The following is a 576716-nucleotide window of genomic DNA, read 5'->3' on the forward strand; positions in this document are numbered from 1 at the left end:
ATATGTCTCCATTGCCAAAATCTATGATTGGAGGGAAGACAGCAATTCGAGTTGAATCAATCAGATTTTTCTTTTTGAGTAATCTGCATTTGGGACAGAGGGATTTCATTTTCAAGTTGGATTTCTTGAATGGAGGGGATGAAAAACTTGGGTGTTAAAGTTATACTGTCTTAGTTATCTAGTGCTGCTGTAACAGAAATACCACAAGTGGATGGCTTTAACAAACAAATTTATTCTCTCACAGTCTAGTAGGCTAGACGTCCAAATTCAGGGTGTCGGCTTCAGAGGAAGGCTTTCTCTTTTCGTTGGCTCTGGGGGAAGGTCCTTGTCATCAAGCTTTCCTTGGTCTGGGAGCTCTTCTGTGCAGGAACACCAGGTCCAAAGGACACACTCTGCTCCCGGCACTGCTTTCTTAGTGGTATGAGGTCCTCCTGCCTCTCTGCTCACTTCTCTCTTTTATATCTCAAAAAAGATTGGCTCATCAACATAACTGGTACTAATCCCATCTCATCAACATCAGAGAGATAGAATTTACAGCATGTTGAAAAATCACATCAGGTGACAAAAATGGTAGACAATCACACAATACTGGGAATCATGGCCTAGCCAAGTTGATACATGTATTTTGGGGGGACACAGTTCAATCCATGACAATCCATCCTTTGCCTCCAAAAATTCATGTCCTGCCACATGTAAAACACATTCACCCCATCATATCATAGCAAAAGTCTTCAATCAACCCCAAGTCCAAAATCCAAAAATTCTTCCTCACCTGTGAAACCTAGAATACTAATTATCTGCTTCCAAAGTACAATGGCATAACAGGCACAAGCTGGACATTTCAGTTACAAATGGAAGAAATTGGAGGAAAAGAATGGATAACAGGCACCAAGCAAGTCTGCAGAACACATTACATTAGCCCTCAAGGCTTGAAAATAATCTTCTGTTCTCTGAGACCACTTAGGCAAAGGCCCTGCCCTCCAGAGTCTGGGTGTTGGCTACACTCTCAGCCTTAGGCACACCATTCTTTTAGTCCATCTGAGTGGCCACCCCACCCTTAGATACCCCAGAGGCCATGCCCTTACACTTTGAGACTGAGGCAACTTTGCCTCCTTTGTTCCTTGTCTCTTCAATTTCTGCTTCCTGGTTTCTTGGTCTCTCGGCCCCTCACTGCTCATGTCTGCCTTGCTGGGGTAAGTTTCCAAAGCTCCATAGCTCCACTGATAAATTCCTGGAGGCACCCCATCCCATCAGTAAACTTCACCTGGAAGACACTCAGCTCTCTTGTTCCATGGGTCGGCTAGCCTAGCTCCACCAATAAGTACTCAGAGGTACCTCACCGTACCAGGAAGTGTCCTGTGCAAAGGCATTCAGCTCTCTCACTCCATGGGTTAGTTCCAATGCTGTCTTGGTTCTGCTGCTGGTGGTCCTCTGCTGCTGCCGTTTTTCTGCTGCTGCTTCTCGCTATCTGTGCAGCCTCCAGTGTAACAGCTCTCTTCACTTCTTTCTGAGTCCTCTGTCCAGTCACAATTTCAAAACCACTTCCACATTTTAGGTATCTGTTAGAGCAGTACCCCAGTCCTGGTACCAGATGACAAAATGGTGGACAATCACATAATACTGGGAATCATGGCCTAGCCAAGTTGATAGACATATTTGGGGGGACACAATTCAGTCTATGACACATGCTTTCTACCATTTGGACTGGGTAAAAAAAAAAAAACTGTTGCCATTGAGCCAATTCCAACTGATAGCAACCCTATAGGACAGAGTAGAACTGCCCCACAGGGTTTCCAAGGATCACCTGGTGGATTTGAACTGCTGACCTTTTGGTTAGCAGCTGTAGCTCCTAACTGCTACGCTACCAGGGTTTCCTTTGGACTGAGTAGGAAAGAAAACCTTTTGACAAAGAAACAAGAAGCTAAATGAGAATACTGCCTGGGTTTCTGCTGGCCTTCCAAGTAATTTGTTCAAATACTTTCTAAGGACTGATTATATTTCTATTTTCAGGTTCTGTGAGCTTTGAATTTTCATAATAAATTTTTTTTTTCCTTAGGCTAGATTGAATTGCTTTCTATAACTTGCAACTAAAGAAAAAGTAACTTTATATGGGTTATTATTTATCCTTAGTGTTTTAAAATGTTGTTTCGTTCAATTGTGTTAGAGTTCAGTGAGGAAAAGAGAAATTACTCAAGGTGTAAGGGATTTATAAAACTGTTGGACTGGTTTGAGGAACAAAGTTCAGGGGAGGCCATCACTAGCTCCCAGTGCAGACTGTGCTTCTTACTGCTAGCCAGGTCAGTTGCTCCAGATACTGCTCTGATTGTGATAGATGCCTGCAGCATCTTCCTGAAGTTGAGAAAGGGAGGTGGAGGAGGATGTGTGGATTCAGCAGCTTCCAAAATTAACAAGAGATTAATTTTTCCAAACTATGCCACAAACGTTGCAGCTTCTGGAAAAGAAGAAGAGAGGAAAAAAAGAGAGAGAGAGAAAGATTTCACTTGAAAGCTACATTTTTAGCCCTTTGCAAATTTTTAATAATTTCACGATAATGGCTCGTTCTGCATTAAAATAACAGTTCGAATCCACCCAGAGGCACCTTGGAAGAAAGACCTAAAGATCTACTTCCAAAAGATCATAGCCATTGAAAACCCTGTGGAGCACAATTTTACTCCTGCAACACATGGGGGTTGACCATGAGCCTGAGTAGACTCATGGCAACTGCATTTCTTTCTTTCTTTCTTTTTTTTTTTGTAGAACCCTAGAAGGTTAGTTAATCCCTTTCCAGCTCCTTTTTTTGTAGAAGTGAACTCGATTAGGTCACATGGTGGCAGGGGAGGGCAAGAACCCTGGTTACCTGACCCCTTGGTCTTTTCCACCGTATCATGCTGCTACTCCACATTCTGGTCTGTTGACCATCCAACTCCAATTCAGTGTCCTGGGATGCTATATTTGAACTAATTTTGCAGAGGTTCTGAGGTTCTCTGAGAATGCACTCTGACTCTTTGTGTGCCAGATAACAAGATCAGCAATTATGTGCTAAAATAGTCCAAATTATGATTTTGCCTGGCATATCTCTTAGTCCTTCTGAAAAAAGGACTTTTTTATAATTGTCAACAATCTGTCATTTCCAAGTAGAGTATATAGGATGTCAATTTTTCATCATGCACGTGGACAGAATTTGCAAAGCTACAAACTTTTTTTCATGACAAAATTGATTAGCCTGACTATATATTCATGGTATGAAATGTAAAAGCTCTAATTTTCAGTTTGAGCCCAAGAAATACATCATTAAGTCAAATACATACACTGGTATTCTATGTTCTGTTGGGATTCTCATTATAACATGATTCTAACAAAATCCAAGAAAAATACTGAATTAATAAATAGTATAAAAGTGCAAATAATGGAAGACAGTTGGACTCTGAAAATTTCAGTTAGCATAATGTTCCAAACTTAAGACTTGTCACAATGTCTAACTGCAACTCTTAATGCTAACTCTTTGATCATTTAGTCACCTTTCTTTTATATTTTGGTAACTTATTTGCTTGCATCTTAATCTCTGAAAAACCCATTGCCGTTGAGTCAATTCCGACTCATAGTGACCGTATAGGACAGAGTAGAACTGCCCCATAGGGTTTCCAAGAAGTGGCTGGTGGATTCGAACTGCAGACCTTTTGGTTAGCAGCCAAACACTTAACCATCAGGGCTCCAATGTTGTTGTTATTTGCTGTCAAGTAGCTTCTGACTCCTGGCAACCCCGTGTGTGCAGAGTAGAACTGCTCCATAGGGTTTTCAAGACTGACCTTTTCGAAGCAGATCACCAGGCCTGTCTTCCAGGGCGCCTGTGGGTAGATTCAAGCTGCCAAGTTTTCAGCTGTTAGTTCAGCGCTTAACTTTTCGTTCCACCCGGGTTACCCTTTTAGTTTCTGATAGGGATGTGTTAAAATCTCCCATTTATGATTATTGATCTCCATTTCTTTTGAAAAGATTTTGCTTTATGTATTAACAGGCTGTTATGTTGGCAAGCAGCCTGGGTAGTGCAAAATTTTTGCAACTGGCTGCTAACATTCTATAAAGATTATAGCCAAGAAAGCCCTATGGAACAGTTCTCTCTGTAAAACATGGGGTCACCATGAGTCAAAGCCACCTTGATGGCACAGGGTTTGTTTTGTTTTGTTTGTGATGTTGGGTGCTAAGAAGTTATCATTACTGTATAGTCTTCATGAATTTTTTCTGTTATTGTGTAATAGCCTTCTTTATCCTTTGCGGTATTTTTCTTTTTTCCTTGATTCTATTTAGTCTCATACTATTATTGCTATATCAGTTTTCATTTAATTAATATTTGCCTGGCAAGTATTTTTCCATCCTTTTATTTTGGTCTGGTTTTGTATTATAAGCAGCTCTTAAAAACAATATATGGTTGGGTTTTTCTCTTAAAACACCATCTGAAAAAATCTCAGATTTTTTTCTTAACAAGAAATATATTGTTTTCTTAGTCTGTAGGTAATTTAAATCACCAGTGTATATCATTTTCATTGTTTTGTATATTTCACACCCCGCTCTACTTTTTCTTTTTAACCGAAGATTTGTGGATGTTAAACTTTCCTGTACGTCTGAACCGTCATCACTCTTAGAATGACATTCAGGGAGGTTAAAATTCTAGGTTCAGAGTTATTTTTCTTCAGGATTCTCAGGATATAACTCCCTGATCTTTTGCATCTATTAATGTTCATAAAAGTTCTACAAATTATTCCTTTGTAGAAATCTACAAAAATCTACTCTGAGCTGCCTCCTCAAAGTACAGTCAAACTTAATGATGTGGATGGAGTTAAGCTTTCAGAATCTTCATTTGTGGATGTGGCACAACTCAAAAATAAGAAGGAAAAGCTGAAAATATCCATTAATAATCAGAACCTGGAATGTATGAAGTATGAATCTAGGAAATTGGAAATCATCAAAAACGAAAAGGGATGCATAAAGGTCAATATCCTAGGTATTAGTAAGCTGAAATTAACTGGTATTGGCCATTTTGAATTGAACAATCATATGGCTTACTATGCTGGGAATGACAAATTGAAGAGAAATGGCTTTGCATTCACTGTCAAAAAGAACATTTCAAGATCTATCCTGAAGTACAACGCTGTCAGTGATAGGATAATATCTATACGCCTACAAGGAAGACCAGTTAATACAGCTATTATTCAAATTTAGCCACCCACCACTAAAGCCAAAGATGGAGAAATTGAAAATTTTTACCAACTTCTGCAGTCTGAAATTGATCAAACATACAATCAGGATGCAGTGCTAATTACTGTTGATTGGAATGAGAAAGCTGGAAAAACAGAAGAATGATCAATAGTTGGAAAATATGGCCTTGGTGATAGAAATGATGCCGGAAATCGCATGATTGAATTTTGCAAGACAACAACTTCTTCACTGCAAATATGTTTTTTCACCAACATAAATGGCAACTATACACATGGACCTCACCACATGGAATACACAGGCAACAAATTGACTACATCTGTAGAAAGAGATGGTGAAAAATCTCAATATCATCAGTCAGAACAAGGCCAGGGGCCAACTGTGGAACAGACCATCAATTGCTCCTATGCCAGTTCAAGTTGAAACTGAAGAAAATTAGAACAAACCTGTGAGAGCCAAAGTATGACCTTCAGTATGTCCCACCAGAATTGAGAGACCATCTCAAGAATAGATTTGACACACTTAACACTAATGACCGAAGACCAGATGAGTTGTGGAATGACATCAAGGGCATCATCCATGAAGAAAGCAAGAGGTCACTGAGAATACAGGAAAGAAAGAAAAGACCAAGGTGGATGTCAGAGGAGACTCTGAAACTTGCTCTTGAACGTCGACCAGCTAAAGCAAAAAGAAGAAATGATGAAGTAAAAGAACTACATAGAGGATTTCAAGGGGCTGATCGAGAAGACAAAGTAAAATATTATAATGACATGTGCAAAAAGCTAGAGATAGAAAACCAAAAGGGAAGAACACGCTTAGCATTTCTCAAGCTGAAAGAACTGAAGAAAAAATTCAAGCCTCAAGTTGAAATAGTGAAGGATTCTATGGGGAGAATATTAAAGAACGCAGGAAGCATCAACAGAAGATGGAAGGAATACACAGAGTCATTATACCAAAAAGAATTGGTCAATGTTCAACCATTTCAAGAGGTAGCATATGATCAGGAACCAATGGTACTAAAGGAAGAAGTTCAAGCTGCGCTAGAGGCATTGGTGAAAAACAAGGCTTCAAGAATCGACAGAGTATCAGTTGAGATGTTTCAACAGATGGATGCAGCACTGGAAGTGCTCACTCGTCTATGCCAAGAAATTTGGAAGACAGCTACCTGGCCAACTGACTGGAAGAGACCCATATTTATGCCTATTCCCAAGAAAGGTGATCAAACCAAATGTGGAAATTATTGAACAATATCATTAACATCACACGCAAGCAAAATTTTGCTGAAGGTCATTCAAAACTGGCTGCAGCAGTACATCAACAAGAAACTGTCAGAAATTCAAGTTGGATTCAGAAGAGGAGGGAACCAGGGATATCACTGCTGGCATCAGATGGATCCTGGCTGAAAGCAGAGAATACCAGAAGGATGTTTACCTGTGTATTATTGACTATGTGACTGTGTGGATCATAACATATTATGGATAACGTTATGAAGAACGGGAATTCCAGAACACTTAATTGTGCTCATAAGGAATCTGTACGTAGATCAAGAGACAGTTGTTCAGACAGACCAAGGGGATACTGCATGGTTTAAAGTCAGGAAACGTGTGTTTCAGAGTTGTATCCTTTCACCATACCTATTCTATCTGTATGGTGAGCAAATAATCCAAGAAGCTGGACTATATGAAGGAGAAAGGGGAATCGGGATTGGTGGAAGACTCATTAACAACATGCATTATGTAGATGACACAACCTTGCCTGCTGAAAGTGAAGAGGACTTGACGCACTTACTGATGAAGATCAAAGACCACAGTCTTCACTATGGATTACACCTCAACATAAAGAAAACAAAAATCCTCACAACTGGACCAATAAGCAACATCATGATAAATGGAGAAACAAGGATTGAGGTTGTGAAGGATTTCATTTTACTTGGATTCACAATCAGCACCCATGGAAGCAGCAATCAAGAAATCAAAAGATGCACTTCATTGGGCAAATCTTTAAAGTGTTGAAAAGCAAAGATGTTATGTTGAAGACTAAGGTGCACCTGGCTGAAGCCATGGTATTTTCAACCGCAGCACAGGCATGCAAAAGCTGATCAATGAATAAGGAAGATCGAAGAAGAATTGACACCTTAGAATTGTGGTGTTGGTGAAGAATATCAAATATATCATGGGCTGGCAGAAGAACGAGCAAATCTGTCTTGGAAGAAATACAGCCAGAATGTTCCTCAGAAGCAAGGATGGGAAGACTATGTCTCATATACTTTGGACATGTTGTCAGGAGGGATCAATCCCTGGAAGAGGACATCATGCTTGGTAAAGTCAGGGTCAGCAAAAAAGAAGAAGACCCTCAATGAGATGGAATGACACAGTGGCTGCAACAATGGGCTCAAGCATTACGACAATTGTGAGCATGGCGCAGGACTGGGCAGTGTTTTGTTCTGTGGTACATGGTATCTCTATGAGTTGGAATGGACTCGACAGCACCTAAAAACAACAACAACAACATCTATTCTCTCTTTCAGGTAGTTTTCAAGCTTTTCCACTCTATCCTTGATAGTCTGGAGCAAGTTATCTATACTTAACTCATTTTAGGTCACTTCTAAATTTGACTTATTTGACGGTATTTTTAAGATATGGAAGGATTCAATATATAGTAGTACTGAAGATATGGAAGATTTCAAGAAATACACAGAAATAAAGATTCAGGAATTTGCAGGTCACCCTTATCTTCATGAGCAATTTTGGCACATGTATTTGCTTATGCAACAAACTACCAGTCATTTTACCATGTAGACTGCATTTCTATGCACTCAGCTTTAATTCCTCTTTGGAGTGCTTGGAGTACACCTTTGATTAGATTTTTTTCTTCCCCCAGGAAGGTTTTGTGAATGCCCTAATTTATAAGTTCTTATGTTTTTTAGAAAGTTTTTTTTTTTTTTTAACATTTAATACATCCCCATCCTCCATACTTGGTAAAGAATTGTTGAATCACATTCTTTACCCTTTAGTATTCTATAGACTTCATTTCCAGAGGAAAAGATAAGCATGATATTTTTCCCACTGAAGTTAACCTGCTTTTTCTATAGAAGATTCCTTCATTCTTTTTCTTTAAAGTTCAATAAATTTGCTAAGATGTATAATTTTGTCCTTAATATTGGCTAACTGTTTTTCCTTTTTACAGTGAGAGCTAAGAAAATATTTGTCTTTATTTTAAATTGAGGCATAACTTAAATATAATATAAATGTAGCATTGTCTTAGTCATCTAGTACTGCTACAACAGAAAAATTGCAAGTGTATGGCTTTAGCCCAGAGAAGTTTATTGTCTTCAGTAGGTTAGAAGTCCAAATTCAGGCTGTCATCTCCGGAGGAAGGTCCGTGTCACCAATCTTCCCTTGGCCTAGGAGCATCTCAGCACAGGAACCTCAGGTCCAAAGGACATGCTCTGCTCCTGGCACTGCTTTCTTGGTGGTATGAGTCCCCCATGTCTTTCTGCTCACTCCTCTCTTTTATACCTCAAAAGAGATTGGCTTAACACACTATCTAATCTTGTAGATCTCATCAATATAACTGCCACTAACCCACTGCATTACATCGAAGGTATAGGATTTACAACGCATAGGAAATCTCATCAGATGATGAAATTGTAGACAATCATACAATACTGGGAATCATGATCTAGTCTAGTTGACAGATATTTTGGTGGGACACAATTCAATCCATGATGAGCATAAATGTAGTAAATTGCATAAAGCCACATCACATTTTGATTATTTGTCATTTATGTATATACCATGTCATCACCACCCACCCAGGCAAAGCTGCAGAATATTCCTCCTGCCGCAGAAGATTCTGTCATGTCCCTTCCCAATTTATTCCCTACATGAGGTAACCATTATTCTGAATTTTGTCATCATTGATTACTTTAGCCAATTTTTGAATGTCATAGAAATGGAATTATACAGTATATGCTTTTTTCATGTTTGACTAATTTCACTCAATAATACATCTTTGAAAGTCATCATTATCATTTCATTTATCAGTAGTTTGTGTTCTTTATTTTTATTGCTATGTAGTATTCTATTTTATGAATATACTGCAATTTATTTGTCTTCTCTTTTGCTGATAAACTTTTGCAAATTCACATTGGCTAGAGTATGGCACTGACAGACTTTTGGGTTGTTTCCATTGTCTGGCTGTTATGAATAAAGATGCTATTAACATTCTTATACGTATCCTTATGTGGATATATATACTTACCTCTCTTGGATAAATACCTAGGGGTGAATTGTTGGGCCTTAGTCTGTTAAAACTCATTGCCGCCAAGTTGATTCTTACTCATAGTGACCCTATAAGACAGAGTAGGGCTGCCTTGTAGGGTTTCCAAAGAGTGGCTGATGGATTCACACTGCCGACCTTTCTGGTTAGCAGCCTATCTCTTAGCTACTGTGCCACCAAGATAGGTCCTGCCAAACATTTTTCCAAAGTGATTGTGTCCTTTTATATTCATATAGATACCGTTGTATATATGTGTGTGTGTGTGTCACTACATTCTTGCCAACTTTTTAAATTAATATTATTTATCCTGGGAGATGGGAAGTGTTCGTCCATTATGGTTTTAATTTACATTTCCTTGATAAGTAATGATGTTGAGTGACTTGTCATATGATTATTGGCCATTTGGATATTTTTGTGACTTCTTTTGTCTTTTTTTTTTTTTCTTATTAACCTGGAGGAGTTTTTATATATTCTGAATATGAGTTCTCCGTCAAAAAGATGTGTTGTGGCTTTTCACTTTCTTAATAGTGTCTTTTGATGAACAGAGTATTTTAATTTTGATTATGGCTGTGGTGGTCTGAATAATGCCCTTCCCTCTCCCTGCCTCATCCCTGGGAACTGTGAATATTTAACCTTGCATGGTAAAAGGGGCTTTGAAGATGTCATTAAGTATCTTGAGATGGGGGAATTAGCCTGCATTATCCAGGTGAGCCCAGTGTAATCACAAGGGTTCTGACAAGAAGGAGTCAGGAGAGAGAGACTCAGAGTCACAGAGAAGGAGATGTGACAAAGAAGCAGAGTCAGAGAGGAGATTTGAAGATGCCCTGCTGTTGGCTTGAAGATGAAGAAAAGAACATGAACCAAGGAATGCAGGTGGCTTCTAAATCTGGAAAAGACAGGGAAAGGAATTCTCCTCTAGAGTCTCCAGAAGGAACAAAGCCCTGCCAAAAATCTTGATTTTAGCCTAGTGAGACTTCTGACCTCCAAAACTCTTAAGACAATAATAAATTACGTTTTAAGCCACTAAGTATGTGATAATTTGTTACAACATCGATACCCAAACCAAATTCATTGCTGTTAAGTCGATTCCAATTCATAGCAATCCTGTGAAACACAGTAGAACTGCCCCATAGGGTTTCCAAGAAGCAGCTGGTGGATTCAAACTGCTGACCTTCTGGTTAGCAGCCACGCTTTCATTGACTGTCCCACCAGGGCTCCACCACAATAGCAACAGTAAACTAATATGATGGCTTATCTTTTCTTTTTTTAAAAAGACAATTTATCAATTTTTTTCCTTTATCGTTAGAGTTCATTGTATCCTGTGTAAGAAATCTTTGCCTACCTCAAGCTTGTGAAGCTATTCTCCTATGTTTCCTTTTAGAGGCTTTATTGTTTTACCATAAATATTTATTGGGGAAAAAATCGTTCCCCATTGAATTGTGTTGGCACGTTCATCACTTTGTCTTAATACTATAGCTTTATATTAAGTCTTGAAATTTGGTAGCATATGTCCTCCAACTTTGTTCTTCTACTTCTAGGTTGTCTTGGCTATATTAGGACCTTTTTATTTTCGAACAAATTTTAGAATCAGCTTGTCAATTTATACAAAAAACCTGTTAGGATTTTGATTGGAATTGTGTTGGGAGCCAACCAGTTGGTTCCAACTCATAGAAACCCTATGCACAGTAGAACGAAACACTGCCTGGTCTTGTGCAATCCTCACAATTGTTGCTGTGCTTAAGCCCATTGTTGCAGCCACTGTGTCAATCCATCTCATTGAGGGTCTTCTTCTTTTTCAATGACCCTTTACCAAGCATGATGTCCTTCTCCAGGGACTGATTCTTCCTGACATGTCCAAAGTATATGATTCTCACCATCCTTGCTTCCAAGGAGCATCCTGGTTATGCTTCTTCCAAGACAGAGTTGTTTGTTTTTTGGCAGTCCGTGGTACGTTCAGTATTCTTCAGCAACGCCACAATTCAAAGGTGTCAGTTCTTCTTCGGTCTCCCTTATTCATTATCCAGCTTTCACATGCATATGATGCAATTGAAAATACCATGGTTTGGGTCAGGCGCACCTTAGTCTTCAAGGTGACATCTTTGTGTTTCAACACTTTAAAGAGGTCCTTTGCAGCAGCATTGCCCAATGCAATGCATCTTTTGATTTCTTGACTGATGCTTCCATGGGTGTTGATTGTGGATCCAAGTAAAATGAAATCCTTCACAACTTCAGTCTTTTCTCCGTTTATCATGATGTGGCTTATTGGTCTAGTAGTGAGAATTTTTTATCTCTTTATGTTGAGGTATAATCCATGTCGAAGGCTGTGGTCTTTGATCTTCATCAGTAAGTGCTTCAAGTTCTCTTCACTTTCAGCAGGCAAGGTTGTGTCATCTGCATAACGCAGGTTGTTAATGAATCTCCCTCCAATCCTGATGCCCTGTTCTTCTTCATGTAGTCCAGCTACTCGGATTATTTGCTCAGCATACAGATTGAATAGGTATGGTGAAAGGATACAACCCTGACACAAACCCTTCCTGACTTTAAATCATGTAGCATCCCCTTGTTCTGTTCGAATGACTTCCTGTTGATTCATGTACAGATTCCTCATGAGCACAATTAAATGTTCCAGAATTCTCATTCTCTACAATGTTATCCATTATTTGTTATGATTCACACAATCAAATGCCTTAGCATAGTCAATAAAACACAGGTAAACATCCTTCTGGTATTTTTTGCTTTCAGCCAGGATTCATCTGATATCAGCAATGATATCCCTGGTTCCATGTCTGCTTCTAAATCCAGCTTGAATTTCTGGCAGTTCCCTACTGATATACTGCTACAGCCACTTTTGAATGATTTCAGCAAAATCTTGCTTGTGTGTGATATTAATGATATTGGTCAACAATTTTTGCATTCAGTTGGATCACCTTTCTTGGGAAAAGGCATAAATATACAAGTGAGCATTTCCAGCATTGCATCTGTTTGTTGAAACATCTCAATTGGTGTTCCATCCATTCCTGGAGCCTTGTTTTTTGCCAATGCCTTCAGTGCTGCTTGGACTTCTTCCTTCAGTACTATCAGTTCCTGATCAATGTCACCTCCCGAAATGGTTGAACATTGACCAATTCTTTTTGGTATAGTGACTCTGTGTATTCCTTCCATCTTCTTTTGATGCTTCTTGCGTCGTTTAATATTTTCCCTATAGAATCCTTCAGTATTGCAACTCTTGACTTGAATTTTTTCTTCATTTCTTTCAGCTTGAGAAATGCTGAGCATGCTTTTCCCTTTTGGTTTTCTATCTCCAAGTCTTTGCACATGTCATCATAATACTTTGTCTTCTAGAGCCACCCTTTGAAATTTCTGTCTGGCTCTTTTACTTCATTTTTTCATTTTGCTTTAGCACTAGACATTGAAGAGCAAGTTTCAGAGTCTCTTCTGACATCCATTTTGGTCTTTTCTTTCTTTCCTGTCTTTTTAATGACCTCTTGCTTTCTTTGTGTATGATGTCCTTCGATAACTCATCTGGTCTTTGGTCACTACTGTTCAATGGGTCAAACCTATTCTTCAAGTGGTCTCTAAATTCAGGGGGGATACACTTAAGGTTGTGCTTTGGCTCTTGTGAACTTGTTCTAATTTTCTTCAGTTTCAGCTTGAACTTGCATATGAGCAATTGATGGTCTGTTCCACAGTCGGCCCCTGGCCTTATTCTGACTGATGATATTGAGCTTTCCCATCATCTCTTTCCACAGATGTAGCCAGTTTGATCCCTGTGTACTCCACCTGGCAAGGTCCATGTGCATAGTTGCTGTTTATGTTGGTGAAAGAAGGTATTTGCAATGAAGAAGTCGTTGGTCTTGCAAAATTCAACCATGCGATCTCCGGCATCGTTTCTAACACTGAGGCCATGTTTTCCAACTACCAATCCTTTTTTTCCAACTTTCACATTCCAATCACTGGTAATTATGACTGCACCCTGATTGCATTTTTGATCAATTTCAGACTGCATAAATTGGTAAAAATATTCCATTTCTTCATCTTTGACCTTAATGGTTCATGCATAAATCTGAATAATAGTCGTATTAAATTGTTTTCCTTGTAGGCACATGGATATTATCCTATCACTGACATCGTTGTCTTGGCTATACTAGGACATTTGTATTTTCAAACAAATTTTAGGATCAGCTCAACAATTTCTGCAAGAAATCTGTTAGAATTCTGATGGAAATAGTACAGGTGAACTATTTCGATATACAAATTCAGGTCCTTTACTTTAGCTATTTTTTTCCTATTAAGTGTTTGAATACATTTTTCTGGTCTATTAATAACTGGTTTTTTGAGTTTATGGCTAATATAAATTTATGACTGTTACATACATTTATGGTTTGAAGTCATATTTGCATAATTAGTGAAAGAGAAAAATGGTTTTCAAACTGTAGGTTTAACCCATTATTAGGTCATTAAGCACCTTGAAATTAGCTTTAATGGGCCCTTATCCAATGTTATTGCAAACCCTGGTGGCATAGTGCTTAAAAGCTATGGCTACTAACCAAAAGGTTGGTGGTTCGAGTCCACCAGGCACTTCTTGGGAACCTTGTGGGGCAGTTCTACTCTGTCCTATACATTTGCTGTGAGTTGGAATCGATTGGATGGCAGTGGGTTTGATTTTGGTTTTTCTTGGCTATCCAATGTTATGGATTGAATTGTGTCCCCTCCAAAATGTATATCAACTTGACTCCCAGTACTGTGTGGCTGTCTACTACTTTGTGATCTGATGTCATTATCCTATGTGTTTGTAAATCCTAACCTCTGTGATGTTAATGAGGCAGGACTGGATCTACAGGGTTAAATTTTATCTTGAGTCAATCTCTTTTGAGACATAAAAGAGAGAATCAAGCAGAGAGGAGAGGGACCTCATGCCACCAAGAAAGAAAAGCTGAGAGTAGAGCTCGTCCTTTGGAGTTGGGCTCCCTGCACTGAGAAGCTTCTAGACCAGGGCAGGATTGATGACTAGCACCTTTTCCCAGAGCTGACAGAGATGAAAGCTGCAGCGTGAGAAAGAGATTGTAGGGGCCTAGCATCCTAGGTATTGTAGCATTGTTTCTGCATGGTTTGCATAGTTAGCTTTTATATGCCCTGGTGATTTTGTGATTTGCAGTTTGTTTCCTCCCTTCCTTCTTCCTTTCTCCATGAGTCTATGAAGTTTAAAACTAACCTATGTTCCTCTTGGAGAAGCAGAACAGCAATCAATAAGATCTGGGACGAGACAACTAGACAATGTGGGCCCATCTTGTGACTGAAACCAGGATGGCATTAGAGGACTTCTAAGAATACACACAGAAGGTCAACATGCCCTCTCAAAGAAGAACTGCCAATCTCCAGATTCTTCAAGCCTAAGCCCTAACCCTATAAAACCCTCCAGCTGGTCTCTGAGAGACAGACAGATTTTGAAGGAGCCCATTCCCCTCTGTCTCTCGTATACTGATATACAATAAAGGCTTCTTGCTGCTTACCTCACCCCTGTCTCCGTATTGGCTTTGTGGTAGGCAGCTCAAATCCGTCTTTTGTGGTAACAGAGAGAGTAACCACTCCCCTGGAGCTGCTGCCCTGAATTTGGACTTCTAGCCATCCAGATTGTGAGGGAATAAATTTCTATTTGTTAAAGGCACCCACTTGTGATATTTCTATCATAGCAGCACTAGATATGTAAGACACCCACATTACAAAAGTGAAATACGATAGAACAGGAAATGTTAGACAGCATCATATTTAGAAAGGGTAAGTATTGTTTTGTGAAACTTTTATATAAGTTATATATATGTAAGTGTGTCCAGTATCATGCCGTATACTGATATTTCTTGTGAACTGTGTCAAAAAAAGCTGAAAGCCTTGATCAAAAGAGTCTATAGAAGAATCCTGATTGAAATGGGGAAAATGTGGAGGCGAATTTGAATTCTTATGGAATCCAGATTTCTGGAGCCATTGAGGCTAGATGAACCCTTGAAACTATCGTCCTGAGATGTTCTTTAAACCTTATATCAAAAATATCCCCTGAAATCTTCTTTAAATCAAACAATAGTTCAGGTTAATAAGTAAAGAATGCCTGTCCGTCTTGAGCATTGTGGTCTCTTAAGGAACTGTATATGGGATCAAACTGACAACAGCAACTCAAAAGGTTAGAGAAGAGTCTTAGGGGGTAGTGAGTTCATGTTAATTGAGGAGGAACCATTTGGAAAGGGAAGGTGAGAATGGTTGCACAACTTGAAGAATGTAATCAATGTCACTGAGCTGTACATGTATAAATTGTTGAATTGGTGTATATTCTGCTGGTATATGTATTCTCAACAACAAAATTATTTTTAAAAAATGTGAAAGCTGTTGGCTAGAGTATGGTGCTGTGTTTCCATGAAGCCCATTTGGTTTTAAAGATGTCATCCTAATTACAGACCCTAATTATCAGAGATACAAGTCTTTTTTTTTTTTAAATAAAATAAAATGCAAAGGGTAGTCCACGCGCTCATCCTAAAAGTTTGAGGGATAACTTCTTTGGTTGGACCTTCTGAGTCACAAATATTTTTACAGAGAGTTGCACTGTCCGCTGGATAGCAGAAAGACCATTTATCTAGAAGTCAGAGAATTTGAGTTCTATTTTCAGTGTTGTTGTTGTCGTTAGGTGTGATCCAGCCGGTTCTGACTCATAGCGACCCTATGTGCAGCAGAAGGAAACACTGCTATCCTCACAGTTGTTGCTATGTTTGAGCCCATTGTTGTAGCTGCTGTGTCAATCCATGTCATTAAGGGTCTCTCTCTTTTTTGCTGACCTTCTACTAGCTCTGTTAGCGGTGGGCTGCTAACCCAAAGGTGAGCAGTTTGAACCCACCCCTCGCTCTGTGGGACAAAGACGTGGCAGCCTACTTCTGCAAAGATTTACAGGCTTGGAAGCCTTATGAGGCGGTTCTATTCTGTCCTGTAGGGTGGCTATGAGTCGGAATTGGCTCCACGGCAGTGAGTTTTCTACTAAGCATGAAGTCCTTCTCCAGGGAGTGGTCCCTCCTGATAACATGTCCGAAGTACGTGAGACAAAGTCTTGGCATCCTCACTTCCGAGGAGCATTCTCGCTGTACTTCCAAGACTGATTTGTTTGTTATTCTGGCAGTCCATAGTATATTCAATATTCTTTGCCAACATTATAATTCAAAGGCATCAGTTCATCTTCCGTCTTCCTTATTCATTGTCCAGTTTTTGCATGCATATAAGGTCATTGAAAATACTATGGCTAGGCTTAGTTACACCTTAGTTGTCTTAGTTATCTAGTGTTGGTATAACTGAAATACCACAAGTGGATGGCTTTAGCAAAGAGTAATTTATTCTCTCACAGTCTAGTAGGTTACAAGTCCAAATTCAGGGTGTCAGCTCCAGGGGAAGGTTTGTCTCTTTTTTGGCTCTGGAGGAAGGTCCTTGTCCTCAATCATCCCATGGTTGAGGAGCTTCTCAGGCACAGGGATCCCGGGTCCAAAGGACATGATCTGCTCCTGGTGCTGCTTTCTTGGTAGTATAAAGTCCCCAGCTCTCTGATGCTTCCCTTTCCTTTTATCTCTTGAGAGATAAAAGGTGGTGCAGGCCACACCCCAGGGGAACTCTCTTTACCTTGGATCAGGGAGGTGACTGAGTAAAGGTGGTGTTACAATCCCACCCTAATCCTCTCAACCTAAGGTTATAATCACAAACCGGAGGACAACCACACAATACTGGGAATCATGGCCTAACCAAGTTGATACACACATTTTTTGGGGGACATAATTCAATCCATGACATTCGTTCTCGAAGTGACATTTTTGCTTTTTAACACTTTAAAGAAGTCTTTTGCAGCAGATTTGCCCAATGCAATACATCATTTGATTTCTTGACTGCTGCTTACTATTTCTATTTTCAGTGCCCTTAGCTAAATCTCTAAGCTTAAGTTTCCTTACCTGGTAAAGAAATAAAATAATATTTACCTTGTTTATCTCTCAGAGTTGTTGTGAGCATTAAACAAGTCTGATAGTACTTTGAGTAATAGTAATTCAGTATCATCTCCTTAATCATTCCCCCAATGTTGTTGAAATGTATAAATATATGGATATATGCAGGCTCACGTAGAGACCAAGATCAAGAATATAACACATTTCCACTACTTGAATTAAATCCTGTTGAATGTAATTGGATTAATGATAAAACTTGAAGCAAGACCGTTGTGCCTATTCCAGACAATTAGTAAAAGTAACCCATTCATTGATTGATGGACCTTAGAATCCTTGACAGGGACTATGGTGTTTTTCTCAGTTTAATATAATGGTAGTGGCTAGGGGCAGTTATTTCTTTTATGTAGCAGACTTAAGTTCCTCCTTGGGAAGGTTGAATATGTTATGGCCCCTAGTATAAGTAATAAGGAGCCCTGGCTGTGCAATGGTTAAGCACTCAGCAGCTAACTGAAAGGTTCATGATTTGAACCTGCCCAACGTCTCCGTGGGAGAAAGACCTGGCGATTTGCACCCCTAAAGATTACAGCCAAGAAAACTCTGTGGGGCAGTTCTCTGTCACACAGGGTCACCATGAGTTGGAATCGATTCAATGGCACCCAACATCAACAAGTAGAGGTAATATTCAATAAATACTTTTGACGGATTGATCTTTTTATTTGATTGTGTGGTGTTACCATTTCTATCCTTGTGATTCTAAATGGCTACGTGGAGAGCTATGAAAATGGATTTTCAAACAATCTTTAAGTTAACTTCCTTTTTGGCCTTTGGACAACACTTTTCATAACCCATTATACCAGAAGCATTTCATATTTTCAGTGAAACTAAAAGGTTAAAATATAGGGCTTTTTGAAACTCTTCCAAAGCAGCTGATAATCAGGAAAAAAAAAAAATGATTTTACACAACCTACAGAAACAAAAACAGTAGGGTGAGACATGCAAAGGAGTCAGAGAAAAGAAATTAGGACGGGACAGCATTAAAAACCATGCATGTTTTGTTTTTGAGGTTCTATAATTTTGACATTCGGTTGGATCACCTTTCTTGGGAATAGGCATAAATATGGATCTCTTCCAGTCAGTTGGCCAGGAAGCTGCCTTCCATATTTCTTGGCACAGATGAGTGAGCACCTCCAGAGCTAGAACCGTTTGTTGAAACATCTCAGTTGATATTCCCTCAATTCCTGGAGCCTTGTTTTTCGCCGATGCCTTCAGAGCAGCTTGGACTTCTTCCTTCAGTATCATTGGTTCCTGATCATATGCCACCTCTTGAAGTAGTTGAACATCAACTAATTCTTTTTGGTATAATGACTCTGTGTATTCCTTCCATCTTCTTTTGATCCTTCCTGCATTGTTTAATATTTTCCCCATAGAATCCTTCAGTATTGCAACTCGAGGCTTGAATTTTTCCTTCAGTTCTTTCAGCTTGAGAAACGCCGAGTGTGTTCTCTCCTTTTGGTTTTCCATCTCCAGCTCTTTGCACATGTCATCATAATACTTTACTTTGTCTTCTCAAGACTTGCTTTGAAATCTTCTGTTCAGTTCTTTTACTTCATCGATTCTTCCTTTTGCTTTAGCTGGTCGACGTTCGAGAGCAAGTTTCAGAATCTCCTCTGACATCCATCTTGGTCTTTTCTTTCTTTCCTGTCTTTTCAGTGACCTCTTGCTTTCTTCATGTATGTCCTTGATGTCATTCCACAACTTGTCTGGTCTTCAGTCACTAGTGTTCAGTTCATCAAATCTATTCTTGAGATGGTCTCTAAATTCAGGTGGGATGTACATAATGTCATATTTTGGCTCTCGTGGACTTGCTCTGATTTTCTTCAGTTTCAGCTTGAACTTGCATATGAGCAGTTGATAATCTGTTCCACAGTTGGCCCCTGGCCTTGTTCTGACTGATGATATTGAGCTTTTCCATCATCTCTTTCCACAGATGTAGTCAATTTGATTCCTGTGTACTCCATCTGGTGAGGTCCATGTGTATAGTCGCTGTTTATGTTGGTGAAAGAAGGTATATGCAATGAAGAATTTGTTGGTCTTGCAAAATTCTATTATTCAATCTCCGGCATTGTTTCTGTCACTAAGGCCATATTTTCCAACTACTGATCCTTCTTCTTTGTTTCCAACTTTCGTATTCCAATCGCCAGTAATAATCAATGCATCTTGATTGCATGTTCAATCAATTTCAGACTGTAGCAGCTGATAAAAATCTTTTGTTTCTTCATCTTTGACCCTAGTGGTTGGTGCGTAAATTTGAATAATAGTCGCATTAACTGGTCTTCCTTGTAGGCGTATGGATATTATCCTATCACTGACAGCGCTGTGCTTCAGGATCTTGAAACGTTTCTTTTGACAATGAATGCAACACCATTCCTCGTCAAGCTGTCATTCCCAGCATAGTAGAGTATATGATTGTCCGATTCAAAATGGCCAATACCAGTCCATTTCAACTCACTAATGCCTAGGATATTGATGTTTAGCCATTCCATTTCTGTTTTAAAGATTTCCAATTTTCCACGTCTGTCCGCTTGTCCTACTGTGGGGACTTGAGTGTTCCTGTGATGCTGGAAGCTATGCCACCGGTATTCAGGTACCAGCAGGGTCACCCATGGAGGACAGGTTTCAGCTGAGCTTCCACACTAAGACTAGGAAGAAAGACCCGGCAGTCTACTTCTGAAAAGCATTAGCCAGTGAAAACCTTAGGAATAGCAGCTTTTTACTAATGATAAGACGTACAAAAAAAAAAAAAGGTGGTGATAAGTGCTGTTCATTGTAACTCAAATACATCTTAAGTCGAGGATTACCTATAAATATTTGGAGTTTTCCATATTCTATCCATTTTTAAGGAGCCCTGGTGGTGCAGTATCTAAGCGTTAAGGCTGCAGGCGAAAAGATCATAGTGTGAATCCACCAACAGCTCCTTGGAAACCCTATAGGGCAGTTCTACTCTGTCCTATAGGGTCGCTATGAGATGGAATCTACTTGATGGTAACGGGTTAGGTTTTGGTTTTATCCCTTTTTAATACTAACCGGAATCCATGGCTCTTATTTATCCACATTCGGTTGCTAAAGCTCTGTAGCTCCACAGCCTTGGGGGAGGTGGGACGGTTTTCTTCTCCAGCATCACCCTATTGCGCCATCTACCGGAGCTGTCAGGAAATTCCAGACCTAAAATCACCGCCTCTGGTCAAGATTCCCTAGTTACACTCCTCCCCGACGCCTGCGCTTCAGATGAGAAGTCTAGCCTATCAGAGACTACAATTCCCAGAAGACCGTGCAAAAAAAAAAAAAAATCCCTCTCTCTAGGAGTTAGGAACGATCGCGAGAGAACGAGGTTAAGGCGGCTGCGCGAAGTGGGTAGAAGGGGGTGGAGAGAGCGAGGAGGAAGAGGAGGAGGTACCGTCCCACAATACCAGGCGGGAGGGCGGTAGGCGGTTTGTATCCGGGCTGTGAGGTGCTCGGAGCCTCCGCGGACCTCGCTGCCGCTGTCTCTTTAACGCGAGAGGAAGCGATGCGGAGGGGTGGAAAATGGCAGAGCTGCAGATGTTACTAGAGGAGGAGATCCCGTCTGGCAAGAGGGCGCTGATAGAGAGTTACCAGAACCTGACCCGGGTGGCGGACTACTGTGAGAACAACTACATACAGGTGAGGAGCGCGGGCGGGCGGGCAGACGCTGCCCGGGCCGAGGACGCGCCGCCGGCCGCCGGAGTGACCAGCCCCCTGGGCGGGGTGGGGAACTGCCTAACCTCAGCCTCTGCCTCAGCTCCAACCCCAACCCCAAGCCCAGCCGCCAGAGAGCAAGTGGCAGGGTTGAGTGAGTCGGGCTGTGATACAGGAAGTGGCTCTGGTGGTTGAAACCGATAGAAGGGGAGAGAGAAAATGGGCGAGGGACCCGGGAGCCCGCCGCCACCGCAGCCGGGCGGCCCCCTGACGCCCGCCTCCCCGCAGGCTCGACCCCACGAGTCTCGCTGCCCTTCGGCAGCCCTCCCTTCTCCGTGCTTCTGTCCCGGGGACCCAGCTGCTGCCCCGCTGCCTCTCCGCCGGGGAGGGGGGGTCTGGAACCGGGAGAAGGGAGAGGAAAGGGCAGGGAAGAGGCTAAGGGAGAAGCAGCAGAAGGGACAGGAAAAGCGGGGTGTGCTTCGGGGAGGGTGGGGTGGGGGCAGTTATGTCAGTTCAACCCAGAGGGTGTGTCGTTTACTTATTTATTTTTTAAAAAAATTTGTCATGAGTCACATTACACAGACCTCCCTAAGGAGAGGAGAAGCGGGTGTGGAGTAAGGGAGGGCCTTTGAGAGAACTTAATCTTAAAATTCCTTTAATTGACGGTTTGTAAATCTGCCTGCCTGTCCGTTTTCAAGTCGGGTTTTTCGGTCTCATCATTTTCACTTCCGCTCCACTGCAATGTAGTCTAGAGGTTGTTAAGGAGTATCGTTATTATAAAACGTAAATTATTCTTAACTACTTGGAAAAATATCTTACTCTCTCTTCCGCCTAAAGTTCTTGAACCCTTGGCTTCACAAGTAACTTAGAATGGTGTAACCGCCGTTTTCTGAAGTTTCCCTGTTTCCAACCTATGTGCACGTGTAGAATATGAATCCAAATAGATTACCGAACCTTTGAACCAGAACGTAAAATAGCTGTTATTGCAAATTTATTGGAAAATTCTTGGGCCCTTATCTGTGATATAAGCTTGTTTTTATTTTAATGCTTGAAAGTGAATTATATGTGTAGTAGTTTGCTTTGCGGTTCATTAACTGTGTAAACCAACAGTTTGCTGTAGAAGCAAATGAAGTAGCAGACTTTTGTATCAGTATAATGACACCCAAAAATTGCTTGTTATTGGTAAGGCATGACAGAACGTGCTTTGAAAGGTTAGAGGTATTGCAATTCAGAACTGAAGTATTTTTAGAAATGCCTTCGATGTGATTATCATTTTTAAGAACCAATGACTTCTGTATTGGCAAATGCATTTCCTCTTACTTTATAGGCAGAGGTGCTGTTTTCAAAATATTTTAATTATTTCTAAGTTTTTTTATTAGTAACATTGTCTCTTCAGTAGCATTACTAGGACTTTATCTTCACAAATTTTTTCAAGCATTTACTTAGGAATTTTACTGATAAGTAAAGTTGTTGAATGCCTGCCACATCTACTGTATTACTACTTGTTTTTTCAAACTGTATTTAGCGTTTAAAAAAATCACTTTAAACTCTAGTAGAAATGTGGATATAGTTTACAAATAGAAAAGTGGTTTTGTAGTTAGTCAGTATTAAAAATATGCAATTTTTATTCAACCCAGCATGAAAAGCTTTAAAATTGAGGCGAACCTTATTTGCTGAAGATCTTGAAGATTTTGAAACTCAGACAGCTTAGAAAGTTAAATTGCCCCCATCCCAGAAAAGCCATTTCTTAACAGAAGTCAGTAGATAAGTACTTCATAAAGGGGAGATTCCTTTTTGTTTTGCATGTTGGGAAATCTGACAAGTATATGGTGTGGTAACTGCTACACGTTGGCAACAGTTGGTAACTGCAAACATGTTTTAACCTGTCTGTTGGCTATTTCTTTTTCAGATGGTTGTATGCTGTAAAGGTGTTTCTTAATTTTCTTTTTTCTCTCTGACCCCTTTTCCTTCTCCCTCATACCACCGTCGTGTAATTTTGAAGTACTTTTAAACTTCATTGGTAATTTCCCTAATTAAGATGTCATGTTATTTCTCATAGTCTTTCACTTTCTAAAATATTAGTACCATGGTATCGAGTCATCGCCAGTGGCCTCAAGGTTTTTTTTTTTTGGTGGTCCTAAACTTGACTTCAGGTCCCTGGGGGGTGCATACAGATTGCATTTGACCACTAACCAAAAGGTTGGCAGTTCAAACCCATCCAGTAGTGCTGTGGAAGAAAGGCCTGGTGACCTTGCATTTACACTCAAGAAAACCCTGTGAAACTCAGTTGTAACATATGGGGGTTGCCATGAGTCGGAATCAACTAGATGAGAGTGGGTTTGTTTTTTAAACTTGCCTCCAGTGAGGTATTCTGATCTCGTCCTTACCTGCTGTTGACTCAGCCTCCCACTCATGGTGACCCCACGCACAACAGAATGAATGCGGTTCAGGCCTGTGTCATCCCCATGATTGGTTATGGGTGGGACCGTTGCGATTCATAGGGTTTCCATTGACTGATTTTTAGAAGTATGTCACCTGACCTTTCTTCTTGGTGGTCCCTGTCGGTCTGGAGGCTCTGATGAAACCTGTCCAGCATCATACCAGCGTGCAGTCCACCACTGACAGATGGATGATAGCTGGGCATGAGGTGCTGTGGCCAGAATCAGACCCAGGTCTCGCTCATGGAATGGGGGAATTCTACCACTGAACTGGGGGTGACGGGTGGGGGAGATGAAATTCTCACACAGCAGTGATTATCTTAATACCTCAGTAGCCCTTTAAGCTTTAGGCTGCATGATTCAGGTCACTAGCTGCCATCCTTAGGGGCACAGACAGGCTGAAGATGATGAAGACTGATTACCTTTGCAGAACTTGATGTATCTTTAGGGTGGCAGGTGATGCTGCTGACTTTGGTGCCCATGCATAGGGAACAGATAATACCAGAAATACCTATTTGGTTATCTGTTGAGATCATTCTGTATCCTTTCTGTGACCCTGATTTGGGTTATAAACAACACACTGGATAAACATTCCTTCTGTCAGGGAAAGTATACAACCCGAACCCAGTGCCGTTGAGTTGATTCCGACCATAGCAACCCTATGGGACAGAGTAGAACTGCCCCATTAAAGTTTCCAAGGAACGCCTGGCAGATTCGAACTGCCCACCCTTTGGTTAGAAGCTGTAGAACTTAACCACTACACCACCAGGGTTTCCAGGGAAAGTATAATCAAAAACAAAAAAACAAAACCTGTTGTATTCGAGTAGATTCCAACTCATAGAGACCCTATAGGACGGAGTAGAACTGCTCCATAGAATTTCTAAGGAGTGCCTGGTGGACTCGAACTGCTGACCTTTTGGTTAGCAGCTGTAGCACTTAACTGCTATGCCACCAGGGAAAGTATGCAGCTACTTATATTCTGAGAATTTCTTATGCCCAAGGGGAGTTAAGTTATTGCCTGGGTGATTTTTATCCTGAGAATTAAAATTTTATTTTGGTGTTTTCTCAGTGTTGAAGTATAGTCTAGTTTAGCTAAGTTCTTTGGGTTGTAGTGCAATTGAGTCCTTGAAGCAGTTTATTAGCTCTTTGGGTTCTGTTGACTTTAACTATTAAATTGTATTTTTAATAGCAAAACTTCTCAAAGGATTGCATTATCTTAAAAAGGACAGGATTTTTGAAGTTGATATGGAGGAATGATATTCAAAATAGAAAGTGCTTTTCATACAAACCAAAACCAAACCCGTTGCCGTCGAGTGGAGTGGATTCCGACTCATAGGGACCGTATCGTTCAGGGTAGAACTGCCCCATAGAGTTTCCATGGAGCGCCTGGTGGACTTGAATTGCCGACCTTTTGGTTAGCAGCCGCAGCACTTGACCACTACGCCACCAGAGTTTCTGTTTTGAAAAACTCTTTGCCTTTTCTACCTTATGTTTAATGTGACCAGTTTGAGTTTTTCTGACAGTCACTGTATAACTTGAACACACTTATTCATGTGACCAGTTTCCTTTGCTTTACCTCAGGGTTCATACTGCCTTTGTTGTGTTGCTATTTTGGGGAATAGGAAGGGAAGCTAAGTGAAAAAGAGTAGAAACTGCTTAAACAAGGTTTCTCAGGATGCATATTGCTAGCTTGGGCAAGGGCAGCAAGTCTTTCCATACAGCTTAACTTTTCAACTTAATTTATTTTTTCTTATTCTATTGCCTGAAGTTCCACCAACCAGAGTTTCATATGAGTTAACAAGTATGTTCAAAGGCCTGGGAGTATAAAGGGGATGTCATCAGTAGTATCTCACTGTGAGTTACTTAGTTTAGCTCACTTTTCTCATTTGCTCACTAAGCACATTTGATCTTAGAAGACAGGTGATTTTTGAACAGGAGGACTTGGAGTAGGTAAAAAGCTAACATTTCTTGTACTGCACAGTTTATGCCAGCTCGTAAATTGTCACTTAATTATTACAGTAGTCCTATAATTTTTTTTGAAGCAGATGAACAACAGCTCAAGATTCAGAGAAGTTTACATGGCCTTAAGTTCCAAAGCTTGTGTGGGATAATGACCAGAGTGAAACCCAGATCTTTGATTCCACATCCTAAATTCTTGTCAAGAAGGCCTGAATGGGGTGCATAGCGCAATGTAAGGGATACAAAGAACATGCAAACAGGGTAGTAAAGAATAGAGTTGATATAATTTCTTCTTTTTGTTGAGTGTCTACTTTGTTACAACCTCTACTGGTTGTTTTGTGTTATCTTTAATCTTTACAAAACGTCTCCATGATAGGCAGTACCCTCTTACAGATAAGGAAATTAGGACTCAGAAAAGTTAAAGAAATTTTCTTAGTTCGTGCAGTTACTAATTTCTGCCTAATTCTGACAAGCTGCACAGACTATGCTGTTTTCATATCCTCCTAGTCTTTGGACACAAACGTATGTGTACAGCCTAGAACTCAGACTCAGTTCAGGAATGTCATAGAATAAGTTGACTCTTTTTGGGCAAGTGTGGGAGCCTAACAAACTATTCTATCATTGTTTTTTTGAAAATGGGCTCTGAGTTCCAAGTTGCAAATACAAGAAGAGGTATGTTTGTAATTTGGGGACTGCTTTATTTCCTTTTTTTAAATTGTGCTTTAGGTGAAAGTTTAGAGCTCAAGTTAACTTCTCATACAAAAATTTGTATACATATTGTTATGTGACCCTAGTTGCAATCCCTATCACGTGACAGCACACTCCCCCTTTCTACCCTGCATTTCCCGTATCCATTCAACCAGCTCCTATCCCTTTCTGCCTTCTCATCCTGCCTCCGGACAGAAGCTGCCCTTTACTCTTGTGTATCTACTTGAACTATGAAGCACATGCTTCTCAAGTATTATTTTATGTTTTATAGTTCAGTCTAATCTTTGTCTGAAGAGTTGGCTTCGGGAGTGGTTTTAGTTCTGGGTTAACAGAGTCCAGAGGCCATGTCGTCTGGGGTTCCTCTAGTCTCAGACCCTTAAGTCTGGTCTTTTTACATGAATTTGACTTCCTGCTCCGTCAGGAACTCTCTGTTGTGTTCCCTGTCAGGGCGGTCATTGGTGGTAGCTTGGTGCCATCTCGTTCTTAAGGTCTCAGGCTGATGGAGTCTGTGGTTTATGTGGCCCTTTTGTCTCTTGGGCTAATATTTTCCTTCTGTTTTTGGTGTTCTTCATTATCCTTTGCTCCAGTAAGTTGGGACCAATTGATGCATCTTAGATGGCCACTTGCTTTATTTTTTGAAGTGTTGAACTATAGGAAGTATAGGCTAGTTTTTCACTGAGCTCCATGGGTCCATTCTATGCATCCTTGCCTGCTTTTTCTACTATGATTCAGCTTTGCAATTGTGGTAAGAAAATTTGTATAAGAATTAGCAGAATTTGACAAAAAATGTCTTGTAACATTTCAGGTAGTTCTGATAATACAAAGTAGGCTCAACTAAGACAATCAAAATGATTGAGGAGATAAGGGTACCACTATATAAGAATACCAAAAGCAAAACAAAAAACCCAAACCCATTACCATCAAGTTGATTCCGATACGTGGCGACCCTGATAGGACAGAGTAGAACTGCCCCATAGGAATTCCAAGGAGTGTGTGGTGGATTTGAACTGCTGACCTTTTATTTAGCAGCCAAATGCTTAACCACTGCACCGCCTGGGCAGGGTGGTGCAAATGGTTAAGTGTGCTGAACTACTACTAGCTGAAAGGTTGGCAGTTCACACCTACCCAGAGGTACCTTGGAAGACGGGCCTGGCCATCTCCTTCTGAAGGTTACACAGCCTTGAAAACCCTTTGGAGCAGTTTTACACTCTACACGTGGGGTTGCTGTGAGTTGGAGTGACTCGAAGGCAACCAACAACAACACATTAAGAACATACTAGAAAGACTAGAATTCTTAGAATTGCTCTTTGAATTTTTTAGTAAAACTGGTTAAAGTTAGAGATATAGGGTAGAAATGTAAGTAAGTCAAACAAGACTTGAGATAATTTTACAGATGAAGTTAATTGATAAGTTGATGTATACCATGTTACAACTTTATTAATACTGCTGTCACGTGTGATACTGGGGTGGGTAGATCAGGATCTGACAGTGTATCAATTCTTAGGAATAAGAATGGAATATTGTATCAGTTCTTACTAATATACTGTCAAGGAGAAAACTGAATTTTTTTAGGGACATATACTATTTGAAAATTTGTATTAAAACTAATGTCCTCTGTCTCTTTTTCTTTTGAAACTTTAATATTCAGAAGAGCTTTATGTGTGATAATTCAGTCTAGTCCTAGCCTACATAGATCCTTAGTTTTAGTATGTTTCTTTAGAGAGAGTTTTAAGAACATTTTTGAATTAATCCCTTAGGATGAAGAGATTTTTCTGCTTCCTCCTGTGTGCTTCTGTTTTCTCCAGTTGATTTTGATAGTTGAGGCTCGCTCATGTGCCTTTTAGTGGAAGAGAAGTACTTGGGCAATTGGGGGTCTGATCTATGACCATTTACAGTAACCCTATTGTCAGTGAAATTATGTCCTAAGAACCAGACATGGGTAAGTTAACAGACAATATATTAGCCAGAAAGGAACAGTGCTAGTACTGGGACAAGAGGTTGAAGCAAACCTTGGGAGAGGATGCAGATGTAATTTGATAAAATCCATTAACAAGTGGTATTATGAAAGTAAGGTATAAATAATAGTTAAATGTGAATTTTAGCGGGACTGTGTATTTTCTAAGGAGCCCTAGTGGTGCAGTGGTTAAGTGCTCGGCTGCTAACTGAAAGGTCAGCGGTTCAAACCCACCAGCTGCTCCATGGGAGAAAGATTTGGCAGTATGCTTCCGTAAAGATTTACAGCCTTGGAAACCCTAAGGGCCAGTTTTACTCTGTCCTGTAAGGTCGTTATGAGTTGGAATCAACTCCATGGCAACTGGTGTGTATTTTTCTAACATCTTTTTGTGTTGATTATAATTTTTATTGAAGATATGATTTGTGTTTAGAAGAAATAATAGCCAAACTCCAGAACTACAAACTGTTTAATGACCTTAATATTTAAGACAGTGTTCCAAAAAGTAAGGGATTTTTTTTTTTTTAAGTACAGTATTGAGAAGGAAAGATACTAGGGAAAAGGGCAATTAGCTGACCTAGTCATTTTAGCAGTGAACATCCTTTCCTTAGAAAGGAGACAAGGCTTGTATTTTAGTTCTACCACTCTGCGTCAACCCAAAGAAGTGTGCTTAATCATGTATTTACTAACTTTCTCCATTGACAAAATGAAACTTTCTTAAATAGTTGGTAGTTAGTGAACCAGGGTTTGCAAAGAAAATCCCAAAGCAGAACAAACAAAAAGCCCAATTTTAGTTAATTTATTGGAGGAAGATAATATGTGTATTTTCTACCAAGAGGGTTCCAGTTTTGATATGCTTTTCCACCTAACCATTTCCTTACACACAACACATAGATGTTCAGCAGATGTTTGTAGCATTGAGTTTTATGTTGATTAAAGCATATTTGTGGGACCATCTTAAGAGCCCTGATGGTGCAGTGGTTGAGTGCTTGGCTGCTAACTGAATGGTAGGGAGTTCAAACCCACCTAGCACTTGAGAAAGACCTGATGATGATCTGCTCCTGTAAAGATTACAGCCTACAAAACCTTATTGGACAGTTCTACTCTGTCACATGGGGTTGCTATGAGTTAAAAATCCACTCGACAGTACCTACCAACAACAGGACCATCTCAAGTATAGTTTAAAGTACAAAGAAACTAATTTTAAATCTTATTTTACTAATTATTAGCATGATAATTAAAAACTCATTGTAGTATACCAGTGTTCATTGTAGCATAGCGCTTTTCACAATAGCCAAAATATGGTAACAACAGAAATGTCCATCAACAGATGAATGGATAAACAAAATGGTATTTACATACAGTGGGAATATTACTCAGCCATAAAGAGAAATGAAGTCCTGATGCATGCTACAACATGGATGAACCTTGGAAACATCACACTGAGTAAGATAAGTCAGTCACAACAGTACGAAAACTGTATGATCTCACTTATATGAAATAAGCAAGTACATAGAAACCAAAGATGATTAATGGTTACTGGGTGGGAGGAGGGGAGAAAGGGGGAGTTTTTGCTGGGGCGGGGGGCGTTCTGTTTATGTTAATGGTGGTAGAATAACTTGGAAAAGGATAGCAATAGCGGTGGTATAACATGAAGAATGTATCCATGTATGTATGTGCCACATTTTGTTTGGGCTTTTGTGAATGGTGATGCCATGAAAATTTCTGTAGACGTATTTGAGTGCCTGTTTTCAATTCTTTTAAGTATATACCTTAGAGAGGCTCATAAAGAAATATTGTCATGAAATACATAAAAAGGAACATTATTGAATTTGCACTTAGATAATTCTGAATTTCTACTTCAAACTGTTAAGTGCTTGTTTACCAAGCCAAAGGCTGGAGGTTTAAATCCACCCAGAAACACTTTGGAAGAATGTTCTGGCAATCTACTTTCCAAAAATCAGCCATTGAAAGCACTTTGGAGCATGGTTCTATTCTAACACAAATGGGATCGCCAGAAGTCTGAATCGACTACATGGCAACTGGTTTTTACACTTTTTATATCTTTTCAAAAAATAATAGTGTGTTTTCAGTAAAAGTTTACATAGCAAATTAGGTTCCCATTTAACGGTTTCTACACAAATTGTTCATTGATATTGGTTGTATTCTTCACAATGTGTCAGCTTTCTTGTTATTTCTGTTCTGGTTGTTCTGTTTCCAGTAATCTAGTTTCCCTGTCCCCTTGACCTTCACATCTTTGTTTTAAAGTAATTGCTGACAATTTGGTCTCATAAAAATATGAAATGCTTCACAAATTTGCATGTTATCTTTATGCAGGGGCCATGCTAATCATCTCTGTCTCATTCCAATTTTAGTATATGTGCTGCCAAAGCGAGCACCAGTTTTTTTTTATCTTTATCCCTTATCTCCTTACTGAATTTGTCTACCCAGAATTTATACATCTAGTCTTCTGTATTAGAAAATGGCCCTCTGACTTTATATCCTACCCTAGTAACTGACCTATCTCTCCTTTATTACTTAGCTTGTTTTCTTAAAACTATTGTCTGCGTCTTCCTCCGTCCCTCATCTTGCATTCACTCTTGAACCTGTTCTGTCTATACATGTGGATACACATGGAGGTGGTTGGATGATTTGGTGATGTGGGGACCACGTAGTGCTTGTCTGCACCTATTTTTTCTCACTGAAGTATAATATGGGATCATCCCAGGAGGATGAGGGAGAGGTAGATGTTTTGAAGTTTGAGCATAAAGTGTGAAATAGACCTTTCAGAGATAATTTATTAGAAAGGGTAGTGGGAACAGTGAGCAGTTTTGTATGTCCATTTGAGGTTTTTTCCCCCAACACCTGCCATCCATTTATTTAATTATTCAGTTCAAATATGTACGCACAGTGGTTTCGAAGTTTTTAACCTGTGCCCCTATGGGAACAACTTCATCAACTGGAGTACAGTTTTTATGCACAGTTTCTTTGGCTGTTAGCCATTCAGATACCATTCATTTCCAAAGTTATTTAAGTGAGGTTGTTTGGTATGTTTGTAATACAGTTAGATTATTTTGTCAAATTATGCATTCCACCCTGAAATCCCCTGACCTCCTAAATTATTTTTTAATTTGCGTACATTAAAGTTCACTCTTTGTACTGCAAAATTCTATGTATGGATTTTGCCCAATGGGCATCATGTATCCAGCATCACAGACCCAGGGGAATAGTTTCACCTCGCTAAAGAATTTCCTGTGCTTTAACTATTCAGCCCTCCACCCCTTCCCCCAAACCCCGGGCTTTACTGATTTTTTACTGCTCTTTATTTTTGCCTTTTCTAAAATGTCATATAAGTGAAATTATACCGTATGTAGCCGTTTCAAACTGGGTTCTTAGAAATATTCATTTAAGATTCATCCATGTGTTTTTGTGGTTTGTTAGCTTATTTTTATAGCTGAATAACATACATGTATGTGTGTGAATTAACAGACTGTGGTATGTATGTATAATACCTATTGAAAGACATCTTGGTTGCTCCCATTTTAAGATTATGAATAAAACTGTTATAAACATCCACACGCAGGTGGTTTTTTCCAGGTAACTTTTCACCTCAGTTGAGTAAATACCTAGGCACGAAATACCTGCGTCATTCTGTTATACATAAGGTCACTGTGAGTGAGATCGGACTTGTTGGCAACTAAAAACAACAAATAGTGGGTTTAGTTTTGTAAGAAAATGACAAATTGTCTCCCAAAGTGACTGTAACATTTTGCATTACCATCACTGATGAATGAGACTTCCTGTTGCTCCACACTCTCATCAGCATGTGGTATTATCCGTTTTTTTTTGGTTTAGGGCCATTCTTTTTTATTGTACTTTAGATGAAGGTTTACAGAACAGACTAGCTTCTCATTAAACAATTAGTACACGCATTGTTTTGTGACATTGGTTGCCAACCCCACAACATGTCAACATTCTCCCCTTCTTGACCTTGGGTCCCCTGTTACCAGGTTTCCTGTCCCCTCCTGCCTCCTCATCGTTGTCCCTGGGCTGATGTGTCCCTTTATTCTCGTTTTGTATTATGGGCCTGTCTAATCTTTGGCTGAAGTGACTTCATTACTGAGCTGAAGGGGTGTCTGGGGCTATACTCTCAGAGTTTCTCCAGTCTCTGTCAGACCAGTAAGTCTGGTATTTTTTTATGAGTTAGAATTTTGTTCTACATTTTTCTCCAGGTCTGTCCAGGATCCTCAATTGTGATCCCTGTCAGAGCAGTCGGTGGTGGTAGCTGGGTACCATCTGATTGTGCTGGACTCAGTCTGGTGGAGGCTGTAGTACTTGTGTCCGTTTGAGTTTTGTGGTTATAAACTTAAAGTGACTAGTTAGCATTGAAGGGGCCCTGGTGACGCACTTGGTTAAAGCATTTGGCTGCTAACCAGAAGGTCAGCAGTTTTCAACCTACCAGCTGCTGCACGAGAGAAAAGACCTGGTGATCTGCTGCCATAAAGATTAACCAAACCAAAACCAAACCTAGTGCCGTCGAGTCGATTCCGACTCATAGCGACCCTATGGGACAGAGGAGAACTGCATAGAGTTTCCAAGGAGCGCCTGGCAGATTAACCACTATGCTACCAGGGTTTCCCCGTAAAGATTACAACCTAGGAAATCATGCCTGGCAGTTTTACTGTGAGTCGGAATTGACTTGATGGCACACAGCAACAACAGTCAGCATTGTGTTTCTCCAGCAGATTTGATGCCGAAGCGTGAGCTCATAGTAGGAAGTTAAATAGGTTTAAAGTGGGTTGGGGTTTTGTTAGACTAGAACAATGGAAGGAGAGAGAAGCAAAGGAATTAACAGTGGTAGTGTAGTAGTTAAGCATTTGGCTGCTAACCAAAAGGTTGCCAGTTCATATCCACCAGCCACCCCTCGGAAACCCTTTGGAGCAGTTTTACTCTGTCCTGTAGGGTTGCTAGAGTTGGAATCAACTTGATGGCAATGGGTTTGGCTTTTTTTTTTTTTCCAGTTAGGGACTGGTTACGTACTGAACTATAAAATCTAACTCTGGTCAAAAGGGAAGACATGACTAGTGAACAACTGTTAGTATTACTAGGTGGGAAGTTCTGTGGTATCAAAGGATAGTTGGACTAAGTAAACTATAAAGATAGAATTTGGGTGTTCAGAATGTGGGATTTTTGGAAATGATGTAAATCATAGGTAATGTCCATAGGAGTTTTGAGTGTGGTAAAGAAAAAAATTATTGGCGTTAAGGAGGTTAAGCAACAAGGGTTTTGGATGGAGTAATGACAGGAAGAGTGGTGGATCAGTAGCTAGATGCTAAAATCCTTAGAGAAGGAGGAGTGTGATGAGAATGTTGGTAGATGACAGTAATAAGGAGGTTACTTCCTTTGCCATTCCTTCCCTGTCCCACAGGTCAGTTTATACCCTATCAGATGCTCCCGCTGAATCCTATATAATTCCTCTGTAGCCCTCATTACACTTATTTGGTGTAGGTTACCAAGAAGGCAGGGCCAGGTTTGTCTTGTTGATTACCCTATCTCCAGTGCCTGTTGAAAGCCTCACATATAAGCTTTTAGAAGTTCACATGAGTAAATGGCCATCTAAGATACTCCAATGGTCCCACACCATCTGGAGCAAGGGAGAATGAAGAAAACCGAAGGTAGAAGAGAAAGATTAGCCCAAAGGCCCAATGGGCCGTAACTACCATAGCTTCCACCAGACTGAGTCCAGCACAGCTAGATGGTGCCTGGCTACCACGACCAAATGCTGTGATAGGGATCACAATAAAGGCTCCTGGACAGAGCTGGAGAAAAATGTGGAACAAAATTCTAAATGACATAAAAAGACCAGACTTACTGGTCTGACAGAGACTAGAAAAACACTGAGAATATGGCCCCTGGCTCCCTTTATTCTCAGTACTGAAGTCACTTCTTAGGTTCACCCTTCATCCAAAGATTAGGCAGGCCCACAAAACAGACAATAATACACATAGCTCAACCATGTATACTAGACTAAATGGGCACAGCAGCCCAGGGGCAAGGATGAGAAGGCAGGAGGAGAATGAAAGCTGGACAAATGGAAATGGGTGACCCAAGGTCAGGAAGGGGAGAGTGTTGACTTGTCAGGTTTGGTAACCAGTGTCACAATACAATATGTATGTTAATTGCTTAATGAGAAACTAATTTGCCATGTAAACCTTCATCTAAACCACACACACATATACACACACTCTCACACACACACAGAGTTTATGTGAACCGTAGAGGAGTCTAGAAGCTTGGTTCTAGCCTCATTCTGTCACTAGCCTTTAACTCTCTTTTTTCTTCTATGAAAGGACAAATTTGAACTACATTGCGTCCAAGGTGACTTCTAACTGTATAATTCTGGTGTTTTTCAGTAGTGTTTGTTTCTGACTTAGTTCTTTAGTTTCCTCCAAAAAATAGCTCTGATTTACTTATACTCATTTCTTCTATTTTGTCGTTAGCACAATGTTCCCAGACCCACTGCCATTGAGTTGATTCCAACTCACAGTGACCCTATAAAACAGTAAAACTGCGCCATAGGGTTTCCAAGGCTGTAATCTTTATGGAAGCAGACTGCCGTGGCTTTCTCCTGAGGATTGGTTAGTGGGTTTGAATTGCCGACCTTTCGGTTAGCAGCTGAGCGCTTAACTGCTTTGCCTCCAGGGCTGCTTTGTAATTAAGATATCAAGACACTGAATAAACAGGTTTTTCAGGAAATGATTGAATTAAAAATTGTTCATGAACTGATTCCTTCTAAACATTTATAAAATATTTTTATTAAGATCAATTTTAGTAAGTCTTACTGAAGAGGGAAGACACAGGTGAGGATAAGTTAAATTAAAATATCTTTGTCCTTATATTTTGAGTATGTATCTACAGTATAGATCAGCAGTACTCAAACTTATGATCTCACTCTTGAAAATTGAGGACCCAGAGAATTTTTTTTTTTAGGTGGGTTATAGCTGTTGATATTCACTGTATTAGAAACTAAAACTGAGAAGCTTAAAACATTTATTAATTCATTTAAAAATAAGATGTAAGGGGTTTATTATTGTTAATGTAACATATTTTATGAAAAAAATTAGTTTTCCAAAACAAAGTTTTATGAGAAGAGTGACATTGCTTTATGTTACTGTTCGGTGATGGCTAATAGAAGGCAGCTAAATTCTCATATGAGCTTCTGCATTCAGCCTGTTGCAAAATTTTATTTTGGTTGAAGTGTCTGAAGAAAATCTGACCTCACACAGATATGTACATAGTTGGAAAAGGGAAGAACATAAAAAGAATTTAATAGCCTGTACACATAATTATGGATAATTCTCTTAGATACTACATCAAAACTGGGCAAGTGGTTGTTTCTCTTGTCTTTTTTTTTAATACTGAGTTTTAGGTGAAAGTTTACACAGCAAACTAGGTTCCCATTTAACAATTTTTGTATAAATGTTTCCTGATGTTAGTTACATTTTTCTCAATGTGTCAACAGTCTCATTACTTCCAGGGTGGTAGTTTCTTTTCTTTTTTAAAATTTTAATGTACTTTAAGTGAACATTTACATCTCAAGTTAGTTTCTCATTCAAAAATTTATACACATATCGTTTTGTGACATTGGTTACAATCCCCGCAATGTGACAGCATTCTCTGCCTTTCCATCCCAGGTTCCCAGTCAGGGTTGTAGTTTCTTTCTTTTTTTTTTTTTAAGTTGTGCTTTAGGTGAAAGTTCACAGCTCAAGTTTACTTCTCATTCAGAAATTTGTACACATATTGTTTTGTGCCATTGGTTGCACTCCCCGCAGTGTGACAGCACACTAGCCCTTTCCACTTCGGGCTCCCAGTGTCCATTCAAGGAGGAGTTCCTGTCCCTTTCTGCCTTCTCACCCTGCTTTTGGACAGGAGCTCTGCCCTGTTGAACTAAGAAGCACAATCCTCACATATACTATTTTTTGTTTTATAGTCCTGTCTAATGTTTGTCTGAAGAGTGGACTTCAGGAATGGTTTCATTTCTGGGTTAACAGTATGCCTGGGGGCCATAGTTTTTGGGGCTTCCTCCAGTCTCTGTCAGACCATTAAGCCTGGTCTTTTTATGTGAATTTGAGTTCTGTTCTGCATTTTTCTCCTGCTCTGCCTGGGACTCTCTGTTGTGCTCCCTGTCAAGGAGGTCATTGGTGGTAGCCAAGCACCATCTAGTTCTGGTCCGGTTAGTGGGGTCTCTGGTTCATTTGGTCCTTTAGTCCTTTGGGCTAGTGTTTTCCTTGTGTCTTCATTCTTCTTTTCTCTGAATGGGATGGACCAATTGATGTATCTTAAATGGCTGCTTGTGAGCTTTTAAGACCCCAGATGCCACTCCCCAAAGTGGGCTGTAGAACATTTTCATAATACACTATGTTAGTTGACCTAGATGTCCCCAGAAACTATGGCTCCCAGGTCCTAGCCCCAGCTACTCTGTCCTTCAAAGTGTTTGGATGTGTCTGGGAAACGTCTTTGCTTTTGCTTTGGTCTCCTTGTGCTGACCTCCCTCGTATTGTATACTGTCCTTCCCTTCATCAAAGTTGATCTCTGTCTACTATCTAGTTAGCGATTCCCCTCCCATTCCCTCCCCACTCAGGGTGGTAGTTTCTTAAGGGTTAGTTACAGTGTGGACTCTGAAGTCGGTAAAAATAGTGAACATTTTATACTTCATTACATTAAAATTCATTGCATGGGTCATTTGGAAAATATTTACTGAGATATGAATTTTCTGAATGTTGACATAATTATACAGTATTAAAAAACATTAATATCACAGAACTCATCAGAAGTCAAGTACTGAAAAGCTTCTAAACTCATGTTGATGCATGCAAGTTTTTCAAAATTCTAATTTTTGCTTGAAAGCTCAAATTTTATTATTGGCAACAAATACCGTCATTTGTTTTCTTTGAAGTGACAGGCTCACTTTGTTTATTTTCAGGAAAGTATCTGCCACGCACCCAGCTTTGAATAACCATAGTTTGCTCAGCAGTCGGTTTTGGAAGTACAAATGATGTTGCATGAAAAAAGTGGCCTAGTTAGCTTGCAAATCAGTGGCACAAGTGCTTTTTTGCTAAAGACAACTGTATTACTTAACTCTGCAGCATAAGTGCTTTATGTATACTTCCCATTTTGTTCCACAGAATATTAAAAGACATCTTCTCAAGGGTCAAGACAATAAAATTAATGATTTTCCCTGTTTTATCAAGAACATTTTAAAGTGAAGCTGGCCCTTTTGTTTTCTGTGAGTGCTTGACAGTGAGGAATAAAATAATTACTAGGTGACACTGCTTGATTTTTATTCACCTTTTGAGTTTTACTCTTCTTTGCTTTTGTACTGTTAATGCAAATGTCGACACGGAGAGGAAGACAGTAGCATCTTAGCATTATTATGCATGTAGTTTTGACTGTGTAAATCCCTTGGTAGGGCATTAGGGATCCCCAGGGGTCCACAGACGACACTTTGAAAACCTCTGGTATAGATGATTGGTCCAGTAGACTTAATGTCTTCCTTTTATGGTAATGAGTGTCTGAATTTTTAATATCATTGTTTATTCCTTAGTGTATATTCAGCGTTTCTGATTAAAGTAGCTTGAATGAATACCTCATAAAAACATAAATTTCCTTTGTTAGGAATCCTCTTGGCATTGTATATACTCTGCTAATTATTTTGAATAGTTTTTACTATTGGGGCCATATTAATACTCTGTATATTTCATATATCAGTAGCACTAATTTTGAAATTAATGTGTTTTTAAAATTTCATATATTTGTTTCCTCTGAATTTCATTCACACCACAAATTTAATAGTTTGAATAAATTTATTTGAGTCATAGACTGTCATTAAAATCCTACGGTTTTTAGGAAGCAGTAAGAAGTACTAATTTTAATTTTAAAATGACATTGTAATCATTCATGTCTGATTTAAGTTTGAAATTAGGTTTGAAGAAATCTATTATTGCTATTTTATCCATGGACATGTCTTCCTTTTTTGTACTAATGTGTTTATATCTTAAAAAATAAAAGCCCAGCTAGAGTGGGAAGAAAACACCCTTTTGTCTTAACGGTTCTCTGGCATTTTTCCTTCCATTATATTATTTTTATGTTTTTCATGAAAAAAGGCTTCAAATTAATTCATTTCCCTTTCAAACTATTTCTCTTTCAAAAGATTGAGAAACCTTTTATTTTTCAGCTCCATGTTCCATTAGGATTAATAATATTCAGATTTTGCTTTGAATAGTGGGAAGACAAACTGGTGAAGCTCTCATTCTTTCTGAACAATCAGAGAATGCCTTAGAGATCCCAAAGATTACTGGCAAAATTTTACAGGATCCCAAGTTGGAACAGTAGTAGTCGTAAGAAATGCTCAGTAAAATATGTGTAAACTGTGTATAGCACACTTCACAGTATGACAGAATATATTATTTAGTCTGTCACCTATTCAGTTATTCAACAACTTATTACCTATTATGTGCCAGGCTGTTTTGTCAGTCAGATATAATGGCTGCTCTCAAGGGACTTATAGTCAATCTCCCCCACTAATCAAATAAATCAGAAATTATGATAAATTTTATCTAAGGAAGATACATATTGACATGAGAGTATATATCAGGGGCCTCAGCCTAGCTTGGCATGTCAAAGAAGTAAGGCTGGAGTTGAGATCTGCATGGTGAATATATGTTAATCCAGAAACTGGGGGGGGGCGGTTGAGGGGTGGGTAGGGAGAAAGAAAAGCATCCCTCCTACCAGGGAGCAAAACTTGGTGGCACAGTGGTTAATAGCTATGGCTGCTAACCAAAAGATCAGCAGCTGGACTCCTTGGAATCCCTATGGTGGGGCAGTTCTCCTCCGCCCTACAGGGTCGCTTTGAGTCAGAATTGCCTCGATGGCAGTGGATTTTCTTTTTTTTTTTTGGTACCAGGGAACATCATTTGCACAGGTCCAAAGTGGTTTTGAACAAGTTATAGACCAGAGTACTTTAGGGCATAGAGAGCAAAAGAAGGGAGAGTGATCAGAGAAGGAGAAGGGTAGGAATCAGATCATAGCCAGGCTTTATAGGTTTTGTTAGGAATTACTGTTGTTTTCCTGAGGCTGATGAGAAGACATTGAAAGTTTAAAGCAATCGGATGACATTTTTACTTGTTAAAAAGATGTCTTTTGTTATAGAGTGGAGAGCAGATTGGAAGGAGCTCGAGAAAAGACTGGGGGGAGTCCAGGGGAATGGCGTGGTCTAGAGGTGATGATAGCTTAGACTACAGTGGTAGTGGGTTGCCTGAAATCTCTGCCTTGAGTCTTGGTGGTTAGGCTGTGACTCTCCCTATTTTTGGTCTAGAAAGAGCAGTATTTGAGGCTATAGCGATATGTTAAAATGAAGTAGTGAGAGAGTGATTCATTCAACAAATAGTTATTAGTTGCCTACTCTATGGAGGGGAGTCTATGCTAGGTACTGTGATGTGGTGGTGTAACGTCTATGTATTACACATAAAGTAGTTATGTAGGGATTAATGAATGATACGTTATAAAGCATTAAATCTAGAGCAAATTGGCCTATGTTATTTATATTTAAATGAGGAAACGTTCTGTTGTAGAAGAAAAATAATTGTTATTTTTGAAGGGTTTTTAATTTTGGTTTGGGCAGAATTTGTTTATGGAAAGAGAAAATGTCAAGTGGTATTTTTTTTTAAGAGCATCAAAGTAATTAATAAATGAAGACATTCTTGTAAAAGACTCAGGTAAGTGTATTTAAAGTAAAATCTAAACCACCTCTTTCCTCTCTACATATTCTTTTTCATTCCCCTCCCCTCTAACTGTTAAGTTTGCTTTGTATTCTTCCAGTTTTTGTACAAAGGATGTGAGGTGGTTTAGGAAGATTCGCCTGGCAGTGGTGCAGGATGGGCTGGAGAAGGCAGAGACTAGCAGCAGAGTGACCAGTTAGAGGGCTGTTAGGCTTGTCCAGATGTGAAGAGTATTTCTTCAATTAGGCTAGCTACAGTAAGATTGAAAAGGAAGGAATAGATGCAAAGAAAGAACCAGGAAGCCTTGCTGAAGGAAATATGGGTGGTGAGGGAAAGGGCCAAGTCAAAGATGGCTAATACGCCTACAGAAGTTACTTTGCAGTTGCAGAAGTCAATCTGTAGACCTTCTCTTTTTCAGCGATTAGTACACCGTTGCTTCCTGACACTTTCCAGCTTTTACTCCTCCACAATTGAACTGATTGGCAGAGGAGTGGGTTGGAGACTAGGAATAATGTTTGATTGTTAGCTGGCTGTGTGAGCAGAAGGGGAGAGAGGGAGGAGGGAGCAAAGGGACTCCGAGGTCTCAGGCTGTACTATTGTAGCAGGAGGTTGAAGTGCAAGTATCTCTTTCTAATGTTAATTTTGTTAGTCTGTTACAATTGTTTGCATTATAGGTTGTTGGCATTTTTATATATTTAGAGTCATTTTTATAACTAATCTCAGAATATATATTACTTATATTTGGATCAAAAACTTTGTCCCTCTTTGGAAGGAACTTTTAGAGAGAATTTTAAGAAACAGTGCAGTTGCAGTATTTGGGAACTCAGGGAAGGTGTCCCCTAAAGAGTGAGTTTAGCTGAACCATGAGTTCAGGGTTGAGGGGAAGGGAAGTTTGGGAGGCCAGGGATACAGGTAGTAGGAATGGCATCTACAGCCAGGCATATTTGGGAGAGCTACAGGTAGTTTTTTTGGGGGGGGCTTTTTCTGGATACAGGTAGTTTGCTGTTGATAGTGTCAGATATGCTATCTGCATCTCAGGATATAAGGAGACGTTGTCCCAGTCAAAAACATACCTGAACTGCTGTCACTAAAATGTTCAGCGTTTGCCACGTTTTAATACACAGAGAAGCCATGTTTTAACACTGGTAAGATGTAATTGTGCTTTTGCTGTGTCCTCATGTATATCCTGTTCCTTTGTCTGGACACATTTAGCTGCATAAATGCAGGAAAAAAGAGTTACAGGCCTGAACGAATCACTTTTATATGAACCAAGTGTTATAACTTGGGGCCTGCTTGCATTAATGGATTTATTATTAGCGTTTATTAATATCTCATGGCCTATAGGGCAACTTATCTCCAATTCAGTTGTGCATTTCTTCTGCCCCCCCCCCCAAAAAAAAAAGGCAGCATGGTACTGTATATAGGCAAACTCTGCCACTTTGGATTTTTTGTGGGGGGGGGGGGAGGTGGAGGAGGTGTAGTGTTGTACGAAGGGAAAGGTGGGAGGAGCAAGTATATCATGTATTTATGTCACTGGGAAGAAGCAATAAAACATTCCTTTACAGTCATACAGAAGTCTTAGGGAGCAGTTTGCTTCCACCAAGATGTTTTGACCTGATGGACACTATAAATCGTATAACGATCTTGTTTCCCTTTATCTTTCTGACTTCATGGAGATCAGAGCCCAACTTATGGCTCCAATTTATTATGCAGTACTCTGTGGGCTGCGTATTAACCTCCCACCTTTGTCTTTTATGTTATTGGATATCCTGATTTTTGTCTTGTGTATTTTTGTGTTTTGTTGTACACATTTTTGTACTGTTATAATAATAACCCTGCTCTAGACCAAAGCAGTGAGGACCTTTTTGGGGGAAGGGACAGTTGGGTCTGGCTGGGGCTTTGGAATTGTTTTTTAAAAGTGCACCAGGTGGTGCTGATGCTCACCTAGGGTTGGGAATCACTGTGCTAGAGCAGTAGTGGCCAAACATTTTACGTAAAGAGCCAGGTGGCACATAGTTTAGGCTTTGGAAGCCCTGGTGGCGTAGTGGTTAAGTGCTACGGCTGGTAACCAAAAAAGGTCAGCAGTTCGAATCCACCAGGCACTCCTTGGAAACTCTGTGGGGCAGTTCTACTCTGTCCTGCAGGTTGCTGTGAGTTGGAATCAACTTGATGGCAGTGAGTTTGGTTTTTTTTGTTTGCAGGCCATATATGGTCTCTGTCACAAATACTCAAATCTGCCATTGTAGCAAAAAAGCCATAGACAGTATGTAAATGAATGAGTGTGGTTATGTTCCAATAAAACCTTATATACAAAAACAGAGGGGGGCAGTATTTGGCCCAAGGGTCATAGTTTGTTGACCAACCCCTGTTCTAGAGTCTGAACTTTTAATTACTATGCTGTAGTACCTCTCATGGTAGTAGCTGCTGGTGGACCAAAACTGTACTTGAGGTAACACACTGAAATGAATGATTTTCTTTTTAATGCTGTTGTACCCCTCTAACTGATATTTAGATTTCTAGGTGGTTAAATTATTTATTTACCTTGGATTTAGTGTGATAATTTTTTTTTTTTTTGGCTTTAACAGAGAAACTTACTTTCTCATAGTTTAGGAGGTTAGAAGTCCGAATTCAGGGTGCCAGCTTCAAGGGAAGGCTTTCTCTCTCTGTCGACTCTGCGGAAGGTCCTTGTCATTCATCTTCCCCTGACCTAGGAGCTTCTCAGTATAGGGACCCTGGGTCCAGAGCATTCACATGCTTCTGGCTCTTCGTGATTGGTGGTAATGAGGTCTCCTTCCTTTCTGCTTGAATCTTTCTTTTTTTTTTTGCTTGTACTTTAGATGAAGGTTTACAGAGCAAACTAGCTTCTCATTAAATAATTAATGTATGTATTGTTTTGTGACATTGGTTGCTGACCCCACGACATGTCAACACTCTACCCTTCTCAACCTTAGATTCCCCATTACCAACTTTCCTGTCCTCTGCTGCCTTCTCATCCTTGACCTTGAGCTGGTGTGTCTATTTAGTCTTGCTTTGTTCTATGGTCCTGTCTAATCTTTGGCTGAAGGGTGAACCTCAGGAGTGGCTTCATTACTGAGCTAAAAGGGGGCCATACTCTCAGGGTTTATCCAGTCTCTGTCGGCCTAGTAAGTCTGTTTTTTTTTTTTTTTCGTGTGTGTGTGAGTTAGAATTTTGTTCCTACGTTTTTCTCCAGCCCTGTCCAAGACCCTCTATTGTGAAATCTGTCAGAGCAGTCGGTGGTGGTAGCCTGTGCTGGACTTAGTCTAGTGGAGGCTGTGGTAGCTGTGATCCACTAGTCCTTTGGACTAATCTCTCCCTGTGTCTTTGGTTTTCTTCATTCTCCCTTGCTCCAGATGGTGTGAGACCAGTGGAGTATGTGATAATTTATTAATAAAATATTTTTCCCTCTTTGGTGTCTTTCTTTTTTCAATTTTATAACCTACTTGTGTGAACAGAATGTCCCTCTGTTCACATTCCAGATTTTTGGAATAGCTAAAGAATGACTGCATCCCAAATTTTTTAGAATTGCTGTAATTTAGAAAATTCAGTTGATTTCAATAGATTTGTTAATTGATTCTTAAACTTTTATAATTCCTATACTTAGTACATAACAGTCTAAGAAATTAGGAAAAAAGTAATTCATCAGGTAGTCTCAGACTGGTCCTGATTTTTGGTTTGGAAAATGTGATTATTGAATCACTGGGCTGGGATAGCCAAGACTGATTCTGTGAGGCTGTATTGTGAGCTGATATAATCGAGGAAATAGGCAGAATCAGTGGTAGGACAAGGTACTTTTGCTGGTATTTATAGAAAGTTTTTTTTTTTTTTTAAAGTGGAAGTATTTTGTTTTCCCCACGTCAACTAATTAAGGATGGTACTGAATGTGAGAGTATTAACTATCACTCTATCTAGTGGTTTTAAAAAGAAGCTTTATATTGCTTAAGTAATATTCTAACAAAGTCACATTTATTTGGGTCTGAATTAAAGGTGTGAATTTGTTACTTTAATGAGTAATAACTGTGAAAAGTGTTAAAGTGTTTAATTTTTGTTTCTTTCATTCGTAGAACCCCTATATGGAAAATAAATTGTTTCATAGATCAAAAAGATTCTTAACTGTCTTGAAAAAGTCACCTTCCTCACTCTCCTCTCTCTTCCCTTCCAGTAAATTAAAATTCATGTGGTACATAAATTAGTTATTAAGGACTTGGAGTAGTTCATGATAGAGGGAATTACATACTTTAGTAATTCCAGTCGCCCACATTAGAACTATAGTGTACCTTGTTCACTCTTAGAATTATAAACTGGGAGCCAATGTGCCATAGTGGAAAGACCGTGGCCTTTGGAGATACAATGGCTCTATTCCTCCCTAACAGTGTCTAAAGATTTCTTGCTTGTATATGGTACAGAGTACCTATTGCAGCAGAATCCTTGTCTTTATTCTTGTGTCCTCTCCCCATTTCCTCAGTCCAGTTTACAACTGCAGCTGATGTGATATTTCTAAAACCAGCCATGCCTCTTTCTTCCTGAAAACCCTTCAGGGGCTCCCCATTAACCTCAGGATGAAATCCAAATTCTTTAATATGGCTCTGGAAAGGCTGGGAGTTCTCCAGCCTTTGTTGTATATTCTCCCATTGGGCCTGCTGGACTAATTAGGCTCACTTACTCAAAGCTAACGTTCTTGTTGTTCATTTCATTCTGCTTGGAACCCTATCTTCTGCTCCTTGCCCTTTACCTTCCCACCTCCTCCCATACCCCAAGCAGTTTCTGTTGTTCAGAACATTAGGTAAAATGAAGTCTCCATAACTCAAGTTAACATTACAAGGTGAAGAGCTGTTTAAAGACCACTGGACTAGGATTCAGACCTGGGTTCTAGTCCTAGCTCTTACGTTTACCAGCTAGTGGTATCTTTGGTCATATTAGTATCTCTGAATTTTATTTTGTGCCTTCATCTGTGAAACCAGGATATCCGCTTAGTTAATGGTATGAAAGTGCTTTGAAAACGAAATTATTATGCATAATTGTAGGGTCGCTATGAGTTAGAATCAATTCGGTGACAATGGGTATGGTACTCTTAGAAGTGTTACTATCAAGTGTATATTTGGAATATTTGTAAGAAGGCAGTATTTCCTGACTGTTTGAGGAGAAAGGTTAAAATATAATTGTCTTTCGGAAAGGACAAACTAGACTGATTACTTAGGTAGCATTTTAATGAATAATACAATCAGCTGTAAATTAGTGGACTAGTTCAGAAAAGTGGATCAGTAATTTGGAAGTTGTCTCAATAGATTTTTGGTTTTTATGTCTAGGGATATTATTATAAATTATTACTTTCAAATACAGCGAAGATATGTTTTGAGCCACTCACCCCCTCATGTGAAAGTTCAATCATTTAGGGTGCATTTGGCTATAAGTAACAAAACCCAACTCAGTTAGGCTTAAACGATAAGGCACATTTATTAGTATTCCACATGATGAGAAATTCCAAGGTAGAGTTGCCCGAGGGTTGGCTAATTCTTCAGTTTCATCAGAGATTCAAGTTCTTTCCCTTTTCCCCTAACTTCACCCTCGTTGAAAGCCCTGGTGGTGCAGTAGTTAAAATGCTTGCCTGCTAACCAAAAGGTTAGTGATTTGAACCCACCAGTAGTAGCTCTATGGGAGAAAGATATGGCAGTTTGCTTCTGTAAAGACTGTTGTTGTTGTTAGGTGCCATCGAGTTGGTTCTGACTCATAGCAACAACAGAACGAAACACTGCCCTGTCCTGCGCCATCCTTAAAATCGTTATGCTGGAGCTCATTGTTGCAGCTACTGTGTCAGTCCACCTTGTTGAGGGTCTTCCTCTTTTCCGCTGACCCTATAGTTTGCCAAGCATGATGCGCTTTTCCAGGGACTGAACCCTCCTGACAACATTTCCAAAGTATGTAAGATGCAGTCTTGCCATCCTTGCTTCTAAAGAGCATTCTGGTTGTACTTCTTCTAAGACAGATTTGTTTGTTCTTTTGGCAGTCCATGGTATATTCAGTGGAAACGCTGGTGGTGTAGTGGTTAAGTGCTATGGCTGCTAACCAAAGGGTTGGCAGTTCGAATCTGCCAGGCGCTCCTTGGAAACTCTATGGGGCAGTTCTACTCTGTCGTATAGGGTCGCTATGAGTCGGAATGGACTCGACGGCACTGGGTTTGGTTTTTTTGGTAACACCACAATTCAAAGGCGTCAGTTCTTTGGTCTTCCTTATTCATTGTCCAGCTTTCACGTGCATATGATGGGATTGAAAATACCATGGCTTGGGTCAGGCGCACCTTAGTATTCAAGGTGACATCTTTGCTTTTAAACACTTTAAAGAGGTCCTTTGCAGCAGATTTACCCAGTGCAATGCGTCCTTTGATTTCTTGACTGCTGCTTCCATAGGTGTTGATTGTGGATCCAAGTAAAATGAAATCCTTGACAACTTCAATCTTTTCTCTGTTTATCATGATGTTGCTCATTGGTCCAGGTGTGAGGATTTTTGTTTTCTTTATGTTGAGGTGCAATCCACACTGAAGGCTGTGCTGTATGATCTTCATTAGTGAGTGCTTCAAGCCCTCTTCACTTTCAGCAAGCACAGTTGTGTCATTTGCACAATGCAGGTTGTTAATGAGTCTTCCTCCAATCCTGATGTCCCGTTCTTCTTAATGTAGTCCAGCTTCTTCATCATTTGCTCTGCATACAGATTGATTAGGTATGGTGAAAGGATACAATCCTGGTGCACACCTTTCCTGATTTTAAATCACTCAGTATCGCCTTGTTCTATCCGAACAACTGCCTCTTGATCTCTGTAGAGGTTCCTCATAAGCACAGTTAAGTGTTCTGGAATTCCCATTCTTCGCAATGTTATCCATAATTTGTTATGATCCACAATGTTGAATGCTTTTGTGTGGTCAGTAAAACACAGGTAAACGTCCTTCTGGTATTCTCTGCTTTCAGCCAAGATCCATCTGACATCAGCAATGATATCCCTGGTTCCACATCCTCTTCTAAGACAGGCCTGAATTTCTGGCAGTTCCTTGTCGATATACTGCTGCAGCTGTTTTTGAATGATCTTCAGCAAAATTTTGCTTGCATGTGATGTTAATGATATTGCTCTATAATTTCTGCATTCAGTTGGATCACCTTTCTTGGGAATAGGTATAAATATGGATCGCTTCAAGTCAGTTGGCCAGGAAGCTGTCTTCCATATTTCTTGGCATAGGTGAGTAAGTACCTCCAGTGCTGCATCTGTTTGTTGAAACATCTCAGTGTATATTCCGTCAGTTCCTGGAGCCTTGTTTTTTGCCAGTGCCTTCAGAGCAGCTTGGACTTCTTCCTTCACTACCATCGGTTCCTGATTGTATGCTACCTTTTGAAATGGTTGAACATCGACTAATTCTTTTTGGTATAATGACTCTGTGTATTCCTTCCATCTTCTTTTGATGCTTCCTGCATTGTTTAATGTTTTCCCTGTAGAATACTTCACTATTGCAACTTGAGGCTTGTAGAGATTACAGCCTTGGAAACCTTATGGGGCAGCTCTGCTCTGTCCTACAGGGTTGCTATGAGTCGGAATTGACTCCATGGCAACGGGTTTGGTTTTTTTTTTCCCACCTTATTGGGGTGATAGTGAAGTAGTATTAGCCTTATCTTTAGTCCATTGATATCTGCAAGATTGTTGCAATAAAAATGTTACGTGATCATTGTAGAACATTTGGAAATGTCACGAAAGGATAAGGATGAAAACACAAATTAGCCATAATCCAACTGTTAGCATGCTATTGTATGTCACTGAATTATTTATCTGGTGCATTGATTTGTACAGGTATTAATTATACCAAACAAAAGTAGGTTGTGCTATAAATGCAGTTGGAAACCCTGGTGGCATAGTGGTTAAGAGCTACAGCTACTAACCAAAAGGTTGGCAGTTCGAATTCATCAGGTACTCCTTGGAAACTCTATGGGGCAGTTCTGCTCTGTCCTGGAGGGTTGCCATGAGTCAGAATCAACTCAACGGCAGTGGGTTTTTTTTTTTTTTTTTTGCATATGCAGTTACATATTCTGTTTTTTCCTCTGTTAAGATTATAGCAAGAGAATCCCCAATATCATTAAAAATTCTTAGTAAAAATAGTCATGATTATTGAAGTAATAGTCACTGAAAATACTGGATACATAAAAATGTAATGATATATTTCCTTTTACATTTTTTCTGTTTGTGTGTATGTATACATATTTCTTTTTACAAAACCAGATACATAGTATAATAATTTTAACTTGTTTTTGTCACCAAATGTTTTATACAGCTTTTATCACTCATACTCCTTCTACTTTGCTTCTTTACTTTCAGCCCACATCTATGACCTCATGAAGAGTTCTGCTTCACTGAAGAAGAAAAAACTTAGGTCTAGTCTAGAGGTAGTTCTACATGATATGGTGATAACCACCTGAAAATGGGCGTTTATAGCACTATAGCCACACTCATGGTGACCCTGAAGGGTAGTGGTGAAGGGAAATTCCCCCAGTGAGCAGAACTTTGAGCAGTGCATGTAGTTATTCATTTTGCCTGGAAGGAGAGAGGCTAGAGATGTGTATCTTCTCTGATTCATAGCAATGGCTAATGGTTGGGCTGAATCATTATGGACTTGGAAGCAACATGATGGAAAGTGGGGGAATAGGTATGTGGATATACTTCTGAATGGTCACAGAGTGATATTTGTATCCCTTGTGAATACCCATCAAAGAGCAACCTCAGCAGAGGAGGATCTTAATAATCAGGTGGACAAGATATCATCTCTCTAGATTTCACTCCCTTTCCCCAGCCACTCCTATCTTTGTGCAGTGGGCTTATTAAAAACAGGCCATGGTGGCAGGCATGGGAGTTACACATGTTCTCAGCAGTATGTACTTCCACTCACCAAGACTGACCTGGCCACTGCTACCGCAGATTGAACAGCTTGCCCATAGCAGAGAGCCAACATTGAGCCCCTAATATAGCACCATTCCTCTGGAGGGACCAGCCAAACATCTAGTGGCAGATTACTTACACTGGACCATTCCATCATGGAAATGGAAAGGACAGCGCTTTGTTCTCACTGGAATAGTTACTTACTGTGGATATGGATTTACCTTTTCTGCCTGCATTGATTCAGCCAAAACTATTATTCGTGACTTTCAGAATGCCTTGTTTATGTCGTGGTATTCCATACCTTACTGCTTTTGACCAGGGAAATCATTTTACAGCAAGGGAAATTTGGCAGTGGGCTCATACTTGTGGAATTCCTGGTCCTATCATGTTCCCTATCACCCTTAAGTAGCTGAACTTATAAAACAGTGGAATGGCCTTTTGAAGACTCAGTTATTGTACCAGCTGGGTGATAACTCTGCAGTGCTGGAATGGTGTCCTCTGAGATGTGGTTTATACTGTTCTGAATCAGCAACCAGTGTGTGGTGGTGTTCCTCTTGTAGCCAGGACTCACAGGTTAGGGAATCAAGGGGTGGAAATGGAGTGACTCCTCTCACTATTACCCCTAATGATCCACTATAAAGATTATTGTTCCCTTCTTCCACAACTCTGAGCTATGCTAGTTTAGACTTCACAACTCCAAAGAGAGGAATCTTTTATTGGGGAACCCAGCATTGGTTCTGGTAAACTGGAAGTTGAGCACCTGGCTACTTTAGCCTCCTCATGCCAGTGAAGTAACAGGTAAAGAAGGCGATTATTATATTAGGGTGATTGGTCTTGACTCTCAAATAAAAATTGGGTTGATACTACACAGTGGGAGTAAAAAGGAATATGTGTAGAATACAAAAGATCCTCCAGAGTATCTCTTAGCACTCTTAAGTGCTATGATAAAAATTAATGGAAAACTACAATTATGCAGTATAGGCAGGGCTGCTTACGGCAGAGGAGGTTTGGGTCACCCTATGAGGCAAGGAACATGAACCAGCTGAGGTACTTGCTGAGTACAAAGGGAATAAGTAATGAATAGTGTTTTTGTTAGGTGCTGATGAGTTGATTCTGACTCATAGCAACCCTGTGTACAACAGAACGAAACTGGATTCTGCACCATTCTCATTATCATTGCTATGCTTGAGCCTATCATTGCAGCCACTGTGTCAGTATATCTTATTGAGGGTCTCCCTCTCTTTCGCTTACCCTCTCCTTTACCAAGCATGATGTCCTTCTCCAGGGACTGGCTCCTCTTGATAATATGTCCAAAGTATGTGTGATGAAGTCTCGCCATCTTTACCTCCACGGACATTTTAGCTGTACTTCCTCCAAGACAGATTTGTTCATTCTTTTGGCAGTCCATGGTATAGTCAATACTCTTCGCCAGCACCATAATTCAAAGGCATCATTCTTTGATCTTCCTTATTCCTTGACCAGCTTTCACATGCATATGAGGCAATTGAAAATACCATGGCTTGGGTCAGGTGCACCTTAGTCCTCAAAGTGACATCTTTGCTTTTTAACACTTTAAAGAGGTCTTTTGCAGCAGGTTTGCCCAATGCAAATACATCATTTGATTTCTCGACTGCTGCTTCCATAGGTGTTGATTGTAGATGCAAATAAAGTGAAATCTTGACAACTTCAATCTTTTCTCTGTTTATCATGATATTACTATTGGTCCGGTTGTCAGAATTTTTGTTTGCTTCATTTTCTTTTTTTCTTCAGTAACCCATACTGAAGGCTGCAGTCTTTGGTCTTTGTCAGTAAGTACTTCAAGTCCACTTTGCTTTCAGCAAGCATGGTTGTGTTATCTGCATATTGCAGGTTGTTAATGAGTCTTCCTCCAATCCTGATGCTATGTTCTTCTTCGTATTACCCAGCTCCTCGGATTATTTGCTTGGTGTACAGATTGAATAAGTATGGTGAAAGGATTCAACCCTTATACATACCTTTCCTGACTTTTAACCATGTAGTATCTGCTTGTTCTATTCAAACGACTGCTTCTTGGTCTATGTACAGGTTTCTCATGAGCACAAGTAAGTGTTCTGGAATTCCCGTTCTTTACAATGTTATCCATAATTTATTATCATCCACACAGTTGAATGCCTCTGCATAGTCAATAAAACACAGGTAAACATCCTTCTGGTATTCTCTGCTTTCAGCCAAGATCCGTCTGATATCAGCAGTGATATCCATCACCCTCTTCTGAATCCAGCTTGAATTTCTGGCTGTTCCCTTTCAGTGTACTGCTGCAACCACTTTTGAATTATCTTCAGCAAAATTTTACTTGCCTATGATTTAAAAAAAAAAAATTAATGATATTGATGATAAATGTCCGATAATTTCCGCATTCTGTTGGATCACCTTTCCTTGGAATGGGTACAAATATGGATCTTTTCCAGTCAGTTGGCAAGGTAGCTGTCTTCCAAATTTCTTGGCATAGATGAGTGAACAAACACTTCAGTGCTAGATAGTAGGAGAAAAAAAATTTTTAAATACCGGCTTTGACCTCATGACCGTTTACAGAATGAAGCCTCTAGTAGTTATTTCTTCCATACTTTATTTTTTGTATATGTATTAATCAATTTTTCTCCCTCCCACCCCTGCTCAGTTCTCCTATATCTAACATAGAGATGTGTTAATAGTGGTTAACCTTATATTTAACCTTACGTGGTTAACCTTAAGTTACCGGATATCAAAGGGGAAGTATGATTCAGCTAGAAAAGGAATGAACATTACGCAAAGAGAGAAAGTAAACTTTGTACCTTATTTTGGGGAGTTAGCATGTTTTTGGAACCCTAGAAGCATAGTGGTTAAGAGCTATGGCTGCTAACCGAAAGGTCGGCAGTTTGAATGCACCAGGTGCTTCTTGGGAACTCTATGGGGTAGTTCTACTCTGTCCTATAGGGTCGCTATGAGTTGTAATATACTCGATGGCAATGGGTATAGCATGTTTTTGTTCCTATCAAGGATAGTTGTATCATGTTAAACTGAAGCATGATTTTGCTGTTGTCCTTATTCAGGAGTTATTATGGTTGTAAAGTTAAATCTGATATGTGTATATATACCATATTATCAGAGTGTACTGTGGTGGTTTGTACTATGTCAGTTTACATAAGCTGGAGTTATGTGTCCCAGAATCCTCTTTCCTTTATGGTCGCAGGTTAGAATTAGCCAAAACAGAAATTTATGTAAACAAATACTCGTTATCCTCTGAAGGTTTTTATGGTTAGATGCAGTGAGAGATGAAAAGATGCTGGTGAGTTCCAGCTTGACCTTGCTTTCTTGTGCTCTGTGTTTTAGTTATCTAGTGCTGCAATAACAGAAATACCACAAGTGGATGGCTTTAACAAAGAGAAATTTATTTCTTAACAGTAAAGTAGGCTAAAAGTCCAAATTCAGGGTGTCAGCTCCAGGGAAAGGCCTTCTCTCTGTGTTGGTCTTCTCACCAGTCTTCCCCTGGACTAGCAGGGACCCTGGGTCCAAAGGACTCGCTCTGCTCCTGGCACTGCTTTCTTGGTCGTATGAGGTACCCCCTCTCTGCTTGCTTCCCTTTCCTTATATCTTCAGAGATAAAAAAGTGGTTCAGGCTATACCCCAGGGAAACGCCGTTTACATTGGATCAGGGATGTGACCTTAGTAAGGGTGTTACAGCCCCACCCTAATCCTCTTTAACATAAAATTATAATCATAAAATGGAGGACAACCATACAATATTGGGAATCATGGCCTAAGCAAGTTGACACACATTTTTGGGGGACACAATTCAATCCATGACATTCCATCCATTGGTCCCCCAAAAATCACATCCTTGCAACATGCAAAACATACTCAGCCCATCATATCATGGCAAAAGTCTTAACTTCAAGTCCAAAATCCAAAAATTCCACTTCATCTGTGAAATCTAGAGTACAAACATACAGTGACAGAATAGGCACAAACTAGACATTTACATTACAAATGGGAGAAACTGGAGGAAAAGAAGGGATAACAGGCACCAAGCAAGTCAGCAGAACACAATACATTAGCTCTCAAGGCTTTGAAAATAATCCTCTGTTCTCTGGGACAATTTACGCAATGGCCCTGCCTTCCAGACTGTAGGTATTGGCCACACTCTCCTGATTCTGAGTGGAGGCCCTTGGCCCTGGGCTTCACCTCCGCCATCCAAGCTCACCGGGACAGCAACTCTGCTCCCTCGGCTTTAGACACACCATTCTGCTAGTCCCTCTGAGTGGTGACTCCATCCCTAGAAACATGAGAAGCCAAGGCTCTACCCTTTGAAACCCCTGAGGTCATGGCCGTACCTTCTGAGACTGAGGCAACTCGGCATCTTGTGTTCCTTGTCTCTTCAGCTTCTGCTTCCTGGTTTCTTGGCCTCTTGGCTCTTTGGGCCTCATATCTGCATCTGCCCTGCTGGGGCAAATGTTCCAAAGCTCTGTAGCTCCACCAATAAGTGCCTGGAGGCACCCCACTCTGCCAGGAAGCCTCTTGCGCACAGGCACTCAGCTCTCTTGCTCCGTGGGTTGGCAAGCCTAGCTCTACTGATAAGTGCCCAGAGGCACCCCACTCCACCCTGAAGCCTCTTGTGCACAGGCACTCAGCTCTCTTGCTCTGTGGGTCGGCTCCAGCACCATGTTGCCCTGGTCTCCTGGTTCTGCTGCTGGTCCTCTGCCACTGCCGCTCCTCTATCCATTCACAGTTTCAAAACTGCCTCCACATTTTAGGTATCTATTAGAGCAGCACCCCACTCTCGGTACCAAATCTTGTCTTAATTATCTGTGTTCCTGTCTTTTTCATGATTACAGACATTTTAATTAACAGCGGCTTTAGAAAAAAAAAAAAATTTTTTTTTTTTTTTTTTAGGCTACCCATCATGGTGGCAGACCTACAGAGGCACAGCTTACCAGATCTCTCCAGGAGGCTTTCTTTTGCAGTCCCATTTCTGCTGATAGACATGATTGGCTTCTCAGTTTGACTAGTGGATGACTCTTGGATCCTCTGACTTCCCTTTTGGACTCTACTACTTCCCCTGCTATTCCCCTAATTGTGTAGGGTAAAATTCTATAATAAATTCCTTATTCTGTAACTTACAGTAATTCTTCCCTATTTGAATTTTGACTTGATTTTTATTGGCTACATGGTATTCTGATATATGAATATTTTTTTATCCTCTGTCACTGGCCATTTAGATTTAGATTATATTCTGTTTTCTTTTGCTGTTATAAACAAACGTGGCATGGATACCCTGGAACATACAGTTTTTTTGCACTTGAGCATTTATTTCTTTAGGGTAGATTCCTAGAAGTGAAGAGTATCTACTTTTTTAAAGAACTGTGATGCATATTATCTAATTGCCCTCTCCAGCAGTATGTGAGAATGGAATGCTTGCCTAGCTACACTCTTGATCATCATGACTCTTCCAGCTTAATTTCCTTTAAGAAGAAATAAAATTACATGAGAAGATAGTTAACATGGAGGGAGTAGTAGAAGGAAGTTAAGTGCCTTGGACTAAAAATATATTCTGTCAGTAATATTTAAATATGTAACTAATTTTATGTTTAAATGTGGTTCCCCCTTTTGGAACTAGGTTTTTCCAGGTTTTGCATTATGCCTGTTTTTTAAATATGTCTTCTGATGTAGTAGAGTTGATGATAAAGGAGCTAGCCTGAGGAAAGTGTCATTGACTTAGGCTACAATTATGATAAAACTTAAAATTGTAGTGGCTAATTATCTAGTTGTTGGAAATGCCCTGGGGTTGTAAATTGACTTGTGACGGTTTAAACACCTATTCTACGTTGGTGTTGAATTTGGAATTTTGTGTGCTAACTATAATAGCAGTTGACTGTTTTGTGTTAAAGAAGAGGGTGTGCCACGAGTCCCATTCCTGCCCACCAAAGCTGTGTGTCATACCAGGAAGCACAGGCTTCCCTTAGATTTTGCTGGGAATGAAAGGGAACTCGGAGGGCTCATAGGCCTGTTAGCAGTTGTTTAAGCTGGAGGAGGTAGGGAGGAGCTGTGCTAAAGTTTACAGAGACCAGGTCTCAATCTGAATTGTTATGTAAAAAATTATTCTTTTTGCTGGATACTTGCCATAACCTGGTAGGGTTTCTTTTTATTTAGTTTTCACTTTTATTGCAATGGAAATTCTGTTGGAGAAAATTGGATCCTTTCGGTGTTAGCTAGGTATTGAGAATACATGCATACCCTAATCCCCATGACTCCCTGCTTATTAATAAGTTTATTTGTCAGTAGTAAACTAGCATTTGGCCTGTGTGCTATTTTTTTCTTTAATACTCTTACCCCTCTCCACAAAGTGATTGTGGTTTCTTCTGGAAAGTTTCTCAGGTATCAAGCCCTTAGATTCACTTCCAGCAAAGTAGATGTTTTATCTTGTGTATTTTATGATGTATAAAATTCTTTTCCAGTTACAGGTATTAAAAATTGAAATTTGAATCCTTCCTATTAGTATTAACATGCTTCCTTTTTAAAAAGGCCTTTAAACTAAGAAATGTTCCTTATATATTGTATTTCATCACCTCTAAGAGCCCTGCCATCCCCCACCCTCCCATTTTAACATCTCTGAAGTTGGGATGGATTTTACAGTTGATGATGTTTTTGAAAATCTGTCAGGCAGGAAGCAGTCATAGCATAGTTATTGTCTGCACATATTGAACTTGGATGTTTTTCCTGGTTGCTTAACCGAATAACTGCAACCTTGAACTTTTGGTTAACAAATCATTTAAGGATGACTTGAGGAAGGAATAGAGTACTGGTTTTTGTCTTAAAGTCTTTTTTGACACTTTCTGGTAAGATAAAGAAAGTGTCAGCATCAAAACTTGCAAAATTATTGTTGGCAGCCTGGAAAAAAGTCCTGGGAATAAGGGTGGAGTGTTCTTTGGAAAGATGTGGTATCACTTGCAGTGGGACGTTCCCGGCATCACCAACATAGTTTTCTTGCCACTGTGTTTAATCTGAATCTAACCATGTGGAGACAGTTAGACAAATCTAGGTTGTAGGACTTCCTACAAGAAAACTGGCCTGAACAAACAAACAAAACAAAAAAAACTATGTCGTGAAAGACAAAAAAATGGTCAGGATTGAGGGATGGTGTTCTAGATTTAGGAAGACTAAATAGGCGTGTTACCAGCTACAGTGAACAACCTTTGATTGGATGCTGGATTATACAAATAAAATAATACAGATCTAAAGATTTTTTTTTTGAAAGTTGGATGTATTTGGATATAAACTCTGTTGTTGTTAATTGCCACTGAGTCCAATTCATGATGACCTGATGTATATAACAAACTCTATTTTGTTGTTTTTGTGTGCCGCTCAGTTGATCCCAATTCTTAGTGACCCTGTGTTACAGAGTAGAACTGCCCCATAGGGTTTTCTTGGCTGTAATCTTTATGGAAGCAGATCGCCAGGTCTTTCTTCCATAGAGCCCCTGGTAGGTTCAAACCGCCAACCTTTTGGTTAGCAGCCAAGCACTTAACCATTGGGCTACCAGGGCTCCTTAACAAACTCTATAAACCAAATCAGACCCTCTACTGTCGAGTTGATTCCGACTCGTAGTGACCCTATAGGACAGGATAGAACTGCCCCATAGAGTTTCAAGACTATAAATCTTTACGGAAGCAGATTGCCACACGTTTCTCTTGTGGAGCCACTGGTGGTTTCAAACTACAGACCGTTAGGTTAGCAGCCAAGTGCTTTAATCACTGCACCACCAGGCTCCACAAACTATACTAGGTAATTATGAAATGGTCTTAAGTTTTTAGCTGTGTAATATTGTGGCATTGTAGGGGAGAATGTCTTTGTTCTCAGGAATTACATGCTAAAGTATTTAGGAGTGAAGTTTCATGATACCCACAACTTTGCAATAATTGAAGAAAAAGAGTGCGCATATATCTGAACAGAAGTAAAATATTTAGTGTCTTAAAAAAAAAAGGCAAAAGAGCTGCTGTATTTCCAACTCTTGATGCTAAAGGGGTTTAACATGGGTTTGACAAAGAACTTTAACTACTTTGAGTTGAAAAGAGGTTCAGGAAATTTAAACTCAGTGATAAAGTTTTAGGTTTACCATAACCAATTTATTTCACTACTATCTTATATATGCACGAGTGACCTGTAAAGTTAAACATCTGATTAAATCTAAAAGAACTTTTTCTGTAAGTATAAAATAAATTTTCCTGATAAAAAAGGATTCTGACATAGTCGAAATGACAGGGTTTTTTTCTTTCTAAGTGAGACATAAAAACGGTGCATCTAGCAGTAGTTTGCATGCTGGAGTCATTGAAATTTAGTATATTCTTTGGACTACATTATTATTTAATTTTTATTGTGCTTTAAGTGAGAGTTTACAAACCAAGTCAGTCTCTCATACAAAAACTTACATACACCTGCTATATGCTCCTAGTTAATCTCCCTCTAACTGAGACAGCAAACTCCTTTCCTCGACTCTTTATTTTTGTGTCCATTCGGCAAGCTTCTGCCCCCCTCTGCCCTCTTATCTCTTCTCCAGACAGGAGATGCCAACATAGTCATGCGTCTACTCGATCCAAGGTGCTTACTCATTTTCTGTCCCATAGTCCAGTCCAATCCCTGTCTGAAGAGTTGGCTTTGGGAATGGTTCCTGTCTTGGGCTAACAGAAGATCTGGGGACCACGACCTCTGGGGTCCTTCTGGTCTCAGTCGGACTGGACTACATTATTTCTTAATGGGCTATGAAATTGCTTGTATTATGTAATTGGGAAATCTTCTTTAAACATTTGAAGTGTTCTGTGGGAAAAATAAGGACTTCGAAAAAGTTTCTGGGAGATTTGGATTAGAGATAAAAGTTATAAAAGGCAGATATGATGTGGTGAGATTTCTAGAAAGAGTGGGAGGAAAGGTGGACACTTGGAAGCAAGATGGCAGAAAACTTTTTTTTTTTTTCCTTTTTAATGCACATGGGACTCTATTTTACCTAAGCAAGTCTTTAGACCAGTTGTGGTTGGGACAGAGTGATATTACCATTTCCCAAAGACCCCAAATTATTTTCAAGCCCCTAGGTAGACTTTAAGGAAGGGTTCAAGTGAGTAAGAAGAGGAGAACATTTTAATTTGTCATAGTTTACACTATGAGTCTGAAATGTTATTACACAAGCCAATGATATGTGCTAGATACTGGCTTTGTTTTCTGTGTAGGACATCTTTCAATATAGTAGCATCCTAATTTAGAAACGGTACCCTAAAAGCTACAGTACCGTTTGGTGTTGGTGTGTGGAACCTAATTATGCAGCTAAAGTACTGCAGTGAAGAGTTTGAAGAAAATAGTTAGGCTTATTAAATATAAACATGTAAAACGAATAAATAAGTAGTTTCAATAGATCAGCAGTACAAGGTATTTGGGAAAAACAAATATAAGGTGGAGCTGGTGTTTTGGTATTTATTTCATATGATATCAAAGTATCTGTTAAGATACGTATTTTATCTTTAACATGTTTTTTAAGAAAAGAGTTTTGAGTTCATTAAAAATCAGTGAAACTAAATTTTTAATATATTTAAAATATAAAGCTTTACATGCAATATGAAACCAAGTAAAACGTGCATTTATAAAACTAAATATAATTATTGAAGCAGAATGACAAGTACATGGCAGTTATTATATTATTCTTTCTACTTTTATGTGTATTTGATTGTATACTAATCGGAGGAACAATAGAAGATGCTTGTAATTAAATCTTCATGTTTTCCTCTGAACTCCTACAACTTGAAATAATGCCATCTTCTGTTTGATAATTTAGAGGAGATTGGATATGAATTTATTTTTTAACAGGGCCCAATACATTGATGTCCTGATTAAAATCAGGGTCTTGATGTTAAGGAGGCATTAAAATGAGGAGAATAGGCAACTAACAGTCACTGCCATAATCTACTTAAATATAATTAAGGAGAGAGAGAAAGATTTTTTCCCCCGTGGTAATAGGTGAAGGTTGAGTGGGTGAGGGAGAGGAAAGGTGGTTAAAAGTAAATGTATTGGTTGAGAGAGAGATTGTTAATAGCTAGTAATTTTCACTCTAACCCACCCACTGCCATTGAGTTCCAACTCATAGCCACCCTAGATGACAAGGTAGAACTGCCCCATGGGGTTTCCAAGGCTGTAAATCTTTACGCAACCAGACTGCCACATCTTTCTCCCACGGAGTGGACTTTCGGTTAGCAACTGAGCACTTAACCACCGCACCGCCAGGGCTTCCAATTTTCAATTTAGGCAGTGAAAAAGAAGTCAGGTTGAGGGGCAAGAAAAAGACTCATTGAAGTAGATATTACATAAATAGGCTCTTTACTCCAGCTAGCAGATCCTGACTCCCTAAAGCTTGGTTTCTGCAGGTAGATAAGGGAGGAAGAAGAGAACTAGTTTTATGTATGGGATGTTTATGAGGTTCAGTTATCTGAGGAATTTCCTGTTTAATTCTTGGCAACATTGTTTGCTTTGAGTTTACTCTTTTAAATAATTAACTTTTTCTCTTAAAGCTGAATTTATTGCCATTTTAAGCAAACTATGAATTGCATGGGGCAGGGATGGCAAATGGGTTTCATATCATGTCTCAACTTCTAGAGACATCATTGAAGAATATTTAGACTTTGCAGGGAAGACTGCTGTGATTATGTCTGTTTTAGCTCCTTGGAAAAATGCGGGGAATTTGTCTTCTAGTTTCTCCATTTTGTGTGACCCTTGGAACATACTAAGGCTGCTTGCTGGTAATACAGTAAAAGCATCTAAGGATGAAGGGGACCAATTCTTGGACATTACACTTAAAAGCTAAAAATAAGTGACAATAGCAATTATTGTGAAGATTTAACTTTTAAATTCAGTGTCTGGAGGAAATTAGCTATGACTATATCTGTGCTCTTTGATCAGGTAGCCACAAGCCACATGTGGTTACTAAGCACTTGAAATGTGACTAGTATGACTGAGAAAATGAATTTTAAAATTTTAATTATTTTAAATTTAAATTAAAAAATGGAGGCAATGTAAAAAAAAGAAAATTGTTATTTTCCTGTTAACTTTATTGTTATGATAGAATTGCATTTCACTCCAAGGAGTCCCTGGGTGGCGCAAACGGTTTAATGCATTTGACTATTAGTTGAAAGGTTGGCAGTTTGAACCCACCTAGAGGCGCCTTGGAGGACAGTCCTGGTCATCTCATCCAAAATGGTCACGGCCTTGGAAACTCTGAAGCAATTCTACTTTCCACACATGGGGTCACTGTGAGTTGAAATCAACTCCATGGCAGCTAACAATAACATATTTGACTCTATGCTTGTATAGGAGGAAAAACCCTGGTGGTGTAGTGGTTAAGAGTTCGGCTGCTAACCAAAAGATCGGCATTTTGAATCCACCAGTCACTCCTTGGGAAACCTATGGGGCAGTTCTACTCTGCCCTGTAGGGTTGCTGTGAGTCAGAATCAACTCGACAGCAGTGGGTTTGGTTTTGGTTTTGGTCACATGGGAAATTTTAGTGTCTAGACTTACAACCAGCTATTTTTCTAAAGAGTTCTAGTTCCTGTTCATGGAGAGTGATATTAAAGACTATATTCTGGGTGATAGGGGCTGCTTCATGGCTTCCAGTTATTATTTTTCGGCCTTTTCAGTATGACAGAGCTACGATATGATAAAATACAACTTGAGTTAAAACTGATGCTTTCAGTTTAAATTCACAACAGGGGTTTTTTTAACCTCGTTTATCTTATTACTGTATTTCTCTTTTTAAATAATATTTTATTGTGTTTTTGATAAAGGTTTACACAGCAGTTTGGTTCCCATTCAACAATTTCTACACAAATCGTTAAGAAACATTGGTTACATTTTTTACAGAATGTGAGCATTCTCATTATTTCTGTTATAGTTATCCCATTTCCATTAATCTAGTTTCCCTATCCCCTTACATTTTTATCTTTATTTTAAAGTAATTGTTGACTGTTTGGTCTTGTATACATGACTTTTTGAAAGGAGCACAGTACTCACTGGTAATATTCTTTATTTTGTGAACCGGTCTTATTTATCTAAAAGGTGACCTCAGGGACTAGTTTCAGTTTAAGGTTTAAAGGCTATCTCAGGGTGATAGTCTTGGAGAATCCTCCAGTCTCAACCAGTCCAGTAAGTCTGTTTTTTTTTTTATAGAATTTGAGACTCTGTTCCGTATTTGTCTCTCATTATATCAGGATCCATCTATTGTGGCTCTGATTAGATTGGTTAGTAGTGGTAGTTGGCACCATCTAGTTCTTCTGGTATCAGGGTAGATAGGCCATTTGTAGACTATTATTCCTGTAGATTAGTTTTTTCTTTGACTTTTTGGTTTCCTTCTTTCTCTTTTGCTCCAGGCGAGTGGAGACCAACAGTTGTATCTTAGAGGGCCGTTCGCAAGTTTTTAAGACCCCAGACACTACTCACCAAACTAGTATATAGAACATAAACCTATAAACATGAACTATATTATGCTGATTGACTGAAATGTCCCACGAGACTATGGTCCTAATCCTTCAAACCCAGAAAACCAATCCCATGAGGTGTTTGGTACCAATCTAAGAAGTATCCATAACTGTGCCCTCTGTGCACTTTATTATGTATGTGAGTATTTGTGTATACAGTCACATACGTACACATACTTGTGGTTTAAAATCAAGAAAGATGTGCGTCAGGGTTGTATCCTTTCAGCATACTTATTCAATCTGTATGCTGAGCAAATAATCTGAAAAGCTGGACTATATGAAGAAGAACGTGACATCAGGATTGGAGGAAGACTCATTAACAACCTGTGTTATACAGATGACACAACCTTGCTTGCTGTCTTAAGCTGAGTTCTCTAGAGAAGCAAAACTGAGAATATATATATATATATATATATATATATATTTACACATACACACACATTCATACACATATACACAGGGGCTGGCGAACCCAAGATTGGCAGGTCAGAGAGCAGGGCTTGGCGAGCCCAAGATTGGCAGGTCAGAGAACAAGGCTCTTGCAAACAGGCTGTGAAGGTTGACAAATCCCAAGATCGGTAGGCAAGACTGCAAGGCTTCTCCTCATTCATGTAGCTGCAGGGGGTGGCAAACCCAAGATCGGCAGGTCGGAGAGCAGGACTCTTGCTCACAGGCTGTGAAGATCTACAGATCCCAAGATCGGCAGGTAAGCTGCTGGCTCAAGTCCCAAGGACCAGAGGTCAGATGAACAAGAGGCAGCTGCAGGATCCAGAACAAGCCAAAAACCTTGGCAAGGCGAGCAGGAAGGAAGTAGGTGGCAGAGGGCAGAGAGATGAAGGCTGAGGGGGCGGTGGGCTGCCATAGGCCCCGCCCCTGCTGGTACCACTCAGCAGATTCCATTTGGGGTTGATCACATACCAGATTTCAGCGGGGAACTGATCACAACGTAATACAACTGCTAAACCACTGAGTGTCATGGCCCAGCCAAGTTGACACACAGTCTTAACCATCCCACTTGCTGAAAGTGAAGAGGACTTGAAGCACTTACTAATGAAGATCAAAGACCAGAACCTTCAGTGTGGATTACACCTCAGCTAAAGAAAACAAAAATCGTCAGAACTGGACCAGTAAGTAATAACATGATAAATGGAAAAGATTGAAATTGTCAAAGATTTCATTATACTTGCATCCACAATCAACACCCACGGGAGCAGGAGTCAAGAATCAAAAGACGCATTGCACTGGGCAACTCTGCTGTAAAAGACCTTTTTAAAGTTTTTTTTTTTTTTTTTTTTTTTTTTTTTTTTTGGCTTTAACAAAGAGAAATTTATTCTTTTACAGTCTAGTAGGTTACAAGTCCAAGTTCAGGGCATTGGCTCCAGGGGAAGGCTTTTTCTCTTTGTCAGCTCTGGAGGAAGGTTCTTGTCCTCAATCTTCCTCTGGTGGAGGAGCTTCTCAGGTGCAGGGACCCCAGGTACAAAGGACGTGCTCTGTTCCTGGTGCTGTTTTCTTGGTGGTATGAGGTCCCTAACTCTCTGCTTGCTTCCCTTTACTTTTTTTTTTTTTTTTTTTTTTTTATAATAACTTTTATTAAGCTTCAAGTGAACGTTTACAAATCCAATCAGTCTGTCACATATAAGTTTACATACATCTCACTCCCTACTCCCACTTACTCTCCCCGTCTTGAGTCAGCCCTTTCAGTCTCTCCTTTCTTGACAATTTTGCCGGCTTCCCTCTCTCTCTATCCTCCCATCCCCCCTCCAGACAAGAGTTGCCAACACAATCTCAAGTGTACACCTGATATAATTAGCTCACTCTTCATCAGCGTCTCTCTCCCACCCGCTGACCAGTCCCTTTCATGTCTGATGAGTTGTCTTCAGGGATGGTTCCTGTCCTGTGTCAACAGAAGGTCTGGAGAGCATGACCGCCGGGATTCCTCCAGTCTCAGTCAGACCATTAAGTTTGGTCTTCTTATGAGAATTTGGGGTCTGCATCCCACTGCTCTCCTGCTCCCTCAGGGGTCCTCTGCTGAGCTCCCTGTCAGGGCAGTCATCGATTGTGGCCGGGCACCAACTAGTTCTTCTGGTCTCAGGATGATGTAGGTCTCTGGTTCATGTGGCCCTTTCTGTCTCTTGGGCTCTTAGTTGTCATGTGGGCTTGGTGTTCTTCATTTTCCTTTGCTCCAGGTGGGTTGAGACCAATTGCTGCATCTTAGATGGCTGCTTGTTAGCATTTAAGACCCCAGACGCCACATTTCAAAGTGGGATGCAGAATGATTTCATAATAGAATTATTTTGCCAATTGACTTAGAAGTCCCCGCAAACCATGTTCCCCAGACCCCCGCGCTTGCTCCGCTGAGCTTTGAAGCATTCATTTTATCCCGGAAACTTCTTTGCTTTTGGTCCAGTCCAATTGAGCTGACCTTCCATGTATTGAGTGTTGTCTTTCCCTTCACCTAAAGCAGTTCTTATCTACTGATTAATCAATAAAAAAACCCTCTCCCACCCTCCCTCCCTCCCCCCCTCGTAACCACAAAAGTATGTGTTCTTCTCAGGTTTACTATTTCTCAAGATCTTATAATAGTGGTCTTATACAATATTTGTCCTTTTGCCTCTGACTCATTTCGCTCAGCATAATGCCTTCCAGGTTCCTCCATGTTATGAAATGTTTCACAGATTCGTCACTGTTCTTTATCGATGCGTAGTATTCCATTGTGTGAATATACCACAATTTATTTACCCATTCATCCGTTGATGGACACCTTGGTTGCTTCCAGCTTTTTGCTATTGTAAACAGAGCTGCAATAAACATGGGTGTGCATATATCTGTTTGTATGAAGGCTCTTGTATCTCTAGGGTATATTCCGAGGAGTGGGATTTCTGGGTTGTATGGTAGTTCTATTTCTAACTGTTTAAGATAACGCCAGATAGATTTCCAAAGTGGTTGTACCATTTTACATTCCCACCAGCAGTGTATGAGAGTTCCAATCTCTCTGCAGCCTCTCCAACATTTATTATTTTGTGTTTTTTGGATTAATGCCAGCCTTGCTGGTGTGAGATGGAATCTCATCGTAGTTTTAATTTGCATTTCTCTAATGGCTAATGATCGAGAGCATTTTCTCATGTATCTGTTGGCTGCCTGAATATCTTCTTTAGAGAACTGTGTGTTCATATCCTTTGCCCACTTCTTGATTGGGTTGTTTGTCTTTTTGTGGTTGAGTTTTGACAGAATCATGTAGATTTTAGAGATCAGGCGCTGGTCGGAGATGTCATAGCTGAAAATTCTTTCCCAATCTGTAGGTGGTCTTTTTACTCTTTTGGTGAAGTCTTTAGATGAGCATAGGTGTTTGATTTTTAGGAGCTCCCAGTTATCGGGTTTCTCTTCATCATTTTTGGTAATGTTTTGTATTCTGTTTATACCTTGTATTAGGGCTCCTAGGGTTGTCCCAATTTTTTCTTCCATGATCTTTATCGTTTTAGTCTTTATGTTTAGGTCTTTGATCCACTTGGAGTTAGTTTTTGTGCATGGTGTGAGGTATGGGTCCTGTTTCATTTTTTTGCAAATGGATATCCAGTTATGCCAGCACCATTTGTTAAAAAGGCTGTCTTTTCCCCAGTTAATTGACACTGGTCCTTTGTCAAATATCAGCTGCTCATACGTGGATGGATCTATGTCTGGGTTCTCAATTCTGTTCCATTGGTCTATGTGTCTGTTGTTGTACCAATACCAGGCTGTTTTGACTACTGTGGCTGTATAATAGGTTCTGAAGTCAGGTAAGGTGAGGCCTCCCACTTTCTTCTTCTTTTTCAGTAGTGCTTTGCTTATCCGGGGCTTCTTTCCCTTCCATATGAAATTGGTGATTTGTTTCTCTATCCCCTTAAAATATGACATTGGAATTTGGATCGGAAGTGCGTTAAATGTATAGATGGCTTTTGGTAGAATAGACATTTTTACTATGTTAAGTCTTCCTATCCATGAGCAAGGTATGTTTTTCCACTTAAGTATGTCCTTTTGAATTTCTTGTAGTAGAGCTTTGTAGTTTTCTTTGTATAGGTCTTTTACATCCTTGGTAAGATTTATTCCTAAGTATCTTATCTTCTTGGGGGCTACCGTGAATGGTATTGATTTGGTTATTTCCTCTTCGGTGTTCTTTTTGTTGATGTAGAGGAATCCAAGTGATTTTTGTATGTTTATTTTATAACCTGAGACTCTGCCAAACTCTTCGATTAGTTTCAGTAGTTTTCTGGAGGATTCCTTAGGGTTTTCTGTGTATATAATCATGTCATCTGCAAATAGTGATAACTTTACTTCTTCCTTGCCAATCCGGATACCTTTTATTTCTTTGTCTAGCCTGATTGCCCTGGCTAAGACTTCCAACACGATGTTGAATAAGAGCGGTGATAAAGGGCATCCTTGTCTGGTTCCCGTTCTCAAGGGAAATGCTTTCAGGTTCTCTCCATTTAGAGTGATATTGGCTGTTGGCTTTGCATAGATGCCCTTTATTATGTTGAGGAATTTTCCTTCAATTCCTATTTTGGTAAGAGTTTTTATCATAAATGGGTGTTGGACTTTGTCAAATGCCTTTTCTGCATCAATTGATAAGATCATGTGGTTTTTGTCTTTTGTTTTATTTATGTGATGGATTACATTAATGGTTTTTCTGATATTAAACCAGCCTTGCATACCTGGTATAAATCCCACTTGATCAGGGTGAATTATTTTTTTGATGTGTTGTTGGATTCTATTGGCTAGAATTTTGTTGAGGATTTTTGCATCAATGTTCATGAGGGATATAGGTCTATAATTTTCTTTTTTTGTAATGTCTTTACCTGGTTTTGGTATCAGGGAGATGGTGGCTTCATAGAATGAGTTGGGTAGTATTCCGTCATTTTCTATGCTTTGGAATACCTTTAGTAGTAGTGGTGTTAACTCTTCTCTGAAAATTTGGTAGAACTCTGCAGTGAAGCCGTCCGGGCCAGGACTTTTTTTTGTTGGGAGTTTTTTGATTACCGTTTCAATCTCTTTTTTTGTTATGGGTCTATTTAGTTGTTCTGCTTCTGAATGTGTTAGTTTAGGTAGGTAGTGTTTTTCAAGGAATTCATCCATTTCTTCTAGGTTTTCAAATTTGTTAGAGTACAATTTTTCATAATAATCTGAAATGATTCTTTTAATTTCATTTGGTTCTGTTGTGATGTGGTCCTTCTCATTTCTTATTCGGGTTATTTGTTTCCTTTCCTGTATTTCTTTAGTCAGTCTAGCCAATGGTTTATCAATTTTGTTAATTTTTTCAAAGAACCAGCTTTTGGCTTTGTTAATTCTTTCAATTGTTTTTCTGTTCTCTAATTCATTTAGTTCAGCTCTAATTTTTATTATTTGTTTTCTTCTGGTGCCTGATGGATTCTTTTGTTGCTCACTTTCTATTTGTTCAAGTTGTAGGGACAGTTCTCTGATTTTGGCTCTTTCTTCTTTTTGTATGTGTGCATTTATTGATATAAATTGACCTCTGAGCACTGCTTTTGCTGTGTCCCAGAGGTTTTGATAGGAAGTATTTTCATTCTCGTTGCTTTCTATGAATTTCCTTATTCCCTCCTTGATGTCTTCTATAACCCAGTCTTTTTTCAGGAGGGTATTGTTCATTTTCCAAGTATTTGATTTCTTTTCCCTCGTTCTTCTGTTATTGATCTCTAGTTTTATTGCCTTGTGGTCTGAGAAGATGCTTTGTAATATTTCGATGCTTTGGACTCTGCAAAGGTTTGTTTTATGACCTAATATGTGGTCTATTCTAGAGAATGTTCCATGTGCGCTAGAAAAAAAAGTATACTTTGCAGCAGTTGGGTGGAGAGTTCTGTATAAGTCAATGAGGTCAAGTTGGTTGATTGTTGTAATTAGATCTTCCGTGTCTCTGTTGAGCTTCTTACTGGATGTCCTGTCCTTCTCCGAAAGGGGTGTGTTGAAGTCTCCTACTATAATTGTGGAGGTATCTATCTCGCTTTTCAGTTCTGTTAAAATTTGATTTATATATCTTGCAGCCCTGTCATTGGGTGCGTAAATATTTAATATGGTTATGTCTTCCTGATCAATTGTCCCTTTTATCATTATATAGTGTCCTTCTTTATCCTTTGTGGTGGATTTAAGTCTAAAGTCTATTTTGTCAGAAATTAATATTGCTACTCCTCTTCTTTTTTGCTTATTGTTTGCTTGATATACTTTTTTCCATCCTTTGAGTTTTAGTTTGTTTGTGTCTCTAAGTCTAAGGTGTGTCTCTTGTAGGCAGCATATAGATGGATCGTGTTTCTTTATCCAGTCTGTGACTCTCTGTCTCTTTATTGGTGCATTTAGTCCATTTACATTCAGGGTAATTATAGATAAATAAGTTTTTAGTGCTGTCATTTTGATGCCTTTTTATGTGTGTTGTTGACAATTTCATTTTTCCACATACTTTTTTGTGCTGAGGCGTTTTTCTTAGTAAATTGTGAGATCCTCACTTTCATAGTGTTTGACTTTATGTTAGTTGAGTCGTTACGTTTTTCTTGGTTTTTGTCTTGAGTTATAGAGTTGTTATACCTTTTTGTGGTTACCTCATTATATACCCCTATTTTTCTAAGTAAAAACCTAACTTGTATTGTTCTATATCGCCTTGTATCACTCTCCATATGGCAGTTCAATGCCTCCTGTATTTAGTCCCTCTTTTTGATTATTGTGATCTTTTACCTATTGACTTCCATGATTCCCTATTATGTGTATTTTTTTTTTAATTAATCTTAATTTGTTTGTTTTTGTGATTTCCCTATTTGAGTTGATATCAGGACGTTCTGTTTTGTGACCTTGTGTTGTGCTGATATCTGATATTATTGGTTCTCTGACCAAACAATATCCTTTAGTATTTCTTGTAGCTTTGGTTTGGTTTTTGCAAATTCTCTAAACTTGTGTTTGTCTGTAAATATCTTAATTTCGCCTTCATATTTCAGAGAGAGTTTTGCTGGATATATGATCCTTGGTTGGCAGTTTTTCTCCTTCAGTGTTCTGTATATGTCGTCCCATTCCCTTCTTGCCTGCATGGTTTCTGCTGAGTAGTCAGAACATATTCTTATTGATTCTCCCTTGAAGGAAACCTTTCTTTTCTCCCTGGCTGCTTTTAAAATTTTCTGTTTATCTTTGGTTTTGGTGAGTTTGATGATAATATGTCTTGGTGTTTTTCTTTTTGGATCAATCTTAAATGGGGTTCGATGAGCATCTTGGATAGATATCCTTTCGTCTTTCATGATGTCAGGGAAGTTTTCTGTCAGAAGTTCTTCAACTATTTTCTCTGTGTTTTCTGTCCCCCCTCCCTGTTCTGGGACTCCAATCACCCGCAGGTTATCCTTCTTGATAGAGTCCCACATAATTCTTAGGGTTTCTTCATTTTTTTTAATTCTTTTATCTGATTTTTTTTCAGCTATGTTGGTGTTGATTCCCTGGTCCTCCAGATGTCCCAGTCTGCATTCTAATTGCTCGAGTCTGCTCCTCTGACTTCCTAGTGTGTTGTCTAATTCTGTTATTTTATTGTTAATCTTTTGGATTTCTACATGTTGTCTCTCTATGGATTCTTGCAACTTATTAATTTTTCCAGTATGTTCTTGAATAATCTTTTTGAGTTCTTCAACAGTTTTATCAGTGTGTTCCTTGGCTTTTTCTGCAGATATCCTAATTTCATTTGTGATATCATTAAGCATTCTGTAAATTAGTTTTTTATATTCTGTATCTGATAGTTCCAAAATTGTATCTTCATTTGGGAAAGATTTTGATTCTTTTGTTTGGGGAGTTGGAGAAGCTGTCACGGTCTGCTTCTTTAAGTGGTTTGATATGGATTGTTGTCTCCGAGCCATCACTGGGAAACTAGTTTTTCCAGAAAATCCGCTAAAAAAAAACTGCAGTCAGATCCCTATCAGAGTTCTCCCTCTGGCTCAGGCTATTCAGATGTTAATGAAGCCGCCTGGGGAGGGTGGGGGAGGGAACAGAGAGATAGGAGAGTAGCACCTCAGAATATAGCCAGAGTTGCTTGTCTTGCTTGGAATGACTATTATATCTGAGATTCCCGCGGGCGCGTCGCCTATGTGTGCTGTCTGTGTGGAGATTGCCCCCGGGGGGTCTGGCCCGCTGGAGTCACGGTCAGATCCTCCGCTTCCAGCCCCACGCCCAGCGTCAAGGCTCCCCTACTGGGACGGTGCACTCTCGACTCCAAAATCAGTCGCTGCCTCCCGGGGACTTCTCGTCCCTCCAGCCGCGTGGCCGTGCCGCCCCCGTGAACCAGGTGGGCCCCCTCCCGGGGTTAGTTCAGATGGGTGGAGTAGCTCCCCGTGCTTGGGCCGCGACCGAGTGTCCCGGCTGGAACGCTGTTCTCCCCGCTCCAATACCAGTCGCTGCCTCCCGGGGACTTCTCCTACCGGCTGCGTCCCACGCCGCCCGCGCGACCCGGATGGTCACCTTCCCGGGGTTAGTTCAGGGGGTGGAGCAACTCTCCGTGTTTATGGCGTACCTGCGTGCAGTCCAAATCCCTGTGGGACGGTTCCCCGGCTCGGATGCTGCTCTTTCTGCTCCAAGATCAGTCACTGCCTCCCGGGGACTTCTCCTAACGGCTGCGTCCCACGCCGCCCGTGGAACCGGCTAGTCCCCCTCCCGGGGTTAGTTCAGGGGGGTGGAGCAGGTCTCTGTGCTTGTGCCGTACCTGACTGGTATGCTGGCTCCAGGCTCTGGAAACAATCGCTGCTTCCCCGTATTAGTTCGTTCTCCGTCTCTAAATCTGTGTTTGTTGTTCAGGGTTCGTAGATTGTTATGTATGTGATCGATTCACTTGTTTTTCCGTGTCTTTGTTGTAAGAGGGATCCGAGGTAGCGTCTGCCTAGTCCGCCATCTTGGCTCCGCCTCTCCTTTTTAAAGTTTTGAAAAGCAAAGGTGTCAATTTGAGGACTAAGGAGTGCCTGACCCAAGCCATGGTATTTTCAGTTACCTCGTATGCGTGCAAAAGCTGGACAGTGAATAAGGAAGACTGAAAAAGAATTGACGCCTTTGAATTGTGGTGTTGGTGAAGAATATTGAGTATACCATGGACTGCCAAAAGAACCAACAAATTCGTCTTGGAAGAAGTACAACCAGAGTGCTCCTTGGAAGCAAGTATTGCGAGACTGTGTTTCACATACTTTGGACATGTTATCAGGAGGGATCAGTTGCTGGAGAAGGACATCATGCTTGGTAGAGTAGAGGGTCAGTGAAAATGAGGAAAACCCTTGGCGAGGTGAATTGATATAATGGCTGCAACAATGGGCTCAAGCATAACAATGATTGTGAGGATGGTTCAGGACTGGGCAGTGTTTTGTTCTGTTGTACATTGGGTCGCTATGAGTCCAAACGGACTTGATGGCATTGAATAACAACATGTATACACACATATTTTTTTTTATACACATACATGCCTACATACATGCAGACATATATGCCACCTATGTATTTTTGGGTCGTTGTTTCTAAATCTATGCATGCAAAGCAATTACCAGAAGGTCTTTTTCTCTTGTGTAAGTCTTAGTGACACCTACCTTCATCAAGCTGTGGACACTTCACCCTCATTTGGTGTTACCTTTCCCACCACCAAAAATAACAAGTGTTTACTATCCAGAGAGTGAACTCCCTCCTCCTACCCCGTAACCACTGATGAGTGTTCGTTTCTGTATATTTATCTGTTCATGTCATTTCATAAAAGTGAGAACATACAATATTTGTTTTTTTTGTGATTGGCTTATTTTGCTCAACTTAATGTCCTCCAGGTTCATTCATGTTCGAAGATGTTTTGGGAACTCATTTTTCTTTATCGCTGAGTAGTAGTCCATTGTATATATGTACCACATTTTACTTATCCCATCATCCTTTGTTGGGCATTTAGGTTGTTTCTGTCTTTTTTGCTGTTGTGAATAGTGCTGCAGTAAACATAGGTGTGCATATCTCTGTGTCACTTCTATTAGATCCTTAGGGTATGGAACTAGGCGTGGAATTGCTGGGAGACATGGCAGCCCTACCTCTGTTTTTTTGAGGACCCACCACGGTGTTTTCCACAGTGGCTGTACCGTTTTGCATTCCCACCAGCAATGGGAGAGGGTTCCAATTTCTCCATATCCCCTCCAACACTTGTTATTTTCCGTTTTATTTTTTAATCTTAGCCATCCTAGTGGGGGTGAAATGTATCTCTTTCAAACCATGTCAGAAATCTCAGTTTTTAGTGATATAAACAAGTTGATGATTTGCTTTATCTCACAGTATTACACACAACAATCTCAAGATAAAAATAATTCCAGTACTACCACCAGCAATAAAGAGACAAAACAGTTTGTTTCTTTTCCTTTCAATTATTACTGTCCTAAGGATAAATCCCAATAAGAATGTACAATCAAGTCACTAATTTATGCATTTATTGAATGCACATTAGGCTCGTTTGATTAAGTTTACATTTAATTTTGGGAAATTCGTTTTTAAATTTAATTTTGTTTCCTAATTGTATGTATTGTTTATATAGTTACAAAAACAAATCTATAAAACAAGTTATATTTAAAGAAGTCTAGCTTTTATCCATGTTCCTCTCTTCCCTGTAGGTGATTATTATTAATTATTATTTTTTAATGTTACAGTTTATCCCTCGTTTTAAAATATTATATGCATGTATTTTCATATCTCCTCCTTTCTTAGTTAAATAGCATATGATACACATTATTTTCCATCTTAGCAGTGTTCTATAATCTTTGCAGAAGCCGATCGCCAGGTTTTTCTCCCATGGAACCTCTGGGTAGGGGTTCGAACCACCTGTGTTTCAGTTAGCAGCTGAATGCTTAACTTTTGTGCCACCAGGGCTCTGTGGTACAGTTTTACTCTGTCACATGGGGTTGCTGTGAGTCGGAATTGACTTGACAGCATCCAACAGCAACTGCAGCAGAAGTGTTCTGGAAATAATGGAATAGTGATAATAAAGATATTCATCAAATATTCCTTATCACAACAGTGTAATACTCCATAATTTATTCACCTAGTCACCTACTGATAGTTGTATTGGTGTTTTACTCTCCTGCTATTAAAAACAGTGCAACAGTGAATAACTTTGTGTCTATATCATTTTGTATTTTTGGTAGTGATTCTTTGAGATGAATTTCTGAAAGTGAGATTGCTGGGTCAGAAGATAAACCCATATGTAATTTTGCTGCATGTCACTAACAATGTAACAGAGCATCTTTCCCATTAACTTTGATGAGTACCTTGTCAGACTTTTGGACAGTTGCCAGTTGGATAGGTGAGAAATGATATCTCATATTAGTTTGCATTTGCATTTCTTCGATGAGCCAAGTTGAACATCTTTCCAAGTGGTTAAGAGTGGCTGTTGCTTTTTCTGTGAACCGCCTGTTAGATCTCTTATCTCATTTTTTCCTATGGATTCTTGGCCGTTTTCTTCATTTTTTAAATTATATATTAGTGATTTTACCCTTTTGTGGTATAAGTTGTGGTGTTCCCTCCTCCCCCAATTTATTACTTGTCTTTTAACTTTGCTTCTCTTCTAGGAGTTCTCACCACCTGACTCTGAGGCATGTACAGAAGTTTGGGAAAAAGGGGTGGGCAAGGGATTGAGTTATAATATTGACAGTAGTTTTTGTGGAGATGAGAGGCTTGGTTGTAATGGATAACAAGAAGGTTGGCTTTCTAATGGATATTAAGGTAAACAGGAATATATAAAGTGGAATGAGCTTAGTCCATATCATCATTAGTAGATTAGGAGCTTGGGGCTGACAATACAGTCCTAAAGGTATAATACAATGAGTTGTTGGTTGAGCGGGGTCAGTGAAAAAGAGGAAGACCCTCTGTGAGATGGGTTGACACAGTGGCTACAACAGTGGGCTCAAGCATAACAACTATTATGAGAATGGCTCAGGACTGGGCAGTGTTTTGTTCTGTTGTACGTAGGGTTGCTGTAAGTCGGAATGGACTCAATGGCTCCTAACGACAACAGGCAACTAAAACAAGCTGTTACAGTGTGCCTCTGATACTGTGATGACAGTCACCTGGTAACCCTTTTAGTGGTCCTCACTGGATGGGCTGTTCGGGAGGAAGTAGTTCCGTTGAGCAGATTAGGAATTTCTGTCATGGCTTATTCCAGTGTCTCGAGACTGTTTTCATCTACTATTGTCAGATAAATCCAGTAAATTTTTTGATTGAATTGAGTTTTTGTGTTAAAACATTGTGATAACTGCCTTTCTATAGAATATGTGCTTAATGAATGTTAACCTAAATGACTATAAATTGTTTTGTTCTTATTTCAGGCAACAGACAAGAGAAAAGCTTTAGAAGAGACCAAAGCCTATACAACCCAGTCCCTAGCTAGTGTTGCTTATCAAATAAATGCATTGGCTAACAATGTACTCCAATTGCTGGACATCCAAGCCTCTCAGCTTCGGAGAATGGAGTCTTCCATCAATCATATCTCACAGGTAACAGCTTGTTAAAAACTTTAAATTCACATTTAATCAACTGACAGCATATGTCAAAGAAGTAGATAACCTGAAAAGATAGATTCCTTACTTATCTTCCTACTGACTGGCTGACTTTAGTCATTATCACTTTCAGCTTCAGTTTTGAGTTCAGTAAATCTACTCTCTTTTTAAAAGGTATTGAGGTAACAAAAATTGCACATAAATGAAGTATATAATTTTATAAGTTTTGAGATGTATATGTCCATTTTCCTTGTGATTAATGATACTGAGCATCTTTTCTGTGGTTTTCAGTGTTTTAAATCTTGTACTTCTTTTGTCAGGCTTCTTTTAAAGTATATAATGTTTTTGATGCTATTGTAAATGTTATTTTTATAATTTCAATTTTCATTATTGGTGCTTGCATATATAGAAATACAATTGATTTTTATGTACTCACTTTGTTTCCTTGTTAAAGTCACTTACTAGTTGTAGAGCTATTTTGTAGATTCTTTTGGATTTTCTCCATAGAGGATCATGTCATCTGTGAATGTAGACAGTTTTACTTCTGCTCTTTTCTATCTCCTCTCCTCTTCTTTTTGTTTTTTCTTGCGTTATTGCACTGGTTAGAAGATGCAGGTCAATGCTAAATAGGAGTGGTGTGATTGGACATTGTTGCCTTGTTCCTATCTTAACAAAAGCATTTAGTCTTTCACTTTTAGGTATGATGTAGTCTGTAGATTTTTCATAAATGTACTTCGTGAGGTTTAGGAAATTACCTTCTAGTCCTAGCTTACTGAGAGTTCTCATTAGGATAGTTGTTGGATTTTGTCAGATGCTTTCTATGCGTCTATTGAAATTACCATGCCTTTGTTTTTTTAGTTTACTGATATGGTAAATTATATCAGTGTTTGTGGAATGTTCAATCAACCCTACTTTCTTGAGATAAACCCCACTTGACCATGAGGTATTATCCCTTGCTAAAATTTTCTTAATTTTTGCATCTATTTTTATGCGGGCTATTGGCCTTTAGCTTTCTTCTCTTGTAATGCATTTTTCTGCTTTTGGTGTCACAGGAATGCTTGCTTCATAGAATGAATTGGGCAGTATTCATTCCTCTTCAATTTTTTGGAAGAGTTTGTGTAGACTTGATATTAGTTCTTTTTTAATGTTTGGTAGAATTCACCAGTGAAGCCATCTGGTACTGGGCTTTTCTCTGTGGGAAGTTTTTGATCACTAATTCAATCTCTTGTTATTGGTGTACCCTATGGCTTAATGAGTTTTTGCCCCTTACCCTGAATGTGGGGAACAGAGACTGTTCCCGGTGCTATGTGAGTTCTGAGGATTGTTCCCTCCTTTTCTTTTGGGAGGTTTTTCTCTAGCTTCAGGTACTTTCATAGCTCCCTCTTTGGTCAGCTTTCTCTTCTCTGGTACTCTTCCCTGTAACTCTTGCCCCTTGGTGTCTCTGAACTCTCAGCTTCATCTTCTGAATACAGTCAGCTAGGCTACACCTGGGCAATCACGATGCTCATCTCATTTGTTTCCCTTCTCTCAGGAATCACTTTCCTTCATTGGATGGTACCCATGTCTTGAAAAGCTATATCTTTGTGTATTTTATCTAGCTCTTTACTTGTTTTAGGCAGGAGGTTAAATGTGGTCCCTGTTAATACACCTCGGTTTGAACAGAAGTCAGTAAACCTACGGTTTTTTAAAAATAACTTTATTGAGATACAATTCACATAATACATACTTCATCATTTAAAATGTACAATTCAGTAGTTTATAATATATTCACAGAGTCGTGTAATCAGCACTAGATTTTTTTTTTTTTTTTAATTGTGCTTTAAGTGAAAGTTTACAAATCAAGTCAGTCTCTTACACAAAAACCCATATACACCTTGGTACACACCCCCAATTACTCTCTCCCTAATAAGACAGTCTGCTCTCTCCCTCCACTCTCTCTTTTCGTGTCCATTTCTCCAGCTTCTAACCCCCTCTGCCCTCTCATCTCCCCTCCAGGCAGGAGATGCCAACATAGTCTCAAGTGTCCACCTGATCCAAGAAGCTCACTCCTCACCAACATCCCTCTCCAACCCATTGTCCAGTCCAATCCCTGTCTGAAGAGTTGGCTTTGCGAATGGTTCCTGTCCTGGGGCAACAGAAGGTCTGGGGGCCATGACCACCGGGGTCCTTCCAGTCTCAGTCAGACCATTAAGTCTGGTCTTATGAGAATTTGGGGTCTACATCCCACTGCTCTCCTGCTCCCTCAGGGGTTCTCTGTTGTGTTCCCTGTCAGGGCAGTCATCACTTGTAGCCGGGCACCATCTAGTTCTTCTGGTCTCAGGATGAAGTAGTCTTTGGTTCACGTGGCCCTTTCTGTCTCTTGGGCTCGTAATCGCCTTGTGTCCTTGGTGTTCTTCATTCTCCTTTGATCCAGATGGGTTGAGACCAATTGATGCATCTTAGATGGCTGCTTGCTAGCGTTTAAGACCCCAGACACCACTCTTCAAAGTGGGATGCAGAATGTTTTCTTAATAGATTTTATTATCAGCACCAGAATTTTTTAGAACATTTCATCACCCTAAAAGGAAACCCTGTAATGATTAGCAGTAAGTCTCCATTTCCCGCAAATTCCCATCCCTAGGTGACCACAACCTACTTTCCGTCTCTGTGGATTCATCTCTTGTGGACCTTGTGTATATATGGGATCATACTGTATGTGGTTCTTTGTGACTGGTTTCTATACTTAGCATGAAGTTTTTAAGGTTCATCCATGTTGTGGCATGTATCAGTACTTCATTCCTTATTATGACTGAATAATATTCCATTGTATGGGTATACTGCATTTATCTTTTCATCATTTGGTGGCATTTGTGTTGGTTTCACTTTTTGACTGTTATGAATAATGCTGCTTTGAACATTTGTGTACAGGTTTTTGTGTTGCTGTTGTTACGTGCCGTTGAGTTAATTCTGACTGAAAGCGACCCCACGTGACAGAAGTAGAACTGCCCCATAGGGTTTCCTAGGCTGTAGTCTTTATAGGAGCAGATGGCCAGGTCTTTTCTGGGTCATATGGTAACACTGTGTTTAACCATTTCAGGAACTGCCGGACTGTTTTCCAAAGCACCTGCACCATTTTACATTTCTACCAGCAGTGTATGAGGGTTCCAATTTCTCTACATTCTTGCCAACACTTACTATTATCCGTCTTTTTGATTATAGCCATCCTACTGGGTGTGAAGTGATAACCTAACTGGGATTTTGATTTTCATTACCCTGGTGTCTAATGATGTTGATCATCTTTTTATGTGCTTATTGCACGTAAAATTGTATATTTAGATTCTTTGCCCATTTTAAAACTGTACTGTTTTTCTTTTTATTATTGAGTTGTAATAGTTCTTTATGTATTCTAGACACAGATTCCTTCTCAAATATGTCATTTACCCAACTTTTTCCTGTTCTTTGAGTTGTCTTTCACTTTCTTGATGGTGTCCTTTGAAGCACAGAAATTTTTAATTTCGATGATAATGTCTAATTTATCTGTTGTTTCTTTTGTTGCTTGTGCTTTTGGTGTCACAGCTAAGAAACTTTTGCCTAATCCAAGGTAGTAAACCAACTTTTAAAGGTTACTGTGAGGGTAAAATATTGATGACTACAAGATAGTTGGTGCCATTATAACTCTTAGCATTTTATGTTTTATCAGTATAGTATATGATTTCTGCTTATTCTTGCCTTTTGATACAAAGCTCAGAATTTCCAGTTTAGTGGTATTCTTTTGCTATTTTGGATTTTAGACAAAATCTGTACAGATTGGAACTTTGTTAAAGTAATTTTCCATGTTGAACAGAATCTAGTATAAAATGATTGATTCTGGACTTGGGGCCATGCACATGCCTGATGCCTGGCAAATGATTGGTTTGCAATAAGTATTCGCTGAATCCAAAGATATCTCTTCTGCAAGAGATACTTAGGAAGTGTATAAAAAAGTATCTAGTTTTTAGTTGTTCCTGTACATAGATGATAACCAAAGTATTATTGTATAAAACCCGTTGCTGTCAAGCTGATCTGACGCGTGGAGACCCCATGTGTTACAGAATAGAATGGCTCCTTAGGGTTTTCTTGGCTGTAATCTTTATGGAAACAGATCTCCATGCCCTTCTTCCGTGGCACCTCTGGGTGAGTTCGAACCGCCAATCTTTAGGTTAGTCAAGCACAAGCTGTTTGAGCCACCCAGGGACCTTGAAAAACAAATATATGGTGACCAGTCACCAATGGACTTTGAAGCAGTGTAATTCATCACCAGTCATGATGCCCATCCGTTATTTATGTAGTAATTTGTGGACCAAAGAGCTAGCAGTGAAGTTTGTACTTCATGTGATTACTCAAAGTTCTTATGGTAACTGAAATTTGAATCATGTTGTTGGGGAACTAGTGTTATTTAACTGAACTATGGTAACTGAAATTCATGCAGATCAGTACTGGGCAAAGTAAGAACTGCCTGTATTTTTAGTCTCTCCAATAACAAAACCCTTTTGGATTATTTTCCCCCTTAATTTAAATATGAGTGTTCCCAATGTTCTAAGCCTATTAAAGTTTATAAGATTCACCTCCCATTTTATGGAAGATATTTTAAGTCGTATGGACGTAGAATTATTTCAGTAGATTTTAATAGTGACTTACTGAGAATCATGAAATCATTAAAAAAAATTTAAAATGACTAAATAAAATGATCTGAAATGTAGCTTTTAAACACAGGTTAAACAAGTATAAGTGGCAAAATTCACTGGATACAGGCCTTTTTTTTTTTTTAATTTTTATTGTGCTTTAAGTGAAAGTTTACAAATCAAGTCAGCCTCTCACACAAAAACTTACATACCTTGCTACATACTCCCAATTGCTCTCCCCCTCGCTGCCTTTCTCCACTCTATCTTTCCGTGTCCATTTCGCCAGCTTCTAACCACCTCTGCCCTCTCATCTCCCTTCCGGGGCGGAGTTGCCTACATAGTCTCAAGTGTCCACCTGATCCAAGAAGCTCACTCCTCACCAGCATCCCTTTCCATCCCATTGTCCAGCCTAGTCCCTGTCTGAAGAGTTGGCTTTGCGAATGGTTCCTGTCCTGGGGCAACAGAAGGTCTGGGGGCCATGACCACCGGGGTCCTTCTATTCTCAGTCAGACTATTAAGTCTGGTCTTTTTACGAGAATTTGGGGTCTGCACCCCACTGCTCTCCTGCTCCCTCAGGGGTTCTCTGTTGTGTTCCCTGTCAGAGCAGTCATTGGTTGTGGGCGGGCACCATCTACTTCTTCTGGTCTCAGGCTGATGTAGTCTCTGGTTTATGTGGCCCCTTTTGTCTCTTGGGCTCGTAATCGCCTTGTGTCCTTGGTGCTCTTCATTCTCCTTTGATCCAGGTGGGTTGAGACCAATTGATGCATCTTAGATGGCTACTTGCTAGTGTTTAAGACCCCAGGCGCCTCTCTCCAAGGTGGGATGCAGAATGTCTTCTTAATAGATTTGATTATGCCAATTGACTTAGATGTCCCCTGAAACCATGGTCCCCAAACCCTTGTCCCTGCTACGCTGGCCTTCGAAGCATTCAGTTTATTCTAGAAACTTCTTTGCTTTTGGTTTAGTCCAGTTGTGCTGACCTCGCCTGTATTGTGTGTTATCTTTCCCATCACCTAAAGTAGTTCTTATCTACTATCTAATTAGTGAAAACCAGTCTCCCCCGCTCCCTCCCCGTCTCGTAACCATCAAAGAATATTTGCTTCTCGATACAGGCTTTTTTTGGATGTGTATTCTTAATTGGGGACGTAAACGTATTTCCCTACTACTTGAAATTGTTGTTCTTCAGCCATTACTTGAGTAAATTCAGTGTAGTGAAAGAAATTTCTTCTGAATTTATCAGAGCTTTCTAGGGAACTCACTTCTATTTTACCTTGCTTGCCGAATAGTCTGATTTCAGTTAAAATTCTGCCTTATAACCTCTTAATATAGTATAAACCCAGTGCCGTCGATAGGTCATATGCCAATAAAGGCATAATCTCATAATTTAAAATTCAGAACTTCTGAGTTTTAAGTTTCCAAAATATTTAGACTTAATAAATTATCTCCAATTCTGTCACAACTTGTGTGGAAGAGCCCTTTTCCTTTCAGTGTTGAGCTATTTTGTGTGTGTGTGTTTGGCATATTTTATATTTATGAAGTTTTCTACTTTAACACTTTTAGCTTTTCTTTTATTGTTACAAATTAATAGTTATAGAATTGTAATAGCCTTCTTTGATATAGCATTTACTGGCAAGTCATTGTGTAACTGATATTTATTATGTCAGGGTTGTTTTTTCCTCTTTTATGGTTTCTTATAGTGATGTGTCTTGTGACTTGTTAATTTGTTAAAGGTGCTGATTACATTTCCTGAAAATGTAGATAGTAGCATTAGGAGAAAGCCTGCAACTGTTAAAACCTTCCAGATCACCCACTTCATGCACATTTTCTTGAGATTATCAATTTTCATTATGATTTCCTTTTCCTTTGGCAGTTTTAGACTTTCCTCAAGTCATAGAATTTAGAACTAGAAGGGACATTAGGTTATTTTAGATATAAACTGTTCAGCAGAACCTGAAATAATGACAGGATGATATAACACAGATTGATTAGTGTCACTCAAAAATGAGAAAAGCATGGTATAGGGTTTTAGTGTCCAGAGGCTAGGAGTATTCGGCAACACTCACTTGATTGGCTGACCTGCTGTGAGAAAAATATATTAACAGCACTCTTCTGTATTCTGATTTTATATATATATCTAATATTTCTAAGATGAACCACTCAGTGGTAGCCTGAATAATGTCCCCCAAACATATCCAGGTTTTAATTCCTGGAACCTTGAATGTTTACTTATATGGCACGGGGCTTTGTGGATGTGATTAAGTTAAAGGTTTTGAGATGGAGAGATTACCCTGCATTATCCAAATGGGCCCTAAATGTAACCACAAGTGTCCATATAAAGGAGGCAGAAGGAGATTTGACATAGAACAGGAAAAAATGATGTGACAACAGGAGCAGAGAATGGAATGACATGGTGAAAAGCTAAGGAATGCTGCAAGAGCCAAAGAAACGGATTCTCCCCTGGAGTTACCCAAGGGAGTGTAGCCCTGCCAAAACCTTCATTTAGCTCCATATGATTCAGTTTGGATTTTTGGCCTCCATAACTATAAGAGAATGAATTTCTGTTGTGTTAGGCTACTAAGCTTGTGGTAGTTTTTATAGCAGTAGTAGAAACTAATACACATACTATAACAAATTAGTTGTAATGAGATATGCCTTTATATTTGTTTAAACCTCTGATAGTGTTGGTTTTTGTCATCTTCATGATATGAATTAAAACAGTATTTTTTTTTAAAGAGTATAGTATAATACCCTTATGATCGTGAGGAAAACATGAAAAATTCCTCAAGCTTCCCAACAAGGTCCTATTATAAAGTAGTAATTTTTTGTCTTTAACTTTACTATTTTAAGTCTGATATCTGAGCTCTAAACAGTTGCTAACTTTCCTCTCTTTTTCTTGGAAATATTAAGGACTAGCAATCAAATGATTTAAAGCAAATTCCCTTACCCATTTTTTGGAGTGAGTGGACACTTTTTATTCAGATTAATGAAATATTCTTGCTTTAACTATAGTTGTTGACAAGGTAGTTTTTTAAATTGTTATGAAAATATAGCTAACACGGCATTTGCCAGTTCAACATTTTTTCAATGTACAGTTCAGTGAGACCAATTACATTTATTATGTTGTGCAACCTTCACATTGACAAGGTAAATTTATAGAGGAGCAAGTTATAGTAGAGGTATATCAATGTAGAATATACATTCTGTGTTGGAGGGCGTGGAGGGACCAAACCTTGTTAGGCACTAAACTTTCGCTCAGTACTATCTAAAATAAAATTCTCTTAGTGTGTGGATAAATGTTTGTTTCAAAATTAGTTATTCTTCCAGGGACTCGTATAGCACCTAGCACAGTGCCTGGTACATAGTATATGCTTTCATGTTAGTTGAGGAAAATTATGAATTTTAAGATATTTTAGATATTATCTGCAATTTTTGAAGTTAAATAAAAATGCTGTAATACGTAACAGGTTTTTGTTACAGCTTTGATTTTTTTTTTTCTCTCTTAACATTTCCTGCCAAGGAAGCATATTTTTTGGTGAACATAAAATTTGTACCATTAAAAAATACCCTTTTAAAAAAACTTTAAGTTCAGTTTTTTTTACTTTTTACGAGGAAAGGTATATTGATCTTGTCTGTTAGGCTATTAGTTATTTAGTATGATATTAGAGCTTCATATTTACATACTTTACGTTTATCTGAATAAATAATTTAGTGTAGGGGTCAGTAAACTCTGACCCATGGGCTAAATCCATTCCCATGCACCCCTTGTTTTTTTTTAAATGAAGTTTTATTGGAACACAGCAGCTTTCTTTTGTTCACGTATTGCCTATGGCTACATTCCCTGCTACAGTGGCAAAGTTGCATAGCTATGACAGAGATCATATGGCCTGCAAAGCCTAATATGTTTACTCTCTGGCTCTTCTTAGAAAAAATTTGCTAACCCCTGTTGTAGTGTTACACAAACATTTATTTCAAAAATTAAAAAATGATCTTGGGGTTTTACACCAATTTCTTCAACTACTTTATATGTAATTTTTTAAACATTATGTTTCTGGAAGTTCATTTGCTAAAATTTCTGAAGGAGCCACAAATTGTGAGGAATAGGGCTTGTGCAGATTGCATGATAATACAGATTTTATGTTTATGGCTTCATTCCTACTTTTTCCTCAGCTTATAGGGGTTAGCATGTGTAAGAAATTGTGGAAGAAGTTTCTTTAGAAGTTTGGTATCTAATTCAAGGTTTTATGGTCTGAAATAAATAAGAAGAAAGGTATATAGTAGTAATACATTTGTTTTGTGGTTGAGTATGTGATTGGATTTGGTCCTCACTGAAGTTTGTATAAAAGTCATGTTGGAGAGCTGCCTTGTTAGTTTGTTTTATAAGCAGTTTTTGCTGCCATAGAACAGACGATCAAGGGATAATAGTTCATTTGCAGGAAGCGTCTCAAAACTATTGCCCATATACTGATACTCGAAGTCTAGTGTATTTATGTAAGTAGATTGCTCACATTTATAATTCTGTAAAAGAATGGTTATTCAGCATTTTAAGTAACTGAAATTTCCTACTTTAATCATGTTAATGCAAGTCTTTTTAATATATATGCCTTGTTTTTGTATTTACAAGTAGACTGTCTCTGACAGAATTTGCATGTTTTCTATGCATAAAAGAGCCCCTGGTAACTGCATATCTGGATGAATAACCCGAAAGCACTTTCTCTTTTCCTGGCTGTATTATTTTTTCCTCTGGGGCAGATGAGATTAGGGTCTACAATAACAAAATTGATTTGGGAAACAGTGTAAAATTTTTGAGGTTTGTACATTCCCTTTTCCTTCTTTGTACATTCCCTTTTCCTTCTTTCTGCATCTGTATTCAGCACTGCAGCTACTTGTAGATTATTTGTGCCTAGGCATAGTTCAAGGATTAGTGCTATTTTCTCAGTTTTTTTTTGATTTGTGAAGAAAAAGAGATAAAGCTAGTGTTCATATATATTATAAGTTAGTGAAATGCGAAATGTTGTCAAGGCTTCTATGTATTCTAAGATTGTCATTTCAATTATTTTTTTTGGTGTTAAAATGATAATTCATTGTAGTTTTTTTTTCTAATGTCCTTATTGGCCAATAAATTGGCAGAAATACTTTTGACTTCTTTCTTTACCTGTTTTTTTAAAACAATTTACTGATTTGTGAAATCCAAACTTACTGTAACCCAAGCTGTTTCATCTCCCAGTTCCTTCTTCTGACACGTGAATGTACACCAACCCACCAGCCTACCTCTGAATGAACAAAGAGTGAAAGAGACTTGGACCAGCAACCTTAGAGGATGAGAAGACTATTTTATTTTAGGATAAATAAGGGCAAAGCCATGAGTTTACTTTGTATTCCAGAATAAACTATCTGAGGACTGTGCCTCTGGTAATGATGGAGTTGTCCCTACCAAACCAGCCTTCCCACAGGTAACTTAAACTCTGATCAAAATATTAAAAAAAAACTATCTAAAAAGCAACTAACAGCAGGCAGAGGGCATTAGTCTACACTTAGAAGAAGGAAATAGCCTTGGTGAATTTGCGCTTTTACAGCCAGTTGGCATCATGCTAGGCAGCTAAAACATAGGTAGAAAATTGCATCTTGCTTGATGAACCAGAGGGCAGAGTTAAAGTGACCACAACAGCTGGAAAATGTGGGGAAAAAGAGACCTGGAGAGAGGGAGCGCCAAATTTTGCATTATGATTTCCCATATCACTGGCTGACCCCTCAACTATGCATGTGTGGAGCTAACTCTAGCAGCCCAGCTAAGGCTAAAAGAACTGAGCAAAGATTTGAGCTGCTACCCATCTTAGAGGAGACAGTTTGGAGTTTAAGTCCAGCCAACTCTACTATAAACATTTTTCAGAGGAATATAACAGGATTTAGAGTTTCTACATGGTATCACTTACCATAATAAGATATGATCCAAAATTACTAGACCTGTGAAGAAAACACGGGAAAACATGACCCATACTCCAGAGAAATGGCAGTCAACAGAGATCAGCCTTGGGGTGATATATACATGTTGAACAAATAGCTATCTCTTTGTTTGACCAATCCTGCACTTGGGTTGGGGCCTTGAAACTTTTTATAGTCAAAGAGAATTTCAAGATACTGATTCTAGTCTCATTCCTCAGTATTTTTTCCTCACGCATCCCAAGCTTTCACTAGCATTTAACAGTTTGCTAGTCTCTTCCGTTAGTACTGCTCACTTTCCCTCCTTCTTTGTGTGCTGCTTCTCCTGTAAAGCATTACTTGTTTAGTCAGTGTATGAGTCAAGGTCCAGGAAACAGAAACCACTGTAGGCATTTCAAGCAAAAATTAGGTCTCCCCATGTAACTCCCAGAACACAAAGAACTGACCCCCCTAGGGAGGCTATAACATATAACTTCTGAGGATGACACTGGAATTACTGAGTTTAAGAACTTGGTTCAGGGATTTCAGACCAAGGATGAAAAGCTTCTGTCACTGTTGCTACCTCATCTTCCTCTTGACACCCACAAAACTGGTAACTGGGCAGTGGGGCTTGGAGTCTAGCCATCGCATCCACTGCAAGTGCCGAGTGGACACCGGGGTACCACTTTGAAGAAAATCTCTTATGTCAACTTGTTTGCCAGTAGAAAGTAACGTAAAGCGGTAGTAAGAGGTCTCCCCCTAACTTTCGGTTTCTGTGTCCATGAAAGTGTATTTCGTTGTATTCCAGAAGCCTAGCTATGAAAATGACTGTAGAGTGTTGTTCTTAGCTTTTTAGTTTCTGCAGGGCAAGTAGGTCCTCTTGGGAGGCTGGGTTGGGGAAGGTAGACTGAAGATTGGGTGGGCTAGTGTTACAGCCTACATTGAAGTTGTCTGTGCTCCCTTGGCACTTTAAGCACATACCAAATGTTACTTTTACTATGTGGTGTCGTGTTTTTTTCTTGTAGTTGGGGAACAGGTTGTCTTACTACTCAGTTTTTAAAATCTTTAGACTCTAGCTCTATACTAGGCATAGACTTAAGCATTCAATAAATATTAAAATTTCTTCGGGAGAGGCTGGTATGTATAGTGTTAAATACAGTAGAGGAAAGTATATAATAAACACTGTAATAGAAGAAAAAGTCCCATGGGCATACAATTTGGATGGCATTAAAAGAGTGACATTTGAGTTGGGCCTTGACATGGAGTACAAATGCTTTTCAGTCTTAGGTAATATCAGACAAAGACATGGATGGCTTCCTTGTTCAGGGTGACTGGGATGTAGAGTGTAATGTTTGGAATGAGGAATATAGCTGGAGGTTAGTTTGGAAAAATACATCCAAAGTTCTAAATTACAATTTATTTCCCTTGGGTTGGATTTCGTTGATGAGGCTGAATGATGATGGCTTGTGCTGTGTTAGGGGAGTAGGCGGTATCCTTTTGCTTCTTCTGTGCCTCCAGCTTGGTCCTGGAACTGTACAGCTGCTGAATCAGAGCAGCGGGCTTAGCAGAAATAAAGAGAAGAGTATTAGTCCTTCTGAGCCATCACATGGCAGGCTGACATGATTAAGCCCTGAATCAAAGGAAAGACAGTATCTTTTGGAAATTGGGAGACTTCGTTCTTTGTGTTCGAAGTAAATAGCAGGCTATCCTGCTTCTGTTCAGTATGCTTTTTGGAGAAATCAATCACCCATGCCCACATTCTGCTTCAAATAGTCCATTTGTAAGGTTGAAGAAGCAAGCCTCCAATCCCCTCCCTCTTGATCACAAAGTTTGGACCAATCCATTTCTTAGTTCAGCCCTAATAATAGTGTAACAATGGACTGTTTTCGTCTCACTTAGAACGAGGACTGTCTTTTTCAGAAAGGGATTTTAGAACCAGCCTTCTTACAGTCTGATTATAACAGCTGGTTTGGGAGTCACCGTTCTAGATCTCATATTCTTTTTGTCTGTAAACCTTTCACCAGGCTACAGCTTGAACCTTCTAATTATTTTCTGAGGCTTTATAATAGCCTGATCTTATTTCAAAGCCTGGAAATGGTTTTTCATTTTTTAAAGTTTGAAGTTCAGATTCCTTAGCATGGCATAGAAGGCTCATTGTGATCTGGTCTCTGCCAGCTCTTGTACTCCTGCCATGCTGAACTTGTTGAAGTGTTTCAAACAGAGGATGTAAATTTGTTCTACCTGGAATTCACTTTGTCCAGTCTGTTCTACTTAACACAAGCACCACCTCTTCTATGAAGTCTTTGCTGATTAGCTCATGGTAGAGTTAGTACTGGCTTTCTCTTTGTCCTGTGCCATCTGATTTGTTCCTACTTTCATCACTGACTTTGGGTATATGTCTTTTTCTCCTACCTCACTCCTTAAAGGTAAAGACTGTGTTTTATTTCTCTCTGTACCCTCAGTACGTAGTAACTGGCACTTAATAAGCATCTGGATAAATAGAAGTTAAATGAGTAAGTCAGTGTGGTATGGTGTGCTTTGGAGTTGTACAGACCTGGCTTTGAATCTTAGTTTTGTCACTGTGATTTGTTCAAATTAACTAACGTCTTTTAGTTTTCTCATACCCCAAATTGGGACAATAGTACTGACCTTAGAGATTGTTAAGTTTAAATGAGGAATTGCACATAGAGCATTTAGCCTAGCACCTGGGTATAAAATGTTGGCATTATTAATCATATTTTTCATCGCTTCTTTCTTCTACAGTCAACCCCCCTCATCCTCCCCCCTCCAATTAATATTTAAGCATGTTCATATTTTCCCATCTTAAAAAACGCTTTCCGTACCAAACTCTGAGGTACTGCCTTTCTCCCCTGACAGTTCATAATCCAAGTTCTTGAATTCACTGTCTCATGGCATCTGCCTCCTCCAAACAGTATATGCCTCAGTGCATTGTCATCTGTCTTTGTCTCCCACTACTCCATGGAAGGTGTTTTTGCACAAGATCAACAATGGTATCTTTGTTCTAAATCTAATAAGTTTTTTTTTTTTTTTTAGTTTTATTGAACCCGTCAGCCGATCCTTGGGAGAAAGTCATGGCAGAGTCCATGTAAAGATTATAGCCTTGGAAACCTTGTAGGGCAGCTCTACTCTGTCCAATAGGGTCACTATGAGTTGAAATTGATGACAACAGATACCTCCCATGGGGCCTGGCTTGGAGTAGATCCTTGAGCCTTTGAATTATCAGTGTAGCACTTCAGAAAATCTGTAGACCTTTGCAAATAGGGCAGAGGTGTCAATTTTGTTTGAATGGAGAAGGTTCTCTGTTCCAAAGCAAAACGAATGTACTCTAGTATAATCCTGAATTGCCACTGATTTGGTTCAGAATCTTCAATAGATCACTTCCTATGGCCACTAAAGGTATTTTTGCTTGCCTGTTCCCTGAAGTTGAAGCGTGAGGAATCAAAAACAACAAAAATATTGAAGTGGATTAGAACCTGTGGTTAGATATTGTCCATGTTTGGATTCCTCTCTGTACTACCACTCTGCTTGGCAATTCTTGTGAAATGACCATGCAGAATCTATTCAGCCAGGACATAGGAGAGAGGATTGATTTTGGCTATATATTTTTCACCTTTGTACTCATTACTTTTCTTTAAAACCCACACCTATCTCTATCAGATGATGTCATGTCTATCTTTAAATTTTGCCTTCAGGATAAAGGCTAGGTTGTTGGCATAGTATTGATGCAAGCATGATCTTGTCTCCTCTTGCCTCACTAGCTTCATTCCTTTCCCTTTCTTGCCTCATACTCTGTGCTTCAAATATCCTAATTCATTTACTGTTCCAGCAGTGTGCCTTTGTAATAGCTACTCCCCTTTGTTTGGAACATCTGTCTATTCTATTTCCTTTGCCTGGCTAATACCTGCTCATTCTTGAGGCTTCAGCTTAATTATCTCTGGCTCATGGAAACCTTTTTCTTGGTTCCAAAAGTCTAGGCTTGCTCTTTGCTAGTACTTCTGTGCATATCCCTGTGTGACAGATAACTTCTAATTGATCTTCCTGATCCATTCTTCATCCTTCTCCCCACTGCAGCTTTGCCCTGAGAGGCTTCCCTGTATGGTTTATGTCAGCGGGTGTATGTGACTTTTGGCTTCAGGCTGAGTTCTGCCAATGTAGAACACAGGCTGGTTTCTTCCCTGTGAGTTCAGTCTGGGCTCGCTGTAGTTAGATATTGCCTGTGTTTGCGTTCCTCTCTGGTGACCTTCTCTGTGGGACTGTCTTTTCCAATTTCCATTAGTCTTTCCTACCCCTGATCCCTGTGGATTTAGGGGTTCTACTCCTGCTACTAGAGCTCCAGTTTCTGTATCTTCCCTTGTTCTACTCCTTGCCCCTGCTTCGTGTTTAGTTCCTTTTAAATAAATGCTCCTTGATTATCCTAATTGGAAGATCTTGTCAGTTGCCGATTGGGTGTCTGGCTAGCATATGTTACCATGCATTATTTGAAGTATTTCTTTCTCTTCAACAATTGCCTGTTTTTGCCTTTGCCTCTACTTAGGTAAATAGGAGGCTCAGCTGGTGAGGTTCTAAGGCTCCCTCTTCCCGCAGTATGAGTTGCCATGGAGTCGATTCTGACTCATAGCAAGCCCATATGTGATCTTTTGGAAGTAGATCACCAGGCATTTCAGGTGCCTCTGAGTGGACTCAGTCTTCAACTTCTCAGTTACCAGCTGAGCATGTTAACTGTTTGCACTAACCAGGGCTGTTGCTTTTGTTTGTATTATAAAAAAAGCCTTTCCAATCAGTGACTACAAGGAAGAAAATCTTAAACTTTTTTTCATGGCATTTAAAGCTCTTTAATGGTCTGGTACCTGCCTATGCTGACAGTATGCGCATATGCAGACATATTATTGGGGTTCTGTGTTAACTGTTTCCATAGCATCTGTCTTCAGCTTAGTTCTCTAGAGGAGCTGAACCAGTGAAATATGTATATATATATATATATATATATGTAACAAAATCCAGAAACCAACCAGTTGCCGTTCAGTCAATTCTGACTCCTAGCGACCTTATAGGACAGAGTAGAACTGCCCCATAGGGTTTCCAGGGAGTGGTTAGTGGATTCGAACTGCTGTCCTTTTGGTTAACAGCCGTAGTTTGTAACCCCTGTGCTACCAGGGCTCCATAAATATATGTATATATAAAAAAAATAGAGAGATTTAATTCAAGGAAATGGCTTACATAGTTGTGGAGGCTGGTAATTCCCAAAATCTGTTGGTCAGGCATCAGGCTGGAGGCATCTCTTGACTCACGTGGTTGCAGAGGCTGACAAACCCAAAGTCAGTAGGTTAGGTAGCAGCCTGCTGGCTCATATCTCAAGAGCTGGAGGTCAGATGATGACGAGTTGGGTGCAGGATTCAGAGTGTGGGCTTTGCTGGAACATCTATTTTACACACTGGAGGCAGGCCACACCCCTGAGGAAACTCCCTTTTCAACTGATTGGCCGCTCATAGCAGATCTCATCACAGAGGTGACTACATTACATTACACTGTAGAAGACCAATCAGCCCAATGTCTGCCAAAGCACTGAGAATCATAGCCTAGCCAACTTGACACATAACGTTAACCATCACAGCCCATACGTTGTTAACTTGGCACCTGTACACATCTCCTTAAACCATACATAATCTCTGAATAAAGATAATTATAAAGTCATACTCGTGCCTAACATGATACAACTAATATGTTTACAACCAAAATGCACTGGCCCCGTTTACATCTTATATTTTATAAGTAATGAGATAAGGGAGGGAAGAAAACAAAAATATTTTATTTATAATGTAATGTCTATTTGGCCAGTGTCTGATCACATACATGTCCATGGTCTGGCGCGTGCCCTCTGGGGGATGCCCACCTGCCCTTCATGGTGCTTAGCAGCTTTGTCCCCCATGGCATACATGTGGTGAAGCTCATGGCCACCGTGTTCCAGAATCTGTTCCCCTCCATCAGTGCGCACAAGGTAAACCTGAACAATGTCAAGTGCTGCCTCCTCCTCATCCAACTCTCACGAGCTGAATTTCTGCCATTATAGCATCAAAGTTGTTCCTGTGGGTGCAAGTTGCAGGGTGAAGAAGCTTCTCCAGGAGAAGTTCCCCAACATGAGCTGTCTGCAGGACATCAGCGAGCTTCTGGCCATGGGTGCAGAGCTGTCACAGAGCAAGGGGGAGCCGGAATTGAGCACAACATTACAGAGCTGCCCTAGGCCACTGTTGGGTGCGGCAACATGCAGACCCAGTAGAGTGCTGTGCAGGTCACAGGGTCAGTCCTGGCATGATGTTGCAGCTCATCAAGATCCAGGAGGGTGTTGGGGAGGGGAACGTCCTGTTCCACAGTTTTGTGCAAAAGATGAAGGAGCTACAGGCCATCCTGGTGGCCAAGGGGGAGAGGCTGCGGCTGAAGGCCCAGAGGCAGCATCAGCAGGCCCACAATGCACAGCGCAAGTGGGAGTAGGGAGGACCCACAGAAGAGGAGCCTAGTGGGCATGAAGAGAGCACAGGCAGAGGCCAATGGGGACAGTGGTGCCGCGGACCCAGGGGCCCCACTGGAGGCTGAGGGGGCTGGCTGACCTGAGGAGGAGGGTGAAGCTGAGTGTTTCTGCCAGGGGGTGGGTGAGGAGCCTGATGAGGACATGTTCCCTGGGCTGATTAAACGGAGGAATCTGGCTGGGCCTCCATGCAACAAGCAGTGGGGTAAAGGATCGGAGGCCAGACTGAGTCGGTTACTGGAAGCCTCCGAAGCCTGAGGGCAGGTCCCTTGCAGCCCAGGCCACGCTGGAGCCTAAAGGGGCTGCCCAGCACTGTGTGCAGGGCCAGGTATGGCCGTCTAAGAGAGGGGCCTGAGCCTCACAGCAAGGCCGATAGAATGCCCCAAAATGGGGCTGAGAGACACTGCCCTGGGGCTCCGGCCAGGCTCCAGGTGCAGCCTTCGGTTTCCTTTATTATAAAGGAGCTGTTTCCCTAACTCCACCTTCGCCCCCACAACATATGACTGACATTCCCAAAAAGAGATAACAAAATCAAACAAACCTTTCCCTTCCTTTCTCTGGGGAGTGCCCACAGCCCTACTCAGCAGTGAGCTGGTCCTGCAGCCCCCCACCCTTGGGAACAGGTGCTTCTGCTGCTGGGAGGAGTAGGCACCTTATCTTGTTCCTGAGTGCCCAAGGTTGGCAGACACTGCGGGGCTTGGCCTAGGTGGGGGTACTAGGTCACTGAGACCACTCCTCTGCTGCCTGGGCCTGCGCCTGGAGCCTCTTTGCAGTCCCCTCTATGGGGCTGCAAGTTGCAGGCTAGGCCAACCTGCCAAGCGCTCACCTGAGGGCTCTGCAGAGGGAGGTGCCCTGCCGCATACCACAATAGCAGACCCTGGGCCTGTGGACTCAGGTGTTCATACAACGTCCAAATCGCATAATGCCCTCTTTCACAGAATGTATCATGGACGTTAAGCCACACATACCTGTATATATATGGTCAACACACGTATAATAGAACAAGGAAGAAATATAACAATCACACTCTTTGTTTCTACAACTAGTCATGTGGTTGTAACTGGTGTTTAGAGCTACCTTCTTCCACCACTCATTCCATATTCCCTTTGGCCTCAGCAAACACCTCAGCAGGTTGTGATTCTTTGCCCAGTGGGGTGACCCAAACCTTCATTCCTGAAGGGTCTCAGCCATTAGTAGTCATGTTGAAATTGGGTTGCTGTAGTTTTCCATTGACTTTAATCACAGGACATGGTAGTACTAAAACACACCCTAACGGATCCCCTGTATTCCAGACATACTCTTCTTTACCTCCATTATGAAATATCAATCCAATTTCCTTTCGGTAATCAGGATCAATCACACCATCCAGTATGGTAACTCCCTTCTGTGCCTGTTGATCCAGAGCCATAAAGAGCCCAAAGTGGCCAGAAGGCATTCTTACATTCCAGATCAATGGAATCAGTGATGTGTCTCCAGGTGGGAGCATTCTTCCCTTTGAAACTAAGACTTCTAGACCTGCAGAGCATAAGATTACTGGGACAGGAAGCAAAAATCTTGCAAGTGGGTCACTAGTGGTAATAGTGAGTGATGCCACTCCCATTTCCACTCCTTGATTATTGGACCTGTGAATCCTGGCTATGGGAGAAACAGCACCATATATTAGGTGCTGGTTTAGAGCATATACGGCCTCCTGGAGAACATTGCCCCAACCCTGCAAAGTGTTGCCACCTACCTGCCACTGTAATTGTGCCTTTAGAAGGCCATTCTGTTCTTCTTTCAAGCCAGTTACTTTGGGATGATGGGGAACATGGTAAGACCAGTGAATTCCATGAGCACGGGCCCATTGCTGCAGTTTAGTTGCTATGACGTGAGCAAATAAAGGCAATGCTATGTGGAATACCGTGACGGTGGATGAGGCATTCTCTTAGTCCATGGATGATAGTTTTGGCAGAAACATTGCATGCAGGAAAAGCAAATCTGTATCCAGAACAAGTATCTATCCCAGTAAGAACAAAATACTGCTCTTTCCATGATGGAAGCAGTCCAGTGTTTGCGAAAGCACTGAGAATCATAGCCTAGCCAAGGTGCCACATAACATTAACCATCACAGCATCTTATGCTTTCCCTTCATAAATTTATTGTTTGAATTACGTAGCTATTTGTCCAATTATTCGGTAACTGTCTTCCATGGGTATCTGTCACGGTCATTGCCATATTCCCAGTGCCTGGCATGCATGCATCCATCCATTTATTCAACCAGTAAAAGGGAAAAAAGTTAGAGTGGTAGGTAACAGAATCTTCTTTGGAGGAGCATGATACAGAAGTTAAGGCCATTAGAATTCGTTATGGATTGAATTGTGTCCCCCCAAAATGTAGGTCAACTTGGCTAGGCTGTGATTCCCAGTTTTGTGTGGTTACCCTCCATTTTGTGATACGATGCTATTATACTATGTGTTGTAAATCCTACCATCCATGATGTTAATGAGGCAGGATTAGAGGCAGTTATGTTAATGAGACAGGGTACAATCTTACAGGATTAGGTTGTATTTTGAGTGAATCTCTTTTGAAATATAGAAGACAGAAGTGAACATAGAGGAGAGAGAACTCAGTACCACCACCAAGCAAGAGGAGCCAGGAGTGGAGTGCGTCCTTTGGACCCAAGGTGCCTGCACTGAGAAGCTCCTAGACCAGGGGAATATTGATGACAAGAACCTTCCCCCACAGCCAAAAGAGAGAGAAAGCCGTCCCGTGGCGTTGGCACCCTGAATTTGGACTCTTAGCCACCTAAATTTTGAGAGAATAAATTTCTCTTAAAGCCATCCTCTTGTGGTATTTCTGTCATAGCAGCGTTAGATAACTAAGACAAAATTCTTCCTGGTTTTGTGTGGGCTATCCCTTTTAATAGCAATTGGTGGAAAATCAGCATATCTCCCTTTATAGAGAAGTCTTACTTGGTTGTGTTCCTCTGCACGTTATATGGAATATTGATCACTAAATGTCTCTGAATCAGTGTACTCAAAAAAATGTCATATACTCACTTTTATGACTAAATAATAAAGATGACTTTAAACAGTTTTTTTAGGAACAATTTTAAACTTACAGAAAAGTTGTAAGTACAGAACAGAGAACTTTTTGTTGTGAGCCGTGTGAGAATAACTTGCTGTTGAGAGCCCATCACCCCTGAATACTTTAGTATACATTTTCCAGAAACGAGTACATTCTGTTGCATAACCACAACACAGTCATCAAAATCAGGTAATTAACACTGATACATTGCTGCCATCTAATCCTCAATTCTATTCAGGTTTACCAATTGTTTCAATACCTTTCAATAGGAAAAGGATCCGGTTCAGAAACATGCATTACACTTAGTTATCAGGTCTCCTTTCTTTTCTTCAATCTGGAACAATTCCTCAGTCTCCCCTTGATTCATCTGACCGTGACACTATTGAAAATTACAGGATAGTTATTTTGTAGAATGTCTCTCGATGTGGGAATGTTTGATGTTTCCTCATGATTAGATTCAGATGATAACATTAAAGGTGACTTTTTGAAAGCAGGCAGCTTTCTATTTAAAAACAACTCCCATTATCTTAATTAAAAATGAAAGCAGAACCTTGTTTTTTGGTTTAAATTTTAATTCTTTATGTATGTGTTTGTAGTTTTGGGGCTTGTGAACCAACCCCATGATAATCTTGAAAGAGAGAGGAAACCTTTAAAGAACCTGGTGTACAAATTGAGGCATAACATCCCTGGAGATATTTTGTAAAAGACCCAGTAAATTTGCCATTATAGGTATTTTTATTTAACTAATCAGGAATAATTTATTTTGTTATATTTTGTCTTTAAGATTGTTCCAATTTAAAATTTCTTTAGCTTCTGAATTGGAGGTGGTACTTGAGAACTTCTAAGGTGTAAATAAATATATTTAATTATGGCAGAACTTCTAAAACAATCCTGCTGTGATAAAAAAACATTGTGCACATTTCAGCTCTGAAATAATTGGAAAATTCAGACGAAAGCAGTCAGAATCACTGTTCTCAGCTTATTCTTAGGTTTTTGGTTTCCTTTCTAGCCACCTGCAGTTTTATGTGTAATTGCAAGTGTTTGTTTTTTCCAAAACGTTTTCCCCCGATTCTTGGCATGTGAGTAGCTTCTCTAACGCTTTTTTTTGATTTGTTCCTCTTGAAGAGCATTGTGCTAGTTAGCCCAAATTTATAATCAGTACACGTTACAAAGCCTTCATCAAGTATTTAATTTTATTTTAAAATATTTATAAAAATACAGTGTTATGACAGAATAAAGCACTCTCTTCTGCTAGTAATTCTTTTTGTTATGGCTTATTTTGTCTACATTGTTATATTAACATGTTGCAAGTTAATACATAGAATGTGTCTTTTCCATTTTCTTATTTTCAGCCATTTCTGGTCCTTTTAGATTTGTCTCTTATAAGCATACAACTGGATTTAAAAAAAAACAAAACAAAAACACACAGTGTGTGTTTTCTTTTAACTTGGAGTATTTATTGCATTTAATTTGATACAGTTATTAATATATTTGGGCTTAAATTAACTATCATTATGTTGTGCTTTCTATTCATGTCTTCTGTTTCTTTTCTCTCATTTCTTACCTTCTGTCATGGGTTGAATTGTGTCCCCCCACAAATATGTGTCAACTTGGCTAGGCCATGATTCCCAGTAGTGTGTGGTTGTCCTCCATTTTGTGATCTGATGTAATTCTCCTCCATTTTTAATGTGTTGTAAATCCTGACCTTTATATGTTAGTGAGGCAGGATCAGTGTGTGGTGTATCTTGAATCATAGCCTTATAAGATGGTATGACTTCACACCCTTAAGTCATACCCTTGCTTGAGTCACACCTTTTTTTTAAATTGTGCTTTAAGTGAAAGTTTACAGCTCAAGCTAGTTTCTCATACAAAAGTTTATACACACATTGTTATGTGACCCTAGTTATTCTCTCCATAACGTGACAGCACACTTCTCCTTTCCACTCTGGATTTCCCCGTGTCGATTCAGCCAGCTCCTATCCTTTTCTGCCTTCTTATCTCACCTCTGGACAGGAGCTGCCCATTTAGTCTCATGTATCTACTTGAACTAAGAAGTACACTCTTCACGAGTATCATTTTATGACTTATCCTCCAGTCTAATCTTTGAAGAGTTGGATTTGGGAACGGTTTTAGTTCTGGGCCGTGTCTTCTGGGGTTCCTTCAGCCTCAGTCAGACCATTAAGTCTGGTCTTTTTACTAGAATTTGAGTTCTGCAGCCCACTTTTCTCCTGCTCTGTCAGGGGCTCTGTGTTGTGTTCCCTGTCAGGGTGGTCATTGGTGGTAGCTGGGCACCATCTAGTTCTTCTGGTCTCAGGCTGATGGATTCTCTGGTTTATGTGGCCCTTTCTCTTTGAGTCACACCTTTTATCTTATATGAGATAAAAGGGGAGAGAAGTGAGTAAAGGTGGGAGGGACTTCACTCCACCAAGAAACAGGTAGTGGGAGTGGAGTGCGTCCTTTGGACCCGGAGTCCCTGTGTTGAGAACCTCCTAGACCCAGGGGAAGATTGATGCCCAGATGCATGGGATCGCCAAGGAATGTTGGGCCTACAGATGTTGAAAGGAGATAAGTACTTTCCCCCAGAGCCAACAGAGAAAGCCTTGCCCAAGAGCTGGTGCTCTGAATTTGGACTTCTAGCCTCCTAACGATGAGAGAAGAAATTTCTGTTTGTTAAAGCCGTTCACTTGTATTTCTGTTACAGCAGCCGAAGGTAACTAAGGCATCTTCTTTGGAATTAACATTCTTTGGAGACCTTATTATGTGTATGTGTGCATGCATATGTATGCACATGTGTATGTATGTTGACTCTGGCTTATTGTGAATTATTTCCTTACGTTTTATAAATTTTGGTTGGGAACTCATCTCAAGATTTTAAGAGCTCATATTTGAGATCTCTGTGTAGCCTAAGAGATACACATTGCAAAACTAAACTGAAGGTATAGTCCCAGTTTTATTCTCTAAGGTATTTAGGAACACACTCAGTCCAAGATTATAGTTTTTGAACCTGAAAACTTAATGGGAGCATGTTATACTTTCTAGGACAACACCCCGCCCCCCATGTGTTTGTTTCCAGTTGCTGCTGTAACAAGTTAATACGAATTTAATGGATTAAAATGTTTTTAATTGGAACTGATCCAAATTTACAGTCTTACAGTTCCAGAGGTCAAAAATCTCAAATGCATTTCATGTTGCGAAAATTAAGGTATCAGCAGGACTGCATTCCTTCTGGAAGTTCTAAGGGAAAATTTATTTTCTTGCCCTTTTTTCAGTTTCTAGAGGATGCCTGCATTCCTTGGCTCACGGCCCCCTTTCTCCACCTTCAAGCCAGCAATAGCCAGCTGAGACTTTCTCACATCGCATCACTCTAACTCTGACTCTCCTGCCTCCAACTTTCAGTTATAAAAGACACTTGTGATTACATTGGGCCTACCTCGATAAATTAGGGTAATTTTCCCACCTTAAGATCCTTAACTTAGTCACATCTGCAGAATTCTTTTTGCCATGTAAGGTGACATATTCACAGGTGGAACATAGTGTCAGGAGTTATCTAAATGCATGAGGGATGAGAATGAGGATCAGCACAAAGCTGGTTCCTATGAGGCAGAGATCAGGTACATGTCCACTTTCCCATTGCTTCATTGTTTCTGACTCCAGTCATTCCCCCATGGCACTCTCTCCTTTTCTGCAGAAGTTCAATAGTTTGTTGCAGTGGGCACAGAGAACTCACAGACCATACTCAACAGATACATGGCTTATTAGGGAAGTAACAGGCTACAACTTGGACTCAGGATCAACTTGGAAATAATAGGAACAATTTGGGATAGTGCCAGGAAGCACAGAGGCAAGGTCTGGAAGGGTCCCCAAAGTGGAGAGCACATCTCTCCCTTCATCAGTGCAGGACAGCTTCTGACCAGGACAGCTCTCTCAGCTGCTGTCTGCTGTCAGGCCTCTCCACCGCTAAATGACCCTACTAATAGTGTAGCAGCTTGCTCAGCTCTGTCAGCTGGCACGTTCAGCTCATAGCCAGTTAGCAGCTTCAGGACCGCTTGGCTCCCTCATGGCTTCTTTGCCAGCTGAGCTTTTAGCCAGCATCTGTCTTTCAACCAGGAGGCCTTGAGAACCTCTGCGTTTCAGCCCTTTATATATCCCAATTCTATTGGAAATCCTGGTGGTGTAGTCGTTAAGTGCTATAGCTGCTAACCAAAAGGTTGGCAGTTCACATCCACCAGGTGCTCCTTGGAAACTATGTGGCAGTTCTGCTCTGTCCCATAGGGTTGCTATGAGTCGGAATCTACTTGATGGCAGTGGGTTTTATTAGTTATAAAGTGGGGCCTCCCTCACCAGACCAGAGTTCAACCAATCCTCAATTACCCATGAGCCTTCAGTCAACTCCGTTACTGTTAATTACCAGGCCCGACCAAAGTATCAAACCATCAAGTTGTTTACAGTTTACCCAGGAAATCTCAGTCAACTCAGGGAATCCCCTGAGCAAAAAGTGACAAACCCTCTGGGGTAGAAAACAATGTGGGAGCCTCCACCCCTCACCCCCAAGTTGCTTCTCCAAAGAACTAGGGCAAAGTTAAAAGTCCTCAAGGTTTAGGGGGGAAAAAATCTCCCAAGCTGATTTTCCGAAGTACCCAGGCAAAAGGCTATGTAAAGAACTCATTGCACTACAGAAGGTTTTGGGGATTGGGATTGGGAGGGGCATTATCCTGTCCAGTATTGTGTGTGTGTGTGTGTGTGTGTGTGTGTTTGACACAGACTTAACTTTTGTCATCTCCCAGTGCTTGTGAGTGCATTTTTTTTTCCTAGCCCGATATTTTACCTGGGATGCAGCTTTTCTTGACTCCCAGCTTTTTATGGTGTTTTCAGTGCCATCTTCCCACCTTTAGCAAGCCTGAGGCCTTATATTTTGTCCCCATATGGACTAAAAGTCCAAGCGCCTTTTTTAGTGGCTGATAAACTGCTACAGAGTAGCTGCAGCCTCTTTCATCTTTTCTGCTCTAGGTTTTAACCCTCCCTTCTTCCTAACCTCCCTGGATTTTCTTTACGCTCTTCAGCATTGGACTACTCATTTAAAAAAGATGTTGTCACAGTCCGCCAAGCGTTTTTAGGTAGTTCATAGTGGGAGAGTTTTCAGGTTACCTAATCTGCCGTATTGCCCTAGTTGTCATTCCTTATATTAGCAAAGTGTTAAGGAGTTTAATAAGACATAAAGTTTATCTTTGCTTTCTTATTATCTTTCAATTTAAAATGCTTTTAATTTAACCTCAATCAAAAAGTCTCAATGAATCTCATCTATAAAAGACCAACATTGCTTAAAACTCAGTGTCTCTGGTCGAACACCCTCTTTTACTTTTATCAACAAAGTGTACCTGTTTTCTTTAATCTGACCCAGCCTGTCCTGGTTTACTCTGACCCTGCTACTCAGCTAGACCAAGAATATCTCTTACCACACCATTTCTCCCTTACTGACTGTCTCCCGAGGTTCCCTCTTGGTTTTTCTGTTTTCTATTTTTCTGTCTCAACTGAGCCAAAGGCATACTACTTTGCACCCAGCTTCAATCACTGGCCGTCATCCCCCCTCCTTTCTTTTTTCTGATCGAGATGATATATCAATGCATTTAAAAGCCAGTCAAATACTACTTAAGGACTTATAATGAAAAACCAGGTTTCTGCCCCACCTCTTTCTATCCCCAGCCTCATATAGTACCAAGGTGTAAAAGGGCATGGCGGTGGCAGAGTCTGACCTACTCTAATTTCACAAGGGGGAAGGAGAATCAAGATCAGCAGCCCAAGGCTGATGATTCCTGTGAGGCAGAGGTCAGACATGCGTCCGCCCTCTAGCCCTTTTTACTGATTATGACACCGTCTCTCCCATAAAAAAAAAAAATCTCCCATAGTGCGGTCTATTTCTCTGCCGAGTTCTCTGCCGAGTTCGATAATTTATTGTAGTGGCCACACAGAACTCACAGACAATATAATTGTGGAGTTGATTAGGGAAGTAACAGATTACAGTTAAGTTTCAGGAACACTCAGGATACAGTTCTTCCATTAGGACAGTCTCTTCTCAGCCATGCCTGCAGGCACACTCCTCTCTGGCCCTGGGCCTCTACCCAGCTGGCAAGTGTTACAAAGCACTTTTAGCCCTGCAGATAAGTGCCCAGAGGCACCCCATTCTGCAAGGAGGCCTCCACCCGAAGGCACTCAGCTCTAGCTCTAGCTCCATGAGTCAGCAAACCTAACTCCACCAAGTATCCAGAGGCACCCGACTCCACCAGTAAGCCTCGGCCTGACGATGCTCAGCTCTAGCTCCATGGGTCAGCAAACCCAGCTCCACCAAGTACCCAGAGGCACCCTACTTTGCCAGCAAGCCTCCTGCCCAAAGGCACTCAGCTTTCTTGCTCTGTGGGCCCGAGAAGCCCACTGCATTGTCCCCTGCTGGTCTCTTTTGCCGCCTTTTTTCTGCCACCTTCTCACCATCTTTGGTGTTAACAGCTCTCTCTCACTCTCCTGGTTCCAGGAGCTTCACAGCACAGAGCTTTTTACGCATAGGAACATATATGAATTCATTCATCCTCACAAATACCCTGTTTTACAGATGAAGAAACTGATACACAGAGAGGGCCATGTGACTGCTTGAGATCATACAGCTATTAAATAGCATGATTTGAGCCGTGCAGTCTGACTCTAGAAGCTGTTTCTTGTTACTCTTCTGTACTTAGCTTTAGATTGCTTTTCTGAAGGGGTGCTGGCATTCTGTTCTATATGTGGGCACTCACTTCATCCTTTTTGTTTTGTTTTTTAAGCTATTTTCTTCACTTAAAAAAATAGTTTTAATAGAAGAGTTTGGCAGAGTCTCAGGTTATAAGATAAACATACAAAAATCACTTGGATTCCTCTACATCAACAAAAAGAACATCGAAGAGGAAATAACCAAATCAATACCATTCACAGTAGCCCCCAAGAAGATAAAACACTTAGGAATAAATCTTACCAAAGATGTAAAAGACCTATACAAAGAAAACTGCAGAGTACTACTACAAGAAACTAAAAAGGACCTACTAAAGTGGAAAAACATACCTTGCTCATGGATAGGAAGACTTAACATAGTAAAAATGTCTATTCTACCAAAAGCCATCTATACATACAATGCACTTCCGATCCAAATTCCAATGTCATTTTTTAAAGTGATGGAGAAACAAATCACCAACTTCATATGGAAGGGAAAGAAGCCTCGGATAAGCAAAGCATTACTGAAAAAGAAGAAGAAAGTGGGAGGCCTCACTCTACCTGATTTCAGAAGCTATTATACAGCCACAATAGTCAAAACAGCCTGGTACTGGTACAACAACAGACACATAGACCAGTGGAAGAGAATTGAGAACCCAGATATAAATCCATCCACATATGAGTAGCTGATATTTGACAAAGGCCCAGTGTCAGTTAATTGGGGAAAACACAGTCTTTTTAACAAATGGTGCTGGCATAACTGGATATCCATTTGCAAAAAACTGAAACAGGACCCATACCTCACACCATGCACAAAAACTAACTCCAAGTAGATCAAAGACCTAAACATAAAGACTAAAACGATAAAGATCATGGAAGAAAAAATAGGGACAACGTTAGGAGCCCTAATACAAGGCATAAACAGAATAAAAAACATTACCAAAAATGATGAAGAGAAACCAGACAACTGGGAGCTCCTAAAAATCAAACACCTATGCTCATCTAAAGACTTCACTAAAAGAGTGAAAAGACCACCTACAGACTGGGAAAGAATTTTCAGCTGTGACATCTCTGACCAGCACCTGATCTCTGAAATCTATACGATTGTGTCAAAACTCAACCACAAAAAGACAAACAACCCAATCAAGAAGTGGGCAAAGGATATGAACACACACTTCACTAAAGAAGATATTCAGGCAGCTAACAGATACATGAGAAAATGCTCTCGATCATTAGCCATTAGAGAAATGCAAATTAAAACTACGATGAGATTCCATCTCACTCCAACAAGGCTGGCATTAATCCAAAAAACACAAAATAATAAATGTTGGAGAGGCTGCGGAGAGATTGGAACTCTTATACACTGCTGGTGGGAATGTAAAATGGCACAACCACTTTGGAAATCTATCTGGCGTTATCTTAAACAGTTAGAAATAGAACTGCCATACAACCCAGAAATCCCACTCCTCGGAGTATACCCTAGAGAAATAAGAGCCTTCACAGAAACAGATATATGCACACCCATGTTTATTGCAGCTCTGTTTACAAGAGCAAAAAGCTGGAAGCAACCAAGGTGTCCATTAACGGATGAATGGGTAAATAAATTGTGGTATATTCACACAATGGAATACTATGCATCGATAAAGAACAGTGACGAATCTCTGAAACATTTCATAACATGGAGGAACCTGGAAGGCATTATGCTGAGCGAAATGAGTCAGAGGCAAAAGGACAAATATTGTATAAGACCACTATTATAAGATTTTGAGAAATAGTATAAACTGAGAAGAACACATACTTTTGTGGTTACGAGGTGGGGAGGGTGGGAGAGGGTTTTTCGCTGATTAGTTAGTAGATAAGAATTTCTTTAGGTGAAGGGAAGGACAATACTCAGTACACGGAAGGTCAGCTCAACTGGACTGGACCAAAAGCAAAGGAAGGTTCCGGGATAAACTGAATGCTTCGACGGTCAGCGGAGCAAGGGCGGGGGTTTGGGGACCATGGTTTAAGGGGACTTCTAAGTCAATTGGCAAAATAATTCTATTATGAAAACATTCTGCATCCCACTTTGAAATGTGGCGTCTGGGGTCTTAAATGCTAACAAGCGGCCATCTAAGATGCATCAATTCGTCTCAACCCACCTGGATCAAAGGAGAATGAGGAACACCAAGGTCACAGGATAACTAAGAGCCCAAGAGACAGAAAGGGCCACATGAACCAGAGACCTACATCATCCTGAGACCAGAAGAACTAGTTGGTGCCCGGCCACAACCGATGACTGCCCTGACAGGGAGCAGAACAGAGAACCCCTGAAGGAGCAGGAGATCAGTGGGATGCAGACCCCAAATTCTCACAAAAAGACCATACTTAATGGTCTGACTGAGACTAGAGAAATCCCGGCGGTCATGGTCCCCAAACCTTCTGTTGGCCCAGGACAGGAACCATTCCTGAAGACAACTCATCAGACATGAAAGTGACTGGACAGTGGGTGGGAGAGAGATGCTGATGAAGAGTGAGCTATTTGTATCAGGTGGACACTTGAGACTGTGTTGGCATCTCCTGTCTGGAGGGGGGATGGGAGAATAGAGAGAGTTGGAAGCTGGCAAAATTGTCACGAGAGACTGGAAGGGCTGACTCATTAGGGGGAGAGCAAGTGGGAGTAAGGTGTATATAAACTTATATGTGACAGTTTGACTTGATTTGTAAACGTTCACTTGAAGCTCAATAAAAGTTAATTAAAAAAATAGTTTTATTGAGATATAATTTGCATACCATAAGGTTCACTCATTTAAAGTATACAGTTCAGTGACTTTTACTATATTCACAGACTTGTATATTAGAACCTTTTCATTAGTTCAGAAAGAAACTCTGCACTCCTATGCAATCACCAACCAACCCCCAACCCTTACCTCCACTGTAGGCAACCACTGATCTGCTTTTGTCTCTGTAGGTTAACTGATTCTGAACATTTCATATAAATGGAACCATACAATATATGGTCCTTTGTGACTAGCTTCTTTCAGTTAGCATGATTTCAAGTTTCATCCATGTTGCAGCATCTATCAATACTTGATTCCTTTTTATTGCCAAATAATATTCTGTTATACAGATAAGCCGATTGCTGTCGAGTTGATTCCGACTCATAGCGACCCTATAGGACAGAGTAGAACTGCCTGATAGAGTTTCCAAGGAGCACCTGGTGGATACAAACTGCCGACCTTTTGGTTAGCAAGCATAGTTCTTACCCACTACACCACAAGGGTTTCCGTTGTATAGATACACGACATTTTATTTATCCATTTTCAGTTGATAGACATTTGGGTTGTTCCCACTTTTTTGGCTGTTATTAATATGCTGCCATGAATGTGTTCGTGTGGACATGTGTTTTCATTTCTTTTGGATATATACCGGGAAGTTGAATTGTTGGATCATATGATAATTCCATGTTTCACCTTTTGAGGAACTGCTAGACTGTTTTCCAAAGTGGCTGTACCATTTTACATTCCCACCAACAGTGTATGAGGGTTCCAATTCTCCACATCCTGGAAACACTTATTTTTTATTTTTAACCAACAACAAACATTTTATTTATTGGGAAAGACGGCCTTATCTCCCAACTTAGGGAAACTTAAGGGTGTTCATTTTTACCATAGTCAGTACTTTATTGATGGTCTTAAACATTGTTTTAAGGGAAGAAAGAGAAATAAAAGTCGTAATATTTGGAAAGACATAGTAATTCTGTTTTTATTTGGAGATGATGTGATGTATGCTTGGAAAGTCAATTTAGAAGACATAGAAATCCTAAATGTGTGCATACCAAACAACCCACGTACAAAATATCTGATGCAAAAACTTATAGAACTGGAAGGAGAAAAAAACAAACTCACAATTATAGTTGGACATATCAACACCCATCTCTTAGCAATTGTGGACAGAATATTAGCAAGCAGTCACAAATGTGGTCAGAATATTAGCAAGGACATAGATGAGCTCAAAAACAGTATGATAAACAAAATTGATTCAACATTATATACTACTTAACCAAACAACAAAGAAAATACATTCTTTTCGTGTTTCCACAGAACATATACCAAGAAAGATCATATTGTGTGCCATAAAACTAACCTCAACAAAGTTAAAAGAATCAAAATCATATACTGCGTATTTTCCACAATGATAGGATAAAAGTAATTGAAAGGTGACAGGAAAATTCCCAAACACTTGGATTAAATAAACTATACACTTCTAAATAACCCATGTGTCAAAGAGGGAAATTGAGACAAGGGGGGAAAAAAAAAAACATTGAACTGAATGAAAATGAAAAATAAAACCAAACCCAAACCCACTGCCGTCAAGTCAATTCCAAGTAATAAAGACCGTATAAGGACAAAGTAGAACTGCCCCGTAAGGTTGAAAACATTTATTTCCTGTGTTTTTTATTACAGCCATCCCAGTAGGTATGAAGTGGTATCTCACTGTGGTTTTGATCCTGTTCCTCACTTTTGCAGCCTTTGGTGGTACCTGGTACTTCTATACGCTAAGCCTCTCAGAGGTTATTTTTTTCTTTTAGGACAAATTGCCTTACTGTCTGCAGGCATTTTAGGTTCTGGTTTCTTCTGATCAGTACTTGCCTCCGTTTGCTTTCTGGTATCCAAAGGTTTTTTGGAAGTTCTTGTCCACTCGTTTTTCTCCTTCTGTTCCCATTATCCTTTTGAATGAGTGTGTGGTTGGTTTGTGTGTGTGTGTGTGTGTGTGCAAGTTCTGTGGCAGTCATTTTGGTGAAATCTAAGAAATAAGAGAACGTAAGTATGTAATCAGTCCTCTAAAATTAATCTGACTTCCCAAATTGTACTTTTGAATACCCTATCTGTGTAAATAGTCCAGAATGTGGCTATTGCTTGTAGGAAGAATTATAAGGACCAGAAATACTCCTACAATGAATAGAAAAAGAAAAAAAGTAGGCTTGGAAAGGACTACTATTAGTTTAATCCAAATCCTTTCAAAGTGTTGAATTTGAATCTTTTTTGGTAAAACTGATTTGCACAGCTTGGTATGTGTGTAATCTAGCTAGAATATCTTAAATGAGCTAACAACTTTTAGTTTCCAAGTTTGCTAATAGCAGTTGTATTTACTATTGGCTATAAATTTTTTTTTTTTAAGTAAACTTTTATTGTTTAATGTCCAGTAAACTCAAGAGTTAAGTCATGCGAGTACATTGGGGAATAGAGTAGTAATAATAAAAGGTACCATTTATTGAGCTCTGTCTACATGTCAAAGATTGTTGAAAGCCCTTTGTATATATTATCTCATTTAGTCCTCACAATAACTGTGTGAGGTTGATATGGCTTTTTGTTTGTTTGCTTTTTAATCTCACCTGTAAGTTAAGGAAACTGAGGCATAGAGTGGTGAAGTAACTTGCGCAAGGACACACAATTAGTAAATGGTAGAGCCTCCTTTTAAGTTCACAGTCTGGTCCCTGAGCGTGTAGTCATTACTCTACTGCCTGACATTGTTACGGGAACTTAAATATATTATCTTACATGTTAAGAAGGGAAGTACTCATGAAATAGCAAAGCAAATGTTAACTTAATTCTTAGGTAAGGAGTAGTAGTAGGTCGAAGAATAAGTACAAATTCGTGATCTGATGTTTAGAAGATAAACTATTACCTAATGTTCTCTTCAACGTTCATATTTAGCTTACATTGTAGTTTGGATCAAAAATGGTTATCACTTGATTTAGTGATGAAATTTACTTTTAGAGGTGGGAGTATAATTACCATGTGGAGTGTTCTGTATTGCACCTTATATTCTTAAGGAGGGAGGAGACATAAAAATGTCATTGGGTGGTACTGAAAAATTGGGCATTGGCAAAAGGATTAGTGACAGATCCGTTTTCTACCAATATTTCAGAATAATTTTGGTCCAATGTTTTATATTGTGCGTTTCCACCAGAGTCTGATTTTGTGGCTCATCTTTTCTAAATAGTTCTGTTTTATAGTGTGTATATATAGGTCATTCTGAATCAAGTTAACTTCACAGTTGATTGGGACCTTGTTCCAAGCTTATTGAACAAAGCTCTGTAACACAGAATTTTGGGCATAGGGCCATTTCCAGAGTCTGGTCCAAATAAGCAGTAACAAAGATTGCCTCTTTTCTTGGCTGAAGGCTTTCTCTGTGTAGCTTGACTCAGAACTCTTATTCTTTTCTACCCTTTTCATACCCCTCTCCTTTTTCTATTTAGGGCAGAAGTGTTTGGATTTTCATTCTGTAGTTACTCTTTCAGCAAACATTTATTGTGCATTTACTTAAATATAAGATTCTTTGCATGAAACCCATAGTGCCCTCACTATATTGGAAATGGCAGCTCTGAGGCTAGTGGGCCTTCTAATATAATATTGTACAAAATATATGCAATATTAAGTAGTGTTACTATGTCATGTCTGCCATTCTATCTTTTGCTAATTGGAAAGGATTTTTCTGGTGTATCTCTAAAAAAATCATATGTATTTTTTTTTTCCCCAAAGTGGAAAGGGAAAGGAGGAACACAATTAAACCAATAAATTCCTGTACAATAGTTTTAAATCATTGTATCTTAAAAGGTAATTAAAAAAATCTCTTTCTACTTAAAAATTTCTCATTTCTGTATCCCTTTTAGAAAATAATGTTTTCCTCTCTACATAGGTTTGCTTTTGGAATATTTAAAAAAAAATTTTTTTTTAAAAATTGCGTTTAGGTGAAAATTTAGAGTAGATTAGTTTCCAGTTTGATAGTTTGTATGTAACGTGTTCCCTGACGTTGGCTGCATTCTCCACAGTGTGTCAGCACACTCCCCATTTCTGTCCTGGCTTCCCCGTTTCCTTTCGTCAGGTTGCCTTCTTGTCTTTGCTTTTGGGCAAATGTCTTTTTGATCTCGTATAATTGACTGTTCTATGTTTATTTTATGGGCCTATCTATTGCTTGGCTGAAAGGTGGCCTCGGGGAATGGCTTAAATTCCAGTTCAGAAGGGTATCTTCGGGCCGTAGTCTCAGAGGTTCCTTTAGTCTGTGTCAGACCACTAAATCTGGTCTTTTTTCTGAACTTGGTTTTTTTGTTTTACATTTTTCTCCCACCCTGTCTGGGACCCTCTCTTGTGATCCCAGTCAGAGTGGTCAGTAGTGGTAGCCGGGCGCCATCTAATTCTTCTGCTCTTGGGGTTGTGTAGGCTGCGGTTCACGTGGTCCATTAGTCCTTTGGACTAATTGCTTCTTTGAATCTTTGGTTTTCTTCACTGTCCATTACTCCAGATGGTAAGAGACCAATAGTTGTATTTTAGATGGCTGCTCGCAAATTTTAAGACCCTAGATGTTACTCATCAAAGTATGGTGTAGAACATTGTCCTTATGAACTGTGTTGTGCCAGTTGACACGGATGTCCCCCGAGTCTATGTTTCTTTGCCTTTAAGCCTAGGAACTTTGTTCCACGAGGTGTTGTTTACGTCTAAGAAGTTTCCGTGACTGTGCCCCTTGTGCTGTTGTCTATATTAATATTCGTATAGCACCTACAATTATGTATGTGTATATCCACAACCAAATCTGTATCTGCAGGTGAGTGTGCTCCCTTACACCCTTCCATACCTCTTTAGCATACCTGTCTTATCTGTGTATCCATTGATAAATTATTATTTATTAATACATTGTGGCAGGATTGTCTATATTATAGTAATTACCATAGTTGCTATTGCCTTTTATTCTTGAGTTCTCTCAGTGTCTGAAGTGTTTCTCTTGTAGACAGCATATTAATGGGTTATGGTTTTTTAATCCATGCTGACACTTTTCGTCTCTTTACTGGTGCATTTAAGCCATTACTTTCAGTGTGATTATCAATAGGTATGAGTTTACTGTTCTCATTTTGTTGTGCTTATTTTTGTGGTGTTGATGGTTTCTTTGTTCTGCTTAATTTTTTGTGCTGAGTTCTTTTTGTTTGGATTTTCTTTTCATTTTTATCGTTGTTGATTTTGTGTTTATTGAGTTTTTATGTTTTTTTCTTTTGATAAGTAGGTTTGTGAACTTTATCTGTGGTTACCTTGAAATTTACCTTTATCTTCCTAAGTTTAAAGCAGTCTTTTATTTCTTGGTATTGCCTTGACTTTCCATTTGGAAGTTCTATAACTATACCACTTATTCCCCCTTTTTGTTTTGATGTTGTCATCGTTTACAGATGGACATTTCTAGTTCCCTGTTTTCAGTCTTTTAAGTTTGTTTTATCTTTTAGAATTCTTTATTGGGGATAGTATCTGGGTGATGTTGTCCTGTGTCGTCATTTTAGGTTGTTGTCCCATGTTGTTGGTTTTCTGTCCGAAGGACTCCCTTTAATATTTCTGGTAAGATTGGTCTGGTTTTTACCAATTCCCTTAATGTCTGTTTATCTGGAAATGTTCTACTTTCATGATTCTATTTGAGAGACAGTTTTGCTGGGTATGTAATTCTTGGTTGGCAGTTTTTTTCTTTTACGTATCTCTTCCCATTGCCTTCTTGTCTGTGTGGTTTCTGGCAAGTAATCAGAGCTTAGCCTTACTGATTCCCCTTTGTAGGTGACTTTTCGTTTTTCCTGAGCTGCTCTCAGGATTCTTTTTGGGTCTTTGGTTTTGGCAAGTTTGATTGTGATATGTCTTGGTGACTTTCTTTTCGGGCCTGTTCAGTATGGGGTCGATTGAGGTTCTTGGATAGATATCGTCTTGTCTTTCTTGATATTAGGGAAGTTTTCTGCCAGCAAACTTTGACAGTTCTCTGTGTGTGTGTGTTTTGCGTCCTCCCATTCTGGAATTTTGGTCACGTGTAAATTTTTCCTCTTGAGTGTGTCCCACACAATTCTTTGGCTTTCTTCATTTTCCTTCATTCTTTTTTTCTGATTTTTCCTCAAACAAACTGGCATCAAGGGATTTGGCCTCTGTTTCACTGGGTCTGTCTTCCACTGATTCATCTCTGCTGCTATGTCCTCTTCAGTTTTCTGTTTCTGAAATTTTATTGTTAATATCTTGGGTATGTGGTTGCTGTTTTTGTGTGGTTTCTAATTGTCTATTTTTTCATTTTGTTCTTGTGTTGTTTTCATGAATTATTCTATTGCTTTGTGTTTTCCTTGATTTTTGTTTCTGTTTTTCTTGGTTTTTGTGTGTTTTCTTTGATCTCTTGGCGAATCCTATATATTAGTCTTTTGAATTCCTTATCAGGTAGTTGCATAGCTTTCTCTGGAAGGTTTTTTGATTCTTTATTTTGGTCACTTGCTGGAGCCATCTTGTCCCACTTCATTATGTGATTTGATATTGTCTGTTGTCTTTGAGGCATTAAGGTGTTATATTTATTTATTTGCTACATCTTGATTTTTTGTTTTTGTTTTATTTTGATTTATTCAGGTAGGCACGGCGTGTATGTTACTTTGGTCACTAGTTTGGCTACACTGGAGCTCTCCCCACCTGTCTCTAGGCGGGAGGAGGAGCAGCTGGGTTTGTGAACGCAGGTCTGTGTTTGCTGGTCTTGCCAGGGCAGCTGAGGATGTAGCTGGTGTTGCTGGTAAGGTGATAATATCTGTTTGGCCAGTCACCTGGGCGTGGCTGCAGGAAACGTTCTCACTGGTCACTGGGGTATGTGTTGTGTTTGTGCACTGCTGGTTGGTGGGTGGCCAGGGCTAGGGTGCCTGGGTTATTGGTCACTAGGTGGGTGGTATGGAAACTCTCACCGATGGTCCTGGGCAGGCAGTGCCATGCAGGGGTGGTCGGAGCGGGCACAACCCTCCAATTGTAGGTGGTGGTAGGTGGTGCAGGGGAGAGGCAGGGGGGAATGTCACCAGTCCATGGGTGCCCCCTAAGAGATTGTGCCCCTGTCCACGAGAGCGTGACACAGGGGAGGATGCGCCACCAGTCCTTGGGCCCCCGGCTCAGGTGGCTGGAGAGAGTAGGAGGTGCTGCTGGTCTGTGGGCCCCCAGCGTGGGTTGCTAGGTGTAGGAGAAGGTGCCTCTGGTTCACAGGCTCCTGGTACCAGTGGCTGGGGGCAGCTGTGGGCGTTGTCAGTCATGGTCCTCTGGCTCAGGTGGCTAGGCTTAGGAGCGGACACCGCTGGTCTGCAGGTCCTTGACATGGGTAGGTGGGCACAAGAGGGGGTGCCTCTGGACCATAGGGTCCCAGTTTGGGTGGCTGGGTGGAGAAGCAGGTGCTGCTGGTCCGTGGGCCCCCAGTGTGGGCGGCTGGATGTAGGAGTAGTTGCCGTTGTGGTCCCAGTGCCGGTGGCCAAGCAGAAAAGTGGACACCACTCATCTGTGGGCCCCAGCTTGGTTAGATGGGCTTAGGAGCTGGCGCTGCTGGTTCACAGGCGTGGGTGGCTGGACAGAAGAGGGGGCGCTGTTTCACCATGGGCTCCTAGCACAGGTGGCTGTTCAGAGAAGTGGGTACTGCTTTTCTACAACTCCCAGCTCTGGTAATTGGAAAGAGAGGTAGGTGCTGCCAGTCTGTGGATCCCTGGTGCGAGTGGCTAAACGAAGGGGCAGGTGTTGCCAGTCCATGGGCCTCTGGCTCAGGGGACAGGGCAGTGGTGGATGCCACCAGACTGTGATTGTGTACAGGGTAGATATATGAGGGGACTGGAGGGGGGCCCCGCAGGTGTGTGGGACTCTGGCATGGGTGAATGGGGAGGTGCAGTGGGTGAGGTGAGTGCAGTTAACTTTTCAGGGCTGGAGCACTCCTGCCTGGTTCTGGATATGGGTGCAGAATCCCTCTTGCTTGGCTGTACCAGAAGATGGGGGCTTTGATGGAGAATGCTACTTGGTTTGTCTCAACATGGCTGCGCTGTGCAGGTTCAGCTGGCAGGGCACTGGCAATCCGTAATCCTTTGTGCCTGCTGTTTTTGTAGAGTCTCTCCTTCCACTTGGCACTCGGTCTGATTCTTCAGCCTTGCATTTTATGCTCAGGGTTCCAAGTTGTCTTCTATATCTGTTTCACTTACTTTCTCAGGTCTTTGTTGTAAGAGGAATGTTATGAGGCGTCTGACTACACTGCCATCTTGAACCGCCCCTTTTTGAAATATTGTAATTATTCCTTTACAGCTTTTCCTTTGCACAGAATTTATTTTAGTTATTCAGTTCCCAATCTGCTCATGTTTGGGGCCTGCTTTGCTCTTTAATAAGAAATTGTTAAGTTTGATTTCCTAATTTCCTTAGTCTTTCTTTAACTCTTAATAAGAGTAGAGTTCAACTTTTTATTGTTTTTATTTTTAGTTCAACTTATTTTTGTCCACGGTGTTTTAAAATTTCTCATCTCTGAGCAGGTGTTTTATTTTCATGTCTCTTTGCCTGTCAGATATGGCTGACTAAAATGAGGCTGCTTCTCTGGGGTCATTTGATGCTGCTCCAGGAATACTTAGTCATTCTTCTCTGCGCTGTATTTGAAATTTGTGTATAATCGAAGACTTTCAAAAATTAGCTTATACTTAATACTCTCAAAGGAATACGTGTAATATATATTATAACCAACCAAACAAACAAACAAACAAAAAAACCCCTCAAACCCATTGCTGTAGAGTTGGTCCCAACTCATAGCGACCCTATAGGACAGAGTAGAACTGCTCCACAGGGTTTCTAAGGAGTACCCGGTGGATTCGAATTGCCGACCTTTTGGTAGGCAGTGGTAGCTCTTAACCACTGCTGCACCAGGTTTTCCATATGTTATATGTTATTAAAACAAACATCTGTGCATCCATCACCTAAGTTAAGAACTAGACAGTGATCAATTCTGTTGCATCTACCTGTGTACTTCTCTCCATATTCTCAAGGGAATGTGTATCATTTAAAGTTTTTATCAATGTAAATATATATACCTAGACAATTTTGGGTGGGTTAGCCAATTATTGTTTAATTTTGCTTGTGTTTGAGTTTTATAAAAATTAATTCATGCTGTATGTCGTCTATAGTGTGATGTGCTTTTTTTTTTTTTAATCCAGCATTATGTTTCTGAGATTTATTTATATAGTAAAACCTGTGAAAGTCAGAACCTCTTTAAGGCAGAAACCTATCAGAGAGGAAAACTCAAATATTTTCCACTAAAATGAATGATAAAAAAGTCAGATTGCGCCCTGTCAAAGGTAGAAAACGTGCAAGACCTGGAAAAACAATGCAGTCCATCAAGTTCCGGCTCTCACTGGTTTCACTGTATTTCATGTAGCTGTAGTTCATTCATTCTCATTAATATATAATATTTCAAGTATAAAAATGGCACATTTTTGCATTTACATTTAATGGGCTTTTTTCCTATGGTGTGAGGTGGGGATCCAGTTTCGGGTGTTTTTCCCTATATGACAAACTGGTGCATTATTTGATTAATGCACCCTTCCCACTGTGCCATCACCATATGATAACAAGTTTCCCTTTAAGCATGGATTTGTTTCTGAGTTCTCTCTTCTGTTGAATTGGTCCATATATTTAACTGTATAAGAACCCTACTGAGCCTGGTGGCACAGTGGTTAAATTGCCTGGCTGCTAACTGAGAGACTGGTGGTTCGAACCCACCAGCCTCTGTACAGGAGAAAGATGCAGCAGTCTGCTTGTGTAAAGATTTACAGCTGTGGAAACTCTATGGGACCATTCTGCTCTGTCCTGTAGGGTTGCTACGAGTCAGAATTGACTCAATGGCAGTGGGGTAGGTCTTATTTACTATGGCTTTAATAATAAATCTATAGGCAAGTCCTTCCTACTTCTAAATTTTTTTTTTTTCACCATATCTTGGCGATTCTTTCCACCTTCCCCTTACATACCCATTTTGAAACTACGAAAAATCCTGTTGAGAGATTTTTATTGGGATGTGTCGATGCTGTAGGTCAATTTGGAAAGACTTGGCATCATTCCTTCACTTGGTGGAGCTGGGGGATGGAGGTGTATGCTAGGTTTGAGTAGGTGGAGGTGTGCTGTTCCAGCTTTGAAGGCAATAATTTTTGCATTTTCAGGTTAATCTGCTGAATTCCTATTTCACTGTTATCTTCTTTCATTATTTGTGACTGGAAGTAATACATAGAATTGGGTGGGGAGATTTTATTCAGGTGTTCTGATAATTTTTTTCTATCGATTATGTTATGTTTTCCATTGCTTTTATTCTCTCTCACAACTCCTAATTATTTTTAATTATCATTTGAAACTGTCAAAAGAGGTTTTCTTAATTATATTAGCTCTAGATTATGCCTCTGAAAACCAATAAGGCAGTTGCTATCCAGTCAATTTTGACTCATGGCAGCCCCATGTCTGTCAAAGTAGAACTGTGCTTCATAGAGTTTTTTTTCTTGAACATTTTATTGTGTTTTAGGTGAAAGTTTACACAGCAAGTTAGTTTCCGATTCAACAATTTATATACAGTTGCTATTCCTGCAATGTGTTAGCTCTCTTCCCATTTTCACCCTGCCTTCCCCGTTTCCATCCCTCCCATTTCTGTGCCCCTCCTTGCCTTTTCATTTTTACTTTTGAGCAAATGTTGCCTGTTTGGTCTTGTATAGGTGATTGTTCTAAGGAGCATATTTCTCATGGGTGTTGTTGTTTATTTTATACGCCAGTCTGTTATTTGGCTGAAAGGTGACCACCGGGATTGACTTCAGTCCTAGGTTAAAAAGGTGTCTTAGGGTAATCTTGGGGGTTCCTACATTTTCTATTAGTCTAGTAAGTCTGGTCTTCTTTATGAATTTGTGTTTTGTTCTACCTTTTTCTCCCATTCTAACAGGAACCTTCTATAGTATCCCTGGTCAGAGTGGTCAGTAGTGGTATGGTAGCTGGACACCGTCTAGTTCTTCTGGTCTCAGGCTAGAGGAGGCGCTGGTTTGTGTGGGCCATTAGTTGTGTAGACTAATTATTTCCTTGAGTCTTTGGTTTACTTCACTCTCCTTTGCTCCAGACAGGAAGAGACCTGTTGTTGTGTCTTAGATGGTCACTCACAAGCTCTTAAGACCCCAGATGCTACTCACCAAAGCAGGATGTAGAACATTTTCTTTATGAACTATTTTATGCTAATTGGCCTAGATATTCCCCGAGACTGTGGTCCTTAGTAACTCAGTAACTCAGTGCCTCAGGGTGTTTGGATATGTCTAAGAAGTTTCCATCAGTGTGCCCCCTATCTGTAGGATTTTCAGTGGCTGGTTTTTTGAAAGTAGATTGCCAGGGCTTTCTTCCTAGGATCCTCTGGGTGAACTTGAACCTCCAGCCTTTTGTTCAGCAGCCAAGCTTGTTAACTGCACCTTACATTACCCAAATTCAAAGGGCTTTGTGTTAGACTGTATTAAGACTGATGCTGCTCTGTCTTTGTTACTAGCCCGTTGCAGAGCAGCTTTTTTTAATGTGCTGAAGGTACATTCAGAAAATTATTTTTAAATTGCGAAGATTCCCTCCACATTAAAAACTTTTGTGAGCCATTGCATAATTTCAAAACTGAACAAGGGAGTTGTTAAACTGCTCATTTTATTGTCATTTGATGTTTCACCAGTAAATGGAAACACCATTCTTTGTTACATTTAGTTCTTGAATTTTGTGAGCTTTGAATTATAAAAGGTCTTTAGGAATATATTCATGACTTAAAAGATGATTCCCTCCCCATTTGGTCTATCTGTTACTTCCAAATTTATCTCATAATGCATTCTATCTTGACTTCATCACTTCTCCTTCAGTAGCCAGATCATCAGGCGTGGTCTTCATTTATTAGAACTTGTCTTTGGATTTCTATCTTTTCTCCAGTCTGTCCTACTGATATCCACACCTGTAAGACCCTGCCTTTTTTCTTTCAAATGAATTTTAGTCTTTAGGACTTGTTTATCTTGTAATCATAGAATTTTCAAGCTAGGACCTTAATACTTAACTACCCTCATTCTGAAATTCTTTTACTAGTAGGAGAACTGGAGATTTGAACTATAATTCACATTCATTATCTTTCTAATACGGAACACAGTATGTCCATGTTTTATATTGATATTTTAGAAATACTTTACCTTGATTGCAGGTTGTAGACTGGATAGTTTGGTAAATAAGATTCAGTTTTGGCTAATATCTTTTGGTACTTTCTTGTGTCAAGCAATGTTTTGAGTTTTAAAATATATAAGCAAAATGCAGTTTTAGTTAATTAAGCTTATGTAATATTTTACAACCAGTAAGTGAAAAAGCCAGTATTCACACCTAGGTTTTCTGGTTTCAAGTTTGTGTGCTTTTTTTAAACCGGTGATTTTTCGTTGTGCTGTATGGGTGTAGGCATTGCTGCTGAGTGGTTACCTGAACTTTCTAATCTCTCTCAACTAGAGTAACTCTTAATTTTATCTGCAGTATGTTATGTTAAAAACTAGATTTCTTTATGCCAAACTGCTTCTTTGGTATTAAAAATGAAGAAAACTATGTGAATATAAGGAAATTCAAGTATGAAAAAGGAGTAGTCTCACTAAAAAAGCTAACTTTGGCTTGGTGAGCATATGCATGCTGTTGTTATACAAATGTTCCAAGTCAGTTCCCCTCCTCCTGCTTACTTTACTTGCTCATCCTGCCACATGCAAGATTGTGCATTGCTGGACCGATTGTGATTTGGACTTCGTGATTCAGAATTGGGAGAATGAGGAAGGCTACACCTGGAGAAGAGTTTTTCAAGGAATTTGAAATAGTGTCCTATGTCAGTTCTGCAATGTGTAAGGGAAGTAGGAAGGATGAGAAAAGACGACATTAAGAAAAAGAATTGTGGACTCCATGATGTTTGATAAAAATAGGAAAAGAACTTGAGACATTTTGAATTTATTTTTCCCTTGAAGACTGTTTTACTAGTTTACTGTTTACTGATTGTCTTAGTCATCTACCTAACCCAACCCACTGCCATCGAGTCGATTCCGACTCATAGCGACCCTGTAAGACAGAGTAGTCATCTAGGACTGCTATAACAGAAATACCACAAGTAGATGACTTTAACAAAGAGAAATTTATTTTCTCACAATCTAGTAGGCTTGAAGTCCAAATTCAGGGCATCAGCTCCAAGGGAAGGCTTTCTCTCTCTGTTGGCTCTGGAGGAAGCTCCTTCTTGTCAGTCTTCCCCTGGACTAGGAGCTTCTCCATGCAGAACTCCAGGTCCAGAGGACACACTCTGCTCCTGGTGCTTCTTTCTTGGTGGTATGAGGTTCCTCCCTTTCTGCTTGCTTCCCTTTCTTTTTATCTCTCGCAAGATAAAAGGTGGTGCAGGACGACACCCCAGGGAAACTCTCTTTACATTGGATCAGGGATGTGACCTAGGTAAGGGTGTTACAATCCCACCCTAATCTTCTTTAATGTAAAATTACAATCACAAAATGGAGGGCCACCACACAATACTGGGAATAATGGCCTAGCCAAGTTGACATATATTTTTTGGGGACAATGTTCAATCCATGACTAGTGTTTAAACGGGTGAGATAGCCTTAATTTTTTTATTTTGTTTTCTCAGATCTACTTTTCTGGTAAAGATTGCCATGGTTGCTCCATAGAGAACAGAGTGGGAGGAGGCCAGGTTAGATATAAGCGGACTAGCTAGAAAGCTATTACAATAGCCAAGGTGAGAGATGATAGTAGATTGACTAGGATTAAAGTAGTGAGAACAGAACGAAACATATTTCTGGTAAATGTGACAAGATTTTGTGATACTGGGTTTGAAGCTAACGCTAGATATCTGACTTACACAGCTTGATAAATAATTGAAGTAGAAACATTGAAATAGGGTCAAGTAGACTATGTGTTTGATTTGGGGCACATTCATTTTGAGGTACCCTTGAAATATCTGACTGGAATGTTAAACAGTTTTGTATATGAGTCTACAGCTCAGAGAAGAGGTTTAGAATAGATATAGAAAAGCTTATCTGTGTGAATGATAATTTAAGCCTGAGTGTGGATGAGCTTGCTAAAGAGAACGTATGAAGAGGAAAGATCCTAGGAGTAAACCGGGAGAGTCTGCATCTGTGGAGGAAGATGACCCAGTTCAGAGAGGTAGGAACAAAAACTCAGCTGTGTTTCGGTCCATAGTTTCTGCCTTCCAGTGAAATCTCAGTATTTTCCATCCTCTGGAGTTATGAATTCTCAAACTTAATTCCATGTCATGCAGAGTTTACCTAAGATCTATACTAGTTAAACTTGTGCTAGACCTGTTAGAAAAGAAAGTCATTTAGACATATGTAGAGGCATTCCAAAACAAAATGTAGCTCTTAACTACAATGTATAACATCAGTGACCTTGTATCAGATAATACTTAAAATTATTGAGAGAGCAGGGTGGTCAGAGATGTCAATTGTTTTGTTATAAAAACAGATCTGCTTTGTTACAAGAGCTGTAAAGGGCTTGAGATTTTGCCCTACATGCACACTAACAGGTTAGCCTGCCAAAGTTTTATCCATACTGGTGGCACAGAGGCAAAAAGCTTAGCTGCTAACCAAGAGGTCTGCAGTTCGAATCCACTAGCTGCTCCTTGGAAACCCTGAGGGTCAATTCTGCTGTGTCCTGTGTCACTAGGAGTTGTAATTGACTCAGTGGCAATGGGTTTTTTTGGGTAGAAGACATAAGACTCTGGGTCAGAGACATAGGACGTTATGACTCATGGCAGTAGCAGGAGCCGGAGTGTTAACATTTGTGCCAGTTTTCCAAGCCTCAGGGTCCGTAGAACAATGTGAAGAAGGACAAGTAATGACTGTGGCGATGCCTCTCCTGTAATGCTGTATAGTGCTTTACAGGAGGTTACAGAACCCAAGCTTTTATAATGGGCAAGTAAGCCTATCTGGCCTTGCCCTGGAGGGAGGTGGCATCTTTATTATACTGGACAGAACACAAACCTGCCCTTTCTTCTGAGGGAGATACTATTTTTATCTTCTGTGGCTGTTCATTATATAAACATACTTGAAAAGATAGTCTGGATCAAAGGTAGTCAATGCCTCTACTCACAAAATGTATAGAAATGTGAGGGGTCCAAAGATAATTCTTTTCCAACAGCATTCACCTCTTGTTTCTATTCCTGCTTGGCTTCTGGTAAGTTTTTCCTGTGATTATGCCACTTCATTGGTCACTCTGGTTATCTGTGGGTAGAGACTGGGACCAGATCCATTCAGTTTGTTTAAAAAAACATTTAATTAAGGTTACTGTCAACTGTAAGGAAACCCTGGTGGCATAGTGGTTAAGTGCTATGGCTGCTAACCAAAAGGCCTTCAGTTTGAATCCATCAGGCACTCCTTGAAAACTCTGTGGGGCAGTTCTGCTCTGTCCTATAGAGTCACTATGAGTCAGAATTGAAACAATGGGTTTTAATCAACTGTAAAGGAGCCCTGGTAGTGCAGTGGTTAAATGCTTAACTGTTAACCAGAAGTTGGCAGTTTGAACCAACCTATTGGGTCTGCGAGAGAAAGACCTAATGATCTGCCCACATAATGATCACAGCCTAGAAAATCCTGTGGGGCAGTATTTTCTGTCACATGGGCTCTCTGTAAGTCAAAATTGACTTGATGGCACCAAACAGCAACAATAACATCAACAGGATAACAGGATGAGGCCAATTGCTATATTGACCTCAATCAAGTGTGCTCCCTGGGGTCTTGGACATAGTCAGCTAAACAGCTACTGTAAACCATCAGGATCTACCTTAGAAAGCCAGGTGACTTTCTCCTTAAGTTTCTGTATTGACTTTCTGCTTGATTTGAGGCATTAATCCAGCTACTGCAGGATGTATTAGCAGTTGCACAGACTCGTCCTTGGCCTGCAAGCAGGAAGTCTAGGACAATTCTGTCATCTATAACAGTCTTGACCAATGAGTTGAGATTAACTTGAATGCCTCCAGGGGCAAGGTGATGTCATTGATCTTCTTAGCCAACCTCAGTGACAATTTTCAACCACTTTTTCTTTTTGGATTACTCCCATTGTGGGGATGACTACCTCAGAGTATGCATAATCAGTAAGTCAGTTATCCTTCTGGGAGCCCTCCACCCCAAAATAATCAAGAGTAGCCTCCTTTGGGGGAGATTGTGGTTGTCTGTGTACTACTATATGATCTACTGATGGTGATTCTTTAAACACTTAAAGGTCTCTTAGGACTACCCCTAAGGTGCAAGTTTCCACATTTTTAGGAGGGGGGCAAGTTAATGCTGGCTTAGACACAAGAAGTACTCCCAAGGGTTCATATGGTGGTCTGGAAAGACTGTATCATTTACAGTTGTTGTTATCCCTTCTTGTCCCCTAGGTGGGACCTGCATCAGTTAGGGAGCACAGGTTGGTAATTTTCTCCAGTGGGGCCTCCCCGATGTCAGGTAAGCCTTAGAGTTTCAGTTCACTATGAATAATTGTGTCTGACACTTACTTTTGGAGAGACTGCCTGAAGGCAATCAGTCCAGTCTGTCTTGTTTGTCTATGACACTGGCCAAGAGGTACTCATCTGCTCCCTTGGAATGAATGAATGATGGCTACAGGAATGGGGATAGGAAAGACCTTTGAAAGTACTGACAGGTGTTTTGGCTGGAAGGTATAGGAGCTGGTGCCATCTTCTGTTTCAGAAGACTTCTCTGTGAGGTTAAGGTGAGTAAGGAATAAGGAATGGTAACTAAGTTGTGATCAGAGGTATCTGGCAGGATATGGCCGACCCAGCAACCAGTTAAATTGAAGGTGCTTTCAGCAGTTTGGGATAGTTGCACCAGGGCATTTTCCTTTGTGAGGAAGCCTTCAGGGATAATTCTGGAAAACAGAGATCATTAATGTTTCTCTTTCTTCCTTATCTCCTAAGTTCTAAGGTGTTTCTTTCATGGATACCAAGGTTGTTGTTCTCCTTCCACTGCCACAAAATCAGTGTGTCCTGTGCCAGTAGCTAACTTTGCCTTTTTTCCCAGTCCATGACTTGCACCAGAGCTTTTGTCTGGAAAGGTCACGTGCAAGAGGGACAAGGGCGTTTTTACCAAACTTACAGAAACCTATTATGTCTTCAACTTTGGTCCACATGGGCCAAAAACCCCTTACATATCACAAAGACTTGTACTCACAGAGACTTGTACTTAAAGAGGGACTTGGTGAGCAATATATTTAACCAAGTGATCGTTATCCTTATTATCTAAGACCATGGAAATTCAACAGGGGAATCTGTGTGGCTGGACCAGAATTAAGTTATAGTTCTGAAGGCCCCCTTTTGGCTGAGCTGCCACCCAGAGGGCGTACCAACTAGACCAGCCTGGGGTTTCCATTAGGGGAAAGAAAGAAGCATCATGCTCAGTAATGGTCAGAGTAGAATCTCAAGGTTTAAAAATAGGTTTATATAACTCTACCCACCCATTTCATCCTGATTATTACCCAAGAAGTGGCCAAAAAGTGATAATCCCTCCCTAGGTCCAGCCACATTCAGTGACCAAACTGCTTTACTAATAATGTGTGACCTGGGAGATGGTGATTTTTTCAGTTCCGTGTAGCTGGCACTGAGCTTGAGTAGCTACAGCAACCCACTGGGCACGACAGGGTTTCAACTTAGTTGAACCATCAGCAAATCAGGCCCAGGCATTTAGAGGAACCTCTGTGAATCAAGAGCCCAGTTGAGCTAATGGCTTTGCTTCAGGTGCAGAATGGGAGATACAGTTTCCCGAAATGCATAGATCCTGCTTTTTCTGAGATACTGTAGTCATTAAGGCTGGCTACATTCTTGAATACATCATTTCTATATGACAAGGGAGGCTTGTTGGGCCTTGTCTGACCTTGCTAACTATTGAGCTCGAGTTGACCTATTCCAAAACGGGAATTTTCAGGAGGGGTATACCTGCTACATGGTACACCTGTCAGAGAGGCGTTGAGTCCAAAGAGGGTACCTCCAGTGGAGATTTTCTCCCCTTGCTAGAGGCTCTAGTCAATAAAATTATTCATTTATTGTAAGAGACTTGTACTTAAAGGAGTCATAAGAATTGTGGGGCCTAAAGTATTAGTGCTTTTTACATTTCCCAATTATGATAATCCCCTCTGGCACTTATGAGGAGTCACAGTAGATGCATGTAAAATATCAAAACCAATTACACATTGACCAGTTGAAGCCTCAGCAGTAGTATATTGAATCAGTCCAAAGAGCCCCACCCAAAAGGTCACATTAGCTTCCCTTCCCCGCTGTGAATCTTTCCCAACCCTTAGTACCAAAACCAAAACCAAACCAAACCCATTGTTGTCAAGTTGATTTCGACTCATAGTGAACCTGAAGGACAGAGTAGAACTGCTGCATAGGGTTTCCAAGGAGCGCCTGGTGGATTTGAACTGTTGACTTTTCGGTTAGCAGCAGTAGCTCTTAACCACTACGCCACCAGAGTTTCCTTAATCCTCAGTAGCTGAATCTAAGTACCCTTTTCTTCCATATGAGGGTATGAAGTGACTTGGGTTCCTGTATCCAACAGAGCCTTGAAAGTTCGAATCCCTCCTCTCCCCAAAGTTACCTCCTCAGACGTACCCAAGTATCTGTGGTCTTCAGTCTCCCTTGGAAACCTGGGGACGTCTAAAGCAGCTGAAGTTGGGACGTCGGGGGAGGTTGAGGGAAGAGAGCAGCTCTGCACCAGTAGGCAAGGTGCATTCACTTTCAGTTTTGAGAGTGCTGTAGCTGTACAATTATCAACAGATGTTTTTGATCTGCTCAAAACCCTATATTTTGTGGCAGGATCATCATTAGTGACATCGTCCATTTCTGTATGGGGCTGTCTTGATTCAACAGCTATAGCCGCGTTGTTTTCTGGTTGGGGCCGTGGGTTTGCACTCTTTGGCTGACTTGTGCTTGGACAACACAGTGACAACTTGTTTTAGTAAGTCCGATCTTAATGTGGTGACTTGTTTTAGGAGACCACCTTAATACAGAACACATCCTGCTCCATTGTCAAATTAATACCTTGAATTCTTGCTTGATTTCAAAGTAAGGGCTAAGGGAGTTTTTAAGGCCTTGGTGCTGACAGAAGGAATTTCTGTAGATTTCTTTGAATCAGTTTCACGTTCTTTGATGAATCACCTTCCTGAATGTTTTAAACCCAATTCAGTACAGTCAGAGTAGGGAGGTAAGTCAGTGCCCGCAGGAGTTTGTCTCAGGGAAATTTCCCCGAGAGGGCCAAAGTTCCCTTATATCAGATAGGGCCCACTGCAAAAAACACTGAGGCTTTTACTGTCAGTTGTGAGTTGGATTTGACTCGATGACAATGGGTTTGGCTTTTGGTTTTTGTTTAGAATGAATTTAATGTTGACATGATAGACTACAACAGGGAAGTGCCCTAAGATGGCCAGCTGTTGCCATTCTTCTTTAACAAGCATTATGTACTCTGCCCTCTGATGTCCTAAGCAAACTAGCCAAAATTCTAAAGATTCACCTGGTTCTGCCCATGGCGATTGTGAATTTCCCTTGTTTCATGCTCAGTGTAGGAGTTATGTGTCTCTCTGTTGTCCGAACTGTTGTCTGAAAGTCCTAACTGTTGTCTGAAAGGAGACAGACTTTTCTGCCACCTCCCTTCCCTCCCCTCCCCGCCCCCAGGCAAATCCTAGTACTAATTGTTCACTGAGGTTGACTATCAGCTCCATGAGGAAGTCTTCTGCTCTGAAGGAGGTGTGGCAATAACCAGGACATCATTTAGGCAGTTGTCTTTGAGCCTGTTTTCTGGTACTTAGCCTGAAACTACTGCCTTAATCCAACCTTATTAACGGGCAGTAAAGAGAAAGGTTATTTGTTGACTGTACAATTTGGTCAGCATATTTACTGATGATTCCCATGGACTTCTCTCAAACCCTGTTAACCAGCCTTTCTTGCTTTTCCAGAAAGTCTTGTTACTGTCAGCATTCCATCCTCATTGCCAAAACTGTCAAAAATTGTAAATGGCCTAAGATTTTACCCTTCTTTTCAGCTAACAGGTTAGCCTGCCACAATATCACAGATGCTGTCAGAAGACATGAGACTCCTTGGTCAGAGGGCAAAGGACTTTATTACTCGTGGCAACAGCATTAACCAGAGTGTCAGCATTTGTGGCAATTAACCAAGCCCCAATTTCTACAGGGTGCTGTACAGAGAGCCAGGTGATACCTGCACACACAGTGAGGTGCCTTACAGGAGAGAGACTCTGAGCTTAGGGTGCCAAAACATTTTATAACCGGCAGCAAGCATCCCTGACCTTCGCCCTGCAGAAAGACTTTATTATTCTGAACAGTAAACAAACCTGTCTTTTGCTCTCCAGGGAGACTCTCTCTCTCTTCTTAGGCTGTTTACTATACTAACATCTAGAACAAAGAGGGTCAGTGTCTCTTTTTGCAAGAAGTGCAGAAATTCTAGACACCCAAAGAGGGCTATCTCCCTATACCTCATTTTGGAGCTGGGAGAACATTTGTGATTCCAGGTTCTCTTCCAATCAGTTGTTAAAATTCTGATGAAATAAGGCAGAATCTTAACAGATCTGTTTCATACATAACAGTAAGCTCGATTTTGTTCTGATGCTGTCTTCTTATTTTTCCTGCTTCAGTTCAGATCCTGGGTTTCTCTCACCTAGGCTACCACTGTTGCCTCCTGATTGGTCTCATTGCATGTAATCTTGTTCCTTGTCTTCTCAACATTTGTTCACTCTGTTCTCAACATGTCACTCACTCAATTTAAATTTGTTATTGGTTACCCATTAATATTAGGATAGAGTTTAAATTGTAAAACAATTGATGTATAATTCTCTTGTGCTATTGTTGTTGGGTGCCACTGTGTCAATTTTGACTCATAGCGATGCATGTGACAGAGTAGAACTGCCCTATAGGGTTTTCTTGATTGTAATCTTTATGGAAGTAAATCACCAGGTCTTTATCCTGCGGAGGCAGTGGGTGGGTTTGAACTGCCAGTCTTTCTAGGGGTAACCAAGTGCTTAGCTGTTGCGCCATATCCAATTTGTAAATGTTGACCTCCAAACAAGACATACATATGCACACAGAAAACACTGCATAGGCCAGTACTAAGTAGGCTGTGCAAAACAGGTTTGTAGGCTGCATGTTGACAGTTAGTAGCCTCTGCTCATACTTACCATTTTCTCTCTTATTCCTTTGTCTGCCAGTGCGGTTTTTTCTGCCTTGAATAACCACGATATTTGCCTCTTACACTACTACTTACACTTTTAAACCTATCTACTCTGTAAAGCTTTTAAGTGAACCCTCCTCAACCAAGTTAGGTATTTTGCTCTGAACATGTTTATGTTGTGGTTGTTAGGTGTCGTCCAGTCAGTTCCGACTCATAGCGACCCTGTGTACCACAGAATGAAATACTGCCTGGTCCTGTGCCATCCTCTCAGTTGTTGCTATGTTTGAGCCCATTGTTGCAGCCGCTGTGTCAGTCCATCTCATTGAGGGTCTTCCTCTTTTTCACTGACCCTCTACTTTACCAAGCATGTTGTTCTTCACCAGGGACTGGTCCCTCCTGATGACGTGTCCAAAGCACATGAGAAGAAATCTGTCCACCCTCGCTTCTCAGGAACACTCTGGCTGTACTTCTTCTAAGACAGATTTGTTTATTCTTCTGGCAGTCTATGGTATATTCAATATTCTTCACCAACACCATAATTCAAAGACATCAATTCTTCTTTGCTCGTCCTTATTAGTTGTCCAGCTTTTGTACACACGTAAGGTGATTGAAAAACCATGGCTTCGGTCAGTCACACTTTATTCCTCAAGGTGACATTTTTGCTTTTTAACACTTTTGAAGAGGTCTTTTGCAGTACGTATGCCCAATGCATTATGTTTTTTGACTTCTTGACTGCTACTTCCATGGGCGTTGGTTGTGGATCCAAGTAGGATGAAATCCTTGACAGCTTCAGTCTTTTCTCTGTTTATCATGATATTGCTTATTGGTTCAGTTGTGAGGATTTTTATTTTCTTTATGTTGAGGTGCAATCCATTTTGAAGGCCACAGTCTTTAATCTTCATCAGTAAGTGCTTCAAGTCCTCTTCACTTTCAGCAAGCAAGGTTGTATCATCTGCATAATGCAGGTTGTTGATTAGTCTCCCTCCAATCCTGATGCCATGTTCTTCTTTGTATAGTCCAGCTTCTCAGATTACTTGCTCAGCATACAGTTTGAATAAGTAGTGGTGAGATACACACCTGATACATACCTTTGCTGATTTTAAACCACACAGTATCTCCTTGTTCTGTTTGAACAACTGTACAGGTTCCTCATGAGCAGAATTGTGTGTTCTGGAATTCTTATTCTTCAGAATGTTAGCCATAATTTGTTATGATCCACACAGTTTTACAGTACTTTCAAATAAGCTGTGCATGGTGTGACTATAGCACTTAACTCATTGTGTTGCAATTACTGATTTTTTTCTGATCTGCATCCCCACTAAATAAAATGTAAGCTCCTCAGTAGGGTAGGACTGTCTTACTTAAGCTGCATCCCTCCCAAAGTCTTTAGGAAAGAAAATTGCTTTCCTGAGAATTGTTTTAGAATCACATTCATTAAATTAGTTGGTGCTTTTAATCACCTTTAGATATTCTCTGATTTGAGCCTCCAGGATAATTTGCTTAATTTTGAAGGGAAGGACGAAGTATTCACTGGAAAATAGACGTGTGGTATAGCCCCATAGTCCAGCCTAACTGTGACATCATATATATTATATACTATGCCAAATAATATTTTCTTACATTGTTCAAATTTAAAATACAGACTGTGGACATTCATAAAGAGAAAGTGGCTCGAAGAGAGATTGGTATTTTGACAACAAATAAGAATACATCAAGAACTCACAAAATAATAGCACCTGCAAATATGGAACGCCCCGTAAGGTATATTCGGAAACCTATTGACTACACAGTTCTGGATGATGTGGGCCATGGTGTCAAGGTAAGCATTTCTATATCACATTAACTTGAATTAATTTGCATCTCAAATAATAATTTTGCATAGGAGATATGGCAATAATTTTCTTGAATTAATAGAGTCTCATTAGCAAGCAACTAGCATTATAATTTTCATAGAACATTTTTTTATTAGTTATGTTTTATACTGAGCTTGGGGCAGAACTTTACCTGTGAAATGGGCTATATTCAAGAACATACTAAAACTTGAAATGGATATTCATTAAATAAGCTATTTGAATCCTAAACAAGCCTTATAAATTTGTGTCCTGATGCCATCTCTTACTTTCACTGTTGAATAATATTTAAAGTAAAAGAATGTAGGTGCATTTCAGAATTGGTTTAGAAAATGGTTTATAGATATTTTTATACTTTTTTTCTGAAATATGTATGTATGCGTACCTCTCTGTGTGTGTGGATGTAATTCTAGTTATTTACGAGAAATGAAAATTGGATGTAGCTTTGTTTTGTGCGCGCCCCACCTCAACAGACTTTTAGGAAGAAAGAGTATTTGTTCCCCATTCCTTAGAATGGTACAACTAGGTGATGTTGAAGGATGCCTGCAGTCTTTCAACTTTTAGGTATTAATGGGTCATTTTGCAAGCACGTGGAATGACCTGAATTCTTCAGCTATCTCTGCTCAGGAAAAAGTAGTTCACTGAAATTTGGCACTTTCTTTTCTACAGGACTGCTACTTGATTTTATTTTTGGTCTGCAGAATATTTTTTAATAATTTTTAAGGGATCGGCTAGAATCTTGAAGTATTTCCAAGCTGGCTGATCTAACTGGCACAATTGCTAGATCTGTTGCATTCTGAGTTTTCTGGGGTTCCTGATTGAGAGGGGAGGTTAGCTGATAGCATTGACCTTTATTCTACTTTTCTCTGAAACGATTGGTTTCTCCCCTTCACCTTCATGCTGGGAAGTTATATGTGACGTTTTTCATAGTCCAAGGTTAATATTCCATCATATTTTCTTCCTTTGTGATGTAATTTTTATTATATTTGTATCTGATATATCTGAATTTCATTTAAATAGTATTTTCTGTGCTAATATATTTCATGCTACAAAATAGATGATATGCATAAGTCTAATAGGAATTGAGAATATGGAAAAAACATCCTAAGGAAATTTGGTTTGATTTTTGGAAATAATGTAAGATAGGGACAAGAGAATTTCAGGATAAAGTAATTATCAGAACGTAGGCATAAGGGAGAATGGAAAGATGAATCTTATAAGAGATTTTACACAAGATTTCAGAATAAGCTAGAGTAGAAAAGACTCAAATACGTACCAGGGAAGTTTAAATTTAATTTTGATAATTAGTAATGATAATTAACAACTTTATGGCCTGGTTCATAATTTACAGAGAACTTTCCGTTATATGTTCGTGTTTGTTTTTAATCCTCAATAAGACCATGAGATCTAGGAGTTGTTACATTTTATTAGTGGAGACAGTAAAGCTTTATAATACGTACATAGGAAAAGAAATGATGTTTTTAAAAAACTTTCCATTTTATTCATCAGAGGAGTGAGTTAATATTTCAAAGAATTGGCCTTGAATAATGCAACAAACATTCAGTACTTATGGTGTGCAAAGCTTATGGTCTACTTGAGGATAGAAAATAGGGAGGAATTAAAGAGAATTCTATTGTTTTCAATCTAAGATTGCAGGGGAATGGTAAAATTACTCATCCATAAACATAAATGTTAAGGAAATAAAGTGAGACCTTAGGGAAATAAAAACATCTAATTTTGGATATGTTTTGGGGACATGTAAATGAAAAACCTTGTAAATTGCTAAAAATTGTAATAATTTGTTCTTTCCTACCAATATACCCCCACCTGAGCACATATCCACACATGAACACACACTTAATAAAGAGGAAGAAACTGAGCTCCGTAAGAGGTTAAAGGCTACACCACTGCATAGTGGCAGAGTTGAGTTAGAATTTTCATTCCTAATTTGGTTCTCCTTTCATATGGGACCAGTTCATACTTGAATGCTAGTTTTTTTTGTTTGTTTCTTGTTCATGTTAAACAACAAATGAGGGAAGATGTTTGGTAGTATTTAGAATATTTTCTATTTTGTAAGTTATTGTGAAATAGTATTTAAAGTATTATAATGCTTTTTTTTTTTTTTTTAATGCTTATCACATTAGTATATTCTGTCTTCAAGATTCCTAATAATTGTTATTCAAATTTAGTTTTCTAAATTCAGCTGTGAAGTGTAGAGGCTAGGCAGGGCCTCATACATTGTTTTCAGACAAAAATGGGCAATATTGTTCTAAACGAAAATTAAAGAATGTAAAATTCTGGTACAGTTTCCATAAATGAAAATATGGCTAAGACAAAATAAATTCCTCCTTTGGATCATTTACTTAATGTTGCTTTTATGGTCACCCAAAACGTGATAGATACATATTTAGAATGGCAGATGTTGTGTGTAAAGAATCTGAAATTTAAAAAAATCTGTAAAAAGATGTGACGGTCATTTTTCTTGAGTGGTATAGTACAAGCCCTTGAGTGATACAAACAGTTAAGCATTTGACTACTAAATGAAAGGTTGGCAGCTCAAATCCACCCAGAGGTGCCTTGGAAGAAAGGCCTGGCGATCAGCTTCGGAAAGATCACAGCCTTGCAAGTTCTTTGGAGGGCAGCTCTAGTCTACACTTAAAGGACCACCATGAGTTGAAATCAAGTTGACGGCAGTGGGATAGCACAAGAGATGCTCTAGGATTATATGCATCGTTTCATGTGTGTAAAACCAAAAAAACCCCAAACCTGTTGCCGTTGAGTCAATTCTGACTCATAACAACCCTATACGACAGAGTAGAACTGCACCATAGGGTTTCCAAGGAGCAGCTGGTGGATTTGAACTGCTGACCTTTTGGTTAGCAGCCGAGCTCTTAACCACTGTGACACCAGGGCTCCTTCATATATCATAGACGTAACACCTTTCCAGTCGAAGCAGCTTTTCTTCAGTTTTGAATCTTGACTAAACTGGTTCAGGACAGAACTGAAAACTAAAGCAACCTATAACCTTGAGTTGGCCTGCTCAGGATTTGGGTTTGGGTTTATAAGCTAGAAGTTAGTTTTCAAGATCCTGCTTATTTATTCCTTAGTTAAATCTGGCTAAGCTAACACTGTGCACGATGATTTTGTTTTTAAACACTGAGGTGCTAGATCTCTTTCTGAATTTGGAAGCATATGGTTTTGAATTTTAACATTTACAATTTATCACTTTAGAAAAATAACTTCCTACCATTCAAGTTATGAATACTCATGCTTAGGCATTTATTATCCAGTAAAGCCCTGGGTCTTGTATACTGATGTGTTGAAATAACCTTACATCTAAAGTGTTATGATGGTGTTTCTGTGTAAATCAAAGCATGTATGTATTTTTAATCATCCATGATTCAGTGGAATTAGTTCCATAGAATAAATTATTGGGCCTGCATTCAGTTAGCATAGTTAACTGGTAGGTTCCTTATGAATGTATTCTTTTGAAAAATATGTGAAACACATGAATACTTTTTCACTGCTTATGAATATCTTTTTCCTTATATTTGAAATATGGCTAGGTAAAAACTTATTAACATGAATTGAATAATTATAAATGTAAACCTGTCCTACCAGATATAATTTATTTAGAATTAATTTCTACTTTTTCCCCCCTTTTGTTGCCAACGTAAAGTGGCTAAAAGCCAAGGTAAGAACCATCATTTATCCTTTGATCCACGGTGTTTCCTCTATATTGATAGAGGCTGCAGAGCCACTAAAATTGAAAACTCTTCGTATGTCTGTCTGCTTTTTCCCCATAGGATTTACGTAGATTAAATAAACTTAGTTCAAATCACAAACATTCAGCCTTGGATGTGTTAATATATCAAAGATATATTGACATCTGCATTTATATAGGAATATTAATTTTGCTAACATTTATTGCTTCACTTATTTTTTGATAGTTGCCTCGCTTCTGTTGACTTACAACTAGGAGGTTTCCCAGACATAATATGTGACTTTGTTACTCACTTGTTAGAATAAGGAGCCCTGGTGGCGCAGAGGTTAAGACCAGTAGCTCCTAAGCACAAGGCTGGCAGTTGGAATCCACCAGGCTCTCCTTGGAAACCCTATAGAGCAGTTCTGCTCTGTCCTATACGGTTGCTGAGTCGGAATCGACTTGAGGGCAACGGGTTTTTGGTTTGTTAGAGTAAAGGTAGATATTTAAACGCATCATCAATAAGATCTGGTTTACATTTGTGCACATCTTTCAAAAATTTTTTTAGGCCCCTGGGTAGCATAAACGGTTTGTGCTCAGCTACTAACCTTAAGGTTGGCGGTTCAAACCCACCAGTGGCACTGCAGAAGAAAGGCCTGGTGATCTGCTTCCATAAAAATTCCAGCCAAGAAAACCCTGTGGGGCAGTTCTGCACTCTAACACATGGAGTCACCTTAGGTCAGAATCAACTCAATGGCAGAGTCTCCCCCGCCGCCGCCCCGCCAACGTTTGAGGAGTCTCCGCATTTGAGTGCAGATAATTTTGATCTCATTGAACATGCTTAACAATAAAATAATATATGAAACCCAAGCGTCTCACCTGTGTTTTGCCATAAATTGGTATGAACAGCACAAAACAATGGGAAAGGTGAAATGCAGACGGTTTCTTGACTTTTTAAAATGTAATAAAGTCTGCATGAAAACTGTCTGGGAATCCTCACTTCACATTCTGATATTAAAAAAATAATACATGGTGTCAAAACACCAGGAGAACAATTTGATATAAAAATAAAAGCTTTTCTTTCCTCATTTTAGCATGGAAATAACCAGCCTGCAAGAGCTGGCACGTTGTCGAGAACAAATCCTCCTACTCAGAAACCACCAAGTCCTCCCATGTCAGGCCGGGGAACGTTGGGGTAAGAATTCAGTGACATTTTTACACCACAGTTCGTATGTTAAAGGTATATTTGCAGCTTCAGTAAAGTGTGAATCCTTGCCTTGGGGCCCTCTCCGTGTGATACTACCTTTTATAGATTCATTTTGCTTTCTATTTCCTGAACAGAATCCATAATGAGTCTGCCTGTTTTTTAGTGTTCTCTATAGAAGTCTGTGCCAGAAAAGCCCTTTTGTTAATTTATAAATAAACATTCTTTATTTTTTGTCTTCTAATTCGTCTTTTAAAGTATATTGACTGAAGCTTATTTCAGGTGGTATGACCATAGAATTCATGTGTGCCTTCATATGTGTTTACAGTATTTTATGCTATAGAGCTTTGAATAAGTGGTCTACTTTATGTAGTTTGGCTTGGTAGCCTGCAGCTCTTCTGTCTTCGCTATTACTTGGCACCTGAGATCTCAGGACCCTTAGTTACCTGGAGTGCTTCTCACCGTGCTTCTGCTGGTAGGCTTAGGCCCTTTCGTGCTAGAGTTCCTTTGTGGGAAGGCTTATTGGAGAAGTAGTAAAGGTCACAGTTGATGGCTTCTGCCTTCGCAGTTCCTAAGATAATAAAAGTACTGAGTACTTGGCCAGACATTTCTGAAAGCTTGTTCACTTTATCACAGAAAGTATTAGGTTTCTTGTTTTTGGCGGAGGGGCCCACCAAAAAACCCACTGCCGTTGAGTCGATTACGACTCATAGCGACCCTGTGGAGGGGCACGGGGTCATTATTCTGTAGTAACAAGGATCGACAATAAGTTTTTATTGGAGAATCTTAGTTGTAATTTTCACTCTGTAAATTCCCCCACCCCTAAAAAGCATGTGAAGTTATTAAATAGAAAAGTAAAAATCATTTGTTGAGAATTTAATGGTATCACACCTACGATCTGAACATACTTCTCCACATATTTTCATACTGAGGTAGGACTAAATTGCAGAGGAGGCACTTTGCTTCCATAATGTAAAGGATAGTATTTTATGAGTGACTGAGCTGGGAATAATGTGCATCTCAAAAGTTTTATATTTTCAAGCATTTTAAAATTATAACCATTATTTTTGGAAATAAGGTTGGAACTTTAAATTACCCTAAGGCAACAAGTTTTAGCTTTTGTCTTTAAGTAACAAAATTCATATATCCCAATTAAAACTGCATTTTAACTTTTATTATTATTTTAATTCATTATTGTTATTATTTTACTGTATTGTATTGGTCACAAAGAAAAAATTACAGATTTGGCAAACAATACCATTTTATCTCTCTTACCCATTATTCCTTTCTCTGTTACGTTCCTTTAGACGGAATACTCCTTACAAAACCTTGGAGCCTGTTAAACCCCCAACAGTTCCTAATGACTACATGACGAGTCCTGCTAGGCTTGGAAGTCAGCATAGTCCAGGCAGGACAGCGTCTTTAAATCAGAGACCGAGGACACACAGGTAAACCTTGGGGGTGAGCATTTGAACATCTGAGGGGAGAGGTTATTTGCTCTCACAAACTGGTGCTGAGTAAAGGTTAAGTACTACTCTATTGTTGATATAGAATGTAAAAGGGAGGGAAGGAATATACATGTTCCTGTAAATTTCTGTCATAACTTCTGTGTTTTAGATTTTTTACATCTGTGTATGCTATTAGCAGATCGTTAGTATTTCTCCTTTTGATAGAGGTATGGGTATATATTTGGATGAAGGCTAATAAATTTTTAACTGTCTTTTTAAAAAAGAGCAAGGCAACCGTTCTCAAGTATTTTTAGATAAAGGTTAAATGTCACAGAAATTATGCAGTGTGAGAGATTAGAGGAAAGAACACTTAGATGAGTTCTGGGGAAGAATTAAGAGAGTTGTTAGAATATATTATTTTATAAATTGTTAAAAAAAATTCTAGAACTCAACTACCTACTAGATAATTTTTAAAAGTTGGTTATGGAGCATAACATACATTTAGAAGGGTATGTACTTTATTAAGTGTATAGCTTTATGGAATAATACAAATCGAACATACCCATGTAACCATCACCCAGATCAGAAAATGGAATGTTACCAGTAACCCTGGAGTCTTTCTCCATGCCCTTTCCCAGTTATTGCCTCTGTCTTCCCTCAAAAAGTAACCATTTCAATTTTTGAGTACTTTTATAAACCAGACAAATTTTATAAAACCAGACAGACTTAATTTGTTTTACTATTCAGTTTTATTCTTCACTTAATATCTTGACGAAATTGCCTTTCTTAGCCTTGATTTTTAGGTTAGTAAATTGGAGATAGTAACTTACCAGAATTATTTTTGGGGGTTCAATTAAATAAGGTACAATCAAGCTCTTAGCGGTATTTGTTGCTCGTGTTACTGTTAGTAAATAAATTGTTATATTGATATCTTCAGGTACTATATTGGGGCAAGTTCAGTGAGGATCAAAATTGTTCTCTAACTTTGCTACTATTGAGTTATTGGATCAAAAGGGTGATTTTTCTCTACAGTGGAAATAGTAGTTTCATCATATTAAATAACCAGTTACTAAGAGCTAATTCATTAAATACTAGGCATATGCTAATAAGTAAGATATAGTTCATTTTTTAAGGAGCGCAATCTGTTATAATAGGGATCAACAAACTCTTCCTATAAAGGGCCAGATTGTAAATAATTTAGGATTTGTAGGCCATATGGCCTCTTTTATAATTTCTCAATTCTGTCATAGCACAAAAGGAGTCATAGGCAATATGTAAGTGGATAAGCACAGCTATGTTCCAATAAAATTTTATTTATGGATAATGGAGTTTGAATTTCATATAATTTTAATATGTCACAAAATTGGTTTTTTTCCCCCAAACATTTAAAAATGTAAACAATCAAAAAAAAAAAAAAAACCCCGAAACAAAATAAAAACATTCTTAATTCACAGGCTGTACAAATCAGGCAGTGGACCAGATTTGGCCCATGGGCTGTAGTTTGCCACCTCCTGTGCTAGAAAAAAATCATGTAAGCCAATTTGCCATAGAGCATAGTAAATGCAAAAAATATTCATATCTCTGTGATGCCATAGTGGCACAGAACAGAGTATTGAAAAATCTTTGCCCTGTTGAATTTCTGGACTTACTGAACAAACGATGTTGATTTTAAAACATAGTATGGAGCATATATACATGGATACACACATTACTTAAGACAGCTGGATAGTGAGAAGTCTCATAGCTAAAGGGGGAGAAGAAGAGTAGGGAGTTGGTTAGAGTTTAACAGTAGTGACTCTTCCAGAATGCCCTATCGTGAAAGTGTACTTCTATCTTTTATGTTACATTCATTTCCCAAAAATTTACCCTCTTTTTCCTTTCTTAGTCGTGAGTTGAAGTTTTCATGTTAATTCCAGACTAGCATTGTTTCCCCTTTTTATTTACTTCTGTAGCATCTTGTACGTTTTCTTTTGTATCGTCTATCACACTTTTAGTATCTGTTTTCCCACGTTCATGTCAATGTGGATCATGTCTGCTTTGTACACTGTTGTTCATAGTAGGTTCTAAGTAAACGTTTGTTGACGCGCTATACTATAAAGTTTTATTGTTAATACATTTCTCAGTAATATTTTAGTGGTAATACTTTTTAAATACATTTCTCAAGGATGATCTCTTCTGACAGTTCTGAGTATTATGTTATGATTACATCGGTTTCATATAGGCTGAGAAGTAGAGTGAAACACAAAAACTACTTCAGATATATTAGGGTTAAGATTTGTAATGAACACTTTATAAATTTCTTATTTTGTTCATGTACACACATCGTAAAAGGAGCTTTTATTGGCCTTCACCCACCCACTGTTGTTGAGTTGATTCTGACTCATAGCGACCTCATAGGATAGAGTAGAACTGCCCCATAGAGCTTCCAAGGATTCGAACTGCCAACCTCTTGGTTAGCAGTTGTAGCACTTAACCACTATGCCACCAGGGTTTCTTTTATTGACCTTAGGTTGATTGTTCTGAATTTTTTTATATAACTCTTGAAAATTGCTTTTATCCGTGTTTTCTTTTCTTTGCAGTGGCAGTAGTGGGGGAAGTGGAAGCCGAGAGAACAGTGGAAGCAGCAGTATTGGCATTCCCATTGCCGTGCCTACACCTTCACCACCCACTATTGGACCAGGTACATTATTTAGTAATCCATTTTTAATATGTAGTAATATTTATGAGCTTTATGATGAACTAGTTTAAAGTTGTGTTGGATAAAATTATTAAATTTATGTGATTGTTGCTAGAATAAAGGCTAATAACAAATTTCAAGCTCTTTTTAGATTAATTTTCACAAAGGCTTTTACCAGTCGTTTCTCCATACGTATAAAGCATATTAAATAATTTTAGTAAATAACTTTTTGGCTATTTCACTTTAGAAATACTTGCCTTGGGCACTGGTTAGGAATGATTTTTATTATTTCCAGAGCAAACCAATATTCTGTGATGCGTCAGCGAAAGGGTCAGTGTCTGTAAATGTGAATTATGTTTCAGAGAGTTTTAATGTTGCCTTTTAGGCTAGTATATCACTTCTGCTGTTACCTTGTTGTGACTTTACTACTTTTATATATGATATTCAATGTATATATTAGTGAAATGTCACGAGTATAAAATGAGATTAAAGTGGGAAAAGTTTTTTACTCTTTAGAAAGTACAAAAATTGAAGAAATCATCACAGAACATTAAATTAGCCCCTTGATTTTCAGTAAATGAAATGGAGACTTCTGGCAGTATTAAAAAATAGCAATTTTAAAAGTAAGTATGATAATCAGAACTGTTAGGGAAAAAATCCTTGGCTTCTGCAGGATATTGAAAAAGGAGAAAAAGCTACTCATAAAGAGAAGGCATATTTTCTATGCAGCTGTATGCTTGCTCAATAGCCTTTTTACCTAGTAAAATTCTTACTCATCTGAACATGCTTTACATATGTGTCTCTTTTTCCTTTTTCTTTTCTTTTGCATACATTGTTCTTTCGTACTGTTTCAGAACGTTCAGTTCTCTTTCTTACACTCTGACCTGAATTATAAACTATTTTATTAGAAAACATTTCTGTCCCTCCTCCTTCTGGAGCTCCACCAGCACCACCGCTTCCACCACCTCTCCCAGTGAGCACTGTGATAGGTGAGATTGCATAACCACCGGAGTGATTGAGCTTCCTTTTGCGTAATTCATAATTAACTCCTCTGTGTGTAATAGACTGTTAGCTTTTATAGTTAGTAAGTTGTAGGTGGTAATACAAAGGTTAACGTATTTATACTAATTGGTTCTGGTGAAAAAGGCCTCTGAAGTTACACAGCAAACAAATACAAAATAACTTTCTTTATAACGTGCACTGTTTCCAGGCTTGGTTTATTACCAACTTAATGCATTTTTTTGATTTGTTTAGATTTTCCTAGGAAAATTATAGCAGTGATTGTTCAAAAAATTTTTAAAAATTAGCAGTGTAATCTTATTTTTTGTTGTTTTCAAGTGCAACTTGATTTGGAACTCCCTGGTGTATACTACAGTCAAGGAATTGGGGTAAAAATGGGGACAGGAGGACAGGAAAGGAAAATAATATGTGGTATTCTGTCCTCTGAGGCTTTTCCATGGATCACAGTGTGCAAAGCTCTGATACAGCTCAATTTTTATGACACCTGAGGATGCCATGAAACAGTTTTCTGAATAAAGTGCATTTAAATTACAGGCATTCCCCGGGTTATGGACGTCCACTTACTTACAGCCAATAGTTATGAGTCAACCCCCGAAAAACCTGTTATATTAAAAATTCAAGGTACATGCAGTGGTTTTTAATAACAAACAGGCATTACTTTGTGACATGCATCAAAACATTATTATTATTATGTTAGGAGCCCTGCTGGCACAGTGGTTAAAGCGCTCAGCTGCCAACCAGAAGGTCAGTGGTTTGAACGCATACACCAGAGGCTCTGTGGGGGAAAGGTGTGACAGTCTGCTTCGGTGAAGATTTACAGCCTTGGAAACCCTCTGGGGCAGTTCTGACACATCCTGTAGGGTCAATATGAGTTGGAATCAACTCGAGGGCAGTGGGTTTGGGTTGGGTATTATTATGTTAAAGATACTTTAGTGTTTCTGGAAGTGTTTCTTTAATGTTTTTTATGCATAGAAAGGTACACTATGTACTAAGACAAACATTTGACTAACATTAGATACTAACCGTACCTAACTGTTCCTATATATGTGCAAATTCAACTTAAAGACATTTAGGAACAGAACTTGTTTGTAGTCTGGGGACTGCCTGTATTCTCATATTGGGAGTGACTGGATTGAATGAATAAGGAATTCCAAATACAGACTCAGTATAAAAACTCTTCAGCCTAGAAATTTACAGTAATAGTAATCTGGGTAAAGACGAATAATGAGGTGTTTCAAATAATGAGAGCTGAGTTTCAAGCTTAGGTGAAATCAAGCTGTACGGCAACATCTTTTCAAAACAGCACATGCCTATATACAAAAAGGAAAAGGAGGAAAATATATTTTAAAAAAGACCCTAATAATAGAAATTGTTGGTAGAAAGTCCATGTGAAAAAAAAAGTCTTCAGCCTAACTAATAATCAGGAAAATGAGCATTAATTCCACCATGAGATACTATTTCATACCCACCAGGTAGGTAAAAATATAAAAATCCACTAGTATTAAATGTTGGTGAGGATATGCAGTAATAGAGAAGTACACTGCTGGTGGGAGTTTAGTAGTTGATACGCTCACTTTGGAAAGTAATTTTTCATTATTTAGTCAGTTTGAACATGTACCTATTGTAGGTTTATCAGTTTAATTTCTGGTTATTTATCTTAGAGCACTGGTTCTCAGAATATGGCCAGTGGACCCCTGGGGTCGCCAAGATTCTTTCACGGAGTCTGTGAGTTCAGACTATATTCATAATAATACTAAGACATGAAATGCCTTTTTCATTCTCATTCTGTCACCAGTATACAGTGGAATTTTCCGGAGGATACATGGTGTGTGATAGATAATCGCTGCTGTGATGGCTGATGAAATGTGTGCTTGTGTATTCATATGTTTTAAAGATTTATCAGTTTTAATTTCTAATGTGGTAATTATTGATCAGTATAATTCACATCAACAAAAGCTTTTTGGGGTTCTCTAATTTTTAAGAGTGTGTCCTAAGACTAAAAAGTTTCAAAGCCATTGCTCTAGAACAGTGGCTTTCAGAGTGCAATCCCTAGACTGACAGCATCACCATCATCTGGGAACTAGTTAGAAATGTCAATTCTCAGGTCCCAGTCCAGACCTACTAAATCAGAAACTCTGGAAATGGGGCCCAACTTATTTATTACTATGAGCCCTTGAGGTGAAATTCTGATCAACACTGAACCATTGTCCTAGAGAAATTCAGGAACCATGTTTAAGAATGTTCATAATAGTAGTAGTAATAATAATAAAAATATGGGTATAACTCAGGTGTCTCATAACAGTAGATGGATAAATAAATTGTAGTATATTCATATACAAATAAAGCAATAAAAATGAATGATCTTTTGATCTATTAATCAACATGGATGAATCTTAATACTAAGGGAAAAGAGCAAGTCACCAGAATACATACAAAATCTTTCCATTTTAAAGTTCATAAATTTGAAAACTCTGTGAATTGTCTGGGGCTATGTATATCTGTGGTAAAGCTATATAGAAAAGAAAATTTTAAGACATAACTTTGCAGGGTTTGAGATGGAGGAGGGCACATAGGAAGCTTCAGTGACATTGATGATACTCTATTTCTTGAGCTGGTATTTTCCTTTAAATTATTTACATATATATTTCACACACCCTTTGGTATTATGGTTTATTCCCTAATAAAACATTAAAATAAAATTTAAAATAGACATTGTTTAAAACTGGTAAGCAATTGATTTTCGACTTGGAATCACTAAGAAAAATAACTTACATTTTATGTATTTTATACAAGTCCAAGAAATAGAAAAAGCATTTTACAGAGATTTCTATTCAGTATGGTTAAAGGCTAGCTTATCTCTCTGGAAAACATAGTTGTCCAAAATTACTCATTCATGAAGGGCTTTGTTTAAAAAAAAAAAACAAAAAAACTTGGCTTTGTTTAGACTATTAAAAATCTGTTTCTATTTAGGAAGTGAGCACGCGGATGATTCGAATAATTAGTGACTGGCTATGGCTTGGGAGCTCCAGAATGTTAAATATTACCAGTGCTTATTAATGAACAACCTCTGCTGTACACTTTTATCTAATAATTTGTGTGACCTCTAGGAGAGGTTAGACAACTAATTGAAGGATAAACTAGGATACTGTCATTTTACTTTGTCATGGTTTGATATCTTCGGGCGGGCAGAGAAGATAATAATTGAGAAGTGAACTTTGATAAATATAGCTAACTTTAGAGGCTTTACTCTATTACCCTTTTAAACATTAAATTCTGAAATGTTGATAAAGATGACACTGAGTAAAATTTAAAGCACTGTTGGTACTTTGGTTAGTTTTGATGTTGTTAGATGCATGAAGATGATAATTTAAAAGAAAAAACAAAACAAACAGATGGCATTGTGTGTACTATGGAAGAGAAGCCCTGTAAGTATGGAGAAAGATAATGGGTTTTCTAAAACAAGTTGCCTTAAAATGTCCATATTTGACACAGTCTAAAAATTTCCCCGGTTCTGTCAGTTACCAAAAAAAGAAAAAAAAAAAAGTAATAGGAAAAATATATTCATTAAAAAAAATTTGTAGATACACAACAAATATGACAACATTACATCTAAGTGCTTTGAAACTAGAAATTGTTTCCAGATGATTCTGCTTAGTACGTATTGGTAATAATAACTGATATTAACATTAAAAATTCAAATAAGAATAGTAATAGATGTGGGAAATATACTTACTAACAGCTTAAATTTTATAACTTAACCTAGATTTGGCTAGATAGATTCTTCTACTTCTGAAGATTTTTACAGTGTAAAGGAAGAAGTATGTAAACCAGAGATCATTAATACTTTCACATCTAAAAGCTGATGCTTTCCCCCGTAGACTCTCTTTTGGTACTTATTTTGTTGGCAAGACATAGTTTTACATATATAGGTAGTCCCCAACTTACGACTTGGAGTTGTGATGCATTTAGGACCGTCTTTTTTTTTGTTGTTGTATATCTTATTGTTAGTAATATGTACTACATACAAAGTTAAAATAATCTGTAAGTTTATATGTAATGTTTCCCCAAAGACAAATAAAGATAGGAATTATAAAGATTTACTGATAATAAAAGGCAGTAATATTGGAAAAAAAAAAAAAAAAAAGAGGCATTCCACTTACCTCAGAACTGAGTCGCTGGAACAGAACCCCCATCTTAAGTCAGGGACTACCTGTAAAAGCTTATATATTTTCAAATGACACAGAAAAAAATTTCATATGTAATATTAGCAGAATAACATTTGAGATTATGTGTATTTAAAAGGTTTAAGAATGTTACTTTTGTAGCTTTCCATACGGTATCTGTTTTTCCTTCTGTTTTAACTTCAGTGGTAGAGCTATTTGATTTTTTTTCTTTACTTTTCTCTGTATTGTGTGCTGTGGGCTTTAAAAAATAATAAATATGTTTTACTGAGAGTCTCCTTTCTTGTTCTGCTGTCTGAGGTGATCTGTGATGCTGAAGTCACTTTGTTGGTTGCCTTTGGCTAATGCTTTTCAGTAGCCCCGGGCTCAGCTCCTGGCTCGCAGTATGGCACAATGACCAGGCAGATTTCTCGGCACAACTCTACCACTTCTTCGACATCTTCTGGTGGATACAGACGAGCTCCCTCTGTGACTGCTCAGTTCTCTGCTCAGCCTCATGTTAATGGAGGTCCACTTTATTCTCAAAATTCAAGTAAGCTTGTGCTTTGCAGGCGTACAGCAACAGTAGAGCTCCTTTTGAAGGAAATTATTCGAAACTGTTAATCTTGCCTGTGATAGACAACAATTGAAACCAGACTGTTTCATGATTTTGCTTCAGAAAGTTAGTCCTTGAATTATATACCATTTTAAGAATAATTGCTTATTAATTTCTCCTCCAAAATTCAGATTTATCAAGTATATTTAATCTAATAAAATTTTAAGTGATGCTTTACTTGGTATTTTTATTACTATTAATAGAACTAGAGAACAAAAAAATCACTGAAATAAATCAGTTTTTATTGGCATGTTTCAGATAGTTCAATAATGGTAAAATTAAAGACACAAAGATTGTGAAAATGTTTCTTGAAAATAATATAACAGAATTGCTGGCTATCACTTATAAGGTTGATGACCTATAGTTAAAGGAGTTCAAAACCATTAAAGTACATTCTTGATGCCTGCTTACTCTATCGGAATAATTTTAACAGTGGGGTTTTCTTTTGATTTCTCTTCTATTCACTTAAACTGCACATCTCAGCACTAACTGCAATCAGTGTTTAAAAGCTGGTAAGATTAAAAAATTAGTTTCAGCATATAACGTCAGGACGTTTGAATTGCTTAGGGAGTCATTAATTTCAGTTTCCATACTAAAACGCTTAATCCAGAAAAAGAAAAAATAAAAAAAAAAGAAATGAAACCTGAAGCGAGCCTGTTGTCTGGTATTTGTTCTTGGCTTACAGCAGTGATCACTGGGCATAGCCTGAAACACACTTTGCGTGTAGCTTTTGTAGCAGCTTTCTAGAGCTGCACTTAATATTCATATTAGCTCACTTAAAAACACTGAGTAGTCCTAGAATTACGCACGTTGACACATGAAGTTGTTTTTCTTTTTATTTATAAACGCATGTTCTGAACATGTATCATATTTTAAAGCAAAAGTACTGTGAAGCTATTTTTCATTTAAACTTTAGAATTAAAGATCAGTTGTGTTATAGATTTTTTTTTAGGAATTGAAAACAACTTTAGCAGAAATGTCAAAATTCACAGATAATCCCAAAAGTTAAAAGACCCTTTTCTAGACTGTAGTTTTCATCCAAGCTACTATGAAGTATCAGACTTTACCAATTAGAATTTTATTTGACATTTTTCCCGATCTCCTTTTGGTGAGGAAGGGTGGACAGCATCTGAGTATTCCAGTGATTATCTGATTATTAGCCTCACTGGTTTTATGAAGTTAATTTTTTTTAATAATCTGATGCATTTTTAGATCCTTTATCTTTTCATTGCTTTTCTTTTCCCCACTTAGACATTTAATTTATTTTGTAAACAGGATTTTTAGTGACTCTTAACCTAACACGTTTGTTTATTTTAGTAATTTTGGTGGTTTGTTTATTCTCAAACAAGACAATTTCATTACTGAATGTCTAAATTCTTTGGATGTTGTAAAAAGCAAATTTGGCCTCAAATTTTACATCTCATTATGCTTTGTCAAATTAATTTTCCTTCAATCTGAGTTACTGTTGGTGTTGTAGTATTAGTGGTAAAATGTTGTTAGTGTTTTGATGTGCATATTTTCCCTCTGTCTAAATGTGGTGGTAATGATTAGTATCTGCACAGCGTAGCTTTTCTTTTTCTTTGTGTACTAACCAGCATGGCTAGTTACTGAGGCTGTTTCCAAAGAATCCTGTTAGGTTGGTGGGAATTAGAAAAAAAAATCTAAACCTCTAATCTTTTATTTATCTAAAAGCCTTCTATATACAGAGTGTCAGAATGAATGAGGACCAGTTTCATAGTGAATTGAATGTCATTTTTAGCCATAATATGAATATTAATGCACATTTTTTTGTTACTAAGTTATTGCTTCTTTGCACATTGAACCTCTTTCAGATTTTTGTGATTACCAAATCTTTAATTGAAATATTCTTTTGATTAAATGTTCCTTAGGAACCAATAAACTTTTTCTCTGTCAATTTAATGTCACTGCTTGGTGTCACTACCAATAACTAGCTAGCCAGTCTCACTGACTTTTTCTGAGCAGTCTTTAACAATTACTGTCTTGTTAATGAGACAGAATGGTGAAGGTATGCGTATGCCCTCTAATTTGTTCCAGTTGTTAATGATTTGCTGCCCACAATGAGTATGTGGTGTCACTTTCCTCCAAATTATATCTTCTCCAGAAAGAAGTTGGAATATGTTTCCAGCTACCCAGTGACTCTCTAGAAATAACTACAAGTGCAAATACTTGCATATTTTAACTTATTGGCGACCAGGTCTCCTTTTTCTAAACAGTGATAAAAGTCCACTTTTGAGATATGCTAACCCATAAAACTCAGTGAATAATTAATGTGGTATATGGAGCACTCTTATTCCCTAGTAAATTCAGAAGTGATGTCTTTAAAATAGTCAATTTAAAATATAATAATAACCTTGTTTTACAAACAAGGGCTGCTTACCAGAAGCTGTATGTAAATCTAGATATATAATAAGAACTGTTTTTAAAGGAAACCTATGACTAATACATTTATTTATAGAAACAGCTATTTCATAATGTATTTATTTTGGTTTATTCACAACATTACCTTAAAGCTGGACAAACCTGTTAGGATATAGAGATATGGTAAAGATACAATATCACTGAAACCTGTATAGGTATTGTTATCTAATTTTTAGAAGTCTTCCCTTAGAATTTGAAAATTACACTTTTTTGCTTGAAAGTAAATGTGATGGTAAAATTAAAACTTCCCCAAACAATATAACATTAGGATTAAACTGTATTCATTCTTTTATGGACTTAACCAATTGGCTGAGCACAATTCAGCCTTAGGTTTGCTCTTGGGAAATGAAGAAAGTTCTGCAGGTTTTTGTTTTGTTTTTTGTTTTGTTTTGTTTCATTTGCAAACTGTTCTTTGCATACTTATGTTTGTGGTCCTTGTAACTGACTTCTGCTTTTTGTTTGTCTCCTTTCCTTCCTTTATCTGTTGTACTCCCCCATACCATGTTGTTGCTACCAGTTTCTATTGCTCCACCCCCTCCCCCTGTGCCTCAGTTGACTCCACAGATACCTCTCACAGGCTTCGTGGCCAGGGTGCAGGAAAACAGTAAGTTTGGAAAAACTGAGCTGTCAAAGAGTAGAGGCTGTCTCCTTATAGCATGCATGGCTGATGAGTCATCATTTTCCTTACCTTTATTGAGAAGCTAATCTTACCTTGAAAATAGGTACAGATATGTTATTGAAACTGAAGAGCACGGCCTTCAGTTTTTTCTCTTGTGTGCATGATTACTGACCTATATAAATTTCAAACTGCAACTTTCTTATGTATTTAAATGACCTAGAACATGAAATCTGTTCTTTGCAGATTCTTTAGGAAAACTTAATCAAACACAAAAATTCAAGTTATATAAAAACTACTAGTTTCTTATAGTTGTTAGGGCAATTAGAAAACATTTTGTAGTTTGTTTCCAACAAATTTATTAAGATAGATTAGTTATACTGTGAGATTAAATTTATTATGCAGTTGGGACAGATTTTTTTTTCCCTTTAATTACAAAAAATTTTAGGAAAAGCCACAGGTTTTTTTACATAAATGATTTTGGAACTAAATAAAGGTTTCTTACTAGGATAAGAATGAATCTGCAAGAATGAGTAAATTATATCCATGTAATCTGTTTAATGGTGAATGATCATCATTTAGAGCCCTATTGATGTTTTGCCTATATGCAGGCTCATGAAGATTATTTCTGAATAAGCAAATCTGTAGACTTTGCTAGGTTTTCTCTAAATGAAGGTCAGGGTTAAAGATTTTTGGAAAGGATTTTGAGTATATGGGTTTAATCAGGATAAATTAGCTTATCTTACTGTTTGATTACTTTGAGGTGCCAGAAACTACATGATTGTAGTGGATGTTGTAAGGCAAAATGAAAAATACCACCAGGACTGAGTTATATTATGCCAAATAGTTGAGATTAAGATGGTAAGATAGTCTCATTTACTTCATTTGAGACCATGACTATGAAAATAAATCACAGAATGATTTGACCAAGTGTTTAATTCGCTTGACCAGCCCAACTTTGAGGAGACTGTATTGTGGGAAATTCTTTTCCTCAGCTTTGCTGACCCTGTTGTGTTATTCTCCCCATTCCCTCCCTTCCCTGAGTCAAATATTTGTTTATTGGTGTTATGTGCAAGGCTCTGGAAAGAACAAAAATAATGTAAGACAAAGTCCCTATCTTTAAGAAATGTATGACCTAACGGACTTTTTATTAATACTGTAGTTTCAAAATGTTGAATTTACTGAGTGTAAACTAATCTTATTGTTAAAATCTGCTAGAAGACTTTACTGATTATGAATGCATGTAGCAGTTAACCTATTTTAAGCATTTAAAAATAAGAGTCTTTTCCTAAAATAAGTGAATAAGGATAAATTGCCAATCCTTAATGCTATAAGAGTTTAAAAGCTAAGCCTGTGAATTTTTTGGTAAATATTTTAAAATAACTAGAATGAAACTCAATTTTTTGGGTCCAAAGCTCGTTGACTAGCTTTTTGGCAACTCTTTTAATAGAAATCTAGTATTAATGTACATTATTCTAGGTATATATGGTTTTTGCTAAAGAGGCCCTCACTGCTTTAGTTGATTTACCAACCACATGAACTTGAGTTGGTCAGTTATTCTTGTGCTGCAGATTTCTTATCACTATTTGGTATCTGGTTTTTTTAAAGACATATTAGAAGGGTTGATGATAAACTATATATCACTACTTTAAAAGTATAAAGTGTACATTTTATATGTTCTTTCATTTCTTAAATATCTGGTTTCTTATGGCACTCAGAGTTGGTGATTATGAATGCATGTAGCAGTTAACCTATTAATAAATGTGTTTCAGTTTGAAGGAATGAGCCACTAAAAAAGTCAGCAGTGTGCTTACATCTGTATATGATTAACATCAGAAAGCACTGTTAAACTATCTAATTACACTGCTAGACAGAGTATTACATACAGAGAATGAGATTGACCAGACTCCTGCCACTGTGTACATAATTTGAAGATAAACCAGTGTAGAGTCACAACAGCTAGACATACAGACAGTTGGAACAAATTCATAAGTTATGCATAAATCAAGAGTAAGTGCAGTTTAAGGATTCAGACAAGCATATATAATGTACACATTAAGCCATATTAAGGATATGACCTGTGGCTAGTTGTTGTCAAAATAGGGTCATACCTATTTCCTTTCCTCTTACTAGAAAGCTTTGTGGAGGAGGTATGGGCAAGAATAAAACGGATACAGGCATTTGGTGGAAAAATAAATTTTAGACCTGTTTGATAGCTATTGGAGTGAGCATCACCACACAGAGTTTGTCTTTGAATAGCCTTTTTCATACCCCCCAAGAGAATAAAATAGAAATCACAGAGCTGAAGGGCACGCATCCCCAAATGTTTTAAATCTGGTTCCCTTGCTTATATTTTCAGCACATTAGTCCAGGTAGAGTAGAGTAAAGTTGAAAAACCTGTATTACAAATAGATCATGTTTGCTCTTTTTGGGCTCACATAAATAGGCCTTGAAATTGGCATGGAATTAGTATGTTTGTAGTCTGAACGTCTCCCCTGCATCTATTACAGAATTGCTGTTACCAATTTGTATCAAATCATTTTCATATGTCTTCTGCACTTGTAAAGATATTTGTGGATCAGAAATTTAAATTAAGCACTTGCTGTGTTCCAGCTTTAAATTTCTTAAAGTTGGGTTCATTTGTTACTTGGTAATACTTCCGAAAAACCAGCCACTGAAAACCCTATGGAGATCAGTTCTACTGTGAAACATATGGGTTGCGTGAGTTGGAATCGACTCAAAGGCAGGTTTGGTTTCTGATAATAATTCAGTGAAAATAGTTCTAGATTTACATTTTCCCCTTTACTGTTTACTCCATTGATTATTTGAAGCATACACATACACATACTGCAACCATCTAAAATTTGAGGTATGAATCATTTATTGTTTTGCATGATATGTTTTTATTTTATTTTATTTTAGATTAAATCTTCCCTCAACACTATCATTTTAATCTTAATTGTGGGCATATTCTTACAAAACTTGGACCCTTATGATCTAGTCTTCCCCTCATCCATGCCTGTTTTCCTAGCAATAATGTAAAGTCTTAGCTTGATTTCTACATTAAAAAATTCATTATAAATATAAACATTTTAGAAGATATTTAACGAGATTATCTACTAGCTGGAGATTATTTAATTTTTAAATTTAGTTTTATCTTGTTAAATTTAAATTAAAAGAATAGAAAAGGTACACACAGGAGCAGATCTAATACCGTTGACTTCTTTTCACTCTATTAAAGCTAACAATAATAAATAAGCAAAAATCCACCCACTAAGACTTATTTCTGGTTTTCCTAACTAACACAAAAATCAGGGACATGAATGAGCACAATGAAAGGTTATCAAACCATCAATGTTATGTTATATGTGACACTACTGCAGTGCGATGACAAATGTGACATGAGGCTTATTTTAGACAGCTAATCTAAATGAGCCAAATAATCTCAGTGTCATCAAAGAGTCCTGACATGAGCCTTGGAATAGGAAAATGACTCCTATAAAAAATATGAAAAGAGACATTGTCTCCTAACCTTCTGCATTGATTAATATGTAGTACTTCCTGATACTTTTATTTTTAGCTCATTTTATTGCACAGTTGTTCTTAAATGCTACTAGGAATAAGCTTTAACAGACCAAGCTTTTATTTCTAATCATTGCATGTTTTTATTATAGTGCATGCTATATATGAGTTAGAGCTTTCTTAAATTCTATTAACTGATGAATTTCCATTTAGTCTAATTTCTGATTCACATTAATTATCTGAATCCTTTTAGTTGCCGATAGTCCAACCCCACCACCGCCACCCCCACCAGATGACATTCCCATGTTTGATGATTCTCCACCTCCGCCACCACCTCCTCCAGTGGATTATGAAGACGAGGAGGCTGCAGTCGTTCAGTATAATGATCCATACGCAGATGGGGATCCTGCCTGGGCCCCCAAGAATTATATTGAGAAAGGTAAGTTACAGTCTTTGGTTGATAGGGAGGAAAGTAACCTAGTGATAGAATTTTAGAAGTATAGAGACCATCTAGTCCAATGTTTCTCAACCTCTGGAACTGCCCTAACAGTTAAGATAATTTATTTGAGCCTTATTTCCTTTTTGTTGTTTTAGATACCTCGGAGTCACTTCTGACTCGTAGGAACCCTGTGTACAACAGAGCTAACGCTGCCTGGCCCTGTGCCGCCCTCACAGTTGTTATGCCTGAGCCCATTGTTGCACCCACTGCAATACTATCACACACAGATAATATACTGTATTTTGTATTATTCTCCAATGAAAAGGGTCAGGAGTCTTTCCTCACTTTTTAAATTAAAGTTACAAAGTTGGATATGCTTTTTCAAATTACATATGCCCCCAGCTGGAGATTAACTTGCCTGTTTTGTCTATTTCATTGTATGAGTGAAACAGCTAAGGTACTCTCTCCAAAAAAAGGGAGCTAAGTGACTTACTGAAGTCATATAATTAGTAAAAATTTAAAAATCTTTTTCAGGCTCTTATGATAAAAACAGAAACCTCCTGTATCTAAATATTTTAAAATACATTGACGAATATCATGGAAAAAGAGCCTCAATTAGGTTTTCGGTTAGGTGATTTTGTATATGAGAAGATAAAACTAGGATTTTACTTCACAAAACAAATTCTAAAGTCCAAAGGGTTATAATTACCTGACATTCAATTATTAATTATGTATTAAGAAGTGGTAGGTGGGGAAGAAACAATCCTTGTTTCTAGAGAGTTTATTTGCTTTTTTAAGCCAATTCTGTGCTATTTTTAAATCTGTATCTGTATAGAGTTCTGAAAAAATGCTTGTAATTTAGTTGATCCCATTTGATTGCCTTTGAAACATACCGCCTTGGATTGACTTTATTGGGTTAACGAACTTTAAGCAAGTAGCTGTAGCTGTTGCCACCTGAGGCATTGTCTCCTGCCTGTTTTGAATATGTAGCTAGAGTAGATATGCTGCTTGCTTTCTTTATATTTAAAACAGTAAGTATTTTATACATTGTTCAGGAAGCCTTAAATTTTCTGCTTTACATTTAGATTCCCATATGCCTTTGTATCTATAAATCAGCACTATGACATGGCTGTTCCAAAATCAGATTCTTAGGATACTTTAACTTAACTTTAGCCTAATATGAACCAATCTGATCACACTTATGATGGAATAATTTTATGTCTAATTCTGAGTACCACATTTCAGAATCTTGCAAACAGGAATGCCTTCAGAGGAGAGCAGTTGCGAGGCTGAAGTATCTAGAAAGTGCATCTATAATGAGGATCAGTTGAAAGCATTGTTGGGGAAAAGATTTCAGAGGGACTAGGTAGTTATCTAGGTCCCTGAGGGGTGCACATGGTGTGTGCTCAATTACTGATCTAAAGGCTGCTAGTTTGAACCTACCCAGCAACACTGTGGAACAAAGCCCTGGTGATTTGCTTCTGTAAAGATCACAGCCAAAAAGTCCCTGTGCAGCTTAGCTCTACTCTGTAACGCCTGGGTCACCAGAATTCAGAGCTGATGCAACAGCGGCAGGTTTGCTTTTTAGTTTGGTAGGTACTGATCTACAAATGTTTATCACGTGCAAGTAGGATTAGAGTATTAGACTTCTAGAGTCCAAGAGCCCTACAGTACATGCATGAAGGGAGACTTTGGGTCCTTATCCTGGATTAGGATCCTCACAAGTACAGAGAACATTGAATTGTTAATGGTTATCAAGGTTTAATAATAATAATAAATTAATAATTGATAGATAATTTATTACACTTTTAAAAAATTTTTTTACTAAATAGCTTATCTCTAGCAATTACTTGATCCTCTTGGATGACTATTTAGCCAAAAACAATACCAGGATAATTATTTATTCTGTATGTTTTTGGGCTTTTTTGAAAACTTAATATGCCAGTGAGCTCACAATCACAATACTGTGATTCTGTTGCAGGATTAAAGTAGAGAGGAATGAATTTGTCTATTTAATATGGTATTTTGTAAAGGAAAAGTGATTGTCTGCCTTAACCTAGCAAATGACGCCGTGGATCAGTATTGCAGGTATCTCCCTCGTTTTAAATCACCGATGCGGAATAATTATGGGCAGAGAGGCCATCTTAATGGAAAGTAAATTCCAGAATATGTTAAATATCTTTAAAACTCAGTTTTAAGGAAAAAAAAAAAAAAAGGCTACCAAGAATACCTGGTAAATCAATGAAAAAACATGTCATGTACCATTTCACATATACTAGAAAGTTATTTATTAATTTCAGAATTATTATGCTATAAAAAAAGCCCACTGCTGTCGAGTCTATTCTGATTCATAGTGACCCTATAGCCACAGAGTAGAACCGCCCCATAGGGTTTCCAAGGAGCCGCTGGTAGATTTGAACCACCAGCCTTTTGGTTAGCAGCCGAGTTCTTTTTTTTTTTTGCTTCACATGATTTATCTACTTTTATTGCACGTTAAGTGAAGTTTATGGTTCAAGTTAGTTTTTCATACAAAACTTTATACACATGAGTTGATCTCTCTCTAATGTGACAGCACACTCCTCCATTTCACTCTGGATATTCCATGTTCATTCAACCAGCTTCTGTCTCTTTTTGCCTTCTCATCCTGCTTATGGACAGGAGCTGCCAATTTAGTCTCTTGTATCTACTTGAGCTAAGAAGCACTCTCTTCATGAATATTATCTTCTGTCTTATAATCCAGCCTAATCTTTGTCTGAAGAGTTGGCTTCAGGAATGGTTTCAGTGCTGGGCTAACAGAGAGTCTGGGGGCTATGTCTTCTGGGGTTCTTCCAGTCTCGGTCAAACCATTAAGTGTGGTCTTTTTACGTGAATTTGAGTTCTGCACCCCTTTCTCCTCCTCTGTGAGGGACTCTCTGTTGTGTTCCCTGTCAGGGCGGGCATTGATGGTAGCTGGGCACCGTCTAGTTCTTCTGGTCTCAGGCTGATGGATTCTCTGGTTTATGTGGCCCTTTTTGTCTCTTGGGCTAATACTATTGTTGTGTCTTTGATGTTCTTCATTCTCCTTTGCTCCAGGTGGGTTGGGACTGATTGATGCTTCTTAGATTGCTGCTTGTTAGCTTTTAGGACCCTAGACGCCACTCACCAAAGTGGGATACAGAATATTAATAAACTTTGTTATGCCGGTTGACCTAGATGTCCCCTGAAACCATGGTCCCCCGACCCCTGCCCCTGCTACTCTGTCCCTGGAAGTGTTTGGTTATATTCAGGAAACTTCTTAGCTTTTAGTTTAGTCCAGTTGTAGCAGCGGAGTTCATAACCACTGCGCCACCAGGGCTCCTTTATGCTATAAGGGCAGAGTAAAATAATTGCTTTTTTTTTTTTTTTTTTTTAAACACAACACAGTTTTATTTTCTTACAGTTCTGGACATCATGAATCCAAAATTAAGGTGTCAACAAGGCTGCATTCTTTCTTGAGACACTAAGGGCTAATCTGTTTTCTTCCCATCTTCAGCTTCTAGAGGCCATCTGTATTCTTGGCTCATGGCCCCTTCCTCGAATCACTCCAACATCTGCCTCTGTTCTAACATCTCCACTCTTTCTCTTTCTTCTCTTATAAGGACCCTCATGGTCACATTGCGCCCACACAGATAATCCAGGATAATCATCCACCTCAACTTCTGTAACTTAATCAAAATGTCCCTTTTGCCATGTAAGGTAACATTCACAAATTCCAGGGATTGGGACATAGATATCCCTGGGAGGGGACACTATTTCATCCACCAGAGAGGCCCAGGCTACCTGGACATTATTTTCTCAGGAATAATCACCCAAGGGCAAGAAGTAAACCAAGTAAGATGAGTTGACGCCCCTGTCCATATCTCAAAGGAAGCCATGTGGCCAAGCATGACACCAGTGGGGTGGGTGTCATTGGTCCAGAGTGTGAAGTCACCATGTAAAGAGTTGCACACATTGTGCAGTTTGAGTATAATTTTAGCACGGGACATAAGCTCCTCGTTGTATAAATATAAGAAAACTAGCACTATGCCACAAAGCATTTAAATTATGTTCAAGTTTCTGCTTTAAGTACATATTCATTTCTATGTCTGTAATCTTTGTGAGTAAACGAAATTCTCTTTTCTGGCTTTCTTTTAAACTAGGATGTGTCTTTGTTTCAGAGCACGAAGGCTAAAATAATTCCTAAATTCATAAACCAGTGGTTTGGAAAATTATTAGGTTATCTTCCCTTTCTACAATACTGTTTGCAAAGAATCACAGATACCAGAGACTTGAAAACTATTTTGTAAATCTTAATTAATAGGACTTTACTCACCTATTTCCCCCTTTAAACGGACAAACTGGGTATATCCTCATAAATTACATGAATATTTTACTTGAATTTGAGTAGGATGATAGTTATTTCCCAATATATGTGTCTTTTCAGATCAGAGCTTCGGTTGTCTGGTTTATTGGTTATGCAGCTTTGCCCAGTAGTTATTTTGAAAAATGGTGCTTTGCTTATGGTAGGCACTTAGTAGATACTTGAATGAATTGAAACAGCTAATAAATCCCAAAATTCAGAGATCTTTTCTAAAGAGGTTTGTAGAAGCTGTTAAATTTAATCTTACTGAATTGCTAATTTGGCCCTAAGATCAAGCCAGTGACAGGCACGTGGTTGGCCACTGACCCACCTACATTTACAGATACAGGAATGAAGAATCTTCATAAAAATGGTTTTACTGTACTTATGGGTTTAATTGCCATTAAATCATAAAATTCAGGTAAATTTTGGATATCATGCACTGATGTATTTCAACTCTTTTCTCCATAGTTGTTGCAATATATGATTATACAAAAGACAAGGATGACGAGTTATCGTTTATGGAGGGTGCAATCATTTATGTCATAAAGAAGAATGATGATGGCTGGTATGAAGGAGTCTGCAATCGAGTGACTGGTCTGTTCCCTGGGAACTATGTTGAATCAATCATGCACTATACTGATTAAAGTTTTTGCTTTTAAAGTAGATTCTCATTATTACTCAGTCATACTGTGGGACTATTGCGGTTAACAGAATTGTCTTAATTATGTTTTAAAATGTGCCCCTGTTTTCAGGTCATGCTGTTTTATCGGTATAATTGAATGTCTACCTGTAAGCATAAATCTTTGCGACAGTTTGTGTATTGCTGAACAGCAGTTTATATACAGGAAGCTGTCCGTAACTGGTTATGCCTACGTATTTACTCAGACATTGTTAACTTTATGACCAGCCTAATAGTCTGGGGAAGTGGGGTATAATATTTAAATCATGATTCAGATTGTACCGTTATATCTTTCAGTGCAGCATGGTTACTAACACTGTCAGACTAATATTAAAAATCAGAAAATTTAAATGCTGGTGCTGGTCATATTTTTTGTTTAAATTCTCTCATTCTTGAGCTATACTGTTTGTTTAAAGCATGCATACAAATTTATGTACTGAAATATACTTTTAAAAAATCTAAGATGCTTCCAATTTGTGTACTGTTTACCTGGAGCATTCATACTTTAAGGCTCTTGAAACGAATTGAGTCTCTAAGGTCTCCATGTGAAACAAAACAGACAAAAAGGGTGATCTGTAATGGTGTAATTTGTACCTAAGTTTTTTAATGAGTGAATTTGCATTATCAATTTTTTTCATTCATAAATACATAAGTGAACCAAAGGTCTTTGTCCTTTCCTTCATTGGTTTGCTTTAAAAAAAAAAAAAAAAAAGATGCTGATTTATTGGAGAATTACGGTTATATTTTCTCAATATATTGACTTAAGAAAAAATTTAGCCTTATCTCAATCTGTCCCGACAGCAATGTGACTGATCATTGCAGATTTGAAATCAGAGATGGTTATTTACAAGTCAGTTTACTGAATTCCTTTTCTAAAGTAACTTTTTCAAAGCTAAGAAAATGTGTCATAATGTGCACATTTATTCTTTAGGTAAAATTCTTAAGGATTGTTAAGATCAATCCTTTAGTTTTACAGCAGACTCTTGTATATTGGTTCAATGAAAGGAAATTATAAGTATCTTTTACATATTACTTTTGTAAAAGTGGATGCAATTAATTTTTGAATAGGCACTATCGAACCCTTTATCTGGCAGTAGCAATATAAAGATTTTAAAATAAAATAGTTGGCAAAGAAGGTGAGTCATTAATCAGTGAACAGGAATATACTTAACCAACAGATTAGTATTGTCTCTTGACATAATTGAAATGCAACACATGCACTTTGTGTGTCTCCTCTTAATTTACGGGAGGGTTAGAGGGTATTTTCTCTTACCTTGTGTATGATTCTATATTGCTTTAGGGCATTAGAGCACTCAAGTCTGGGTTTCTGTGTATTGACGGTTTGTTTGGATTTCAAACTACGGTTATGTACTGGGCAATACAGACTTCTAACAGCACAGTGAATGGTTAAGAATAGTGGAAAACATTTATTTCTGAAAATTAAAGACCATGATTGCTACCAAACCAATGTGACTGTTTCATATGCATTGTACTTTTGTTAATTTTAAACACGATTTCAGTATCTTTAGCTATCAGCTAGTTACCTTCTGCTTTTCATTTTTCAAGTGGAATGTTTTCTTAATTTGTATATAACTGTTGTCTAAATTTTATACACAGTCTTTTGTAATAAACCATTCTCCTATATAAATTTTGGATACTGTTAAAAATCTAACTAATGTGGACTTAACTGTAGACTTCACAATTCCCTGACCTTCACTCCTGGGCTCCCTTTACCTTATCAGTAAAGGTGAAACAAGACAAACCATCCGAATTTCAACATTGATTGTTTATTTGTGTAATGGCTTGACATGTGGATATCAACACTGTAAACAATACCACATATAACCACCATGATACCTCGATTAGAATTTACGGGATGAGAATGACAGATTCAGACAGTTTAATTACATAGTTATGGCTTTCTTCAATATAATTTAGTTTAAAAAGTTTTCTGAAAAACTTTGCCAATTTAAAAAAAAAAAAACAAAACTGCCAACCAGTACGGTTGAAATGATTTTTTAAAATGATTTTTGGTTATCTGCACGTGAAGCAAACAAAGTGTATTTGACAAAATTCTTTAGGCACAGTCTGGTAAAATAGCTGCCAGAAAGAACAGAAAGAGTTGTCATTTATCTCTTGTGAGTACAATTTCTGAAAGTTGAATGAGGGCATCTCTTTCTGGGGATGGTCGAAGTTTACTGATCTCTCTTACTGCTTCATGGCAGTAGCGCTGGGCGAGGTAGGTTGTCTGTTGCACACCATCACTCTGCGGGTAAGAACGAAACAGACGCATGTCATTGACTGGAGCAGCTTTTACGTTCCGCTATAATAAATTACAACGTACTTGTGAGATCAGATGAGATGAGTGGGAAACAGAAAGGGAAGAGCCCAACTATGTTTCTAATGTTCGCTCTCTAATTCATGATTCCAGCCTCCTCTGCTTATTTCTTTTAGGCCCTTTTCTCAGATAGAAGCAAATTTTGTTCTATTAGCATGCAAAACAACTAATTTGTTAATTTTGAGTAGCCATCTATTTTCTCTTAGTTTTTACTGAAGTATTAGTTTTTAAAAAGTTCCACATACATAAAATAGCTGTACACAATTTTTAAATGAAAATATCTAAAGCGAAAATTTCACTTAAAAAAAATAAAGAGTATACACAATAAAATGAAAATAAGCGTTGATGACAGAAATCAACAGTTCATCCCTCTTCCAAAGCTTTACCCGTAGGTTTTGGTTCTTCACCTAGCTTATATAATATACTATTTCTTTTTTATTTATTGTACTTTGGATGAAGGCTTACAGAGTAAACTAGCTTCTCATGAAACAATTAATATACATATTATAACATTGGTTGCCAAACCCATGACGTCAACACTCTGCCCTTCTCGATCTTAGGTTCCCCATTACCAGTTCTCCTGTCCTCTCCTGCCTTCTAGTCTTTGCCCCTGGGCTGGCATGCCCATTTAGTCTCGTTTTATGGGGCTGTCTAATCTTTGGCTGAAGGGTGAACCTCAGGAGTGATTTCATTACTGAGCTAAAAGGGTGTCCGGGGACCATAGTCGCAGGGTTTCTCCAGTCTCTCTCAAGCCAGTATGTCTGGTCTTTTTTTGTAAGTTATAATTTTATTCTACATTCTTCTCTAGTTCTGTCCAGGACCCTCTATTGTGATCCCTGTCAGAGCAGTCAGTGGTGGTAGCCGGGTACCAACTAGTTGTGCTGGACTCGGTCTGGTGGAGACTGTGGTAGTTGTGGTCCATTAGTCCTTTGGACTCATCTTTCCCTTGTGCCCTTGGGTTTCTTCATTCTCCCTTGCTCTAGACAGGGTGAGACCAATGGAGTATCTCAGTTGGCAGCTCACAGGCTTTTAAGACCCCAGATGCTGCTCGCCAAAGTAGATTGTAGAACATTTTCTTTACAAACTATGTTGTACCAGTTGAGTTCCCTGCCCTACCCCCTTCCCTCCCTCGTAACCATCAAAGATTGTTTCTTTTTGTATGTAAATGTTTTCATGGATTTTTTATAGTAGTGGTCTCATACAGTATTCTTCATTTTGTGATTGACTTATTTGCAGATTCATCATTGTTGTTTACTCTTGCATAGTGTTCCACTGTATGTATATATCAGTTTATCATTCATCTGTTGATAGGCATCTAGGTTGTTTCCATCTTTTTGCTACTGTGAACAGTGCTGCAGTGAACCTAAGTGCGCACATGTCTATTCATGTGACGGCTTTTATTTCTGTAGGATATAGTCCTAGGAGTGGGATTGCTGGATCATATGGTTATTTCTATTTCTAGCTTTTCAAGGAAGTGCCATATTTTCCAAAATGGTTGTATCGTTTTGCTTTCCCACCATCAGTGCATAAGAGTTCCAGTCTCCCTGCAAGCCTCTCCAGCATTTGTTAGTTTCTGTTTTTTTGATTCTGCCAGTCATGTTGGGGCGAGATGGTATCTCATTGTGGTTTTGATTTTCATTGCTCTAATGGTTAGTGATAGTGAGCATTTCCTCATGTGTCTGTTAGCCGCTCGAATGTCATCTTTGGTCAAGTGTCTGTTCATATCCTTTGCTCGTTTTTTAAATTGAATTGTCTTTTTGTTGTTCATATACTATTTCTTGATTATCAGTTTTAGTTATTATCTATTGCCTTTCTGCTAAGATGAGGATTTAGTCCACTCATACTGTGCCTGCTAATTTGATCATTACATCACTGTCTTTAGTTCCTTTCTTGATTACCTTTGTCATCTTGTAGCATCAGTTTTATGAGGGGACCAGTGCTCATGTCTCCTTCCTCTTTCTACATATACTTTTACGCTATACATAGGGATTGGTAATATTTGCATTCTATTCTGTAATTATGTTTTTATGTTGGTTGTTTCTAAAAGCTGAATACTAATAAGGTATTTATTATTTCCATGATGTAAAAAATTTCTATTGCAGAAACAAATCAAGTCTATGATTTTATTTCCTTTATTTCCATGGTTACAACGTGGCCGCTCTGCCATTTAGAGTCGAATATTCCTAACATCATGCTCCAAAGGCTCGGATGGTCTACAATCTACCGGTCACTCAAGCTGGGACACACTTTAGCTTGCTCTGCCTCACTGTACAGATCCACCTCTGTAACTGCCTCTTCTTTTTCCTTTTTTGGAAAGGTGCTCCACATTTTTATTACTTCCTGTGTCTTAATCATTCTATCTGTTACGTGGACTGACTACTTTCTAGGTCTGTTGTACAACTGCCACCCTAGGATGTTTTTTCATTGGACTCTGGCTCATTCCACTGGTTTTGGTTCCCTATGTTTTTGTCTTTCTTGGTGTTTGGGGTTTGGGAAGTCAACTTTTTAGCTCTTATGTGTGACAACAGGAGACCTGGTGGTGCAGTGGTTTTAAAAGCTATGGCCGCTAACCAAAAGGTCGGCAGTTCAAATCCACTGAGCTGCTCCTTGGAAACCCCATGGGGCAGTTTTACTCTGCCCTGTAAGGTCACTACATGCGTCAGAATTGACATGATGGCAGCAGGTTTGGGTATTTTTTTTTTGGTGTGAGTTATCTTCTTTTGCCTTCAGACTTAATGGATGGTTTGACTAAGTATAGAATTCTAGCTTTAAAGTGTTCCTTCATCATTTGGAAGGCCTTACTCCACTGCCTTCTAACATTTAGTGTGCTTGCTATACACTGAACCACTTCGATTTTTTTCCTTTTATAGATCACCACTTTTTTCTTTGACTTAGGTTTTCTCTCATTTTTCATCTTCTTGCTTGTCTGTTTACATTTTGGAATCTTTCTATGGAGTCAGTTGTTCATAGTCACTTAAAATTTCCTGGTCATTGTTTTTCATATTATTATCTGTATTTCATATTATTCTTGTTTTATACAGTATCTTTCTGAATCCACCTATTTATATTTGATTATTTCAGTTTATCTTGTCTTTCTTACTCTTTTATGCAGCAAGCTTTCATCAACTGTGTAGTAACTGAGGTTGTCCACTCACATTTAATGAGGGTCTAGGTTTTTTTTTTAGGGGAGATGTGTGGGAACAGGGTGCTAGATTTTAGAGGCCTTCGTAGCATGTTTAGAGAACATCCCTGTGGATTTTTTTCTAAGTATATTTCTGCCTAAGCTTGGTGAAACTTCACTATTTTATCTGAGAGCTACAGTTAATTCCTCTCTTTTCAGTCCCATTTCTCACTGCAGCATTCAGTAATACTGTTATTTCCTAAGCCAAAACCTCTCTGTGACCTCCCAGCCATATGGATTTCTTTATCAGCTGCAGCCCCCTCTCCTGCTGAGTTTTTATATTACTGCCAAACCACCCTCCAAAGAGGTGGTAGCCTGTAGCAAATTATGATGCTCAACAGTACAGTCAAACAGAAATACATACTTTTGAGGGGTTTTGCTTTTAGAAATACTAAAAATCTGAGGTAATTATTTAGAATTCTTTCAAGTAGACTAATTATATATTCAAACCATACTTGATGACTAGAAAACTTTTATTCATTCCATTTCATTCATTAAATCTGTTGGCTCCAGCTCACTGTGGATTTGAATTGTGGAAAGAGCTCATTCTCAAAAGATGAAAAAAAAAAAAAAAAAAACCTGTTGCAGTCGAGTTGAATCCGACTCATAGCCAGGCAGAGAACTGCCCCATAGGGTTTCAGAGGAGCGCCTGATGGATTTGAACTGCCAACGTTTTGGTTAGTGCCATAGCTCTCAACCACTACACCACCAGGGTTTCCTTTCCAAAGATAAAGACTCACCAAAACTGTAAATATGCAAAAAAGTATCTGGCTTCTACAGAAAAGTTGAGGATGTTTTAAACACTGACGTTGTATCTGAAGCAAGTTTACATCCCCTGAAGGTTAAACAGTTCTCCCTGTAAAGAAAAACTTTAATGTGAATGTACGCTTTGGTTTGCCTGTGTTGGTTTAAAAAAAAAAATTACCATTTGTTTAGTCATACCTTGACAGCAGTTAGGTGTCCTGGGTGGTGCAGACGGTTAAGCGTTTGACTAGTAACCAAATAAAAGGTTGGCAGTTTGAATCTACCCAGAGGTGCCTCTGGTGGCGCAGTAGTTAAGAGTTTGAGTGCTAACCAAAAGGTCGGCAGTTCGAATACACCAGGCGACTTCTTGGAAACCCTATGGGGCAGTTCTACTCTGTCCTGTAGGGTCGCTGTGAGTTGGAATTGACTCGACGGCAGTGGGTTTTAGAGGTGTCTCAGAATTAAAGGCCTGGGGATCTGCTTCTGAAAGGTCACAGCTTTGACAACCCTATGGAATGCAGTCTATCAGACATGTATTGGATGCCGTACGTGGTTTTGTTGTTGTTGTTGTTACAGCAGTTATATAGGATGAACTAAGAAAGACCAGTAGTCCAGCCGTGGCAAGGATGAGCGCGTGGATTAGGTTGGAGGCACGTCTGGGAGACTGGGGGAATAGGAGCGCCAAAGCAGCAGGTCTCAACCCTGGCTGCACAGCAGAATCACTTAGTGTCTTTTAAAATCTAAATTAAAAAAATTAATTTTTAAAACTATTAATCCCTGAGCTGTACACAAGACCCGTTAAATTAGAATCTTCCGGATATATTCTAGAAGAAAAATGAGGTTATATGAATTTTTCCTTCTCAGTTTTTGTCAAATCAAGAGTTGACCAAATTTGGTTCCTTCTTGGTTTATCATTTAATTTTCAGTTAACGTTACCTTATTTGTTTGGTTAAAGGACTTTGCCATCTTGTCCTTGCTGCCTTTTTTCCCTTGTTTTTAATAATCTTACCTGTAATACATATTGTCGAGCTCTGTCCACATCTCCTGGCAAACTGAACCGTCTCATTATCATAGCATTCATTTCTGGGAACTAACCATAGAGAAAGAAAATTTACTAACTATTGGCATGATCAAATGTTCTCAAGCTACTTTGTAGTTTACCATAACACTTGGGGGTAAAAACCAAAAAGTGGCTTAAATGTCTAGATGATTTGGGGAGCAGTAAATTGTGGCAGTTAAGGAAGCTGAACTTAGACATCCATTTTCTCCGCCTTGGGATTGGGATGGTTCACAGAGAGGGCACAGGCAGCTGTTGCCGCTTGGGCTGATGTTCTCTTCTATCCTAGTCAACTACAGGGTAAGAATGGAAGGGAGCAAAGAGTATCGCTAGCATGAGCTTTCAGAGCAAGGGTTTGGTATATCAAGTAACTCCATTTTTAGGTAACGTGTAGCATTTCTGAAGTGCCAGGTACTGTTCAAAACACTTTTTTAATCTCACAACAGTGTCCATTTTACAGATGTGGAAACATGCATAGAAAAGTTAAATAATTTGCCCAAAGTCTTAAGCTAGAAAGCGGTAAGGCTAGGGATTTAAACACAGGCAATTTTGCTTCAGAGTTGTTCTCTTAACCTATATTCATGTGTTTTGACCCCCAAATAACCTGTTTCACTCTGAGGAAGAACCTGAGGGTGGCCCTAAATCTTGCTCAGTATGTTTTTTACTGCAGTTAGTAATTATTACTGATTTCCACCTAGTCACAAAGCTATTACAAGTTCTATAATCAGCAAATGCATTGGCATATTTTTCCCTTATGTGAAAATATTTACCTTTCAAAATCAGAAACAGACTTTAGACAGTTTAAAGAAAGCATAACAGAGTTTAGGTCTTAATCGAACCTTAAAAGTAGTTAACTGTTTTCACACAGGTAATGAAGAAAATCAAATTGGATTTTCCTATCAGTATCCCTAAGAAAGGAAGGTTGTTTTATTCAAAGCTAAAAAAGCAGTTTGCATGGCCAATACTGAGGAAGCTATCAGGAGTAAAAACTGAATGTAGGCCGAATGTTAAATTAGGACTAAATGATGGAAGAATTATGGTTTCTTAAACTGGCTGTGCCATAAAGTAGCTAACGACCTTGGCCAAGATTCTCTAAACTTTTTGACTTCAGTTTCTACTTTAAAAAAAGGAAACTGACAGGACCGTGCTCTTTAAGCTACTGTAATGTCTCAGCATTCTATTAATATATGATCTAGCAGTGCTACTGAATATTATAAATGCTGTGATAGTGGCTTGTCTGAAACCAGTCTGTCATGGTAACTTCCCAGCTGTTTAGGTAATAAACTTGGAATCTGATGTCCTGACTGTATAAATTTAATTAAAATATTTGAGTCCTTGCTAACTTTAAGGCCCAGCTTTGGCAGTGGCTCACAGAACCAAGGTGTTCTTTCATGTGTCACTGCCTTAAAGCAGTGTGCACTTCTAACAAGTTCCCAGGTGATGCTGATACTATGGGTTTCTGAGGACATTTTGAGAACCACTGGCCTAGGATGAAGGAGCCCTGGTGGTGCAATGGCTAAGAGCTTGGCTGCTAACCAAAAGATCGCGGTTCGAACCCACCAGCTGCTCCACGGAAGAAAGATGTGGCAGTCTGTCTCTGTGAAGATTTACAGCCTTGAAAACCCTGTGGGGCAGTTCTACTCTGTCGTATAGGGTCGCTAGGAGTCAGAGTCAACTCGATGGCAATGAGTTGGCCTAGGGATAAAGGTAGAAATGAGGCACTGAGTGGCATTTGAAAACTATTGAACTCTCTTAGCAGAGGGTAAACACATAGTAAGGATTAGGGCAGTAGCTCTCAACACTGGCTGCAAACTGGAATCACCTAGGGAGGTTTAAAAAATGACAGTCTGGGTCCTGCTCCCAAAGATTCTGATTGGCTTAGTGTCTGGCCAGGACATCAGGATTTTAAAAGCTCCCAGGTGTTTCTAGGAGACCCTGGTGGTATAGTGGTTAAGTGCTACAGCTGCTAACACCAAGAGGTTGGCAGTTTGAATCCACCAGGTGCTCCCTGGAAACTCTGTGGGGCAGTTCTACCCTGTCCCATAGGGTCGCGTGAGTCAAAATCGACTCGACGGCAGTGGGGTTGGTTTTTAGGTGCTTCTAATGTGGTTTTTTTTTTTTTTTTTTTTTCAATGTGTAGTCGGGGAAACCCTGGTGGTGTAGTGGTTAAGTGCTGGCTGCTAACCAAAGGGTCGGCAGTTCGAATCCGCCAGGTGCTCCTTAGAAACTATGGGGCAGTTCTACTCTGTCCTATAGGGTCGCTACGAGTCGGAATCGACTCGATGGCACTGGGTTTGGTTTGGTTTTTGTTAACGTCTAGTCAGAGTTGAGAACCATCGAATTAGAGGAGCTAGAGGTAGAGATACCAGTTAGGTTACTGTAGTTAAGTTACAAAGAAGACCAGAATTAAGCTGAAGTCAATAATAGAAAAAAGAAAACAGGTACAAAGGCATTAGGAAGATAAAACGCATATTCTGCAATACTTCGCAACCATTAAGGAGAACTGTCACCATGAACGGAAATAAGGAAGCCAGGATACCAAATGAGTTACTTTCCTAGATCTGAGTTCTAGTGTTGGTTTTGTTACCAGCTGCCAGAGCTGAGTGAGTGCCTTTACTGCTCGAGTCCTAGCTGCCTCATCCGTATGAGGGAGTGAACTACATGATCTGGAATCCTTTAGATGGAACAGTCTATGGTTCTGTGGAATAAGAGAGGTAAGATGATGTGTTTGGTTTTGGATACGTCAGAGCTTCCGAGAGTTGCCAGTTTTTCCCTGGCAGTGAGCCTGAAGGCTGAAATCAGTTGTTGTCCGGTAACCATCTCCACTATATTAGTAATCCTGGCAGAAAAAAGAGGGCACACACAGACAAACCTCACCGAATGATGGTAGGTGAGGAATCAAGAATGTTCCTTTCAGAGCAAAATGATGTGTCAGAACAAAGTTTTAAACATGTAGAGGCTGCTAATAACATGCTTACAGAATTTGAAGAGCCAGCAGCTGGTTAGTTCTCAAATGAAAACCAATAATTTGCTTTAGTTACTGATCTTTTAAGAATAAGCTTTATAGGAAATACAACAGGAAAGCCCCAATCAATCAATTTTAGTGGTAAAAAGTCAAATCAATTAGGCATTTGTTTTAGTTTCTTAAGGCCACATTCTAAAATTGGATTTCCAGAAGGCTGTATCCTCAAAGTTAATACAATACTATGCTGCTGGGTGGCTGGTAAAATTACCTTGTTTATAGTGTATGAGCCTTTTCTGCAGTACCACCAAGTGTGGTAAATGCTGACTGTGTGGTTTCTCTGATGCTTTTTACTATAAAAAGTACTGAGAAACCAGTTTGAAAAAAAAATATTTGCATTGAGTATAACTATCTCCTCGTCTGAAACATGTAATGCATGCGATTTTCACATGCAAACATCCAGCGCTTCCCCTAGGCACTCCCCCAGCCCGTGTGCATATGTGGCAGAAGAAAGGGGAGACATAACAGGATGAACAGATGATGCCTGCCTGCACATTTAGTGAGAAATGGTCAGAAAAGTTGTGTTTGTCTGGACTCTGGTTTTAAGAGCATGAAAACCACCTGTGATGCAATCAGGTTCTAACTCTTTGAAACCTGTCCATAAGCAAAACGAAAAAGGTAGCCAGGAAATTGGAGTTGGCTTACCCAGCAAAAACTTGGTAACTGTAAGGCACCAATTAGTCACAAGGCACAGCTTGTGCAGCTGGTGCAGGGGCTGGTGATGGCAGTTGGAAACACAGCTACAGGATGATATTTAGGTCTCTTGACTTATCAATTAAGAGAAGCAGAAGATGAAAGGAAAAGAATTTTTAAGGAATATTTGAACACTAATATAGTGTCATCAAAGAGGAAAACACTTCCATTTTGTTTCTGAAGGTTTCAAAATCCAAACAATTTACTCTTTAAAGATTTAACACAAGGTTTTTGGTCTTAAAGAAAATAGGTATATTGTCATCACCAGAACCTCTCCAGAAATTCTGAAGCTTTTCTTAAGTTCCCCATACCAATTGTCATCAAGGAAACCCCTTCAAACTATTTCAAAACAGTGAGATTCCAAAGTGAGCTACACAGTGAAGGACTAGCTAGAAGGCACAGGGAGCTGTTGTCAAGTGCTGATCCAACAAATTCCAATTTCAAGACAACCAACTATGCCAAGATGAAAAGAAAAGTGGTTTCCCAAGGTTGCTTGTCCTGGTCCAGTGAGGCTCATCATCAGTGCTTATAAATGGGGAAGTTCAAAGACTGTTCACCTAATCTGCAAACCAAACTCACCTACCTATGGAAAAGGATTATCAGTATCTTACAACTACTCCACTGCTCCACTAAATGGGTTATTCACAGTACTGAAGGGGTGACACACAGACTTTCCTTTGAGTGTCACCAATGTAATTTCAGTGCCAGGGCATACTGGTTATCTGTTCTGTGAGAAGACCTAGTGAGTAATCATAAAAGCTCAACAGGTACTCCCTTTCACTAACATCAGGGGCAAGAGCATTACATGGGGAAGTAAAAGGAATATCGGTCTTAGAAGACTTGAGGTGTTCAGTTGCCTGCATGCCATTTACCGATGTTTAATTTTGGTTGGGTTTGACCATCAGTTCTTTACTTGTGAAATGGATGTGACATAATGATAAGCACCACAAAGAGTGGTCGTGAGATCAGAAATAATGTATAAAAGAATCCTCTGTAAATCATAAAGGTAATGCATTTTCATTAAATATTATTTTTGGAACTTGTTTTACCCCCTTAAATCTTTTGACAAATTTCTTGCTAAGAATCCCTTTCTTGACAGTATAATGCATAACTGAGCTTAAACTTGCTGTTTTATTTGAAAAAGAAAAAACAAAAACAAAAACCCGAAAACTAATAAATACATATTTGACTGACTTCTGGCTCAAGCACCACAAGACAGAAAAACCAGTCTGCTTATGAAGCAAGTCATGTCCAGTGTCAAGTGTCACTTCCTGCTCAGTCTCATTCTGTGTTCCCTTTTCTGAGGCTGCAGTGTGCCTTTTTAACTCCTTTTCCCACTGTCTCATGGGCAGATGAGAAAAGTGCTGTCTGGTAGAAGTGAGTATGGTGCCTCGTGACTCTGGGATTTCCCGGTAAGACATACAACAGTGGTTTGGGGCTCTGTAGCCTTTGACTTCCTTTTCCTTGTTTTTTTTTTCCTCCCCTTTACCAGCATTTTCGAGTCTCCTGTAGATTACTGACAAATCAATACATTTCGGCATGCTCAGTCCATCACTCTGATTTGTTACTTTCATGTATTAATCAGGGTCTGAGTAGGAGATTAATGTTTGTAGTTGCAGAGATGGTAGCAGTGACTAATTTCTCTAATCTCAAACATGCCTTTACCTTTACGTGGCTCATGAATACTTTGCATTTTTGTGGGTAATGATAAAATAGGCAAAGGTTTCTCACTTGTGTCTTAATGTATGAAAGGGGATTTTATTAGTTTTTGTCAGCACGGGCACACTTACTAATATGAGTTTTGGGTTGGTGAGCCAGCCCTACAAGACCAGTTTCCCAGTCAGTCTCAGTGCGAGAAAGGACCCACCTATAGCATACATTTCACCTCTCACCTCTGCCTCAAAATTTTGAGAGGTTGGAGCCCAGTAATATTGAAGACTGATGTTTCCACGGTGTTCCAGAATCCTCACCCACAGCCTTTATTCCGCACCTGACTGCTGTGCCCTAGTCTGTTGCCTAAGGTAACCCCTCCCCCCCCAACAATCAGCCTCACCGAGGAAGAATCATCCTGGCTCTGGGTCTCCTAGAAAACAAAGGATGATCTCTCCTCTCTGGAATCAGAAACTATACTGCTTTCTATAATGTCAAAATGGAATCACTGATTATAAAAGTTCTATGGAAGACAAGACTTAATGTCTGTAAATTCTGAGAAAGAACAGAGGCGGCATCTCTGAAAGAGTAAAAGTAAAATTTTCGAACAAACAGCTTGTTTTTAATTTCATGGCGTGGTGATGAACATCTTCTATAGCTCTGCTAAATAACAAATTAAATACCATTAAGATGAAAATCTACTAAAAAGGTGTCCCAGGTGCCAGCCGATGTCCGTGTATTTCACCTAACATTTGGCACAGCCAAGAACAGTGCGGCCGTGGTCCAGGGCAGGCTGTGAAAATGTCTGCTCTGTAAGTCACTGCGGTCTATAAAGCTTCCCAGGCCTTCCATCCGTACTAGGGAGAATATAAAGCTGGAGACAGAAGGAACTATGTGATTGTAGCAGTGCATTCCACTGACTTTTTGCCATTTTGAGGAGATGGGGCTCTCTGAGCCCTCTCTCAGAGCAGCAGATAGTCTAGAACAGAGAATTGCTGAGAATCTCTTATGCTCAAATGCCCCTGATGCTTCCCGTGCCTTTCTAAGGGGCTCTGAGGCATACCCAAAAGCCTCTGCCTACACTCAAAATGTAGAAACCACTCACCTTGCCAGTGTCAAAAGTATATGGAAATAATCACAGGACTTCAAATGCATACAATTTACAAAGTATTTCTTGCATATTATCTCAGTATATCCTCACAATAGTCCTGGGAGGAAGGTTCTTATTTTACAGATAAGGAAACAGGCTTAGAAAGGTGAAATGACTTCCCCTAACATCTTGGTCACAGAGCCAGGATCAAACCCAGGTCTGCAGTCTCTTCTTTGACTGCTTTTACCTTCCCATCATGCTGTGCCTTGGAGACTTAGGTTCTGTAGGGCTACATGACAGTGTATCAGGTGAGTTTGTAAAACCTACCTGCTGACAAGCAAATAAGACAGGGCCAGTGGCTAACCCGAGCTTCAGGTCAGTTGATGTTGGTTTGCCCATCTGGTGAGAACACGAGGTGAAGTCTAATACGTCATCTATTAGCTAGCAAAAGGTAAAAAAGGAATGTAAAAAGCAGCACCATCCCAGCATCACTGCCACCCTTCCCCCGCCCTGAGGATTTCAGTCTAGGGGACAATGCTGGCTGTGCTGACAACGTTCTTATAAATAAGCATACCAACCTGAAAAGCTATTCCTACATTCTTTCCGTATTGATAGGCAATCTCATGCACCACTGGGTCAGGGCATCCTAAAACAGAGACCTGAAACAGAGAATTCTGATATAAACTGCTGGAAGGCAGAAACAAGGTCATAAGCCCCAGGATGGAAGGATTCACACAGCAGGAATCCCTTAAGTAAGAGGTAGGGAAGCTAGATGGTGTATAATCAGATATTACTATCAGAAGATCAAACATGAATGAAACAAATCATTCTTAGATGGTTTTCTTAAATTCTAAGAACACCCCCTCAAGATAGTAAGCAGTCTTTCCCACTGCTTAGGAAAAACTAAACTACAGCTAGACTAGTTCTACAGGTAATATGCTAAGCAAATCTCTTTGAGGTGCAAAAGATTCGGACCCTGATATGTAAAATACTGGCTTCTGGCACTCAGCAGACCAGCCCAATTGTTGACTTCAATAACTTCTATTGATTTATCCTCATTTTAGGGATGGATATGTAATCTACTCTAACCGTACACATGTTGCCGTATCTACATTTCCCCCATTGTAGTCCTCTCTCAATAATTTTTGGTGATTTCATGTGTTTCTAAAATGCAGTTATTTCTTGGTATGACTGTAATAGCCTCAAACCTCATGCTTCAGACATAGTTATTATTCTTTCATTATCAGAAGGATCTTCACTGGCTCTACTGTTTCCATATTTTTTCTCACAAGAAATAATTGTATAAAAACTTCCGTGGGGGAGAAACAGTACTTCTAAAAGACTCTTTTTAAAACTCCAAAAAACCAGCTGGCACTGGCCACTTGATTGCATTTCCCACTGCTCTGGTAGGCATGCTAAGCAGGCCCACCCAGCACATTTACAGAAAACAAAGACTATTAAACCACAGGGGGAGGGCAGATAGACACACTGTTCTACTGAAGAGGAAATGTTTATATTGACTCTCAATGAGAAAGCCAGATGGAGCTCTTCACTGTCTCCTTTTAGTAATGGATCATCGATGATAAAGAACCCTGTTCCCTGACCCTGGATCCTACCTCACTAGTTCTCTGGTCAGCGGCCATACTTTACTCAGGCAGTATGGTAAAGTGGTTAGCCCCTAGTGTTGGACTTTGTCCCTTATAAATACCATTTGACCTTGGCTTGTTATTTAATCTTTCTATGCTTCAGTTTCCTCATCTGTAAAAGAAGTAATCAATAGTTTGTAGCTCATGGGGTTGTGGGGAATAAGCGTGATGATGCCTTTAAGCCCTCAGCAGAGCGCCTGGCATCTGGTTAGAACTCAATGTCTGTTTGCTATTATTCTTAGTAATCCTCCTCCTCAGCCCCTGGGGCCCAGGGCAGCGTCCCTCCGCCTCTGAAAGCCAGATCACAGAATTTCTTCAGCCAGGAGAAACCCTTTGACGACTTAATGAAGTCTGTGACTGTGAAATGCTTGGCCTTAAAGTCCAGGATAAAAAGGTCAAGTGACCCCTTTCTTAACTGAAAAATAACTCATAACTGCTTTGAACAGCAAAGACCTTAGCACCAGCAGCACTCACCCATGGGGCTGTAACAAGGTAGTCCTCTTCTCCTACACTAAAGACGCTGTGGGACCACATGGGAGACAATTTAGAAACTCTGAAAGAAGCTATCAACTTGGCTAAAAAAAAAAAAAGTGAGTATGGCAAGATTTGGGCAGTCTGGAATGAACTGAGTTCGGAAGAGAAGGATATTCCTTTCATAGGCAACATAATTGATAATTGAAGCAATTCTCTGAAGCCAGATGAATGCTGTTTCCTCAACGCAAGGCCACAAAAATAGAAACTTTCTTCCTGAGAAGTAGAAAATTAAAAAAAAAAAAAAAAAAAAAACTAAGCTAAATGAATAGGAATTAAAATTTACAGAGCACGTGATTGGCACTTTACATTAGCTAAACATTGAAACATCCTATAAATATTTATTTTGTGGATGATGATGATAATAACTAACAATAATTTAATACTTAGTATGTGCCAGGCACAATTCTGAGGATTGTCACATATTAACTCATGAAATAGGAACTGAGGCATAGAGGGTACCAACTGTTGTTACACAGCCAGGAAATGTTGCAATCAGAATTTTGACCCTAACATCTTGGCTCCAGAGACTGCTCTCTCAATCACTTTGCTATCCTGCTCCTAACAGCAACAAAATGGAAGCGGAGAGAGGTCAGGTAACATGGCCATGTAACTATAAAGCTGGTCTGTTCACAATGTCCACTTCTTGCTCACATATGTTTCACAGACTTCTACTGCAGTATAAAGACCAGCCCAGAGGATCCTGCTCCCCCAGCCGAGGTAAGGAATGTTTGGATCTCTGGCAAGGAAACATAAAACAACTATCGAAACCAGAAAAATCAGATGCAACACAACATTAAAAAATGGAAAGGAGGTGTACTGACAGCAGACGAGCCCAGCCTGTTCTCAGCTTCAGAGAAGGGCTGGCTTACATACATCCTTTCTGGAAGGGCATGGAGTACAAAGTGATTTGTAAAAGAAAGTGGAGATTGTCTAGCTGCTTTGTTTGAATAGATGCCGCCGCCAGGCCATGTTGTGCGTCTGTGCCGCCTTCTGGGGAATGTCTCTATCTTTAATCAGATTCTCAAGAGTCATGTCTCAAAAAGCTTAGGGACTACTGCCAGGGGCAAAGCACTTGATATTTTTCAAATATTTCTGGCCTCAAAGTGTGTGCTTGTGCCACTATAAGAGATATATTCTGATGTGTGTGCGTATATGTATGGCAGTCTCATTTATGAAGAGAGATTATTGGAGTATCAACATTATGTAAAATAATACAAAAGAAGTTGTTGTCAAAAACCAGCTGAAAATGTTGGGATAGTATATGCAACATAATATTACAGATAAAGAGCTAATGTTCTTACTATATAAGAAACTCTTAAAAACTGAAGGAGAAAAGACCAAACATCCAATAGAAAAATGGGCAAAGACATGAACAGAAAATTCACAAAAAATATATAAAAATGGCCGTAAACGTATGAAAAGATGTTCATCTTCATGAAAAGAGATGCAAAGTAAAAGTTCCTTGCAATACCATTCTCAACTATCAAACTGACAGAAAAGGAAGTCTGTGGGGAAACCTCATCAACTGCTGGTGGAAAAGCATGTTGACACAATCCTCATGGAAGGAAAATCGGTAATGTCTAAGAAAACCACCTTTCACGTTTACCCTGAGGGTATACCCCGACAAATATAAAAATACATTTGCACAAGGTTAGTCACTGTAGCACTGTTTGTAATTGTAAAATATCGGAAACCTAAATGTCCATGCCTAAATGCTGAATAAACTCATGGCCTGTTCACATAGTGGAATATAATGCAACTGTTTAAAAAGTAAGGAAGAGTCTATAAGCCAAAATGGAGTGATTTCTGTAACATATTGTTAAGAAAACAAGGTACAAAGGAAAAAAAAAAAGTAGTATGGTATACTACTTTTTGTTTTAAGAAAGAAGGTGGGGGGAAAATTCCTCACAAAACTCTGAGACCAAGTAAAAAAAATCAGTTAAGAATGCAAGGGAACCCCTGAGAGAGAATAAAAATGAACCTCGTATTTCATCATAAATCAAATTTTAACAACTGAAAAGTGAGATAGACACCTCCACAATTATAATAGGAGACTTCAACACACCACTTTCGGAGAAGGACAGGACATCCAGTAAGAAGCTCAATAGAGACACGGAAGACCTAATTACAACAATCAACCAACTTGACCTCACTGACTTATACAGAACTCTCCACCCAACTGCTGCAAAGTATACTTTTTTTTCTAGCGCACATGGAACATTCTCTAGAATAGACCACATACTAGGTCATAAAACAAACCTTTGCAGAATCCAAAACATCGAAATGTTACAAAGCATCTTCTCAGACCACAAGGCAATAAAACTAGAAATCAATAACAGAAAAACTAGGGAAAAGAAATCAAATACTTGGAAACTGAACAATACCCTCCTGAAAAAAGACTGGGTGATAGAAAACATCAAAGAGGGAATAAGGAAATTCATAGAATGCAACAAGAATGAAAATACTTCCTATCAAAACCTCTGGGACACAGCAAAAGCAGTGCTCAGAGGCCAATTTATATCGATAAATGCACACATACAAAAAGAAGAAAGAGCCAAAATCGGAGAACTGTCCTTACAACTTGAACAAATAGAAAGTGAGCAACAAAAGAATCCATCAGGCACCAGAAGAAAACAAATAATAAAAATTAGAACTGAACTAAATGAATTAGAGAACAGAAAAACAATTGAAAGAATTAACAAAGCCAAAAGCTGGTTCTTTGAAAAAATTAACAAAATTGATAAACCATTGGCTAGACTGACTAAAGAAATACAGGAAAGGAAACAAATAACCCGAATAAGAAACGAGAAGGACCACATCACAACAGAACCAACTGAAATGAAAAGAATCATATCAGATTATTACGAAAAATTGTACTCTAACAAATTTGAAAACCTAGAAGAAATGGATGAATTCCTGGAAAAACACTACCTACCTAAACTAACACATTCAGAAGTAGAACAACTAAATAGACCCATAACAAAAAAAGAGATTGAAACGGTAATCAAAAAACTCCCAACAAAAAAAAGCCCTGGCCCGGATGGCTTCACTGCAGAGTTCTACCAAACTTTCAGAAAAGAGTTAACCCCACTACTACTAAAGGTATTTCAAAGCATAGAAAAGGACGGAATACTACCCAACTCATTCTATGAAGCCACCATCTCCCTGATACCAAAACCAAGTAAAAAAAAAAAGACATCACAAAAAAAGAAAATTACAGACCTATATCCCTCATGGACATAGATGCAAAAATCCTCAACAAAATTCTAGCCAATAGAATTCAACAACATATCAAAAAAATAATTCACCACGATCAAGTGGGATTTATATCAGGTATGCAAGGCTGGTTTAATATCAGAAAAACCATTAATGTAATCCACCACATAAATAAAACAAAAGACAAAAACCACATGACCTTATCAATTGATGCAGAAAAGGCATTTGACAAAGTCCAACACCCATTTATGATAAAAACTCTCACCAAAATAGGAATTGAAGGAAAATTCCTCAACATAATAAAGGGCATCTATGCAAAGCCAACAGCCAACATTATTCTAAATGGAGAGAACCTGAAAGCATTTCCTTTGAGAACGGGAACCAGACAAGGATGCCCTTTATCACCGCTCTTATTCAACATCGTGCTAGAAGTCCTAGCCAGGGCAATTAGGCTAGACAAAGAAATAAAAGGCATCCGGATTGGCAAGGAGGAAGTAAAATTATCTCTATTTGCAGATGACATGATCTTATACACAGAAAACCCTAAGGAATCCTCCAGAAAACTACTGAAACTAATAGAAGAGTTTGGCAGAGTCTCAGGTTATAAAATAAACGTACAAAAATCACTTGGATTCCTCTACGTCAACAAAAAGAACATCGAAGAGGAAATAACCAAATCAATACCATTCACAGTAGCCCCCAAGAAGATAAAATACTTAGGAATAAATCTTACCAAGGATGTAAAAGACCTGTACAAAGAAAACTACAAAGCTCTACTACAAGAAATTAACGAGGACATAGTAAGTGGAAAAACATACCTTGCTCATGGATAGGAAGACTTAACATAGTAAAAATGTCTTTTCTACCAAAAGCCATCTATACATACAATGCACTTCCGATCCAAATTCCAATGTCATTTTTTAAGGTGATAGAGAAACAAATCACCAATTTCATATGGAAGGGAAAGAAGCCTCGGATAAGCAAAGCATTACTGAAAAAGAAGAAGAAAGTGGGAGGCCTCACTCTACCTGATTTCAGAAGCTATTATACAGCCACAGTAGTCAAAACAGCCTGGTACTGGTACAACAACAGGGACATAGACGAATGGAACAGAATTGAGAACCCAGATATAAATCCATCCACATATGAGCAGCTGATATTTGACAAAGGCCCAGCGTCAATAATTGGGGAAAAGATAGTCTTTTTAACAAATGGTGCTGGCATAACTGGATATCCATTTGCAAAAAAATGAAGCAGGACCCATACCTCACACCATGCACAAAAACTAACTCCAAGTGGATCAAAGACCTAAACATAAAGACTAAAACGATAAAGATCATGGAAGAAAAAATTGGGACAACCTTAGGAGCCCTAATACAAGGCATAAACAGAATACAAAACATTACCAAAAATGACGAAGAGAAACCAGATAACTGGGAGCTCCTAAAAATCAAATACCTATGCTCATCTAAAGACTTCACCAAAAGAGTAAAAAGACCACCTACAGACTGGGAAAGAATTTTCAGCTATGACATCTCCGACCAGCGCCTGATCTCTAAAATCTATATGATTCTGTCAAAAGTCAACCACAAAAAGACAAACAACCCAATCAAGAAGTGGGCAAAGGATATGAACACGCACTTCACTAAAGAAGATATTCAGGCAGCTAACAGATACATGAGAAAATCCTCTCGATCATTAGCCATTAGAGAAATGCAGATTAAAACTACGATGAGATTCCATCTCACTCCAACAAGGCTGGCATTAATCCAAAAAATACAAAATAATAAATGTTGGAGAGGCTGCGGAGAGATTGGAACTCTTATACACTGCTGGTGGGAATGTAAAATGGTACAACCACTTTGGAAATCTATCTGGCGTTACCTTAAACAGTTAGAACTAGAACTACCATACAACCCAGAAATCCCACTCCTCAGAATATACCCTAGAGACACAAGAGCCTTCACAGAAACAGATATATGCACACCCATGTTTATTGCAGCTCTGTTTACAATAGCAAAAAGCTGGAAGCAACCAAGGTGTCCATCTATGGATGAATGGGTAAATAAATTGTGGTATATTCACACAATGGAATACTACGCATCGATAAAGAACAGTGACGAATCTGTGAAACATTTCATAACATGGAGGAACCTGGAAGGCATTATGCTGAGTGAAATTAGTCAGAGGCAAAAGGACAAATATTGTATAAGACCACTATTATAAGATCTTGAGAAATAGTATAAACTGAGAAGAACACATACTTTTGTGGTTACGAGGGGGGGGGGAGGGAGGGAGGGAGAGAGAGGGTTTTTTACTGATTAATTAGCTGAAAAGAACTGCTTTAGGTGAAGGGAAGGACAACACTCAATACATGGAAGGTCAGCTCAACTGGACTGGACCAAAAGCAAAGAAGTTTCCGGGATAAACTGAATACTTCAAAGGTCAGCGGAGCAAGGGCGGGGGTTTGGGAACCATGGTTTAAGGGGACTTCTAAGTCAATTGGCAAAATAATTCTATTATGAAAACATTCTGCATCCCACTTTGAAATGTGGCATCTGGGGTCTTAAAAGCTAACAAGCAGCCATCTAAGATGCATCAATTGGTCTCAGCCCACCGGGAGCAAAGGAGAATGAAGAACACCAAGGTCACACGACAACTAAGAGCTCAAGAGACAGAGAGGGCCACATGAACCAGAGACCTACATTATCCTGAGAGCGGAAGAACTAGTTGGTGCCCGGCCACAATCGATGACTGCCCTGACAGGGAGCACAACAGAGAACCCCTGAGGGAGCAGGAGATCAGTGGGATGCAGACCCCAAACTCTCATAAAAAGACCATACTTAATGGTCTGGATGTGACTAGAGGAATCCCGGCGGTCATGGTCCCCAAACCTTCTGTTGGCACAGGACGGGAACCATCCCCGAAGACAATTCATCAGACATGAAAGGGACTGGACAGTGGGTAGGAGAGAGATGCTGATGAAGAGAGGGCTAATTATATCAGGTGGACACTTGAGACTGTGTTGGCATCTCCTGTCTGGAGTGGGGATGGGAGGATAGAGAGAGTTGGAGGCTGCCAAAGTTTTCATGAAAGGAGAGACTGGAAGGGCTGACTCATTAGGGGGAGAGCAAGTGGGAGTAAGGAGTAAGATGTATGTTAATTTATATGTGACAAACTGACTTGATTTGTAAACGTTCACTTGAAGCTCAATAAAAGTTAATAAAAAAAAAAATGAACCTCCTATTTCAAATAATAACATAACCACACTAAAAGAGGTAGAAAGGTAACTTTTGAACACAGTATCTTGACTATATTCAGGCTAAAGACAAAAGCAACTCTAAACAAGTATTTATAAATATAAAAGTTTGTTTTTCACAGAAATGAGTTTGCAATGTTGAATACTCCTATGTGTATTCTAAAAGTTCTGGTGGTGCGGTGTTTAAGCGCTTGGCTGCTAATCAAAAGGTTAGTGGTTCGAACCCACCAGCAGCTCCACAGGAAAAAGATGTGGCAGTCTGCTTCTGTAAAGATTACAGCCTTGGAAACCTGATGGGGCAGTTCTGTCGTCCTATAGGCTTGCTATAAGTTAGAACTGACTCGATGGCAATGGGGCTTTTTTTAAAATGTGTATTCTGGATTTGAGCAAATAAATATATTGTGAAGAATGGGAGTCAGGTTTCTCACTGTTGGGGAAGGGAGTTACAAATACAGAAAGACAGAATGCTAGAATAAAACATGAATCCTACGGGATTAGATTGGATTTGGAGCTATCAGATGATACCTCATGGTTTTTAATAAAGATGTATACAGAAAGAAATACATACATGTAGAGAAATTATAAACATATAGCTCTGTCCTTTAAGGAGGTCTAGAAGTGATGACAAGCAGTGTGCAGATCTTGGTTTTTAAATACCACTCTCCACTAAAAGGAACCAGGGCTCATTGGAGAAATAGTGGATTCTAGGACTGGGAAGGACAAAAGGAGCCTGGAACATCTCACGCTAGAAATTAAGGAAGTACTGATGGAATGACAGGGATATGTCAAAAGGATGCAGAGGCCAGGTTAAAGGGCCCACTCGAACGGCCAAATGTAGGACAGCCAAACATTAAAATAAATGGTAACAAAGGATTATAACTCACTGAATGAGAATCCAAAAGTCTGTACAGATGAGAACGTTTTTACAATAGTGTACCAACTCTGTTGTAGAAGAAGACGCAGAAGGAATGAGAGAATTAGAAAACACTGTCATTTTGCTACCACCATAGTAATAACTGGCTGAGGAAAGAACAAATGATAAATGATGAGAATTTAATGAGACACCGGATATTTACATAATCTCAAAATACCTCACCCCCAAATACTTATTTCAAAAGGAAAAACAGTAAACTTTAAAGTGGAGAAACCTGGCAGACACCACCGTCAGGTGCTCAAAGTGAACGTTACCGGTAGCGGGATCAACAGACATCATGCGTCCTAATGTGCTGCACTAAGAAGACAGCATCACTTCTGTTCTGGCCAAAAATTCACAACCCGAATCTAATCTTGAGAAACATCACACAAACCCAGCTCGAGAGACTCAACAGCAGAACTGGCCTGTACTCTTCAAAATATCAAGGTAATATAAGACAGACTGAGAAACTATTGCAGATTAAAGGAGACTTAACAATTCATGACAACTAAATGCAACATGAGATCCTGGATTGGATCCTGGACCAGAAAAATTTTTTTCTTTTGTTCTAACAGACCAAAATATGATTAAGGTCTGCAGATTAAACTATTGTAACAACAACAAATAAGAATGCTCTGCTAATATTTACCCACAAAACAAAATTCTGTGCTATTGTTGTGGTAAGAAAAGTTGTGGGACTATGTAGCTTTGAGAATAATGTAACAGGAAGACAACGCAGACCACATTCAGCCCTCGAGAGACCAGAAATACAGAAAAAAAATCAAGGGAAAAGCAACTGACCGCTGGATGACCATACCCAGTTTTGGGTTCAAGTCCTAGTTCAGCCACTGTCTGGAGGAATAACATTGGACAGGCTACTTGACCACTTGGGCCCTATTCCCATCACATTTTCTGGGGATCGAGTCACAGCTTTCATTGGTAAGCTACAGCATGAATTTTGCATGACTATTATTTTTTTATTATGTGTATAAGTAGTCAATCTTTTGATAAAATTAATTATATTTTAATATCAACCACAGTCACAAAATAATCCCCCTAGGCAATACTTTAGATTTTAACGTTATCTCTACTGAAAACACAACGTGTACTACGCTTAGTGGACACTGAGCTTCTATTAAGCGTGATGGAAAAATTCAGGAATGGTGATTGCTGAACATGAGGCACACATTTAATGTCACTGAACTGCAATGTGAAGATGGCTGAAATGGCAAATGTTTTGTCCCCTATATATTTACTACGATAAAAGAAAAAATAAAATGGGTGGTTAAAAAAAGGGGGGAGGCTTTAGAAATGGCATCTTTTAATAAGAACTAAGATTAACAATTTATGCTGTCACCAGAAACAACAGTAGAATGAAAAACAGGCTACTAAATTTCCTTCAAATTCCTGTAACATCTTAGAATCCCATTAGTTCTTCTATAATAATTCTGATGTTTAAATTAAATTTTATCACTCCCCTTTTTGGTGTCTCTAATTTGCTTTGTGATGTGTTCTTCTGCAGCCCACATGTCTTTGCATTTTAAATACCAAGAGTACATAAAAATAGCAAATTTGAAAATATAACATCTCTGGAATATTTCCACCCATAGGGACTTATAAATATAGAAACTTATTCTGAGAGCTCATGCTATAACTTTATTATTCTAACCGCTCTGGAGTTTAGGAATAAATCACCCACATGAAAGCACGTAGCTCTGAGACAATGCCAGCATGCCTCCTAGTGGATGGCATAAAACACTTCATTTTTAATAAGGGCAGAGCCATGTTAATATACGTGCCTGTCATGGATTGAATCATGTCCCCTAAAAATATGTGTATCAATTTGGCTAGTTGTCTTCCCTTTTGTGATTGTAATTTTATGTTAAAGAGGATTAGGGTGGGATTGTAACACCCTTTACTAGAGTCACATGTAAATGGAGTTTCCCTGGGGTGTGGCCTGCACCACCTTTTACCTCACAAGAGATAAAAGGAAAGGGAAGCAAGCAGAGAGTTGAGGACCTCATACCACCAAGAAAGCAGTGCCAGGTGCAGAGCGTGTCCTTTGGACCTGAGGTCCCTGTGCACAGAAGCTCCTAGTCTAGGGGAAGGCTGACAGAGAGAGAAAGCCTTCCCCTGGAGCTGACGCCCTGAATTTGGACTTTTAGCCTACTTTACTATGAGAAAGTAAATTTCTCTTTGTTAAAGCCATCTGCTTGTCGTATTTCTGTTATAGCAGCACTAGGTGACTAAGACAGTGCCCTTTGTTTACTTGCTCTTCTTGGAAGAATGAAGTGCTCTTCACAAAAGAATATTTCTCTGGCTTCTCAAGGATTCTGACCACAATTAAGCCTTTCCTTGATGACTTCGGTCTACTACAGACCCTTCCAGGGGAACAGTATACTTCTAACACTGAGTGCATCAGTCCCTCCTGTGTTCCAGTATGGTGCTGCTCTCCTGTACCCGTGGCCCTGTGCGATGTCCACCCCGTGTGGACAGCAACTCTTGGCGTTTCCAATTCCAACAACTCCACTACTCGTTAGTGCTTCTGAACTGCAGTCTGAAGTTAGTAAGCTTCACTTAACACACTAGTCTGCCTTGTGAGGGTAGGTATCTTGATTTTTGTGGAGTTTCTGACAATGGTATGATTATCAGCGTGTAATTAATGTAACAGGCTTTATGGTACCCATTTTAAATAGGTCATTATTTTATTTAGCATTCCAGTGTCTATCATATTTTTATTTGTCTCTTTTAAGAAAATCCCACTTGTAACTTCTTGGAAATAAAAAATTAGTCCTTTCAATAAGACGATAAAATTGACCTCAACTGTGGCCAGCATGTTCTACATAATTCACATTCCTTAGGGTTTCAACTGAGTCTTTCTGGCCCCCAATTATATATTTTTTGATACTTTTCAAAACAGACACACTACAGGGAAGGGGCTATTTCATCTGAGAGGTGTGAGAAAAGGCTCTGTTTAACTGTAATTCTCTAAAGACTGTGTCATGACAACAATTTACCTTATAGGTCTTCCTTTTTTGTTGCATTACAAGGAACTGAAAAGCAAACCTAAGTTTTGCCTCTGTTATGTTTGTTACCGAGAGACAGTCAGATGAACAATTCTACAGACAGAATTGTCTCTCATCCAAGGGCTAACACTGAATACCACACATTTAACCTACAGATTAAAGATAATAGTACAGATTTTTTAAAAGACAAGTATGTGGAGAGTAAAGGAGGGGCCAGGGAGAGAGCAAGGGAAAACAAAATCATGGTTTGCACGCGGTTTAAACCCTGAAGAAAAATGGCTTGTTTATATTTCATATAAAAGTCTTGGGAGAATCTACCACTCAGAGTATATACAACTGAAGTACAATCTAATAGATATTTTCTCCTGGATAATTTAAACCAAAAAAAAAAAAACTAACCCGTTGCCATTGAGTCAATTCTGACTCATAGCGACCCTACAGGACAGAGTAGAACTGTCCCATAGAGGTTCCAAGGCTGTAATCTTTACGGAAGCAGACTGCCACATCTTTCTTCCATGGAGCAGCTGGTGGATTTGAACTGTCGATCTTTTGGTTAGCAGCTGAGTGCTTTAACCACTGCACCAGCAGGGCTCCTTCCTGGGTAAATTAGAAACACAAAAAGATTTTATTTACTGTGAAACAAAAACAACTTATTTATGGTGTTCTGTTTCAACTAAGGACTTCCTCATTTCCTAGTATGGCAATGACTGTCACTTCTCCTTTATAACTGCTGAAATTCCCTTGATGTCATTCCAATTTTTTAAAAAGTTTTCCTACCTTTTTTAAATTTGTACATAAAACGGTATATCTTGCAAATGATGGTTTCTTACATTGCATGAAATAAGATCTTTTTAACTCTGTTTCTCAGCCTGTGTTTTACTAGGAAGAAAGCAGAATCAATTCAGATGAGGCACTGGGTTTTGGTATTAAGAATCCTCTCAATTCCTAGAACACACTATGCAGTAACCTACAGCCCCGGCCTCTGCCACACTCTTTTCTTTGGACCCTTGTGTGTCTCTCTTCAGTCCAGTTTCCCCAGCCTACTACACGTGCTTGATGACTGATTCCTGCCCAGCCGACACGCCAAGGATTTGCCAGAGATTACTCCTTCACTCTGTTCTCGTTTGGGGCCACGATTTTAGGTGTGTGGAGGTGCGCAGGTCTCACTCCAGATTTTGACTGAGAAACCTGTCATACTAAGGGCACAAAACGTAATCACGTTTTAAAAGATAAAAACTCAGAAAATAGCGTGTATTTGACAGCATTCAAGTTACTTATAATGAATTGTTCAAAATGTTACACAGTTTAGAAGTTAGATTGGGGAATATATTATCAAGCTTATTTTGATTCAATTCTTAGAGGAAAAGTTTAAAAGTTAATGTCTGCGTACCAAAAGAAGATAGGAAAAAAGGAAAATCATAGCAGAAGTTGTCTGTTGTTTGGGGATGTTAATTGTTTCCTCACTGACCTCTTGGGATTTTGGATACTATTCTAAGGTTCTCCAGTGAAATTTTTTTCCTAGGAAAATTAGCTCCCAAGAAAGAGCTATGAGGCATTTGTTAACTTGAAAAGACAGAACGTACATACTGCTTTACAACTGTTGGCTATCAGACTTGCAGTCTTCTTGAAGGTCTTTTCAAGGTAGTGGGCAAATCTTTCATTCTCATTTTCTTTTGACCCTAGCTGAAGAAATTCACCTATAAATAAAGAAGGGGTCATAAAAAAGGTTTTATTGCCTTGACTAAACACCAAGCCAAACCAAACCAAACCAAACCCAGTGCTGTCGAGTCAGTTCCGACTCATACCAACCCTGTAGGACAGAGTAGAACTGCCCCAAGGAGCGCCTGGCGGACTCAAACTGCTGACCCTTTGGTTAGGAGCTGTAGCACTTAACCATTATGCCACCAGGGTTTCTGACTAAACACCAAGATGAAATATAAAAGAAAAGTCAGAATCAACTTACCACGCACCAAATCTTCAATAACTTGGGTTAAAATAGATATAACTGTTGTATTTCCAATTCGTGCCAAAGCTATAGATGCTGCAGAAAGAATTAAATCTCCAGCAAGAACAGCCTAGAAAAGAAAAAAAAAAAAAAAAAAAGAAGGGGGGAAAAAAAGTTCACAAAGTATCAGAGTAATGGAGCCAACAATGAAGTTGGCTTATCAGAAGATAAATAAAGAATGGGAAAGAGAGGCCATTTCAGATTTAAGTTTTTCTTCCTCTCCCTCTTCCTCAGCAGGATTATGTAATAATCAGTTACAAATTAGGGACATCTTCGGAGCTGGATGGGATCTCAGAGATTAGTCTGTCTCCCCAGTTCGAAGGTGAAGAAACAAATGCCCAGAGGGGCAAAAAAGCTTATCATCTACCTCCAACCCCCAGCCTCTATCAAAATGCAGGCAGCTGCCTTCATTTTAGTAATGCTGAACAATTCCCTCTTCCCCCAAACCCTGTTGCTGGGCTGTTGCTGGGTCTCTTCTGCCCAGAAAGTCCTTCCCCTTCTTCATTTAGCAGAGTCATTTGCATAATTAGCTCAGATGGTGTCTCTAGGAATCCTCATCTCATCCCCCAGTCCGACCAGGTGCCTCTGTTCTGTGCAGCACAACACCCTGCACACTGCTGTGTGTACTGCACTTTCTGTCCCAGTCAGTGATTTCCTTGTTTGTTTCCCTGTTTACTCGACACCTGAGTGCACAGGCTGGGAGTGATTTCAGGTAGCACTTGGCACGCCCTAGCACATGGCATGTTTTTTTCAATGAAAACTAAACCAAGCAATCTTGGCTCCAAGTTCAGTGTTCTTTGTACTATATTACACTGTCCCTCACTCCTAGACAAAATCCTTTTTGTCAACTTCGCTGAGCAGTAGATATTTTTCTAATCTACTCCGGATTGTGAACAGATGTCTACAACATATTAGCAACTAATTATAAATTACAGATAATAGAATTACATGCTGTATTCAAACACACTATATATATATTAATTTGCATAAAAATAGGCATAAGTGTCATACTATAATAATTAGTCATGAATGCTAGAGTTCATAGAACTTTTAATTCATAAACTTTTCAACATAATCACATTTTAAGTTTTTATTGTGACAGTTCTCTAGTACCTAAAATTAGTGTTCATTCAGTATAAAAAAATTTTTTTTTATGTTTACCATTAAATCTTCATTTTATAATCTCATTATATATCCCTATGTATATCTCCATATAAGCATGCATTTGTAAAATCATTTCACACCTATGTGTATAAACACATATATCCATCCATCCACTCCTTACATCATTACCAGTTCAGGGCTTGGGATCATTAGGCTTTTGCCACTTTGCTCTCCTGGCCCTGGATATCCTAAAGGCCAAAAGCTACCAGGAGTATGACACTGAGCCACAAGACTGTGGATGGTTAGGGATGAAGCATTAAAAAAAAGGAAGGGCTGGGAAACTCAGGCCAGTGGTAACAAAGGATGTGAGAAGGGATTTTGTGAATAGATTTTATGTAACAGTAGATACAGTGGTTAAGCACTCAGCTGCTAACCAAAAGGCTGGCGATTGGAAACCACCAGCCGCTCCATGGGAGAAAGATGTGGTAGTCTGCTTCCGAAAAGACTTAAAAAAAAAAAAAGGCCAAACCCATTGCCGTCGAGTCGATTCTGACTCATAGCGACCCTACAGGACAGAGTAGAGCTGCCCCATAGAGTTTCCAAGAAGTGCCTGGTGGATTTGAACTGCCAACCCTTTGGTTAGCAGCCATAGCACTTAACCACTAGCATACAGGGTTACAGCCTTGGAAACTCTATGGGGCAGTTCTACTCTGTCCTATAGGGTTGCTATGAGTCGGAATCGACTACAATGGATTTTTTTTTTTAAACAGTTAATTTTGGCAGGCATGGGGAGGAGACTGGCAGGCAGTCTGACAGCAGAAAGAAGCAGGTGATATGCTAAGACATAAAGGCTTTTCATCTAAATTTTGAAATAAAAGGCTTACAAATGAAATTGTAGGACCCAATTACACAACAAAGTCATTTGCATTAAAGCAAAATCAGCAAGTGAAGATAACATACACTGAGAGATTGGTGGGGGGAATTAAAAACCAGAAGTGAGTCAGGTACTCTATGTGAGGAAGGGGAAGGCGGGCAGAGGGCCACCTTGTTCACTGAGTCCTTCAACGGGGCAGGACCGCTAACGGAGGGCGTGTGGAGTGGGAGGCCAGCTCCAAAACAGCCTCACACCTTCAACTCTATTTCTTCAACTTGACTCCCATTCTGGAAACCATGATTTAAACATCCTCAAACGAAAGTCTTGATTTCAAATACCCCTCTTCAAGAAATACTAATAAAATAATGTGAAAAGATGCTTAAAAATATATACATATGCATCAAAACCAACTATAGGACCACTACTTAAAAAGGAAAAATTTTCATGATAGAGCTGTATCTCTTTCGGATTTAAAATTTTTTTTAAATTTATTTCCTTGCCTTGACACTCTTGCAAATAGTAGTCAGTCAATGAATATTTAAAGAATTAACCTGAATCTGGGTTAATGTGAGCCCAGAAGTAAAATGTATGATTCCCCATGAAATATGCTTTTTGGATACCTATGAAAAATCCTCTTCCTTATAACCAAAAGGAATCCTCTGAAACCGTGAATAACCAGAAATACTAAGTTTATTTTTCTGTAGTACTTTCTGTGACCTATCAAATATCTATATATACTGAAAAGTATACTTTTTTGAAAATTGGAAGACCACATTTGAGCAAGCATATTTTACTTTAAATGAGACAAATTCGAAAAATAAATGCAATCCAAAGAACACATGCTTTTGTAAGAAAGATTAGAAAATAAAACAAAGCCATACCTTCTTCTCCCCCCAGATCTTATTAACTGTGTGCTTTCCTCTTCGAGAGCTTGCATCATCAATAACATCATCATGAACCAGACTAGCAGTGTGGATCATTTCTGCAATTAAGGCTACGGAGCGCTGGCTTGCTCGCACATCTCTAATTAACAGAAAGCAAGGCTTTTTAACAGAGACGCCGCCTATAACCTCCTCAGCAATCATCTTGTGAACACTGGACATCGGATCTAGGACAAAGAATTTTATTTCTCTAAGAGAAACTGCACACAAATGTTGGCTTCCCTATACAGCCACTTCTTTCATTTGGACAACATCTTAAAAATGTATGAGTTACCCTGCCAAGATTATGTTTTATGGATACCATAGTAGGAAGCAGAATTTGCATAACTGACAATAAAAAAGGTAAAAATAGCTTACAAGTCTGACCACTGAGTTCCCTGAATATTCATCTTTATATCCTATTGTGGTCCTCTTGGTTGGCTGATTAAGTTCACAGTTACGTTACCATGAAATTTCAGAGGCGAAGGGGAGGATAGCGTAAGGAACATTATTTTAAGAACCAAGTGTGGACAAATATCGAATGATTTCACTTATATGAAATATTTAAACAAACATACAAAAAAAAAAAAAGCCCGTTGCCACTGAGTCGATTCCAACTCCTAGTGACCCTACAGGACGGAGCAGAACTCCCCTATAGGGCTTCCAAGGCTGTAATCTTTATGGAAACAGAATGCCACATCTTTCTCCTGTGAAATGGCTGGTGTGTTTGAACCTCCGACCTTTGGGTTAGCAGCTGAGCACTTAACCAATGTGCCACCAGCGCCTCTCTGAAATATTTAGAATATGCACATTCACAGAGATAGAAAATAGATTAGAGATTATGAGAGGTTCGCAGGAGGGAGAATGTGACATTATTACTAGACGGGTACAGAGTTTCTGTCTGGGGTAATGAAAAGGTTTTGGAAATAGTGGTGAAGGCCGCCCAACATTATGAATGTAACTAATGCCACTGAATCACACATTTAAAAATGGTCAAAATGTCAAATTTTGTTTTTACCACAATAAAAAAAGACTAAAAAATATTAATATGCTACAGCTACTTAACACAAATGCGCATGCACGGGCAAATCTAAGCATCACTATGTTCAAAGCATTTAATACAGCCTTCGATTAAATGTTTAGTATGAAGACCTCAATAACCAAGACAGAATTTTATAAATAATTTTCCCAAATTCACACTTAACCTTTGCATTAGAAATTTTAAGCTTTTATTTCCCAGGTTTAATACAAACTATAAGACAAACACTCTCAAGAACATAATGCATGTGAATTTTATCATTAAAAGGACCGTCTCCTATATGACATTTTAAAAAATTATCGGCAGTACTGTCACCATTAGCATCTAAGGGGAGTTTAAAAACTAAATTTCAGGGAAGTCAAATTTGAGCAGTAACGAACTATTCTGGACCCAAAACAGATGCCTGACTTAAACACACATTAACCAAATGCTTCACTTATTCTGTATCTTACTTTTAAAATACCATCAAATTATATCTTAGAGGGAAGATATATGACTTCCCTGAAAATCTAATCTAAACATCTGCAAAAGACAGTGCTCATTCTGGTTCTTCAGGCACAGCAGAATATGGTGAAAGATGAAGTATAACTACATAAAAGTTGCTGAAATTTTACAAATACAAAATCAGCTTGAGAGTATCTTCTGATCTTGCTTTAAATATAATTTTAAAACATGATGCCTTGCTGGCTCATTTCATCTAAACCTCAGAATCTTCCAACGGCTTTCCGCCAGGAAATCAATTGTAAAGTGCTGCTCATTATTTATTAATATTTCAAAATTATACCCATTCTTAATACTTCCAGATATCAATACGTTCATCCAAAGGGGAAGAAGTAAGATCCTGTAAGGCTACTTTAATAATTGAGAAAATGGAGGTTCAGATGGCTTTCTCTGAATCCCTCACAGACCCTATATTAGGAAGCTGGGATCTTAGGCATTTTTCAGATAAATTTAGGGGACCTACTTCGATACTTGTCTGTTAGTTTGTCATACTGTGGTGGCTTGCATATGGCTGCGATGCTGGAAGCTATGCCACTGGTATTCCATGGTCATCCATGGTGGACAGGTTTCAGTGGAGCCTCTACACTAAACCAGACTAAGAAGAAGGATCTGGAGATCTACTTCTGAAACCAAAAAAAAAAAAAAAAAAGGCCAGTGAAAACCTTATGAACAGCAGTGGAACACTGTCTGATACAGTGCTGGAAGATGAGCCCCTCAGGTTGGAAGGCACTCAAAGTACGACTGGGGAAGAGCTGCCTATTCAAAGTAGAGTCATCCTCAATGAAGTGGATGGAGTAAGGCTTTCAGGACCTTCATTTGCTGATATGGCATGATTCAAAATGAGAAAAAACAGCTGCAAACGTCCATTAATAACTGGAATGTGGAACAAACGAAGTATGAATCTAGGAAAATCCAAAGTTGTCACAATGAAAGGGAACATGTAAAGATCTATATCCTAGGCATTAGTGAGCTGAAATGGACTGGTATTGGCCATTCTGAATTGGATAATCATATGGCCTACTATTCCAGGAATGACAAATTGAAGAGAAATGGCATTGCATTCATTGTCAAAAAGTACAAGATCTATCCTGAAGTACAACACTGTTAGTAATAGGATAATATCCACACACTTATAAGGAAGACCAGTTAATACAACTATTATTCAAATTTACGCACAAACCACTAATGCCAAAGTGAAGTGGAAGAAATGAAGTAAAAAAGCTGAACAGAAGATTTCAAAGGGTGGCTGGAGAAGACACAGCAAAGTATTATAATGAAATGTGCAAAGACCTGGAGTAAAAAAACCAAAAGGAAGGAACACGCTGGGCATTTCTCAAACGGAAAGAAGTGAAGGAAAAATTCAAGCCTCTACAATATCGAAGTATTCTATAGGCAAAATATTGAATGATGCATTAAGCATCAAAAGAAGATGGAAGGAATACACAGAGTCACTGTGCTAAAATGATTTGGTCGATGATTAACTATTTCAGAAGGAAGTCTGATCAGGAACTGATGGCACTGAAGGTAGAATTTCAAGCTGCACTGGAGGCACTGGCAAAAAACAAAGCTCCAGGAATTGACAGAATACCAACTGACATGTTTCAACAAATGGATGCAGCACTGGAGGTGCTCATTTGTCTATTCCAAGAAATCTGGAAGACAGCTACCTAGCCAACTGACTGGAACAGATCCATATTTGTGCCCATTCCAAAGAAAAGGTGATCCAAAAGAATTAGAAAATTATTGAACAGTATCACTAATACCACATGCAAGTAAAATTTTGCTGAAGATAACTGAAAAATGGCTGTAGCAGTATATTGACAGGGAACTGCTAGAGATTCAAACTGGATTTAGAAGAGGAAAGGAACAAGGGATATCACTGCTGATGTCAGATGGATCCTGGCCGAAAGCAGAGAATACCAGAAGGATGTTTACCTGTGTTTTACTGACTATGCAAAGGTATTTGAGTGTGTGGATCATAGCAAATTATGGGTAACATTGCGACGAATGGGAATTCCAGACACTGGGATTTGTGCTCATGAGGAACCTGTACATAGACCATAAGGCAGTCATTCAAACAGAGCAAGGGGATACTCCGTGGTTTAAAATTAGGAAAAGATGTGCATCAGGGTTGTATCCTTTCACCATGCTTATTCAATCTGTATGCTGAGCAAATAATCCAAGAAGCTGAACTATATGAAGAGTGCAGCATCAGGACTGGAGGAAGACTCATTAACAACCTAGGATATGCACGTAACACAACTCTGCTTGTTGAAAGTGAAGATGACTTGAAGCACTTCAACAGATGAAGATCAAAGACTACAGCCTTCAGTTTGGATTATACCTCAACATAAAGAAAGCAAAAATCATCACAACTGGACCAATAAGCACCATCCTGATAAAGAGAGAAAATACTGTAATTGTCAAGGATTTCATTTTACTTGGATTCATAATCAATGGCCCACAGGAGCAGCAGTCAGGAAATCAAACAACGTGTTGCAGGGGCCAAATCTGCTGCAAAAGACCTTCAAGTGTTAAAAAGCAAAGATGTCACTTTGAGGGTTAAAGGGCACCTGACCCAAGCCATGGTATTTTTAACTGCCTCGTATGCATGCAAAAACTGGACAATGAATTAGGAAGAACAAAGATGAATTGACACCTTTGAATTATGGTGCTGGCAAACAACATGGCCAGCAATACTGACTATACCATGGACTGCCAGAAGAACAAACAAAACTGTCTTCGAAGATGTACAGCCAGAATGCTCTTTAGAAGCGAGGATGGCGACACCTTGTCTCCTGTACTGTGGACAAGTTATCAGGAGGGCTAAGTCCCTGGAGAAGGACAACATATTTGGTAGAGGGTCAGTGAAAAAGAGGAAGACGCTGGATGAGACAGACTGACACAGTGGCTACAACAATGCACTCAGACACAACAACGATTGTGAGGATGGCACAGGACTGGGCAGTGTTTCATTCTGTTGTATGCTGAGATGCTATGAGTTGGAACCAACTTGATGGTACTAACAACATCTTCTCTGAGATGAATGCACAGGAAAAGATGGGGACTTGTACAGTTTTTTTTGTTTGTTTGTTTTCTTTAAATATAAACAGTATTTTTAAGAATACTTTGTCAACTGAATTTCAGTCTAATAAAATATACACTTCCTACTAGTTAGTAGCAGAGCTTACCTTAAAACAACTGTTAAGGCCGCTAGCCTTTTTCATGCTTTCGCTAGGTGGGCACCACTTCCGTTATCACAAACTATGTCAGCAGACACGGTTTCCTGCTGGGAAGTTACAGTAAAATGGCAGCACTCACTGAGACACTAGAGTGTTTTTAACTTGAAGATATTAAAACAAAGACAAAGACTTCTTCAAATGTTTTGAAATTTCATATGTAAGTATACAGTGATGCTATTTTGCATGGCTACGTTATCGACTGATGAAATCATGACTCTTGTTTAGAATGTCATTTGGCGCTGTGACATAGCCCCAATGAGAAAACAAATTGTATTTTAGATGCCTTATAATTTTTTCTGACGCCCCTTTCCTACACAATTAGGCTTTAATGTGTATCAGTTATATCTGAAAAATACTCCCACTGCTAGGTATTCACAACACAGCATAGTGGTGGGCCAAATAACCAACATTTAGAGGTGGCAGAAAAGTCTCACTATCTTTAAGATGAAATCTCCAAAGTGCCAAACTGAGTCATACTTTCAAAACGCTGGGCACCATTTCTACTTCATACTATGAAATAGCTGCTACAGTTTCCCAACTTCTGGGAGAGGTGTTAAGAAAAGCCAGACAGGCAGGACACCAGGAGAGAAGAAGCTCTTACTCTTGAAAGCAGGCTGTGTTGCCAATACTTCACACCCAGAGAAGTTTGCTACCGTTCAGCTAGCCCTCACTACACCTGTTTGCTTAGCTCTTTCCTCTCATTAGATTTTTAAAAACGTTTTTACAATGAAGAATTCCAAACATACACAAGTAAATGGAATAATATAATGAACACCCACATACCCTTCACTCGGCTTACACTCAGTTACATACTAACACGTAAGGTGAAGTCTTAATCAAGTTACAAGTAAGCTCCCTGTGTGGGAAAGTAGTCTCTAAAAAGAAATTCAAACTGTGTCCTTGGATTGCCTTGGTTTGGGCCAAATGAGGGAAGCAAATAAATGAAAATAGTAAATGTGGTCTTACTTCAACAACAGAGACAAAGAGAAACTTCTATTCCCAAATCTATACTGAAAAGGTTGTAGAGAGTTGTTCTCAAGTGGGACATAGAAGGCCCTATTTCTATTTTAAAACATGCTTCTGTTTGTCTCTTCTGACAATTTTGAAAATAAGTAATTCACTTTGCTTGTTAGAACTCTGACAAGCGCTATCAGTGTTTCTGAAAATACATCCCTTGTCCACCATTTCAGAATCAACTAGGGTACTCTTTAAACTACACACTGAAACACAGTCTTTAATGGTGGGTTCTAGCATCTGCACTGCCTATAAGCCATGGCCAAGTGGAACAAGAGTCCAGTGTCCTATGACAAAGGTGAGCTGAAAGGTGGGGGGTAGTTAGCAGAAGACCCTTGAACTGCGTCTCTTCACAGCTGAAGGACTAACCTGCTCTCAGCAGCACAATCAAGAGCAACCCTTTTTTCTTTATCTCTGCATCATTATGAGTTTCAAAGGATATGAACAGATACTTTATCAGAGCTCTACACTGAAGAAATTCACTGTTAAAAATGCAGATGAAGTCTCTCTCTATATACACACACACACTTTACTTTTCAGCATGTGAACTACATTTCCAGCTGTTACCTGTACTGATAAAAGTACACACAACCGAGTTGTCGGTATCCCTGTCAATATATCCATATAGAATCTCAAGATTTTTTTTTAAAACTGCCATTGAATCGACATGCCACAAATCTGGGTCCTTCAACTAGTGAGACTGTACAATGTGCCCTGCTTTCCACTCTGGTCTGCTCTGTCAGCCTCTTCATTGGTGGATCCAGAAGAAGCACCTCCAGAGGGAGGGAGAAGTCCCCAGGAGCATATTCCTGGCATTCTGATGTAATACGATGTAATGATGGGCTCTACATTAGTCTCCTGTGGCCGCTGTAACAAATCTCCACAAACTTCGTGGCTAAAAACAACAAAAATTTCTTCTCTCACAGTACTGGAGGCCAGAAGTCTGGAATCAGTATTACTAAGATGAAATCAAGGAGTAGTTAGGGCCATGCTCCCTCTGGAGGCTCAAATGGAGAATCTGTTCCTTGTCTCGTCTAGTTTTTGGTGGCTGCTGGCATTCCTTGGCTTGTGGCTGCGTCACTCCAATCCCCAAGGCCAATGTTTTCAAATCTCTCTGCTCTGTCTTCACATTGCTTCTCGTCTGTGTGTGTCAAGTCTCCCTCTGCCTCTCTCTTATAAGAATACATGTAATTGCACTCAGATAATCCAGGACAATATCCCCATCTCAAGATTCTTAATTTTAATCATACCTGCAAAGACCTTTTTTTGCCAGATATGGTGACATTCACCGGTTCCAGGGATTAGGAGGCCTGGTGGTACAGTGGTTAAGTGCTATGGCTGCTAACGAAAAGGTTGGCAGTTCAAATCCACCAGCAGTTCTTTGGAAACCCTATGAGGCAGTCCTACTCTGTCCTATAGGGTCACTATGAGTCAGAGTCAACTCAGTGGCAATGGGTTGGGTTGGGTAAGGATTAGGACATGGATTTTTTGGGGGGCCATTTTTTAGCCTACCACAGGGTTTCTAATCTTTGTCAGCCTCCTCTGTTGATGCTCAAATGTTTCTTTTCAATAAAATTAGCTGATTTGCCTAAAATTTTCTGTGTGTTCTCATTATTGATGCTACCTTGAGAAGTGTCTTGCCTTCCACAGTGGCATTCAGGTTTAATGGGTGGGATCTGAAGGAGTTCCTGAACATCTCTTGCTGTCAGATCCTCATCTTCGACCTCCTACTTTTGCTTCCTGGCTTTTGTTTCTGGTCACTGCCATCTTATTCCCTTTGCCTGTTTTGTTTACAGACACTTGGGGATGCCGCTGGCATCAATATCAAGGTGCCTTCAATCTAAGGAATGCCATGGAATGCAGGAGGGATGCCTGGGAGCTCAAACTTGCTTAGCAGGTCATTATCCTTGGTCATTGTTTGTTCACCTTGGTGTGCTCAGAATGAAGTCTATTTGGTGGGAAAGGCAATTCTAAACTTGATAACAACAGTCGTGAATTCATCTGCAGATTCAATAACAACAGGAAAGGACTGACACCCAAGAGCAGCAACTTCTAAATATTTTCAAATTTATCTCCAGATAAAATAGATGCCTGCAAACCTCCATCATAAATGATGCAGGTTTCATGCTATTGTTTACCTTCTTGCCATTAAACAAGTAGAACAGAACTTTCTAAATCTTGGGATATGTGGGAAGCAACCCACCATGACAATATCTTGGATCTGCAACTTATCTAGGTTAGCATTATGCAGGGCTTCCTGCACAGGATACAGGGTGCGACAGAATAATTCAGCAGTTTTTCGAATTGGGCACAGCTAATGGAAGTGTACAAGTTGGCTTATCCATAGATGGAATCAACCTCACACTGGCATGGGTGCTGGAAGAGAATGCACATTGCACATTCACAAACGTTACAGAGGTAGTGGACAACCCTCTTTCTCTCACCGTGTTCTCCTTATACTTGAGCTTGAACTGACCAATGAAATGAATGACCATGTGCTCATCAAAATCTTTTTTTTCTTAGTGGGTATGTCTTATTACAGACTGTTCTTGAAAAAAAAAAAAAAGATCCATTTTAATAGCGAGTATGGACACACTGAAAGTGCCATCTCGTAGGTTAAACAAGAACATTCCTTTTGGCACCAGCCTTCTTGCCTGTTCCATAAGCAACAGCAGCAATAGTTGGCTCAGTGATTTGGAACATATATAGCTTGACGCTGGGAGACATTCAAGTAAGGTGGTGTTGTAGTGACAGTGAATAGCCTTCCTAAGGGTATACTTTGACAATTCCGTTTTTCTTTATGAGAACCATAAAAAACACCTCCTTTGAATATAAGGTTTTATCACATTATATTTGATGGGACAACTGAGACAATTTACATTACCTAATCAAACATGTCAAGATCTACCCTGAAGTACAAAGCTCTCAGTGATAATATCTACACACTTACAAGGAAGACAGGTTAATACGACTATTATTCAAATTTACGTACAAACACTAAGGCCAAAGATGAAGAAATTGAAGATTTAAACCAGCTTCTGTAGTCTGAAATTGATCAAACATGCAGTCAGGAAGCAGTGATAATTACTGGTGATGGGAATGTGAAAGTTGGAAACAAAGAAGGATCAGTAGTTGGAAAATATGGCCTTGGTGATAGAAATAATGTCGGACAGTGCATAATAGAATTTTGCAAGATCAACGATTTCCTCATTGCAAATACCTTTTTCCACCAACATAAATGGCAACTATACACGTGGACCCAGCCAGATGGAATACACAGGAATCAGATTGACTACATCTGTGGAAAGAAATGATGGAAAAGCTCAACATCATCAGTTAAAACAAGGCTAGGGACTGACTGTTGAACAGACCATCAACTGCTCATATGCAAGTTCAAGCTGAAGCTGAACGAAACTAGAGCTAGACCATGAGAGCCAAAGTACGACCTTGTATATATCCCACCTGAATTTAGAAACCATATCAAGAATAGACTGGATGCACTGAACACTAATGACCGAAGACCAGAAAAGCTGTGGAATGACATCAAGGACATCATACATGAAGAAAACAAGAGGTCATTAAAAAAGAAAGAAAGAGAAAACCAAAATGGATGTCAGAAAAGACTCTGAAACTTGCTCTTGAACTCTGACCACCTAAAGCAAAGGGAAGAAACGATGAAGTTAAAGAACTGAACAGAAGATCTCAAAGGGCGGATGGAGAAGACAGTATTATAATGATATGTGTAAAGAGCTGGAGATAGAAAACCAAAAGGGAAGAAGGTGCTCAGCATTTCTCAAGCTGAAAGAACTGAAGAAAAAATTTAAGCCTTGAGTTGCAATAGTGAAGAATTCTATGGGGAAAATACTAAACGATGATGAGGAAGCACCAAAAGAAGACTGAAGGAATACACAGTCCTTATACCAAAAAGAACTGCTTAACGTTCAACCATTTCAAGAGGTAGCATATGATCAGGAACCGTTCATACTTAAGGAAGAGGTCCAAGCTGCAATGAAGGCACTGTGGAGAAAAAAGGCCCCAGGAATTGACAGAATATCATTTGAGATGTTTCAACAAAAGGATGCAGCACTGGAAGTACTCACTCACCTATGCCTAGAAATTTGGAAGACAGCTACCTGGCCAGCTGACTGGAAAAAAAAAAAAAAAAGTACTCACTCACCTATGCCTCGAAATTTGGAAGACAGCTACCTGGCCAGCTGACTGGAAGGGATCCATAATTGCCTATTTCCAAGAAAAGTGATCCAACAGAATGCAAAAATTATCAAAGAACATGAATATCACATGCAACCAAAATTTTGCTGAAGATGATCCAAAAGTGGCTGCAAAAGTATATTGAGGGGGCGGAGCCAAGATGGCGGACTAGGCAGACGCTACCTCGGATCCCTCTTACAACAAAGACACGGAAAAACAAGTGAATCGATCACATACATAACAATCTACGAACCCTGAACAACAAACACAGATTTAGAGATGGAGAACGAACTAATACGGGGAAGCAGCGATTGTTTCCAGAGCCTGGTGCCAGCGTACCAGTCAGGTACGGCACAAGCACAGAGAGCGGCTCCACCCCCCTGAACTAACCCCGGGAGGGGGACCAGCCGGTTCCACGGGCAGCGTGGGACGCAGCCGGTAGGAGAAGTCCCTGGGAGGCAGTGACTGGTCTTGGAGCAGAAAGAGCAGCGTCCGAGCCGGGGAACCGTCCCGCAGGGATTTGGACTGGACGCAGGTACGCCATAAACACGGAGAGTTGCTCCACCTCCCTGAACTAACCCCGGGAAGGGGACCAGCCGGGTTGCGCGGGCGGCGTGGGACGCAGCCGGTAGGAGAAGTCCCTGGGAGGCAGCGGCTGGTATTGGAGCGGGGAGAACAGCGTCCCAGCCGGGACACTCGGTCACGGCACAAGCACGGGGACCTGCTCCACCCATCTGAACTAAGCCCGGGAGGAGGCCCAACTGGTTCTCGGGGGCGGCAGGGCCACGTGGCTGGAGGGACGAGAAGTCCCCGGGAGGCAGCGACTGATTTTGGAGTCAAGAGTGCACCGTCCCAGTAGGGGAGCCTCGACGCTGGGCGTGGGGCTGGAAGCAGAGGATCTGACCGTGACTCCAGCGGGCCAGACCCCCCGGGGGCAATCTCCACACAGCCAGCACACATAGGCGACGCGCCCGCGGGAATCTCAGATATAATAGTCATTCCAAGCAAGACAAGCAACTCTGGCTATATTCTGAGGTGCTACTCTCCTATCTCTCTGTTCCCTCCCCCACCCTCCCCAGGCGGCTTCATTAACATCTGAATAGCCTGAGCCAGAGGGAGAACTCTGATAGGGATCTGACTGCATTTTTTTTTAGCTGATTTTCTGGAAAAACTAGTTTCCCAGTGATGGCTCGGAGACAACAATCCATATCAAACCACTTAAAGAAGCAGACCATGACAGCTTCTCCAACCCCCCAAACAAAAGAATCAAAATCTTTCCCAAATGAAGATACAATCTTGGAATTATCAGATACAGAATATAAAAAACTAATCTACAGAATGCTTAATGATATCACAAATGAAATTAGGATAACTGCAGAAAAAGCCAAGGAACACACTGATAAAACTGTTGAAGAACTCAAAAAGATTATTCAAGAACATACTGGAAAAATTATTAAGTTGCAAGAATCCATAGAGAGACAACATGTAGAAATCCAAAAGATTAACAATAAAATAACAGAATTAGACAACGCACTAGGAAGTCAGAGGAGCAGACTCGAGCAATTAGAATGCAGACTGGGACATCTGGAGGACCAGGGAATCAACACCAACATAGCTGAAAAAAAATCAGGTAAAAGAATTTAAAAAAATGAAGAAACCCTAAGAATCATGTGGGACTCTATCAAGAAGGATAACCTGCGGGTGATTGGAGTCCCAGAACAGGGAGGGGGGACAGAAAACACAGAGAAAATAGTTGAAGAACTCCTGACAGAAAACTTCCCTGACATCATGAAAGACGAAAGGATATATATCCAAGATGCTCATCGAACCCCATTTAAGACTGATCGAAAAAGAAAAACACCAAGACATATTATCATCAAACTCACCAAAACCAAAGATAAACAGAAAATTTTAAAAGCAGCCAGGGAGAAAAGAAAGGTTTCCTTCAAGGGAGAATCAGTAAGAATATGTTCTGACTACTCAGCAGAAACCATGCAGGCAAGAAGGGAATGGGACGACATATACAGAATACTGAAGGAGAAAAACTGCCAGCCAAGGATCATATATCCAGCAAAACTCTCTCTGAAATATGAAGGCGAAATTAAGATATTTATAGACAAACACAAGTTTAGAGAATTTGCAAAAACCAAACCAAAGCTACAAGAAATACTAAAGGACATTGGTCAGAAAACCAATAATATCAGATATCAGCACAACACAAGGTCACAAAACAGAACGTCCTGATATCAACTCAAATAGGGAAATCACAAAAACAAATTAAGATTAATTAAAAAAAAAAATACACATAACAGGGAATCATGGAAGTCAATAGGTAAAAGATCACAATAATCAAAAAGAGGGACTAAATACAGGAGGCATTGAACTGCCATATGGGAGAGTGATACAAGGCGATATAGAACAATACAAGTTAGGTTTTTACTTAGAAAAATAGGGGTAAACAATAAGGTAACCACAAAAAGGTATAACAACTGTATAACTCAAGATAAAAACCAAGAAAAACGTAACGACTCAACTAACATAAAGTCAAGCACTATGAAAATGAGGATCTCACAATTTACTAAGAAAAACGCCTCAGCACAAAAAAGTATGTGGAAAAATGAAATTGTGAACAACACACATAAAAAGGCATCAAAATGACAGCACTAAAAACTTTTTTATCTATAATTACCCTGAATGTAAATGGACTAAATGCACCAATAAAGAGACAGAGAGTCACAGACTGGATAAAGAAACATGATCCATCTATATGCTGCCTACAAGAGACACACCTTAGACTTAGAGACACAAACAAACTAAAACTCAAAGGACGGAAAAAAGTATATCAAGCAAACAATAAGCAAAAAAGAAGAGGAGTAGCAATATTAATTTCTGACAAAATAGACTTTAGACTTAAATCCACCACAAAGGATAAAGAAGGATACTATATAATGATAAAAGGGACAATTGATCAGGAAGACATAACCATATTAAATATTTATGCACCCAATGACAGGGCTGCAAGATACATAAATCAAATTTTAACAGAATTGAAAAGCGAGATAGATACCTCCACAATTATAGTAGGAGACTTCAACACACCACTTTCGGAGAAGGACAGGACATCCAGTAAGAAGCTCAACAGAGACACGGAAGATCTAATTACAACAATCAACCAACTTGACCTCATTGACTTATACAGAACTCTCCACCCAACTGCTGCAAAATATACTTTTTTTTCTAGCGCACATGGAACATTCTCTAGAATAGACCACATATTAGGTCATAAAACAAACCTTTGCAGAGTCCAAAACATCAAAATATTACAAAGCATCTTCTCAGACCACAAGGCAATAAAACTAGAGATCAATAACAGAAAAACTAGGGAAAAGAAATCAAATACTTGGAAAATGAACAACAGCCTTCTGAAAAAAGACTGGGTTATAGAAGACATTAAGGAGGGAATAAGGAAATTCATAGAAAGCAATGAGAATGAAAATACTTCCTATCAAAACCTCTGGGACACAGCAAAAGCAGTGCTCAGAGGCCAATTTATATCAATAAATGCACACATACAAAAAGAAGAAACAGCCAAAATCAGAGAACTGTCCCTACAACTTGAACAAATAGAAAGTGAGCAACAAAAGAATCCATCAGGCACCAGAAGAAAACAAATAATAAAAATTAGAGCTGAACTAAATGAATTAGAGAACAGAAAAACAATTGAAAGAATTAACAAAGCCAAAAGCTGGTTCTTTGAAAAAATTAACAAAATTGATAGACCATTGGCTAGACTGACTAAAGAAATACAGGAAAGGAAACAAATAACCCAAATAAGAAACGAGATGGGCCACATCACAACAGAACCAAATGAAATTAAAAGAATCATTTCAGATTATTATGAAAAATTGTACTCTAACAAATTTGAAAACCTAGAAGAAATGGATGAATTCCTGGAAAAACACTACCTACCTAAACTAACACATTCAGAAGTAGAACAACTAAATAGACCCATAACAAAAAAAGAGATTGAAACGGTAATCAAAAAACTCCCAACAAAAAAAAGCCCTGGCCCGGACGGCTTCACTGCAGAGTTCTACCAAACTTTCAGAAAAGAGTTAACACCACTACTACTAAAGGTATTCCAAAGCATAGAAAATGACGGAATACTACCACCATCTCCCTGATACCAAAACCAGGTAAAGACATTACAAAAAAAGAAAATTATAGACCTATATCCCTCATGAACATTGATGCAAAAATCCTCAACAAAATTCTAGCCAATAGAATCCAACAACACATCAAAAAAATAATTCACCCTGATCAAGTGGGATTTATACCAGGTATGCAAGGCTGGTTTAATATCAGAAAAACCATTAATGTAATCCATCACATAAATAAAACAAAAGACAAAAACCACATGATCTTATCAATTGATGCAGAAAAGGCATTTGACAAAGTCCAACACCCATTTATGATAAAAACTCTTACCAAAATAGGAATTGAAGGAAAATTCCTCAACATAATAAAGGGCATCTATGCAAAGCCAACAGCCAGTATCACTCTAAATGGAGAGAACCTGAAAGCATTTCCCTTGAGAACGGGAACCAGACAAGGATGCCCTTTATCACCGCTCTTATTCAACATCGTGTTGGAAGTCTTAGCCAGGGCAATTAGGCTAGACAAAGAAATAAAAGGTATCCGGATTGGCAAGGAAGAAGTAAAGTTATCACTATTTGCAGATGACATGATTATATACACAGAAAACCCTAAGGAATCCTCCAGAAAACTACTGAAACTAATAGAAGAGTTTGGCAGAGTCTCAGGTTATAAAATAAACATACAAAAATCACCTGGACTCCTCTACATCAACAAAAAGAACACCGAAGAGGAAATAACCAAATCAATACCATTCACAGTAGCCCCCAAGAAGATAAGATACTTAGGAATAAATCTTACCAAGGATGTAAAAGACCTATACAAAGAAAACTACAAAGCTCTACTACAAGAAATTCAAAAGGACATACTTAAGTGGAAAAACATACCCTGCTCATGGATATGAAGACTTAACATAGTAAAAATGTCTATTCTACCAAAAGCCATCTATACATTTAACGCACTTCCGATCCAAATTTCAATGTCATATTTTAAGGGGATAGAGAAACAAATCACCAATTTCATATGGAAGGGAAAAAAGCCCCGGATAAGCAAAGCACTACTGAAAAAGAAGAAGAAAGTGGGAGGCCTCACCTTACCCGACTTCAGAACCTATTACACAGCCACAGTAGTCAAAACAGCCTGGTATTGGTACAACAACAGACACATAGACCAATGGAACAGAATTGAGAACCCAGACATAGATCCATCCACGTATGAGCAGCTGATATTTGACAAAGGACCAGTGTCAATTAACTGGGGAAAAGATAGCCTTTTTAACAAATGGTGCTGGCATAACTGGATATCCATTTGCAAAAAAATGAAACAGGACCCATACCTCACACCATGCACAAAAACTAACTCCAAGTGGATCAAAGACCTAAACATAAAGACTAAAACGATAAAGATCATGGAAGAAAAAATTGGGACAACCCTAGGAGCCCTAATACAAGGTATAAACAGAATACAAAACATTACCAAAAATGATGAAGAGAAACCAGATAACTGGGAGCTCCTAAAAATCAAACACCTATGCTCATCTAAAGACTCCTCCGAAAGAGTAAAAAGACCACCTACAGACTGGGAAAGAATTTTCAGCTATGACATCTCCGACCAGCGCCTGATCTCTAAAATCTACATGATTCTGTCAAAACTCAACCACAAAAAGACAAACAACCCAATCAAGAAGTGGGCAAAGGATATGAACACACATTTCACTAAAGAAGATATTCAGGCAGCCAACAGATACATGAGAAAATGCTCTCGATCATTAGCCATTAGAGAAATGCAAATTAAAACTACGATGAGATTCCATCTCACACCAGCAAGGCTGGCATTAATCCAAAAAACACAAAATAATAAATGTTGGAGAGGCTGCAGAGAGATTGGAACTCTCATACACTGCTGGTGGGAATGTAAAATGGTACAACCACTTTGGAAATCTATCTGGCGTTATCTTAAACAGTTAGAAATAGAACTACCATACAACCCAGAAATCCCACTCCTCGGAATATACCCTAGAGATACAAGAGCCTTCATACAAACAGATATATGCACACCCATGTTTATTGCAGCTCTGTTTACAATAGCAAAAAGTTGGAAGCAACCAAGGTGTCCATCTACAGATGAATGGGTAAATAAATTGTGGTATATTCACACAATGGAATACTACGCATCAATAAAGAACAGTGAGGAATCTCTGAAACATTTCATAACATGGAGGAACCTGGAAGGCATTATGCTGAGCGAAATGAGTCAGAGGCAAAAGGACAAATATTGTATAAGTCCACTATTATAAGATCTTGAGAAATAGTAAACCTGAGAAGAACACATACTTTTGTGGTTACGAGGTGGGGAGGGAGGGAGGGTGGGAGAGGGTTTTTTATTGATTAATCAGTAGATAAGAACGGCTTTAGGTGAAGGGAAAGACAACACTCAATACATGGAAGGTCAGCTCAATTGGACTGGACCAAAAGCAAAGAAGTTTCCGGGATAAAATGAATGCTTCAGAGGTCAGCGGAGCAAGCGCGGGGGTCTGGGGAACATGGTTTGCGGGGACTTCTAAGTCAATTGGCAAAATAATTCTATTATGAAATCATTCTGCATCCCACTTTGAAATGTGGCGTCTGGGGTCTTAAATGCTAACAAGAGGCCATCTAAGATGCATCAATTGGTCTCAACCCACCTGGAGCAAAGGAAAATGAAGAATACCAAGGCCACACGACAACTAAGAGCCCAAGAGACAGAAAGGGCCACATGAACCAGAGACCTACATCATCCTGAGACCAGAAGAACTAGTTGGTGCCCGGCCACAATCGATGACTGCCCTGACAGGGAGCACAGCAGAGGACCCCTGAGGGAGCAGGAGATCAGTGGGATACAGACCCCAAATTCTCATAAAAAGACCAAACTTAATGGTCTGACTGAGACTGGAGGAATCCCGGCGGCCATGCTCCCCAGACCTTCAGTTGACACAGGACAGGAACCATCCCCGAAGACAACTCATCAGACATGAAAGGGACTGGTCAGTGGGTGGGAGAGAGACGCTGATGAAGAGTGAGCTAATTATATCAGGTGGACACTTGAGATTGTGTTGGCAACTCTTGTCTGGAGGGGGGATGGGAGGATAGAGAGAGAGGGAAGCCGGCAAAATTGTCAAGAAAGGAGAGACTGAAAGGGCTGACTCAAGAGGGGGAGAGCAAGTGGGAGTAGGGAGTGAGATGTATGTAAACTTATATGTGACAGACTGACTGGATTTGTAAACGTTCACTTGAAGCTTAATAAAAGTTATTTAAAAAAAAAAAAAAAAAGTATATTGATAGTGAACTGCCAGAAATTCAAGCAGGATTCAGAAGAGGACGGGATCGAGAGATATCATTGCTGATGTCAGACAGATCCTGGCTGAAAGCAGAGAATACCAAAAGGATGCTTACCTGTGTTTTATTGACTACAAAAAGGCATTTGACTGTGTGGATCATAACAAATTATGGATAACACTGTAATGAATGGAAATTCCAGAACACTTAATTGTGCTCATGAAGAACCTGTACATAGGTCAGGAGGCAGCTGTTCAGACAGAACAAGGGGATGCTGAGTGGTTTAAAGTCAGCAAAGGCGTGTGTCAGGGTTGTATCCTCTCACCATACTCATTCAATCTGTATGCTGAGCAAATAATACGAGAAGCTGGACTATACGAAGAATGGGACATCAGGATTGGAGGAAGACTCATTAACAACCTGCGTTATGCAGATGACACAACCTTGTTTGCTGAAAGTGAAGAGGATTTGAAGCACTTACTGATGAAGATCAAAGACCACGACCTTCAGTATGGATTCCACCTCAACATAAAAATTCTCACAACTGTACCAATAAGCAACATCATGATACACGGAGAGAAGACTGAAGTTTTCAAGGATTTCATTTTACTTGGATCCACAATCAACACCCATGGAAGCAGGAAAAAATCAAAAGACGCATTGCACTGGGCAATTCTGCTGCAATGGACCTCCTTAAAGTGTTGAAAGGCAGAGATGTCACCTTGAAGACTATGGTGTGCCTGACCCAGGCCAAGGTATTTTCAATTGTGTCATATGCATTTGAACGCTGGACAATGAATAAGGAAGACCGAAGAAGAATTGTTGCCTTTGAATTGTGGTGTTGGCAAAAAATACTGAATATACTATGGATCGTCAAAAGAACGAACACATCTGTCTTAGAAGAAGTACAACCAGGATGCCCCTTAGAAGCAAGGATGGAGAGACTGCGATTCACATACTTCGGATATGTTGTCAGGAAGGATCAGTTCCTGGAGAAAGACAAAATGCTTGGTAAAGTACAGGGTCAGCAGAAAAGAGGAAGACCCTTAATGAGATGGATTGACACAGTGGCTGCAACAATCAGCTCAAGCATAACAATGATTGTGAGTATGGTGCAGGACCAGGCAGTGTTTCATTCTGTGGTACACAGGGTAGCTATGAGTCGGACCTGACTCAACGGCACCTAACAACACCAATAGTCAAAGACTTGGTTTTGGAAACTATATTAGTGGGATTTGCTGCCACTTGATTATTTTAAGAATCAAGACTAATAGATCTGTGCAATAAGGGCAACATAACTTGGGGCAGTCCTTTCTGCTCATCATTGGCAATCATATCCACACTCCAGAACTAGAAGAGTTTTACTAAGGAATGGTAAGAATAGGTTTCTTCAATGAAGCTGCTGAGCAGAATAGGTTTGGCTTGATTGAGAAAGGTATAGACACTAAAGCTGCACTGTATTCAACGAGTACAGCTTTAAAAAAATTTTTTTTATTGTGCTTTAGGTGAATGTTTACAGCTCAAGTTAATTTCTCATACAAAAATTTATACACATATTGTTATGTGACACTAGGTGCAATCTCTATAATGTGACAGCACACTCCACCTTTCCACCCCAGGTTTCCTGTGCTCCTGTCCCTTTCTGTCTTCATCCTGCCTCCGGATAGGAGCCATCCATTTGGTCTCCTGTATCTGACTAAACTAAGAAGCACACTCTTCACGAGTATTATTTTATGTTTTATAGTCCAATTTAATCTTTGTCTTCAGAGTCGACTTTGGGAAAGGTTTTAGTTCTGGGTTAACAAAGCATCTGGAATCATTGTTTCCAAGGTTCCTCCAGTCTCAGTCAGACCATTAAGTCTGGTCTTTCTACATAAGTTTGAGTTCTGCACTTCACTTTTCTCTTGCTCCATCAGGGAATCTGTGTTGCATGCCCTGTCAGGGCGCCCACTGGTGGTAGCCGGGTACCATCTAGTTCTTCTGGTCTCAGGCTGATGGTTGTTGTTGTTGTTAGGTGCTGTCGAGTCAGTTCCGACTCATAGCGACCCTATGCACAACAGAACGAAACATTGCCTGGTCCTGAGCCATCCTTACAACTGTTGTTAAATGCTTGAGCTCATTGTTGCAGCTGTGTCAGTCCACCTCTGTACTCTGCCAAGCATGATGTCCTTCTCCAGGGACTCATCCCTCCTGACAACATGTCCAAAGTATGTAAGACACAGTCTTGCCATCCTTGCTTCTAAGGAGCATTCTGGTTGTATTTCTTCCAAGACAGACTTGTTCGTTCTTCTGGCAGTCCATGGTATACTCAGTATTCTTCGCCAACACCACAATTCAAAGGCGTCAATTCTTCTTTGGTCTTCCTTATTCATTGCCCAGCTTTCACATGCATATGATGCAATTGAATAAATCATGGCTTGGGTCAGGTGCACCTTAGTCTTCAAGGTGAAATCTTTGCTCTTCAACACTTTAAAGAGGTCCTTTGTAGCAGATTTATCCAATGCAATGTGTCTTTTGATTTCCTGACTGCTGCTTCCATGGGTGTTGATTGTGGATCCAAGTAAAATGAAATCCTTGACAACTTCAATCTTTTCTCCGTTTATCATAATGTTGCTCATTGGTCCAGGTGTGAGGATTTGTGTTTTCTTTATGTTGAGGTGCAATCCATACTGAAGGCTGTGGTCTTTGATCTTTATCAGCAAGTGCTTCAAGTCCTCTTCACTTTCAGCAAGCAAGGTTGTGTCATCTGTATAACATAGGTTGTTAATGAGTCTCCCTCCAATCCTGATGCCCCATTCTTCATATAGTCCAGCTTCTTGTATTATTTGCTCAGCATACAGATTGAATAGGTATGGTGAAAGAATACAACCCTGACGCACACCGTTCCTGACTTTAAACCATTCAGTGTCCCCTTGTTCTGTCCGAACAACTGCCTCTTGATCTATGTAAAGGTTCCTTATTAGCACAATTAAGTGTTATGGAATTTCTGATGGAGTGTCTGGTTTATGTGGGCCTGTCTCTTGGGCTAATATTTTCCTTGTGTCTTTGGTGTTCTTCATTCTCCTTTGTACCAAGTGGGTTGGAACAAATTGATGTATGTTAGATGGCTGTTCACAAGTTTTTAAGACCCCAGATGCCACTCACCAAAGTGGGATGCAGATCATTTTCTCAATAAACTTTGTTATGCTGACTGAGCTAGATGTCCCCCGAAACCAAAGTCCCTAGGCCCCAGCCCCTGCTACTCTGTCCCTGGAAGTGTTTGGTTGTGTTCAGTAAACTTGTTAGCTTTTGGTTTAGTCCAGTTGTGCTGACTTCCCCTGTATTGTGTGTTGTCCTTCCCTTCACCTAAGATTATCCTTGTCTATCGTTTTTATCGTCTAGTTAGTGAATTCCCCTCTCCCTCCCTCTGCACTGTCATAACCATCAAAGAATGTTTTCCTCTGTTTAACCTTTTGAGTTCTTATAATAGCAGTCTCATACAGTATTTGTTATTTTGTGACTGACAAATTTCACTCAGCATAATGCCTTGCAGATTCATCCCTGTTGTGAGATGTTTCACGGATTCATCATTGTTCTTTATCATTTCATAGTATTCCATTCTGTGTATGTGCCATAATTTGTTTATCCATTCATCTGTTGATGGGCACCTAGGTTGTTTCCATTTTTTTGCTACTGTAAACAGTACTGCAAGGAACATGGGTGTGCATATATCTATTCGTGTGATGGTTCTTATTTCTCTAGGATATATTCCAAGGAGTGGGATAGCTGGATCATATGGAATTTCTATTTCTAGCTTCCCCCCTCCACCTGTGGAATTGTGTTCTTTTTTTTTTTTTTTTAATTTTTATTGTGCTTTAAGTGAAAGTTTACAAATCAAGTCAGTCTCGTATAAAAATTTATGTATACCTTGGTATATACTCCTAGTTGCTCTCCCCCTAATAAGACAGCACCCTCCTTCTCTCCACCCTCTGTTTCTGTGTCCATTTAGCCAGCTTCTGTCCTCCTCTGCCTTCTCAACTCCTTTCCAGAGAGGAGCTGCCCACATAGTCTCATGTGTCTACTTGATCCAAGAAGCTCACTCTTCACCAGTATCATTTTCTACCTAATAGTCCAGTCTAATCCCTGTCTGAAGAGTTGGCTTTGGGAATGGTTCCTGTCCTGGGCTAAGAGAAGGTCTGGGGATCATGACCTCTGGGGTCCTTCCAGTCTCAGTCAGACCGTTAAGTCTGGTCTTTTTATGAGAATTTGAGGTGCGCAACCCACTGCTTTCCTGCTCCTTCAGGGATTCTCAGTTGTGTTCCCTGTCAGGGTAGTCATTGGTTGAAGCTAGGCACCATCTAGTTCTTCTGGTCTCAGGCTGATGTAGTCTCTGGTTTATGTGGCCCTTTCTGTCTCTTAGGCTCATAATTACCTTGTGTCTTTCGTGTTCTTCATTCTCCTTTGTTCTAGGTGGGTTTAGACCTTGATGTATCTTAGATGGCCGCTCGCTAGCGTTTAAGACCCCAGATGCCACTCTCTGAAGTGGGATGCAGAATGTTTTCTTAAAGGATTTTATTATGCCAACTGACCTAGATGTCCCCTGAAACCATGGTCCCCAAACCCCTGCCCCTGCTACGCTGGCCTTCAAATGGTTTGGTTTATTAAGGAAACTTCTTTGCTTTTAGTTTAATCCAGTTGTGCTGACCTCTCCTGTACTGTGTGTTGTCCTTCCCTTTACCTAAAATAGTTCTTTTCTACTACCTAATTAGTGAATACTCCTGTCCCTCCCTCTGCACTCTCATAACCATCCAAGAATATTTTCTTCTCTGTTTAAACTATTTCTTGAGTTCTTATAATAGTGATCTCACAATATTTGACCTTTCGCAACTGAGTAATTTCACTCAGTATAATGCCTTCCAGATTCATCCACGTTATGAAATGTTTCACAGATTCATCATTGTTCTTAATTGATGCACAGTATTCCATTGTGTGAATATACCATAATTTATCCATTCATCCGTTGATGGGCACCTTGGCTGCTTCCATCATTTTGCTACTGTAAAGAGTGCTGCAATCAACATAAGTATGCATATATCTGTTCTTGTAAAGGCTCTTATTTCTCTAGGATATATTCCAAGGAGTCAGGTTACTGAATCGTATGGTAGTTCTATTTCTAGCTTTTGATGGAAGCGCCAAATTGATTTTCGAAGTGGTTGTACCGTTTTATGTTTCCACCAGCAGCGTTTAAGTGTTCCAGTCTCTGTACAACCTTTCCAACATTTATTATTTTGTGTTTTTTGGATTAGTGCTAGCCTTGTTGGGGTGAGACGGTATCTTATTGTAGTTTTGATTTGTATTTCTGTAATGGCTAACGACTGGGAACATTTTCTCATGTATCTGTTAGCCACCTGAATGTCTTTGGTGAAGTTTCTGTGCATATCCTTTGCCCATTTCTTAAATTGGGTTATCAGTCTTTTTGTTGTTGACGTTTTACAGTACCTTGCGGATTTTAGAGATTAGACCCCGATCAGGTAAGTCAGGGCCAAAAACTTTTTCCTAGTCTGTAGATTGTCTTTTTATTCTTTTGATGATTTCTTTTGATAAGCATAAGTGTTTGATTTTTAGGAGCTCCCAGTTAATTAGTTTCTCTTCTGGTGTTTGTGTATTGTTAGTTATGATCTGTATTCTGTTTATACCTTGTATTAGGGCTCCTAGCATTGGCCCTGTTTTTTCTTTCATGACCTTTATCATTTTAGATTTTATATTTAGGCCTTTGTTCCATTTTGATTTAGTTTTTGTATATGGTGTGAAGTATGGGTCTTGTTTCATTTTTTTTGCAGATGGATATCCAGTTATGCCAGCACCATTTGTTAAAGAGATGGTCTTTTCCTCATTTAACAGACTTTGGGTCTTTGTCAAATATCAGCTGCTCACAGGTGGATGAATTTACCTCTGTATTCTCGATTCTGTTCAATTGATCTATGTATCTGTTTTTGTACCAGTACCAGGCTACTGTTCTACTGTGGCGGTATAAGAGGTTCTAAAAACAGGTAGTGTGAAGCCTCCTGTTTTGTTCTTCCTCTTCAGTAATGCTTTACTTATTTGGGGCCTCTTCCCTTTCTATATGAAGTTGGTGTTTTGTTTCTCCATCTCGTTGAAACATGGCACTGGAATTTGGATCAGGATTGCATTGTAAGTGTAGATTGCTTTGGGTAGAAATGACATTTTCACAATGTTGCGTCTTCCTATCGATGAGCATGGTATGTTTCCCCACTTATGTAGGTCTCTTTTGGTTTCCTGCAGCAGTGTCTGGTTTTCTTTGTCTAGGTCTTTTACATCTCTGGTTAGGTTTATTCCTAAGGATTTTATCTTTTTGTGGGCTACTGTAAATGGTATTGATTTGGTGGTTTCCTCTTCAAAATTCTCTTTGTTGGTGTAGAGGAATACATGTTTGTATGTTTATCTTGTATCCTGATACTTTGCTGAACTCTCCTATTAGTTCCAGTAGTTTTTTGGTGGATTATTTGGTGGTTTTATGTAGAAGAAGATCATATCATTTTCAAATAGGGATACTCTTACTTCTTCCTTACCAATTTGGATGCCGTTTGTTTTCTTGCCTTATTGCTCAGGCTAGGACCTCCACCACAATGCTGAATAAGAGTGGTGATAAAGGGCATCCTTGTATGGCTCCCCTTCTCAAGGGGAATGCTTTCAGACTTTCTCCATTTAGGATGGGTTAGCTTCGTATAAATGCCCTTTTTTATGTTGAGGAATTTCCCTTCTATTCCTATTTTGCTGAGAGTTTTTATCCCAAATGGGTGTTGGACTTTGTCAAATACCTTTTTTGCATCAATTGATAAGATCAGGTGTTTCTTACCTTTTGTTTTATTCCTGTGATGGATTACATTGATTGTTTTTCTAATGCTGAACGTCTGCTGCATAGCTGGTATGAATTGTACTTGGTCATGGTGAATTATTTTTTGATGTGTTGTTGAATTTTATTGAGGATTTTTGCTTCTATGTCCATGAGGGATATTGGTCTGTAATTTTCTTTTTTTTTTTAAATTTTTTTGTAGTGTGTCTATGTGGTTTTGGTATCAGGGTTATGCTGGCTTCACAGAATGAGTTCAGGAGTATTCCATCCTTTTCTATGCTTTAGTAACACTGATGTTAACTCTTCCCTGAAAGTTTGATAGAATTCTCCAGTAAAGATGTCAGGGCCAGGGCTTTTTTTTATTGGGAGTTTTTTAATTAACTCTTCAATCTCTTCTTTTGTTATGGGTTTATTAGTTGTTCTACCTTGGTTTGTGTTAATTTAGGTAAGTAGTGTGTTCCTAGAAAGTTGTCTGTTTCCTCTAGATTTTCAGATTTGTTGGAGTACAGTTTTTCATAGTATTCTGTCATGATTCTTTTAATTTCAATTGGGTCTGTTGTGGTATCGCCCATTTCATTTCTTATTCAGGTAGTTTACTTCCCCTCCCGTTTTTCTTTTGTCAGTTTGGCCCATGGTTTATCAACTTTGTTGATCTTTGCACAAAACCCGCTTTTGGTCTTGTAGTATAGCATTTAAAAAAAAATCTATTTATTGCAAAGCACATTTTTGATCTGGAATCTGTGATAAGTCCTTAGAGTTAAATGTCTTGACCTTCAGTTAGTTTGGGTTTTGCTGAAATCTATTGCAGGTTGAGTTCTCCAGGAAGCAGACTCTGAGATGGAGTGCCCTTGGGATCAATGCCTAAGGGAGGAAGTAGGTTTGGGTAGAGGTAAAAGCTGATCTAAAATGCAGGCCCATGACAGCCTTGGCTGCCCATAGGGCTCTCTGAAGCTAGAATGACCCTTCATAATTAACCCAAGATGACCAGGTGTTTACATTCCTTCATCTACCAGTTCCTGGATGTGAGTACCTGGGGAAAGGGCATGGCAGTAGATGAGCAGATTCTTTGCAGCTGAGGCAATCCTTAAAGAATTTGACAGGTGAAGGCTCTCTGCCAACAGTACTCTCAGGAGCTGGGGCAACAAGTCCTTCACTGAAGGGGGATTTGGGCTGTGTATCTCGTGATCTACCACAACTGCTTTTCTGGACACTAAAGTCTGAATCATTCCTACTTTACCCACACAGGTACTGTGGCTATCAGGATACAGAAAAGAAAAATGAAGATTGAGTCTTAAGCTTTTCAGGGTCATTTTACCCTTTGAATACGCATGGTAAAACCCAAATCCACTGCTGTCGAGTTGATTCCGACTCATAGGGACCTTATAGGACACAGCAGAACTGCCCCATAGTTTCCAAAGAGCTCCTGGTGGATTCGAACTGCCAACCTCTTGGTTAGCAGCCATAGCACTTAACCACTACTCCACCAAGGTTTCCGTATGCATGATAAGCTATGGGAAACTACCATTCACTGATTTTTTTTTAAATTTAATTTTTCAGTTGTGCATTAAATGCTCCTTGCTAGGTTGCTGTACCAGGAGCTCCTAACCAGAGGTCCATAGGAAGTATGAGGATTTCTGAACCTCTTGAAATTATAAGTAAATTTTGTGTGTGTGTATATGCATTTTTTTCTAGGGGGAATATCCATAGTATGCACGGTAATCTATGGATATCCATAGTATGCTTGGTAAACTATGGCTATTCCCCCCAGAAAAAAGGAGCCCTGGCAGTGCAATGGTTAAAGCACTCAGCTGCCATCTAAAAGGTCAGTGGTTTGACCACTGCTCCACAGAGAAAAATGTGGCAGTCTGTGTCTATAAAGATTTACAGCCTTGGAAACCCTATATTGGCAGTTCTACTTTGTCCTATAGGTTTGCTATGAGTCAGAATTGACTTTATGGCAATGGTTTTTTGGTTTTGGTTTATCTAACGCACACCTTGAAAGCAAGATATGTAATAAGCCTCATGTCATTGTTGTTGGGTACCCTCGAGTTGTTTCTGACTCATAACGACCCCATGTGACAGAGTAGAAATGCTCATTATTGTTTTCTTGGCTGCAATCTTTACGGAAGCAGATTGCCAGGTCTTTCTCCCACAGAGTGGCTGGGTGGATTCAAATCACCAGCTTTTTGGTTATCAGTTAAGTGTTTAACCATTGCACCACCAGGGTTCCTTCAATGAGTCTCATAAAAGCTGTTAAACTTAAGATTCTCCAATGAATAAAGAGGGTTTCTCTTAATCCTGCCATCACTATCAAAAAACAGCAGGAAATATAGTAACAGGGTCTGTGTGCCACTGGGGCTTAAGGATCCTTCTGATGGCACTGGCTAAAAACAGAGGCTGTGCCTGGTCCTGCTCCTTCATCCTTAGCTACCTATTTTCCACCCTGTGCTAAGCCTTTCTCAGCAACCAAAATCACAAATGACCCAGCTCTCCAGAAGCACCCTCCCCTCCAACTTTTCTTGCTTTAAGTGTTATATAAGTAACAGCCCATTTAAAGCCTCAAAAGGGTCCTAAGGAAGCAAGTTATTTTCAAGAAGTTGGGTCTTGGAGAGTAATATTACTATGGTACTGTATTACCCAAACGCACGCTGCAATTGCTACTCATGACACGTCAGACACTGCCTCTGCACAGGACTTTAAAAAGCCCTGGTCCGGATTGCTTACTGATGAGAATGAAGCTGCAGCTGAAATGTTCCCTGAAGACCGCAGTACTGAACTTAGTTTTTAAACTAGCAATGCCTTTTCTGTATTATAATTTCCCATATCTTCTTCAACCAGCAGTTCATATAGATAGCTCCAAGAAGACAAAATGAAAAAACCACAGAAATAACAGATAACAAGATTTAAGGCAGTGAAGGATGTTTTCCTTCCCATGGTATCTCTGAGGGTAATGAACTATATTACATATTAATCTGAGAAATTAAAAAATATATATACAGTCTCTCTCAAGCAGTGGTTCTAAACCAGGGGAAATTTTGTCCTTCAGGGGACATTTGGCAATGTCTGGAGACACACTTTTGGTTGTCACTGACTTGGGAGGGTACTATTGGAATCTAGAGGGTAAAGGCCAGGAATGCTACTCAACATCCTACAATGCAGAGGGCAGTCCTCATAACAAAAAATTATTTTCCCTGAAATGTCGACAGTGCCAAGGCTGAGACACCCTGATACAGACCACACGAGATGAACTTCCAGTTGGATTCACTGGGAGCATTTGTGCTGTTCTGCCTTCTAGGAAAAGTGGAAGTGGTGCTGATAGTGGTTTAAAAAAATCACCGCCAGGGATTTCACTGCTAGATGAAATTACAGTTTTGAGGTCTTGTAAAGTCTCAGGCTCACTGGATGCCAACCCCGAGAACATGGTGTCAGGTACTGCAGGAAGAGGTCCGCAATACAGGGCACCAAAGGCAGCTGGGAGGGGTGAGCGTCTGTGAAGAAACTATCTGACGTTCATCAGTTCTTACTGACGGCATCCTTAAACTTAGTGCTGAGAAATATCTTACTGATTCTTAAAATACTGCCTATTAAGAAAATGAAATATAAACGTTCAACAATAGGAAGATGTGTTAGTACATTCTAGTCTATTAGAGCTTCAATCACTAGATTATATGATGTTAAAATAACTACGAAGACACAAACAACAGGGGAAAGAGTTTAAGAAATAACGATAAGTAAACGAAGCAGAACATAGAATTATATACATTGACTGACTGAATGCAAAGAGTGAGAGGAGAGCATGATGAAAACAGGTACGTGAAATGATGGATAGATAAATCCTTTATCTTCTTAAGATGTCCTTTTAATATTAAAAGCTTGCAGTGGTATTAATATTTTAAAATTTTACATACATTCAAAACATAAAAGTTGAGGATCAAGTCAAAATCTCCCTTTTTAAGAGTGATTTCCCTTTTGCCCATTTCAGAAGGTCACAGGAAAGTAGGCAGTACTGGGTGCATTGTACAGATAACAGCGCAGCTATTCACTTTACAACAATCAACCTTTGGACTAACTGCCCCGTGTGTATAATGATTAAATGTATGCAAACTTCCTTGACTTTACTTCTTAATGAGAAAACTATTTAGAATAAATTCTTTCTTAGATGTTTATTTTCAGCTGAAGTTGTTCTTCAATGGACGTTAAAAAATCTAGAGAACGATGCTGCCTAGGTTAGATTGAGGAGTGACTCAAAGTCAGAATCTACTAATAAAGACGTGAATTCTTACCCATATGCTACTTATTAAAGGGGAAAGTAAATAGTAACCCTGGGAAAGAAGAATACCCAAATGTAGAAATGACAGAGGAGTGAAAGGAAGTAACTCACCGGGAGTTATTATGATGAATATTACACGCTCGAGCCATTAGCACCACAATAACTGGTCGAAAGGCTTTTCCTTTTCCATCAAAGTAGTACTCAGTCATTTCCTTAAGTTCTGCTGTAGATATGAGTAATTCCTGAAACAAAGTTTCTGTGTCAATGTGGCATCACCAACTGCACAGAAAGTCAACAGGATGGAAGAATTCTGTTTCTTCTCCAAAATTTTGATTTGATTATAATATATGCATCTCAATTGAGAAATACAACTCAGTTGGAAAAGATTCCAACACTGCATGCCCACAAACCTGGCTGTCCTGAAGGCCAGGCCGTGAGCAATGACTGGCTTGGCCCTGAGTGACAGAAGTGCTAGAAGCAGGTCCTGCCACTGCCCCAGTGACAGCTTTGAACACCAGATGAGTCCAACAGTGAGCATGAGTGGGGAGGCAGCACTAGGTGGCCAGGGACTCTGGGCATGACAGCTATATAGAGGAAGGAACAGGGGCTGGTTAGCAGCCTGAAGCATGGAGGCGAGAGGAGAAAGAAGTGGGGGTGAGGGCCAGTGCCTGCTGGGAGCCTACGAAGTGGGAGGCTGGTGGTGCCCCGGGTGGGAGGCAAAGCTGTGTATAAGGGGCAGATAAGATTGCGGTAGGGGAGAAGTGGGGTCAGTAAGTCTGGCTCAGCCTTTATTTACCTAAAGACATTCAAAGGTTCTTAGAGGAAGTATAAGATATGCTTGGCCTGATTGTGAGGACCTTACAATTAAGTTGTACAGACAAAATTTTAAAACATAAAATATTCAGCGAATAATATACTGCTAACCTGAACAATGTCGCACATTAAATACATTAAATGTCCAGAGAAATGACAGATCAGCGTGGGCTAGAAAAACTGAACATTTCATGGTGGAGATAGGCTTGAACCCAGGATCAGAAGAAACGGGATTTTGATTCATGAAGAGGAAGGTGAACCTTCCAGGTGATGGTGTGTGGGTATGTTTTTGTTGTATCTGCTGCTCAAGGGCTTGCTTGATTGAATGAGACTTATCCCCAGAAGCAGTAGGAGCTAAGAACAGGCCCACCTTAGCCAGGCACAGGTGAACGTGACCCAGCAGGCCAGTCGTTAACTCACTCAACTATCAACTCAGTGCCAAACACTGTAATAAACACAGAGGTTACAAAAATAGGTCAGCCCCTTGCTTGCCGGGAGCTCAGAATCTAGATGGGGAGAAGTAAAACAATAACTGCAATTTAACACTATACAACGTGACAGGTGCTCTCACTGAGGTTAGCAGTCACTCCAGGAGCACAAAGGAGGGACTTCTGGCTCAGGCTGAGACAGGGAGGAGGAGAGGAAGAATTTTCATTCTTGACAACAGAAATGAGGGTGGCCTGACCAAGATGGTAAGGACTAAAGGAAAAAGGCTAGAAGGATGTGGAGAGGGAGGAGGAGGGAGAAGTCAAGGATCCTTCCCAGGTTCCTGGGTGGTACCTTCAGTGAACTGGGAAAACAGGAGAAAAAACAATTCATAGGGGAAAACTATGGTTTCAGATATGTTAAGCTTGAGACAGTCATGGGCACTCCTTGGGGCTGCCCAGTAAGCACTTAAGTATACGGGTTTAGGAGAGAAGATTTAATGATCAGTGGCCAGTTATTGAGTTGCCTCTGACACATGTACCACCCTGGGGTGCAAATGGTTAATTCCCTCAGCTGTTAACTGTAAGGTTAGAGGTTCCAGTCTACCCAGAGGTACCTCAGAAGAAGACCTGGAGAGCTACTTTTTTTTTTAAATTGTGCTTTAGGTGAAAGTTTATAAACCAAGTCAGTCTCTCATCCAAAAAGCCATATACACCCCGTTGTGCACTCCCAGCTGCTCTCCCCCTGCACATTCCTCTCCACCCTGTATTCCCTGTGTCCATTCAACCAGCTCCTGTACCCCTCTTCCTTTTCATCTCACCACCAGACAGGAGTCGCTTGCATAGTCTCATGTGTCTACTTGAGCCATGAAGTTCACTCCTCACCAACATCATTGTCTATCTTATAGACAGACAGGCCAATCCCTGTTTGTACACTTGGTTTTGGGAATGGTTCCAATGAAGATCTACTTTTAAAAAAGCAGCCATTCAAAACCCTATGGAGCACAGTTCTATTCTCACACATATCAGGTTGGCATGAGTCAGAGTCAACTGGATGGCAACTGATTTCAGGGACATTATTTAGGAGCTCTGAGTATAGAAGGCAGTCCCTGGGTGGTGCAAAAGGTTGGTGTACTCGGCTGCTAACCAATAGGTTAGAGGTTTGAGTCTACCCAGAGATGCCTGGTAACCTACTTCCGAAAAAAACTGAAAACCCTACAAGGCACAGTTGTACTCTGACACACATGGGGTTGCCATGAGTTGGAGTCAACTCCATGGCAACTAATTGCCACTGGGGTGGGGTGGAGGTGATAAAAGAGGAACTCAAGAAGCAAAATGAGGAATGGCCTGAGGGTAAGGAAAACCAGGAAAGCGGGGAAGCGGGGAGGGGGGGGAACAGAGTTTTAAGGAGGAGGGAATTGTCAACAGTGTCAAATGTTCAAAACAATCAAGAGAGATACAAACCAAAAAGTGTCACTGCACTTAGTAAAAGGAAATTATGGATGACCTTGGCAAAAGCAGTCACAGAGGACAAGCTGGAGAGGAAGCCACAGTGCAATGGTGAAGAAAACACAGAGGCGCTGAAGAGAAACAGAGGTAGAGAATTCTAAGAAATTTGACCGTAAAGGAAGGGAAGGAGTGATATAGATTCAAGGGATGGTCCTTTTAAAAATGCACATGAAGAAACTGGAGCACCTGAAGTAGATATGAAAGAGACAATAAAACAGAGTTTGCAGATACAGGAGAGGCAGCAGGCCACTGCTGGTGCACTCTAAGGAACTGAAGAGGAGGCAAAGGGGCTGCCCTAGGAGGGAAGGGGAGACACACTTCTCTGAGATGGGAGGAAAGGAGGTAAGCACATAGGTGGGGGCAGACAGCTTGTCCATGGAGACAGAACAGGAGTGGAGAGAGCTCCTGCCTTAGGGGCTCTATTTTGTCTATTAAATAGGAGGTGATGCTGCTGTGAGAATCTGAGAGTCATTGGGATGGGGGCTTGAAGAAACTGGAGAAATCTGAAAGCTGACAAGGGGGATGTAAACATTTCTGGGCAGCATTTTAGAATCCACATGAGGCTGGGGGCCACTGAAAGTTTTTGGGAAAAAGAGCAGAACTTGGGGCAGTCTGGCACTGATACTGAGAGTTAGATGAGGAAGACAGTAGCAGGAAGCTTCATGTTTCAAGAAGCTTGCAGTAGGTGATGTAAATGATGGCAAGAGTGAGGTAATTCATTGTAAAATTATGTACCGCTGGTAGCATTTTTTCAGTTCCCCAACCCTGCAAGAATCTCTTCCCGGACAGTAACATGCCTGACATCCTCAAAGCTGCCCAGCACTGGGTTGTACATAGTTGTTGCTCAAGAAACATTTGAAACTTGACGTGCACAAATTGAGTTGGTAATGGCATCGTGCTTATCTGAAAAGCTGCATGGGCTTTTCATAACTCTAAACATCAACGTGACCTGACAGCACAGTCAAAGGTCTTACCTTTCTAATGTCCTCATAAAGACCTTTCAAGTCTCTCCAGCCAAGTTTAAATGGATCGGTGTACTTCTCACCACTCCGTGTTTTACTGCGACAGCACACTGCTGGTGTTGTATGATGAAACCTGGGACCAGCAAAAACGTACACAATGTAAGACTGGGTGCTGTTCTATTGAGATGACTTCATTTTTAAGTAACAATGATATAGATGCATGTATATACATATACATGTACAGAGTCAGATGATAAAAAATTAAGCCCAAATACTTAGGGAAATTAAGCATGAATCCAAAAGAGCATTATGATTTAGAAAAACATACAGAATTTTGTTCTTGCTAAACAGTGCATCAATAGTTCATTTTTAGAGCCAGGACTTAAAAAAACAACAACAACAACCCGTTGCTGCTGCATTGATTCCGACTCATGGAGACCCTAAAGGACAGAGGAGAGCTGCCCCGTAGGGTTTCCAAGGAGCACCTAGTAGATTCAAACTGCCGACCTTCTGGTTAGCAGCCGTAGCTCTTAACCACTGCGCCAGCAGGGTTTCCAACCAGGACTTGGAGAACCTACAAATTCAAAGAAAGACTAAACTATGTTCAGTGTGGGGCTGGGTTAAGTTTAAATTTTATTGCCAGTTTTTGAGAAAAGGCAGAGACCACACACAACAGATGCATGGCACTTAGTTAACCAACATATTACATTTATTGGACTAGCCCACTACAGTTTAGAATAGAAACTTACTAGCAACATGATTAATAATTTTAGTAGTTGAATATGGATCATAAACTTACTGTGATATCCTATACACATTTGGAAAGGCAGATGTTAAACTCTTCACAAGATTAAAATAGGGCATCTATAAAAAAAATCAAAAAATTCATAAGAAAAATATTCCTGACAACTTCAGTTTACAACACTGGATAATAAAAACTCCCATAATTCATAATAAATATAATCTTTATCTTTTAATTGCCCATTTATAGGTGGATTGTAAACTTTAGAAAAAGGATAGTTTCAAAAAACCAGTTTCCTTTTCAAGTTACAAAAGCAAAGAAGTCAATGGGTTTGTATTTATTTTTTATTAACTTTTATTGAGCTTCAAGTGAACATTTACAAATCAAGTCAAACTGTCACATATAAGTTTATATACACCTTACTCCGTACTTCCACTTGCTCTCCCCCAATGAGTCAGCCCTTCCAGTCTCTCCTTTCGTGACAATTTTGCCAGCTTCCAACTGTCTCTATCCTCCCATCCCCCCTCCAGACAGGAGATGCCAACACAGTCTCAAGTGTCCACCTGATACAAATAGCTCACTCTTCATCAGCATCTCTCTCCTTCCCACTGTCCAGTCCCTTCCATGTCTGATGAGTTGTCTTTGGGAATGGTTCCTGTCCTGGGCCAACAGAAGGTTTGGGGACCGTGACCGCCGGGATTCCTCTAGTCTCAGTCAGACCATTAAGTATGGTCTTTTTGTGAGAATTTGGGGTCTGCATCCCACTGATCTCCTGCTCCCTCAGGGGTTCTCTGTTGTGCTCCCTGTCAGGGCAGTCATCGGTTGTGGCCGGGCACCAACTAGTTCTTCTGGTCTCAGGATGATGTAGGTCTCTGGTTCATGTGGCCCTTTCTGTCTCTTGGCTCATAGTTATCGTGTGACCTTGGTGCTCTTCATTCTCCTTTGATTCAGGTGGGTTGAGACCAATTGATGCATCTTAGATGGCCGCTTATTAGCATTTAAGACCCCAGACGCCTCATTTCAAAGTGGGATGCAGAATGTTTTCATAATAGAATTATTTTGCGAATTGACTTAGAAGTCCCCTTAAACCATGGTCCCCAAACCCCCGCCCTTGCTCCGCTGACCGTCAAACCATTCAGTTTATCCCGGAAACTTCTTTGTTTTTGGTCCAGTCCAGTTGAGCTGACCTTCCATGTATTGAGTATTGTCCTTCTCTTGACCTAAAGCAGTTCTTATCTACTAATCAGTAAAAAAGCCTCTCCCACGCTCCCTCCCTCGTCACCACAAAAGTATGTGTTCTTCTCAGTTTATACTATTTCTCAAGATCTTATAATAGTGGTCTTATACAATATTTGTCCTTTTGCCTCTGACTCATTTCGCTCAGCATGATGCCTTCCAGGTTCCTCCATGTTATGAAATGGTTCACAGATTCGTCACTGTTCTTTATCAATGTGTAGTATTCCATTGTGTGAATATACCACAATTTATTTAACCATTCATCCGTTGATGGACACCTTGGTTGCTTCCAGCTTTTTGCTATTGTAAACAGAGCTGCAATAAACATGGGTGTGCATACATCTGTTCGTGTGAAGGCTCTTATTTCTCTAGGGTATATTCCGAGGAGTGGGATTTCTGGGTTGTATGGTAGTTCTATTTCGAACTGTTTAAGATAATGCCAGATAGATTTTATGGTAGTTCTATTTCGAACTGTTTAAGATAACGCCAGATGGATTTCAAAAGTGGTTGTACCATTTTACATTCCCACCAGCAGTGTATAGGAGTTCCAATCTCTCCGCAGCCTCTCCAACATTTATTATTTTGTGTTTTTTGGATTAATGCCAGCCTTGTTGGAGTGAGATGGAATCTCACCGTAGTTTTAATTTGCATTTCTCTAATGGCTAATGATCGAGAGCATTTTCTCATATATCTGTTAGCTGCCTGAATATCTTCTTTAGTGAAGTGCGTGTTCATATCCTTTGCCCACTTCTTGATTGGGTTGTTTGTCTTTTTGTGGTTGAGTTTTGACAGAATCATATAGATTTTAGAGATCAGGCACTGGTCGGAGATGTCATAGCTGAAAATTCTTTCCCAGTCTGTAGGTGGTCTTTTTACTCTTTTGGTGAAGTCTTTAGATGAGCATAGGTGTTTGATTTTTAGGAGCTTCCAGTTATCTGGTTTCTCTTCGTCATTTTTGGTAATGTTTTGTATTCTGTTTATGCCTCGTATTAGGGCTCCTAAAGTTGTCCCTATTTTTTCTTCCATAATCTTTATCGTTTAGTCCTTATGTTTAGGTCTTTGATCCACTTGGAGTTAGTTTTTGTGCATGGTGTGAGGTATGGGTCCTGTTTCAGTTTTTTGCAAATGGATATCCAGTTATGCCAGCATCATTTGTTAAAAAGACTATCTTTTCCCCAATTAACTGACACTGGGCCTTTGTCAAATACCAGCTGCTCATATGTGGATGGATTTATATCTGGGTTCTCAATTCTGTTCCATTGGTCTATGTGTCTGCTGTTGTACCAGTACCAGGCTGTTTTGACTATTGTGGCTGTATAATAGGTTCTGAAATCAGGTAGAGTGAGGCCTCCCACTTTCTTCTTCTTTTTCAGTAATGCTTTGCTTATCCAAGGCTTCTTTCCCTTCCACGTGAAGTTGGTGATTTGTTTCTCTAATCACATTAAAAAATGACATTGGAATTTGGATCGGAAGTGCATTGTATGTATAGATGGCTTTTGGTAGAATAGACATTTTTACTATGTTAAGTCTTCCTGTCCATGAGCAAAGTTATGTTTTTCCACTAAGTATGTCCTTTCTAATTTCTTGTAGTAGTACTTTGTTTGTTTTTTTTTTTAGTACTTTGTAGTTTTCTTTGTACAGGTCTTTTACATCTTTGGTAAGATCTATTCCTAAGTATTTTATCTTCTTGGGGGCTACTGTGAATGGTATTGATTTGGTGATTTCCTCTTCGATGCTCTTTTTGTTGATGTAGAAGAATCCAAGTGATTTTTGTATGTTTATCTTATAACCTGAGACTCTGCCAAACTCTTCAATTAGTTTCAGTAGTTTTCTGGAGGATTCCTTAGGGTTTTCTGTGTATAAGATCATGTCATCCGCAAATAGAGATAATTTTACTTTCTCCTTGCTAATCCGGATGCCCTTTATTTCTTTGTCTAGCCTAATTGCTCTGGCTAGGACCTCTAGCACAATGTTGAATAAGAGTGGTGATAAAGGGCATCCTTGTCTGGTTCCCGTTCTCAAGGGAAATACTTTCAGGCTCTCTCCATTTAGAGTGATGTTGGGTGTTGGCTTTGTATAGATGCCCTTCATTATGTTGAGGAATTTTCCTTCAATTCCTATTTTGGTGAGAGTTTTTATCATAAATGGGTGTTGGACTTTGTCAAATGCCTTTTCTGCATCAATTGATAAGGTCATGTGGTTTTTGTCTTGTTTTATTTATATGGTGGATTACATTAATGGTTTTTCTAATATGAAACCAGCCTTGCATAAAAATACTGGTATAAATCCCACTTGGTCATGGTGGGTTAATTTTTTGATATGTTGTTGAATTCTATTGGCTAGAATTTTGTTGAGGATTTTTGCATCTATGTTCATGAGGGATATAGGTCTGTAATTTTCTTTTTTTGTGGTGTCTTTACCTGGTTTTGGTATCAGGGAGATGGTGGCTTCATAGAACGAGTTAGGTAGTATTCCGTCATTTTCTGTGCTTTGAAATACCTTTAGTAGTAGTGGGGTTAAGTCTTCTCTGAAAGTTTGGTAGAACTCTGCAGTAAAGCCATCCAGGCCCGGGCTTTTTTTTGTTGGGAGTTTTTTGATTACCGTTTCAATCTCTTTTTTTGTTATGGGTCTATTTAGTTGTTCTACTTCTGATTGTGGTAGTTTAGGTAGGTAGTGTTTTTCCAGGAATTCATCCATTTCTTCTAGGTTTGCAAATTTGTTAGAGTACAATTTTTTGTAATAATCTGATATGACTCTTTTAATTTCAGTTGGGTCTGTTGTGATGTGGCCCATATCGTTTCTTATTCGGGTTATTTGTTTCCTTTCCTGTATTTCTTTTGTCAGTTTGGCCAATGGTTTATCAATTTTGGTAATTTTTTCAAAGAACCAGCTTTTGGCTTTGTTAATTCTTTCAATTGTTTTTCTGTTCTCTAATTCATTTAGTTCAGTTCTAATTTTTATTATTTGTTTTCTTCTGGTGCCTGATGGATTCTTTTGTTGCTCACTTTCTATTTGTTCAAGTTGTAGGGATAGTTCTCTGATTTTGGCTTTCTTCTTTTTGTATGTGTGCATTTATCCATATAAATTGGCCTCTGAGCACTGCTTTTGCTGTGTCCCAGAGGTTTTGATAGGAAGTATTTTCATTCTCGTTGCATTGTATGAATTTCCTTATTCCCTCCTTAATGTCTTCTATAACCCAGTCTTTTTTCAGGAGGGTATTGTTCAGTTTCCAAGTATTTGATTTCTTTTCCCTAGTTTTTCTGTTATTGATTTCTAGTTTTATTGCCTTGTGGTCTGAGAAGATGCTTTGTAATATTTTGATGTTTTGGACTCTGCAAAGGTTTGTTTTATGACCTAATATGTGGTCTCTTCTGGAGAATGTTCCATGTGTGCTGGAAAAAAAAAGTATACTTTGCAGCAGTTGGGTGGAGAGTTCTGTATAAGTCAGTGAGGTCAAGTTGGTTGATTGTTGTAATTAGATCTTCCGTGTCTCTATTGAGCTTCTTACTGGATGTCCTGTCCTTCTCCGAAAGTGGTGTGTTGAAGTCTCCTACTATAATTGTGGAGGTGTCTATCTCACTTTTCAGGTCTGTTAAAATTTGATTTATGTATCTTGCAGCCCTGTCATTGGGTGCATAAATATTGAATATGGTTATATCTTCCTGGTGAATTGTCCCTTTTATCATTATGTAGTGTCCTTCTTTATCCTTTGTGGTGGATTTAACTTTAAAGTCTATTTTTTCAGAAATTAATATTGCTACTCCTCTTCTTTTTTGCTTATTGTTTGCTTGATATATTTTTTTCCGTCCTTTGAGTTTTAGTTTGTTTGTGTCTCTAAGTCTAAGGTGTGTCTCTTGTAGGCAGCATATAGATGGATCATGTTTCTTTATCCAGTCTGAGACTCTCTGTCTCTTTATCGGTGCATTTAGTCCATTTACATTCAGCGTAATTATAGATCAGTATTTTAGTGCTGTCATTTTGATGCCTTTTTGTGTGTGTTGTTGACAATTTCATTTTTCCACTTACTTTTTTGTGCTGAGATGTTTTTCTTTGTAAATTGTGTGCTCCTCATTTTCACAGCATTTGACTTTGTTTGCTGAGTCGTTACGTTTTTCTTGGTTTTTATTTTGAGTTATGGAGTTGTTATACCTCTTCGTGGTTACCTTAGTATTCACCCCTATTTTTCTAAGTAAAAACCTAACTTGTATTGTCCTATATTGCCTTGTATCCCTCTCCATATGGCAGTTCTATGCCACCTGTATTTAGTCCCTCTTTTTGATTATTGTGATCTTTTACATATTCACTTCAATGATTCTCTGTTTTGAGCATTTTTTTTTTAATTAATCTTAAGTTGTTTTTGCGATTTCCCTATTTGAGTTGATATCAGGATGTTCTTTTCTGTGACCTTGTGCTGTGCTGGTATCTGATATTATTGGTTTTCTGACCAATTTCGTTTAGTATTTCTTGTAGCTTTGGTTTGGTTTTTGCAAATTCTCTAAGCTTGTGTTTATCTGTAAATATCTTAAATTCGCCTTCATATTTCAGAGAGAGTTTTGCTGGATATATGCTCCTTGGCTGGCAGTTTTTCTCCTTCAGTGTTCTGTATATGTCATCCCATTGCCTTCTTGCCTGCATGATTTCTGCTGAGTAGTCTGAACTTATTCTTATTGATTCTTCCTTGCAGGAGACCTTTCTTTTATCTCTGGCTGCTTTCAAAATTTTCTCTTTATCTTTGCTTTTGGCAAGTTTGATGATAATATGTCTTGGTGTTTTTCTTTTTGGATCAATCTTAAATGGGGTTCGATGAGCATCTTGGATAGATATCGTCTTTCATGATGTCAGGGAAGTTTTCTGTCAGCAGATCTTCAACTATTCTCTCTGTGTTTTCTGTCCCCCCTCCCTGTTCTGGGACTCCATTCACATGCAAGTTATCCTTCTTGATAGAGTCCCACATGATTCTTAGGGTTTCTTCATTTTTTTAAATTCTTTTACCTGATTTTTTTTCAGCTATGTTGGTGTTAATTCCCTGGTCCTCCAGATTCCCCACTCTGCATTCTAATTGCTCGATTCTGCTCCTCTGACTTCCTATTGCATTGTCTAATTCTGTAATTTTATTGTTAATCTTTTGGATTTCTGAATGCTGTCTCTCTATGGATTCTTGCAACTTATTAATTTTTCCACTATGTTCTTGAATAATCTTTTTGATTTCTTCAACTGCTTTATCAGTGTGTTCCTTGGCTTTTTCTGCAGTTTGCCTCATTTCATTTCTGAGGTCATCCTTGATGTTCTTGAAGCATTCTGTAAATTAGTTTTTTATATTCTGTATCTGATAATTCCAGGATTGTATCTTCATTTGGGAAAGATTTTGATTCTTTTGTTTGGGGGGTCGTAGAAGCTGTCATGGTCTGCTTCTTTATGTGGTTTGATATCGACTGCTGTCTCTGAGCCATCACTAAAATATCGTAGTGATTTATTCTATATTTGCTCACTGAGTCTTATCTTGTTTTGTTTTCTTTCAATATACGTGGATGGGCTACTAGATTGTACTGTCTTGATTGTTGTAGCCCTTGACTTACTTATGACCTATTACCAGCTGGCTTGGGCTGTTACCAGATATATATGCCTGAGTCCATTCACTATTCTTGAGTGGAATCTGATTTTGGGTCATCAAGTGTGTGATGCACCGTAACACCTACCCACCTTGAGAAGTAGTGGTGATAGTTGTGTGCACCTGATTCTATTAGCAGCTGGGGTTCACACTCCAGGGGGGCAGGATGCTGACAGGCTTCCCCCAAGTATCAGTGAGGTAGGTGTGTCTCTATTCCTAAAGCACCTTGGTGGGAGGGCTCTGCAGCTGTATTTTAGGCCCGCAATGCAAGCACCTCTACAGATTGGTAGGTGTCACCCTCCTTAGACCCCTAAAGCAGGAGGCCAGGTGGTCTGGGGGGAGCTTCAGCCCTCAGTTCTCTGTTGTGGGTCAGTGAGGGCTCTGTTGAATATACAGAGATATCAGACCTGGGAAACTTGTTTTTCCAGTAAATCCGCTAAAAAAAAATGTAGTCAGATCTCTATCAGAAATGCCTTTGCATTATAACAGCCAACTTGTTCCCTGTAGGGATGAAAGCCCGAGATATGGATCACATATGCTTGGCTGGAACTGGTTCTGTGTTTTTAGTCCAATTAGGGAAGGATTTTTGGTCCCTGGGTTTTTTGTGGTGGCTTCTCTCAGGCTGGAAGAACGGGTTAGGAAAAGACCAAAAAAAAAAAAAAAAGCGCAGTTCACTCTCTGGCTCAGGAAATTCCAATGTTAATGAAGCCGCCTGGGAAGGGGAGAGGACGGTTCAGAAAAACAGGAGAGAGTAGCACCCCGGAATATAGACAAAGTTACTTATCTTGCTTGGGAAGACTATTTCATCTGAGACTCCCAAGGGGCAGGTCGCCTATGTGTGCTGGCTGGGTAGAGATTGCCCCCGAGGGTCAGGTCCGCAGAAGCCGCAGTCAGTTCCTCCACTGTCAGTCCAAAGCCCAGCGTCAAGGTTCCCTGGCTGGGACGCTGCATTCCCGGCTCCAAACCAGTCACTGCCTCCTGGGGACTTCTCCTCCTGCCAGCCGTGTCGCCGCACCGCCCACGCGGACTGGCTGGGCCCCCAGCCAGGATCAGTTCAGGGGGGTAGGGCTGCGCCCTGTGTTTGCGCTGTGACAGGATGCCGTGCTCAGCTCCCCTGCGCCCAGTCCAAAGCCCCGCGCCAAGGTTCCCTGGCTGGGACGCTGCACTCCCGGCTCCAAAACCAGTCGCTGCCTCCCGGCGACTTCTCCTCCCGCCAGCTGTGTCGCCGCGCCACCCATGCTGACTGGCTGGGCCCCCTCCCGAGGTCAGTTCCGTGGGGTAGGGCTGTGCCCCGTGTTTGTGCAATCACAGGATGTTGTGTTCAGCTCCCCTGGGCCCAGTCCTAAGCCCGGCGCCAAGGTTACCTGACTGGGACGCTGGTTTCAGGCTCCGAAAACCGTCTCTGCTTCCCCGTGGTTGTTCGTTCTCCTTCTCTGTCACTCAGGTCAACTCTTTAAATCTGTTTGTTGTTCAGGGTTCGTAGATTGTCATGTATGTGATCGATTCACTTGTTTTTCCGAGTCTTTGTTGCACGAGGGATCCGAGGTAGCGTCTACCTAGTCAGGCATCTTGGCCCCCCTCCTGGTTTTGCACCTCCTGGTTTTGTATAATGTATTCCTTATCTCAGAGTCAGCTTCTGTATTCCTTCCTGTCATGGACTGAATTGTGTCCCCCCAAAATATGTGTCAACTTGGCTAGGCCATGATTCCCAGTATTACGTGACTGTCCACCATTTTGCCATCTGATATGATTTTCCTATGTGTTGTACATCCTATCTCTATGTTGTTAATGAGGTGTGATTAGTGGCAGTTATGTTAATGAGACAGGACTCAATTTATAAGATTAGGTTGTGTCTTAAGTCAATCTCTTCAACGGTTTCGGGTTTTTTAGAAATCTAAGAGAAAAGAAAGGGGAGGGGGTGGGCAGCTTATACCACCAAGAAACAAGGGCTGGGAGAACAGCCCATCCTTTGGACCCAGGGTCCCTGAGCTGAGAAGCTCCTCAGCCAAGGAAGATTGATGACAAAGACCTTCCCCCAGAGCCAATACAGAGAGAAAGCCTTTGCCTGAAGCTGGCACCCTGCATTTGGACTCCAAGCCTCCTAGACTGCGAAAGAATACATTTCTCTTTGTTAATGCCATCCTCTTGTGGTATTTCTGTTAGAGCAGCACTAAATAACTATCCTTTCAGATCTGAAAAGTATGTAGTTTTCAAACAAATTCTTTCCATGTAAATAAGACTGACCATAGAAAAGTAAAGATTAGTATTATTCACATTTTTAAAAATTCTTAAGTTGGTTTAAAACAAAGTATAATCAAAGTCCAAAAGAACACCAGCTCAGATAGTAAAAAGATTTCAATACTAAATAATTTACATTTCTATTAAAAAAAAAAAAAAAACCCACTGCCGTCGAGTCAATTCTGACTCATAGCAACCCTATAGGACAGATTAGAACTGCCCCAGTATAAACACTGCCTGTTTTAAGTTATTGTTCCCAAAACATACTTGAGAAATAATGTTAAAAAAAAAAAAAAAAAAAACCCAGCAGCACATTTCGATATTAACTTAATCAAAAAACAACTGATCACTCCTAAAAGATTCAGAGGTAGTGACAACAAATATTAATTCCAACAATTATGGCCAGGAATTATGACAGGCATAGGGGATCCAAAGATACAGATCGCCAGTCTCAAAGAATTCAGGGGACACAGGCATTTTAAAAATTATGAATTTACTAATCTAATGTGTAAGGGCTCTTAGGAAGAACATTTTGAAAAGCACTTCTACAAAAAGGACTAATTTAGCACAACAATAAAAATAAAACTAATCTACTCTATTCATAATAAAGCCTTAAAATGCTTTTACATGTTATCTCATTTGATTCTAACAGTTACTTGCTTTAATAAACCTGGGAAACCTGAAGTTCAGAAAAGTCAAGTCTGAAAAATTCAAACGCAAATATGTTTACAATACATCAAACAAAAATGGCTGTCTACAGAACTGTGTGCATATGATTCTGCTTAAAATTAGAAACACTAAAAAATTCTACACACATGCATACGTGAAAATAAAATACACTCAGAGACAATAGGATTTGTGAGCATATAAATCAGAGTGATAAAATTAGTTATTTTGGAGTAAATAAGATCGTGGGTGTTCTTTGTTTTGCTCCTTTTTCTTGTACATATTTTCTGATTTTTCTGTAATGAAAATGAATTGATTTAGAAATAATAAAATAACAATAAAGGTTGACTTTGTCAGGCAGTGGTGAAATAGGACAGTCTGAGTTTCAGTCTTTCTGCCATGTAGTTGTTGTTATTATTGGTTGCTATTGAGTCCAACTAATGGTGACCCCAAATGTTACAGAATAGAACTGCTCCGTAAGGTTGTCTTGGCTGTAATCTTAATGGAAGTAGATCACCAGGCTTTTTCTTCCATGGTACCACTGGGGTGGGTTCAAACTGCCAACCTTTAGGTTGCCAAACACTGTTTACGTCATTAAGCCAATAAGAACACTTACACCATCCCAGGGAATTACAATGTCTGTCCCTGGGTGGCGCAAATGGTTCAGCTTGACTTGGAAGACAGGCCTGGAGATCTGCTTCCAAAAGGTCACAGCCTTGAAAACCCTATGGAGTAGTTCTACTCTGCACACGTGGGATTGCCATGAGATGGAGCTGACTTGACGGCAACAAACAAGAGAACAAAGTGATAATCCTCCCTTTGGATTTTACAATCATATGACATTTAACCTACTACTTTTCGTTTTTATGGGTAATAAATTCATAGGAATTCATTATACTACTCACAAATAAGGATATGCTAATGGCTTGCTACGAGTCAGAATCGACTTGTCAGCAATGGGTTTGGTTTTGGTTTAATGGAGGAGTGCCAACTATTCAGTCTGAGGGCTAATTATATTCCTTTAACCTGTGGTGAAGGGTTAAAATTACATAGTTAATACAGAGTGCTCTGGCCGTATAGGAGTTAAAAGCAGGGTCTTAGGAACACAGATTTTGACTCAAATCCCAACATTTCCTAGTTGTGTTACCTTGTGCTATCTTTCTGATAGAGAGATGTTGAGTTTAATTCAGAGTATATAAATAAAGCCCTTAGCTCAGAACCTAGTACACAGTATATATTTAATACAATATCTATTATATTTTCTCCTTCAGGAATACCTTAGGGCAAGCTTTTCCAAAGTGGGGTTACAGGCACTCAGATGAGCAGTTAAGTATTAAAAGGGAGTTGTGGAAACTAGAGCTGTGACACTTAGGTGTGCCACTATTAGCAGAAGCAACAACCATTTTTCCAAGAACAAATGTTCTTTTACCTTTCCATCACATAATCTCCCTGGCAGTCCACCTTGCCTCCCATGGATCTTCTTTTTAAAATAAGAGAAAATGCTGGGTAAGAAGCAAAAGCGCAGTATTGACAAGTGATTCGGCACAATCAGATGCCCACTGGTTTTTGCCTATTACAAGGTTTGTTACACTATTAATGGAGAAGTCAGAAGAGTATATAAACACCAGGAAGTGGTAGAGATGAGCTGGAAAGCCAAAGCTGGCTTTATTATGGTTGCTCTTCACCTCCGAGGATTATCAGGCCCTGAGAGACTCAAAGCAACCAAAACAATGTGCTAGAGGCAGACGCCAGAATGTTAATTGCACTAATTTATAATGAAAAATATCACTGACACATGAATCAGAAGTATGTTATGTTGGTATTGTCAGTGCAGTCCCTCGTGGTCACCAAGTAGACATGGAAGTCATCAAGTATATTCTTGTGTCTGAGAAAGATGCTTTGTGCACATGGAATCAGGAAAAGGAGTGTCAAAGGAAAGTATCCAGTGGCATTAGATGGTGGATGCATCCATCTCCTCAAATAATGCTCACATCTGTGGTCCTGGAAATATTCGAAGTCTGACTAGGACCATACTGAAATGGATTCCAGTAAAGCCTATCTTTCTGATACCTTTTCCACCTTCTCCCACTTCTACAGGCAGTCCCCAGGTCATGAGCATTTGACTTATGTACAACCTACAATTATGAACCACTCCCCGTAAAACCTATTATTTTAAAAATTCAAGATACGTATACTGGTTCATAACAACAAATGGGCGTTACTTTGCAATATGCACCAAAACATTATTACGTATTATTATGGTAAAGGTGCTTCAGTGTATCTGGAAGTGTTTCTTTAACGTTTTTCATGCATAGAAAGGTAACTATATATTATATACGAAGACAAACACTTGACTAAGGTTAGATGTGAACCGTACCTAACTATCCCCACTTACGTACAAATTCGACTTAAAGACAGACTTAGGACCAGAACTCATCCATAATCTGGGGTCTGCCTGTATGTTCTTTCTTTAGGAATGTAACGTATTCCAAAGAAGTTACTGTCTAGACTGTTCACTAGCCAGCTGCCATTCTCTCCCTAAATGTCCATTTTGGATAATATGCATCAACTTTGGTACAAAGTAGACATTTATACATGTGATAAAACATTACAATTTCATATTGGTGAATGGTGTCTGACAGGTACATGGACATATGAAGTGTACCAAATCTGACTGAAACCAAAGAGTCTTAAATTCCAATAAACTAACAAAAAAGGTGGGCGGGGGTGTGGGGAGGGAGGGCTTTTCAAATGGGAACCCAACACTAATCAATTACTATGTGACTTAAGAAATCTCCAAAGGGCCCCGTGGGACCATAGATTTTGTGCAATTATGCATAACAAAACGGGTCTACCCCATAGCATGCTGAGAATTAACCACCACAAAGTGCAGAACTCACAAAACCATAAAATCACGTCAACTTACAGGTGTTAAATGGACTGGAAGGGGAGAAAAGAGATTGAGTCCAGAGTGTGGGAGGTAGAAGGGAAGAGCCTCAAGGTGTCAAAGTTATTGCTGAGATTCTGACTTGACTTCAGTCAAATTAAAGATAATCCCAAATTCCTGTTTCCGACATCCTCATACCTTTTCTTCTTTTACTGCCCTTGCACCCCCATCCAGGTATGCTCCCCCTCTTAAGCAAGTGCTCCAAACCCCCCCAAAGTGTTGTATGAGTAAAATCTCGTCCACCCTCAGCATCGGACCTGCATTCTCCGCAAGACCTTTTCCTACTAGTCCGAGGCCAATTTGATCCTCTGTATCTCTGAACTCTCGAAGTACCTTTTCCCTAATGTTCCTGGAAAGTTCTGTTCTCCAACGCCCGCTGCAACTTTACCTTTGTCCATACCCTAAGGAGACAATGTGACCACTCCTTTGTTTCCTCTGGCACTTTGCTCCTCGCCGCTCCCTCCTCAAGTTCCAAGTTCTCCCTCTTTCTCCAGGATACCGCTCTGCGCCCCTATGTGGGGCGCCCCTCCCTCAGGCAAACGCTCGGCGGCGACCCCATTCCGTTCCACCACGCGGCTTCGTCCCATCCCAGGCAACCCGTGCCCCACCCCAAGCCAACCCCATGGCCCTCGGCCCACAGGCCCCTGGACGCGCCGACCCCGGCGCACGTGCTCGCTCGCTCCCATTCATTCCGCGGCGCAGCTGTCATTGGCGCCGTGACCTCTGTGCCCCGGCCTCGGCGCGCGCTTGCCGGCCTCACCTTCGTGCCGGCACCCGCCGAGGGGCGCGTCCAAGACGACCCCGCACGGCCCGGGGCGCCGGGCCCTGGGCTCCGCGGGGGCGGCCTCCAGGAGCAGCAGCGCCGCCACCGCCCCCAGCATGAAGCCATGGTTCGAGTCTGAAAGTCGCGGCAGCGGCTGCGGCTCCGCCTATGGCCCCCGACGGTCCTCCTTCCGGGACCCGGAGCCGGAAACCTGGCACAGGAAGAGCTTCGGCTCCGCCCGGACTGGGGCCTCCTGTTCTCCCTCCTCCGCGGGGCTGGGCCGCCGGCCTCACGGAACCTCGGGCGTCTCCTAGGCACGGGAGCCTGCGGGGGCGGCGGGACGCCCGGGCCGTTCCGGGAAAGTGGCGGCGGGGCGGCGGCTGGGCCCTTCGCCTCCCCGCCGGCCTGACGCGGGAGAAGCCAAGAGTGACCCCCGAGCCCTTCCCTGCCGCTTGGAGGGTCTGTGAACTAAACCAGAAACAGCAAAGAGGTACCTTTTGAGGACCGACTCTTAGCAAGAAATATCGCAGAGCGCCAAACGTCCAGCGACTGACACTTTTGATCTGCGTGTTTAGGCAGAAACATGACTCAAAAAATCGGGTTCCCGCTCTGCTGCTCAGTCTGGAGGCGACAGTTCGTCTGTCTGTTTCTCTTGGGTGTGACCAAGCACGCTGTTGTCTGCTGCCTGTTGCAGTCTGTCCTTGAAGGAAGTGTCAACTTTACACACCTTACCTGTAACCAGTCAAAGCAGCATCAGGGCTCTTGTGAAAGAGAAGCCAAGTTAGCCTCATCTTTCGACTTCTGGACTCTTTCCTGTGAAAACACTATAGGTATATCGTGTGGTAGTTTGGCAGTCTTGCTCACATCCGGGTATGTGAGTCCCGCTGTTAGGTGTATTGAGCTGTGTGAAATTTTTAATACCTGACAATGTTGAACCTGCTTGTATCCAGCCCAGGAGGTACTGGAGAGTGTACAAGATTGGTACACCATGTGGGTTAGAAAGACCTTTCTTAGTTCTATGCCGCGTCTCCTCTTCTCTTGGTAATGAGAGACAGAGTGTTTAAAACAGAACCTGTGATAAAGAAAGAGCAAGTATCTTGCCCAGGGATATACAGTTAGTAAGTGTAGTACTGAACAATTTTTAGACCATTTTCATTTAGAGATTGTTTTAGCCAAATTTAAAACAAAAAACCCTGCATCTTAGTAAGATACTATGGCATGCCTAAGTAGGGGAAGCAGAAAAAATTGATAAGGCTTCCAGTACCACAGTGTTAAGTAAACTCTTGGTGAATAAAAATATCCCACCAATAGGGCATGCAGAAATCAAAAGTAGTTCTTTTGACCCAGCTAGGCCAAGAATGAGTCTAGGAAGTTAAGAACGTTGTCCACGCTGTGCAGGTAGCTACCAAAGAGGAGACTCCTCTTGTGCACAGTCTAGAAACGACTTTGGTCTTTTTTTTTTTTATTGCACTTACACTAATGAAACAACTAGAAACAACCAGTTGTTGTGTGCTGTCCAGCTAATTCTGACTCATAGCAATTCTATAAGACAGAGTAGAACTGAGCCATAGGGTTTCCTAGGCTGTTATCTTTATGGGTATGTTCCCAGATTTTTTTCTCCTGCAGAACCGAGGGTGGGTTCCAACCGCTGTACTTACTGATAAAAATGGAATAGCTATGTAATTGAAAGCATTTGCAAATTTGTCATTTCAGTGTTGGAAGGTCAACTGTACTCTAAGACATTTTCTTGCCACGTTGATGTTACTGTGAGAAACGTGCTATCTATGGGAGCATGTTTTACAGCTAAGAGAAGATGTTAAATTTAATAATGTATTACTATGTCTTGGTTCACAGTACTTCATAAAACATCTCATCCTGATGTTGTTAGGTCAATAATGAATTATCAAGGTATTACTGGTAAAAACGAGGTTCAAACATAGTTTCATTGAAAGGTTAGGTATTTTTGTAGATTTCATATTCTTATGCAAAGTTGTGAATCCTAAAAAATTGATTTGTGGAATAACTATAAAGGGTTAATATGTTTTTGGCATTTTTGCTGGGGTTTTTAGCCTATGACCGATTAGTAAATTGTAAGAAGGGTGAGAGCTGCATACCTTTAAAGCAGTTAGCCTTTTTTGGTCCATGGCTAGTGATGGCAGGTATTAATTAATCAGCTACTTTGTCATATATGAATCAATTAGTACAAAATTGTAATTACTAATGGAACATTTTATGCTGTCTATGCTCTGTCAAACTGTTAGAGCATCATAAAGGAGAGTGTATTAATTATATAATTTAGTCCATTCTCACAGAGAGGCTCTCCTGTAAAAGAAAATACACTGTTGATCTGCTTCTCTGAATCATATTGTCAGGTTTTCTGTGTTTCTGTGTTTTCTGTGGCAGATGCTGAAATCGTGGGTTTTTTTGTTGACTGCCCATTCATTCTCCCATGGTACTGCCTCTTTTGCCATGTACTTAAGGGAAAGTTTAAAGGGTTAATTCTGGCCCACATTTGCCTGTTTTTATTACTTGTATAGCTTCCTTTATAAGGAAGCTACAAGGTAGCTCTTATTGCTATTATAACTGACTTTTAGTTCACCTGGGCTTGAGTGGAATAAATAGGAATTATTCCAAACCCTTGAGCAAATTGTTTAATGCCACCTGTCTCCACTGATTTGAAATATTTTCATTATAGAAGAAATTCTTACATGTACTTTGGACTGTTCCTGTATCGAGTCCACTGATCTTTCCATCTATTCTCGGGCTAAAAATATTTTTAGTTATTGTATTTTAATAATTTCTAGTATGATCAGCAAACTCTCCCATTTGTTTTTCTTCTTTGTTATTTAAGAAATTTCATGCATTTATTTTTTCCATATTTGCACTTTTGTCTGTTACTTCAAAAATATTTAAAAAATCCTATTGGATTTTATTAAATTTCCATTATCCTTATTAAATAATTTGGGAACACTTACATCTTGACAGTATTATCGCTATCTGGAAACATGATGTTTCAGTGTTCCCTAACATTGTCTTGTACTTTTACTAATACACCTACCCTCTTCTAATTGTTGTTGTTTTAATTGCTTTGGATTAGGAAAGTGGATTAAAATTTGAAAAATTCTACTTAAAATATAAGTCAGTACCTTCTGATTATTTAAAGGATGCTTAATGGTCTCGCTCTTTTTTTTTTCCCCTTTCTACAGCTTTTAAAATAAAGTACACGTGCTATTTAGTTCAAGGACCTTATGAGACATACCGTGTCCCTTCAGAGTTAATTTTTAAACTTCTAGCCTTGCACACAGGCAGGCATGTTGTGAAGTTTCTGGTGTGATGCCAGTCATTTGGACATCTAGTAAAACATCTGCCTGGTGTTAGAGTTCTTTATGCCTGTGTCTGTTTCCCTCAGTGAATTGTCAGTTTCTGAAGGGAAGAGAGCATTTGATTAAGTACCTGGTACCGTATAGTTTGGTTGAATTCCACTGAATTAAATATCGCTATAATTCTTTTTTATAATTCTAATGGAAACCCCGGGTGGTCTAGTGGTTAAGAGCTAAGGCTGCTAACCAAAAGGTCAGCAGTTCAAATCCACCAGGCACTCCTTGGAAAGCCTAAGAGGCAGCTCTACTCTGTCCAGTAGGGTCGCTAGGAGTCGGAATTGACTCCACCGCAACTTTTTTTTTTTTTTTTAATTCTAATACATTAATGCAGCTCACTTTCATTTTATTTTTATATTCTTATTTACTCCTATGTTGTACATTCTGTTCGTATCCTTGGAGTGAAAAATTTTTGAGGACAGGGTATGTACCTTACTGCTTTAAGCTTTTTCCACCCTCCATCCTCTTGGGCAGTTCCATATACTGTACTATATGAATATTGACTAGATATTGCAGATTATTAAATAGCCTTAAAGAACAAATTATAAAAGAACGGTTTTCTTGAGGAACTATAACCTTTTTAAGAAATATTAATGCTATACATGCAATAAATGAGGACTTTAAGAAGGATATATTTGTTTGTTTTTTATCAGCTATGTTGCCGGTTGATCCTGTAAAAGAAAATTATGTTCGTAAAGTGAAAAACTGTATTTTTTCAGTTGCCTTCCCTACTCCTTTCAAATCAAGAGTACGTCTTGTAGCAGTTTCAAAGGTTAGGCTTAATTTTTTCACAGTACAAATATTTGACTGAACTTACCATAATATTTGCCTAAAAAATATTAATACATTTTTTTCAGAGTTATTGTGGCCAGTCTATCGATAAATGATGTGTGTACAAAATTCAGATTCTTGGAAAATGTCATTTTCACAAATCACTTTTTGATACTTATATCTGGAGTATAGTACTCAGTTTCATCTTAAAGTTATAAAGAGAGCACACTTTTGTGAAAAAAAGGAAAAAATGAGTTAAATTCTCATCTTAGAGAACCTGTAGATATGGTTTCTTCTAACGAATACTGAGTTGTTCTCTCATGATAGAAATGATTTTCCTTAAAAAAGTATGTGCTAGGAAAAATATAATTTTACTGTGAGTCACAAGAAGTTCGTAAAAATTTTGAGCCATCTAATAGAACTATTTTTCCACACTATCAAATAATAATAGAAAGTATGGTATATTCTCTTATGAAGAAAATATTTATAACATAATTTTGGAAGAGGTATATTCATTTAATTTTCTTTCATTAATTCACTTTGCTTGAAAATTATTAAAGAATTACTTATGTTTGTAAAAAGACTTTTCTTGTCCTGCCTCAGGAAGTTCTAGAAGGTATTTTGGACCTTGATTTATCTGTCTCAGAAACAGATGATTTTATCCAGCTTGTAAGTGGTGAAAAGATAGTATTTGGATCCATTCCATTGGCTCACAGATACGGTGGCCACCAGGTAAGAGTTGCATCACTTCCCTTAAGCAATTATAACTACTTGGTGGAATTGCTATCCTATTAAAGAAGTTATTTTGAGTTAACTTCTCTAATACTAGCGTATTGAGATTTCAACAAGATGTTACTGTTTGTAGATTTACTAACGTGCTTACTTGCTGTGATAAAGCTAGAGCCTGAGTTTCTTTTTTTTTTTTTTTTCATGGAGTTGAAAAAACTGGAGCAGCACAAATAAAAAATTCCTCAGTTATTGCTAGATAACTCCTTCAGTGAAGGTTTAGGCAAGTGCATCAGGCAGAACCAAATAGCACGATATGACAGTATAAAAGCTGTGAAGGACAGATGGATTATGATTTTGCCAGGGTAGCTGTAGGACAAAGTTGTAATACTGCTTACAAAGGCAGTAAATGAGGATCCATTGGGTGTATTCTATGTGTTGTAGCAATTAAAGAGGCACCCTCTAGAAATAAAGCAAGATGTTGAAGCAAGTTCAGAGTATTGTGTCTGACTGATTAAAAAAAAGAACAAAATGGGAGCACAGGATCAATTGTTGAAATCCCTTTGACTTTCCTGTGAGCTAGGTAAGATTAATTTAGCACTTCCTGGTTGTTTCCAGGTTGTTGTGGTAATACTGATTTATTCAGGAATAATTTTTAGAAGGGTAAGTAGTAAAGTATTGAAGTGTAAGGATTAAATTAGGAAATATATGAAAAGTTGGCATTAGTGATTATAAAAATTGTTATCAACATGAGACTCTGGTTTCTTGGGTTAGTTCATTGCTTTCAGATTTTATTACTTTGTTCTTCAAAGTCCTTGGGTTAAGAAGCAAATTGTATTGTCATACACAGTAATATATTTGAAAAGGCCCTTTGGGATCTTCTAGGACAAACTTAAACCTCAGTTTCATGAGCTGTAATGTGAGGTTGACCAAGATCATTCCAAGAGTTCTAAAAGTGCTATGGCAAAGAAAATTGCTTGACTTTATTTAGCATACCGTTTTCCAAACATTCGGACACAGATTTAAAAAGAAAAAAATTAGTTTTATTTTAGGAATAACTTTAAATGTTTTGCTGAACCACGGGACAGTTTAGAAACTTCTGAACTACATGATCCTTATGGCCTTTCTAGCTCTCAAATGCAAGGATTCCGTGGTTCAAAAAATCATCACCCATATGGGTTAAATTTATTACAGAGCACTTTATGCCACAGTTCACATTTACTGTTAAAGTACAAACGTAATCCTTAGGCCTGCAAAAAAAACTTTAAATTCTTCCTTTTTTAGTAGCATTGTTTTGTGGTGGTGTTGTTAGGTACTGTCAGGTCGGTTCCGACTCATACTGACCCTGTGTACCACAGAACGAAACGTTGCCCGGTCTTGCACCATTCTCGCAATCATTATGTTGACCCCATTTTTGCAGTTACTGTGTTAGTCCATCTTGTTGAGGGTCTTCCCCTTTTTTGTTGACCTTCTACTTTACCAAACGTGATGTCCTCTTCCAGAAACTGGATAGATAACATGTCCAAAGTACGTGAGAAAAAGTCTCGCCATCCTTGCTTTTAATGAGCATTCTGTCTGTACGTTTTCCAAGACAGATCTGTTCGTTCTTCTGGCAGTCCATGCTATATTCAATATTCTTTGCCAACACCATAATTCAAAGGCATCAATTCTTCTGCCTTTCTTATTCATTGTCCAGCTTTCAGATGCATATGATGCGATTGAAAACACCATGGCTTGGGTCAGGAACACTTTAGTCCTTAAAGTGACGTCTTTGCTTTTTAACACTTTGAAAAGGTCTTTTTTAGCAGATTTGCCCAATGCAATACTTCATTTGATTTCTTGACTGCTGCTTGCATGGCATTGATTGTGCATCCAAGTAAAATGAAATCCTTGACAACTTCAATATTTCCTCTGTTTATCATGATGATGCTTATTGGTCCAGTTGTGAGGATGTTTGTTTTCTTTATTTTGAAGTGTAATCCCTAGTGAAGGCTGTAGTCTTTGATCTTCATCAGTAAATGCTTCAAGTCCTCTTCGCTTTCAGCAAGCAAGGTTGTATTATCCGCATAAATGGAGTCTTCCTCCAATGCTGATGCCATGTTCTTCTTCATATAGTCCAGATTCCTGTATTATTTGCTCAGCATACAGATTGAATAAGTATGGTGAAAGGATACAACCCTGATGCACGCATTTCTTGACTTTAAACCACACAGCATCCCCTCGTTCTGTTTGATTGACAGCATCTTGGTCTATGTACAGGTTCCTCAGGAGCACAATTCAATGTTCTGGAATTCCCATTCTTTGCAGCGTTATCCATAATTTGTTATGATCCATACAGTTGAATGCCTTTGCATCATCAATAAAACAGGCAAACATCTTTCTGGTATTCTCTGCTTTCAGCCAGGATCCATCTGACATCAGCAATGTTCCACATCCTCTTCTGTCTGAATCTGGCTTGAATTCCTGGCAGTTCCCTATCTGTATACTGCTGTAACTGCTTTTGAGTGATCTTCAACAAAATTTTACTTGTGCGTGATATTAATCATATTGTTTGATAATTTCCACATTCTGTTGGATTCCCTTTCTCTGGAGTGGGTACAAGTACAGATCTCTTCCCCTTGGTTGGCCAGGTAGCTGTCTTCCAAATTTCTTGGCATAGATGAGCGAGCACCTCCAGCGCTGCATCCATTTGTTGATTCATCTCAATTGGTATTCTGTCAGTTCCTGGAGACTTGTTTTGTGCCAGTGCCTTCAGTACAGCTCGGACCTCTTCCTTCAGCACTGCTCGTGCTTGATCCTGTGCTACCTCCTGAAATGGTTGACCATGGACCAAAACTTCTTGGTGCAGTGACTCTGTATTCCTTCCATCTTCTTTCGATGTGTCTGTGTCATTTAATATTTTCCTCATAGAATCTTTCAGTGTTAAAACTCGAGGCCCGAAGTTTTTCTTCAGTTTGTTCAGCTTGAGAAGTACTGTGCATATTCTTTTCTTTTGGATTTCTATCTTCAGGTCTTTGGACATTTTATTATAATACTTTGTCTTCTCAAGCTGCCCTTTGAAATATTCTGTTTAGCTCTTTTACTTCATCATTTCTTCCTTTCACTTTAGCTACTCTATACTTAAGAGTGACTTTCAGAGTCTTTTCTGACATCCATTTTTGTCTTTCCTTTCTTTTTAATGACGTCTTGCTTTCTTCATGTGTGATGTCCTTGATGTCATCCCACAACTTGTCTGGTCTTTGGTCATTAGTGTTTAGTGCATCAAATCTCTTCTTGAGATGGCCTCTAAATTCAGGTGAGATATACTCAGGGTTGTACTTTGGCTCTTATGGATTTGTTCTGATTTTCTTCAGCTTCAACTTGAACTTGGATATGAGCAGCGATGGTCTGTTCCAGAGTTGGCCCCTGGCCTTGTTGTGCCTGAGGATACTGAGCTTTTCCGTTGTCTCTTTCCACAGATGTAGTCAGTTTGATTCCTGTGTATTCCATCTGGAGCAGTCCACGCGTATCGTTACCGTTTGTGTTATTGAAAAAAGGTATTTGCAATGAAGAAGTCGTTGGTCTTGCAAAATTCTGTCATGGGGTGTCCCACATTGTTTCTATCACCAAGGCCGTATTTTTCAACTACAAATCCTTCTTCTTTGTTTCCAATTTTTGCATTCCAATTGCCAGTAATTATCAATGCGTCTTATTGCATGTTTGATCAATTTCAGACTGCAGAAGTTGGTAAAAATCTTCAATTTCTTCATTTTTGGCCTTAGTGGTTGGTGCGTAAATTTGAATAATAGTCACAGCAACTGGTCCTCCTTGTAGGCATATGGATATTATCCTATCACTGATAGTGTGGTACCTCAGAATAGATCTTGAAATGTCCTTTTTGACGATGAACATGACACCATCCCTCTTCATTTTGTCATTCCCAGCATAGTAGACCATGTGATTATCTGATTCAAAGTAGCCAGTACCAGTCCATTTCAGCTCACTGACGCCTAGGGTATCAGTCTTTATGCTTTCCATTTCACTTTTGATGACTTCCAATTTTCCTAGATTCACACTTCATACATTCCACATTTTGATTATTAATGGATGTTTACAGGTGTTTCTTTTCAATTTGGGTTGTGCCACATGAGCGTATATGAAGGAATCGAAAGCTTAACTCCATCCACATCGTTAAGGTCGACTCTACTTTGAGGAGGCAGCTCTTCCCCAGTCATATTTTGAGCACCTTTCAACCTGAGGGGCTCGTCTTCTGGCACTGTGTCAGATGGTGTATCTGCTGCTCTTCATAAGGTTTTTGCTGGTAATTTTTTCAGAAGTAGACTGCTGGGTCCTTCTTCCTTATCTGTCTTAGTGTGGAAGCTCCGCTGAAACCTGTCCAAGGCTGACCCTGCTGGTATTTGAAATACTGGTGGCAAAGCTTCCAGTATCACAGCAACATGCAAGCCACGAGAGTACAGTAAACTGACAGACATGTGATGGTTGTTCTGTAGTATAGTGAATTAGATTAAAACTTTTATCAGTTTTCTACTTCATCTCTTGCTTCTTTTCCCGGATGTGAAATTATGCTTTAAATATTTAGTCATGAGAATGGCTTTGCTATTTTGAATTTACAGCGAAGTAAATGATTTCTCTTTTATTGATGGAAAGCGAGCTCCCTGAGTCCCCCTGATTTCACTCCTGGCTCTGGATTCATCGTTCTTTCTACTGCCCTCTCACGGTGTGGGATGTACCGAATGTATTGTCGATTTTACCGACATTCCAAATCTGCTGAGAGCACCTCTCAGACTTGCGCTCTTAGAGGTATTCCATTGCAAAAATTAAATCATGGTGAGTTTGAAAAATGAAAACACTGGATAGATTTTACTTAATTACATGCTTTCTTCCGAAAGTTTAAACATAGCTGTTACAGAACTCCTTTTTTATGCCAGGAGCTATATTGGTGAACGAGTCCTATCCCCTTACCTCAGATTGCTAATACCCTAGTGAACCAGTTGCCAGTATGTCAATTCTGACTCATGGCAACCCCACGTATGTCAGAGTAGAACCGTGCTCCAGAGGGTTTTCAGTGACTGATTTTCTTTTTGCAAGTAGGTCGCCAGGCCTTTCTTCCAAGGTGCCTCTGTGTGGATTCAACTGTCAACCTTTCCGGTTAGCAGCTAAGTGCATTAATCATTTGTACTACCCAGGGACTCCCAGACCCTAGTGAAGGATATAGGTAAATAAACAAGTTCCATTACCATCATGGTTGTGATAGGAATAAGTATAGGAGCTATGGGAACTCGTAGGACCACCCTTCCTAGCCCCAGGAAATCAGGAGACCTTCTTTTGGAAGTAACATCTGTGTTGACAATGGAGCAACATCCAGGTTGGCAAAGAATTGTTGAAAATAATGATAATAACCATCTATTGTACACTTGCGTAAATCAGGCGTAGAATCAAGCACATTGCATATATTAACATTTATTGTTACCACACCTGGCAAGGGTTATCCCATTTTACAGAAATGAAAACTCAGTGAGATTAAGTTACTCAAACAAATTCCACAGCTAGTAAGTGGCATAGCTGGGAGTTGAACAATAGCAAACGAATATTATCAGAAGAGTTTGAAAACAGTTAATTTAGCAAAGTCAAAAGCAATTTTTTTAGGTACAAGTATATTCATGATTTTATATTGTATATGTATAGAAGCACAGCCAGAATGCTCCTTAGAAGTGAAGGTGACGGCACTTACCTCATGTACTTTGGACATATTAACAGGAGGGACCAGTCCGTGAGAAGGACATCATCCTTGGTAAAACAGAGGGTCAGCGAAAAAGAGGAAGACCCTCAGTGAGATAGATTGACACAATGGCTGCATGAATGGGCTCAAACACAGCAGCAATTGTGAGAGTGATGCAGGACCAGGCAGTGCTTTGTTCGGTTGTACACAGGGCCGCTAGAAGTCGACAGTGACTCGACGGCATCTGCTAATGACATGTATAGGCAAATTTTCTGCTACTAAATTATTCCTGGTTCATATTCTGGAATTATATTGATCAGTTCTAGCTTTCCTAATACCTAACAAATTTGAGCTCAGCTATAAGATGAGGAGAAGGAGTCAATTATATGTCTTAAAATTATATTAAATGAATTTCACTCATATTTTACTGATGGAATTTTATTTTTACCTTTATCCAGGTTGGTATTATAGCCCTAAAAATGCAATACCTTATTGTCAATTTTGACAAGATTATCTTTGCTATGAAAATTATGATAAAAACTATAAAGACAAACGTATATTAATAATTTTCTCTTTTAGTTTGGAATATGGGCAGATCAGCTTGGGGATGGAAGAGCCCAGCTTATTGGGGTTTATATGAACAGGTACCGCATGTTTTCTTGCATAGCAGCTTTTCTGTTAAATATTAACATGAATTTTCTAATACTTAATTTTTTTTTGAAGGCGGGGTGAAAAATGGGAACTTCAATTAAAAGGCTCAGGAAAGACCCCATATTCCCGGTACAGTTTGGTGTTTTTTATTTCAGTGATCTAATTAAAAATTGATACTGCCTTAATTATAAATGAAAATCTTTTTAAATTTTCTTTCTACAGAAATGGTGATGGTAGAGCTGTACTTCGTTCTTCAGTGAGAGAATTTCTGTGTAGTGAGGCCATGCACTATCTGGGAATTCCAACCAGCAGGGCTGCAAGGTAGTTGCTCTTTTCTTCAGGCTAACTAAATGGGTCATATTATCTCCAGAAATGGGTCGCTGAATTCAGTAGATAAATCTCTGATGGCATTGTTCTTTTTCTTTTTTTTTAAGTTTGTTATAGTTTCAGGTAGTTCTTGATAGCTAATGTACTATAATAGAATAGATACTTTATTCTCCTAGAATGGTGGCTGTGGTTTATGAAAAACTGAGAGTAACCTATGCTAGAGTGATTTTGTCATGTTGGTTAATGTCTCTATTTGATTTCATTTTTCTTACATATTTCAATGAGGAATTAAAGGGGAAATCGTGATTTTTTTTTTTAAGCTCATGAGGACCAGGCTTTAGTGTCAGACAGACCTGAATTTAAAGACCACGCTCTACCACTTACTAATTGTATGTCTTCTGGTATCTCCCTTTACAACAAACTACAACAAACGTCCTTTGCTGTGAAGGATAAATGAGATATAAAGTGCTCAGCATAGTGTCTGGTTCCGAGTAATGTTCCTTAAATAGTGGTTATTCTTATATTAGTAACTTCATGAAGATGGTGTTCTTGATATTGTGTGTATGTATGTGTAGATGTGCATAGCTTTTGACACACACGTCTGTAATTATGAATATTCTGAAAAGGCTAACGTGTGTTGTGTTACCTTATCTTTATAATTACACAAATAGTGGACATTAAGTAGATACTACTGAAAGAGTAGAACTCTTTTTGAACAGGGAACATAACTTTGATTCTCTTGTTTTTAGTGTGGTTGTAAGTGATGATGATGTATGGAGAGATCAGTTTTACAATGGAAACGTTGAGAAAGAGCGAGGTAATACTGTTTTGAATACTTACGTAAGTTCATATACTTGGGCTGAGTTCTTAAAGAATAATAGGTATTGGACATCTTTGCAGTCTTAAAAACTAACCTGTGGTTATTCAAGATGTAATTTCAACATTACAGTATTAGAACAGAATATACTTTCCCACGTTCTATATATGTCATAGTCACGTTCTATATATGTCATAGTTCCTGGTCTTAAGGAACATGCAGTCTTCACAGAGAGAAGACAAACAGACAGATGAACAATAAAATATCAGAGGTCAGTAAAGGGAAAATCATTTCAGCTGCATGTAGGACGTGGGAATAGATCTTGAGCATAAGGTTGGGTGGGATTTTAGTGGGCAGGAAGAGGAAGTGGGGCGTGTAGAGCAGGAGACAATAGCACAAACAAAGGCCCAGAAGTAGATGTGAGTATGGTGGTCTGTTGAGGGACAGGGCCAACAGAGCAGAAGCTTCTGCTTTGGTACACATAAGATGTGTCATTCTGATACAAACTTTATCTTGACATCCTGCACAGTGTTTGTTAAAAGAATGAAACATGGTTTGTATTTACTAATTGTATTAGGAATGTCTATAACCAAGAGTGAAGAAGGCAATAGAAGGTTAAAAACAAAATTTTGGGTTCGTTTTATTTCTTCAGTACATGCATAAGTTAGAGCATATTCAAATGTTTATTTTTTGAAGTTAATTTTGAATCAGCTACACTAGTGGAAGGCAGTTACAATGTAATTTATGCAGAAAAGGTAATTCACGGATTCCCTATTTTAGTATGAGGTACAGGGGAAAAGTCACAATTAATGAGGCAGTGGGGATCTGATAGTGGAAGCCTGACAACCTAGCAACTTTTCACTAGGCTGGAGCCTTGGTATTTCTAAAAGGGTTGTGGTTCCTAACATTCTAACCAATTCAGGCTTAACCCAAAAAATCCCTTAGAGCAATAGAAAAAAGTCCTTGATCCTTTATAGAGTGTAAATTAGTTGTCTTTCCAATAAATTCCAATTACTAAATTTCCTTTTATTATAATAGTTTCACTTTTAAGAAAAACATGTTGTGCTACTTTCATAGAGCTTAAAATAGTTTTATGCTGAAATAAATGTTTCTTTTTAAGGTGCAGTAGTGCTGCGTATTGCAAAATCATGGTTCAGAATTGGATCATTAGAAATTTTGACTCATTATGGTGAACTGGATTTACTAAGGTTAGAAAATTACATTTTTTGTAAATGGGAAGAGACAGTTGGGAAAATATTCTTACTTATGTGCTGTAAAGTTGAGTGTTTTCTGTTATGACTAAAACTAAGAATTTCAATTAATAAATATTTTAAAGATATTTTACTATGCTTAACAAGGAGCCCTGGTGGTGCAGTGGTGAGTGCTTGGCTGCTAACCAAAGGTCAGCGGTTCAAACCCACCAGCTGCTTCTCAAGAGGAAGATGTGGCAGTCTGCTTCTACTCTGTCCTGTAGGGTGGCTGTGAGTCGGAATTGACTTGATGGTGGTGTATTTGGTCTTTGGTGTTATGTGCTTAACACTGTGTGAGTTTCCTAGGAGATAGAGAGGAAAAAAAAAAGTGTGAGGCCCAGCGGTCCTTTTCTCAGGAAATGTTATCTAGTATGCAACCCCATCCCAGCTGACGGCCTCCATACTACTCAGAGACCTAGGTGGAAGTAACTCGAACTTCCCAGTTCTGCAGCCTCAAGAGGCCCAAAGGAGTCCTCTGAATTTCTGAGATTTCTTGAGTGTTTCTTATGTCTAATGGCTCTTCTTGACTTGGACTCGTTTTGGCATGTGTGATGGTGCCCGTCTCACACTGTGTTGACGCAGATGTGAAGCTCAGCCCTTTCTGCAAGAGGAAAACAAAATGAACAAAAGACCAAATTTACAAACAGAATAAATACATCTTACTGAAGATTTCTGAAAGGAAGACAGAGAAGGGGCTGTTTTAAAGGAGCAAAAACAATACATGCTTCCTCTTGTGCGGTGCAGTTCGGCTCCCACCATTCTCTGGCGTCTTGGTGCCTGCCGGCATCTGTGCTCACAAAATTCCGTCTTCCTCAAGCCGACTTGGCAAGCTGTTTCTTTAAACAACACATCTCTCCTTTTAAGAAGAATTCTGTTTCTATTTGTTAAGGTGATATAGTTTTAAAAGTCTTTAGAAGTATATAAGAAAAATTATGTGAAATATGGATCCTGTATTGTAGTTACTGGTTTTGTAAATCTAGATAACTGGTCCTAGAAAAGTATGGGGAAGAAAACAATGAGAGAAATTAATAAGCAAAGCGGAGCAGTTATCACATTGGTCTTTAGCTCTGTCTGAGTCTGTTCAGCCAACATTTACTGAGCTCATAGTTATCCAGGATTAAGAAAGTTCTGTACTGTCTTGCAGTAGTATTTCTAACTTCCCATTTGCGTTTTGAGTCACTTTTCCATGTATTCATTATGCCACTAAAATTGTTCTGTTTGGTGGTCTTATTTCAGCTATGTTTCATTTATCTCTCTGGCATTTGATGCATACTGTTGACCATTTTACCCTTGAAATGCCTCCACTGGCTAACATGACATTGTTCTCTCATATAAATATATTTAAACCTTCTTTCCTACTCTGTTTTTACCAATCAACTTCCTTTACCAGTGCCTTACTTGTTGATGTTCTCTACAGGATTCCCTCCAGACAAAAACTTACCTACTCTTATTGTTGTGATTTCAGTAATTCCCAAAGCATATCTACAGCTCCAGTTTTCTTATGGATGCCCTCTTATCCAAAGTAATCTACATGAGTGGTTAGTCAGTTAACTAGAATAGTTGATTAAAATATGGAATAAAAATACGGTAAATACATGATGCATATAGTACTTTAAATATTTTAACTTTAAACATTTGCCAATTTTTTGTCACTTCTTTTGTGAACCCTTACATGACCCTCCACACATAAATAATCATTCTCTATACTTTTTTATATTTCTATTACTGTACTTATTACTGTGATGTTGTTACCTGTTCATATGTCCTTCTCCCTTAATAGACTTTGTGCTCTTTGAGGTCTGAGTCTGTGTCTTGTCATTATTTCTCTCGCAGTTGCACAGGGCTTTGCATATAGTAGGTGCTCAGTGAATGTTTATTGAACTAATCTGCTTTTGTAACATAATAAGGTAGAATCTACTATGATCTTTAGGACACATTTCCATTTTTAATTCATATTGAGGAAATATCTCTTTTTGGCTGTTGTGGGAGTAAAATCTTGTTGCTTTAATTTTTAAATAAAAAATTTTTAAACGTCAGGGGTGGATTTAGGTGATTGGATATTTGATACAGTATTCTGAAGAACGCTGATTGCTCTCCTTTTTATCCCCAGGACATTATTGGACTTCGTCATACAGGAACATTTTCCCTCAATAGATGTCAGAGAACCTGATAGATACGTGGTACGTTTTAAACAGAAAGGCGAATACTCTGTTTTCTCTCATTGGCCACCATCATCAGAGGTTGCAACTTTAAACTTATAAAACAAAGTTAGGAAAAGAAGTGTTTTGAACATTTTGTTCAGTAGATGATGATATGAAACATTCTATAAGTAAGACATAGATAAGAAAGTTGTTTTATTTGAAAGATACTGAAAAAAAGAACAAGTACTATGTTCTGACTGTACACATTATTTTCTTTTTATAATTTTATTATGATGAAAATGTACATAGCAAACATGCTATCTCAGCAGTTTCTATATGTGCAATTCAGTGACACTGATTACGTTCTTCAAATCATGTGACCGTTCTTGCTAGCCTTTTCTAAATCATTCTACCACCATTAATTTAAACACAATACCCCTTAAGCAAAGACTCCTCCTTCCCCCTCCCTTCCCATCCCTGGAAACCACTCATAATCTTTGGTTTCTATATAATTGCTTATTTCATATAACTGAGATCATACAATATTTGTCCTTTTGTGACTTACTTATTTTACTCAGCGTGATGTTTTCATGCTTCGTCCGTGTTGTGGCATGCATCAGAATTTTGTTTCTCTTCATGGCTATGTAATATTCTATCATATGTATATACTACATTTTGTTTATTCATTCGTTGATGGACATTTAGGTTGTTTCCACCTTCTGGCTATTGTAAAAAGTGCTGCAGTGGACATTGGTGTACAGGCTTCTGTTTGCGTTCCTGCCTTCACTTCTGGGTATATACTTAAGAGCTGGGATTGTTGGGTCTTATGGTAGTTCGGTGTTCAACTTTTGAGGAACTGCCAAATGGCTGTACCATTTTACATTCCCACCAACAGTGGACGAGGGTTCCAGTTTCTTCACAACCTTGACAGCTGTCGTTTCCCATTGTTTTGATCTTTGATATTCTGATGGGGGTAAGGTGATATCTCATTGTGGTTTTGATTTGTATCTACCTGATAACTAATGATGTTGAGCATCTTTTTATGTGCTTGTTGGCCATTTAAGTATCTTCTTTGGTGAAATGTGTGTTTAAGTCTTTTGCCCATTTTTTGATTGGGTTGATTGTCTTTTTGTTAAGTTGAAGAAGTTTTATATATATTTTGGATACTAGGCCCTTATCTCATATATGGTTCCTGCAAATTTTTGCCCAATCTAACGTTATCTTTTCACATTGTTTATAAAGTCCTTTGATGCACAAAGGTATTTCATTTTTATGAGGTCCAGTCTGTCTTTTACTTTTCTTATGATAGATGAGAAAATTTGGTCGTAATACTATGTGTGATCCTTTTCTATATTATGAATAATTCTTCCACTTTTCTTACGTGTGTTATTTTCCATTCCTTTAGTCATCTTTTGACCCGCCTTTGAACTCTTTTCATGTGATGAGTTGGAGGAGCCTAAATCTGAAAATTTTCCAAATTTTATTTTAGGAATTTTTGTCTGTTGTGGTGTCTGAGACTGCAGGACTTATTGCCTTGTGGATGTCTGTTGGTTTTGCTCATGGTAAGTTATCTGTTGATACTTTATTCTGATGATAAAGTAGAATTAAATTGTTATAGTAGAGGACTTCTTTTGTGTATTTTAAAATATTCCTGCTTATGAGCTTCTTAGTATTTTTAATATAAAAATTTGTACTTAGCAACAGAGAAATATATTTCTCATCTTTAAAATTGTTTCAAATGAACAGTATACAAAAAATAGAGTAAGTATCTTCACTCTGTTGATGATGTTACCTGTAAAGCTTGTAGGATTGTATGTGTACGTATATATTGTGTTTAGATCTCCTTAAAGCTATTTTTAAAATTTTAATTATAAAAGTACTACATTGCTTATGGTAAAGAATTTAAAATGCAGAGTGAGTGGGAGTCCCACTCCCTAAGGTAATCACTGTCTACCAATTTCTCTCAATTCTTCTAAACTTTTTCTCTGATACACATTATATCTCCTGCAGAAAAGCAGAACTGGCTTGTGTGTTTGAAGCCAGGCACTACATGAGGTTGCATTAAAAGGAGTATTTGCCTGAGCTAAGAATAACTGAAACAGGAGTCATACATGTACTAGAGTCTCTGGATAAATACCAAATGGGAAACTTCTGGAAATCTGCTTTAATTATCACACATATACTCTCTTTCTCTCACTTAAGGTGAGAGTAGGAAGCAGAGTTGGTGTTTGTAAGTTTCTGCTATTATTACCAGTGCTGCAGGGACCAGCCATGTAACTGTATCTTTGCATTCTTGAAGGTGAGTTTTTGAGGATAAATTCCCAGAAATCTAGTGGCTGGGTTAGAGAGTCTGTACATTTAGTATTTTGATAAACAGGGCCAGCTTGATCTCAAAAGGTTGAAATAGTAGACACTATTGCTACCCTACCCAGATATCCTATACAGGCTAGTATATCCATTCTGTGACTTCTTTCCACCGCTCCCTCTGCGCCCATCTGGGAGTCCCTCGTCTAAGAGGTCACACCCCCGGCCCACACAGTGGCCCACAGCCAGTGACTGTTATGGAAGTACATATCCATATTGTTACCTTTTCCCCTTTTCACAATTTTTGAAAATTAATGCATTTTATTCCTTTGCTAGTCTCAATTCCATTCCAAATAATATATATAGATATAGATATGTATCTCTGTATAAAACAAATACCGGAAATCGAGGCTAAATAAAAGAGGAAATTCCTTTTCTTGAGCCTTTCTTTCCCTATAGTATTTGAAATCCTTGGGGAAAGCAGTTACAGAACGAAAGGCTAAATTTAATTTTAAAAAATAGTTTAAACTATATTTAACTATCTAACTATATTTACCTGTATTTGGTTTCACCAATTAAACTTTCAGTTGATGATCTAATTTTGTCTTATCTCTAAAATAAATGCATTTCCATGACCTTTCCTATTCTGGAAGGTTTTATAGTATTAAAAGAAAAATGTGTTATTTGATTTTGATGTTTTTGAAATATTTCGTGTTGTTTTAGGTGTTTGTAATACTGATAACTTTAGTTTGTTATCTATTACAATTGACTATGGTCCATATGGTTTTATGGAGGCCTATAATCCAGGTATGTATAATTCCTTTGTGTGTGTGTATATGTGTATATATATCCATATGTAGGTGTGTGTATATATATGTATATATATGGATGTATATGGATCTATAAGCGGTTATAGATAGTACAGAATGTTGTTGCTATTGTTGCTCTTAGGTCCGTCCAATCAGTTCTGACTCATATGTGCGACAGAATGAAACACTGCCTGGTCCTGCACCATACTTACGGTGGTTGCTATGTTTGAGCACATTGTTGCAACCACTGTGTCAGTCCATCTCTTTGAGGGTCTTCCCCCTTTTCACTGACTCTGTACTTTACCAAGCATGCTGTCTTTCTCCAGGAACTGGTACCTCCTAATGACATGTCTAAATACATGAAATGAAGTCTCGCCATCATTGTTTCTAAGGAGCATTCTGGTTGTACTTCTTCCAAGACAGATTTGTTCATTCTTCTGGCAGTGCCTGGTATGTTCAGTATTCTTTGCCAACACCATAATTCAAAGGCATCAGTTTTTCAGTGTTTTTAATTCATCGTTCAGCTTTTGGATGCATATGAGACAATTGAAAATACCGTGGCTTGAGTCAGGCGCACCTTAATCCTCAAAGTACCATCTTTGCTTTTTAGCACTTGAAAAAGACCTTTTGCAGATTTGCCCAACGCAATAGGTCATTTGATTTCTTGACTGCTGCTTCCATGGGTGTAGATTGTAGAGCTGAGTAGAATGAAATCCCTGACAATTTCAATCTTATCTCCATTTATCATGATGTTGCGTATTGGTCCAGTTGTGAGGATTTTTGTTTTCTTTATGTTGTGGTATAATCCATACTGAAGGCTGTGGTCGTTGATCTTCATTAGTAAGTGCTTCAAGTCCTCTTCACTTTCAGCAAGCAAGGTTTTATCGTCTGCATATCACAGGTTGTTAATAAGACTTCCTTCAATCCTGATGCTACCTTTTTCTTCATATAGTCTAACTTCTCAGATTATTTGCTCAGCATACAGATTGAATAAGTATGGTGAAAGGATACAATCTTGATGCCCACCTTTCCTGATTTTAAACCATGAAGTTATTCCCTGATTCTGTTTGAATGACTGCCTCTTGGTCCTACAGGTTCCTCAAGAGCACACATAAGTGTTCTGGAATTGCCATTCTCTGCAATATTATCCATAATTTGTTATGATCCACATAATCGAATGCCTTTTTATAGTCTGTAGAACACAGGTAAACATCTTCCTGGTGTCTGATTTCGGTCAGTGATGTCCCTTGTTCCACGTCTTTGAATCAGGCTTGAATTTCCAGCAGTTCCCTGTCAGTGTACTGCTGCAGCTGCCTTTGAATGATCTTCAGCAAAACTTTACTTGAGCGTGATATTAATGATATTGTTTGATAATTTCCACATTTGGTTGGACCACGTTTCTTTGGAATGGGCACAAATATGGATCTCTTGCAGTTGGTGGGCCAGGTAGCTGTTTTCCAGATTTCTTGATATAGACAAGTAAGTGCTTCCAGTGTCACCTCCATTTGTTGAAACATCTCAGTTGGTATTCTGTCAAGTTCTGAAGCCTTGTTTTTCGCCAGTGCCTTCAATGCAGCTTGGACTTCTTCCTTCAATACCTTGGTTCTTGAAAATATGCTTTGTTTTGAAATGGCTGAACATGAACCAAATCTTTTTGGTGCAGTTACTCTGTGTATTCCTCCCACCTTCTTTTGGTGCTTCCTGTGTCATTCAGTATTTTACCCATAGAATAATATTGCACCTGGAGGCTTGAATTTTTTCTTCATTTCCTTCAGCTTGAGAAATGCAGAGCATGCTCTTCCCTTTTGGTTTTCTATCTCCGGTCTTTGCACATGTCATCATAACACTTTACTTTTTAAGTTCATTATAATACTTCTAGGTCCACCCTTTGAAATCTTCTGTTCAGCTCTTTCATGTCATCATTTCTTCCTTTTGCTTTAGCTATTCTGCGTTCAAAAGCCACTTTCAGAGTCTCTTCTAGCATCTGTTTTGGCCTTTTCTTTCTTTCCTGTCTTTTAAATGACCTTTTGTTTTCTTCACATATGATGTCTTTGATGTCATCCCACAAGTTATCTGGTCTTCAGTCATTAGCATTCAGTGCATCAAATCTGCTCTTGAGATGGTCTCTAAATTCAGGTGGGATATACTCAAAGTCATATGTTTTCACTTGTGGACTTGATTTAATTTTCTTCAGCTTCAACTTGAACTTGCATATGAATAACTGATGGTCTGCTTTGCAATCAGCCCCTGGCCTTGTTCTGACTGATGATATTGAGCTTCCCCATTGTCTCTTTCCACAGATGTAGTGAATTTGATTCCGGTATATTCTTTCCGGTGAGGTCACCATGTTTAGTTGCTGTTCTGGTTCTTGAAAAAAGATTTTTGCAATGAATAAGTTGTTGGTCTTGTAAAATTTTATCATAGAACCTCTGGCGTCATTTCTATCACCAAGACCGTATTTTACAACTACTGATGTGTTTTGCTTCCAATGTTCGCATTTCAATCACCAGTAATTACCAATGCAAATTGATTGTGTGTTTGATCAGTTTTAGGCTGCATGAGTTGGTAAAAATATTCAATTTCTAATCTTTGGCATTAGTAGTAGAAAGAATTGTGTTCATTCATAAAATGGGCATTTTTATGTGTCCAGCCAATCTTCCAAGTGCCATAAGTTATAAAAAAATGAGTCCTTTATGGTCTTTGCCTTCAAGGAACTTACATATTACAAAAGATGACATGAAGTACACTTGTCTTCACTTATTGACTATTTCATTATCCGACCTTTCTCATTTTGACACTAGTAGGAAATTGACTAAGCAACTATTTTGTGCACTAAGAAAGAACATACATCTGGCAGCAACAAATGCTGAGGTACAAGGCAAGAGTAATGCTGGATGTGATGGTTAAAGTTATGTGCAACTTGGCTGGGCCATGATTCTCAGTGGTTTGGCAGTTATGTAATGATGTTGTCATCCTCTATTTTTTGATCTGACATGGACATTTATTTTCGCATAACGTGAATTTTGCATAACCACCTGGTCGTTGGAACCTAACCATGTCAATAAGTGAGGAGAGGGTATATGGTGTTGTAGTTAAGAGCATAGAATATGTTGTCAGACAGACATGTGTTTGAGCTCAGGTATCTTGACTCTTAATAGTTCTGTGCCCTTGGACAAGTCACTTAACCTATTACTTTACTTTTCTATAAAATGGAGGTAATAATAATATAATACCACCGGAGGGATCAGAGAAAGCTTTGTGGAGGACATGCTACTTGAGTTTGAGTTTGAAGTATGTGTAGGATCTGGAAGAAGAATAATGTGAGAAAAGGCTCCTGTGTGGTTAGCATTTTCCTGATTGGTTTTCCATCTATTAACAAAATGACTGATTAGGATTAAAAGTGTGGTCTTTGTTCATGTAACAGAGCAGAGTTAACTGGTCCTCAGAGATCTTCTCCCTTACTGCCAAGTCGTAAGTTGTCTATGGCACTTTTTCATTATTCTTTCTTAAGCAGAATGAGAAAAGACCAGAGATGGATGGATGGATAGATGGGCAGTCAGACGGACGAACGGATGGGCAGACAGACAGTTGAGATGGAAGGGAACCCATCAGCTTTTTAGTATTTAGTAAACTGTAGCCAATGGAATTAGTTTATTGCTCCAATTTTCGCCTTGCTCATTCTTTACCTGTCCAGGGAATGGGAGAGTAGACCTGTAGTATAGTTTTGGCACTTTGTTTTTTTTTTTGTATTCTCAAATGGTGCCATCAGCTTAGGCATTATATAATTATGATTAGAACCAAGCTTGTTGATTATTTTTTAATTCTAATTGCCACCAATATTTCACTTGCTTTGCCCCTCATTTTTTAACCTTACACCATTGGATTCCCAATGGATGTTGTATTTATTACTTGAAAGGTTATATATGTATTTCTTATAGTAAAATAATATATTTAAATTATCACAAGAATATTTGCAAATAATAACACTTATGCATCTGGGATTTTTAGTTCTGAAGAAGGAAAATAGCGGCTCAGATAACCTGGAAATTCCTTTTTTTTAGTTTAAAACATTTTATTTCATATTACACATACTTTTTAAAAAAAGGTAGGAACATTTACGGTAACACCACTTGACACTGAAGAACCTTACGCTGAGTTCCTGAAGGACCTTGAAAATCAGTTAAAAATGTTTTGCTTTCACATAGTCTTTTTCATGGCTGCTTGTGTCATGCTGAAGAGATAAGCTTCATAGATTATTTTTAAAAAGTAATAATTGTTCTGGAAAACAAAACCAATAGATGCAAGGAATGTGAATTGGTTGGGGGAAACAAAAGGCTTCCTTCATCTTGGAGCGGAACTGGTGTTTTGATACTAAGACGCTAATCTCTGCCTGTTGGCTCCCAAAACTGGTAGTTTTTAATTCCATATGTGAGTGTTAAGTAGAGCTGAAAGAAAGGCTGAGCAGTCTGCTGCTGGTGTTCCGTGGTCGGTATGTGAAGTAGCAAGTGCTCACTGTGTTCAGCACAGATGGGAACCCCAGCCACGTGGCAGAATAAAACTAAGTTTACTCACGAAAAGCCTGGGTCTGTTGCATGAAGAACATATTAGTCCTCAGCAGATGGATGGACTGGGGGAAATGTTCCAAGTTGGTGGTTCTCAAAGTTTAATTAAGAGATTGCTGGTAGTTCTTAAGGTCCCCCACATATACCACAATGTTTATACTCTGTTTTTCATATAAATCAATAATTTACTTGCAGTATGCTTCGTTGGTATCTCACCAAAGCTAGTATAATTCTTCCCGTTAGGGAAAGTTTTTTGGCTTTGCCACATGCGCAGCAGTTACACTGGTAGTCTCCGGGCTCTTCTGCCTGGCTAAGGGGGAAGAGAGAACCACTGGCCTAATCAATGGATTCATGGTTTATAAATTCTAGTGATTTCTTCTTCCCACCCAAATCTTTACAGCTTTAACAGTTCACCCACATTTCACATTTCCCCTTCATCCCTCTTGGCACTCCACACAGAGTTGGCATTATTCTTATGCAGTGGAAAAGAGTGATGTTTTGTTCACAAGTAGCCACTAAGTCCCTGTGCATGAGACTCTGAAAGTCTAGATTAGTTCCCATACATTGCTGGTTAGAAGTTACATTTATGTTCCCTCCATTCCCTGTGTGTCTTTGACTTTTTGCCATGTTCTAGACAACATCTTCCTAATTAACTGTTAGAAAGCATTCTAGCAGTCTGTTTTTAGTCTTCACCTGTTGTTAGGATAAAATCTCAGAGTCTTTGGAACAAAATGATCTTAATGGAATGAGTCACAAAAAATATGGATCCTTTAAATTCAAACTTAAGTTTTTTTTCTTCAGTGCTTATGGAAAAGAAATTTACAGATGTCCTTTCTTAGTCTTCTTGAATTTATCATGAGTAGCTTTTCTTAAAAGGCGGAAATTTTTTTATCCTGATTTTTTTTTATGAATTAGTAAGGCTCAGTCATTTGTCTATCTTATATCAGATTGGTATTATGCTTTTACACTCAGATGCTCTGATTTCTTTAATTTTTTAGTTGTATTTTAGATGAAGGTTTACAGAGCAAACAAGCTTCTCATTAAACAATTAATACACATACTGTTTTGTGACATTGGTTGCCAACCCCACGATATGTAAACACTCTCCCCTTCTCAACCTTGGGTTCCCCATTACCAGCTTTCCTGTTCCCTCCTGCCTTCTCGTCCTTGTCCCTGGGCTGGTGTGCCCATTTAGTCTTGTTTTATGGGCCTGTCTAATCTTTGGCTGACGGGTGAACCTCAGGAGTGACTTCATTATTGAGTTAAAAGGGTATCTGGAGGCCATATTCTCAGGGTTTCTCCAGTCTCTGTCAGGAAGGGGTGGAAGCAGTGGAGGGCCTAGGTAGGAGGGAGAAGGAAAAAGAGAAGGGAAGAGATAAAGAAAAATATAAAATATGGCACTGAGGGAGCTGGCCTGTGGGAGTGGCATAGACCTGGGGAGGCTATATGCCAGAGGCTTACCAGCCAAGTGATACAGCACAGGCCACCAAGAAGTTGAGGGTGGTACACGGGGCTGGGTGGATGGGAGAGAGAAAAGGTAGAAAGGAGGAGAGAGAGGAGAAACAATAACAACAACAACGCCAAAAAGACCAAAAAACAAACAGACAATAAATAAATAAAATGGTGCCAAGGGAGCTTGTCGATAATGGTAGTGCAGACCTGGGGAGGCCGCATGCAGTGACTCTCCACCTGAGCTGTGCAGCACAGCCCCTCCAGAAGGAGCTGGGGTGGTGCACAAGGCTGGGTGAGTGGGAGAAAGGAAAGGAGAGAGAGAGAAAAAAAAAATACAGAAGAAAAGAAAAAAACAAACCAAAAAATCACAGCCCATCAAGAAGGGGAGGGGATGGTATGCGGGGCTATCTGGGAGGGAGAAAGGAAAGGAGAGAGAGTGAAGCAACATAAAAGGCCAAGAAAGAATATTTATTTAAGAAAAGCAAACAAATAAACAAAAACAAAAGAACAAAACAACTGAATCAAAAAATTACAGCCTGTCAAGAAGAGGAGGGGATGGTACACAGGGCTAGCTGGATGGGAGAAAGAAAAGGAAGGAAGGGAGAGAGAGAAAAACGACAAAAAAGCCCCCCCTCAAAAAAACAAAGCAAACAAACCAAACAATCACAGCCTGTCAAGAAGGGGAGGGGATGGCATATGGGGCTAGCTGGGTGGGAGAAAGAGAACGAAGAAAGGGAGAGAAAGTGAAAAGTAATAACAAAATCTTATAAAACAAAAATACAAACCAAAAAAATCAAACAAGCAAACAAGGAGGGGGCCGAGATGGCTGACTAGGTAGATGCTACCTCGGATCCCTCTTGCAACAAAGACTCAGAAAAACAAGTGAATCAATCACATACGTGACAATCTACGAACCCTGACCATCAAACACAGATGTAAAGAGTTGACCTAAGTGACAGAGACTCAGCCAGTGCCAGCAGGCTGCACACTGATGTAGCTAACGAGAGAACGAGCAACCACGGGGAAGCAGCGACTGTTCTCGGAGCCTGGAGCCAGTGTCCCAGTCAGAAAAACTTGGCCCCGGGCTTTGGACTGGGTGCAGGGGAGCTGAGCATGGCATCCTGAGATGGCGCAAACACGAGATGCAGCCCTACCCACCAGAAGTGACCTCGGGGGAAGCCCAGCCAGTGAACGCAGGCAGCGCAGTGACGGCTGACAGGAAGAGAAGTAACCGGGAGGTAGCGACTGGTTTTGGAGCCTGGAGTGTGGCGTCCCAGCCAGGGAACCTTGGTGCTGTGCTTTGGACGGGCTGCGGAGGAACTGACCATGGCTTCTGAGACAGCATAAACACAGGATGTGGGCCTGACCCTCGAGGGCAGTCTCGACCCAGCCAACGCACTCAGGCTACACACCTTTCGGGAATCTCAGATAAAACAGTTATCACCAAGCAAAATGAGTAACTTTGTCTATATTCCTGGGTGCTGCTCTCTCCTATCTATCTGATCCCTCCCCTCCCCTTCCCAGGTGGCTTCATTAACATTGGAATTTCCTGGGCCAGAGAGTGAAGTGCTCTGTGGTTTTTTTTTTTTTTTTTTTTTGTCTTTTGCTAACCCATTCTCCTGGCCTGAGAGAAGCAGCTACAAAAAACCCAGGGACCAAAACTCCTTCCCTGACTTCCCGAAATTGGACTAAAAATACAGAACTGGCTCTAGCCAAGCATAGGAGATCCAAAGTCTTGGGCTTTCATCCGTACAGGGAACAAGGTGGCTGTTGTAATGCAAAGGCAATGCTGATAGTGATCTGACTGTAATTGTTTTAGCGGATTACTGGAAAGACAAGTTTCCCAGGTCTGATATCTCTACCTATTAAACAGAGCCCTCACTGACCCACAATGGGGAACTGAGGGCTGAAGCTCCAGCCAAACCACCTAGCCTCCTGCCATAGGGGTCTGAGGATAGTTACACCTACCAATCTGTAGAGGTACTTGCATTGGGTGCCTAAGGTACAGCTGCAGAGCCCACCCACCAAAGTGCTTTAGGAATAGAGACACACCTACCTCACTGGCACTTGGGGGAAGCCTGTCAGCATCCTGCCCCCCCCGGAGTGTGACCCCCTGCTGCTACCAGAATCAGGTGCACACAACTATCACCACTGCTCCTCTAAGTGAATAGGTGACAGTCTGCACCACACACTTGATGACCCAAAATCAGATTCTACTCAAGAATAGTGAATGGACTCTTAGGCTTATATATCTGGTTAACAGCCCAAACCAGCTGGTAATAGGACATAAGTGATTCAAAGGCTACAACAATCAAGACAGCACAATCTAGTAGCCCATCTATGTATATTGAAAGAAAACAAAACAAGATCAGACTCAGTGAGCAAATACAGAATAAATCACTACGATATCTTAGTGATGGCTCAGAGACAGCAGTCGATATCAAACCACATACAGAAGCAGACCATGATTGCTTCTGTAAACAACTCCCCAAATTAAAGAATGAAAATTTTTCCCAAATGAAGATACAATCCTGGAATTGCCAGATGCAGAATATAAAAAACTAATTTGCAGAATGCTTCAAGACATCAGGGATGACCTCATAAATGAAATAAGGCAATCTACAGAAAAAGCCAAGTAACACACTGATAAAGCAGTTGAAGAACTCAAAAAGATTATTCAAGAACATAGTGGAAAAATTAATAAGCTGCAAGAATCCATAGAGAGACAGCATTCAGAAATCCAAAAGATTAACAGTCAAATTACAGAATTAAGCAATAGGAAGTCAGAGGAGCAGAATCGAGCAATTGGAATGCAGAGTGGGGGAGTTGGAGGATAAGGCAATTGACACCAATATAAAAAAAAAATTTATAGTTGAAGAAAAATCAGATAAAAGAATTTAAAAAAATGAAGAAACCCTAAGAATCATGTGGGACTCTATCAAGAAGAATAACTTGCGTGTGATTGGAGTTCCAGAACAGGGAGGGATAACAGAAAATACAGAGAGAATAGTTGAAGATCTGTTGGCAGAAAACTTCTTGACGTCATGAAGGACGAAAGGATATCTATGCAAGATGCTCATCAAACCCCATATAAGATTGATCCGAAAAGAAAATCACCAAGACATATTGTCATCAAAGTTGCCAAAACCAAAGATGAAGAGAAAATTTTAAAAGCAGCCAGGGATAAAAGAAAGGTCTCCTACAAAGGAGAATCAATAAGAACAAGTTGAGACTGCTCAGCAGAAACCATGCAGTCAAGAAGGCAATGGGATGACATATATAGAGCACTGGAGGAGAAAAACTGCCAGCCAAGGATCATTCATCCAGCGAAACTGTCTCTCAAATATGAAGGTGAAATTAAAACATTTACAGATAAACAGAAGCTTAGAGAATTTGCAAAAACCAAACCAAAGCTACAAGAAATACTAAAGGAAATTGTTTGGTCAGAAAATCAGTAATATCAGATAACAACACAAGGTCACAGACCAGAACATCCTGATATCAACTCATATAGGGAAATCACAAAAACAAGTTAAGATTAATTTTAAAAAGAAAAGAATGTTCAAAACAGGGAATCATTGAAGTCATTATGTAAAAGATCACAATAATCAAAAAGAGGGACTAAATACAGGAGGCATAGAACTGCCATATGGAGAGGGAAACAAGGCGATATAGGACGATACAAGCTAGGTTTTTACTTAGAAAAATAGGGGTAGATATTAAAAAAAAAAATTTTTTTTTATTAAGGTAACCACAAAGAGGTCTAACAATTCCATAACTCAAAATAAAAACCAAGAAAACATAACCACTCAGCAAGCATAAATTCAATTACTATGAAAATGAGGATCTCACAATTTATACAGAAAAACGTCTCAGCACAAAAAAGTAAGAGGAAAAATGAAATTGTCAACAACACACACAAAAAGGCATCAAAATGACAGCACCAAACACTTACTTATCTATAATTACGCTGAATGTAAATGGACTAAATGCACCAATAATGAGACAAAGAGTCTCAGACTGGATGAAGAAACACGATCCATCTATAAACTGCCTATAAGAGACACACCTTAGACTTAGAGACAAAAAGAAAAAAAAAAAAAAAAAACTGAAAGGATGGAAAAAAATATATCAAGCAAACAACAATCAAAAAAGAGCAGGAGTAGCAATATTAATTTCTGACAAAATAGACTTCAAAGTTAAATCCACCACAAAGGATAAAGAAGGACACTACGTAATGATTAAAGGGACAATTGATCAGGAAGATATAACCATATTAAATATTTATGCACCCAATGACAGGGCTGGAAGATACATAAAACAAATTTTAACGGAACTGAAAAGTGAGATAGACACCTCCACAATTATAGTAGGAGACTTCAACACACCACTTTTGGAGAAGGACAGGACTTCCAGTAAGAAGCTCAATAGAAGTATGCAAGACCTAATTGCTACAATCAACCAACTGATCTCATAGACTTATACAGAACACTCCACCCAATAGCTTCAAAGTATACTTTTTTTTCTAGTGCACATGGAACATTCTCTAGAATAGATCACATATTCGGTCATAAAACAAACCTTTGCAGAATCCAAAACATCGAAATATTACAAGGCATCTTCTCAGACCACAAGGCCATAAAAGTGGAAATCAATAACAGAAAAATCAGGGAAAAGAAATCAAATACTTGGAAACTGAACAATACCCTGCTCAAAAAAGACTGGGTTATAGAAGACATTAAGGAGGGAATAAAGAAATTCATAGAATGCAATGAGAATGAAAACACTTCCTATTAGAACCTCTGGGACACAGCAAAAGCAGTGCTCAGAGGTCAATTTATATCAATAAATGCACACATACATAAAGAAGAAAGAGGCAAAATCAGAGAACTGTCCCTACAACTTGAACAAATAGAAAGTGAGCAAAAAAAGAATCCATCAGGCACCAGAAGAAAACGAATAATAAAAATTAGAGCTGAACTAAATGAATTAGAGAACAGAAAAATAATTGAAAGAATTAACAAAGTCAAAAGCTGGTTCTTTGAAAAAAATCAACAAAATTGATAAACCATTGGCCAGACTGACTAAAGAAATACAGGAAAGGAAACAAATAACCCGAATAAGAAACGAGATGGGCCATAGCACAAGAGACCTAACTGAAATTTAAAAGAATCATATCAGATTACTACGAAAAATTATACTCTAACAAACTGGCAAACCTAGAAGAAATGGATGAATTCCTAGAAAAACACTACCTACCTAAACCACCACAATCAGAAGTAGAACAACTAAATAGACCCATAACAAAAAAAAGAGATTGAAAACGTAATCAAACAACTCCCAAAAAAAAAAAGCCCTGGCCCGGATGGCTTCACTGCAGAGTTCTACCAAACTTTTAGAGAAGAGTTAACACCACTACTACTAAAGATATTTTAAAGCATAGAAAATGATGGAATACTACCTAACTCATTCTATGAAGCCACCATATCCCTGATACCAAAACCAGGTAAAGACACCACAAAAAAAGAAAATTACAGACCTATATCCCTCATGAACATAGATGCAAAAATCCTCAACAAAATTCTAGCCAATAGAATTCAACAACATATCAAAAAAATAATCCACCACGACCAAGTGGGATTTATACCAGGTGTGCAAGGCTGGTTTAATATTAGAAAAACCATTAATGTAATCTACCATATAAATAAAAACAAAAGACAAAAACCACATGATTTTATCAATTGATGCAGAAAAGGCATTTGACAAAGTACAACACCCATTCATGACAAAAACTCTCAGCAAAATAGGAATTGAAGGAAAATTGCTCAACATAATAAAGGGCATCTATACAAAGCCAACAGCCAACATCATTCTAAATGGAGAGAGCCTGAAAGCATTTCCCTTGAGAACGGGAACCAGACAAGGATGCCCTTTATCACCGCTCTTATTCAACATTGTGCTAGTGGGCCTAGTCAGAGCAATTAGGCTAGACAAAGAAATAAAGGGCATTCGGATTGGCAAGGAAGAAGTAAAATTATCTCTATTTGCAGATGACATGATCTTATACACAGAAAACCCTAAGGAATCCTCCAGAAAACTACTGAAACTAATAGAAGAAATCGGCAGAGTCTCAAGTTATAAAATAAACATACAAAAATCACTTGGCTTCGTCTACATCAACAAAAAGAACATCGAAGAGGAAATCACCAAATCAATACCATTCACAGTAGCTCCCAAGAAGATAAAATACTTAGGAATAAATCTTACCAAAGATGTAAAAGACCTATACAAAGAAAACTACAAAGTACTAGTGCAAGAAACTAAAAGGGACCTACATGAGTGGAGAAACATACCTTGCTCATGGATAGGAAGACTGAACATAGTAAAAATGTCTATTCCACGAAAAGCCATCTATACATACAATGCACTTCCGATCCAAATTCCAATGACATTTTTTAATGTGATGGAGAAACAAATCACCAACTTCATATGGAAGGGAAAGAAGCCCCAGATAAGTAAAGCATTACTGAAAAAGAAGAAAGTGGGAGACCTCACTCTACCTGATTTTAGAACCTATTATACAGCCACAGTAGTCAAAACAGCCTGGTACTGGTACAACAACAGGCACATAGACCAATTGTAGAGAATTGAGAACCCAGATATAAATCCATCCACATATGAGCAGCTGATATTTGACAAAGGCCCAGTGTCAGTTAATTGGGGAAAAGACAGTCTTTTTAACAAATGGTGCTGGCACAACTGGATATCCATTTGCAAAAAAATGAAACAGGACCCATACCTCACACCATGCACAAAAATTAACTCCAAGTGGATCAAAGACCTAAACATAAAGACTAAAACGATAAAGATCATGGAAGAAAAAATAGGGACAACGTTAGGAGCCCTGATACAAGGCATAAACAGAATACAAAACATTACTAAAAATGACGAAGAGAAACCAGATAAGTGGGAGCTCCTAAAAATCAAACACCTATGGTCATCTAAAGACTTCACCAAAAGAGTAAAAAGACCACCTACAGACTGGGAAAGAATTATCAGCTATGATATCTCCAACCAGCGCCTGATCTCTGAAATCTGTATGAATCTGTTAAAACTCAACTACAAAAAGACAACCCAATCAAAAAGTGGGCAAAGGAGATGAACATGCACTTCACTAAAGAAGATATTCAGGCAGCTAACAGATAGATGAGAAAATGCTCTCGATCATTAGCCATTAGAGAAAGCAAATTAAGACTACGATGAGATTCCATCTCACTCCAACAAGGCTGGCATTAATCCAAAAAACACAAAATAATAAATGTTGGAGAGGCTGCGGAGAGATTGGAACTCTTATACACTGCTGGTGGGAATGTAAAATGGTACAACCACTTTGGAAATCTATCTGGCGTTATCTTAAACAGTTAGAAATAGAACTACCATACAACCCAGAAATCCCACTCCTTGGAATATACCCCAGAGAAATAAGAGCCTTTACATGAACGGATATATGCACACCCATGTTTATTGCAGCTCTGTTTACAATAGCAAAAAGCTGGAAGCAACCAAGGTGTCCATCAATGGATGAATGGTTAAATAAATTATTGTATATTCGCACAATGGAATACTATGCATTGATAAAGAACAGTGACGAATCTGTGAAACATTTCATAACATAGAGGAACCTGGAAGGCATTATGCTGAGTGAAATTAGATGCAAAAGGAGAAATATTGTACGGATCACTATTATAAGATCTTGAGAAATAGTATAAACTGAGAAGAACACATTCTTTTGTGGTTACGAGGGGGGGAGGGAGGGAGGGTGGGAGAGGGTTATTTACTGATTAGTTAGTAGATAAGAACTTGTTTAGGTGAAGGGAAGGACAAAATACGGGGAAGGTCAGCTCGACTGGACCAAAAGCAAAGAAGCTTCCGGGATAAACTGAAGCTTCGAAGGTCAGCGGAGCAAGGGCGGTTTGGGGTTTGGGGACTATGGCTTAAGGGGACTTCTAAGTCAATTGGCAAAATAAATTCTATTATGAAAACATTCTGCATCCCACTTTGAAGTGTGGCATCTGGGTCTTAAATGCTAACAAGCGCCCATCTAAGATGCATGAATTGGTCTCAACCCACCTGGATCAAAGGGGAATGAAGAACTCCAAGGTCGCACGATAACTATGAGCCCAAGAGATAGAAAAGGCCACATGAGCTAGAGACTTGTATCATCCTGAGACCAGAAGAACTAGATGGTGCCTGGCCACAACCGATGACTGCCCTGACAGGGAGCACAACAGAAAACCCCTGAGGGAGAAGGAGATCAGTGGGATGCAGACCCCAAATTCTCAGAAAAAGAGCAGACTTAATGGTCTGACTGAGACTGGAAGAATCCCAGCGGTCATGGTCCCCAAACCTTCTGTTGGCCCAAGACAGGAACCATTCCTGAAGACAATTCATCAGACATGGAAGGGACTGGAGAATGGGTTGGAGAGAGTTGCTGATGGAGAGTGAGCTACTTGTATGAGGCGGACACTTGAGACTGTGTTGGCATCTTCTGTCTGGAGGGTAGAGAGGGTTAGAAACTGGCAAAACGGTCGTGAAAGGAGAAACCAGAAGGGGGGATAGGGCTGACTCATTAGGGGAGAGTAAATGGGAGCATGTAGTAAGGTGTATATAAGCTTATATGTGACAGACTGACTTGACTTGTAAATTTTTACTTAAAGCACAATAAGAATTATTTTTAAAAAAACAAAAACAAGCATATAAAACAAATTGTTCTGAAGGGGCTGGCCAGTGTGGGCAGGGTGGACTAAGGCAGCAGTGAGCTAGTGTCTTTCAGGCTGAGCAACTGTGGCCTGTTGGCAAGCAGCGAAGGCCTTGCAGAGGTAAGAAGATGAGGGGTGAGAGTGCGTGTATCCCTAGTTACTGGGTGCTCTGTCTCCTGCTTGGTGATCCATGAATTTGCCTTCCTTTACTCCCTCTCTGGAGTTCTTTGGCGGCTGTAGCCCAAGATGGTGAATCCAGTCACGTTATGGGACCTCCACTCCGTAGCTCTCCTTGTTTTCTGTTCTCTGTCAGTTTCTTATTCCATTTGGTGCTTGATCGAGTTCTTTATTCCTTCGTTTGTTCTTTAGGGTTCCAGGATTGTCGTTTGTATCTGTTTTACTTGGTTTTTTGGGTCTTTGCTGCAGAGGGAAGGCATGGTGTTTCTGTCTGTAGTGTCGTGTTGGTTCCACCTCCAGATAACCTGGAAATTATTGTAGCTTAAAAAGGTATTCCTCTATTAGGCAAATATTCATATTTTAAAAGTTTTTAGTGTGTATAAATATTAGTGTTTGGACTGCTTTTAAGTTAAATATTTAATGTCAGGGAGATTTTTATCTAATAAATGTAAATTTATTAACTTTAAGTATAAACTTAAAAATGAACACTCTATTTATTACAGTTATCCCCACTGTAAAACTATAGTATTTTGTTTTAAACAGATTTTGTGCCAAACACATCTGATGATGAGAAAAGATATAAAATAGGAAATCAAGCCAATATTGGGATGTTTAATTTGCACAAGTTGTTGCATGCTCTAAACCCATTACTGGATCCTAGGCAAAAGCAGTTGTAAGTAAATTTTAAATCTACTAATTAAATCTGTATAAAAATATATTTTATAACTATCAGGTTTTGAAAAGCATTGTTATATTTTTGTCTTTTTAATAAGGAAGGCGTTTCAGGGTGTATCTTTTTCTCTAATACAATTTTGGCTTTTTTCCATAGTTATTTGGATAGTGTTTTCCTATTTATTCTTTTTAGATATTATGAAATTTTAGTTTATTTCCTCTTTGATCCAAGGGTTATTTAGGACTGTGTTTCTTAATTTCTGAATAATTATTTTGTCCACATTTTTACAATCGAAAGGATGTATTTGGTAAAATCTCTACTTTTCAAAACATGTTAAGGTTTCTTTGTGGTAAAACATGATACATTTTTTATGACCATACCAAAAAAATGTATATTCACTCAGCAAAGGTTTTAATACATATCAAATTGAGTGTATTGATTTTATTATTCAAGCTCTTTATAACCCCATTTTTAATGTATTTGCTAAGTTTGATTCTTAAGAGATATGTGTCAAAATCTCCCACTTTAATTGTATTTTTATTGTTATTTTTTCTAATTGTTTTAAATTTACATGTTTTGCTGCCAAATTATTGGCACATAAGGTTTTTTTACTTATATTTTCTAAAAAAAAACTGTGCCTTTTATCCAAACATAATGGCCCCCTTTATCCTGTTTAATGGTTTTAACACTTAGTTTCAGCATATCTGATATTAATATTGCCATTCGTGCTTGCTTTTTGCTGAGTTTGTCTTAAATCTCATTTTATTTTTTACCTTTCTTTGTCATTTTTTAAAGTTTGTTTCCTTTACAAACAAACATATAGCCAGGTTTTAATCCAATCTTAAATGTTTTCGTTTATTATAACAATGAGTATACTTGATTGTATTTCTTCTAGCTTACATTGTACATTATTTTACTTGGTTTGTTTGCTACTTCTGTTTTTCCAATTTGAGCTGTTCATCCATTTCAACACTGTTATTTGGAAACTACTGCATTTTTTTAAATTCTAGTTTTGTACCATTCTCTGTACTATTACATGAAACCAGTTTCTAAATATTTTTGCTCACTAAGATTCTATTTGCCCATTGCTTTCTCTTCTAAAGCTGAGACCTTTAGAACGTTTTTGTGTTTTTACCTGTAATTACCCAGCTGCTCGAGTTTGGTAAGACAGCTGAGTATTTTGAATTTCAGACTGTTGTTGGGTTTTCCCTTGAAGCATATCTCATCTGTTTTAAGAATCTTTGCTTTCAACATGTCCCCTCACCCTACACATCCTCATTTTGAGTCATTTCACTGCCTACCACCATTTCTTCTCATGGCCCCATATCTTGAAGTGTCTGACCTGATTACTTCCTTTTGTATTCCACTCACATGGGGTATATAGGTATTGTCCAAGTCCTTGCACAACCATTAATATTTTTATTTTACTCTTACAGATGAGTGGTATCTAGTATATTAGAATATGAATTCAGCTGTATATGACAGAAACCCAAAATATAGTATCTTGAACAAGATGTACTTTTGTCTCACATAAAATTTTGGTGGTAGATAATTCAGGGTTGGTATGGAGGCTTAGCATTTGTCTGGGTCCCACGCTGCTTCTAGCTTTCCATTCCACCATCCATGGATGTGGTCCTCATGGTCTGAGATGGGCTGCATCTCTCTCGTCCCTAGTCCATGTAGCAGCATGCGGAAAGAAGAGGTTAGTCCCCACTATTGAAGGATGCATTTCACAATTTATACACATCACTACTCTAATTTCACTTTACCCATTCCAATGTGTTCGAGTTGATTCTGACTCATAGAGACCTTATGAGTAGAACTGCCCCATAGGGTTTCCAAGGCTGTAAATCTTTACAGAAGCTGACTTCCACATCTTTCTCCTGCAGAGTGGCTGGTAGGTTCGAACTGTGAACCTTTTGGTTAGAAGCTGAGTGTTTTAACCACTGCACCACCAGGGCTCCTTCATTTCACATTACCTGTTGCCGTAGAGTCGATTCCAACTCATAGCGACCCTATATGACAGAGTAGAACTGCCCCATAGGGTTTCACAGGAGTGCCTGGTGGATTCTAACCACCGATCTTTTGGTTAGCAGCTGTAGCTCTTAGCCACTATGCCACCAGGTCATTTCATATTAAAAAATATTAGTATTTAATTTTATGACCATACCTAATGTGGTGGCCTTATATGGTATCTATTTAGCTCAACTGGAAGTATATTTCCAAGAGTACCCTTCCCTGCATAGTTACTGATTAGGTTGGCCACAAGAGGAATTTGTGAGTTCTGGAAGGAAGAAGTAAAGCAGCAGTATGTTTACACTCAGAAGGCTGGTGCAGGGACAGATAGTGGTACAGCTCAGGTTGTTGTTAATCTGCTGGCTCATCTTGTTGACGTGGGGAGGCAACCAGGGCCACAGCTCCTGCAGCTCCCTCTGGATCGCTTCCTCCAGCTTCTCTGAATCCTGACCCAGGGGCATGTCCAGCTTGGCAGTGAAGGGCACAAGCTTATCTTGTAGGTTACCTGCATCATTGAGCTTGGAAGCCTGAGAAATAGCCATGGTTTTAGTTTGTCTTCGTGGGCTCTGGTTTGTCCTTGGTCTCTCCCACTTCATGTTTAATTTCTTTTATGACTGTGGCATCTTCTCTGCTGACTTTGGGCCCATTCAGGCCCAATACCAGATGCAGAGCAATAATATTATGTATATTGCCTAACCATCTCTAACAGTTACATAAGTTCAGGTTCCTAAAGTAAATCCCTTTTTCTGTAATGCTCATAGTGGTTCTGTTTCTCTGATTGAACTGTAACTGATACACTCTGTCAGGAAAGTTGTCTTCTCTTATTTGTTTAAGTATCGCATTTCCCCTATCAATTTCTTTTTGTGCTTCTGCTTGGGTTTTATGAATCTTCAGTCGGTTTTCCAAGTGACATTTCCTCTACTTGATTTTTTAGGCCACTATGAGTCGGAATCGACTTGATGGCAGTGGGTTTTTTTTTTTTTTAATTCGAAACTCAAGAGTAAACATCTCTCCCAATTCACCTACTGACTTTGCACCCATTAACTGGGTGGATAAAAAAAAAAACCAAACCCATTGCTGTTGAGTTGATTCCGACACATAGCAACCCTATAGGACAGAGTAGAACTGCCCCATAGGATTTCCCAGGAGCACCTGGTGGATTCCAACTGCCGACCTTTTGGTTAGCTGCTGAACTCTTAGCTGCTGTGCCACCAGGGTTTCCAACTGGGTGGATAAGTCTTTCTAATTTAGGCACAAAATGTTACAAAACCTATGTACCTGCAGACTTAATCCATACTCTCCAGATTAGCTTTTACCTGTAATAAAGTCGAAATTTTTCTGACGTCATTGTGTGATGTCGGATATATTCTGAACTTAGGTTGAGGAAAAAACAGTACGTGGTTGCCTTTTGTAAACAATAGAGTAAATAATAGACAACGTTGTAATGTTTATATTTAGTTACTGAAAATTAAATATCTTACGTATGTATATAAAAAAGCATGAATGACAAGCTGAGTGCATTTATAGTTACATAGAATGTTAAGATATTGATTGAACCACCAGACTCTGGCACCTTGAGGCACTGACCACATTTCATTTATTTTTGTCTCTAGTGTATTTGCTGGAAGATATAACATATTTCTCCTTCCATTCACCACCAAAATAAAAAATTTTACTGTGTCCAGTAGAACAAGATCCCAGCTGGAAAGCAAGTCATATAGTGATTTTATTATCCCCAGTCAGTAATAAAAAAAAACTACCAAAATAACGGTAAAAATTTTACATCCCGTTTGTGGTTTCCTTAATTAGTTTAATTTTAAAAATATATTGATAATACAGCCATTATAGTTCAAAATGAAAGTGTTGTGAAAAGGTATTTATTAAGCAGCGTTGCTCCCATCCTTGTCTCTACCAATTTTGTACCCCTTTACCTTGCAGAGCTCATTCTTTTTTTTTTTTTCCTTGCGCTTTAGGTGCAAGTTTACAGCCCAAGTTAGTTTCTCATACAAAAATTTATACATGTGACTCTACTTGCTCTCCCTGTAATGTGACAGCACACTCCTCCTTTCCACCCTGGATTTCCCATGTCCGTTCAACCAGCTCCTGTCCCTTTTTGCCTTCTCATCTCACTTTCAGACAAGAGCTGCCTATTTAGTTTCGTGTATTTTTTTTTTTTTTTATCTACTTGAACTAAGAAGCACACTCTCATTTTTTAACAAATATTTATTGGGTATCTAGGTGTTCAGTATGTGCCAGGCACTGTTCTAAGTGCACTGAATAAAACAGCCAAAAATGTGTGCCCTCGTGGAGCTTGCTTCTGATGGGAGAGACAATCAATAAACAGTTATATAATGTATTAGGAGATAAGTACTATGGAGAAAGAGAATATGGGATAGGGAATACAGGAAAGGGGGCGTTTGCAGTTTTTAAAAGGGTGGTTAGTGAAGACCTTACTTAATTAAGCAAAGGCTTGAAGGAGTTGCAGGAGCAAGCCATACGGATATCTGGGGGAGGAGCACTACAGGCAAAGGGACAGCCTGTGCAGAGGCCCTGAGGTGGGGGCGTGCCTTGTATGTTGAAGAAATAGCAGAAAAGGCCAGTGTGGCTGCAACAGAGTGAGCAAGGGGAAGAGTGTAGGAGATGAGGTCAGAAAGGTAAAAGGCACGAGGCTTCAGACTGTTAGACTTTTGTGTAATTTAAAATACATGTAATAATGTTAATAAATATAAATTCAGTCTGTTTCAAGATAGGTTTAAGGTTAAAACTCTTTAATTTTTATGCTTTTAAGAGTCCATTAATGTACTGAATAAGGTATTTGTAATGCATTATTTTGGGTTTAAGATATTTTTTAAAAATATATCCCAAAACCAGTTACATAATAATGAAACTCTTTTGGTATTATGAAGACAGATCGATATTTATCCTATAAGCTGATTGTATGTAGTGATGTTTCCGAAGTGATGTGGTTACATCTGCACTTTAATACATTTATATTGACAGTTTTCTTGAAGATATGATATCTAATTAAGCCACTAAGCCAGAATCAGTAGCATGTAATCTCCATGCTCTTTAACACATGAGAGGGTTCCCTTTGTTCTCATAAAATGTAAGTCAAGAATGCTAATTTTAAATCAAGGTTTAACTCACCTTCATTTTTTTTTCCCTCATAGAGCTGCTCGGATACTTGGCGGGTACCCTGTTCTTTATTATACAAGGTTTGTCATTTTTGAATACAGATATTAAAGCATCCTGGTTATTTTGAGGACAAAATTTTTAGAAGAGTAAGAATTTTAATAATGAATTGAATTGACATTTCTCCTTTTAGGTTTAGAGAACTGTTCAAAGCCAAGTTGGGATTCCTGGGAGAACAGGAGGGCGATGATGATTTAATTGCGTTTCTCTTACATGTGAGTTTATCATTTTGTGGATTTTTTTCTGATTAACATTTGAATTACTATTCAGTGCATTTTTAAAAATATGTTTAATGGTTGTTATTTAATCATAATTAAAACTATTAAAAAAAAGATTATTTAGATTCAGTTTTTGTTATGTTTGTGTAAGTAGAATTGACAACTTTGATATTTTCTTACTAGGTTCCCTGCTAGAATTGAGTCCTCAGCACATTTTTGAATAATTTATGTATACATATGTAATTATTTTCATTAGCTCATGGAAAAAACAGAAGCTGATTTTACAATGACGTTTCGGCAGCTCAGTGAGATTACTCAAAGCCAGTTATTGGAGCTCAACATTCCTCAGGTATTAATGTATGACATTTGGCTTTTTTTTTAACTCAGTTTTTTAATAGCTTCATTGAGGTGTAATGTATATTCTGTGAAATTAACTTAAGTGTACTATTCAGATTTTAGTTATTACAGAGTTGCTCAATTATGACTCCAATCCAATTTTAGAACATTTCCATCCCACTGAAAAGATCCCAGGTGTCCATTTGCTGCCAATCCCTGTTTCCACTCCCAGCCCCAAGCAACTTCTAATTTACTTTCTGTCTTTCAAGATTTTTGTTTTCTGGTTATGTCACACAAATGGAATCATACCATATGTGGTCTTTGGTGTCTGACTTCCTCACTTAGGGTATTTCTGAGATTCATCCATGTTGTGTCAGTAGTTCTTTATACTGCAGAGTAGTATTCCATTGTATGGGTATACCACGTATTGCTTGTTCACTTACCAGCTGATGAACATCTGGCTGGTTTCTGCTTTTTGGCTATTATGAATAATGGTGCTTTGAACATTCATGAATAAGTTTTTTTGTAGATACCGTTTTGTTTCTCTTGGCTAGGTACCTAGGAATGGAATTTCTGAATTAGTTGGTAAATTTCTGTTTCACCTTTTAAGAGACTGCAAAACTGTTTCCCAAGTGACTGCACTTAATTATGTGTTGGATTTTTATTTCAATGCTAATACTTTACATTTATGGAATAATACAGGAATTACCAGAAGACTCTTACTTCTTATTTAGTGTAGATTTTCTAAAAGTTAGGTCTGTTTATAAGGTCTAAATCTTTTATGTTGCAGTCATTGTTTTCATTATTTTTGAGATTAAAACCCAGCCTAATTTTTTAAAATTTCAACTTCATTATAATTCATGACATTCTTTGTACAATTAATATTATCTCTTTATCTCTTTTTGATTTGAATTCAACCTCACTTAGGCAGTTAGGCACTTATTCAACAAGTATTTGTTGAGAGCTCACTGTTATTGAAAACTTATTCTGGGTCAAGGCGCTACACTAAATGCTTTACAAAATAATGAAAGTGATAGTAATAATATTGAGAGTTAGTATTTATTGAGGGCTTACTATATGCCAGGCACTATTTTAAGCATTTTATATGTATACACTGCGCCATGATATATAAGGTCGGTACCATTGTTATCTCTGTTTTATTGATAAAGAAACAGGCATAGAGAGGTTAAGTAACTTGCTCCAGGTCACAAACTAGTGAGTAGTATTCAGACACTGGCAGCCTTCTTCAGAGCCCATGCTCTTAACCCCTGTGCTATACTGCATCTTTCTCATGTAATCCATCAACTACCCTGTGAGACAGGTATTATAATTCCTGTCTTACAGATGGGAAAATCATGGCTCCAAGAGGTGAAGTAATTTGCCCAGAGACACACAGCTAGTAAGTGACTGTCCAGGTCTTTCTGATGCAGAGCCCATAGATATTCTAGTTAATATCTATTAACATTAATAATCTAGTTAATAGTTGGCTAAGCTGCCTATTTTGTGGCAGGCATTCCGCTAGATATTTGAGATCTGGGGCTGAATACGACATGGTCCCTGCCTTCAAGGAATTCATAGTCTAGAAGCAAAGTCTGACATGCATACACATGATTATACCATACTGATAACTGATAGCGTATGAACAGAGTTGAGAATGCTGACTAATTCTGCTGAAAGAGTTAGGGAGACAATGACAAAGGAGGTGACAGTTGAAGGAGTCATGAACATAAACATGAGTAAGACATTATAAGACAGAAAAAAGGGGAAAGACATTCCTGGAAAAGGAAGCAGCACCCGCAATGCATGAAAATGTTAATAGAGAATGGAGAGTAGTTTGGGTTGAATCTTGAAGGCAATGAGCAACTGTTTGCTTTCATGTCCAGGGAGTAGCATGATCAGAATTACATTTTAGCAAAGATAACCCTGTTAACTTTTTTTTTGTCAGGGGTGAAACTGAAAGTAGGGAGGACAGCCATGAAGCCAGTGCTATGGCTCCAGCCAAACATTAAAAAAAAAAAAAGATGAAAAGAAATTGGGACAAGAAGAAAAATTACGTAAGATAGAGCCAATAGGACTTGAAGTGAGAATTATAAATCATAGTCTTTTGTCAGGGTTGGCTCTCCTAGTCTGGCTTTAAGGAATTCCATTCATTCAAATGATTGAATTCTATTGGAGAATTGAATCTCTGGCCCAATGTAGTTTCTCTTAGAGCTTTGGTAGCTCTGACCTAATCTGTCACAATCTCCTAAAGGGAGGTAAGATACGTTGTCACAAATAAAGATATAAGTACCTGACCTACGACTCTATGCCACTGAGCTAGCTCAAACAGCAGCTTGTCCTTGTCCTCTCTAAAAAAAAAAAAAAAAAGGGCTCTAAATATGTTTATTTTTAAGACGTAAAAAGTTTATTAAAGGAGAAGGTAAAATCAAATGCTTAGGATGAAAATATTGTAAACTGAAGGTTTAAGTTCCTTAACATTGTTGACCCATTGTTAATCTCAGGCTTAGAATCACAGAATTTTACATTGGGAAGGAAACTCAACGATTGTAATAGTTTCCTGGGGCTGCCCTAACAAAATATCACAAATTGGTGGCCTATAACAACAGAATTTTTTTGTCTCACAGTTCTGCAACCTAGTAGTTCAAATTCAGAGTGTTGGCAGGGCCAAGTTCTCTTAGAAGGCTCTAGAGGAAGAATCTTTCTTGTCTCAGCTTCTGGTAGCTCCAGGTGTTCCATGGCTTGCAGATAGGTTTTCACGTGGCTATTGTCCCTCCCCATGTGTCTCTCTTCTCTCTTTTATAAGGAGTTACTCAGATTGGTTTAAGATGCACCCTATTCCAGTATAATCTCATGTTAACTTAATTGATAACATCTTTAGAGACCCTATTTCCAAACAAGTCATGTTCATTGGTACTAGGGATTAGGACTTCAACATAAATTTTTGGGGGATACAATTCAGGCTATAACAATGATGAACACATTTTATAGATATGGAGATTGCAGCCAAGAAAGGTTAAGTGACTTGTCCAAATTCACATTGTAGGTTATTGCAAGATCAGAACTAGAACCAAACTGCCTGCTGTCCAGTGCTATTTTCATATACTCCATCTGCCAATTGTCCCTTTATTAGTTCTGTCTTACTTCTTTGATATTTCGGAGCCCTGGTGTCCCAGTGATGGAGCCCTGGTGGCGTAGTGGTTAAGAGCTCGGCTAGTAACTAAAAGGTCAGCATTTCAAACCCACCAGCTGCTCTATGGGAGAAAGATATGACAGTCTGCTTCCATAAAGGTTACAGCCTTGGAAACCCTACGGGGCAGTTCTGCTCTACCCTATAATAGCTGTGAGTTAGTAGCAACTTGACGACGATGAGTTTGGTGGTGGTTTTACAAAAAATAAGTCCTTGTTTTCGCACATAGCAAAGCTGAGGCAAGACAAGGTTGATTTTTCAGTCATGTCAAGAAGAAGAGTAGTGTGGTGATTGAAGAGAGCAGGCTCTGGAGTCTGATTACCAAAAACCAAACCAAACAGGTCACTGTCGAGTTGATTCCAACTCATGGAGACCCCACGTGGGCAGAGTAGAACTATACCGTAGGGTTTTCATGGCTATGACCTTTTAGAAGCAGATGGCCAGCTTTTCTTCCGAGCTGTCTCCCGGTAGGTTTGAACTGCTAACCTTTCAGTTAGTAGGCAAGTATTTAATCTTTTGCATCAACCGCGATCCAGTATCAGATTAAAAAAAAATTAGGTAGCTTCAAATCCTGGTTTCCCCTTTTACTGGCTATGTAATCTTACACAAGTTCCTTAATTTCTCTAGCCCTCACTTGCTTTATCTGTAAAATGAGATGGTCAATAATGGCATCTACCTCACAGGTGCTCAATAATAGTAATATCAGTAGTTTAATAGTAATATCAGTAAAATACCAGTAAATAAGTAAATAGTAATATCAGTAAAATAAGTACTGTAGTAGTAATTCTTTTAATTTCAGACCTGTTTTTTCAGCATGGTCTCTCCAGCATAGAGGGTCCATGTAGGGTTTTAAGGAGCGGCGTCGCGATTGAAGCTGTATATCAGCTAGAGGTTTCAGCTCTTACAACTTCACTAATTTCAAACAGAAATGATTATCATCAGGGTAGGAAATGGACGTGTGAGTTAAGCTAGTGTTTGAAAATGAAAGATTGTAATTGTCACTGCTGAGATAGGTATGAGTCATGCTAATTATAAGGATAATTATTCTCACAAGTATGGAATAGCTATGAATTGTATTCTTAGGCGTGATTTGAATAAAAGAATGTCTACCTGTGTGGTAGGAAATACAGAAAAATGTTAACAAAAAGCATCTTTGATGTAATCTTTTAAAAGTATCATCGATTCATCTGTTGGAACTAATTATCAGTTAAGGTGTGGAAAACTAAGACAAAGGAATGTTAGAGTGACTTGTTCAAGTTCCTGACAGTTACAAATATTTAAATTACCAAGAGTTGGGAAAATTTAAGCGAGAAGGGATAATTACACATTTAATCATTTCAGTGGTCCATTTCCGTGTCTCCTGAATGTGAAATTTTCTCAGCCCTCTAAAAATTGCTGTCAAGTCCATTCTGACTCGTGGTGACCCCATGTGTTACAGACAACTACTCCATAGGGTTTTCTTGGGTATGATCTTATGGAAGTAGTCCTCCAGGCCTTTCTTCCATGGTGCTGCTGGGTAGCTTCAAACCAAATCATTTGAACCTACCTCCCTAGGTAGAGCGAATTGCTTATTTCTTTGTGTTCTCTGATCTTTTATATATATTCCTGTAATAACATTTCTCAAATGGTATTGAATTACTTGTTTCCATACTTTCCTTCTTAAAGGCAGGGACCATGTTTTATTAATTTTTATATTCTCCAATGTAATTGATATTCCAGCACATAGTTGACATTCCACGAGTGTTTGTTAAATAAATTAATAGACGAATAAATAAATGCAGTTGCAAACTAAGTTTTTTAAATTATACATTTAGAGAGTTCCTTATTTAAAGGAAGGCTTTTGATACTATAAGTGTTCATTATCTAATCTCATTTATAAGAATTTTATATATTTTAATTTTTCTTGAATCTTGTCATTCCATGGATTTCCATCAATTAGAACTTTAGGGTTGAATGATATGTGAGGAAAAGGAAAATACCCTTTTTTTTGGTGTTACTTCTACTTGAAATAGCATACTTTTAAAAACATCCAGGTATTAAGATGTTATTAAAGAACAAACAGTTAAAAGGAACATGAAGTTCCAGTAAACAGAATAATTATTAATATAATGAACAGTTGATTACTGTATTTTCATTTAGCATTTCTGGGCGCTGAAGAAGGTTTCAGAGCATGAACTCTTTCCTGCCTGGGTGTCCCAGTACCTTCTGAGACTGAAGAGGTGAGATAACCTAATCACTTCCAAAAAACACATAATGTACAGTGAAACCTGTGAGGGCCAGAACTCAGCAGGCCTGCGTCGTTTCTCTGGGCCTCACAAGTTCTCTGCCTTTGACAGGTGCAGTCTTACCACTTTTCTATCGCTTATTTTAGTGGAAAATTTTTGAGTTTTCCTTTTCTGACAGATTTCCGCCTTACACAGGTTCTGGTTTTCGCAGGTTTTACCATATTATTTTAGCATTTTCAACGTACCAGATCCCTCTCTTCCTCTCCATTTTTCAACATTTCCTTTTTACTCTCAGGTACCTGTGCACTGATTGAGGCATCTATAGTAACACCTCGTTCATCCGCTTGCCTCAGCTCTCTAATACCACGCCCCAGGTTGCTTAAGCCCAGGCGCTGAAGCTCTGGAGAAGAGCTCCTCAGGCATTCGTCCAGTGTCTGTTTATTTTCATATCTTATACAGTTGTAAGAAGTCATTTTGCTTCATAACTTACAAGGAATTAGAAGCAGCAAACATGAAAGTGTAAATAAGTTGTAGGTAGTGGCCATGAAGGGAGAAGAAGAGACAGGAGCAAATATCCCTTCACAGTTCAGTAGCCACTAAGTGTTTATAATGGTGCCTTAGTCATCTAATGCTGCTATAACAGAAATACCACAAGTGGATGCCTTTAACAAAGAGAAATTTATTTCTTCATAGTAAAGTAGGCTGAAAGTCCAAATTCAGGGCATCAGCTCCAGGGGAAGCCTTTCTCTCTCTGTCGGCCTTCTCATCAATCTTCCCCCAGACTAGGAGCTTCTCTGCGCAGGGACCCCGAGTCCAGAGGACATGCCCTGCTCCTGACACTGCTTTCTTGGTGGTATGAGGGCCACCTGTCTCTCTGCTTGCTTCTTTCTTTTATATCTCAAGAGATTGCCCAAGACACAATCCAGTCTTGTAGATTGAGCCCTGCCTCACTAACACAACAGCCATCCATCCTCCCTCATTAACATCATAGAGGCAGGATTTACAACTTACAGGAAAATCACACAGTACTGGGAATCATGGCCCAGCCAAATCGATATACACATTTTTGGGGGGACATAGTTCAAACCCTGGTGGCGTAGTGGTTAAGTGCTACGGCTGCTAACCAAAGGGTTGGCAGTTTGAATCCTCCAGGCGCTCCTTGGAAACTCTATGGGGGCAGTTCTACTCTTTCCCATAGGGTCGCTATAAGTTGGATTCGACTTGACAGCACTGGGTTTGGTTTTTTTTTTTTTTAGTTTAATCCATGACAAATGGTGACCTTGACTAATCAAGAAAAAGTTGGATTATTTTCAGAAAGCTATGTTTAAGACAAGGAAGTGTATCGTACTTTTTAGAAAGATTTTTTTTTTAATTGGCAATAATAAAATAAGCTTTAGTATTGTCTAAAATAACTAAAGAAGGTGGTATTTCATATATTGTTTAGTCAAACTCGGTATTTTCTATCTTCTTTTTTTTTTTCCTATCCATTGCCTCCGTATGATTTTTGAATTTTTTTCTCAATATTTGTCTTGTGAAACAATTCCTTCCCTTTTGAATAAAGGATATAATTTGAGGAGATCGTGGTTAATTTTGTCTTTTGTTTTATTCATTTTTAGTAACATGAATGACTCAGATTCTAAAAGAAGAAAAAGAATGACAAGTAAGTACTCTTTTGATTTGCTCAGCTTTAAGGATTATCAAAAGCAACATTTTTTTGTAAACTGGAAGGCAATTACTTAAGGGAACTGAGTTTTTTCTTTTTAAACTGGAATAAGTCTAGGTGAGTCTTAGTTGAGCTGAAGTGTCAAGTATGGACTTTTCAGCAGATGACTTAACTTACCGTACTGTATGATAGCTCTGCTTTCATGTTAAAATAAAACAGTGCCCAAAGCTGGTAGAGAGATTGGAAGGTGGATTTGTGGTATGCTAGAAAGAACATGGGTTTTGAAATCTGGCAAATGAGTCCCATCTCTGCCAGTATTAGCTGAGTTGTCTTGGAAAAGATTTTTAACTCTCTACGTTGCAAGGCCCTTAGCTGTAGTAAAATGAAAATATTTTGCAGGTATGTTGTAGCGATGAACAATAATATATGTAAAGTATCTTGTTACAGTGCCTGGACCTTAATACACATCCTGTTAGTGGTAGTTAGAATAATTCACATTTATGTGTTGTTTTCACTTTACCAAGTAATTCCACACTTGGGCTAGAGAAGAAAAAAATGGAATTTAGTTCTTTTTGCAGTGTGATTTCTAGCAAGATCAAAGAAGTTAAGACAAAGGTGGTTAGACACCCCTGCTTTAGGACTTCTGTAAGAGCGCTGGTGTGTGTCATCAGGATGGCTGACTCACGGGGATGAAATAAGGGTGTGCTAACTTTTCCTGGTGGTGTAGTGGTTAAGTGCTACGGCTGCTAACCAAGAGGTCAGCAGTTTGAATCTGCCAGGCACTCTTTGGAAGCTCTATGGGGCAGTTCTACTCTGTTCTATAGGGTCGCTATGAGTCGGAATCAGCTCGAAGGCAGTGGATTGGTAACTTTCCTTGCTAGTTTAGGGATTGGGATTGCTCTTTGAACTGAAGACATTGTTGCAGAAATAAAAGCAAGTTGAGTTTTTACAATTAAGTGAGTAATCTATTTGGGGTTCAGGATGCATTTAGTTGTGCCAGCCACTTAAGTTCATTTGAGCAATTATAGAGAATTTATAGGGCAGCTCAGAATATGGACAATCTAAGCAGCCAAGGGAAGGAAGAACATGTGGTGGCAGTTTTTAGCATTTGGGTTGGTTTGGTTATGACAGGATGGATGAGATGTTAAAATGAAAGAGGGTTAGTGACCTCAAGGCTGCAGGTTGGGATCTGTTATTTTAGAGAATAAATAATGCTAAACAGTATGCTCTCAAGGAAGGCAAAAATCCTTTACCACAAAGGGCAGTGGAATTTTTTTTATATTGGCTGGCTTCATAATAAGAATTCATTTAATTTTTAAAGTTACACCTCCATATATTATTACATATTTAATTGATATGTAAATGGACATGAAAATGGATTATACAAATTTAAGTTAACTGTGTGTGTACCAGGGATGTGGAATTAAAAATTAGACAGGCATAAAGAAATAAGTATGCAAGAAGAAGAACATAGAGTTTACTGACGTCTTTGAGTAAGGCGGAAAAATTGATCTGCTCCTGACAAGAGTTTTCTGTCCTTAGAGAGGCAGAGTACCATGGGCTCTAAAATGAGGCTAGCTGTGCATGAGCTCTGCACCTGCCATTTATTTCCCAGATGATACGAAGCATGCCACTTAGTATCTATTTCTTTCTCTCCCTCTCTCTTTTGGTGTATACATATTTTTAGGTTTTTATAGAATTTATATACCATAAAATTCACTCATTTTAACTGTTTCAGTGATTTTTTTTTATTAAACTTAAAAAATTGTGCAACCATCACACACAATCCAGTTTTAGAACATTTCTGTCCACTTGACCTTTCATAACTTGTGTTTCCTTATCTATAAAATGTGTTTACATCATGGGTTCTTGCACGAATTCAATGAGATAATGACTAGCACATAAAAAGTACTACTCAATAAGTATTAGCTCAGTTCAGTAAAAATGGAAGTTAATATTTTTTGCAGTCTAGCAAGATCAAAGAAGTTAAAAGGTTGTTGGGTACTCTAATATTAATAGGGTAGTTTGATAATCCTTGTCACAGGAATGTTGGGACGATTGGGATGAATATAATGTTTTTTGGAAACTAGAAAAGCTAAAAATATATTGCCACTATATATCCTTTCAAAAGATTAAAAAAAACAGATTAGGGGAAGATGTGTTATTGAAAAAAAATTTTTAGAAATATTCCATGGTACAAGCAATGGAAACATCAAAAAATGAGTGTCATAGAGGTTAAGAAATATTAAAAAAAAAATATTCAATGTTTATTATTTTTAGGCCTCCAAATGACTCTAAGATCCTGAGGCACCAAGTGGCATTGCTTATTTCTCTTTTGTGCCACACAGTGCCCAGCCCAGGATCACATTAAAACTGTGTTTAATGAATGCTTTTGATGACTGTGATGCTTAGGACAACCATTGTTGTTTTTATGTTCAAAGAGAATGGTGTTTCTGCTGGTGTTTACTCTATAACTGTAAAGACTGATTGGGGAAATAGTCCTTTGTGTACAATTTCTAATGGAAAGATCATCAGGCTCCCAAGAGAGAAACCAATTGATGTCCCAAAGTGAAATACTTTCATTTATTTAAAGCATGTTACCCTAACTAACTCCAACATTATATGATTGGGTTGATATTGCTGGAGAGAAAAAAATAAAGTCCTAAAATATCTGCATCTTCAATAAAACTGGGTTGTTCCCCATCAGTATAATTTTCCTGCTTTTCTTTGCACCTCTTAGTGAATTTGTGGCAGGTGCTTGGATGAAAGGGAAAGAAGGGAACAAGAGAGAGGGGAGGAAAGAAAAAGTAAAGAGGGAAGAAAATTAAAAATTGTGATGGTAGCCAGATGTATATGAGAAGATTGCTTTTAATAAACTTTGTTCTCATCTTGGGATTGTGTGTCCCTGTGATAGAAAGAAATCCCTGCTTTTGAAAATTTTCATTATAGAGGAATATGTGGGTATGCTTATACTTATGAGCCACATTTAACAAGAGTTTTTCAGCTTGAGTTGGTTGTGCCTAATTTATACACATGAACAAAACTATGTGTATGAATGTACTCTATTTTGTGATTTTTATAAGTATTTAAAATTTATGCATGTGACGTACTATGACAGCCTATCTGGTGAAGATATTCAAGTATCTTGCTATTGTAACTTTCTGAAAGTCAAAGTAGACTGCATTATTCTACCTTATACAGTAAAACCTGCGAAAGCTGGAACCTGCGTAAGACAAAACATGTCAGAGAAGGAAAACTCAAATATTTTCCACGAATGGAGAGTGATAGGAAAGTGGTAAACTGCATCCTGTCAAAGGTGGAAAACTTGTGTGACCGGGAAGAACAAGCAATCCCATCAAGTTCTGGCTGTCACAGTTTTCCCTGTTAACAGTTGATGACAGCCAAGCATTGTTTTTGAGTTGGCCCTCTCAGCCAATTGGGGGTCTTTTAATGGATTTTACTTTTTTTTTTTAAATAGATGTTAGAATCTGTTTTAAATTGCTTTTGATTGTTAAAAATTTTCAAAGCAATAATTTCTTGTACCAAGATGTACTTTTTTCACCCTTGTTTAAGGTGTCAACCCTAGATATGTGCTGAAAAACTGGATGGCAGAATCCGCAGTGCAAAAAGCAGAAAGGAATGATTTTTCAGAGGTAAGGTGGTTGACTTTTCTATATTTATTTTTATTAATTTTAAATGCACCATGTTTGAAACACACTTAATACGTCTGTAGACATGCAAAACTATATACTGTTGCCAATACCATTTCCCAGAGTCCCCTCTGCCTAATTGTTCTCTTTTTTTAAACAGACAATAATTTTGTCATATTTTCTATTTATTCTTTATTTAAACATTAAAATGTTCATTTAATAAATGTATTTACATTATTTGAACTTCTGAGGGTCTGATTCTGCTCTTTACGGTTTGCGTTTTGGAATTTTGATTTCAATCTCATGTTTGACATCCAGTAAAGCCTGATTTGAAGGTGCATCTCTCCAGAGGGAGTTAGCATTTGCTTCCACCAGGTATCCATGGTGTCACCAGCCTGGGCCCATTTTAAATTACTTTCTTGACGGCAGTGAAGAGGAATGAACTAGAGCTGCATGCATCGGCATGGAAGAATGTCACATGTCTTGTTGAGCAAAACGAGCGAGTTGCAAAGGAATACGTACAAGGTGTTATCACTTACGTAAAACCGTGCCGTGTGTTATTTAGGGATACGTGCATATATAACAAGAGTACAGCAAGATGGGGAACCCTGCTGGCATAGTGGTTAAGAGCTATGGGTGCTAACCAAAAGGCTGGCAGTTCAAATCCACCAGGCGCTCCTTGGAAACTCTATGGGGCAGTTCTACCCTATCCTATAGGGTTGCTATGAGTCAGAATCTACTCAATGGCAATGGGTTTGGGTTTTTTTTTTTTTTTTGGTTTTACAGCAAAATGCATGAGGACGATGAACATCCACTTCAGGACAGTGATTACTTTGCAGTAAGGAAGAAATTAGAGTTAGGGAAGGATATTCAGGGCTTCAACCATATTGGAAGTATTTCATTTCCAATAAAATGATTGGAGGATACTTAGGTGTTTATTATATTATTTTGCATACCATCTTCTGTGGATGTTTCATAATTAATTGATTAAAAATGTACAAAATATATTTGCTAGGGCAGAGGTGGCCCTGGCACTTGTGCTGCCATTCTCCTGTCCTGCACTCAGAGTAGACACTGTTGATAATCATGGTGCTCTTTCTCTCTCAAACTGGCCACAGCCTCAGAACCATTCTCATCCCAGCATGCCATGTGCTCACTATCAATTAGTCAGGGTTGGCGTAGGAAAAAAATGTTTTTTGTTTCTAATTTGGAATGTGCAATTGACCTTTTATTTCAAAAATTTATAACTTCTGACAATTCGGGGTTTTCATTTTAGAAAATAAAATATTTTAAAATTTAACCTTTTATGGTATTAAGGAAAACAAAAGGAAAGGAGATAATTCAGCATTTTTGTTTAGATAAATTTGTCTAACCTGGGGTCACTAAGCAATGTTTTCTTGGCCTGCTTCTCCTTCCTTCTCTTTCTTTTATTCCTTCCCGTTTTCTTCCTTTTCTCAAAATTATATCTGAATACTGATGCAGGGCCCACGATGGGGTCTTCCTAGGTTTAAGTAAACATTTAGATTCACAGGATGGGCCACACTTGGCCTCAGTCTTCTCAGAAAGATCTGACAGGAGCCATAGTTTACCAATAGGGCAACATCAGGTGTTCCTCGTTTGCAGATGTCCTCGCAGCAGTCCACACCTGCGGTAAAGCTCAGGTGCGAGGCCGTGAGATCCACGTCAGCATATGTAGGAGCTTAGTCATGCTGCACAGAAACCAGTATTTCCTGTAACAGCTCTGTAGACTTAAGTTTCCAACGCCCCACGTAAACCTGACTTAACAGCGAGTCATCACACGTAGAAAAAATTGGTGAATTTGAAAGATTGCAAATCATTGCCACCCTCCCTTTTTTTGGTAAATATTTTAGAAAATTACAATTCTCTCCTAGTGCTATGAAGGAATGTTAAAATTACTGGGATGTATTTGTAGTCTTCATGACATTTAACTATTCGCTTTCCTGTTTTAGTTCAAAAGTAGTACTTAAGGAATCATAGAAAATTTAAGTAACGGCACTTGTTGAGGTTTTAGTAAAATATAAAATGTACGAACATCTTTAAACAACTTTAAAATTAATTTGCCATTTTAGAAACTAACTAGAATTCCTAATTTTTCAAAACTGGTATATTTTAGGAAATTAATAAGGGTCCTAAGGAAATCTATAACTTGTTTTATAGGTCCGTCTTCTACAGCAAGTTCTTCAGCGTCCTTTCCAGATGCATTCTGCAGCCGAGAAGGCAGGCTATTCCTCACCTACTCCTTCTTGGGCAAGAGATCTCCGAGTTAGCTGCTCATCTTAATTTGGGAAAAATAAATTAAATACCTCTAGTCGGAATCGACTTGATGAGAGTGGTTTTGGTTTGGTTATCATTGAATTGAACACAGAATAATTTATTTGATAAATCCTGAATGACTATCCACATTTTGTTAATAATTCCACATTTAATTATAATGATTATATATAAAAATACATTTTAGCCAAATAAACTGATTCTTTAGAACATCTTTGTGACCTTCTTTGCTCTGATCAGTAACTTTAATAGAGTGACAGGGTGTTTTTGGTCAACCACATGGGTTATCCTCAATGACTAGGAACTCTTAAAATAATTTTTTTTTCTTTTTTTTTTAATTGTGCTTTAAGTTTACAATTCAAGTCAATTTCTCATACAAAAACTTACAACACATTGTTATGTGACCTAGTTGCACTCCGTGCAATGTGACAGCACACCCTGTATTTCCTGTGTCCGTTCAACCAGCTCCTGTCCCCCTCTGCCTTCTCACCTCACCTCCAGACAGGAGCTGCCCACAGAGTCTCACATGTCTACTTGAGCTAAGGAGCACGCTCCTCACCAGTATCATTTTATGTCTTACAGTCCAGTCTAATCTTTGCTAAGACAATCTTTTAATTGAATTTGTAAGTATTCATCTAGTGCTTATTACGTAGCCATGGCTTTGGGGCACATCAAATAAGTGTGTAGTTTAATTGTACTCCTAGAGTTTTGTTTTTTTCTTATAGCAATTTTTAACCATTTACTTAAGTAGAGAGAATAGTTTAATGAACATGATTTTCCATTTGGCCAGTTTATTAATTATCAGTGCATGGCCGGTCTTGTTTAATCTACATCCCTACACAGTTTTCCTGTTTAGCTAGTTATTGTTTTAAGTGAAAAGCAAGCCTGTAGCCATTGAGTTCATTCTGACTCATAGCAACCCCTTAGGACAGAGTAGAATTGCCTTATATTGTTTCCAAGGCTGTAATCTTTACAGAAGCAGACTGCCACATCTTTGTTCCAGGGTGCGATTGGTGGATTTAAACCACTGACCTTTCAGTTAGCAACTGAGGGCTTAATCACTGCACCACTAGGGCTCCTTAGTTATTGTTTTAATTGAGGTATAATTTATATATCTCCGGTTATTTTTAAGAAAGTCCAAGACATTGTTTCATTTCATCCACATATATTTCTGTGGTGTATCTCCAAATTTTAATGACTAAAAAAAGCAGACACACAATACCATCATTTGTTGTTTTTAGTTGCTTTCGAGTGGGCGCCGACTCAAGGCGACCCCACATACAGCAGAACAAAATGTTGCCCTCTCCCGTGCCATCTTCACAACCGTTGGTATGGTGGAGTCTGTTGTTGTGGCTGCTATGTATTTTGAGTGTCTTCCAACCTAGGGGCCTTATGTTCTACTACTACATTGGCCAATATTCTGTTATAATCTGTACGGTTTTTGTTGGCTAATTTTCAGAAGTAGATCACCATGCCTTTATTTCTAGTCTGTCTTAGTCTGGAAGCTCTGCTAAAAACTGTCATCCTGCTGGTATTTGCTTCTAGCATCACGGCAACACTCAGGCCATCACAGTACTGACAAACTGACAGATGGGTGGTTGATACCGTTATTACCTAAGAGAAATGAGCAACAATTCCCTAATGCATTAAATCAAATATCTGGTCATTTTTTTACATTTTCTTATTATTTATAAATTATTATAATCATCATCTTGTAGTTTATTTGAATTGGGATGTAAATAAGGAATTTACATTGAGATTAAATGGTATTATCTCCTAAGCCTCTTTTGATATCTTTGGGTTGTTGTTGTTAGGTGCTACTGAATCTGTTCTGACTCATAGCGACCCCTGTGTACAACAGAATGAAACACCGCCCAGTCCTGTCCCATCCTCACAGTTGTTACGCTTAAGCCTGTTGTTGCAGCCACTGTGTCGATCTGTCTCATTGAGGGTCTTCTTCTTTTTCGCTGACCCTCTAATTTACCCAGCATGATGTCCTTCTCCAGGTACTGATCCCTCCTGACAACATGGCCAAAGTATCTTTGGGTACAGACACCTAAATCTTTTTCTTGTAATTTTTTGTTTCGTTTTGGTTGAAACCAACAGCCTACATTTTGCTGATTGCATTCCTGTGGTATTGTTTAACATGTGGCTCTTTCCCCTGTGTTGCTGTAAATCTAGAGCTGAAATCAGATTTAGGTTTGATTTATTTGGCAAAACTGCTTGCCTTCAGAAGGTAACTATTGTATAAATACTTGTTTGTCTCTCTTTTGTGATACCAAAAGCCATTGACAATCATTGCCTTGACCCATTGATTGAATAAAGTTTGCAAAATGATGATATTCTAATCCTGTCATTCATTTATTAGCTGGAATCCATATAAATAAATAAATGGACAGGCTCCCAAGCATCCTTCAAAGATGACCAGTGCGTTTGGTTTTGCTTATTTGTGTTAGTACCATTATGAACTCTTGAATTTAAAGTATTTGTTGCATTTTAGCCTATACAGAAAAAAAAAAAAAAATTTTTTTTTTTCTTATTACAGCTAGTATCCTTAATGATGTGCAAATTGTTATATCTTTGGCCATTTAGATTTTACTCAAATTTGCTGATTTTAAGCACAATCAAAGAAGCTTTCGATAACTTACTTTCTGGTATAATAGTCCTGGAATCAGCCATTCCTCCAAAGAAGCCATTTCCTTTTGTTGCTGTTGTTAGGTGCCATCAAGTCGATTCCGACTCATAGCAATTCTACGTACAACAGAATGAAACACTGCCCGGTCCTGCGCCATCCTCACAATCGTTGCTACGCTTAAGCCTATTGTTGCAGCAACTGTGTCAATCCATCTCTTTGAGGGTTGTCATGGATTGAATTATGTCCCCCCCAAAATATTTGTCAACTTGGCTAGGTCATGATTCCCAGTATTGTATGATTGGGAATCATTTACAACACAGAGGGAAATCATCTGATGTGATTTCCCTCTGTGTTGTAAATCCTATCACTGTGATGTAATGAGATGGATTAGTGGCAGTTATACTGATGAGATCTACAAGATTAGATAGTGTCTTCAGCCAACCTCTTTTGAGATATAAAAGAGAAGTGAGCAGAAAGACATGGGGACCTCATACCACCAAGGAAGCAGTGCCGGGAGCAGAGTGCATCCTTTGGACCTGGGGTTCCTGGGTTGAGAAGCTTCTAGATCAGCAGAAGGTTGATGACAAGGATCTTCCTCAGAGCCAACAGAGAGAGAAAGCCTTCCTCTGGAGTCGGCGCCCTGAATTTGGACTTCTAGGCTACTGGACTGTGAGAGAATAAACTTCTCTTTGTTAAAGCCATCGCCTTGTGGTATTTCTGTTATAGCAGCACTAGATGACTGGGACAAGGGTCTTCCCCTTTTTCACTGACCCTCTACCCAGCATGATGTCCTTCTCCAGGCACTGATCCCTCCTGACAACATGTCCAGAGTATGTGAGAAGTAGTTTCATTTCCTTTTAGGGAAATGGTATTTAGAGACCATAGTCTGGATGCCTAAAGCTTTGTGACTGTTTGAACTTTTAACAAAGAAATGTTAAATTACAATTTAAAATTTCCTTAAATGAACAAATAACAGACAATTTAAAATAGCTAAAAGAGATTATCATTAGAACTAGAGAAGGGTCCTAATTTCACAATTTTTTTAGGCAGCCTTGTATTAATTTTTTTGAATTACTAAAGTAATACATGAATACTTGCTCATGTAAAAAAAAATGAAAAAATCAAAATAAAATAATAGGTATGTTAAATAAATTGTAGAAGTCTTCCTTCACACCCCTACCTTCTCCTCTCCCCTCTACCCATTCTGTATCCCAGAGGATATTTCTTATATTCTTTCAAATTTTTGCTATACATTTACATACCTACATATGCATATACATATATAAATGCATGTTTATATGTCTAGGGACATACTCTACATGTTGTTTTATAAATTACTTTTATTTATGTTTTGAAGATCTTTCTATATCAATATGTATAGATCTCATTCATTTGCTCTAATAGTTTCCAAATATTTCATAGCATGGATATACCATATTTTGTGAAATCATCTACATGTTGGTGAACATTTGGGTTGTTGCCAGAGGGTTCTTCTACCCATTTTACATATAACATCCTTGTATATTTTTGTATATAAAAATTTTTGTATATAGAGTTCTAGAAATAGAATTAATTGGGTCAAAAGGCATATGCATTGAAAAATTTATATATACTGACAAATTGAACCCCTAAAAAGGCTTCCCCAGTTAATATTTTCAATAATGTATCATAATACCAGTTTCCCATACCTTCACCAGCACTGGAAATTGTTTTTTCCAATCAGATCCAGGAAAAATTGATTTACTATTTTAATATCAAATTTTTCAGATAATTAGTGACATTGATTTGTTTTTCATGTAGCAAATACTTCTCTCTACCACTTGCATTTTATTATTTAATGGTGTCTTGCTGCACAGAAATTTTCAATTTTTATATAGTTAAATCTGGCACTTAAAAACAAAAAATTGGGTTTTGTCTTATTTAGTTTCATTTAAAATTTATAAAAAATACTTTCTCATATTTTTTTTTCTAGTGCTTTAATAGTTTTTGTTTTTAATCCCCTGTGGGATATGTTGACTCTTCTTTCCAAATGGCTAGTTTATCCTTTTCACACATGTTGGAAAAGCAACTTTTGTCATATATTAAGCTCTCATATATTTGAGCTCATTGCTAGACTTTTATTCTATTTATATTTTTCTCCTAAAATCTTCTGGCAATACCACACGTTTTAATTATTTGACTTCATAGTGTAATATATTTATTTCAGCACTTGGTCTGCTATCATTGCTCTTTTAAAATATTTTCTTGGCTATTTAATTATTTTAGATGAACGTTCATGTCTGCTTGTAAAGTGTCAGAAAATTTTTGTTGGGATTTTGATTGGGTTTATACTGAAATGTATAGATTGATTGGGAAAGGATAATAATGTTGATTCTGCCCATTCGGGAATATGGTCAGGAGTTCCTTGTTTGCATGCTGCTTCGGGACTGTAAAAATGATCGTGCAAGCTGAAACTATGCAAAATGACCTTAATAGTCAGTGGGAAAAATTACAGTTGTTCCATGATGTTTAAAAATTTTGGCCAAAACTTTTTACTATTGTCTGTAAATGTGTAGATGAACTGAAAAATAGTGGAACTAATATTTATTTACCATACAATTTGTTATAATTTGAAACCTTAGAAACATTGAGAATTAAAATGTTTTTTATTTCTTGTAAAAATTTATCGAGTAGTTTGAATAGAGCTTGCCTTCTCGTCATAGAACTTACGATCCACAGCAGGCATTTTTCTACGCTTGGTGGATTGCTCCTGTTTCTTCTGTAACTCCATTTATGTTCTATTTGAATTCCACTTACAGTGTTACTGCTTTTAATTTTTTGTTGCAGTTTCATCTTTACTGGTTAATTCCCTCTTTCAATTATCCATTTTTGTGAAATGTCATGTGGATTTATCACTGGTAGGCAAGGAGATGGCCAAACTACACACTTCGCTGTCTGGGCACAAACTGAATAGCAAATACACAGTGGCCAATCCTGACAGACTTGGAAACGAGTGATGCGATTGGTCACCTATCATGACACGCATCTGTTATTTATGTAGTGATTTGTGTACTGAAGAGCTAACGGCGAAGTCTGTACTTTATGCAGTTATTCACAGTTACTATGTATACCATGGTAACTGAAATTTGAACCCTGTTGTTGGGGGATTAGCGTGATTTAACTGAACTGTGGTAATTGAGATTTGTACATACCAGAACCATGCAAAGCAAGGATTATCTATACCTATTTTTTTTTAATGTTTGTTTTTACATCCTGCAGGAAAGATTTATAGTTTTCTTTATATAGACTTTGAAAATTTCTTATGTTAATTCTTAGATATATTGTAGTTTTTGTTACTGTTTTGAACGAGATCACCAGGAAAATTGAACGTTTCTAATCTTGTCAGTGTCAGAACATATATGTCAAAATACATAGTGTCAGAATATACATGTCAAAATATATAGTCAGAACATACAGTGTCAGAATATACAAAGCACAATTTGCCAGAACAATGAAACGCATACCCATTGCTGTCGAGTCGATTCCAACTCATAGCGACCCTATAGGACAGAGTAGAACTGCCCCATAGAGTTTCCAAGGAGCACCTGGTGGGTTTGAACTGCCTACCTTTTGGTCAGCAGACAGCTCTTAATCACTACACCAGGGTTTCCAGAACAATGAAAAGATATTGACAATTCCACCTTCAAAAAAGGAGATTTTAACACATTCCTCTTAGTAATTGATGGATCAAACTGACCAAAAATTAGGCTATAAAAATTTGAGCAACATGTATAACAAGCTTGTTCTAAAGAGTAGCTATAGAACTTCCAAGGCTCAATTATCTGTCATTGAATTTGTTAATATCAGTATCATACCAGCCATGATTTCTATGATTAAATAAAATATGTAAAACAAATAGTAGAGCCTTAATAAATGTTCATTTCCCCCTTCAAGGACCTACTGTAAAATCTTGTTATTTCAGATTCTAACATGTGGCAGGTGAAATCACATTTCCTATAAACTCTAACAAATGTTGTGGTGTTAGTGAAGTTGGTCTTTGACATGGGTCTTTGCCTGATGGCAACATTATACAAGAACTTTCTGTAGCTATTTTGAGTCATGATACGGGATTACTGTCTTAATTCCTGCATTCTCTTCCCTCCCTCCACTCCACCCCAGCTTTTCCGCTTCCCCTACACTCAAACACCTCCCTAAACTTTTCATAAAAGGAGAGCCAATTTTGCTGTACTTTTAGACTGGTCTAAACAGTCTCACACAGGTATAGGTAGCGTTTGTGAAGAACTGTCAGCAAAACACCAAAGATTCTGTTTCACATTAGTAAAATCTCATGGAGCTCCTGATCTGGTGGTTGGACCTGTTGAAAGCAAGCTTCTGCCCTGAGATGAGCCAGAATGAGCCCAGATTTCTAAGGTTCCTGACTGAAAGGACCCCAACTGAGGGAGAATCGGACCCAACTCAGAGGCAACAGAGGCATGGAAAGCACAAGGCATTCCACTTGTCCACTAAAATTGTACCAAATATTTTGACCATGAAATCAATTTATCCTCTTCAGTAGCTTTCCTAATATGCTTATCATCAAATGTTAAAACACAAATATTTTGATCATTTTGAACTTTTATTGTTTTTCCTCTGTAAAGGTACAGTATGACTAGAAGCTATGAGACCCATGATTCAATTCAGCTCTGTATGACCTGGGTTTAGCAAATCTTCAGGTCTGTTTCCTTCGCTGTAAAGTTGGGAATATGGTTGAAGTGATACTTTCTGGGGATTTTGTGATACCCATAACAACCACGACCCTCCCTCCTTCCTCCCCAGTGCCCCAGGTCTTTCTCTCTGATCCCCCTTGATCCACAGTGATGGGTAACCTAAAAAAAAAAAAAAAAGTTGCCACTGACTGACTCATGGCAACCTGTGTGTCACAGTAGAACCTTGCTCCATAGGGTTTTCAGTGCCTGATTTTTCAGAAGTAGATCTCCAGACCTTTCTTCCAAGCAGCCTATGGGTAGATTTGAACCTTCAACCTTTCATTTAGTAGCTGAGCGTATTAACCACTTGCATCATCGAGGGACTCCAACAGGCCCTTCCAAAAACCAAAGCAAACCTGTTGCCGTCAAGTTGATTCCACTCACAGTGACCCTATAGATAGAACTGCCCCTCCCGGTTACCAAGGCTGTAATCTTTAAGGAAGCATACTGCCACATCTTTCTCCCATGGAGCGGCTGATGGGTGGGTTCGAACCGCTGACCTTTAAGTTATCAGCTGCGCGCTTAACCACTGTGCCGCTGGGCCTCCTCAAGGAGCACTTCCTTTATCACGTACTGGCTGTGGATGACTTGAAGAGTGATGACACTTTACTCACCCTGGTCAATGAGATTTTCTTTTTGAAAGTTTTCCTTGTTAGGCCAGTCTGTCCTGGCCTCTAGACATAGAGGATAGAAATTTGGGAGTTGTGGAGTGACTGTCATCATAAGAACTGAAAAGTAAAGCGACAATGCAGAATGACAATGTTTGTAAAGAGAGAAAAAATGAAGCACATGTACAAAGAGGAAGAGAGACGAGAAATGAGCAGAGAACTGAGTTTCCAGACACCGGTTCTAGGCCCAGCCTCAGAGTCCACGTGCATGTTTAGCCTTGGGTTACTAAGACGCTGCCTCTGAATTGTGTAATGAATCCCTACATTTTGTTTGAGCTTGTGCCAGTTGGTTTTGTTACATAAAGTCAGAATCATAACTAATATAGTGGGTTAGTCATTTCCAAGGTCCTTTCATCTTTAAGATTCTGTGACTGTAAGATGGAGACAGCACTTTTGTTCTCTTCTGTAGATACAGTCATAAAGCACCTTCGAAGTTTCCTGCTAAGCAAACCAGGCGGTGATTTTGATCAAGGTAATTAAGATCCAGACAACAGTCCTTATTAAGGATCTTTTGACCTGAGCCTGAAGTGATTGGTTCATTAACCTACGTCAAGAGCAACCTCGACAAGTCTGAATGGCCGCCACATTCTTTTTTTTTTTTTTAACCTCTCCTCAACAACGTTATGCCATTAACATCTTTTCTGTAATGTTCCAGAGGTCTGCATAATTACCAGGTTTTAGTCTGGCTCAGAGGCCCCTGGATGGTCCAAATGGTTTGCACTTGGCTACTAACAGAAAGGTTGATGGTTCGAACTCACTCATTGGCTCCAAGGAAGAAAGGGTGGGTGATATGCTTCCATAAAAATTATAGCCAAGAAATTCCCATGGAACTCAGTTCTACTCTAACACATGGGGATGCCATGAGTCACAATCCACTCAATGGCAATGGTTTTTTTTTTTTAAGCCAGGCTTAGGAGTCCCTGGGTGGTACAAATGGGTAATGCTCAGCTGCTAACTGAAAGGATGGAGGATCATGTCAGAGCTGCCTTGGAAGAAAGGCCTGGTGATCTACTTGCAAAAACCAGCTGTTGAAAATCCTATGGAACACAGCTCCACTCTGACACATGGTCGCCATGAGCTGGAATCAACTTGATAACAACTGGCCTTAGTCAAGCTCAGAAAAGCTGTGCTTTCATTGGTTCTGAAGTCAATGGAACATCATAAAACAAAGACACACAGGAAAGAGTTACTTACTGTACATGAGGAAAGATTTAACGTCAAACTTACCTTCAACCCTATTTCCAGCATGTTCTTAAGAAAAATTTAAGAGCACTTTACTGGTTTTAAGTACTAAATACTTGGGTTTGAAAACTGAATGTGTATTCTTGTTTTAAATATAACTGAAACTTGTTTGTCAGTTTACAGCTTATATGTTCCAACTATCAAAACATAAGATTAATCATCTTCTTTAATTATACAAATAATGCATTATTTATTTACTTTCTACCTAAAGAAGATTTTGAAGCATTTCACAATAAATAAAATATAAAACAGAATCATGGAAATAAAACTAAAATAAAGATATAAAGGCCTATCAGAAGCCAATTAGAAAAAGATAAGGATACCCAGAATAAATTGGTTATTAAAATTGGTCATTAAATTTATCTCTGAGGTAAAAACATTCCAAATTGAAGAATATATATGATTACCTTTTCCCGTCCCTAAATTTTTATTTAGAAGATTTTTGTAGCATTCTAGTAATCCCACTAAAACCCACTGCCATTGAGTGGATTCCAATTCATAGTGACCCTATAGGACAGAGTAGAACTGCCCTGTAGAATTTCCAAGGAGCGCCTGGCGAATCTGAACTGCTGACCTCTTGGTTGACAGCCGTAGCACTTAACCATTACGCCACCAGGGTTCCATTCTAGTAATAATAATAATAATAATTAAAAAAAAAACTCGTAATAGAGAATCCAAATATCTAAATTAAGTATTTTTCCAATTATTACAGTATTCAACCATATATCACAAAAACAGTATATACACAGGACCCCAATCAATCAAGGGCTGAGTCTCAAAGAAACTCAATATACTTGTCCGCTCTCGTTTTCTTCTTTTTCCTCTTCTGAAAATTCTGAAGGTCATTGAGGTGGAGGTGGGAAATATATCTAAGGTCAAGAAGACTTTAGAAGGCATAGTGATTTTGAAAGCGATTGAAAAAAAAGTACATTATAAAATTTTAGTGTTGATAGCTCACTAAATTTATACAATGTTTCTAGAAATACCATTTTCAGGAAGAAAACATTTAACTTTTTATTAACTTGATGCTTCAGAACATGATAAAATAAGTGAACACAAAACATCATTTTAGTTTACTTGGAAGGGAAGAGAAATTGCATTTAAGTGAAAATATAGAAAAGATATGTACATTTAGACAGATATTATAATTCTGTTAGCTTAAGAATTATGAATGTACTTTGGCGATACTGAAAATTTTTACACCATTTCTAGTCTGAATACGTCAACAGTTTATCTGAAATGAAGAAGGTGTCACAAAAATAAAGTAGCAAAAACGAACCTGTTAGAAATATCTAGCACACACAAATATTTAGATACTGCCCTTAGGACACGTTGCCTCTCTTCTTTTGCAAAGCTTTCATGAGATCTGACATAAAATCTTGCTCCCCACTTTGTCCCCTGATGGGTGCACCCGGGTTCTCTTGCCTCTTTGGGGGAACGGGAAGCTTTCTGGCGACAGTGGGGGGCGGCTGCTTGGATTCTGGGGCCAGGGCGGGTGGCGGCGGGGGAGGAGGCGGTAAAGGCCCCATGTCCGCCGCAGTGGCAGGTGGTGGGGGAGGCACGAAGTCTGGGGGTGCTTCGTGAAAATCCGGGGGCGGGGGCGGGGGCGGAAGCTCGTCCTCCTCCAGGGGCGGCGGCGGCGGCGGGGGCGGCGGCAGAAAATCGTCGGGCGGGGCTGGGAAGGCGCCGGTGGTGCTCTTGGGCTTGGAGGGCAACACCGGGCTGCAGCTGGTGTCTGACAGTCGTCGCACGGGTGGGGGCGGCGGCTGGCTGGACTTGGGAAGGTGACTGGCTCTGGACGCTTTCGGGTCCTGGTTGCTAAGGGCTGGCACGTTCTTCTTAAAACAAAGCAACAACAGCGTTATTCCTACTTCCACAGAGAAGATAAAACAGCCACCGTCTGATGGCATCCACTGACATGTGAAAACAGGAGCCCTGGTGGCCCAGTGGTTGAGCACTTGGCTGCTAGCGGAAGGGTCCGTTGGAACCCACCAACCCACCAGCCGCTCTGAAGGAGAAAGATGTGGCAGTCTGCTTCTGTAAAGCCTAGAAAACCCTAGGGGGCAGCTCTACTCTGTCCTACAGGGTGGCTGTGAGTGGAATTGTGATCTGGGTGATTTAGGTGATGTCAGCCTGTGCAGGACCCTCAGTCATAGTCTCTGAGACTATATGGGTGTTAATGAGCTCATCTTTGGGATAAGGAGGATGACTCCAAATAGTCTTTATATATTACTATGCGTGGGTGCTAATCCCATGTCTTCCATAAATCAAAGACTCTGCCTTACTCTATGAGGTATTTATATTTAGATTGGACATGCATCTCCTTGGAACCCACCATTTGTCTCTAAAAGGGCATTAGCACATAGATCTCAGCTAGCTGCGGTGACCTCAGTCTTTTCCTACCAGCTACGGTTCAGCCTATGGTCCTTGGGTGGCAGCAAATGGTTTGCACTCCTCTACTAATCTAAAAGTTGGCAGGTAGAACCCACCCAGTGGCACCTTGGAAGAAAGGCCCGGTGATCTGCTTCAGTAAAGACTACTGCCAAGAAAAACCTTATGAAAAAGTTCTACTCTGTAACACATGGGGTTGCCATGAGTTAGAATGGACTCAACAGCAGTGGGTTTGGTTTTTTTGGTTATGGTTCAGCCTAAGGCAACTCAAAATGGAAGCAAAATGGCTTTCCTGGACTTCTCACTCACTCCTTAGTTCCAAAGATATGCCACCAGGGTCTTAAGCATATGCAAAAGATAGAAGTTCTTCTTGGTATGGGTTGAGCTGGCTGTGAAGATCAGTTGTCAGATGTAGGTATCTGTAAAATTATTTTGTTCTTGTGCTACATCTTCAATGGCAGACGTGGTTAAACCAAAACCAAACTAAAACAGTTGCCATCAAGTTGACTTTAACTCACGGTGACTCCATGTTTGTCAGAGTAGAACTGTGCTCCACAGGGTTTTCAATGGTTGATTTTTTGGAAACAGACTGAACCTCTGGGTGACTCAAATCTCCAACCTTTAACTGTTTGCACCATCCAGGGACCAGAAGTGGTTAAGGGACCTCCTAAATCTTGTTTGCAAAACCTCCTGGTTTAAGTGTCCTACTTCATTGGGACAAAGAAGATGGAAGGAAAGAAGTGAACTGAAAGAATTCTTTCTGGGCTACAGGCAACCTTTGGGCAAACCTGAGCACAAAGGGTATCTTACCTGGCAAAATAGTTGTGTTCTCAACCCTTGCTGGGAAATACAAAGTCTCTCCTTGAGTTAGCATTCTGAGAAGAAAGGTCCAGGACTTGGGCCTCTAGACCAAAACCAGTTGCCTTCAAGTCGATTCTGACTAATAGCAGCCCTACAGGATGGAGGAGAACTGCCCCATAGGATTTCCAAGGAGTGGCTGGTGGATTTGAACTGCTGACCTTTTGGTTAGCGACTGAGCTCTTAACCACCGCACCACCAGGGCTCCTGGACCTCTAGGGAGGAGCCAATTATAACCTTTACTCCTTCTGGCACAACAGCTTCGGGAAAGGCAGTGGGGTAGACCAGGAATCAGGAGACATGGTCTTGGATTTTCCTTAACTGTGTGAAAGTCCTGGCTGGTTAATCAAGTATAAAATGAGCATCACGATACCTGTTACTATCTATGTCTCAAGGTTAGGGTGAGAACAAGCGAGATAAATATTTGAGTTAGTTCTGGAAAGTAACGTCTTAATGTACGTGCTGTTGGAAGGAACCAGGACATGAAACTTGGCTAAAGGTTAACAGAGGCATACCCCTGGGGGGCACAAATGGTTAAGTGCTTGACTACTAGCTACAATGCTGGCGGTTAGAAGCCACCTGGAAGCACCTCAGAAGAAGGGCTTGGTGATCTGCTTCTGAAAGGCCATAGCCTTGAAAACCCTAATGGAGCAGCTCTACTCTGCACGCATGGGGTCCCCGTGAGTCGGAGCTGATCCCATGGCAACTACCAACAACATCGTTTACAGAAGACATGAGATTAGCACCTACGTGGAGTAATGTTAAAGATCATTTGAAATCATCCTACACCTGATGACTGTAAAACTAACTGAACTTCAAAACCAGCCCAACTCATACCAAGGAGAATGTTTATCTTTTGCATTTGCTTATTAGGACCCTGGTGGCATATCTTTGGGAACTAAGCAGTGAGGGGGAAGTTGTTGTTAGGTGTCGTTAAGTCAGTTTTTCAATTCACAGCGACCCATGAGACATAGTAGTGGAACTGGCCCTTAGGGTTTTCTCGGCTGTACTCTTTATGGGAGCAGATTGCCAGGTCCTTCTCCCATGGATTGGTTGAATAGATAATAATAATTTAGATTTATATAATCCAACTTCCCCAAGAATTTTAGGCAGCTAAATTGAATCCTCCTCTGTTTTAGTGATGACTATCATTCAATTTACATTTTATCAGGCTGCCATTTTCTTTCTTTCTTTGCTTAATAACCTCTTACTGCTGAAGATTAAATTTCGAAGATTTTTTTTCCCAACAAAGTACCGTATATGATTTTCTATTTCATTTAGTTTATTTACTTAGCATGAAAAGCTAATTATTTGGTGATGTATTTTTGTCTTTTTTTGATTTCAGAACAGGCAGCTTGGGAATTGATGTTCACACACAGTTCAGTGATGTCTATTCTGGGGTTCTTTTGTTGCTTCCAGCGTTTTTAAATGTTTCTCTTCAATTATCGTTATAGAAATCATTAAAATAATAACAGCTGAAAGTACATTGCATGATGAGGTTATCAGACCGGAGAAGACAAGAAAATTAGAGAAACACAACTTTCAAAGATCTACAATAGTTTTCCAAATTGTAAGAAGTTCAATAAAGACCAAGACAGGATTGTTTCTACCACTGGCTAATGGACAAAATACAGGAGAGAAGGAAGCTAACCATACTAACTGCATAGCTGGGTAGTAGGCTATTGTCAGAATTATTTAGGCTTGTTTTGAATCACACATGCGAAATATTAAATGGGACTTTGATGTTGTAAGTGTGATTAGTAACTAGTTTACAATTACTAGTTACAATTATTAGATTTAAATCGATCATCATTAACCTACTTAAAAAAAAAAGCTATGGAAGATGTTATACCCATTTGGCTTTTTTTTTTTCTTTCTTTCTCCTCACTGTTTGCTATTCTAAAAAATTGTGGGAAAATACACGTAACATAAAATTCACAGTTTTAATCATTTTAAAGTGTAAAGTGTAATGGTACTTAGTATATTGACAATTTCATGCAACCGTTGCCACTATCTGGCTCCAGAATGCCCCAAAAGGAAGCCCAGTGTACATGAAGCAGTCACTCCCTGTCCACCCTCCCCCAACCCCTGGCAGCCACTAATCTGCTTTCTGTTTCTATGGATTTGCCTATTCTGGATATTTCCTCTAAAGAGAATGATACAGTATTTGGCCTTCTGTGTCCAGCTTCTTTTACTTAGGGTAATGTTTTTAAGGTTCATCCATGTTGTAGCATGTACCAGTGTTTCATTCATTTTTACGGCTGAATAATATTCTGTTATATGGCTATGGAAACCCTGGTGGCGTAGTGGTTAAGTGTGACGGCTGCTAACCAAAAGGTGATCGGTTCGAATCCACCAGGCGCTCCTTGGAAACCCTGTGGGGCAGTTCCACTCTGTCCTATAGGGTCACTGTGATTTGGAATCGACTCTATGACAACGGGTTTCAGGTTTTATATGGATATATCACATTTTGTTTGTTCATTCATCAGCTGATGGACACATCTGGGTTGTTTCCACCTTTTGGGCATTGTGAGTATTGCTGGCTACGAACATTTGTGTGCAAGTTTTTTGTATGAATACCTGTTTTCAGTTATTTTGGACACATGGCACTTTGTGGTTAAGTGCTACAGCTGCTACCCAAGAGGTCAGCAGTTCAAATCCACCAGGTGCTCCTTGGAAACTCTATGGGACAGTTCTACTCTGTCCTACAGGGTTGCTATGAGTCGGAATCGACTCGATGGCAGTAGGTTTAGGTTTACCTAGGAATGGCATTACTGGGTCATATGATAATTTGTTTAACTTACTGAGGAACCGTCAAAGTGTTTTCCACAGCAGATGCACCATTTTATATTCCCTCCACAATGAATGAGGGTTTCAATTTCTCCACACCCTCACCAACACCTATTATTTTCCTCTTTTTTAAAAAACTTCTAGCCATTCTAGTGGGTGTGACATGGTATCTCATTGTGGTTTTGACTTACATTTCCCTGGTGGCATAGTGGTTAAGTGCTATAGCTGCTAACCAAAGGCTTGGCAGTTTGAATCCACCAGGCGCTCCTTGGAAACTCAATGGGGCAGTTCTACTCTGTCCTATAGGATCGCTATGAGTCGAAATCAACTGGATGGCACTGGGTAGTAGGTAGTGTAATGACTAATGGCTGTGAACATCTTTTCATGTGTCACTGTTTGCTTTTAAAGCTTCTGATCAGCTGAAGCTTCCAACTCTTCCACACATTAACTGCTGATAAATGAAATCTCCACCATACTCGATAAGAATAAAAAAAAAATTAGGTGCAGTTTATTTCTGAAATTGTGAAAATACTTAAATATTTGACTTTATATTTATTTAAACTTTTTCTTATTAGGTTGAGAAGGGCATTCCAGACTATTTGGGTCATTTAAAAAATCTTGATTCTCTTACCTATGATATTAGTCGGCCTCCTTACATATTTGATGAACATTCTTTGTATGTTTTAATCCAATGCACTAATAAAAATGTTAACTGGACTAAACTTGGTAGCATTAGAGACCTTTTTCCAGTCTGGTTGTCTTCAAAAAGCTTCAATTTTATCTTATGTGCTATATTTTACAACATTATTTATAGTGACAGCCTTGAAGATTTATTAAATACTCTATTTAAATGACGAAACACTGTGATGGGCATTTCCCCCCATTTGAATCAATGAACGTGTACTGTTGACTTCCTCTCTGCTAGATTTTGTATTAGATGCTGAGAACACAACAATGACCAAGATATTATTCTTGTCCTAAAGAGCTCACAGTCTAGCAGGGAGACAGACACTAACTATACTAACTACAAATCAACGTATGTATAATTAAACGTCCATCATCCCTAATTTGTATTGGGGGTGTGCATGTATATTTAATATATAATAGATTGTATAATATACATTATATTATATCTTAAAGAGCCCTGGTGGTACAATGGTTAAGCGCTTGGCTGTTAATTGAAAGGTTGACGGTTCAAACCCACCCAGTGACTCCGTGGGACAAAGGTCTGGTGACCCACTCCCGTAAGGACCGCAGCCAAGGAAACCCTGTGGGGCAGTTCTGCTCTGTCACATGGGGTTGCTATGAGTTGAAACAGACTTGATGGAACCAAGTAACAACACATTATGTATTACAGGTATTAATGAAGTATAGTGGAACCCTGGTGGCACAGCGGTTAAGAGCTTAGCTGCTAACCAAAGGGTCCGCAGTTTGAATCCACCAGTTGCTCCTTGAAAACCCTATATCCTATAGGGTTGCTTTGAGTTGGCATCGACTCAATGGCGAGGTTTTTTTTTTTTTTTTTAATTGAGACTCCAGAGAAGAACAATAACAAAGATCCGTTGCTGACGAGTCGGTTCAGACTCCCGGTGACCATGTGTGTCAGAGTAGAACTGTGCCCCACGGCATTTTCAATGGCTGGTTTTTCAGAAGTAGATTATCAGGACTTTCTTCCAAGGCACCTGTGGGTGGACTCAAACCTCCCATCTTTTGGTTAACAGCCAAGCATGTTAACGATTTGCACGATCCAGGGACTCCAAAGTAGGAACGAACGATCTTCAGAGTCTAGAGAAAGGGATTAATTAATTCTTCATGGGGAAAAAGAGAAAGGAGAGCGACACAAAAGAAATATTTGATGTAGGCCTTGAAAGACATGTAGGATTTTTGTTAGATAAGTGGGTGGTGGAGATGGGAAGATATTCTAGTGTGGAGAAATAGTAAGAGCAAACCACAGAGAAGTGAATGTCTCTGGAGTGGTTTAGGAATAGCCATTAGTCTAGTTTGGGTGGTGTGCCAGGTTCAGGGCAAGAGACAAGGCAGTGTATGGAGGGTCTCTACTGCCAAGTTGAGAAATTTGGGCTTTATCATGAGGCGAAGGGTAATGATAAGTCTTTAAGCAAGAGAGTAAGTAACATGATCAGATTTATCAACTTTGTAACCTGTTATGGATTCAATTGTGTCCTCCAAAAATATGTATCAACTTGGCTAGGCCATGGTTCCCAGTATCGTGTGGATATCCACCATTTTGTCATCTGACGTGATTTTCCTATGTGTTGTAAATCATAACCTTTATGATGTTAATGAGGCAGGATTAGAAACTGTTATGTTAATCAGGATCAGTCTATAGGTTGTATCTTGAGTCAATATCTTTTGAGATATAAAAAATTGAGTAGAGAGGAGAGGGATCTCATACCACCAAGAAAGCAGAGCCAGAAGCAGGTGTGATCTTTGGACCTGGGGTCCCAGTGCTGAGAGACTCCTAGACTAGGGAAAAACAGATGACAAGCACCTTCGCCCAGAGCTTAGAGAGAAAGAAAGCCTTCCCCTAGAGCTGGTACCCTGAATTTGGACTTCAAGCCTACTGGATTGTGAGAGAATAAATTTCTGTTTGTTAAAGCCACACATGTGTGGTATTTTTGTTAAAGCAGCACTAGATAACTAAGACATAACCCTACTACAAAGGAAATGAATTCAACTTAGCAAAATTTATCCTTAGTGAACCCACATTGGTTCTAGTATTAACTGAACATTAATCATCTGCTTAATAAGCATTTTAATCTTTTTTGTGTGTTTGTTTTACCTTGCTTCTTCAGGTCTATGTAGTTCCTGACTGTTGCTTTGAACTTTTGACCACTTACCTTTCTTTTTCTTAGGCGCGTGTGTTCTGCTTTCTTTTGGACTCTTTGTTGACCTAGAGCTTGCTCTGACCTTTACTATTTAATGTAGACTCTGACTCTGCCTTGATTGCCTGATTCTCAGCCATGGTGATTCCCTGACCCTCAGTCCTGGACACACCTCCACTCTGCACTGCCCATCTATTTCAGTTCTCCAAGTCTGCGGTGACCACTGGGTTTCCTGTTCTGCCTTGGATCTAGCCTGGCCTCTTCTTTCGTGCTGCCATCTTTACTTCAGCACTTCTAGCCCAGCTCCCTGACCCACAAGTTGTACCTGTTTGCATATTCTGGTTCCAGTTCTGGCAATAAAATGTATCTCTCCTCTCTAGAAGCGATAGCGTAGTTGAGGAGATAGGACTAACACATTTATTTAAGTTATAACTGATTGACAAATTGGATGTAGTTCTGTTATTGTTTTAAGATGTGGTTTCTGCTCCATCACTCTGAGGGTGTATGTAGACATTAATGAAAAATATAATTAACAAAAATGCTTATTTTATAGTGTAACCCTTTTAGTAATTATCTAATCTGGTTCTGGGGCCCAGTTAACACTCACTAAAGAGCTTCTGACTAACTGGTTGCCCCAATTTATTCAGGAAAAAAATGTGGAAAATCCCAAGAGCTTAAAACTCATGTGCCACTTTCAGGGGATGCTAAAAACACTTGATTAAACCCAGAAAAATCCACTTCCGTCAAAATAAATGTAACTAGATAAAAAATACATATCAACTTCCATCATTAAAAAAAAAATTGTTGTACTTTCTCAAAGCGGTGTTAACTTTCAATTCTGGCCTATATTACTTGAAGATAAAAAATATAAGCATTTACCTAAATGAAATTATGGTGACTTCTTAGTTGTTAGAACTCTACTTTCTCATGTTAAAAGTTATGAGAACACTGCTTGTTGATAGTTGCTGTTGAGTCAGTTCTGACTCATGCTAACCCCACGTGCTGCAGAGTAAAACGGTGTTCCACAGGGTTTTTCAGGCCGCAAACTTTTGGAAAAGCCTGTCTTCTGAGGCGCCTCTAGGTCCAACTGCCAACCTTTTGGCCATTCACACCACCCCAGAATGCTGCTAGTGGTTTGGAACACAGACTCCTAGGGGACAGCTGGGTAGGGTGTACGTAAATCACTCTTTGGCCTTACCTTGGTCGGTTCCACCTGTCTCTTGGCCTCAGCAAGAACAGCACTAACAGAATGTGCAGCCTGGGGAATCTGACCATTGGGCTGAGCAGCGTCGGGTTTAAGTCCTGGGAAGGAAGAACAGAAAAAGAAGACTGGGCAAGGCATTTTTAACATTCTTGAAAGTTAATCTGAAAACAGAAAGTAGTTTATATCTCCAAAGCTAAAGAAAAGGGATTTGTAGGCATGGTGTATAAAGGCCTGATGAAAATATCTCGGGTTCTATGGCAAAACTTTACATGGGATTCAGCAAAAGGTTCAGGGAAGTGAATACTTTATAAAGGCTATATAGTAAGATCTGGATTAACTGGGGGCCTGGAGAATAGCATGTCCTGCTATTTAAAACTTCCTGGTGATTGAAGAATAAACCCTGAAAATCTCTTTGTTTTTAATTCTTGTGGTTGATGATTTTTTCTGAAATGTATTTTTCCAGTTTCATACCACACTGAGTACAGGAACAACTTTTGAACATTATCCTCAACAAAAAGTACTGAGGACACAGAAAGTAGGCACGGGGTTGGGCAAAATGTGTAAACTCCCAGATATACCCTGGAATTAGATTTTTTCCCCTAAAAGTCCTGATATTCACTCATTTTGTTTCCCTTTGCCTCCTCCCCACCCAAAGGTGAGGTTTCGCAGTGAGAATCAGATAGAAGATGTATGTTCATTTGTGTGGCTCCAAGGAGAGCGTCCTGAAGGAAAATGGAGGTGGGCAAAATGTCCACACGCCAAGGCCATCTCTCCCATGACTGAACCACAGAGCTCCCATCCCCGGCCCACATTATTAGGTTTTTTATTCCTCATCTAGTGAACACAAAACATTGCTTTAGCTATTATTCCAGCAAATATTTACAAACTGTTTACTTACCTTTTCAAATATTTTTCTAACAATTTGATACACACATTAACCTACATAACAACTATTAAGAAGGCTGTTAATGATTTTCAGGAGATTGGAAAGAGGAAGGGAAAGTTTGATGAGGAGTGGGATATTTATGTAGTTTAAGTATCTCTCCACAAATTAAATACAAAAGTGAAAATCTATACAGGAGAGATTGGACAACACCTTAAGCAGGTGATCAAAATTCCTGTTTCCAATAAGGGGCAAATGGACAATGTATGCTTCTTCTTATGATACCCTGAAGAGGACCCAAAAGCACTGACGTAGTATTCCAGCCAAAAATGCCAAAGTGTATATATATGAATTCTGAGGAAGCATCAGACAAAAACAAATCGAGAGATATCCTATTGAAGAGTCCCTGAGTTGGAGCAAAGAGTTAATGAATGCGCTTGGCTGCTAAAAAAAGGTTGGAAGTTCAGTTCCACTCAGAGGCACCTCAGAAGAAACGCATGACGATCTACTTCTGAAATATCAGCCACTGAAAACCCTGTGCACTTCTAATCCGACACGCATGGGGTTGCCATGAGTTGGAATTGACTCCCTGGCAACTGGTATTCTTAAAAAATGCTAGTAACTTGATAAACAAGGGCAGGCTGAGGAACTGCTCCAGATTAAAGGAGTCTAAAGAGACCTGATGACCAAACGCTGAATCTTGTATCAGGAAAAAATACCGTTATAAAGGACGCTACCAAAACAACTGGCAAAAGAGGACTATGGACTTGTTTAGATGAAATTACTCTACTGATAACGTATCTCCTGCATTTGATAACTGTAGTTGTTATCCTAAAAAGGAAATACAAGCTGAAGATTTAAGGGGTTGTCTTAGTTATCTAGTGCTGCTATAACAGAAATACCACAAGTGGGTGGCTTTAACAAACATAGATTTATTTTCTTATAGCTCAGGAGACTAGAAGTCAAAATTCAGGGCGCCAGCTCTAGGGGAAGGTTTCCTCTCTGTGGGCTCAAGGGGAACGTCCTTGTCTCTTTTCAGTTTCTATTCCTTGGTGATCATGTGGCATGTCATCTGTCTTCCCCCATTTCTACTGTGTACAAAGTAAACAGAAATTAAAGTTGAGTATTGAAGACTATTGGGGGAAATTCCTTTAAAGGGCAAAAATACTTTCGTTTTCCTTCTTTTGCCCAAATATATACACAGGCTGATTTCTCGGCAACATACTGCACATTTTTATGCAACTACAATGTCCTGGTCATTACCAGTCTGGGAGAACAAATGAATCACCTTTATAGTAATATCCCAAATGCTCTAAGCTTCCATTCCATGTACCAGGAAGCCGAATATTTTCCATGGGTTCTCTGTCCCATCTTGAGACAACTCAGGGTACTTATTTGTATAAATATATATTCTGTAGGTGCCATCGATTTGGGATCTAGTTTGTCCTGGGCTCACTCAGTGTATTAGTAACCCCAGTGGACAAGTGGCAAGACACCAGTCTCTCCCATTCTCTCTAGGGGTCCTCAAAGGAATTAGGGGTTGGAATTTAGCAAACATGCATGAGCCCCAGGAGTTTTACAGTGCAATTCAAGTGCATTTCAAGGCAGGGACTGACCCCTCCTCCCATTTTTAACCCATGTGGTTTGTGAAGGGCTGGTCCCACCATCCACCCTGCCGAGGGCACATAACTCAGGCCTGGCAAATTGGAGGAATGGGCAGGAAACAGAGCCCTCCTGGGACTTTTTCAGGAAAAGGGCAGTCTCTTTCTACCATGATTTTTCGCTATGTGGAAAACATAAGCCTAGAGCTGTTAGTGGCAATCCTCGCCACCCCATGGGACGGTCTGCCTAAGAATGAAACAGTATCCTGATGACAGCTTTTAAATCCCTGGATCTCACTGTGCCTGAATCAGTCTATCCTTGAACTTCCTACTTTTGTGAGTTAATAACCTGCAATCCCCAATTTCTTTTTTTGCTTAAACTGGATTGAATTGGATTTCTGTCAGTCACCATATAAAGAATCCTGACTTAAATTGGTTCCTAAAGTCATAATTTTATAAGTATTGAAAAAGCTTCCAAGGCTATTCCCTAAATATGAAATTAAAAGCTGCAATTTATCTGGGATAAATTGTTGTTGTTAGCCGCCAACGAGTCAGCCCTTGACTCAGGGCGACCCCATGTGCAATGGAAAGAATTGCTACCCAGTCCTGTGCCATCCCTGTGCTTGGTTGGGGATCAGACCGTTGTGATCCTTAGGGTTTTGCATTGGCTGATTTTTGGGAAATAGATCACCAGGCCTTTCCTGCTAGTCCATCTGAGTCTGGATGCTCGTGGAAACCTGGTCAGCATCATAGCAACACACGAGCCACTGCTGACAGCTAAGTGGTGGCTGCACATGAGGTACGCTGATCAGGGATAGACCGGGGCTCCTGCGTGGAAGGCAAGAAGACTACCACTGAACCACTGCTGCCCCATCAGGATGAAGTACTTGCTGTTATACACTTTGATATTGAACAATGCCTGTTTTTTTTGTTTTTCAGCTGGGTAATCATAGCCAGAAATGCGCTGATCACACATGGTGTATGACTCCCAGCCACAGCCCTTGCTCTACTTCTGTTTCTCCAGGACTCTGGTTCAATGGCATGGAGAATGAAAGGGCGGGAGAAGGAAAGGGTGGGAGAAGAGGGAGGAGTTGGGCAGAATGGGGTTCTAGATTCCCAGCCCAAAACTGCTAAGTAAAGCTGAGGAGGCGTTAGACAGCATGGGACCAGGGCTGATGGCCACCAGTCCCAATGGAATGATTTCACAGCAAGGCCTCTCCACGAGAGCACAGGAAGGGGCAAGGTGTGAGCGTGGCAGCACACCTCAGCGTGGTCTTGTTCCCATCCTGAGTGGTTCCATGGGTCTGGGGAATCACTACTCTCCTGAGCAAGGGCTCCGGGTAGAGTTGCAGGGGTGGACAAAGGGGGCTCCCCAACCAGTGCCCAAAACAGCCCGAATAAATACAGTCGGCCAGTAACTCCTCTCACTCCAAGGAATAGTTTTTTTTCAAGAGTATCACTGAGGTTCACCTTACCTGTTTTTTTTTATTTTGGGGAGGGGGGCATGTTGGAGGAAACATGTAATGTGATTTTTGTCCTGGGTTGCTAAAATGGACATGCTATTTTGTGAGAACCCTTCTGATTTTGTGCAGTCAGTTCAGGCGGACAGGAGGCTTTAATGGTATTAAACAAGAACAGGATTTTAAAAGATGGCATTGTTTCAGGCACACATTAGGATGCTAAGACTAGTGATTATGTATGTGTGTGTGTATGTCTACACACACACACACGCACATACATATAAAAATGGGGTCGCCATGAGTCAGAATTGACTTGACAGCAATTAACAACAACAACATGTAAGTGAGAAAGTCCTTGGGTGGTGCAAACAATTAGCACACTGGGCTGCTAACTGAAAGGTTGGAGGTTCAAGTCCCCCCAGCAGCACCTTGAAAGAAAGGCCTGGTGATCTACTTCCAGAAACCCTATGGTGCACAGTTCTATCCTGACACACATAGGTTTGCCATGAGTTGGAATCGAATTGACTGGTTTTTGTGGCTACAACTCAGAAGAATAAACTTCACCTTCTATTTGAAAGTTGCTCCGTTCCTTCCAAGTTAGTCACTAATGTACCTCTTTAGATCTTAAAATCCCACACAGCAGCTGCTCACAGCAACAAATTCTAAGGCGTAAAGTGAAAGAAAGTTTAGACTGAGGGTTTTCCCTCCAGGTGCTCACAGAAGCACTTTATTAATAAGCAGTGGTAGCTCCCATGATGGTTTATAAGAATGTCACAGTACATTTGTTCTCTGTAGGGCCCGTGGCTATGACAGAGGCGAAGGATTCATGATAACCAAGGCTCTACAACAGCACCAATGTGGCTTAATTTACCATCTAGGAAGGGACGTTTCACTGGGTGCAAAATCCCTTTTTAATCAATGGAAATCTCATCTGGCTGCTGCAGTGGTGTTCTTCAAATATTGGTTCTATGCAATTAAGAGGAATGGACCTAACATTTATTGAGCCCTTGTTTTTTTAGGTACTAAGGTCATTCACATACTCTATTTTATTTCATCTGCAGAGAAACCTTGAAAGGTACTAATTTATTTTTTTATTTGCTGTCCCAACCATCTTCTGACCATCCATCCATCCGTCCAACTAATTTTAACTGCGCACCTATTATCAGCCAGGCATTGTGCTGGGTGCTGGGCATACCACGATTAACAGGACAGAAACAGTCCTGGACCTCGTGATTTCCTGAGAGTGTAAAGGGGAGGAGAGACGCTGAACTAATAATCACATAGATTATGAATTAGAGCTACTTTGCTAAGGCAATTGGTCTGAAACCTGAAGGATGGGTAGGAGTTAGACATGTGAAGCATGAAACATCATAAGCAGAGGGAACAGCATCTGTGAACCTGAGGGAGGGTGGTGCTTGGGGCTTTGAAGAACTGGGGCAAACGAAAGGCCATGATGGCAGGAGCAGGAAGACAGAGGGGAGGAAAGAGGCAGGAGAGGTGAGTAAGGCTCACATTCTGCATGTCTGGTCAGCCAGGATAGGATTGGGCTTTATCTGGGAGCAAGAAGAAGCCTCTGAAGGGCTTTAGGGAGGGGAGAAGTCAAATTCACATTTTAAAAGGTGTCTCTGGCTGCAGAACATTGTCCGACTTGCTTGTTTTGGACACATCATCAGGAAGGTCCAATCACTGGGGGAGGACATCATGTTTGGTGAAGTAGAAAGCCAGTGAGGGCGTGGCAGACCCGTCATGAGATGGATTGGCACAAGAGCTACAACGATGGTCTCGAACATGCTGGTGATTGTGAGAGCGATGCAGGAACGTTCTGCAGTACGTAAGTCACCATGGGTCAGAGTCGACTTGAGGGCAACTAACAACAACTGGCTGCAGAAAGGAGAATAGAGGAAGAGATGCCTACAATGGCAGGGTCCAGCTGGATGTCACTGCATCAGGTCAAATGGAAGATCATAGTGGCTCAGGTGGCAATGGAGATGGGCAGAAGTGGACAGATCTGACAAAGATTTAGAAACTAGAATCAGCAGGGTTTAGGACTGAATGGATTTGGGGGCAACTGGACAGGTATCATTTACAGAGACAGAGAACAACAATAAAGAGCAAATTTAGAGGGCAGATGGGGAGTTCACGCTTGCAGACGTTGAGTTTGAGGTGTCTGTGATACGTCCAAGTGAAGATACTGAGAAGACCATTAGATATATGGGTTGGGATATGTGGTACAGATGTCTGGGTTGGGATTTATATATTTAGGGTTGGTCAGCACGTAGGTGGTAACGAAACCGTGGGAGTACACTAATCACTTAGGGAGATAACGTCAGATAAGGAAAGAAAAGAGTCAGTACTGACTGAACTTTGAGAAATGCCAGCATTTAAAGCGGCGTAGTGGTACAAATGGTTAATGCACTTGGCTGTTAACCAAAAGGTTGGGGGTTCAAGTCTACTCAGAGACACCTTGGAAGAAAGGCCTGGTGATCTACTTCTGAAACATCTGCCATCGAACCCCTATGGTTCTACTCTGACAGACACGGGGTCGCCATGAGTCAGAATGGACTTGATGGAACAAGAGAACAGCAATAAGAGAAGAACAGTTAGCAGAGGAGGCTGGGAAAGAACAGCCAGAGTGTGTGTGTGGGGGCAATCTGGAGTATGTGGTATCTCGAAAGCCAATAGAGGGGATTATTTTAAGGAGGAAGAGGTCAATTGTGTTGATGTTGTTGACAGGTCATATAAAAAGAGGAGTTTATAATAACTGGATTTAGCAATGTAGAGGCTGTATAATAAGCACTTTAGTGCTGGTGGTGCAGTGGTTAAGAGCTCAGCTGCTAACCAAAAGCTTGCCAGTTCAAATCTACCAGCTGCTCCTTGGAAACCCTATGGGGCAGTTCTACTCTGTCCTATAAGGTCACTATGAGTCAGAATCAACTTGACGGCAATGGATTTATGGTTTTTGGTAGTAAGAGCATTTTTTGTGGGGGAGCAGAGGCAGAAGCCTGACTGAAATGGGATGGAGAGTGAATAGCAAGTAGAAAAGCGGAGAAGGCAAGCGTGGCACACCCTTTAGAATGGTCTGGTTGTGAGAAGGGGGCAGTAGCTGGAGGAGGGCATAGGGTCCTTGGAGGGTTTTTTAAGTTAGTTTGAAGAGGGGAGCGATGCTGAGGAGCAGGGTCTGGTAAAGTAGGAGAGACAAGGTCCTTGTAAAGGCAGGAGAGAATGGGAAGCAGAGCAGGAACGGAGAACTGGCCTTGTGAGAAGGCTACAAGGAAAGCAGGTCAGGATGGGGGGATGTGCAGGTAAGTCACTGGGTTTGGTGGTGGGAACGTAAGGGGGTTCTCCTTTGATGGTTCCATTTTTCTCTGCTGAGAGTAAAGGAGTCAGGGGTTGGAAGTCTGAGGAGAGTGATGAAGGTCAGCAACTATCAGGGAAGGTAGGAGGTTATATTACCTGGAGTAGGGTTTCTCAACTCCAGCACTACTGACATTTTGGGTCAGAAAATTGCATGTTGTGGGGGCCGTCCAGTGCACTGTAGGATGTCTACTTGTAGCCCTGGCCTCTACCTGCCAGATGCTAGTAGCACCTTCTCCTACTCGAGTTGTGACAACCATCTCAGGCCGGGAGTTTAAGCCACATGCTCTAACTTGCTCTCCCAGAATGCCCTGAATTGGGAGTTAGGACATTAGCCCAGCAAATCAGAATGTAGAATTCTACTTCCCACAATTCCTGGGTATAGATCTCTTTCCCTCAGGAACTTCACAGGAGCGATACCGGTGGCTTGGGTTGATGTGGGATTCCTGGGTGCCTTATCATAACAGCATCTAACAGCATCCACAGTGGCCTTTAACATACATACATAATTGGTAAAGCCAATGCCCCGGAGGGCACTGGGTCTGGGGTAATGCCCCGGAATGGAGGGAGTTTATGATTTGAATTAATACAACTCTGATTATAATTCTTCCTACTTGCTAACCATAGACTCAAACACTTCCTACTACAGATCAATCACCCAGCCATTGCCAGGCTATGACACCTGTCTAGGTGACAGTCTGTGCAAGATACTAGTTTCTTAATTCTGGGAAATGGCTGATATTCTCAAGATGTCCCAATTATTCTAAAACAGTTCAGCTCATAATAAAATAGCTGGTACATCAGCTCAGTGGGAGGTAGGGTGCTCCTTAGAAAGAATAACTAGAAAAATTACAAGATATATGGATTGAATTGTGTTCCCCCAAAAGGTATGTTGAGCCCCATGTACCTGTGAATGTGACCTTGTTTGGAAATAGGGTCTTTGAAGAAGTTATCAGCTAAATTAACATAAGCTCATAATGGAGTAGAAAACCAGTTGCTATTGAGTCCATTCTGACTCATGGTGACCCCATGTATGTCAAAGAAGAACCATGCTCCGTAGTTTTCAATGGCTGATTTTTTGGAAGTAGACTGCCAAGCCTTTCTTCTGAGGCTCCTCTGGCAGGACTTGAACCTCCAACCTTTTGGTTAGCAGCTCAGCACTGCCCACTTCCACCACTTAAGGACTCCTATTGGAGTAGGGTGGGTCCTAATCCAATCTGAGTGCGTCCTTCTAAAAGAGAAGAGACACAGAGAGATAGACAGAGGAAAAGACAGCCATGTGAAGACACAGACAGACCGAGAAAAGACAAGCCAAGGAATGCCTGGGGCTACAAGAAGCTGGGCAAGAAAAGAACGGATCTTCCCCTAGAGCATTCTAAGAGAACACAGCCATGCCAACACCCAAATCTGGACTACGAGCCTCCAGAACTGTGAGACAATAAATTTCTGTTCCTTAAAGCTACCCAGTTTGTAGTATTTTGTAATGGCAGCTCTACAAAACTAAGACAAAAAACTTGGTAAGAAATAAAAAATATTTACTAAAGCAAGCGATCCCAATTTCAGAGAAAAATGCTCAGAGGTGAAAAAATTTCTTTGAGTCTCTGGACAGGAAAGGGATCCGGGAATTCTTAAAAGCCAATGAATTCAGAACCCTATGTGCCTTGCCTGGGTCGAATCTTGTCAGTCAATGCTAATTTAGAGTTAAAGAAGATACCAAACCCAAACCCATTGCCACTGAGTTGATTCCAACTCACAGCAACCCTCTGGACAGAGGAGAACTGCCCCATAGGGTTTCCAAGGAGCAGATGGTAGATTCGAACTACTGGCCTTTTGGTCAGCAGCCGAGCTCTGAACCATTATGCCACCAGGGCCCCGAGTTTTGAGTATGTGTCAGAATTTCTTCTCCACTTAGTACCTGTAGAAAGTTGAGCTGGCGTAGCTGTGTTGACGGTTCCCAGGTTTGTCCACCGAGAGGCAAGCCCAGCTCTTGCCACAGCCCGCTGATAGTTATCATAAAGAGTCTTTCCATACTAAGGAGGGAAATAAAAAAGGAGAACATAACCCATTATCCTGAACTCTGGCGGTCAATTGTAATATACGCATTAAGGGAAAAAAAAATTCCATGACAGCTCTTTTCACTCCTTGCTGAGTTTTTGTTAGTAGATCACTCTTTCAATAAAAAACTTACAAATTGTTTATTCATTATTAATTGTTTATTAGATAATTTTTCAGACTTACCTCAGTCAGTTAATACTTTTACCTATACACCTACTTCTCACTTACACTATCTCATTATCCAACATGTCTCATTCATGACAATACTGAAAAATCTACTATCTAACTATTTTGCACATTAACGACATATGTCTGGCAGTAATGAATGCCAAGGTGTGAGGCAAGAGTAACACTGGCTGTGATGGTTAAAGTTATATGTCACCTTGGCTGGGCCATGATTCTCAGTGGTCTGGCAGTTATGTAATGATGTAGGTTGGCTGTTATATAATGATGTAGTCATCCTCCATTTTGTGATCTGATGTGGTCATCCTCCATTTTGCATAATGCTGATTTTTGCATAAACGATCTAGTCTTTGGAACCTAACCATGTCGATGAGTGAGGAGTGGGCGTATGTGAAAGGAGAGCTTTAGCCAAGCAATTCTGATTAGCTACATCTCTATGTAGCTCTACTGTAGATAACATCCTGTGTTTCTTAACTGCACACTAAGCTTGCAAAACTCTCCATGAGCGCTGCACTATTTACAATAACTCTCCATGCATTATCTGAAAAGTGCCATGTGAAGGTAAACTGTTGGATCTCAGGTCACTGGAGAGGTCCATGTTTTTTACCACAACTACCTATTTTAAAAACCCATCAGGGAAATAAGCAAGATAATGTCTGTGGCTGCAGTGAAGAACGAATCAACTATTTCACAGGAGGACAAAGACTGGACACAAGGTAGGCAGTGGTTAGCAAATTCAAGATAGGGTGAAGTCCAAAAGCTTTCTCACCTTGGCAATCCTGATTCCTGTGACCCATTGGTTTAGAGTCCTTGCATCATCACAGCAGAGATACTTGATATACTGGGACTCCTTCTGTATTTGGGGGTGCTAGAAAGAAGTAGTATTAAAAACAACTTATAAATTCTTAATTTCTTAGGAGTGCAGGATTAAGAAGTTATTTTAAAGCTAACAGTAGGTGTGTGTAAAAATGGTGTGGCGGCAGCGTTGTCTGACCTCGTCTACCTTCACAAGGGGGTAGGAGAATCAAAATCAACAGCCTGAGGCTGATTCCTACGAGGCAGAGTCAGAAACACCTTCCTTCTCCAACCTTTTTGCCAATTTTGGCACCAGCCGCCCCTCCCCCGGCACTCTCTACTTCTCTGCGGGGTTTAGTAATCCATTGTAATGGCCACACAGAACTCACAGACCACAATCACAGGCAGGCTTCTCTCTGGCCTTTAGCCCTTTGGGATGGCCTCTGCTCTACTGAAGTGTTACAAAGCTCTTTAGCTCTGCCAATAAGTGCCTGGGGGCACCCCACTCCACCAAGAAGCCTCCTGCCTGAAGGTACTCAGCTCCCTTGCTCCTTTTGGGTTGGCCAGCCTAGCTCCATCAACAAGTGCCCGGAGGCACCGCATTTCTCCAGGAAGCCTCCTGCCCGAAGGCACTCAGCTGTCTTGCTCTGTGGGTGGGAACTCCCACTGTAACTGCCATCTTGTGTTGGTCTCCTTGTTCTGCTGCTGTTTCTCTGCTGCTGCTTTTCACCATCTTGTGCCATCTCTGGGGTTACAGCTCTGTCTGTCTCCTGGGTGTAGGAGGTTCTCAGTGAAGGGTCCCTGGGCTCAGAGGACACACTCCACTTCCAGATCTTCTTCTTGGTTGTGGTGATGCCCCCCTGTCTTTCTCTGGGATGGCTGATTTTAAGCCTAGGAGGATGGCAAAACTGACCAATCCCCTCATTAGGGTTCCATACACCTTTTTTGCATGGCTCCACCCCCATAAGGGTGCCATGCACCTTATTTGCATCATTAACAAGCTGTTCAATCCCCTTGGTGGGCCACAAACACCTGATCTGCATAGTCCCACCCAGTCTGGTGGGAGTTAGAAGACCATGGTGAGAAGGACCACATAAAAGTGATCCATCACACTGCAGTGTGATTTACAGAGATGGTGGCAAAAACTATTGTTAACATGTTTAGTATTAAAAAAAAAAAACCCAAACAAACAAAAAGCCAAATCCATTGCCATAGAGTCAATTCTGACTCATAGCAACCCTACAGACATGATAGAACTGCCCCTACGAGGTTTGCGAAGCTGTAATCTTTACAGAAGCAGACTGCCACATCTTCCTCCCACAGAGCAGCTGGTGGGTTTGAACCACCGTCCTCTTGGTTCGCAGCTGAGCGCTTAACCACTGTGTCACAAGGACTCCTTTGTGTTACAAGGGGTATTTTTTTTTAATGACTAGATTTTGAAAGGATTTAAGAAATCTGTTATCTGACTTATTAGAAGTACTTCTTGCTATATTACCAATAATAATTTTCATTTCTGCTTCTTAAACTTTATAAAGCCTTCATATCCACCATGTCTCTATCTGTAAATGAAATCTGAGTCGTGCCCCCAACTCTCAGATAAGGGGACTTACTTGACATAATTGAAAAAAAAAAACACACACAGAAACTCCAACTCATGGTGACCTTGGTGTGTCAGAGTAGAACTGGACTCCCTAAAGTTTTCAATGGCTGATATTTCAGACGTAGATTGCCAGGTTTTTCTTCTGAAGTGTCTCTGGGTGGGCTTAAACCTTCAACCAAGTGTGTTAACTGTGTGCACCATCCAGGGACTCCCTGGCATAATTCTTATGTCATAGAATTAATGCCTGTAAGAATTGTGGTTTTGTCACTCCCAGTCAGTCCCGGGGTTATTCTGTGACCAAGAATTCGGGGTTTCCCGATACTCTCCCTTTCTTAACTACCATCTCGTACCCAAACGGTCCATTTTAATCTCTGGATTGGCCTGGAGAAGGGCTATTATTGTCTGTCCTCAAGTGGCAGGAAAGAACGGCTTGGGTGCTGAACTGGAGGTTATCCAGGCCTTCTGCAAACTTACAAAGAGGACAATGATATGGGCAGACAGGAAGGAGAAACAGTTACACTGGGCCCAGGGCATACGTAACGCCTCTGCCTCCGTCTCCTCTGTCTTAAAGCTCATCGCCCTTACAACTACTGTTTCATGTCTCTTCTCCAGTAGACTGCGTGCTCCATGAGACTAGGAGCCATGTCTGTCTAATTCCTTGCTAAAAAGCCCCAGTGCTTAGCACGTGGCCTAGGGTGCAGTAGGTATTCCAATCGAGAGGCAATAACTGAAGGAAATAAACAAGTGCAGGACTTCCTGCTCACTCACAAGTGATGCAGCCAGAAAGTGAGGGGCAGGCGACCAAATTTGATTCTAGGCTGTATGTCATGTGGATTTTCAGGGGTCATTATACTTTCTAATAAGCTTTTTTTTACAGAAAAATAATGATCAACCATGACCATAGTGTGTGTGCGTGTGTGTGTGTGTGTGTGTGTGTGGTGTACTACCCCTTTCTTCCTGTTCCTCCATTCCTGAGAGGAATTAGGATCCTGCTAGGATAAGCATAAATGTCTAGTGGTCCTGCAAATGAATGACATGTCAAGAGAGCTGGCAGCCATCCATCTACTTGTCAGTGGACAGGAAAGGGGTGAGGCTGTCCGGTCCCTTTCTTAAGGTACCGCACATACCCCTCCATTTCACTTTTGCTTTCAACTTAATCACTGGGCTCCAAGGAAATGGTTATTTGCAGAGCTGATCTAAGCAAGGAAACCCTGGTGGTGTAGTGGTTAAAAGCTACGTCTGCTAACCAAAATGTCAGCAGTTCAAATCCACCAGGTGCTCCTTGGAAACCCTACGGGGCAGTTCTACTCTGTCCTATAGGGTAGCTGTGAGTCAGAATCGACTCGATGCTAACAGGTTTGGTTTTTGGTTGGATCTAAACAAGGGGCATTGTTCCTTTAAACTTCAGTTTAAACCTGGGGCTTTCTGAATCTGAGAGGCCATATCTGGACTAGTTACCCTGCTTCTTAGAGAGCCAGTGGAGCTGACATCTTTACCCAGAAAGGAATACTAACAGACATGCAGACTCTAAGAGCCTGAGGAATGTTTAGTAATGATTTATTTTATAAATGAGAAAACTGAGTGAGGCTTATAGAGGTTACTACACATTTCACCCCATGACCCACTAGATCTTTGGGGTCTCTTGACCTGCCAAATAAAATTCCTTTATTTATAGTATGTTATTAAGCCAAAATTCTAGATTTTAATGATACCAACGAAAAATTCGAAAATGATATTATAAAAAAAAGAATTCTTCCTTTTGGCCTTTTAAGCCAACGAAGGAAAGACTACTTTGGAGTCCCTGGGTGGTGCCAATGTTAACATGCTCAGCTGCTGACAGAAATGTGGGAAGTTCGAGTCCACCCAGAGGAGCCTCGGAAGAACGGCCTGGTGATCTCCTTACTGAAAAATCAGTCATTGAAAACTGTGGAGCACAGCTGTACTCTGACACACATGGGTTGCCATGAGTTGGAATCATTCGACAACAACTGGTTTTCTAAATAAGATTGTTTCCTTTATTTAGGTCCTTCGGCCCTCAGAATTTTCATCAGCATCATTTGAAGGACAGTAAAGTCATAAACTGCTTAATTACCACAAGTCCCCTTCTCTCCTTAGGGCAACTCCCCAGTGGGCTCTTTTCAGTTTTCCCTTCAGACCAGCAGGTGGCAGCAAACACTTTTCAACGGCGGCTACACATTTCATTTGTTATTGAGAGCCAAAGCGTACTCATTAATTCTGAACGTTAGATTTTATTTTTGCAAATGTCATCCCAATAATCTTCTTCTTTGGAGGCCTTTAAAACTGGAAGTTTCTACCAACTCAGATAATGTGGCCCTGCAGTAAAAGGCATTTGTTACATTAACTGAAAGGCGGTATCGATGAAAAATATACTAAGCAGAGCCCGTGTTCTCTAGATCGAATGTGGCGTTCCACAAACGCCTGCGACATTCCCTTCAGCAATAAACTCTGCAGAGCCAAACCAAAGTCCTTGTCTTTCAGCACCAGAAACTCAGCTCTCTAGCTTAAAATACCTTTCTTATTCTGTCATATAAGAGAAAAGCAAACGTTGGTCTCTTCAGCATTTCAACGTTTCTAGTTCTTCCAAGAAATCAGCCCTTTTATTTTCCTGAGCCACTTAGAAAGTTGATATTGTTACTTTGGGCCTGATATGTTAAAAAAAGAAATTTTTGTTTTTGTTTTTTGGTGCACATTATGTGAGAAGCAAGTCCCCAGGAACAAAGACCCTAAATCTCATTGTACTCATTGCAAGGAAATGCACAGAGCAGCTGCCTGTATAGACGTACCCACTTAAACTGCACAGCAAACAACTGCCTAAGTATGGTATTCATCCAAGTATAGTAAAACGTGGTCATCCCCTTAAATATAATGACTACCGAGCATAAAGCAGAGATGGGAACTCTTGACCTTGAATTCTAACAATGGATCCCCCTGTGACTCTGAGGTAGATGTAACCTACCTTGGCTCATTGTTTTGCACGTGAGTGGGCTCAGTCTCACCGATTTCCCTACACGGCCTGTGTGCTATGAATGGACAGAGAATTATGCCTCAGGTGACTCTAAGGTCTCTTCCAACTCGCAGGCTTTATGGGTCTAAGATGAGCTACCTAGTGGGCACGAGGCTCCTTTCCGACTCCTTGGCAATGCAGCGTGTGGGGAAGGAAGGAAGGAGGAATGGCACAAATGGACCAGGGCAGGTGGGTAAAGAGGGGTCCAGGCTGAAGACTGTAAAATGAGGAAGTTGTCACCAATGCAAATGCTGCCATGAGGACTGGAAAAAGCCACTGTTCAATGGAAACTTTACTAACAGTTTCGGTAGAGGTCATGGGAGAAGCTGCTGGTAAACAAGCTCCACAAAGCCAGAGACCTTTGGTTGTTCACTTGGTCTCCAGTAATGCCTTGGGGCCTGGCCAAGGGGCTTACTTCCTGAGACTCTTGCTGAAAAATATATTTGCAAAAGAGTTTAAGGGGAAATGCTGCTTCAGTGCTGCCAGCCAGGCTCTTCTGCAATCAATTTGGTTATTTCCAACCTTAAAAAGGGAGAAGCTCTCTTAGGAGATGCAGCACAGGACACAAAGGTCAGGGCAATCACAGGATGCTCCTGCTAAAAGGGGTCCAAATAGATCCTCTAAACTTAACAATGTGCAAATTGAGTGCCAGAGGAATTAAGGAATTTGCTCAAGGCCAGAGGTAGTGGCAGAACTAGAGCTAGAACCCAGGTTCCATGTAGGTCCCTGGGTGGTGTACATGGTTAACATGCTCTGCTGCTAACTGAAAGGTTGGAGGTTCAAGTCCATCTAGAGGTGCCTGGGAAGAAAGGTCTTGCAATTTACTTCCGAAAAGTCAGCCACTGAAAACCCTGTGGAGCTCAGTTCTACTCTGACACTTGTGGGCTCACATTTTCAGCAACCGGAAAATGTGGAAGATGGGCCTGAAGTGACAGGAAGATCAGATGGACATAGGGCTAAAGAATAGTCATTTCAGATGGAAAATCAAAAGAAATTGCTGGTGGACTGGACGAGAAGAGTAAGTAGGGGAGGAATTCAAGGATGATTTCTCTGCTTCTAGCTTTGAAGCATAGATGGGTGATGGTACAATCAATCTTGAGAGGAACTGCAGGAAGAAGGGGGTCTGTGAGAGTGGTGAGGAGGCTGAGCTTCCTATCTCACATGTTACAGCTGAGGTGCCTCTTGGACGAGTAGGTACTGCACCTGTGGGGCTGGGAGAGGTGACGATTAGCTATGGATTGGGAATTGCTAGCACACAGATGATAGTTGCAGCTGTAAATACAATCTCTCAGGGAGAGCAGGAGGAGTCTGGTGAGAACCAAATACAGAACTCTGGAGAACATTCCAGCGTTTAGTGGACGGAGGAGGAACAGCACAAATGGACCAGGGCAGATGGGTAAAGAGGGGTCCAGGCTGAAGATTATAAAATGAAGATGTTGTCACCAATGCAAACGCTGCCAAGAAGATTGGGAAAAGCCACTGTTCACTGGAAACCTTACTAATGGCAGTTACAGTAGGGGTCATGGGAGAAGCCACTGGTAGGCACGCTCCACAAAGCCAGGGACCTTTGGTTCACTGATACATCCCCATGCCTTGAATAGTAGTAGGTGCTCAATAAAAGCTTTTTTAAAAAATTTTTTATCGTGCTTTAAGTGAAAGTTTACAAATCAAGTCAGTCTCTCATACAAAAATTTATATATATACCTTGCTATATACTCCTAGTTGCTCTCCCCGATGAGACAGCATACTCCTCTCCACCCTGTATTCCCCATGTCCTTTCAGCCAGGTTTTGTCCCCCTCTGCCTTCTCATCTCCCCTCCAGACAGGAGCTGCCCACATAGTCTCATGTGTCTATTTGATCCAAGAAGCTCACTCCTCACCAGTATCATTTTCTGTCCCATAGTCTGGTCCATTCCCTGTCTGAAGAGTTGGCTTTGGGAATGGTTCCTGTCTTGGGCTAACGATAGAAGTTTTTAAATAAATGAATTATGCTGGATAATGTCTGACAGACTGAAATAATGAGGACATACTTCTTAAGAAGTCTGAGGTAAAGGGAAGATTGAGGCCATGGTTGTTGCTTGGAGGGGTGGGACATACAGATCTGAGGGAAGGGATTAGGGACCTCAAACCCAAGTAACATATGAACATGTGTGAAGCCCAAGGGGAAAAATTCCACGGGAAGAGATGGAAGATACTGAAGTGAAGGAGAGTGGCTGAAGGCAGGGTTCCAGGTCAAGTCGGAGGAGGGTTTGCCTGGAGGAAGCACCTTATCTTCTGAGATAGAAAGTCAGGAGGCAGAACAATTTGTTAGGTAAGCTTACAGGTAAACAGGAAGAGAACTAGGGCAGGTCAATCTTCTTCACCTCTATTTTCTTTACAGTAGAAGGCAGGCTGTGCTGAGCGAGGGGTCTGTAGGTGAAAAGCAGCATGAGAGGAGTGCTGAAAATGTTTGGGGTTGAGGGAGAAGGTTGGGTTGCAGGGAAACCAGGGGAAAAGCTGCTGAACTCTGCTTGGAGGTCAGCAGGAAAAAAAAAAAAAGGACTTAAAAAACAAGAAATGAATGATTCAGCTCAACTGCATGAGCTCAGAATGTGACATGGTTCTTTTCTCCTGCAGGCTAGGAAAAGAAAGGTCCAGGACTCTCTTGACCCTGAATCCCAGTCCTAAGAAATCAGTAGTCCATTTAAGGTATGAAAGTGGCATTATATAAGGCAAAAAACATAAAGGACGCCAAGTGAAGAAAGTTTGTTTGCAAGAGAATAATCTTATGTAACTATAGTAATGAGCACACGTACTTCCGGGCAAGATCATGAACCTTTGTGAGTTTCCGTTACAGAGCTGTGGAATTATAACATATGGATAATCACATCTCCCTTGAAGGGCTGTTGAAAAGATTAAATGAAAAAATGTATGAAAAGCACCCAATAGGTGCTCACCTGCACGGGGCAGTTATTACTATTAACATTATTAATGATAGAACCAGGTTTCCAACAGAAGAACAGAGCAGGTGCATTTCTACTCATTCATTCATTCATTCAACAGATACGCGTTAAGCATTTATAATGTGTAAAACATTGATCAAGGCTCTGGAACACGATGGTGAAGACAAAGAAAACGTCCCTGCCCTCAGGGTGCATCCATTCTATGAGGGCAGATAGCCAATTTTTTTTTTTAATGGAAAACCACTAAATAATATAGCTTCACATTGTCAAAAATACTATGAAGAAAATACAGCAGAGTAAGGGGTAGGTAAATGATGGTGCAGAATCCCATTGCTCTTTCCGGGATACTCCACTACCTCTTGACACTCCTGATAAAAACATCATTTTTCCTGGAAGACGTTTACTTCCATGGCCCCATCACATCCAGCCACAGAATGGAGCAAGAAAGAATCACAAAGGAACAACTTCGACAAGCTCAGAATGGAAATGCGCATTAAAGAAAGAGAGTAAGGGAAAGAAGTTATCTTTGAGAGCTAAGTTCTTTCTGCGGATTCTCCTGTCTGTTCCAGTGAGAGGCACAACCTCCTTAAGGGCAGTAATGCCTACACGGCCTTCTCAAAATGTGCTCCTGGACCGGCAGCATCAGCATCACCTGGCAACATGTTAGGAAAGCAAATTCCCAGGTCTGATGGAGACCTGCTGTTGTTAGTTGGCGTGGAGCTGATTCTGACTCATGGTGACTCCATGCTGTGGAGCAGAACTGCTACACAGGGTTTTCAAGGCTGTGGCCTTTCGGAAGCAGATCGCCAGGCCTATCTTCTGAGGTACCTCTGGGTGGGTTCAAACACTAAGCTTTGGCTAGTAGTTGAACGCTTAACCATTTGTGCCACCCAGGGAGTCTGATCCCAGACCTACTGGGTCACAATCTGGGCCCTAGCGGTTTGTGTTTTAACAAGCTTTCAGAGGATTCTGATGCACGCTGAAGTTTGAGAACCACTGGCCAATAAAAACATTTACCTAGTACTAGAATACAGTAATAATGTTGTTGTTGTGTGCTGTCGAGTCGATTTTGACTCACAGTGACCCAGCAGGACCGAAGAAACTTGCCCCATAGGGTTTTCTAGGCTGTAATCTTTACAGGATCAGATTGTCCGGTCTTTCTCCTGAGGAGTGGCTGGTGGGTTCAAACCACCAAATTTTCGGTTATCGGCCGAACACTTAACCATGGCGCCACCAGGGCTCTAGTAATAACTACCACTTACTGTGTGCTATGTTTCTAGACATAGTACTAGTGGTTCTATGGACATATATTATTTAACGCATCCAAGAGGAGCTGGGCGCTATTAACTCCATTTTGCAGATGAAGACAATGAGGTGGAGAGGGTCTCCGTTGTGTGCCTAAGGCCACAGTTAGTAAGTGACCAGGCCAGGGCTCAGACTCCAGTCTTCCTGTCAGCACACCCCATGGAGTCACCATCACTAAGGTCATGCTGACTAAGAAAATTCTGGGCTGGCCTCATCACTCAGTGCATGTCCATGGGATCACCCAATCTGAACATGCGTCCATATGTCCTGAACTCCTGCAATTTATGTACATATTCTTGGCATTTTGTAAATCTCTACACCCTAAAGAAATATTTGAATACTAACAGGTTTTTTTTGTTTTGTTTTTAAAATAGTGGACAGAGAGGGAAAGAAACGACCAAAATGTTCATAAACAAATTAGGTTCTCTAAACTGTAAGGGACCCTTTTACTCAGCAAATTAATAAAAATTCCTAAAATATTGCAGAAGGAACTGAGAAGCATGGTTAAGAGCAAAGCGAGTGTGGTGACTGCACATAAAGAAATGAGCTTGAGAACAGAGCCAACTGTCATCCTGAGAAACAAGAAAGTGCGGATTCTGCCAGACTTGCTCATGACTCCTGTTCCTAAGTCCATCAGGTCCTGGGGTGTCTCCACCTTTGAGCTCTCTCTCCCCAAAGAAGAGGCCTCGACTCTCTCCTGAAGACTTGGGCCTTAGATCTGAGGGGTTTAGAAGCTCCTAGTCCAACACCCTGGGACTCACATTACCAACCTTGGTGTAGCCCAGGTGTAACCTTGCATCTCTCGTCAAATAATCCAACTCCTGCTATGATTCCTGGACTCAGTCCCAAACTTGTGACTCAGTGCAAAAAACAGAGTTCCTGCCTTGTTTCACTGTTTCTAAATTCCTGTCCTAAGGAACCTCAAGGTCTGAGATCCTGTCCTTCTCTTCCCAGAAATACCTGTCCTTCTCTTCCCAGAAATCCCTGTTCTAGCCTCTGGACCCTGAGGCTTGGGCCTTAGCTACTTACTGATAGACTTCCATCCTATTTGCCCACTCTAAAGGGTATTTTACCACCACCTGAGCCCTGCTGTTGTTTAGTTAGGTCTTTTTCTATTACTGTGAGTAAAAAACCAGGCTGTGCTTAGGGAAAATAAAGATTGCTAGGCTCCACCCTTAAATATTTTTGATCAGTGGGTCCAGGGACCCTGGAACCTACATTTTTAACAAGCCTCCTGTGACTCTGACATGTCCAGGTTACTCAGCAGCATTCAGAACCTCTCTCAAAGACCTTGTTTCTCCCTGTTTAGGAAATGTGGAAAACATTCTCTTTGTTAAAGCCATCCACCTGTGGTATTTCTGTTATGGCAGCACTAGATGACTAAGACAGCCTTTAAACAAATTGAGAGCAAAGAATGGATTTTGTTCATGTGCCATTATAATGGCTTCTCCTTTCTTCAACACTTGGTAAACAGTAGCACCATTATTCTTATCATCCTTCAGCTATGCGAGGAACAAAGAGGTACAGGAACTAAAGTGGGCAGGGTGTGCTCCCTTCTGATCCTGTCAAGCAGGTGTCCACCTGAAAACCTTTGCACTTACTGTTTTCTTCCTGGACTGCTCTTCCCCTAGGTAATTCTTGCTCCCTCACTTCACTCATATCTTTTATTAAACGTCCCTCCCAAGACCACCCCATCCCAAGAAGCCCAGGCCAGCCCTGGTCTTCTGTCTCCTCTCTGCTTCATACGTATCCACAATGCTATTACTACCTGAAATCACATTACACATCTTTTTGCTTATTGCCATTTCCTGCACACTGAGCCCAGGTGGTGCAGTGGTTAACAGCTTGGTTGCTAACCAAAAGGTTGGCAGTTCGAGTCCACCAGGCGCTCCCTGGACACCCTATGAGGTAGTTCTACTCTGTCCTATAAGGTCACTATGAGTTGGAATCAACTCGGTGGCAACAGGTTTTACAGGAATATAAGTTCCACAAGGGCAGGGATTATTGTATGTCTTGTTTACTTTTGTATTCCCAGCACCTGGGATAGTGCCTAGCAGATAGTTGGCATTCAATAAATACTGGATGAATAAATGAATGAATGAAGGAAGGAACAAGTCAGTGAATGAATGGATCCAGCCCTCTTTCCTCTTTCAGTCCATTCACAGCCATTATTCTGGGGCTATTCTGTCCAAGGCACGGTTTCTCAACTGCAGCACTACTGACATTTTGGGACAGATAATTCTTTGTTGGGAGGGAGCTGTCCCACGCCTTGTAGAATCCTCAGCGGCATCCCTGGCCTTCACCCACTAGATGCCAAAAGCTTCCCCTGCCTGCCCCAAGTTGTGACAATCAAAAATGTCTCCAGACAATGCCAGACGTCCTCTGGGGGGCAAAATGGCCACCACTGAGAACCACTTGGGGAGTGTCAGGCTGACTGCGCTAGTGTAAACAGAAAACCCAAACCAGTTGCCGTGCTGTTGATTCTGACTCTTGGCAATCCCACGTGTTTCACAGAAATGTGCTCCGTAGGGTTTTCAAGGCTGTGACCATGAGGAAGCAGATCGCCAGGCCTTTGCTCTGAGGCATCTCTGGGTGGGTTTGAGCCACCAATCTTTCATTTAGTAGTCAAGCCCTTAACTGTTTGCATCACCCAGGGACTCCTGGGCTAGTATAGTGGTTATTATTTTTAATAACTAAAAGAGGATGCTCAGTAATGAAAAAGAGGAGTATGGATGTCCCAATGAAAACCACATGTTATCCTGAAGCCTTGCTGAAGCCAATAATTTTAACCAACTGTTACTTGATGATCACAATAGCAATAATAAGTGGGCAGGGAGGGGTCACCTGGAAGTCAAAATTATTAAATATGATAATTGGGCACAGTTACTGTACTTGACTAAAAGAAACAGACAAAAACTTACCACAGTCTTAAACCCAGAACTCTGCAGACACAGAAAGAGCCTCAACACACCAGGTGTGTGATTATAACAATAACCCATCTACTGAGAATGATCCACAATTCTAATTTTAAAAATACAGTAATAATTACATATATATATAAATTATTTCTTAGTTACTTTTGGGGAGCCATATCAAACATTTCTCCTGTACCTTTTGGTCTTCATTAGGAAAAGTTATTAGAGTGCCATTTCCTTTGAACTGCTGTGTATTTAGAAGACAACTGGGAGCAACAGAGATGAATGGGCAGGCTGCCTGTGTTCAATCAGGGCTTTGGGAATATGTTTGGGCCCAGGGAATAACCAACTCCTGTAATAACAGGGGTCTGACAGGAGCTCACTAGTGTAGTTATCTCTGAAACAACATGGCAGGTCATGATAATCTTCAAGAATGTGGTCCTTGCCCAAGAATGTGTTTGCTACCAACTTAAACGTTAAGTGTTGTCCTTCATTTGTAAAAATGATGTAAATCTATACTATAGACTTGGAGCCATATCCTCAGGAGAAGGGATGACTTTGTCAAGGAACATATGTGTGGGCATGTTTGTGTGTGTGTGTGTGCACGTGTGTGTGCTCGGTAACTGGGCATCGATGCTCCCAAATCCTCTTAGTGGAAAGAGCTAGGGAATACACACACACACACAGTCTCACAGCAGACATTTATAGAAACCTGGGAAAATGGGCTTCTCCCTAGGCTAGTGCCCAACCTACAGGGAAACCTCACCCAGGAACCTGGTCTCATTATCACCATGTTCCACAAACTTCCATTCAGATGGAAAACGATAAACCCTGACTCTCTGAAAGGGGAAATTCTGTACACAGCCTCACACTGCACCATAAATAAATAGACAATCAGCACTTTTGGATGTGAGATATGCTTGAAGGGGCCGAGATAGGGAAGGAATTTTATTGTTTTTGAGGTGACGGAATGGCCAAAAGAGCCGAGCTGTATAAATTCCTTGAATCCCTTTATAGGAGTCAGGTGTTACATTTGGCAGATAAAAGTCACTATTGGCCTTCCTCTTGGTGAGGCAGTGGTTAAGAGTTTGGCTGCTAACCAAAAGGTTGGCAGTTCGGATCTACCAGGTGCTCCTTGGAAGCCCTATGGGATAGTTCTACACTGGCCTACAGGGTCACTATGAGTTGGAATCAACTTGACGGCAATGTGTTTGTTTTTTTTTTTAAATCAGCCTTTCAAGATACGGTGCTAATGCAAACCTCACCAAACATCTAATAACACACATTGCCTTTTGACAATACCATCTTAAAAAGTGACCAGACCCAGTAAGGCTATTTTAAAAAATCTATTTTTCTAGGAAATCTTGGCAAGTTCCTAATTTCTGAATACTTCTTATAGTGGAATGAGAGTCCAATGAAAAAAAAAAGAACTGAAAATTTTTCTTGGTCTTCTCAATAAAACTGTAAATAAAATTTACAAAATGGAGCACTTTTATCTTCAGAAATGACCAAGAGCCCCAAAGACTTCAGGTCAGATAGCAGGCATTAGGGGAAACAATCCAAACTGGTAGACATGTTTCCCCTTTCACAATTTTGGTTTAAAAACAAAAATTGTATTATCTTATAGTTGTGGCTAACTATATACTATTTAACATTTTTTCCTTAAGAGAAAACACTAATTCAAATTGCTTACAAGTCTAAATTAAGGACGTCTTAAAACATACCTTCAGAACAAAGCAGTAGTCAGTGGGAGCTTTGTATTTCATTTTACACTGAGTCCCATAGTAAATGTTGACATTTTCAAACTGTATAAAACATGCCAGATCTCGCGATGTCTGAAAGAGAAGGAAAAAAATCACCTCAGCTGAGATGACAGCTAGTACTTTTCCAAGGGTGTTCTTGCTGGCACAACTGAGCATTACATTTTAGTCAAAAAAATATTGAATTTTATGTAATTTATTTTAAACTTCTACCACACACAGTTTTCTAAAAGCCAAACCTATATATGAAGAGGTGAAAGAATGCAACCAAGACAGCATGCCACAGGCCCAGAAACGGGGTGAAAAATGACACTGCACACTGACTCCCAGAGTTGGAGCTAACTGACCTTGAGAAACGGTTATTGATGCAGCCAAGGCAAGGTGACCACCTAGTGAGAAATTTCATTTGGGCTTTTGCCATGTGAAGTCAGTGACGGATTTCGTGATTGAGCATTTACAAAAAAAAGAAAAAAAAAGCCCCTCTCAGAACAAACAATGAAAGGTAAATTTGATTCTTAGTAAATCAGCACACACTTCATGCTCTGCTTACTGACAGGAAAGATTTCTTTCCTGCTTTCTATTTAGTGCTGGTTGTGTTGCTATGGCAACAGAAACCTCTCCTCCACGTATAATCTGCATTGTGAAGACTGCAGCCTCAGATCTACATATTCGGTGACACTTCAACTACAAACTTGTTCTTACTCTTGTTCTTGGCATTCTGTAATTTCTTACATAGTTAGTGCATAAACAAAAAGGGCAGAATTGCTATACCCTGGTTCACAATTATTACTTTACATGTGGTTGTACTTTTTTTCCTTTTAAAATATTTTCTCCTGCATTTTCAAGGAATTAAACTTTTTAAATTATAAAAATAACACATATTTGTTATATATGTAAAATGTGTTATATTTATTATATACACACATACACACACATATATATATATACACATCTCCTGTGGGTTCCATTGCTGGCAAGCCAATTCCCACTCAAAGAACCCTATAGGACTGGGTAGAACTGCCCCATAGGGTTGCCAAGGAGCGCCAGGTGGATTCGAACAGCTGACCTTTTGGTTAGCAGCCATGCTCTTAACCACTATGCCACCAGGCTCCATGCATATATATATGCTTTATGCAGACGACATAACCTCGCTTGTTGAAAGAGAAGAACATTTGAAGCACTTACTGATGAGGATTGAAGACCGCAGCCTTCGGTATGGATTACACCTCAACATAAAGAAGACAAAAATCCTCACAACTGGACCAATAAGCAACATCATGATAAATGGAGAAAAGATCGAGGTTGTCCAGGATTTCATTTTACTTGGATCCGTAATCAACACCCATGGAAGCAGAAGTGAAGAAATCAAAAGACGTATTGCAATGGGCAAATAGGCTGCTAAAGACCTCTTTAAAGTGTGGAAAAGCAAAGATGTCACCTTGAGGACTAAGGTGCGCCTGACCCAAGCCATAGTGTTTTCAATTGCCTCACACGCATGCGAAAGCTGGACAATGAATAAGGAAGACCGAAGAAGAATTGACGCCTTTGAATTGTGGTGTTGATGAAGAATATTGAATAGACCATGGACTGCCAAAAGAATGAACAAATCTGTCTTGGAAGAAGTACAACCAGGATGCTCCTCAGAAGCAAGAATGGCCAGACTGTGTCTCACATACTTTGAACATATTATTAGGAGGGATCAGTCCCTGGAGAAGGACATCATGCCTGGTAAAGTAGAGGGTCAGCAAAAAAGAGCAAGCCCCTTGTCATGGATTGAATTATATCCCCCCAAAAATGTGTGTATCAACTGGGCTGGGCCATGATTCCCCATATTGTGTGATTTTCCTATACAGTATAAATCCTGCTTATATGATGTTAATGAGAAAGAATGGGTTGCAGTTGTGTTAGTGAGGCAGGACTCAACCTACAAGACTGGATTGTGTCTTGCAGCAATCTCTTGAGATATAAAAGAGAGGAGAGAAGCAAGCAGAGAGACAGGAGGACCTCATACCACCAAGAAAGCAGCACCAGGAGCAGAGGGTGTCCTTTGGACCTGGGGTCGCTGCACCTGAGAAGCTCCTCGTCTAGGGCAACATTGATGAGAAAGACATTCCCTGGAGCTGACACCCTAAATTTGGATTTGTAACCTACTAGACTATGAGAGAATAAATTTCTCTTTGTTAATGCCTTCCACTGGTGGTATTTCTGTTATCGCAACACTAGATGACTAAGACAACCCTCAACAAGATGGACTGGCACAGTGGCCGCAACAACAGACTCAAGCATAGAAACAATTGTAAGGATGGCACAGGACTGGGCACTGTTTTGTTCTGTCGTGCACAGGGTCGATATGAGTCAGAACCAACTCAATGGCATGTAAAAACATATACATACACACACACACGCACACACACACAAAAACCGAAACCACTGCTGTCGAGTCATTTCCAACTCATAGCAACCCTACAGGACAGAGTAGAACTGCCCCATAGAGTTTCCAAGGAATGCCTGGTAGATTTGAACTACCAACCTTTTGGTTAGCAGACGTAGCTCTTAACCACTACACTACTAGGGTTTCCTTATATATGTATACACAGACACACACATGCATATATAAAATAAAGTTCTATTATGTTTTGGGTGAAGGTTTACCCTGCAGTTAGGTTCCTGTTCAACACTTTTAACACAAATTGTTAGTGTAACCAGCGTCACGCTGGTTACATTCTTCACAATGCATAAACATTCTCAATACTTCTGTTCTGGTTGTTCCATTTTACCATATATTTTTTAATAAAACAGTATAGATACATATATGATAAAAGGGAACACTTTCCTTCACCACTCTTTTTCCTAATTCTACTTTTTTCACACATATGCATATATTTAAATGTACGCAATTTTCTAAAACACAAATGAGATTTTATGTTATGTTCCAAGCTTTGATCTTTTTTGCTTAACAATATCTTGAGGTCTTTCTATGTCAGGACATATGAATGGGCATATGACATTCACTTAATGCCTGCATAGCATTCCACTGTACAGGAGTGACGATTTTACCATTCTTCTACAGATGACTCTAGAGTTTTTTTTTTCCCATCTTTTGGTATTATTTTCAAATATCTGCAATGTTGTTTTTAATATTTGCAATTATTTACACAAAAAATATGGTGCATCTGAGCAATTATTTCTGTGGCTAGCCTGCCAAATATGGAACTGCCACTTCAAGGAGCATTCGCTTTTACTTTTGTATAGATCTTGCTAACTTGTCCTCCAATTTGGCTGCACCAGTTCACATCCACACCTTTTGTGAACGACCGTACCCGTTCTTCTTACTCACCTCCACCAAATTTTGGAGAGTATCAATATTGTTAATTTTACCAATCTCAAGGGAGGAAATATCTTACTATTTAGTTTATATTTCCTTGATGGCTACTAAGATAGAGCAACTATTAAATCAGTGGGTACTATTATTTTTTTTCTTGTGAATTCTCCATTAATAAGCTTTGCCTGTTTTTCTATAAGTGTGTATACTTTTTTTCTTATTTATTTGTTGAAGTCTTTATTTTATGGGTATTCCTACTTTGTTATACATGCTGCAAATATACCCTCTGACTCTGAAGCTAGTCTTCTTGTTGGTATTTATCATAAGAATTAAAACGGGGTGGGACCAAGATGGCAGAATACCCAGATCCTTCCGGCGATCCCTCTTACAACCAAAAAAACCAAACCAAACCCACTGCTGTCGAGTTGATTCTGACTCATAGTGACCCTACAGGATGGAGTAGAACTGCCCCATAGAATTTCCAAGGAGTGCCTGGTAGATTTGAACTGCCAGTCTCTTGGTTAGCAGCCATAGTACTTAACCACTATGCAACCAGGGTTCAAAGACCTGAAAAACAAGTGAAATGATTATCTTTATGACAAGCTAGCAGCTCTGAACATCAAAGGCAAAGTTAGGAAATGGATTGAGCGGCAGGGGGAGGGGGAGTCGATTCAGAGGTGGAGAGGAGTTGCTGGACCTGAATCATCGGGATCCCTCAGGCACCATTCCTTGGAGCAGCTGCAGCGGGCTGGTAGTAGCGTTCAGCTGCAGTTTCCGCAGGGAGAAGCAGCCAGCAGCACACCCTACTCACACCTCTGGAACCGGAGAAGAATGGCACTCTCGGCAAAAGCTAGGTACTTGTGTATATTTTACCATGCCCCCTGCCCCTAAGCCGGTTTCAGAGGCTGTTGATTTCCCTGGGCCTGAGATAGGCTCTGTTGAGAGCCTGGAGCCATTCTCCCAGCCTTGGAGAAGGAATAAATTCACATTGGGGGAAAAGATAATTTGCCAGCTCCACTAACCTGGGGAGCTCGGAACAGAAGTGGGTCCTGTCCAGGCATAAACTGTCCATGGACTTTGAGTACCTTTCCCCCCTGCATGGACTTGTGTGGGCCTATTTCAGGAGAATAGGCCCTTGTTGGCAGACTGCAACTGTTTCAGCTGTGTGTTGGAAAGGTGGGTGTTGGATGATCGACACCACTTTGCCTATTAAACAGGGTCCTCATCTACCCACATCAGGGGCCTAAGGACTGGTGGCTCCACTCAGGTCACCCAGCCACCCACGACTGGGGTCCAAGGATAACTAGTACCTTCCACTCCTTACAACCTAAAGCATTGGGTGCCCATGGTCCGTCTGCAGAACCCAACCACCCGTACGCTCTAGGAAAGAGGGACGCACTTTCCTCAGAGTCACTTGGGGGATGATTTTCAGCCCCGCCTTGTTCAGAGTGTGACCTCCTGCTGCAGATACCAGTACCTACACAAATCACCCCTTCCCCTTAAGACTGTAGGACAGAACTTGTATAACACGTTTGATGACCAGCTACCCGGACATCTGAGCTGAATTCATACAAGAAAATTGAATGGACTCCTACACTGATATACCTGATAACAGATCTAACCATTTGATGACAGGACATCAGAGCTTCAAAGGCGAAAATAATCAAGTTAGCTCACTCAAGCAACCCATTTGGGCCTATCAAAACAAAACAAGATGCTAGGATACAGTAAACAAACATAAAATAAACTAATACAATAAGTTGACTTATAGATGGCTTGGAGACAACAGTCAATATCAAATCACATAAAGAAACACCATGATCGCTTCAACAGGCTCTCAAAACAAAGAATCAAGGGATCTTCTAGATGAAAGTGCATTCCTGGAATTACCAGGTGCAGAATACAAAAGATTAATACACAGAACCCTTCAAGACATCAGGAAGGAGATCAGGCAATATGCAGAACAAGCCAAGGAACACATAGATAAAGTAGTTGAAGAAATTACAAAAGTTATTCAAGAACACAATGAAAAATTTAATAAACTGCAAGAATCCACAGAGAGACAGCAATCAGAAATTCAGAAGATTAACAATAAAATTACAGAAGTAGACAACTCAATAGAAAGTCAAAGGATTTCATAACATGGAGGAACCTGGAAGGCATTATGCTGAGCGAAATGAGTCAGAGGCAAAAGGACAAATATTGTATAAGACCACTATTATAAGATCTTGAGAAATGGTAAACCTGAGAAGAACACATACTTTTGTGGTTACGAGGGGGGGAGGTAGGGAGGGTGGGAGAGGGTTTTTTATTGATTAATCAGTAGATAAGAACGGCTTTAGGTGAAGGGAAAGACAACACTCAATACATGGAAGGTCAGCTCAATTGGACTGGACCAAAAGCAAAGAAGTTTCTGGGATAAAATGAATGCTTCAAAGGTCAGCGGAGCAAGCGCGGGGGTCTGGGGAACATGGTTTGCGGGGACTTCTAAGTCAATGGGCAAAATAATTCTATTATGAAATCATTCTGCATCCCACTTTGAAATGTGGCGTCTGGGGTCTTAAATGCTAACAAGCGGCCATCTAAGATGCAGCAATTGGTCTCAACCCACCTGGAGCAAAGGAAAATGAAGAACACCAAGGCCACACGACAACTAAGAGCCCAAGAGACAGAAAGGGCCACATGAACCAGAGACCTACATCATCCTGAGACCAGAAGAACTAGTTGGTGCCCGGCCACAAATCGATGACTGCCCTGACAGGGAGCACAGCAGAGGACCCCTGAGGGAGCAGGAGATCAGTGGGATGCAGACCCCAAATTCTCATAAAAAGACCAAACTTAATGGTCTGACTGAGACTGGAGGAATCCCGGCGGCCATGCTCCCCAGACCTTCAGTTGACACAGGACAGGAACCATCCCCGAAGACAACTCATCAGAAATGAAAGGGACTGGTCAGCGGGTGGGAGAGAGATGCTGATGAAGAGTGAGCTAATTATATCAGGTGGACACTTGAGATTGTGTTGGCAACTCTTGTCTGGAGGGGGGATGGGAGGATAGAGAGAGAGGGAAGCCGGCAAAATTGTCAAGAAAGCAGAGACTGAAAGGGCTGACTCAAGAGGGGGAGAGCAAGTGGGAGTAGGGAGTGAGATGTATGTAAACTTATATGTGACAGACTGATTGGATTTGTAAACGTTCACTTGAAGCTTAATAAAAGTTATTAAAAAAAAAAAAAGAAAGTCAAAGGAGCAGAACTGAGCAAGTGGAAGGCAGAATTGGTGAGCTTGAAGATAAAGCACTTGGTACCAATATATTTGAAGAAAAATCAGATAAAAGAATCTAAAAAAATGAAGAAACACTAAGAATCATGTGGGACTCTATCAAGAGAATAACCTACGAGTGACTGGAGTACCAGAACAGGGAGGGATAACAGAAAATACAGAAAGAATTGCTGAAAATTTGTTGGTAGAAAACTTCCCTGATATCATGAAAAATGAGAAGATATCTATCCAAGATGCTCATCAAAATCCACATAAGGTAGATCTCAAAAGAAAGTCACCAACACATATTATAATCAAACTTGCCAAAACCAAAGATAAAGAGAGAATTTAAAGAGCAGCTAGGAATAAATGAAAAGTCACCTACAAAGGAGAGTCAATAAGAAAAGCTCGGACTACTCGGCAGAAACCATGCAGGCAAGAAGGCAATGGGATGACTTATATAAAGCATTGAAGGAAAGAAATTGCCAGCCAAGAATTATATATCTTGCAAAACTGTCTCTTAAATATGAAGGTGAAATTAGGACTTTTCCAGATAAACAGAAGTTTAGCGAATTCGTAAAAACCAAACCAAAACTACAAAAAACACTAAAGGGAGTTCTTTGGTTGGAAAATCGATACTATCAGGTATCAACCCAAGACTTGAACACTGGACAGAGCAACCAGATTTTCACCCAGACAGGGAAATCACAAAAATAAATCAAGATTAAAAAAATGCTCAAAACAGGGAAACAGCGATGTTATTATGTAAAAGAAGACAACATTAAAACAAGAAAAAAGGACTAAGAAATGTAGTCACAGCTCTTTCAAATGGAGAGGAAGACAAGGCGATATAAAGAAATAAAAGTTAGGTTTAAACTTAGAAAAATAGCGGTAAATATTAAAAAACCACAAAGGAGACTATCCTACTCATCAAAATAAAACACAAGGAAAAAATAGAGACTCAGCAGAAACAAAATCAACAACAACGAAGAAGAGGAAAAGACAATATATAAACTACTCGGTACAAAAAATTAAGTGGGAAAAAGAAACTGTCAACAACACACACAAAAAGACATCAAAATGACAGCACTAAAAAAAAAAAAAAAACTCATACCTATCCATAATTACATTGAATGTAAAATGGACTAAATGCACTAATAAAGAGACAGAGAGTAGCAGAATGGATAAAAAAACACGATCCATCTATATGCTGCCTACAAGAGACACACCTTAGACTTAGACACACAAACTAAAACTTGAAGGATGGAAAAAAAATATATCAAGCAAACAACAATCAAAAAAGAGCAGGAGTGGCAGTATTAATTTCTGACAAAAAAGACTTTAAAGGTAAATCTACCACAAAGGATAAGGAAGGACACTATATAATGATTAAAGGGACAATATACCAAGAAGATATAACCATATTAAATATTTCTGCACCCAATGACAGGGCTGCAGTATACATAAAACAAACTCTAACAGCATTGAAAAATGAGATAGACAGCTCCAGAATTATAATAGGTGACTTTAACACGTCACTTTCGGTGAAGGATAGGACACCCATGAAGAAGCTCAATAAAGACATGGGAGATCTAAATGCCACAATCAACAAACTTGACCTATAGACATATACAGAACACTCCACCCAACAGCAGCCAAGTATACTTTCTTTTCTAGTGCACATGGAACATTCTCTAGAATAGACCACATATTAGGTCATAAAGCAAGCCTTAGCAGAATACAAAACATCAAAATATTACAAAGCATCTTCTCTGACCATAAGGCCATAAAAGTAGAAATCAGTAACAGAAAGAGCAGGGAATAGAAATCAAACACTTGGAAACTGAACACTACCCTGCTCAAAAAAAACTGGGTTATAGAAGACATTAAGGATGGAATAAAGAAATTCATAGAATCCAATGAAAATGAAAACACTTCCTATCAGAACCTTTGGGACACAGCAAAAGCAGTGCTCAGAGGTCAATTTATAGCAATAAATGCACACATACAAAAAGAAGAAAGGGCCAAAATCAAAGAATTATCCCTACAACTTGAACAAATAGAAAGAGAGCAACAAAAGAAACCCTCAGGCACCAGAAGAAACCAAATAATAAAAATTAGAGCAGAATTAAATGAAATAGAAAACAGAAAAACAATCAAAAGAATTAACAAGACTGAAAGCTGGTTCTTTGAAAAAAATAATAAAATAGATAAACCACTGGCCAAACTGACAAAAGAAAAACAGGAGAGGAAGCAAATAACCCAAATAAGAAAGGAGATGGGCGATATTACAACAGGCCCAACTGAAATTAAAAGAATCAAGTCAGATTACTATGAAAATTTGTACTCTAACAAATTTGAAAACCTAGAAGAAATGGAAAAATTTCTAGAAACACACTACCAACCTCACCTAACACAAACAGAGGTAAAACAAGTAAGTAGACCATAACAAAAGAAGAGATTGAAAAGGTAATCAAAAAACTCCCAACAAAAAAAAGCCCTGGCCCGGGACGGCTTCACTTCAGAGTTCTACCAAACTTTCAGAGAAGAGTTAACACCACTACTACTAAAGGTATTTCAAAGCATAGAAAAGGACGGAATACTCCCAAACTCATTCTATTAAGCCAGCATACCCCGATACCAAAACCAGGTAAAGACACCAAAAAAAAAAAAAAAAAGAAACAAAATTACTGACCTATATCCCTCATGAACTTAGATGCAAAAATCCTCAACAAAATTCTAGCCAATAGAAATTCAACAATATACCAAAAAAATAATTCACCATGACCAAGTGGGATTCATACCAGGTATGCAGGGATAGTTCAACATTAGAAAAAAAATTAATGTAATCCAATCATACAAATTAAAACAAAAGACAAGAATCACATGATCTTATCAATTCATCCAGAAAAGACATTTGACAAAGTTCAGCACCCATTCATGATAAAAACTCTCAACAAAATAGAAGGAAAATTCCTCAATGCAATAAAGGGCATTTATGCAAAGCCAACAGCCAACATCATCCTAAATGGACAGAGTCTGAAAGCATTCCCCTTGAGATTAGAAACCAGACAAGGGATACCCTTTATCACCACTCTTATTCAACATTGTGCTGTAGGTCCTAGCCAGAACAATTAGGCTACATAAAGAAATAAAGGGCATCCAGATTGGTACGGAAGGAGTGAAAGTATCTTTATTTGCAGATGACATGATCTTATACACAGAAAACCCTAAGGAATCCTCAAGAAAACTACTGAAACTAATAGAAGAGTTCAGCAGATATCAGGATACAAGATAAACATACAAAAATCAGTTGGATTTCTCTACATCAACAAAAAGAACATCGAAGAGGAAATCATCAAATCAATACCATTTACAGTAGCCCCCAAGAAGATAAAATACTTAGGAATAAATCTTACCAGAGATGTAAAAGACGTATAGAAAGAAAAGTACAAGACACTACTGCAAGAAACCAAAAGAGACCTACGTAAGTGGAAAAACATACCTTGCTCATGGATAGGAAGATTTAACATTGTAAAAATGTCTATTCTAGCAAAAGCCATCTATAGATACAATGCAATTCCTATCCAACTTCCAACGACTTTTTTTTAATGAGATGGAGAAACGAATCACCAACTTCATATAGAAGGGAAAGAGGCTCCGGATAAGAAAAGCATTCCTGAAAAAGAAAAACAAAGTGGGAGGTCTCACTCTACCTGATTTTAGAACCTACTATACAGCCACAGTAGTCAAAACAGCCTGGTACTGGTACAAAACAGATACATAGACCAATGGAACAAAATTGAGAATCCAGACATAAATCATTCACATATGAACAGCTGATATCTGACAGAGGGGCAAAATCAGTTAAATGGGGAAAAGACAGTCCTTTTAACAAATGGTGCTGGCATAATTGGATATCCATCCGTAAAAAAATGTAACAAGACCCATATGTCACACCATGCACAAAAAGTACCTCGAAATAAATCAAAGACCTAAATATAAAATCTAAAGCAATAAAGATCATGGAAAAAAAAAATAGGGACAATGTTGGGAGCCCTAATACATGGCACAAATAGTATAGGAAACATTACTAACAATGCAGAAGAGAAACTAGATAACTGGTAGCTCCTAAAAATCAAACACCTGTGCTCATCCAAAGACTTCACCAAAAGAGTAAAAAGACTACCTACAGACTGGGAAAAAGTTTTTAGCTATGACATTTCCGATCAGCACCTGATCTCTAAAGTCTACATGATACTGCAAAAACTCAACTACAAAAAGACAAATAATGCAATTAAAAAACGGGCAAAGGATATGAACAGGCACTTCACTAAAGAAGACATTCAGGCGGTGAACAGATACTTGAGGAAATGCTCACGATCATTAGCCATTAGAGAAATGCAGATCAAAACTATGAGATTCCATCTCACTCTAACAAAAAAAAAAACTGGGATTAATCCAAAAAACACAAAATAATAAATGTTGGAGAGGTTGTCGAGAGACTGGAACACTTATACACTAAAAAAAAATATATATATACATATATTTTTTACACTGCTGGTAGGAATATAAAATGGTACAACCACTTTGGAAATCAATTTGGCACTTCCTTAAAAAGCTAGCAATAGAACTACCATACAATCTAGCAATCCTACTCCTTGGAATATATCCTAGAGAAATAAGAACCTTTACAAGAACAGATATATGCACACCCATGTCCACTGCAGCACTGTTTACAATAGCAAAAAGATGGAAGCAACCAAGGTGCCCATCAACAGATGAATGGACAAATAAATTATGGTATATTCACACAATGGAATATTACACATCGATGAAGAACAGTGATGAATCCATGAAACATTTCATAACATGGAGGAATCTGGAAGGCATTATGCTGAGTGAAAATAGTCAGTTGCAAAAGGACAAATATTGCCTAAGACCACTACTATAAGAACTTGAGAAATAGTTTAAACAGAGAAGAAAATATTCTTTAATGGTTATGGGTGGGGGAGGAGGGAGGGAAAGGGGTTTTCACTAATTAAAAAAAAAAACTATTTTAGGTGAAGGGAAAGACAACACACAGTACAGGGGAGGTCAGCACAACTGGATTAAACCAAAAGGAAAGAAGTCTTCTGAATAAACTGAATGCTTTGAAGGCCAGCAACCAAGGACCATGGTTTCAGGGGACATCTAAGCCAATTGGCGTAATAAAAGCTATTAAGATAACATTCTGCAACCCACTTTGGAGAGTGGTGTCTGGGGTCTTAAACGTTAGCAAGCAGCCATCTAAGATGCATCAATAGGTCTCAACCCACCTGGAGCAAAGGCAAATGAAGAACACCAAAGGCACAAGGTAATTATAAGCCCAAGAGACAGAAAGGGCCACATAAACCAGAGTCTACAACAGCCTGAGACCAGAAGAACTAGATGGTGCCCGGCTACAACGGATGACTGCTATGACAGGTAACACAACAAAGAACACCTCAGGGAGCAGGAGAGCAGCAGGATGCAGACCCCAAATTCTAGCAAAAAGACCAGACTTAATGGTCTGACTGAGACTAGAAGGACCCCTGTGGTCATGGTCCCAGACCTTCTGTTATGCCAAGACAGGAAGCGTTCCCAAAGCCAACTATTCAGACGGGAATTGGACTGGACAATGGGATAGAAAATGAGACTGATGAAGAGTGAGCTTCTTGGATCAAGTAGACACACAAGACTATGTTGGCATCTCCTGTCTGGAGGGAAGATGGAAGGGTGGAGGGGGTCAGAAGCTGGCTGAATGGACACGAAAAGAGACAGTGGAGGGAAGGAGTGTGCTGTCTCATTAGGGGGAGAGCAATTAGGAATATATAGCAAGGTGTGTATAAATTTTTGTATGAGAGACTGACTTGATTTGTAAACTTTCACTTAGAACACAATAAAAATTAAAAAAAGAAAACTTTAGTCAAATCTATTAATCTTCCTTTTTATATTTTTGAGTTTTTAGTCTTAAGAAGGCTTTCCCCACCCCCAAATTAAAAAATATTAACCTGTATCTTCTTCTAAGATTTCCTTATTATTATTTTTTTATTAACTTTTATTGAGCTTCAAGTGAACGTTTACAAATCAAGTCAGACGGTCACATATAAGTTTACATACATCTTACTCCGTACTCCCACTTGCTCTCCCCCTAATGAGTCAGCCCTTCCAGTCTCTCCTTTCGTGACAATTTTGCCAGCTTCCCACTCTCTCTATATCCTCCCATCCCCCCTCCAGACAGGAGATGCCAACACAATCTCAAGTGTCCACCTGATATAATTAGCTCACTCTTCATCAGCATCTCTCTCCCACCCACTGTCCAGTCCCTTTCATGTCTGATGAGTTATCTTCGGGGATGGTTCCTGTCCTGTGCCAACAGAAGATCTGGGGACCATGGCCGCCGGGATTCCTCTAGTCTCAGTCAGACCATTAAGTATGGTCTTTTTATGAGAATTTGGGGTCTGCATCCCACTGATCTCCCGTTCCCTCAGGGGTTCTCTGTTGTGCTCCCTGTCAGGGCAGTCATCGATTGTGGCTGGGCACCAACTAGTTCTTCTGGTCTCAGGATGATGTAGGTCTCTGGTTCATGTGGCCCTTTCTGTCTCTTGGGCTCTTAGTTGCCGTGTGACCTTGGTGTTCTTCATTCTCCTTTGCTCCAGGTGGGTTGAGACCAATTGATGCATCTTAGATGGCCGCTTGTTAGCATTTAAGACCCCAGACGCCACATTTCAAAGCGGGATGCAGAATGTTTTCATAATAGATTTTGCCAATTGACTTAGATGTCCCCTTAAACCATGGTCCCCAAACCCCCGCCCTTGCTCCACTGACCTTTGAAGCATTCATTTTATCCCGGAAACTTCTTTGCTTTTGGTCCAGTCCAATTGAGCTACCGTCCATGTATTGAGTGTTGTCCTTCCCTTCACCTAAAGCAGTTCTTATCTACTAATTAATCAATAAAAAACCCTCTCCCTCCCTCCCTCCCTCCCCCCCCCGTAACCACAAAAGTATGTGTCCTTCTCAGTTTTTACTATTTCTCAAGATCTTATAATAGTGGTCTTATACAATATTTGTCCTTTTGCCTCTGACTAATTTCGCTCAGCATAATGCCTTCCAGGTTCCTCCATGTTATGAAATGTTTCACAGATTCATCGCTGTTCTTTATCAACCTGCAGTATTCCATTGTGTGAACATACCACAATTTATTTGCCCATTCATCCGTTGATGGACACCTTGGTTGCTTCCAGCTTTTTGCTATTGTAAACAGAGCTGCAATAAACATGGGTGTGCATATATCTGTTTGTGTGAAGGCTCTTGTTTCTCTAGGGTATATTCCGAGGAGTGGGATTTCTGGGTTGTATGGTAGTTCTATTTCTAACTGTTTAAGGTAACGCCAGATAGATTTCCATAGTGGTTGTACCATTTTACATTCCCACCAGCAGTGTATAAGAGTTCCAATCTCTCCGCAGCCTCTCCAACATTTATTATTTTGTGTTTTTTGGATTAATGCCAGCCTTGTTGGAGTGAGATGGAATCTCATCGTAGTTTTAATTTGCATTTCTCTAATGGCTAATGATCGAGAGCATTTTCTCATGTATCTGTTGGCTGCCTGAATATCTTCTTTAGTGAAATGTGTGTTCATATCCCTTGCCCACTTCTTGATTGGGTTGTTTGTCTTTCTGTGGTTGAGTTTTGACAGAATCATGTAGATTTTAGAGGTCAGGCGCTGGTCGGAGATGTCATAGCTGAAAATTCTTTCCCAGTCTGTAGGTGGTCTTTTTACTCTTTTGGTGAAGTCTTTACATGAGCATAGGTGTTTGATTTTTAGGAGCTCCCAGTTATCGGGTTTCTCTTCGTCATTTTTAGTAATGTTTTGTATTCTGTTTATGCCTTGTATTAGGGCTCCTAAGGTTGTCCCTATTTTTTCTTCCATGATCTTTATCGTTTTAGTCTTTATGTTTAGGTCTTTGATCCACTTGAGAGTTAGTTTTTGTGCATGGTGTGAGGTATGGGTCCTGTTTCAGTTTTTTGCAAATGGATATCCAGTTATGCCAGCACCATTTGTTAAAAAGACTATCTTTTCTCCAATTAACTGACACTGGGCCTTTGTCAAATATCAGCTGCTCATATGTGGATGGATTTATATCTGGGTTCTCAATTCTGTTCCATTGGTCTATGTGCCTGTTGTTGTACCAGTACCAAGCTGTTTTGACTACTGTGGCTGTATAATAGCTTCTGAAATCAGGTAGAGTGAGGCCTCCCACTTTCTTCTTCTTTTTCAATAATGCTTTGCTTATCCGAGGCTTCTTTCCCTTCCATATGAAATTGGTGATTTGTTTCTCTATCACCTTAAAAAATGACATTGGAATTTGGATCGGAAGTGCGTTAAATGTATAGATGGTTTTTGGTAGAATAGACATTTTTACTATGTTAAGTCTTCTTATCCATGAGCAAGGTATGTTTTTCCACTTAAGTATGTCCTTTTTAATTTCTTGTAGTAGAGCTTTGTAGTTTTCTTTGTATAGGTCTTTTACATCCTTGGTAAGATTTATTCCTAAGTATTTTATCTTCTTGGGGGCTACTGTGAATGGTATTGATTTGGTTATTTCCTCTTCGGTGTTCTTTTTGTTGATGTAGAGGAGTCCAAGTGATTTTTGTATGTTTATTTTATAACCTGAGACTCTGCCAAACTCTTCGATTAGTTTCAGTAGTTTTCTGGAGGATTCCTTAGGGTTTTCTGTGTATAAGATCATGTCATCTGCAAATAGAGATAATTTTACTTCCTCCTTGCCAATCTGGATGCCTTTTATTTCTTTGTCTAGCCTAATTGCCCTGGCTAGGACTTCTAGCACAATGTTGAATAAGAGCGGTGATAAAGGGCATCCTTGTCTGGTCCCCGTTCTCAAGGGAAATGCTTTCAGGTTCTCTCCATTTAGAGTGATATTGGCTGTTGGCTTTGCATAAAAAAAAAAAAAAAAACTTTTTTTTTTTTGCATAGATGCCCTTTATTATGTTGAGGAATTTTCCTTCAATTCCTATTTTGGTGAGAGTTTTTATCATAAATGGGTGTTGGACTTTGTCAAATGCCTTTTCTGCAGATTTCCTTATTTTTATAAACGATATTTAACCACTCTAGGATTTAATTTGGAACATGGTGTGAAGTAGGAAAAGATTTTTTCCAAATAGATACACAATTATTTTGACGCTATTTACTGAACAGCACATTCTTTCCCCATTGCTGTAAAATAGTCTCTTCTATTAGATGATGTTACGGATTGAATTTTGTCCAAAAATATGTGTTGTAAATTCTAACCCCTATGTTGTTGAAAGGAACCTTGGTGGTGCAATGGTTAAACACTTGTCTACCATCTGAATGGTCAATGGTTCCAACCCAGCAGCCCCTCCACAGGAGAAAGATGTGGTAGCTTGCTTCTGTAAATATTTACAGCCTTGGAAATCTATGGGGCAGTTCTACTCTGTCCTATAGGGTCATTCCTGCTATGAATGGGATAAGAGTTCGGCTGCCAACCAAAAGGTTGGCAGTTGGAATCCACCAGTCACTCCTTGGGAACCCTACGGGGCAGTTCTACTCTTTCCTAGAGGGTTGTTATGAGTCGGAATCGACTCAACGGCAATGGGTAGGTAGTAGTACTATGAATGGAATCTTTTGCACTGCATTTTAATTTGCATATTATTCGTGTATAGGAAAACCATTTCTTTTTGGTACATTTATTTGGTCCTAATAGCTTTTCAGTTGAGTGTTTTCTACTGTTCGGTAGGTGATCATATGAGCTGTGAACAATGAAAATTTCTTTCTCTTCTTTTCCAACAGTTATACCTCTTACTGTTTTTCTTGACTTGCTGTCTAGTTTCTCCTCTCAACATTAACGACAGCAGTGAGGGAAAGTATGCTTGTCCAACTCCAATGTGAGCATCTCCAATTTGTAACTATGCGTGTTGGCTGCTATATAGGTTGCTTTTTATACCTCACCTCTGTTTAAATGCCAAAGATATACAAACATTTCTGAAATAAAAAAAAAGAATTACTTGTGGTAAACTGTTATGTCCCCATTGAGACTAGAATGAAGACAGCGTAGTTGGGAATATATCAGTTCTAAGACTGATATAAGACTGATAAAAGAGGCTAAATGGAAGCAGTAGGTGTCCTGGACCAAGAACTACCCATAACGCCCCCTTTGCATTCCAACAGAGGATAAAAGAGCCTTACTTCTAGTGCAGGGAGTCCTGGTGGCACAGCAGTTAAGTGCTTGGCAGCTAAACGAAAGGTTGGCGGTTCAAACCCACCAGCCACTCCATGGGAGAAAGATACAGCAGTCTGCTTCCATAAAGATTTACAGCCTTGGAAAACCTATGGGAGAGTTCTACTCTGTGCTATGGGGCCCTATGAGTCGAAATCGACTTGATGGTATGGGTGCTCCTAGTGGGAGCAGAACTGGCATTCACCATGACTTCACCTGCACAGAAATGTGAGTCAAGTCCTATTAGAGAAAGCCTGCAATTCACGAATGTGCTGTTGGTGATACCCTGGATTCAGTAGTGAAGGCAAAATGCTTCAGTTCACCCCAGGCGTGGAAAAGGGACATCTCCTGTTGTCGGTTGCCGTGGAGTTGATTCTGACTCATGTTGACCCCATTTGCGCAGAGTAGAACTGCTCCACGGGGTTTCTAAGGCTGTGATCTTTCAGAAGCAGATGACCAGGCCTGTCTTCTGAGGTGCCTCTGGGTGGGTTCAAACCGCCACCTTTTTGGCTAGTAGTGGAGCGCTTAACCATTTGTACTACCCAGAGACTCAGAAAGCTTTACGGAGGTGAACATAGGATGGAAATGCCCCAAATCTAAGACAAGTCTCAGAAAAAGCTAATGGTAAGACAGAGAGTTAAAATTACATTTCAAAGAAGAATTTAAGATGTGCTCAGAAATTTGAACAATAATCCCAAATCATCAAGTAAAAGAAAATGTCTGAGATGCTCTATTGAATTAGGCAGGGAAATGCATACAGGATACCTCAGGGAACAATTTAAATGTTCAGAGTATAAGGGCTAAAATCTCAGTGAAGATCTTATCAAGAACCTCTAGGATTCCAGATGAAAGAAGGGTTTTTACTACAATGGCTACAGGATGAAAGTGTGAAGCCACTGGACGAGATATGAAAAGTAACAAAATAATCACCAGAAAAACACTTCCGCCATAATTTTTGAAACCAGATTTTAAAACAGAAAAAATTCTTCTATCTGCAAGAGAGAACTATGGAAAAATTCAAAAGGATTTCAGTAATTTTTTACAAACTTTGTAATACAATGAACCCCACAGGGAGAGAGGGTATTTAAATTGCCACCTGAGGACTTCTTAGTTGCGCTTTCATGAAATGCCTTTTTTGCCAAAATATTTTGTTGTTGTTTTCTAAATTCCCTCTCACCTTAGTCTTTCCTTTGGGTACATAATAAATCCCAGAAGCCCGAAGAAGAAAATAACGCCTTTTCCAGGATTTCTTTCCATCTTCTTTCAAATAAAGCGCTCCTTCAAGTTCTGGCACAATGACAGAGGTTCCACAGAAACTTTCCTGCAATTGAGATTCTGGTTACATAAAATACACAAAAGGTAAAACACATATTTTTGTTGATATTTAAACAAACTGTGGAAAACCAGCCTTTAAACTAAAAGTCATTTTTATCCACAACTCTGACTGAACGCTTATGTTTAAGGTGACATGCCATTTGCAGTAAAGGGGAAAGAATCGCACAGTGGCTAGGACTCCAGCTCCTGAGTTGACTTCAAGGCTTCCTGACCACTTATCTCTGTGACCGTGGGCAAGTCACTAAGTGTCAGTTCCCTTACTTGCAAAACAGGAATAATAAAAACCCCAACTTTATTACGAAGGTTGTGAGACAATCTTGGTATATTGTAAAAGTATTTCAAAAAGGCTATTACCATTACAGAAACCCTGGTGGTGCAGTGGTTAAGAGCTATGGCTGCTAACCAAAAGGTCTGCAGTTTGAACCCATCAGCCTCTCCTTGGAAACCCTATGGGGTGGTTCTACTCTGTCCTATATGGTCACTGTGAGTCAGAATCAACTCGATGGCAGTGGGTTTTTTTGGTATTATGATTATAGAGTCCTTGGGTAGTGCGAACTGTTGACGCACTCTTTCAGGTATTATCTGGAAGGTTAACGCAGTTAACACAGTTCTGCTCTGACACACGTGGGGTTGCTATGAGTCAGAATCAACTCAATGGCACCTGTTTTTGTTTTTAACTGTTAGAACTGTTAGATAAGTTGGCAAATTGGAAAATTATTACTTTTCTGGTAATTCCAAAAAACCTGGCACTCGTCTCATCTGCAGGATGGACTGGGAACAGAGCCACGTTTTCAGCGTAGTTACTATGTGAAAACTCATTTGGAGTTTCAAAAAATCAACTGTCAAGTTAACTGCTGGAACATGCCCCCCAAATGGCAATAAGAGACATCTATACAGTAACCAAAACCCTGGTGGCATCATGTTTAAGGACTATGGCTGCTAACCAAAAAGTCAACAGTTCGAGTCTACCAGGAGCTCCTTGGACACCATATGGGGCAGTTCTACTCTGTCCTATAGGGTCGCTATGAGTTGGAATCAACTCGATGGCAATGGTTTTTTTTTTTTTTTATGTAGTAACCAACACACTACGTTCCTGTTAAATCACTGGAGCCCTGTAATAATCCAATGTTGTTGTTGTTGGGTGTCGCTGAGTTGATTTCGACTCATGATGACCCCATGTGACATAGCAGAACTGTTCCATAGGGTTTTCTAGGCTGTAATACTGACAAAAGCGGATCACCAGGTCTTTCGCCCGCGGAGCCACTAGGTGGATTCGAACCATCAACCTTTAGGTTTGCAGCCAAGTGCTTAACTATTTGCTCCACTAGGGCTCTTAATAATTCAATATGATTGGTAACTCTATTGTCACCATCGTGTGTTAGGAAACTGAGGCTCACAGAAGGGACTTGCCCCATAGCTCAGGAACCACAACGGGCAGAGTCACACCTCCTATCAGGGTTCTTCCTACCACAACTGGCTGCTGGGAAAGCAATTTAAATTCACTTTAAGGAAGATTTGAAAACCCTTAAGTCTAACTGCAGCGGAGCACTTAGGTAATAAAATATGCAGACTGTTAGGAGATGAGTTACATGAGGATTTATAAGTCTTTTAGTCATGAGCCACTATCCCACTTCACGAAAAAAGCAAAATAGATAAAGCCATAACTTTTACAACTGACTCAGAGAAACAGCTTAGTTATTTAAATAGCTAAATTTTGTGAGAATCTGATTTCAACTTAAAATTTCATTGTGTGTCTCAGAATTTCTTATTGTTCGCAGAAGCAAATAATCTTAAAATGGATACAGTTAATGTCCTTTTCTTCCAGTCTGCAAAATTAAGCTTACCTCAAGTAAGGATTCCTTGTTCTTCGCATTCATTTTCTCATTTGTTTCCTTGCCTTCTTTTTTGCCTTTGTTATCCAAGTAAAAATTCTAAATGAAATGTTAGATGATCAGATCAGTAAGTGTTTATTACCGTGTGAGACACAGCAAGGAATTCACAATCTTGCTGGACAGAGGACTTACCTGTAGGAATCAAACAGGAAACCCATGGTGTACAGTATCAACCAGCCTTACTGAATGCTTACTGTGTGGCATCATAGAGGTAGAAGCAAAACATTCCTTCCCTCCGACAGTTCGCCATCAATTAGAAGATATGAGCAAATAATAGCAAAGGATATGATGGCATTTAATTGTTAAATTCATGGTATAAAATATGCATGCCAAGTGATGCGATCGGGGAGAGTGCCGTGCACTGGGAAGGGGCTAAGAGTGGAGGGCAAGTCAAATCCAGCTCCCACCTCCAAGAGCAGAATTACATGGTGGATACTACATAGGAGCCCAAAGTCCTCTGCAGCAGATATTCTGTCTTATCAAGAGAAGCTTGAAACCTGGATTTTTATAAATATAAGAAACTAATTTTTTAAAAAAATAGGTTATATATTTTAGAGCAGTTTTAGGTCACAGAAAAATTGTGCAGAAAGTGTAGAGGGTTCTCATATACTGCCCCAACCCCCCTACTGTTTCCCTGATTATTACATCTTGCATTTCTGTGGTACATTTGTTACAACTGATGAGCCAATATTGATGCGTGATTATTAACTAAAGTCCACAGCTCTCATGAGGGTTCACTCCTTGTGTTGTACAGTCCTATGGGTGTTGACAAATGCATAATGCCATGTGTCCACCATCATAGTATCCTGCAGAATAGTTTCACTGCCCTAAGAATGCCCTGTGCTTCACCTATTTATCCCTGGCCCTTCTCACTCCACTCCTGGCAACCACTGATCTTTTCACTATCTCTATAGTCTTGCCTCTTCTAGAATGTCACATAGCTGGAATCATACAGTGTGTAGTTTTTTCACTTTGTGATAGGCATTTAAGGTTCCTCCATGTCTTTTCATAGCTTGATAGCTCACTTCTTTTCACTGCTGAACAATACTCCATTGTGCATCTGTACAGTTTATCCATTCACCCGCAGAAAGACATTTTGGTTGCTTCCTATTTTTTGCAATTATGAACAAAGCTGCTATAAACATTCATTCATGTGCCAGGTTTTTGTGTCGACATCTGTTTTCATGGCAACTAATTTTATTTTTTATAAAACACTGTGAGGGTCAATCACAACATAGAGTTTGCTACTTGGCAATTCTAAGGATAGAGAGAAATAGAAAGGGCATTTCTGGAAAGAGAGCCAGTCTAAATAAAGGTAAGAAAGACCATTATTTCAACGCACTCTTCAATGGGTTCATGCTCTTTAAGCTAGGTTTATATTATGTATCAGTATCTTATTAATACTGAATATCAATAAAATGGCTAAAAGTACATATTAAATACATAAGTTACCTAAAAATCATGAGTACTCAGGGGCTAATTTTTATATAATTAGTACAGCTGAGGGATCCATACTGGTGTGAATATTATGAGTGACCACTGCCACACCCTAGCTTTGAGGACTTTCATATGAAAATTTAAGAGTTTTATAAAATAATACATTAAAAACGTGTTAAATGTAGAAAACAGACCTCAGGAGCACATTCTTTTAACTTAAGGCACCCACTGAATCTAGGCACAAATGTTTATTTAGACCATAGAAGTGTTTTTCAAAGTGTGATGTTCAGACTATCTTGATGCTTGATAAGATGCATATCCCTGGGCTCCCAACGTACTGAACTGGAATCTTTGGAGCAGGGCCTGGAAATCTGCATTCTAGCAAGCTCCCTGGATGATATTCATACACACTGAAGTTTGAGAACTGAGCATACTAGATACAAAGTTAGGAAGCACAGAAAACAACAAATGCTGGTGAGGCTGTGGGGAGATTGGAACCCTTATCCATTGCTAGGGGGACTGATAATGGTACGAGCACTGTGGAAAACGACATGGTACTTCCTCAAAAAGCTAGAAATAGAAATACCTTATGATCCAGCAATCCCATTCCTAGGTATATATCCTAGAGATCTAATAAAAGAGACACGGACAGACATATGCACACCTCTGTTCACTGCAGCATTACAATAGCAAAAAGATGGAAACCACTTAAGTGCCCATCAATGGATGAATGGATAAACAAAAGGTGGTACATACATACAATGGAACTACAGAGCTATAAAGAATACTGATGAGTCCTGGAAACATCTTATAATGTATGTGAAATTGGAGGACATTATGCTGAGTGAAATAAATCACAAAAGGACGAATACTGTATGACTGCAATTTTATAAGACGACAAGAATAGACATACATACAGAGACCAATGCTCAATGGTGGTTACCAGGAATGGGGGAGGGGGGCGGTGTAGAGGGGCAAGCACTCTTGACACAGTAGACACTTGTTATTTTGGGTGATGGGAAAGGTAGTATCGGATGTGGGTGAAGTGCTCACAGGCTGACCAAGGTAAATGGTATTATTAAGAAGTACACGAGAGAGGGACATTTTTGGTAAAGGATGACAAATATAATAATATAATTTTGTAACAACAACCAAAACATATGTGTATGTTTACACAAATATGTACGTAGGTATATATATATATGTATACGGGTATGAATATGTGGCAGAGCTGTGATAGCAAAGCGGTTAAGAGCTCAGGCTGCTAACCAAAATGTTGGCAGTTCAAATCCATCAGCCGCCCCTTGGAAGCTCTATGGGTCAGTTCTAGTCTGTCCTATAAGGTCACTGTGAGTTGGAATTGATTTGACAGCATACAGCAAAAACAATGACTATGCGGGTACATATGTGTGCACAAACAGATGTATCTATAAGCATATATACATACAGGTATGTGTGTGCATGCATGTATATCCATATATATAGTAAACACAATTACAGATACTTCTTAGACATAGCCAAACACCTCACAAGATTGGTTTTCTGAGTTTGAAGGTTTAGGATCATAGTCTCATGGGACAACTCAGGTAACTGGCATAATATAGTTCCTAAAGTGTGTGTTTTATATCCCAATGTGGTTAAGTAGTGTCTGGGTTCTTAAAACCTCACGAGTGGCCACCTAAGATACAACTATTGAACAAAAGAGAAAGGTGCAAACTAAAGACTCAGAGAAGAAAGTCTACAGGACTAACAGCCTACATGAATTAGATGGTGCCTGGCTACCACTCCGAATGGTTCTGATCAGGGCCACAATAGATGGATCCTGATAAAATGGGAGAAAAATGTGGAACAGAACTCAAATTTTTAAGAAGCCCAGACTTACTGGACCAGTTGAGACTACAGGAGTCCCCAAGACTATCATGCTAAGATATTCTTTAAACTTTAAACTGAAATTATCCCTTGAGGTCACCTTTTAGCTAAATAACAGATTGGCTCATAAAATAAAGAATATCATCCGTGTGTAACGAGCTCCTTTAAGAATCATCTATATGAGACCAATGGTCAAAAAACTGCTCTAAAGCAAAGATGAGAAGGTAAGGGGGCTGGGAAACTAGAGTACTGGAAATGGTACAACCAGAACAGAATGAATGAGACTGACTTCATATCGTAAAAAATGTAACCAATATCCATTAATAATCTGTATAGAAATTGTTAAATGGGAACCTAACTTGCTGCATGAAATTTCACCTTAAACACAATATTCTAAAAAAGAGAAAGGAAAAAAAAAAGTTAGGAAGCAAATTGAAGGCAAGTAATATTTACAGAATTAGAATATCTCTTAGAAAGAAAGTGCATAGAAACGGCAATTTGTTAAAATAAGTAAGGAAAATAAGTCAAGAATAATTCCTTCTACAATTTTTATTGAAAATGATCTTTTTAAAATACATTTTCAATATGTTTTTATTTGCTTTTGACAGAACAGTATAGTCTGAATTAAAAAAAAAATTTAGTGTAATTATAATACATAAGGAGTCATGGTGGTGCAATGGTTAAGCATTCAACAGCTGATCCAACCCACCCAGCAGCTCTGTGGAAGAACGACCTGGCATCTGCTCCTGTAAAGTTTACAGTCTAGAAAACCCTATGGTGCAGTTCTACTCTGTCACATGTGGTCATTATGAGTTGAAATTGACTGGATGGCACCTAAAGACAATTATATAGGATTGAGAAAATTATTTTAATTTTACATGTTTGGCTTGAAGACTACTACTTAGAATACCACCTTTGAGAACTCTGTACAAAGGTTTTCAATGCATGCTTTTCATTTAATCCTTATAAAACCAAACCAAACCCATTGCTGTCAAGTCAATTTCGACTCATAGTGACCATATAGGACAGAGTAGACTCGACGGCAATGGGTTTCGTAAAGGGCAAACCATTTGCATCATCCAGGGACCACTACAAAGGCACAGAGGTCCTTAAATATTGGGTGTCTTTGGGCCTCCAGTGAACAGTGAACAGGCTAGGGTTGGGGATCAATGCAGCACACCTGAATGAATTAGTGGCCCACACTGAGGAAGATCAGACAAGACCATTGCTCCCAATTCTTCTCTTCCTCTCTGGGTCAGAATACATCTATGCCCACTCTCAAGTGACTTGAAGTATCTCCCCCTAGAATGGGCAGAGTTTATTTCCTTGCCCCTTTATGTTAAGTTTGGCCGCATGACTCGCTTGGGCCAAAAGAATGTGGGTGGAAGAGATGGTGCGCTAGTTCTGAGCAAAAGACATGAGGGGCATCATGTGTTTCCATTCATTCTTTTGTACTCTTGCCATTCAGCATGAGAGGAATATGTCATGTGTAGCTGCCAGTCCAAGGACAACAGAAGACATGTGGAGCTGCCTGAATCTGACTCACATTCTGGAGCTAAGGATAGATGATTTGCAGACCAAGGAGAGAGGAAATGCCTGTTGTTGTAAGCCTCCAAGATTCTTAGGGTCTATTTCATGCACCAAGGAGCTGCAGTGGCTCAACGATTAAGCTCTTAGCTGCTTAAGGCTGGCAGTTCGAACCCACCTAGCAGCTTCACAGGAGAAAGACCTGGTGATCTGCTTATATAAGGATTATAGTCTAGGAAACCCTATGGAGCAGTTCTACTAGACATGGGATCGCTATGAGTCAGAACTGACTCGATGGCACCCATCAACAACATTTCATGCATAAGGAACTGACAAATATACATGACCACACTGGCTGGGGAGAGGATCCACGGCACGTAAGCCAAGGGGGACTTTCCTTTAACATAGTAGTCCATAGTGGGGTACCACAAAGGTGCTTACTGTATGGCTTTCCCTCCAGTGGGCCTGTCTCTGGATGGTCAAAGCTGACCTTGGCCAATAAAGGGAGACTGGAAGGAAATGGAGGAAAGGCCCACAGTGGTTCATGCCTGGAACCTTTCTGCACCTGAGGGGAAGAATGAAGTTGTGTTTCTCTTTCTGCTCCTCATTCATGCAACCACAACCACCACCAAATTTCAGTTAAGGAACAGAACAATCTACGGAACGAAAATTGCTGAAAGTATTAACAGTGATTCTTGTTGAAGAGTGAGATTGTGGGCAATTTAATTTCCTTTCTTATATTTTTCTGTATTTTCTAATTTTTTAAAAGATAATAAATTGGTATTTCTGAAGTCAGAAAAAAAGATGTAATTTAAAAAAGCACTAATGAGTAGCAATTGTAAGGTTAACTGAGATATGTTTTTTAAGACCCTCACTGAAAAACAAATTCTGAAGGCTCCTCCAAAACCATACCAAACCCTCTGCCATCAAGTTGATTCTGACTCATAGCGACCCTTAGGACAGCACAGAACTGCGCCATAGGGTTTCCAATGAATGGCTGGTGGATTCAAACTGCCAACATTTTGGTTAGCAGCCAAGTTCTTAACCACTGCATCACTGGAGCTCCTAGCATAATGTTAATACTGCAATAATTTTCTGTCTCTAGATACAGTCACAGTTCTTTTGGTTGCAGCAATGTCTCTGGTCTTGTACAGTGGGACTACATGTCAGTATAACTGGGAAAAAGAAAGCTTTCAGGTTCTAGCTGGCTTTCATTTGAACATCTGCTGGTTACTTAGGTAAAGCAGATCACCCTGTGACTACAACTGACTAGACAAGATTTTTCTTAATGACAACCAGGCTGGCAAACCAGGGTTTCAAACCAGTTCAGACAGGTTCAGTCACAGCCAGGAAGTGAAACTGGAACAGACCTGAAGTTTAAAAAAAATTGGGTTATCCAGAACAACAAATTAAATGGGAAAAATCACGGGTCAAAGCCCTAGAGTGGGAGCTTCAGAAGAGGCACAGTGAGCCCTTTCAGGAGCCTGATGCATGAGACTGAATTACCGGCAGAACTGTGGAGAGCAACACGCATTCAAAGTGGTGCTGTCTCAGCCACCATCTTTGAGCGAGACATTGCTGTTGCTATGCAATGCGTATGCTGCCCTTGTTTTCTAAGAGGGACATTAAGTTTCTAGCAGTGCTTCGACCTGTAAGTTTTCCTGTTCCAGTTATCACTCTGGTTCACCCAAATTTAAAAAATTCAGGTCTGTTCTGGTTTTGCTTCCTTGGTCATGACTGAACTGGGAAGAACCAGTTTGAAGCCTGGCGTTGATCTCTGTTTTCTTAGCTGTAAACTAGGAATAATAATACATTGTTCTTAACTATCTTAGTTGTGGAGATTAAAGATAATATATGCAAAGCCTCCAGCCTAGCACATGTATTAAGTAAACAGAAGTAGTTTATTATTATTTTTAGTAATTTTTCTCTTCCTCTGGATCATCTGTATTTTATAAAAAAATAAGCTTTGTTACAAGCTTTGGTGAAAATAAGTTCTTAGGCTTGACACTTTAACAAAGATATCAATAATATTCAATATAAGTTGGTTCTTATAAGTATCCTTATCTCTGGAAGTTTCTCTTTGCAATCACAGAGGAAAGCCCATTAACACAAAGAAAGCTTTGAGGGATAATAAGCAGAGTGACAAAAATTCAGTCAATTACTTTTTCCCTTTGTAAATGCCCAGGGTTCTGAGAATAGGTGAGATGGGAGTATCTCAACTATGGAAAGATTTCCACTATCTCTTGAGAAAGGAAAACAACTCAAAGAAAAATTTAAGGAGCGTATCTCAAATTACTTAAATACAATATTGGTCATCTGAGAGAAAAATACTTAAGTGAAATGTATAAATTTTATGCTAAATTTTAGATAAAATGAAAAAAGTTTTTTGAAGGTGAGAGGACTCAACATGTTTAAAGCCAAGTTCATCATCTTCTGCTCTCAATCTATGTCTTTCCTTGTGCTTCCCACCTCAGTGAACGGCACCAGATTCCACCCCATTCCCTAGCCTGAAACCAGGATATCATCCTTGTCTCTTACTTCTATGCCTTCCCACCACCACTGCAACCAGTTGGTCACCATATTCTGAAAAATTCTACCTCCTAAATGTCTCCCAACCCCTTCCAGTCCATTACCGTCTCCTCTTTCTGGGCTTCTGTAGCAACCTTCCCATCACACAGCAGCTTATACTTTGTTTCTCAGAATCTATTCTCTTATTGTATACTCTTTCCTCCCATTTAGAATTCTTAAATTGCTCCCTGAAATCCTCAGCATAAAGTCCAACCTCCTTAAAAAAGTTTATAATGTCATTTATGATCTTGTTCCTACTTCTCTCCAGTTAAATAGAGTTTTGCTAGGAGCATATGATTTGGTTAAAAACAACTGAATCAGAACAAAATCATAGCAGAAAACAACAAATTGGTTAAAAGCTTCCCCAGGTACTTATTTCTCAGATCTGAGTAATCCTGATGCACTGTAGAAACAATATGATGTATCTTTAAGCCTTCTGGACCATGTGTCAGAATCTTCCAAGTTTTTTCTTTTTTATTAATATTTGACTTTTAGCCGATTTTGTTTGTTTGGCATATCCTTGTAAAGTTTAAGCTCTGCATTAAGATATCAGAGAGTGGGCATGTATAAACCAACAACCTGATGCCATTGGCCTTTGCTACTCCTTGTCCTTACCTCACCCATGCATGGTCCAGCCATACAAACTATTTGCCCCTTCTCTAAATGCATCTTTGGCTCACTTACTTTGGACACATCACCAGGAAAAACCAATTCCTAGGAAAGGACATCATGTTTGGTAAAGTAGAGGGTCACCAAAAAGGAGGTAAACCCTCCATGAAATGGACTGACGTAACAGCCGCAACAATAGGCTCAAGCATACTAACAATCATGAAGACGGCAAAAGACCAGGCAATGTTTCGTTCTGTTATACATATGGTCACCATGAATCTGAGCTGATTCGACAGGAACTAACACCACCATCAAATGTGCCTCCTTCTTGTTTCTTAGATTTTGTACATGTTCTCTGCCTAGAATGCTTGCTTCTACTTTCCTCTTCACCTGGCTAATTCCCACTTCTTTTTCAGGTTAGACATAATTTTCTCTTGAGTAACCTTCCCTAACCTCCCTCCTATGTGCTCCCATAGCACTTGGCACTTTATTCCATCACAGCACTTAACCACAGTGAATTCTATTTCCCACTTCCCTTCTGTCTCCTGTTTTCTTTTGTTTCCTCTTCTTGAGTTTCAGCCTACTTCTATTTCATGTGCCCAAATTTATTGTCCTCTACCAGTGATATTCTTTTAAAATTGATGATATGGAAACCCTGGTGGTGTAGTGGTTAAGTGCCATGGCTGTTAACCAAATGTTGGCGGTTCAAATTCAGCAGGTGCTCCTCGGAAACTCCATGGGGCAGTTCTGCTCTGTCCTATAGGGTTGCTGTGAGTCAGAATCGACTCAACGGCAATTTTTTTTTTTTTAACTGATGATACCAACTTCCTAAAACTTTCTTTTTAATTCTGTTCATTAATTTCATAGATATGTTGTCCTAAGTCTTTTAGATACTGTTTCCCTTCGGGTCCTGTAGTATTTCTCATAAATACTATATTGGCTTTTCCTCTTTACTCATCTTCTATGAAGATAAGATTGTTCTATAGTCAGTATTTGTCAACAGACAAAGTAAATAGTTAATTCCACTCTCCATGCATCTATGTAGTAGATTCCTCCCTGTTATGGATTGAATTGTGTCCCTCAAAAATGTGTTTCAACTTGACTAGGCCATGATTCCCAGTATTGTGTGATCGTCCACCATTTTGTCATCCGATGTGATTTTCCTACGTGTTGTAAATCCTACTTCTATGATGTTAATGAGGCAGGACTAGAGGCAGTTATGTTAACGAGACAGGACTCAATCTACAAGATTAGTCTTAAGCCAATCTATTTTGAGGTATAAAAGAGAGAAGTGGTGGCAGAGAGATGTGCGGACCTCATACCACTAAGAAACAAGACCCAGGATAATAGCGCATCCTTTGGACCCAGGGTCCCTGTGCTTAGAAGCTCCTTGACTAGGGGAAGATTGATGACAAGGACCTTCCGCCAGAGCCAACAGAGGGAGAAAGCTTCCCCTGGAGCTGGCACCCTGAATTTGGACTTCTAGCCTCCTAAACTGTGAGAGAATAAATTCCTGTTTGTTAAAGCCATCTTCTTGTAGTATTTCTGTTACAGCAGCACTAGATAACTAAGACACACACCCCCCACCCTCAATCAGGATTAGGGCTGAGGGGTTGAACTGATTGCCCAACTCCTAGCTTTACTACTCTACTGAGCTGACATCTTCCTCAAACCCAAGTGCCTGACCTTGGTTATGAGAAAAAAAAATATAGTAATTGAAAAACTAAAATCCTCAGCATATAGCATTACTAGAGCTCTTCTGTTCTATCAATAGCATTTTGTGCATGGGGGCTTAACCTCAAGAATGCACTATGCCATAATCTCTGTCCTACACTTCTCCCATTTTAAGCCTGGAAGTTACGCTTTAATTATTTTTGCACGTCTTTATCTCTAGCTGGGTTATAAATTTCTTGAGGGCAAAAATTATCTTAATATTTGCATACTCCATAGATAGCACAAGGCTACTACTCATGTAATAGATACTCCATGGTTTAGTGGTAGGATTCTCACCCTCCATGTGGGAGACTCAAGTTCAATTCCGGCCAGTGCAACTCATACACAGCCAGCACCAGTCTGTCAGTGGAAGCTTGTGTGTTCTAAGATGCTGAACAGGTTTCAGCGGAGGTTCCCAACTAAGATGGACTAGAAGGAAGCTCATGGTGATCTACTTCTGAAAATCAGCCAATGAAAACCCTATGGATCACAATGGTCCGATCCACAATCAATCACAGGGATGGTGCAGGACTGGGTAGCATTTTGTTCCATGCATGGGGTCACCACAAGGCGGGGACCAACTCAATGACAGCTAACAACAACAAGAAACACAAGTTAACGTTTGTTGGAGCGCATTCCATTACAGACTCCTCATACATGTCAACACTGGAAAGACATTCAGTATTTTTGAAACCTTTTATGGAGATTCTACTGAATACGTTCTTCAGAATCTCAGCCTTTGCCCTTTATGATTTTTGGTTTAATCCAGTTTTTCATGCACAGCCAGTTTCTAACCAACTCTTCAAATACTTCCTAGGCTGCACCACGATTTGGGCCAGATCTAGCCTGCAGGCTCACAGATGTAATAAGCACGAGTAGTGAGTAGAAACAGGATCTCAGTTCTGCTCTACCCTATTCTGGGAATCATCACTTCATGTAAGTGATGTCATTACATTTTAAAAAGAATAACAGCTCAAATGAAATATAAGATGTATCTGGATTTTTGAACTAATTGCCTGAGGCATTGCTTGAGGAAAAAAAAACTAAGGCAACTAAACAAAACAATTTCTGGGTTAGGTTTGTGTAAGAAACTCCTTCAGGAAATAGTCTCTAGGACTTTTATTCTCTTGCTGTAAACCTAGCATAAAACAATAAAAAGAAAAAATAGGCTTTATTTATTTATTTTTAAACCATCGAAGTGTCTCAGTATCTTAGTTATCTTGCACTGCTGTAACAGAAATACCTCAATGGATGGCTGTAACAACCAGCAATTTATTCTCTCACAGTTTAGGAGGCTTGAAGTCCGAATTCAGGGTGCCAGCTCTAGGGGAAACTTTCTTTCTCTGTTGGCTCTGGGGGACGGTCCCTGTCATCAGTCTTCCCCACCCGAGGAATTCCTCAGCACAGGGACCTTGGGACCAAAGGACGTGCATTTCTCCTGCCTCTTATTTCCTGGTGGTACGAGGTCCGCACATCTCTCTGCTTACTTCTCTCTTTTATATCTCAAAACAGATTGGCTTAAGACACAACCTAATCTTGCAGATTCAGTTCTACCTCATTAACATAACTGCCTCTAGTTCTGCCTCATTAACATCATAGGATTTACAGCACGAAGGAAAATCACATCAGATGACAAAATGGCGGACAATCATACAATATTGGGAATCATGGCCTAGTCAAGTTGACACACATTTTGGGGGGACATAATTCAATCCATAATTGAATTCAATCAACATAAGGCTTTTGCAAAGATTTTTCAGGTATTCCAAAATTACTAAAGTCTCTCTTTTAGGAGCCATGATGTTGCAAATGGTGGTAGCTCAGCTGGTAACTGAAAGGTTGGCCGTTTGATTCTACCCGCGGGACCGGAAAAAAAGGCCTGTCAATCTACTTCCAAAATCAGCCACTGAAGCAGCTAGGAAGCACTGTTCTACTCTGACTCATATGGGGTCACCATGAGTCAGAGCTGACTCGATGGGGAATGATTTGATTTTTTGGTTGGATATCAGTACGAGGATGGTCACAGTCACTTCTCTCATCCTAAGGGCAGCAGGCTGACGCTGCTACCCATGCAGAAGCACTGATCAGAAAGATAGACGATTCAACCCAAAACTGAGAAAACCGAAATACTTAAAATCAGCCACTTCTAGGACCATCCACTGAAGTTTTGGCTCTTAAATCTGATCGGAGATTAGGAGAATCTGCTTCCTTGGTGTATTACTGGCCAAAAGAATTCATTAGGGGGGACTTCTGTTTCCCTCTATAATGGAGTAGCCTAGCCTGCAGCATCAACAAATAGCTGGAAAAGCCACATTTAAAAAGAAAACTGTTTGATGGTGTTAGAGAGCTGCCAAGGCAACCAGAACACCAGGACCCAAGAATCAAGAGAGAAAAGAACCACAAGAAGGTATCCAGACAATCTGAATTGTGTTTCCCTTCAAGGCATTTGTCAGCTCTTAGCCTGAGGTGAAAGATTGAGAATCAGGGCAAAGGAGTGGAAAAGTGGATATTGTAATGGACAATAGACATTTGACAATGTGCTGGAGCCACTGACATCAGGTAAATTAAACTTAAAACCACAATTCAACCATACTCACAAGTACTACACAGCCACAGAATGGCCAAAAAATAACCCCAAAAAACAATGCTGAGTGCTGGTGAGAATCTGAAACAGGAATTCTCATACGACATTAATATAGGAGGGTAAATCAAATCATGGAATCATTCTGGAAAACTACTTAGCAATAAAAGTATCTACAAAAGCTAAATGTATAATAGCCTAAGAAATGTCTAGAGATGGTCAACAAAGACATGTACAAGGATGTTCCCAACAATAGTACCTGCTAAAACCCCAAGCTAGAAACAAGTCAAATGTCCATCAACAATAGAACGGATAACTACATTCTGATATAGTGATACAAGGGAATAACAAGCGGCAATGAAAAAGAAGAAACTACTGACATATGCAACAAACTGAATGAATGATGAGTGAAAAAAATGCTAAACATAAAGACTACAGTGATATGATCCCATTTCATATGAAGTTCAAAATTGGTAAGATTCATCTAAGGCAACAGAGGTCAGGAGAGTGGTTGCCTTTGTAATGGGGAGTAATGGCCAGCAAGGGGCACGAGAGAGGCTTCCGGCGCACTGATAATGTACTCTATCTTGGTATGGGTGGTAGCTACATGGGTACATTCACTTTGTAAAACTTCACAGAACTGCAGACTTAGCATTTATGCACTAATTCATTAGACACTGTAGCAAACTGCAGATGTCCACTGATAACCATTCTCCCCTTCCTCCTCTTAGTTACACAATAGTATAGCTGTGTTGCAAAACTCTGGGAATTTTTTTTTTTTTTTGTACTTTAGATGAAAGTTTACAGAATAAACTAGTTTCTCATCAAACAGTTAGTACACACACTGTTCCATGATATTGGTTAACAACCCCACGACATGTCAACACTCTCCTTTCTTAACCCTGGGTTCCCTATTACCAGCTTTCCTGTTCCCTCCTGCCTTCTAGTCCTTGCCCCAGGGCTGGTGTGCCCCTTTAGTCTTGTTTGTTCCATGGGCTGAAGGGTGAACCTCAGGAATGACCTCATTACTGAGCTGAAAGGGTGTCTGGGGCCATACTCTCAGGGTTTCTCCAGTCTTTGTCAGGCCAGCAAGTCTGGTCTTTCTTTTCGAGTTAGAATTTTGTTCCACATTTTTCTCCAGCTCTGTCTGGGACCCTCTATTGCAATCCCTGTCAGAGCAGTCAGTGGTGGTAGTCAGGCACCATCTCATTGTACTGGACTCAGTCTGGTGGAGGCGGTGATAGATGTGGTCCGTTAGTTCTTCGGACTGATCTTTTCCCTTGTGTCTTTAGTTTTCCTCATTCTTCTTTGCTCCCAAAGGGGTGAGACCACTGAAGTATCCTAGACAGCCACTCAGAGGCTTTTAAGACCCCAGACGCTACTCACCAAAGTAGAATATAGAACACATTCTTTATAATCTATGTTATGCCAATTGAACTAGATGTTCCCCAAGATCATGGTCCCCACAGCCCTCAGCCCAGCAATTCATTCCCTCAGGGAGTGTGGATGTGTCTATGGAACTACCATGACCTTGCCTTGTACAAGTTGTGCTGGCTTCCCCAGTATTATGCACCGTCTTACCCTTCATTCAAAGTTCCACTTATCTATCGTCTATTAACTATTTTTCCATCCCCACCCCTCCCCCCCCTCGTAGCCACCAAAGATTGTTTCTTTATATATGTAAACCTTTTCATGAGTATGTATAGTAGTGGTCTTATGCAATATTTGTCCTTTTGTGGTTGACTTATTGCACTCAGCATAATGTTCTCCAGATTCATCCACGTTACGACATGCTTCACAGATTCATCGTTGTTCCTAATCATTGGGTAATACTCCATTGTGTGTATGGACCACAGTTTGTTTATCCATTCATCTGCTGAAGGGCATCTAGGTTGTTTCCATCTTTTTGCTATTGTGAACGCTGCAATGAATATGGGTATGCATATGTCTGTCTGTGTGATGACTTTTATTTCTCTAGGATATATTCCTAGGAGTGGCAATGCTGGATCATATGGTATTTCTATTTCTAGCTTTCTAAAGAAGCAGCCTATCGTTTTTCCAAAATGATTGTATCTTTGCGCATCCCCACCAGCAGTGCATAAGAGTTCCGATCTCCTCACAGCCTCTCCAACATTTGTTATTTCCTGTTTTATTGATTCGTGCCAGTAATGCTGGAGTGAGATGGTATCTCATCGTGGGATTGATTTGCATTTCTCTTGGCTAGAGATCACGAGCATTTCCTCCTGTATGTTGGCCACTTGAATGTCTTCTTTGGTGAAGTGTCTGTCATTTCTTTTGCCCATTCATAATTGGATTACTTCTCTTTTTGTTGTAGGGGTGTTGGATTTTCTTGTAGATTTTAGAGATTAGACCTTTGTCTGATTTGAAATAGCCAAAATTTTTTTCCTGGAAACTATTTTTATAGATTCCATGTGAAAGGTGTTTCCTGGTATTGTGCAAAGTAGTGACCTTACTATAAACCCCAGCTTTCGCTGTGCATATGGTGGTTCAGGTACAGACTGCATTTCTCAGCTTCTCTTGTAGCTCAGTGTGACCATAATCTAAGTTCTGGCCAGTGTGGTGTGAATGAAAGTGCCATTTCCAGGTCTTTCCAGTAAGAAGGCTGGATGTGCACCCTCCTGCTGTGTCTTTCCTTTTCGTGGACTGCGAGATGGCCAGCTGGAGAGCTTGCCTTGGGCCCAGAGATGGAAGCAGTGTGTTGAGGATGCCACAGACATCCTACCCCTTTATGTCTGGACTGGCACGTGAGAGAGAAATAAGCTTTGCCTTGTTTTAGCCACTGACTTAGGGGGTCTCTTTGTTACAGCAGAGTCCCTGGGTGTTACAAATGGTTAAGGACTCAGCTACTAACCTAAAGGTTGGTGCTTGAATCTAGCCAGAGAAAGCCCTCAGAAGAAAGCCCTGGTGATCTACTTCCAAAGGATCACAGCCCTTGAAACCCTACGGAGCACAGTTCTACTCTGACACACGCAGGGCCTCCATGAGTTGAAACTGCCTGGATGTCAACTGGTTTGGTTTTTTGGTTTTGTTATAGCAGCTTAGATGGTACTCTAAGTGATACAGACCGTAAAGGATGGTACCGAAGGCAGTTTTGGGTTGAAAATTCTGTGCTTTTGTTATTTGATTTTATGACAAACAATAGTGTTTAACTGGTCATTGTGAATATGGCACCATACAACCTAGAGAAAATTCTAGAAAAAAGCACAGTAGAGGAAAGAATATTTTACTACAAGGAAGCTGCTCCAGAGTCTCCTAATTCTGCCTCCAGTGATATAGGACTTGGTTTCTTACCTGTAAAAGGGAAAGGTAGTCTGGGTGATCCTGAGAGTCTCTTCTACCTCTAACATTCCATGTTTTTCTTAGAAAGACTTAAGGGCCCTCATGCAATTACAGCTGGCTTGAAGCCACGATGTGAAAAGACCTATGTTCTCAGGCGCATCCTTGTACACATGACTTGAAGAAAACCATTTTCCAATATGAAGAACAAGGTTTTTTACATGTAGATTGTTTGCAGATCTAAATCACAACACACTGTACGTTTGCAAGGGGCTCCCTTTGGTGATTCCAGGATTAATCAGCACCAGGTATGGACAACAACAAAAAGAACATCTCTAAAATAATGAAGCATCACCAGCCAACAGTGCAGCAAGGCACATTGGGCTAACGGGGCCAGACATAAACAAGGGCAGAAGAAGAGGATCAGACAATAGGAAGGTATGTTCTGGATAGTGACTAAAAAGAAACAAAATGGATTCTTTTCTTTCTGGGTCCTTCAAAGGGCTCTTAGTTTCCACATGGCCTATTTTTTTTTATGAGCTGAATTTGTTTTTATTTGAAAGGAATGCATTTATGATATTTTGTGAGACAATGAACGATGTGGTTAGCACACAGGCGACGTTAAAAAAAATCCTTTATACTTTATATGGTTTAACAATATACAAGGTAACTCACCTGCGGGTTTTTAAATACAGCATATTTCTCCTCTTTCTGCAAAAACAGCAATTTATTCTCTGTGTCTCTTGTCCAATCTGATAAGACTTCAACAACATTTTCGTGGTCTTCAAAAAGCCTCTCTGATGAAACAAGAAAAGGCATTCTTTCAGACCCAACACATCAGCATGTCCAACCGAGAAACATACTCTCATTGAGTTAAACACAATGCTTCATACTTCTCATAGGCTTTTAAAAATTCTTTATTCTCACATGACGTCACACCGAAACATCCCTATTATGTTTACTCTTTGGTGTCAAGGCTTTTACTTATTTTCATAAAAAGCATGGTGGAAGAACCTACAGTATAACGACAACGGCCAGGTATCACACTTTTTTCATATGAGCATTTTTGACTTAAATGAGGCCCAGGCAGAGGCAAGCACCCTTACCTGTAAGAAGAATAATTAAGGCACAAATTGGTAGGACAACTTGAAATGGAATTGTGCACTATATGATGAATGCCGTGAAAACACTCCTAAAACTTGAAAAACAGCTTAGGAATACCTGAACCAAAGTTAAATTTAGTTAACAAAGTTAAATTTAGTGACATCAATTACGTCAATCGTTTTGTGCAGTCATCGCCAATATCCACTGCCGAATTTCCATCACCATAAACAGAAACTGAATGCTTCCTAAACAATGACCCCTTTTTCACCCATTCCTCCTGGCCCTGGTAACAACTAATTAAGTTTTTTGTTTTAACTACACCAATTTCTCCCAACTGTTCTTTGCTCTCTGGGGCTGAACCTCCTCGACTAGTCAAAGTGTCAGAGAAGAAGTGAGAGGGGATGAGGGAAGGAGGAATGAGCACTGATGTGAGCCTGTGGCAGAGTCATGCTATAGTTGAAAGCAGCTAACTCTAAAGAGACATTAGCTGACAGATATCCAGGCCTTACCACATCTGCTCAGCTTACTAAGCATGCAGTAAGAAGTATCATCCCATCACTTTCTTTCCCTTAGGGAACCACTAGAGAAGTGGCAATAATAACGTTCACATCCCCCAAGGTCTGGCCACCTGCTACTATCTGAGGCTCTTCACCACAAACAAGTGAAGAGGCACACGCCTCATCTGGCATAAGGGAAGTGATATACGGGACGTCTTGATAGCCTTGAACAAACTCTTCTTAATAAGAAACCAAAGCCCATAACAAAGTAAAGCCACAAGGTTTTGGATGACAGCCCATTGCTGGGGCTGGGACTTACCAATTTGTAGTTCGGGGTATATTTCATAAAGACACCAGTCTACATGGTAGTCACAGTGAGTTTTCTCAAAGAGGTTGTCTAAAACATCTCGGGCCAACTGCCTCTCATCCACCATCAACGACTTTGTGCTGTTATCATTCATGTGCACCTTGACCACGAGCTGAGGAGAAAGCCACAAGCAGCCAGTTTACTTTAGCAACTGGAGAAGGCCGCTAAGACCAAGGTTTCAAGGTCGCTCCTGGAATTTAAGTAAGAACTGTGTCCTGTGAACTCCATATAAAGTCACCCAAATGCAGAGCACTGTTTTAGGTGCCAGGAATATAGTGGTGGTGGTGGCGGCAAGGGTGGGGAGGATCTACAAACCCCATACAAACTATCAGCTGCATAAGCAGCAGGGAATTTCTGAGAACATGCTCACCAGCCAGAACCACGTGATACTCTTGCTTTAATTTCTATACGAATTTTAAAAGAGAAATGCGAGATGGGTAAAGACAAATTCTGACTCCTCTCCTGTCTCCCTTGGGTTGGTCCTTCTAATTTACAAGTAAGACTGACATTATTTTAAAAAGTGATTAGATGGGCCGAAAAGGAGAGACGCTATAAAATCGGTAACAGTTCTTCCTCTCCAAAGTGTGGATCAGCTAGTGAGCAGAAGTCCCTGGGTGGTGCAGACGGTTAAGTGCTTGACTCCTAGTCCAAAGATTGATGGTTCAAACCTACCCAGAGGCGCCTTGGAAGACAGGCCTGGCAGTTTGCTTCTGAAAGGCTACGGCCTTGACAACCCTATGGAGCAGCTCTACTCTGCACACGTGGGGTTGCCATGAGCTGGAATTGACTTGACAGCGACTATCAGCAGCAAGAAGGTTGTGATCACATGGGTAGATGCTCCTTCCAGCCCACACCCATTTAATCTGAACTTGAGAACAGTTTTTCAGTTTGATGTGTGGCTTCTGTAGTTTGTTACGAAAAGTTACTGATAAGGCCGCCGAGCTGAAAGGAGTTAAAGCACTCACGTAGTGCCTCTCTTCCCAATGCATGTAAACCTTGACACTCAAAGTGTAGATATCAGGGCAGTAAAAGGGCCTTCCCTTCCAGGACCGTTCAAATCAGACCGTTATCCAGGCTTGCCTGAAGAATGCCTTTCCATGCCCTTGAAAACCTGTAGCCTAGAAACCTGTAGTTAGATAGTTGCTTCTTTCCTACTTTTGTCTTTTGGTGTATTTAAAATGAAAGACCAGGAACCACTGTGTCAAAGATCCATGTGTCTGATCTTAGAAATGAGGCATGGAGGGTTGTATGGAAAACCGTAGAAATTCCTCAAAGAGTGGTCTTTACTATGGTTTATCTTCAGTGGAAGGCATACCTGCTGCTTTCTGCTCAGAGTTATTGCAATAAATTAGCTACCTGTCCTAAGAAACATTACCAACGCTGGGGCTTTGATAACTTAACCTTCTTGATGACAAAATTAATGATGTTTGACCACATTTCTTTCCTGCTTAGAAATTCTTGAGAAAATAAAGGACATGTTGGTGTTTTCTTTTGTTTTTATAGGGAGAAAAAACTAAACCATGTAATTTAACAATGATGGAAGGGTTTTTTTTGGGGGGGCAGTAATTGCAAACTAGATTTAATCCATATGTTTTAATGAATGTCCACAATTACAGCATTTAGAAAATAAAGTCCAAGAGGACACTGGTAATTTGTAGGGAGAATAAATCGTATTTATTATTCTTCACAGTTTCTCTTGCATTTGCAAGCTGAAGTGTAGCTCTATGCCAACATATAACTGTGATTTAGCAAGCTCAGTACTTTTCACATATATAATGATTCACGAATTAAAAAAAGTTCAACTTTCTAATTCATGCAATGTTTGATGAAGGTGATCAAAGGAGCTAACAGAGTGAACCTACCCAGAATCTGGGGAAGAGTTCTCGAGGCAAGGGCATGCCTGGAATGCTGGAAAAGCAGCAATGAGACCAGGTGGCTAGAATGGGGGGATCAGAAAATGGTGGGAAATGAGGCCAGAGAGGTAACGGAGTAGCCAGATCCTCTAGGGGCTTTGGCCCTTGTCAGAATTTTTGCTTTAACTGTAAGACGGGGAGCCAGGGGCAGCATGTGAGCAGCGAAGAAATGAGAAGGGAGCAGGAGAACTGGAGCACAAGCGGAGAGGCTGGTCTTAGACAGAAACATGGACAGTTCACTTACAGTAAGAGGAAACAATGTGGAATATACGTGTATGGGTGCAGCTAGGTAGGACGGTAAATGTATCAGTGGGAGCATGTAGAATTTTTCTCACTGAAATAGGAAGAAAAATCATTAGCTGAGAGAATGTGGATGAGGAAAGTAGTATTGGAAGTGTTAAGCGAGAAGACAAGGTATAAGCCGTTTTCTAGGTGAGTGGGAGAGTGACTGGACTAGGGAAGCAGAGTGTGATTCCCAGGCAGCACTAGGGGCTCACTTGACGAGAGTTGTACTTTTTGCTCCAACTTGTTTCATGCTGCAGGCAAGCAGCAGGCAGAGAGCTAGATTTAACCGGGTTTTTTTTTTCTATGAGTTGGAATCGACTCAACGGCAACTTTTTTTTTTTAAACAAAGTAAGGGCAACAACGGGAGAGACGGACAAGGGAACTGAGGATGTATTGTTGAAATGACTGACCACTGAATTTAACTGTATGTACAGAAGAGGGAAGAATAATGGTAAAGAAGTTCATTCATGTTTGGACTGAATGGAGCCAGACTGATCTGGAAAGCCTCTCACAGCACTGCCGAACCCTGGAAGTCCGGACCCACAAATACTCAAAGAATATTTATTAAATATCAGTCAGCATGCACTGAACACCTTCATTCAAGGAACTGTGGGAACAGAAAATGCAATGCCCTATAGGAAAAGGACAATTCACCCAACTATAAGTGTTATGGGTTGAACTGTGACCCCCAAAAATGTGTGCCAACTTAGCTAGGCCATGATTCCCAGTATTGTGTGATTGTCCACCATTTTGTCATCTGATGTGATTTTCCAATGTGTTGTAACTCTTACCTCTATGATGTTAATGAGGCAGTTATATTAATAAGACAGGACTCAATCTACAAGATTAGGTTGTGTCTTAAGTCAATCTCTTTTGAGATATCAAAAAGAGAAGTGAGCAGTGAGGGGGATCTCATACCACCTAGAAAGAAGCACCGGGAGCGTAGTGTGTCCTTTGGACTCAGGGTCCCCATGCTGAGAAGCTCCTCAACTGGGGAAGATTGATGACAAGGACCTTCCCGCAGAGCTGACAGGGAAAGAAAGCCTTCCCTTGGAGCTGGCACCCTGAATTCAGACTTCTAGCCTCCTAGACTGTGAAAAAATAAATTTCTCTTTGTTAAAGCCATCCACTTGTGGTACTTCTGTTATAGCAGCAGTAGGTGACCAAGACAGTAAGTAAAAAGTACTGAACGAATTTCAGAGATGATATATGCTTTGGGAGTTGAAACAAGGCGAAAGGAAAGGGAGCCCTGGGTGTAAACACTAATTTCCTGCCTGCTTAGCAGCCAAGCCAAGCTCCTAAAACAATCATGTGCCAACCAACAAAAAAGCACATATAAGCCAACGAAATTTCCACACTTATACTAACGTATGTTCCCTAGCTATCCATCGTCAATGAACTAACTGGTATTATAGAGAAAGAATATGTAATTTATCTTTCTCTTTAAAACTTGTTTTAATTACAATTATTTGGAAAGCATCACTCAAAATTTTCATTTTTTTACCATTATAATAAAATGTCATTAATTTAACTTCTCCATGCGAAAGTATTTCATGGTTTACCTTCTTAACCTTAGCCTCCTTCAGTTTTTCCAGCGCCAACTTAATTTTATCGGCCTTGGCTTGGGTTTCTTCTTCTTCCTGTAAAAAGGCAAAACACTCAACAGAGTTCATTAAATAACAACAGAGAGTAATTACCCATGCCTTCGGTGGTGCCTTAGTTACTTTCCTTTAACAAAAGGCTGAATTCAGAGGCACCAAATTTCACACCACCGATTTTTAGAATGGAAACGGATTATAATAGAAGTCTTCAGCCCAAAGATATAGAAGGCAGTCAGCCTTTATATCTTAGGAATAGTGACTGAGAAGATGAACTGATGGCTTTATCTGTGCGTCACATTTTAGAACACAAAAAATCTCTGCTTCGTTCACAAACTGGGGTCTAACTGAAGCAATCTATGGATGGATCTCAAGTGATTTGAGAACTCCCCTGAAGTTATATGCACATTTTTGGGTCATTATGCATTTTCTGAAGGAGCCCTGGTGGTGCAATGTTTAAGCGCTCAGCTGCTAACCAAAAAGTTGATGGTTCAAACTCATTAGTGGCTCTGCTGGAGAAAAGACCTGGAGATCTGTCCACTCCCATAAAGATACAGCCTAGGAAAACCTGTGAGGCAGTTCTGCTCTGTCACATGGGGTCACGGTCAGTTGGAATCAACTCGATGGCACACAACAACGTACTTTCTGGGATTTCTAGTTTTTATTAGATTCTTAAAGGGGCACTTAATTCCCCCAAAGTTAAGACTTAGACTCAAACTGATAATTCATGGAAAAAGCTCCGACAAACTCACATAAGCACGCAGGAAAGAATGAAATATTTTATGAGTCCAAAGTCCTTTAATTTCTACAGATTAACATACCCAGAATAGGATTATTATGGCTCTCCCTATATCTATTTATAATGACCAGGAAAGGAACTGCTCGGTTAAGTTCTAATTACTTAAAAGTAGACAGTATTTTCTAAAACCAGTGGTTTTTAAAGTGTTTTGTTTGTTTGTCTGCTTGTTTTCTTTGAGTCACAAACCCCTTCGGGACTATGTTGGAAGCTATGAAGCCCATAAAAATTCACACATGCATTGAACTTTGCATACACTTTCAGGGAATTCAGGGACCCCTGAAATCCTCATAAACCCAATATTAAGGGACTCTTCTCTATGTGGATCACCGTTTTCAAATAATTAGTCTATAATAAACACACAAGAGAGCAATGCTGAGTATGATTTAATATTTGTTCACTCAAAAGGCATTTTAGGAACTTTCAGGGTGCAGAGCTGAATGGTGGCCCCTCAAAAGGCAAGTCCATGTCCTAACCTCCAGGACTGTGAATGTGACCTCACCTGGAAAAAAGGTCTTTGAAAATGTAATTAAGTTAAGGGTTTTGAGATAAGGAAATCATTCTGGGTTATCTGGATGGGTCCTCAACCCAATGACAGGTGTTCTTATAAGAGACACCCAGAGGAGAAGACAGAAGAACAGAGGGCAGTGTGAATACAGAAGCAGAAATTGAAGGGATGCTGCCACACGCCAAGGAATGCTAGGAGCCACCAGACGCTCAAAGATGTAAAGAATGGTTTCTCCCTTAAAGCCTACAGAGGGAGTGCAGCCCTTAATTTTGTACTCCTAGCCTCCAGAACTGTGAGAGAACAGATTTAAGTTGTCTTAAGCCACCCAATTTGTGGTAATTTGTTATAGCAGCCACAGGAAACTAATACACATGGTCAATACGGTCATATTTATGAAGACTGATAAGCATCCCATGGTAAAACAAAGGTGACAGCCACAGGAAATTGAGCTAGTTCTTAACTCCAAAATATTTTTAAGTGGCTTACTCTAAGAGGAATCCTTAAAAGTGGTCTTTTCGCTTTTATGAGAGACATATTATGAATTAGTGTCCAAAATAATGATTATACATACTCCTAGTTTTCGTACTCCGTTATTCAGAAATTTACTAATATCAAGCACTCATCACCTGCCTGCCCCATAACCCTCCCCCTCACTAAAACATCACAGGTGATACATAGCTATGTCTTTTCCTGTTGAACACGGCTGCCAAAATCAAGAACATTCAGTTTACAGGCATGTAGGAAACAAAGCTCCTCTGAAAGAGTTAACAGTGCACAGGGAGCCAACAATGTAAATCAACAAATGCCATTTAAGGACAGATCCTATTCATTCCTAGATTTAACACTTATTTATTGAGTACCTGAGGAGCCCTGCTGGCAGAGTAGTTAAGAGCTATGGCTGCTAACCAAAAGGCTGGCAGTTCGAATCCACCAGCCGCTCCTTGGAAATCCTGTGGGGCAGTTCTGCTCTGTCCTATAGAGTCGCTTGAGTCTGAATCGACTAGATGGCAACAGGTTTGGTTTGGAAGGAGCCCCAGTGGTATAACAGTTAAGAGCTTGGCTACTAACTGAAAGGTTGATGGTTTCAACCTACCCAGCGGCTCCGTGGAAGAAAAGACCTGGCAATCTGTTCCCATAAAGATTACAGCTTAGAAAACCCTATGGGGCAGTTACACGCTATCCTATAGGGTCGCTATGAGTCGTAATTGACTCGATGGCACCTAGTAGCAGCAGCAGCATTGAGTACCTACTACATGCCAGACGCTGTTCTACATGTGCATACAAAAATAGAAGGAGCGGACAAGGTCTGTTGTTGCTGTTGCTGGGTGTTGTCGAATTATTTCAACTCAAAGTGACCCCATCTGACAGAGTAGAACCTCCTCATAGGGTTTTCTTGGCTGTAATCTTTGCAGAAGCAGATCACCAGGTCTTTTCTCTGGTGGAGCTGCGAGTGGGTTCAAATCAAGGCTTTGAATCAGTTCATTTGGGTTCAAACCCCTGCTGATAATTTGCATTTCCACCCCATAAATATATATATTGAATCAGAATCTAGAGTTTAACAAGATGCCTAGATGTTTCTTATGTAGAATACATTTTGAGAACCACTGCTCTACTAGTGCTTCTCAGAATGGTTCCTAAAGGACTAACCAGCAATATTAGCATCGCCTGGGAACTTGTTAGAAATGCAAATTATCAGCAGAGGTTCAAACCAGAAACAACCAGTTCGAAGCCCTGGTTGGAACATCTAACCTTTCAGTTAGCAGCCAAGCACTTAATAATTGTGCCACCAGGGCTCCTTTATGCAAGGTCTATTGGGGCACAAATTGGGGAGCAGGTACTGTTACTGTTCCCATTTTAGAGAGGCTAAGGCATAGTGGTTAAGTGCTATGGCTGCTAACCAAAGGGTTGGCAGTTCAAATTCACCACGTGCTCCTTGGAAACTCTATGGGGCAGTTCCACTCTGGCCTATAGGGTCGCTATGAGTCGGAATCAACTCGACGGCACTGGGCACTGGGCTAAGGGATTAAGTAACTAGCCTGAAGTCACACAGCTGAGCAGAGTTCCCATTCTTCCTTCATTCTTTCCCTACATCATTCTTTGTAAAGGGTCTTATTCACTAACTTACACAGCAAGATTGCTGTAAATTATGTCCAATGGCATTTGGTGAGAATTGAAATACTGAACTTTCTGAGGGAAGGCTTCAAACAATTCACTGGTGTTGTGTCAGCCTTTTGGAGAGGTAGCTTTTGTAGGGGTCATTGTCAGAAGGAATTCAGGTGATGGAGGTGTAGAACCTCCATATACTGGTGACACTTCCCTCTTACAGAAGCCTTGGTTTTCTAAATGTCGACCACATTAAATCAGGGTGTCTGAAGCTTCTGTCATTGCTTTTGTGTTTGTATCTGTTTGTATTACCATAAGTCTTGGGACAGTTATGTGAGGTGTTACTTTCTTACTGACTCTTGGGATAATATATTAAACTACATTCTGTAGGTTGGAACTATTGGAGATGCCAGCATGCTATTTTCACTATAAAAAGGTTAAGATACTTTGTAATTATTTGAGTATTAAACTCCTGAAAACTGAGATAAAATCTGCGGTAACTTTTTTTAAGTAGAATAATCTGAGAAACGTTAAATGGCTCTACCCAGAAGAATTTGGGACAATGATTTCTGCACACTGTTGCCTTCTGATTTAAATCTACTGTATCAGGAGTATAGATCTGACTCTCTTCATCGGCAATATCTGAACAACATTCTCAGATTACCTGCCTAGCAAATCAGCAACGTTTTTCTCACTGTCCAAAGCTTAACTACTTTATTATTAACCAAACTTATCATTTTCTTAAGCTATAAAAGAGACTATAATTAAGCAATAAATATTTGTTTCCAAGGGGCGGCTGGTGAATTTGAACTGCTGACCTTTTTGGTTAGCAGCCGTAGCTTGCTGTAGCTCTTAACCACTGCGCCACCAGGGCTCCAATAAGTACTCAGTATAGAAAGATTCTGGGTACTTAGATATCAGTCCCACAGTTCATACAAAGTTAATAAAACATTTCCCCCAAATGCTGAGTATCATCAGCGAATGCCTGCATACAGATACAGTTTTAAACAATTAATAATTCTTGAATATGGCCCTAAAATATTCTTTATATCTATCTATGTGTCTTCTTAAGAAACGGTGGTGACACAGTAGTTAAAGCGTTCTGCTGCTAACTAAAAGATTGGTGTTTCGAACCCACCAGCTGCTCTACGGGAGAAAAGACCTGGCCATCTGCTCCCATTGAGATTACAGCCTAGGAAACCCTATGGGGCAGTTCTATTCTATCCTATAGGGTCGCCATGAGTCAGAGTCGACTTCACAGCACACGCTCAAACATGTGTCTTGTTTATGGAAGATTCTGACTTTGCAGTGAACATACCCAGTATCCTTGTTTTTCAGTATCTCAGAGTTTCAGGTGGCCGTGACTTTACAGAAAGCCCAAATTGATGGGTATCGGAGGTCAGTGGTCCTGCCACCCCTGGCCCCACTCACTCACCTGAGACAGAGGCATGGGAGGCGGTGGTGGAAGAGGAAGCTCTAAGATGGGGTCGGCTGGTGGAGGTGGTAAATCCTCTTCGCAGGAGCTGATACCAGTTGCAGCAACATGTGCCTCAGAACCCAGAGAGGCTGTACCACTGAGACTGGACGATGCCTCAAGAGATGCTGAAGGATGTCGATTCTGAGAAGAGGCTTTCTGTGCCTGGATTGTCCTCTGTTCAGCTTCACTAATGTCTGCTACCAGGTCAGCCATGAGGGCATCTAAATCTTTATCCTCCAAGGCATTTAAGGACTCTGGTGGGGAAAATCACATTAAGGATAAAAGCTATTTTGTACCTGTAGAAACTGCAAAAAGGTCATTTTTAAGAGTAATATTTGAATGCAGCCCTGGTGGGGCAGTGGTTAAAGTGCTAGGCTGCTAACCAGAAGTTTGGCAGTTCAAATCCACCAGCCAATCCTTGGAAACTCTACAGGGCTGAAATCCTGATTTTGCTATGACTTAATGAGAAAGATTGAAAATATTTTTATTCAATAGCATACATGCAAATTATGAATTCCTAAAATAATTATTGCTACATTTACTGAGTGCTTAATGTGAGAGGGAAACCCTGGTGGCACAGTGGTTAAGTGCTACAGCTGTTAACCAAAAGGTCAGCAGTTTGAACCCACCAGGTGCTCCTTGGAAACTCTATGGGGCAGTTCTACTCTGTCCTATAGGGTCACTATGAGTCAGAATTGCCTCAACAGCAGTTTTTTTTTTTTTTTTTTTTAATGTGAGAGAGCTCGCTAACACCGAATAAAGAAAATCAGAGGAGGAAACGTGACCCCTACACAAGGAAGCTCACAGACCAGCTATAAGATCAAATTCATGCACACCAAAAGCTGCCTAAGCAGGGAATTTTTTTTTTTTTTAATTTTAACTGTGTTATTTATAAGTGAAAGTTTACAAACCAAGTCAGTCTCCCATACAAAAATTTATATTCACCTTGCTATATACTCCTAGTTGCTCTTCCCCTAATGAGACAGCACGCTCCTCCTCTCCACCCTGTATTTCCCATGTCCATTCAGCCAGCTTCACCCTCCTCTGCCTTCTCATTTCCCCTCCAGACAGGAGCTGCCCACTTAGTCTCATGTGTCTACTTGAGCCAAGAAGCTCACTCCTCACCAGTATCATTTTCTATCTCATAGTCCAGTCCCATCCCTGTCTGAAGAGTTGGCTTTGGGAACGTTTCCTGTCCTGGGCTAAAAGAAGGTCTGGGGACCATGACCTCCAGGGTCCTTCTAGTCTCAGTCAGAGCATTAAGTCTGGTCTTTTTACAAAATTTGAGGTCTGCGTCCCACTGCTCCCGTGTTTCATCAGGGTAAGCAGGGAATTCTTGTATATTCTGGTGTGACATTTTAGAGTTTTAGGAAAGTAGGGGAGGAAAACATTGGAAAGGGATAGACACAGAATTCTCCTAAGCGTTTGGAGGGCAGGCAGAGTCCAACTGGTAAAAAAAAAATCTGGAAGAAAGTGAGTCTCAATCAGCTGGGGTTTCATATGCCTTGAGACTTTGTGGTGAGGATCGTGCTTCGGAAGGCATGCAGCCAGAGGCGTAACAAACGTATGGCAGGTAGGGCAGCACCCTGGGCGTGCTTGAGGAGGGGCGCTAATGAGCAGTTTCAATTGGTCATCGCAGTTTCTATTGCCAGCTGTGAGATATCATTCAGCAATTTAAAACTAATTGCCATGGCCGCTATTTTCTGTGGATAGGCCCCTGGCACACCACACAACGATAGGACCTCTCACATTAGAGAAAGAGCAATTAATGATAAATGGCAGCAATCAAAGCAGTAAGGGGGCTTAAGAATAATAATAATTAAAAAAGAATAGGTAGTTCTATTAAATGATTAAATGGTAATTTTCTGGAGACAGTAACTGGGAGCTGATGTTTAAAGGAAAGAACAGACACAGATTTTCAGTGAGGGGTAGGGAGGCCAGGTCACTTTAGATTCCTTCCATGTGTAAGGTTACCGCGCCAGATGTGTGATCCAGACGGTTGATTAGACTGTGTTGAACAGTGTTGCTGAGTAATGCTGGTACAGAGTTTTGATGAGAAGGTATACGTCAGACGGCTAATGTAATGAACACAGGATTGGCAGGATAAATGATCTATGAGGAAGACAATTCTGGCTGCTATGTGGAGGATGAACTGGAATGAGGAAATGGGAGCAGTGTAAATGAAGCCTACTCAGGAACAAATAAGCAGAAAACTTTGTGAAATAATTTATTGCCAAACATCATCATAATAAACTCCATGTTTTGTTTTTAACATATTAAAACAAAACCGAACCAGCTGGTGTTCAGTCGATGCCGACTCATGGTGACCCCATGTGTGTCAGAGCAGAGCTGCTCCATAGGGTTTTCATGGTTATGACCTTTAGGAAGCAGATCACCAGGCCTATCTTCTGAGATGCCTCTATGTGGGTTCAAACCGTCAACCTTTGGTTAGTAGCCTAGCACTTAATGGTTTGTGCTACTCAGGGACTCCTATGTAATATACTACTTTAATGTTAATAGTTCTAGGCTACAGTACTCTGACTAAAGTTTGGATTTCCTACATGTGTACAAATACTTTATTTTCTTCTAAGCCATTTTTACATATAATTTCTTTATAAAATCAAGTTAAATTAACTATAATATTTTCAAAGAAAATTACGTAGAACAAATGGAACATATTATAATTTCCTAATGTTATCAATTACACTGTCACTCTGCTGCCATATAAACAAATGCCTTTTAATCATTTATAAAAATTTTAGGGACAAAATTCCCATAATGACCCCAGACACCCTTTTAACTCTGTACTGAAGTTGCTCCTGAGGTTCACCCTTCAGCCAAAGATTAGACAGGTCTATAGGGTCAACAAAAACATATGTGAGGGACTCGCTTTGTAGTTCAATCATGTATATGAGAGTAATGGGCACACCAGCCCCAAAGCAAAGGTGAGAAAGCAGGAAGGGACAGGAAAACTGGACAAACGGAAACAGGGAACCCAAGACGGCGAAGAGGAGAGTGCCGACATATCTCGACGTCACGAAACAATTTATGTATTAACTGTTTAATGAGAAATCAATTTGCTCTGTAAATTTCCACCTAAATCACAATAAAAAAATTCCCATAATGATACTCACATTAATAATTTACAAAGCAAATTATAATCTTAAATTTGTTAATATGGAACTGAGTAATATGAAATTAGGGAATAAGACAGAAATGGACTCCATTCTGAAGTTTGTCATAAAATCTCATGATGGCTTTGGGCAATATATATATATATATATATTTTTAATTGTACTTGGGATGAAGGTTTACAGAACAAACTAGTTTCTCATTAGTCAGCATACATATTGTTTTATGACATTGGTTAACAACCCCACGACATGTCAACACTCCCCCTTCTCGATCTTGGATTCTCTATTACCAGCTTTCCTGTCCTCTCCTGTCTTCTAGTCCTTGCCCCTGGGCTGGTGTGCCCTTTTAGTCTCATTTTGTTTAGGGGCCTGTTTAATCTTTGGTTGAAGTGTGAACCTTGGGAGTGACTTTGTTACTGAGCTATAAGGTTGTCTGGGGCCATACTTTCGGAGTTTCTCCAGTCTCCGTCAGACCAGTAAGTCTGGTCTTTTTTTGTGAGTTAGAATTTTGTTCTACATTTTCCTTCAGCTCTGTGTGGGACCCTTCATTGTGATCCCTGTCAGAGCAGTTGATGGTGTTAGCCAGGCACCATTTCACTGCACTGGACTCAGCCTGGTGGAGGATGTGGTAGATGTGGTTAGGGCAAAATATTTTTAACTCACTTTAGTAATGTCTTTAAAGTGAAGGCAGTAACAATTCTATTCCTATTCTAATTCTCTACAAGTTTAATTTTTTGTACACCTCAGTGCTTTTTGTAGTCTTGTCCTACGCTTGGATTGTGCCACAAGTATTTGTCTCGTCTCCTTAACGAGTTTTTTGTTATTGTACTTTTTACATTATGTATGCTTATTTATTGCTGGGTTTCTTAGTATCTATCATTTGGTAATTTTTTGGATACTGAGTACTGAGCTTAGGAAGCATTAGTTGAATTGACTTCAAATGAACTAAACTCAAGTATTGATTAAATTTCAATTGAAATGACAAAAGCTTTTAGCTGTTATGGGTGTAGTGAGACTAAATTTGCACTGTCCATATGCACAAGCATATGTTACCTATTACTGACATGATTTTACAAAGTGTATTACTTTTATGAAACGTCATTATCGTTACCATCTTTATGGAAAGAACTGACAGGAATAAGTTCCTCTGGCGAAGTGAAGAGGGAAATGGGGTAGGAAAAGGAGAAAACTGGAAGGGACATATTGCAATTTACCAAGATACGGACACTGGGACCTCACGGTTTATCAAAAACCTACTGAAATGGTGAAGAAGAAACCCAGCGAGTGACAGAAATAAAACTTGGAACTCCGGCGTCTGTGATTGGCTTTCTGTTTTACTTTGCTTTTCACACTTTGGTAGGCACAGCAACCCTCTGGCAAATCTTTTTCAAGAGTTGCAGTGAATTCTCATTAATTTGGAAGCCATTCCTTAAAGATTTATTGTAGCTTAAATAGCACATGAGCTAAAGATGGTCTCTGTACTAAAGAAGAAAGGAGATTTATATTAAGAAAATAAAGTGACGAACTCAAGGGTAAAAAAAAATGTCCAAAAGAGCAAATACGTTATACAGAAATTAAAATGTATTTTGAAGCATCCAATCATATATTATCAATTATTATGAAATGGACAGTTCATTATCCTTGAAGGGACATTTCCTTATTAATATTTTCTTCTATGACTCCTTATTACTCTATAGGGTTATTAAGAAAAAAAATTTGAAATCCAGTACTTAAAAAATGATACTTACGATGTCCAGGTTCCTTTAAATTTGTTTTCAAATTATAGCTCCATACAGATTTTAGTCAAAGCTATGATTACAAATTACTTAAGAGAAGAAATTATTATGCTTACCATTTAAATCTTTAAAACCCACACTGTAGTTAAATTCAGCTCTGGTAGGTTCTGGGTCAGGTGGAGGAAGAGTGTCAACTCCTAAACTCTGTGGAAACAGATACCCATTGCACCCCCCCAAAAAAGTTATTCATGATACAAACATTTTTGCAGCATATTTTAACCATTAAGTAAAAAAAAAAAAAATTATCGTTCACACATTTTATCTCTACATAGATATATCAAGAATCATATCCTTACTTGAAAAGGTTTTATGTCAAGTTTATTTCCCTAAAGAAACTTCCAACTTGTTATTCTAGAAGGAACACCTCAAAACAGGGTACCCGAGAATGATGAGAATAAGTTATATTACATTCGCAATTTAAATTTCAAGCATATTTTTATGTCTATAATCTCAGAAGTGATTTCACCTGCTCTTAAACATGAATGCTTTTATGATAGTGAATGAATCTTTAGATGTTAATTTGCTTCGGTGAATACTTTTGTTCATCTTCTAAATTTCAAAAGAAAACCCATCATTATATATATGAGAAAAAAATTAACAAAATTAATCACTTGTGAGTAGGAAAAAAAAAAAAAGATCCTGAATCAAGAAGGTAAAAACAAAATTAGCTCAAGCAAGTTAGAATCAAGGATAAAATGTAGGAAAAAATTATTGCAATCTCGGAATTGATTTCAGAAAATGGAAGGAATGGGCCGAAATTGACTAGAAAGAGAGGAGCTTCACGGATGAACTATCTATGGGAGAAAAATTAGAACAAAAAAATTGTGAAAGAAAGTACAAGAATTCATTAACTGTGTTTTTAAAGTTGTAATTAAGAAGCTCACAACCACAACTAATTTTTTTCCCTCAAGAATATAATTTGCTCTAGTATTTAATAACATTAGAAGTAGTTCTCTAACAAAATATTAATATAAAAAATATTAATACAGAAATGTGCAAAACACACACACACACACACACACACACCAAAATGAAATAAACAAAAAAGGATTCTAGAAACATGAAGAGCAAAGGCAAACAGACAGGAAACGGGTTTTCGGAAGGAAGTGCTTTAATCACAGGAAGCAATCCAAAGCCCAAAATGCAGTATTTCTGTCTAAATGGTGTGACCTGTGAAACAATTTTAGGTGGTACACAAAAACACAAACATTTAAAATTTAAATCATTGTGTATCTATTTGGATGTTTATTAAAAAAATAAATTCGAAGGTCTAACCTGTTTGAGATGAAGTTTAATTCTAAAAAAATTAATGAAAGACAAATCAAATAAAGAAAATAAAAAGGCAGGCATGGCAAAAATCGTGAAGGTGGCTGGTGAGTGAAGTTTGAGAACGCTGCTCTATGCTGACCTCCTTAAAAACCATATGCTCCGAATTTTATTTCATTAGAAGTTGCATAATGGTGATCTTCTATTTCTTCATTTCTTACAAATCTATTAGCTGGACTTCTTCTCTAAAGAACTTTCATCAATTATTTGTTTACTCCAAAACACAGTTTGACCAGGACTGTAAAAGGCTAAGACAAATGCTTGATTCTCTCCTTTTATTTATCAATTTTCAGAGTAACAAGTTAATGCCCCAGCAACTTCCAGTGGTGACCATCCCTTTATGTGTTTTTGTTTTGTTTATTTTAGGGACCATTATGAGCTCACAGTTTATTTACTTTTTGCCATGTTGAAATTTTAAATTTTCATATATTTAAATATATCACTTTTTCTTTTATGGGTTCTAGATGTTGTGTCTTGCTTAGGAAAGCTATCTGCATTTTAAGATTATATAAAAGTTTCTCCCATGTTTTCTTGTATATGCATTTCACATACTTAGATCTATGATTCATGGAACTCATTTGGGTGTAGGGTATGAGGTAGAAATGCCACGTTTCATTTTCCAGGTGGGTTATTCCAACTCAATGTATTACATTCAGTGACTAATCCTCCTTTTCCCGGGTATTTAAGATGCCAACTCTATCAGATTTTAAATTTCTAGATGTATATTTTGATCTAATTCTATTTCGCTAATCTGGTTTAATATATCGTTACTCTTCTTTTTCAAATTTTCCTGGCTATTTACGCATTGCATTTCCTATATAAAACAGCAGAATTGACTTGGTTCCCTTTCCCCACAAAACATTCAGTTAATCAGTTAATACATGTGCTGGTTTCCTGTGTGTGTGTGTGTGTGTGTGTGTGTGTGTGCGCGCATGTATGCATGTATTTATAAAAGGCACTAGTTTCCTACCATATATATATGGTAGGAAACTACTGCCTTTTCTAATTAATTGTGAACAAAAAGCCTTACAATGTAATTGTTTTTAGTTGATTGTTTGTGTTTTCTGGGACAGTAGAGTCCACACTGTACTGATTTCCAAATTGTTTCACAATAAATTTCAAACTGTTGACTCCTGAAAGTCCTTTTCTGAGACTACGTGGGTATGAACGCTTGTAACTTGTCTAAAGTGGAAAAAGGGGAGGAGGAGAGGGAACATGATGAAGATTTTCTGTTGTTTTGGCAGCTTTACTATTGCTCCCAGATTCTGGGTGGCTGTAAACCAATCTGGGGGACGTCTCCTGGCACCACAGATATGTTCCTTCCTTCCTCTTTCTCCCCAGAGTTGAGAAGACTTGAGGGCCAAGGCACGATGCATGGCAGCAGGTGGAGAAGTGCATGACCAGGGTGGACGACTCGGTCACAGTGAAGTGTTGAAAGAGGAAGAAATCTTGTTCCTTTTCTTTCATTTCCTCAAACTTTGAGCTTGCCTTTATCTGAAGCCTTCTAACTGAAATATACACTTTTGAAACTGTGGTATTTAGGAGCTGTGCTTCAGAGTTTGTTTTTTATAATTGTTGCCACACTAGTGCTGCGTGTAGAAGATACGGGGTCCCTGGGTGGTGCAAATGGTTAACACCCTCAGCTGCTAACTAAAGGGTTGGAGGTTGAGTCCACCCAGAGGCACCTCAGAAGAAAGGCCTGACATTCTTCTTCCCAGACATCAGCCACTGAAAACCCTGCGGAGTACAGTTCTACTTTGACACACATAGGGTCTCCATGAGTCGGAATCAACTCCATGGCAACTGGTACTGGTTGTTGTTGTTAGTTGCCATCAAGTCGATTCCCAATCAAGGTGACCCCATTTGTGCAGAGTAGAGCTATTTCATAGGGTTTTAAGGCCACGATCTTTCAGAAGCAGATCACCAGGACTGTCTTCCAAGGTGCTTCTAGATGGGTTCAAATCGCCAACCTTTTGGCTAGCTGTCGACTGCTTAACCGTTTGAAGGCACTCTCCACTGGTACTGGTAGAAAATATAATTTAGAAAAAGATATATTGTGTACCTGTTCCAATAATTATTTTATGTGGGTTTTCTAAGTTATGAAGCTAATATTTATTTTAAATAAAAATATTAATCATTATAGAAACTTAGAAATACCAGAAAAACGAAAGGAAGAAAAATATAACCAAATACAAATTCACCGGGTTAACTGTATTATTTAGAAAGTTTATATCTTCATTTCTCAAGTCAATCTATCAAAAACCAAGAGATATGTTAACAGTTCCCACAACTTCTGTTTTTCTGTCCTTCTATCTTTGGATTTCTCATGTTGTTTTACATGCTGCTATATTTTTCAACATGTAAAGGTCCACAACTGGTAAAACTTGAATCTAATCTGCAGTTTTTTTCTTGATGAAAATAACTCTTTTCCAAGTTAGTGGTTTTTTGTCATGAATCTTCCTTTGTCTGATATTATTATTGTGATTTTATCCCCCACTTACTTTTTGCTGTATTTCTCGATAGATCACGCCCAACGCTCAACTTTTAACTCCTCTGACTCATTTTGATGTAAGTGTGCCCCTTTTAAATGGCTTATCATTGGATTGTGGCTTCTCATCCATTGGAAATTTTGCTTTTCAGGAGGGGACTTTAGGCCCAAATTTATGTTTACTGCCCTATATGATAGTTGGTCTTCATTATCTTGTTTCAAATGCTTACAGTTTTTTTTTTTTTTTAGGTCAGCAGTTTGAATCTAGCCACTCCTTGGAAACCCTATGGGGTAGTTGTACTCAGACCTATAGGGTTGCTATGAGTTGGAATCGACTTGACGGCCACAGGCTTTTTTTCCCCCCATGTTTTATTGTTGCTTTCTTTGTTTTCTATCTTTTGCTATTTGGTCTGTTTGCTTTCCATGATCTAGAGGGCATATATTAAATTTTTAATTCTACTAGTAGCTACATTAATTTAAGAAAATATCTGAATTATTATTTTAATTATCATTCTCTAAAGAAACTATTGTCTATCTCCCCTCTATATATTAGTACATTATCAAACTTTATCCAATTTTTTTTTAGTAAAACACAGAAATCAGACCTAGTTCATTATTATTATAGGAATTACTGATGTGATGTTTTCTTTTAAGAATTACTTATGATAGTTACCTCTTGATTTAGACAATCTTAATAATTTAGACTTATTTCTGTGTTTAAATTATTTCAAAGCTGACTTACAATCATTTTATACCCAAACTTCCTATTTTTTATTTATTGGTCAGTTTGCTAGCAATTTTTCAGGACATACATCTATAGGGTATACAAACACACACACACACACACACGCATACATATTTTTTTACAATTTTTCAGGACATGCATCTACAGGGTGTATGCATACACATATTTTTATCTCTAGGAAAAAAAAATATATATGAGAGAGAATGATAAAACAAATGGGGTAACATGCTAACAAATGAGAAATCTGGAAGAAAAGTAAACAGGATTTTTTTAAATACTTTTCTTTCAACTTTTCTATAACCTTGAAGTTATTTCAAAACAAAAAAGCTAAAATCACATTGTTACATTTTAGTTCCCTTTAATTTTTACTTATATAGGAAGGTTAGAAAGCCATTCCACCCAAACACACCCCCAGAGAAGAACAGACTAGGTACAAAATTCACAAATAGGAATCAAAGTATCATCAGCTTTTCTAATGACTAGGAAATTACCTAACAATCTCAAAGTGCAGTTGCTAATGGCCAAGTGGAAGGATAGATTTTAGACTCAATAACAAAGCAGGACAAATTCCTTGCCCTGAAATCTTGAGACCTACCTGTTAGCAGAGCTGTATTAACCAAAAAACCTCTATGACTATGCCAACTTAAGCACAACAAAGAGCAAACACTGGATGGGCCTTGAGTGAAGGCAGGTCCAAGAGTCTTGGAGGGGACTCTTTCCTACTTCTGAGTTATAATAAGAATACTCAACTGTGGTCCTCCAAAAATTTCAGACTCTGGACTATCAAAACTCTCACCCCTTCCACCAGCAGCAGAAGTGAAGAAATGGGCAGAGAATGACCATAAATGTTTGCTCAAACAAACCTTCCTCCTCATGGAGGTAAAAGGAAAAGTCCTTTCATCTATGGAAACGTGGTTACCATTCTAACATTCACCTTTTAACCAGCACCCTTTCCATCTCACCCTTTCCATCTAAGCCTACTGTCTCACATTTTGTCTCTTCTTTCATAGAATCCAAACTTTCTTGAATTTTATTGGTACTAGCTAACTAGACTTGGTTTATTTCTCCTATAATACATATTTTTCAAAACAGAGACTATTCTCCATGTATTTTATAGAAAACTTTAAAAAGTCTCTTATCTGATTTAGGAATATTGAGGTATTCTTATTTTGGTATTTTATGCAGAAATTGATGAGCTCTACTTTCTGAATCAAAGAAGCATTTAAGAGAAGACTGTAAGACATGCTGAAGCTCACATGACTTTGTAAAGCAGGTGCTGTTATCCTGGGTCAGTGGTCTTTGGGCTGACAGTCGCTGGGCTCCAGTCTGCCTGACAACGGGCGTGATCCCTGAGTCAGCAGCCTTCATGCTACTTTGAGGGGACTAAATTCTTACAGTCTAATCAGGAGGCCACAATAACTCCCACTTGGTCCTTTAAAATACCACTGTTTGTCAAAGATTGGTAAAGAATCTTTACTAAAAGTCATGTAAATTTCTTAGCTAGTCTTTATATGGGTAACCACAGGGGAAACTGTTCAGTGATGGTGGTGGTGGTAGTGGTGGGGATATACTTGAGGAAACTCCCTCCACTGGCCAAATACTTGACCATGATGAGCATGAGCACTGCTATAACAGAATGTAGGTGTGACCAATGTATTGAATTAACTGGACTCAGGAGCGTATAATCAGGAAAAGGCTTAATTTTTTTCCCTACCATGGCCACGGTTACATCATAAATATATAATATTGTCAATCTCCAGTTATTTCTTATTAAAGACAGCTCATTCAGATCATTCATCATATTAAAATCAAATGCTGTAACCGCATTTTTTTTCTAATTTGAAAGTTAAGCAGGGGCGTTTACCTGGGTTAGGAGGTCCATCTCTCCCAGCAAATTGCTGAACATTTGGTCTATATCATCACTTGACTCATCCATCTGAAAAAGAAAGAAATCAGACATCAACGCTGAATAAAAGCCTGATCGCTGGAGAAATGTTACATCTCCTTTTTCTTCAAGCATCCCATCGACAGGCAGGAAGTCCAGAATAGACAGAGGGACTTCATACCACCAAGAAACAAGAGCCAGGAGAACAGCACATCCTTTGGACCTGGGGTCCCTGTGCTGAGAAACTCCTAGAACGTGGGCAGATTGATGACAAGGACCTTCCCCTAGAGCTGACACAGAGAGAAAGCCTTCCCCTGGAGCTGACGTCCTGAATTTGTACTTCTAGCCTCCTAAACCGTGAGAGAATAAATTTCTCTTTGTTAAAGCCATCCACTCGTGGTATTTCTGTTATAGCAGCACTAGATAACTAAGATAATGTGTGTGTTTTAACCTTTTTATATGGAGACTTTTACATACATACAAAAATAGAGAAAATAATATAATGAATTTCTTATATATTTTTTTTTGTCCAGCTTTAACAGTTATCAACTCGTGGCTTATCTTTTTAATTTAAATATATATACATCTTCCCGTCAACAGACCATTTTGAAGCAAATATCATTTTCCATAAATATTTCAGTATGCAGCTCTATAAAACTTTTTCATTTTTTAGTCATCTCTTATGTATGTGTGTTTAAAATAAATTAGTTGGTTAAGATAAGTGTTTCAGTCACCTAACCCTATTATAACAGAAATACCACAAGTGGATGGCTTCAACAAACAGAAGTTTATTCTCTCACAGTCCAGTAGGCTAGAAGTCCAAATTCAAGGCATCAGCTCCAGGGGAAGGCTTTCTTTGTTGGCTCTGGAGGAAGATCCTTGTCATCAATCTGCCCGTGTCCTAGGAACTTCTCCACACAGGAATTCCAGGTCCAAAGGATGCACTCTGCTCCCGGTGCTTCTTTCTTGGTATATGAGGTCCCCATCTCTCTGCTCACTTCTCTCTTTTATATCTCAAAAGAGATAGGCTCAAGACACAATCCAATCTTGTAGATTAAGTCCTGCCTCATTAACGTAACTGCCACTAAACCATCTCATTAACATCATAGTGATAAGATTTACAACACGTACGAAAATCACATCAGATGACAAAATGGTAGACAATCACAGAATACTGAGATCGTGGCCTAGCCAAGTTGATACACATATTTTTGGAGGGCAGAATTCAATCCATGACAATAGGCTAAGTCAAGGCAGATCTATCTTTCCTTAAATAAATTACCTTCAAAACTTAGAGTTCCCCCTTTAACTCGACTTCAAACTATACTGTAGAGGTAACATGATGTCATTTTTAATAGCTATAGCTAATCAGGGTTTCTGTCTCCTTATAAAATATGTATATAGGAAATACTTTTGTCACATTGACTCTGCTTACTTAAAAATGACCCAAATGATTTCTAAAAAAATCCCAATCATTGAAAGGGAAGGGATGTGATGTGATGATGATAAAAAGTAATACTTATGTAGTAGTTATCATGTTTCAAGGACTGTTTTACAAGCCAGAATTGATATTAAATCAGTTAGTACTCCATATGGCATGGGCACTGACCAATAAGAAGGGATGCTGGGTGAAAACCATTTTGGGTAAATTGGTGGATATCCTCCAAATACCTGCCCTGCAGAGCTAGTGCTTAATCTTCCCAATTTATCTTCAACCATTATCTTGGGCTTATCACTTAGGAATTCTGCCATAATGAAATTTTCTTGCTAAATTTCTCCCATCATGTATTTTCCCCTCTCCCAATTTTAAGAAGAAAAATTATTCTGTTTTCCCTGTACAATTTTACCATCTTCACTGAACTTCCATCTGTATGTCCTGCTCCCCAAAATAATTCTTTCTTTGCCCTCTTTCTAGGCTGTCCCTCTAGTGCAACCCAAAAGCTACTCTGGACTAGAGTTAGTGAGTACATTCAACAGTTGTTGCAAGCTTTCAGTTTTGCAAATTTTATATAAAAGGAGTTCTTAGGTGGTGCAAATGGTGAATGTGCTCAATTAACTGAAAGTTTGGAGGCTCAAGTCCACCAAGAGGCACCTCAGAAGAAAGGTCTGGAGATCTACTTCTGAAATATCAGCCATTGAAAACCCTATGGAGCACACAGTTCGTCTCTGACACACATGGGGTTGCCATGAGCCGGAATCGACTTGACGGCAACTGGTATATTGGAGAAAAGACGTTTGAATTGTTATGAAAGGACATGTTAAACTTTCCAGAACACTCTACCTGGGTCCCAGTAGAGGAGGTGCCACACGGGAGCATGGGTAGCTATAAAACTGGACTGGCCAGGAAGGACCAGGTAGGGCACTTCAGTTAAAACAAGAGAGGTCTATGATACCATGAGACAAGCACATTCCTAAGCAGCAGACAACACATCTGAAAGAATCAGGTGTATGTACACCATGGGACAGGAAGGCCAGAGCTTGAATACAAGGAAGCCATTCAGTGGATGTTCAGGGTCAGATCACACAAGGTAGACAAGGGGAACACTCAGGTACACAAGTAACATCTAAGGCAAACACCACAGGTCTAGGTCTAGGTCTAGGTCCATGCGGGCAGATCTAGGAGGTCAGAGGGGAATCATACAGCATCAGTGAAGAAAGACGAAGAGTACTTATTCTGTTTTATGTGACCTGTTGGACCTAAAGTGTTTACTGATGCCAGAAGAAGAAAAGATATGGGTGGACCTCAGCTCAGTTTGAGAGGGAGAGGGAGAGGGAGAGTCAGTGCTGGGGTTCGTTCACGTGTGGTCTTATCCCCTCTGACAAAGTAGCTGAGTCAGACCTTCCCTTCCAATTACCTACAAAATGTAAGAAAGTATTTAAGTAAACAAACTGTCCCTTCAATTAATTTGATACTCAGAATCTTATAACTATCTTTAATAAGGGAAAATAAGCCAAATAAACAATAAAATTCCAAAACTATCCATGTCACTTTTATTATGCAATATAAAGGCATCCTTGAGATGGAAGAAAGGCCTGGCGACTTACTTTTGAATGAGCATAGCCACTGAAAACCCTGTGGAACTCAGAGTGTCGCCATGAGTCAAAGTCAACTCAACAACAACTGGTTTGGTTTGGTTTTTTAAGACGAATAATTATTAACAGGGATATTTAAGAGTAAGGTTAGTGTTAACCTATTTCAAATTTTTAATAAAAGCAATCCATTCAGAGGGAAAAAAAAGGTTTGTTTGCTGACATTAAAACTTCAACCAATGTTAAGACTAAACTTCCAGGAACCAAAGATGGCACTGGGAATAAGAATCCTGCCATTGACGCTTACTCTTTTAAATTATTCGATTTGGAAACGCACTAAAATGATGAAGAATAAAGTCCTGAAGGAAATGTGACATCAATGAGTCAGAAAAACCCACTGAACCCAAAGGTTGCAGTTTCTCAATCTGTAACACAACCGATACACAACAGGTAGAGGATATGCCAAAGTGAATCACCCACCTACAAAGAAAATTATTCAAAACAGCAGGACATTCTGGTGGCCTCCTCTGAAACTCTCCCTAAGTCCATCTGGTAAACATCTCCCCCTGCCCTTTCATTCCTTTCCCCTGGAGCCTGTGGATACTGAATTGTTAAAAGGAGTCAACATCAAAATGGGGCTGCAAATCTCCACTCATAAGTAAATAGGCTACTGGATGAACCACAATTTAAAAGACTTTCACCTGCATGAAAAATAGTAAGACATCTGAGTTAAGAGCTATTATTAACATAAAATTTTTATTAAGCTTACATGTACACTCTCCCTGCAAGTAAACCTTACTTTTGGAATGAACAGTGAATTACATAGACATATACAAAAAACCAGTTGCTCCCTGAGTCACAGCCACTCATACATTAGAGTAGAACTCTGCTCCACGGGGTTTTCAATGGATGATTTTTTTGCAAGTAGATCTTCTGAGAGGGGTCTCTGGGTGGACTCCAACCTCCAACCTGTCAGTTAGCAGCTAAGCACATAAACTGTTTACACCACCTGGGGAGAGTGTATACAAAGTAAGCATGAGAAAATAGGGCTCTGTCTATTTATGTGTGGCAATTTCCACTGGTCAAAACAAAAATTAAAAAAAGGAAAGAAAGAAAACACCCAGCCCCAAGAGCTAAAAGTGTTATCTGGGTTAGCAGCCCAAAACAGCTAGGGTGGAGGAGTCACAGTGAGGCCAACTTGCTGCAAAACAAGCCATGTTCACATCATGACTGGGTGGAGTTAAAATCTATTAGGAGTACCTCACTTCTGAGTTCATTTTGTGTTACACATTATAGATTAAAAGGAACAGTACTTTACCAGATAGATATTGTTGGGTTTTAGGGGGTGCATAGGTAAGGGGTGAGGTGGCGGAGGCTGTATATACAGGTCAAAACCCTACCTTAAATTCTCTGAATGACAATGGGAATTTTTTCCCAAAGCTCAGTATTTCTCTAAGGCTCAAATTCCAAGTCTGTTTTTATCCTCAGATAGTTTTTCTTCTCTCTCTCTCTCTCTCTGTGTATATATATATTTCCTATATGAACTTCAAATATATATATTTTTTAAATCTACCCTAAGTACTCTGATATATATGCTTAACAGGTCATATATTTATATCTACAGCAAAGTTATCTTCACATATTTAACTCAGTTTGGATGCAGGGTTCATTGCCTTTTCAACTACCACTTCTAGCCATGATCTTGGACCTGGACCAGGACCTCCTCAGTGGAGACGGATCTTATCATATCTATCAGAGCAGCCAGGCCAAGGCTCCTTTTTTCTAAGGAATAACCCACATTGAGGCAAGGTTGGTGCAGGTCTTCACGGATAGGAAGACCCACCTTGGACTTATCATTGATGCTAAAATAAGAAAGTACCATTTTATGTTTCAGGCAGACAAAAAGGCAAGAGATCACTGGGCCCTATACTGCTGTTTTCTTCCAAGACGATGACAGGACTAACTTCAGCTCAGAGGGCAGAAAGCTTTAACTGGGAAGGACTCTGTAATGGATTGGATTGTGTCCACCCCCAAAATTTATGCTGGAATCCCATACCTGTGGATGTAACCTAACCTAAGGTAATGCAATCACCTTCCATAATACAGTCTAATGAAATGTAATCAATCAGTGGAGGTCATTCCAGTGTAGGGTGGATCCTAAACCTAACCATTCTGAGTTACATAAAGAGCAGCAGACACAGAAACTCCGGGGGAAGAGGATGAAGGACGGCAGAGACAAATACCTCTACAAGCCCAGGAACTCCAAAGATAGATGGCAGCTACCCGAAGCTGAAACAGACAAGGAGGGACCTTCCCCTAGAGCTATACCCTGAATTCGGACTTCTAGCTTTCTGAACTGTGAGAAAATACATTTCTGTTCTTTAAAACCACCACTTGTGGTATTTCTGTTACAACAACACTAGGTTACTAAGACAGCCTGTTTGCCTACAGCTTTCTGATTTGCCTCTGTTTCTTCTCTGGCTTTAGTGCTGATCTGAACTCGTGAGCCAGTAAATGCATCTGCTGGCTCAGCAGTCTGATACCGGAGGAGCCGATAAGTAATGTCCTTTTAGGTTAGATGCTCTGCAATATGCCAAGGTCCTTGTACCCCTTCTCAACCAGGTGATTTTCTATTTGGCTCCTTGGTTCTTTAACCATCTGTGTGATGGAGTAGAGGTGTACCCTTTTTTCATAATTGACAAATAATTTCTGTCTACTGAAAAACAAAGTGTCTTAATTCTAAAAACAATAGCGGTCAATGTAGAAAATTCAGAAAGTATAATGAAAAGAAAAAAAAATCACAAGATGGGTGCTATTTGATAATCAAGTATTCTTAGTGTGAAGCTTAGCAGGCAAAGACCATTTAACTCCAGGGCAGAGTTAGGCTCTGCTTTTGAAATGGAATGTCACCCAGCTGCTGAACTATACTTGAACTACCTGCACTATAAAATGTGTGTACTTCAGAAACTCACTGTGGAACTCGAGCTCAGTACTTGCTTATGCCAAAACAGAGATTTGGCCAACTGATAAAGACAATTTAAAAAAAGAAAGAAACATGCCAAGTATCCATCCTTCTCAGCTTTCTATGTTCTATTTCTGTGTCAAGTTAGATAATCATAAAGTCACACGACTACAGGCTTCATTTACTCCTTAGCCCGACTATCTATTTCCGTGGGCTTTCCATCTTTCCCTTGATTCTAGTCTATATTCCCATTTTTCCAATGACTCTGAAATCTCTATCTCTAGCCCCAGCACTCTCCTGAGTTCTGGACTCCTAATTTCAATTGAAGGAGCCCTGGTGGTACAGTGGTTAAGCACTTGGCTGCTAACTGAAAGGTTAGTGGTTTGAACCCACCAGCTGCTCTGCAGAAGGATGTGACAGTCAGCTTCTGTAAAGATTACAGCATTGGAAACCTATGGGACAGCTCTGCTCTGTCCTATAGGGCCACTATCAGTTGCAATCAACTCAAGAGCCATGGGTTTGGTTTTTAATTTCGATTGACTAAAAAAATCCAAATCAATATTCTGCATGCGTTTCCATCTAAACAGGTCCAACTCATTTTCTGCATCTTCTTTATCCCTCCCCCCACGCCTTCTCTTGGCCATTATTCACTTATAAGTCCAATTTAGAAACCCTGGCATAGTCCTTGGCTCCTGCCATTTTTCCATCCACCAAGTTTTTTTTTTTTTTAAGTCAAAGAAGACCTGTTGGTTTTCCCTTTGGAGTGCTCCTCCTTCCTTCATTCTTACTGTCAAGTCATAGTTGAGCCCTCATCAGCTCACCCAGCTGCCAGTCTATCTTCTACCCCATTAATCCTAAACACCACCCCTACAGATTTGTTGTTTTAGGCGCCAACAAGTCAATTTTAACTCACAGTGACCCCATGTGACAGAGTACGACTGCCCCACAGGGTTTTCTAGGCTGTAATCTTTACCAGAGCAGAACACAAGTCTTTCCCCTGCGTAGTGCTGGGTGGGTTCAAACCGCCAACCTCTCAGTTAGCAGCCAAGCTCTTAACCATTGCACCACCAGGGCTCTTTACCTCTATGAACGTGAAATATAAAGTTGAACACACCCAGACCCAGTGCCATCGAGTCGATTCCGACTCTTCTACTTAAAAGCCTTTCATAGCCGACCATGATGAAGTGGAGAGGGTTCAGGTCCTCAGCATGTCTTTCAAAGTCTTAAAATTTGCTCCATCCTACTTTTCAGGACTCAGCTATTGCCACTCAGGGCTCTTGACGTTCTCTGAACAGGTTTTTAAAATTTTTCTTTGTCCTTGTATATTCTATTTCTTTTAAATAATATCACCCTCTGTCTACTTCTCTATAAAATCCTATATATTATCCAAAATCTAGCTTTCTTGTCGACACTTCAGTGGTGTCTTTATACCCAGTATAGAGATTTCTGGTTTGTTGCACTTTGTAACAATATCAGTAAATCCTGGCCCCCAACAAAAGCCCTGATAAGGTATTTAAGCTCCCTGGGCTTCACTTTCCTTGTCTGTAAAACAGGGATGATAATAATACCTAATTCATAGGACTGTTGTCACATTAAACAAAACAGCATACGGTACTTGGCATAAGCACTCAATAACTGCATTTACTATACTGAATCATGCTCTTTTTGTTACCATGTAAGAATTTCTTGCCAGACTGCAAGCCATTATTAAGGACCAGATTTTGTTCATCTTTGTGTTCCATAACAGTTTTTCGAAAGACCAAAGAGATAAGTTAATGGGAAGAACTGGGCTACAGCCCAGGTCTCAAGCTGCCAAGAAAGCTCTCTATCGTTCCACCTGCTGTAATGTAGATACGGTTCTGCTGCACTGTGCCAGAGACGTATCATTTTAGGGCTGAACATTTGAGGACTTTGAGGTCATGAAGCTCTACATTTCTTATAAATATCAGGGCAATTAAAAAGAAAATCCATTTCTCAACCATTTTCACAGCTGTAGGTTTATGGGACGTCACTATTTGTTGCTGTTAGCCTGCCATCAAGTTGGCTCCAATTCATGGAGATCCCATGTACAATAGAACCAAATACTGCCCAGTCCTGTGCCACCTTCATGATCACTGGTACACTCGAGCCCACTGTTGAAGTCACTGTATATTTTGAGTACCCTCCAACCTAGGGAGCTTCTCTTCCAGCACTGTATTAAACAACACTCTGTTGTGATCCATTGGCTAATTTTTAGAGGCAGATCACCAGGCCCTTCTTCCTAGTCTGTCTTGGTCTGGAAGCTCTGCTGAAGCCTGTTCACCATGGGTGACCCTGCTGGTATTTGAAACACAGGTGGCATAGCTTCCAGCATCACAGCAACATGGAAGCCACCACAGTATGACAACTGACTGAGAGATGGTGGTCACTCACTATAGGCAATGCTATTTCTAATTCTCTTATTATAGCTTTCCCTTTTTCCTGTGCTTTTCTAGTGAGTAAATACTGGTATTTACACAGCTAAATTTTGATGGCAAACAGAAAGGTTTCACTGGGCCACACATATCTTTAGGCCTGAATCACTTTTCAAACCAAAAATTTTGCAACTTGAGTGACACCATCAATGGTTTTCTTTCTTTTCTAATTCAATCTCATGTCAGTAAATATTTTGAGTAAGAGTTTAACTAACCATTATTAATAAACAAAAACAAGTTATATTTTCTATCTTTATTCCTTTATTTACATCATATATCTAATTAATTTTAATCCCACAAACCTAGAGTTATCTTACTGTAGAAAATATAACAGCTGAACTATATAGTAATAGAAAAAAATGAACTATATAGTAATATGTCAGATTATCTCTACCACTTTAATATATTCATGTATTTTTCGATTTACATAAAGTTATATACCACTGGCTTGTGATGGGTTTCAAAATAAAAGATAAATTATATGTGTGTGTTTGCTGATACCACATCTTTGGTTTTTCATGTGTTTATATTTAAATTTGCTAATCTGTAAGAACAAGACTAAATACACATATGAACATGTTCAAGTACTCCTTTGTTATACATGTATGTTGTAACTTCTTGCTATGAATTAAATTTGAGTGTAATTATATTAGATTAAGGAGTTATTTGATACACTTAAAACTAAAAGACTCATTCAAAAAAAGATACAATTTTACATATGTCATGAATTGAATTATGTCCCCCCAAAAATATGTGTATTGATTTGGCAGGGCCATGATTCCAAGTATTGTGTGATTTTCCTATATGTTGTAAATCCTGCCTCTATGATGTTAATGAGGGAGGATGGGCGGCAGTTGTGTTAGTGAGGCAGGACTCAATCTACAAGATTGGATTGCATTTTGAGGCAATCTCTTGAGATTATAAAAGAAAGAAGCAAGCAGAGAGACAGGGGGACCTCATACCACCAAGAAGGCAGTGCCGGGAGCAGAGTGTGTCCTTTGGACCTAGGGTCCCTGCACAGAGAGGCTCCTAGTCTGGGGGAAGATTGATGAGAAGGCCGACAGAGAGAGAAAGCCTTTCCCTGGAGCTGACACCCTGAGTTTGGACTTTTAGCCTACTTTACTGTGAGAAAATAAACTTCTCTTCGTTAAAGCCATCACTTGTGGTATTTGTTACAGCAGCACTAGATAACTAAGATAACATATTAATTAAAATGTGTAATAACAGATTTACTTATAAGAAGAATTTTTCATAAAACAGAAAACAATTAAGAACACAGAGTACTTTTCATACAGGTTTAAAAAGTGGTCCTAATATCTTCTGCATAAAATTAAAAAGATTTTTAAGATTCTTCTTGTGATGATCAGTTCTTGCCTTTACAGAAATGATGTATTTAGTGGCAGTACACACCAATACAATGATGAAACACTCAGTTTAAATATTCATAAAAAGCTTATCTGTCAAAAGCCTGCTTTCTTCTGGCACTAAAAGAAGTCATTACAGACTCATGGAGGATCTAAGCTAATTCGAATGGCTGCAAAGCTTATCTTCATCTGTGCCCTTAGTTATACACAGTCTTTACTTACATTGAGGTACTGATACCAACAGCAGAATGAAAATTTTAGGGCAATAAGAATTAAAAGACAGAATACTTGTGAGTAAACATTTCAAAAATGAAACAACAAAGAATGTATAAAAATGACTTTCCAATCATTAAAGAGAGTCACAGTAAATTAAGTTCAGACAGGTTAGCTTTGATCTTCGATGTTCCACCAGAGCAGCTGCTACGCATCCACCAAAGAGAAAAACCTGTGCTCTGTTGCTTCTGTGGACGGTTGTGGGTTGAGGGAGACCAATCTCCCCATTCCCTCTACCTGCTTGATAATAATAAAAAATTTGTTCTTACTACCTACCTAAACTAACACAAGCTGAGGTAGAAAAGTTTAACAGACCCATAACAAAAGAGGAAATTGAAGAGGCCATAAAGAACTACCAACAACAACAAAAAAGCCCTAGCCCAGATGGCTTTACTGGAGAATTCTACCAAACATTCGGGGAAGAGCTGACACCAATTCTACTCAAACTATTCCAGAACATTAACACAATGGAATACTCCCTAACCATTCAATGAAACCAGCATAAGCCTGATACCCAAACCAGGCAAAGACACCATTGATAAAGAAAATCGTAGACTAACATCCCTCATGAATATAAAACCGAAACCAAACCAGGTGCCGTCGAGTTGATTCCGACTTATAGCACCCCTATAGGACAGAGTAGAACTGCCCCATAGAGTTTCCAAGGAGTGCCTGGCAAATTTGAACTGCCGACCCTTTGGTTAGCAGCCGTAGCACTTAACCACTGTGCTACCATGAATATAGACGCAAAAATTCTCAACAAAATCCTGGCCAATAGAATTCAACAGTCTATCAAAAAAATTATACAACATGACCAAGTGAGATTCATACCAGGTATGCAAAGATGATTCAACATTAGAAAATCAATGTAATACATCACATAAATATAACAAAGAAGAACCACATGATCTTATCAATTGTGCAGAAAAAAAAGCATTGGATAAAGTCCAACACCCGTTCCTGATTAAAAAAAAAAAAATCTCAGCAAAATAGGAATAGAAGGGAAGTTCCTTGACATAATTTATATATACAAAAACAACAGTCAACATTATTCTCCATGGAATGAGACTGAAAGCATTCTCCTTGAGAACTGGAATGAGATAAAACCAAACTCGTTGCCATCAAGTCGATTCTGATTCACTGCGACCCTAAATGACAGAGTAGGACTGCCTCATAGGGTTTCCAAGGAGTGCCTGGTGAATTTGAACTGCTGAACTTTATTGGTTAGCTTTTTTTTTAGCTGTAGCTCTTGACTACTATGCCACCAGGGTTTCTGGAACTAGACAAGGATGCTATTTATCATCACTTTTATTCAATATTGTAGCAAGAAAAAGAAATAAAGGACATCCAAATTGGAAAGGAAGAAGTAAAGCTATCCCTATTTGCAGATAATATGATCCTAGATATAGAAAATCCCCGGGGTTCTACAAGAAAGCTACTGAAACTAATAGAAGGATTTGGCAAGGTGACAAGGTACAATATCAACATACAAATATCAGTTGTATAAAATACTTGGGAATAAATCTAACTGAGGACATAAAAGACTTAACACAAAAAAAGGATAAAACACTTCTGCAAGAAACCAAAAGAGACCTACATAAATGGAAAAACATACCATGTTCATGGGTAGGAAGACTTAACATTATAAAAATATACTACCCAAAGTGATTTATAGACATAGTGTAATCCTGATTCAAACTGAACAACATTCTTCAATGAGATGGAAAAACTACCATAGACTTTATGTGGACAGGAAAGAGGCCCCGGATAAGCAAAGTATTACTTAAGAAGAAAAAAGTAGGAGGCCTCACACTTCTCAATCTCAGAACCTACTATACAGCCGCAGTAGTCAAAACAGCCTAGTACTGGTACAACAAAAGACACACATACCAATGGAATAGAACTGAGAACCCAGAAGTAAATCCACCCACTTAAGGACAGCTGATCTTTGACAAAGGGTTGAAGTCCATTAAATGGGGAAGAAAAAGTTTCTTCAACAAACTGGATATCCATTTGCAGAAAAATTAAACAACAATATCCATACCTCATACCATACACAAAAACTAACTCAAAATGGATCAAACACCTAAAACTATAAAGATCATAGAAGAAAAAATAGGAACAATGTTAGAGACCCTAACACATGGCATAAAAAAAATACCAAACATAACTAACAATGCATAAATAGCAGAAGAAAAACTAGATAACAGGGATAGCCCAAAAATAAAACACTTAAAAAAATAAAAAAAAAAAACACGCTCACCAAAAGACTTGGCCAAAAGACTAAAAAGAGAATCTAAAGACTGGGAAAAAATTTTTGCCTACAACATATCCAACAAGGGTCTAATGTGTAAAATTTATAGAAAACTTCAACACCTCAGTAACAAAAACACAAACAATCCATCTCACTCTGGCAATAATGGCACTGATTGAAAAAAAACAAAACAAAACCAGAAAACAACAAAAGCTGGCAAGGTTGTGGAGACACTAGAAGTCTTATACACTGTGGTGGGGTTTTAAAATGGTACAACCACTATGAAAAATGGTATGGTGCTTCTTTTAAAAGCCAGAAATAGAAATATGATCCAGCAATCCCACTCCTAGGTATATATCCTAGAGAAATAAGAGCCATAACATGAACAGACATTTGCACACTCACGTTCATTGCAGCATTATTTACAATAGCAAAAAGATGGAAACAGCCTAGATGACCATCAACAGATGAATGGATAAACAAACTATTGTACACACACACAATGATAAAGAACAATGATGAATCTGCGAAACACCTCACAACATGGATAAATCTGGAGGGCATTATGCACAGTGAAAGCCAATCACAAATTGCAAATACTGTATGAGACCACTATTAGAAAAAGTCATGAAAAGGTTTACACACATAAAGAAACAATCTTTGATGGTTACTGGAGAGGGGAGGGCTGGAGAGGGACAAACGCTAAATAGACAATAGATAAGCGTTAACTTTGGTGAAGGGTAAAACAGTACACAATACTGGGGAAGCCAGCACAACTTGACCAAGGCAAGGTCATGGAAGCTTCATAGATACATACAAACTCCCTGAGACCAAATTACTGGGCTGAGGGCTGGGGACCATGGTCTTGGGGGACATCTAGCTCAACTGGCCTAACATAGTTCATAAAGTAAACGCTCTACATCCTACTTTGGTGAGTAGTATCCGGGATCTTAATAGCTTGTGAGCAGCTATCTAAGATACTCCACTGGTCTCATCCCATCTGGAGAAAGTGAGAATAAAGAAAACCAAACACACAAGGGAAAGATTAGTCCAAAAGACTACCACCACCAACTGCTCTGACAGGGATCATAATCGAGGGTCTGGGACAGAGCTGGAGAAAAATGTAGAACAAAATTCTAACTCAAATAAAACAAAAACAGAATTACTAGTCTGGCAGAGGCTGGAGAATCCCCAAGGGTATGGCTCCTGGACACCCTTTTAGCTCAGTACTGAGGTCTCTCCTGAGGTTCACCCTTCAGCCAAAGATTAGACAGGCCCATAAAACTAAACAAGACTAAATGGGCACACCAGCCCAGAGGCAAGGATGAGAAGGCAGGAGGGGACCAGAAAACTGGTAATGGGGAACCCAAGGTCAAAAAGGGGACAGTGTTGACATGTCATGGGGTTGGCAACCAATGTCACAAAACATGTATATTAATTGCTCAATGAGAAACTAATTTGCTCTGTAAACCTTCATCTAAGATACAATAATAATAATAGAAAAGAATAATCATGAATCTGTAAAACATCGCACAACATGGACGGATCTGGAGGACATTATGCTGAGTGAGATAAGTCAATCACAAAAGGACAAATATTATATGAGACCACTATTATAAAAAGTCATGAAAAGGTTTACACACAGAAAGAAACATTCTCTAAGGGTTACCAGGGAGAGGAGGGGGAGGGACGGAAAATCACTAAGTAGATCGTAGGCGCATGCTAACTTTGGTTTAGGAAAAGGCACTAACGATGTGGAGCAAGTCAGCACAACATAACCAAGGCAAAGAAAGACACTGAGAGGTGCAGTGAATGGAAATGGGGAGCTCAGGGAGGCAATGGGAGGGTGCTGACTGCCACTTTTCAAGAACTGCAACCGGTGTCAAGGAAGAATTAGTGTATAAATTATTGAATGGGAAACTAATCTGCTCTATAAACCTTCACCTAAAGCATAACAATAATAAAAAATAGTTTAGATTCTAAATAAAAAAAAAAGTCGTTGTTGGTTGCTGTTCAGTTACTTCTGACTGATGGCAACCCCATGTGCACAGAGTACAGTGCTCCACAGGGCTTCACAGCCATGACCTTTCAGAAGCAGACTGCCTGCCCTGTCTTCCTAGGTGCCTCTGGGTGTGTTTGAATAGCCAACCTTTCGGCTAGTAGTTGAGTGCTTAACTGTTTGCACTACCAGGGACTCCAATAGTAAAAATAACAGTTAGTAACTAACAGATGTTCTCAATCTCTGCTATGCACTGTCCTGGTGCTTTATATGTACTAACTGATTAAATTCGTCCTCACGCCAGTCGAGGTAACCCAGAACCCAGTGCCGTCGAGTCGATTCAGGTAGGGCACCTTTATTTCCCCCACTTTACAGATGAGGAAACTGAGGCACAAGAGATGAAGTAATATGCCCAAGGTTACACATTCAGTCAGTCAGAACTACTTACTGATCCAAGACACTGCTGTAGGCTTAAAGAAATCTCTGGGAGATCTGTCTGAGTCTTCTACAAGTGTATTTCTCTTTGTCACTGGACCAAGGAGTACATATCTGGAGTTTATCTACATACTTTATGTTTTTCCATTTTGGAGACTGTTAAGGAAAAACGTTTGCATCCTTGCATTGAGACTGTTATTTTCTTTACCCCATATCATATTATGGTGTAAAGATACAGTAAAGATATTACGTATTTCTTAGTACAGGTTGGAGTCCACGGGTGGTGCATATGGTTACGTGCTCAACTACTAACAGAAAGGTTGGTGGTTCAAAGGCTTGGTGATCCACCTCTGATCTGTCACAGCCCTCAAAACGCTACAGAGCAGTTCTATTCTGCACACATGGGGTCACCGAGAGTTGGAATCACCTTGGTGGCAACTAACAACAGCAGTACAGGTTACCAACCTTTTGAGTCTACAGTTAGTTGTCAGAGCTAAAATATAACTAGAATTAATGATAACAAAGGTTAAAAAATCTGAGGCAATATCAATATGCTTTGATTTTTTTTTTTTCATTTTCAAATTGACAAAAGAGCTGGCCATCTTTATTTTTTTCAGGGAAAAAAACAACTGAAACATTACAACTACAGATACAAAATAGAAGAACAACTTTAAAAATCTATTCATGATAAGGCTCACCCTCTGGATGGAATATGGAATGTAGAATCCAAGCACAAAGGCCGGTACTGGTAAAAACCATGTGGTAGCTAGTGTACATGTGATTAAAAAATAATTTACAATATTTGATTGTACCTGATCCTTTCAATATAATATTTTTTCAAAATGCAAAGCAGTTGTCAAGAGGAAGTGGTTCACTGAATAACACGGCGCATGGTTAAATGTTCTTGCAATGTTTGGGGCGGGAAAAGCTAAAGCTTCTGTGTAACAGGAAACAGAAGTATCTCTAAAATTACACATAACATCAAATACTTTACTCAACAAAGAACTAAGATGAAGAAATCTCTTGGGCCAACGTAGCCAGCTTTGCACCATTCACATGAGATGAGTGAAAAATTTCAGAGCCAGGTTAAGAACTAGTCATTAAATTAATAGGGTGATCACTATGGTCATATAAACAAGAGGGACTAACAGAACCACAACAACAACCAAAAAAGCAATAAAAGAAATTTGTAGGGAGAGCTGCTGGTGCAATGGTTAAGTGCTCGGCTGCTAACTGAAAGGTCAGTGATTAGAACCCAGAAGCCTCTTTGCAGGAGAAAAGACCTGGTGATCTGCTGTCATAAAGATTACAGCCTTGGAAACACTATAGGGCAGTTCTACTCTGTCCTACAGGGTCACTATGAGTCAGAATCAACGTGACAGCACACAACAACAACATGGTCACATAAAAGGCAGGCAGAAGACAACACGACTCTTTTGTAAGCAACAATGTGATGGCAACAGTTACATGGAAATAACACTTGCAAATGAAAAGCAATCATGAAATGACATGATTTATTGCAATAATTTGAAAAATACTACAGAGGGACTTTGAAAAGCCTTAAAATTTGGCCCAGTGGGTAGAAATCGACTTGATGGTGATGGGTTTGGTTTTATTGTAAACACTAAAAAGGCTGGAGGTTCACGTCACCCCAGAGGCACCTCAGAAGAAAGGCCTAGTGATCCACTTCTGAAAAACCAGCCACTGAGAATCCACAGGACACAGTTCTACTCTGACACACACGGGGTCGCCATGAGTCGGGGCTGACGTGACAGCAACGGGTTTCTTTTAAACACTAAAAAAAGGACAATACAATGGGCTATCACATTTTTTTAAAGTACGATTTTTTAATGTACTGGTTACTATGCGTCGAAATCAACCCGATGGCAACAGGTTTGGTTTGGTTTTGGTTGATGTCCAAACTGGTTTGTTGTGAGCGAACATGGAGTGAGTGTGGGCAGCGTAATACACTTTGCTGAGTCAAGCTCCAGGAAAGGTGAAAAGTGAGATGGCTGAATAAGACCTCAAAATGATCAACAGGACTCAGGAGTAAACCAGGACATGATACTGGAAGCTGAGGTCAGCACATGTGAACACAAGACGCTGACTTCCATTCATTTACAGGGCTTTTCAACGTCTCTGGGAGACAGGCTGTAAACGAGTTTCACTTGCATACGCATGGGACGTGTGGCAGGAGAGTTTCTTGAGTTCCCTTTTTATTCTAATTTGAGCATCTATATGAGGATTGAGAAGCTGTCTTTGTGTTGAGGATCTACTGTGACATAAACCAAAGTGACAACATAATTTAAAGCTTTCTGAAGAGACGAAAATAGAAAATATCCTCTTTGCTTCGTAAATAAAAACCGTGGACATTAACTTTCATGAACAAAACAAGAAAGTTATCTGTATTCATCATCTCCTATTCACCTCTATTCTCTCGTGAATCTACCCCTCAGATTTTTTTCCCCACAATGTCATCAAAATGTTTTTGTCAAGACTACTGATGACCTTCCTGTTGTGAAACCCAATGATTAATTCTTAGTCATCTCTGCAGAGCAATGAACATCGCTGATCACTCCCTCCCTGGACTGCTTTCTTCACTTCACTTCCAAGACAGCTCCTTTTCCTGCCTGTCCTCAGTTGTCATCGAGTCGATCTGGCTTATAATGACCCTACGTGTGTCAGAGTAGAACTGTGCTCCATAGGGTTTTCAACGGCTGATTTTTCAGAAGTAGATCACCAGGCCTTTCTTCCAGGGTGCCTCTGGGTAGACTTGAACCTCCGACCTTTCAGTTAGTATCCAAGAGCATTAAGCATTTGCACCACCCAGGGACTCCTCCTTTCTTCTTAACAGAGGCCTGTTTGCCTTGAAGTGAATAAAGCTTAAGCTTCGGGGTTCCTCACTTGCAGGTCCCTTCTAAGACTGTGGTAGCACCCCAGCAGTGTCATAGAACATTGTCTCCTACTTGGAGATGACTGAGTGGTGATTCTGGTGCTAGGAGGAGGACAAGTCGTCTGCCAGCACTACTTCTCCTTCGTCCGGGCCCTGACTTCATCAACATCAGAACCCACCTTGTATATCAAGGAGAAGATCTGAAGGAGACACTGCTCTGGGCAGCTCTACTCTTTGCATGGAGTCACCTTGACCCCAGCTTCATGGCCATCTTATCATCCCCAGGACTAAGCTAGCAGTTGGGAAGGAGCGGGGCCTGACTGCTGTGTGGTTCTGGCCAAGCTGGATCAGCTGTTGCTTGGGCCAGCAAGACCGAAAAGGACCCACGCCACGTCCAGTGAGAGCGAAGGGCTGCTTGCTTGTGGGCAAGAAGCACTGCTAGAGTAAGAAACCACAGAGGAAGTTACAGATGAGGCCATGCTACACAGAGCTGTGAGGTTAAAATAAATGTGTCTTTAAACCATCAGTAAGGAAAAAAATTAATTTTGATCAACCATGCTGGAGGAATGACTGAATTATTTATGACCTCTACAGAAAACTGAATTTCAAATTGTCATATTGAGGGAATAAAAGAATATGCAGTCAAAAATGTAGGGCAAATATGATACAGGTGTATCTAGCAATTCATCAGCAATATAATAAAAAGAACGCGCTGTTTACATTTTGTGATTTTTTTTCTATTTCTCAGGGTTTTTTTAATTAGTAATTTGTTTTGATTTCCTTTCTCACTCTAAATACTCATTTTCATTCTTATTTTTTTTTCCTTGAGATCCCCAAACCTGTATAAGCTCCAGGCTCCACTGACCCTGGATCCACCCTGCCCACTTCACTGGGTCTCCTTTTATTGAACCTCGGTTGGTTCCTCCTCAGCTCTCTGATCTACTTTCTCTTCCATCCTCTATCTACTCTCACTCCCGGGTGATCGCACGCTGTCTCATGGCTGAAAAAGCCATGCGTGTGCTGCCAAATCCCCAAAGAGTATCTCTAGCCCAAACTTCTCTCATTATTTCATGTCTTCAACTACTTACTGAGCCCCACCCTGCCCCATTTATCTCTGATTTTCTCTGCTTTAACTCTCTGCCCTCACGGTCTCCAGTTCTTCCCTGATCACAGTAAGCTTGCGTGTACACATGCTTCTCTCTGCCTACAACACCTGTTCGCCACTTCCCCATGTGGCTTGCTCCCTCACTGCTTTCAGATCTTTGTGAAAATAGCCCCTTATTAGTGAGGTCTTCTCTGATCACCCTATTTAAAAATCAACTCTTTTCTACCAATCTCACTTTCCCTCTTTATATTCTCTTCCTGCTCACCAACTTGAACGTAGGCTCCATGGGAGCAGGCATTTGACTGTTCTGTTCACTCCTGTATCTTTGCCAAGTAGCACAATAAGGCACATGGTACACACGAAAGAGGAGTCCCTGGGTGGTGCAAATGGTTAATGTGCTCGGCTGCTAACTGAAAGGTTGGAGGTTCAGTCCATCCAGAGGCACCTTGGAAGAAAGGCTTGATGATCTACTTCTGAAAAATCATCTACTGAAAACCCTACGGAGCCCAGTTCTACTCTGACACACACGGGGTTGCCATGAGTTAGAATCAACTCAACAGCAACTGATAAGTCATTCAATAAATAATTGTTCAAAATGCAATGTGTCCATTTAAGCTCCCTGAGGGCAGAGAATTCAGGCTGTCTTATTCACCCTGTATCCCTACTGCTAAGCATAATGCCTGCCTGGGTCATGGTAAGATCTTCCACAGTATTTTGAGCTCAAGAGAGAGCAATGGAGGAGAGATGAAGAGAGGGGGAGGGTGATAAAAATGGAAAACAATTTTACAACCACCACAGGGACATTTAATACAGATGAGAATAAACAATGGATGCTAACACCACTGGGTGAAATACTGTTGGGAAAGAGGATATTCATTCAAAGTATCACCCCACATAAAGGGAATATGTTTACAATGGAAAATTTGGTACACACAACTTTAACCAAATAATCAAATTTACCATCAGCAGTGATGGGACAATCTAACACCACGTGCCCCCTGGTGTGAGCACTGAGGGCACAGCACTGTCTCTGTCATAGTGCTGCCAAAATGTTTAACCTGAGTCTAATCAAGGGGAATCAATCAGACAAATCCAAAATTAGGGATATTCTGCAAAACAAATAAACAAATTTGGTCTGGACTCTTCAAATTACAAATGATATTATTGAGATAATTTGGAAAATCTAAATAAAGACCATATATCTGAAGACAGTATTACATCAATTAAATTTTCTGAGTGTGATACTTGCCTTATAGTTGTGTGAGAGAATGTCTTTGTTCTTAAGAGACAAATGATGAAAAAAATATAAAGCATATAAATGTGGTAAAATGTAAACTATTAGTGAATCTGGGGGAAGGGTATATGGATTTACATTGCACTATTCTTAGAACAATTTTGTTTTGAAGGTATGAAATGTTTTAAAATAAAAAGTTTTGGGGAAAAAGAACCAATCTTTTGAGTCAGACAAACCTGAGTTTAAGGAAAAAAAAAAAAAAAAGAAAAAACAGGAGGAGGGGAGAATGAAAAATAAAGGCAGGAAAAGGACTAAGAAAAAATTTACAGTCCATCCTGTTATCTAATTCTCAAACACACACACACGCACACACACAAATCCAAAAAAACTAATGTGGGGGTAAATAGTATTAGTCCCCATTTTCATAGATGAGGAGCTTGTGTTCAGGAGTTTCAGAGACATGCCTCGCATCACACAGCTAATTCATGGTAGGGTGGGATTCAAACCCAAATCCGTCTCTTTCACTACACTCTTCCTGCCTTACCCAGAACACGTCATGCAGACAGGCATCACGACAGGAGAGGTCTGAGAAAGCAAAAGACAGGTAGGGAATACACACTCAGACATACACATCTGCCCAGAGATCACATGTACTCAAACACACACAAGAAAAAGTAAAGGGAGAAGAAGACACACATGAGCACAAAAAGTCAAAGAGAAACAGGCTTTCACGGAGTTACATCCCCAAGTCAAAGGAGGACTTGACTTCCACATGACTGCCTTTAAAGTCCTCTGACACTGGGTTGTGTTTTCATAGACATGACTGTGGGTGCTACGTCATGGTCCTCCTCCTAAGCTGAAGTCCACATCTAGTCATGGCCTTGAGACCCATCACTAGTCTAGGTGGAAAAGAAGCGGCCAACATACCCCTGGGTCTGGATGTCTGGCTTAAAAAATATTTCGAAGCAGTAATTTTCTGCTAATCACAAGATTTTGACTGATGATGTAAAAATTAACCTTCTCTACTCTTCCAACCCTGTTGGAGGTACTTCTCATAGACGGTAGAGAAGGAAGAAGAGGTAAGAGGTCAAAACACTTTGGCCTCAAGTTTTACTTTGCTTTTGAAGACTAGTGTTTTTCTAGTACAAGGAAGATTTCCCTGTTACATAAGTTCTTAAACATCCAAGAATGAAAATATTAATGTCAAATGGCTTCTTAACTTCCGGGGGTACAGAGGTTCCTGAGAATCAAGCATCATGATCTCATCCATTACTGAAGTAATGAAAACCAGACATATCAACTGAGGCTTGCGAATCTGCATGAGGCAGAGCAAATATTCCAGGCTTTGCGTGGAAAACAATATACAGCTACAGAAGGGCTGAATCTACCACAAGACTATTCCAGAACCGATGATCAGTTTTGTGAGTTTTTTTTTTCCTAATTGCAGAATAAATCAATAGATAGCTGCAGAAAGTAACAACAACAACTGAAATCAAAAGGAAAATATAGACAACCTATTTCCTCCAGTCAAAAATGTATACTTTTGCATTTTAACGCTTCTGCAATCATGAGAATTCATACAGTAGAATATGAAAATTGACTACCACCAGCAGGAGTCTAGGAAACCCTGGTGGTGTAGTGGTTAACAGCTATGGCTGCTAACCAAAAGGTCGGCAGTTCGGATCCACCAGGCACTCCTTGGAAACCTTGTGGGGCAATTCTACTCTGTCCTATACGGGTGCTATGAGTTGGAATCAACTCGATGGCAGTGGTTTTGGTTTTTTTTTAGTTTAGCAAGAGTCAGCTATGTGCTGTGAAATGAACCGCAGTGAGTCCTGGGATGCTCTGCCAGCCTTAGAATCTTTAGATTCTCAACTTGAAGAAGTGACAACTCATTCTTTATTTGTAATATCGAATTACAATGCTTAGGGGACATTGAGCTTCTGTTAAGGGTGATGGGAAAACTTGGGAACAATTAATCGTGATGGTTGAAAAACATGATGAAAGTAATTACTTTTACTGAACTGTCCATGTGAAGATGGTAGAAGTGGCAACTGTTCTGTAACCTATAACAAAAAAATCCAAGAGAAAAGAAATGATATTTAACTCTAAGAACAACTGTATGCTGTTATCTCTTAAAATGTTTCTGAGCACTTAACGCAGTGTCCCCCACCTCCAAAATAAGAATCTTATTGAATTCTTAAATGAAATATGATAAGAATGCTGAATGTTCTCAAGATGAGAACTTAAAATGACCTTTGGTCTTAGCCACACAGAGGTCACTGGTTATCTCCAGAGGAATGATGAGAGTGGATGCTAAACTAATCGCCTTTAGGAGTGAGTGGGAAATAGAGATAAGGACATCAAAAACTTCTCTGAGAAGCTGGCGTCCATATGTCAGTTGCAATATGTAAAATGCTTTCTTCTCTATCATTCAGAATTCTTCCGAAGTCACTGTCATGGCTCCAGGCATCTTTTAGGCACATGCACTTTCACCATAATTTAATCAATTCTCTGTTGTTGGCAATTTATACCGTTGGCTTTTCTTCTCAAGGTACAACAATATGAGCCAGGTTTGTTTTCACTTGCATAAAAGTTATATGCAACAGCTGCCACACAAGGCACAATTGGTCTCTATTTGCCTAGAGAAGCAGAGGAAGAAGAAGAGTCAAGAATAGGAGAAGGATATGGAATGTGGCTAATTGCCTCCATGAACAACTGCCTCCTTTGCTGTGAGGCCAGAAGAACTAGATGGTGCCCGGCTATCATAACTAAACATTTTGATCAAAGAGTCTACAGAAGAATCTTGATTAAAAGGGGGAAAATGCAGAACAGAATTTCAAATTTTCAGGGAATTCAGCCTCTCTGAAGCCATGGAGGCGGGATGAACCCCTAAAATTACTGCCCTCAGATAATCTTTAAACCTTAAACCAAAAATATCCTTTAAAGTCCTCTTAAAACCAAATAGCTTAACTTAACTAGTAAAAAATGTCTGCCTTGAACATTATGCTCTTTTAAGAACTATATATATTGGATCAAATTGCATCAACTCAAAAAGTTAGATAGGAACCTTAGGGGGCAGTGAGTTTATGTTAATGGGGGAGGAACAGCCCAGAGAAGGAGGCTGAGAATGGTTGCACAATCAGTGTCATTGAACTGTACATGTAGAAACTGTTGAATTAGTGTATGTTTTGCTGTGTATATTCTCAACAGCAACAACAAAACAAAATTTTAAAAACATTATATGCAGCATGACTTAAGGACAAAACTGGAAATATTGACCAGTTCCTACCTTTCTGTGAGGTGAGGGATTTTCTGTTTTCGCAAATACTCTGCATGCGGTATTGAGAACCCCCGAGCTGTTCGTCAAGCTACCCATCAGAAAATTAAGTGTAGAAATTGCATGAATGAGTCAAGCAGTACCTGTCCCCCTGTGATATTTATTTCTCTCTGTTTGACTGCTTGTGTGTCCAAAATATGTTATTAAGGTGATATATGCCATGGAAAAAAATTATGTCAGAAAAATCTGAAGGTACTGTACCACTTAAGATTTTTCAACAGCAGCTCAGTTTTAATTCTTTCCTGATTCTCTTAATAAATTTTCCCTCTTCCTCCTCAAAGATGCTACTGACAATATTTTTCATGACCAGTTGCAGCTGAGTCAACTCCAACTCATGGTGACCCCACGTGTGTCAAAGCACAACTATGCTCCACAGGGTTTTCAATGGTTGAATTTTTGGTGCCTTTCTTCCGAGGCACCTCTGGATGGACTTGAACCTCCAACCTTTCAATTAGCAGCCAAGTACATTAACCATTTATATCACCCAGGGAATCGACAATACTTCACACTAATGTGAAGCAAGGAGGCTGGTGGCACAGACAGTTTGCAATGGGCTGTTGACATAAAAGTGCTCAGGTCCAAAACTCAGCGCTGCCACTTCTTGGCTGTGTAACCTTGGGCAGGTACTCAACAACCCAGGGTGTCAGTTTTCTCATCTTTAAAAAAGGTGTGAGAGTGTTAAACTACTTCATGCTGTCAAAGTGAGAGTTCTATAAATTAATGTATGTAAAGTGTTTAGAATAGGAGCCGGCTCAGATTTGAGAGTTCAGTAAGTGTAGCTCTTAATACTACAAAGCATGAGAGCTGCAGTCGTCTTCCAGCCTCACTGGAAGCCTGGCAGGCTGATGAGCTAGGGCACAGGCTGAGGTCAGTAAGCCAACTGATGATGGCTTTGGAGAAAATGATGGGGGCTTATAGCATGGCATATCGTTAGATTCAATCGTCTTCTGACCATCCTACCTCCCTATTGCCCCATCCCTTCCCCACTTTTCCCCCATCTGGCCCCAGGGATGTTCTTGGCTGCAGTTGGTAAGAGGGGTGGGGGGGGGGGTCCTGAGGTGAAAAAAAGAAGGGGAGAGGATTAAAGAAAAAAAGACCCTATCTTTTGAGATCCTAAAGGAAACCAAGAACACAAGGTCTCTGTCTTGTGGTTTATGTTGGAATTGCCTAGAATAAGAGCTGGGACCACTAAGTTGCACAGAGATCAAAAGAGGAAGATTAAGCTGCCACTTCCACCCACCACCCAACCACTGCCATTGAATCAATCCTGACTCACAGTGGCCCTATAAGACAGAGTACAACTGCCCCATGGGGTTTCCGAGGCTGTAATCTTTGGGGAAGCAGATTGCCAGATTTTTCTCCTATGGAGGAGCTGGTAGGTTTGAACTGCCAGCCTTTCGGTTAGCAGCCGAGTGCTTTAACCACTGCACCACCAGGGCTCCTTACCTTAGGAAGACTAACAACAAAGCAGTTACAGGAACAAAGTATACAGCCTGCAGGACAGCACCAGTGTTGTGGCTGGGTGGTTACAGAAGGAGCACTAGGGACGATAACAACTCTTTGCCCAGGAATTAGTACAGCTTTCAGTCACATCTGAGCACTCACGTAAGACACTCCTGGGACCCCTGAATGAGCCAGGGAGAGCCTATGACCTGGGGTTGCAGAGATGCCATTAAGGGGGCTACAGCTGGAGCTATTTCTTAATTACTGCCATAATAGCCATATTCACCAACTGTACCTTTAGGTTGGTGTAACACATAGAAATAGGTGACACACACAAACACACACATAATGATCACCTGTTTATTTTCACAACACTCATTTACCTACGCAGTGGTGGGTTGGGGTTTTATACGATGACTTTTCACTCCTGAATTCATTCGTTTATTAAGTCAGGAAACATTTACGGAATGTAAACTCTCTGTCACACCCTATAGTAATTGCTGGGGTTCACAAGTCGAATATTTATTAAACACATGAATGAAATTCAAAGTCTACAGAGAATGGCAGGCATAAAAATATTCAGCATTATATACAAAAATAAAGGATCAGAGAAACTGTTGGTGCTAATTGCCATTGAGTCAATTCCTACTCACGGTGAACCCATGTGTGTAAGGTAGAATTGGGTTTTCAGAGCTGTGACCTTTTGGAAGCAGGTCACCAATCCTGTCTTCTGAGGGTTCAAACTGCCAACCCTCCAGGTAGTAGTCAAGTGCATAACTGTTTGCCTCATCTGGGGACTTCTGATCAGAGAAGAAAGACTATTAATTTTCTTGGGGTGAGGTAGGATATATAGCAGTTAAAAGCACGATCATGAATTTTGGATTCTCTAAGACCTGGGCTTAGCTGTGCACTTAACTGTGGTGTGAAAATGAGGAACTTACTTAGCTTTAATAGCCTCGGTTTCTTCATCTATAAAATGGGAATGTTTCACAGGGTTTTTTCTTGTAAGGAATAAATAAGATACTGCACACAAAGTGCTTACCAAATGAGTGATACATATTAAATGCTCAATGAACAACAGCAGCAGTTGTAGTTTTTGTTATAGTTAGCACATAAATATTATGAGGAGATGCCAGCGGCTTGAAAGCACATGATGACTTCATATAGCTGAGTATCTTCTGAGGCCAAAGTTAATCTTTGGATTTGGTTCTGCATTTTCTCTACAACAGTGATTCTCAAAGTGTAGCTCCCCAGAACAGTGTCAGCGTCATCACTTGGAAACCTGTTGAAAATGTAAATTCCTGGGCCCTAGTCCAAAATTACTGCATAGAAAACTCTGGGGGTGACAAACAACAACCTGTGCTTTAACAAGACTTCCAAGTGTTCCTGTGGCACACTAAGGTTTGAGAACCACTGCTCTACAAGTAGATGGCAAAGCTGAATGCAAAACGAAACCAAAAAAAGCACAGGCAAGTGAAAAAATGAAAAGGGTTACAAGAACAACCAAAAAATTTAGCAAGACAACAATGATTTCTGTTTTATCTCACGTACAGGCAAAGTAGGCAGTCCTCCTCCCTGTCCCATAACTGCCAATATCTCAATGTTAAAAATGCATTAGAAATTATCACCTTTTTTAGTTGTTTAAGGGTACCAAATGAAAAAGAATCTGGTGTTTAACCTATGCATTAGGGGGCTGAGCTCATTCTTACCATATGTTACTGCTCTAGGCAACTACATGACCTCTTGAGGAAAAATCTACTCAATTCCCATAGGATTAGAAAGCAATTCCTACTCTTATTCATATACATAGAGAGCTTATTCACAGTATAATGATGATGAGGATGACACGTCACTTTTAAACACGACTTCAATTCTTTGAAACTTCTATTAAGGAATGGGGTGGGAGAGATTACAACTCACCTGACAGAAATAAAGCGAATTTTGACAGAGTATTATGAACAACAGTATAACAACAAACTGATAACCTAGAAAAAATGGACAAATTCTTAGAAGCACACAACCTACGCAAGCTGACTCAAGACGAAATAGAAAGTCTCAACACATACATAACAAGTGAAGAGATCGAATCAGTGATCAAAAACCTCCCAACAAAAAAAAAGTCCTGGACAAGATGGCTTCACTGTGGGATTCTACCAAACATGCAGAGAAGACTTTATACCAATACTGTTTAAACTCTTTCAAAAGATAGAGAAGGAAGGAATACTCCCTAATTCATTCTATGAAACAAACATAACCCTGAGGCCTAAACCAGATGAAGATACCACGGGCGGGGCGGGGGGGGGGGGGGGGCGGGGAACAAAAACTACAGGCCAAGGTCTCTTATGACTATAGATGTAAAACTCCTCAACAAAATACTAGTCGAGAGAATCCAACAGCATATTAAGAGAGTCATACGTCATGACCAGATGTAATTTATTCTACTAATACAGGGGTCATCCAACATTAGAAAATCAATCGGTGTAATACACCACATCAATAGAACAAAGGAAAAGAAGCACATGATCATTTCTATGGATGCAGAAAAAGCATATGGTAATATCCACCCCCCCTTTTTTTTTTATGAACTTTTATTGAGCTTCAAGTGAACGTTTACAAATCAAGTCAGACTGTCACATATAAGTTTATATACACCTTACTCCATTCTCCCACTTGCTCTCCCCCTAATGAGTCAGCCCTTCCAGTCTCTCCTTTCGTGACAATTTTGCCAGCTTCCAACTCTCTCTATCCTCCCATCCCCCCTCCAGACAGGAGATGCCAACACAGTCTCAAGTGTCCACCTGATATCATTAGCTCACTCTTCATCAGCATCTCTCTCCTACCCACTGTCCAGTCCCTTTCATGTCTGCTGAGTTGTCTTCGGGAATGGTTCCTGACCTGGGCCAACAGAAGGTTTGGGGACCATGACAGCCGGGATTCCTCTAGTCTCAGTCAGAACATTAAGTATGGTCACCCCCCCTTTTTTTTAATTGTGCTTTAAGTGAAAGTTTACAGTTCGTTTCTCATACAAAAATTCATACACACATTGTTATGTGACCCTAGTTGCTCTCCCTATAATGTGACAGCACACTCCTTGTTTCTACCCTGGATTTCCTGGGTCCATTCCACCAGCTCCTATTCCTTTCTGCCTTCTCATCTCACCTCCGGACAGGAGCTGCCCATTTAGTCTCATTTATCTACTTGACTAAAGCCCATTTAGTCTCATTTACCTACTTGACTAAAGCACACTCTTCACGAGTATCATTTTATGTCTTATAGCCCAGTCTAATTTTTTTTTTTTTAATCTTTGTCTGAAGAGTTGGCTTCGGGAACGGTTTTAGTTTGGGCTAACAGAGTCTGGGGGCATGTCTTCTGGGGTTTCTCCAGTCTCAGTCAGACCATTAAGTCTGGTCTTTTTACGTGAATTGGAGTTCTGCACCCCACTATTCTCCTGCTCCATCAGGGACTCTCTGTTGTGTTCCCTGTAAGGGCAATCACTGGTGGTAGCTGGGCACCACCTAGTTCTTCTGGTCTCAGGCTAATGGAGTCTCTGGTTTATGTGGCCCTTTCTGTCTCTTGGGCTCATATTTTCCTTGTGTCTTTGGTGTTCTTCATTCTCCTTTGCTCCAGGTGGACTGGGATCAATTGATGCATCTTAGATAGCTGCTTGCTAGCTTTTAAGACCCCAGATGCCACTCACCAAAGTGGGATGCAGAACATTTTCTTAATAAACTTTGTTATGCCAGTTGATCTAGGTGTCCCCCATAATCATGGTTGCCAGACCCCCACCCCTGCTACTCTGTCCATCGAGGTGTTCGGTTATATTCAGGAAACTTCTTAGCTTTTGGTTTAGTCCAGTTGTGCTGACTTTCCCTGTATTGTGTGTTGTCCTTCCCTTCACCTAAGATAATTCTTGTCTACTATCTATATACCATGGACTGACAAAAGAACAGTCAAATCTGTCTTGGACAAAGTGCAACCAGAATGCTCCTTAGAAGCCAGGATGGCAAGACTGCGTCTTACATACTTTGCACATGTTGTCAGGAGGGATCAGTCCCTGGAGAAGGACATCATGCTTGGCAAAGTACAGGGTCAGCGGAAAAGAAGAAGACCCTCAACGAGGTGGACTGACACAGTGGCTGCAACAATGAGCTGAAGCATAAGAACGATTGTAAGGATGGCGCAGGACCGGGCAGTGTTTCATTCTGTTGTGTGTAGGGTCACTATGAGTCGGAACCGACTCGACGGCACCTAACAACAACAAATCTAGTTAGTGAATACCCCTGTCCCTCCCTGGTAACCATCAAAGAATGTTTTCTTCTGTGTTTAAATCTTTTCTTGACTTCTTAAAATAACGGTCTCATACAATATTTGTCCTTTTCCAACTGATGAATTTAACTCAGCATGTTGTTGCTGTTGTTGTTAGGTGCCATCGAGTCCATTCTGACTCATAGCGACCCTATGTACTACAGAATGAAACACTGCCTGGTCCTGAGCCCTGCTCACAATCATTGTTATGCTTAAGCCCACTGTTGCAGCCACCGTGTCAATCTACCTCCCCCACGTGTCTGTCAGTTTGTCCTATAGTAGGGGCTTGCATGTTGCTGTGATGCTGAAAACTGTGCCACTGGCATTCAGATACCAGCAGGGTCACCCACAAAGGATAGGTTTCAGCTGAGTTTCCAGACAAAAACTAGGAAGAAGGACTCGGCAGTCTACTTCTGAAAATAATTAGCCAGTGAAAACCTTAAATCACTCAGCATAACGCCTTCCAGATTCACCCACGCTATGAGATGTTCCGAGGATTCATCATTGTTCTTTATGGTTGTATAGTATTCCATTGTGTGAATATATCATAATTTGTTTATCCATTTGTCCATTGATGGGGCACCTAGGTTGTTTCTATCTTTTTGCTATTGTGAACAATGCTGCAATGAACATGGGTGTGATATATCTACTCATGTGACAGTTCTTATTCCTCTAGGATACATTCCAAGGAGTGGGATTGCTGGGTCGTATGGATTTTTTTTTTTTTTATGGTAGTTCCATTTCTAGTGCCAAATCGATTTCTGAAGTGGTCGTACCATTTTTCATTCTCACTAGCAGTGTATAAGTGTTCCAGTCTCTCCACAACCTCTCCAACATTTATTATTTTGTATTTTCTTGATTAATTCTAGCCTTGTCAGGGTGAGATGGTATCTCATTGCAGTTTTGATTTGCACTTCTCCAATGGCTAATGATCATGAGCATTTCCTCAAGTATCTGGTAGCCACCTGAATGTCTTCTTTAGTGAAGTGCTTGTTCATATCCTTTGCCCAATTTTTAATTGGGTTGTCTTTTTGTTGTTGAGGTTTTGCAGTATCATGTAGCTTTTAGAGATTAGACCCTGATCTGATTTGTCATAACCCCAAAATTTTTTCCAAGTCTGCAGGTTGTCTTTTTACTCTTTTTGGTGAAGTCTTTCGATGAGCACAAGTGTTTGATTTTTAGGAGCTCCCAGTTTCTAGTTTCTCTTCTGGTGCTTGTGCACTGTTAGTAATATTTTATATTCTGTTTACACCACGTATTAGGGTTCCTAGCATTGCCCCTATTTTTTCTTCCAAGATCTTTATCGTTTTAGATTTTATATTTAGGTCTTTGATCCATTTTGAGTTAGTTTTTGTACATAGTATGAGGTATGGGTCTTCATTTTTTTGCAGATGGATATCCAGTTATGCCACCAGCACTGTTTGTTAAAGAGACTTTTTTCCATTTGATGGACTTTGGGCCTTTATCAAATATCAGCTGCTCATAGGTGGATAAATTTACATCTGGATTCTCAATTCTGTTCCACTGGTCCACCTATCTGTTTTTGTACCAGTACTAGGCTGTTTTGACTACCATGGCGGTATAATAGGTTCTAAAATCAGGTAGTGCGAGGTGTCCCACTTTGTTCTTCTCCTTCAGTAATGTTTTTCTTATCCTGGCCCTCTTCCCTTTCCATATGAAGTTGGTGATTTTTTTTCTCCGTCTCCTTAAAAAATGCTGATGGAATTTGGATCAGGATTACATTGTATCTGTAGATTGCTTTGGGTAGAACTGTGATATTTTCATGATGTGAGTCTTCCTATCCATGAGCAAGGTATGTTTTTCCACTTATGTAGGTCATTTTGGTTTCTTGCAGTAGCAAATACCCTTTCTTTTTATGCTTGTTGTGCTTTAAGTGAAAGTTTACAAATTAAGTCAGTCTCCCATACAAAAATTTATATGCACCTTGCTATATACTCCTAGTTGCTGTCCCCCTATGAGGCAGCATACTCCTTCTCTTCACCCTGTATTTCCGTGTCCATTCAGCCAGCTTCTGTCCCCCTCTACCTTCTCATCTCTTCTCCAAACAGAAGCTTCCCACATAGTCTCAGGTGTCTACTTGATCCAAGAAGCTCACTCCTCACTAGTATCACTTCCTGTCGTATAGTCCAGTCCAATCCCTGTCTGAAGAGTTGGCTTTGGGAATGGTTCCAGTCTTGGGCTAACAGAAGGTCTGGGGACCATGACCTCTGGGGTCCTTCTAGTCTGAGTCAGACCATTAAGTCTGGTTTTTTAAACGAGAATTTGAGGTCTGCATCCCACTGTTCTCCTGCTCCATCAGGGATTGTCTATTGTGTTCCCTGTCAGAGCAGTCATTGCCAACACCCTTTCTTGACGAAAACCCTAAAGAAGATTGGAATAGATGGGAAAAACCCTTAATATGATTCAGGGCATATATGAAAAGGCAATGGCTGACATTACACTTAATGGAGAATAACTGACAGTTTTCCTCTTGAAATCAGGAACAAGACAAGAGTGCCTGCTCTCACCACTTCCATTCAATATTCTATTAGAAGTCTTAGCCACAGAATAAGACAAGAAAAATAAATAAAAGATATCCACATTAGAAAAGAAGAATTAAAATTACCTCTATCTGTAGATAATAAAATCCTATATATAGCAAATCCCAAAGAGTCCTCAATAAACTTCCAGAGCTAATAGAGGATTTTAGAAAAGCTGCAGGGTACAATACCAACAAACAAAAATCAGCTGAGTTTCTGTACACTAGCAATGAGAAATCTAAAAGGGAAACTAGGTAAACAATTTCATTTACAATAGCATCTAAGTGAATAAAATGCCTAGGAATAAATTTAATCAGGGATGTGAAGGACTTACACATTGAACATTATAAAACACTGCTGAAAGAGATTAAAGAAGACTTAAATAAATGGGCAAAATACTGAGTGATGCAAGAAGCATCAAGGGAAGGTAGAAGGAATACAGTCACTGTACCAAAAAGATTTGGCTGATGTTCAACCATTTCAAGGGGCAGCACATGATCAAGAGCCGACAGTATTGAAGGAAGAAGTCTAATTTGCGCTGAAGACACTGGCAAAAAACAACGCTCCAGGAATTGATGAAATACCAATTGAGATGTTTCAAAAAACAGATGCAGTGCTGGAAGCGCTCACTTGTTTATGCCAAGAAATTTAGAAGACAGCTACCTGGCCAGCTGACTGGAAGAGATCCATATCTGTGATGATTCCAAAGAAGGGTGATCCAACAGAATGTGATATTATTGAACAGTATCATTAATATCACACGCAAGTAAAATTTTGCTGAAGATCATTCAAAACCAGTTGTAGCAGTATATCAACAAGGAACTGCTGAAGAGGAAGTAGGATGAGGGACATCATTGCTGATGTCAGATAGAGCTTGGCTGAAAGCGGAGAATACCAGAAAGATGTTTACCTGTGTTTTATTGACTATGCAAAGGCATTCAACTGTGTGGATCATAACAAATTATGAATAACAATGCAAAGAATGGGAATTCCAGAACACATGATTGTGCTCATGAGGAACCTGTATATAGATCAAGAGGCAGTCGTTCGAACAGAACAAGGGGATACTGTGTGGTTTAAGATTAGGAAAGGTGTGGATCAGGGTTGTATCTTTTCAACATATTTATTCAATCTGTATGCTGAGTAAATAATCCAAGAAGCTGGACTATATGAAGAAGAACGTGGCATCAGGATTGGAGGAACACTCAATAACAGCCTGTGATATGCAGATGACACATCTTGCTTGCTGAAAGTGAAGAGGACTTGAAGCACTTCCTGACGAAGATCAAAGACTACAGCCTTCAGTATGGATGACACCTCAACATAAAAAAAAAAAAAAAAAAAAGCCTCACACTGGACCAATAAGTAACATCCTGATAGATGGAGAAAAGACTGACGTTGTCAAAGATTTCACTTTACTTGGATCAACATTCAACACTCATGGAAACACCAGCCAAGAAAGTGAATAATATATTGCATTGGGCAAATCTGCTTCAAAAGACCTCTTTAAAGTGTTAAAAAGCAAAGATGCCACCTTGAGGACTAAAGTGCGCCAGACCCAAGTCATGGTATTTTCAATCACCTCAAATGCATGTGAAAGCTGGAATAAGGAGTGAATAAGGAAGACCAGAAAACAATTGATGCATTTGAGCTATGGAACTGGCTCAGAATAATGACTATACCATGGACTTCCAGAAGAACGAATAAGTCTGTCTTGGAAGAAATACAGCCAGAATGCTCCTTAGAAGCAAGAATGGTGAGACTATGTCTCACATACTTTGAACATAGTATCAGGAGGAATCAGTCCCTGCAGAAGGATGTCATGCTTGGTAAGGCAGAGGGTCAGCAAAAAAAGAGGAAGATCCTCAATGAGAAGGACTGACACAGTGGCCATAACAATGATTGTTAAGGATAGCGTAGGACCGGTCAGTGTTTTCTTCTGTTGTACACAGAGTCACTATTAGTTGGAACTGACTCCATGGCACCTAACAACAACAGGATGGCTAACATAAAAGAAAAACAAAATAACAAATGTTAGCAAGGAGGTGGGGAAACTGGAACCCTAATCCATTGCTGGTGGGAATGCAACATGGTACAGCCATGTTGCATGTGGAAAACAGTGTGGCAGTTTCTCAAAAAACTAAAAATAGAACTACCATATATACATATACAGACTCATTGCCATCAAGTCGACTGCGACTCACAGTGACCCTACAGGACAGAGTATAACTGCCCTATAGGGTTTCGAAGGAGCAGCTGGTGGAATCAAACCACCAACCTTTTGGTTAACAGCCAAGCTCTTAACCACTGTGCCGCCAAGGCTCCAGAACTACCATACGGACCCAGCAATTTCATTCTTAGGTATATACACAAAAGGCCTGAAAGCAGAGACTCAAACAGAGACTTGTAGACCAAAGTTCATTGCAGCACTTTTCACAATAGCCAAAAGGTGGAAACAACCTAAATGCGGATCAATAGATGAATGGATAAACAAAGTGTGGTACATACAAACAATGGAATACTACTCAGCTGGCAGGAGAAACAAAGTCTTGATACATGCTACAATATGGATGGAGCTTGATTACATTATGCTGAGTGAAATAACTTCATCACAAAAGGAAAAATATTGTATGGTCTCACTTATATAAAGAGACATGAAAAGGCAAATAAGACCAAAGTTTATTAGTTGTAACCAGGGCGGGAGGGAGGGTGGGGAAGAGAGGGTTTACAGTGATAGAAAAAATTGCATTGATTAAGGGTAAGGTTGTACAGCCAATTATTTTAATTGCTATCAATAAGTTGTACACCTGTAAAAAGTTGAATTGGCAAAAGTCGTGTGATAGATATATTTACAACGACAAAAAAAGAGTACCCGTTGAGGCTGTGTATGTACAACCAAATATCTCATTTGATTTGGTTCCTTGATTTGGACATTTAGAGCCATGGTTTCATGGGACATCTCAGTTAATTGGTCTAATAACATGTTTGATGCTTCTGTTCTACCTCCTAGTTCATTGTGTAGTGCCTGGAGCCTTAAAAGCTTGCAAGGGGCCATCTAATGGATAATGATTGGTCTCTGTTCTCCTGGGGCAACAGAGGAAAAAGGAGTCAGGAATAGGGAGAGGATATGGGATGTGTGGAAACCCTGGAGGCGTAGTGGTTAAATGCTACCGCTGCTAACCAAAAGGTCGGCAGTTCGAATCCGCCAGGCGCTCCTTGGAAACTCTACCAGGCAGTTCTACTCTGTCCTATAGGATTGCTATGAGTCGGAATCGACTCGACGGCAGTGGATTTGGTTTCGGTTTGGGTATGGGATGTGTGGCTAATTGCCTCTACGAACAAATGTAACCTTTGTCATGAGATAAGAACTGGATGGTGCCGAGCTACCATTACTGAACATTTTGATCAAGGATTCTATATAGGAATTCTCATCAATTGGGGGATATGCAGAACAGAATTCCAAATTCTCATGGAATCCAGCTTTTCTGGAGCCATGGAGAGTGGATGAACCCCTGAACCTATTGCCCTGAGATAATCTTTAAACCTTAAACCAAAAAGAAATCTTAAAACCAAACAATAGTTTAGCTTAACTAGTAAAAAATGTCTGCCTGATGTAAAAATGGCATGGTGGAGGCATCTGACTTCCTCCAATTTCACAAGGGGGAAGGAGACTCAAGATTAACAGCCCAACGCTGCCAGCTATGAGGCAGAAGTCAGACTACCTCATCTCTAGCCTCTTTTTTCTACCAATTGTGACACCAACCATCCCTCCCAGGACACTTTGCTTCTCTGCTGAGTTTGATAATTTGTTGCAATGGCCATACAGAATTCACAGACAATAGTCACAATTATGGCTTTTTTTTGTTTTGTTTTGTTTAGGGAACTAACAGGTTCAGAAAAACTCAGCATATGGTTCTTCCATCAGGACAGGCTCTTCTCAGCCATGCCTGCAGGCTCGCCCTTCTCTGGCCTCTGCCCTGTTGTGGCAAGCGTATAAGGCTCTTTTAGTGTTATCAAAATGCCCTGAGGCACCTCACTCTGCCAGTAATCCTTGGCCCAAAGGCTCTCAGCTCTAGCTCCATGGGTCAGCAAACCTAGCTCCACCAAATGCCCGGAGGCACCCTACTCTGCCAGTAAGCCTCCTGCCCACAAACACTCAGCTTTCTCACTGCGGGCCAGGAAGCCCACAACGCCATTTCCTGCCCCAGATGCCATCGTTTATCACTGCTTCTCGACGTCTTTGGTGTTACAGCTCTCTCTCTCTTGGGCTCCTGGTTCCATGAGTTTCTCAGTGCAGAGATCCCGAGTCCAAAGGATGTACTCCTCTCCTGGCTCTTCTTTTGTGGTGGTGGTGAGATCCTCATTTCCTGCCTCTGGGAAGGCTCATTTTAAGCCTAGCAGGACAGGAAAACTGACCAATTCCTCGTCAAGGTTCCATATACCTTATTTGTCTGGTCCCATCCCCACAAGGGTGCATGCACCTTATTTACATTATGAGCAAGCTATTCAATCCCCTTGGTGGGCCATAAGCACTTCATTTGCACCCAGTCATTTGGTGGGAGTTACAAAAACTACGGCTGGAAAGGTCATATTAAGTAATTAACTGAACCGCACTTGAGCATTATGCCCTTTTAAGAACTATCTATATGGGATCAAACAAGGGCAACTTGAAAGATTAGGTAGGAACCTTAGGGGGCAGTGAGTTTATGTTAATGAGGGAGGGACAACTCAGAAAATGGAGGGTGAGGATGGCTACATAACTCAAAGAATGTAATCACTGTCCGTGATTTGTACATGTAGAAGCTGTTGAATGGGTATATGTTTTGCTGTGCAGATTCTCAATGACAATAAAATAACATTAAAAAAAAGGGAGAGTAGGGTGAATGTCCCCCCTCCATGAATCTGAGCAAGTGACTGCTTGATGATAAGTGCAATATGGCAGAAGTGACTCTATGTGACTTTGGTGGGTAGCCCACTAAAGGCCATCCACCTGGGTCTCTTAGAACACTCAGTTCCCAGACTTTCCTTCTAGGGACTCAGCTGCCACGCTGTGAGAAGCCCAGGCTACATGCAGGGGTGACAGGCGGTCTCCACTCACCAGTCCCAGCCCAGCCCAGGCTTGTGTGTGAAAACCCGCCCGGTGATTCTGTCCCCAGCTGCATAGGTCACCCCCAGCTGTTCACGTCTCCCCAGCTGAGGTAACAGACATGATGCATCTAAGATAAGCTAGCTCTGATGTCTGGGTCAGTAGAATCAGCCATAATAAAATGGTTTGTTTTACACCCCTAAGTTTGTGTGGTTTGTTATTCAGCAATAGGTTAAGTGGAACACGTAATCATAACCCCTACCATTTCTTGAGATACTTCTATGATTTCTGTTCTATCTCTCATCATTTCAACTGGTATGCAAAATATATCTTCCCTGTTTCGCAAGTGAAGAAATAGAGACTCTGAGTAGAGAAGCATCACATCAGGGCACACATCCACTAAAAGGCTAGTTTCTGTCAAAATTTAGTGTGTAAAAAAATGCCAAGATGTCATTTAGTCACCTACAGATGAGAATTAGGAAATGCCAAACATTACAAACTAATAATGACATGATTATACTTATTTCCTTTTTTCTTTAAAAAGGTTAGTGCTTTTTCTCTGGAGAATTTAAAGCCCTGTGTCAATCTATCAGGAAATACAAAAATCATTATTAATTAATTATTAGTAGTAATCATTATGTAATTATAATATATAGATAATAGTGTCATTATTAGTTACTAATCTCATTTAATTTCTTTTGTCATAATTATGTTTGTCATGAAAAACACAGAAATTTGTGTCCTTGAATAAGCTAACTAGGTAGAAATCTCCCCGCCCACCAAGCAGCGACAGCAGCAAGCTCGTTAAGATCCGAGCACATTCATGAAGCAAAGAAGGGCACCTATCAGTTCAGTGGACATCTGATGATATTTAACAGGTCTATGTGAGTTTCTGTGTGTCTAAGGGTACTTCATATGTGTGTGTGTGTGTGTGTGTATATATATATATAAGGGTACTTTTTATATATGGCATATGAGAGCCTTTTCAATAATTATAATTTTCTCCACACAGTCTACATGGGATCACATCTGGTCTGCAATGGCTGCACTTTTCATTTCTCTCTTGCAGCTGTGAGAGAGCACAAGTGTAGACTGGAAACAAGTGTAGACCCCAGAGTTCTCTTCTTCTCAGTTTTGGTTAGACCACTAAAACCAATTCTCTATTTAATTTATACATCAACAAAACAAAAACCGTAACTAAGGAGTTTGGAATTACCCTCGATTATTATTCAAAAGGTACGTGTTGGAGCCTTGCTCTATCATCAGAAAACATTAGGCATGAATTTGATAACTTGATGAATCAGGCATGGGTTCAAATGCCAACCTTGAGCAACTGATTTAACCTTGTTGAGCCTCAGTTTCCTCATCTATAAAATGAGGATAATAAAACCTAATTAATAAAATTGTTGTGAGGACTAACTTAGCATAGTTAGGCACTAGCAGTAACTGGCACATAGTGGTGCTCGGGTATAAAACAAGTTGCTATTGAATCGATTCTGACTCATGGCAACCTCATGTGTGTCAGGATAGAATTGTGCTCCATAGGCTTTCAACAGCTAAATTTTTAGAAGCACCCTTTTAACAGTGAATTTTTTGGATTGCCAGACCCTTCTTCCAAGGTGTCCCTGGGTGGACTCAAACCTCCAACATTGCAGTTAGCAACTGAGTGCGCATACATGGTGACCTATAGGGTCACTACGAGTCACAGTCGATTAGAAGGCAACGGGTTATTTTTAAAATGCATTGAAAACTTCTGGTCCCGAACAGTAGGTGGTGAATATACACTCTCTCCTAAAATTCCAATGAAATGACTCTCTAACAGTCTGGAGAGCAAGAAGGGATGGCATCGCTAGACCAAAATTTTTGAAAAATTTCTGGAAGATGTTAAGCAGAGGCGACTGTGTAGACAGAGCAGCTAGAGCTGAAGAAGCAGCAGTCCAATATGAGTCTAGCAGAGAGCTACTGAAGACAGACTTAAGGAATACACCTAAGATCTGCATCAGCGGTGACTGGAATGCAGGCACACCCAGTTAAAGAACTGACTGCTATGGGCCATCTGACTTCTCTGTCACGAAGAACAGTCTGCTGCCATATTTGTCCTCGGTTAAAAATTAGACAGAACCCTTGTCTAACGTGGGTAAAGTGTCTCACTGGTTCCTAAAGTGGGTCTTGAGCACAATAAAATAACTAGACCAGTGCCCAGAAAGCTTGGGACCCCATAACCGACAGTCAGACTCCAATCCAACCAACCAATCAGAAGGAGGTAGGAAGAGAAACTTCCCCATACTAGTGAAACGCATGAAAAAGTCTAAGGTGCTCCACTTCTAGCACATAGCTTTTCTGGTCTCAGCAAATAGCATTCAAGGAGAGCTGAAGCTTACATGCCTGATCCTTACCTAAACCAAAGTGGAGAGCTGCATGTCTATAAATCACTACACTCACAGAAACCTACAGTTAGCATCCTAGTCAAGAAAAGAGCTTACTCCAGGCAAAGATTTCCACAGCTGATGACTAGACCCATACCATCTTCTTATGTTAATTATTTTAGCCCTTAAATTAAAATTATAAATCAATAATCACAGGTTATCAATATTTGAGGAAAAACAAAAGAGCACAGAATCAAGACTGAAAACTCAGAATACTGACTCCCGATGAAACAGAGTTAATAAAAGAAACAGAAAAGAAATGCTTAAAAATTCAAATGATTGCCTTCAGAGAGATTTAAGATGACAAGGTATAGCAACAAGAATAAGTTGCTATTTAAGAAGCAACCTAAAAAATAAGAAAGCAACAAATCAATATTATTTAAAAATATAGATGCAAAAATCTCACATAAAATATTAGAAAACTGATTTCAGATATATATTAAAAGAATAATACATGATGACCAGGAACACAAAGGCAGCTCAACACTGGGAGTTACATTAACTAACCAAATTAAAAAATTAAATGATAGGCCATATGATCATTGGGACAGATGGTGAACAGTTGGTAAAATCTAACACCCGTTCCTGATAACATCTTTTAGTAAGGTTCAAATGTTGGTACTTTCCTAGACTTGATAAAGGATAGCTACCAGAAACCAATGGCAAACATTATTTTAATTGTGAAAAACCAAAACTGCTCCTATTAAAGTCAGACACGTATCAAAGGGTCTCACCATTGTTATTATTTAATTTTGTTTTGGTAGTCTTACCCAATATGATAAGTTCAGAAAAAGATCTCAAATTTATAGATGTTCTAAGGCAGGATTCAGCAAACTTTTTCTATAAAGATCCATAGTTACTACACATATTGTTTTATGACACTGGTTAACAACTCCATGACATGTCAACACTCTCCCTTCTTGACCTTGGGTTCTCTATTACCAGCTCTCCCATCCCCACCTGCCTTCTAGTCCTTGTTCCTGGGCTGGCGTGCCTCTTTAGTCCGCTCTGTTTCATGGGCCTGCCCAATCTTTGGCTGAAGGGTTAACCTTAGGAGTGACTTTATTATTGAGCTAAAAGGGTCTCCAGGGGCCATAGTCTTGGGGTTTCTCCAGTCTCTGACAGACTGGCAAGTCCCCCCTCCCCCTCGCCTTTTTTGTGTGTGTGAATTTGAATTTGAAAGCGTGTATCGCTGGTTACTGGGTGTTCAGTCTCCCACTGGGAGCTCTGTGAAGCTGCTTTCCTGTACTCCCTGTCCGTCAATCACCGACAGGAGTCCGGGATGGCGAATCTGTGCTGCATTTAGGTAATACGGGCCCTCTGCATGTATCTCTCCTCGCTCTCTGTTCTCCGTCAGTTTCTTACCCCACTCGATGCTTGGCTGAGTTCTTTATCTCTTCATTTGACGTGGAGGGTCCCAGGATTGACGTTTGTCTGTCTCACTTAGTTTTTCGGGTTTTTGCCGTGGAGGGACGGCGTGGAGCTTCTGTCTATAGTGCCATGTTGGCCAGAAATCTCCGTACCTTCTTAGGAGAAATGTCCATTCAGGTCCTTTGCCCACTTTTTAACTGCGTTATATGTCCTTTTTTATTACTGAGTTGTAAGAGTTCCTTAAATATTCTGGATACAAGTCCTTTATCAGATATATGAAGATGGTGCAACTGTTAAGAGCACCAAGAGGTTGGGAGTTTGAATCCACCCAGTGCTCCACAGGAGAAAGACCTGGCAAACTGTTCCTGTAAAGATTATAGCCTAGAAAACCCCACGAGGCAGTTGTACTTTGTCACATCAGGTCACTATGAGTCCAAAATCAACTTGACGGCACCTGACAACAACAATCAGATATATAATTTGCAGATGTTTTCTTCCATTCTCTGCATTGCCTTTTTACTTTCTTGATGGTCTCCAGCACCAAAGTCTTTAATTTTAATAAAGTAATTTCAATTTATCTATTTTGTCTTTTGTTGACTATGCTTTTGGTGTTTTTCTTTATCTAAGAGTTCTATAATTTTAGCTCTTACATTTAGGTCTATAACCCATTTTGAGTTAACTTTAGTGTATGATGTGAGTTATTATATTAATAGATGCTCCTGAGAGCTGAGTTTTTCAATGTGTAAAGAAAAAACAAAGTTCTTTCTTTCTGTGTTGTGATAACTGACAGTTCTCTGTACACTCAAAGAATGCTTATTGAGCTTGAGGAAGTGAAGCCTTGGCTTAAAAATACACACATTAAAAAACAACAACAAAAAGATAAACCGTCAAATCAGCAAATACAGGGTGAAATTCAACTTCCATATGTTGCATTTCCATATGTATGTATTTTATGTGTTTTACGTAACAGTTACTGTGTAACTTTATCAAGTTTAACTGCAAACCACAAAGCAATTTTTGTTTTGATGATACAATAACTCCATGGCCCATACCTACATATTTATATAAGTGATATATTGCTTTTCTCAGCATCTCTATCGTTTGGCTCTGGGGAAAGAATCTGACCCACGAGACACCATTCAGTTCATTGTCCCCGCAGGGTCCTGACCAGCACAAATAAAGTTCTATTGCACAACTTGCCAGTAAAAAATGAAACTAGTCTCTCGTCACTTCAGAGTGCAGCAGTAAATTGTGGAGGGCCATCTGAGGCCCTCCATGGTCACTATCCACCAGAGGCCACTGCCCCCTGGGGCCTTTTTCAGGAGTGACCAGAGTGTGTATGTAATCCAAAGGAACTCTAGCAGTGGCCAGGTCAATGGGCTATCTGGCCAATAGGTACAGACACCAAATCTGGCAAGTCCACGTCAAAAAGAAAGGCAAGCAGAAAGTGAAGGAGTGGGGCATGGATAGGGCTTTGAGTAAAGGGGCAGGAGCTAGACAGTTGACCCCACATGCTTGGAAGGAAAGTCCTGTCTCAGCCCTCCTTCTTCTCACCAGTGTGCGCAGGCTACACTCACATTTCTCTAGCTGTTAGAACAGCTGCTCAGAGCGAACATCTTGTAGGATGGGTTCATCCACAACCCACACCCCAACACACCACTCTGAATTAATTGCCATCTTCTGCCCCTCAGTGAACCTTCGCTTAAAGCAAAAGCAGTTTGTCTTTTTCCCTACGTTTGTATGTTCTCTCACATGTTTCCTTCACTCACATAAGTCCTACCTACACTACATGAGGTCAGTTGAAGGTCTACCGCTCAATCCTGGCCATCTATCCTAATCTCGAATCCTGTAGCAGCAGAGTTGGGGTCACTAATTTAACAGTTCATGAGCCACCCTCTGGTTTACCTGTCTCTTTATATGTATTCTTAGCTCTTATGTTGTAGGGGCAAAATTTATGCCTCAACTTTCCTAATACCTGGCACCATGCCATGGCTGGCACTCAGAGTTCACAGTGTGCTAGCTATCATCAGTACGGCAGAAGTCTTGCCTTCCATGCCAGAGACCCAAGTTCAATTCCCAGCCAATGAACCTCATGCACAGCCCCCTCCCAAGACTTGCATGTTGCTATGGTGCTGAACAGGTTTCAGCAGAGCTTCCAGACTAAGACAAAGAACAAAGTCCTGCTGATCTACTTCCCAAAATCAGCCAATGAAAGCCTGCAACCGATCTGCAGCCAATCATGCGGATGGTGCAGGACCTGGCAGCATTTTGTTCCATTGCGTATCGCGTCACCAAGTGAGTCAGGGGCTGACTGGAAGGCAGCTAACGACAACAACAACATTCACGATTAATATGTATCAGTACCTACTTTAACATAAGAATAGTAGCATTATATATCTATAAAATAATAACTATAGATCAGATACCTATTTAATTCTTAAAGCAATCCTATGACATAATGACACTATTCTAGTTTATAGATTACAAAACTAAGGCCTAGAGAAAGTAAGGAATTTGTATGAGGTCATGCAGCTAGCAAGCGGTGGAGCTGGGCTGTGCCCAAGGCTAACTCTAAAGCTTATGTTCACAATCATAACCATGCCAACCTGCCTTCTCAAAACACACACACTGTGGTTATTAAGAGGTGGAAATATGTGGCCGCCTTGCTCATACTTCCATCAGAGTGTCTGTACGTTCAGTTCTTTTAGAACTCATTGCGTGTCTGGCTTTTATGGCACACCGTGAGCTTGGTTACAGCAATCTTGTATTTTCATCATTGATACACACTCAATCACATACTCAGTAAACACACTTAGACGCTGGGTGATCTTGGGCAAGTTATTTAACCTCTCTGTTAGCTTCATTTCCTCATCTAGAAAATGGCATGAAAACAGTCTCCACCTCATACAGATGAGCTAGTGCCTTTTTAAAGTGCTTATTATAGTGTCTGACACATAGAAAGTGCTTAGAATCAGCTGTTATTGCTGTCATCTTCATTTTTATTACTACCTTCTTCCTATAAAACTACCAGTGGAAGTAGTCAGTCACTTATTTTCTCTTTCTATCTCTCTCTCTCACACACGCAGAGTTCCTGAGTCCACAGCTGCATGGCTATGTCTGTTGTCTGGCGCATTGCTCTGTACGTGGAGGCTGAGGCCAACTGCCCTTTATTACCTCTTATGTTGTAGGGGCATGTTGGTTAGCAGCCGAGCACATTAATGCTTGCACCACCCAGGTACTTCAAACATTTGAAAAGACTAAGCCATTGCGGAGGACACCTGTAGGCACAATTTCTAGGACAGAGATTCTCAGCCATTCTCAACAGGAGAGAAACTGCATCAGAACCTCCCTGGGTCTTTTAAACACACCCTAGGTGCCTCCAACTGCATAGTCCAAGTCTCATTAAAAAAAAAAAAAAATCCACTGCCATCGAGTCAATTCCAACTCATAGCAACCTGGAGTTAAGAACCACTAACCACAAAGAGGGTCATCGATGATACTGTGTTACACTTGTGAACTAGAAGGTGGAAGAGGAAAAAAAATAAAAATAAAAAAAAGAGTTGAAAACCACAGTTGCCTAGGGCAACAGATCACATTTCCTGGATGTGGGTTGGAGCAGCCTGCTCCTCCATTTATTTCCAGTTCTTTTTCAGTCTCTTTTTACTTTTAGGCCAAAAATAAACAAACAAAAAAGCCAAACCCATTGTCATCGAGTCAATTCCAACTCATAGTGACTCTATAGGACAAAACAGAACTGCCCCATAGGGTTTCCAAGGAGCACCTGGTAGATGCTTTTAGGCAGAATCCATACATATCAGGAGAGAAAGGGCGAAAAGAGAAAAAAGAAAAGCAAGCAATGACAATTTGAGGTTGACTGCTTTTGTTGATAGAGAGCTAATAAAATATTCTGGTACAGTTAATAGATTTAATTATGAATGAAAAGATTTAACTACAAATTCCAGAAACAGGCCTCATACTATAGAAAATGCTGTACCCTTTGTTTTTCCTTCAGCTTACTTCCGAATTCATCTGAGATCCTCCATTCGGCTGTTGACTTCCAGTCAACACATAGTATGAACGTAACCAGTTGCTACAGTCAGTTTTGACTCATGGCCACGCCACGTGCGTCAGAGTAGAACTGTGCACCACAGAGTTTCAGTGGCAGATTTTTCAGCAGTAGGTCACCAGGCCTCTCTTCTGAGGCACCTCTGGGTAGACACGAACCTCTAACTTTTCGGTTACCAGCCGAGTGCACTAACTGCTTGCATCATCCAGGTACTTCACACATAGTATAAGATACAATATTTGTGTACTTATCTAGCGCTCTGCTGTCTAGCTGAATAACCACTAGACACGTGAAGCTCTTCAGCGCTTGACTTATGGCTAATCTGAATTGAGATGTGCTGTGAGTATAGTTCTGAAGACTTAGTATAAAAAAGGAATAAAATAGTTCATTAGTTTTAATATTACTTTTTTTTTAATGTAATTACTATTAAGTAAACAATAATATTCTGGATCTATAATGTTACATAAAGTACATTATTAATATTCATTTCACTTGTTTCTTTTTATTGTTCTTAATGTGGCTTCCAGAAAATTGTAAATTACATATGTGTTTCAGATTATATTTCTATTGAACGGTACTGGTCTAGAGTGCTACAGTTCTGTTATAAAAAGTGCCTGAGCATTTGACACGAAAATAACAGGTCATCTGAATATTACTCACCAAGTATTAAATTAGAGTCACCCCACTTCCTTTTCCACTGTACTTTATGCTCCAGCACTGCCAGGCTGTTTAACACCACATCTGGTACCTGGGACGGCCTTCCTCCCCCTGGCTGGCCACCTGGAAACATCTTTATCTTTCAAAATGCCTCTTGGTCACCCCATATAATGTCTCTTCCATAACCACTCACTTCATCACATTATTGCTATACTTATTAAAAAAAAATACTTATTACTGCACATTATATACTGCAATGCATTTATTCACATGCTGTCGCTTCCAAAAGACTGGAGGCTTCTTGAGGGTAGGGGCCATATCCTATTTTGTATCCCCACACAGAGCTTCATTCGACTGAAGTGCATGTTTAAGTCCTCAATTAAACCCAGCTCTGAGGGATGCTTCTCTGCTCTGACAGCATCGTGAACTACCTTGGAGTCTCGGCTTCTTTTTTTAATAGTTAGTGTCATGATTCATCTTCTCACTTCATTTACCCACACTCATCACCCAAGTAACTTCATTTTTGTGTGTTGGTTTGATCTAAGGAATTTTTATAACAGGAAAAAAAGTTTTCCACAGAACTAGTAAACACACTAAAAAACAGCCTTGGTCTGCTAAGCCACATCATTTATGGAGTTCAATAGGAAAGAAGTCACTATCCTAAAAAGAAAACATACTATCTCCCAAACCTAATCAGTTCATTGCTTAACTATCAGCTGTGAATTATTTTCAGAGAAGAAAGAGCCTGTTAATACAATAAATAGCTTTTGGTAAGTTTACCTTATCAATAACTTAATTGAGATAATATACTGGACACAAAAAATATGGTGTGAAGTCACCTGAAAATAAATTTGAGGGATTGTTTTCTCCATATAACTAATTTGTTCTTTTCTTTTTGAGATGCAGTCCTAACAGTGCACTTAATTAAGGACTAGACTTTTTCACTGTGAAAAACAGCCCATTCAAGGGTAACTAGAGGAGCCCAGTGGTGCAACAGTTAAGTGCTTGGCTGTGATCCAAAAGGTTGGGGGTTCAAACTCACCCAGCGGCTCTGCGGGAGAAAGACCTGGCGGCCTGCTCCCGTAAAGATTACAGCCTAGGAAACCCTATGGGGTAGTTCTACTCTGTTATATGGGGTCGCTATGCTATAGGGTTGCTGTGAGTCGGGATCGGCTCGATGGTACTGGGTTTGGTTTTTTTTTTTATAAGTCAGAATCGACACGATGGCACCCAACAACAACAAGGAGCAGTATTCTACTAGATACTATTTCATAATTAGACTGCCTTGGCACCTATTAATAACTAAAACAAATGAAATGTCAGTTATCTCAGCCCGTCAGTAGCTACTTCCTAACCACAATCAGATTTCCAAATATTTTTTAAACAATGTCATCTAAGATTTTTCAACAGTTGCTAGTGAATCTTTAGCCCTGCTCTAATACCTGAATCTGTCTGAAATCCAGGTGTGCAACAAGGAAGCTTCCTCTATTCCAAATCTGGTCTTAGATTTTGAAAGTATAGACATCTTCAACCGCTGGGCGCTCTTTTGCCCTCACTTAGAATCCATTTTCTAAACTACGCATTCAGATTAAAAAAAAAAAAAAAAACCCAGTGCCGTCGAGTCGATTCCGACTCATAGCGACCCTATAGGGCAGGGTAGAACTGCCCCACAGAGTTTCCAAGGAGCGCCTGGCAGATTCGAATTGCCCATCCTTTGCTTAGCAGCGTAGCACTTAACCACTACACCACCAGGGTTTCCCTTACACATTCAGAGACGCCTTCTATTGCATAATATCCAGGTCACTAGGGCTTTTTAGTAGTCGCTTCTTACTCTCCCATTTATTAAAAAATATTTTCTATCGTCTTAATGCCCATGGAGCTAGAATATTAGGCTTAACTGATTAGCTGGCTAAATTCTTATTGTATCTAAATAATAAAGATTACTGGTCAATCCTTTCACCAAGCTTTAAAAGAATAGTTAAAGGCATTAGGACCCCAAAGATCTGGTTTTATATCCCCATTCTTTTTAATAATTTTTTTATTGTGCTTTAAAAAAAAAAAAAAAATTTTTTTTTTTTTTTGGTGAAGGTTTACAGAGCAAATTAGTCTCTCATTAAACTATTAATATATACATTGTTTTGTGACATTGACTGCCAACCCTATGACACATCAACACTCTCCCCTTCTTGACCTTGGGTTCCCCATTACCAACTTTCCTGTCCCCTCCTGCCTTCTCGTCCTTGTCCCTGGATTGGTGTGCCCACTTAGTCTCGTTTTGTTTCATGGGCCTGTCTAATCTTTGGCTGAAGGGTGAACCTCAGGAGAGACTTCAGTACTCAGTTAAAAGGGAGTCTGAGCCATATTCTCAGGGTTTCTCCAGTCTCTGTCAGACCAGTAAGTCTGGTCTTTTTTTGTGAGTTACAATTTTGTTCTACATTTTTCTCCAGCTCTGTCCAGGGCCCTCTATTCCCTCTTAGTGTCATTTCTCTATGCTGCCATTTCTAATCTGTAAAACGGAAATAATAACAATACGTTTTCCAGAAGTTACTAGAATGAACTTAGCCTAACATATAAAAAAGAGTCCTGGATGGCGCAAATGGTTACGCATTTAGCTACTAACCAAAAGGTTGGTGGTTCGAATCCCCAGGCATCTCAGAAGAAAGCCCTGCTGATCTGCTTCCATAAGGTTACAGCCATGAAAACCCTATGAAGCGTAAGTTGGAATTGACTCAACAGCCACTGATTTTAATATATAATAAGCCCACAGTATTTATCAATTCATACTTCGTGTCTGCATCCAAAACTGAACTTCTGATCCCTTCCCCTCCAACTTCCCCCTCTCAGTTGATGGCAATTCCATTCTTCTAGTTGTTTAGGCCAAAAACTTGGGAGTCAAAGTCTTCCTCTCACACCCCACATCCACTCTCAGGAAATTCTATTGGCTCTATCTTCAAAATACATGCAGAATTCAAAAGCTTCCTAGTGGGCTCCTTGTTTCCATCCCTGCTCCTTTCAGTTTAGTCTCAAGAGCAGTCAGAGTGAGTCACTTAAATGTAAGTCAGGGCGGGAGCAGCGGGCGCTGGGCGGGTCCGGGCCTCAGTCACTTGGCGCCTGGTCTTCTTCCCGTCGGCCGGTTGAGGAAATTTCGCTCAAGATGTCTAAGCAGCCAGCTCAGTTCATAAATCCAGAAACACCTGGCTATGTTGGATTTGCCAATCTTCCTAATCAAGTTCACCGAAAATCAGTGAAAAAAGGTTTCGAGTTCACACTGATGGTTGTTGGTGAATCTGGACTGGGAAAGTCGACACTCATAAACAGCCTGTTCCTGACCGACCTCTACCCAGAAAGAGTCATACCTGGAGCTGCAGAAAAAATTGAGAGAACTGTCCAAATCGAGGCCTCCACCGTGGAGATTGAAGAGCGAGGGGTCAAGCTGCGACTGACAGTAGTGGACACATCTGGCTACGGCGATGCCATCAACTGCCGAGACTGTTTTAAGACCATCATCTCCTACATCGACGAGCAGTTTGAACGGTACCTGCACGATGAGAGCGGCTTGAACAGACGGCATATCATCGACAACAGGGTTCACTGCTGCTTCTACTTCATCTCCCCTTTCGGACACGGACTGAAGCCCTTGGATGTTGCATTCATGAAGGCGATTCACAATAAGGTGAACATCGTGCCTGTCATCGCCAAGGCTGACACCCTCACACTGAAGGAACGGGAGCGCTTAAAGAAAAGGATTCTGGATGAAATTGAAGAACATAGCATCAAAATCTATCACTTACCTGACGCAGAGTCAGATGAAGATGAAGATTTTAAAGAGCAGACCAGGCTTCTCAAGGCCAGCATCCCATTTTCGGTGGTCGGATCCAACCAGTTGACTGAAGCCAAAGGCAAGAAGGTCCGAGGCCGCCTCTACCCGTGGGGGGTGGTGGAGGTGGAGAACCCAGAGCACAACGACTTCCTGAAGCTGAGGACCATGCTCATAACTCATATGCAGGACCTCCAGGAGGTGACCCAGGACCTCCACTACGAGAACTTCCGCTCTGAGAGGCTCAAGAGAGGCGGCAGAAAAGTAGAGAATGAGGACATGAACAAAGACCAGATCTTGCTGGAAAAGGAAGCTGAACTTCGCCACATGCAGGAGATGATCGCAAGGATGCAAGCTCAGATGCAAATGCAGACGCAGGCGGGGACGGCGACGGCGGTGTGCACGGGCAGCACGTGTGAGAAAACGGTCTCCAAGATAAAAAAGAAAACGTTCCAGACGAGTCGCATAGTGGTGTCTTCCACGCGATCGACGGCGGAGTCTGTCAGTGTGTTACGGCATCTGTGCCTGAGAATTCAGCTTCTTTTTAAACTTTTGATGTTTTTTTTTCCCTTTGGTATGAAGTACTTTTAACATTGTATTTCATTGCTACGTTATGCTTTCTATTTTGTATTTCGTTTTCATTTTTTTTCCCTCCTTAACTAACCACTAAGTTAGAATCGGTTTCCCAGATGGTCCTGGGTGGTAGAGACACCTGCCTGGTGCCAGGCCCTTTACGACGAAGGGTGCTGTGTGGAGCCTCCAGCCTGCCTTTCTTCCGTGTTTGTGCACATCACCTGAAACCAGTTTTGCTGCTATAGTTCAATACTTTTAATCCATCTGCCCACGTACGTGTTTACCAAATAACACGATTAGAACTGTCTGATGAGGTACCCGTTTATACTTACGTAGCTGTTTTCAAAGCAGACTTTTAGAGGTGAATTTACAAAGCCTCTGGATCCCGGCACTAGATAACTTTTAAAGCCACTATGGCAGTTTTATGGCAGAGAGCTTGTCACCAGTCTTTCTGCAGTGTTCTCCACCAGGGCTGGTTATACCACGCTGCAGAGAAAATCATGAGCCACGAGCCCCACTTTTCTTTTGCAGCTAAGACTCATACACACAGTGAGAATCACTGAAACTGTTTTTACTCAACTAATTTTAAAAATAACTTTTTAAGAAAAATTAACATTTGACCTGTTGAAAACAACCTTTTGTACTTTTATACTGCACTTTACTATATTTTTCTGTAATGCGTGTAAGAAGGTCCTCTTCAGCAGTGGAAATTGGGGTCCTATTTTTTTATGGTAGGTGCGCCTCTGGACCCAGACCTGTCCCCCGGCACCGTCCTGCCCCAAGGCCATGGCCCTGGAGGCCTCTCTGAACCCAGACCTGGCCACAGACATAGTCCTGCCCCAAGGCCATGGCTCTGGAGGCGTTTCTGAGCCCAGACCTGTCACCAGCCCTCTGCTAGGCTTTGGAGATCCAAACCCCCTTCCACTGCTTTCTTTTTAATGGTTTTACAGTGGGAGGCAAAGAGCAGTGATCATTTTGTTACGGGCAGACCGTCTCATCAATTTTTGCTCATTATTTTCTTCATTCTGTGAAATACCCATTTCTGTGTCTTAGGAGAATGAGACATTTCACATCTGTGCTGACAGGCTGGAGCAGGCGCCAGCCACCGAAGCTGCGCAGGCTCTGTCCTCTGTGCCGAGGTCTTGGCCGTCTCCTGTCCTAATGTGCCTCCTGTGGGGCATGCCCAGGGATGCCAACGCTCCGAGGCTGGCTTCTTCAACACATCTGCTGATGCAGGCAAATGTGTTCCTAGAAAGTGGTCCTTTAAAGCAGGCAGACCTGAGTGGAAGGAGCAGAGGTGCTGGTTCAGGGTTTTCATCTTCTGTTTAGTGGGAGGAGTTAAGAAAATGATTAACCTGAGGGAGTGAGGAGGGTGGTTTTGTTTCTGTCTTTTGTTTTGGCCAGACAAGAAATGAGATGGTCAAAATACATTAGCTATGAAGCTGTACTACCACAAAAACTCACGTGCCCCACTAACTTTGCCCCTGTACTGTCCAGCCGTTGTGAGTGGTGGGAGCTGTGCAGCACGTTGTGCAGTTTTACCAAGAAAAGTATCGTGCGACTTCAGGGTACCTCCAGTCAAAGTCTGTTATTTGGGCTATTTTGGCATTTATTAACTAACTGTGCTAGAGAAAACCTGTAAAAAGAAAAGTCAAAAAGCTTTTGCAAATAGTATAAACCCTGTGTATATTTAAGCAGAAGTACTGCTCAGGGCAAGCTGCCACTCAGTATTGGTTACGTGGGGCTGGGAGGGCCTGTGCTGTTACGCTTTTAAATGCCTTTTGTTTGCTGCCCAAATCTCAGTTTATACTTTTGCTCACAGATAACGGCTCTTTTACTAAAAAGTTAATCTCTACCTATAGAAACGTATTTTGAAAACACTTATTTTACACAGCAATTTTGTATTAAAATTAACCTTTTATCAATAAAGCACTATTGTTTAGGTATTAAAAAAAAAAGATGCAAGTCAGATTACGATACTCCTCTTTCCATAACCCTGCAGTGGCCCTTCAATTTCACTCAGAGTAAAAGGCAAAGTTTTTACAATGGCTTACAAGACTCTCCGTGATTTACCCCTCCCCTGCCCTCTGACCTGTCCAACCATGTCTCTTTTACTCTCTCCCTTGCTCATTACTTCTAGCCACACAGGCCTTCTTGCCGTTGCTTGAACACACCAGGCATGCCCCTGCCTCACAGCCTGGGCACTGGCTAGTCCCTCTGCCTGGAACACTGTCCCCCTGATAACTTCTGGGAGATGCAAATGTTTAACATGCTCAGCTGGTCACTAAAAGCCTGGAGGTCCAAGTCTACCCAGGGGCACCTTGGAAGAAAGGCCTGGAGATCTATTTCTGAAAAACTAGCCACTGAAAATCCTATGCAGCACAATTCTACTCTGACACACATGGGTCACCATGAAGTCAGAATCCACTCTGTGGCAACTGGTTAACCCCACCTTCTCCTTCAAATGTTTGCTTAAATCTTCTCAATGTGCCCAAGTCAAACCAACTTATTTAATACTGTAACTTTACTTTGTTCAACTTTTTCATTTTTATAGCACTTTTCACTTACTAATACCTACATTTGCTGATTATGCTTACTATTATCTGTATCTTCCCACTAGAATGTAAGCTCCACAAATGCAAAGCTCTTTGTTTTTTTTGCTCATTGACTAATCCCAAGCACCTAGGACAGTGCTTGGGAAATATTTTTTGAATGAATGATTGAAATGTATTTAAAATGGATATCTAAACATGGAATAATTGTTGTTGTTAGGTGCTGTTCAGTCGATTTTGACTCATAGCGACCCCATGTGACAGATTATAACTGCGCCATAAGGTTTTCTTGACTGTAATCTTTACAGGAGCAAATTGCCAGGTCTTTTTCCCATGGAGCTGCTGGGTGGGCTCGAACCGCCAGCCTTAAGGCTAGCAGGTAAGTGCTTCACCATTGTGCCACCAGAGCGTAATTCCTTAATTATATATTCTTTATTACACTTAAAAAATTACAGTACCCCACTGACAAATCTTGGTCACTTCATTAATTACTAAGATACCACAAACTATTTCTGTGTTACTTACTCAACCATTTCTAAACTACTCTTTTTATGCTATTTAAATCAATGTAAGTTATCTTTAATTAAGGACACATTTTCTACTATTGATTACCATCCCTAGGTCAGGGATTGAATTCTAATTCCCATTCCCCAAGTGCTAATGCACTTTAATTCCCAGTCTGAGATCTTGCTTTGCAAATGCGTGTACATACTAAGCGCTTAATAAAAAAAAAAAAAAGCACATTCAGAATAGTGACTACCTCCAGGGCAGAAATAGGGGGATGGTATGATTGGGAAGCCAGGGGATGTATTGGGAATATTCTATTAAGCTGAGTGATAGGTACTCAGATGTTGGCTTTATTATTATTTGTTGTTATTTATAGATATATATCATACATCATCTTGTATGTACAAAATATTTCATAAAAAAGGAAGGAAAAAGTCTGCAAAACACAAAAATAAATCTAATCTAGTGTCTACTTTTTCTAATACCGCTTTTTATTTCTCTCTAGGCTGACGTGATATAAATCTTCCAGCCAGTTGTGTAGGAACATAACTGCTAGATGATACAGCATTTATTCCCCCTCCCAGCCGTCTCACTGATGGGTCCGTGATACAGGACCATATCAGAAAGATCCCCAGCAGAATTAGGAAAAAAGTGTCATACTCACTGCTTTGATGGTTTAATCAATTTAGCAGGCAGTCATGAAGGATCAGAAGGTAATAAAGATAAAAATGAAAACACATGATTGCCACCAAATCCAATTATATATACAAAGATAGTAACTTCAAAATTGATTATAATATCTTGTTTGCCCACTATCATAAGCCAAGTTCTTTGATTAGTTACCTTCTATCCATTTTCCCTTCCCTGACCCCTGGCCTGGTATTTGTTGTTGTTACTGTGAGCTGTGGTCAAGTTGCCCCAATTCACGGCGGCCCCAACTCATGGTGACCCCATGCACAACGGGACCAAACACTGCCCAGTCCTGCACTATCCCCATGATGGGCTGCGGATCTGAGTGTTGTGATCTATGGCATAGGAACCCTGATATGTGTTCCCACAGCACACGACTCTATTCCCACCCAGCACTGGTCGCAAAGAATGTGACTGCTTCTTTATATCTCCCCAGCTAAACTATACGCCCAATGAGGAAAGGCCCTGTGTTTTATCACCATTACAGCCCCATCACCTGCTATAGACCATGGGCACTGGTATCAGACTGCCTTAGTTCAAACATCAGCTCAGCTTCTTATTCACTGTATGAGTTTAACTTCTCTCTGTTTTCATTTCCTCAGTGAAAAAAATTCCTACTCCTAGTGACCACGAAGGGCTGAAGAGAACTGCCCCATAGGTTTTTCAAGGCTGTAATCTTTACGGAAGCAAACTGTCACATCTTTCTCCTATGGAGTGGCTGGTGGGTTTGAACCGCCAACCTTTCCAGTGCTTTAACCACTGCGCCACCAGGGTTCCTTTCAATGAAAAGTGGGGTGGGGGGGAAATTCATATTAGTACTAACAATAGTATCAGGATGTAAGGGTTAATGAAATGACACGTCTAAACTGGTTAGCACAGGGTCTGGTACACAATTTAAACTAAATATCATAATCATTATGGTGGCATAGTGGTTAAGAGCTCAGCTGCTAACCAAAAGGTCGGCAGTTCGAATCCACCAGCTACTCCTTGGAAACCCTATGGGATAGTTCTACTCTGTTGTATAGGGTCGCTATGAGTTGGAATCAGCTCGACGGCGACGGGTTTGGCTTTTGGTTTTGGATTACTATGTGGTGATCAAGGAAGAAACGGAATTGACAGAGAAGAAATGAAAATAGCTCTTATGATTTTTTTTTTAAACATTTTATTGTTGCTTAGGTGAAAGTTTACAGAGCAAATTAGTTTCCCATCCAGCACTTTATATACAGTTGTTTCACTGACATTGGTTGCAAACGTCTGAAAGAGTCAGCATTCTCCCCCTTCCTCCCTGGGTTCCCTACGTCCATTCACCTAGCTTTCCTGCTCCTACCGTCCTTCCGAACTTTGCTTTTGGGCAGATGTTGCCTTTAGGTCTTGTATAGTTGATAGTTTTGAGGTGTACATTCCTCACTGGTGGTGGTGTTCATTTTAGGACTGTCTATTGTGTGCATATAGTGTGCTCTCCGGGAGTGATTTCAGTTCCAAGTCTGAAGGGTATCTAAGGGCCACAGTCTCGGGGGTTCTACCAGTCCCTATTAGACCAATAATGAGTATAATTATTTATGAGTGTGAATTTTGTTGTTCTACATTTCTCTCCCACTCTGTCCATGATCTACTATTGTGGTCCCCGTCAGAGCAGTGCGTAGTGGTAGCCAGGTATCACCTAGTTCTTCCGGTCTCAGGCTAGTGGAGGCTGTGCTTCATGTGGTCCATAAGTCCTTTGGACTAATTGTTTCCTTGAGTCTTTGGTTTTCTTCACTCTTCTTTCCTCCAAATGGGAAGAGACCAATTGTTATATCTTAGATGGCCACTCTCAAGCTTTCAAGACTCTAGTCACTACTCACCAAAGAAGGATATAGAACATTGTATGGACTCTGATATGCTAATTCACCTAGACGTTCCCTGAGACTATGATCTCTAGCCTATAAGATTATTTTTAAAGATTCAAGTTCACAGTCACGTTTGGAAACTGAGTCATGAATTCAAGCTTCAGAATATGTACTGAGAAGATGCGGTACCTTGGAACAGTGCTACATCTCTGCTTACTCGTATCACAGTTGGTACCAAGGGGCGAACTGCATCTCAGAGGCTTATAACATTCTGATGGCACAACACAGAAGTGAAGCTGACATATTCTGCCTATTTAGCAAACATTTTCGGAGTCCTAACCATGGTGCCAGGAATTTGGCTAGGCCTCGGAGATGCAATGGTGGTAGCTCACATCCTAGTCCCCGGAAGTCATCCTCAGCGCTTTCCTCCACCCCCCGCTGCCATGCTGCATGTACAACTTGGGCCCTTAAACTGGGTATAAACAGTTCAATGTTCTCCTTCATGCTGCTATTCTCTCTTCTCAAGAAAACTGGAATTGCTGCTTTTCCAGAAACATAGCAGTTTCCTCTAAAAGTCTTATTTCTCATGATAATTATACCTATAATAGTCACGAATAAACATCACTATACAATCTACTGTATCAGTCTAATACCTTAGAACTTGACTTTTACTTTGTACTTGAATTTATAATAAATGCTTAAACATTAAGTCATTTTTTATTTAGGATGATAGAACTGACATAAAACACACATATTTTCATACTGAAAATATTGTTTTTAATAAGGATTTTTCTATTTGAAGGTGAGAATTCCTAAGACTACTTTACCGCCTATAAAACAGACCCACCAGCTTCTATAAAATTGTAAAGATTGGGATCTGATAGACTATGAAATGCAAAATTAATTTATTATAAGATTTGGTGACTCACTAAAGGGTTCTAGGTGCAAAAATAATTAAAATGAAATGGAACAAAATTAGAAATAATGGTTTTTGAATGCAGCAAAAAAGTGGCACCTCAAACAGATATTTTTGGCAATGAACTTTATAAACAGTCCATTCTAATAATAATATGAAAATATCTAGAACTTTCTAACTATAATTGAAAAATTCAATTTAATTATAAACAAAAAAGGCAAAAAAGGTTTGTAATTTACATTCTTATGACATAAAAATACAAAAAATTTAATGGATGCTATATTTTTTTTTTATACAACCTAGTAAGTATAATAAGTATATAAAGTAAGTGTTTAAGATTTAAAATAAGTACCATAAAGTAATCTACATTACAAAGTTATGCTTCTGAGGGATAGCAAATGAGGAATTTTGAAATCTAATATTGATCTGCTCAAGTGGGGCACATGAATTCCCTATGTCAGTTTTTCAATAGAATAGGAATTTGCTGCTTTTACTTACAGGCCAGAAATTGACTCTGTTTTGAGGAGGACTTCTCAGAAACCAAAGGACTTAAAAGTGTTGATATTTCAGAATTTAACAAAATATGTTACTATTATTTCTCCATTCTTTTTTTATTAGTGATCTGCAATTCTCACTCTCCAGGATTTCAGACAGGACAAGTTCAAAGAATTATAGCACTTCTTCAATTGCCATTTTAATGACAGAAATAATCTAACCCAGTAATCTCACTTTACTGAGAAATTATCTAAGGCCCAAAGAGGTTAAGAAGCTGAATCAAGGTTATCCATGTCTAGTTAGTGGCAGATATCGAACCAGAACGCAAGCCTCTCCAATACCCAGGAAAGACATAAGTATTACTTGTTGTTGTTGTCGTGTCCCATCAAGTTGATTCCGACTCACAGCCACCCTATATGACAGAGTAGAACTGCCCCACAGGGTTTCCAATGAGCAGCTGATGGGTTTGAACCCCTGACCTCTTGGTTGGCAGCTGGAGTTCTTAACCACTACACCACCAGGGTATTATTAGTAGTGTGAAAATGACAAAGTATTAATAATTTGAAGACGACATTAAATTTCTTGGGTCTTTCACAGCAGACTGAGCAGACAAGGAAGCACCATCTGGAAGACATTACAGAGGATTTCTTGGTAAACCTGCTAACTTGGCTTGCCAGCATTATTGTAATACTGCCCAGGTGCCATTCCAGTGTTCCAGTGAGGACGCGGGGAGAATTGCCACCGGAAGTTTATTCAAAAGGACAGAGGTTCCCTTTCTGAAATTTTGATTCAGAGACCTAGAATTTATAATTAGTAGTGCTCTTGCCAGAAACCCTGGTGGCGTTTTAGTGCTCTTGCCAGAAACCCTGGTGGCGTAGTGGTTAAGCGCTACGGCTGCTAATTAAAGGCTTGGCAGTTCAAATCCGCCAGGCGCTCCTTGGAAACTCTATGGGGCAGTTCTACTTTGTTCTGTAGGGTCGCTATGAGTCGGAATTGACTCAACGGCACTGAGTTTGGTTTTTGGTAGTGCTCTTGCCTTTGAATCACACTGAATCCTTTCATGCTCACGGGTACCTCTAGGGACCAAGTAGTTTTTCTGCGTCTGAAGGCTTACTGGGAAGCTGCTGCACTGTGACAGTGCGATTGCTGCAAGGCAGGGGCCCTTATGACAGTTTGAAACTGAAGAAACAGGCATGTGCTGCAAATTACTGCTTTTACAGAGTACTGTGTGAAGTGTTTGAATTTTTATTTGTTACCCATATGTAGCAATAGACCACGGTGGGGACTCGGGGGTATAATTAGTGGTACTTCATATGGACCACTAAACACTTAGGGTAGGCTTGTGGGAGACAGCAAGGAAAAAAAAAAAATCCATGCTACCTGCCGAAAATTCAGACACTCAATGGTTCAGCACGCTTCCACTAATGAAAACACATGGTATCAACACAAAAACTCAAAGCAGAAAATAAATGGTTCAGGAAAGGGTTATACCACCAGAAACACTGTCCTGCGGAGTAACAAACCCATGCGACTTTTCCCATGTATCTTTCTTTTGTTGCTGCTGTGTGTCTTCCAGTAGATTCTGACTCACAGCAACCCAATATGACAGAGAACTGCCCCACAGGGTTTCCTAGGCTGTAATCTTTATGGCAGCAGATCACCAGGTCTTTTCTCTTTTCTCCCCAGGAGGGGCTGCTGGATTCCAACCAACACCTTTCAGTTAGGCCAAGCCTGCTTAACTACTGCACTATTAGGGCTCCTATGTATCTTTCTAGAATAGTGAATTTCTTTCTCTAATGATCACTCTAAAACTTCTTTTTGAACCGCTTGGCTGAGTGGCGCTAGGACACATCAACACATTTAGAGTTCCACAATAGCACAAATTCTAAGAATTATCTTCCCAGAAAGAAAATAAGAGGTACAGGTCTTCAGCAGCACCCAGTCCTTCCGGAAACAAGGGCATTCTTGCTAGTTCTCTTCATGCTATAAAGCGGCACTCTTCGTATTCACGCCATTCTAAATTCGAAACTTGAGCCTGGTGCCCACAGCTTTCCTCTGTCTTATTTTTAAATGAAAAGAAGAATACCAAGTGGGAAAAGTTATTTTTGAAAACAAGAAACAGCTGTCTGAAAGTTTTAAAGGAAGGAAACACTGTAAGATTCGCCAGACTGCGATCGACACTCTCAAATTCTCACACCATTTATATATAATCTACGATGCCCTAAAATGTCCGAGAAATCCCTCCAGATTCCGTCAGGTTGGGGTTCCTGGACGTGCTGGACAGGCACGGGTTCACGCCGGTACGACCTTGTAGCAATTTCCTCGGCAGGAAATTTGTCAAATCTGATGAAACAGATCGCAGGGAAGGCGAGCCCGATCCCCAACCCCCGCGCGGGCTGAGTCAAGTATTGAGAACGCCAGAAAGGCCCCGGGAGACCCGCATCCCTCGAGGATCAAGAGAGGGGCGCGCGTCCACGGCGGCCAGCGCTGGGCGCCGAGCCGGCCTTGGTCCGACGGGCTGGACACATGGTCCGGTTAGAGTCGGAGGCCCAGGGCTGCAGCGCCCCTAGTGCTCCCGCACAGGCGGGCGTCGCTTACCTTTACGGCTGTACGGGGACGCGGGCGGGTGCGGGGTGCGCGGGCGGGCGCGGGGTGCGCGGCCGGGCGCGGGGTGGCGTCCGGCACCAGCAGGCAAGGGAGACGCGGTGCGCTGGGCGCCACCGGAGCTCGAGGTCTGCTTCCTCCGGGAGGAAGTGGTGTCAGCCCTGCCCTTCACACGTAGCGCGCAGACGTAAGGCACTCAGGAGCTCCGCTGCCTCGAGGTGCAAGTCAGGACCCTGGGTAGAAGGGGGAAAAAAAAAACCTGGATAAAAGACTCTGAAAATTCAGGGGCTCTTTTTTCCTAACTCTTTGAGTCTGTGCCTTGTTTTCTCTCATTTTTCCTCTACAGCACAACCTTGAAGAAAAAAATTTTTTTTTTTTTTTTTTAATTCTGGCGAAAGTACAGCCATCCTCTGTCATCCCTCCCCTACCTACGCTATGCCGATCCTTTTCGGATGCCAGGAGAATTGACCCATCTTTGTAGCCTCGATATATTTGGGGTAAGGGACTTGGGGCCAAATGATGAGGCCACGAAACCGGATTTATCTTGCAACGGCCTTCCTAAGTGTTTACTTCAGCCCTTCTGTGCTTCCTCTTTCGGGCCAGTTGCGCAACGATGCCCAGCCCCCAGCAGCCCGCGCGAAGGTAACACAGCAGGGCCGAGAGGAGCGGAAGAGGAGCGCCCTCAGCGCGGGCCCGCTCGATCCCGGCTCTGGGCCTGTGCGCAAGTAACGCGCGCCCCAGACCCTGGAGATAAACTCTTTCTTTTGGGTGTGGGGCCGGGAAAGGAAGGGTGCTGTCAGGAGGGGCCATTTGTCAACTATCAGATTGGCAGAAACCCCAAAGCTTCACAACTTTCCCTTGGTGGGCGAGGCTGTGGAGAAACAGGCATTCTCACGAATTGCTGGTGGAAATCCAAAATGGTGTGAACCGCTTGGAGATGCATTAACACTTTGATCCAGCAATTCCACTTCTAGAAATGTATTCCAAAGATTCACTGATGAAAATAAGTACAGGCGTGTGCACGAGGCCATTTAAGGCTGCACAATTGGTAAGAGCAAATGACTGGAAATAACCCTTAACTGTTGCAAGTGGAGTCTCTTTAGAGAAAGTGACAGGGAAGCTTTAAACACAAGTTAAGATCAGTTATGATTTGTAAATGTGGCTGAATTAACCTCCTCTTTCCCTAAACAGCTGTGTCTTCGAGGAGCTTAAATGTGGGGAAGGTGGTGGCAACAAAGACTTAAAGTAGACACGTAAATTAATAAGTTCAGATAGTTCATTTATTTTAGAAGAAACTATTCATTCCCCGGGTGGTGCAAACAGTAAATGAGTGCAGCTGCTAACCTAAAGGTTGGAGGTTCATGTCCACCTAGAGGTACCTCGGAAGAAAGGACTAGTGATCTACTTCAGGAAAATCAGTCATTGTAAACCCTACGGAGCACAGTTCTACTCTGACACACATGGAGTTGCTACAAGTTGGAGTCTACTCCATGCCAACTGGTTTGGTTTGGTTTACTTTTCTAAGAACAATGAAAACAGCAGTGAAGAATACAATTCCTACTCTCCTACTTTGGAGAAAATAGACAATTTAGAAATAAATATTTAACATGTTAAGTAATAAGTGTTTTGAGGGACCTTAAAAGGTGAGCGATAGAGAGTGATGGGGTGGGAGTGGGGTGCTATTTCTATTAGGGTCCCCAAGGAAGATCTATGTGATAAGTGACACTTGAGTTGAGACTGAAACAATTTTAGAGAGATTACTCCATGTGGATTTATGGATGAGACTGTTCAGGCAGAAGGGACAGCACATTCAAAGTTCCTGAGTTAAGCAAGGGCTTGGGATATTGGAGAAGCAGCAAGGAAGCTAGCACAGCTAGAGCAGAGTGAGGGGAAGACAGGTAGGAAGTGAGATCGAAGAGGAAAAAGTGGCCAGATCGTGTGTGGCCTTGTGGGCTATGGTGGGGACTTTGAGTGAGATGGGAAGCCGTTGGAAAATTCTGAGCAGTCAATAAATGCTGTATAGAAAATAAAGTCAAGCAATGAAATAGAGAGACTTGTTAAGAGAAGGAAGATGGTCAGTCGTTGTTGTCAAGTTCTGTAGAGTCAGATCTGACCCATAGCGACCCCATGTATAACAGAATGAAACACTGCGGGGTTCTGCACGAGCTTCAAAATCATTGCTATGTTTGAACCCATTTTCGCAGCCAGTGTGTCAATACATCTCATAGAAGGTGTCTTCTTTTTCATTGACCTTCTACTTTACCAAGCATGATGTCCAGCAGTTAGTCCCTCCTGATGACATGTGCAAAGTGAGTGAGATGAAATCTCACCACATTGGCTTCTAAGGTGCATTCTGGCTGTACCTCCTCCAAGGCTGATTTGTTTGTTCTTCTGGAAGTCCACAGTATATTCAGTATTCTTTGCCAACACCACAATTCGAATGTGTCAATTCTTTGATCTTCCTTTTTTTATTGTACAGCTTTTGCAGAGATGAACCATTTAGAGACTTAGAAAAGAATTCCAACAGAAGGACGAGCAAGAAAAAGCCTTGAGAGAGAAATACAGAAGGTTACAAAGAAGGTCAGTGTTATTAGAACAGAGTGCAAGAGGAGGGCAGTGGTAGAAGATGGAGACAGAGAGGCAGGCAAGGAGCAAATCAATGAGGACCTTGTGGTCAGTGGGGAAGACTTTGCATTTTATTCTAATTACAACGGGGACCTGTTGGAAGGTTGTTAGCAGGTGAGTAGTGTGATTAGATTTATGCTGTAAGACTTCTTGCTGTCTGGTGATTGTTTGGAAAATGGATTTAATGGAGTAAGAGAAGAAGTAGAGAGACCACCCAGTAGGCTGTTGTAATACTCCTGAGAAAGATGATAGTAGATTTGATTAGGATTCTTAAAAAATGAATGGTGAGAAGCGTTTGGATTCAAGATATATTTTGCAAAGCAGAAGCAGCAGCATTTGCTGCTGGGCTGTGGTGGGGGTTGTGGCAGAGGCATGAGGAATTGAATGTAAACCAGCGTGATTGGAGTCATGGGGAGCAGTATGTGAGCTACATAGGAAGGTCTGTAGGGACCAAATTGTATAGGACTATGTAGGCTATGTCAGGGATTATCCTAATATTAATGAGAAGATGCTAAAATATTGTAAGCTGGCAGGTGGTGGAGTTTATGTTTTTGGAAAAAAAAAAACTCACTCTGGGTGTATCTTTAGAATTTGATCAAATGAGGAAACGAATGGGTGTAGGAAGACTTTTGAGTAGGTTTGGGTGAGAATTACAATGTCTTGGACCAGGTTAGTGACAGTGGAATTGGAAAGAGATGGATGGACCTGAGAGATATTTAGAAGTCAGTTGCAAGGAGATTGTGATGATTAGATATGGGCAGAGTGAAGAAGAAGTCATCCAGGCTTGTGTAAACGATGGACGATGATGTCACTCATTGAGATGAGGAAACCTGGAAGAGGACTATTTGGGGACAGAGAGGCAGGCAAGGAGCAAATCAATCAGGACCTTGGGGAAGGGGAGATAATGAATTTTATTTTGAGCAAGTTGAGTTTGATAGATGCCTTTGATAAATGCTTTTGAGACATCCACATGGAGAAGTCAGGTAGTGAGTTGTACATCATAAAGGCCTGTTGCTCAGAGGAGAGGTGTGGTTTAGAGATATTGCTGTTGTGTGCCATTGAGTTGATTCTGACTCACAGCGACCCTATGTGACAGAGTAGAATGGCCCCATAGGGTTTTTTAGGCTGTAATCTTTACAAGAGCAAATTGCCAAGTAGTTTGCCGCATGGAGAGGCAGTTGGTGGGTTTGAATTGTGGACCTTTCAGTTTGTAGCTGAGCACTCAACCACTGCACAACGAGGGCTCCTTGGTTTAGAGATGTTGTTGCTGTTAGGTGCTGTCAAGTTGGTTCTGACTCATAGTGACCCCAAGTACAACAGAGTGAAATGCTGCCCAGTTGTGCACCATCCTAAAAATCAAGGCCATGCTTGGGCCCATTGTTGCAGCCAATGTGTCAGTCCATCTTGTTGAGGGTCTTGCTCTTTTTCACTGACCCTCTACTTTACTAAACATGATGTCCTTCTCCAGGGACGGGTCCCTCCTGATAACATGTCCATGTTACATGAGACAAAGTCTTGCTATCTTTGTTTCTAAGGAACATTCTGGCTGAACTTCTTCCAAGACAGATTTGTTCATTCTTCTAGCGTCCATGGTATATTCAATATTCTTCGCTAACACTGTAATTCAAAGGCATCAATTCTTCGGTCTTATTCATTGTTCAGCTTTCATACACATATGAGGTGACTGTAAAACCATGGCTTGAGTCAGGCACACCTTAGTTCTCAAAGTTATGTCTTTGCTTTTTAACACTTTAGTGAGGTGTTTTGCAGCAGATTTGCCCAATGCAATACATCATTTGATTTCTTAACTGCTGCTTCCATGGGTGTTGATGGTGGATCCAAGTAAAATGAAATCCTTGACAACTTGAATATTTTCTCCCTTTGGTGCAGTTATAAGGATTTTTGTTTTCTTTATGTTGACTTGTAATCCATACTGAAGGCTGTAGTCTTTGATTTTCATCAGTGTTTCAAGTCTTCTTCACTTTCAGTAAACAAGGTTGTTAATGAACCTTCTTCTGTCTTATTTATCTAGTGCTGCTATATCAGAAATACCACAAGTGGATGGCCCCAACAAAGAAAAATTTATTCTCTCATGGTCTAGATGGCTAGAAGTCTGAATTCAGTGTGCCAGCTCCAGGGGAAGGCTTTCTGTCTCTGTTGGCTCTGGGGAAAGGTCTTTGACATCAATCTTCCCCTGGTCTAGGAGCTTCTCACCACAGGGACTGTGAGTCAAAAGACATGCTCCCCTCCTTGTTCTACGTTCTTGGTGTTAAGAGATCCCCCTCTTCTCTGCTGGCTTCTCTTTTTTATATTTCAAAACAGATTGACTCAACAAATTGGCAAAATAAAATCTATTAAGAAAACATTCTGCATCCCACTTTGAAGTGTGGCATCTGGGGTCTTAAATGCTAGCGAGCGGCCATCTAAGATGCATCAATGAGTCTCAACTCACCTGGACCAAAGGAGAATGAAGAACACCAAGGACACAAGGTGATTATGAGCCCAAGAGACAGAAAGGGCTACATGAACTAGAGACTACATCATCCTGAGACCAGAAAAACTAGATGGTGCCTGGCCACAACCGATGACTGCCCTGACAGGGAACACAACAGAGAACCCCTGAGGGAGCAGGAGAACAGTGGGATGCAGACCCCAAATTCTCATAAAAAGACCAGACTTAATGGTCTGACTGAGACTAGAAGGACCCGGGTAGTCATGGTCCCCAGACCTTCTATTAGCGCAAGACAGAAACCTTTCCCAAAGCCAGCTCTTCAGACAGGGATTGGACTGGACAACGAGTTGGAGAGAGATGCTGATGAGAAGTGAGCTACTTGGATCAGGTGGACACTTGAGACTATGTTGGCATCTCCTGTCTGGAGAGGAGATGGGAGAGTAGAGGGGGTTAGAAACTGGCAAAATGGTCATGAAAGGAGAGACTGGAAGGAGGGAGCAGGCTGACTCATTGGGGGGAGAGTAAATGGGAATATGTAGTAAGATTTATATAAGTTTATATGTGAGAGACTGACTTGATTTGTAAACTTTCACTTAAAGCACAATAAAAATTATTTTTTAAAGAAAACAGATTGACTCAAGATACAACCTCATCCTGTTGATTGTGTCCTGCCTCATTAACATAACTGCCTTTAATCCAGCCTCACTATCATCATAGAGGTTAGGATTTATAATACATAGGATAATCACACCGGATTACAAAATGGTGGACAACCACACAATACTGGGAATCATGGCCTAGCCAAGTTGGCAAATATTTTGGGGGGACACAATTCAATCCATAACATCCTTCAATCTTGATACCGTGTTTTTCTTTATATAGTCCAGTTTCTCAGATTATTTGCTCAGATACAGATTGAATAAGTATAGTAAAAGGATACAACCCTGACACATGCCTTTCCTGATTTTAGACCACGAAGTATCCCCTTGTTCTGTTTGAATGACTGCCTCTTGGCCTATGTATAGGTTCCTCATGAGCATGATTAAGTGTTCTGGAATTCCCATTCTTTGCAATGTTATCCATAATTTGTTATGATCCACACAGTCGAAGGCCTTTGCATAGTCAATAAAACACAGGTAAACATCTTTCTGGTATTTTCTGCTTTCAACCAAGATCCATCTGACATCAACAGTTATATCCTTCATTCCACATCCTCTTTTGAATCCAGCTTGAATTTCTGGCAGTTCCCATTTGATGTACTGCTGCAATTGTTTTTGAAATTATCTTTAGCAAAATTTTGCTTGCGTGTGATAATGCTCAATAACTTCTGTATTCTGTTGGATCACTTTTCTTTGGAATGGCACATATATGGATATCTTCCAGTTGGTTGGACAGGTAGCAGTTTTCTAAATTTCTTGGCATAGACGAGTGAGTGCTTTCAGCGCTGCATCCGTTTGTTGAAACATCTCAATTGTTATTCCATCCATTCCTGGAGCTTTGTTTTTTTTTTGCCACTGCCTACATGCTACCTCCTGAAATGCTTGTCGAGGAATTCTTTTTGGTACAGTGACTCTATGTATCCCCTTCCATCTACTTTTGATTCTTCCTGCGTCACTCAACATGTTACCCAATGAATCCTTCAATATTGCAGGTAGAGTCTTGATTTTTTTTTTTTTTTGGTTCTTTCAGCTTGAGAAATGCCAAGCATGTTCTTCCGTTTTGGTTTTCTAACTCCTGGACTTTGCACATTTCATTATAATACTTTACTTTGTCTTCTCGAGCCTCCCCTTAAAATATTCTTTCAGCTCCTTCACTTTATCATTTGTCTGGAACCACTTTTACTCCTTTACTTCGTCACTTGTCTGTCAGTTTGTCATACTGTGGTAGCTTGTGTGTTGCTGTGATGCTGGAATCTATGCCACAGATATTTAAAATACCAGCAGGGTAACCGATGGTAGACAGGTTTCAGCAGACCTTCCAGACTAAAATAGGCTAGCAAGAAAGACCTGATATCTAATTCCAAAAAGACATTGGCCAGTGAAAACCTGGATAGCAGTGGAACATTGTCTGATATAGTGCATCTATATGGAGTATATGAAGAAGAACAGGGCATCAGGATTGGAGGAAGACTCATTAACAACCTGCATTATGTGGATGACACAACCTTGCTTGCTGAAAGTGAAGACGACTTGAAGCACTTACTGATGAAGATGAAAGACTGCAGCCTTCAGTATGAATTACACTGCAACATAAAAAAAAAAAAAAGTCCTCACAACTGGACCAATAAGCAACATCATGGTAAACAGAGAAAAGATTGAGGTTGTTAATGATATCATTTTACTTGAATCCACAATCAACACTCATGGAAGCAGCAGTCAAGAAATCAAAAGACACATTGCATTGGGAAAATTGCTTTTTAAAATGATAAAAAGCAAAGATATCACGCTGAGGACTAAGGTGCGCCTGACCCAAGCCATGGTATTTTCAATCACCTGCTATGCATGCAAAAGCTGAGCAATGAATAAGGAAGACTGAAGAAGAATTGACACCTTTGAATTGTGGTGTTGATGAAGAATATTGAATATACCAGAGACTGCCAAAAAAATGAACAAATCTGTCCTGGAAGAAGTACAACCAGAATGCTCCTTAGAAGCAAAGATGGCGAGACTGCATCTTATATACCTTGGACATGCTGTCAAGGGGCATCAGTCACTGGAGAAGGACATCATGCGTGGAAAAGTAGAGAGACAGCAAAAAAGAGGAAGACCTTCAATGAGATGGATTGACACAATGGCTGCAATGATGCGCTCAAGCACAGCAATTGTGAGGATGGCGCAGGACTGGGCAGTGTTTCACTGTGTTGTGCATAGGGTCGCTATGAGTCGGAACCGACTTGATGGCACCTAACAACGACAACTAACAACATATAAGACCAGTTAATAGGACTAATTATTCAAATTTATGTACCAATCAGTAATGCCAAAGATGAAGAAATTAAAGATTTTTACCAACTTCTGCAGTCTGAAATTGATCAAACATTCAACCAAGATGCATTGATAATTACTGGTGATTGGAATGCAAAAGTTGGAAACAAAGAAGGTAGTCCTAGACTTACGATGGGATTCCATTCCAATGGCTCCTTTATATGTCAGAAAGATACCTTTTTTTTTAGTTTTCATAGCTTGCTATATGGCAGTGTTTTGAACAGTAAATGATAACATTGAACATCTGTGAGTGAACATTTGATAATTATAACATTAGGAAATTACATGCTGCAACTTTGTAAAAAAAAAAAAAAAGTACATATTACTAACAATAAGACGTACCAAAAAAAAACCTCAGATAGTTGTAAGTGCTGTTGATCATAACTCCAGTGCATCTTAAGCAGAGGACCAGCTGTAGTTTGAAAATATGGCCTTGGTGACAGCAATGATGCTCATGATAGAATTTTGTAAGATCGATGACATATTCACTGGAAATACCTTTTTTCAACAACATAAACGGCGACTATACTCATGGACCTCACTGCATGGAAAACACAGGAATCAGGTTAACTACATCTGCAGAAAGAGACACTTAATATCGTCAGTCAGAACAAGGCCAGGGGCCAACTGCAGAACAGACTATCAATTGCTCATGTGCAATTTCAAGTTGAAGCAGAAGAAAATTAAAACAAGTCCACAAGAGTCAAAGTATGACCTTGAGTACATCCCACCTGAATTTAGAGACCACCTTTTTTCTCAAGAATACATTTGACGCATTGAGCAGTAATGACCGAAAACCAGACAAGTTGTGGGATGACATGAAGTCATCGTACATGAAGGAAGCAAAAGGCCATTGAAAAGGCAGGAAAGAAGGAAAAGACCAAAGGGGATGTCAGAAGAGACTGTAATTTGCTCTTGAATGTAGAGTAGCTAAAGCGAACAGAAGGAATGGTGAAGTAAAAGAGGATTAGAGATAGAGATACAAATTATGAGTAATCTGCTTGCCGATGGAGAACTGGTAAGAGTGCCTTAAAGAGAACTGGGAGTGAGATGAGAAAGGGGCCAAAGGGTAAGCCTTAAGAAATGCAATTATTTATTGTAGTGGAAGATAAAACTGGAGAGGAGACAGAGAAGGAGCTTTAAAGGGGTAGGAGGAAAACCAGGAGAAGGGAGTGTCATGGAAGTTGGAGGAACACGGTATTTCAGGAGCGTGTGGTCAGCAACGTCAAAATATGTAAGATGAAGACTGAGATGTGCCCCCTGGCTTTTGCAACCTTAATGACTTTAGGCAGAACTGTTTTAGCAGCAAAACAGGGTTGGAAACCAGAATGCCTCGAGGAGTGAGTGGGATGTGAGGAAACAAAGACAGTGAACAAAGCAACCCTTTTGAGTAGTTTGCATGTGAGAAGGAGGAGAGGAAAAAGGAGATAAAGGCACAGGGATATGGAATCGAGGAAGATTTTTTTTTTTTAATGGTTTTCAAATAGGAAGAAACCAGATGAGAGTGAATTGTTGAGTATTAAAGAGGGGAGAGATAATTGATGGTGAAAAATTCTTGAGACTGAGGAAGTGGGTAAGGCCCAAAGGACAGGTAAATGAATGGACCCTTGGATAAGGGTAAGGAAAGTGCTTCTGTTTTACCAGAAAGGAAGGAAGGTAGGGTGAGTTTAGGGCAAATAAGGATTTCCCTCTTTTAGGTAGCTGCAAGATAAGGAAGTTCTAATTTGATAACTTTTCTCAAATTAAAGTGAGAAGTACAGTCACATGCTGAGAGTGAGATAGGAAGTAGCAGGTCATAGGTTTTGGGGAGCCAGCTTTGATAAGGTCATTGCAGAAAATGGGAGAGTAAGTGGCCCAGAGAAATGTAGTGGGGTTTCCAGGCAGCCTGAGGGTCTTTTTGAAAGGGTGATGAAGAGTAATGATAGAAGCAATCTGCTCTGTTGTGTTATTCTATCCCAGCAGGGCTAGATTACCTAGGTTTGGAGAAAGTTTGGCCATAATGGGAGTGGCTGAACAAGCCAGCTGGAAGGGTGCGCTGTTGTGGTCAGAAGCTAAACCGGAAAAACCAAAACCCCTTGCCATTGAGTAGATTCTGACTCAAGGCAACCCCATGTGTTACAGAGTAGAACTACTCCATAGGATTTTCTTGGCCATAATCTTTACGGAAGCAGATCACTAGGCCTTTCTTCCATGGAGCTGCTGGGTGGGTTCAAAGCACCAACTTTTAAGTTAGCAGCTGATGGAAAACCACTTGTGCCACCTGGGCTACTGGTCAAAAGGTAAGTGGCTAGTATTATGCTCCAGGAGGTAGTGAGATTGTGGGTACTAATAACAGCCAGAGTGTGACCATGGACCTGAGTGGATGAGGTGATCAAAGAAATTAGAGGCCGAAGGGTTATGTGTGTCTTCTCAGGCAATGGTTGTAGTCACCCAAAATTAGGGTGATCATATAACTTATTGTCAAGAATGGGACACTTTTGAGAGTACCAAAATGCCCAAATTCAGTGGGCGGGGAGGCAGCAAATAGATGTAATTTGTGACTTTTCCCAGGCAAACAGAATGATGATAGGACTTTGGGTCATCCTAAACGAAGACAGGGAGTCAAGTGCCAAGGATTTTAAATGGGAGAGTAAAAGTGTTTGGGAGTAGTTTAGCCAAACTGTGTGGGTCTCAAGAGAGAAAGTTTTTTTTTCAATAAAAAGATGGGCCACTAATGGTCTCCCGGTAGCACTGGGGAGCAAAGAGAGCAACAAACTCACCTTTGAACCAAGGTACATGGGTGTGAGAGAATAAACTGCTTTCCCTTGATAGAGCTGCAATGGAAGTGGTAAAGTGAAAGCCCAAGGGTAGAGGGAACATTCTAGAAATAGCTTCAAGATACAGGTGTGGCAGTGAAAGGGTTTGGGAGGTGAGGAAGAGACGGCAGATTGAGACACAGGTAAGGAAGAACACAATAGCAGTCTTCCCCAAGTAGCTCTGAGTGGGGTGGCTAGTGGCTAGAGGACTTGTGCTGTAGGACTGTAAATTAACTCACTTTAAATTGAGTTGGATTTTAACTGTGCTTTACTATCTCATTCTTTTGGCATGGTCACCACCAACTCCAGCATGTATCATGGCCTATCTCCTCCTGACAAAAGAGCACTTTCACCTTCTGTCAAGGGAGTTGGGTTGACATGAAGTAAGAAACCTGCTAACTTTTTGGACGGGGATATTCTTTCCTTTGGATTAGCATTTTTGTAAAGTTTTGCCCACTTATCCTATTTGACTTGTCCTTAATTGTAGGGAATACTTGTTTCTGATTTAGATATCTAAATTTATGTCACCTGTAGCTGACTGTACTTTCCAAGATGGCCATAGCCATATCTCCTTTCCCACTTAAAGGGCTTCTCTCTATCCCTACGAATCTGGGTGAGCTCTGTGACCACTTTTGACCAAGAAAATACAGAAGACGTGATGATGGATTTAGCAGCTATCTGGCTGGCAGCGTCTATTCCCTGACTCTTTCAGCCCTTGTCAGTCATGTAAGAAGTCCAAACTACCCTGTGGGAGAGAGAGGCCACAAAGAGGAGAGCTGAGGCAAAAACGTGAAGTGAAGACGCTATCTTGGACATCTAGCCTAGTCAAACCTTCACATAACTTTAGACCCAGCTCTTATCTAAATGCACAAGAGATTCCAGGCGAGAACCACCTAGCTGAGCCTACTCAAACCACAAATCCCTGAAAGATAAGATAAATACTTGTTTTAAGACTCTAAATTTTGGCTGGTTATGCAACAGAAGATAGATAACCAAGAAACCATTTTGGGTATCTCTGCTTCCTGCTTTTAGGTAGCAGTAAAGCTCTCTGTGCTTTTACTTTTAAAATATTATACACTGACAATGGAAAATAATTCTGTTCATGATTTTTATTTGAATCATAACATGTATGTTGTTGTTAGGTGCCATCGAGTTAGTTCCAACTCATAGTGACACTATGCACAACAGAACAAAACACTGCCGGGTCCTGTGCCCTCCTTACAATCGTTCCTATCCTTGAGCTCTTTGTTGCAGCCAGTGTCAGTCTACCCTGTTGAGGGTCTTCCTCTTTTCCGCTGACCCTGTACTTTGCCAAGCGTGATGCCCTTCTCCAGGGACTGATCCCTCCTGGCAACATGTCCAAAGTATATGAGATGCAGTCTCGCCATCTTTGCTTCTAAGGAGCATTCTGGTTGTACTTCTTCCAAGACAGACTTGTTCGTTCTTTTGGCAGTCCATGATATATTCAATATTCTTCGCCAACACCACAATGCAAAGGTGTCAATTCTTCTTTGGTCTTCCTTATTTATTGTCCAGCTTTCACACGCATATGATGTGATTGAAAACACCATGGCTTGGGTCAGGCGCACCTTAGTCTTCAAGGTGACATCCCTGTTTTTCAACACTTTAAAAAGGTCCTCTGCAGCAGATTTACCGAATGCAATGCGTTATTTGATTTCTTGACTGCTGCTTCCATGGCTGTTGATTGTGGATCCAAGTAAAATGAAATCCTTGACAACTTCAATCTTTTCTCCATTTATCATGATGTTGCTCATTGGTCCATTTGTGAGGATTTTTGTTTTCTTTATGTTGAGGTGCAAGCCATACTGAAAGCTGTGGTCTTTGATCTTTGTTAGTAAGTGCTTCAAGTCGTTTTCACTTTCAGCAAGCAAGGTTGTATCATCTGTATAATGCAGGTTGTTAATGAGTCTTCCTCCAATCCTCATGCCCTTTCTTCTTCTTATAGTCCAGCTTCTTGGATTATTTGCTCAGCGTACAGATTGCATCACAACCCTGGCGCACACCTTTCCTGACTTTAAACCAATCAGTATCCCCTTGTTCTGTCTAAACAACTGCCTCGTGATCTATGTGCAGGTTCCTCATGAGCACAATTAAGTGTTCTGGAATTCCCATTCTTCGAAATGGTATCTCTAGTTTGTTACGAGCCACACAGTTGAATGCCTTTGTGTAGTCAATATAACACAGGTAAACATCCTTCTGGTATTCTCTGCTTTTAGCCAGGATCCATCCACGTCCTCTTCTGAAACCGACCTGAATTTCTGGCAGTTCCCTGTTGATATACTGCTGCAGCCATTTTTGAATGATCTTTAGCAAAATTTTGCTTGCGTGTTTTTATATTAATGGTATTGTTCTATAACTTCCCCATTCGGTTGGATCACCTTTCTTGGGAATAGACATAAATTATGTATATATTTCCTCTTGCCTGTCAACAAAGATTCTCTTTTCTTATGCTTTCACCCTCTACTTGTCCCCTGACCTTTGTTCTCAGCCAACTCCTTCCTGCACCACACCCAGTGATAGTTGGAGGAGTATCAAAAAAAGGGAGGGAAGAATAGCAGCACAAGAAAATAGAGAACCCAAGCAAGCAGAGCTAGAGAGACATTGGTGAGGAACTAAGAGCAAAGTAAAGAGGAAAAGGTTTTGGGAAAATTGCAGGATATAAAAGAGGTAGAGGGTGAGAAGAAAGGGAGGAAGGAAATTTTAAGACATGTTGTGGATTTGGTTTAAAATTATATTTGACTGATGGGTTTTTTTTTTTCTTTGCATTGACACTCCACAGTTTAGGTTTCTCAATGAGCATTAACATCTGTGTGACACTGAGTTATATATGCATGCATAGGATCTCCCCGACCATGTGGCTGTAAACTAGTTACCACTGTGACCTTAGATAACTGACTAGAAACACGAAACAACTGGAGATCATTTGATTTGCAAGGGACTTAAACTGGCTCAAGCCAAAAGGTGAAGTTATTGAGGAGAAACTCTGACAGCTCATTGAACACGGTCATTTATTTAGATCAGTATGGGCTCGTGGATATTTATTTTGTACTTTTGGCTATAATACTGTGTTATTTATTTTGTTGCTTAAATTATCCCAGTTTTGGCCCTGGGAGCTCTTTCAGCTGGCTTGGGTATCCCTCTGACATATCCCCATTGTGTGAGAGCACTTCCTTTCTTTTTGGCTTTACAAGATGCTTCAGGCTCATGTTGCATATTTTCTGCCACAGCCTTAGAATCAGCTATTTCTTCGTAAAGCCCTGGTTTCATTTATTGGAGAATTGTTTTAGAAACTAAGATCTGGGTGTGAGTGTGGTCTTTGCTACCATGGTATCTTTGCTTCTAAGTTCTTAGCTGACATAGCAAGGAAATATTTGTGTGTATACTAACCTGTATATATACAGAAATAAAATAAATATTTCTATATCTATCCATCTGTATGTATATTAAGATAGGTATGATTTAACACTGACATTTCCAACTACAAGGTAGCTATGAATCAGAATTGATTTGAGGCAATGGGTTTGTTTTGTTTTTTTTAACCCCAACTCTAATCTATTACCACATGCCATCATTCTAGCTAGACTTATTCACCTGTAAATTCCCACTCCAACAGTGAGAAACCTGGCTCCCATCAACTGCCATCCATTAACTCAATTGTTCAACATAATATACACGTATAGTGGTTGCAAAATTATTAACCCATCACTCCCTCCCCTCAACTGCCGGAAACAACTTTACCGACTAGAGTACAATGCGTGTGTACAGTTTCTTTTGCCTTTATTCTTACAGTTTCCACTCATTTCCAAAGTTACTGAGGTCAGCACCTTTTCCCTCCCACTCCTTCTATTAAGGCTGTTTCATACATTTGTAATGCAGTTAGATTCTTGCATCACAGTCTGCGTTCCATTCTGGGATTCCTCAACCTCCTGAATGATTTTTTCAAAAATTTCCATGTACTAAGGTTCACTCTAACTGTGGTAAAGTTTTATGGGTTTTGACAAATGCACATTGTCATGTATCCATTACAAGCACCGTACAGAATAGCTGCACTACCCTAAAAAATATCCCCTGTCCTTTTCCTGTTTACACCTTCCTGGAGTTCAGCTGTTAACCAAAAGGCAAGCAGTTCGAATCCACCAGGTGCTCCTTGGAAAACTTATGGGGCAGTTCTACTCTGTCCTATAGGGTCGCTATGAGTCTGAATGGACTTGATGGCAATGGGTTTTGTTTTTGTTTTTTTGGATCTCCCCAAAGGAGCCCAGGTGTTACAGTGGTTAAGAGCTTGGCTGCTAAACAAGAGGTTGGCAGTTCGAATCTACCAGTTGCTCCTTGGAAACCCTATAGGGGAGTTCTATGCTGCCCTGTAGAGTCACTATCAGTCAGAATCGAATCTGTGGCAACAGGGTTTTATCTCCCCAAAATCCCTGGCTACCTCTGATCTATTTACCACCTCTATAGTTTTACCTTCTCAAGAATGCTATATAAATGGAATTATACAGTACATAGCATTTCAGACTGCTTCATTCACTTAGCAAAGTGCATTAAAATTCACCCATACATTTCTGTGACTTGATAGCTCATTCCTTTTTATGCCTGAATAGCAGTTTGTTTATTCATTCCCCTATTGAAGGACATCTTGGTTGTTTCCAGTTTGGGGCCATATATATAAAGCTGCTGTAAACTTTGGTGTGCAGAATTTTTTGTGGACATACATTTCAACTTAGCTGGGCAACTACTAGGCGCATGATTGCTAGATCACATGATAACAGTATGTTTAACTTTGTGAGAAACTGCCAAACAGTCTTCCAAACTGGATGTACCATTTTGTGTCCCCACCAGTGATGAATGAGAGTTCCGGTTGCTCTGCATCCACACCCACAATTGGTTTTTTTTTTTTGACAATTTCTTTTTCCCACTTAATTTTTAGTGCTGAGTAGTTTATCTTTATATATTGTCTTTTCCTTATATTCATTGTTGTTGATTTTGCTTCTGCTGAGTCTCTATTTTCTTCTTGTATTTTGTTTTGATGTGTAGGATAGTTTGTCTCCTTTGCGGTTACCTTAATATTTACCCCTATTTTTCTAAATTTAAACCTAACTTTTGTTTCTTTGTGTCACCTTGTTTCCTCTCCATATGAAAGATCTATGACTATATTTTTTATTCCCTCTTTAATGTTTTAATGTTGTCTTCTTTTACTTAATAACATCGCTGTTTCCCTGTTTTGATTGTTTTTTTAATCTTGATTTATTTCTGTGATTTCCCTATCTGTGTTGACATCTGATTGCTCTGCATAGTGTTCTAGTCTTGGGTAGATACCTGATATTATCGATTTTCTAACCAAAGAACTCCCTTTAGTATTTCTTGTAGTTTTGGTTTGGTTTTTACAAATTCCCTAAACTTCTGTTTATCTGGAAATGTCCTAATTTCACCTTCATATATGAGAGACAGTTTTGCCAGATATATGATTCTTGGCTGACAATTTTTTTCCATCAATGCTTTTTGTAAGCCATCCCATTGCTTTCTTGCCTGCATGGTTTCTGCCATGTAGTCCGAGCTTATTCTTATTGACTCTCCTTTGTAGGTGATTTTTCATTTATCCCTAGCTGCTCTTAAAATTCTCTCTTTATCTTTGGTTTTGGCAAGTTTGATTATATGTTGTGGTGACTTTCTTTTAAAATTTACCTTATGTGGAGTTCGAAGGGCATTTTGGATGGATATCTTCTCATATTTCATGATATCAGGAGAGTTTTCTGCCAACAAATCTTCAACAATTCTCTCTGTATTTTCTGTTATCCCTCTGTGTTATGGTACTCCAATCACTCGTAGGTTAATTCTCTTGATAGAGTCCCACATGATTCTTAAGGTTTCTTCATTTTTTTAAATTCTTTTATCTGATTTTTTTTCAAAGATATTGGTGTCAAGTGCTTTATCTTCAAGCTCACAAATTCTGCCTTCCACTTGTTCAATTCTGCTCCTCTGACTTTCTATTGAATTGTCTACTTCTGTAATTTTATTGTTAATCTTCTGAATTTCTGATTGGTGTCTGTCTATGGATTTTTCTAGCTTATTAAATTTTTCGTTATGTTCCTGAATAACCATTTTAATTTCTTAACTGCTTTATCTGTGTGTTCTTTGGCTTGCTCTGCGCATTGCCTCATTTCCTTCCTGATGTCTCAAAGGGTTCTATATATTAATCTTTTGTTTTCTGCATCCAGTAATTCCAGGAAGGCACTTTCATTTTTGTTTTGAGAGCTTGTTGAAGCTATTGTGGTCTGTTTTTTTTATGTGATTTGATATTGACTGTTGTCCCCTAGTCATCTATAAGTTATTAGTTTACTTTATGATTGCTTACTGTATCATAGCTTCTTGCTTTGTTTTGATATACCCAGATGGGTTCCTTGAGTGAGCTAGCATGATAATTTTTACCTTTGAAGGTCTAACATCCTGTCCCTCGACGGCTAGAGCTGTTATCAGGTATATCGGTCTAGAAGTCCATTCACTTTTCTTGTATGGATTCAGCTTAGGTGTCCAGACAGCTGATCACCATGTATGTGCTACAGGCTCTGTCCTACAGTCTTTGAGGGGAAGAGGTGATTGGTGTAGGTACCCCATCTGGTTGCAGGAGGGGATCACGCTCTGAACAAGGCAGGCGGCTAAGAATTGTCCTCCAAGTGTCTGTGAGGAAAGCATGTCCCTCTTCCCTAGAGTGTACAGGTGGGTGGATTCTGCAGAGAGACCATGGGCACCCAAAATTTTTGGTTGTAAGGACTGGGAGGTACCAGTTATCCTTGGATCCCTGTTGTGCGTGGCTGGGTGACCTGGGTGGAGTCAGCAGTCCTTAGGCCCCTGATGTGGGTAGGTGAGGACCCTGTTTAATAGGCAAAGCGGTGTCAAACATCAAACACCCACCAGTCCACCGCACAGCTGAAACAGTTGTAGTCTGCCAACAGGGGCCTATTCTCCTGATATAGGCCCACACAGGTTCATGCCGGGGGGAAAGGTACTCAAAGTCCATGGACTATTAATGCCTGTACGGGAGCTGCTTCTGTCCTGAGCTCCCCAGGTTAGTGGAGCTGGCATATTATCTTTTCTCCCAACTGCAAATTTATTCCTTCTCCAAGGCCAGAAGGATGGCTCTAGGCTCTCAACAGGGCCTATCTCAGGGTCAGAGAAATCAACAGCTGCTGAAGCTGGCTTGGGGGCTGGAGACATGGTAAAATATACACAAGTACTTAGCTTTTGCTCAGAGCACCATTCTTCTCTGGTTCCGGAGGTGTGAGTAGCTGTGTGGCTGGCTTCTTCTCCCTGCGGAAACTGCAGCTGAACACTACTACCAGCCGGCTGTAGCCAGTTTTGGGAATGGTGCCCGTGGGCTCCTGGCGATTCACGTCCGGCAACTCCTCTCCCCTCTGAACTGTCTCTTCCTCCCCCTGCTGTTCTGTTCTTTTTCTGACTTTGCCTTTGGTGTTCAGGGCTTCTAGCTTGTCATAAATATACTCCTTTCACTTGTTTTAGGGTCTTTGTGGTAAGAGGGCTCGTCGGAAGACTGTGTCTATATCACCATCTTGGCCCCGCCTCCCAGTCTAATTTAATTATTACCGATTTTTCATCATTACAGATTTGAAAAATTGCTCAAAGACATTGAAAGACAGACTAGTAATGTTATTAGAGGGTGCGGGTGTAAACAAATGACAAAAGCTAACTCAAATACATCCAATTTGCTTTACTCAGCTTTATATCCTATGATCTCAGGTAAAGGTATAAAATATTTCAGTACTGAAAATTTTAATTTCTAATTAGAGCCATCCCAAAAGTACTGCTCTACTTTTTTATTGTAATTTATTCTCAATGTTGTTGTTAGTTGCTGTGGAGTAGTCTCAATAGGTGACAAAAACCATATTTTCTTTCTTTTCTGGAGCCAGGCTTACAACCAGCCGTGAGATGGTGTTTGGTAAAATCACCGTTGCCGTCAAAGGTTCCTGGTGCTTACCTCAACTGATTCTAAGTTATTTTTATCATTATTTTGAAAGGAATCCTATTCAAATTTTTTTCCAAAATGTCTTTCGTGATGGTATAATTCTGTTTCATTTGAATCTTGTGAAGATAACCCCAGCAAACCCCTGTGGGCAGCATCACAGGTCTGTGTCCTCTGCCCCTCTCCCACTTCAGTCTACGAAACTTCTGTGTTAAAGCACTCAGTTCCCCACATCTTCATGTCTCTGGGCAGAAGAAACATCTGGCTACTCCCCACATCACACTGGGGCTCAGAGCTGAGACATGTTTTCTGGATCACATGGCTCAACTTGTCATGACGCAATCTTTACCCTCCCATGCTGTGGGGGGCTGGGAACAGTGGCTCCCTCCAAGGGTAGCCAGATGGGAATCAGCTCATGAGTCCACCTGACTCAGAACTCTCACTATAGCAGACATGGCCAAAAGGCTTGGAAATCATACCAACTCCCTTCTCTATTCCTATTACCGTGGGGTTGATTCTAACTCGTAGCGACCTTACAGGACAGAGTAGAACTGCCCCACATGGTTTCCAAGGAGTGCCTAGTAGGTTCAAACTGCCAACCTTTTGATTGGCAGCCGCAGCTCTTAACCACTACGTCACCAGGGTTTCCATGATAAGTACAGTAGCCAATAAATAGTAGCTATTTTTATTATTATTATTTTTATTATTATTAGCTACATCATAGGGTGCAGTCTGACTTAAAGGAAACCTATGTAAAATACTTGGCCGTAATTGGTGTTTAATAAATGGTAGTTATTACAGTAACTATAATCCAAATCAGGAGAAAATATTGACTCTTTGGTAATGTTTAACTTCAAGTAAGACACAAAAGGTGCTTCCAGCTTGGGTACTACTGATTGTACAATACTGGTGGTTAGGAAAAAAGTTTTATGAGATTCATTGACTGTGTTTCTGACACACACTAGCTCAGCCATGATCACAAAAGTTGTAAACATTTAATAGGTAAAAGTGTTTTAAAAAGTGATTGGCTTGTTGTTGCCTGGTATTTGAGAAAGCACACTTCCTGCAAATTATTCTGTGTTTATGAAACACAACGTATAAAAATGTTGTGTTTTAGATGATCCACAAATTTAGTGCCACAGATTCAGCAGTTAGAAAGCATACGTTTAGTCCTTTTGATATAAGTATTGCCCAGAGGGCAGACTGTTACTGTTTTGGACAGCAATAGCATAACTTAATTAAATCATTTTTATATAACAGAGTTGAATAAAGAGAAACAATGGGGGCAAGAGAAGCACCATTTATAGGTATACTACTTGGTCCCAGTGCTTTTCATCTTGACCAAAGAATAATAGCTTGCTCTCACCCACACCTCAGCCCTCAAATTCAAACTGGGCAAAACAGCCCAGCCCTGGTTTTGCCATTCATCATGGCATTGCCCTCTGTGGGTTTTTTTTGCAAACCTTCTACTGGGCTTGGGCTTTATAGGGCTAAAGGGAGGTGCTTTGGAAATATGATACCAAATAAGTCTCAGGAATGTTACACCAGTTACACACTCCCCAAACCCTCAAAGCTTTCTAAGAATGTCAGTCACTGAGGCTGCCCTCAGGCAGGCAGGAACTTGGATTTCCACCTCAGAGACCTTCTCTCAGTACTTAAGACATGTTATCAGGGGGCTCAGCCCCTAGAGAAAGGCATTGTGTTTGGTAAAGCAGAGGGTCATTGAAAAAGAGGAAGACCCTCAAGGAGATGGATTGACACAGTGGCTACAACACGGGCATAGCAACTATTGTGAGGATGGCGCAGGACTGGATAGTGTTTTGTTATGTTGTACATGGGGTGCTATGAGTCCAAACCGACTAAGGACACCTAACAACGACAACCACCTCCAGAGTAGACCAGTTACAGGTGAGGAACTTGCACCACTGGGAACAGTTTCCTTCCCCAGGGGAAAGCCAGCCAAGAGAGGCTCTGATTCAGGAAAGTTACGGGAAAACAGAGACGTTTCTAGACTATGGTTGCGCGGGCAGGAAGGGGAGGAAGGTGTGGTCGGGGGAGGATGACCATCGGAGATGGCGCCCCTGGGAGGGGCGTGTCCGGCTGGAAGGATGTCTCCAGGTATCTGGAACTCAATTTCTCTGGCCAGTTCCCTATGGCGTGACCCAAGAGCTGCTGCCCTAGAGTAACACAGTTTTGTCTTGTTTCTTGGCAGAACCAAAGTGCTCAAAGGGATCCACCGGTGGGCGTTTGGAGACGGGTGTGCGGCTGAAGGCTGACTGTTGCTCACCTCTTTCAGGTGACTGCGATACCGGGCTGAAGGTGAAGTGGGGCTGGGCCATGGGCGGCTGTGGCTTTGCTTACCTTGGCCTCTGCTTCCTGCTGCTCGGAGACCCTGGTGTGGCCAGGAGCACAAGCGACCCTGAGTTTCCCCAACCGAAAGGAGGGGGGTCGCGGCGCCACTGCACCGGTGGAAACGTTGCCAGGTGAAAGCCCCAGGTTTTGTTCTGCTGACGTGTTATAGCCAATAAACACGAGGCCTACATGGCAGATCAGATCAACCAAAAAACCAAACCCATTGCTGTCCAGGCGATTCCGACTCATAGCGATCCTATAGGATAGAGTGGAACCACCCCATTGAGTTTCCAAAGAGCACCTGGTGGATTCCAACTGCCGACCTTTTGGTTAGCAGCTATAGCACCTAATCACTAGCCACCAAGGTTTCCGGGAGATCAGAAGGACACCCTTATTTCATTGTATCAGGAAAGGAGTAATGCGGCTGCTGTCTCCAAGACTGCTCACAGGCAGCTTGGGGATGTAAACTTTTACAGAGAGCAGACAAGGAAATGCAAATTCATTATGAATATTCAGGATTGACCTTCGGGAAGGCGCTCGCTGGGAGCTTAGGGATGACTATGCATTTTCTTTAGACAAGGGTTTGATCCCCTAGGATGGAGAAAGGGATGAATTTTTCTTCATTAGGAATGTTAAGTTTCCACGCAGAGGTGGGTTGAGGCCACCTATAGCCGGTTGGGTGGTTATCTTGTCAAGGACAATTTCAGAAGAAAGGGCAGCTTATTTCTGCTCTCTGTAGGAGGATAAGCCAGAGGAAGTGTCTCATAGAAGGGTTGGGCTCTGTGGCTGTCTGCCTCAGAGCAGGCCGGCCGTTCCTTGCTCCACTCCAGCAGACGACACGCAGACCCCAGCCCAGAGCCAGGCCTCCGGGGCTCCCTAGAAGTGAGGGCGCCGTGCGCATGCGCTCTAGGGGGCATGGCACCACCAGTGCCTCCAAAGCTGCCGCGTCCTGGGACCGTTAAGGGCTGACGCGCGGACCGCCGCCGCCCAGGCCTCTTCATCCTAAGCCCCTGCCCTGCAGCAGAGCTTGCCGGCAGCACCCATGGCGCTGGAGCCCCGCTGGTCCTGACGTGGAGCCCACTCTGCTGTGAGCTCTCTCCAGTGGGCCGTCCAGTTCCCAGGGGAGGCGCCTGCTGAGCTGCCTCCAGCTGCTTCGGAGCCGGGAGGCTTGGCCCTCCACTCGGATTCACCTGCGATGCTAGGCTGGTGGCTTGAGATAAGGGAAGTCTACGTGGCTCCCAAACCCAGGTGTGCAGCACACTCTACTGTGGACATGTTTAAAATACGACTTTCTGAATGCCTTCTGCTGGGCTGAGTGCTTCCTGGGGACCTGCATTTGAGCCAGGAATTCTAGTTCATTTGAGACTTCTGGGGAGTTAACTCCCTTTTGGTGAAGAGTCAGTTATTTTTTCTGTGCAATGGAGAATTTTTTCATGCCTCTAATAAATAAAATGATAGTGGGGAAAGCTACAAATATGACATTGAACTACTTAAAGTTAGGTGATTTGAGTCAAAAAATGAAGGGCATGCCCAGGGTAGACCATTTTTCAGGAACTGAAAGTGTTTTAAGTGATTAATTTCTGGAACGGTGGATTTATTGATGGTTTTTTATCTAAGCATTTTCAGATATATTCTAAATTGCATTTAAATTTAAATAATTCTTATACATTCATAATGTACCTTGCTGCCTTTAAAATATTATTCAATTATTATTTTTTTAATCTTTATTTCTTTGAAATACAGTTTTCAATGGAGTTAGAAAGGAACAAGAGGCCTACTTTAAACCTGGCCAATCCCCAATTTCTTCCACTGCTCCAGTCAGTGCTTTTTGTTGTGTCCTTGCTCATATTTAATTCCTTCTCCACTCATTGTGTGTAGCCCTCCTGCTCAGGCTTTTACATGTTTATATAATTCAGTTAATTTTTATGTATCAAAACCTCTGAGTCCTAGAATTTCTATATTCTCTAAGAAAGTCCCTAGAAGGTAAACATGAGCAAGACACAATTTAAAAAAAAAGAAAGAAAGAAAGTAAAACGGTTTCATTCGATTGGGTCAAAACAAATTGTCATGATGCTGGGACAAGATGATAGAACCCAGAGCTCCAGTTTATAGTCTTTTTATTATGTGATGTGAGCTTGGTCAGGAAAAGGTGTGTCTCTTTGTCATGGTTTAAGTACATAATATTTTCTGAGCCTTGTTCCCTCATCCAGGCTGAACACAACAACTTAACTGTTTCAGTTACCTCTGGTGTCATCTCAGTGACCAAAGTATTTGGAAAGTTTAGGACCACTAATCAGGAATTAAGGAGCCCTGGAAACCCTGTTGGTATAGTGGTTAAGTGCTACAGCTGCTAACCAAGAGGCTGGCAGTTCGAATCCACCAGGCGCTCCTTGGAAACTCTATGGGGCAGTTCTACTCTGTCCTACAGGGTCACTGATGAGTCGGAATCAACTCGACAGCAGAGGGTGGTGGGTGGTGCAGTGGTTAAAGTACTTGGCTGCTAACTGAAAAGTCAGCGGTTCAAAGCCATCGGCCACTCCATGGGAGAAAGATGAAATCTACTGCTGTAAGGATTTTTTTAAGGATTAGTCTTGGAAGCCCTAAGGGGTAGTTCTAGCTCTGGCTGGACTATTCTCTTCTCCCATTGGGCCTTAGTTTTCTCACCTGTCAAATGAGAGAATTGGACTAGGAGAACCTTAAAGCCTTTTGTACTCCTTGGCTTCAGGTGCCTGTGGTAGAGAGCCCGGGCAAATTCAATCACATTTAACACTGAACCCCAGAAGTAATGGATCAAGATTCCTTAGTACACTGGACTACCAAAGCCACAAAAAAATAATTTGCACAGGTATGATCACTTGTTATTTGTGTTGTTGTGTTAGTGTACGAATTAGAATAGGGTACAGATATATCTCAACTGCTAACCAAAAGGTCAGTAGCTCAGAAACCACCATATGTATATATGGGCCCTGGTGGCGCAGTGGTTGAGTGTTTGGCTGCTAACCAAAAGGTCAGCATTTCAAATCCACCAGCCACTCCTTGGAAACCCTGTGGGGCAGTTCTGCTCTGTCCTATAGGGTTGCTATAAGTCGGAATTGACTTGATGGCAAAGGGTGTGTGTGTATATATATATATATATAAAAAAAATATATATATACACACAGAGAGAGAGAACACTGCTGACACTAAGAGGGCCTATAATTATAATTCTGTTTAAAAGACATTTTTCCCTCTAAAGCTCTATTTCCATTCAACTGGGATTAGGGTGTGGGTAAATAGCAGCTCTCATACTGAGTGGAGGTGATTTAGGCTGGTGGGTCCACTAGGTCAGAAAATAATTATTTAGTAGGCCCTGCTTTGAAAAGTAGAGCTTTGGCTATGAAGCGAGTGTTACAGCGTGAAGAGCCCTCCCTGAAGGAGAATCTGCTCTTGTCACGTTCTTAATCCATTTCTTCTGATTCTATAAAAAGTACCAACCAACTCTTTGCAGCTTCCCAGGATGCGGACACTCTGTAGAATAGCTGTTTTTGTCTAGTCTCAGTTAAGTTTTTCTTGTGTGCAAATAATCATTGAGTTCTAGCAGAAAACAACCACCTCCTTAGTGTGAAGGAAAAAAAAAAAAAGCCTTTCAAGAAGTTTTCCTCCGGAAAGCCTCAAAGTATTGCTGGTAAGGGCTTTGGTATATTTGATTGTTTCATACTATCTAAAAGCATGAATACTTTTTGTACGCTGTCAGCGTGAACCTTTGAGGGTGGAGATTTGGTACCTCAGATGTTATCACATGATTTCTTTGAGGATCTCAGGGCTGGCTAAGTGCTTTCATGAAGTGATTTGTAGAAACCCATGTGCAGAACTCCTCAAGTAGCCTTTTCATTTTTAAAAAGCATCTGGTGTGGGATAATGAGATTTTTCTTGGGAAGACACATAGTAGGAACCTACATTACTTTTTCTCTGCCCCCTAAAAGTCTATTTAAAATAACAAACATTAGATCAGCTGTTAGGCCCACTTAGTTATTGTTTTTTTTTTTTTTTGGAGAATTGGTTAGTGAGTGCAGTTAATACTTGCTTTTCATTGCTAGGCATTACATAAAACTCACTTTCTTTTTTGAAATAGGGTGATTTCTTTTGATCAGAATTGTCTGAGGCGTTAGCCATTAAATGTCCAATAATATAGTTATACAAACAAATTTTATGACTGTCGGTAGGGAGGAAATATTAGTATGTTAGTTTATTATGGTTATTACACTAAATTGGTCTTCCTAATTCGACTTATTAATTCCTTCCTAAGGAGCTCTGGTGGTGCAACAGTTAAGCCCTCAGCTGCTCACTGAAAAGTTGGCGGTTTGAACCCACCCAGTGGCTCTGTGGGAGAAAAACCTGGCAATCAGCTTCTGTAAAGATTGCAGCCAATCCAAGAAACATCTCATAACAAGGATGAATCTGGAGGGCATTATGTTGAGTAAAATAATTCAAACACAAAAGGACAAATATTGTATGAGGTCACTATTATAAAAGCTGAAGAAAAAGTTTACACATGTTAAAAAACAATCTTTGATGGCTATGAGGAAGGGGAGGAAAAGGGAGAGAAAGTCACTAACTAGATAGTAGACAAGTGTCAACTTTGGTGAGGAGAAAGACAACACACAATGTAGGGGAAGTCAGTACAACTTGACCAAAGCAAAGTTATAGAAGCCTCCTAGACGTACCCAAACACCTTGAGGGGCTGAGTTAGTAGGGTTGAAGGCTGGAGACCATAGTCTTGGGGACATCTAGGTCAATTGGCATAACACAGTACATAAAGAAAATGTTCTACATCCTACTTTGGTGAGTATCAGCTGGGGTCTTAAAAGGTTTCGAGCAGCCACCTCAGATACATCTACTGGTCTACAGGGATCGCAATAGAGAGTCCTGGACAGAGCCAGAGAAAAACGTAGAACAGAATTCAAATTCACAAAAAAAGACTGGACTTACTGGTCTGACAGACTGGAGGAACCCCCAAGACTATGGCCCTCAGACATCCTGCTAACTCAGAACTGAAGCCATTCCTGAAGCCCACTTTTCAGACAAAGATTAGACAGGCCTGTAAAACAAACAGAGCCCTGGTGGCACAGTGATTAAGGTCTCGGCTGCTAATCAAAAGGTCGGCAGTTCAAATCCACCAGCTGCTCCTTAGAAACTCTATGGGGCAGTTCTACCCTGCCCTATAGGGTCGCTACGAGTTGGAATCGGCTCAACGCCAATGGGATAAGACAAACAGTAACACACATGAAGAATGTGATTCTTAGTTCAATCAAATATACAAGACCAAATGGGCAACTCCTGCCCAAAAGCAAGACAGGAAGGCAGGAACGGACAGGAAAATTGGACAAGAGGACATGGGGAACCCCCTGGTGGAAAGTACTGTCACATTGTGGGGATTGCAATCAATGTCACAAAACAATTCCTGTATAAATTTTGAATAAGAAACTAACTTGCACTGTAAACTTTCACTCCCCCCACCCCCCAAAAGAAAGAAAAACCAAACCTGTTGATTCCAACTCATAGTGACCCTATAGGACAGAGAAGCACTGCCCCATAGGGTTTCCAAGGAGTGGCTGGTGGATTTGAACTGCTGACCTTTCAGTTAGCAGCTGTGCTCTTAACCACAGCACTGTCAGAGCTCCAAGCACAATAAAATTATATGTATTTAAGAAAAAAAAAAAAGATTACAGCCAAGAAAACCTTATGGAGCAGTTCTAGTCTCACATAGTCACCACGAATTGAAATCAACTCCACGGCACCTACCAAAAATAAACTCCTTTCTAAGTTTATTTTTAACATCCAGTAACTGGGTGTGTTCTTCATTTTTTTTTTTTTTTTTTTGTTCCAAAAACAAGCCATTAATTTACAAATAAAAAATGAGCAGAGCCTATGTCTCACCATATTGGTTACTCTCTTGAGAAGAGTCTAAGTGGAAAAACAAGTGTGCCCATGTGCATACCCCTGTCCACACATGGACATACAGCAAACACATTTAAAAAAGCTATGGTCGCACTATCTTTGGCTTCTAATGGCCATGATTAACTGCAAAGTCAGCATTTCTGCACGATATTCTCTCCTGTAGTTAATTTGATCCTGTGGATAGCTTTGGATAATCACAGGCTTGGTGACATTTGCTTTCAGCTATGGTTGTGTGTGATGTCCTATGGTTGCCATGAGTTGGAACTGACTCAACGGCAACAGGTTTGTCTTTTTTTTTTTTTTATGGTTATGCGTGGAATTAAAAAGAACACTTTTACTCTAATAACTACATAGCTTTTATATCTAAGTCTATTACTTTTCATTTTAAGATGTGTCTATTAAATTTTGATGCCATAAAGCCTCACGTAATCTAAGATTTTTGTACATGCAAATAAGTGAAGAGCCTAAGGCTTCATGTTGGTGCAAAGATAGAATGTTTGGGATATTCAGAATTTATGTTAAGTTTAAAGTTTCTGAAACAGGAAGTCATATTATGAAAATTGCCGGTTTTCAACTCAATCTATAGCCTTTTCACAGTGCTTAAGCTAGAAGGGAAAGACAAGGAGCAGTTATGTGGGAGACATTCTGGCTCTTCCTACTGTGATACAGGAGGAAATGAGATCTCACCTGAGGATGCACTGGTCCTACAACTGGAGCTTGCAAAGGGACAAGGAAAATTTGTTGACATGCTGATTTTCAGCAAAAACTCCTAGAACCGTAGCAAGTATTAGCCAACAGTGAGATACCTTAGACCAGCAAAAGAAAATCCATGAGCAAATGAACCTGATGACACTCCAGGACTGCGTGCTCTTTGCCATTTTGAACCCAATGTGTTTTCATAGCTTGCAGGAGGACAGGCAGTGTTATTCTGAAACTCACCTACAGGGTCTACAGAACCAGGTCAGAAACCATCTCCAGAAGTTATACTCTGTGCATAGGGTTGAAGCTATTGCAAAAGTGATTGATGTTGAGAAAAGAGCACTAGACTGTGGTCTCTGTGAAAGTGATGAATTTTGCAGTTTCCCAGAGAGACCACCACAGTGTGAAAAACACATGCTATCCCCTGCTGGTTTTCTCCAAGTTTCTGAATGTTCCACAATCACAGATCAGATTTTTCAGGTGAAATATTATAATTTTATCCATTATAATTAGTGATCTGAAGATATGTCCGTAAGGCAGAGGGCTGTATTCCCTAAAGTTGTTGAAGTAATTATGACTTATAAGTTCAATTTTATTTGGGTAAAAAAAAAAAAAAGTTACTGTAAAATATTTCAAATTAATTTTTAAATGATAAAAGATGAGCAGCCTGGTAATTTTTATTTACCAAAAATACGCTGGTTGAAAAATAGTGTAACCTCAACAACCTTTGGAAGTTCCTGAGTGGCGCAGATGCTTAAGTGCTCAGCTACTAGCTGAAAGGTTGGCGGTTGAACCCACCGACAAGCACCTCAGAAGACGGGCCTGGCAATTTGTTTCTGAAAACTCGCAGCTTTGAAAACCCTATGGAGCAGTTCTACTCTGCACATGCGGGGTCCCATGAGTCGGAATCTACTTGAGGAATCAACAACAACAACAACTACGAATAACCTCCTAGGTGCAGATTTGCAAACAGAATGCTTCTAAACTCAGTTGGTATTTCCAGTTCTAAATTTCTTTCTCTTTCTATAATTTAATGAGAACGGTACATAATTTCCTCAAAATGAACGAACAGACTCAACATTAAACTGCCCTTATGTCATCTATATTTTGGTGACTTACAATGTGATGATTGTACTTTTCAGGATAGAGAAGAATGCATTGAATCTCCAGATATACGTGGGGGAGGGATAAAATTGTCTCAGCACTCAGGTAATCTATGAAGTGTCTATTTTTCATAACAATGTAAGAAAGGGTAATAATAACAGGCATGAATCGGATCACTGGAGACTTTTTCAAACATGCATGTGTGCACACACACACGAAGGAGCTCCAGCACTCAGGCCCTTAATTCTTAGCTGTACAAGGATTAGTAATTTCTCAATTTCCTGGGGGAAAATGCTAGTTCCACGTTGCCTTCCTCTTACTTCTCGGTACTCTTTTGGGAATTCCCCTATCATCTGCCTGTGAGTTCTCAGCAAACACAAAGATATTTTAATAATGATCAAGACAGAACGTAATTTAGAAGGTAAATTGGATGCAAAAGCGTCATACAATGCATTTGAAAGCCGAAAAGACTTGAGTTCGGTTGTTTGGGTTTCCTTGATGCTTCTTCTAATTAATACAGGTAACTGACCCAGCTTTAAAAAAAAAAAAAAAAAAGGACTAGTTTGCCATTAAGAAGGAACTCCATCATAGTTGATGGCAGAAAATTCATTATCGTGGTTAAATTCTATACTGTTTTCTCCCTCGGGCAGAGTCCATTTCCAGGCGATAGAAAAGGGGAGTGGAAGAGTGTGGTCAGCCCGGAGTGCCTTATTCTGTGAGATGGGCTCACGGAAGAGAATCAGGGGGCTCCTGCTTCCCCTTCTCACTTCAAGGCCTTAGCTTTTCGTCATCCCTCTCCATCGTTAGTTGGTAGGAAGAACGGAGATGATTCGGGATGGGAAACTGCAAATGTGAGGGAGAAGTTCATTTCCATTAGAGAAGAGAAGGCTAATAGATGACTTGGTTACCATCTTTAAGTTTATGAGAATTTTTAATGAGATTTGTATTGGAAAAGTTGTCGATTGAAAACTCACCAAAACCAAACTCGTTGCTGTCCAGTAGATTCTTACTCATAGCTACCCTATAGGACAGAGTAGAACTGCTCCATAGGGTTTCCAAGGAGTAGCTGGTGGATTTGAACTGCCAACCTTTTGGTTAGCAGCTGAGCTCTTAACCACTGTGGCACCAGGGCTCCTGACTGGAGATAAAAACCTGAAAATGTGAGCTGAGATAATTGATGCATTGAGGATCCTATGATTCTTTTTCTATTTTATCAACCAAAGACCTGGGAGTCATGTGACTACTAGTCCTTTTTGAGAGTGAACCCCTATTATCATTTCAGCCTGTTGCCTGATTCGGTTAGGTTGTTCAGCAGGCTGTGTCTGCAGCTTTTGGAGTCCTGCCTGAACTTGGAAATGTACTTCATTTGAATCGAGATACATTTAGAGGAGTTCATTGGAATTTACACTATGGTTCGTGCACAAATTTTTGCATAAAAAAAGATGGGTGTTTGTGGTTCAGAAATTATTCTTGCTTTTGTTTTTTTCTTCCTTCCCTCTGGCTAGTCTTCTTTCGGACTAGTTAATAATTTTAGAATCTGTTGGTTAAAAAGACAATAAGAAACAAAAAAAGCTATGGATCTTCATAATTCAGCCATTGTACTTGCTAGAAATATTTGAAAAGGGATTGAGTTTGAGGAGAAAAAAACTTATTCTGCTCAAAATGACACTTAAAAATTTTTTTTTCATCGCGTATTTATTTTTGTTGTGGTACAAATACATATAACAACATATTTGACATTTCAACAGTTTTTTACATGACAATTGAATAACAATTACGTTCATCATGTTGTAAAACCATCACACTATCCTTTTCTAAAATTTTCCATCACTATTAACAGAAACTCAGTGCCCCCCAAGCAATGACTCCGCTTGTCCCATCCCTTCTGCTCCTGAAAACCACTAATAAACTTTGGTCTCAATACATTTGCCAATTCTAGATATTTCATATAAGTTGAATCATACAATATTTGTCCTTTTGTGACTGACATTTCACTTAGCATAGTGTTTTCAAGGTTCGTCCCTATCGTAACATGTATTAGGACTTCATTTCTCTTAAGACTGAGTGATATTCCATTGCAGGTACATACCACATTTTGCTTATCCATTCATCTCTTGATAGACATTTAGGTTTTTTCCACCTTTTGGCTATTGTGAATAGTGCTGCATGAATATTGGTGTACAAGTATCTGTTCGCATTGGAGTAGAATGACTGGATCATATAGTAATTCTATGTTTAACTTTTTGAGGAACTGCCAGTTTTCCATAGCGGTTGCACCATTTTACATTCACACTTCACATCCTTGCCAACAATTGTTATTTCCCATTTTTCTGATCATAGCCATCCTAGTGGGGACGAAGTGTTCTCTCACTGTGGTTTTGATTTGCATTTCCCTAACGACTAATGAGAGTCCCTGGGTGGCGCAAACAGTAAAGTGCACTTGGCTCCTAGCTGAAAGGTTGGCAGTTCGAACCTACCCAAAGGTGCCTTGGAAGACAGGCCTGGCAATCTGCTTGCAAAAGCTCACAGCCTTGAAAACCCTATGGAGCAGTTCTTCTCTGCACAGATGATGTCATAAGTCAGAACAACAATGACTAATGATGCTGAGCATTTTCCATTTGCTTGCAGGCCATTCATATATCTTCTTTGATGAAATGTCTATTCAAGTCCTTTGCCAATCTATTTATTTATCTGTACTTGAGTTGAAGATTTACGAACAAACTAGTTTCTCATTAAACAGTCAGTACACATATTGTTTTATGACATTGGTTAACAACCCCACGACATGTGAACACTCTCCTTTTTAAACCTTGGGTTCCCTATCACCAGCTTTCCTGTTCTCCCCTGCCTTCTAGTCCTTGTCCCGGGGCTGGTGTGCCCCTTCAGTCTCGTTTTGTTTTACGGGCCTGTCAACTTTTTGGCTGAAGGTTGAACCTCAGGAGTGACTTCCTTACTGAGCTGAAAGGATGTCAGGGACCATACTCTTAGGGTTTCTCCATTCTCTGTCAGGCCAGCAAGACTGGTCTTTCTTTTTGACTTAAAATTTTGTTCTATAGTTTTCTCCAGGTCTGTCCAGGACCCTCTGTTGTGATCCTTGTGAGAGCAGTCAGTGGTGGTTGGTAGTAGCCAGGCACCATCTAGTTGTACTGGACTCAGTCTTCTGGAGGCTATGGTAGATGTGGTCCATTAGTCCTTTGGACTAATCTTTCCCTTGTATCTTCAGTTTTCTTCATTCTTCCTTGTTCTCGAAGGTGGGAGATCAGTGGAGTATCCTAGATGTCTGCTCACAGGCTTTTAAGACTCCAGATGCTACTCACCAAAGCAAAACGTAGAATATTTTCTTATTGATTCTCCTTTGTAGGAGACCTTTCTTTTATCCCTGGCTGCTTTTAAAATTTTCTCTTTATCTTTGGTTTTGGCAAGATTGATGATAATATGTCTTGGTGATTATCTTTTTGGATCAATCTTAAATGGGGTTCGATGAGCATCTTGGATAGATATCCTTTCGTCTTTCATGATGTCAGGGAAGTTTTCTGCCAACAGAGCTTCAACTATTCTCTCTGTGTTTTCTGTTATCCCTCCCTGTTCTGGGACTCCAATCACATGCAAGTTATTCTTCTTGATAGAGTCCCACATGATTCTTAGGGTTTCTTCCTTTATTTAAATTCTTTTATCTGATTTTTTTTTCGGCTATATTGGTGTCAATTCCCTGGTCCTCCAGATCTCCCACTCTGCATTCCAATTGCTCAAGTCTGCTCCTCTGACTTCCTACTGCATTGTCTAATTCTGTAATTTTATTGTTAATCTTTTGGATTTCTGAATGCTCTCTATGGATTCTTGCAGCTTATTAATTTTTCCACTATGTTCTTGAATAATCTTTTTGAGTTCTTCAACTGCTTTATCGGTGTGTTCCTTGGCTTTTTCTGTAGATTGCCTTTTTTCATTTCTGAGGTCATCCCTGATGTCTTGAAGCATTCTGCAAACTAGTTTTGTATATTCTGTATCTGGCAATTCCAGGCTTGTATCTTCATTTGGGAAAAATTTTCATTCTTTAATTTGGGGAGTTGTGAAGCAACCATGGTCTGCTTCTTTATGTGGTTTGATATCGACTGCTGTCTCTGAGCCATCACTAAGATATCGTAGTGATTTATTCTATATTTGCTCACTGAGTCTTATCTTGTTTTGTTTTCTTTCAATATACGTAGATGGACTACTAGATTGAGCTGTCTTAATTGTTATAGCCCTTGACTCACTTATGTCCTATTACCCGCTGGTTTGGGCTGTTAACCAGATATATAGGCCTAAGAGTCCATTCACTATTCTTGAGTAGAATCTGATTTTGTGTCACCAAGTTTGTGGTGCAGACTGTCACCTATCCACCTTGAGAAGTAGTGGTGATAGTTGTGTGCACCAGATTCTAGTAGCAGTAGGGGTTCACACTCCAGGGGGTGCAGGATGCTGACAGGCTTCTCCCAAGTGCCAGTGAGATAGGTGTGTCTCTATTCCTAAAGCACTTTGGTGGGTGGGCTTTGCAGCTGTACCCTGAGCACCCAATGCAAGTACCTCTACAGATTGGTAGGTGTCACCCTCCTTAGATCCCTAAGGCAGGAGGCTAGGTAGTCTGGGGGGAGCTTCAGCCCTCAGTTCCCTGTTGTGGGTCAGCGAGGGCTCTGTTGAATATGCAGAGATATCAGACCTGGGAAACTTGTCTTTCCAGTAATCTGCTAAAACAATTACAGTCAGATCCCTATCAGAATTGTCTTTGCATTATAATAGCCACCTTGTTCCGTGTAGAGATGAAAGCCCAAGACTGTGGATCACATATGCTTGGCTGGAGCTGGTTCTGTGTTTTTAGTCCAATTAGGGAAGGATTTTTGGTTCCTGGGTTTTTTGTAGCTGCTTCTCTCTGACCAGGAGAATGGGTTAGGAAAAGACCAAAAAAAGAAAGAAAGAAAGAAAAACTGCAGCGCAGTTCACTCTGTGGCTCAGGAAATTCCAATATTAATGAAGCCGCCTGGGAAGGGAAAGGGGGGGTTCCGATAAATAGGAGAGAGTGGCACCCCGGAATATAGACAAAGTTACTTATCTTGCTTGGGATGACTGTTTTATCTGAGATTCCCGAAGGGCACGTCGACTGTGTGCGCTGGCTGGGTAGAGATTGCTCCCGAGGGCCAGGTCCGCCTCCCCTCCCGTGCTTGCACTGTCTCAGAAGCCATGGTTAGTTCCTCCGCTCCCAGTCCAAAGCCCAGCACCAAGGTTCCCCAGCTGGGACGCCACACTCCCAGCTCCAAAACCAGTCGCTGCCTCCCAGTGACTTCTCCTCCTGTCAGCCACATTGCTGCGCTGCCTGCGTGCACTGGCTGGGCTTCCCCCGAGGTCAATTCTGTGGGCTAGGGCTGCGTCCGGTCTTTGTGCTGTCACAGGATGCCGCGCTTAGCTCCCCTGTGCCCAGTCCAAAGCCCGGCGCCAAGGTTTCCTGGCTGGAACGCTGGCTCCAGGCTCCGAAAACAGTCGCTGCTTCCCTGTGGTTGTTCGTTCTCAGTCTCTGTCACTCAGGTCAACTCTTTAGATCTGTGTTTGATGGTCAAGGTTCGTAGATTGTCATGTATGTGATTGGTTCACTTGTTTTTCCAAATCTTTGTTGCAAGAGGGATCCGAGGTAGCTTCTACCTAGTCAGCCATCTCGGCCCCGCCCTCAAATATTTCCTTTATATACTATGTTATGCCAATTGAGCTAGATGTTACCCGAGACCATGGTCCCCGCAGCCCTCAGCCCATCAATTCATTCTCTCAGGGAGTTTGGATGTGTCTACGGAGCATCCATGACCTTGCCTTGTACAAGCTGTGCTAGCTTTCCCAGTATTGTATACTGTCTCACCCTTCACCAAAGTTACCTCTTATCTATTGTCTAGTGTTTTCGAATCCCTAACCCTGCCCTCCCTCATAACCATCAAAGATTGTTTCTTATTGTGTGTAAACCTTCTCATGAGTTTTTACAGTAATGGGCTCATACAATATTTGTCCTTTTGTGATTGACTTATCTCACTCAGCATAATGTCCTCCAGATTCATCCATGTTATGAGATACTTCACAGCTTCATCATTGTTCTTCATTGTGTGTATGTACTACAGTTCGATTATCCATTCATCTGTTGATGGGCAACTAGGTTGTTTCCATCCTTTTGCTATTGTGAACAATGCTGCAGTGAACATGGGTATGCATATGTCTATTCCTGTGATGACTCTTATTTCTCTAGGATATATACCTAGGAGTGAGAATGCTGAATCATATGGTATTTCTATTTCTAGCTTTCTAAGGAAGTGCCATATCGTATTCCAAAATGATTATATCGTTTTGCATTTCCACCAGCAGTGCATAAGAGTTTCAATCTCCCCACAGCCTCTCCAACATTATTTCCTGTTTTTTTCGATTCCTGCCAGTAATGCTGGGGTGAGAGATGAGATGGTATCTTCTTGTGGTTTTGATTTGCATTTCTCTGATGGCTAGCGATAGTGAGCATTTCCTCATGTGTCTGTTGGCCACTTGAATGTCTTCTTTGGTAAAGTGTCTGTTCATATTCTTTGCCTGTTTTTTAAATTGGATTATTTGTCTTTTTGTTGTAGAGGTGTTGGATTTTTTGTAGGTTTATAGTTTTTTTTTTTTTTATAGAGATTAGACCTTAGTCTGATTTGTAATAGCCAAAATTTTTTTCCAGTCTATAAATTTTCTTTTTATTCTTTTGGTGAAGTCTTTTGATGAGAGTGTTTAATTTTTAGAAGATCACAGTTATCTAGCTTATCTTCTGGAGTTTGTGTGTTGTTAGTTGTGTTTTGTATTTTGTTAATGCCGTGTATTGGGGCCTCTAGCATTTATCCTATTTTTTTTTTTCTTCTATGAACGTCATAGTTTTTGGCTTTATATTTAGGTCTTTGTTCCATTTTGAATTAGTTTTTGTATTTGGTGTGAGGTATGGGTCCTCTTTTTTTTTGTGTGTGGATGGACATCCAGTTTTGCCAGCACTGTTTGTTAAAAATGGTCTTTTCCCCATTTGATGGACTTTGGACCCTTGTCAAAGATCAGGTGACCATAGGTGGATGGATTTACATCTCGGTTCTCAATTCTGTTCCTTTGGTCAATGTATCTGTCATTGTACCAGTACCTGGGTGTTTCGACTGCTGTAGCTGCATAGTAGGTTCTGAGGTCAGGTAGTGTGAGTCCTCCTATTTTATTCTTCTTCTTCAATACTGCTTTACTTATCTGGGGCTCCTTCCCTTTCCATATAAGTTCATGATAAGTTTTTCCATCTCTTTAAAGAATGTTGTTGGTATTTGGATCGGGATTGCATTGTATTTGTAAATTGTTTTGGGTAGAATTGTCATTTTCACAATGTTGAGTCGACCTATTCATGAGCATGATATGTATTTCCGTTTATGTAGATCTCTTTTGGTTTCTTGCAGTAGTGTTTTGTAGTTTTCTTTGTATATGTCCTTTACATCCCTGGTTAGATTTATTCCTAAGTATTTTATTTTTTTAGGGTCTTTTTTTAAAATGGTATTGTTTTCCTGATTTCCTTTTCATAGTTTTCTTTCTTGATATATAGATATCCAGCTGATTTTTGTATGTTTATCTTGTATCCTGCTCTTCTGCTGAATCTTTGTATTAGTTCCAGTAGTTTTCTCGTGGAATCTTTTGGGTTTTCTATGTATAGTATCATATCACCCAAAAATAGGGACAGTTTAACTTCTGCATTACCATTTTGGGTGCACTTTATTTCTTTTTCTTGCCTTATTGCTCTAGCTAGAATGTCCAACACAATGTTAAATAGGAGTGGTGATAAAGGGCATCCTTGTCTTGTTTCTGTTCTCAGGAGGAATGTTTCAGCCCCTCTCCATTAGCAATGATGTTGGCTGTTGGTTTTGCATAGATACCTTTTATTACGTTTAGAAATTTCCCTCCTATATCTATTTTATTGAGAGTGTTTATCAGGAATGGATTTTGGACTTTGTCGAGTGCCTTTTCTGCATCAATTGAGATGATCATGTGATTCTTTTCTTTCCTTTTATTTATGTGGTGGATTATGTTGATCAATTTTCTAATGTTGAACCATACTTGCATACCTGGTATGAATCCTACTTGGTTGTGGTGTATTATTTTTTTGATACGATGCTGAATTCTATTGGCTAGAATTTTGTTGAGAATTTTTGCATCATATTCATGAGAGATATTGGTCTGTAATTTTCTTTCTTCGTGATGCCTTTGTCTGGTTTTGGTATCAGAATTATACTGGCTTCACAGAATGATTTTGGCAGTATCACTTCCTTTTCTATGTTCTGCAATAGTTTGAGTAGTACTGGTGTAAGCTCTTCTCTGAACATTTGGTAGAATTCTCCAGTAAATCCATCTGCCTTTGCCCATTTTTTGATTGGATTGTTTGTCCTTTATTGTTGAGTTATAGGAGTTCTTTATATATTCTAGATATTAAACTCTTATCAGATATATGGTTCCCCAAAATTTTCACCCAATCTGTAGGTTGTCTCTTCACTTTATTGATAGAATGATACTTTTTAACTATTTATTTAAAGAAGAGTACACATGGGGTCACCACAAGTTAGAATTGACTCAGTGGCAACTAGCAACAACAATCTTAAGGTTTAATAAGACTCGTTTCTCACTCATATGCTAAACCCAGGCCTACTTCACATCGATTGTGAAAGGAACCAAGAGGGAGATCACAAGTAGTAAATGAAACGTAAAAAGGGATGTAGAGGTTAAGCACACTAATTTATTAGTGTTAGCACAAGGTAAGAAACATCTGGTGTCTCTCCTGCTAAGCTGTACTTTTCAATATTTTGTTTTCTCTTCTTTAATGAGACAGGAGTATTAAACTATTTGCAGTGGTCTGCCCTCATGGTTGTCAGCCATACTCAGCCTTGTGCTTGCTGGCTATTTTACAGACACACCCAAGGCTTTATACTGGATCAAGAATCTTAACCTCTCACTTGGGGTACAGTAAACATTAAACATGAGACTCTAACTGATATGACTTGCCCAGGAGAATAATGGGTTGCAGACATGGAGTTCATCTCAGCCAAGTCTTCTTCTGTTCATCCTATCCTGGGTTAAACCTCAAAATAAAAGGACAGGCACCATGTCCAATAGCATCCATGGAAGATGGACTGATATTTAAGCAACATGGTTTACTGTGGATTGACCTCAATTTTACTTTAAAACACAACTGCAGAAACTTTCTCCTCTACTAAAAGTTAACTAACACTGAAGGGGGGTCTGAACTCAGTGGAATTCGAATCGAACAGCTTGAAGGGAGGCACTTCCAGAGCACTGGTATCAGTAGTGCAGTGGAAGTAGATCCCCACCAAGCCCTCAGATTATACCCCAGGAGTCCCAATCAGTTTTGCAACCAAAGCAGAGACTTGCATCTGTGTGATCTTCTCACCCCACTCTCTTTTGGTTGCCTCATGACACAGGGCAGTGACCAGGAATGTAGAAGTGTCAACAGTAATACACTACCAAAATAACTATTGTTCTCCATTTAAGATTAACTCTGTGTCTGACCCTTACCTGCCCAGCTGATCCCACAAGAGGTAGGGCATAGGGTCACCAAAGCTGGTATCATCAAGTTTATTTTCCACCAAGCCATGTAGTCCAAGGGTCCCACTTGTGTCCATGAAGGGCTTTCCTTGATTTCTGACATCAGTGGGAATGGTATCAATGTAGAACTAATGAACATAAGTAAATCTGGTGTAAATTACCGAGACACAGCACTCTCTCTCTCTGGAGCAGCCAGGGCCCAGGCTGAAGATCTGAAGAACTTTGGGGTTCTTTCCTTTTCTCAATGCACCCCTTGCTATTTTGGAGACAGCCCTAGTGTGAGTATCTTGAGTCTCATCTGGACATCATCAGCAATTTCCACTGCTCTTTCAGCAACCATTTCCATGACAGAATAGTCCATTGGAGTTGTCAGGAACAAATTTTTGTGTTTCAACCTACTTAAATCCAATCAGAAATAAATACAGCTGGTATATTCCAGATTGTTTGCTCAGAAGTATTTTAGATTAACTATGAAAGATATTGCTAACATTGCCTTTGATCTCAAATTGATCCACTCATGTAATAGAGTTAAAATTACTTTAAATCTGTTGGCTCTTGATGAGATGAAGCCATGGGCTGGTGTAAGTCTCCATTCTTCCTTTGAGGCCCATAATGGCACCATGATCTCTGTGTGTCTTGATTGTGTATGCAGGAGGATCAATCAGATTTCTCCAGAACATGGGACCAGCATATCTATTTTATGGATTGCCTCCTAACTTTCTTGGAGAATAGAAAAACTCAACTAACCGCAATTGAATTGTTATAGAAGAGCATTGTCTTAGGTTGAGTTCTCTAGAGAAACAAAACCAGTAAAGTGTATAAGTATATATAGAGAGAGCTTTACATCAAGGAAATGGCTCATGTGGTTGCAGGGGCTGGAATGTCCCAAGTTGGTGGGTCAGGCTGGAGGCATCTCCTGATTCACATAGAAGCAGGGGCTAGCAAACCCAAGATCGGCAGGTCAGACAGCAGGGCTCTTGCTCACAGGCTATGAAAACCTACAAATCCCAAGACTGGCAGGCAAGACCACAGGTAAGCTGATAGCTCAAGTCCCAAGAACTGGAGGTCAGATGAACAGGAGCCAGCTGCAGTATCCAGAGCAAGCAACAGCCAGCGAGCCTTGCTGGAGAATCCACCTATATTGGTGCAGGCTACACCCCCAAGGAAAGTCCTTTTCAACTGATTGGCTGCTCACAGCAGATTCCATCACAGAGGTGATCATATTATGTCAGATCTCATCATGGCAGTGATCACATCGTTATATGACTGCCAAACTACGTCATAACTGCCAAATCACAGAGAATCATGGCCCAGCCAAGTTGAAACACAACCTTAAAGATCACAAGCATTATCCAGTGTTTACATATTATGAAATCACCATCTAATAGAACTGTAGTTTTGAAATATATTTGAGCCCTGAATCAAATCCATAAAGCAAAACACATCACTAAATTAGTGTCACAAAAACTATATGCATTTAACTTTAGGTTAAGTCAACATGTAGTGTAGTGGTGTACCACTACCCATTTCAATTTAAATAAAACTCAAGAACACCTTAGCTATGACAAATTGGTACCTCTCATTTGTTATATTAACTAAGGTAATAAAAGGCTTTTATGCACTGAAGTTGGATATAAAAATGAAGTTCAATATCTAAATGCCAAAACTATCCATAATATTGGTTATGCTGATGTTTATTTTTATTCCCATTTATTTACACTTTTGACTTTTTTTTTCTTTTTAGAAATATTTTGGACTTTCAAACATTCGGCTATGCTTTTGTTATTTCCTTGTTCTTAGCACCCTCAAGAATTCTTGCCTTTGCTATTGGCTTTTACATATACTTCATTTCCTTTGCATCTTGCCCTCCCTGTAAGTCAGTCTCTAGAAGCTAGTATATATAAAAAAAGGTAGTTATAATTGCCATGATTTTTTTCTTTCTACTGACTCTTCCCTATAAAATTGCACTGCTTCTTTAAAAATTTATAAAAATCACAAGTTTGTCATAAGGGTAGGACTTTGGAAAAAGTTAAAAAGCAAATATGTCACTTTGACGACTAAGATGCTCCTGACCCAAGCTGTGGTCTTTTTGATCACCTCCTATGTATGCGAGGGCTAAGTAATGAAAAAAAAAGAAGACGAGAGGAATTGATGCATTCAAACTGTGGTGTTGGTGAAGAATATCGAATATACCACGGACTGCCAGAAAAATTAACAAATCCATCTTAGAAAAAATACAACCAGAATGCTTCTTAGCAAGAAAGAGACTTCATCTTTCTTACTTTGGACACATCATCAGGAAAGACCAATTGATAGAAAAGGAAATTATTTTTCTAACATTTATTTTGTTGTAGTTGTTGTGTTGAGAATATACATAGCAAAACATATACCAATTCAAGTTTCTATTTGTACAATTCAGTGAAATTAATTACATTTTTCTAGTCGTGCAGCCATTCTCACCCTCCTTTTCTGAATTGTTCCTCCCCCATTAAATAAATTTACTGCTCACTAAGGTTTCTATCTAATCTTTTGAGTTGCAGGTTATCAGTTTGAGCCCATATAAAAAAACAATTTTTTTTTTCCCATATAGATAGTTCTTAAAAGAGCATAATGCTCAAGGCAGGCATTTTTTTTTTACTAGTTTAAGCTAAACTATTGTTAGGTTTTATGAAGATTTCAGGAGGTATTTTTAGTATAAGGTTTAAAGATTATTTCAGGACAATAGTTTCAGGGGTTCATCCAGCCTCTATTGCTCCAGAAAATCTGAAGTCCGTGATAATTTGAAATTCTGTTCTGTATATTCTATAGAATCTTTGATCAAAATGTTCAGTAATGGTAGCAGGGCACCATCCAGTTCTGGTCTCACAGCAAAGGAGGCAGTTGTTCATTGAGGCAATTAGCCACATATTTCAAATTCTCCTATTCCTGACTGTCCTTCTTCTGTTGCTCCATGCAAATAGAGACCAATCATTGTGCCTTGGATGGCCACTTGTAAAGCTTTTAAGACCCCAGGCACTTGTAACGTACTAGGAGGTAGAAGAAAAGTACTAAACACATTATTAGGCCAATTAACGGGAATGTCCCATGAAACCACGACCCTAAACCTCCAAACGGAGGAACCAAATCCCGTGAGGTTTATTGTTGCACATAAGCAGCCTCAGCAGCTACTCATGGTCAGGAACTGGAAGGAACATGATTGGAAAATTGGAGACAAGCAAGTATGGGGAAGAAGTATGTGGATAGATCTCTCTGAATGGGCCAAAGAAATGAAGATATTTGTGTCCCATGTGAATGCTCACCAAAAAGTAACCTCTGCAGAGGAGGATTTTAAAAATCAAATGAATAGGATGACACATTCTGTGGAAATTTGTCATCCTCTTTCCCCAGCCACTTCTGTCATTCTTCAATGGGCACATGATAAAATTGGCCATGGTGGCAGGGATGGAAGTTATGCATGGGCTCAGCAACGTGGATTTCCACTCACCAAAGCTGACTTGGCTACAGCCACTGCTGAGTGCCCAATCTGCCAGCAGCAAAGACCAACACTGAGTCCCCAATATGGCACCATGCCTTAAGCCAATCAGCCAGCAATCTGGTGGCAAGCTGATTACATTGAACCACTTCCATCATGGAAATGGCAGTGTTTTTTTCTTACTGGAATAGACACTCTGGATATGAATTTGCCTCTCCTGCATGCAATGCTTCTGCCAAAACTACCATCTGTGGACTTACAGAATGCTTTATCCACCATCATGGTATCCCACACAGCATTGCCTCGGATCAAGGGACTCGCTTCACAGCAACTGAGGTGCAGCAATGGGCCCATGCTCATGGAATTCACTGGTCTTACCATGTTCTCCATCATCCTGAAGTAGCTGGTTTGATAGAACGATGGAATGGCCTTCCAAGCACGCAGTTAGGGTGCTAGATGGCAATACCTTGTGTGGTTGGGTCAATGCTCTTCAGGAGGCTGTATATGCTCTAAGCCAGCATCCAATATATGGTGCTGTTTCTCCCATAGCCAGGATTCATGGGTCCAGGAATCAAAGGGTAGAAATGGGAGTGGCACCACTCACTATTAACCCTAGTGACCCACTCTCAAAAAAGTTTTGCTTCCTGTTCCCAAGACCTTATGCTCTGTGGGTCTAGAGGTCTTAGTTCCAGAGGGAGGAATATTCCCACCTGGAGACACATCACTGATTCCATTGAACTGAAAGCTAAGAATGCCACCCGGTCTTTTGGGCTCCTTACGCCTCTGGATCAACAGGCAAAGAAGGGAGTTACCATATTGGCTGGTGTGATTGATCCTGATTATTAAAAAAAAAAAAAAAATTTTTTTTCCAGCCTCTACCATCATTGAGCATTTCCTTGATTTAAATCTCTCTCTATGTATATTTATATGCTTTACTGGTTTTGCTTCTCTAGAGAACCCAGGATAAGACATCCTGGATGATTTCATCTCAAGATTCTTAACTAATTATATCTGCAAATAAGATACTATTAGTTTTCAAATAAAGTCACAATCTGAGGTTCCAGTGAACATGAAATTTTGGGGGACAGTATTCAACCCATTATAAATATTGATGCCATTCTTTTATTTTGTGTGGGCTAATAAACTTCAAAAACACTGCTAGTCCATTCCTTCTGCTCACACTTCAATAATCATTTTTTGAACACTTATTATGTGTCAGGCACTGGCTATAAGCTTTATATTTATTATTTCTAATCTTCATGTTAACTCTGCTGTTTGGTGCTGTTGAGTTGATTTTGACTCACAATGACCCTATGACAGAATAGAACTGTCCTATAGGGTTTCCTAGGCTGTAATCTTTACAAAGGGAACCCTGGTGGTGTAGTGGTTAAGAGCTATGGCTGATAACCAAAAGGTTAGCAGTTCAAATCCACCAGGCTGTCCTTGGAAACCTTATAGAGAAGTTCTACTCTGTCCTATAGAGTTGCTATGAGTTGGAATCGACTCGAAGGCAACAGGTTTTTTTTTTTTTTTTTTGGAATATTTGCAAAAGCAGATTGCCAGGTCTGTTCTCCCACAGAGCCACTGGGTAGTTTTGAACAGCCAACCTTTTGGTTAGCAGCCAAGTGCTTAACCATTGGACCACCAGGGCTCCTTTTAACTCTGTTAGGTGCATAGTCTTTTACTCTTTTACAGTGGTCTGCAGAAGCTAAAGAGCCTTGGTGGTGTAGTGGTTAAGAGCTACGGCTGCTAACCAAAAGGTTGGCGGTTTCCATCCACCAGCTGCTCCTTGGAAACCCTATGAGGCAGTTCTAGTCTGTCCTATAGGGTTGCTATGAGTTGGAATTGACTCGACGGCAATGGGTTTGGCTTTTTGGTTTAGGAAGTTAAATGACTTGCCAAGCTCAGAGCCTGTTCTGACAGAGAGGCTTGATTTGAACCCTGTTTGGCGGTCTCAAAACTTGTGCCCTTTACTTGTATCACTGTATCTCATATGAGAATGTTAAGTGTTCAGAGGTATAAGAGAGCAAAAGGAGGTACTACATTGGGATATCCCTACCTTGGGATTCTAGGGTCTCTGGTCTTGTTCCTATTAACCATGATATGATAACCATGACATGGACATGATAACTGTAAGACTGTTTAAGCCCACTACTTGAAATCCTTCCAGTAGAAACTCAAAAGATATTTAAAAATAAAACATTATAGAAGAACCACCTTGAAAGCTGTAGACTGTGTACAACTTAAAGAATATTGTCAAAGTAATTCAGTTTAGGATATATTTCTGCAGGGCAATCTGGAGCTTGATCTGAACTCCTTCATAGCCAAATGTGAGTAGACCTGATTATAAAATTCCAATGCTTTCTTTATTTATATTTACTACTTGTACAGTTAGGAGTCGATGGCTCCTTAAAATTCTAAGGCAGTTCTTTCTGGGATCTGGTGGTGTGTCAGGGCTACATGGTCATAATATAGGGATTCACATCAAAATTTACCAGCAAAAATCTGTTGAGCAAGAAATCCCAAGTGAACTTTATAAAAGCATGAGGAAAGCAAATGCTGTGCACATGGCATGGATGTGGACTTCTGACATGATTTAGGACATCTTTAAGGAAGTGGCAAGATAAAAATACGGAAGGACTAATTGAGCTCTGCGTACTTCTTGACCATGCCTGATCAGATTGGCGGTCTGTAAGCTTGCCAGTACTATGACTGTGCAGTGCCACTTCCTTGGTTTCCATTAGAAATCATCTTGATTTTCTTTGGTATCAGTACCATTTTCTTTGGTATCAGTACCTAGTAATTTCACCTCACCTGCACTTTAAAGACAGATCACAACCTTAAGGCTAAATTTGATAGAAAGTAGTTGCTAAAGGGACACACATATTATAAATGCCCGAAGCATTATTCCAACTTTATTTTCACGCTGAGGTAGACACATGCTTCGCATTTATTCCAAATGAGAGCTAATTAAATTTTGGAAATACTTAAGGTGCCCCATCAAGTTAGAGTTCTTCTACTGAAGTGATAGAGATTCAGTGGTTTTAGAAGTTCCCTTTATAGCTTTCATTTTTCAAATGTTCACTAGAGATTTTGACATCGTATTACCCAGGCAAACTTGCAGAGGTGAATTTAGATAGCACCGCAATTACAGTTTAACACACTTAAGTTGTAAAAATAATTGAAATTTATTTTAGGGGTGCATTAATATGACTAATTCAATAAGAAAGTGTAAAAATAATTGAACTTTATTTTAAAAGTATGTTAATATGACTAATTCCATAAGAGTACCCCCCCCCCCAAAAAAAACCCCCAGTGCCGTGGAGTCGATTCCAACTCATAGCAACCCTATAGGACAGAGTAGAACTGCCCCATAGAGTTTCCAAGGAGTGCCTGGCAGATTCAAACTGCTGACCCTTTGATTAGCAGCTGTAGCACTTAACCACTAAGCCACCAGGGTTTCCCTCCATAAGAGTATACTATCCATATCTAACTACATTAAAAGAAGGAGAATCTTCAGGATCTAGTCAAGAGATAGAAACCACATCAGTAACATAATGTTATTGTTAGCTGCCTTTGAATCAGCAACGACTCATAGCAACCCCATGTATAACAAAACGAACATTGCCCAGTCCTATGTCATCCTCACAACGGTAGGTATGTTTGAGCCCATTGTTGGGCTCAACCATCTCTTTAAGGGTCTTCCTCTTTTTCGTTGACCCTCTACTTTACCAAGCATGATGTCCTTCCTGATAACACGTCCAAAGCATGCGAGACAAAGTCTTGCCATCCTCACTTCTAAGGAGCATTCTGGTTGTACTTCTTTTAAGACAGATGTGTTTGTTTTTCTAGCAGTCCAGGGTATATTCAATATTTTTCAGCAACACCACAATTCAAATTCAATAAGAAAGTGTAAAAATAATTGAACTTGATTTTAGAGGTGTGTTAATATGACTAATTCAATAAGAGAATACTATCTATATCTAACTGCATTAAAGGAAGGAGAATCTTCACAATTCAAATGCATCAATTCTTCAGTCCTTTTTCACTGTCCAGCTTTTGCATGCATATGAGGCTATTGAAAATACCAAGGCTTGGGTCAGGCACACCTTAGTTATCAAAGTGACATCTTTGCTTTTTAAGATTTTAAAGAGGTCTTTTATAGCAGGTTTGCCCAATGTAATGCGTCATTTGTTTTCTTGGCGGCTGCTTCCATGAGTGTTGATTGTTGATTCAAGTAAAATGAAATCCTCAACAATTTAAGCATTTTCTCCATATAACATGATAATAAAGATAATAGGGAAAGGTGGTTAATTACTAAAAGAGGTAAAGGAAAAGTCTAAACAAGATAGCAGTAACAAAGGTAGAATCTAGGGCAACGGGAGGAATACAAGAAAAGAACAAACTTGGAAGAGGGCCGCCTTCATTGGAGAGGACGTGGCTGTCACCTGCCAGATGATAAAGAAGTTCATTGAAGTGCCTCAGGCCAGAGCTGGTCCCAGCTGGTGGCCCTGGGCTAGTGAGAAGGAAGTCCCCTGCCAAGGTGCTGACCACAGTTGTTGGAGGGTGAGTGCCACTGGGTCTCTCACATGCCGCTGGCAGCCACGCCATAGGAATAAGAATAAAAGCATACCAGAATCAGGAAGAGAAGCTCCTTCCTCTTGCAATGTCCTTTTCACGCCCTCTACAGAAAAGTTTGAACTTGTGCCAGCAGGCAGAAAATAAATGTTCGTAAGGCCTAGCTCCATGATCAAAAAGCGGGGCAAGGAAGAGTGGATTGCACAATTAGATACCACTTTACACCACTAAGATGGCTATGATAAAAAAGATATAATAAGTGCTGGCAAGTATATGGAGCAATTGGAACCCTCATACACTGCTGGTGGGAATGTAAAATGGAGCAACTGCTTTGGAAAACAGCCTGGAAGTTTCTCAAAAGGTGAAGCATAGAATGACCATGTTGTTTGTTGCCATCGAGTGGAGTCCAACTCATGGCAACCCCACATGTGCAGGGTAGAATTGTTCCACAGGGTTTTCAAGGGGGTGACCTTTCAGAAGCAGATTGCCACGCCTGTCTTCTGAGGCACCTCTGGGTGAGTTCAAACTGACAACCTTTCGTCTAGTAGTCGAGCACTTAACCATTTACATCACCCAGGGACTCCTAGAATTACCATATGACCCAGCAATTCCACCTCTAGGTATAAACCCCTCCCAAATGAAACACATGTCCACACAAAAATTTATACACAAATGTTCATAGCAACATTATTCATAACAGCCAAAAAGTGGAAAGAACCAATTGTCCATCGACTCACTGATAAATGGATAAATAAAATGTAATATATTCATACAGTGGAATATTATTTGGTGATAAAAAGGAAAGAAGCGCTGATACATGCTACAACGTGGATGAACCTTGGAAACATGCTAAGTAAAAGAAGCTCATCACAAAAGACCATATATTGCGTGAAATATATATGAAATGTCCAGAACCGGCAAATCTGTACAGACATAAAGTAGATTAGTGGTTGCCTAGGGCCAAGGATAAGAGGATAGGTGGACTGGCAGGGTTTCTTTTGGGAGGCATAAAAACCTTTGAATTACACATTTTAAGTAGGTGAATTATGTGGCATGTGAATTATATCTCAATGAAGTGGTTATACAAATTTTTTAAATTAAAAAGAGAAGGATGGGCTTGGAGAGGCAATAAATCGAAAGCTCACACATCTCAAAAGACTTTGGACAATAATGTAGCCATTTTACTATGTTAAATCTCAAAACGTTTTAATGATAAACTGAGAAAAGAATTTGACTCCCAGACTATCGTTTGTTCTACAACACAGTGCTACTTCAAGAGAGTCTGTATCAAAGGATTATCACAACTTCTGTCCAGTCTTTCTAAGAAATGTGCAAAATAAAAATTATTTATCTCTGACTTAGACATGTTAAAGGGGCAAAGTATCAAATGATTTATTAAGGTGAAAAATACAAGTCTGGGTGTGAACACAGCCTCAGGGCTGACTACAAAAACAGTTGATTGGAAAATATGTTACCAGTCTGAAGGTGGAAGGGCTGTTTGATGATATGACGGCAGCATTTTGGATTAAGCTACCTAAAAGTTATTTAAGTTTTGATAAATACAGACTTTTTTCCTAATTCAAGAAAAACTCCATTTCTTTTATGCTTTACTCTGGTAGTGCCCCCAAGATACAAATCAACACAGACAACATTCTGGATTTTAATTAGCTTCCCTCTCTGTGAAAATTCACATCCAAGATTGTTTAGTTATAGATTTAATGATCATCCGTAGATTATTTGTAATGGTTTTCTGATTTTCATCTTACCTTCAACACTGTCACTTTCTTCTTTGACAAACCGGGAAATGGAAGCCGTATGGCACGTACTGTAGTAAGATTACTCTTAGCACATGGTTTCTAGTTGTATTTAAAAGGTGCATTTCCTTCCTGGAACAACTGAAGTATAATAACGTATCAGCATTTCTGATTACAGAAAAATTTATTTTTACTTTTTATTTGTAAATAACTTCAAGCTTACAGAAAAGTTGCAAGCGTAAGAATCTTACAAAAAAAGTTCACACACCCTTTACCCAGATTCACTTAACGTTTTACCCCATTTTCTTTATTATTCTCTCTTTTCCCTGAACCATTCGAAGGTAAGTTGCATACGTCATGGCCTTTACCCCTAAGCTTTTCAGTGAGCATTTCCAAAGAATAGTGATAGTCCCTTACTTAACCACAGTACCATTACCAACTTTGGGAAACTTAACATTGATATAATACTTTCATCTAATCTATTGTCTGTATTCCAATTTTGTTAATTGATCCAATAATGCCCCTTATCGTATTTTCCTTTTTTTTCCTCCTCCAGTACATGGAACCAATCTAGGGTCAGATATTGCATTCAGCTGTCACGTCTCTTTAGCTTCCTTTAACCTGGAATATTTCCATAGATTCTCTTTGTCTTTTATAACACTGATATTTGGCACCTTTGAAGAATACAGTCCTGCCTCTTTTTGATACATTTGTCACTTTGGGTTTGTCTGAGATTTCCTCATTATTAGATTCAGGTTATGCATTTGCAGCTGGGATGCTACATAGGTGGTGTTATTCTTCTCTGCATACTTCATCTAGAGACACAAGATACCTTATTGGTGGTATTAATTTTGTTCGCCTGGTCAAGGTATAGAAACCCTGGCGGCATAGTGGTTAAGAGCTACGGCTGCTAGCCAAAAGGTAGGCAGTTTGAATCCACCAGGCGCTCCTTGGAAACCCTATGGGGCAGTTCTACTCTGTCCTACAGGATTGCTATGAGTCAGAATTGACTCGATGGCAATGGGTTTGGTTTTTTGTTTGTTGTTGTTGTTTGGTCAAGGTATTGTCCAATATCTCCACTGTATGGTTACTATTTTTTTTTTTTTCCTTTCAAACTAGTAAGCAATCTGTGAGGAGACACTTGAAATCCATGGAAATGTCCTGCTCCTCATCAAAATTTCCCCCTGGATGTAGCCTCCATTGATGAATCTTGCCGTGACGGTTGGAAAATGCTGACTAGCCAACACTCCGTGCCCATTTTCCTGTCAGCACTGGGCTTCTGCCCATGTGCTTCTTTATTTTCTATCAATATGGCTCATGAACTATTCTTTTCAATGGTTTATAATTTATTACTGCACTTAATTATGTCAAGCAAACTTCTAATAGTGGTTATCTCTGGTGAGTGAGATATGGAGAAAAGGGTTACACAAGGAAGATTTTAAATTTTTACTCTACATGTTTTCCTGTATATACTTTTTTTTTTTTTTAACAGAATGAGGGGTGTGTATCCTTCCCCCCACCTTCTTTTAAACCAAATGAAAAAATAAAAAAGTAAGTTGTGAAAGAAAGAAAATTTCCTTGGAGCACTCCAGAGGCACAGGAAGTATTAATAACACTGCCTTGAGACCGTGACCATTCCTGATGCTCTGCTTTTTGTATAAGACTCTAATATGAGAAAGGCTCATTTTGGACATATAAGAATTGTACATGTAGAAACTGTTGAAATGGCATATCTTTGGCTGTGTATACTTTCACCAAAATTAAAAGAAAAAAAAAAAGAAATTGGGGGAAAAATTTTTTTTCCACGTATAATTCCAGTGTTGTTAGGTGCGGTCCAGTCAGCCTGGACCCACAGAGACCCAAGAACAGAACAGTGCCCGGTCCTGCGCCATTCCCACAACCTCCACCGTGCTTGAGCCCATCACTGCAGCCACTGTGTCAGTCCATCTCGCTGAGGGCTCTCCTTCCCCTCTCCTACCCTCCACCACACCAAGCATGATGCCGCTCTCCAGGGACCCCCCCCCACCCCCACCAATAGTCCAAAGTAGGAGAGATGAAGCCCCACTATCCCAGCCCCTACGGAGCACCCCAGCTCCACCTCCTCCAAAACAGACCCTCTCGCTCCCCTGGCAGTCCACGACACACCCTACACTCTTTGTCAACACCACAAATCAAAGGCGTCAAACCTTCCTCAGTCCTCTCCACCCACCATCCAGCCTTCCTATGCACTGGAGGCGACTAGAAATGCCATGGCCTAGGTCAGGTGCACCCCAAGTATAGGGCCACTTCCCTTTCCATTAAAGTTAATGGTTAGTTTTTCCAGCTCTAAAGAATGCTGTTGGTATCTGGATTGGAATTGCATTGAAATTGTAGATTGCTTTGATAGAATGGAAACCCTGGTGGCAGTAGTGGCTAAGTGCTATGGCTGCTAACCAGAAGGTCGGCAGTTTGAATCCACCAGGCACTCCTTGGAAACTCTATGGGGCAGTTCTGCTCTGTCCTATAGGGTCGCTGTGAGTGGAAATGGACTGGATGGCAACGGTTTTTTTTTTTTTTGGTTTGGGTAGAAGTGACATTTTCACAGTGTTGAGTCTACCTATTCATGAGCATGGCATGTTTTTCTATTTAAGTAGGTCTGTTTTGGTTTCTTGCAGTAGCATTTTGTAGTTTTCTTTGTATAGGTCTTTTACATCCCTGATTAGATTTAGTCCTAAGTATTTTATTTTTTTAGGGACTATTATACATGGTATTGTTTTCCTGATTTGCTTTTTGTCATTCCCTTTATTTTGGGGGGGTTTATTGGTATATAGGAATCCAACTGATTTTTGTATTTTATCTTGTATCCTGCTCCTCTGCTGAATCTTTCTATTAGTGCCAGTAGTTTTCTTGTGTAGTCTTTTGGGCTTCCCTATGTATAGTATCATATCTACCTGAAATAGAGACAGTTTTACTTCTTCCTTACCAATTTGGAAGCCCTTTCTTTCTTTTTTTTTTTTTTTTGCCTTATTGCTCTAGCTAGGACTTCCAGCACAATGTTAAACAGGATTGGTGATAAAGGGCATGCTTGTCTTGTTCCTGCTCTCAAGGGGAATGTTTATAGCGCCTCTCCATTAAGAACAATGTTGCCTATTGGTTTTGTATAGATGCCCTTTATTATGGTGGGAAATTTCCCTTCTATACCTATTTTATTGAGAGTTTTTATCAGGAATGGATGTTGGACTTTGTTGAGTGCCTTTTCTGCATCCACTGAGATGATTATTTGACTCTTCTTACTTATGTGGTGTATTAGGTCGATTGATTTTCTAATGTTGAAGCATCCTTGCGCATTCCTGGTATGAATCCCACTTGGTCATGGGTGTATTATTTTTTTGAATTCTATTGGTTAGAATGTTATTGTGAATTTGTACATCTGTATTCATGAGAGATATTGGTCTGGAATTTTTCCCCCCCTGTGGTGTCTTTGCCTGGTTTTGGTATCAGGGTTATGCTGGCTTCATAAAATGAATTCGGAAGTATCCCTTCCATTTCTATGTTCTGAAATAGCTTGAGTAGTAGTGGTGTAAGCTCTTTGAGTGTTTGGTAGAATTCTCTAGTGAAGCAATCTGGGCCATGGCCTTTTTTTTTTGTTGGGAGTTTTTAAAATTATGTTTTCAGTCTCTTCTCTTGTTATGGGTCTGTTCAGGTTTTTAGCTCCAGTTTGTGTTAGTTTGGGTAGGTAGTGTGATTCTAGAAATTTGTCCATTTCCTCGAGGTTTTGAAATTTGTTGGAATATAGTTTTCCATAGTACTCTGTTAGGATCCTTTTTTTAATATCATTTGGGCCTGTTGTAACGTCCAACTTTGCGTTCCTAATTTGGGTTATTTGTAGCCTCTCCTGTTTTTCTTTTTTCAGTTTGGCCAGTGGTTTGTGGATTTTGTTGATTCTTTCAAAGAACCAAATTTGGTTTTGTTGATTCCTTCTGCTGTTGTTCTATTCTCTATTTCATTTATCTGTGCTCTGATCTTTATTATTTCCTTTGTTCTGGTGGCTGTGGACTTCTTTTGCTGTTCTCTTTCTGTTTGTTTGGGTTGTGTAGCTAAAGTTTTGATTTTGTCCCTTTCTTCTTTTTTGATGTGTGCATTTATTGCTATAATTTGTCCTCTGAGCACTGCCTGTGTTGTGTCCCAAAGGTTTTGGTATGATGTTTTTTTCATTCTTTTTATTTCTAGGATTTTTTTGATTCCATTGTTGATTTCTTCTATTACCCAGTGGTTTTTAAGCAGGGTGTTATTCGGTTTCCAAGTATTTGATTTTTTTTTTTTTAATTGCAACATTGATGGCATTGCAATCAGAGAAGATACTTTGTATTATCTCAGAGTTTTGGATTTTGTTGTGGGTTGCTTTTTGGCCTAAGATGTGGTCTATTCTGGTGAACATTCCATGCACGTTGGAAAATAATGTTTACTTTGCTGCTGTTGGGTGGAGTGTTCTTTATGTGTCTATGAGGTCAGGTTGGTTGATTGTGGCCTTTAGATATTCTGTATCTTTGTTGAGTTTCTTTCTAGATGTTCGGTCCTTTACTGAGAGTGGTGCGTTAAAGTCTTCTACTGTTATTGTGGAACTATCGCTCTCTCTTTTCAGTGTCGTTAGAGTTTGTTTTATGTTTTTCGGAGCCCTATCAGCTGTTTATTATGGTTATGTCTTCATGGTGGATTGTCCCTTTAATCAATATCTAATGCCCTTCCTTGTCTTTTATGGTGGATTTTGTTTTATAGTCTATTTTATTTGAGATTAGTATTGCCACTCCTGCTTTTTTTTGGTAGCAGCTTGCTTGGTATATTTTTTCCCGTCCTTTGATTTTTAATAAATTTATGTCTTTGTTTCTAAGGTGTGTCTTTTGAGAACAGCATATTGATGGGTCTTGTTTTTTTATCTGTCTGTCATTCTTTGTCTCTTTATGGGTGCATTTAAGCCATTTACATTCAGTGTAATTATGGATAAGTGTGAATTTATTGCTGTCATTTTACAGTCCTTTTTTTTTTTGTGTGTGTGATTCTGATATTTTGTTTCTCTTAGTTTTATGTGCTGAATTCCTTTTGTTTGTGTATTTTTTTTTTCTTTCATTTTTGTAGATTTTGTATTTACTGAGGCTTTGTTTTTCTTCTTTATTTTGATGAGTAGGTTTGTTAACTTTCTCTGTGGTTACCTTGAAATTTACCCCTATCTTCTTAAGTTTAAACCTGTATTTCATTACTTGATAATGCCTTGACTTCCTCTCCTTTTGGAAATTCTATATCTACCCTGTTTATTCCCTCTTTTATTGTTTTGACATTGTTGTAATTTAGAGATTGACATCTCTTTTTTCCTGTTGTAAATTTTTAGTTTTGTTTTGCCCTTGAGAGTTCATTGTCTAGGTTGGTACCTGGCTGATGCTGTCTTACGTGCTAGATTCGGGTGGTTGTCTGATGTTGTTAGTTTCTAACCGAGGGAGTCCCTGTAATAATTCATGTAAGTTTGGTTTAGTTTTTATGTATTCCCCTATTTTCTGTTTATCTGGAAATGTCCTAATTTCACCATCATATTTGAATGAGAGTTTTGCAGGCTGTATTATTCTTGGTTGGCAGTTTTTTCTTTCTTTTTTTTCTTTCAAGATTTTATATATGTTATCCCATTGCCTTCTTGCCTGCATGGTTTCTGCCAAGTAATCAGAGTTTAGTCTTATTGTTTCCCCTCTGTATGTGGCTTTTCATTTTTCTCTAAATGCTCTCAGGATTCTTTGTTTGTCTTCAATTTTATCAAGTGTGATTATGATATGCCTTGGTGTTTTTCTATTGGGGTCTATCCTTGTCTTAGTCATCTAGTGCTGCCACAAGTGGATGACTTTAACAAGGAGAAATTAATTTTCTCACAGTCTACACAGTCTAGTAGGCTAGAAGTCCAAATTCAGGGCATCATCTCCAGGAGAAGGCTTTTTTTCTCTGTCAGCTCTAGAGGAAGGTCCTTCTTGTCAATCTTCCCCTGGACTACTAGCTTCTCTGTGCAGGTAGCCTGGCTCCAAAGGATGTGCTATGCTCCCGGTGTTTCCTTCTTGGTGGTATGGTGTTCCCAACGCTCTTCTTGCTTCTCTTTCCTTTAATCTTGTAAGATAAAAGATGGTACAGACCCCACACCCCAGGGAAACTCCCTTTACATTGGATCAGGGATGTTACCTTAGCCAGGGTGTTATGTCCACCCTAATCCTCTTTAACCACAGGCAGAGATTATCACAGGAAAATCACAAAATGGAGGAAAACCACACATGGCCTAACCAAGTTGACACATATTTTTTGGGGAACACAATTCAATCCATTACAATCCTATATGGGATTTACTGAGCTTCTTGGATAGTCAGCTTTTTATCTTTCATGATATTAGGGAAGTTTTCTTCAGCAAATCTTCAATGATCCTCTCTGTGTTTTCCATTTTCTCCCCCTATTCTGGAACTCCAATCACACACAAGTTTTTGATTTTGATTGTATGCCACATTGTTCTCAGTGTTTCTTCATTTTTCTTCATTGTTTTCTCTGATTTTTCCTTAAACAAAATGGTATCCAGGGATTTGTCTTCAGTCTTGCTGATCCTGTCTTCCATTGTTTCAGATTTGCTCCTAAAACCTTTCATTGCACTGTCCATTTCTGAATTCCTGTTGTTTTCTTTTGGATTTCTAATGGTGGTTTTTATATGACTTCTAGTTTTTTATTTATTTTTGACATTTTGTTCCTCTATTATTTTCATGATTTTTTTCCATTGTTTTGTCTGTCTTTTCCATGATTTTGTCTGTTTTTGGACAAAATCTGAATTTTGTCTGCATTTTCCTTTATCTGTTCGAGAATCCTGAATATTAGAGTTCTGAATTCCCTATCAGGTACTTCTAGTGCCTTTTCTCCTAGCAGAAGACCATCTGGTGTTTTATTTTGGTCACTTTCTGGAGCCATCCTCTTCTTTTTTTTTATGTTTTGATATTGTCTGCTGTCTCTGGGATATTCAGGAATTATTTTCTTCATTTATTTAATGTAGATTTGATTATTTCATCCTGCTTTTTTTTTTAATTTGCTTAAGTCTGGGCAAGCGGTCTGGGTGTGTTTTGTTGCTTGCGTGCCTCTGGGCACAATATTTCTCACCACCTTGTCCAGATAGGCAGGGCCAGTCACTCAGCTGTGGAGCAGCAGGGTGGGTCCAGTGGGGATGGAGGGGCAGAGATGGTCAGTTTACAGCAACAGGGCGGGGCCTTGGGGAAGTGTAGTATGGGGTCTGATACCACTCAAGAATGTGGCACTGGCATACAGTGCAGGTAGGCAGGAGGGAAAGGAGAACATGTGATGTGCAGAGCTAAGTGGGTGGGTGAAAGAAGAGAAAGAAGAGGGAGAAACAGGCAAAAAATGCCAAAAAATAAAGAAAAAAGTAAATAAAATGTGGCATTGTAAGATTTGGCAGGTGGGGGCAGGGAAGAGTCAGTGAGGCCATGTGCTGGTGGCTCTCTAGCCAAGTGGAGCCTGTGGAGAAGCAGCATGGTGGCACAAGGGGCTAGGTGGGCAGGAGAAAGGAATGAGGGGACAGAGAGGGAAGAAGCCAACAAGCGCACAAATAAAAATAAAAAAATAAAAACAACAACAAAAAATGTGGGGGCACTGGCCTTTGGGGTGGGGTGGAATTGGGGTGGTGGTTAGTTGATGTCTGTCACAAGGTGGCATGACAGGGCCCATCAGTAAGGGACAGAAGGCAGCACGGGGCCTAGGTGGGAAAGAGAAGGAAAAAGGAGAAGGGAAAAGATAAAGAAAAATAAAAAATATGGCACTGAGGGAGCTGGGCTGTGGGGGCGGTGAGAACCTGGAGAGGCCATGCAGAGGCTGTCCAGCCAAGAGGTACAGCACAACCCACCAAGAACTTGGAGGTGGCACACGGGGTTGGTTGGATGAGAACAGAAAGGAAGGAAGGGAGAGAGATAGAAGAAACAAAAAAAACAAACAATAAATTAATAAAGTGGTGTTGAGGGAACCAGTTGGTGACAGCGATGCAGACCTGGGAAGACCACACACAGTGGCTGTTCAACCAAACTGTGTGGCATGGCTCCTCTAAAAGGGACAGGGGCAGAGCATGGGTATGAGAGGGTGGGAGAAAGGAAAGGAAGGAAAGGAGAGAGAGAGAAGAAACAGAAAAAGAGAGGAAAAGAAAGAACAAAGCAAACAAACCAAAAAAATGATAGCACATCAAGCAGGAGAGGGGATGGCACATGGGGCCAGCTGGGTAGGAGAAAGGAAAGGAAGGACGGGAGAGAGAGAGAAGAAACAGAAAAGGCCAAAAATTAAAAAACAATCAAATAAACAAACAAAAACACACACACACGAGAAGAACAAAGCAAACAAACCCAAAAAATCACATCTCTTCAAGAAAGGGAGGGGATGGCACATGGCGATAGCTGGGTAGGAGAAAGGGAAGGAAGGAAGGGGGAGAAAGAGAAGCAACAACAAAAAAGCCTATATATATATGTATGTATGTATGTATCAGAAACAATCAAAAATTACAAACCAAAAACAAACAAAAAAGTGACCCCGAAGGGGCTGGCTGGTGGGGGGGGGGGTGGACCCTGGTGGCAGTAAGTCAGTATATCTCCAGCTGAGCAACCACAGCCCCTTGGCAAACAGTGGAGGCCTCACAGAGGGAAGAAGGATGGGGGGGGTGGGAAAGCGAGTATCCCTGGTTACCAAGTGCTCTGTGTCCTGCTGGGAGCTCCCTGGAGTTGTCTTCCCTATGCCCTGTCTGAGTTCTTTAGTGGCTGTAGCCCCAGATGGTGAATCCAATCACGTCAGCTAGTAGGGGACCTCTGGTCTGTAGCTCTCCTTGTTCTCTGTCAGTTTCTTATTCCATTCAGTGCTTGATCGAGTTCTTTATTCCTTCACTTGGTACTTAGGGTTTCAGGATTGATGTTTGTATCTGTTTTACTTAGTTTTTCAAGTCTTTGCTGCAGAGGGACAGCATGGTGCTTCTTTCTACAGCACCGCGTTGGCTTCTTTTTTTGGGGGGGGTCTGGTTTGGTTTTGGTTTTCCCTCATTTAATGGAGTTTGGTCCTTTGTTAAAGATCAGCTGACCATAGGTGGATGGATTTACATCTGGGTTCTTGATTCTGTTCCATTGGTCTATGTGTCTGTTGTTGTACCAGTACCACGCTGTTTTGACTATCATGGCTCTGTAGTAGCTTCTGAGATAAGGTAATGTGAGGCTTCCTACTTTGTTCTTTTTCTTCAGTAATGCTTTGCTTATTCTGAGCCATTTTTCTTTCCATATACAGTTGGTGATTAGTTTTTCCATCTCGTTAAAGAATGCTGTTGGTATATGGTTCAAGATTGCATTATATCTGTAGATCGCCTTGGGTAAAATTGACATTTTCACAATGCTGAATCTTCCTATCCATGAACGTGGTGTGTTTTTCCATTAATGTAGGTCTCTTGGTTTCCTGCAATAGTGTTTTGTAGTTTTATTTGTATAAGTCTTTTACATCCCTGTTTAGATTTATTCCTAAGTATTTTATCTATTTAGTGGCTATTACTGTTTTCCTGATTTCCTTCTCAAAGTTCTGTTTGTTGGTGAAGAGGAATTCAACTGATTTTTGTATTTTTATCTTGTATCCTGCTACTCTGCTGGTTCTTCTACTGGTACCAGTAGTTTTCTTGTGGAATCTTTGGGGTTCTGTAGGTATAAGATTATATCCTCTGCAAATAGAAATAGTTTTACTTGTTCCTCTCCAATTTGGATGCCTTTTTTTTTTTTTTTTTTTGCCTTATTGCTGTAGCTAGGATCTCCAGCACAATGTTAAATAGGAGTGGTGATAAAGGGCATCCTTATGTTGTTCCCATTCTGAGAGGGAATGCTTTCAGCCTCTCTCCATTAAGAATGATGTTAATTGTTGGTTTTGTGTAGATGCCCTTTATTATTCTGAGGAATTTCCCTTCTATCCCTATTTTTTTTGAGAGTTTTTAATCAGGAATGAGTGTTGGACTTTATCAAATGACTTCTCTGTCAACTGAGATAGTCATGTGATTCTTTTCTTTTGTTCTGTTATGTGGTGGATTACATTCATTGATTTTTAATGTTGAACCATCCTTGCTTACCTGGCATGAATCCAGCTTGCTCATGGTGTATTATTTCTTTGATATGATGTTGAATTCTACTGGCTAGAGTTTTGTCAAGAATTTGTATATCTATATTCATGAGTGATATTGGTTTCTACTGAGACCGGTGTTTGAAGTCTCCTACTATTATTGTGGAACTATTTCTCTTTTCAGTGCTGTTAGAGTTTATGTATTTTGGAACCCTGTCATATGCATGTAGACATTTATTAAGGTTATGCCTTTTGGCAGATTGTCCCTTTAATCATTACATAGTGTCTTTCCTTGTCTTTTATGACTGATTTTTACCTTAAAATCTATTTTATTCAAGATTAGTATTGCCACTCCTACGCTTTTGGCTACAGTTTCCTTGATATATATTTTTTTTCTATCCTTTGATTTTTAATATAATTATGTCTTTATGTCTATGGTGTGTCTCTTATAGAAAGTATATTGATGAGTCTTTTTTTTTTTTTTTTTAATCCATTCTGCCACTGTCTGTCTATGGTTGCATTTAAGCCGTTTATATTCGGTGTGATTATAGGTATGAGTTTATTGCTGTCATATTGTTGTGCCTTTTTTTTTTCTTGCACTGCTGACATTTTGTTCACTCCTCTTACTTACCTGTGCTGAGTTCCTTTTGTGTGTGGATTTTCTTTTCATTTCTTTCATTATTATAGATTTTGTGTTTACTGAGTGTTTATGCTTTTCTTTTTTATTCTGGAGTAGGTTTGTTAATTTTCTTTGTGGTTGTCTTGAAATTTCCCTTATCTTCTTATGTTTGAACCAATCTTTTATTACTTGTTATCATCTTGATTTCCTCTCCATGTTAAAGCTCCATACCTACATCATTTATTCCCTCTTTTGTTTTGATTTTGTCATCAATTACAGATTGATGTCCCTGTTTCCCTGTTTTATGTGTTTTAGCTTTGTTTTATTATTGAGATTTATTTGCCTAGGTTGGTCTCTGGTTGATGCTACTCTGTGTTCTAGGCTCCGGTTGTTGTCTGATGTTGCTGGTCTAACTGAAGGACTCCTTTAATAATTCTTGTAAGTTTGGTTTGGTTTTTACAAATTCCCTTAACTTCTGTTTACCTGGAAGTGTCCTAATTTTGCCATCTTATTTGAGATAGACTTTTGCAGGATATATTATTCTTGGTTGGCAGTTTTTTCTTTCAAAGTTTTATATGTCTTCCCATTGCCTTCTTGCTTGCATATTTTCTTCCGAGTAATCAGACTTTCATCTTATTGTTTCCACTTTGTAAGTGGCTTTTCATTTTTCTTGAATCGTTCTCAGGATTCTTTTTCTTTGGTTTTGGAAAGTGTGATTCTGATGTTTTGGTTACTTTTTTTTGAAGTCTAACCTATATGGGGTTTGTTGAGCTTCTTGGATGGTCAGCTTTTCATCTTTCAAGATATTTGGGAAGTTTTCTGCCAGCAAATTTCCAACAATCTTCTCTGTGTTTTCTGTTTTCTCCCCCTGTTCTGGAACTCCGATCATGTGTAAATTTTTGCTCTTGATTTTGTCCCACATAATTAGGTTTTCTTCATTTTTCTTTATTCTTTTCACTTATTTTTTCTCAAAGTGGTGCCCATGGGTTTTTTCTCAATCTCATTGGTTCTGTCTTCCATGGTTTCAAATTTGCTCCTAAAACCTTCTATTGAGTTATCCATTGCTGAAATTTTGTTGTTTATCTTTGGATTTCTAGTCACTGTTTTTGTAAGATTTCTGTTTGTTTATTTTGACAATTTTGTTCTTTTATTATTTTCCTGAATTCTGTATTGCTTTTTCTGTGTTTTCCTTGGTTTGGGCTATGTTTTTGTTGTTGTTTTTTGATGTTTTTCATGATTTTGACTATTTTTTCCTTGGTTTTGTCTGTTTTCCTTGACCTCTTTCCTAATCTCTTGGAAAGCCCTATATATTAGTCTTTTGAATTCCGTATCAGGTAGTACCACTGCCTTTTCTTATACCCAGAGGTCATTTGATTCTTTATTTTGGCCACTTACTGGAACCATCTTGTCCTGCTCTTTTATGTTTCGATGTTGTCTGTTGCCTCCAAGACATTAAGGTATTATTTTCTTTATTTACTGATTGCATGCTCATTTGTTTTGCCCTGTTTTTTTGTTTTGTGTCGGGGCTGGTGGGCCACGTGTGCTTTGCTCTTTGCTTCTCTGTGGGCACAATAGCTCTCACCACCTTGTCTGGGTGAGCAGGGCAGCAGCAAGTGGGGCAAGCCTTCTTTGCTGTACACTGGTTTGGTGAGGTGGTTGATGGCAGACTGGGTGGGTTCTGTCTGCCTCCTGATTTTGGTCCAGTGGTGTGGGATCATTCACAGCCCCTTGCCAGGTGGGCGGGGGTTATCTAATGGGGTGTGATATAGGCTTGCTTCTCACTGTTCAGCAGCTGGTTGAGTGGCTGGAGGGGAGGGACAGTGAAGGTCTGGTTTGGTGGTGGGCCTGAGTGCTGGGGTTGCTCTAGCCACCCTGGCTTTGCAGGGGCCAGTGGGAAGAGGGGTGGCGAATGGAGCTAGGTGGGTGGACAAAGAAAAGAGAAGAAAAAGAAAGGAGGAAAAAGAGGTAGCCAGTGAGTGGCTGTGGGGCGAAACTAGGGCAACATCTGGACAGTGTGCCGGTGGCACTCTGTCCACGGTGGCATGGTGGAGGCTGGAGGGAAGAGGGGAGGTGGCCTAGAGGGCTAGGTGGGAGGGAGAAAGAAAAGTAAGAAAAAAAGAGAAATGGCACCACAGTGGGATATGGCAGTAGGGGCAGAGAGGACCTGGGGTCTGGTGGGAAGAAACGGGAGGTGGCTTATGGGGCTAGGTGGGAGGGTGAAGAAAAAGAAATAAAATAAAGAGTAAATAAAATGGTGGTGCTGTGGTAGCTGGCAGATGGTGGTGGGGCAGACTGAGGACTGGTTGGACAGGAAGGGAGATGATGTAATGGGCTAGGTGGGAGGGAGAAATAAAAGTAAGAAAGGCAAAATAAATGGCATGGCAGGTGCCAGTGGGTGGGGGTAGGGTGGACTTGGAGTGGTGGCTGGCCAGTGGCTCTCCAGCTGTGGTGATGAGGCATGGCCCATTGGGAAGTGGTGAAGGTGGCATACTGGGCAGAAGGGTGAGGCATGGGAAAGCATGTTTCTCTGTTTACTGGATGTTCTGTCTCCTGTTGGGAGTTCCAGGAAGTTGCCTGCTTGTACTTCTTGTCTGGGGTCATTACTGGCTGTCTTCCAAGATGGCGGCACTGTGTTGTGTTAGTTGGCGGGGAACCTCTACTTTGTATCTCTTCTCATTCTTTGTTTTATGCCAGTTTCTTCTTCCATTCAGTTTTTGATACACTTCTTTATCCCTTCATTTGATGCTTAGGGTTCCAGGATGGACATTTGTATCTGCTTTACTTAGTTTTCTTGTCTCTGCTGCAGAAGGACAACATTGTATGCCCGTCTACAGTGCTATGTTGGTTCTGCTTCCTACAAATTATTTTAATTAAAAAAAGAAGGATAAATATGGAGAGGAAATAAATTGACAACTGTCACAAATCTCAAAAGACTTTGCACAATAATGTATCCATTTTTACTGTGTTAAGTTTCAAAGTATTTTTCAAAGCATTATAATTGAAGAAGGGAAATATTTTTAAAACAATTTCTTTTTTTTACAAACATTATCAAATGCACTTAAAATTTTAGTGTATCATCTAGTGCTATATTTTTAAACTGATTATAAATTTTAGGCTTTGACTATCCTCCTGCAATGGAAAACTGTCATGCCATAATGATAAGGGATTCAGAAATATTAATAAAATTCAAGTTTTGTATGACACTGTATCTAATAAATCAAGAAGTTTTTTCATTCAGTAAAAATATCAGGCTGCCTTGTAGTCTTATGATGTAAATTGTTTTTCTGAACAGGAGAGTTATAAAAGGCAGGAAGTTTCTAGGTTTGGGAGAGGGGTGATAAATTGGATGGCCAAAGTCTTCATTCTCATCATTTGAGATTAGCATTTCATCCTTTAACCAGAGCATAAGCTCCTTGAGAGCAGCACTAGCTCAAAAACTGTATTGCTGGATCCAGGGACGACTTTTTTTCCCTGAATTGATTTGACTAGTTAACTCTTGTTAATGCTTCCAGAGCTTTGGAATTTATGGCAGAAAGTCCTCTACATAAGTGTTTAAAATTCAAATAGTATGTTTCTGAACAAAAAGAATACAACTAAATGACCTTAATTGAAATAACATAAACATGCCTGGCAATCCAAGTTACTTATAAGTGTGGTAGTTTTCAAGTTTCAAGGAAACATATTAGCCCTCACATTTTGATGAGAAGTTTTTGCAAGCTAGTACAACAAAGGTACCCTGAAAGGTGAAGTTCACTAAAAGAAAGGAAAAGCTAAAACAGATTCTCTTCTGTGTCCACTGTGCTGTTGCTGGTATTTCTTTGCTTCCCTAGTTGAGGAAGAGTGGAATTGTCCTATGCCACTGGAACGAAGTAAGTAGTGAAATGGTTCTGAGGACCTGATTGTAGGTTGCAGATGGGAAGGGGAGGATCTGAAAGAATAGCTTTGCCTGCACTATTACACCATGAGTGGGAGACCAGCAGATGTCAGAATAAAGACACAATTCCTGCTGATTTTCATTTCTTCTATGAGAAAATATTTGGATCCCATTGCTCATATCAACTAAAGCAGCTGGAGCTTTCCTCCCAAATGCTTAATTCTCCCCCTAGGAATATTGCAGACACTTACAGCTATCTGTACAAAAATTATTTCATGCCCTTGGAAGTTGTCTCCCATTCTTATACACATGCTAAATCTCCACTCTCAGGATTCTGATTCTACATTTCTGGGATAGAATTTTGGAGTTTGCATTTTAAATTATCTCTGTTCATCATTCTGATGTGCAGCCAGGGCTGAGAACTGAGGTCTGGTGGAATAATAACAGTTCCTTACTGTTGCTCCTTTGCATACTTTGTTTTATCTGTTTCATTGGATTTCACTCATTTTTTTCTAAAATTCAGTTTTGATTTAGTCTATCATCTATTCATTCATTTATAATTGGTTGCACTGACTATGCTCCAAGAATTATGCTAAGAGAGGATAAGGAGGTGTAATAGGGGAGATAAGAGACAAGTAATTTCAATATAAGGTGATAACTATGATAGAGTTAGACCCAGCAATGAGGAGGTGCTCTTAACCTAAGGAACTTGGTGATGGCATGACTAAAATATTGACGGAGTGGAGAGGGCAGGGAGGGAAGCCTGGACAGGCGTGGGTGCTGCTGTCCTTGGTACTGAGCCATTTCTTCACATGCTAGGTAGGTTAGGAGAGTTTTTACTAGTATCTAGGTTCTGTACTACCTCCTCAATTAATTCTGAACCAGATGAGGAAAGGGCTAGAAACAATAGAAGAACATAGATATAGGAATATTAAAGGGATTGTTGGAGAGATAGCCACTGAATTATTTACTCAGTGAAGATGGGTGTTTGGGGGAGTAGGAAGTAGAGATTTCAAATAATTCCTGAGAAGAAAGTTTTCTTCTATGGAAAGTTAAACTGTCCAGTACTTTCTACAATGGTACGCTATGATAACAGAGATTTCCCAGAGGTGCTAACAATATCTGAATTGAGTCCCAAAATACACCTCTAGTTGAAGGGGGTAGGGGAGACATTCCAGAAGTAGAGAGCTGAATTAACAAAAAAGGAATAGGGTTTGTAAGGAATATGGCAAGAACATACAGTGAGATGGGGAAATGCAAGATTATGAGGATGAAGAGGTAGCTAGGAGTTATATCATGGAGGACTTTGTTCTTAGACCTTTTAAGAAGGGGTTGACAAGGCCATTTTAATGGGATTTCAAACTCAAGGGAGTCTCAAATTATGGGCAGTAAGTTTGGGTAGAGGAGGAGAATGAGTTTCTGTTATGTATGTTGATTTTTGCCTTCATCTCTATCATGTTCTTGTTGTTGTTCTTAGGTGCCACCGAGTCGGTTCTGACTCATAGTGACTCTACGTGCAACAGAACGGAACACTGCGCAGTCCTGTGCCATCCCCACAACTGTTGCTATCCTCGATCCTTTTGTTCCAGCCACCATGTCAATCCATCTTGTTGAAGGTCTTCCTCTTTTTCACTGACCCTCTGCTTTATCAAATATGATGTCCTTTTTCTAGGGACTGGTCCCTCCTGACAACATGTCCAAAGTATGTGAGGCATAATCTCACCATTCTTACTTCTAAGGAGCATTCTGGTTTTACTTCTTCCAAGACAGATTTGTTTGTTCTTTTGGCAGTCCATGGTATATTCAATATTCTTCGCCAACACCGCCATTCAAAGCGTCAATTCTTTTTCAGTCTCCCTAATTCATTGTCCAGCTTTCACGTGCATATGAGGCAACTGAAAACACCGTGGCTTGGGTCAGGCCCACCTTAGTCCTCAAGATGACATCTTTGCTTTCCAACACTTCAGAGGGATCTTTTGCAGCCTGTTTGCCCAATGCAATGCATCTTTTGACCTCTTGACTGCTGCTTCAATGGGTGTTGGTTGTGGATCTAAGTAAAATGAAATCCTTGACAATCTCAGTCTCCTCTCCGTTTATCGTGATGTTGCTTATCGGACCAGTTGTGAGGATTTTTGTTTTCTTTATGTTGAGTGTAATCTATAATGAAGGCTATGGTCTTTGATCTTCATCAGTAAGTGCTTTAAGTCCTCTTTACTTCAGCAAGTAAGGTTATATCATCTGCATGATGAATGTCATTAATGAGTCTTCCTCCAAACCTGATGTCTTATTCTTCTTCATATAGTCCAGCTTCTCAGATTATTTGTTCAGCATACAGATGAACAAATAATCTGAGGTATGATGAAAGGATACAACCTTGACATGCACCTTTCCTGACTTTAAACCATGCAGTATCTCCTTGTTCTGTTTAAACAACCGCCTCTTGATCCACATACACATTCCTAATGAGCACAATTAAGTGTTCCAGAATTCCCATTCTCTGCAATGTTATTCATAATTTCTTATGATCCGCACAGCCAAATGCCTTGGGATAGTCAATAAAACACAGGTAAACATCTTTCTGGAAACACTGGTGGCGTAGCGGTTAAGTGCTACGGCTGCTAACCAAAGGGTCAGCAGTTCAAATCCGCCAGGTGCTCCTTGGAAACTCTATGGGGCAGTTCTACTCTGTTGTATAGGGTCACTATGAGTCGGAATCGACTTGACGGCACTGGATTTGGTTTTCTGGTTTTTAAACATCTTTCTGGTAGTCTCTGCTTTCAGCCAGGATCCATCTGACATCAGCAATGATATCCCTGGTTCCACATCCTCTTCGAAATCCAGCTTGAATTTCTGGCAGTTCCCTGTCAATATATTGCTGCAGCCACTTTTGAATGATCTTCAGCAAAATTTTCCTTGCATGTGATATTAATGATATTGTTTGATAATTTCTGCATTCAGCTGGATCACCTTTCTTGGGAATAGGCATAAATATGGATCTCTTCCAGTCAGTTGACCAGGTAGCTGTCTTCCAAATTTCTTGACACAGATGAGTGAGCACTTCCAGTGCTGCATCCATTTGTTGAAACATCTCAGTTGGTATTCCGTCAATTCCTGGAGCCTTGTTTTTTGCCAATGCCTTCAAGTGCAGCTTGAACTTCTTCCTTTAGTACCATTGGTTCCTGATCATATGTTGCCTCCTGAAATGTCTGGATATCAACCAATTATTTTTGGTATAGTGACTCTGTGTATTCCTTCCATGTTCTTTTGATGCTTCCTGCGTCATGTAATATTTTCCCTGTAGAATCCTTCAGTATTGCAACTCAAAGCTTGAATTTTTTCTTCAGTTCTTTCAGCTTGAGAGATGCTCTGCATGTTCTTCCCTTATGGTTTTCTATCTTGAGGACTTTGTGCATGTCATCATAATATTTTACTTCGTCTTCTCAACCTGCCCTTTGAAATCTTCTGTTCAGCTCTTTTACTTCATCTTTTTTTCCTTTTGCTTTAGCTACTTGACATTCGAGGGCAAGTTTCAGAGTCTCTTCTGACATCCATTTAGGTCTTTTCTTCCTCTCCTATCTTTTTAACTACCCCTTGCTTTCTTCATGTATGATGTCCTTGATGTCATTCCAGAACTCATCTGGTCTTTGGTCATTAGTGTTCAACACGTCAAATCTATTCTTGAGATGGTCTCTAAATTCAGATGGGATATACTCATAGTCATATTTTGGGTTCTGGTGAACTTGTTCTAATTTTCTTCAGTTTCAACGTGAATTTGCTTATGAGTAACTGATGGTCTGATCCTCAGTTGGCCTCTGGCCTTCTTCTGGCTGATGATATTGAGCTTTTCTATAGTCTCTTTTTACAGATGTAGTCGATTTGATTCCTGTGTATTCCATCTGGGGAGGTCCATGTGTATAATCACCTTTTTTGTTGCTGAAAAAAGGCATTTGCAATGAAGAAGTCTTTGGTCTTGCAAAATTCAATCATGCAATCTCTGGCGTCATTTCTATCACCAAGGCCATATTTTCCAACTACCAATCCTTCTTCGTTTCCAACTTTTGCATTGCAATCATCAGTAATTATCAGTGCATCCTGACTGCATATTTGATCAATTTCAGACTGCAGAAGTTGGTAAAAATCTTCAATTTCTTCATCTTTGGCATTAGTTGCTGGTGTGTAAATTTGAATAATAGTCATATTAACTGGTCTTCCTTGTAGGCGTTTGGGTATTATCCTATCATCGACAGCATTGTACTTAGGATAGATCTTGAAATATTCTTTTTGATGATGAATGTAACACCATTCCTCTTCAGCTTGTTATTCCTGGCATAGTAGACCATACAATTGTTCAGTTCGAAATGACTAGTACCAGTCCGTTTCAGCTCACTAATGTCTAGGATATCGATGTTTATGCATTCCATTTAATTTTTGACAACTTCCAATTTTCCTGGATTCATACTTTGTACATTCCACGTTCTGATTATTGATGGATGTTTGCAGCTGTTTCTTCTCATTTTGAGTCATCCCACATCAGCAAATGAAGGTCCCGAATCCTTAACTCCATGCACTTCATTAAGGTCGGCTTTACTTTGAGGAGGCAGCTCTTCCCCAGTCGCATTTTGAGTGCCTTCCAACCTGACGGGCTCATCTTCTGGCACGTATCAGACAATGTTCTGCTGCTATTCATAAAGTTTTCACTAGTTGATGCATTTCAGAAGTCGACTGCCAGATCCTTCTTCCTAGTCTGTCATAGTCTGGAAGCTTGCTTATCCTCTCTATCATATATATGAATGATCTATATGTATACATAGATAAATTTATTTATGAGTAATAAGACTGCTAAGGAGCCTTGGTAGTGCAACGGTTAAGTACTCGGCTGCCAGCCTAAAGATTGGCAGTTTGAAGCCATGCAGCAGCTCCACGGGAAAAAGACCTGGAGATCTGCTTCTGTAGATTACATCCTGGAAAACTCTATGGAACAGTTCTGCTTTGTCACATGGGGTTATTTTGAGTCAAAAATTAGCCTTATGGCACCTAACAACAACAATATGACTCCTAGCTACTGGTGTTGTTAATAGCTACTCATAGTTACACAAAGGAAGTGAATTAGCATTGTGAGTGAGAAATGATGTTACCTAGTCCTTTTTTTTTTTTTTTTTTACTTTAAGGATATTTGGTATGACCATGTTATAAATGTTTCTACTCACAAGGATGTTACTTATCCAGTGCAAACAAACTGGGCTGTTCTAGTTATTAAAATGTCAAAATAAGTCTGTACTGGTTCCATTAACAGCTGTTACCATAAGATTCCTGCTGGCATTTGCTGCCCTTACCCCACTACAGGAAGTCCTCTAGTTCAGTGAATAAAGGGATCATGCCAGGACAATTAGGATCCTCCTGAACCAGCTCCTACACATATCCTTCTCATTGATTGGTTATCATGCCATTGCTAATACTTTTGAACACCACCCCTGCCTACTCATTCCAGAGAGCAGAGTGAGATATTCTTTTGGAAGGTCATCCATACTACTATGTTTATTCGAAAAAGATTGTTTATTAGTTTCTGGGACATGTATATTCTAAGGACATTACCTGATGAGTCACCACTTAAATAATTTCTTCACGATTACTTTGCATTTCTTCATTTCAACCTCTTTCATAAATTGTCCTGGCCATTTTGATATTTTTATGTTCTTCATGTTCATAGGTTTCACCAATCTCATGTAAAATACACGTTGTTTACACTCAGGTATTCAGAACATCTCTCTCTTTTTTTCTTTCATTTTTTAATCAGATCTAATGCTAGTATTTTAAAGATTCATTTGTATTTTTAATGGCCACATTAGTTTTTGGATATTGAGTTTCCTGAAATTAGGCCTTGTTTGGAAAATGGTTTAGATAACATCATAACATTCAATTCATAAATATTTTAATATGTATCTCTAAAAAACAACATACTATAATACTCTTATCACACCTGAAAATAACAATATTTAAAAAAAAATAGTCACCTATACAGTCAATGCTCACCTTTCTCCTGATTGTCTCTTAAATGTTTTGTTAAGTTTGATTGCTGGTTTAGCTTGATTAAATTATTTTAGTACCATTATGAACAAATGAATTCTTAATATAGTTTACATGTTAGTATTTTTATTGTTGGTCAAATTGCTCCATCTCTGACCAATGGGAGCCTCTTCAAGTTCTCTTATAAGTGATTTGATACATGGTCAAATTAACCGTATTTTAAAGTCTCTTGAAATAATTTCTCTCTTTGTAAGTCACCAATTTGAAACATACCAAAAACAAACCAGTTGCTCTCAAGTTGCTTTCAACTCATAGAGACCCTATAGGATAGAGTAGAACTGCCCCACAGGGTTTCCAAGGAGTGGCAGGTAGACTCGAATTGCCGGCCTTTTGGTTAACAGCGGAGCTCTTAAACACTGTGCCACTGGGGCTCCATTTGATACATAAATAAAAAATACATAGCTGGCTTAATTTGTTTCATTTTGCTTTTGATATTTAGAAATGATTGAAATATCTTTATTTGTTTTTAAATTAAGTCAAATATTTACATGATTCCAAAGTCAAGACTGTAACACAAGTTATGTTCAGAAAAGTCTAGTTTCTGTCTTTGGCGCTTCCCTCCCCCATATGTAATCCTTTAATTTATAATTGATCTTTAAAAATATAAGTGTGTATGTGAGTGAGTGTGTATGCACTTACTTATCTATTTTTGTATTCTCTCTTCAATAAATAGTATCAGGCTATACATACTTTATCTTGCTTTTTTCACTTAATGTTATATATGGATGATCACTTCATAGTGAAAACAACGGAAACCCTCAGTGAGATGAACTGGCACAATAGCTGTAACAATGGACTCAAACATACCAACAATCAAGAAGGCAGCACAAGACAGGGCGATATTCTGTTTTTGTACATAGATTGCCATGAGTCGGAGCCAACTCTAAGGCAACTAGCAAAAACAACAATATTCCATTCCGTATAAATGTCAGTCATCTCCTGATGCACATTTGGATAGTTTCCAGTTTTTTGCTATTACTGACGTGCTGCAATAACTAGCCTTATACAGACATATTTTCATGTTTTTGCTAGTGTATCTTTGAGACATATTCCTAAAAGGGGATTCTATACAACAGGCAAAAAAGAAAAGACCAAAATGGATGTCAGAAGAGACTCTGACAGTTGCTCTTGAATGTTGAGTAACTAAAGCAAATGGAAGGAATGATGAGGTAAAAGAGCTGAACAGAAGATTTCAAAGGGCAGCTTGAGAAGACAAAGTAAAGTATTATAATGACATGAGCAAAGACCTGGAGTTAGAAAACCAAAAGGGAAGAACACACTTGGCATTTCTCAAGCTGAAGGAACTGCAGGAAAAAAACTCAAGCCTCCAGTTGCAATATTGAAGGATTCTATGGGGAAAAATATTAAACAACACAGGAAGCATCAAAAGAAGATGAAAGGAATATACAGAGTCACTGTACCAAAAAGAATTGGTTGACGTTCAGCCATTTCAGGAGTTAGCATATGATCAAGCACCAATGGTACTGAAGGAGGAGGTCCAAGCTGCACTGAAAGCATTGGTGAAAAACAAGTCCCCAGGAATTGACAGAATACCAACTGAGATGTTTCAATAAAAGGATGCAGTGCTGGAAGTGCTCATTCATCTATGCCAAGGAATTTGGAAGACAGCTACCTGGCCAACCGACTGGAAGAGGTTCATATTTATCCCTATTCCGAAGAAAGGCATTACAACTGAGTGCAGAAATTACTGAATAATATCACACACAAGTAAAATTTTGCTGAAGATCATTCAAAAGTGGCAGTAGCAGTACATTGACAGGGAACTGTCAGAAATTCAAGCTGAATTCAGAAGAGGATGTGGAACCAGAGATATCATTGCTGATGTCAGATGGATCCTGCCTGAAAGCAGAGAATACCAGAAAGATGTTTACCTGTGTTTTATTGACTATGCAAAAGCATTCTACTGCGTGAATCATAACAAACTGTGGATAACATTTCGAAGAATGGGAATTCTAGAACACTTAATTGTGCTCATGAGGAAACTGTACATAGATCAAGAGGCAGTTGTTGGAACAGAACAAGGGAATACTGTGTGGTTTAAAGTCAGGAAATGTGTGCATCAGGGTTGTACCCTTTCACTGTACTTATTCAATCTGTGTGCTGAGTAAATAATCCCAGAAGCTGGACTGTATGAAGAAGAACACAGAATCAGGGCTGGAGGAGGAATCATTAGGTACCTGTGATATTCAAATGACACAACCTTGCTTGCTGAAAGTGAGGAAGACTTGATGTACTTACTGATGAACTTCAAAGACCACACCCTTCAGTATGGATTACATCTCAACATAAAGAAAGTGGAAATCCTCACAACTGGATCAACAAGCAACATCATGATAAATGGAGAAAAGATTGAAGTTGTCAAAGATTTCCTTTTTGCTTGGATCCACAGCAGTCAAAAAATCAAGCAATGCATTGCATTGGGCAGATCTGCTACAAAAGACCTTTTTAAAGTGTTAAAAAGCAAAGATATCACCTTGAAGACTAAGGTGCATCTGACCCAAGCCATGGTGTTTTCAATTGCCTCATATGCATGTGAAACCTTGGACAGTGAATAAGGAAGACCGAAGAAGAATTGATGCCTTTGAATTGCGGTTTTGGCAAAGAATCTTGAATATACCATGTGGTGCCAAAAGAATGAAAAAAAATCTGTCTTGGAAGAAGTACAGCCAGAATGCTCCTTAGAAGCAAGGATGGTGAGACTATGTCTCACATACTTTGGACATGTTATCAGGAGGGATCAGTCAGTCCCTGGAGAAGGACATCATGCTTGGTAGAGGGTCAGCAAAAAAGGGGAAAACCCCCAGCAAGATGGATTGACACAGTGGCTGCAACAATGGGCTCAAGCATAAAAGGACCAGGTAGTGTTTTGTTCTGTTGTACATATGGTCGCTATGAGTTGGAATCGACTCAATGGCACCTAACAACAGCAGCAATATAGGACATTTTTGAAGAAGAACAAAGTGAAGGTATCTGCTCTACGAGGTATCATGCCCTATAAAGCTATAACAATATAGTGTGGATCTGAGAGAGAAATGGACAAGTGGCCCAGCTGAACATCAAGGAATCTAGAAACAGACCCATAAACATATGGAAACGTGATATATGAACCTTAGCATTGAGAATCTGAGGGAAAAAGATGGCCCCTTTAACAAAAGAAAGCTAGATCCGCAATTGACACCATAAAAATCCGTTTTAGGTAGAAGCAAAGCTTATACATGGAAAAACAAAACAAAACTCTAAACCTTTTAGAAGGCAATAAAGCCAATATTGTGGGCTGACTTGCTCAATATTTATTCTAATCTTCTTCTATGGGGCCTTCCTGTACTGCAGAGTTCGGAATGCTAAAAACATTTCCAGACTTCTCTGCCGGTAGGTTTCCAAATGTAATTCAGAATCTGTTAATGGGACGTACTTTCCCAAAGCTTCCATTTGAAACTGAGTAGAGTAGGAGGAGAGTCAAGGTGCAGGACATCACTTTTGCTGATGGGGATCAGAGCAAAGGCAACCTGGTTCTGGGTCTGGCAGCTCTGATTTACCAGAGGTGACTTTTATCATACAGAAGGCAATGTGGTCCTGGAGTCAGAAACTGCATGAATCGTTTCCAAGTGAGACAGCTAGTTCCCTGATCCTGGAAGCAGCTGTAGCTTCCTTAGGGGCTCACTGCTGGAGCGTGTCTTTGCAAGCTGTAGGAGAAGCTTAACTTGTAATCAGCTTCTTATGTTGTAATAAATCCCCTTATATTTAAATTATGTAGTATGGATTCTGTTCTTTTTAACTGAAGCCAAACCAGTAAAAGACCCTAGAACAACTCTTTTTCATATGTGCAACAAAAGACATTAAAAGAATATTCAAAGAACTACTGTTTGTAATGGCAAAACCAAAAACAACCTAAAAATCCATCAGTAGTAGAAACAATAAATACATGCTGGTACAGTCATTTGATAGAATACTGCACACCAGTGAAAATCAATGAACTATAGTTATGTGCATTCACGTGAATGACTCTCACAAATATTATGTCAAACCAAAAATGCGAGTTACAGGACACACATGATTCCATTTATGAAGAGATAAAAATATGCAAGATGAAACCATATATTGTATAGAAATATGACCATATGTGCTAAAATTGTAACTAAAAGTAAGGGAAAGAGAAACACAAACTTTAAATGGTGATTACCTATGAGAGTGAAGTGAGGGAGAAACAGAAGCAATGAGATTAGGGAGGGACCTACAGAGGGCTCAGAAGTACAGGTAATGTTTCATTTCTTAAGCTAGGGGTGGGAGGCATGACTCTTTTTTTTTTAACTTGTGAGTTTTTATAACTCACTTTGTTGTTGTTGTTTGCTGTTGAGTCCATTCTGACTCATAGTGACCCTATATGACAGAGTAGAGCTGCTTCATAGAGTTTCCTAGGCTGTCATCTTTACAAAAGCAGATTGCCAGGTCTTTTCTCCTGAGGAGCAGCTGGTGTGTTCGAATCATCGACCTTTTGGTTAGCAGCCAAATGCTTAACCATTGAACCACAAGGGCTCCTTTATAACTCATACATACGTTATAAATACTCTATATTTACGCATTATTTAATATATTTTTCTAAAGAATCATACATCAAGTGGTAGTGTTTAGAGATAAGAATATGAACCTATAAGATGAATGAAAAAACTGACAATGTTCTGCAAATGATTATTTGTAGTTTGGAATAAAGATTCCAGAGACAGAACAATATACATAAATATGAGTAACAATAATGTGCTCTGGAAAACTGTGTTAAATGACTCCAGATGTGACTCTAGTGATGATGAAGACAATGATGCCAAAAAAAAAAAAAAAAAATGGATGTGAATAATTTGAATACCATTTGTTTATGGAATGCCAGAGTGGGAAAAAGTGAATATTGCTAAATTAAAAGACTTTAAGATAATATATGACACAAATATGTATTTCTAACTAAGTGAAAAATGAATTATTATCAGCTGGTAGACATTTGACTCTTTCACATACGTCCCTAGATGTTTCTGGATTCAAGTTGACAGAAAAGTCTTTCTTAAAAAACCTCTGATGATGTAAGCATAGCATAGGGTTGCAATTATGAGAGAAATCATAACTTCCCTCTTCTTCCTTCCTTTCCTACAAAGCAAAACTTTGTTTCAGGGTGTATTGGTTATCTAGTGCTGCTATAACAGAAACATCACAAGTGGATGGCTTTAACAAAGAGAAATTTATTTTCTCACAGTCTAGCAGGCTTGAAGTCCAAATTCAGGGCTTCAGCTCCAGGGGAACGCTTTCTCTCTTTGTCAGCTCTGGAGGAAGGTCCTTCTCATCCATCTTCCCCTGGGCAAGGAGCTTCTCTGCTCAGGAACCCCGGGTCCAAAAGATGTGCATTGCTCCTGGCGCTGTTTTCTTGGTAGTTTGAGGTCCCCCGTCTCCCTGGTCGCTTCTCTCTTTTATATCTTAAAAGAGATTGGCTCAAGACACAACCCAATCTTTAGACTGAGTTGTGCCTCATTAAGATAACTGCCACCTATCCCACCTCATTAATGTCATAGAAGTAGGATTTACAACACATAGGAAAATCAAACCAGATGATGGGGATCACGGCCTAGCAGAATTGATGCACCTCTTTTGGGGGGACACAATTCAATTCATGACATTCCACCCTTTGGGTCCCCAAATTTATGTCCTTGTGACATGTAAAACATATTCCCCCATCATATTATAGTAAAAGTCTTAATTCCAAGTCCAAGAATCCAAAAATTCTTCTTCATCTGTGAAATCTAGAATACAAGTTACATGCTTCCAAAGGTACAATGCCACAGCAGGCACAAACTAGACATTTCCATTACAAATGGGAGAAACTGGAGGAAAAGAAGGGATAACAGGCACGAAGCAAGTCAGCAGAACAAATTACATTAGCCCTCAAGGCTTTGAAAATAATCCTCTGTTCTCTGAGACAATTTACACAATGGCCCTGCCCTCTAGCCTCTAGGTATCGGGCACATTCTCTAGATGCTGAGTAGTGGCCCTTGGCTTCAGCTCCGCCTTCCAGGCCCACTGGGATGGCAACTCTGCTCCCTTGGCTTTAGACACACCATTCTCCTAGTCCATCTGAGTGGTGACTTCACCCTTAGAAACACCAGAGGCCGTGGCTCCACCCTTTGAAACCTCAGAGGTCCTGACTATACTATCTGAGACCAAGGCAGCTTGGCTTCCTTTGTTCCTTGTCTCTTCAGCTTCTGCTTCCTGATTTCTTGGCCTCTCAGCCCTCAGGCCTTCATTGCCTGTGTCAGCCCTGCTGGGGCAAGTGTTCCAAAACTCTGTAGTTCTACTGATAAGTGCCTGGAGGAACCCCGCTTTGCCAGTAAACTTCGACTAGAAGACATTCAGCTCTCTTGCTCTGTGGGCCAGCAAGCCTAGCTCCACTAATAAGTATCCAAAGGCACCCCACTCCACCAGAAAGCCTCCTGTGCACAGGAACTCAGCTTTCTTGCTCCGTGGGTCGGCTCCAGTGCTGTGTTGTGCTAGTCTTCTGGTTCTTCTGTGGCTGGTCCTCTGCTTCTGTTTCTCACCATCTGTGCCTTCTGTGGTGTTAACAGTTCTCCTCACTTACTTCTGTGTCTTCTATCCATTCACAGTTTCAAAACTGCTTCCACATTTTCGGTATCTGTTAGAGCAGCACCCTACTCTCTTGGTACCAAATTCTGTCTTGGTTATCTAGTGCTGCTATAATAGAAATACCACAAGTGGATGGCATTAATAAAGAAAAATTGTTTTCTCACTGTCTAGTTGGCTAGGAGTGCAAATTCAGAGCGTTAGCTCCAGGGGGAATGCTTTCTCCCTTTGCTGACTCTGGAGGAAGATCCTTGTCATCAATTTTCCCCTGGGCTAGGAGCTTCTCTGCTCAGGAACCCCAGGTCCAAAGGATGCACTCTGCTCCTGGCTCTGTTTTCTTGGTAATATGAGGTCCCTCTGTCTCTCTGCCCGCTTCTCTATTTTATATCTGAGAAGAGATTGGCTCAAGATAAAATTTAATCTTGTAGATTGAATCATGCCTCATTAACATAACTGCCACCAATTCCACCTCATTAACATCATAGAGGTAGGATTTACAACATACAGGAAAATCACATCAGGTGACAAAATGGTGAACAATCAGGCAATACTGGGAATCATGGCCTAGCCAAATTGATGCACATATTTTTGGAGGACATAATTCAATCCATGACACAGAATAATTGTAATTATTTTTAATTGGTATCTCTTGTTTTATCACATTATTATGTGTCATCTGGTGCTAACTGAAGATCATAGACTTCTGATACAAGCTAAATCTGAGGATTGGAGTTTGGATGTGAGAAGTGGAGAAGGGGCCTCACGATCTGCACACTTCTTAGGCCTACTAAGGCTCTTGGAGGATGTGTCTGCATGGCTTCCTAAAGGGGTACCCTACCCTGAACAATATGGGAAGACACTCAAGGGTCTTCTGAACACTAGTACAAATAATCAATGTCACCAGAGTTTTGTTTCATGTTCCCAAACTATTGGCTACCTTCCCATCCTAGTGCTATGAATTTGCATAAGATTTATTTTTTAGGCTTCTTAATTTTCCAAGCCACCACTCATCTATGAGTTTGTCATACTATGGTGGCTTGTGTGTTGCTGTGATGCTGGAAGCTATGCCACCAGTATTTCAAATACCAGCAGGATAACTCATGGTGGACAAGTTTCAGCAGTGCTTCCAGACTAAGACAAACTAGGAAAAAGGATGTGGCAGTCTACTTCTTAAAAAATTGTCCAGTGAAAACTTTATGAATAGCAGTGGAACATTGTCTGATATAGGGCTGGAAGATGAGCACCTCAGGTCGGAAGGCACTTCAGATATGACTGGGGAAAAGCTGCCCCCCTCAAAGTAAAGTTGATCTTGATGTGGATGGAGTAAAGCTTTCAGGGTCTTCTTTTGCTGATGTGGCATGACTGAAAATGAGAAGAAACAGCTGCAAACATCAATTAATAATTGAAACGTGGAATGTATAAACATGAATCTTGGAAAATTGGAAGTTGTCAAAAATGAAATGGAATGCTGAAGATGGGTATCCTAGGCATTAGTGAGCTGAAATGGACTGGTATTGGCCATTTTGAATCAGACAATTATATGGTCTACTATGGAATGACATCTTGAAGTGGAATGGAGTTGCATTCATCGTCAAAAGAACATTTCAAGATCTATCCTGAAGTACAACACTGTCAGTGATAGGATAATATCCATAGGCTTACAATGAAGACCAGTTAATGTGATTATTAGTCAAATGTCGCACCAACCACTAATGCCAAAGATGAAGAAATTGAAGATTTTTACCAACTTCTGCAGTCTGAAATGGGTCAAACATGTAATCAAGATAATTACTGATGGAATATGAAAGCTGGAAACTGTGAAGGATCAGTAGTTAGAAAATACGGCCTTGGTGATAGAAACAATGTCAGAGATACTGTGATGGAATTATGCAAGACCAATGACCTATTCATTACAAATGCCTTTTTTCAACAACATAGATGGAAAGTAAACACAATGAACCTCACCAGATGGATCACACAGGAATCAAATTAACTACATCTGTTGAAAGAGACAATGGAGAACTCAATATCATCAGTCAGAACAAGGCCAAAGGCTGACTGCAGAACAGACCATCAATTACTCGTATACAAGTTCAAGTTGAAGCTGAAGAAAATTAAAGCAAGTCCACAAGAGTCAAAGTATGACTGAGTATATCCTGCCTGAATTTAGAGACCATCTCAAGACTAGATTTGAGGCATTGAATTCTAATGACCAAAGACCAGACAAGTTGTGGGATGACATCAAGGACATCATACGTGAAAAAAAAGGTCATTCAAAAGACAGAAAAAAAAAAAAAAAAGACCAAAATGGGTGTCAGAAGAGATTCTGAAGATTGCTAAAACAAATGGAAGAAATGATGAAGTAGCAGAGCCGAACAGAAAATTTCAAAGGGCAGGTCGAGAAGATGAGATAAAATATTATAAAGCAGTGTTCAAAGACCTGGACTTAGAAAACCAAAAGAGGAGCACACTCTTGACATTTCTCAACCTGAAAGAACTGAAGGAAAAATCAAAGTCTCAAGTGGCAATTTTGAATGATTCTACGGGCAAAATATTGAATGATGCAGGAAGCATCAAAAGAAGATGGAAGGAATACATGAGTCATTATACCAAAAAGAATTGGTCAACGTTCAACCATTTCAGGAGGTACCATATGATCAAGAGATGATGGTGTTGAAGGAAGAAGTCCAAGCTGCACTGAAGGCATTGGAGAAAAACAAGTCTCCAGGAACTGACAGAATACCCATTGAGATGTTTTACCAAAGTGATGCAACGCTGGAAACACTCACTCATCCTATGCTAAGAAATTTGGAAGACAGCTACCTGGCCAACTGACAGGAAGAGATCCATATTTGTGCCCATTCCAAAAAAAGGTGATCTACGGAATGCAGAAATTATTGAACAATATCTTTACTATCACACCAAAGTAAAAATCGTGTGAAGATCATTCAAAAGCGGTTGCAGCAGTATGTCTACAGGGAACTGTCAGAAATTCAAGCTGGATTCAGAAGAGAACATGCAAAGAGGGATATCATTGCTGATGTCAGATGGATCTTGGCTTAAAGCAGAGCATACTAGAAAGATGTTTACCTGTGTTTTATTGACTATGCAAAGGCATTTGACTGTGTGGATCATAACAAGTTATGGGTAAGATTTCAAAGGATGGGAATTCCAGAACACTTAATTGTGCTCATGCGGAACCTGTACATAGACCAAGAGGTAGTCGTTCAAACAGAAAAAGGGGATACTGAGTGGTTTAAAATCAGGAAAGGTGTGCATCAGGGTTGCATCCTTTCGTGATATTTATTCAATCTCTACACTGAGTAAATAACCCGAGAAGCTGGACTATATATAGAAGAATGTGGCATCAGGATTGGAGGAAGACTCATTAACAGCCTGTGATATGCAGATGACACAACCTTCCTTGCTGAAAATGAAGAGGACTTGAAGAACTTACCGATGAAGTTCAAAGACTACAGCTTTTAATAAGGATTACACTTCAACATAAAGAAAGCAGAAATCCCCACAACTAGACCAATAAGCAACGTCATGATAAATGGAGAAAAGATTGAAGTTGTCAAGGATTTAATTCACTTGGATCCATAATCAACACCCAAGTAGCAGTCAAGAAATCAAACGAAGTATTGCATTAGGCAAATCTGCTATAAAAGACCTCTTTAAAATCTTAAAAAGCAAAGATGTCACCCTGAAGACTAAGTTGCACCTGACCCAAGCCATGGTATTTTCAATTGCCTCATATGAATGCGAAAGGTGGACAATGAATAAGGAAGACTGAAGAAGATTTGATGCCTTTGAATTCCTGTGTTGGCGAAGAATACTGAATATACTGTACCATGGACTGCCAGAAGAATGAACAAGTCTTTCTTGGAAGAAGTACAGCCAGAGTGCTTCTTGGAAGCAAGGATGGCGAGACTTTGTCTCATGTACTTTGGACTTGTTATCAAGGAGGACCAGTCCCTGGAGAAGGACATCATGCTTGGTGGAGATAAAGGGTCAGCAAAAAAGAGGAAGACCCTCAATGAGATGATTGACACAGTGGCTGCAACAATGGGCTCAAACATAACAAGGATTTTTTGGATGGTGCAGGACCAGACAATGTTTCACTCTGTTGTGCATGGGGTCCCTATGTGTTGGAACCGACTCAAGGGCACCTAACAACAACAATTTTCTGAGAACCTTCTTTTTTACTTCCTCTTCTATTTCAGTATGTCTGCTTCCTTTTTTTTGTCTCATATCTACTGGTGTTTTCTGCTTTATAGACTCATCAACTTCATTTTCCTTATTGTCATTTTCTGGGAGTGCTCAATGGAATTTTCTTTTTGGTTTCCCAAGGCTGATGTTCTTCCTATTTATTGTTTTAGCAAGGAGGCAGACTCTAAAGGTCAACAGAAGCAGATCAGGAGGTTGGGTCAAAGGAGAGCCAAGTCACAGTTGCAGGAAGAACAGAGGCCAAATAGAAAAGTGCGTTAATATCAAGCAAATACTCAGAGGCATTAGCTAAATGAGGGGCCTGGTACAAGATGAGCAGTTGAATGGTAAGAAAATGCAGAAATGAAATCCTGCCCCAGCCAAGGAGCCTCTTGTATACTCCTATCTGGTCAGGAACTAATCCCTAGACATGGCTTCTGAGGCCTGTATGCAGAAGAAGCTAACTGGGTGGGAAATATGAGGCTGATATCAGAACATATTGAGAAGTCTTCCACTGAGTGCTATCCCTCTCAGAAACTGGGTATTGATCCCAGGTAAAATGAGTTTTCATTGGAAACTTTCTGATGAACACTACAATGAGATTTGAAAATAGTTGTCTCTGACCATGTAAGTGTAGTAGTAGTTAAAGGTAATTAAACTATTGACTTAGTTATACAACTTAAAAATCCATATTATAAGAAATTTAGGACCAACCACAGCAATAAATTTAAGATGAATATTTTAAATTGTGTAAAATTCTGTGTAGAATTCACATTCCTTTGAACCCACGTCTTAAGGAAACATGGGTTATATTTAAAACTCAGGTGGGTGTAAGACTGAAGGTGCACGTTTAACTGAGGAAGTTTTAAATCAGATCAACAACCATATTTTAGGAGAGGCTGTGCTAGTGTAATTTGAAGTTTTAAAGGAAGCAGAAACAGATGACTATCTTTAAAGACCTTGGATACAAATTGAACCAGGGGTTTAAGTCTTCAGAAATCCCATATAAATGTTTACAAGTGTTTTAAAAGGCAAGAGGAAGAGATAGTGTGGAGAATTTTTTTTATGACATTTTCATCTCTGAAATTCTCTGTGAAATATTTCTCACGGACAGCTCTGTCTCACAGAATGCTCGTAAAAATACAGAATGATAAGGAATGTTTATCATCTCTCAAATTTTCAATGTTGGTTATGGTGAGATAGACCATTTTTGGTCCAGTTTTGGAGTACTTTTTTGTTTCATCATACAAAATAGTTTACATAATAGAGACTTCTTCTTAGCCAAGGTCTCCGCAAAAGACAGACTTGGTGTTTATTGCTTTTCTGTTTCCAGAAGAGTGAATGCTGGCAAAGGGAAGGGGATGAGGCATGTAGACTCCCATCTGAAGAAGGGAGAGAGCTGGGAGAGAGATTCCAAGAACTAGAAAAATAGAGATAAGAGACAGGAGAAATTCTAAGTCACAGGATACTTTCCCCCAAAGAACCTTGCTGAAGGACATGTGATACTTAGTCTCTCAAAGCTCTTGACTCACTTGTTTTCCACTGACTACTTGAGAATCCCCAATTTTTTCCATTTTCCATTATCTTGAACACAGAACTCCCCCCACCCCGCCCCACCCGACATTATCTCTCCCAGTCCTTACCCTTTTGGAAGAGACTTTCACATAGAACCCATACTGATTGCTGGTTGGTCAGTTCCAACTCATAGCAACCCTGTCTGAGGGAGTAGAGCTGCTCCATAGGGGTTTCTTGGCTGTAATCTTCTTTGTTGTTGTTGTTTGTTTAGGTGAAAGTTATTGTTGTTGTTCAGGTGTTTGGGTGAAAGTTTACACAGCAAATTCATTTCTTATTCAACAGTTTATACATAGATTGTTTCATGACATTTGTTCCAAACCCCTGAATGTGTCAGCATTCTCCCCCCTTCCTCCCTGGCTTCTCTGTTTCCGTTAGCCCAGCTTTCCTGTCCCTACCGTCCTTTTGAACTTTGCTTTTGGCAAATTCTGCCCTTTAGATCACCTATAGTTGATTCTTCTGAGGTGTATATTCCTTACTGGTGTTATTGTTCATTTTATAGGCCTGTCTATTATATGGCTATAATGTGATATTCGGGAGTGATTTCAGTTCCAAGTTTGAAGGGAGTCTAAGGGCCATAGTCTTGGGGGTTCCACAGTCTCTTCCACGACCTACTATTGTGGTCACAGTGAGAGCAGCTGGTGGTGGTAGCTGGGCACCACATACTTCTGGTCCCAGGCTAGTGGAGGGCATGATTCACGTGATCCATTAGTCCTTTGAGCTAATTGTTTCCTTGAGTCTTTGGCTTTTTTCACTCTTCTTTGCTCCAGACAGGAAGAGACCAAGTGTTGTATCCTAGATGGTTGGTTGTAAGCTTTTCAAACTCCAGTTGCTATTCATCAAGGTAGGATGTAGAACGTTGTCTACATGGATTCTGATATGGTCCCTAGCCCTCAAGACCAGCATCTCAGTCCTAGGAGGTGTATGATTATGGCTAAGAAGTTTTCATGACTGTGTCCCCTGGGTGCACTATTGCATACAAGGGTGGGTATATTTGCAGCATGTACACATATATATGTACGTGGGTGCACTTTTATATTGGCTGTAATTTTTATAGAAGCAGATCACCAAGCCATTCTTCTGTGGTGCTGCTTAGTGGTTCGAACTGCCGGCCTTTAGGTAAGTAGTCAAGTGCAAACTATTTGTGCCACCTAGGGACCTTTCACACATAATAGAACTCTTGATTTAGGACACCCCATTCCCCTCCAAAAAACAGAATATATCCAAGAGCATAAATAATAACTTTTTTTTTTTTCTTAAGGGCCCCTTTCCTTTTCCAATAAGACATGTTACTCCATTGCTGGGACAGTTTAGCCTCATCTGTATGATTTTAACACTGACTGCTCATGCCATTCACTTAGGGACACTCTACTTCTTTCTAAATATTGTTAAAGGTTAGAGAGACCATAGCTATAGGATCACTCCGTATAGGAATGCTCCAAGTATATTTTTTCTCAGAAGAATATAAAATAGTAAGGTGAACTAAATAATCTTTCATGAAATGAGAAGAATGCAGAAATTTTATCCATACCAGATGTACATTCATGAGCTAGAGGCACAGAATTATACATATAAGACTTCTGACTGACAGCTCAATGAAGAGTAACTGGGAAAGAGAGAAGCAGATGTGCCTGTCTTGGTTGGGTTTTTCCTCACATTTCTCTCCCTTGTCTTGCTCTGCTCTTAATCACTGGCTGAGTTCAACTGATGGGAGGCATTGATGGAAGGGCGGGGAGGAGAGGGAAAAGCCAGGATGTTTCTTCTGCATCCTCTCTTCCTCCTGTCATGGCTGCGGTAGAGGCAGCCTCTCCTATATATCTCCTGTTCCTGTATGGTTATAGTTCCCTGCCAGGGATCCCAACCCCTGGATTCCTCCCATTGTCTCTCCAGCCTAGGGGTGACTTCCTGCTGTTTATAATGGGTTACTCCATTGTTATGGATTGAATTTTGTCCCCCCAAAATATGTGTCAACTTGGTTAGGCCATGATTCCCAGTATTGCATGGTTGTCCTCCATTTTGTGATTGTAATTTCTTGTTAAAGAGGATTAGGGTGGGACTGTAACACCCTTACTAAGATCACATCCTTGATCCAATGTAAAGGGAGTTTCCCTGGGGTGTGGCCTGCACCATCTTTTATCTTACAAGAGATTAAAGGAAAGGGAAGTGAGCAGAATGGGGGGACTTCATACCACCAAGAAAGCAGTGGGATCTGCTTTGGATGTGGGGCTCCTGTGCAGAGAAACTCCTAGTCCAGGGAAAGATTGATGACAAGCACCTTCCTCCAGAGCTGACAGAGAAAGAAAGATTTCCCCTGGAGCTAATGCCCTGAATTTGGATTCCTAGTCTACTAGACTGTGAGAAAATAAATTTATTTGTTAAAGCCATCCACTTTCAGTATTTCTGTTACAGCAGCACTAGATGACTAAGACACCCACCATCCCCTGCTTAGCCGTTAGCTTCTCCATCACTCCAGTAACCAATTCCCTGCATTGACCTCTCTGTTGTAAATGCTTGAAGTGGTTTCTGTTTTCCAAGTTAGACTCTGTCATGGATTGAATTATGTCCCTCCAAAAAATGTGTGTATCAACTTGGTTAGGCCATGATTCCCAGTATTATATGGTTGTCCTCCATTTTGTGATTGTAATTTTATGTTGAGAGGAATTGGGTAGGATTGTAAATACCACCCTCACTCAGGTCACCTCCCTGATCCAAGGTAAAGGGAGTTTCACTGGGGTGTGGCCTGCACCACCTTTTATCTCTCAAGAGATAAAAGGAAAGGGAAGAAAGCAGAGAGTTGGGGGCCTCATACCAAGAAAGCAGCACTGGGAGCAGAGCGCGCCATTTGGACCTAGGGTTCCTGTGCCCGAGAAGCTCCTTGACCAGGGGAAGATTGAGGACAAGGACCTTCCTCCAGAGATGATAGAGAGAGAAAGCCAAGACAGATTTGTTCATTCTTCTGGCAATCCATGGTATAGTCAATCCATGGTGTATTCAATATTCTTTGCCAACACTGTAATTTGAAGGCACGAATTCTTTTAATACTTGGTGTATTTATCCTTAAGCCAGTAGTTCTCAAACATTTTGCTCTCAGATGCCTTTGCACTCTTAGAAATTATTGAAGGCCCCAAAGAGCTTTTATTTTATGTGGGTGGGTGACAGCTATCAATATTTATCATATTCGAAATTAAAATTTTAAATATTATTTAAATAAAATTCTAGGTAAGTATATATTAGTTTATTTTAAAAATAACAATAATAAACTAATTACATGCTAATGTAAACAACTTTTTTATGTAAAAAACTATATTTTCTAAAATAAAAAAATTAGTGTTAAGAGTGGCATTATTTTAGGGAGGCGAAGCCAAGATGGCGGAATAGACAGATGCTTCCGTGGAGCCCTCTTTACAACAAAGACCCCAAAAAACAAGTGAAACGAGTATATTTGTGACAAGCTGGGAGCCCTGAGCATCAAAGGCAAGCTTAGACAACGAACTGAGGGGCAGGGGAAGGAAGAGGCCATTCGGAAGCAGAGAGGAGTTGCCGGACCCGAATCACGGGGAGCCCTCAGGCACCATTCCTGGAGTGGCAGCGGCGGTGGCAGCGGCGGGCTGGTACTAGCATTCGGCCGCAGTTTCCTCAGGGAGAAGCAGCCAGCCATGCAGCCCACTCACACCTCTGGAACCTGAGGAGAAGGGTGCTCTCAGCAAAAGCTAAGTACTTGCGTATATTTTACCGCACCCCCCCACCCCCAAGCCGGATTCAGTGGCTGAATCCCCGGGCCCGAGATAGACCCTGGTAGCACCTGGAGCCGTTCTCCCGGCCTTGGGGAAGGAAAAAATTTTCAACTGGGGGGAAAAGATAATTTGCTAGCTTCATTAACTGGGAGAGCTCAGGACAGAAGCTGCTCCTGTCCAGGCATAAGCTGTCCGTGGACCTTGAGCACCTTTCCCTTCTGCATGGTCCTATGTGGGCCTATTTCGGGAGAATAGGCCCTTGATGGCAGCGGTGCGGTGGAGAGGTGGGTTTTTGACATTTGACATTGCTTTGCCTATTAAAGTCCTCACCTACCCACAACAGGGACCTAAGGACTGGTGGCTCCACTTGGGTCGCCCAGCCATCTGCGACAGGGGCCCAGGGATAACTGGTACCTCCCAGTCCTTACAACAAAATCTTTGGGTGCCCATGGTCCCTCTGCAGAGCCCACCCACCAGCATGCTGTAGGGAACAGAGATGCGTTTTCCTCAGAGACACTTGGGGGTCGATTCTCAGCCCCTTGCCTTGTTCAGAGCGTGACCCCCTGCTGCAATCAGATACGGGTATATACACTAATCACCCTTGCCCCTCTAAGACTGTAGTACAGAGCCTGTACCACACACTTGATATCAGCTACCTGGAAACCTGAGCTAAATTCATACAAGAAAACTGAATGGACTCCTAGACTGATAGACCTGATAACAGCTCTAGCCAGCTGGGGACAGGACACCAGAGCTCCAAAGGTGAAAATAATCAAGCTAGCTCACTCAAGCAACCCATGGGGGTATACCAAAACAAACAAAGCGAGCAGCTACGACACAGTAAGAAAGCATAAACTAATACAATAACTTATAGATGGGTCAGAGACAACAGTCAATATCCGGTCATATAAAGAAACAGACCATGATCACCTCAACAGGCTCTCAAAACAAAGAATCCAGGGATCTTTTAGACGAAAGTGCATTCCTGGAATTACCAGATGCAGAATACAAAAGTTTAATATATAGAACCCTTCAAGACATCAGGAAGGAAATGAGGCAATACGCAGAACAAGCCAAGGAACACACAGATAAAGCAACTGAAGAACTCAGAAAGATTATTCAGGAACATAATGAAAAGTTTAATAAGCTGGAAAAATCCATAGACAGACAGCAATCAGAAATTCAGAAGATTAACAATAAAATTACAGAATTAAATAACTCAATAGGAAGTCAGAGGAGCAGAACTGAGCAAGTAGAAGCTAGAATTTCTGAACTCAAAGATAAATCACTTGGCACTAATATATTTGAAGAAAAATCAGATAAAACAATTTTTTTAAAATGAAGAAACCTTAAGAATCATGTGGGACTTTATCAAGAGAAATAACCTACGAGTGATTGGAGTACCAGAACAGGGAGGGATAACAGAAAAAACAGAGAAAATTGTTGAGAATTTGTTGGCAGAAAACTTCCCTGATATTGTGAAAGATGAGAAGATATCTATCCAAGATGCTCATCAAACTCCACATAAGGTAGAGCTTAAAAGAAAGTCACCAAGACATATTATAATCAAGCTTGCCAAAACCAAAGATAAGGAGACAATTATAAGAGCAGTGAGGGATAAAAGAAAAGTCACCTACAAGGGAGAGCCAATAAGAATAAGCAGGCAAGAAGGCAATGGGATAACATATTTAAAAAATTGAAGGAAAAAAATTACCTGCCAAGAATCATATATTCATCAAAACTGTCTCTTAAATATGAAGGTGAAATTAAGACGTTTCCAGATAAACACAAGTTGAGCGAATTCGTAAAAACCAAACCAAAACTACAAGAAATACTAAAGGGAGTTCTTTGGTTGGAAAATCAATAATATCAGGTATCGATCCAAGACTAGAACACTGGGCAGAGCAACCATAAGTCAACCCAGACAGGGAAATCCAAAAAGAAAAAAAACAACAACAACAAAAAGCAAGATTAAAAAAAAAGCCTAACACAGGGTAATGGTGATGTTTTTACATAAAAGAAGAGAACATTAAAATAATAAAGAAGGACTAAGAAATGTAGTCATACACCTTCCATATGGAGAGGAAGATATGGGGATACAAAGAAATAAAAGTTAGTTATAAATTTAGAAAAATAGGGGTAAATAATAATAAGGTAACCACAAAGGAGGCAAACCATCCTACTCATCAAAATAAAATACAAGGGAAAAATACAGACTCAGCAGAAACAAAATCAACAACAACAAATATGAGGAAAGGACAATATGTAAAGAAAATCTACTCAGCACATAAAATCAAGTGGGAAAAAGAAGCTGTCAACACATGAAAAAAGACATCAAAATGATAACACTAAATTCATAAAAAAAAAAATTACCCTGAATGTAAATGGACTAAATGCACCAATAAAGAGACAGAGAGTGGCAGAATGGATTAAAAAACAAGATCCGTCTATATGCTGCCTACAAGAGACACACCTTAGACTTAGAGACACAAACAAACTAAGACTCAAAGGATGGAAAAAATATATCAAGCAAACAACAATCAAAAAAGAGCAGGAGTAGCAATATTAATTTCTGACAAAATAGACTTTAAAGTTAAATCCATCAGAAAGGACAGGAAGGATACTATATAATGATTAAAGGGACAATACACGAAGAAAATATAGCCATATTAAATATTTCTGCACCCAATGACAGGGCTGCAACATACATAAAACAAACTCTATCAGCACTGAAAAGTGAGATAGACAGCTCCACAATAATAGTAGGAGACTTCAACACACCACTTTTGGTGAAGGACAGGACATCCAGAAAGAAGCTCAATAAAGACACAGAAGATCTAAATGCCACAATCAACCAACTTGACCTCATAGACATATACAGAACACTCCACCCAACAGCAACCAAGTACACTTTCTTTTCTAGTGCACATGGAACATTCTCTAGAATAGACCACATATTAGGTCATAAAGCAAGCCTTAGCAGAATCCAAAACATTGAAATATTACAAAGCATCTTCTCTGACCATAAGGCCATGAAAGTGGACATCAATAACAGGAAAAGCAGGGAAAAGAAATGAAACACTTGGAAACTGAATAATACCCTGCTCAAAAAAGACTGGATTATAAAAGATATTAAGGATGGAATAAAGAAATTCAGAGAAATCAATGAGAATGAAAACACTTCCTATCAGAACATTTGGGACACAGCAAAAGCGGTACTCAGAGGCCAATTTATATCAATAAATGCACACATCCAAAAAGAAGAAAGGGCCAAAATCAAAGAACTATCCCTACAACTTGAACAAATAGAAAGAGAGCAACAAAAGAAACCCACAGGCACCAGAAGAAAACAAATAATAAAAATTCGAGCTGAACTAAATGAAATAGAAAACAGAAAAACAATTGAAAGAATTAACAAGACCAAAAGCTGGTTTTTTGAAAAACTCAACAAAATTGATAAACCATTGGCCAAACTGACAAAAGAAAAACAGGAGAGGAAGCAAATAACCCGAATAAGAAATGAGATGGGCAATATTACAATAGACCCAACTGAAATTAAAAGAATCTCAAACAAATTTGAAAACCTACAAGATGTGGATGAATTGCTAGAAACACACTACCTACCTAAACTAACACAAACAGAGGTAGAACAACTAAATAGACCCAACAAAAGAACAGATTGAAAAGGTAATCAAAAAACTTCCCCCCACAAAAAAAAGCCCTGGTCCGGATGGCTTCACTACAGAGTTCTACCAAACTTTCAGAGAAGAGTTAACACCACTACTACTAAAGGTATTTCAGAGCACAGAAAAGGATGGAATGCTACCAAATTCATTCTATGAAGCCACCATATCCCTGATACCAAAACCAGGCAAAGACACCACGAGAAAAGGAAATTATAGACCTATATCCCTTATGAATGTAGATGCAAAAATCCTCAACAAAATTCTAGCCAATAGAATTCAATAACATATCAAAAAAATAATTCACCACGACCAAGTGGGATTTATACCAGGTATGCAGGGATAGTTCAACATCAGAAAAACAATTAATGTAATCCACCACATAAATAAAACAAAAGACAAGAATCACATGATTTTATCAATTGATGCAGAAAAGGCATTTGACAAAGTTCAACACTCATTCATGATAAAAAATCTCAGCAAAATAGGAATAGAAGGAAAATTTCTCAACATAAAAAAGGGCATTTATACAAAGCCAACAGCCAACATCACCCTAAATGGAGAGAGTCTGAAAACATTCCCATTGAGATCGGGAACCAGACAAGGATGTCCTTTATCACCACTCTTATTCAACATTGTGCTGGAAGTCCTAACCAGAGCAATTAGGCTAGATAAAGAAATAAAGGGCATCCAGACTGGCAAGGAAGAGGTAAAAGTACCTTTATTTGCAGATGACATGATCTTATACACAGAAAACCCTAAGGAATCCTCCAGAAAACTAATAGTTCAGCAGAGTATCGGGATACAAGATAAACATACAAAAATCAGTTGGGTTCCTCTACACCAACAAAAAGAACATCGAAGAGGAAATCACCAAATCAGTGCCATTTACAGTAGCCCCCAAGAAGATAAAATACTTAGGAATAAATCTTACCAGAGACGTAAAAGTCTTAGACAAAGAAAACTACAGTAAACTTCTGCAAGAAACCAAAAGAGACTTACATAAGTGGAAGAACATACCTTGCTCATGGATAGGAAGACTTAACATTATAAAAATGTCTATTCTACCAATAGCGACCTACAGATTTAATGCAATTCCGATCCAAATCCCAATGACATTTGTAATGAGATGGAGAAACAAATCACCAATTTCATATGGAAGGGAAAGAGGCCCCGGATAAATAAGGCATTACTGAAAAAGAAGAACAAAGTAGGAGGCCTGACTTTACCTGATTTTAGAACCTATTATACTGCCACAGTAGTCAAAACAGCCGGGTACTGCTACAACAACAGATACATGGACCAATGGAACAGAATTGAGAATCCAGACATAAGTCCATCCACACATGAGCAGCTGATATTTGACAAAGGCCCCAAAACTGTTAAATGGGGAAAAGACAGTCTTTTTAACAAATGGTGCTGGCATAACTGGATATCCATCTGTAAAAAAATGAAACAAGACCCATACCTCACTCCATGCACAAAAACTAACTCAAAATGGATCAAAGACCTAAATATGAAATCTAAAATGATAAAGATCATGGAAGAAAAAATAGGGACAACGTTAGGAGCCCTAATACATGGCATAAACAGTAAAGAAAACATTATAAAGAACGTAGAAGAAAAACTAGATAACTGGGAGCTCCTAAAAACCAAACACTTATTTATGCTCATGCAAAGACCTCACCAAAAGAGTAAAAAGACTACCTACAGACTGGGATAAGGTCTTTAGCTATGACATTTCTGATCAGCACCTGATCTCTAAAATCTACATAATAGTGCAAAAACTCAACTGCAAAAAGACAAATAACCCATTTAAAAAATGGGCAGAAGATATGAATAGACATTTCACTAAAGAAGGCATTCAGGTAGCTAACAGATATATGGGAGAATGTTCATGATCATTAGCCATTAGAGAAATGCGGATCAAAACTACAATGAGATTTCATCTCACCCCAACAAGTCTGGCATTAATCCAGAAAACACAAAATAATAAATGTTGGAGAGGCTGTGGAGAGATTGGAACACTTCTACACTGCTGGTGGGAATGTCAAATGGTACAACCACTTTGGAAATCGATTTGGCGCTTCCTTAAAAAGCTAGAAATAGAACTACAGTACGATCCAGCAATCCCACTCCTTGGAATATATCCTAGAGAAATAAGAGCCTTTACATGAACAGATATATGCACACCCATATTTATTGCAGCACTGTTTACAATAGCAAAAAGATGGAAGCAACCAAGGTGCCCATCAATGGATGAATGGATAAATAAATTATCGTATATTCACACAATGGAATACTACGCATTGGTAAAGAACAGCGAGGAATCTGTGAAACATTTCGTAACATGGAGGAACCTGGAAGGCATTATGCGAGCGAAATTAGTTGCAAAACGACAAATATTGTATAAGACCACTACTATAAGAACTTGAGAAATAGTTTAAACTGAGAAGAAAACATTCTTTTGTGGTTATGAGAGGGGGGAGGGAGGGATGGTGGGAGAGGGGTACTCACTAATTAGATAATAGATAAGAACTACTTTAGGTGAAGGGAAAGACAGCACACAGTACAGGGGAGGTGAGCACAATTGGACTAAACCAAAAGCAAAGAAGTTTCCTGAATAAACTGAAAGCTTCGAAGGCCAGCGTAGCAGGGGCAGGGGCCTGGGCACCATGGTTTCAGGGGACATCTAAGTCAATTGGCATAATAAGATCTATTAAGAAAACATTCTGCATCCCACTTTGAAGAGTGGCGTCTGGGATCTTAAACGCTAGCAAGCAGCCATCTAAGATGCATCAATTGGTCTCAACCCACCTGGATCAAAGGAGAATGAAGAACACCAAGGACACAAGGCAATTATGAGCCCAAGAGACAGAAAGGGCCACATGAACCAGAGACTGCATCATCCTGAGACCAGAAGAACTAGATGGTGCCCAGCCACAACCGATGACTGCCCTGACAGAGAACACAACAGAGAACCCCTGAGGAAGCAGGAGAGCAGTGGGATGCAGACCCCGAATTCTCAAAAGACTAGACTTAATGGTCTGACTGAGACTGGAAGGACCCCAGTGGTCATGGCCCCCAGACCTTCTGTTGCCCTAGGACAGGAACCCTTCCCGAAGCCAACTCTTCACACATGGATTGGACTGGACAATGGGTTGGATAGGGATGCTGGTGAGGAGTGAGCTTCTTGGATCAGGTGGACACTTGAGACTATGTTGGCATCGCCCAAGTGGAGGGGAGATGAGAGGGTGAAGGGGGTTAGAAGCCGGCAAAAAGGACATGAAAAGAGAGAGTGGAGGGAAAGAGCAGGGTGTCTCATTAGGGGGAGAGTAATTGGGAGTGTGTAGCAAGGTGAATATGGGTTTTTGTGTGAGAGACTGACTTGATTTGTAAACTTTCACTTAAAGCACAATAAAAATTATTTTTAAAAAAGTGGCAGTATTTTCTGTTTTTGCAAAACTATTTAATGTCTGGCTTAGAGGACAGCTGGATTTACTTATTGTCATAAATAGAATTGTGTCCCCCCCAAAATATCTGTTGACTTGGCTAGGTCATGATTCCCTTGTATGATTGTATGTTTGCCTACCGTTTTATCATCTGATGTGATTTCCCTATGTGTTATAAATCCTATCACTATGATGTAATAAAATGGATTAGTGGCAGTTATACCGATGAAATCTACAAGATTAGATAGTGTCTTAAGCCAATTTCTTCTAAGATATAAAAGAGAGACGTGAGCAGAGAGACACGGGGATCTCATACCAGCAAGAATGCAGCAATGGAAGCAGAGCGCGTCCTTTGGACCCGAGGTTCCTGCGCTGGGATGCTCCCAGACCAAGGGTAGACTGATGACTGGCACCTTCCTCCAGAGCTGACAGAGAGAGAAAGCCTTCTCCTGGAGCTGGCACCCTGAATGCGGACTTCCAGCCTCCTGGACTGTGAGAGAATAAACTTCTCTTTGCTAAAGCAGTTTTTTTTTTTTTTGTTGTTGTTGTTAAAGCCATCCCCTTGTGGTATTTCTGTTATAGCAGTACTAGATGTCTAGGGCACTTATCCACTTCTGTATTCACTGTGCTATGGTATGTTGTCTTTATTAAAGTTTATGAACAAACTCAGCCTCACATAGATATGCAGATGGAAGAGAAAGGAGCATTTTAATAGCCTTTTAAGGTAGTTGTGGACATTCTTATTTGATACTACACCAAAACTTGACAAGTGGTAGTTCCTTAAGAATTAGTTGGAGTGGTGAATCTGAAAATGTATCAGTAAAGCTTCAGTACTCTGTTTTATTAAAAGTCATTCATCTAGCTTCCACTCTGAATTAGTCTTTTAGCTGTGCCTGATTTTGTAACATCATGCATTGGTCATGTGGAAATATTGATTCATTGAATAATGCAGATATTCCAGATATTGACATTACATTACATAAAATATTAAAAAAAATTGCATTCATTAAAATCATCACTGATTTTATCAGAAAAACCGTCAAGTTCATAGTAATAAGATACAAATTTTCCAAGATTCTAATTTTTGCTGGAAAGCTCAAATTTTACCTCTGGCAACAAATACTGTCAGTGGTTTTCCTAGAAGAGACAGACACCTTTAACCAATTAGGAAAAAAAGTCTGCTACGTATCCATGGTTTGTCTGTGAATCATTCCTTGAAGTAAAAATAGTGTTCCATGAAGAAAAAAAAAAAAAGTGGCTAATTCAGCTTGCAACAATAAATTGTACAAATATTTTTCCTGAGACAACTATTGTTGTCAGCTGCAGTTGGGTTGAACCCCTATTCATGTGGCCCCTTCCACGATGGGCCTGGACTGCTACGATTCGTAGGTTTTTCCCTGGGTGATTTGTCAGAAGATCACCAGGCTTTTCTTCCTACTCTGTCTTCTGACACTGTGGTATACAGAAGAAGTGTTTTACGTGTACTTCCTGTTTCATTACCTTGTACTCAAGGATGGAAATTATTTAATAAAATTAATCATGCTCACGCTTCATCAAGGACAATCTTCAGTGAAACTGGATTTTTTTTTTAAACCATGAGGATAAAATGATGACCAGTATAGATTGGTGTCACTGCATCCATTCATGCTAAAGCATCTACAGTGGAACTTACCATTATTTTTGCACCAAAATGTCAACACGGTGGGAGAAAAGGCAGACAACATTTTAGACAATAAAGAAAGCAGTTTTGACCCTGGGGTCCCCAGGAAACAGGCTTGGAGGTCCCCGTGGTTCAGAGGACCACCCTTTGAGAAGCACTGTCCTAATTAGCATGTCACACTGTTTTTCATGGTTTCAAACCTGCACTTTGCCACCCATGTTTCCACTACTGTCCTCTTTGCCATAAATGCAGGGCTTGCTCCCTGACTTCATTCAGGTCCTTCCCTGCTTTGTGTGTTCTCCTTAGTATTATTACTATCATGCTGTATAGTTTACCTGTGTATTATCTACCTTGTTTATTATCTGTCTCCCTCACTAGAATGGAAGTTATACAAGGGCAAGGTTTTTATCTGTTTTGTTCACTGGTATATTTCCAGCATCTAGAATTGTGCATAACCCATAGTAGGTGCTCAATAAATATTTGTTGAATGAATGAATGTTACATAGCTGGTCTCTTTCTTCAAGTATGTTTTTGCAACTAGCAAAACAAGATTCAAGCAAAAACCCTGTTTCTGAGATTTCACAATGTGATGGGTAGAGCTGTAGTTCATTCATTTGCACCATTACATAGTATTCTAATTTATGAATGTAACAAAATGTATCTAACCATCCCCCTGGTTGTCCACATTTAGGTTGTTCCCAGCTCTTTTATATTCATTTCTTTTATATTAAAAACACTGCTGCTGTGAAAAATCTTATGCATGTCTGCTCTGTCCGTGTGTGAGAGATTTTTTAGGGTTGAAAGCCGAGTGCTTAACCATTGCACCACCTGGGCTCCTTATACCTAAGAGTAGAAGTGCTAGTTGTAAGGCACGGGCATTTTCACTGTAGTAGGCAGCATGCTAAAATAACCCCCATGATCTCTACCCCTTAGTGTTATACCTGCGATTAGGTTACATTAGATGGCAAAGGTGATGAATGTCACCATTAAGAGTGTTACAAGTAAAAAGATTGCCTACTTAGTAATATCTGTGTATTAGTTGTCTATTACAGAAAAATAAATTACCACACACTTTGTGGTTTAAAAAGGAGCCCTGGTGGCTCAGTGGTTAACTGCTTGGCTGCTAACCAAAAGGTCAGCAGTTTGAACCCACCAGTGACTCCACTGGAGAAAGATGTGGCAGTCTGCTTCTGTAAAGATTTTCAGCCTTGGAAACTCTATGGGACAGTTCTACTCTGTCCTATAGGGTCGTTGTGAGTTGGCATCTACTTGGCGGCAATGGGTTTGGTTTTGATTTAGCGAATTAAAACAACACGCGTTTATTACCTCACAGTTTTCTTGGGTCAGAAGTCTAAACGTGGCTTAGCTGGGTCTCACAAGGCTGCAGTCAAGGAGTATTCATCCAGGACATTCTCACCTGGAGCTCAGGGTTCTCTCCCAAGCCCATTCAGGTTGTTGGCAGAATTCAGTCTCTGGTAGTTGTGGGACAGAGGCCCTCAGCTATCAGATGCCACCCCTCCCCACAGGAAGTCACATCATGGCTAGTTTCTTCTTCAAGGCCATCAGGAGAGCATGTCTTCTGAGTTCAGTCTCTGACTTCCAGATTCTGTTTTAAAGACCTTGCCTGATTAGGTCAGTCTCACCCAGAAGAATCTCCTTTTTGGTAAACTTAAAGTCAACCTAATGATAACCTAACCACGGGAGTGTTACACCATCATTTTTACAGGTTCTGCCCACACGGCGTGTATGCCAAGGGAAGCAGTCTTAGGGGCCATCGTAGAATTCCACCTACCACAACATTGCTGCTCTTGCATGCCATTGAGTCAATTCTGGCTCATAGCAACTCACATGACAGGGTAGAACTGCCCGGTAGGGTTTTGTTGGCTGTAATTTTTACGGAAGCAGATTGACAGGTCTTTTTCCCACAGAGCTGCTGGATGGATTTGAGCTGTCGACCTTTCAGCCAAGTGCATAACCGTTGCACCACCAGGGCTCTTTACCACAACATTATTCCTCACTAATTCTCTCCAAAGCTTTGTCTTTTCTGGTGTTTAAAGTGCCTGCAGGGTTTCTAATTATATTATTTTTGAATTCTAGAGATTCTGTTTAGCTTAACTGTTGCTTCCTTAGTCATTCTTTGAAATTCCCTTAAAGATATCACACACAGTTCTCTTGCTTTCTGTACACAATAGTTCTAACGTGTATGGGGTGTGTAGGTTCGATCCTGCTGCCTTGTTGTTTCAGCTGACCCTCACTCACAGAGCCTTGTTTTCTCATGAGCTTTATGATGTTTTGATTGAGAGATCATATTTTTTGGGAACTTTAAATGTGGGAATTATTTAAGGTCTTAGTTAAAAATGCATTCTTTGAGACAGGATTTGGCTTTACATCTGCCAGGCATCCTGGATGCTATTAACCTGAGAATAATTCAATGGAAAGTCTCAGCTTGCTATTTTAAACTCATTTCTGTCAAGTTGATTCTAACTCATAGTGACCCTATAGGAAGAGTAGAACTGTCCCATAGGTTATCCAAGGTTGTAAATCTTTACTGAAGCAGAGTGCCACATCTTTTTCCTGTGTTGTGGCTGGTGAGTTCAAACCACCGACTTTTCGCTTAACAGCCAAGCGCTTAACAAGTGGGGCCACCAGGGCTTCTTTCAAGTTGCACAGGTAATGTTAATTCCAGCCCCCAAACCGTCTCTCAGGCTGTGTTCTGATTGTGAAATTCTCAGGGCAGGCTTATTTTCCTTCCATGTAAATTTTATTACTTCCTCTGTGTTGGCAGTTCAGCCCTTTATCACTGCCGCTCGTTTGGGGCCACATGGCTTTATGCAGAGGTTTGAATTCAGCTTCCTGCCTTGCACCAGTCCTGCCTTTGTCACATGACCCAGCAGGTGGCCTACAGGGTCCTCCGTGAGCCCCAGGACAGCTGCTGGCCTCAGAACTTGATTATTGTTTTGGATTTGTGGGAGTTGTTTTGGTCACTATTGGCCTCTGAGGATTACTTTCTTCACAGCTCAGCTATTCATTTCTAAAGATTATTTTAAAAGAAACCTACTTTCTGTTTTTAATTTAAAATTTGTTATTGTTAAAAAATACATATAACACAACATTTGTCGATTCAACATTTTTCAGGTGTACTATTTAGTGATATAAATTACCTTAATCGTGTGCAACCAAGGAACTTTACTTTCTATAGTTTCCTGTGTCATTGACAATCTAAGTCATTTCTTTCAACTCTCAGACCCAAAGACCCACCTCCTTTAAATATGGGTTTTGTAATATTCCGTCTGTATCTTATAATTAAACATAGAACACAGTTTATAGAAAAACTTCTGAAAGAATCAACAATGCATTCTAACTGAAATATAAAGGAAAAATAAAAGTGATATTGTAATAAAGAGTCTGACTCCATTTTTTGATGTTGATGGCTGACAGTTTTTTAACTTCACCCCACCCTCTTCCTCTTTTACCCCGCATCTGGATAAGCTGGTGAGAAAGCCAAGGTTCCTTCCTTTGGCACCCCTGGGAAGTTCAAACCAAGTTCAAACCCCAGCCCTAACCCCTAATCACCATAAAAATCCCAGCCAGTCCCCTTGCCCGGCTCTCTCAAGCCATTTTCAGACCAGCTTGCACTGATCTCCCCCAGAAAGCCTCCTTATGTGAGTAATAAACCTTTTCATACCCTCTTGGGGTATGTAAGGTGTCAGCAGTCTTAACACCTGAACCAAGTTTTGGGTAGAGAGTCCATGCCGTACATGCAGAATGACTATGAACCAACATATAACTGTATTTATTTGAATATATAAACCCTTGGAAACTGTTATAGGTCCCTGGGTGGTGCAAGCAGTTTGCCTTCGGCTGGTAACCTAAAGGATGGTGGTTTGGACCTTCCCATTTGTTCTGCAGAAGAAAGGCCTGGAGGTCTGCCTCCTAAAGATTAGAACTGAGACAGCTCAATGGAGCTCATTTCTACTCCTTCACACGTGGGGTCACCTCGAGTTGGAATCGACTTGAGAGCAACGAGTTGGGTTTGGTTTGGTTCGGGAACTATGGTACAAGAAGATGTCATGAAGTAGTCAGATGTTTGTCCCTGTGCGTAGAATTACCATGTCAGTGACAGCTACAAATTCAGACTGAGACAGATGAAAGGTTTTGACGACTTCCTTCGCTTCCAAGAGCTGCCGTAACAGACTATCACAACATGGGTAGCCTTAAGGAAAATAAACTTATTTTCTCACAGTTTTGGAGGTGAAAAGTCCAAGTTCAGGGCATCAGCAGGGCTATGTGCTCTCTGTTGGCTCTAGGGGAAGATTTTTCCTTGTCTCTTTCAGCGTCTAGTTGCAGTCAGCAGTCCTTGGTGTTCCTTTCTGCTTGTGGATGGATCCTCACTTGCTGTCTTTCCCCTGCATGTGACTCTGCTTCTGTGCCTGTCCTTTTCTTTGTTAAAACACCACTTAGAAGGGATTAGCACTAGGACCCACCCTATTCCAGTATGATTTTTTAAATTTGACTGATAACATTGCAACGAAAAACCCTATTTCACCAATTTCATATAATCATATTCACCAGCGCAGAGATTAGGACTTCAATACACCTTTTGGGGGGACAAAATTCAATCCATAACAGTGACACAAATGCCATTAGCAGCGTTGCTGTTGGGTGACATACTTTTCTGAAATACTGAACACTTTGATAAATTTCCATGTAAAGGAACACCATTTACACAGAATGGTATTCCTGGAAAATTCAGTGTATGTTAAAATAAAAAATGATGAAAAATTACTTGTGTTTATATGTACAATTGAAGTTGACTTTAATTTCATATAATTATTTGCAGGTGTTTTACCCACATGCATGTCCAGAGATTCAAGTAAAAGTTGTACAGTACTCTGTTGTCCAGGAGGGTACCATGTATTTGAGGATGTCTAGCGATGGAGCCCTGTTGGTTAAGTGTTCAGCTGCTGAGCAATAGGTCAGCAGTTCGAATCCACCAGCTGCTCCTTGGAAACCTTATGGGGCAGTTCTACTCTATCCTATAGGGTCACTATGAGTTGGAATACACTTGAGAGCAACAGGTTTTTGGTTTAGAAATGGTACTGCTCCCTTTAAGAACAATGGTGTAATCTTATTTGATGTAGTGTGGTGCTAGGGAATCCAACTTTCATTGAAGAACTGCTAAGGAGGGCTTCTCTCTAGCACTGTGGTGGTAGCTATGGTGGTGAACCAGTTGTCACCAATATCTTCTGGGCTGTTCTTAGGGACAGCTTGGATGTGAACAATCTCTCTCCTTGAAGTTAATGTTGGCTTCCTCGAGATCCCACCACACCCAGCATTCCCAGTATGCGCTGTGCCCTGTGAGCAATGCCAAAATCCAGAAGCTGAAAACTCAGTGTTCAAAGCAATCTAGGGTTTTCTGTCATGCTCCTTGAAATTCTTCCAGCCCCTACCCACTGCCCAATTTCAAAGCCACTTCCACACTTTTAAGCAATACTTCACTCTTGGTACCATAATCAGAATTAATTTCCCATTGCTGCTATAACAAATTTCCACAAACTTGATGGCTTAAAACAACAAATTAATTATCTTACAGTTCTCTATGTCAAAAGTCCAAAATGGGTCTCACTTGTCTCAAATCAAGGTGTTGGCAGAACTATGTTCCTTCTAGAAGCTCTAAGGGAGAAGATATTTCCCTGCCTTTTCCAGCTTTTAGAGATTGCCCACATTTTTTGACCCATGGGCCTTTCCTTCATTTTCAAAGCCTGTGGTTCAGCATCTTCACATCTCTCAGACTCTGGCCCCTCTTCTACTTCTCTCTTCCCCTTTTAAGGACCCTTGTGATTACACTAGACCCATTCAGATAAGGCAGGACGATCTCCCCAATTAGCAGTCAACTGATTAAAACATCTCTCTGCTCCTGAGTTGACCCCATGTATATCAGAGTAGAACTAAACTCCACTGGGTTCTCAATGGCTGATTTTTCAGAAGTAGATCACCAGGTCTTTCTTCCAAAATACCTCTGGGTGGACTCGAACCCCCAACCTTTCGGTTAGCAGGTGGGTGTGTTAACTGTTTGTACCACCCAGGGACTCCGTCAGCTAATCTGTAACCTTAATTCCTCTTTGCCATGTAACTTAACGTATTCACATGTTCCAGGGATTAGGATTTAGACATCTTTGGGGCCATTATTCTGCTTACCATACTCTGCTACATTATAGTCATGAGATGCTAGGGAAAGTAGAAATTTTAATTCTAAATTCCCTGGCCAGTTTGGTGGAGTGACCCCTCTGAGCACAGCCTGTGTGGGATGTGGGGGAAGGGGAGGCCCAGTGGTAAGCCGTTGCAGAGGCCCCGCACTGCCACCATGACAGAAGCCGGGGGCCAGCCCCAGATTCCCCAGTTCAGATAGGACTCCCCAAGGCAGCTTCCTGTACATCATCAGGGGTCCTCTCCTGCAGTCAGCACACTGGGGTATGACTGAGCCAGCTGTACTCCCTGTGCCCCTCCCCTCAAGATTCTCAGAAATCCTAAAGGGCCCCCGATCCTGTAATGAGGAAGGGGTCAGGATCCTTGGAGGAGCAATGGAGTGGGTTTCTAGATTCCTGGTTAATGGTAGTTGGAGGCAGAAAAAGTACAATTTGTATTTTTCTAAGTTACCAGGACCAACCAATTCCCCACTCTAACTGACACGGTCTTTCTTCAGATATTAATTAGTCAATATATTCAATCCTTTTATAATCAATTTTTTTGGCATAGGGACCATGTTGATTTTTAAAAAATGATTCTTTGGCATATATCTACGTATTCAGATTCACCGTATGTTGATTTTATGTTTTATGTGTTCAGAGGGAAATCCTAGTTCTCTTATTTTCACGTTCTTGGTATACCGATGACAGAACTAAACCCTGAACGGAGTGGTCGCTGCTCAACCTTCTGGTTAACATGCGTGCCATCCTTCTGAAATACATCTTGGCTCTTAATTAGAACAAGGCAATCCCTTTTCAGGGGCCATTGGTGGTTCAGTGGTAGAATTCTCGCCTTCAGTGCAGGAGACCTGGGTTCAATTCTCAGCCACTGCACCTTATGCACAGCTACCACCTGTCTGTCAGTGGGGGCTTGTGTGTTGCTATGACACTGACCAGGTTTCAGCAGAGCTCCCATATTAAAAAGAACTAGGAAGAAAGCCCCGGCAATCTAATTCTGAAAATTAGTCGATGAAAATCCTATGGACTACAAAGATATGATCTGCAACTGATCACGGGGATAGCCCAGGACCAGGCAGCATTTTGTTCCATTGTGCACAAGATCCCCAAGAGTCAGGGGCCGACTTGAAGCAGATAACAACGATAACAACAATCTCCTTTGGAAGCCATATCTGAAATTCTCCTCTCTGATATCTTAGTGGAGCCTACATTTACAGAGCAGGGTGTTCTGTACAACCATCCCAAGCACAGTACTTGTTTCAACTGAGTTTGCAAGCAACAGAGTTCAATGCAGACTGGCTGAAAGTAAAACTAAAAGGCAGTGGTGGGGAATTTATATATGGACACAGGGGTGTCTCATGGACCCCAGCAGCAGAAACGCACCTGGGCTCAGTATGGAACTGGAGCTAGTACTCAACTCAGTGAACTATTTACATGTCCGTACACACCCTCCATATCACACCCTTTTAACACATTATTTTATTACTTTTTAGCTGTGTGTACTGAGAATGACACCACCGGCATGGGTGGAAGGATATGCTTTATCTTTTGATTATTATTAAAACCCTATATATACGCTCAAGAAGACCATAACGGAGGACTGAATTCTGAGTTTCCTTGAATTGTGAGAAATGTAGAACTACTTCATCACAGTTAATTGCGATGAAAAATTGAGTCAAGTCTCTGAATAATACTGGAAGCAGAGTGCTGATTTTATCAAAATGAGCAGAAATAGCAACGCATTCACATGCAAATATACAATTTAATTTCAAACTCGTTTTTCTAACGTAATTTTTTTGGACACCTTCTAAAGATTTGTTTCTCTTTAAAAAGGGGTCATACATATCCTTTCAAAAAAATTGTTTAAAGAGAGTCACATAATTTGCAAAGCTCATGCTGTGACTCTAGAAATAGAATATTAAAAACCTGTGCACGCCTGCTTTCATATTTTACCCTAGAGAAAGTTAAAACAATATGTAACTCCTGAACAACAATTAGTATTACCATCTGTTACTACAGAGAGGTGTAGTCAATAACGTTGTGCTTTTGGCTTCCTGGTTTTTGGAAGTGTTTTTCTCCTTAAACCCACATTTCTTTTTTGGAAGGGCCACTGAGCCTTCTGTGATGCGTTGTTAGGAAGCCAAATTTCTGCTTAAAATGTTTTTATAAGTGATCTGGATAAAGGAAAACAAGAACATGCCTCTCAGATTCACATATAATCCTGAATTGGCCGAACTTGCAAAAGTACACTGGTTAATTATACTGGTATTTCGTAATGTTAGGGCTAATTTTAAATAGGAATAGAAAAATTAGAAAATAGTCTCACGACAAAAGGGTAGAATTTGGGATAGAGAGGCCAGTCACTTCCTTCACATCCACACCTCCTTCTCAGAAAGCCCCCTTGTTCCCATAGCTGTCCTACCTCGTATATGACCTTGACACTTGTCCACAGTTATGGACCGAAGGTGGTCACCGAACCCTCATAATGAGCCAATCAGAGTGTTTCTTTCATGGGAATCTGGAATTTCAACACAGAGACTGAGGGGATTTTGCTTCATACTGTTAAAAAAATATTTCTGGGACATGATGTCATCATCAAAGATGAGTTCCATGATAAGTCAGAACCACATGCAAGACATTTAAAGGGAAAGAGCAGGAATGGGGAGTCTCACAGAGGAAGTAGGTGTGGAGTGGAACCAATGTGTAGAGAGAAAAATATGAGAGATCATTTCTCCATCTACTCATCCACCTATTCCTTTATTTCATCAGTTTTCCTTTAGTAAACCATTTATTCCTCAGTGGTGAGGGGCAAGGTTGAGTGAGATGAGGTAGATGGGTATCTAGGGATTGACTATCAAGGTGCTCAAAAACCAAGTTAAGAGTTCTGAAACTGTATTGGGAGTGGCTTTACTCAATTTGCTCTGAGACAACCTATCTGGCTGCATTGTAGAAGGTATTGGAGTAAGCAGAGTAGACACATATGGCCTACAGAAATACTGTGAGAGTTGAGGAGATGAATAACAAGGAGAGTAATTTTCTGATGGTTTTCATTTCCTGTGGGTCAGCTTCTGGTATCCTTAAAATAACCCTCCCTCGCCCTTTTCCTTGAGATTCTTCTTTTGTTTTTTGTTCACACAACTAAATAATCCAAATTTCCAAGCCGAACTGCCAGCTAAACATCTCCAAGTATACATCTCACAGTCATCTCAAATGTAAGATGTCCAAAGTGGGACTTCAAGTAGACTTGCTCCTTGCCCTTATTTCAGTGATCCTTCAATCTCATAAAACTGGAATTTATTGTTGGCTCCTTTGTTTCCTTCAATTCCTTGCATCTAGTCAATCACTAGGAGCCCTGGGTGGCACAAAGCGCTTAGCCACTAGCTGAAAGGTTGATGGTTTGAATCCACTCAAAGGTTCTTTGGAAGACAGGCCTGGTGATCTGCTTCCAAAAGGTCACAGCCTTGAAAATCCTCTGAAGTAGTTCTGCTTTGCGCACATGGGGTCACCATGAGTTGGAACTGACTCAATGGCAACTAACAACCACCACAGTTAGTCACTAAGTCCTATCACTTCTTCCTTCTAACCTATCTTGTCTGTGCTCCCTCCACTCCCTCTATTCCCATTACCATTACTCCATCCAGGGCCCTCACATCTCTTTTCTGAGCTGTTATCTCTGGTCTCCTGATCTCATCTCTTCCACCTTTACAACACTTTCCTCACGGATGCCAGAGAAGTTTTTCAAAACAGAAATCTGTCGGCGTCACTCCCCTGCTAAAAACAAACAAAAAAATGAAATAAAATCATCATGGTTTTTCAAGCTCTGCACACTTATTATCCAGCTTTACATTCCTTCATTCTCCAAACCAAACCTTAAGAAAAAAAAACCTTACAAACCCATCAATTTGTACTATTAACTTTTCATTGAACTTGCTTTCTATTTTCCTGTCTCTCTCCTTTTATTCATTCTATCCCCTTTGTCATGAAATACTTTTCCTTTCCAACCTCTGTCTTCCCTTCAAGCTCAGGAAGGAGGATGTTTTTCTGAGTAACACCAGAGCATAGAGCAGGGGTGTCCTAATTATCTAGGGCTGCTATAAGAGAAATATCACAAGTGTGTCACTTTAACAAACAAAAATTTTTTTTCTCACAGTTTAACTCCTTGCCGTTGAGTTGATTCTGACTCATAGCGACCCTAAAGGACTGAGTAGAACTGCCCCACAGGGTTTCCAAGGAGCAGCAGGTGGATTTAAACAGCCAACCTTTTTAGTTAGCAGCCAAGCCCTTAACCACTGCACCACCATGGCTCCACAGTTTAGGAGGCTGAAAGTTTGAATTCAGAGTGCCAGCTCTAGGGGAAGGCCTTCTCTCTCTGTTGGTTCTGGGGGAAGGTCCTTGTCTCTTTTCAGCTTCTGTTTCTTGGTTCCTTGGAGATTTTATGTGGCATGGCACCTATTTTCCCCCATCTGTGCTTGCTTGGTTGACTGCCCAGTTTCCTCTTTTTATATCTCAAAAGAGATTGATTTAAAACACACCCTACGCTAATATTGCCTATTAATATAACAAAGAAAACCCATTCTCAAATGGGATTTTAGTCACCTGCATAGGCGTTAGGATTTACAACACATATTTTTTGGGGACATAATTCAATCCATAACAAGGGGTGATTCAGATATAATGTGAAAACGTTTTTATTAATGGCTAACATGTATCACTGAGATTTGAAAGGGCAGACAAAAGCCTAAAGAAAATTAGAAAATTACTTTTGGGGTTATCAGGTGCTCTATAGAGCTTTTAGAACTACATGAGACCTGGAGACCTCAAGAAGATTATCATCTGGCAAGTAGATAATTTTCGAATACAGGGAACATTTTTGGAACTACTACATTTTTAAGAGCTAAGTGAATTCAGGACACACCCCAGACTGGTTTAAAGGTTTCTGGCATGACCCAGTAGATCCTGGAAAACCGGCCATTGTTCTGGTTCCCAGAATTTACCAGAAGCAATAGGCTGCCATTGCAGACTGGGACACCGGGGAGTAATGTAACACTTCATATAGAGCACTTAGAGATTGTAGGCCATTTCACTTTAAAACATGTATTATTAATTATTATTTGCTAGACTTACCCTTAGCATTAATCAGCATGCAGACACTGTGGCTCAGAACACTTTCTCTTGATTTAAATGTGTTCAGTTCCTCTCTCTGCTTGTGAAAGGAAATTGAGGGTTCTAATTATATATGAAGAAAATATAAATGGCAAAAGACAAGACTTGTCCTCTAACAACCACAACAGAGAATTGGAAATAGCAGATGAAAACATGGCAAGAATACCAAATAGTTACTTTCTACATGTCCTTAGAAATCAAGGGGACTGACTTGCAGAAGTCAGAAGTCTATACCAATGATGAGAGACCTCACAGAAGCTGCCAGTTATTGAGGGAAGAGTATCTGTTCTAAGGAAAAATATTGTTGGGCTCTGTATTTCCTTCAGTGGGTACGGAGCAGAAGAAAATAAAAGTGAGGTCCCAGAAAACAGCTTTCCTTAAACACACTTGTTTCTGAAGCAGCTATGGTAAGAGAGTCCATTCTTTTTAAAAGAACTTTGGAGGGAAATAATGTAAATAATGTCTGAATTAAAAACAAAACAAAACAAAACCTGTTGCTTTCCAGTTTATTCCGACTCATAGTGACCCTATAGGACAGAGTAGAACTGCCCCATAGGGTTTCCAAGGCTGTAATCTTTATGGAAGCTGGCTGCCACATGTTTTTCCCATGGAGCGGCCAGTGAGTTTGAACTGCTGACATTTTGGTTAGCAGCAGAGCGCTTAACCACTGAGCTACCAGGGCTTCTTTCTGAATTAAAAAGCACATGCAAAACTGAGAAAAAAAAAAAAAAAACACAAATTCTTTAGGAAGATACTGCCACTGCCTGGCATTGCCGTTTTAAGAGTTGGAACTATAGAGGTGGCAGAGAGATACTAGATTCTAGAACATGTTCCTTGAGATAATAATATTGGCACTACTTTCTGACCATCAGTTAGGTGTCAGACGTGAGCCATAAAGATGCTGATGAAAAAGAGACGACTTTAGGTGGCTTCATCCCACATTGAAGGGGGAGCATGAGTTGAGTGACTGAGACTATTGCATGTGGATATAGAAATTTTACAAGCTGATTATGGGGTGGAGGAAAGGTAAGAGGTGAAATGATTGGGAAGGAACACCCAGATTTTTAGCTTTCAGTTCAGTGTTGAATTCCTGCATCTTCTTCAAATATCTGTTGTTCAAGTACATAATAGTTCAAGTACGGTACTTCATAAGTGTTTTGTTTTTTCTTTTTTTACCTTCTGTTACATTGTTCACTAAAGCAAGTAAGTTCATGGAGCTGGACTGAGTAATAAAAATCCAGCTCTATCAGTATATTTTTATCCTCCTATCTTTAATTTCTGAGTAAATGAAGCCATGTATTGTAGGTGATTTTGAATCGATGCATTAGAATTACGGTGTTGGCAAAGAATATTGAAAATACCACGATCTGTCAGAAGAATGAACAAACCTGTCTTGGAAGAAGTATAGCCAGAATGCTCCTTAGAAGTGAGGACAGGGAGACTTCATCTCGTGTACTTTGGACATGTTATCAGGAGGGACCAGTCCCTGAGAAGGACATCATGCTTTACAGGAACATCTTGAGTACTTGGGCCTTGCTTCAAAGAGAGTAACCCCATGTTTCCAGTGTAAGTCTCTGGTGTCATCCTCAGGCACACAATCTTGGGAAAAATCAGGGGCCAGTTTTTGTTCCAGTCAATATGTGTGATAGTTTCTCCATGGTTCTAAATCCATGTGGTGTCTAACAGTGCAGATTTGGCAAAGCTGAGGTCATGAGAGGGTGAGGAAAGGGATGAAAGAGATGGCAGGAAGAGGGTTGGAAAGGAAATATGTTACCATTACTTTCTTACTGTGAATACCTTTGCACATTTGGTGGAACTGACATAAACTGAGAGGTATCTATGGAAATATAGATACTTGACTAAGATTTTTCTTGGAAGCCAGGAAAGAATTTTAACTACCAGCTGCTCCATGGGAGAAAGATGTGGCAGTTTGCATTCGCAGAGATTTACAGCCTTGGAAATGCTGTGGGGTCACTATGAGTTGGAATTGACTCAATGGCTGCGGGTCTGGTTTGTTGTTGTTAGGTGCTGTCGAGTTGGTTTTGACTCACAGTGACCCTGTGTACAATGGAATGAAACAGTGCCTAGTCCTGCACCATCCTCACAATTGTTGCTATGCTTGAGTCCAGTGTTGCAGCCACTGTGTCAATCCGTCTCGTTGAGGGTCTTCCACTTTTTTGGTGACCCTCTACTTTACCAAGCATGATGTCTGTCTTAGTCATCTAGTATTGCTATAACAGAAATATCACTTTAAGAAAGTGGCTTTAACAAAGAGAAAGTTATTCTCTCACTGTCTAGTACGCTACAAGCCCAAATGCAGGGTGTCAGCTCCAGGAGAAGGCTTTCTCTCTCTGTTGGCTCTGGAGGGAGGTGCTTGTCATCAGTCTTCCCTTGGTCTGGGAGCATCTCAGTACAGGAACCTCAGGTCCAAAGGATGAGCTCTGCTCCCAGCGCTGCTTTCTTGGTGGTATGAAGTTCTCATGTCTCTCTGCTCACTTCTCTCTTTTATATCTCAAAAGAGGTTGGTTTAAGACACTACCTAATCTTGTACACCTCATCAATATAACTGCTGCTAATCCATCTTGTTACATCATAGTGAGAGGATTTACAACATATAGGGAAATCACATCAGAAGATAAAATGGAAGACAATCATACAACCATACAAGGGAATCATGACCTAGCCAACTTGACAGATATTTTGGGGGGACATAATTCAATCCATGACATTGTCCTTCTCCAGGGACTGGTCCCTCCTGATGAATGTCCAAAGTATGCGAGATAAAGTCTCACTATCTTTTTATCCTCACTTCTAAGAGCATTCTGGCTGTACTTCTTCAAAGACAGATTTTTTCTTCTGGCAATCCAGGGTGTAATCAATATTCTTTGCCAACACCATAATCTAAGGGCATCAGTTCTTCAGTCTTTATTCATTGTCCAGGTTTCACATGCGTATGAAGCAATGGAAAATGCCATGGCTTGGGTCAGGTGTACCTTAGTTCTTAAAGTAGTATCTTTGTTTTTTTAACACTTTAAAGAGGTCTTTTGCAGCAAATTTGCTCAATGCAATAACGTCATTCGATTTCTTCACTGCTGCTTCCATGAGCATTGCTTGTGGATTCAAGTGAAATGAAATCCTTGACAACTTCAATCTTTTCTCTGTTTATCATCATGCTGCTTATTGGTCCAGTTGTGGGGATTTTTGTTTTCTTGATGAGGTATAATCCACACTGAAGGCTGTAGTCTGTGATCTTCATCAATAAGTGCTTCAAGTCCTTCACTTTAAGCAAGCACGATTGTGTCATCTGCATATCATAGGTTGTTAATGAGTCTTGCTCCAACCTTGATGTTGCATTATTCTTCATATGGTCCAGATTCTCAAATTATTTGCTCAGCATACAGATTAAATAAGTATGGTGAAACGATACAACCTTTCCTGATTTTAAATCATACAGTATTCCCTTGATCTGTTTGAATGACTGCCTCTTAGTCTATGGACAGATTCATCATGAGCACAATTAAATGTTTGGGAATTCTCATTCTTCATAATGTTATCCATATTTGTTGTGATCCACACAGTCAAATGCCATTGCATAGTCAATAAAACACAGGTAAACATCTTTCTGGTATTCTCTGCTTTCAGCCAGGATCCATCTGACATCAGCAATGATATCCCTCATTCTATGTCCTCTTCTGAATCTGGCTTGAATTTCTGGCAGTTTCCTGTCGATGCAATGCTAAAACTGCTTTTGAATGATCTTCAACAACATTTTACTTGTGTGTGATATTAATGATGTTATTCAATAATTTCCACATTCTTTTAGATCACCTTTCTTTGGAAAGGGCACAAATATGGATCTCTTCTAGTCGGTTGGCCAGATGGCTGTCTTCCAAATTTGTTCGCATAAACAAGTGAGCACTTCCAGTACTGCATCCGTTTGTTGAAACATTTTAATTGATACTCTGTCTTTTTTTCACCAGTGCCTTCAGTGCAGCTTGGACTTAATGGATGTTTGCAGCTGTTTTTTCTCATTTTCAGTCATGCCACATCAGCAAGTGAAGGTCCTGAAAGCTTGGCTCCACCCACGTCATTAGGATGGCTCTACTTTGAGGAGGCAGCTCTTCCCCAATTGTTATTTTGAGTGCCTTCCCACATGAAGGTCTCATCTTCTGGCACTATATCAGACACTGTTTCGCTGCTATTCATGAGGTTTTCACCGGCTGATTTTTTCAGAAGTAGACCACCAGGTCCTTTTTCCTAGTGTGTTTAGTCTGGAAGCTCAGCCAAAACCTGTCCACCAGGGGTGATCCTCCTGGTATTTGAAATTCTAGTGGCATAGCTTCCAGCACCACAGCAACATGCAAGCTACCACAGTACAACAAACTGACAGACACGTGGGGTTTTAGCAGGTGGCACCAGAGAATTTGTGAGAGTCCCATTGAGCAAGCAAAGGTCTGGAGCAGGGATCCTGGATTCCACATGAGCCTGGTTTCTCTACTCATTTTTATTTTTGAAAAACATTTTTTTCTTCTCAATTCCCATTCATTTTTTTTTCTTTGCTCAACTTTATTGACCAATTTCCTCATTTAACAGAATTCTGAATTCTTATAGCTTGCTGGCCAGTCTCTCAACTTTCATTTTGGTTTCTATCGTAAACTACTCACCATGATTTCAATTTTTAAGCTGAGATTATTGGTAAATATATTAAAGGACTCTCTGCTTAGGAAATGCTGCTGACTGTGGATTTCTCTTACTATACTCAGGGTTGACAATGCTAACATACTTAAATGTCAAAAAATACTTCTTGAATACACATTTGCTAGATATTTCTAGAAGCCACAGGATTCATTCTATGTTCTGAGGGCTAACTGGACTGAGACCATAGTCACAGAAGTTGCAGAATGGGGCTACAAAATTTATCAACCTGAGTGATGGTCTGCTGAGATTTTTAATGTACTTTAAAATTTTTTTTTTATCATTTTAATCTTTATAATAACTCTAGGAATCAAGCACTACTTACTATCCCCATCTTATACATGCGGAAATTAAGGTATATAAAGGTTAATTTACTTGTCTAAAATCATGGATTTAATAACTGAAGTAGTTGGGATTTGAATTCGGGCAGCCTGACTCCCCAATTCACGTTCTTACGTTACTCTCAACTACTGTGTGAAAGTGCTTGGTGTAGTGGAGGAACTCTAAAATTTTCAGTGTTGCTAGAGCATAGGATACTTGGGAGGCTGATGATCTGCTCCTATAAAGATTATAGCCTAGAAAATCCTATGGGGCAGTTCTACCCTGTCACATGGGATTGCTATGAGTAAAAATCGACTCAATGGCACCTAGAAACAATGACAACAAAGATGTCCATCTTCTAATTCCCTGAACCTGTGATTTTTACCTTATATGGCAAAAAAGTACTTCATAGATGTGATAAAATTAAGGATCTTGACTTGAGATTATCCTAGATTATCCAGTGGACCCAAGATAAGCACAAGGACCCCTATACAAGAGAGGCAGGAGGGCCAGAGTTAGAGACAGAAAGATTGAAAGATGCTACATGACTGGCTTTGAAGATGGAGGATAGAGTCAGAAGCAAAGGAAAGTGGGAAGCCTCAAGAAGTGAAAAAAGTAAGGACATGGATTCTCCCCTAGAGCTTCCAGAAGCATTGCGGCTCTGTAGACATCTCGATTTACCTGGTGAGACTGATTTTGGACTTTTAACCTCCAGGACTATAACATAATAAATTTTGTTGTTTTAAGCCACCAATTTTGTGGTAATTTGTTGCAGCAGCAATGGGGAACTAAGGCAGGATACATATATGAGTTGAAAGGTAGGTTGTGGAGGGGCAGCTAAAAGAAAGCTGGAACGGCAAGTTGGGTTAAATTGTGGAAAAGCCTTATAGCTTCTTTTAAAAAAAGTTCATTTTACTCTGGGGCAATGGAAAAACAGGGAAGATTTTCAAGCAAGCAAGTGACATGACCAGATCTTTATTTTTTCTAAGATAATAGCTCTGAGACCAGTGTGGAATCTTAATTGAAGGGGCATGCAGAGTAGAGGTGGGGAGATGAGCCTTGAGTTAGAAGCCCAGAGGAAAATGGCTGCATGGGGCCTGGTTCCTTACTAGCTGGAGATGAGTGTTCAGAGTGTGAACTATTTGGAGGGATGAGGGGTAGAATCTCCTGACTGTTCTGCAGTGTGGACTAAGGGTTCCCAACCTGGACAAGAGGGTAGATGTTATTACTCATGATTTGAGGCAGGAGGTGGGAGAGATAATGATGTTGAGTTTTTAAGTGCCAGCAGGTTTTAGGAGTGGAGATGACCAGAAAGAATTTGAAAATATGGATTTAGAGGTGAAGTTTTTAATTCCTCAGATTTTGAAATTAAATCATTGGTAGTTAAATCCTCAGAAGTCCAAGTCTCCAGGGATAGTGAAGAGTGAAAAGGAAAGGAGGCGAAGAACCCTGGAGAACATTTAAGTGTTGAGTGAAGGAAGAGACACTGGGGAGTCAGTGTGTTACAAGTGTGAGCTCTGGCATTAACTATACTGAATTCAAATTCCAATATCACTAATTAGGAATTGTGGGTGACCTTGGGACAAATTAGTTAAGCCTCTATGCCTCAGCTTCTGTATTTTCTTATAATAATAGTACTTATCTCCCAGGGTGGTTGGAGAGTTAAATGCATGCAAGAAAAATGCTAAATAGGTCTAGCACGTGGTACACACTATAAAAATGTTAGTTATTATTAGTATTGGTAAAAAATATTGAGAGGGTTAGGAAGAGAATCAAGATAATCAAGTTTTAGGGAAACCAGAGGAAGAAAGTGTTTTAGGACATAAGATGATCAGGATTGGTTGTAAGATTCTCCATAAGTCTGAAAGATACAAGCCCAAGCCCGTTGCAGGGGAGTTGCTTCTGACTTAGGATAATCCCATGTGTTACAGAGTAGACTGCCCCACAGGGTCTTCTTGGCTGTAATGTTAACAGAAGCAGATCACCAGGCCTTTTTTCTACAGAGCTACTGGATTGGTTCAAATCACCAACCATTCAGTTGACCATAATTTCTAACACAACCTGGCAGAGCAAGCATATTTGACCAGGTCTCATTCAGGCAACAGTCTGCCCACGAAATCCTTCCTTATTTTGGTTCCAATTTTTACCTTTCCAATTTGTATATGACCCTCCAGTGCTCTATTTGTTTTTCTTCAATAAAGAGAAGCAAATATCAAATGCTTCTGTTTTTTGATGCCACCTATTGTTCTGCCTCACCTAGTTAAGATGCAATAATTTTCTTTGTTAATGCCTCAGATATCGATGTTTATACTTTCTGTTTCAATGTGTATGCTGAGCAAATAATCTGAGAATCTGGACTATATGAAGAAGAACTCGGAATCAGGATGGGAGGAAGACTCATTAACAACCTGTGGTATGCAGATGATACAACCTTGCTTGCTGAAAGCAAAGAGGACTTGAAGCACTTACTAATGAAGATCAAAGACCACAGCCTTCAGTATGGATTGCACCTCAACATAAAGAAAACAAAAGCCTCACATCTGGACAATATGCAACATGATGATAAACAGAGAAAAGATTGAAGTTGTCAAGGATTTCATTTTACTTGGCTCCACAATCAACACCCATGAAAGTAGCAGTCAAGAAATCAAAAGACATGTGGCATTGGGAAAATCTGCTGCAAAAGACCTCTTTAAAGTGTTAAAAAGCAAAGATGTCACCTTGAAGACTAAGGTGCAACTGACCCCAGCCCCGGTGTTTTCAATCACTTCATATGCGTGCAAAAACTAGGTGATGAATAAGGAAGACTGAACAATTGATGCCTTTGAATTGCGGTTTTGGAAAAGAATATTGAACATACCATGGACTGTCAAAAGAACAAATAAGGAGGCAGGGCCAAGACAACGGAATAGACACACGCTTCAGGCAATCCCTCTTACAACAAAAACCTGAAAAAACAAGTAAAATGATTATATTTATGACAATGTAGGAGCCCTGAACATCAAAGACAAAATTAGAAAATGGACTGAGAAGCAGGGGGTGGGAGAGTCGGTTCAGATGTAGAGAGGAGTTACAGGACCTGAATGGCTGGGATCCCTCAGGCACCATTCCCTGGAGTGGCTGCAGTGAGCTGGTGGTAGCGTTCAGCCATAGTTTCCTCAGGGAGAAGCAGCCAGCCACACAGCCTACTCACACCTCTAGACACAGACAAGAATGGCGCTCTCAGCAAAAACTAAGTCCTTGCATATACTTTAATGCACCCCCAGCCCCCAAGCCAGCTTCAGTGGCTGTTGATTTCCCTGGGCCTGAGATAGGCCCTATTGAGCACCTAGAGCCATCCTCCCAGCCTTGGAGTAGGAATAAATTCACATTTGGGGGAAAAGATAATTTGCCAGCTCTGCCAACCAGTGGAACTCAGGGCAGAAGAGGCTCCTGTCCAGGCATAAACTGTCTGTGGACTTTGAATACCTTTCCCCACTGCATGGACCTGTGTGGGCCTATTTCAGGAGAATAGGCCCTTGTTGGCAGGCTGCAACTGTTTCAGAAGTGCAGCGAAGAGGTGGGTGTTTGATATTTGACATCAATTTGCCTATTAAACAGGGTCCTCACCTACCCACATCAGGGGAATAAGGACTGGTGGCTCCACGCATGTCACCAATCCATCTGTGACAGGGGCCCAAGGATAGCTGGTACCTCCCAGTCCTTACATCAACAGCATTAGGTGTCCATGGTCCATCTGCAGAACCCACCCACCTGTATACTCTAGGGAAGAGGGACACACTTTCCTCAGAGACACTCAGTCCCCTGCATTGTTCAGAACATGATCCCCTGCTGCAACCACATACCGGTACCTACACCAATCACCCCTACCCTTCTAAGACTGCGGGACAGAGCCTGTATCACACACTTGATGATCAGCTACCTGGACACCTGAGCTGAATTCATACAAGAAAAATGAATGGACTTCTAGACTGATATACCTGATAACAGCTCTAGCCCTCTGGTGATAGGATGTCAGGATTTCAAAGGTGAAAATAAGCTAGCTCACTCAAGCAACCCATTTGGGCATATCAAAACAAACCAAAGCAAGAAGCTAGGATACAGTAAACATAAAACGAACTAATACATTAACTTGTAGATGGCTTGGAGACAACAGCCAATATCAAGTCACATAAAGAAACAGACCATGATCACCTCAACAAGCTGTCAAAACAAAGAATCAACAGATCTTCTGGATGAAGGTGCCTTCCTGGAATTACCAGATGGAGAATTCAAAAGATTAATATACAGAACTCTTCGAGACATCAGGAATGAGATTAGAAGGAGATCAGGCAATATGCAGAACAAGCCAGGAACAGACAGATAAAGTAGTTGAAGAAATTTAAAAAGTTATTCAAGAAAATAATGAAAAATTAATAAGCTGCAAGAATACATAGAGAGACAGCAATCAGAAATTCAGAAGATTAACAATAAAATTACAGAAGTAGACAACTCAACAGAAAGTCAGAGGAGCAGAATTGAGCAAGTGGAAGACAGAATTTGTGAACTTGAAGATAAAGCACTTGGCACCAATATATTTGAAGAAAAATCAGAAAAAAAGAATTAAAAAAAATGAAGAAACCTTAAGAATCATGTGGGACTCTATCAAGAGAAATAACCTATGAGTGATTGGAGTACCAGAACAGGGAGGGACAACAACAACAACAAAAAAAAAAACAGAGAGAATTGTTGAAGATTGGTTGGCAGAAAACTTCCCTAATATCGTGAAAGATGAGAAGCTAGTTATCCAAGATGCTCCCTGAATGACATATAAGTTTAGATTTTAAAAGAAATCCACCAAGACATATAATCAAACTTGCCAAAACCAAAGACAGACAGAATTTTAAAAGCAGCTAGAGATAAACGAAAAGTCACCTACAAAGGAGAGTCAACAAGAATAAGCTTAGACTTCTCGGCAGAAATCATGCAGGCAAGAAGGCAATGGAATGACTTACATAAGGCATTGAGGAAAAAAATTGCCAGCCAAGAATCATATATCCAGCAAAACTGTCTCTCAGATATGAAGGTGAAATTAGGACATTTCCAGATAAACAAGAGTTTAGGGAATTTGTAAAAACCAAACCAAAACTACAAGAAATACTAAAGGGAGTTTTTTGGTTAGGAGATCAATAATATCAGGTATCAACCCAAGACAAGAACACTAGACAGACCAATCAGATGTCAACCAAGAAAGGGAAATCACAAAAATAAATCAAGATAAAAAAATGCTCAAAACAGGGAAACAGCAATGTTATTATGTAAAAGAAGACAACATTAAAACAATAAAGAGGGACTAGGAATGTAGTCATAGATCTTTCATACAGAGCGGAAGACAAGGTGATATAAAGAAATAAATGTTAGATTTAAACTTATAAAAATTGGGGTAAATATTAAGGTAACCCCAAAGGAGACTAATTATTGTACTCATCAAAATAAAATACAAGAAAAAAATAGAGACTCAGCAGAAACAAAGTCAACAACAATAAATAAGCAGAAAAGACAATATATAAACTACTCAGCACAAAAAATTAAGTGGGAAAAAGAAACTGTCAACAACACACAAAAAAGACATCAAAATGACAGCACTATACTCATAAAAAAAAAATACCTATCTGTAATTATGCTGAAAGTAAATGGACCAAATGCACCAATAAAGAGACAGAGAGTGGCAGAATGGATTAAAAACCACGATCCGTCTATATGTTGCCTACAAGAGTCTTAGACTTAGAGACACAAACAAACAAAAACTGAAAGGCTGGAAAAAAATATATCAAGCAAACAACAATCAAAAAAGAACAGGTGTGGCAGTATTAATTTCTGACAAAATAGGCTTTAAAGTTAAATCCACCACAAAGGACAAGGAAGGACACTATGTAAATGATTAAAGGGACAATATACCTGGAGGATATAGCCATATTAAACATTTATGCACCCAATGACAGGGCTGCAATATACATAAAACAAACTCTAACAGCACTGGAAAGTGAGATAGGCAGCTCCACAGTTATAGTAGGAGACTTTAACACATCACTTTCGATGAAGGACAGGACATCCAGAAAGAAGCTCAATAAAGACAAGGAAGATCTAAATGCCAAAATCAACCAACTTGACGTCATAGGCATGTACAGAACACTTCACCAAACTGTAGCCAAGTATACTTTCTATTTTAGTGCACATGGAACATTCTCTAGAATAGACCACATATCAGGTCATAAAGCAAGCCTTAGAATCCCAAACAGCAAAATTTTAAAAAGAATCTTCTCTGACCGTAATGCCGTAAAAGTAGAAATCAGTAACAGAAAAAGCAGGGAAAAGAAATCAAACACTTGGAAACTGGACAATACCCTGCTCAAAAACGACTGGGTTATAGAAGACATTAAGGATGGAATAAAGAAATTCATAGAATCCAATGAGAATGAAAACACTTCCTATCAGAACCTTTGGGACACAGTGAAAGCAGTGCTCAGATGTCAATTTATATCAATAAATATACACATCCAATAAGAAGAAAGGGCCAAAGTCAAGGAATTATCCCTACAACTTGAACAAATAGAAAGAGAGCAACAAAAGAAACCCTCAGGCACCAGGAGAAAACAAATAATAAAAATTAGAGCAGAATTAAATGAAATAGAAAACAGAAAAACAATTGAAAGAGTTATCAAGACCAAAAGCTGGTTCTTTGAAAAAATTAACAAAATTGATAAACTATTGGCCAAACGGACAAAAGATAAACAGGAGAGGAAGTAAATAACCTAAGAAATGAGATAGGCAATATTATAAGAGGCCCAATTGAAATTAAAAGAATCATGTCAGATTACTATGAAAAATTGTACTCTAACAAATTTGAAAACCTAGAAGAAATGCATGGATTCCTAGAAACACACTACCTACCTAAACTAACACAGAAGTAGAACAACTAAACAGACCCATAACACAAGAAGAGTTTCAAAAGGTATTCAAAAAACTCCCAAGAAAAAAAAGCCCTGGCCCAGATGGCTTCACTGCAGAGTTCTACCAAACTTTCAGAGAAGAGTTAACACCACTACTACTAAAGGTATTTCAGAGCACAGAAGAGGAGGGAACACTACAAAACTCATTCTATGAAGCGAGCATATCCCTGATAACAAAACCAGGCAAAGACTCCACAAAAAAAGAAAATTAAAGACTTAGATCCCTCAAGAACTTAGATGCAAAAATCCTCAACCAAATTCTAGCCAATAGAATTCAACAACATACCAAAAAAATAATTCACCAAGTGGGATTTATACCAGGTATGCAGGGATGGTTCAATATTAGAAAAACAATCAATGCAATCCATCATACAAATAAAACAAAAGACAAGAATCACATGATTTTATCAATTGATGCAGAAAAGTCATATGACAAAGTTCAACACCCATCCATGATAAAAACTTTCAGCAAAATAGGAATAGAAGGAAAATTCCTCAACATAATAAAGGGCATGTATACAAAGCCAATAGCCAATATCATCCTAAATGGAGAGAGCCTGAAAGCACTCCCCTTGAGAACGGGAACCAGACAAGGATGCCCTTTATCACCGCTCTTATTCAACATTGTGCTGGAAGTCCTAGCCAGAGCAATTAGGCTAGATAAAGAAATAAAGGACATTCATATTGGTGAGGAAGAAGTAAAAGTATCTCTGTTGGCAGATGACATGATCTTATACACAGAAAACCCTAAGGAATCCTCCAGAAAACTACTGAAACTAATAGAAGAGTTCAGCAGATATCAGGATACAAGATAAACATACAAAAATCAGTTGGATTCCTCTACACCAAAAAAAAAGAACATCGAGGAGGAGGAAATCACCAAATCAATACCATTTCGGTAGCCCCCAAGAAGATAAAATACTTAGGAATAAATCTTACCAGAGATGCAAAAGACCTATACAAAAAAAACTACAAGACACTACTGCAAGAAACCAAAAGAGACCTACATAAGTAGACAAACATACCTTGCTCATGCATAGGAGGACTTAACATTGTAAACATGTCTGTTCTGCTAAAAGCGATCTATAGATACAATGCAATTCCGATTCAAATTCCAGTGACATTTTTTAATGAGATGGAGAAACAAATCACCAACTTCTTATGGAAGGGAAAGAGGCCCCAGATAAGTAAAGTGTTACTGAAAAAGAAGGACAAAGTGGGAGGCCTCACTCTAGCTGGTTTTAGAACCTATATACTGCCACAGAAGTCAAAACAGCCTGGTACTGGTACAATGACAGATACATGGACCAATGGAACAGAACTGAGAATTCAGACACAAATCCACTCACATGTGAGCAGCTGATATTTGACACAAGCCCAAAGTCAGTTAAATGCGGAAAAGACAGTCTCTTTAACAAATGGTGCCGGCATAGCTGGATATCCATCTGCAAAAAAATGAAACAAGACCCATCCCTCACACCATGCACAAAAACTAACTCCAAGTGGATCAAAGACCTAAACATAAAGACTAAAACGATAAAGATCATGGAAAAAAAAAAATAGGGGCAATGTTAGGAGCACTAATACCTAGCATAAATAGTATACAAAACATTACTAACAATGCAGAAGACAAACTAGATAACTTGGAGCTCCTAAAAATCAAACACCTATGCTCATCCAAAGACTTCACAAAAAGAGTAAAAAGATTACCTACAGACTGGGAAAACATTTTTAGCTATGACATTTCTGATCAGCGTCTGATCTCTGCAATCTACATGATACTGCAAAAACTCAACTACAAAAAGACAAATAACCCTATTAAAAAAAAGGCAAAGAATTTGAACAGGCACTTCACTAAAGAAGACATTCAGGTAGCCAACAGATACACGAGGAAATGCTCACAATCATTAGCCATTAGAGAAATGCAAATCAAAACTACAATAAGATTCCATCTCACTGGCATTAATCCAAAAAACACAAAATAATAAATGTTGGAGAGGTTGTGGAGAGACTGGAACACTGCTGGTTGGAATGTAAAATGGTACAAACACCTTGGAAATCAATTTGGCGCTTCCTTAAAAAACTAGAAATAGAATTATCATATGACTCAGCAATCCTACTCCTTGGAATTTATCCTAGAGAATTAAGAGCCTTTACATGAAAAAAAAAGTTTTTTTTCTTCTCCACATGAACAGATAAATGCACACCCATGTTCACTGCTGCACTGTTTACAATAGCAAAAAGATGAAAGCAACCAAGGTGCCCATCAATGGATGAATGTATAAATAAATTATGGTATATTCACACAATGAAATATTATGCATTGATAAAGAACTATGAGGAGTCTGTGAAACATTTCATAACATGGAGGAATCTGGAAGGCATTATGAGAGTGAAATTAGTCAGTTGCAAAAGGACAAATATTGTATAAGACCACTATTATAAGAACTAGAGAAATAGTTTAAACAAAGAAGAAAATATTCTTTAATGGTTACACTAGGTGGGAAGAAGGGACAGAGGGAGGGGGTTTTCACTAATTAGATAGTAGGTAACAATTATTTTAGGTGAAGGGAAAGACAATGCACAATACAGGAGAGGTCAGTACAACTGGACTAAACTAAAAGCAATGACGTTTCCTGAATAAACTGAATGCTTCAAAGGCCAGCGTAGCAGGGGTGGGGGTTTGGGGACAGTGGTTTCAGGGGACACCTGAGCCAATTGTCATAATAAAATCTATTAAGAAAACATTCTGCATCCCACTTTGGCGAGTGGCTTCTGGGATCTTAAACACTGGCAAGTGGCCATCTAAGATGCATCAATGGGTCTCAACCCACCTAGAGCAAAGAAGAATGAAGATCACCAAAGACAAAAGGCAATTATGAGCCCAAGAGACATAAAGATCACATAAACCAGACACTGCATCAGCCTGAGACAAGAAGAGCTAGATAGTGCCTGGCTACCACCAGTGACTGCCCTGACAGGGAGCACAAAGGAAAGCCCTTGAGGGAGCAGGAGAGCAGTGGGATAAAAAAAATTGCAGATCCCAAATTCTTGTAAAGAGACCAGACTTAATGGTCTGACTGAGACTAGAAAGACCCCGGAGGTCATGGTCCCCAGACCTTCTGTCAGCCCAAGACAGGAACCATTCCCAAAGCCAACTGTTCAGACAGGGATTGGACTGGACTATGGGATAGAAAATTATACTGGTGAAGAATGAGCTTCTTGGATTAAGTAGGCACATGAGACTATGTTGGAATCTCCTGTCTGGAGGGGAGATGAAAGGGCAGAGGGAGTCAGAAGCTGGCCGAATGCACACGAAAATAGAGAGTGGAGGGAAGGAGTGTGCAGTCTCATTAGGGGGAGAGAAATTAGGAGTATATAGCAATGTGTATATAAATTTTAGTATGAGAGACTGATTTGTAACCTTGCACTTAAAGCACAATAAAAATTAAAAAAAAAAAAAAAGAACAAACAAATCTGTCTTGGAAAAAGTACAACCAGAATGCTCCTTAGAAGCAAGAATGGCGAGACTAAGTCTCACATACCTTGGACATGTTATCAGGAGGAATCAGTCCCTGGAGAAAGACATCATGCTTGGTAAAGTAGAGGGTCATTGAAAAAAAGGAATACCCTCAACAATATGGATTGTTACAGTGGCTGCAACAATGGATTCAAGCATAACAACGATTGTGAAGATGGCACAGGACCAGGCAGTGTTTCTTTCTGTTGTGTATAGGGTTGCTATGAGTTGGAAGCAGCTCAATGGTACCTAACGACAACAATTTCCTATATAAGGAGCCCTGGTGGCGCAATGGTTAAAGTATTTGGCTGCCAACCAAAAGATCAGTGGTTGGAACTCACCAACCTCTCCGTGGGAGAAAGATGTGGCAGTCTACTTCTGTAAAGATGTACAGTCTTAGAAACCCTATGGGGCAGTTCTACTCTGTCCTATAGGGTCATTATGAGTCAGAATTGACTCAAGGGCAGTGGTTTCCCCCTGCCCCCCCCATTTCCTTTACAGTTCTCTCATTATCAACATACCATAGAAAGCTTACTTGCTTTTCCTTTTTCTTTCCTTGAAAGTTGCTTTTCATTCCTGTGCTAGAAGATTCAACCTTAACGTTATAGTCTTTATTCCCTTTGTACCTGTTTAGGATTTGATGAAATATGATGCAGCAGTAAAGGCAGCTGGTAATTATTGGCCACAGTTGGGAGTATGCATTAATCAGGTAAGACAGCAAATAGAAGCAAAAAAAAAATCACATGAATATTATTTCAGAACGATAGAAGCTATTTGGGCAAAATAATATGTTTTAAGAATTTTTAAAAATCTTTTTAAAGAAGGGGATTGTAAGCTTGAAAGAATGTCTGCTGAGTTGTGCCAACTAAGCTTGCTCAGGGAAACCAGGGCTGTCAGTTCTCTGAGACTGAAACTGTAGGAGGAGAGGCTATTCAGGAAGACTGCTACAGGATTAAGTATTCCTAGCAGTTCCCAGACCAGGGAGAGTTGCAGACCCAGAGCTATGCTCCTGTCAAGAGAGTTTTCTGTCTGATATTTCCACCCCAGGGATACTTTTGAGACATGTGAAATGGAGCTGAAAGCAGCCAGCAGTCCAGAACCCAGGCCAGCCAATCTCAGCCAAGTCCGGCAAAGCCACAGTTGACTTGCAGGACTGTGGGCAAAACATAAGTTACATGCAACATCTAATTTCAATTTTTCCCCAGCCAATGAGAAAAAAATTTTTTTTTTTTTTTTTAATGACACCTTGATCACACTCCATGGTGTTGAAGTTTTAGGACTTCGTTACTCTTTAATTTATGCACTGGCTTTGATCCAAAATCGTACAATAGAAGAAATTCCATTTTTGCCACAAGGTGTTCATAAGTCTGCCTCTGTGTAGAAGTAAGATGGTCAACAAGGTAAGAGTCTTGGTTCTCCTTAATGACTGAAAGAGGAAGTTAATCTAGCCATGCTTCCAAGTTAGGTTCTTTATCCTGGGTTTCACATCAGAATCACCCATGGAGCTTTTAAAAAATGCACTTGCCTGGTCTCTATCATCTGGTGGGTCCAGTGTTTGGAACTTCAATGACAAAAAAAGAGGTGCTGCTCGGGTGAAGGTATCTTCCTAAAGCTGCTGTCACAGAAATAACACACCAAAAAACCCGTTGCCATCAAGTTGATAATGACTCATAACGACCCTGCAGAACAGAGTAGAACTGTCCCATAGGGGTTACAAAAAGCAGCTGGTGGATTTGAACTGCAGGTGGATTTAACAAACAAAAATTTGTTTCTTCACAGTTCAGGAGGGTAGGAGTTGGAATTCAGGGCACCAGCTTTAGGGTAAGTCTCTCTGCTCTGGGGAAAAATTCTTGTCTCAGCTTCTCTAGGCCAGCACTCCTTGGTTCCTTGGTGATCTCCACATGGCGTCTACCTTCCCCTTTTTGTGTTCATTTGTCTCTGTGTCTATGCTGCTCTTTATATCACTCAGCCGTGATTAGGTTTTAGACCTACCTTATACTGATATGTCTTCCTTAACATAACAAAGAAAACTGTATTCCCCAACACAGTACATCCACAGGTATAGAGGTCAGCACTCCAACACATATTTTGGGGGGACAATTCATAACAAGAAAAGAGGCAGGAAGGCCCCAGGGTTTGCTCTGGGACGTGTAAGATATCTAGATGGAGATGTCAACCACAAATCTGGGGCTCAATAGAAGGTCAAGAGTAGGAATATTGGGTGAGAATTAACTTTGTAGAGCTAATCTTTGAAGCTGATAAAGTGGTGGAAGGAGCATGTTTGGAGAGATGAGAATAACTGGGATTTAAGTACCTACAAGAAGAGAAGTCAGCGAAGAAGTGAGAGAAGCAGCAGTCAAGTGGGTGTGGTTTAATCAAAACGGTCTTGTGTCATGGGAGGCCAGAGAAAAGTGAGTTTGAAGGAAAGGCACATTTAGTGTGGTGGATTGAGCACCACACATTTCTCACCGCTCCTTTCTGAGACTCTATTAAAATGACAGTGAAGAAATAGAAAGTGGGTAACTCCACAAGTGTAAAAGTAATAGGAGTGGAGACAAAAACAAATGAGAGATATCAACAAAAGTTGATAAGATGGAAAGTAGATAATGAATGATAACTGACTTGGCATACTGGAAAAAGCCAAAACCTAACTGCCTGAAGAGAGGAAAGCCAATAGGAAGTGAGAAGTTCTTGCTTTGGAACCCTGGAAAATCCCAGGAAATGGAGGCACTGCTGGTAGCTGGGGAACAGGGAGGCTGAAATCAGGAGGATAAGGTGTATGAGGTGCAGACAAATGCACAGATGCCCATCCCCAGTGCATGCAGCCAGTATGGTCATTATGTGCTCTGTCATCCATTATTATTCTCTCAGAAATTCCTTTCATCACCCCTTCCCTATCCTCCAGGGCCCATTCATTTCAGTTGGTCAAGTTTTACATGCCCACATATTTTATGTCTGAATCTAGGTATACTATTTTGGAAGACCCCATGGGCCCACATCTGCTGTGTATAGAAATAGAACCCTCAGTTGCTGTAATTAAGAGGCAGCAGCAGAGCTGGAACACAGACCAGTAAGAGCCAAAGTCTGGCCCTACATAAACAGCTAGAGCATTGGTAGCCCAGAGTCCTGAACTCATTTCATGTCCAACATGAGTCAAAGTCACCTCAAATTAGTATGTCAACATCATTCTGGTGTTCCAGTGTTGAGTGATCCCATGAAAGGATATCACGGTGGTCAGCAGGAGCAATCTGCTCCTCAGACTGCCCTTTTGGAATTGTGACCTGGCCCTACGACCCTGGGATGAGCCCATAAACATGAGTCTTGGAGCTCCTTAGGGCATTTGGTTGACTCTACATGAGGAGTCGAGGGTCTGAGAGTGCCCTGAAAGAGGGAAGGGAAACTGAGGCCCATGTGGGTCCCAGTGGAAGCTTGGAGTATCCTTCCTGGGCTGTATTGCTGGCCTTGGCTGGTCCCAGCCACAAGGAGAAGGCTTAGAAAATGTTGATCAATGTTATCCAAAATGTGGGGACCCCCTAAAGGCAGGTCCTTGAGTTGGGGCCTTGTTTGCCCAAGGCTGAAGGAGGTACTGACCTCAGTAATACAGAACACTAGTAAGCTTATATTACCCATTCTATTTCATTCATTGATTCAAATATTTACTGAATTGTATTAAGAGGCAGTGCTGTGTTAGTCTACCAGAATAGTGATATAAATTTATTATAGCCCCTCCCCTACAGGATCTCAAGATCTAACTAATATTTTAGTACAATGTGTAGATGCTGGAGTAAAAGTATGTACAAAGGGCTGTGGAAAGCCAGTTCAGAAGACTTCACAGGAAAGGTAATATTTAACCTAGGTCTTGAGTTTATTAGGTAAGAAAGAAGATCTAAATAATCAGTTCTGTTCTGTCCTGACACTGACTGCAGTGCAGTTCTTTTTCTGGCCATAACTACGTGGACTTAGGTCAGATTTCAGAGGTTAAGACTGCTAAATCTGGCCAAGACTTTAGACACCAGCTGCAAGTTTGGAGGCACCCAGGGCCACCCAACTTCTCACCATCTGGCTACAAATTCAGGGGTTCTCACTATGCCTCAGGTTTGATAACTCACAGTAGAATGACTCATAGAACTCAGGAAAATGTTATACTTACAATTACAGTTTTAATATAAAGGATACAAATCAGGATGAACATAAAGAAGAGAAGCAGAGGGCGAGGTCTGGGAGGTCCCAAATGAAGATCTTCTGTGTCCACAAGGGTGTGTTACCCTCTTTGTGCATTGATGTCTACTACAGCCAGGAAGCTCAGATAAGCTTCAGTGTCCAGAGTTTTTACTGGGGTGTCATTATGTAGGAATGGCTGAATCATTGGCCATGTCATTCTCCATCTCCCCTCCCTTTCTTTCTCTGGTGGTCAGGCTGATATTACACATGGTTCTTTCTGGCATGACCAGCCTCCACCCTGACTCATCTGGTGAGCATAAACTGCCAGTCTAGTACCTCTATGAATAACAAAAACGTTCCAATCACTTGAGAAATTTCAAGGCTTTAGAGATTACCTCCCAGGAACCAGGACAAAGACTAAATTATCTGGGTAAAGAAATTCTTCACCCAACGGGAGAAAGGATGTTTATAGCAATAGCGTCTAAATTACAAGTTCCTTGATAACAGAAACTATCTTGCATTTCTCTTTTTCCCCAAAAAGCCTATTCCAGATTCATACAAATACTACACACTCAGAGTGTGAAGATGAGGAATTTTTCTTCTAGTTTATTTCCCTGGCTCCTTGGCTAGAGCAGAGCATTGTAAGTGGGGAATTGTTACGCTAGATCATGGGGAAGAAGCATGGGAATAGAGTCAGGTAAATAAGGTTCTAGACTTTGTGACTTTGGGGGAGTTAATTTATCTTTCTGTGATTCAGTTTTTATAGCAGACATTTGTTCTTTGCCTTTCTAGCATCAAATCCCTACTTTTGGAAATGGTAGCCTACACTGACTCTTACACACTCCCAGCCTCTGTACTTAGAAAACACTGACTTCACCCTCAGACTTTTGTGATGGATCACATAACCTACGCCAGTCCAGCCAACAAGCCAATTTAGTCACTCTGGTTCATGTGTGGACACGTAATCACATGAAAACCACCGAGGTCAAAACAGGCTTTCTCTGGGATTCCTGGAAAAACAATTCTAACTTTTCCTCACTGGGTTGCAAGAAAGAGGGTATTTGGCTTGGAACCGTTCTACCACCACATGGAGCCAAAATAGCAGAAAGCAGAGCTGAGAGCTGAGGCAACTGGTTCTAATGACATTATTTTAGTTCAAATATAGTTGAAACCAGGTGTTCTCCCTGGACTGTTAGGTTATGTGACTCAAAATACCTTTTATTGCATAAGCCCATTTGAAGTGCCTCTTCTATTCCTTGCAAATAAGAGTCTAACAGGGTTCGCTATGAGTTGGAATCAACTCAATGGCACACAACAGTAACAACAACAGATACATTGTTCTACCTCACCAAATGATTGTGAGAATCATATGAAATAATTTATGGAAAAGTATTTGAAAGTATAAAGCATTACGCAAATACAAGTTGGCACCATCAAGGAAGAACCCAGAATATCTCTTCTTCCTCTACCAGTTTTTGGGACATTCTATTTGCTGACTGCTTGAAATTTGACTCCTCTGTAGTAGCTGGAGCTATGGGCAATGCCCTGGCTTCTCTTTGTTTACCTCATGCACCAATGTAATCCTTATAAACGGTTATAGTCCTGTTTATTTTCTTTGCACGCTTTTAGCACAATCTAATTTATTTAGAAATTTTCTGTGATCTTCTTATGGGAGATACGCTCTCAAAACTGGACAATTCCAGACACAAGGATAACATTAGCCCAAAGGACTAAAGGATCACATGAACTAGATTCTCCACCAGCCTGAGACCAGAACTAGATGGCTCAGCTATCACCAACGCCCACCCTGACAGGGATCACAACAGAAAGTCCCAGACGGAGCAGGAGAAAAACTTAGAATTCAAATTCATGTAAAAAGACCAGACTTACTGGTCTGATAGAGGTTGGAGGAACCCCTGAAACTGTGGCCCCTGGATGCTCTGCTAACCCAGAATGACACTACTCCTGAAGCCCACTTTTCAGACAAAGAGTAGACAGGCCTACGAAACAAAAAATAACACATGTGAGGAACATGCTTCTTAGTTCAATCAAATGGGTGGCTCCTGTCCAAAAGGGAGACGAGAAGGCAAGAAGGAGGAGAAACTAGATGAATGGACACAGGGAACCGGGGATGGAAAGGGGGAGCACGCTGTCACATTGTGGGGATTGCAACCAATGTCAAAAAACAATACGTGTATAAGTTTTTGAATGAGAAATTAACTTGAGCTGTAAACTTTCACCTAAATCACAATAAACAAAACAGAACAAAAAACTAGAGAACTCTGTTATAGATTTAATTGTGTCCCCACAAAATATGTATTAAAGTCTCGGTCCCTGTACCTGTGGATGTGATCCTGTTTGGAAAGAGGGTTTTCTTTTGTTGTGTTAATGAGGCCATATCAGTTCTGAGTTATAAAAAGACCAGAACAGACACAGGGACATAGGCATGGGGGAAGACAGACACCATGTGAGGATCGCCTACAAGCCAAGGAATCAAGGAACATCCAGGGCCACCAACAAGGGAGGAACCTTGGCTGAAACCCTGATTTGGACTTTTAGCCTCCAGAACTGTGAGAAAATTAATTTCTGTTCTTTGAAGTCACTGACTCGTGGTATTGTGTTACAGCAGCAAGGCCAAAGTCAGTATGTCCTTTAGACTTGGGCAAACAAGGCACTGCTCAAGCGCGCTGGGAGCACTAGGTAACTAAGGCACACTAAATGTTAAAGCCCTACCTTGTGAATGACAGTTGCAATATTGCTATTTTTTTCCTTCTCCTGAGATTGCCAACTTGTAGGGCCTTTGGGCAAACATTTAATGCAAGCCTGAGGAAGAGAGATCTGGTATACAGAAACTGAAGAAAAGTAACTCCTATTGAACAAAATTTTTTTTGAATGCTCTGCCTAAATATTATTCTCTATTTTCAAAAATTCTATGAAATGCACACACACACACACCCCACATGATTTTACTGTAAATTAATCTCTTATTTTTTAAAAATGTATTTTTTTTGATAAAGAAACAAACCCATTGCTGTTGAGTAGATTCGGACTCATAGTGACCCTATAGGATGGAGTAGAACTGCCCCATAGGGTTTCCAAAGAGCAGCTGGTGGATTTGAACTGCCGACCTTTTGGTTAGCAGCCTGAGCTCTTAACCACTGCTCCACCAGAGTTCTTTTGCTTTTTTTTTGGAACATTTTATTGTGTTTTAGGTGCAAGTTTACACAGCAAATTGGTTTTCCATTCAACAATTTATACACAAATTGCTCTGTGATGTGGATTGGTTGCTATCCCCGCAATGTGTCAGCACTCTCTCCCTTTCCACTCTATCTTCCCCATTTCTTTCTTTTTTAATTGTGCTTTAGGTGAAAGTTTACAGCTCAAGTTAGTTTCTCATACAAAAATTTATGCACCCATTGTTATGTGGCCCTAGTTTCTCTCCCTACAATGTGACAGCACATTTCTCCTTTCCACCCCAGATTTCCCATGTCTGTTCAACCAGCTCCTGTCCCTTTCTGCCTTCTCATCTTACTTCTGGACAGGAGCTGCCCATTTAGTCTCATGTATCTACTTGAACTAAGAAGCACAGCCTTTGTGATGTCATTTTATGCCATATAGTCCAGTCTAATCTTTGAAGAGTTGGCTTCAGGAACGGTTTTTGTTCTGGGTTAACACTCCCAGGGCCATGTCTTCCGGGATCCCTCCTGTCTCAGTCAGATCATTAAGTCTGGTCTTTTTACTAGAACTTGAGTTCTGCACCCCAATTTCTCCTGCTTTGTCAGGGACTCTCTTTTGTGTTCCCTGTCAGGGCAGTCATTGGTGGTAGGTGGGCACCATCTAGTTCTTCTGGTCTCAGGCTGATGGAGTCTCTGGTTTATGTGGCCCTTTTTCTTTCTCTTGGGTTCATATTTTCCTTGTGTCTTCGGTGTTCTTCATTCTGCTTTGCTCCAGGTGGGTCGGGACCGATTGCTGCATCTTAGATGGCTGCTCCATAGATTTTAAGACCCCAGATGCCACTCACCAAAGTGGGATGCAGAACATTTTCTTAATAAACTTTGTTATGCCAATGGACCTAGTTGTCCCCTGAAACCATGGTCCCCAGACCCCCACCCTTGCTACTCTGTCCTTTGAAATGTTTGGTTATATTCAGGAAGCTTCTTAGCTTTTGGTTTAGTCCAGTTGTGCTGACTTCCCCTGTATTGTGTGTTGCCCTTCGCTTCACCTAAGATAATTCTTGTCCATTATCTAGTTAGTGAATACTGCTCTCCCTCCCCTCAACCCTGGTAACCATCAAACAATGTTTTCTTCTGTGTTTAAATCTTTTCTTGAGTTCTTATAATAGTGATCTCATACAATATTTGTCCTTTTGCGACTGACTAATATCACTCACCAGGGCTCCTTTTTGATAAAAAGAAATATATATATTTTATAATAAATTTACAAAATGTAGAAAACTGTTAGGAGAAAAGAATATAAATTCTTTATCATCTAAAAATAAGTGCCACCACCAAATGTCAGTTTCTTAATATTACATGTTATTTTAGTGAAAAAGCTGTGGCCCATAGTATGAAGGTAACAATTTATTTAGCCCTAACCTTATTGTTAGACTGTTTATAAACCAAGTTTTGATGAACATCTATATCTATACCTCTGCCTCTACCTCTGCCTCTGCCTCTGCCTATACCTATCTGTATCTGTATCTATACCTTTGTGCTCATAACTGATTATTTTCCTAACATAATATTTCAGGAATTTATTCCCTTAAAAATGCTCACATTCACATTTTTAGTTGTATAAAACAAACTGAAAAAGTTTTTTTTCTTTTTTTTAACTCACTTTCAATCTGGCCATAAATTTCTTATAGAATCCTGTAAAATGAGTACATGGCTTCTGGGTTTTATCGCAGAACCAATGAGCTGACAAAGGTTTAACAAAGGCATCCATTTTAGGAGGACTTCAGTAATAAAATATTTCATTGTTTTTTATCGATTGTGCTCTAGTTATATGGGGGACTTTAACAACTTTTTATTCCATTATGCTATTTTCAAATAATCTTACATTTATGTATATTTACTTCATTGTTTTGAAGAGTAAGTGGTCTGAAAGCAATTTTCCTTAGAACAAAAACCAGATCATAGCATTACATTATAAAACATATCCATAATAACCCATGGGTGATAAAAAGAGTAGAAAATGGAACTTTGGTTTATCATCTGCTGAAATAAGAACGAGGAATGAGATTTAAGAAATGTTCCTAAGATATTTGCACATTAGTTTTCTGAAGATATTTGTGTACAAATATAAAACTTAAATTTCTACGTGATCTGGATTGACTAAAATTTCAACACCTATGTTGGTCAGCATTAACTTATCCGAAGTGGTTCTGTCTGGAGCTGGACATTTGCTTCTAATTGCCTCTCCTACTCCCCTCTCCCCCTCAGCGTCTTCTGGGTTCCCTGGACTGGCTTGGCTGTTCTGAATCTATAAGTGGGTTCCAGGGACTTTCAAAGACCTTGTGAAAGTCTGCTGAGTCAAGGACTATAAAAAGAGATAAATAATAGAGCTATTTGATAGAACACTTCCACCATTAAAAAAACCACCTTTTCAAATAACATTAAATAAATAAGGAACCTTGGTGGTGCAAATGGTTAAGTGCTTCACCGCTAATTGAAAGGTCGATGGTTCAAACTCACCCTGCAGCTCCGTGGGAGAAAGACTTGTCGATCTGCTTCTGTAAAGATTATTTAAAAAAAAAAACCTTTTGGGGACAGTTCTGCTGTGTAACATGGGGCCACTATGAGTCAAAATTGACTCGACTGCACCTAAGAACAACATCATTTAATAACATGGGTATGATTCATCCTCTCGTTTCCTCTTCCTAGACACACAGGAAGGTAAAATTTTCCAGCCTCCCTTCATGTTATATTAGAATCACGTGACTGGATTCTGGTCAACGGTATCTAGGAAGAAGCAGTTTTGCCCGTAGACCTAAACAAAAGGGACCTTTATCTGACCCTGAGCTTTAGAGGGCCCTGCATATTACAAACACAAAAAAACAAATGTATTAAAGAATACACAGGTGCTTCTGTCACTCAGGTACTGATGGAGCAGGGACTTCATCAGAGCAGAGCAGGGACTCTGACTGCTTGAACAAGAAAGAGAATATTACAAGTATCATACCCAGGTTCCAGGCTTAACCAGGAATAGTGAAATCTTCCAGAATAGAATCAAATGGTCATGGTATCAAAATATGTACAGACAGTCTTGGAAACCTTTGGTAACTTTTTTCTCTTCTACATTCTTCTAGAAAATTCCACATAAATCATTGATATCAACTTCATTCTGATAGCTGTCAAGCATAGCCATGGTTCTTTTGTAATTTCCAAGAAATCATTCACTTTGAAAATTCCTTAGAGAAATGGTTTAATTTTGTAGGGCTAGTTTCTGAGCAGGGTCAAGGAGCAATGATTGGGGTCAGTTTTCTAGCTATTGAATTACTCATTGGAGGTTCTTCCAAGGTCAGGTTTCCACAGAGCTATAGAAGTTTACTACTTATTGATCTGGAACACATTAAGGGATTGAACTCCCCTGACTTGTGACAGACAGTCCTATATAAGATTTGCACACAGAAGTTTTTCATTGCAGATGTGCGGGTTTTGGACTATTGTTGAAAGTACTGAGCTAAATAGCCCCTGGAAAGAAGAACTTTTGCTGCCAAAGCAAACCTGCCAACACGTTAAAGATCATTCATGGTTGTAATGATAAAGAGAGAGGTGTACCTGTGTGTGTATGTATGTATGTTTTTTGAGGAGGTGGGCAGGAGTGAGGGCAGGGGAATTTATGCCTTAAACATCATGA

General features: G+C 39.9%; 5 protein-coding genes, 1 non-coding gene and 1 pseudogene across 25 annotated transcripts; 4 read left to right on the forward strand and 3 right to left on the reverse strand.

Moving 5' to 3' along the window:
- The first annotated feature begins 20887 nt into the window (after positions 1-20887).
- On the forward strand, positions 20888-155362 carry ABI1 (abl interactor 1). 6 transcript variants are annotated; one of them, XM_049881802.1, is made up of 11 exons: positions 20888-21146; positions 73767-73934; positions 126475-126651; positions 131480-131580; positions 132897-133037; positions 135617-135717; positions 136623-136703; positions 141271-141447; positions 144467-144553; positions 148341-148526; positions 153355-155362. In XM_049881802.1, exons 1-11 carry the CDS (start codon positions 21030-21032, stop codon positions 153528-153530), a joined length of 1512 nt encoding a protein of 503 aa, XP_049737759.1. In that variant the 5' UTR covers positions 20888-21029; the 3' UTR covers positions 153531-155362. The 6 variants fall into 6 exon arrangements, with proteins under 6 accessions (XP_049737759.1, XP_049737754.1, XP_049737755.1 ...); XM_049881797.1 differs by lacking the exon at positions 136623-136703 and having other exon boundaries at positions 20889-21146; XM_049881798.1 differs by lacking the exon at positions 136623-136703 and having other exon boundaries at positions 20889-21146; positions 141274-141447.
- LOC126076625 (U6 spliceosomal RNA) lies at positions 30510-30616 on the reverse strand. Its single transcript, XR_007517552.1, has one exon. It is a non-coding gene; the product is annotated as a U6 spliceosomal RNA (small nuclear RNA).
- Positions 78533-95315, forward strand: LOC126074912 (suppressor of SWI4 1 homolog; annotated as a pseudogene).
- On the reverse strand, positions 155333-231529 carry PDSS1 (decaprenyl diphosphate synthase subunit 1). Of its 6 annotated transcripts, none has more exons than XM_049881803.1 (11): positions 231341-231529; positions 217943-218007; positions 217156-217276; positions 213546-213676; positions 184799-184940; positions 181898-182009; positions 181522-181631; positions 167919-167999; positions 167668-167781; positions 160838-160918; positions 155333-155831 (listed from the first exon to the last, which is right to left on the reverse strand). In XM_049881803.1, exons 1-11 carry the CDS (start codon positions 231467-231469, stop codon positions 155691-155693), a joined length of 1227 nt encoding a protein of 408 aa, XP_049737760.1. In that variant the 5' UTR covers positions 231470-231529; the 3' UTR covers positions 155333-155690. The 6 variants fall into 6 exon arrangements, 5 of the variants coding, with proteins under 5 accessions (XP_049737760.1, XP_049737761.1, XP_049737763.1 ...); XM_049881804.1 differs by lacking the exon at positions 231341-231529 and adding an exon at positions 230969-231120; XR_007517061.1 differs by lacking the exon at positions 155333-155831 and having other exon boundaries at positions 162446-167781.
- Positions 231530-231566: 37 nt separating this feature from the next.
- Positions 231567-286974, forward strand: LOC126074907 (protein adenylyltransferase SelO-like). 7 transcript variants are annotated; one of them, XM_049881783.1, is made up of 20 exons: positions 231567-232173; positions 235374-235492; positions 236095-236223; positions 241309-241365; positions 242516-242580; positions 242660-242716; positions 242810-242908; positions 243664-243731; positions 244852-244939; positions 247092-247161; positions 248612-248684; positions 250150-250233; positions 265729-265858; positions 271045-271089; positions 271200-271281; positions 271541-271633; positions 276947-277026; positions 278649-278692; positions 282269-282348; positions 284524-286974. In XM_049881783.1, the coding sequence occupies exons 1-20, from the start codon at positions 231927-231929 to the stop codon at positions 284644-284646; spliced, it is 1833 nt and encodes a 610-aa protein (XP_049737740.1). In that variant the 5' UTR covers positions 231567-231926; the 3' UTR covers positions 284647-286974. The 7 variants fall into 7 exon arrangements, with proteins under 7 accessions (XP_049737740.1, XP_049737741.1, XP_049737744.1 ...); XM_049881786.1 differs by having other exon boundaries at positions 232084-232213; XM_049881784.1 differs by lacking the exon at positions 241309-241365 and having other exon boundaries at positions 284524-286973.
- A 7261-nt stretch (positions 286975-294235) lies between these two features.
- Positions 294236-445377, reverse strand: APBB1IP (amyloid beta precursor protein binding family B member 1 interacting protein). Of its 4 annotated transcripts, none has more exons than XM_049881782.1 (15): positions 445246-445377; positions 444808-445046; positions 385577-385648; positions 379210-379297; positions 374182-374477; positions 369304-369381; positions 365496-365655; positions 364251-364372; positions 347927-348013; positions 345925-346068; positions 327856-327966; positions 314319-314417; positions 313227-313341; positions 304008-304111; positions 294236-295765 (listed from the first exon to the last, which is right to left on the reverse strand). In XM_049881782.1, exons 3-15 carry the CDS (start codon positions 385646-385648, stop codon positions 295250-295252), a joined length of 1992 nt encoding a protein of 663 aa, XP_049737739.1. In that variant the 5' UTR covers positions 444808-445046; positions 445246-445377; the 3' UTR covers positions 294236-295249. The 4 variants fall into 4 exon arrangements, with proteins under 4 accessions (XP_049737739.1, XP_049737738.1, XP_049737736.1 ...); XM_049881781.1 differs by having other exon boundaries at positions 445242-445377; XM_049881779.1 differs by lacking the exons at positions 444808-445046; positions 445246-445377 and having other exon boundaries at positions 385577-386003.
- LOC126074911 (septin-2-like) lies at positions 433930-435093 on the forward strand. Its single transcript, XM_049881809.1, is given in 2 exon segments — positions 433930-435020; positions 435023-435093. Coding segments are annotated over 2 exon segments (1080 nt in total). The 5' UTR covers positions 433930-433987; the 3' UTR covers positions 435070-435093.
- Positions 445378-576716: the final 131339 nt, after the last annotated feature.

Source organism: Elephas maximus, chromosome 4, assembly GCF_024166365.1.
Source record: "Elephas maximus indicus isolate mEleMax1 chromosome 4, mEleMax1 primary haplotype, whole genome shotgun sequence".
Lineage (NCBI taxonomy): Eukaryota > Metazoa > Chordata > Mammalia > Proboscidea > Elephantidae > Elephas > Elephas maximus.

What these genes read in the sequence shown, in the direction of transcription:
- ABI1 (XM_049881802.1), top strand. Translation starts at nt 21,030, where the DNA reads ATGGCAGAGCTGCAGATGTTACTAGAGGAGGAGATCCCGTCTGGCAAG. An exon ending in ACCACCCACTATTGGACCAG is followed by an intron (nt 135,718 to 136,622) that starts GTACATTATTTA and finishes CTATTTTATTAG; the next exon opens with AAAACATTTCTGTCCCTCCT. An exon ending in CCCAGTGAGCACTGTGATAG is followed by an intron (nt 136,704 to 141,270) that starts GTGAGATTGCAT and finishes AATGCTTTTCAG; the next exon opens with TAGCCCCGGGCTCAGCTCCT.
- PDSS1 (XM_049881803.1), bottom strand. Translation starts at nt 231,469, where the DNA reads ATGGCTTCATGCTGGGGGCGGTGGCGGCGCTGCTGCTCCTGGAGGCCG. An exon ending in TCTTATTTGCTTGTCAGCAG is followed by an intron (nt 160,919 to 167,667) that starts GTAGGTTTTACA and finishes CTCTATGGTTAG; the next exon opens with TTCCCAGAAATGAATGCTAT. An exon ending in CTCGACAATATGTATTACAG is followed by an intron (nt 155,832 to 160,837) that starts GTAAGATTATTA and finishes TCTTACCCGCAG; the next exon opens with AGTGATGGTGTGCAACAGAC.
- LOC126074907 (XM_049881783.1), top strand. Translation starts at nt 231,927, where the DNA reads ATGACTCAAAAAATCGGGTTCCCGCTCTGCTGCTCAGTCTGGAGGCGA. An exon ending in GTCTTGTAGCAGTTTCAAAG is followed by an intron (nt 235,493 to 236,094) that starts GTTAGGCTTAAT and finishes GTCCTGCCTCAG; the next exon opens with GAAGTTCTAGAAGGTATTTT. An exon ending in CCAACCAGCAGGGCTGCAAG is followed by an intron (nt 242,909 to 243,663) that starts GTAGTTGCTCTT and finishes TCTTGTTTTTAG; the next exon opens with TGTGGTTGTAAGTGATGATG.
- APBB1IP (XM_049881779.1), bottom strand. Translation starts at nt 385,732, where the DNA reads ATGCTTGAAGAAAAAGGAGATGTAACATTTCTCCAGCGATCAGGCTTT. An exon ending in AGATGGACCTCCTAACCCAG is followed by an intron (nt 379,298 to 385,576) that starts GTAAACGCCCCT and finishes CTGTTTCCACAG; the next exon opens with AGTTTAGGAGTTGACACTCT. An exon ending in ACTACTGCTTTGTTCTGAAG is followed by an intron (nt 314,418 to 327,855) that starts GTATGTTTTAAG and finishes ACTTCTTTCTAG; the next exon opens with CACCCCCAAATACAGAAGGA.